At 38.7% G+C, this 576114-nt stretch overlaps 2 protein-coding genes and 1 pseudogene across 5 annotated transcripts; 1 reads left to right on the top strand and 2 right to left on the bottom strand.

The window, feature by feature from the left end:
* Positions 1 to 178483: 178483 nt before the first annotated feature.
* Positions 178484 to 525862, bottom strand: LOC149200374 (catalytics). 4 transcript variants are annotated; one of them, XM_089402701.1, is made up of 16 exons: positions 525711 to 525862; positions 525336 to 525621; positions 467625 to 467697; positions 467419 to 467440; positions 429180 to 429258; positions 428803 to 428835; positions 330155 to 330303; positions 329885 to 330041; positions 328889 to 329129; positions 305500 to 305741; positions 234800 to 235066; positions 234593 to 234703; positions 230873 to 231097; positions 230543 to 230746; positions 179306 to 179482; positions 178706 to 179011 (listed from the first exon to the last, which is right to left on the bottom strand). In XM_089402701.1, the coding sequence occupies exons 1-16, from the start codon at positions 525806 to 525808 to the stop codon at positions 178784 to 178786; spliced, it is 2592 nt and encodes an 863-aa protein (XP_089258827.1). In that variant the 5' UTR covers positions 525809 to 525862; the 3' UTR covers positions 178706 to 178783. The 4 variants fall into 4 exon arrangements, with proteins under 4 accessions (XP_089258829.1, XP_089258828.1, XP_089258830.1 ...); XM_089402703.1 differs by lacking the exon at positions 179306 to 179482 and having other exon boundaries at positions 178484 to 179011; XM_089402702.1 differs by lacking the exon at positions 234593 to 234703 and having other exon boundaries at positions 178484 to 179011.
* On the top strand, positions 401680 to 402944 carry LOC149200376 (ubiquitin C-terminal hydrolase 12-like; annotated as a pseudogene).
* LOC149200375 (uncharacterized) lies at positions 453829 to 456862 on the bottom strand. Its single transcript, XM_089399565.1, has 2 exons — positions 454566 to 456862; positions 453829 to 454441 (listed from the first exon to the last, which is right to left on the bottom strand). The coding sequence occupies exons 1-2, from the start codon at positions 456768 to 456770 to the stop codon at positions 454247 to 454249; spliced, it is 2400 nt and encodes a 799-aa protein (XP_089255691.1). The 5' UTR covers positions 456771 to 456862; the 3' UTR covers positions 453829 to 454246.
* Positions 525863 to 576114: the final 50252 nt, after the last annotated feature.

Below are 576114 nucleotides of genomic sequence, written 5' to 3'. Positions count from 1 at the left end.
TTAATTTGGATTATATATGAAATTAAAATAGCACCACTTATCATTCATATGTAAATTAAAATACACTGTAAATAAATTTTAATTAATTTTTAGAAGAAAAAAAAGTATTTATTAATAATATAGTTTAGACAGTAGATTTTGTAGATTTTATAATCCAATCATTTTAATTGAATTTAAATGGTGGTTTCCAATAGCAATTATTCCCTATTTTTAATATTTTGTTAGGAGTATATCAAATTAGTGTTTTTAGGTTGAGCTATATATATAAAGATCCATAAAACTAAAATATCATCTTTTACAATATCTATATAAAATTTAAATTTGCCAATACATATGTCATATGGCATACATATCTACAAATGCGTTCTTCATACCATTTTTCCATTTTAAAAAACCCATCGCCCTCTCTTTGCACCTTTTGGGGCAATTGCTAGTTTATTAGCCTATGATGTTGCACCTTCGCGAATGGACTAGATTGAATTTAAGTGGGTAGTGTGTTATAGTTTTCCTTACCATATAAAGAAGAATTTTATGAATTATTTATTTATTTATTTTCATTTTTAAAATTTTTATTTAATTTTGGATGAGAAAAACCAAAAAACATGGAAAACACAAAAAACTCAGCAAAGCAACATATATACGTCCATTTTAACCATGGATTTATCAAAAACCAAGAAAGAATCAAATCTTTGAAAGTGAAAATTGTTTTTTAAATTTTACACTAAAAAGAAATCATTCTCTAAAAATTTGATCTTTCAATATTTGCTAAATCCTTAATTAAGATAAATCTATACTTATTTTAACCCAAAATAAATCATAAAAATTATTAAAATTACAATATTGAAATGTTGATTTAAACTCTCCCATCGAATAAAACTTACACAAAGATCTATCCTTGTATGTATCACTGACACAAAAACCACAAATGATTTATTACTCACTATTGTTAATTTGTGATCAATAGGTAAAGGCTCTTATTTCAAGTTTGAAAGCATTGCGAGAGTGATAATAAATTTTGAAAATAGCGTTAACCAATTTTATTATTAGCTTAAGCATGTCAAGTTAGAGTGAGATTAGGGGGAAATAATAATTAACAAACATATATTAATCTTAATTTCAGCTTTTTAAGCAAGAAGTTTATATCTTTATTTATTTTGTATATTTTTCAATATTTAATAAATTCAAGATTAATATAGATTTCTTTTGGTCTTTGTGTTAATGGAAGGTCGTAAGGGAGTTGTAGTCCCTTACTAACATAATGGTTGATTCATTGTGAGTTAGGCATTCTTATTTACTCGTGACTCCCCATCCTCCTTCATGACACATGTTGTATGTATGCTTGTATAGAACAATGATAGGATACACCATATTTGATGCCTTGAAATCATTTTCACAACTATAAAATCTCCTCTCTCAATAATCTCAAGTTTAATAAGGTTACACTTTAAAATTGTGGCTTTATATATTTCTAAAAAAAAGAGCATACAATTTGTACACAAGTGCAATGAAAGTTAACATGTCTTATACATATTTAGGTTTGTTATTGGTCAAATTGGCATTTAGTATGGCTCTCGCTTCTTAATGTTGAATACAGGGATTATGTTATTTAATCCTTTTTACATAGAGGGAGAGAGAACTCAAGTCTTCTGTTTCAAAATCTTTAGTCTAAAACCAACACTTTCCACAAGGTTGTATGTCAACTTTAGTATATAAATGTCAAATTTGGTGTAGTAGACTTTTACAAACAAAATAGATACAAAAACTAAGACATCAACAAGTGGAGGATAATAAATAGTATGGTGTAGATAGCGAATAATAATATTATAATGTAATTAAATAAAAGAGGAAGACATAGTCAAAGTGAGCCATTACCCCACCTTTGTCCACCAAGCCTATAAAAAGTGACTATGTAAAACATATGCTTGAATATCAAAATACAAGGTTTGTTTTATTAATTTTCTACCTCAGTTTGTATCAAATAACGTCAAAGTAGTTCACTCAAGCCTTTCACACCCACCACAAGGGATTCATTCCCTTCTTTTGTGGGCTTCCATAGCCATTATAGGGATTTTCACCCTCCCTCATTTTATAGTAACTAGCGATCCACTCCCTCCATCCGTAACATTTTTTTTTCTTCCTTTTGTTCCTGGTTTCCACAAGCAAGGCAAGTAGAGGACCCAACCTCCTTTCTATCTAACATCTGTAGCCAGGATGATATGGACAAGCTCCTTATAGTCTTTATAGTGGTGGTGCACCCTTTCCTAGCACTATGGCCACTCTAATATCCAAAGGCATTTTGACATATGTCAAAAGCTCATGGAATCAACCCTTAATATAATCTGGGTTGTACGAGGAATGAATTAAATGGTAGGAAAGGAAATGGAAAACAAATAGAGAGAAATATAGCATAGCACAATAATATAGTAAAAGTTCAACTTCTATTAATAAATAAAATAATAGAATATTATAGAACACAAACTAGTGAGAATGGTGGTAGCTTATCTACGAAAAGAGAAAGATGGTGGTTATGCTCATTCACTACAGCTATTATAGGAGACTGAAAGAATGGCCTTTTAACATAAAGAAAAGAACTTAAAGGGTACAAAACCGTAAACCTAGAAGATGAAGCACCAAAGGTTTGTAGGCCCTAAGGTGATTAGTTGGTACATCAACTTCTCAAGGGAACAACTTTTGTGTACAACCTCCATTTAGGGCGCACAATAGCTTGTTGGAGAAAATTATCGAAAGAATACAATTTTTTGTTAGGGCTAGGGTATGCCATGGCCACACGTGGCCCTCCAAGTTTTCAGGAACATTGCTTGGGACCTCAAAATGGCCCTAGAAGTTTGGGGCCTGAGAAAATCATTGAAAAATTGCCAAGAAGATAGAAGACAATTATGTTAGTGGAAGAGGTGGGTGGTCATTGATATCTGCCTAGATTAGTTCTCACCTTTTAGGAAGCAATGGTCTCCATTGTTAGAAAATTATATATTACAGAGCAATGGAACACATAAAATATATTGCAGAAATACAAACACAGAAAACACATAAAACAAGAGAGATACAGATATATGTGGTTCACCCAGTTTGGGCTACGTCCACAGAGAAACATCCAGTCCTTCCTTTTATATTATACAACAAACTGAAGAGATACAACCTACAGCAGATCCGTTGTAATTCCCTCTTCACTCTCACACAATCTCCTCTCTCTTTCTCACTCAGAATACAGATCTACATAGACACAATACAATTCCCTCATATATAGCGAGGGATTGACTTCTAAGGCAAAAAACCCTAAATTAAACATGACTTCTACCATCAGATCTCCGCCTAATGAACAACTCAGACTGACTACGAAATTACATCATTTTACAAGGCAATTTTACATCTATTTTTAGCTTCGGGGGTGTTGCCCCCGATCCCCTGCCAGGAGGGTGCTCCCAAAGATCGCAGTCGCCCCCCTTGCAACGTAACTTCGGGGGCGCTGCCCCCAATCCCCGCCAGGGGGGCGCTCCCAAAGATTGCAGTCGCCCCCCCTTGCAGCGTAAATATTATGGGCGGCATTGCCACCACATTATGAATTGGGGTCCAATGCGGTGATACCTTTGAATAAAGAAGATAATTAGGCTCCACACCTAACAATCTCCCACTTGGAGACTGATTATAACAACTTCACCGCTGCTTCATTTGCTGGACAATGACTCCACTTTGGACCTGGTTGTTTCTCATCTTCTTCATCATACTTGAAGACTAATTGAAACTGAGCAAAATCTCAGTTTCTCCCTGGTTACAACTTTTGTTAACATATCTGCAGGATTCTGTCTAGTGTGTATCTTTTCCATCTTCAACTGTCCATCTTCCAATGTTGACCGTATGAAATGATACTTGAGCTGTTTATGTTTTGTCTTGGAATGAAATGCAGAGTTCTTTGCAAGATGTATGGCACTCTGGTTGTCACTATATAACCTACCCAACTCCTGCTTCTTACCCAATTCATCCAAAAACCTTTGTAACCAAATCATTTCTTTACTAGCCTCTATAGCAGCAACATACTCTGCTTCCATTGTTGAGAGTGCAACAACACTTTGCAGTTTTGAAACCCAACTGATAGTTGTTCCACCTATAGTAAACACATACCCTATTGTGCTCCTCCTATTATCTCTATCACCCGCCATATCTGCATCAACATATCCCTGTAGATCAATGTTTGAACCACCAAAGCATAATGCTTGATTTGTGGTATCTCTCAAATACCTGAGAATCCACTTCACCGCCATCCAATGTTCTTTCCCTGGATTGTTCATATACCTGCTTACAAATCCCATTGCATGTGCAATATCAGGCCTTGTGCAGACCATTGCATACATTAAGCTTCCAACTGCTTATGCATATGGAACTTAGACATATCAGCCATTTATTCCTGAGTCTTGGGACACACCTCCTTACTTAGTTTGAAATGGCTAGCCAAAGGTATACTAACTGGTTTTGCATTCTGCATATTAAATCTTTTCAACACCTTTCCTATGTACTCACTCTGAAACAATGTTAATTTTCGATTCTTCTTGTCTTTAGTTATTCTCATACCAAGGATTTGTTTTGCAGCACCCAAATCCTTCATTGCAAATGAGTTCGCCAATTTTATTTTTAGCACATTTATTTCCTGCATGTTAGAACCTGCAACAAGCATGTCATCTACATATAATAACAATATAATATAGCTGCCATCATTTTGCCTTTTGAGATAAACACAATGATCAGAGTGACATCTAGTATAACCTTGTTCAGAGATAAACCTGTCAAATTTTAGATACCACTGCCTTGGAGCCTGTTTTAAGCCATACAAGCTCTTCTTCAACATGCACACTAGTTTCTCCTTCCCTTTTACCTCATATCCTTGTGGCTGCTGCATATATATCTCTTCCTCCAAATCCCCGTGGAGAAAGGTTGTCTTTACATCTAATTGTTCAAGATGTAAATCTTCAGCTGCTACTAGACTTAAAATAGTTTTGATTGAAGTCATTTTAACAATAGGAGAAAATATCTCATCAAAGTCTATACCCTTTTTATGTGCAAACCCCTTCACCACAAGTCTAGCTTTACACCTTTTTCTACCTCCATCTTCTTCCTTCAACCTGTAAACCCATTTATTCTGCAATGTTGTTTTACCTACAGGCAACCTGACTAAGTCCCAAGTCTGGTTATGTGCTAAGGAGTCCATCTCTTCTTTCATGGCTTGCTCCCACTTCTTCCTGGTTTCTACCTGTATTGCTTCTTCATAACATTCTGGTTCACCAGAATCAATCAACAATACGTAATATAATGAATGAGAGTATCGTTCAGGGGTTCTACTTATCCTGGTAGATCTTCTAACACCACTTCTAGGTGTTTGAGGTGCTTTTTGCTATTGTGGTTGTTGTTCTAGATGTTGATCATTATGATTTTCAGGCACCATCACTTTTTTTGTGATCTCGTCAAGCACTGTGTATTCTCTGTTTTCTTTTTCTTGTTTCTTTTCCTGCAACTAATCCTTATACAAAACATTTTCATTGAATATGAAATCTCTGCTCCTAATTATTTTGTGTTTTTCATAATCATAAAAGCGATAACCAAAATCATTAACACCATATCCAACAAAGGTACATTTCTTTGATTTTGCCTCAACTTTGTTCTATTTTTTTTATTAATGTGGACAAAGGCTTCACAACCAAAAGTATTTAAAAACTAGTAGTTTACCTGTCCATGCCTCCTCTGGAATACCACCATCCAAGGAACTTGAAGGCCTTCTGTTTATTAGATAAACAACAATATCTACAACATCTGACCAAAATTGTAAAGGCAATCTTGCATGCAATGTCATGCACCTTGCACGCTCCATGATTGTCCTGTTCATCCTTTCTGACACACCATTTTCTTGTGCTGTTCCTGGAACTGTATTCTCTCTGTGAATTCCATTATCTAAACAATACCTATCAAACTCTTTGTTGCAATATTCACCTCCATTGTCTGATCTAAGACACTTCAACCTTTTTCCTATCTCATTTTCAACCAAAGCTTTCCATTTCTTATAAGTATCAAATACATCATATTTATTTCGAATACAATAAATCCAGGTTTTTTGGGTTGCATCATCAATAAAAGTAACATAATAGCAAGAACCACCGAGAGATGATACCCGAGTAGGTCCCCATACATATGTATGCACAAGCTCTAACTTTTCGCTCTTCTTTTCTTTGCCAACTTTGAGAAATTTGACTCTCTTCTATTTTCCATAAACACAATTCTCATAGAATTTTAAATCAACATGCTTCAAACCTAGTAACAAATTTCTTGAGTGAAGGATTTGCATCCCCTTCTCACTCATGTGCCCAAGCCTATGATGCCACAATGCCGTATCTGCTCCTATAGAGGTTAAAGCATTAACAGAATTAGAAATACTATTGCATAAATACAATGTACCAACCTTTTCTCCTTTTGCTATTACCAAGGCTCCTTTAGTGACCTTCCAGGTTTTATCTGTGAAAGTAGTTACGCAACCTTCACCTCCCAACTGCCCTATTGAAATCAATTTTTGTTTTTTTCTCAGATTTGGAACATGCCTTACCTCCTTCAATATCCATTGATTTCCATTCTGTTGTTTTATGAAAACCGTACCCATTCTAATGATTTTACAGGGTTTATCATCACCCAAATGAACCTATCCAAAATTTCCTTGAACATAATCATGAAAATGTTTCCTATTAGGTGTGGCATGGAATGAGGACCCTGAATCTACCACTCAGGCATCAATAATATTTTCTAATGAAAGAATCAAAACATCTTGCAACACATCACCTGTTACATTCGCTTCATGATTATTTTCTTGCTGTGCATCTCTTTCTTTTCCCTTCCGAGAGTTGCAATCTTTTTTCAGGTGTCCTTTCTTCCCACATTTCCAGCACGCTATCCCCGATATGGACTTGGATCTGCCTTTTCTTGACTTGCTGCAATATCTAGGGCTCTTTCCTCTTTCCATTTTTCTTCCCCTAGGTCTTTGCAGTCAAAGCATTACCTGATGTTTCACCGGAGCTTTTTCATTGCATTTCCTCGCTAAGGATTGCATCGACAACATCATTAAATGTTGAATTAAGGCTGCTGTGATCCATATCAAGTTTATGAGAAAGAATTTTTCAGTGTAAATCACATGATAATATATTTGTCGACGCGTTTCGAACCAATGAGTGTTGTTCATTGTCAAGACAAGTTGAAGAATCAGATCATGGCTCATGTTAAATAGGGATAGCAGATCTTCCAACAGCTAGGTTTGACTGGAAAATGGCTATATTAGACTAGATTGGACAAACGACTATAATGGACCCAGAAAACGGCTAGTTTTGACTAGTTAAATTATTCAATAATAATAATATAATTAGATAAATATTTATCTTAGGGTGGATATCATTATATTTTATAATGTTCTGGATTTTAATCAAGTTTAGAATAATACAAACAAATATTATTTTAATATGTTCTCGTTGGAATTGTGTGTTATTTTAAATAACATGTTAATCAAATTTGAGTTAAAAATAAATCTAGGGATGTAAAGAATCATAATGAGTAAAATGTTATTAATAGTTCTCTCTTTTCCGCTGCTTTCGTCGAATATCCCTCCCTCCTGTCTGAGGCTTTCAAGGCCATCCGTCCGTTGAACCGCCTCACCTCCAACTATGTAATCCATAAATTTCATCAATCACTCATCATTGGTGCACCCATATAGAAAGAACTATATGATGTTCCTTCTCGGGTTACCAGTCAGGCATACTAGGCTAAACAGTATATGAATTTTGCCTACCTGTACCAGGGTAGAATACCTTAGATAACATTTTACTCATTATGATTCTTTACATCCCTAGATTTATTTTTAACTCAAATTTGATTAACATGTTACTTAAAATAACACACAATTCCAACCAGAAAATATTAAAATAACATTCGTTTGTAGCATTCTAAACTTTATTAAAATCCAGAACATTATAAAATATAACGATATCCACCCTAATATAACTATTTATCTAATTATATTATTATTATTATTAAATAATTTAACTAGTCAAAACTAGCCGTTTTCTCGGTCCATTATAGCTGTTTGTCCAATCTAGTCTAATATAGCCATTTTCCAGTCAAACCTAGCCGTTGGAATATCTGCTATCCCTATTTAACATGAGCCATGATCTGATTCTTCAACTTGTCCTGACGATGAACCACACTCATTGGTTCAAAACGCGTAGACAAATATATTATTATGTGATTTACGCTGAAAAAATCTTTCTCATAAACATCATCAAACTTTAAAGTACTAGATCTAGAGATAGAGTTACTAATGGCCATAACTAAACCTTTCGAACTTTCTGGCAATGAGCACAAAAATAATAGAGCCCTAACTTCATCATCAAAAGTTACCCCTACAGAACTTAACTGACTGGTAATTGTATTAAATTCATTTAAATGATCAACAACATATCCACCTTCTGACATTTTCATATTAAATAAACGCTTCAGAAGAAATACCTTATTTGAGGCTGAGGGTTTTTCATATAGTTTGGCCAATGTCGACATTAAACCCTCTGTTGTCGTTTCCTTTGAAATATTAAACTCTACCAACGCCACTAGGCACAACCATATTATTCCAAGTGCCTTTCTGTCGAGAATATCCCATTTTGTGTCTGTCATACTCGTCGGCTTCTTTGTCTTTCCGCTCAATGGTTGGTACAAATCTCTCTGATACAGATAATCTTCCATCTGCATCTTCCACAGTTGGTAGTTTTGGCCGTTAAATTTTTCGACCCTAAACCTACCATCTCCCGCCATTGCTCCCACTCGAACCGGGAACCCTTCTCTCCTGCAAGTTTATCAACCAAATAGACCTTTGGCTCTGATACCAGTTGTTAGAAAATTATATATTAGAAAGCAACAGAACACATCAAATATATTGCAGAAATACAAACACAGAAAACACATAAAACAAGAGAGACATAGATATACATGGTTCACCCATTTTGGGCTACGTCCATGGAGAAACAGCCAGTCCTTCCTTTTATATTATCCAGCAAACTGAAGAGATACAACCTATAGCAGATCCGTTGTAATTCCCTCTTTTCTCTCACACAATCTCCTCTCTCTTTCTCACTCAAAATACAAATTTACATAGACGCAATAGAATTCCCTCATATATAGCGAGGGGCTGCCTTCTAAGGCAAAAAACCCTAAATTAAACATGACTTCTACCATCGGATCTCTGCCTAATGAACAGCTCAACTTAACTACGAAATTACAACATTTTACAAGGCAATTTTACATCTATTTTTAGCTTCGGGGGCGCTGCCCACGATCCTCCACCAGGGGGGCACTCCCAAAGATCGCATTCCCCCCCTGGACCCCCCTGCAGCGTAAATATTACGATCGGCGTTGTCGCCACATTATGAATTGGGGTCCAATGTGGTGATACCTTTGAATAAAGAAGATAATCAGGCTCCACACCCAACATCCATTGCGTCAAGTTCCATCATTAGATGGGGAAAATTCTGCTAAATTTGGCTCCTGGAGAGCCACTTGCCTTGGTGAAGAAGATGTCATGCTTTGACAATCTAATAGAGTTATATGTGTTGTTGGTGAATATCTTTTGTCTTGGTTTCCATGATCTAAACCATTTTAGTCTATTCATTGCAGTCAAAATTGAGTTCTATGGGGGCCAACTGCTTAAAGTCCTCCAAAGTGTTCAATAAAGGTGGAAAATATGGTCAGAGTAACTCCACATTAAATACTAGGTGCAAGCCAAGGAAAGGGGGAATACTCGATTCAAAAGAATTTTCACCTACATTATTTGCGACAGTGTAAGGCCCATATTGGAGTGGTTTGAGCTTCTCATGGGGGTTGCTAAGGAATTTTTTTTTGTAAATGCAACCACACCTAATCACCAACTTGAAACTTGTGTGGAACTCGATGTTAGCCATGTCATTTTGTATACTTGGTATTGACTTCATATTAGATATCATGAACCTATTGTTGGAGGTGTTGGATCCATTCAAAAAATTTGGATGCTCTATCTGCCTCAGTTTGAGCATGGGAGGATTATGTCACTGAAGATGTAATGAGTAGAGCTACAATCGACTCAATGGTTGGAACCTTAAAAACACCTAGAAAGGATTGAGGATAATAGAGTCGTGGAGGGCTCTGATTTAGCTATGATGAACCTATGGAAGAATTTCATACCATGTAATTAGATGCTTGGAGTTGTACATATGCAAGATATACACAATCATCGTATTGACCACTTCGATTTGTCCCTCTATTTGGGAGTGAAAGGCAGTCGACTTGGTCAACTTGGTATCCATTAGAGACTATGGGATGGCCTACAAGGTATTGAGGACTCGTTGTCCCTATCTGAAATAATGGTCCAAGTAGCCAAAAATGAATCCAAACATGTTCAAATAAGACTTTTGGCAGTGGCTTTTGTTGTGATACTCTCCTTGCATGGTGCCAAAATGGCCATCTTGGAGAAGCAATCAACAACCAGAAACACAATTATTACAATGCTTAGTGGAGGCAAAATCTCACATGTAATTGATCGACACCGATTCTCATTGCTTGTCTAGGGTAGGTAGAGGAGTGTACAACCCTTGGTTCTTGATAGGTAATTTAGCAATGACACAGGCAATGCATGATTTGATAGACCAATTAACGTCTTGTTGAAGCTTCAACCAATAGAAATACTTTTGAAGTACTACTATTGTCTTCTCAACACTAAAGTGTAATTCAACTCAACTATAGTGTGCCTCCAAACTCAACTCGGCACACTCACATATAGGAATACAAAAGTGGCCTAGGTAGCACAAGAGTGCATCCTAGATGTGGAAGTCTAGAACTTGTTTTCATGTGATCAATGTCTAGTATGTTGTAATGAAGTCATAGTTGTTGTATAATTATGGCCACATAGAGGTCTCGTTCGCATGGGAGTTAAGAATTTTGGTTAGCATAATCATTAGGGGTTGATTGACGCAATCTACAACATGGTTGTGGTTTCCCTTATTGTACTTGATGTTAAAGTGAAATTATTGTAGATATGTGGATCGTTTTTTATGGTGGTTGATTCACATTAAATCAATATATTATTTTTAATCCATCTTGATGCGTTTAGAGTGGAAAATTTAGAGGAATAAACTTACAAAGCCATTTTTATTGGTGGTCCTAATTTGGAAAATTTCATATGCAAAACTTTAGGGTCTCACTCCTTTGTGTTTGCATCCATTTCCATTCTGAGAAAGAGAAAGCATATCAACCTCACCTTCTAGTTGGGCTTTCTTCCAAAAGGGTTTTTCAGAGCATATCTTATGTTATTGTGGTTTTGTGAGTGATTGCTCTATTTGTTCTCTATTTGCCACATATTTATATTTTGTATGTGCAATAAACAATAACCTAATAATTCCAAAAATATAAGGAAAAATTAACCCCCAATAGTGTAAATTTTAGATTTTAGAAAATTTCCTTTATTAGTTTGTCGTGACAAACTCTCGAGTGGAATATCCACAATAGTTTATAGATCATATTGGTATCATAGCAAGTTTATTTGGGTGTATTGTGGAGAGTTGTAGGGGATTCATATCAATTAAATTGAAAGTAATAGAACCCCACCCATGATTAGTGAATCTATTAATAACCCTCAAGATTTGACAAAGGAGAGATTTGAAAGGCTGGAAGAGTAGGTCACAAATATCAACCATAATATGAATCTTCTCATGATAGCTCTAGCAAATAAGTTTGGAATCATAGAAGATAAAGGTTCCAACTCAGAGGTCAAATCGGAGGGAAAGTTGGGGGATCGAGAAGAAGTTGAGAAGGAGATTAAAAGAGAACCTAAAAAAGAACAACCTAGTTCGAGTTCCATGGACCGTTCACAATCCCTGTTCAATATGGAAGCAAATGTTGACATCACGTCATATCAAGGTGAGATTGATACTGTGAAATTAAATCATCAATTGTTGTAGTTAAATGTTTATTTTAGTGTTCATCGCATAGAGGAAGAACATAAAATTTCTTTCATTTGCTCGAAACTAGAGGTTCATGCCTTGACCTGGTGGGGAAGCCATATGGAAACCTTGAGGATGGAGGGGGATCCTTTAGTGACTAAGTGGGGGGATTTCAATGTTAAATTTAAGTTGAACCTAACACTTTATTAACCTAGAAGGTTACATATCTACTGAATAAATGCACTATAAAATTATTAACACAATTAGTAAAAGGAAAAATTACACCAATCTTGAACACAAGTGATATAGACATATTCTGCCCAATAAAAAATTATTCATTAATAACTCACAACCTACTCGAGCTCCCATCATGGGATATTGGCCCAACTGAAAAAAATACAATTACAACATACCCTAGCTCTAATCTAACAAATCGGGCTCTAAATATGTCCTTGATCTCCTTGGTTGATCTGGATCTCCAATGTTGCACCTTTGTACTTTCATTGGACCTGAAACACTAGAATGGATGTCCTTCTCCACTCACCACTAAGATGTATCTCTCAATGTATTATGTTGATGTATGGTTTCATCTCTTCTTAGCCTTGCTTTTATAACTTTACCTTGAGTTAAATCCCCAACCCTAATCTCCAAAGTGATTAATGGTTGAGATTAGATCTCGCCTCATTTGAGATAAATGGATAAGATTAAAGCATAGTCACTAAAGTAATTTTCTTTACTTTTCCTAAGTTTTTGTTATCCTAAAATCTAACATAATTAATCACGTGTTTTTCCTAAGTTAGACTTAGGCTAAGTTACAATAGCAACTTGCTCACACTTGAGTAAGTGTCCTAAGGAGACTTTGGGTTACTTTTGCATGCTTAAACACTTAGGCCTATGGAAAAGTACCCTCCCAAGCTACAGACACCGACAACCACTTAGTGAGGGATGTGTTTTTTCCTCCTAGAACTAGATCCAATCCTGGAACTGCATCCATCGCCATAGTTTCTCCCTCTAAACTAAAATCCTTTCCTACCACCTAGTTCATAAGTATCCTCAAATACTTGCTCTCCTTGCACTTGTTCCTAGAAGCCTCCTGACTCTGAACATCCCATAAGGTCATCTCATACCAAGTGACCTTCTTGATAGACCTGGAAGGATCCATTAGTTGCTCGTCCCCGCATAAACCTAAAGGTTGACTCCCTATGAACTTCTCAACCTTTGAAGCTTCCTGCTCGTTGTTTTCTGTCATCGCTCTTCTTCTTTCCATTGCTCAAAGAGATTTTCCCTTTAGACTATATAGGTTGCTCCCTCTAACTCCAATGACATGGCCCTTGTCAAAGCTGGATCCCATGGGTCAAATTAGTGTTTGTCTATCTTCGAACGCTACATAAAACCCATTCTTCTCTATCATAGATACTAAAAGAAAACTCCACTTGAGTTCTAGCACCCATAGCACATCCTTCACTTCCAACCTACCTAATGACTTGAGCTAGAATATCGTTGTTCCAATCCCCTTCATTGAATGTTTGGTATCAACACCAAACTCCACATGTAGTTTTGAAACCCACTCAATAAGGATATCAAACAACTCTTGTGCCCATATCATATGTCAAGTGCTCTAGTATCTAGTAGCCATGCACCAACTGGTAAGGTGTTTGACGAAAGGTAGGAAACAAGTGTGAACTCGGTTTCCAACTTCTTGGAAAAATCTTTTGAGCTTTTTTCGATGCAACTACTCTTGAAGAAAGTGTAACTAGGTTTGGTCTTCATAAATGTACTTTTGATATTTGTATTTATTCAAGAAAATAAATATTATTTTTGTTATGTTTATTAATAAGTTTCTTGCTCATTGAAGTAGGTCTAGCACAAGTTAAAGTGCTATAGGAGAGTCAAAGAATCAAAAGAAAATGTTGAAGACCCTTAAGGGCATGTTACACCATGTGTATACTTGTATAAAGAGTCAAAGGAAATCCCTCCAAGCAAAGCCAAGTTCTCTACATGCAACAACATCCATCAAGGAGCAAAAATGATGAAGAAACTTCAAGTCGGCCTACAGTATAAAAGTCGGCCTCAAGTCAGCCTAAAGGAGGGACAATCCTCTATATATAGAGGTTGTCCACTCCCTCATAATGTCATGAACCCATCTCTGAAATCCACGAAGTCAAGGAGCCAAGAAAAGAGCGAAATAGGAAGAAGACAAGGAGCCTCTAGTGCAAAGAAGTAAGATGAAGTATAAGTGAAGGTTGGAGGTTGTTTCTAGGGGAAAACACAGTCACATGTGCGAGAAAAGGAAGGGAAGTTTGCGGTTATATCAGAAGCAAGATCACAGTCACATATTCATCTTTGGTTGGGCTAGAAAGTTAGGCCTATAAGGCCTCCTACTCAAGTGAAGGAAAGGCTCTCTCAAGCGAAGGTGAAAGGACCCTAATTTGCAAGGTTACCACACATGCGAGAATCTAAGGTTGTTGTACAGTCACATCAGTCTACATATACATCTCAAGAAGAATTTCATTTGATCAAGAAAAAGGTGTCTACACAAGTAAAGGGCATAACTAAGTATAGAAGAGAAGCTTCTCATCTAGAGCTCGAATAAGCAAGGTCTATCTCTAGTCAAAGAATGAAGAAGGAGGACGAAGTGCCGAGAAGCAAAGTGTTCAAAGAAGGAAGACTAAGTGTCGGGGAACAAAGTGCAGAAAGGAGAAAGGACTTGACTTGTGCTTGGAGGACATTCTAGTCAAGGTTCCAGGGTTTGGCATTGATCAATAAGAAGCTTCAATAAGAGAAAACTACCGAAGGGTTTTCCTCTCTAAGAGAGAGAGGTTTTGGCCCTGAAAGAAAGCCAACATCTTGTGTTCTTGTTCGTATGTTTTTGGTAGCAGTTTGATGAAGTAAACACATACACTAATAATTAGAAGAAGAATATCAAGCTAACAAAGATAAATTGTAAAAGTGCTTCACAAATTGTTATCAAGTCTAGAAGAATCCCATTACACATCATTTCCCTTGATTCTTCAACATGGTATCAGAGCTAAGGTGACACATCAAGGAAAGGGCATCTCAAGAACACTCATCAAGAAAGGACATCTAAAAAATTGAAGCATCAAACCAAGAAGTCTCAATCACATCAAGGACAAGAAGGTTTACTATCTACTATCCATCAAAGAAAACTACTAAGCAAAAAGAAAAGCCTTATACAAAGGCACCTACAAGAAGAGCAAATCAAGGAGGGACCTACATAAAGACACACCATCTTCAAAAGGAAAAGCACTACAAGCCAAGTCATCAAGGAATCAATCAAGTCCATTTGAAGAAAGAAACTTGAAGAACATCAAGATCCAAGGAAGGCAAGCCATCAAGTCTTCTAGAAGAAAGCAAGTCCACTACATCTCAAACTCTATAAAGTAAGTATATGTCCCCTTCTGATTATACTTCAATGTCTTTTTGCAAGGAAAGCAACAAATTGGTAGGTACCAATAACTTTTTTGCATGGAAGAAGACTGATTTACTTCTCAAGGAGAATGAATTTCTAGAACACATCAAAGGGAATATCACTATCCCTACTCAAAAACAAAATCAAGCCTTAGATAAGTACAATAAGGATGAGACAAGAGGATAGAGGATTCTAATAGAATCCATCAAAGACTCCCTCATTCCTTGTGTCTCGAAACTTGAAACGTCAAAAGAAATCTATGACAAACTAAAAGAGTTATTCTCAGTAAGCACAACTGGAGAAGTGATATCTCTTCGAAATGATTTTTATAAGATGAAGATATCAAAGGAAGGAATAACTCCATACTTCATGAAGATCTCTTAGATGAGGAATCAACTTCAAGAGCTAGGAGAAGTCATGTTTAGCAGATAAATGACAACTGTAGTACTCAATGCTCTACGTGAGGATTGAGGCAAATTCACATCAAGCATATATGCAAAGAAGGAAGCTACCCCACTAAGTGAATTGTGGTCTCTATGTAATATAGAGGAAACTAGACTTAAAGCAAAATAGGATTTGGGATCAAAGGAGCAAAAATTTGCAACCATGGCCAAGAAAAATGGAAAATTTTGCAAATTTGGTCCACGAAAAACAAACAATAAAGATATGTCCAAAATCTAATACTTTGGATGCCAAGAATAAGGACACTACAAAATGAATTGTCCAAAACTTAAGAAGGACAAAAACAACAAAAGAAAAAGGGAAGAAGCTCACATGACTCAAGAGGTGAAAGAAGAAGAAAAGAAGCAAAAGAAGGAAGATCCTTTGGATCTCTTCTATGGCTAGGTCTACTTCTTTACTTAAAGTCTTCTTTTAAAGTTTTGAGTAGTATAGAAGCATGTAGGAATAGAATAAAATTGCATAGCTAGAAACATCTTCTAGAATCTAGAAGCATGATGTACATAGAGTTCAAAAGACTCATGTAGAACGAACATTTATAAATAGAACAAAATGCATGGTTAGAAATATCTTCTAGAATATAGGAGCATGGTAGATATAGCTTAAGATATTCATGTAGAAGGAGCATACCTAGTATAGGACCTCATCCACAATGAAAGAAAATTGATAATGATTAAGAATCTTAGAAGACCTCCATCATCAAAAAGAAAGAAACATTTGCAAGGTAAGGGTCTTCAAGATCCTCTGATGGAATCTCCAAAAAGAAGATTCATAAACAAAAGCAGATGTCTCATTGGGAGTCCCAATCATGGGATTCAAGAAAAGGATGATATGCAGGCAAGCTAAGATGAAGCAAGAAGGGCCACACTAAGGACAACCAAATGAAGCTATGATGATCACAGGAGAATCAAGATGAAGTATGTATGCATGAAAGTTAAGTCATGTATATTATTGAATCGCAGGAATAATTCTATGACATGATCAAGTATGAAAGAATCTCTTTCACCAATGACATGATCAAAGGCATGTACTACAATACAATGAAGGTCAACAAAAAGAAATACTCACATAAGGAGTATAAGATTGGTGACTAAGAAGCAAAAAGAAACGCTGACGAGTCCAAGAAGCAAATAATGAAGAAGTGCTCCCAAAAGGAGTAGAAGGTGGTTGACCAATCTATCTAAGAAGAAGCAAATGAAGAAAGAGATCAAGCATGTGAATAAAACCATGGTCACAAAGAATCACTATTTGATAAAGATCCACTGAAGACATCTCTCGAAATAAGGTAGGACATCTCTGACAAAGGAAGGAAAAGATCAAAGGACCCTCGACACTTGTGAAGGCCTTGGAGATATGAAAGGTGCAGATAACTGATTCTACTCTACAAAGATGTCACGATGAAGAAGCCATCCAACAAAAGCACAATTTAATGTTGAAGCAATATCAGGGTAAAGTCATGAAGGGCTACTATATCAAAGCATGGGAACATGTAAGTACAACAAAGCATCCATGTGAAGAATAGTCTAAAGCATAAAAAATATGACAAGGAGTAACCAGACGACAAGAGAACCTAATATATGTCAAGAAGGCCACTTTCCATGAAGGAAGCAATAACATGACAAACCAAGAAGGAAAGTGATCGGTGGATGGTGCCCTACCAGGAATAAGTTCGAACAAAAACTTCATGACATCAAAGGAAAGAAGGAGATCAAGCAATTGGAGGACCCAGGAAGAAGAAGTTGTTGATGAATGAACAAGTCCCTAACTAAGAGGGAGTTATAACAAGTTCCCAATTACAAAGGAACTTGGACAAGTACCTTGTCAGAAGATACTTGGGCATGTCTTCCTCAATTGGGAAGAAGAGATAGACACAACATTGTTGTCTTCACATGGGAAGAAAGAATGGGAGGATTGGGTAATCATCTGACATCTAATACTCTTTGAAGATGTGTAGGGAATCCAAGACAAGAGTAGGCAAGAGGACATATATTCTTTGAGGGTTGGGAACCCAAGATAAGAATAATCCTAAAAGGTCATACTCTGTGAACGTCGGGGTGGGTATGTACCTTGAGAGACAATGACTAATGTGTCTATAAGTCATTGGTCTTGCCAACATTGTGCTCTGATCTATTGAGAAATAGAGCTGTCAGTCAAGGCCTTGCTGTGGAAACAATGTTGGTTGCTATGATGCTATAACAGATGGATTGCCAAGCTGGTTTCTCTTATGTGAATTCTTCAAAATTGAAAAATAACCAAACACCTTGTAATGTTGTATGAATACCTCCCTACTTAAAAAGGAGTGTTGAAGAAAGTGTAACTAGGTTCGGTTTCGGAAGCCTCATATCCTTGAAATTCTTAAGAGGAGGAATTGAATCACCATCAACAAGAATATGCCACTGTTTTCGTACCGCCTCGCATTCTTTTTCGGTCATATGGTGTATGGCAGTGGGAGGCTTCCAACCAGTTACAATTGGATCATGATACTCAATTCCCTTCGCCAATTCCCACACAGACATCAAAGTCTTCCTATCGAAGAGCCGCTCAATCATATATGTTTCCTGTTGTACGATCTGCTCCATGGGACTGATTTCTGGTAAATCTTTCTTCAGCTGAGAAGCCTTTATGAGTAGGCTAGGTTTTGACTCTGTTAAAGCCGTAGCTTGATCGGTGTCTTGTAACAGAGAACCATTGCCCTTTCTCTGTAGAATCTTTTGGGCTTCCATCATTCTTCGCTTCTTAATGGGGATGTACTCTGCGTAATCGTCTTCTTCTTCGGCGTTTTCTGGAAGGGTTTTGCGAACTTCATTTCCAGCGCTGTCGAGTTTCACAGGAAAAGGAAACATCAGAGTGCGTTAAGTATTAGGGCTTGACAAAAAACACAAAGCACAAAACCTTTATTTAAAGACCCGCGCACTTCAATTTCAAATAAAATTCTATGAAAGACCATCTCAAATAAAGATCAGTGAATTCTGTCTCAAACAAATATCGGTAAATTTCGGTATTTTTGAAGCAAATATAAATATACATACCTGGTAACAGCCGCCATGGAAATCACTCTCATCAATGGCCGCCTGGTGTGCCGACGGGGAGGTTAGAGCATCTTGCCCACTCATTTTAACACACACCAAGCCGATGAGGCTGAACTCGAACTTAAATTCGAAATCTCCCGTAGAGCAGCGAATCAGACTGCAGTTCAAACTTTTTTGGCAAATGTCTTAGGGCGTTTACGTATTTATTTATCAAGGATAAAAAAATTTGGTATGGAATTTTTTAATCCAAATTATAAGAATTTGGGTGTCTTATGGGTTTTTTTAATGTGTTGAATTTATTTTCACCATCAAAAACATGAGTGTGATATTTTTTTATTTTTATTTTTTACCGAATGGCCATATGCTACTTTTGACCACCCATATATCATGCCCATTTTAAATAACATTATAGATAAGTTGGTTATAAATTTTATTAATATCCGACAATACAATTTCAATATTTTTTGTTATTTAAAATACATTTTTGAATGCATAAATGGATTCAACACCCTAAAATAACCTTTGGGGCACTCAAATTGTGCAGATTAAACAATTTAATCTCAAGTTTTTAAAAATCTCTATCGATTTTGATTAAAATTAATCAAAAAAATAGTCGTGAAAAAAGTAATTTCGTCTGTAAATTAGACTACGCCTTACTCAACATATATGATGAAAATGGCACAAGTAAAATATAACATACATATAAGTAATAAAACTATTTTAGTCTTATGGACTATTTTAGTCTAATGGTTGTCTATGGTAGTTTGGTCTCTATAAGTCTTGCGGTCCATTTCAGGACTGACTATATATGTCTTATGGTTGTGATTTAATTGTTGTGGGGTGGTTTATTCTCTATAAGTATTGGGGTCCATTTCAGGCTGACTATGTTTGCCTGGAAAAATATTAACTGGTGCCATTTCTTCAAGCCAATCAAAATATTTTCCAACATTAAAAAAATAATAAAATTATTTTATAATAGCTAATTTTGATAAATGAAAATTTCATTAAAAGATATAAAAATATAGTTATTTTCCAACATTAAATTTATAAAAATATATAATATAAAAGAATAATATGTGAAATTTTATATTATATTTTATTTATAAATATTTATAAGTTGTTTTGAATTTTCTATACAAATATATGCTACAAAACACATATTTTAATGTTATTGTTATAACACACATTGAAATCATTAATTCATTATTGTCAAATTACACAAAGAGCAAATCATTCCACCCTCGTTAAAAGAGAATTCTTTATTCCTAATACTTACAAGTGAACTGTTTCATGAAAACAAGATACATTAAGGAACATTAACGCTATGTCACATCGTTCATCGAACTTTAACCTTGAGGTTCAAATTTTACAAAATTTTTGAGGTTCGACGAACCTCATAGACATTGACCAAGTCTATTGATCAAAACTCATAACTTCATGTCACAACTCAAGCTTGTAATTTATTAGTTTCCATGTCGATGATAGAATTTTTTTTATGTTTACTAATGTTGATTTCTTACTATTTGATCCGCAGTGCACAAATTCGAGGCCTAGATGGGGCCATCACTTGCACTGTCCTACCCTTGGCAGGGTAGAATTTGACCATCACCTGCATTGTTGTGAGTATCCATGCAGATCTAATGCAGATCGATGTTACATTAACGACAGAGTTTCGTGTCTAGCAAGGGCCCTCTGTCTCGCAAGTGCCAAATGAAGTATCGAAAACCTCCAAAAAGAATGGATTCAAATCCACCTTGACATGCATGTTTTGTATTTAGTGTAGGGCTTTCCTAGGGTTTTTAGGGTTTCATTCAACAAGCAGTGAACAGTGTAAGAGCAGGGAGCTTTTTTGCAGTAGAAGTATCGAGCAGCGAGATAGGAGCAGTGATAACCTAAACAACAGGGAGCAGTGTGAAGTAATCTTGGCATTTTATAGACCTACATCTTTCTCGAAACAGGTTGGATGGCAAATGCATTCAAACATGACAACGAGACAAGACATTTCAGAACATGTGGAGACAAATGATTTAGGACAAGTGAAAATTGCCTCACTCGCTAAAGCTGGGAAGTGGGTTTGGGTCAATGCCAAACAATATCAGGGCATTTTAAAATGAAGCCTAACCTGTCTAAAATGGGAGAAAACATGGAAAAACAGTCTAAAAAGGAAAGTACTCGAGCCCTTCGCAAGAAGCACTCAAACAAGTCCCCTCTACAACCACGTGGCAACAAGAAGTCCAGAGGAAAAGTCATTGATGATTGTGCCTTATATGTCCCACATCCACACCTCTCACCTAGTCATTTGATCTTTATGTGAAAGAATTGCTAAATTCAAAACAAAGGTTGAAGGTCTTAGAAGCTAAAGAGCAGGAAAGAGATCATAAAATTCATATATAACAGTTGAGAACAAGGCTTTAGCAGAAAGTAATAAAGTTTTAAAAGAACAAGTGGCATTACTACAGGAAGCTCTCTTGATAGGGAAGATAGAATGGCAACGCATGAAGGTGGATGTGCAAAACAAAAAGCAATCTGTAGTGGAAAGTATAGAGGTGGTGAATGCTAAATCATCCCAGGATAATGGGAAAATGATTGCCCAAATAGATAACCATGAAGAGAAAGCAAGAGAAGAAAGGAAAAGGGATTCCACTAAAGTTTCCAAAACTTGGGCTCAAGTTATTAGCAATTCTGCTAATAAGGAAGGAGAAACAAATATTCAGGTTGACAACATGCATGATAGAGAAGGCAAGGAAAGAAAAAATAGGGCAGCAAACATAATTATTAAAGGGATGAAAGACTATGGGAAAAATGAATGTACTCTTGACCTTGCAAGAGACTTATTGAAAGACAAGTTGCTATGGCAAGGACAAATATGCCAAGCATGGAGGGTGGGTAAGTTTAATGATGAGAGAGTCAGGCCCATAAAAGTCATCATGCCTAGCTTGTGTGATAAATATATCATTCTAAGCAAGAAACATCTCTTGAGGGTTTCTCGATTTTTCCTAGAAGAATATTTAACTATAAAACAACAGGAGGAAAGGAGGGAGGAAATGTTAAAGGTTAGGGTAGCAAGAGATGAAGGAAAGAGAGCATGGAGTTATGAAGGCAAAGTTGTGATAGCGTGATTTGGACCTCCTTCCAAAATATAGTAGCAAGATGGTAATAAAGAAGAGGCAACAAACTCTACAACAGGAAATCAGGAAGCAATGTCAATATGGGAAAGCAGGGACAAAGACTCAAATGTGAGTCTTTCATGTCAAAATAAATAGCAATCAAGTCATACTCAGGTTTCCTTAAGATTAGTTTGTTGGAACTTCAGAGGTTACCCATGGAGACGAGGACCTAGGTTAGGGCCTATTGCGGAAGATAGAGACATAATTTGCCTCATAGAAACACGTGAGCATGAAGGGTGAAAGACACCTTTATTTTAAGGATACTAGAAGATGGCAGTGTGGAACAAGTCAGCAGGGAATGGCAAAGGGCACGGAGGTATCATGGTTTTAGTAAGGGAGGAAGAAGGTCATCTCATTCAGTTAGAAAAAGAAGACTCAAACAAGCAATTCATTTGGTTTCAAATATCAGAAAATGGAAACCACATAAGAATTGCATCATGTGATTTTGCGCCACAAGTTTCAAAAATCTACAAAGGTAGAGGGCTTGACCATAAAGATCCATTTGCAGCCTTAAAAGCAGATATTGCAACATATTCGCAACTAGGTGAAGCCATTATAGTGGGTGATTTCAATGTTGGAACTGTAAGTGAGCAAGCTAACATTCTTTGTTGTAAAGATGATTGCGACCCTATTTTGCTTACAGAAGAGAGTAACCATCAGTGGGAAAGAATTTCAGAGGACAAGGGCTGCAGTCTCTTTAGTGAACAATTGCTTACTCTATGTAGGGCCTTTGATTTAGTAATTTGTAATGGCTTGACTAGATTTGCAAAGTTCGGTAATTTCACTTGCAATACTTACAATGGAGCAAGTGTAGTAGATTATGTAATTTGCTCGCATGGTTTGTGTGAGAAAATGCAAGAAGTTTTGGTTGGAGATCAATTGTGGGACTTAAAATCATATCACAAGCCAATTTATTTATGTTTCTCTTGGATTGGAAAGAAACAATTAGAGTCAAAATTTCAGTATGTCCAGCAAAATCTCCCACAGGGAAGAATTCTTTTGACTCCAAAAAATTGTAATACCTTCAAAATAATGCTAGAGAGACTCTTTGAGAAGGAGAAAATCACAATTCACAACCTTCATAGTCATGAATTAACACATTTAATTCAATGCGCACTTGCAAAGTGCAAAAGAGCAAAAATTAAGAAGTCTGAAACAAATCATTTTCCGGTTAATGCTTGGTTTGGCGAGGAGTGCAAAAAGGCAAGGATAATGTGGAAAGAGTCAAACAAGTAAACCATAAAGCTCAAAGCTTACAAGCAATTATTAAACAAGAAAAAGGTCTATTTCATGGTTTCAAGGAGGGAAGAACTAATCTTCCATGGGAAAAATAATCCCAAATTATTTTGGAATGAACTCCAACAAAAAAAGATACAAACAGGAAATAGTATTACAACTTCTAAATGGTTTGACTATGCAAGACAACTCTATGAGCAGGATCCCAAGGTTGACCCTCCCCCCTTGGTCAACACTGATACAAAACTCTTCACGATGCAAGAGGTAGAGATGGGTATCAAGAAGTTGGGTGTTGGAAAAGCAAAAGACTTAGTTGAACTCCAAGCAAAATATCTAAAGTGGGGCCCAAAGATCCTTGCACCTCACATTACAAAAAATTTCAACAAAATCATACAACAGGGGCTCCCCACAGATTGGACAACTAGTCTTGCAATACCTCTTTTCAAGAGCGATGATGTTAATAATCCCTCCAGTTATAGGACCATCATGATAAACCTTTTGTTTGCAAAGCTATTTGGAAGCATTCTACAAAATAAAATTAGCAAGTGGGCAGAAGAAAGAGATAAGCGTGCTAAAGGGAAAGCAGGTTTTAGACCTAAACATACCATAGTTGATCATTGTATAACTTTAAGGCACATCATTGAAAAAGTTTGAGAGAAAAAGGAAGAAGTCTTTTGTTGCTTTGTTGATTTTAGAAAAGCATTTGAATCAGTTCCTAGGGATAAGATTTGGCACATAATGGAGGAACTTGGGGTTCCTAAACATTTGAGATCAGGTGTGCATAAGTTGTATGAAGAGGTGAAAGTCAAAATTAGAACTTCAGCAGGCATTTCTGAAAGTTTTAGAAGCGATATGGGGGTCAAGCAAGGTTGCCCATTGTCTCCTACCCTTTTTGGTTTATATATCGACAAGCTTGAGGAGTGGTTAGATTCGCAAGGGGGTGATGGTATTTATTTGGGAAAGTTTGTTATAAGGCTTCTTTTGTATGCAGATGACCTTATTCTGATTGCTAAATCGGCTCTTGGTTTGCAAGAGCACTTACTATCCCTTGAGCATTTTTGTAGAAGTGTGGGGATGCAAGTCAGTATCATCAAAACAAAAATAGTGGTTTCTCTAAGAAAAGAAAACATAACTAGCATAAGTTCTACTTTGAAGGAAACATTCTGGAAGAAGTTACAGATTACAAATACCTTAGAATTAACTTCAACAAAAATCTAAGTTGGAATGGTTGTAGACAGAAAAGAACTTTCGGGGGTTGGAAAGCATTTTATGCTTTCCAAAATAGGTGTAGAGAGGCAAAGTTATCGGACTGGAAAACCACTCAAACTCTTTTTCGATTTCTAGTGATTTCGATGATTCCCTATGGTTGTGAACTATGGGCCAGCAGTACATCCGACATGCAGTGGAGACAAATTGAGAAAATTCAGAAGTGTTTGATTACAAACAAATTCAAGATTAAAAGTGTAGTTCCTTATGCTATCTTGTTAAGTGAAACAGGGGTTGCTCCTATTGAAGCAATTGCTATGGTGCGAGTCATAAGGTATTTAAAAAAAATGAGCAAATGGAAGAGGGTAGATGGCCTAAGGTTGTCTTTAATGACAGATTGTGCAAAAAAAAAACTTGGATGCAGCAAAATAAAAAATGGTTTAGTAAATGGGGTATTTGCTTGAACGCGTGTCCCACAGACAATAAAGACATAAAAGCTTTTGTTCTGGAAAAGTTCCACTAGTGTACTTGGGATAAGGAGCTAGGAAGAAAGAAAAAGTACCATATTGAAGTGTTTGATCCCACTCATAATCATCAACCAAAAGCATACATAGAGGCCAATATCTTTTGGAAAGCCAAAATTCTTATTGCTCAGTTAAGGACTAATTCTCATCAACTCCGTTGTGAAACAGGGCACTGAAAAAGGCCAAAAGAAGTGTGGGAGGAAAGAGTGTGCATTTTTTGTTCTTCCGGAAAAGTGGAAACAGAAAAACATTTCATTTTAGAATGTGAGGCCTTCAAATACAACAGGGAAAATTATGAAGATATGTTGGCAGCTAGCTCTTGGGGTAATCTATTTAGTGAGGGGTTTGTCGAGAAGCTAGGAGCATTTATTGTGAAGCTTCACAGACAAGGGCCGAATACATCAAGCAGATGAAGAAGCAATCTGTCCCATAGTCTATCTTTAGCCTTGTGGATGTTAAAATCATTTATTTCTTCTTTATTCTATATATATGGACTTAATAGTGAACCTCATTCGAACCTTATAAAAAATTTCAAACTCAAACTGAACCTAATGATTGTCGAACCCGAACCATGTGACATTGCATTAACATAATCTAGTTGATGTCATTTGCTTCCCTGACACTTGGAATTAGGAGGAGACTCGAACGTTTCCAAATAATAGCAACCATTCTTAACTAAAAATTGTCATACTTAGTCCCCATATCAAATGATCATCAAGGTGATAGTTCTTGAACCCACTCCCGTATGAAATACAAATTTTTTTAGTTTATTAAATTTTTAATAACTTAATGCTGAAAATTGCCAGCGATATGCCAATTTGTAGTACGAAGTTATAAATGAATTGATATGTAGAATAGTATGTGTGATTATATAAATAATCTATTTGGATTATAATCGAATGGTAGTTAATTAGGTCGATAGTGTTTTCTTTTGAATCAATCGACCTCTGGTTTTAGTCTATAATTCTCGTGCATGTCTGACATGTGTGCACAGATTTTTACGCCACCTTTCTGTTGTCCACTTGACATATGTGCGCACCATTTTTACACGGTAGTCTTTTACTCCAAAAGACTCTGTTTGAATGCTTCGTGGAGTTTATGGCACTGAACATGAGTTCTATGGTGCACGACTACATGACTGGCAATTTTGGTCTCCTCCGATTTTACTACATATACAAGACAACTTGGGTGCATCTTAAAGAAACTCGTGCGCACAACTCAGGTGCATCTTAAAGAAACTCGTGCGTAGGTTTTGCTGTGGAATTATGGTTGCTTTTCTTTGAGAAATGATTTCGTGACCTTTTCATTCATCCCTGGCGTGCCCCAGTAAAGCTCGAGCACCCACAGTATTTTGTCCCAGAAGTTGAACAGAAGTCAGGAGAATATCTACTACATAGTTTGGTTCATCTCTGTTATTTAAGCATGACCTTGTGGCCTTCCCATATCCATTTCTTGCAATTGTTGCGGGGCTTCTCTATGAATCCATTAAGAACAAAATGGCTCAAGGGAAAGTTAAAGAATATGCTTTTGCTTACAAGAGCCAGCATGAAAAGTAACTATTTAAGTTGTGGAAGTAGGCATGGGCACGAGCAACGCGAGGAAGATGAAATGGAGGTACACCACACCGAGGTAGTTGGGGAAGATAAGACTTTTGTTGGAGATTGTGGGGAGGAGGATGAAGAAGCGGAGAAAGAAGTCGAGAATGATGGAGGCACTGACATTGATAAGGAGCCGAAGGTCCCCAGTACCGAGTAGGCCCTCATTTTGAATCCAATAGTTGTCAAGCACCCAATTTCGTCAACGCCAATATCGAATAACAACCTGGAAGACAAGCTCAACTATGAACCAATAACGAAGGAAATCATGGATATGTTGGTTGATGTCACCAGAGAAGTGAAGAAAATTGCTGAAATGTTTGAGGCCTAATTGAAGGCTTTGTTGATCAGTCACTTGAATTTTTCAAATGACAATTCCATATCCTAATATTAACATCTTCTACGTCTTAAATTATGGCAGCGGTAATAATTTTTTTATAATGATATGCTATATAGATTTTTGGTTGAATTGATGGGATCTTAACTATGTTCGTCAAAACATTTTGATCTGGTTTGGTCTGGTCTTGAGCTTTTAATTTTTTGAATGGTTTTGAAAAGGACTTTGTGAAAGGCTTGTGTTGTACTACAAATTTTGGATTAAAAATTTCGAGTAGAAATAGTGTATGTCTAAACGATTCTGACCATGTCTAGTGTTCTTTCAAACCATGTGCAATGTTTGTGTAAGACTATTGTATTGCAATTCTTAGGTTTTTAATTTTGGATTTGAAATTGAGTTTCTGAAATGACATCTTCCTAGATACTAATTTGGGATTTCTCAGAGTATTGTATCTATATGGTATTTCTATATGGAATTTTTAGATTTCTCATAGTTTGTATTTCTATATGGTATTTCTTGATTTCTCATATTTCTGTATCTATATGGTATTTCTTGTGTGGTTTGGTTGATTTCTCACAGTCTTGGATCTATATGGTATGGTATTTTAATGGAAAAAGTGTCCTTAGACAACAACTTTATTAATCGGGAAAAGAAATTACATAATAATTTTGCAAGAGTTTACACACACTCCAACACACTTGCAATTAGGAGAATGAGCTATATATAAGCTCAATCTCCTAACTTATTCTAGTTATGGACATCTTATTAAATTAACAAGTGTCAATTTACAATAAATGCAATTCTAACCAATATACTAACTCTACTCCTAAATTGGAGCCTGAGATACGACACTTTTCTAGATGTCATATCTTTTACAACAATATTCTATTTCTATGTGTCTCCAATATTTAATTAAATATTCTAAATAAATAAATATTCTACCCTAACTTTGTGAACTATGAATTATGTATTTTGGATCATCTAACATTACCCCTATGATCCAAAGATACATTGCAACAGATACCAAGTTCATCTCTGAACTTAGTAAATTTGATCCTGCCAAGTGGTTTTGTGAAAATATCGGAGACCTAATCTTTTGAAGGACAATAAACTGGCTTGATGACGTCCTTGGAAATGAGCGGTCTGATGTGATGATACTTGGTGTCCACATGCTTTGTTTTGGAATGAAAAGCTGGGTTCTTAGCAAGCTTTATGGCTGACTAGCTGTCGATGAATAACAATGTAGCTTCTTCTTGAGGAATTCCCAAGTCCTGTAAAAATTTTTAGCAACCAAACAATTTCACATGCTGCTTCCCATGCTGATATGTATTCTGTTTCGACTGAAGAAGTGGCCACTATAGTTTGTTTCTTGCAACTCCAAGATACTGCAATTGACCCCATGTTCATTAAGTAACCCGAGGTTGATGCTCGATCATCAATACTTCCAGCAAAGTCGACATACGACAATTTTCTAGATGTCATATCTCTTACAACAATATTATATTTCTAAGTGTCCCCAATATTTAATTAAATATTCTAAATAAATAAATATTCTATCCTAACTTTGTGAACTATAAATTATATTGAATTTAAGCTTCTGTGATCCATATCAAGTTTTTGAGAAGATTACTTCTGCGGAAATCACATTATAATACTTTTGTCGACGTGTTTCGAACCAACGAGTGTGGCTCATCGTCAGGACAAGCTGAAGAATTAGATCATGGTTGCATGTTAAATAGGGAGAGCAGATCTTCCAACTGCGATATTTGACTAGGAAACAACTACATTGGACTAGGCAATTTGATTGGGCAATTATGTATTTTGGATCATCTAACATATTTCTTGTGAGGCGTGGTTGATTTTTCACAATTCTGCATCTATATGGTATTTCTGGTGTGGTGTGGTTGAAATTGGTTGAAATGAGACATCATTTGTTTGTATCTTTGAGAGAGATCGTTGGTTTGGTTTATGACGAGTCAATAGTGGTTTTTTAAGTTGTTGGAGCTACTAGTGGTTTTTATATCTGTTCAAAGGAAGAAACATGCAATGTAATGTATTTTTATTTAAATTTGAAAATGGATTTGATTTGTTTTCACACAGGTATATTAATCCATGTCACCTCCTCTTCCTCTAGGTTCTCAAAGGTTGTTGCCATTTATTGAGGCATTATTTATCTTGTGTGAAAAAATACATTTAGCAAGTAGCACTATGCGGATGGATAGTTGTGATGTGACTGCAAGGGGGATTAAAGAGGCTACAACATGCACATCATTTTCATGTGTAAAATCAGTTGCTTCCCCATAGAAAAAGGAAGAGGGAAGTGCAATATTTGTTAGTTTTGTTGAGAAGCATCGAAGGTTTCTTAATGCTTTAATACAACAAAATCCAGGATTATTAGAGAAGTCTCATTCTCTTATGTTAAGGGCATTAAGGTTAATCAATTTTGACAACAAAAAAGACTATTTTCGTTCAAGGATCAGAGAGAAACATATGCATGTTCCCTCTGCACCACTATGTATTTGTGTTCGTCGAACTCTTTTGCTGGAAGGTTCGTATAATTAGTTACGGATGCGTTCAAATCAAGATCTTAATGGGAACCTATCAATGAATTTTCAAGGAGAATATGGCATTGATGTTGGTGGGTTAACAAGAGAATGGTACCAAGGTAATTTTTGACAAAGGTGCTCTATTGTTCACCACTGTTGGGAATGAATCTACATTTCAGTCCAATCCAAATTCGGTTATTCAAACAGGACATATATTTTACTTTACATTTGTAGGATGTGTGGTAATGCTTCTCTTAAACTTTAGTGGATCATTAATCTGAAAGGGGTTTTAAGTTTCATCTTTTTGTATGATATGTTTTTGAAGTCTTTTGCTCATTATGTTCTTTACAGGTTGCAAAAGCATTATTAGATGGCCTACTCCTAAATGTATATTTTACTCGATCAATTTACAAGAACATACTTGGTGTGAAAGTTACATATCATGACATTGAGGCTATTGATCCTGGTTATTATAAGAATCTGAAATGGATGTTGGAGGTATGTAGCAGTTTTCAGTGTTGTTATTTCTTTCTAATAGGCTTCTCCTTGCTTCTCTTTTAACTGGAGTTACCATGTGTCTTCTTATCTATGAACAATCCTCAGATTAACATAACATTTTAACTCTCTTTTTCTTTATGTAATACAAATCAGTGATGAATTAGTTAATGTGTTCCTCATTTTAACGTCGAAGTTCTGTTTCTACTGATAAAATGATATTAGTGACATCCTTGATTTGACATTCAATATAGATGCAAATGAAGAGAAACACATTCTATATGAGAAAACAAAGGTATTATTTGTTCTCTACTTGGTACACTAATCTACAAATGCCACTTTTTGAAACTTTTTATTCTGATAATTTATTCCACACAAAACTTTTCCTTTTTGTATCCTTGAAATTTTCACAGGTAATAGGCTGTGAACTTATACATGGTGGAAGAAATGTAAGAGTTATAGAAGAAAAGAAACATGAATATGTGGATATTGTAGCTGAACATCGATTAAAAACTGCCATTTGCCCTCAAATCAATGCATTTATGGAAAGTTTCAATGGATTAGTACCAAGGGAACTTATTTCGATCTTCAATGACAAAGAGCTTGAACTTTTGATTAGTGGACTTCTTGAAATTGACTGTAAGTAGTTCTCCGTTGAATATATTTTTCCTCCTTTTTGGTTAATCTTGTAAGATAGCCTCTGATTCTTGCAACATATTTGATCTTGCAGTTGAGGATCTCAAAACCAATATAGAGTACAATGGGTACACTTTTGCATCTCTAGTTGTCCAATGGTTTTGGGAAGTTGTTCAGAGTTTTAGTAAGGAGGACATGGCACATTTACTGTAGTTTATCACTGGGACATCTAAAGTATTCCTTTTTCCTTTGAGGAACATCAACCATAATTTTAAATCTTATTAAAAATAAAACTTATAAACTGTCTTGTATCCTCCCATTTGGGAATTTGTATTTATGCTTAGTTTGCCATCTCTACAATGATAATGCAGCCTAAAAATTGTTATTTAATCAACAATTTAAAACTTGAAGGTCACATTGGAAAGATTTAAGGCTCTTTAAGGCATATCTGGAACTCAGAGGTTTCAGGTTCACAAATCATATGGATCCCGAGAAAGACTACCTTCAGCACATACTTGGTGAGTGATTTGCTAGTACTAAAATCAGTTGGCTCTTTAAGATCATGTCTAATCGCCTTCCAAATATCTTATGCTTTGTGATATCATGCTTTTGGTGTGCAATTTCAACCAGTTTGATCTGCCTAATTAATCCTTTAAAGAACAACTTCAGGAGCGATTACTTTTGGCAATTCATGAAGCTAATGAAGGCCTTGGCTTTGGTTGAGCTTGTTATCACTCAGGTTGTTCCCTGCCTCCATAAAGGAATACGACCGAGGTAACCACTAACCAGTCTTTTAGTTGCAGATTCTAGCCAATCTGCAACTAGAGAGGGCTCTCTTTGTATAATTTAGATTTGTTTTGTTATATGTTAGGCTAGTTATGAAGCATAAGTTTTGTTTGATGTTTGGAAGATGACATTCAGTAGAGCAGGGCTGTAATGCGAGAGAAGTTCAGACCATTGGGTTGATGGAGTCTAATGGAAATAAACCTCTGGGTATGGTGTCTTTGGCAATAGGAAAACTACAGAGCAAGATAATTAAACACAGAAACAATTTTCAAGCTGGAATAAGATGAAATGAAGTCAGGGAATGAAAGGCAATCAAGAATCTTTCATTATGCTAATAGAGGGAAATTGTATAAACATTATCAGGGAGCAATTAAGAATTCCTTGATGATATTTAGAGTGAAAGAACCAGGGAGACAAGAGCAGTCAAGAATTCTTGCCTATGCTAGTCCTGTAGAAAACATAAGAAATTACAGGAATTGAACACATAGTACAACAATGTAAATTTGGTGTTATCCTTCTTTCCTGTAACTTAGAGCATGATATTTAGATGGCAAATAAAACACAAGTACAGTAACACAAGAGTAAAGAAGACTTATTGATCCATGTATTAACACGAGAATTCTACAATATATCCTTCTGCCATTGATTCCATAACCAGCAAATTCACCAACAAAACATTCCAGCAATCTTTAGTTCAGAAGAGTTCTCAAAAAATACGGCACAGGTCCAGAATGATATTCATCAGCCAACAATAATACATATCTTGGGGAAGTATTTATAGAAGAGTTTACAAAATATCCCGTAGGAAAATATCAAGTAATAAATTCATCCATCTACTTTGGCAAAGGCAATAACTGACTGTGGAAAAACCACGCAGAAATGAATGAAGGAGTAACTATGCTGTACTGGCCGCCTTAGGTGTTCCGCTTTTGTTGACTTTTCGGTTCAACTAGTCGGTTGACGGCTGCTTCTCTGATTTGCGTTCCTGATGTGCTGCCACTTGCCACCTGTGCCTGAGTTTGTCTTAACACCTTTTAGCGCGAATTCCATCCTTTGTCAATTTGATTTTCTGGTACGTGGCCCGTATATTTGAATTTGCTAATGTGTAGCTGACAAAAAAAAGAAATAAAATTACCTTGGCAAAACCTCAAGCATGCCCTCCCACCATTGATCTGTAGGCAGCTGGTGTCTCTGTAGCTTAATCAATGTTTCATCAGCTTTAGTGTATGTGTAGTAATTTGGTTGGACCTCAAAAAGATGATTTATTTCATGTTCAATATAAAACAAATTTTCCAATTTGTCATATAAAACCTGTCCAAAGGGAGGTACTGTCTCTTCTGTGCTGCTTGATGATGTTGTGATTTGATTGGTGATATAGGTATTTACCCTTCGAGCATACTATTCATGTGTTAACAGTCTTCCACTGCTGGTCAGTAAGCTGGGCAACCCCTTGCTCTGCAACACTGCAAACTTTTGTCTGAAGGTATTTATTTCTGCTTGCATCTCTTGGCACTTTCTTTCCAAAGTCTGCACAAAATTCCTCATGGTCAGTATCTTCTTCATTAACAAAATTGTGTTTGTTCTGTTCCGGATATCCAGAGCTGCTAATTGTTCTCTAGTATGAGTATTCAAAAATTGGATCATCTTGTTGGCCTCTTCGGGCTTGTTTGCCAATAATGTTCTGGCCTTTTGAGTCTCAAATTGAGCTATCCCTATCAACTCAATTTGGTCATGAATAGTCTGGATTGATGTCCATTGATCAGTGATGGACTGGCCAATTTTACTCCACAAAATTGTTTTGATTTCTGTTAGAGTCTTGTGAAGAGTAAGGTCCTTTTCCAAGGCTTTTATCTTATTTTCCAGGGCCTTTACTTCCCTTGTCTTCTCAGCCACAACCATTTTTGATTTGTCATAATTCACCTCAATCTTGGCCAGCTTTTCTTTGGCTTCTTTTAATTCTGCCATTTGGAGTTCCAAAGCTTTTATTTCTTTCATCATTTCCTCCATACTCAGGCTGGCCTCTTGTCCTGTTGCTGCTGTAGTTGTTGCTGAAGTTGAGGCCGGAGCTGAGGTACCTGTTGTTGATGCCGGGTCAGTAGGAGGGACTACTATGGTGACTGTAGGAGGAGCAGTTTCAATAGTTAGAGCTGTTTGAGCCGGTTGAGAGCCCAACTCTCCCTGTTTTCCTTGCAGTGTTGCCCCCAAGGCTTTCTCTGTTTCTAGCAGTCTTTCATTCATCCTCATTAGCAAAATTACTACATCCTCCTCTTCTTTCTGCTGTGCTACTTCTGTGGTTTGACAATGTATTGTAGCTGGCAGCCTGAGTTGTTTTCTGAGGGCTGCTATGTCTTCCTCTTTCTTCTTAATTAAAGCCTGTATGCCCTTGGGATCGTTGGGATCACGTCCCAGCTCCATAATGATCTCCTCCAATGATTTAATTCTATTGTCCTTGGCTAATGAGGAAGCTTTCTCCAATTCCAATTGGGCAGAAGTATTATGAAGTGAATTTTGCAATCTGTGGGCCAATATTGCTTTATCTGCCAAGGTGGAGTACACCATTTCTCCAGTTTGTTTGTGTAACTCAATCTGGTCCATTGGGTGGATGTCTTTAGCAAGGACTTCTAGATTGGTTATGATATAATCAACAGCTGACTGGGGCTGCTGTACTGTAGGCCTGAAGTGACTGAGGGTCATTTTCCCTTCTTGGATATCATAGGCTGCCATTAGCCTCTGTTGATTGGTGGGAGCCATTCTTAGTAATTGGTTATAGAGCTGGAACCTTACCGGCTCATTTCTGGCCTTGATTTCAGTGAATGCCTTCTTGATGTCAGAGCCTTGCTTGCTCTGTTGCTTGGTGGATGTAACCTCCACACCTTGTTGCCTCTCTTGCTCCTGCTGAAAGGAGCTAGCTGATGTTTCCATACTTGGAGGAATCCGTTGTTCGGTTGTTTCCTCACCCCTTTGGTTGCCTGTTGTCTCCTCTGTAAATTCTTCCTCAGAGTAGGGGTTTAACCTTTGCCTTTTCTCCCCTTGCTGTTCTGTGGATGCCCCTGTGGGTGTCTCTTCCTGCCTGTCCCTTTTCTTGGCTCTTTCCTCATTGAGAGGAGTTTGTAAGACAGGGATTTCAGGTGCTTTTGCTTGTGTTGAAGGGGCTTGCCCTTGACTTTGTTCTTTTGCTGTATCTGGCCGGTCTGCCATTGTCTCCTGCTGCTCTGAATGCTGCACTTCCTTGCCCTTAGATGTCCCTGCAGGAGGAGTAGTCCCTTGGGTAGTCTGTTGTGAAGTTGTAGCAGATGATGTGCCCGCTCCAAGGTGTCGAGGCAATGTGAAAAACACCTGTCCAATAGAGTCCAGGTCAAGTGTCTTTTCAAACTCTTTCATTTCTTTTTCTAATCTCTCTTCTTCAGTAAGTTCCTCAACTAGTGTGCCTTCTATCCATTCCTGTTGATTAGCATATTGTTCAATATGAGGGATACTATGGTGCACATATCCTGTAAGCTTGTTTTTGACTCTTCTAAAGCTTATGAAATGTTCAGGGTCATATGGTGACCAAAGAAAACTTTGTTTCAGCTTAAGTTTTTCTCTCAGAATAGTGTCAGCTTCCTTCCATGCTTCTTCCCTTTTATTAAAGATAAAAGGGCCCAGTTGGTGCCTTATCTTGAGCTGTGCTTTTTTCCTAGCACCATAGAAATGAGTCAAATCTGAACTACTGAATTGCCGGTAGTATTCCAGGGCAAAGAGTCTCATAGGGACATACTTTGGCAGCTTGTAGGGAGCTAATTGACAGCCATAGATCCTGATCACTGTATGGTTTTGGTAAAAATACCAGTCACCAATACTGTATTCCTTTGAGAGGTGTAAGATTTTCTGCATTTCAGCAGAGAGCCTAGCAGGAGGAGTTGTTGACAACAAACAGGTGGCTGGATATATGAAAAGGTCAATAAACTCACAATATGTATATGGGGAGCTACGAACATGATGGAATACTGAGGACCAAAATATTACAGACCTTTGCTCCCCCTTAGCATCCAATTTTTTAAGGGGAACTGGGAAACTATCAGGTTGATAGTACAACAACAAATGGTATATATATGAAGTGTACTTGAACACTCTCTCTCTGTCTAAATTCATGAATTGCTCGTGAATTTTGTTAGCTATGAAGGTGGCATAATCATACTTGACAGCAGGGGGCTGTCCTGGAGCAAACATGGACATCAAAGAAAAGATAGTCTCATCCACTATTTCACTTGTTCTGAATCCCAGGATGTAAGAAATCATGTCTATGAGCAATTTTCCAGGCTCATCAAACCAGGCATGGTGATAGGGAATTTTGTATCTGGAGTAGCAATCTGGTGGCATGAACATCTTGGCAATTCGGTCAACTTCTACAGAGGACAGCATGGAGGCTTGATCCAACAAATGTTTCATGGAGAGAGGGACCAAAGGCTGAGTTGGCTTGAAGTGTAGCATCTCATTTATAGACTGAGGGGTGATATGAAAGAGGACATTGCCAGAAGGGTCCATCACTGCCCTTTGAGAAGGCTCATAATTAGCACAACATTGATGGATGAGGTCAGGGAAGACATTCACTGAAGGCAGGTAGTATATAGGAATATTAGACTCCCAAATTCTGAATATGTCAGTTTTATTCCTGTATCTATTCCTTATTTCACAAAAATCCTAAAGGTGAGGTTTATCACCCTCCATGTCATCAATCTGGAAATCTCTATCAGCAAGAGGTAGCCACTCCAACTCCCTATGTGGTGCATTCAAGGGTGCAATATTTAGGGCCAATGGAGCCTCCATGATTCACTATGTTTACAATTGGATTTTGAGTCTGAATCTCAACAAGAAACAGAGTACTGACAGTGGGTCTTTCACAGGAATTCTGCAATTTGAGTTTTATATGGAAATGGCTTCACTGAATAAAACTCAAAGGAGAGATAGAGTCTGCAAACTTTAGTTAGGAAGTTAAAAGAACAGTGGAAAGGGCGCTTCTTCAGCAGGTGTTTTTTAATGGTTTTGCACGCGGAAATGAGCTTGACTTTAAGTTCAATGGGTAATTTATAGAGGGCCAAAGAATTAGCAGGTTTCCCTTGGAAAGACGGTCAATCGATGACTTAGAGTGCAGAGGTTCGCAGGCAACAGTGTATTTGACTCGAATTTAGCTCTCCCAGTGATTTTAACTGAGAAATCACGAAAAAACAGGGTTTATGGGCGACTGTCGAGTAAATACCTGTTTTACAAGAGTTTGGTGCGAAATGCAGTTGCAAACGGAGCCGAGGAGGTCGGGTTTGCAGCATGAACACGCCTGGGTGGCGGACTAGAACGTTAGTGGCGGATTCAACGTAATTCACATGCACAGTCTCCACTATACGACGCATAAAAAATAAACAAAAACATCACTTTCGTGACTTTTGAACAAATTTGGGCTTTTTCGGATTTTTTGGTGCTTTTTGTGCTGACGTCATCATGACGTAACCTTGTCCTGTAGCAAGGTACGGAAGGTGACGTGGCGGATGACGTGGCGGACATGGCAGACGGAACAGCAACGCGGGCGTTGGCGTGGGTGCAGACGTGGTGGATGACGTGAGTAGCGGGAACAGGAGGCGGTTTGCGGTTTCCATTGGACCACTTTTGGTACGGGGGCGGTTTGCGTCACAGCGGGCCTGATGCAATAGAAAAGGGACACGCGTCCTGGGGTACGGCGGGAAAACCGCTTTCCATCGGGCGCTAACTCTCGTACACCGGGGCGGCTCCGATATCAATGAGAGCCATTGGATCTGGAGGGTGCGATCCAACGGTTGACGGGATGGCGAGTTGACGGTAAGGTATGGCGCGAGGGCCCGCGTTAATTTTTTAATATTTTTTCGAATATACGCGGGTCAAAACTTTGGTTAAAAAGGGTTTGTATGGTTTATGTGGGCGGGTTAGGGGTGGTTATTTATTTAACGGGGGGTTAAATAAATTCCAATGACGCGGAGGGCTATTATAATGTTTCTGGTAAACGTTATAATTCCCGAAACTTTTGCTATATGGCTATAGTTGCCAAGGGTAGGGATATTATACATTTTTTGGGTTTTTGATGTATTTTTATATATAATAGGGGAGGGGAAATATAAGTGGGAGTTATATAATAGGGTTAGCATGTTAATATGAATGTAAGGGGAAATGCTAGGTGCATGAAGTTGAATCACCTAGACTTGGGGGTGTGGGGAGAAATAAAACTTTACACAAGAAATGTGGCTTTGAGCTTTTAAGTAAACCTGAAGTTTTACTTAAGCTTTTATAGAAATGGAATGAGGTTAAGAGTTTGAGCAGATCCCAATCTCTTTAAGGGATGTTAGTGAATGATTATTGTGAGGGGAGAGAGGGGGAATTAGACATGCAACATCTGATCTGTCATCACACCTTTTCCATGGTATTTGAGATATCCATAAAATAGATCATATTCAAAAAAGATGACACTGCTGATAGACTTGTTTCTGCAACTTCAATCTACTTACCCATTCTACAATTCCTAATATTTTTTCTTCATTTCTGATTGGGTGCACTTGAACTAGCAAACCCTAACTTTCCTCTTTTCTTTTGGCTACCCTCCTGTCTGAATCTATCCTTATCTCCTCCAAGGGCTCCGATTAATCAGTTCGGCCCTTTATTTCTCTATCTTATCTGGTGATCTGCCAAGCTTGAACTGTTTGGACAGACCTTCATTCTCTATTCTACAACAGGAAATTTAAATATGGACTAGCCCAGATTGAGCTGTTGGGCCATCCATCAAGTGTGCTAAGAAACAATGTTTGCACATTGTGAACTTGCTTTGCACAAATAGGACAGTAGTGGCATTTTAACTGGCCACTTTCCTGGTCTTTCTTTGGGGTTCATTTTCTTTATCTTTTGTTGACCAATTCATTTTTCTTGCCCTTTGATTTTTCTTTTAGGGCATACCCTCTTTACATTTTTTAATTTTCTTTATCTGTATACAAAATATGGAACCTTTGCAGCATGGAAAGGATGATCATATTTGGCACTTCCATAGCCAATCATGAAATATGACACCTATTGGTATAGGAACCTAACAGTGGCTCCACTTGGGGATGGATTTTCCTGGTGAAAAGTAAAGAACAGCAGGTCAGAGGGCCTTATTTTCAACTCTTGCTGTGATCTGAAACTTCCTTCTACTGTAGACACACAACTGAATCTTTGTAACATGTATATACTTCTCATGAGCTAATGTGAACAGAATAACAACTCTGTTCTGGTAGATGGTCTAGATGTTCAGTCATCTTCATGGCTCCCAAGCTTTCTTTTTTATTTCCTCTGATGAATTCAAATATGTACAAAAGGGTGGTACAATTCCTTGCTTTTTCCCTCAAAATCTGTTGCATCTTGTCCCTTATCTAATTGCTGTAATGAACTACTAAAATAGACACTACTTATGTACAATATATAGTTCTGTTATGTTAATCAAAGAGGATCAAAATAATGCTTGAGCATTCGCCCATTGACTGGCCCTTCCTCAGCTTCTGTGCCATCCAAAATTTTCAAAAAATAGGTGTTGTTTCCTTGTACAGCCTGAATGACATAAGGTTCTTTCCAAAGGAAATCAAATTTGCCGTGCTTTCCTTTGTCTTCCCTTATAGAATCCCACTTCAACACTTTGTCTCCTATGAAGAAATCTTCAGCTTTTGTTCTCTTGTCAAAAATCTTCTTGAGTCTATCTTGCAGAACCTGAGTTCTCTGATATACTTCCTCTCTAGTTTGTTGCAAGTGAATAGTTTGATTGATTCTCCTTTGAATGTCATTGGGTTCTGCTTGTAACTCTTGCAACAATTTGACTACAGGGATTCCCAAGGATGAGGGGAACACAACCTCCATGCCATAAACCAATTCATGTGGGCTGGTTCCAATAGATCTTTTGGTGGTCAATCTGTCTGCCCATAGTGCATTTACCAGCTTTTTATGCCAATTTTTTTTATTCTCCTCCAAGACTTTTTTGATGATGTTGATTAAGCTTTTGTTGGATGACTCAGCTAGACCATCACCTTGGGGGTAATAGGCTGTGGAGTGGCCCAAGGTAATGTGGTACTTATGACAAAAATTGATCATTCTTTTGGATTTAAAGGCAGCAGCATTGTCTGTAATAATCTTCTCCGGACAGCCAAATCTAGACAAGATGTTGGTTTCTAAGAATTGCATGATGATTGAGTCATTGGCTTGCCTACAAGGGATAGCCTCTATCCACTTGGTAAAATAGTCTGTGGCTGTCAAAATCCACTTATGCTGGCCAGAAGAGGAAGGATGAATTTCTCCAATGAAATCTAAACCCCATTGTTGAAATGGTCTTTCAGTTGAAATGGGTCTGAGAGGTAAAGGTAACAACTTTCTCTTGCCTTCAAAGATCTGACATTTATGGCAAGAAACTACAAATTTTTTCACATCAGCAAATAGGGAGGGCCAATAAAAACCAGCTCTTAGAATCTTATCAGCTGTTGACTTCCAATACAAGTGTCCTCCGCAGTCTCCTGCATGAAATTCCTTGAGTATTTTGTTAGTTTCATCCTGTATTAGGCAATTTAGCAAAATACCTTCATGATTTTTCCAAAATAAAACATTGTCTATAATACAAAACTTTGAAGCCTTCATTTTCAAGAATCTCTTTTTAGTTCTGGATAACCCTGGAGGAGCTTGCAGGTTTAACAATACAAAACATATGTCAGCATACCAAGGTGATTGTAAAAAGGCTTGATTGATCTGTGGAGTCGCCATCTCCTGTTCGTTATCCAGTTCATTTATGTCAAGGGCTTGAAAATTGGTTTCAGTCATTAATTTAGCCAACCCTTGTCCTTTTATGAGTTTTGTAGGCTTGATTTCAATGTCATACTCTAAAATGTTGGCTATCCATTTGCCTCTTTTACCCTCAATTCCTTCTTGAGTCAGAATGTCCTTGACCACAACATTTGGGACATAGGCTATGACATGTGAGTACAAGATATAAACTCTGAAATCCTTGATGGCCTTTACAAGGGCATACACTTGTTTCTCCATAATTTGGTATTTAAGTGGAGCATCTCTAAGTGCTTTGTTGAAGAAAGCAATAGGCTTCTCACATCCTTGGTCATCCTTTTGTAGTAGGACAACAACAATAGTATGCTCAGATGCAAAGGAAAAGATCATGAAGTCTCTATCAAACTTGGGGCTTGTGAGGATTGGTGTTTTTGTTAAAGCTATTTTGATGTCCTCAAAGGCTTGTTTAGCTTCCATTGTCCATTTGACTTTAGAATCTTTCTTTAGCATGTTATTCAACAGTCTTACTAGTTCGGCTAAATTGGGAATGAATCTTCTTAGGAAATTGATCTTTCCTAAAAAGGCTTGTAGTTCCTTGATGTTTCTTGGGTGAGGGACTTGGAGGATAGCCTGAATTCTGTCCGGGTCAATTCTGATGCCATCTTTTGAGATTATATGACCTAGGAATTTGCCTTCTTCTAGGCCAAACAATGATTTCTTTGGGTTCAATGATATGCCATATTTTCTGCAAATTAGGAAGACTTGCCTCAAATGTTCTAAATGTTCTTGGTCTGATTTTGAAAAAGCAGTGAGGTCATCAAGGTATATGATTAAGAAATCATGGATCTCCTTTGCAAAGGCTATGTCCATTGCTCTTTGAAATGTGGCCCTTGCATTTTTTAGTCCAAAAGGCATTTTGACATATTTAAAGGTTCCCCAAGGTGTTGTAAAGGCAGTTTTGTCTTAATCATCCGGGTGGACTAAAATCTGATTGAATCCTGAGAATCCATCTAACAGTGAGATCCTAGAAGCTCCCACTACCCTTTGTAAAATATGATCCATCTTAGGTAAGGGGTAGTGGTCTTTGAGAGAGACTTTATTCAAATTTCTTAGGTCAACACACAGTCTTATCTCTCTCGTTTTCTTCCTAGTAGGCACTAGATTTGAAATCCACTCTGAGAACCTGATTGATGCAATTATTCCAGCTTCGTACATTCTTTTAACCTCCTTTTCAATAAGGGGAAGGAGGACTGGATTCACCCTTCTAAGCTTTTGTTTAAAAGGTTTTTGATTTTCTTTCAAAGGTATTGTGTGTTGGATGACCGAAGTATCATAGGACTTGAGGTCCTCATAGCTCCATGCAAAGACATCTTGGAACTCTTTAAACAACCCAATGCAATGTTTTGGACAGTTTTACCATTTTGGGATTTTCTATGGTTCCAATATTGCAGTCCTCAATTTCTGCATTTAGAGGTTGCATTTTTGGCTTTCTAGGAATATCATTTGAATCAAATATATCCTCGAAAGGAGTTAAGCCTGTGGGCAGAAAATTATCCTTTAGTTCAATTACTTTAGATTCTCCTTCAGCCATTTCATCAAGGTCTATTTGCTTCAGCTCTTGTAAATTTTTGTCATCAAAAGTTGTTGGATGCAAAATTAAATTTGCTGTTTCAACTGATATACTTTGCTCACTTTTGTCTGTTTGCTGTTGATCATCAATGGTGCTTGTGTCAATGTTTATACTTGGGAATTCCTCTTTCAAAGTCAGGAAATTATTTATTTGTGTATCATTTTCAAATACCTACCAATTTTTGACATTATCTGGGACAACAGGTCTGTGTTTGATTTCAGCAGTAAAGTGGTGGTTGGGCTCAAATGGTAGTTTGCAAGTGCTGGCAAAAGTTGCCAAGCTATGTGCATGTAAATTGTGCTTTCTTGGAATTTTGGTGAGCTGAGATTCTGAGAAGGTGTTAAGTATTTCAATGGCTGCACCTCTGTAAGCTCTTAGCCTAAGATCATTTGTAACAAAGCTTCCCTTTATCTGTTGGATAATCAAGTCTGAGTCCCCTAGAATTGAAATCTTAGTTGCCCCTATACTTTTGATAAATTTGAGTCCCAGCAAAAGGGCCTCATACTCGGCCATATTGTTTGTACATCTGAAATTTAGCCTATATGCATGACCTTGAGCATGGTCATTTTGCATATTGTGTATCCAAATCCCTGCCCCTGCTCCCAATTTGTTCACTGACCCATCAAACTCTAAGTACCATAAGATTTCTTGATTGTGACTAGTCTTAGGAGTTTTGGAAACTTGCTCAGTGGGCAGATTTGGATTTTGTAGCTCATGTGCTATGTCTCGTTCATTTGTTGCATCAATCACATCAACAATTTTTTGATCTTGAGCACTAGATTGTTCATTCATGTTTTTTGTTTGTGCTATTTTCAGGATTTTGACATCAGTTTTGAGACACATCTCAGCATTATATAAAATGAATGAATCCATATCGGAATGCATAGAATAGATGGGGAAGTTTTGGGGTTTCTCTTGACTGATAACCACATATTTCATCAATGTTTCTTGGTACAATCTCTTTGGCTGTCCAAAGACTGAAATGGTGGCATAGGACATGTCTAGCTGCAAAGATCCTTGGAGTTTTGCACCCCAAGATCTGGACAAAAGCATTCCATATTTAGGTGGGATATCAGCGACCACCACATCCATCAAGATTGTTTTAGTTGGATATTGGACTAAAGATACACAAAGGTCTTTAATTAGGCCTAGACACCTGACCTGGCTGGAATCAAATGAGAACAAGTCTTTGTATGGCCTTGTGATATCTAGGTCTAGCTTTTCCATCACAGACTTAGGCATTAGGTTATGGGAAGCTCTTGAATCAAACATTGCGTTGTGCAGCACTTTGTCATGAATGTTCAAGCTCACATAGAACGGAGGAACTCCTCCGTCTATGGTTTTACCATTGACTTCAGGACCAAAAATCAGTTCTGGTTGGTCATCTAAAACATTGACTGCATCCCTATTCTCTGATATTTGAAGTGACCTATTGATTTGTTCCCTATAAACTTCATGTTTAGCCAATTCAGACAGAGGAATGGCTATTTTCAGTTTGCCTATTTCTGTTTCTAAGTTAAAAGGTTTTTCCACTTGAATTCTTGTATTGTGGACAACAAGCTTTTCCTTTTCTGCTGTATTTTCAGTAACCTTCTCTTCATCATGAGTGCTATTTTGAGCTAAATCTGTTTTAAAATTATTTTCAGGAGGGGAGTTTAGATTTTCTTTTGAGGGAAAGGATGTGGATGGTTGATTCTTTGAGGGCTGTACATCTGATATGTCTTCCACAGTGGCTTCCTTTGGGTTGGGACCTGTTCTAGCAGGGAGTTCTGTCAGGGCAGCTTTATATTTTGTTTTCTTTGGCTGCTTGGTTTCTTTTAGCTTGGCAGGTTCAGGTGGTTCTGCTTCTTAATTTGTATTGTTTATGCACCTCATAGACCGCTGCATCATATCCTTCTCTAAAATCAAATGACTCCGGACTTGGTTTGAAATTGATTGAAATTATGGGCCTCTTGGTCATCTTGTGTTAGAAAGATTTGTTGCTCACTATTTAACCCCATTAGGTTGATTTGGGTGTCCTCTATAAGCTCACTAGAGGTTGAGGCTTCGGCATAGTTCTCTTGAAATGGAGGTCTGATATTCTGATGAGGGCCAACCTTCCCGGTGTTAGGATTTGAATTTTTTCTAAATTTCAGATTCCTAGTGGTGTTACTTGGTTGACCCTCCCAAGAAGATTTTCTTTCAATGGTTTCCACCCTATCACCCAGCCTATCCATGCCTTTGATGATTGCATCAAGTTTTTGTTCAAATACTGAAGGTTGTTCTTTGAAAGTAGTCCTTCTTTTAGCTCTAGCTCGGGCTCTTTTAGAGATCAGATTTGCCTCTACACTAACAGCTATGCTCTGCATGTCTTCCAAGCTGGCAGGAGCTCTTTCTCTTAGCTGATATGCCATGTCAGAGTCAAATCCATCAGGGAATTTGATTAGGGCTAAGTCAGGTGGGGGTCTAAGGTTTTGAGGGATAGCATTGTACACATTGTTAAATCTAGCACAATAGTCTTGGACAGTTTCTTGCGGGCCTCTTTTTAAACTGTCATACTCTGATAAGATGTGCAATGGATCTTTCTTCTTTTCCCATCTGTTGAGAAAGGTTTGGTAAAGGGCATCTAAATCAGCAATTGTGTTTGCCCCAAGTGCCCTAAACCAGGTCCTTACTTCACCAGTTAAACTTTGAACAAAAATTTTCATTCTGACATCATTGTCATCAATTTCATAGTTCTCAAAGTAGTCCATCATTTTCTTAGTGTGTTGTTGGGCTGTATAGGAGCCAGTACCATCAAAATATGTGATTTTTCTCTGATAATCCTGAGGCATAGCCCCTGGATTTCCAGGTAACTGCAGAGGAGCATAACGGTTTGCCATATTTACAGGGATAAATGGGACAACAGGAAGAAATAAGACAGCTGGAACAGCAGGGACAACAGTGGAAATATGTGCAGTGGATGGGGGAGTGGAAAGGATACTTTGAGGAGTGGATGAAGAACTCGGAGAGGCTGTAGAAAGGACTGCTTCTCTCCCAGGAGTAAGCTCAGATTTTGAAGGGTTTTGCTGAAGTATATCAAGGTCTAACTCAGCAGGATTTTCTAGATTTTCTTGTCTTCTAAGGCTCTTGGAGATCAAGTTGGGATTTTCAAAAATAGCAGGAGGATCTGGATCAGGATTTGACATAGTGTACAGGACTTTCTTCTTTGGAGCCAACTTCTAAATTTGTTTTTGGTATTTTCTGGGAATGTTTAAAGGTCACAGCTTTTGATGATATTCTGCAGGAAGCTGTTTTTGAAATATAGGAGGCTTTGGGCTTTCCTTTGAATATGTTGAAACAGGGAAACTGATCAAATCTTTGGGACAATTGTTCTAAAGCCTAAAGCTATACTGGAGATTGACTGAAGCAACTTTTATTTACTCCTGTAAATGCACAGCAAGAACAGTTTCAAAGGCTACCTGGCTAACTTCAGGCTCCATCTGTAGCTTTAGAAAATAGACAGCAGTAACAAATAGTCATTCAGGTCCCCAACGGAGTCGCCAATGATGTTATCACTCAGGTTGTTCCCTACCTCCAGAAGGGAATACGGCCGAGGTAACCACTAACCAGTCTTTTAGTTGCAGATTCTAGCCAATCTGCAACCAGAGAGGGCTCTCTCTTTATAATTTAGATTTGTTTTGTTATATGTTAGGCTAGTTATGAAGCATAAGTTTTGTTTGATGTTTGGAAGATGACATTCAGTAGAGCAGGGCTGTAATGCGAGAGAAGTTCAGACCATTGGGTTGATGGAGTCTAATGGAAATAAACCTCTGGGTATGGTGTCTTTGGCAATAGGAAAACTACAAAGCAAGATAATTAAACACAGAAACAATTTTCAAGCTGGAATAAGATGAAATGAAGTCAGGGAATGAAAGGCAATCAAGAATCTTTCATTATGCTAACAGAGGGAAATTGTATAAACATTATCAGGGAGCAGTTAAGAATTCCTTGATGATATTTAGAGTGAAAGAACCAGGGAGACAAGAGCAGTCAAGAATTCTTGCCTATGCTAGTCCTGTAGAAAACATAAGAAATTACAGGAATTGAACACAGAGTACAACAAAGTAAATTCGGTGTTATCCTTCTTTCCTGTAACTTAGAGCATGATATTTAGATGGTAAATAAAACACAAGTACAGTAACACAAGAGTAAAGAAGACTTATTGATCCATGTATTAACACGAGAATTCTGCAATATATCCTTCTGCCATTGATTCCATAACCAGCAAATTCACCAGCAAAACATTCCAACAATCTTTATTTCAGAAGAGTTCTCAAAAAATACAACACAGGTCCAGAATGATATTCATCAGCCAACAATAATACATATCTTGGGGAAGTATTTATAGAAGAGTTTACAAAATATCCCGTAGGAAAATATCAAGTAATAAATTCATCCATCTACTTTGGCAAAGGCAATAACTGATTGTGGAAAAACCACGCAGAAATGAATGAAGGAGTAACTATGCTGTACTGGCCGCCTTAGGTGTTCCGCTTTTGTTGACTTTTCAGTTCAACTAGTCAGCTGACGTCTTCTCATCTGATTTGCGTTCCTGATGTGCTGCCACTTGCCACCTGTGCCTGAGTTTGTCTTAACGCCTTTTAGCGCGAATTCCATCCTTTGTCAATTTGATTTTCTGGTACGTGGCCCGTATATTTGAATTTGCTAATGTGTAGCTGAAAAAAAAAAGCAATAAAATTACCTTGGCAAAACCTCAAGCATGCCCTCCCACCATTGATCTGTAGGCAGCTGGTGTCTCTGTAGCTTAATCAATGTTTCATCAGCTTCAGTGTATGTGTAGTAATTTGGCTGGACCTCAAAAAGATGATTTATTTCATGTTCAATATAAAACAAATTTTCCAATTTGTCATATAAAACCTGTCCAGAGGGAGGTACTGTCTCTTCTGTGTTGCTTGATGATGCTGTGATTTGATTGGTGATATAGGTATTTACCCTTCGAGCATACTGTTCATGTGTTAACAGTCTTCCACTGCTGGTCAGTAAGCTGGGCAACCCCTTGCTCTGCAACACTGCAAACTTTTGTCTGAAGGTATTTATTTCTGCTTGCATCTCTTGGCACTTTCTTTCCAAAGTCTGCACAAAATTCCTCATGGTCAGTACCTTCTTCACTAACAAAATTGTGTCTGTTCTGTTCCTGATATCCAGAGCTGCTAACTGTTCTCTAGTATGAGTATTCAAAAAATGGATCATTTTGTTGGCCTCTTCGGGCTTGTTTGCCAATAATGTTCTGGCCTTTTGAGTCTCAAATTGAGCTATCCCTATCAACTCAATCTGGTCATGAATAGTCTGGATTGATGTCCATTGATCAGTGATGGACTGGCCAATTTTACTCCACAAAATTGTTTTGATTTCTGTTAGAGTCTTGTGAAGAGTAAGGTCCTTTTCCAAGGCTTTTATCTTATTTTCCAGGGCCTTTACTTCCCTTGTCTTCTCAGCCACAGCCATTTTTGATTTGTCATAATTCACCTCAATCTTGGCCAGCTTTTCTTTGGCTTCTTTTAATTCTACCATTTGGAGTTCCAGAGCTTTTATTTCTTTCATCATTTCCTCCATACTCAGGCTGGCCTCTTGTCCTGCTGCTGCTGTAGTTGTTGTTGTAACTGTTGCTGAAGTTGAGGCTGGAGCTGAGGTACCTGTTGTTGATGCCAGATCAGTAGGAGGGACTGCTGTGGTGACTGTAGGAGGAGCAGTTTCAAGAGTTAGAGCTGTTTGAGCCGGCTGAGAGGCCAACTCTCCCTGTTTTCCTTGCAGTGCTGCCCCCAAGGCTTTCTCTGTTTCTAGCAGTCTTTCATTCATCCTCATTAGCAAACTTACTACATCCTCCTCTTCTTTCTGCTGTGCTACTTCTGTGGTTTGAGGATGTATTGTAGCTGGCAGCCTGAGTTGTTTTCTGAGGGCTGCTATGTCTTCTTCTTTCTTCTTAATTAAAGCCTGTATGCCCTTGGGATCGTTGGGATCATGTCCCAGCTCCATAATGATCTCCTCCAATGATTTAATTCTATTGTCCTTGGCTAATGAGGAAGCTTTCTCCAATTCCAATTGGGTAGAAGTATTATGAAGTGAATTTTGCAATCTGTGGGCCAATATTGCTTTATCTTCCAAGGTGGAGTACACCATTTCTCTAGTTTGTTTGTGTAACTCAATCTGGTCCATTGGGTGGATGTCTTTAGCAAGGACTTCCAGATTGGTTCTGATATAATCAGCAGCTGACTGGGGCTGCTATACTATAGGCCTGAAGTGACTGAGGGTCATTTTCCATTCTTGGATATCATAGGCTTCCATTAGCCTCTGTTGATTGGTGGGAGCCATTCGTAGTAATTGGTTATAGAGCTGGAACCTTACCAGCTCATTTCTGGCCTTGATTTCAGTGAATGCCTTCTTGATGTCAGAGCCTTGCTTGCTCTGTTTCTTGGTGGATGTAACCTCCACACCTTGTTGCCTCTCTTGCTCCTGCTGAAAGGAGCTAGCTGATGTTTCCATACTTGGAGGAATCCACTGTTTGGTTGTTTCCTCACCCCTTTGGTTTCCTGCTGTCTCCTCTGTAAATTCTTCCTCAGAGTAGGGGTTCAACCTTTGCCTTTTCTCCCCTTGCTGGTCTGTGGATGCCCCTGCAGGTGTCTCTTCCTGCTTGTCCCTTTTCTTGGCTCTTTCCTCATTGAGAGGAGTTTGTAAGACAGGGATTTCAGGTGCTTTTGCTTGTGTTGAAGGGGCTTGCCCTTGACTTTGTTCTTTTGCTGTATCTGGCCAGTCTGTCATTGTCTCCTACTGCTCTGAATGCTGCACTTCCTTGCCCTTAGATGTCCCTGCAGGAGGAGTAGTCCCTTGGGCAGGCTGTTGTGAAGTTGTGGCAGATGATGTGCCCGCTCCAAGGTGTCGAGGCAATGTGAAAAACACCTGTCCAACAGAGTCCAGGTCAAGTGTCTTTTCAAACTCTTTCATTTCTTTTTCTAATCTCTCTTCTTCAGTAAGTTCCTCAACTAGTGTGCCTTCTATCCATTCCTGTTGATTAGCATATTGTTCAATCTGAGGGATACTATGGTGCACATATCCTGTAAGCTTGTTTTTGACTCTTCTAAAGCTTATGAAATGTTCAGGGTCATATGGTGACCAAAGAAAACTTTGTTTCAGCTTAAGTTTTTCTCTCAGAATAGTGTCAGCTTCCTTCCATGCTTCTTCCCTTTTATTAAAGATAAAAGGGCCCAGTTGGTGCCTTATCTTGAGCTGTGCTTTTTTCCTAGCACCATAGAAATGAGTCAAATCTGAACTACTGAATTGCCGGTAGTATTCCAGGGCAAAGAGTCTCACAGGGACATACTTTGGCAGCTTATAGGGAGCTAATTGACAACCATAGATCTTGATCACTGTATGGTTTTGGTAAAAATACCAGTCACCAATACTGTATTCCTTTGAGAGGTGTAAGATTTTCTACATTTCAGCAGAGAGCCTGGTAGGAGGAGTTGTTGACAACAAACAGGTGGCTGGATATATGAAAAGGTCAATAAACTCACAATATGTATATGGGGAGCTACGAACATGATGGAATACTGAGGACCAAAATATTACAGACCTTTGCTCCCCCTTAGCATCCAATTTTTTAAGGGGAACTGGGAAACTATCAGGTTGATAGTACAACAGAAAATGGTATATATATGAAGTGTACTTGAACACTCTCTCTCTGTCTAAATTCATGAATTGGTCGTGAATTTTGTTAGCTATGAAGGTGGCATACTCATACTTGACAGCAGGGGGCTGTCCTGGAGCAAACATGGACGTTAAAGCAAAGATAGTCTCATCCACTATTTCACTTGTTCTGAATCCCAGGATGTAAGAGATAATGTCTATGAGCAATTTTCCAGGCTCATCAAACCAGGCATGGTGATAGGGAATTTTGTATCTGGAGTAGCAATCTGGTGGCATGAACATCTTGGCAATTTAGTCAACTTCTACAGAGGACAGCTTGGAGGCTTGATCCAACAAATGTTTCATGGAGAGAGGGACCAAAGGCTGAGTTGGTTTGAAGTGCAACATCTCATTTATAGACTGAGGGGTGATATGAAAGAGGACATTGCCAGAAGGGTCCATCACTGCCCTTTGAGAAGGCTCATAATTAGCACAACATTGATGGATGAGGTCAAGGAAGACATTCACTGAAGGCAGGTAGTATATAGGCATATTAGACTCCCAGATTCTAAATATGTCAGTTTTATTCCTGTATCTATTCCTTATTTCACAAAAAGCCTGAAGGTGAGGTTTATCACCCTCCATGTCCTCAATCTGGAAATCTCTATCAGCAAGAGGTAGCCACTCCAACTCCCTATGTGGTGCATTCAAGGGTGCAATATTCAGGGCCACTGGAGCCTCCATGATTCACTGTGTTTATAATTGGATTTTGAGTCTGTGTCTCAACAGGAAACAGAGTACTGACAGTGGGTCTTTCACAGGAATTCTGCAATTTGAGTTTTATATGGAAATGGCTTCACTGAGTAAAACTCAAAGGAGAGACAGAGTCTGCAGACTTTAGTTAGGAAGTTAAAAGAACAGTGGAAAGGGCGCTTCTTCAGCAGGCGTTTTTTAATGGTTTTGCAGGCAGAAATGAGCTTGACTTTAAGTTCAATGGGCAATTTACAGAGGGCCACAGAATTAGCAGGTTTCCCTTGGAAAGACGGTCAATCAGTGACTTAGAGTGCAGAGGTTCGCAGGCAACAGTGTATTTGACTCGAATTTAGCTCTCCCGGTGATTTTAACTGAGAAATCACGAAAAAACAGGGTTTATGGGCGACTGTCGAGTAAATACCTATTTTACAAGAGTTTGGTGCGAAATGCAGTTGCAGACGGAGCCGAGGAGGTTGGGTTTGCAGCATGAACACGCCTGGGTGGCGGACTGGAACGTTAGTGGCGGATTCAATGTAATTCACATGCACAGTCTCCATTATACGACGCATAAAAAATAAACAAAAACATCACTTTCGTGACTTTTGAACAAATTTGGGCTTTTTCGTATTTTTTGGCACTTTTTGTGCTGACGTCATCATGACGTAACCTTGTCCTATAGCAGGGTACAGAAGGTGACGTGTGGATGACGTGGCAGACACGGCGGACGGAACAGCAACGCTGGCGCTGGCGTGGGTGCAGACGTGGTGGATGACGTGAGCAGCGGGAACAGGAGGCGGTTTGCAGTTTTCATCGGATCGCTTTTGGTACGGGGGCGGTTTGCGTCAGAGCGGGGTCGATGCAATAGAAAAGGGACACGCGTTCCGGGGTACGGCGGGAAAACCACTTTCCATCGGGCGCTAACTCTCGTACACCGCGGCGTCTCCGATATCAATGAGAGCCGTTGGATCTGGAGGGTGCGATCCAACGATTGACGGGATGGCGAGTTGACGGTAAGGTATGGCGCAGGGGCCCGCGTTAATTTTTTAATATTTTTCCGAATATACGCGGGTCAAAACTTTGGTTAAAAAGGGTTTGTATGGTTTATGTGGGCGGGTTAGGGGTGGTTATTTATTTAACGGGGGTTAAATAAATTCCAATGACGCGGAGGGCTATTATAATGTTTCTGGTAAACGTTATAATTCCCTAAACTTTTGCTATATGGCTATAGTTGCCAAGGGTAGGGATATTATACATTTTTTGGGTTTTTTATGTATTTTTATATATAATAGGGGAGGGGAAATATAAGTGGGAGTTATATAATAGGGTTAGCATGTTAATATGAATGTAAGGGGAAATTCTAGGTGCATGAAGTTGAATCACCTAGACTTGGGTGTGTGGGGAGAAATAAAACTTTACACAAGAAATGTGGCTTTGAGCTTTTGAGTAAACCTGAAGTTTTACTTAAGCTTTTATAGAAATGGAAGGAGATTAAGAGTTTGAGCAGATCCCAATCTCTTTAAGGGATGTTAGTGAATGATTATTGTGAGGGGATAAAGGGGGAATTAGACATGCAACATCTTATATGTCATCACACCTTTGCCATGGTATTTGAGATATCCAAAAAATAGATCATATTCAAAAAAGATGACACTGCTGATAGACTTGTTTCTGCAACTTCAATCTACTTACCCATTCTACAATTCCTAACATTTTTTCTTCATTTTTGATTGGGTGCACTTGAACTAGCAAACCCTGACTTTCCTCTTTTGTTTTGGCTGCTGTCCTATATGAATCTATCCTTATCTCCTCTAATGGCTCAGATTAAGCAGTTGGGCCCTTTATTTCTCTATCTTATCTGGTGATCTGCCAAGCTTGAACGGTTTGGCCAGACCTTCATTCTCTATTCTACAACAGGAAATTTAAATATGGACTGGCCCAGATTGAGCTGTTGGGCCATCCATCAAGTGTGTTAAGAAACAGTGTTTGCACATTGTGAACTTGCTTTGCACAAATAGGACAGTAGTGGCATTTTAACTGGCCACTTTCTTGGTCATTCTTTGCGGTTCATTTTCTTTATCTTTTGTTGACCAATTCGTTTTTCTTGCCCTTTGATTTTTCTTTTAGGGCATACCCTCTTTACATTTTTTAATTTTCTTTATCTGTATACAAAATATGGAACCTTTGTAGCATGGAAAGGATGATCATATTTTGCACTTCCATAGCCAATCATGAAATATGACACCTATTGGTATAGGAACCTAACAGAGCCTGTCTTATATTAACGAATTGAATGGCTCCAGAACTAGCTGACTAGTATGTGAGTCTATTGTAGTTTATAAATGACCATCGATGTGCTCATTTCGCCATAATTTTGAATTGTTAATTAAAACACATTGGTTATTTGGTTGGAAGGAAACCTTGAAATCTTTTGTTAATTCTCAAGATGAGACTTGTATTATTAAGCATGTAATTTGGACTAATCATGCAAACCTTATAAGCCCATCCTAGATTGAACTAATGTGAATTTATCGACCAATCTGAAGATGGGCATTGAACATTGCTTAGAAGACAACTCTTTCAATGAATTAGTTGATTGATCTATATGGATGTCTAGGGTGGTGCCTTCATCACCTATTGAAATTTAAGATACAAGAACTAATGATGTTGACATATATAGTTATTAGGGATGGTGAAGTTGCGAGCAGTAATTTGGGGCACGATGATTGTTTATTTCATATAGAATAATGCCTACATATTAGTTTAGCTCCTTTTAGTTTCTTCATTTTCCTAAACATTGAGATGCTTGTTTCTTTGTGATGATTTAATGTTGCTAATAAATATTTTTTTTTAGTTAAATATAGTTTAACTCTACAATAAATTCTATTCTTCTGGTAGCAGTAGCTATCTATAGATCCTTTGATGTAGTACTAATTTATTAGTTAAATATAAAAGAGCTTAATGGCTTGCATAAATACTTAGAAGTTAGCGAAGAAATAGTGTCAAAATGCTTGGATTACATAAACTATTCTCAAGTCCTCACATTATGTTATGTTGTAATTTCGTTGTAGGCTTTGAATACTTGGAAACACCAACTTGAATGTGGAATTCTTAATCATCAAAATGTTGCTTTTAATCTTTATCACAATGAAATGAAACATCTTCAACGCCGAAAATTTCCCCGGACGACAGATTTCTGGTAAAAAAATAAATTGAAAATGAGAATGTTGGAGTGTTTGAATGGTGGAAATGTATTCAACACCATCAGGAACCCTTGGGGCACCCAAAACCCTGAATTTTGACAGCTATAACCTAGATTTTCAAAAATTTCTACCGGATTTTGTCATAATCTTGCTAGAATTTCCATTGTTTTTTGGGCTAATTCGTGCGCTTTTTAGACTAAGCACTGGTGGAAAAATTTTGTTACGATTTTACCAGTTTTGTTTAGTTTTGTGGATTGGTTGGATATCCCTTTTGCAGATTATTCAAGGGCTTAGTTTTCAACTTTTCCAGGTAATTATCAGTTTTTGACAAACTCTATTATTGCCATTTGCATTTTCGTTTTCTTATATGCCACAATTTAAGGTAATCTTTGTATTTTCGTTGGAGGAAATGTACACAGAATTGCCTTTTGAAAATCCTTTTTATGGCCTTTTTCATCAAGGCTTAATCTTCATTACAAAATTTCAATATTCTATATGTTAATTTGGATTATATATGAAATTAAAATAGCACTACTTATCATTCATATGTAAATTAAAATACATTGTAAATAAATTTTAATTAATTTTTAGAAAAATAAAGTATTAATTAATAATATAATTTATATTGTAGATTTTATAATCCAATCATTTTAATTGAATTTAAATGGTGGTTTCCAACAACGGTTATTCCCTATTTTTAGTATTTTGTTAGAAGTATATCAAATTAGTGTTTTTAGGTTGAGCTCTAGATATATATATATATATATATATATATATATATATATATAATAATAATAATAATAATAATAAAGATCCATAAAACTAAAATACCATCTTTTACAATATCTATATAAAATTATATGGCATACATATCTACAAATGTGTTCCTCATACCATTTTTCCAATTTAAAAAACCTATCAACCTCTCTTTGCACCTTTTGGGGCAATTGCTAGTTTATTAGCCTATGATGTTGCACCTTCGAGGATGAACTAGATTGAATTTAAGTGGATAATGGGTTATAGTTTTCCTTACCATATAAAGAAGAATTTTATGAATTTTTTAGTTTTAAATATTTTATTTTATTTTAGATGAGAAAAACAAAAACAAAAATGGAAAATACAAAAAACTTAGCAAAGCAACATATATAAGTCCATTTTAACTATGGATATATCAAAAGCCAAAAAGAATCAAATATTTGAAAGTGGAAATTGTTTTTTAAATTTTGCACTCTCAAAAAAAGTTTTCATTTTCTAAAAATTTGATCTCTCAATACTTGCTAAATCCTTAATTAAGATAGACTTATACTTATTTTAACCCAAAATAAATCATAAAATTTATTAATATTACAATTTTGAAAAGTTGATTTAAACTCTCCCATCGAATAAAACTCACACAAAGATCTATCCTTGTATGTATCTATGACACAAAAACCACAAATGATTTATTACTCACTATTATTAATTTGTGACCAATGGGTAAAGACTCTTATTTCAAGTTTGAAAATATTGCGAGAGTGATAATAAATTTTGAAAATAGCATTAACCAATTTTATTCTTAACTTACACAATGATCTATCCTTGTATGTATCTATGACACAAAAACCACAAATGATTTATTACTCACTATTATTAATTTGTGATCAATAGGTAAAGACTCTTATTTCAAGTTTGAAAAGATTGCGAGAGTGATAATAAATTTTGAAAATAGCATTAACCAATTTTATTCTTAGCTTAAGCATGTGAAGTTACAGTGATATTAGGGGGAAAGAATAATTAACAAACATATATTAATTTTAATTTCAGTTTTTTAAGCAAGAAGTTTATATCTTTATTTATTTTGTATATTTTTCAATATTTAATAAATTCAAGATTAATATAGATTTTTTTTGGTCTTTGTGTTAATGGGAAGGTCATAAGGGAGTCATACAACATAATGGTTGATTCATTGTGAGCTAGGTATTCCTGTTTACTTGGCATTCCCCATCCTCCTTCATGACACATGTTGTATGGATGTCTCTATAAAACAATGATAGGATACACCATATTTGATGCCTTGAAATCATTTTCACAACTATAAAATTCCTCTCTCTCCTCTCTCTCAAGAATCTCAAGTTTAATAAGGTTACACTTTAAAATTGTGGATTTATATATTTCTAAAAAAAAGAGCATACAATTTGTACACAAGTTTAATGAAAGTACATGTCTTATACATATTTAGGTTTGCTGTTGGTCAAATTGGCATTTAGTATGGCTCTCGCTTCTTAGTGTTGAATGCGGGAATTATGTTATTTAATCCTTTTTACATAGAGGGAGAGAGAGCTCAAGTCTTCTGTTTCAAATCTTTAGTCTAAAATCAACACTTTCCACAAGGTTGTATGTCAATTTTAGTATATACATGTCAAATTTGGTGTAGTATACTTTTACAAACAAAATAGATACAAAAACTAAGACATCAAAGTGGAGGATAATAAATAGTATGGTGTAGTTAGTGAATAATAATAATATTAAATGTAATTAAATAAAAGAGGAAGACATAATCAAAGTGAGCCATTACCCCACCTTTGTCCACCAAGCCTATAAAAAGGGACTATGTAAAACATATGCTTGAATATCAAAATACAAGATTTGTTCTATTATTTTTCTACCTCAATTTGTATCAAATAATGTCAAAGTAGTTCACTCAAGCCTTTCACACCCACCACAAGGGATTCATTCCCTTCTTTTGTGGGCTTCTATAGCCATTACAAGGATTTGCACCCTCACCTCATTTTATAGTAACTATCCACTCCCTCCATCTGCAACATTCTTTTTCCTTTTGTTCTTGGTTTCCACAAGCAAGGCAAGTAGAGGACCCAACCTCCTTTCTATCTAACATTTGTAGCCAAGATGATAGGGACAAGCTCCCTTATAGTATTTATAGTGGTGGTGCACCCTTTCCTAGCACTATGGCCATCTAACATCCAAAGGTATTTTGACATATATCAAAAGCTCAGTGGAATCAACCCATAATATAATATGGGTTGTACAAGGAATGAAATGAATGATAGGAAAGGATGGAAAACAAACAGAGATAAATATAACATAGCATAATAATATAGTAAAGGTTCAACTTCTATTAATAAATAGAATAATATAATATTGTAGAACACAAATTAGTGAGAATGGTGGTAGCTTATCTACGAAAAGAGAAGGATGGCGGCTATGCTCATTCACAAAATCTATTATAGGAGTCTGAAAGAATGGCCTTTTAACGTAAAGAAAATAACCTAAGGGTACAAAACCCTAACCCTAGAAGATGAACCACCAAAGGTTTGCAGGCCCTAAGGTGATTAGTTGGTACATCAACTTCTCGAGGGCACAACTTTTGTGTACATCCTCCATTTGGGGCGCATAATATCTTGTTGGAGAAATTATCCAAAGAATACAATTTTTTGTTAGGGCTAGGGTATGCCATGGGCGCACGTGGCCCTCCAAATTTTAAAGAACGTTGCTTAGGACCTCAAAATGGCCCTAGAAGTTTGGGGCCTGAGAAAATCATTGAAAATTTGCCAAGAAGATAGAAGACAATTGTGTTAGTGGAAGAGGTGGGTGGTCATTGATATCTGCCTAGATTAGTTCTCACCCCTTAGGAAACAATGGTCTCCATTGCATCAAGTTCCCTCATCAGATGGGGAAAATTCTGCTAAATTTGGCTCCTGGAGAGCCACTTGCCTTGGTGAAGAAGATGCTATGCTTTGACAATCTAATAGAGTTATATGTCTTGTTGGTGAATATATTTTGTCTTGGTGTCCATGATCTAAACCATTTTATTCTATTCATTGTACTCAAAATTGAGTTCTATGGGGGCCAACTACTTAAAATCCTCCAAAGTGTTCAACAGAGGTGGAAAATATGGTTAGAGTAACTCCACATTAAATACTAGGTGCAAGCCAAGGAAAGGGGGAATACTCAATTCAAAAAAATTTGTACCCATATTCTTTGTGATAGTGTAAGGCCCATATTGGAGTGGTTTGAGCTTCTCGTGGGGGTTGTTAAGGAACTTTTTTTGTAAATGCAACCACACCTAATCACCAACCTGAAACTTGTGTGGAACTCGATGCTAGTCATGTCATTTTTTGCACTTGGTATTAGCTTCATATAGGATATCATGAACCTATTGTTGGAGGTGTTGGATCCATTCAAAAAAAATGGATGCTCTATCTGCCACAGTTTGAGCATGGGAGGATTATGTAACTGAAGATGTAACGAGTAGAGCTACAACAAGCTCAATGGTTGGCTAATAGAGTCATGGAGGGCTCTGATTTAGCTATGTTGAACGTATGGAAGATTTTCATACCATGTAAGTAGATGATTGGAGTTGTACATATGCAAGATATACACAATCATCATATTGACCACTTCTATTTGTCCCTCTATTTGGGGGTGAAAGGTAGTCAACTTGGTATCCATCAGAGACCATGGGATGGATTACAAGGTGTAGAGGAATCATTGTCCCTATCTAAAATAATGGTCTGAGTAGCCCAAAATGAATCCAAACATGTTCAAATAAGACTTTTGGTAGGGGCTTTGGTTGTGATAATCTCTTTGCATGGTGCCAAAATGGTCATCTTGGAGAAGCGATCAACAACCAGAAACACATAGTCATTACAATGCTTAGTGGAGGGAAAACTTGACATGTAATCCATTAACACTGATTCTCATGGCTTGTCTAGGGTAGGTAGAGGAGTGTACAACCCTTGCTTCTTGATGGGTAATTTAGCAATGACACAAGAAATGCATGATTTGACAGACCAATTAACGTCCTGTTGAAGCTTTGACCAATAAAAATACTTTTGAAGTACTACGATTGTCTTCTCCACACTAAAGTGTCATTCAACTCAACTATAGTGTGCCTCCCAAATCAACTCGGTACACTCACATATAGGAACACAAAGGTGACCTAGGTAGCACAAGAGTGTATCCTAGAGGTGGAAGTCTAGAACTTGTTTTCCTGTGATCAATGTCTAGTATGTAGTAATGAAGTCATAGTTGTTGTAAAATTATGGCCACATAGAGGTCTTGTTCCCCTAGGAGTTAAGAATTGTGGTTAACACCACCATTAGGGGTTGATTGATGTAGTCTACAACATGGTTGTGATTTCCATTATTGTACTTGATGTTAAAGTGAAATTATCGCAGATCTGTGGACCATTTCTGATGGTGGTTGATTCACATTAGATCAATATATTATTTTTAATCCATATTGATGCTTTTAGAGTGGAAAATTTAGAGGAATCAACTTACAAAGTCATTTTTATTGGTGGTCCTAATTTGGAAAATTCCAGGTGCAAAAATTTAGGGTCTTACTCCTTTGTGTTTGCATCCATTTCCATTCAGAGAAAGAGAAAGCATATCAACCTAATGTATGGTTGCATCCAAGCATACGTCTTTGTAATATATACCAAATAAGAATATTCTTCTGTTAAGCTCCTCCCCGTTGAAAATGTAACTAGTGTCGGTCTTCATAATGTAATAAAATGAATTTTTTGTCATTGACATATTTATTATATTTATTTTTATTTTTGGTCAAAGCATGTTATTCTTGCTTATAGAGTCAAAAGAGTAAAAAATAATTTATTATGAGTAAAAAAGAAATGTATTTGAGTCAAGTCCCATTTGGACTTTCCAAAGAAAATAAAATAGAAAATTATTATTATTTTTAGTCAAAGAGTCTACACAAGACCAAGTCGCCCCTCCTTGGACAAGTCAGCTTATGTGGAAACTATTCGACCCTCTTGGACAACTATATATACAATTCAACTTGACCACTTGGAAGATCAACAAATCTCATAACATCACATCAATTTATGTGCCAAAACAAGAAGATAAGACAACTAAAGTAGAAGGAGAGAGAAGGAGGTCAACGTAGAGAGAAGACTAATTTTATGCCCTAATTTGTCTCACACGTGAAAAGTTCTTTGTGATTTTTTGAGGCTATTAAAGGGCCGAAATTCGACCCCCATTACAGGTTTAAAAATTTCTATGATTTTACCAAATTTAAGAGGGTTTGGCCAACATTGACTTTCGTTGACTTTGACTTGATTGGAGGAGACTTGGAGGAGGGTTTACTCGGATCTTTGTGGCAGTTTTTGGTCTTGGTATTGGGTCTTGGATATCTCATTTTGATCTAATTCTATAAGAGAAGGATTGTTGGGTTTTCCCCCTTGTGGAGTTTTGCATTTGCTTGGAGCATAATTTTTGGTGTTCTTTGTCTTTTTGTGATTTTTATGCTTTGAATTTTTGTATAATTGTTTGATGAAGAGAACATGAAATTATTAAGAAGACAACTAACGTTCACAAGTAATTATCAAGAAAGAGGAATCAAGCAATACACTATCTAGCACTTTGTTTCTCAACATGGTTTCAAAGCTAAGGTGAAGGAAGGAAGCTTGAAGATCACAATTTTTTAGCACTCTTGATTGAAGATATATTTGTAGCAACTATCTCTTCTCTCTCTTTTCAATGGAAAGGTACATGAAGGAAGGTTTCAAAGCTCTAAGGAGTCTCTTTGAACCCATCAAAGGACACATCACCAAATTCATCGATGATCTATCTTGTAACAACCTTGGTAAAAAATCCATGCAATAAAGTTAATAAAGGAAAAATAATAACCAAGGTCATGGGACACATATTCCAAGCTTAATGTTGGGAAAAAACATAGCGACGTGGATGACTTGGGATTAGTTAATGGCTATGGAAATTGGCAAAGGCTTTCGAAAGGCATGAGACATTAATTAGCATTTTATTTATGAAAATAATGGAAAATAGAAGAAAAGGAAGGTGAAAGGTCACAGGTTCCATGTGAGGAGGAAAATGAAGGAAAAATAATGGAAAATGAAGAAAATAGAGGCCTCATTAATAAAAAGGATTTTGAGGATCAATTTGTAGCTTTTTTTCAGTTCGTTTTTGGAGCTCTCATTTTCTACTCTCTCTCTCTTTCTCATACTCTTGGACACTTAGAGTTTTCTTGGAGCACTCTTGGAGGAGTGTGGCATACTTGGGATTTGGAGCAAGAAGGCAAAGGAAGAGCAGGAAAGCGCAAGAGGACATCAGGATCAACAAATGCAACGAGTTTTGCTTACAGGTACCGAGTTGCATGTATGATTTCCTTGCTAGTTTTGGAATGCATGACACATGCATGTGGTTTCTTGGTTACGATCTGTCATTGGCATGGAGGACTGCCTGGGTTGACAATGGTTTTGCTTAGCCTTTCCATTTCTTGGATAACCATGGTGATGTGGGTTGCTTTCCTTTTGTTTTTTGTTTGATTCTCATGTTCCTTATGGTTGTGGGTTGAGTTACTAGTACTTGGAGCTTTGGTTGGATAAATGCTCTGGAGCCCTTGGTGGGTTGAGTTACTAGTCTTGGAAGCCCTGGTTTGATAAACACCTTGGATCCTGACAATAGTTGTGGGTTGATTATGTTGATTTGGGGTAGCATCGAATGTGATATAGCCATGAAAATTGGTGGAGAGGCTAAAGAACATGAGATCTCCAAGACCCAGAAATGGTTTGGACAGATTGTACCCGGTGTGGGAGATATTAAAATAATTAATATTTTTAATGGAGTTCCTAAGTCTAAACTTAGGAAAAATAAAATATTAATGGGTATCAATATAAAACTAAGTTAGAAGGTTCCAAAAGTCATGGATCAAGCCAAATCTAATCTTAGCCATTTATTAGAGATTTAATCTCGGCTGTTGATGGACCAACGAGAAAAGTATAAGAGGAGGCTTGAGGGTCAGTTGGAGAACACACGAGAGTGATCAGTCATTCATTTTGCTGGAGCGGGGTTGCTAAGCAAAGTTGAATCAATGATCAGCGATGAGGGGCAGTGAGTACGAGGCAGAGAGGCAGAGACAGTACTGAGAGATCAGAGCAGAAGCAGAGAGAGCGAGAGCAACAACTAGTCCAGGCTACGTAGAGCCCAGCAGAGTCAGCACAAAGACCAGAGGGATTGCGTCATCCACGCAGAGGCTACTGGAGTGACGTAGAGGGCCCCAGAGGCTGTGCAGTACCTCAGAGGGTTGACATAGAGGATCTTGGGGCTGATGAAGAGGACAAAAGGGCCAGCGCTGAGCTTCATTTGTGCCAGAGAGGGTTTCGTGGGACAGGTTTTCTGAATACCTATTTTCGAATATAGAGGTATTGTTGCCATGTATTTTTCTCTATTGGGTGAGATGATTAGGCACCCTGTTGTACTCAGATAGACTGCATAATAATATAACCCTCAGAATAGCTGCAATGGTTTTCCCGCATTGGGCTTTTTCGGGGACATTTGTCCAAAAATAACGGTGTCACTTGTGTGCTTGTTTTCGTTCAGTTAATGATCTATAGATGTTGTGACTGTATTGTGTTTATTTCGGTATTTAGATGTATTAAATAACTTGTTCAAATTTAAACAAATAGAAGAAATAAACCAGCAAAATACAATTTAATTTTCTAATGGATAGACTTAGAGAATTCAACATGGTATCAGAGAATGGTTGTAGACCACAAGAAAACTGAAGGCATCAACTTTGCAGAGCATTTGTAGGAGATTCAACTGTCCCAAGTGACAGAGCTGATCCTCGCAGAAAGTGATAGAGGAAGGAGTGACGCAGAGGGATTGCGTCATCAGTCTGGGCCAGAGAGAGGCAGCGCAAAGGTTGAGGAGGGCAGAAACAGGCTCACATAGAGCCATGCAAAGGCCAGGTGGGCTGACATAGTTGGCTGAGGGAGCTGTTTTGATAGTGTCAGGATTGCGAAGAGCTAAGAGGCTTGATACTTCAATTGTTGGGGAATAGGAGGTTGTGGATAGTTTGCGAAGAGAAGCTGGTGGGGTACTATGGTTAGAACAATAACTAACAGCGAAAGACTAAGGTAGAGGGAGTTCTTGTTGAGGCATATTTCTAGCCAAGGAATCCAGATCAGTGTTGCAGCTGCACAGTCGATTGGAGAGGAGAAACTTGACAGTTGGTAGAAGGATTTCCAAGAGGGAAATCGAGACTCAGAGGGAGTCCAGAAGAGAACTTCTAGACGGGAAGTAGAGAGACGCAATAGGGGTCGAACCAAGAACTTCCAGGCCAAAAGTAGAGAGACTCAGCAAGAGTCGAACTGAGAACTTCTAGGCGGGAAGTAGAGAGACTCGGAGGAGTTAATAGAAGAGCAGCGAGATGGTCGTGAATGGGCTGAGAGATCAGGAAAGGCTGGACAAAGTGTCCAATTTTGTGGTCTGGAAGGCCAGGATCTTGTCCATTCTAGACAGAAATCGTATCAAGGGCTTCACTTTGAGAGTGACAGCTATCCCAGTTGACCCGGTATCTAATGAAAGGTACGATAAGGCAATGGCTAAGGCAAAGTGCATCATCCTTGATGGGGTCAAGGATCATGTGGTACCACATATTGCCGAGAAGGAAACAACAAAGGAGATGTGGGACACTTTGAAGACATTGTACCAGCATACTTCTATGCAGAGGAAGATGCTCCTGGAGAATCAACTAAGGTCATACCAGATGTAGAAGGAAGAGCAGATTGATGTCTTCCTAGGTCGGTTGAAGGAGATCCGTGACCAGTTAACTTCCATAGGGGCCACGCTAGATCAGGAGTTGATGGTAAGGACTGCACTGATCGCTGTCTCCGAGGAATGGGAGACATTTGTCCAGAGCATACTAGGCAGGATGAGTCTTATGGATTTGGAAGAACTATGGGCGACTCTTTGTCAAGAAGAGATCAGATGATTGACCAAGGCGGGGAGTAGCGACAAAGGGGTCAGGATCAAGAAGGAAGAGGAAGAGGATGCGACTCTAGCATTTGCGGGAAAGCAGGAGAAGAGGAAGAAGAAGGACCTCTCCAAGGTCAAGTGCTTCCATTGTGGGGAACTAGGTCACTACGCAAACCAGTGTCCGAGGAAGAAGAGTAAGGGAGAGGCTTTTGACTCGAAGGCAACGCCAACGAGGGCAGAGAAAGAAGTCGAGGAGGATGATGATTGTGCCATGAGTGCTCATGTGCCACTTGATAAGAAGTGGGGAGACATCGAGCTATAGTCAGGAGGACTATAGGCGATGAGGGGCAGGATCCTTGAGGTACCCAACCTCTTGGATTATACCTTGCTACGAGAGCCTCGAAGAGGAGTAGCAGGACTGGCGGATGTAGGTCGAGACAGATGTTGATGAAGCGGAAAAAGAATGTTATAGTGCAGGAGTCCTCGGGTAGCGCGAGGCTAGTAGGCTGCAACAGTGCAAGAGGCACGAGAGTGTTGCACCAGTGCAGGATGGCATAGAGAGGTGTGCAACGATGGGAGATGCAGGGAGTTGTTGTAGCAACACAGAGGTCAGTAGAGGGAGCACTTGTTAGCGGCAGAGGGAGCTTCAGCATCAGTAGTGTTTCTAGCCTGACATGGATGTCAGTAATTGGGTGGATCAGTTCCTTACTTCTCAGTAACTGAGTTGCAGTGCAGTAGCAGTATGCAGCATGATGAGAGGGGGATGTAGTGCAGATGCAGTGTTGGGAGGATGGACCAATAGCAGCATGGATGCAGAGGGAGCTGCAGTACAGATGTAGTAGTGGTAGTGGCAGAGCCATGGGAAGCAGTACAGGATGCAACAGTGTAGAGGACGTTGGGCGGGGAGGCCTAACATCAGCACAGGAACCTGTGCCAGATAATTAGAGTGATGCTCAACGAGGAGTATTACTAGAGCATAGTCCTCGCTAAGAGGGAGTGTTGATTTGGGGTAGCATCGGATGTTCTCTAGCCATGAAAATTGGTGGAGAGGCTAAAGCACATGAGATATCCAAGACACATAAATGGTTTGGACAGATTGTACCCGGTTTGGGAGATATTAAAATAATTAATATTTTTAATGGAGTTCCTAAGTCTAAACTTAGGAAAAATAAAATATTAATGGGTATTAATATAAAACTGGGTTAGAAGGTTCCAAACGTCATGGATCAAGTCAAATATAGTCTTAGCTATTGATTAGAGATTTAATCTCGGCCGTTGATGGACCAACGAGAAAAGTATAAGAGGAGGCTTGAGGGTTAGTTGGAGAACACACCAGAGTGATTAGTCATTCATTTTGCTAGAGCAGGGTTGCTAAGCAAAGTTGAATCAGTGATCAACAGTGAGGGGCAGTGAGTACGAGGTAGAGAGGCAGAGATAGTACTGAGAGACCAGCACAGAAGCAGAGAGAGCGAGAGTAGCAGCCATTCCAGGCTACGCAGAGCCCAGCAGAGTCAGTGCAGAGGCCAGAGGGATTGCATCATCCACGCAGAGGTTGTTGGAGGACAGAGAGGGTCCCAGAGGCTGCGCAGTGCCTCAGAGGGCTAACACAGAGGGTCCTAGGGCTTACGCAAGTCAGCTGGAGGTTGACGTAGAGGCTGAAAGGGCCAGCGCTGAGCTTAAATTGTGCCAGAGAGGGTTTCGTGGGACAAGTTTTCTGAATACCTGTTTTTGAATATAGAGGTATTGCTGCTGTGTATTTTCTTTGTCGGGTGAGCGGTTAGGCACCCTATTGTAATCAGATAGATTGCATAATAATATAACCCTCAGAATAGCTGCACAAATTTTCCTGCATTAGGTTTTTCTGGGGACATTCATCCAAAAATAACGGTGTCACTTGTGTGCTTGTTTTCTTTCAGTTTATGATATGTAGATGTTGTGATTGTATTGTGTTTATTTTGGTATTTAAATGTATTAAATAACTTGTTCGAATTTAAACAAGTAGAAGAAATAAACCAACAAAATACAAATTAATTTTCTAACGGATAGACTTAGAGAATTCAACAAAGTAACTATTCCTGGAAGCCTTGGTTGGAACAAACTCTCTAGAGCCCTACACAACTTGGGTAGAGACTGATTTGGTGATGGTTAGTGATGTCCGACCATGAGGTGGAATCATTGGTTGAGGGTTGAGATGGTTTGGCCTCTGAAAGCCCTACTTTGGTTTTGTTTGATTTGTTTGATGAGATCCCATATTCATGCTTGGAATATGGCATGAAGGTGATTGGCTGAAAGACAGATTTGGTTCAGCCCAATCTATGGTTGGGTGGTACGTGGAACTTCCTGACTTGGTTGGATTTTCATGTGCCAATAAGAGCTCATTTTCCTTTGGTATTTTATGAGTAAATGTGCTTGCCATTATGTGGCTTTAATGGTTGTTTCCTCATTGATAAATCTATGGATATTTGTTGGTTATAAGCATGTTTTATGACAATTATGATGTATGGATCTCATCATGTTTTGGTTATTATATGAAATGTTAATGTATGAATGAATGTTAATTTTAATAGATGATAATGCAACTATTGTGAGGAGATGTCAGTTCTCTTTGATGATTCTCAGATAAGTATGAGATCCCTATGCTCATATATACTGTTGTGAACTGTAGATTACTTGTTTATGATATGTTTGGTGAAATGTTCGTCATGGCTAGTAGGAGTAAGATCAAGTACTTGTTCAAGTGTTTGCATTAGTAACCTTGTTTCAATGTTATTTATCATTTTTGGAAGTTTCATGAAGTTCTGGGTAGTGGCCTAAGTCTTGGCCCTGAAAAAGTGGCAAAAAATATGTGGTCGTTGGCACTAAACTACCTGAAAAAGGCCATAGTTGCATGGATGCCTTGTTGTGGGAGCGACTGGAGGGTCCTAGTCGCATGCATACCTTGTCATGGGAGCAACTGAGGCTCTAGGTCTATAAAAAAACAAGTTCTCTCAGAGACTGGACACCTGAACGGGTTGGTTGGCTCTTGAAGGTTCTGTAGCCTCTGAGGAAGGTCAAGTTGGTCTTGTCATGTCAATTCCACTTCCTTAACTGTACATGGGGACTTTAATCTTATCATAGAAACTCTTCGTCACATGTTTACCCTAGTGGGCCGGTTAGCTTGGTTAAATGTAGGAGGAGGGTGTTACATATCTAAAGAAATCGAGGATGTAAGTCTCTATTTTGCACTTATAGGTTAATTTGAAGATGAAATCACATGGGTAATTGATATTGGTCCTTCAAGGCATATGAAAGGTGAACGTGGACAACTCAATACCCTATCTAAAGGAAGCTCTTCTCTCAAAGTCACACTTGGAGACAAAAATAGCTATTCAGACAAAGGAATTGGATCTACCTCTATAGAGCTGGAATTTGGTGGGAACATTCATCTCAACAACATCCTTTATGTTCTAGGTTTGTAAAATAATTTACTTTCTATTTCTTGTTTATAAGATAAAGGAGACAAGGTAACATTTATTGATGGCAAAGTAATTTTTTGGGCAAAGGGATCTAGTATAGAAAATGCAAGGATTATTGGTATTTGTCAGGGGAGGTTGTATAGACTTCTAACTCCTCCTCAAGCTTTAGTACATTTGGAAATCAATCCTTGTGAGTCATGGCATAGAAGGTATGGCCATATCCATTACAAAATATTTCCATCCTTGAGTCAAATGGTTATAGGTATACACAAATTAAAGGAAGAGCACGAACGAGTTTGTAAAGGGTGTGCCCTTGGCAAAAATGTGAAGAAACCATTCCCTAGTAATGAATAGGATTCAATGAAATATTGGACTTAATACACCCTGATGTTTGTGGGCTCATGTCAGAAAAATCACTTGATGGTCATCATACTATGTAACATTTATTGATGATCGTTCCAGAAAGACTTGGATATATTTCTTGAAGTCTAAAGAAGTATTCAAAAAGTTCTAAAAGTTCAAGGCAAAGATTGAGACTATGATAGAAAGAAGATTAAGATCTTGAAATCAAATAATGGAGGAGAATACACATCTAAAGAACTTGTGGATTTTTGCAAAGAAGTTGGGATTAAGAGGGAGTTGATAGTCCCTTATAATCATCGATATAATGGCGTAGCCAAAATGAAGAATCAATTTATTGAAGAATGTGTAAGAACCGTGCTACATGACCAAGAACTTCCTAAGTTCTTATGGGGAGAAGCCTCTATGACAACATTCTACATTCAAAATAGAAGTACTCATAACATTCTTGACAATATGACCCCGAAAGAAGCATTTACTAGAAAGAAGCTTAATATTGATCACCTCAAAAATTTTGGATCTCCTATCTACATTCATATTCCCAAGGACAAGAGGAACAAATTGGACCCACTAGGTTTGAAAGGAATCTTAATTGGTTATAACACCTCATCCAAAGCATATAAAATCTACATCAAGGAAGAACGTCGTATTGAAGTAAGCAGAGATGTCACATTCGATGAAAGTGTTGCATAAAAGAAGTCCAAGTATATCCCCATTGACTTCGATGAAGAAGAACAACTTATCTTTCCAATGAAGAGATTCCAAATCAAGACAATCCTCTAGAACCTACAATTAATCATCATAAAGAACCATAAGGACCAAACGAACCTATACAACCTATCATCATTCCATAAACTTGAAAAAAGACTAGCTTGGTTAAGATAAACTCTACAAGAAGCTAAAGGACATTCAACAACAAAAGGAACATGCAGAGAAAGCAAGAAACACAAGAGATATTAAGGTTATGTAACATATATGACCAAACTCATTGAAGCAAAACCTACCTCTTACGAAAAGGAAACTGAACATCAAGTATGGAAGAATGTAATGTTAGAAGAATACCAATCAATAATGAAGAATGATGTTTGGGAAATCATTCCTAGACGAGAGGACAAATCAATTGTGATTTCCAAGTGGGTGAACAAAATTAAGCATGATGCTGATGGGAGTGTTGATAAATCCAAGGAAATATTTGTGGCTAGAGGATTCTCTTAACAAAAGGAATTGATTATGATGAACCTTTTGCTCCTATAGCCAGGTACACAACAATTAGATTTCTCATCTATATTTTAACTTCTATGGGATGGAATATACATCAAATGGATGTAAAAACAACTTTTCTAAATGGAACAATTGATGAAGAAGTCTACATTGAGAAACCTCAAGGATTTTAAGTGCATGGAAAAGAAAGTTATGTTTGTAGGTTAAAGAATGCTCTATATGGCTTAAAACAAACCCCTAGAGCATGGTATGCCAGAATGGATGCTTATCTAATAAGACTTGGTTTCATCAAAAGTACTGCAGATCCAAACCTCTACATCAAGGTAGTAAAGAATGAGCCTATGATCATATTACTATATGTGGATGACTTACTGATAATAGGTGTGGAGCATTGTATTCATCAATGCAAGAAGGAACTAGCAGTTGAATTTGACATGAAAGATCTTGGACTAATGCACTATTACTTGGGACTCAAAGTGTGGCAGAAACCTGGCGAAATTTATCTTGGTCAAGGAAAATATGTGATCAAGATTCTATAGAAATTTGGGATGATGGATAGTAAACCCATGACAACACCTATGATCACCAATTTGAAGAAGCTAAGGAGTTCATACTCAAGTTTTGTTGATCTTGTTGAGAAATCTAGGGCAGCTAGATTAGGATGATTTATCTTACTTTGATAACTGCTTGTTATGCTATTTTACTTATCTTGATCTACTTGTATTTAATTTCTTCCTTCTCTTGATTATTATTATGTTCTTATCATCAAACAACTACCAAACTATGACGATCAATGAGACAAGAGGACGCAAAATGTAGGCTACTAGTTAGGGCCAAAACCTCTCCTCTTGAGAGGAAAACCCACAAGAATTATTCTCTTCTTATAGAATCTTCAAATAACGAATTCCTATATCTAAGACTCTTATTAAAGACCCCTCCAAGACCAAGTCAAACCTCTTCTTGATGAACCTTCTTCTCACAATGTCAACCCTAAGTCAACATGCTTCAGAACTTCAAATTTTGACCTCTTCTTCAGAAATTTAGTTGTTGCTTCAGGACTACAACTTTTGGCCTCTGGTGCAGAAACCCAAATTTAGCACGTGTGAGAAAAGATGTTGAATTTTATCTCCTTCATCCTTCGCTTGATGGGCTTCTATTTCCTTGATGATTGATCCTTCAGTCTTGATGCTTCTTGACACTATATTCGACTCCTTGATGTGACTACAATTCGGTCTTCCTGCAATTCAGAGATGCCCTAATTCCTTTTCGCATGTGTGAGAAATTTATCCCTAAAATAGTCCTCCAAAAACTTCGCTTTAGCTTTCCACTTGTCTTCCTCTTCTTCGCTGGCTATACTTGTATTTCTTGTGCGATATCAAACTTGCTTGGATTCTTCTTGATAAGGTCGAGTTCTTCTCTACATATAGGCTTCTTATGGAGGTTGAACAACCCTTAATGAGGTCGACTTGTCTTTTCTTAGGCTGACTTATCTTATGCAGGCTGACTTTGTCTTGGAGGAGGAAATTTGACTCTTTTGACTCTAAATAAATTTCTTTTACATGATACAACATGCCCAATGGGGTCTTTCATATATGATAATGACTCAATTGACTTCTTGACTCTATGACAAACCCTAGAAGCACTCAATGGGTGCTTGACCTACAAATAAATTGACCTTGAGCATGAAACCCATGCTACAAAAATAATAATAATAATTTTTCTTTCTTTTTACAATATACAAGAATCAAGAGTACATTTCATATTTATGAAGACCAAACCTAGTTACCTATTTCAACACTCCCTCTTAACTAGGGAGGTATTCATAATACATACAAGGTACTTGGACATTCTCATACTGAAGAATTAACATAAGAAGAGTCGGATTGGTAATCCATCTCATAAGCTATCTTATTAGCTTATATCATTGCATCTCATCATATCAATCATCATTCTCACATAGCAAGACTTTGACTAACAACTCTATCTTTCCACAAGACTAGAGCATATCTTTCCACAAGACTAGAGCACAATTTTGGGGAGACAAATGATTTATATACACCTTCATCATTGTCTCTCAAGGCACATACACCATCAGATGTTCACAAGGTATGTCCTTTTAGGACCATTCCCATATTGGATTTACACATCTTAATGGAAGTTACTCTTTGACTTCTCTTACCTATTAGATGCCTTACCTCATCCTCAAAGAGTATCATAATACAAATGCTTACCTAATCATTCATTATTTCTTCATGACATGAATACAAGAATGATGTGTCTATATCTCCCTCTCAACTAGCGAGGCTCTACTCATTCATATAAAAGGAATATTCCTAAGCTCCCTTTTACCTAGGGACTTGCCCAAGCTCCCTCTTAAATAGGGTCTTGTTTTCAACAACAACTATCTACTCTTCGACAAAGATCATGGTACTATGAACTGCTTGTAGGGCTCCTTCTTTTTGCATCATCATGTCATGGATGAAATTCAAATTATTTATCATGGAGCCTTCTTCTTCTAAATTTTTTATAGGGCTTCGACCATCTCTACATCACTTCTCTTCAACAAAAGATAATGTTGAACCAATTGTCATGTCATCATTCTCTTCATTAGGAAGTGACCGTCTAGTCCACATCTGTCTGTCCTTCATACAACTAACTTTTCCAAGTCATGTTTCTTTCAAGATCTTCCATCCAATTTCATGAGTACTACTATAGGTGACTTTCTACAACCTTCTTCCAATAGCTCTATTTCAACCCAACCAGATGCTTTCTCAAAAAAAATCAAAATGAATATTAAATCAAAGTTACCTGTTTATGATGGCCTTTCATCATGACATCAATTTCTTGCAACATTAACATCCTTTCACATATTGTATGCATCCATCTCCAAGACATACATTGCCAAGTTTTTCCTTCTCCAACATATCAGGGTCTTCATACCTTATCCATAGAGATGTCGTAGCTAATTCTTCTTGTTATCAGACGTTGATCACTTATCTTATCTTACATGACTATAGATACATATTTCACAAACTATTCTTTCACTTTTCTTCACACATTGCTTTCACAATTCCTTCATCATAGGAACCATAGTTTCCAACCACCTCATATTATTCATGAGGTCATTTCATGTTGATTTAATCTTGACAATATGTAGAAGAGTTCAAGGCACATTGTCTACATATCTTCATGCATAATTTTAATGGAATAATTTCTTCTTCTTTCATCATGCTCATGAGATAGAGCATTCTAACCATTCTATCTGCAATCATATAATGACATGAATTTATTTATCTATTGCCAAATATATACATATCTCTTCCTTCATGTGGTCATCTAGACTTTCTCCCAACAACTTCCTTTCCTTGCTTGAAGATGAAAAATGCTTCAACCAACTTGACATGTTGCAAATCTTTGTCATCATACCATCATAATTTTAAATTGTGGATCCCAAACAAGGTGGAATGTAGACTATCTGTGATACACTTGCTTCTTCTAAGTAAAGGTGAATATTATAACAAATATTCCAATGGAGGATCTTGATGATCCTTATTTAGCAAATTCTCCTTTCTAATGATGAGGTGAGACAAACTGTTATCTTCCTCTTTTGCTAGATGACTTTCTCCAACTATATAAACTGCTTACTTCGGTTATCCTTCTATGCTTCCAATGAAGATGCCATGCATTATTTACTTTCTATCATGTACTATGAGTGCTTCAACCACCTAGACTTCTAATTTGGATATCTTTCCATGCCACTATGAAGATGTCATCTCAATCTCTATTATAATGCATCTTTTTTTTTGGTTCTTTTTTTTCTTAAGTGACATGGGATTCATTTCTCTTCTTGTTGTCCTTCTTGAGTTTGGGGCAAGTCCTTTTGAAATTCCCATACTCATTAAATTCATAGCAATAAATCTTAGACATGTCTATTTTCTTTTGAAACTTCTTTCGAGGCTCAAACTTTCTAAATTTCCCTTTCTTCCTTGCCATAGTTGCATATGCTTGTGTTTTTTCATTTGATCCAACTTCAATTTTCTCCTTAAATATAATTTCTTAAATCTTGCATAATGACCATAGATCATTGAATGGAGTGGTTTCCTTCTTCTCGTAGATGCTTGATACACAATTCCCCCACTCATTTGATAATGCATTGAGTACTAGGGTGGTCATCTTTGGATCAGACATTGTTTCTCCAAGTTCTTGTAGTTGGTCTTTAATTTGAGATACCTTCATGAAATATGAAGCTACCCCTACTTCCCTTGAGAATTTCATCTTGTATAGTTCGGTTCTTAGAGATATGATTTCTCCCACAGTACTTACAAAGAACAATTCTACTAACTTGTCATAGATCTCTTTAGACGTCTTCATCTTTGCTACATAATGGATGAGAGAATCCTTGATTGAATCTATGAGAATTCTTTGAGCACTTATTTCTCCTTTCATATACTTTGTTAGTGCTTGATATTTCTCTCGAGAAGGTTTGGTGATTGAGCTCGTGGCATATTCACTAACTTCATTTTCTAAGAGGATCAAATCTATTCTCTTCTTCCAGACAAGGTAATCCGATGTCCAAAAAATTTTGTCGTTCGCCTTGCAGAAAGAAGTCATTTGGTTTGTAGGTTGAGATATAAAGTATAAAGTACTTAATTTTCAAATGAATATGCTCCTTTGATGATGATGTATTCTTGATGATAAAATACAATTCTTCTTCTTTAATATGGGGAGAGATGATCTTCTTCAAGGATGTTTGAGATGTGATACTTTCTTCAATGTGAGGGAGATCACTTTGATTTCTTTGATGATGATGAAGTGTTATTTCTTTCTTCCTTTGATTGATGATTGTACAATGTGTAAGCTTCCAAGAATGTTTCAAGTGTAGAATCCTTCTTTGAATGGAGGTGGGGTATTTGAGGTCTTCTTCTTCTTCCAAGAGTTGTGATGATGTGATGGATAGTCCTCCTTGATGCCTTTTGTTTTCCTTTATTATCTCCTTATGCTCGACCGTTATGTATCCTCCTTCAATGGAGTGATATTCAAGTTGCCTTTCCTTATTGTTGTCACCTTAACTCTGATACCATGTTGAGAAATCTAGGACAACTATATTAGGGTGATTTATCTTACTTTTATAACTACTTGTGATGTTCGTTTACCTATCTTGATGCACTTATATTTAATTTCTTCTCTGTCTTGATTATTACTGTGTTCTTATCATCAAACAACTACCAAACTATGAAGATCAATGAGACAAGAGTACAAAAATGTAGGCTGCTATCCAGAGCCAAAACCTCTCCTCTTGAGAGGAAAACCCACAAGAATTCTTCTCTTCTTATAGAATCTTCAAATGATGAATTCCTAGACCTAAGACTCTTGTTAAAGACCCCTCCAAGACCAAGTCAAACCTCTTCTTGACGAATTTTCTTCTCACAATGTCAACCCCAAGTCAACCTGATTTAGAACTTCAGATTTCAGCCTCTTCTTTATAAATTCGACTGCTGCTTCAGGATTGCAACTTTTTGCCTCTACTGCAGAAATCCTAATTTGGTACGTGTGAGAAAAGATGGTGAATTTGATATCCTTATTCCTTCTCTTGATGAGATTCTCCTTCCTTGATGATTCAGCCTTAAATATGGATGCTTATTGACACTATATTCGACTTAGTAAGTTACTTGCTGATTTGTTTGAAGGACCTTTGGACTAAACCATCATATGTTGTGACAACCAAAGATGCATAAAGTTGATAGAGAACCCAAATTTTCATGCAAGGATGAAGCACATAATATAAAGTACCACTACATTTGAAGCATGGTTCAGGATGGAGCCATGAAGTTGTAATATGTTTCCATTAACAAATAAGTAGCAGTTGCATTGAAAAGGTCACTTCCTAATAAGAAGCATGAGTATTTGCGAGATAATATTGGACTTGTTGATATCTCCTCCCTGGTTGAGAGGGAGTGACGATGGACACTATGTTCTCCATGTGTCACGTACTATGGCCAAGACTAACAGTCGTAAGCCTAGTGCATGAACACCGGTAGGGAGAGAAATGGATTAGATAAGCATCAGGGACGTACATTCTTGAGTCATGTATTGAGGTTGACTGGGATTAACATCTTAACTTGGATACGTGGACTTGGAAAAGAGTGGTCTGGAGGACATACTTTTCCTTGGATTAAGAAATGGTCTTGTGAGGTTATACCTTAGGAACACCCAAGTGGGGTATGTGCCTTGAGAGGCTATGGTGTCCAAATTTATGCCTACCAGCATTGTGCTCTAATCTAGTGGAGAGATAGAGCGTACTTGTCAAGACCTTGATATTTTGATAATGCTGGCTATGATGATGGAAATCATTATTGTTTCTTATTAATCCATATCCTTTCTTATATGAATATTTGAACTTGAGTATATCTACTTGTGTCATTATGAATACCTCCCTAGTTATGAGGGAGTTTTGAAAATGTAACTAGTGTCAGTCTTTATAATGTAATAAAATATAGTTTTTATCATTGACATATTTATTATATTCATTATTATTATTTTTATTTTGGTCAAAGCATGTTCTTCGTGCTTATAGAGTCAAAAGAGTAAAAAAGAAATGTATTTGAGTCAAATCCCATTTGGAATTTTGTAAGAAAAAGAAAAATAAATTTTATTTCGAGTCAAAGAGTCCACAAAAAGCCAAGTCGTCCCTCCTTGGACAAGTAAGCCTATATGGAAAATATTCGACCCACTTGGACAACTATATATACAACCCAACTCGACCACTTAGAAGATCAATAAATCTCATCACATCACATCAATCTATGTGCCAAAACAAGAAAATAATACATCCAAAGTCAAAGTTAGAGAAGGAGGTCAAAGGAGAGAGAGAACTACAATTTTTTGAGGCTATTACAGGGCCGAAATTTGGCCCCCACTGCAGGTCTAGAATTTCCTGTGATTTGACTAGATTTTAGAGGGTTTGACCAGTGTTAACTTTTGTTGACTTTGACTTGATTGGAGGAGACTTGGAGGAGGTTTGACTTGGATATTTGTGGAAGTTTTTGGTCTTGGTCTTGGGTCTTGGGTCTTGGATATCTCATTTTGATATGATTCTATAAGAGAAGGATTGTTGGGTTTTCCTCCTTGTGGGGTTTTTCCTTGGCTTGGAGCCTAATTTCTCATGTTCTTTGTCTTTTTGTGATCTTTATGCTTTGAAGTTTTGCATAATTGCTTGATGAAGAAAACACAAAATTAATAATAAGACAACTAACACTCATAATTAATTATCAAGAAAGAGGAATCAAACATTAAATTATCTAACACTTGGTTTCTCAACACTCCCAATGTTGCAACCAAGCATTTATGTTATTCTTGAAGTTCAATTATTATGCAATTGGCTGAATGTATATGAGTTGATTCCATATTGTTTGTGAAGAAAATATAGACTAAAAGAAAGCAAAAAAACATTTGGTGTTAACCAAACATGCAAACACTTGTATGGGCAAGGTTGCCCTCTCTTTAAGGCATGCAAAGGCATAATAAGGAGCTTTAATTGTTCAATGCCCTCTTCCAAGCGAACATTATTGATACTTTTGGGAAGATTGTTTTAGATATCCTAAAATTAGTGAAAATGTAGAGTTATTTTTTAGCCCCCAGCTTCAACAACAAAAAATCAAAATCAAAATCACTTTTATTTGTGAGGATCACTAGAGTTCATGATGATGGATGAAACTGGAGGTATGAATTAAGTAAGACTTATTACAATTATATGTGTTATTTGATTAATTCTAAAGTGATATTGTCCTGATTGGTTAATGGGAGAGAAATGTCAATCAATTGTCACGAGATGAAAATATTGTTTGGCATTAATTCCAAGCAAAATACTATTGATATTGTGCATTCAGTTACCCCATAAAAACCATGGGTTTTCATTAATCATTATAGGAAACCTTCCATAAACCCATGAGGTGTAGACCTATTGGTTTGTGTCGGGTTTAGTTCCTTCTAGGTCTCAGGTTCAAACCTCATGTGGACAGATTGAGGATGGAATCCAACTATGGGGTAATTAAACTATCCTAAGGGGAGTCCAATCTCAACCTAGATTCACACAATCCCAGTGATGGTATCCCATGTTAATTGAAGTTAGAGATGGAAGGGTTTTTCTAAATTTACAAGTGCACTAAATTTGGCAAAGGGACCCACAAGTGAAGCTAAGGTGCAATTATACTTTCTCTTACTTTTGACTTGAAATTTCCTACAGTAAAAATTAAGTCGATCTCATCCATTCGTGGAGTTGATGGGCCAGTTCGACTTGAGTTGATGTTCCAATTTGACTTGAATTGAGGGTCAATTTAATTTTATAAAAAGGGAAGGGCGCATAATTGGTTAATCAGATTACACACTAGAGATTTGTGTGTGTTAGCTCAACAAATGTGTCTTTTCCATATTAACGCATTAGGGCAGAGAAGAGAGGTCGAATTGCCTTAGATTTTCTTCAACCAACATCCTCACTTTCCAAGGCCAACTCAACCTACATAGGAAGGAAAAATAGTCTATATGAGTTTGTACAACTACGTATGTCGAGGCTAAGTTGGTTAGAAAGACGTAAAACAATGTGTTGAGGGACAATGAATTGAAGGGAAGTTTATGAGATTTTTGCTAAGCAAAATAATAATAGAACACATGCGTTGACAGGTTTTCCCTAGTTGGGTTTTCCTGGGTAAATTTTGGGGTATTTTTTATTGTGTTCTTATGTCTTTATGAATTTATTTTCCATTGCTATTATTTGTTAGACTACTCGACATATTTAGTAGAGGTTTTTGGAGTTCAATTTTTAGTTTCTTCATCACAATTTTTTTATTAATTTAGCATTTGGGTATTAGAAAGCTAACATGGTACTAGAGCGAGTCTCTAATTGAAGACCAAAAATCTTGTTATTTTCCTCAGGAGCAAGTGAAAGACACAGAAAAGGGGGACACACTTCACTTTAGGGTTGCACTAGAGTTTCTAGCTTCTTGACCAAAGCATAATATGCACATGGGGTTTTTATGCAGGTTTTGCACAAGGGTTTTTGAGCATTTAAAACTTGTAGAATGGCGTATTTGGGGCTGAGATTTGAGGGTTGCCTTGAAGGGGGCTCAAATTTCTAATCTCGGAAGGAGATGATTGGTGTGGTGTTGGAGGAGAAATGAGTGTGGGAATTTTTGGATAGTCCACCAACCCAACCACAAGACCTTTAGTAGTTGGCCCAACATGATAAGAAGGATGCAAAGGCCAACAAAATAATTCTCGAAGGAGTCAAGGATCACATCACACCTCAACTTTCTAGAAAGAAGATAACTTAGGCCACGTGGACAACTATCTAAGGGATATACCAAGGTTTGAGTGAGGCCAAGAAGTTGGTAGTCATAGATCAACTCAAAAATATCACGAAGCCCAAGTCTAAGTTCATGATCTCATACCTTACTAGATTCACTCAAATAAGGGATTAGTTAGCTGGAGTTGGGGAGATAGTTTTCGACAAAGACCTTGTCAGTTTTGCACTACTAAGATTTCCAAAGTCATGGGAAAACTTCACTAATGCAGTGAGTGGAAAAGAAAAGCTTTCAGATTGGGAGCGTCTATGGAGTGATTGCGTGTAAGAGGAGATTTCAAAGCAAGGTAAATATGGGTCCCATGCAAAGATTGAGGAAGAGAAAAACTTTGCCCTAACTGACAATGGGGGAAAGGCCAAGGGACAGAAAAATCCAGGAGGGACTGAGTCCATTTCATGAGGTAAGAAGAAGAAAGATCTCAACAAAGTGAATTGCTTCTCTTGTCATGGGAACTACTCCACCAAGTGTCCTAACTAGAAGAAGGGATCCAAGAAGGATCATGTGGAAGCATCAACAAAGGTGGATGAATTTACTTCTCAATTTGAGAAGGAGTTTTAACTTGCATGGCAAGCTCAAGCTCAGTGACCAACAACCCGTGTTATATTGACTATGGAGCATCCTTTCATATGATCGACAACAAGGGATATTTTAGCTAGTTGACAGAGAAGGATATGAAGTTACATATAGAGATGGGAGATGATGGCAGGTATCGAGCACAAGGAGTGGGTACTGTCAAGTTTTAGAGGGAGTATGGGAATCCTCTTTACCTTAGAGATGTCATATATTTCCCAAGGTTGAAGAAAAGCCTTTTTCAGTCTCAACCTTGGAAAACAAAGGTTATGAGGTTATCTTAACCAAAGGAAATGATTTCCTCAAGCCATTAAATTTGGAGCCATGAACAATATTGGAGTTAGGGTGAAAAAACTCTATAGGTTACAATTTGATACAAAAGAAGCCTTGAGCATCAGAGAGATCAGTGCACATAGATGTGATCTTGGGGAGTGTTACCCACCACTTATGGGTAGTATGCATAGGAGAAACATTTTCTCCTAGATGGTCCTCAGTAGGCAGCCAAAAATCCCTTGCAACCCCTAGATAGCTCGATGTGCCATTTTATCCGCCACTTGAGCCAACCATGTGGTCCCTTGCCCATATGTTATGAATGTATGTTTAAAGGTGGGACTCTTGACCCCAAAGGTATGACTTTTCACTAGTTTGGTTGAGTAATTTTGTTTACTTTTCATGGGCATTTTTGGGCATGGATTGGAGGGGGGATTCAACAGAAAGAGTGGGTTAGGTTTGTATTATTGTCTCCACTACCTGATTTCGGGGTTACCCTTGTATCCTAGTCCCGTGGGATCTCCTTTACTGACAATTAGCTTTAGGGATGAGATTACATGGAAAATCTTGATTTTGGTTGCGTGGTCTCGCTTCCCAATACCACCTACATTACTCCCATTCCACTCATTTTAGCCCCATTCATATCTTTTCCCATTTGGGTCCACATGTGTCGACTGGGTCTACATAGGGTTAGGCTCCCCCTCCCCTTGTCCACATCTTGGGTCAGGCATGGAACCATGCCTCGAAGGTTGATGCAGCTAGAAAGAAAATAAAAAGCATAATTTGGCCACTCTCAATAGGTAATGTTCCACAAAATGCAAAAGATGGTCAGAACATACAAATTATCCATGGCCATTGCCCTGGTTCCTATGGGCCCTAAATGAGCCCCCTCCATCATTAAGGAATCCATGATTATCCCAATCCTTGGTGGGCGATGAACCACCCCACCTTAAGGGGGTATCCACTGTTATATATTACACATCATGTTCTCATCCCCTAAAGCCTCGAGCAGTTATGAAGAAAAATCAATATAAGGCAAAAGGCATATGAACGAGTGTGGAAAAAAAAAGGTTTGGGGTAACTCATGTACAACGATTTTCTCCCTCCTACACTCACATACCTAGGTGTGGGCTTCCCTTATTGTAGCTACCCATGAACCATGACATGTGGTCTGTATGATTTCCCCTAATCACCACTCCATTCCATTATTATATCATTGCCACCCACCATTTGAGGGATGTACCATGGACATGTCACCCCCTTTAGATGTTGAAACACTTAATAGGGTCCTTGGTTAACCCCCTATTGAGCTTGGAGACACTTGTACATGCCGAAATTCCATGACTTGTAAGCTCTTTTACTTGATTATTCTAATTATTTGTTGTAGTGGAAGGCAAGGGGATGCATTGGATCTTATGCAGGATTGCAGGTGGATCTCAGTCTCCCTATATGGGGCCCTATCCATCTAGAGGGCCACATTGGACCTTTTAGGGTGAGCATTGAGAGCCTCTGGCCTCCAACATAACATATATTACTTCATGGATCCCCAACAATACTCATGGATTTCTCGTGTTCCACCTTTTGGATAAAGATGATACACCTAGTTCATCATGCCCAGTCGGCTCCACACTTGCACCATACACTTAGCAGATGTTCAAGGGTCTAGAGGATCTCTCCTGCTGTAGAGGGAGGGTGTATGTAATCATTCTAGCCCTTGTAGATGGTTTACAGGCATTTTCGATCCATTTGGAGACCCATGAGGATGTTCTTTATGCCCCCACACCCACTTCGGAGAACTACAGGTTCTTGCTTGGAAAACAAGGGGCCAACCCCTTGTCCACTATGTCTAGAGTCCATTTCTACATCATGGCACCCCTTGGACTTCATTAGGCCTCCTCAAAGGCCTAACGACTCACTTTGTTCATCCTTCGACCCTCTTGAGAGGCTTCTTATTATGTTATTGAGGTATTTGGTGGACTGGTCACCAAAAGTATCGTTATTATGCACATTATTTTATTTTAGGGGCTTAATTAGGCCAAATTAGCTAAATCAAATTCATTAGAGAGTGTATAAATAGATGAGAGGTGAGTCATTCTCCCTTCATCACTTGGATTGGGTTCTTTTCTCTTGTGAAATTTTCGCTATCCCTTTTGGAGGATGAGTTTGTATGTTATGGATGGATTTTGATGTTTGGATATATCTCTCTTATCTTGGAGCTTCATTATTGGCATAATTGGATGATTGGATATACTCTTTTATACATGTAAGTACTCTTTTAATTCTTATTCTTGTCTTTTACTTTTTTCACATGAATGTTGTTGGGATTTTCTCTATACAAGTCTGAAATTTACTGCTGCTCTATATGAAAATTGTGGGAATTTTTATTCTTTATAGCGTTGCATCATGTCATGGGACATGTATGAATGGGTGAATGTTCCTAGAGATAATTTATGTTAAACACATCTTGACAAGTCATCATTTATAGCAAACAGAAGTGTAAATTCCTTGCAACAATTATTCTCATGCTCTAAATTCCATGCGAAGTTGTTGAAGGCCTCCTTGATTGGGTGAATTCTTCCCAAATCATAAATTCTCCTTAGCTCCATCTCTCCCAAAGGAAAATGATCTAATACTCCATTGGTGATCATTTTCAACGCTTATTGTTTTCATCTCCCTCTTTTTCTAGGCCTGGCCTACATAAGTCACCTAGGGAATCAATTATCTCATAATATATCCACCCAAAAGCTTTGATCTTTGGTTCACAACTGCGTTGAGGTTTTCTCTAGAGGCCCTCCAAATTTCAAGCAAATCCAACAATGGGATCTTGAGATATAGCAATCCCTATCTCAATGACCATTTCTTGCCCTAGTTTTCCCTTGGCTAGTGCCCTCATTAGGAGCATTGAATTCAAACCTCAAAGAAAATTTTTCCTTTGATCCTCTTCTCCTCCCTAATTAGGTCAAGCCCCTCATTGGGTGATCAAATCCATACCCTTGACCTAATTTTGGGCCTGCTTGGTCCCGTGTCGTCCCACAATCTATTGATGCCAATTCTACAAATATCACACAATGTTAAATTCTCCATAAGGATTTCCAGGCCTAGGAATCATCTTTGCTAGATATATTCCCAAAACCCTAGCCTCAATAATCCTCTTAGCCCTTCCTAGAGAGCATATCACCTTGCTTCCCAAGTAAGAAAGCCATATAGTTGAGTCTCTCTTGTGAATAGTCCTTATGAATCACTCCTTTCCCTCTCATTGTTCCATTCATCTAGTGATGCCCCTTTATACTGGGTCTCTTCCCATCGGTGAAAGTCTGTAAAGAGTAGGGAGGTTTAATTGAGGTGACATTGGGCTACTGCTCCATTGTTTCCCTTGACCTGATAGTTGCTCTATAGGATCCCCTCCTAGGACCCCTGCTAGTTTGAGATGTAACATTTTTGGCGCCATTGTTGGAGACACGTGTCTTGTTCCTCATACGACATTATTGACATATCATTTTGGCAACTCCATTAGAAGAACGAAGCCCTAGTTCTTCATTGAATATCAAAGTCAATTATTGTAGGGTGAAGAAAGCATTTGTTAAGGAGCTTTTAGGTCACCGTGGTGACTCCCATGATATCAATTCATAAATATCAATGGATATTAAAAGGATTCATGAGTGGTTCCCTACATTGGATATCATATGGTTCCCAGGGTACCTGAATGGCCTGTATTGGAAGTTCATGTGAAATATGCCACAATTTTGGGGTGATTCATCTACAACAATTGACCACATAGAAAAACTCATGAAGCATGCTTCTAAGGTAAATGTGGTTCATCTAGACAACCTCATGGAATTATTTATCTCCTCCATTGAATACAAGCATTGAGGCTGACTTGACTCATGTGAGCCTGAAAGCATTTCATGTTTTACTGAGTTGATCAACAAATTCATGAAGTATATGGGGCCAAAATTCCAATCTAATGAAGTTTCTTGTGAAATCTTAGAGGAAACCCTCCAAAGGGAATGTATCACTAGTCAAGATGAGGAAGTTGGAGAGAACCTTGAGAATCTAAGTGATGAGCGGCAAGATGAGTTCTCCTTGGGTCCACATGATGAAGATGATGAATTTGATAACACATGTGTTGGGGAGGATGAGTCTATGGATAGTGAATTTGAGGCTAACCTTACCTTTCTCAAGGATATTACTCCTCATGACTCTCTTTTTGAGAACCTTGGGGAAGGTGACCCCATTAGCCCTTTGGAAGTTGATATTGGAGATTCCTTTCATATTGAAAAGGAGAAATGGGAAATCGGTGGTCCTCAATTTGATTATGCTCCCATTTATGATATTGATAGGGAGAATGAGGTTGGGAATAGTCTTCTCTTTATTTATGATGTCATATCCATCGATACCCTTGGGAAGGATGATCATTATTTTCCCTTGCATGAAAGAGAGTAATTGGAAATAATTGATTCTCCTTTTGGGAAAACCCTATCTTTGATACTAATGATGAGGTAATTGATAGGGCCCTTGCTCCTACCTTTCTTCCTTGAGATTCTAGGAGTATATCCAAATCACTTGATCCTTCAAAGTACGATTTTTAAGAAATGAACCCCATTGAATACAATAGCTCACCTTCCCCATCACCTTTCCTTCTTGTTCATCATTTTGAGTCATCCATAAGTAATTCCCTCACCCATTGTCATATGATCTCAAGTGACCATGTGCCCGATACCACCTACATTACTCCCCTTCCACTCATTTTATCTCCATTCATCTCTTTTCCCATTTGGGTCCACATGTGTCCACTAGGTCCACATAGGGTTAGCCTCCCCCTCCCCTTGTCCACACCTTGGTTCAGGGTTGGAACGATGCCCCAGAGGTTGATGCAGCTAGAAATAAAATAAAAATCATAATTTGTCCGCTCTCAATAAGGAATGTACCACAAAATGAAAACGATGGCCAAGACATACAAATTTAGCATGTGGGAAAAGTTAGACATTAGCTCTACCACTTATCCATGGCAATCACCCTAGTTCCTATGGGCCCTAGATGAGCCCCCTCCATCATTAAGGAACCCATGATTGTCCCAACTCCTAGTGGGAGATGAACCACCCCACCTTAAGGGGGTATCCACTACTATATATTACACATCATGCTCTCATCCCCTGGAGCCCCGAGTAGTTACGAAGAAAAACAAATAAAAGGAAAAAGGAATATAAAGGAGGGTGGAAAAAGCAAAGTTCAGGTTAACTCATGTATCATGATTTTTTCCCTCCTACACTCACATACCCAGGTGCGGGCTTCCCTTCATGAACCATGACATGTGGTCTGGATGATTTCCCTTGATGCCCACTTCGCTCCATCATTATATCACTTCCACCCACCATTTTAGGGATGTACCATGGCATGTCACCCCCTTTAGAGGTTGAAACCACCTAACATGGCCCTTGGTTAACCCCCTATTGAGCTTGGAGACAATTGTCCATGCCAAAGCCCACTATGGAAGGGCATGCGGCCATGAAGTGCCCCATTGATTCCATGACTTGTAATCTCTTTTAATTCATTATTATAAGGATTTGTTGTGTTGGAGGGTAAGTGGACACATTGGATCATATGCAAGATTGCAGGTGGATCTTCATTTGGGGCTCGGTCTCCCTATATAGGGTCTTAGCTCTCCAGAGAACCACATTGCTGCTTGTAGGGTGAGCGTTGAAAGCCACGGGCCTCCAACATAACAGAGATTACTTCATTGATCCCCAACAACGCTCATGGATTGCTTGTGTTGCACCTTTTGGATGAGGATGATGTACCTAGTTCACCATGCCCAACTAACTCCACACTTGCACCATACACTTGGAAGATGTTTTTGGGTCTAGAGGATCTCTCCTGCTGCAAAGGGAGGGCTTATGTCATCATTCTAGCCCTTGTAGATGGTTTACAAGCATTTTCGATCCATTTGGAGACCCATGAGGATTTCCTTTATGCCCCCACAACCACTTGGGAGCACTACATGTTATTGCTTGGAAAACAAGGGGCCAAACCCTTGTCCACTATGTTTGGAGTCCATTTCTACATCATGACACCCCTTGGACTTCATTAGGCCTCCTCAAAGGCCCAATGACTTACTTTGTTAATCTTTCAACCCTCTTGAGAGGCTTCTTATTATGTTATTGAGCTATTTGGTGGAATGGTCACCAAAAGTATTGTTATTATGCACATTATTTTATTTTAGGGGATCAATTAGGTGAGTTTAGCTAAATCGAATTCATTAGAGAGTGTATAAATAGATGAGAGGTGATTCAGTCTCTCATCATTACTTGGATTGGGTTATTTGCTCTTGTGAAATTTTCGCTATCCCTTTTGGAGGACAAGGTTGGATGTTATGGATGAATTTTGATATTTGGATATCTCTCTCTTGTCTTGGAGCTTCATTATTGGCATAATTTAATGATTGGATATACTCTTTTATACATGTAATTACACTTTTAATGCTTATTCTTGTCATTTACTTTTGTCACATGAATGTTGCTAGGATTTTCGCTATACAAGTCTAAAATTTACTGCTGCTTTATATGGAAATTGTGGGGATTTTTGTTCTTTATAGTGTTGCATCATGTCATGGGCCATGTATGAATGGTTTAATGTTCCTAGAAATAATTTATGTTAAATACATCTCGATAAGTCATAATTTATTGCAAACCGAAGTATAAAGTCCTTGCAGTAGTTGTTCTCATGCTCTAAATGTCATGCCAAGTTGTTGAAGGCCTCCTTGATTGGGTGAATTCTTTAGAAACCATAAATTATCCTCGAATCCATCTCTCCAAAGGAAAAGACACTAATCCTCCATTGGTGATCATTTTCAACGCTTATTCTTTTCACCTCCCTCTTTCTCTAGGCCTAACCTACATAGGTCATATAGGGCATCAATTATCTCACAATCTAGCCTTCCAAATACTTTGATTTTTAGTCCACAATTGCGCTGTGTTTTTCTCTAGAGGCCCACCAAATTTGAAGAAATTTTGACGGTGGGATCTCGAGATATAGGAAGCCCTAGCTCAAGGACCATTTCTTGCCCTAGTTTTCCCTTAACTAGTGTCCTTGTTAGGATCATTGAATTAAAACCTCAAAGAAAATTTGTCCTTTGATCCTCTTCTCCTCCTTGATTAGGTCAAACCTCTCATTGGGTGCTAAACTCCATTCCCTTGACCTAATTTTGGGTCCGCTTAGTCCCGTGTGGTCCCACAACCTATTGATGCCAATTCTACAAAGATCACACATAGACCAATTCTCCATAAGGATTTCTAGGCCTAGGAATCGTCTTTTCTAGGTATATTACCAAAAACCTAGCCTCGAGAATCCTCTTAGCCCTTCCTATATATCACCTTGCTTCCCGAGCAAGAAAGCCATATAATTGAGTCTCTCTTGTGAATAGGCCTTAGGAATCACTCCTTGCCTTCTCATAGTTCCATTCATTTAGTGATTCCCCTTTATACTGGGTCTCTTCCCATCGGTGAAAGTCCGTAAAGAGCAGGTAGATTTAGTTAATGTGATAGTGGGCTATTTCTCCATTGTTTCCCTTGACCTAGTAGTTGCTTTATAGGATCCCCTCCTAGGACCCCTACTAGTTTGAGCGCTAACATGGATTCTTTGAATAGGTGTATGGGTCACTTACACCATGGAACACTAAAGATTTTTGTAATAGATCTAGGTTGATTTTCCATGTAAATGGAAGGACATTATAAAGGCAAAAATAATACCAAGGTCATGGGACATGTATTCCAAGCTGAATGGAAGGGGAAAACCATCACATTGGGGTGGAAAAAGGCAAAGGGAAATAAATGTCATTTAATTCGAGAAATAAAGGAAAATAGGAGAAGACGAAGGTGAAGATAAAATAATATGCATGCAAGGGAAATTAAAGAAAAATTAAAGGAAAATGAAAGAAAAGAGGAAAAGGAAAGGAAATGACACTAGACATCAATGATAGAAAGGTATACGATAATTAGTCGATGAATTTTGGATCAGTTTCATCATTAGTTTTGTAAAGGAAGAAATCAAACTCCAAGAGAGGAGAGAGAGCACTTGGACACAAGCAAGCAAGTAAGCAAAGGACAAGCAAAGGAAAGCAAGGGAGCGCAAGGAGAAGATTGGAAGAGAAACTACAACAGGAATATTTTGCAAGTAACAGGTTGCATGTGTGATTTCCTTGCTGGGATTTGAATGCATGATGCATGAATTTGGTTTACATGATTACTTTGTTTCCATTGGCATGGGATTTGCCTGGATTCATAGTAGTTACAACTTTGCCTTGCCATTTCGTGGATATCCATGGTGTGATGGGATTCATTCTTGGTTGAGCTTTGTATTATTTTGGATCTAGGTGAGTTTGTCTCAGGAAAATCCCAAGGGTTGGTGGTGGAGAAAGAAAAATTCCTCTGAGTATGGTGAAGAAATTCCTAGGCATCCAAGCTTGTGTTAGTTTAGTTATTTCTGGACCAGTTTAGGTGAAATCACTATGGTTGAGGGTTGAGGTGGTTTAGCCTCTAGATGCCCTCGTTGGTTTTGTTTTGGTTTATCTCATGAGGTCCCACATTCATGCTTGGAATATGGCATGAGAGTGATTAGATGAAGGAGATATTTGGTTCAACTCAATCTATGGTAAGGTGGTATGTGGAAGTCCTTGACTTGGTTGGCTTCATGCATACATTATTATGTGTTCTTTCTTATTGATATCAATGAGAAAATTCATTGGTTATTGTGTTGATTTTATGACTGTTTTTTCATGGTTCCATTCTAGTTAAATGTCAGTTATAGGCATGGTTAAATGATGTGCTCTCGTTATGGATCTTATTCATGATTTGATAATTTAGTGAATGATTATATGAATGTATAAGCTAACAAGTGTTTGATGCATCTGGCTTGAGAAGGCAGTGACCCTTCTTGATGATTCTCTGGTGAAACTATGAGACAATGAACAAATATGCATTCATGACCTGTAGCTACTATGTTTATCGTATGTTTGTCTAAATGTTTATCATGTGTTAGACATGTTTGGGCAAGATATGAGCCTAAGTATAGGTAATTCATACTTGTGATTATCTTAGATGTAACAGTCCAAAATAAATATGTAGTTAATTTCCTAATCAATATCACTTACCTATATTGCCTGTGATTGACATCTGCCAAATGGAAACAAGGTTTTGGGGACGACTCTCCACCCAACCGTAGGCTCAATTGCGCAAGGATTTGCTACAACTGGCCACCCTCAAGCCCTCAATCAACGTACTACTGCCAATGACTCCTATGTCTCAGAACACCATTCTCCCAAGAGAATGAAAGATAGAATCTCAGAATGATGGAATGCCTCTCATCCTCCTCACCATCTAATAAATAGAACAAACATTGGATGGGAAACCACATGTACACACTCCATGTGTCTACATGCAACTTTCTTTTGATTTTTAGCTTTCTTGTTTTATTTTCTTCTTTTTGATAGTTTTCTTGTTTTATTTTCTTCTTTTTGATAGTTTTCTTGTTTTATTTCTATTTATTCTCATTTAGAGCTTTAATATGGTTATTACTATTTTTATTTTTATTTATTTTTTGTATATATTTTTAATATCATTTATTATTTAACATTTATGATTTATTATTAGTGATTTATTTATTATTATTTATTATTTATTATTAAGGGGAGGGATATTACATACTCTCCCACTTTAAGGAACTTCATCTCGAAGTTAAGTTGAATTATTTATTATTTATTACTTATTTACTTCATGTTGCCAACACCCTCTACTAAACTAGTATAACCAGCAGGCATCGAAAGTCCCCAACACCCTGGGAAATCTCAAGGAATCTCTGTCCTTTTTCCCACTTTCGGCACCAGGCATAAGCCTGACCTGGTCTGTATCCTAGTCCAAGGTTTTCCCCAAGGCTCGCGCCTGACTCAGACCTCATCTGCCCCAAGGCAAGAATCCAATACATTACTCAATGACTCCGGGCATCTCGCAAGGCTGGTCCACTCCCTCCACAACTACTAAGGCGCACAACCCCAGGCATCGAAGTCCTTTACATCCCTTCCAAACTTCAGCATCCCAATCCAATAACAGGCACCTAGCCTAGAACATCAGGCACTTGGCCTCCTTAAGATGGTCCCATAGCCCTTCAAGAGCTATCCATCGAGAGCTATACACAAGACAAAGGAACCACTGGCATATGTAGTGTTGATTGAGTTTTGTCCCCAACCCATATGGTGTTACTTATTCTCCCTCGTGCATATGGGCTCGCATGAGATCATCAAATAAACCGGTCCTCTCGGCCCATTTGTGGAGTCCTATGAATCATCACACCTCAATATGCATCCAATGCATTAACCATACCATCTTAGTATCATAGAAAATAATCCACATGCCAAGTCGTGCATGTCATCAAGAAAACATTCATTATTGTTAATCGCAACATTAGGAGTAATAACGCATTGCATGCTTATGCATGTCATAAATTTGTATGCAACTATCGCATGCTTCAGTTATACCATCAACATAATTATATCAAAGATATATCATGACTTCACATAAATGAACCACATGTCAGTAAACCTCATATTACAACATCATAACTCTTATGCCACGTTATGCATATCATATCTATCATGAGTATTCAACATTAAATATTTATCATCATGTAGTAAATGAATATGTCAATATACCTTGACATAACGTCATTATACCTATGCATATCACTATCATCATATGGATACATTATCACTATAAGAACCACATGTACATCATTATCCTCCTACCATCATATCATGAAACATCGTCAATATGTTTTCATCAAGTTGTCAATTACTTTTCAATAATCATTTCCACTTCTTTCTACTAGGTAGTTGATTATTTACACCAACGGTATAATCATCATTAAATTTCACATGAGCCTCATCATCTTGGATCTTAATCTCTCGTTATATATTCTTTCTTTCCCAAGGAAATTCTGGTGAAATTCATTGTTTAAGATATTACTAGTTTATCTATCTCAAAATTAAAATTCCTTGATTTACATCCATTTACCCTTTGGCTTACTGATTCCAATACCGCTATATGCAATTGCATATAAACATTATTTCATCATGATTTAATTTTATATCATGCTTAATTTACTTGCACGAGGATTTGTTGATCCATGTTGACTTATTTAACAATTAGCACTTCATCCACAGAAATATTTTCTTATCTCGTCGAGTTTTTCAAGTTCGTATCTCGATACCACTTGATTGCTTTATCATAAATTCACCCCTTCCTCAAGTTGGACAAAGACTCTTTCTTATTAAATAGTATCATTATGTGAGATTTTGAAATAGTTGGAAACACTACTACTGTCATTTGTCCATGAAAAATTTAAATGTGAGGTGTTATGTGAAAAAAAACCTCTTTTAACGTTATGGGAAGTCCTACTCATGAAACAATGAGTGAAAGTTAGTCAATACAACCTCTATTAATTGAGTTTTACTTCCTTGTCACTATGTACACAATCCTTCTCACGGTATCCTTATAAAATTTCTAGCAACATTCCTTCGTTTATCATTACTTGGTCATCATGCGACTTCATACCTTCACATTAATCTTTCCCTACTTGGGTAATACCTGAAAAAATAAATTCATTAAGATAGCTACCAAATGTAATCCGCTTATCAACATAATAAAATTACCTGATCATACGTCTTATTATCCATTTTCATCCATATAGTTAGTCATCTATGGAAAACTTTACAATGTGACTCTCCCCTTAGAGGGAAAATTGTTATAGATGTTGTCACGCACACAAATTATCTTCTCCAATCATTCTATGTTATCATACCGTTCAAGTTCCATAAAAATGTCCTTCATTATTACCATGATTATTCAACTTCATTGGTTGATTGCCAATATTTTCTTCTTTATGTGCATCATCCTGTTGTGGTCACCAACAACCCCCCTTCTTTGTTTGATATTAGTAATAACATCAAGCAAAGGGGGACCCTTAACCAAAAAATCCAAAAAATATTTTTGTTTGAAAAAAAAAAAAAAAAAAAAATCTTTTGTATCAACTCCCTAAGAGCTATATCGCGTCGCAAAGGAAAAAGGAGCGCTTTCCCAAAGCACACAAGCACACCAAGGAAGAGCGACGCGAGAACTCATCACATCGCGCGCATTAAAGGCGCTCAAAAGAGGAGAACCTAAAGAGCAGCCGACGGCCGATATGCGACGTCGCACGTCGCAATGTCGCATGAGCAGCACAAAGTGACAAAGCGAAAATCCTTGCGACCTTGCGATATTGCGATATGTGATCTGCGACCATGCAAAGCTGCGACCTGCGATCTATGGTGTGCGACAAATGAGACTATCAATCGCTGCGATGCCACCTATTTACCTCGCAATCTTCGATGCTGCGATGCAAATCGCAGAAGCCAACCGTCGCAGGCATTCCTCGGCATGATCTAGGAGCCTAAAGTTAGGCGCGCACCTTACGGGAAATTAATGATTGTACGCCTGTGTATCCAAGGATGATTATGTTGCGTTTTTCGAAGAGTCAAGTCATAATGGGTGACATGATTATGCATTCATTAGAACTTAATTGCTTTCATGTCAATCTTTTCTTCTGTCTCTTTTCATTTACGTGAACTGTAAGTCAGCAACTGATATAAATCTATATGCAGGAAACATCCAAGGAAAAGCGCCAGAACTAGAAGAAAAGAGAGGAGATGACGTCGCAGATGAATACCGCATACAACAGGACCGCGGATCCCGGAGTATCACTCAACAAATGCTGATGGAAATAGGCTATCTAGGACTCAGAGTCAAAGGCGCACAAAAGCAAAGCGTTTATGAAAGATCCTGAGTCCCAAATTGGGTAAAGCAAAAAAGAAAAACGCTTAAGGGGAAAGACGTCTCAGAAAAGCCTGGAACAAAGAATGGAAACAAGTTTCAATTGAGAAAATCGTTCAGGCAACAAAATCCCCAGCTCATTGAGTCATTCGCACGGCCGGAAACTGAAATAGCAACAACACAATCAGTTTGAAAGAAATCTGAGTTGTACTAAGAGTACACGCCGTGAAGACACTCCTCCAGAAGAACACTTTCAAAAATATCTTCTAGTTTGTCAGAAAGAGGTGCCAGCTCTTGTTATTTCTAATTTTCAAGCTTGAACAAAAGGAAAGGACAAGCAGCCGACTCTTTCACGGCGAACAGCGCATCGCTTACAGCACTAAGGAGCAGATACATAAATGGTTAGAAATTAGATTCAGTTTTTAGAAATAAATTTGTTTTAGTAAAAGGGCGGTCATTTGAAGCCGTTCCCTAAATTTGTGTAATTAAAATTAGCCGGTTAGTAGTATTTAACCCTTCTCGTTGCATTGGAGAAGGGTCCGGAAATTTGTCAAAAAACTTGTCCTCAGAACATGCACTTTTGCACCCTCGGAGGGGGTTTTTGATGAATGGACGGATCAAGATTTATTTATGTTTGCATTTTAATACCTGCTACTGATGTTGCACTTCTGTACTCTTAGTAGGCATTAGAAGTAAGTAGAAATAGATCATTATTGCTTCAGGTCTGTGAGTATAAAGTCAGTCATAAATGGTACTTTTATCTCTTGACGAGTTTCTGCTTGCATTCTTAGAGTAATATACAGCTGATGTTGTTTATATGTTAACGTATGAATAAGTGGACTACCATTTGGCACTTTTGTACGGTGGAGTCATTGATTTATGCTTAATACATGAATAACTGATTATGCGATATGCTGTTCACAACCGTTTTGCTTAACTTTTTATGCAGAATTGTTCATCTTAATTGATTTATATTCTCATAATAGCTGAATAATCTTCATTACCAGTTATTGTGTGAAATCTTTCTAGATCGCATAATGGAAAAAGTTCTATCCCGGGTTAGCGTAGAATAGATGTGTTGTTCTTGATAGATTAAAGTAGTATAAAGTTTAGTCTCAGAGTTTAGAACTAGATTAGCTTAGAAATAATTCCATATTTTCATTATCTAATCTTACACACACACACATCACCGAACTCTATACACACACACACCCCATAGAACGGGAAGCTGGTCCCGTTATCCCCAGTCGGACCCGCTATACCAAACGGACACGGAGCCGCCAACCAGGTTCCCGACCGGGTGGGTATCCCCCTTGTTGTTGACCCGATTTCAGGGCCCTCAACATATTTGGCGCTAGAAGGAGGGCATGAACTATGAATGGCACATAAAGAAATATCAAAATACCATTCTGAGAGTAATACACCCTCATCAACTCCCTCGACTTCTCCAACACGGTTAAACCCGGAATTTGAAGTCGCTCGAGTACCTACCACTGCTACATATCCGAACATATCAGACCAATCCATCATTGATCCCCCTGAAATTCGAACTTTGATTCGTAAACTCCAGGGATTCTCTATTTTTAACCAGAAGTCTGATAAATCTAAAAGCAGCGTGACTTCGCAGTACAACCCTGCTCATCCCCTTACTAGATCGAAGAGTGAAAAATTTGGCATACAACCAAGTGAACTCCCTCTCCCCACCAGGAAAAGAGCAAGGAAAACACCACCAGAGCCTGACAGTCAGACTCCTTCATCCACTTCGTCCATATCAACTCCCTCACCGCGAAGTCAACCACCCACTCTTTCGTTCCAACTCACTCACCCATCTTCTACAAACCTTCCTTTTCAAACATCAAAGATCTTAATATCTTCATCTTCTCAACATCAGAGATCATCTTCTGCACTTCCATTAACTAGTAGCTCAACGATGGCTCAGTCTCCATGGAACAATCCTGGGGCGGTTTTAATGCCTCCACCCCTGAGCCCTATACCGGCCCATCCTGAGAAATGGTTGCCTAAATTCAATCCGGAAGCAGGAATGCTAGCCGAGGAACATATCAATAATTTCATGCTTTCTGTTAATCTTAACGGAGTCACTAACGAAGACGCTGTTGTCCGGCTTTTCCCTTATACAATGCAAGGAACAGCCGGGTCATGGTACTTTTCGTTACCTTCCGGATCCATCACAAGCTGGGACATTTTTCAAAGCCAGTTCCTCACCAAGTTTGGTGATGACAGATCCACGACGACATTGATCAATGACCTATCTAATCTTAAGGCTGAGGCTAGAGAACCCATTAAAGATTTTAACTTAAGGTTCAATAAGATCCTCAACAAAATCCCCGCTGCCTCACAACCCAGCGAGGAAGTAAGATGTGAATGGTACATCACGGCTTTACCTCCAAACTTGGCTATCTTCGTAGATAGGGCAAACAAGACCACCTTAGTCGACAACTTGACAGAAGCGTTAGCAGTGGAAAAACGCGTGGTAGCCCTAGAAAAGAGATCCACTATAGAAGAACGCAAATCTAAGAAGATCTCTTTCAAAGAAGACACCAAGAAGAAGCAAACGAAAGATCCTTTCGATTTGGAAGGATTACAAAAAGTGTTGAAAGCCATGTCAAATGAGATGATTGATATTAAGAAACAAGTAGCAGAGACTTCTTCGAAAAAGCCTTTTAGGACTTTTAAAAGAAATCCTCCCATGGAGGTAAGACCACCTAGTGTTGTCTCGAACGTTGAATCTGAGGAAGACGAAGAAGAAGAGAATACCACTGAAGGGCAGACCGACGAGGAAGAGGTCGTAGAACTACAAGGAATGTGGGACTTCATCCTCCCACAAGAAGAGGATCAAGAAGCATTTCCTGTTAGCACGAGAAGCAGAAATCAACTTGATCCTCCCCTAACTACCCCAAAACAAAAGGGCGCAAGCCCTGCAACAAAAGAAAAGGTCGCGACAAAAAAGACAACTGCTAAAGCGACCCAGATTAGCCCGGTCCAATCTGATCAAACGCCTCCATCAAGAACACTAATAGTGTCAGATGAAATGGAGTATAACATCATTGATGACATGAAGAAGACTAGGGCTAATATCACTCTGTATGAATTGAGTAAATTGAAACACCAGCAGAAAATAATGATGAAAGAATTACATGCTGTGCCTACTACATCTTTACCTACAGCTGTAGCTTCCCACAATCTGGGAAGGCCTCCAACCAACGCGATCAATAAAATTGATCCAAATGACATCACCTTGATTGGAGGAAGATCAAGATCTCATACTCCTCCTTTTCTTCTCACATATGAAATCTTCAACAAAAACGTGCACAATTGCTTGGTCGATTCTGGTGCTTCAACGAACATTTTACCCAGGTCAATATGTGCCAAATTGAATGTGCAACCTCAAAAATCCGCAGTACGTATAGTTCAACTTGATCGATCCCAAGTCGAAGTGATTGGTGAACTCAATCAGGTGACCATAAGATTGTCGTCTAACCCAAAAGTTTGTCAGGTGATCGACATTCTAGTAGCTGATATCCCTGAGTTCTATGGTTTGATTCTTAGCAGGGATTGGTCGGAGAAACTCCACGGATATTTTTCAACCGATTGGTCGCACATGTGGTTACCATACAATGGTAAACCAAATCAGATAAAGGTTGAACGAGAATTGCACCAAAAATACATAGTGACAGAACTGGAAGGAGAAAATGAGGCCATAACGTACAATAGCAACATTGTAGGCAATTACGCAACAGATTCTTTCCTAGGTAATTTCAATGCTCATATTTCACCATACTTAGAGAATTCAGTTTTATCCCAAGTTGAAAATTTCTCCCAAACTGATGACTCAAAATGTTTTAGTTTTTTAGATAATTCTGTAAATACATCTTTATTTTGGAAATTATATTTTGACGGATCAAAATCCAATGAGGGGGCGGGAGCAGGATGCGTTCTGATTAACACAGACGGGAATAAGACTATGCTCACATGCAGACTTGAGTTCGATTGCACGAACAACACAGCGGAGTACCAAGCCTTGTTTCAAGGCCTATACAAAGCAATCGGATTGAACGTTAAGTATCTTCAAGTCTTTGGAGATTCGGAGATCGTTGTAAAACAGGTACGTAACACCATACATTGCCTGTCAAGTCATTTAAAGCATTATCAATCATTAGTTCAAGATCTCACTGCACATTTCGTAGCATTCAACATCTCGTCAATTCCAAGAATTCAAAACGCGAGCGCAGACCTGTTAGCTAACGTAGCCTCTAGACTCATCCCTTCTGAAGATTTTAGTCCTGATAGGTTTTCAATAGAATTAATCTTTAGACCGTCCATCCCTGACAATATCACCAATTGGAGAGTGTTCAACGACGATCCTGACATCGTAAATTTCCTTACTTCTGAAGGATCCTACTCAAATCAGATAATCAACGAAGACCATCATGATCATCAAATACAACAAAATGGCTCCGACAATGCTATACCGAAATCGGTGGTCAAGTTAGAAGATTTATATGATTTGAAAAGTCGGTTCAAAAGGTCCGCCAATGCTAAACTTTGCAGTTCTACCCTGAACTATGAATTGGTAAACCTAGGGACCGATCAGAAGCCACAAAACGTTAACCTAGGTCATGGCCTAGCCCCTGAGGAGAAATCAGCATATATCCGTCTTCTGAGACAATACAAAAACGTTTTTGCCTGGAATTACGATGAGCTAAAAACATACAACACTTCTATCATTCAACATGTTATCCCTATGATTGACAATGAAAAACCTGTCCAGCAGAAGCTCAGAAAAATACACCCTAACCTAGAAAATCAGATAAAAACTGAGCTTAATAAGTTGTTGAGAGCCAGAATAATTTTCCCCGTAAGGCATTCTAAATGGGTATCCAATATGGTGCCCGTTAGGAAGAAAAACAGAGACATTAGAATCTGAATCGATTTCCGAAATCTCAACAAAGCCTGTCAGAAAGATAACTTTCCCCTCCCACCTATGGAGCAAATATTACAGGCGGTAGCAGGCTCAGAATTAATGTCATTCCTGGATGGATTTTCAGGATACAATCAAGTACTGGTGCATCCCGATGATCAGTTAAAGACTACGTTCCGAACCAAATGGGGCACCTATGCATATCAGAAAATGCCATTTGGTCTGATCAATGCCGGAGCTACCTTTCAGAGAGCCATGGACATCGCGTTTAAAGGGTTAGTCAATAAATCAGTAGTGATTTACTTGGATGATATAACAGTGTACTCCAAAAAACGAAACAACCACCTCAAATATTTGAAGCAAATCTTTCAAAGATGCTTGAGGTATGGGATTTCGCTCAACCCAAAGAAATCTTTCTTTGCATTAAGCGAAGGGAAATTGCTCGGATTCGTAGTGTCGAAATCTGGTATTCATATAGAACCTGACAGAATCAAGGAAATTTCCGAAATATCCATACCTCATAACAAGAAAGCCATGCAATCCTTCCTTGGACAGATCAATTTTGTCAAAAGATTTGTCCCGGATTTTTCACGTATTATTTCTCCCTTACAAAATATGATAAAAAAGAATTCAAATTTCAAATGGGGCCTAGATGAGCACGAAGCGTTCAACTTAATCAAACAAGCTATCATCAATGCTCCATCTTTGGCCACCCCAAATTTTTCAGAATCTTTTACCTTATACACTTTTGCCTCAGAGAAATCCTATGCCGCGATTTTGACCCAAACAAATCAAGAGAAAGCGGAAGCTCCAATCGCATTCTTTAGCTCGAACTTACAAGGTGCTGAACTTAATTACTCAGACGTAGAGAAACAAGCATACGCTGTTTTCAAAGCGATCAAATATTTCAGACCTTTCTTGCTTAAAGCCCACACTAAAGTCGTAGTACCGTTTTCGGCAGTAAGAAACCTTTTAGTGCAGAAAGACGTGGGCGAAAAGAGAGCTAATTGGATTACCGCTTTACAAGAATATGATCTTGAGATCAAACCAGCAAACATCGTAAGAGGTCAAGGCTTCTGCAAGATGTTAGCCGGAGCATCGCAAATCCCGGAGAACTCATCTGAAGAGGTACAAACGTACGAGGTAAGCCTAAACGATGCAGAATCATCATATGCTGACACCATTTATTTTCTTAAGAACGGGTATGCTCCATCACGTCTGGATCATACCAAGAAAAGAGCTCTGAGGTTAAAAGCTAAAAAATACCAGCTTATAAATGATGTCTTGTTTAAAAGGAATTACGATTCTGTGCTTCTTAGGTGTCTTGAGAAAACTGAAGCCGAAAAGGTTTTGCAGGAACTCCATGATGGACCAGCAGGCGGACACTATGCCGGAGATGCGACTGCACATAAAATCTTGCGTGCAGGATATTATTGGCCCACGCTGTTCAAAGACTCATACAATCACGTGAGGAGATGCCAAGTCTGCCAGACTGCTGCAGGAAAACAAAGGAAACCTGCCATGCCGCTACAACCAGTCATCATCGACCAACCATTCAGTCAATGGGGCTTGGACATAATAGGTGAGATCGTTCCTCACTCTTCTAAGCAGCATAAGTATATCCTTACGGCAACTGATTATTTTACCAAATGGGTAGAAGCAGTTCCTCTCAAGACAGTTCATTTTGAAAATATTATTGAATTCATAGATCAATTTATCATCACCAGGTTTGGATTGCCAACAGCATTAATATTTGATAACGCTTCATATTTTTCTGGAAATACTATGACTGAGTTTGCGCTTAAAAGAGGTTTCAAACTGAAATATTCTGCCAACTACTATCCGCAAGGTAATGGATTAGCTGAATCAACGAACAAGAACCTAATCAGAATTATCAAAAGAACAGTCGACCAAAACCAAAGGAATTGGCACAAAGCGCTGGTAAATGCTTTATGGGCTGATAGAATCACAAAGAAAGCTTCAATCGACACTTCTCCCTTTAATTTAGTTTATGGGAGAGAAGTGGTTCTTCTGACTCACCTAGTCATTCCCTCTTTGTCTTTAGTGCAATATATCGATGAAGTATCTACTTCCTCTTTACAATTAAGACAAATGGAAATAATCAAACTAGAAGAACAAAGAGAACAAGCTAGGAAAACCCATGCTCATCACCAAGCGCTAATAAAATCTTCTTTTGACTCAGCCATCATAACCAGAAAAAACTTTCAGATGGGTGATTTAGTTTTGAAATGGGATAAGGCTCATGAAGAAAAGGGCAAACACACGAAATTTCAGAAGCTGTGGCTTGGCCCTTTTCAGATTGTGGAAGTCGTAGGCCCATCTACATTCGTGTTGCAGGATCTGGCAGGAAGGAGAGATTCTTTACCTGTCAATGGACTGATTCTTAAATTATATTTTCCATAGAAGAGAAATCTTCTAATTTTTGTAGGATAGATTTAGTTTTCAGTTTTTATTTTGTTTTGCTTTTCTCTTTTGAATAAAACCTGTTGTAGATGATCATTTAAAAAGGATTCATGAAAGAGCACGCCAATTCTCTATCAGATTTTGATTTCGCTTGTACAAATAGCAATTTTTTTTGAAAATCTGAATTTTATTATTGACAAATAGAGTTAACTTCACTTTGATTACGATACTCATTTCAACCTCTAAAAAACTTTGACAAAAGCAACCTCTAGTAAAAGAATTGTTTTGTATCAGCACCATGAAGGGTATCATCAATAATAAAATAAGCATTCTCTGCAAAGCTGTTGTTTTCAAAAACTCTATTATTGTCGTCCAGAGCTTTCTTAAGGAAAAACAATGACTTCCTCCCTGCAAAAAGAAAACTACAGCATCCAGAGAAACAATCCAAGCAAAACACTATATCTCAAAGAATAAGAGGTCTCATCACGAGCCGAATTATCATGATCACAGATATTATAACTTGCTGACTTTGCCAATACTGTCTATCAAAACAGGGCAACGACTTAAGATTGTTGCAATCCAAAGAAAAGAGGTCTCATCACGAGCCGGCTTGTTCAGCACAAGTGTAAATCAGGTGAATGACTGTGTCATAATTTGGCCACCAAACCAAGACATTGTTCTTTAGAGAATTAAAAAAGGAAAAGTGTGTTAAAAAGGATTTTTCTCTGGAATGTTGCGAGTAACCTCAAGCAGGAAAAAGGATCATTGCTGGATAATATGGTAACCCTGTCGAGGCTATGGATGCTTGCGGGCAGCAGAGGCTCTACCTACGGCAAATGAGCATACTTTTAAGCCAGTACGCAGAGAAGACCTTATTTTATCTTTTATCAAGACCAAGTAATGTCTGATGCAAATGCAAGAAGAAACCTGAGGAAGCAAGAAATTGAGATATAAAACGGGTTGAAACAAAATATCGTCGACAAGGTGAGGGGCAATCTACTCTATCTGTCCATAACAAAATTTAGACATATAAATTTTTTTGCTGTTTCGGGAGTGAACGGTCAATAGAAATGCAGAGATAACTGGTTCTTCACAGTGAATCGCCATTGTTGTGGTCACCAACAACCCCACTTCTTTGTTTGATATTAGTAATAACATCAAGCAAAGGGGGACCCTTAACAAAAAAATCCAAAAAATATTTTTGTTTGAAAAAAAAAATAAAAAAATAAATCTTTTGTATCAACTCCCTAAGAGCTATATCGCGTCGCAAAGGAAAAAGGAGCGCTTTCCCAAAGCACACAAGCACACCAAGGAAGAGCGACGCGAGAACTCATCGCATTGCGTGCATTAAAGGCGCTCAAAAGAGGAGAACCTAAAGAGCAGCCGACGGCCGATATGTGACGTCGCACGTCGCAATGTCGCATGAGCAGCACAAAGTGACAAAGCGAAAAACCTTGCGACCTTGCGATATGCGATCTGCGACCATGCAAAGCTGCGACCTGCGATCTATGGTGTGCGACAAATGAGACTATCAATCGCTGCGATGCCACCTATTTACCTCGCAATCTTCGATGCTGCGATGCAAATCGCAGAAGCCAACCGTCGCAGGCATTCCTCGGCATGATCTAGGAGCCTAAAGTTAGGCGCGCACCTTACGGGAAATTAATGATTGTACGCCTGTGTATCCAAGGATGATTATGTTGCGTTTTTCGAAGAGTCAAGTCATAATGGGTGACATGATTATGCATTCATTAGAACTTAATTGCTTTCATGTCAATCTTTTCTTCTGTCTCTTTTCATTTACGTGAACTGTAAGTCAGCAACTGATATAAATCTATATGCAGGAAACATCCAAGGAAAAGCGCCAGAACTAGAAGAAAAGAGAGGAGATGACGTCACAGATGAATACCGCATACAGCAGGACCGCGGATCCCGGAGTATCACTCAACAAATGCTGATGGAAATAGGCTATCTAGGACTCAGAGTCAAAGGCGCACAAAAGCAAAGCGTTTATGAAAGATCCCGAGTCCCAAATTGGGTAAAGCAAAAAAGAAAAACGCTTAAGGGGAAAGACGTCTCAGAAAAGCCAGGAACAAAGAATGGAAACACGTTTCAATTGAGAAAATCGTTCAGGCAACAAAATCCCCAGCTCATTGAGTCATTCGCACGGCCGGAAACCGAAATAGCAACAACACAATCAGTTTGAAAGAAATCTGAGTTGTACTAAGAGTACACGCCGTGAAGACACTCCTCCAGAAGAACACTTTCAAAAATATCTTCTAGTTTGTCAGAAAGAGGTGCCAGCTCTTGTTATTTCTAATTTTCAAGCTTGAACAAAAGGAAAGGACAAGCAGCCGACTCTTTCACGGCGAACAGCGCATCGCTTACAACACTAAGGAGCAGATACAGAAATGGTTAGAAATTAGATTCAGTTTTTAGAAATAAATTTGTTTTAGTAAAAGGGCGGTCATTTGAAGCCGTTCCCTAAATTTGTGTAATTAAAATTAGCCGGTTAGTAGTATTTAACCCTTCTCGTTGCATTGGAGAAGGGTCTGGAAATTTGTCAAAAAACTTGTCCTCAGAACATGCACTTTTGCACCCTCGGAGGGGGTTTTTGATGAATGGACGGATCAAGATTTATTTATGTTTGCATTTTAATACCTGCTACTGATGTTGCACTTCTGTACTCTTAGTAGGCATTAGAAGTAAGTAGAAATAGATCATTATTGCTTCAGGTCTGTGAGTATAAACTCAGTCATAAATGGTACTTTTATCTCTTGACGAGTTTCTGCTTGCATTCTTAGAGTAATATACAGCTGATGTTGTTTATATGTTAACGTATGAATAAGTGGACTACCATTTGGCACTTTTGTACGGTGGAGTCATTGATTTATGCTTAATACATGAATAACTGATTATGCGATATGCTGTTCACAACCATTTTGCTTAACTTTTTATGCAGAATTGTTCATCTTAATTGATTTATATTCTCATAATAGTTGAATAATCTTCATTACCAGTTATTGTGTGAAATCTTTCTAGATCGCATAATGGAAAAAGTTCTATCCCGGGTTAGCGTAGAATAGATGTGTTGTTCTTGATAGATTAAAGTAGTATAAAGTTTAGTCTCAGAGTTTAGAACTAGATTAGCTTAGAAATAATTCCATATTTTCATTATCTAATCTTACACACACACACATCACCGAACTCTATACACACACACACCCCATAGAACGGGAAGCTGGTCCCGTTATCCCCAGTCGGACCCGCTATACCAAACGGACACGGAGCCGCCAACCAGGTTCCCGACCGGGTGGGTATCCCCCTTGTTGTTGACCCGATTTCAGGGCCCTCAACACATCCTTAGATAGACCTTATAGTGATACCTTTAGAGTACCAAGTTATGTTTCTTCCATTATGTTCCAAAATAGGTTGCCTCTTCTTACTGGTTTCTTACCCTTGTTGTGATACTTCTTCTCTACCACCTTAAGCATCTGATCCACATTGGCCATAATCACATGAGCTATCATTAGTTATCATCCTTAAAACAAATTGCAAGTTTCTCCTTTCCATTTCTCCTTAGACAACTTTTATCCACTATATGCAATTAACCTTGAATCACGAAACCTCATGTAACTTATATTCAAAACTAAACTGAAATCATAGGGTACGATTTAGATGTATCATAACGTTCAAACCATAAAACATGACTTAGTCTGTCTTAGCTAAGTAAGCACTCCAAATGGGTTCACAACATCTTAATCGTCAAGATCATATTGAGAGAGTTGTGTTCTTGTAATAATAGACCAGAGAAATACCAAGCCACTGCTATTGCTAAAGGACAACGAGAATAGTAATCCAACCCAGATAATTAGTGAATAATATGATTAGCATTCAAGGACTGTTAGATCAGATTGAACAATGAACAGATGCAAGTGAACAACGATCATCTAAAGGTAATAAGATATCATAGTCTATCCATTGTGAATTGGGATAGATTTCATTATTTAAGAGCACTTTAATTGGTGACAAATTATGCAAATACTTCAAGTGCTATGTAAACTAAAATGAACTGGTGGTGAGTAGTTACACCAGCATTAAAGATTTGTTCCTCCACAAAAGCATGCCAGTATACCATATCAATCGTGCAATCTTTCAGAGAATTATACATCGTCAATTATGGGTAGATTATCACCATCCAAGATTACAAGATTATATACTTTTTCAATGAATTAATGAGTCATAACAAAACTATATACCATTAATTATGTGACTCATTTAGAATTTCACTTTATTATATGGTTGTAATGGAGAGAGCTATGTCACACCTTTAACCATTGTAGTTGATTATAGCACTTTTCATTTTATGAAATAGCGTTTAGGAAATGATACAAACAACTCAAGAAAATGAGATAGTGGTTTTACCATGTAATGAGATTCTAATGAGAGCAGAGAATCATAGAGGAAAGAGCTGGTATTCAAACCAAAGAATCTGCTGTCTATGATGATGCATGAGAAAAACCAATGAGGAACTAATGAGTGCATCAAACTTTAACTTATACCGGCCAAACACTTACAGTTGATCTTCCAAAATAAATGGTAATACCCCTGGAATTTTAGGTCTCACTTCTAATATCATACTTTTATAATGATTCTAGAGAAATAAGCTGGCTGTAGTTAGTATATCAGTCTACCAAAGCCAGATCAGTTATCAAAATGTAATGAAAAGAAAGTTGATGAATTGTAAAAAGAAAAGAAGGTTGATATAGAGACCTTGTACGAGAAATAAAACACTATTGTAACTCAATATCAAGATTCATCACTTGAAGAAGCATAAAATAAGAACCAATATACTCAATAATAATTATTATCAGAGTCTAATAATAATAAGGTTAATAAGTTATCCTTATTATCAGAGTTTATGAGTTTTAATAAGATATATTTTATCATAAATTATCAACAATCACAATACTTAAACCATAAATTACCATAAATTATCAACAATCACAAATTTTGTAGTATAAAACCATTGAAAACATGAGTTAGAAGGTAATAATGATGTCAGAATAAAACTTAGAGAATTGTCTCAATGTAAAATCCAAATTCGAATGACTAAAGCTTAAGAATATTTGTGGCATTATTGTGTTAAAAAGGTACTTGAATTTCGAAAGAAAATTTATTCATCATTATATGTCACACCAATATTAATTCTATAGATTCATGATTTTCAAGGATAAAGATAAATTGAAATTTTGTGCCGTGGAGTGAAATATTTAAGTATTTGTTTAAGCAATCATAACTTATGTTAGAAGAATTAAATGGATTGCTTTTAACAAAATAAACCATTAAAAATTTTTATTGAATGTATCTTGAGATTCTTATGGCTATTAAACGATTACTCTAAGGAAATTTAAGAAATCAAACAACCAAAGAAATATTCCACACCATAAAGAAGAGACACCGCCACCCGACCCAGAACGGGATCGGATGACTGGGAAGGTTATCCCTCCCCAAAACACAAAATAAAATCATTTTATTAATAAGATGGCCTCCCTGCAAGCGCACTCGCGAAGGCAATACCATATAAAAACCCTTAAATTACATCATAAGGATCGAAACAAAACCAGGAAACCCTTGAACAAACATATTGGCTACAATACATTTTAGGCATCATAATTTCCTGGATAAGTCATAAAATTGTAGTTCTACATGGCTGGGCATTAAACTGTATCCAGTGCCATGATGGTATGCCAACAGAATTCCAGAAATCTTTGCTTCTGCTTTTTCCACACAATTTACAAAAATTCCAAATTGGACTATGTCTATGATCCAATACCTAAATTGAAACAAGAAACCCATGTTTCTTTGAGAAACATGCCCTAGCTGCACCACAAAGAAAGGATTTCCTTAGGAGCGAAACCATACCATGGGAAATGACATATAAATTAGTATATATATGAAATAAATGCACTCATTATAAAATATATGATATGATTAGCTGAGATTGGAGATATTATCCTGTTTCTTTGGCATTTTCTGTGCAATTCATACTCATCATTATACTTCAGAGCCATGTTCTTTACTTATATTTGGAATTTTCAGTATTTCACTGGATACTTTGGATAATATGAGAGGCAGATTTTCCACCAATGTACCCCGCTCGTCCTTTTTGTTAGAGACTTCATGGGTACGCCTTTGTTCTTCTAGCCAAGGTTACACTAGCCTTCCATTTCAGCACCATTAATACAAAAACCAGGTAAATTACCACCAACGTGGTTGAGAAAACGCCTTGGATTCCTATTCTCCTGTGATCATGCATTTAATAAGTTCCACTCTAAATGCATCTAATAATCGGCAAAGTAAAGCTCTGATCATTGAATATGACACAAAAAATATATTCTTCTGTGTCCAATCGACTCCTCTTAGCTCCAAAATATTTGAGGTTTCTGAGTTTTATACAGATTGCGACATGAAAAGATCAAAGCGGAAAACAAATAAACCTCTAATGGGTTTCTAATTGAAGTTCTTTCAGCTCAAATACACATACCCACTTCAAAAATTTTCATCTGTCTGGGCTCCAAATTCTTTCGTTGGTTTACAACATTAAAGATCTCAAACCGCGAGAATCCTTGCATGAAGCTCTTGCTCTCTGCCAAAACATTCATAAAATTCAAGTGGGTGTCCAGTTAAAGTGGAAATTTAGGCATCCATGACAGAAAATTTCCAGATTCATGAAGCAAATGAATAATGGTTGCTCTGAACACTCAACAGGAAGCCCTGATCATTGAATGTAGATCCCATACTACAGAGAACAGAATGTGAGTCTAATCTAAATGATGGAGAATTGAATTGAATGAAAAGTTATAGAATCATGATGGCAGTTTAATTTCAGTCCTCTATTTGCTTTGGTGCTCGACTCTGTTTGCATGGAATCATAGAATCATCCTGACACCCAAGATCCCGGCAATAATGAAAAATCAATTTAGATAAACAAAAAAAAACCGCTGAAATAACGCAAAAGCTTTTCTAAATACACGCTTAAAAAGTTCGGATAAGGAAATCAGAGATATCAAAACTTCATAGGACCAAAATAGCAAATTTCCGATGAAAACCTGCGTAGCAATTTCCGATAAAAACCCGCTGCCTGCTTCTCGCCTCGATTCGAAACCACGACTTGCAGATCAGTGAAACCGCGTTCCTATCTAGTTAATCAGGGAACGAGCAATCCTAATAACAAATATGCCTCAAGCATACAATGATTAGATTTCAGACCCCATAGCCGATTTTGGAGCTACAGGGAAAAACTAAAACATCCTACGTACCTTTAAATGCATCAAAGCGCACAAAAATAAAAAATTAAAATACTAAAAGCACATATCTCTCAACGCAGAGGTACAGAGATCAAATTCATATTACTAAAAAGTAGGTTAATGTGTTAATACGAAAGTTGAGTTTCATGCTCCCACATATCAAACAAAAGCTTTTACCTATTAAAAAAAATAGCGTTCCGATACCAGAGGATTCCCTTACAAGTACCAGAAAAAAGCTTTTCCTTAAAAAAACAACATTCCGAAATCACATGATTGCCTTATAAGTATCATATTATCTTCTTTCTGCCTTATAAGTATCAGTCTAATTGATCTCCACATGAAGAATATAATACGGAAATGAAATTTGATCCATAACCAAAATATGGCCTTCTTGCATTAAAAGATCTATCAATTTCAATGAAAATATCCTTATTCTTCCAATTGCATAGAGATTTAATAAGAGGCAGGGGAGTGGGGCTCAAAAGGTTTTAAGAAGAATCTTCCAATCCAGCAGCACTAAAAGAAGTAAGATTCCATACGTGAGTTACAACTCAAGTTAAAGCTGGACCAATTCCAGAGATTTGTGTCTAATTTCACTAATTGAGCCATATTTAAAAGAAAACATGTACTGTATGGCGAAGCGAAAATTCCCTTACAATTAACAGAAAAATACATTTAACTTTATAAAACAACATTCCCATATCAACAAATCGGTAAAGATATGTGGAGGAGCTATAGAAAGAGAGGAAAAAGTGCTATAAAGAGATCAGAATAATCACAATGAACAACGAGAAGCCTTCAACCAAGAATGATTTTCGTATCATCCAGTGCACATTGGGTTAAAATGTAAATAAGATGCGGCCTTCCGAATGTAAGCATCCTGTATTACCTTCAAAACAAGTCAAGTTAAAATCCCAACAAAATAATTTTTTTTTAGATGCCCATAGGCCCTGAGGGTTGAGCCTTGCTTTGATACCATATGTAATAGTCCAAAATAAATATGTAGTTAATTTCTAATCAATATCACTTACCTATATTACCTGTGATTGATGTCTGCCAAATGGTAACAAGGTTTTGGAGATGACTCTCCATACTAAAGCTCTAAATAAGAATAATAGAAATAAAACAAGAAAACTATCAAAAAGAAGAAAATAAAACAAGAAAGCTAAAAATCAAAAGAAAAGTAAAGAAATAAAACAAGAAATCTAAAAAATCAAAAGATAGTTGCATGTAGACACATGGAGTGTGTACATGTGGTTTCCCATCCAATGTTTGTTCTATTTATTAGATGGTGAGGAGGATGAGAGGCATTCCATAATTCCGAGATTCTATCTTTCATTCTCTTGGGAGAATGATGTTCTGAGATATAGGAGTCACTGGCAGTAGTACGTTGATTGAGGGCTCGGGGGTGGCCAGTTGTAGCAAATCCTTGCGCAATTGATCCTATGGTTGGGTGGAGAGTCGTCCCCAAAAGCTTGTTGCCATTTGGCAGATGTCAATCACAGGTAATATAGGTAAGTGATATTGATTAGGAAATTAACTACATATTTATTTTGGATTGTTACATTAGAGTTGATTCTAGAAAGTTTTGGGCAGTTCTGGGTAGTGTCATGTGGGCTAGCCTTGAAATTCAAGCACTGAATCCGCAGTTGTAGGCACAAAACTGATTATTTTTTGGCTATAGTCGAATGAAGGATGAATTTTGTGTGCGACTGGAGCCTTCTGGATGCATGGAGGGTTTGGAGTGCATGCGAATGGGCTATAAGGTTAGGAAAAAAGAAAGTTTTAGCTCATTGAAGGATTGCCAGTGGGTGTTGTCTGACATCTGAGTGATTAGGTGTCCCTAAGAGGTTGCAGTAAATTTGAAAGATAATAAGTCCAAATTCCATAATTGGAAATTTGTTGCCATGTCATGCATAGTAACTCTCAACTCATGTTTACCCTGCAGAGCTTGTAAAAGCGGGTAAATGTGGGGTGGGGGTGTTACAGGGTGGTATCGGAGCAGTGCCATTACCTGTAAAACTTTCTCTGGTACTAATGTTATAGAGTGGTATCAAAGTGAGGTTTACAGTATTGGACCTCAGGTTAAATGTAGTAGGTTATGGTTATCATGCATGCAGTTACTGTTTTATTTTGTATTGTCATCTTGATTCATTCATGATGTTGATATGTTGTTCCTTTTATTATATATTGTGCTAATCTAGACTAACTTGTGAAAATGTAATAGCCTCCCTTGAGATACATTGAGGTATGATTTTGATTATGTCTTCTATTTGGTTTATCTAACATGATATGTTGCAGGAAATAAAAGGCCAAAAGATGAAGAGAAAAATGGTGGATTATAGTTCACATGACTCCATGTACAGGCCCAAAGTGAAATTAGTGGAATGGGAGAAGTCAATTGAGCAATAGGGAGAGGAATATTCTCTTGATCTAGCAGATACATTGATGAGTCTGAGGGAAAATATTAGAAGTTGTAAAGCATATAATAACAGGTTGATTGAGGCACAGGAAAGGCTTGCAAAGAATCAAGAACAGAAAGTTGAATTCAATGCAGTGATTCTTCAAATCCTTTTAGGCTTGTAGAAGCAAGGAAAATTGGGGATCAACCATGGAGATAGGCAGGAGGATAAGACTAATGGGGTTGATGGAAGCAAGTCTCAGAGAAGGTACAAGATGGACAATTATGATACAATGAAGATTGACAAACTCTTGTATACACCTAACAAAAGGATTAGTACACGTGGATTGTATTCTATCTCTTCTTCCATGAGACATCATTGCCATCACTGCCAACATCATAGGAGGAGTGAGTATTTTCTAGAGGAATTCAAAAAATTCAAGCCTCCTAATTTTGATTGGGAAATGAAGAAATCAGAAGATGCAAAAGCATGGTTGATTGGGATGAGGAAATTTTTTAGATTGCATGATTACTCAGAGAACATGAAAGCTAAGATAGCCACCTTCAGTCTTAAAAGAAAAAAGGATATATAGTGGGAAGATATTAAGAATGTCAGAGGCATCATAGAAGAGAAGTTGACTTGGGGTGAGTTTGAAAGAATCTTCAGGAAGAAGTACCTGTCTAAGAGATATTATGATGGAAAGGCCAAGGAGTTTTATGAGCTCGGGATGGGTTCCATGACAGATGAAGAATACACAACCAAATTTCTAGAGTTGTTGAGGTATGTGCCCTATCTCAAGGATGAGGAAACAAATATCTAAAGGTTCATCAATGGATTTCCATTGTCATTCAAAGACCAAATTGAGTTTAATAGCCTCTATCATTGGAGGAAGCTATTATAAAGTTAAAGCATTGTTATGAGCATTCAAAGCGCAAGCTTAAGTTCAAGTGTGACTGGAAAGATAATGAGAAGACTAAAGGAAAATAGCCCAAAAAGGAGGACGATATCTAGATGTAGGTGAGAAGGAAAATGTAGCCCCTCATAAGAAGTTTAATACAACTGATAAAGGGCACAGGTCTCAACTTAGAGAGCAAGAAAATAAATGCAACGATAGTGAACCATTGAAGTGTTGGATTTGTGGTAAAGACCATCGTAAGAAGGATATTCCATTGTACCAAGGTGGCATGCCAAAAATATACGATGCTTAGGAGGAATAAACAATTGAGGATGTTGGTCAGAGAATTTTTTGGATCTATGCAACACTTAATAATAAGCAGACATACCATCAGGCATCTATTATTGAGACAAAAGTTAAGCTTCATGATTAATTTGTTTCCATTTTGATTGATCCTGGATCTAATTATAGCTATGTTAGTCCTTAATTGGTGGATCAATGTTCTTTGAATAAAGAAGTGAATGCAAAATCTTGGCTGGTGTAGTTGGCTATAGGGACCAAGAGAAGAGTTCATCACTAGGTGATATCTTGTGCATTTGAGCTTAATGGCATGCCTACAACAACACACCTAAATGTGCTTCCTTTGGGTGAATATAGCATGCTTTTGGACATGGATTGGATTTTTACTCACATGACCAAGGTAGATTGTTATGATAAGGCCATTGAGTGCCTAGATGATGGTGGAGAAAGAGAGTCTTGCAACTAAAGAAGAAGCCCACCTCATTGCAAATAGTTACAACTATGCAAGCTAAGAACGATTGCAGGGAAGGGTGTGTATTGTTTGTAGTTCATGTTTTCAGTGAAAAAGGGAAGGATGTTGAGGATGATGAAGTCCTAAGGAAGTATCTTGTATTGCAGCAGTTTCAGGATGTGTTTCCTGTAGAGATTCTAGAGTTTACTCCTCATAGAGAGGTGGATTTATCTATTGAGTTGGTACCAGGAGCAACACCAACATCTAAGGCACCATACAAGATGAACACTCCGGAGTTGGTTGAATTGAAGTTGCATCTTAAAGATATGCTTTATAAGGGATACATAAGACCAAGTGTGTCGCCTTGGGGTGCACCAATGTTGTTTGTAAAGAAGAAGGATGGTACTCTCAGATTGTGCCTTGATTACAGGCGGCTAAAGATGGTGACTATCAAGAAAAGGTACCCATTGCCTTAGATTGATGATTTATTTGATCAGTTGAAGGGAGCAACAATATTTTCAAAGATTGATCTGAGATCATGATATCATCAGGTGCACATCAAAGAAGAAGACATTTACAAGATTTCATTTCATACAAGGTATGGGCACTATGAGTTCGTGGTGGTTCCTTTTGGTCTTACCAATTCTCCAACCACCTTCATGTGTTTGATGAACAATGTGTTGCACCCTTGCCTGTATAAGTTTGTGATAGTATTTGTTGATGATGTATTGGAATATTCAAAGAATGAGGAGGATCATGCAGAGCACCTGACAACGTGTTGTGGTCACCAACAACCCCCCTTCTTCACTTGACATTAGCAATAACGTCAAGCAAAGAGGGGACCCTGAACAAAAATCCCAAAAAATATTTTTCTAAAGTTTTTGTATTTCTCTCCCTAAGGCTTAAATCGCATCGCAAAGAAAGGCCGAAGCATTGCTCGAGCGCGAAAAGCAAGACTGCGAAGGAGCGATGCGAAGTTCATTGCGTCGCATACATCACACGCGCCCCTTTAAAAGAAGACCTTCGAGAAATGCCGATCGCCGATATGCGATATCGCAAATCGCAAGCATCGCGCTATACGGCATAACCATTAAACAAAATTTGCGATATCTGCGATTTGCGATCTGCGATGGCAGCGATTTGCGATCTGTGATCTGAAAAGACTTATCACACGATAAACCCAGGATTAAGTGCGCGCCTTGAAGGAATTTAATGACCGCATACTTGAGTATCTAGGAATGATTGCATTACATTTATCGAAGAGTCAAGTCATGATGAATGTCAGGGTTATGCATTCATTAGAGATTAATACTTTCACGTCAAATCTTTTCATTTCCCTTCTTCTTTGCGTAGACTGCAAGACACGCAACTAATATAAGTTTATATGCAGGAAACATTTGAGGGAAAGAGGAAAGCACCAATCAGATAGTAGAGAGAGAATGCCTCCGCAAACGGATGCCGCATGCAGCAGAACCGCGGATTCCAGACTATCAGCCAACCGGCACTGATGAAATTAGACTATTCAGGACTCAGAGTCAAAGACGCACAAAAGCAGCGTGTTCAGAAAAGATCCTGAAGCTCAGACTTGGTAAAGCAGAGAAAGAAGCGCATGAGAAGGAAGACGCTTCAGGAAAACCTGGAACAAAGAATGGAAACAATTCTTAAAACAGGGGGATGTCCATACAGCACGACTCCTAACCCACTCAGTCATTCGCACGACCGGAAACCGAAAACAGCAACAGCAAAATCAGTTCGAGAAGAACCTGGGTTATGCTAAGTATACACGTGGCGAATACACCCAGCTAGAGAAAGGGTTTTCGAAAATATCTTCTGGTCTGCCGGAAGGAAGTGCCAGCTCCTGTTATTTCCACTTTTATCTCCAGAGCGAAAGAAGAAAGCGGCCAGCCGACTCTTCCCAGGAAAACGTTGCACTGTTGACAGCACTAAAGAGAATATACAGAAACGGTCAGAAATTAGATTTTAAGTTTAGAAATAAAGTTGCTTTTAGTAAAAGGGCGGTCATTTGAAGCCGATTCCCTAATTTCATGTAATTAAGATTGATTAGTTAGTAGTATTTAACCCTTCTCATGGTTTTTGGAGAAGGGTCCGGAAATCTGTCAAAAAACTTATCCTCAGAACATGCACTTCTGCACCCTCAGAGGAGGTTTTTGATGAATAGATGGATCAAGATTTATTTATGTTTGCATTTTAATATCTGTTACTGATGTTGCACTTCTGTACTCTTAGCAGATGTTAGAACAAGTAGAAATAAATCATTATTACTTGAAGTTTATTGGTGAAGTTAGTCATAAATGGTACTTTTATCTCTTGACTAGATTCTGCTAGTATCCCTAAAGTGATATGTAGCTGAGTTCTTTATATGTTATTGTATGAATGTCTGCATTACCATTTGGCACTTCTGTACGGTGGGATCATTTAATCATGCTTAACATATAGAAGACTGATTATGCGATATGCTGTTCACAACTATTCTGCCTAACTTCTTATGCAGAATGGTTTATCTTTATTGGTTTATATTCTGATATCAGTTGAATGATCTTTATTACCAGCTGCTGTTAGAAATCTTTCTAGATCGCATAAACAAAAGAAAAACACCCCGGGTTAGCATAGATCAGATGTATTTCTCTTCATTAGATTACATTAGCATAGAGTTAGTTTAGCAGTTAGAATCGAGACTAGTTTAGAAAAACCTCTAGATTAATATCATCAGACTCTACGCACACACACACACCCATCACATTAGGAAACTGGTCCCATTACCCCCAGTCGGACCCGCTACTCCAAACGGGCAAGGAGCCGCCAACCAGGTTCCGGACCGGGTGGGTATCCCCCTTGTTGTTGACCCGACTTCGGGCCCCTCAACATTTCTGGCGCTAGAAGGAGGGCCGAGCTATGAATGGCGCATAATTCAAAATTCAAATACCATTCTAAGAGCAAATCACCCTCACCAACTTCCCCGACTTCCCCGGTACGACTAAACTCGGAACTGGAAGTCGCTCGGACATCCACCGCTGCTATACATCCCGATACATCAGAACAACTTATTGTCGATCCCCCTGAAGTTCAAACCTTGATCCGTAAACTCCAGGGATTCTCTATTTTTAACCAGAAATCTGATAAATCTAAAGGCAGCTTGACTTCGCAATACAACCTTGCTCATCCCCTGACCCGATTGAAGAATGAAAAGTTCGGCATTCAGCCAACTGAAATCCCTCTCCCCACTAGGAAAAGAGCAAGGAAAGCACTTCAAGAGTCTGACAGAGAGACTCTTTCATCCACCTCGTCCATTTCAACTCCCTCTCCGCGAAGTCAACCACCCACATCTCCACCTCAAATCACTCATCCATCTTCCGCAACCCTTCCTCCACAATCGTCAAAGATCGTAACATCTCTATCTTCTCAACCTCGAAGATCATCTTCTGCACTTTTATTAACCAGCAACTCAGCGATGGCACAATCTCCATGGAACAACCCTGGGGCGGTTTTAATGCCTCCACCCCTGAGTCCAATACCTGCCCATCCTGAGAAGTGGTTACCAAAGTTCAATCCAGAAACTGGAATGCTAGCTGAAGAACATATCAATAATTTCATGCTTTCTGTTAATCTCAACGGGGTCACCAACGAAGATGCCGTGGTCCGACTCTTCCCCTATACGATGCAAGGGACAGCCGGGTCATGGTACTTTTCGCTACCCTCCGGATCTATCACCAGCTGGGATATTTTTCAAAATCAATTTCTCACCAAATTCGGCGATGATAGATCGACAGCGACACTGATCAACGATCTGTCCAATCTTAAAGCTGAGGCTAGGGAACCCATTAAAGATTTTAACTTACGGTTCAACAAGATCCTCAATAAAATCCCCGCTGCTTCCCAGCCCAGCGAGGAAGTAAGATGCGAATGGTACATCACGGCCTTACCTTCAAACTTGGCCATCTTCGTAGATAGGGCAAGCAAGACAACCTTAGTCGAAAACTTGGCTGAGGCATTGGCAGTCGAAAGACGTGTAGTAGCCCTAGAAAAGAGATCTACAATCGAAGAGCGTAAATCTAAGAAAATCTCTTTCAAAGAAGAAACCAAGAAGAAGCAAACGAAGGATCCTTTCGACATGGAAGGATTACAAAAAGTCTTGAAAGCCATGTCTAATGAGATGATTGACATAAGAAAGCAAGTAGCAAAATCGTCCCCAAGAAAGCCTTTTAGGAATTTCAAAAGAAATCCCCCTATGGAGACGAAGCCACCCAACGTGGTCTCAAATGTGGAATCTGAAGAAGAAGAAGAAGAGAGCACCATCGAAACGCAGACCGACGACGAAGAAGTGGTGGAACTGCAAGGAATGTGGGATTTCATCCTCCCACAAGAGGAAGATCAAGAAGCACTTCCGGTTAGCACACGAAGCAGAAATCAACTTGATCCTCCCCAGACTACCCCAAAACAGAAGGGCGCAAGCCCTCCAGCGAAAGAAAAGGTCGCAACAAAGAAGACAACCCCTAAAGCGACCTCATTTAGTCCAGTCCAATCAGAGCAATCGCCTCCATCAAAGACACTAATAGTGTCGGATGAAATGGAGTATAACATCATCGACGACATGAAGAAGACTAGGGCTAATATCACCCTGTACGAGTTGAGCAAATTGAAACACCAACAGAAGATCATGATGAAAGAGTTACACGCCGTACCTACTGCACCTCTACCTACAGCTATAGCTTCCCATAATATAGGAAGACCCCCAATCAACGCGATCAATAAAATCGATCCAAATGACATCGCTTTGATTGGAGGGAGGTCTAGATCTCACACTCCTCCTTTCCTCCTCACTTATGAGATCTTTAACAGAAACGTGCATAACTGCTTGGTTGATTCTGGTGCTTCAACCAATATTCTACCCAAGTCAATATGTGCCAAACTTAATGTTCAACCGCAAAAATCCGCAGTGCGCATAGTTCAACTTGATCGATCACAAGTCGAAGTGATAGGCGAACTTAATCAAGTGAACATAAGACTGTCGTCCAACCCCAAGGTATGCCAGGTCATCGATATTCTAGTTGCTGACATCCCTGAATTTTATGGTCTAATTCTTAGCAGGGATTGGTCCGAGAAGCTCCACGGATACTTTTCGACTGACTGGTCACACATGTGGTTACCCTTCAACGGGAAGCCAAATCAAATAAAGGTTGAACGAGAACTGCACCAAAAGTACATAGTGACGGATTTGGAGGGAGAGAACGAAGCCATAGCATACAACAGCAGCATCATAGGCAACTACTCGGTAGACTCTTTCCTTGGAAATTTCAATGCTCACATATCACCATATTTAGAAAATTCAGTCGTGTCCCAAGTAGAAAACTTTTCCCAGACTGATGATTCAAAATGTGTTAGTTTCTTAGATAACCCTGTAAATACTTCTTTATTTTGGAAATTATATTTTGATGGCTCTAAGTCCAATGAGGGAGCGGGAGCAGGATGCGTCTTGATTAGCCCGGACGGAAATAAGACCATGCTCACATGCAGGCTGGAGTTCGATTGCACGAACAACACAGCGGAATACGAAGCCTTGGTGCAAGGCCTATACAAAGCAATCGGCTGCAACGTCAAATATCTTCAAGTCTTTGGAGATTCCGAGATCGTCGTCAAACAGGTACGTAACACCATACACTGCCTGTCTAGTCATTTAAAGCACTATCAATCTTTAGTGCAAGATCTCACTGCGCATTTTACAGCATTCAACATTTCATCAATCCCAAGACTTCACAATGCAAGCGCAGACCTGCTAGCAAACGTAGCCTCCAGACTCATCCCCTCCGAAGACTCTCCAGACTCATCCAGACTCATCCCCTCCGAAGACTTTAGTCCAGATAGGTTTTCCATAGAATTAATTTTTAAACCGTCTATCCCTGACAACATCACCAACTGGAGAGTATTCAACGACGACCCAGACATCGTAAGTTTCCTTACCTCTGAAGGATCCTACTCAAACCAGATAATCGACGAGGACTGTCATGACCACCAAATACAACAAAATGGCACTGATAATGCTATACCCAAATCAGTGGTCAAATTAGAAGATTTGTATGACTTAAAAAGTCGGTTCAAAAGGTCAGCTAACGCCAAACTTTACAGTTCAACTCTGAACTACGAATCAGTGAACTTAGGAACCGAAGAGAAACCCCAAAACGTCAATCTAGGCCAAGGCCTGGCTCCTGAAGAAAAGTCAGCCTACATCCGTCTTCTACGACAGTACAAAAACGTCTTTGCCTGGAACTACGATGAGTTGAAAACTTCTAACACTTCTATCATTCAGCACACTATCCCTATGATTGACAACGAGAAACCCGTCCAACAGAAGCTCAGGAAAATCCACCCCAACCTGGAAAATCAGATAAAAACTGAGCTGAATAAGTTGTTGAGAGCCAGAATAATTTTCCTGGTCAGACATTCCAAATGGGTATCCAATATGGTACCTGTTAGGAAGAAAAACGGAGATATTAGAATCTGCATCGACTTCCGGAATCTCAACAAAGCCTGTCAGAAAGACAATTTTCCCCTCCCACCTATGGAGCAAATATTACAGGCTGTAGCAGGCTCAGAATTGATGTCTTTCCTAGATGGATTTTCAGGATATAATCAAGTGCTGGTACACCCAGACGATCAGCTAAAAACCACCTTCCGAACTAAATGGGGTACCTACGCGTATCGGAAGATGCCGTTCGGTCTGATCAACGCCGGCGCTACTTTTCAAAGAGCTATGGACATTGCGTTCAAAGGGTTAGTCAATAAATCAGTAGTGATTTACCTGGATGATATAACTGTGTACTCCAAGAACCGAAGCGACCATCTCAAAGATTTGAAGCAAATCTTTCAAAGATGTTTAAGGTATGGAATCTCGCTTAACCCGAAGAAATCTTTTTTCGCGTTGAGTGAAGGAAAATTGCTAGGGTTCATAGTGTCCAAATCGGGCATTCACATTGAACCTGACAGAATCAAAGAAATTTCTGAGATATCCATGCCCCATAACAAAAAGACCATGCAATCTTTCCTAGGACAGATCAATTTTGTGAAAAGATTTGTCCCAGATTTTTCACGTATTATTTCTCCTTTAAAAAAAATGATAAAAAAAAATTCAAACTTTAAATGGGGTCTAGACGAGCACGAAGCGTTTAACTTAATCAAACAAGCCATCATCAACGCTCCATCCCTAGCAACCCCAAATTTTTCAGAACCATTCATCTTATACACGTTTGCCTCAGAAAATTCTTATGCTGCGATCTTGACCCAGGCAAACCAAGAGAAGGCAGAAGAAGGCAGAAGCCCCAATCGCATTCTTTAGCTCAAACTTACAAGGTGCTGAGCTGAAATATTCAGACGTAGAGAAACAGGCGTATGCCGTTTTCAAAGCGGTCAAATATTTCAGACCCTTCTTGCTAAAGGCCCATACCAAGGTCATAGTACCATTCCCAGCGGTAAGAAACCTCCTAATTCAGAAAGACGTGGGTGAAAAGAGAGCGAATTGGATCACCGCCTTGCAAGAATACGACCTGGAAATCAAGCCAGCACACATCGTAAGAGGCCAAGGCTTCTGCAAGATGTTAGCTAGAGCATCGTAAATCCCCGAAGAATCGCCTGAAGAGGTACACACGTATGAGGTAAGCCTAAACGACGCAGAATCATTTTATGCTGACATCATTTATTTCCTGAAAAACGGATATGCCCCATTTCACCTGGATCACATCAAAAAGAGAGCCCTGAGGTTGAAAGCTAAACAATATCAGCTCGTAGATGATGTCTTGTTTAAAAGAAACTATGATTCTGTGCTTCTTAGATGTCTTGAGAAAACTAAAGCCGAAAAGGTTTTGCAGGAACTCCACGATGGACCAGCAGGTGGACACTATGCTGGAGAAGCCACCGCACACAAAATCTTACGTGCAGGATACTACTGGCCCACGCTGTTCAAAGACTCGTACAATCACGTAAGAAAATGCCAAGTCTGCCAAACGGCTGCAGGGAAACAAAAGAAGTCATCCATGCCACTGCAGCCGGTTAACATCGAACAGCCGTTCAGCCAATGGGGCCTGGACATAATAGGTGAGATCGTTCCTCACTCCTCTAAACAACATAGGTATATCCTCACTGCAACTGACTATTTTACTAAATGGGTAGAGGCAGTTCCTCTCAAGACAGCTAATTCTGAAAACATTGTTGAATTCATAGATCAGTTCATCATTACTAGGTTTGGATTGCCAACGGCCTTAATATTTGATAACGCTTCATAATTTTCTGGAAATACCATGACTGAGTTCGCACTCAAAAGAGGGTTCAAGCTAAAGTATTCCGCCAACTACTATCCGCAAGGTAATGGGTTGGCTGAATCAACGAACAAGAACCTAATCAGGATCATCAAAAAGACAGTCGACCAAAACCAAAAGAATTGGCACAAAGCGCTGGTAAACGCCTTATGGGCAGACAGAATTACCAAGAAAGCCTCTATCGGGACTTCTCCCTTTAATTTGGTTTACGGGAGAGAAGCAGTTCTTCCTACTCACTTACTCATTCCCTCCTTGTCCTTAGTGCAATACATTGATGAAGTACCTACTTCTCCCTTACAACTAAGGCAAATGGAAATAATCAAGTTAGAAGAACGACGAGAGCAGGCCAAGAAAACCCATGCTCACCACCAAGCGCTGATAAAATCCTCTTTTGGTTCGAACATAATGACCAGAAAAAACTTTCAGATGGGTGATTTAGTTTTGAAGTGGGATAAGGCTCACGAAGAAAAGGGCAAACATACGAAATTCCAGAAGCTATGGCTTGGTCCTTTTCAAATCGTAGAAGTCATAGGCCCATCGACTTTTGTGTTGCAGGACTTGACAGGCAGGAGAGATTCTCTGCCTGTAAACGGACAAATCCTCAAAATGTATTTCCCATAGAAGGTCATCCTTCTGTTTTTGTAGGATAATTTTAATTTTTTTCTTTTTCACGATAGTTTTCCATTTTTTCATAAATAGGGTTGGTTGTGAACGATCATAAATAGTATTCATGAAGAAACATACCATTTCTCTATCAGATTTTGATTTCACTTGTATAAATAGCAAAACTTTCGAAAAATCTGACTTTTATTATTGACAGGTAGAGTTAACTTTAGCCTGAATGTGATGTTAGTTTCAACTTTACAAAGAAATCTGGGATGAAAGTAACTTTTGGCAAAAAATTGTTTTATGCCAATGCAATGAAAAGAATCATCGATAGCAAAATAAGTATTCTCTGCAAAACTGCTGTTCTTAAACTCTATTATTGTCGTCCAGAGCTTTCTTAAGGATAAACAATGACTTCCTCCCTGCTAAGGAGAATCGCAGTATCCAGAGAAACAATCCAAGAAAACACTATATCTCAAAGAATAAGAGGTCTCATCGCGAGCCGGCTTATCATGATCACAGATATTATAACTTGCTGACTTTGCCACTACTGTCTATCAAAACAGGGCAACGACTCAAGATTGTTGCAATCGAAAGACAAGGGGTCTCATCACGAGCCAGCTTGTTCAACAAAAGTGTAAATCAAGTGGATGACTGTGTCATAATTTGGCCACCAAACCAAGACATTGTTCTTTAGAGAATAAAAAATTAAAAAAGAAAGAAAAAGTGTCAAAAGGGTTTTTCTCTGGAATATTGTAAATAACCTCAAGCAGGAAAAAGGATCATTGCTGGATAACATGGTAACCCTGTCGAGGCTATGGACGCTTGCGGGCAGCAGAGGCTCTACCTACGACAAAGGAGCATACTTTACAAAGCCAGTACGCAGAGAAGACCTTATTTTGTCTTTGAAAAGACTGAGTAATGACTAGGTATGAATACAAGAAATAACCCAGAGGAAACAAACAATCAGAATGAAATAAGAAGTTGTGACGAAGCATCATTGACAGGATAAAAGGTAATACTCTATCTGTCCATAACAAAATTTAGGCATAAGAAAACTTTTCTGTTTTGGAAGTGAAAATGCAATAGAACAAGCAGAGATAACTGGTTCTTCACAGTGAATCGCCATTGTTGTGGTCACCAACAACCCCCCTTCTTCACTTGACATTAGCAATAACGTCAAGCAAAGAGGGGACCCTGAACAAAAATCCCAAAAAATATTTTTCTAAAGTTTTTGTATTTCTCTCCCTAAGGCTTAAATCGCATCGCAAAGAAAGGCCGAAGCATTGCTCGAGCGCGAAAAGCAAGACTGCGAAGGAGCGATGCGAAGTTCATCGCGTCGCATACATCACACGCACCCCTTTAAAAGAAGACCTTCGAGAAATGCCGATCGCCGATATGCGATATCACAAATCGCAAGCATCGCGCTATACGGCATAACCATTAAACAAAATTTGCGATATCTGCGATTTGCGATCTGCGATGGCAGCGATTTGCGATAGTAGAGAGAGAATGCCTCCGCAAACGGATGTCGCATGCAGCAGAACCGCGGATTCCAGACTATTAGCCAATCGGCACTGATGAAATTAGACTATTCAGGACTCAGAGTCAAAGACGCACAAAAGCAGCGTGTTCAGAAAAGATCCTGAAGCTCAGACTTGGTAAAGCAGAGAAAGAAGCGCATGAGAAGGAAGACGCTTCAGGAAAACCTGGAACAAAGAACAGAAACAATTCTTAAAACAGGGGGATGTCCATACAGCACGACTCCTAACCCACTCAGTCATTCGCACGACCGGAAACCGAAAACAGCAACAGCAAAATCAGTTCGAGAAGAACCTGGGTTATGCTAAGTATACACGTGGCGAATACACCCAGCTAGAGAAAGGGTTTTCGAAAATATCTTCTAGTTTGCCGGAAGGAAGTGCCAGCTCCTGTTATTTCCACTTTTATCTCCAGAGCGAAAGAAGAAAGCGGCCAGCCGACTCTTCCCAGGAAAACGTTGCACTGTTGACAACACTAAAGAGAATATACAGAAACGGTCAGAAATTAGATTTTAAGTTTAGAAATAAAGTTGCTTTTAGTAAAAGGGCGGTCATTTGAAGCCGATTCCCTAATTTCATGTAATTAAGATTGATTAGTTAGTAGTATTTAACCCTTCTCATGGTTTTTGGAGAAGGGTCCGGAAATCTGTCAAAAAACTTATCCTCAGAACATGCACTTCTGCACCCTCAGAGGAGGTTTTTGATGAATAGATGGATCAAGATTTATTTATGTTTGCATTTTAATATCTGTTACTGATGTTGCACTTCTGTACTCTTAGCAAATGTTAGAACAAGTAGAAATAAATCATTATTACTTGAAGTTTATTGGTGAAGTTAGTCATAAATGGTACTTTTATCTCTTGACTAGATTCTGCTAGTATCCCTAAAGTGATATGTAGCTGAGTTCTTTATATGTTATTGTATGAATGTCTGCATTACCATTTGGCACTTCTGTACGGTGGGATCATTTAATCATGCTTAACATATAGAAGACTGATTATGCGATATGCTGTTCACAACTATTCTGCCTAACTTCTTATGCAGAATGGTTTATCTTTATTGGTTTATATTCTGATATCAGTTGAATGATCTTTATTACCAGCTGTTGTTAGAAATCTTTCTAGATCGCATAAACAAAAGAAAAACACCCCGGGTTAGCATAGATCAGATGTATTTCTCTTCATTAGATTACATTAGCATAGAGTTAGTTTAGCAGTTAGAATCGAGACTAGTTTAGAAAAACCTCTAGATTAATATCATCAGACTCTACACACACACACACACCCATCACATTGGGAAACTGGTCCCATTACCCCCAGTCGGACCCGCTACTCCAAACGGGCAAGGAGCCACCAACCAGGTTCCGGACCGGGTGGGTATCCCCCTTGTTGTTGACCCGACTTCGGGCCCCTCAACACAACGATGTTGAGATTGTCGAGAGAGCATAAGTTGTATGCCAAGCTCAACAAGTGTAGCTTATTTCAACCTCAGATTCATTACTTGGGACATGTTGTTTCCAAGGAAGGGATAACAACAAATCCATGGAGTGACTAACTCTGAAGAAAGTGGATGAGGTCAGATTATTCATGGGACTAAGAGGTTATTACAGGAGGTTCACCAAGAACTTCTCCAATATTGGCTATCCTATCACATATTTGCGGAGGAAAGGAAATAAGTTTGAATGGACTGCTAAGTGTGCAGTTAGCTTTGATCAGTTGAAGCATTTGCTTACCAATGCTCCAGTTTTAAAGATTACAAATCCTGATAATGAATTTGTGGTTTGTATAGATGAATGTAAGGAAGGACTTGGTGTCCTGATGCAAGAAGGACAAGTGGTTTGCTATGAATCAAGGAATTTGAATGATCATGAGCATAATTATGTGACTGATGATCTTGAGTTAGTAACTATCATTCATGCATTGAATATGTGGAGACATTATCTCCTTGGTAGGAGGTTCATCTTGGTGAGTGATCACAGTGGACTACAATATTTGTTTGGCCAACCCAATCTGAATGCAAGGAAAGCTAGATGGTTGGATACTCTCAGTTAGTTTGATTTTGAGATCATGTACATCAAAGGCAAAGAGAACAGGGTTGTAGATGCTCTCAGTAGGAGAGTGCAGGTGAATCATACTTCAACTATGAGCTCTTATGGGATAGATTTACAAGAGCGGATCTTACAAGCAGGGCAACATGATGAGAAGTATCAACAATTGAAGAAAAGATTGCAACATTAGGGTGAGGGTGATCAGGATGAGGAATATCATCTCACAACAAATGACTTGGTCAGATTCAGGAGTAGGATCTATGTGCCAGATAACAACAAATTGAAGAAGTTTATCTTGAGAGAGTTTCATGTCAAGCCATATTCAGGCCACCCAAGATATCATAAGACTTTGACAATTGCTAAGAAATTCTATTATTGGCCTAATTTGAAGAAAGAGGTGGTTGAGTTCGTTGCCAAGTGTTTGGACTATCAATAGGTGAAAGCTGAATGCAAGCATCCAACTGGTTTGTTGTAGCCTATTTCGATTCTAGAATGGAAATGGGAGCTCATTTCCATGGACTTTATTACAAGGTTGCCTAGGACATCGAGGCAACATTACTCCATCATGGTTGTGATTGACAGGTTGGGCAAGGAAGCTCATTTCATTGAGGTGAAGTCTACAAATTTAGCTAGAAGTGGCTCAAGTCTCATCAGGGAGATAATGAGGTTGCATGGAGTTCCCAAGAAGATTTTATTAGATAGAGATTCCAAATCACTTCCAGGTTTTGGAAGGAGTTATTCGTAGGATTAGGGACAAAGTTAGCCTTTAGTACAACTTACCATTTGTAGACAGACGAAAATAGAGAAAGGATTTACGTCATGCATCAATAGAGGAAGTGGGAGGAGTATCTTCACTTGGTGGAGTTTTCTTATAATAATGGGTATCGAGGATCCTTGAAGATGAACCCATTTGAGGCTCTCTACGGAGTTGTAATTCTCCTATCTTTTAGAGTGATCTAATGAACATGGTGTTGATTGGACCAGATATGTTGGCAGAGATGGAGTAGGATATGTTGGTTATGAAAAGAAATTTAGAGGCAACATAGGACAAGTAGTAGAGTTATGTGGATATGCATAGAGAATTCAAGGAGTTTCAGATTGGGGAGCATGTGTACTTGCGCACCAAGCCCAAGAAGAGCTCCTTGTGGATTGGGTCATGTGCCAAGTTGGTACCTTGGTATTGTGGGCCTTTTGAGATCCTTGAGAGAATTGGACCAGTGGCCTACAGAATTGCTTTGTCGCCATCAGTGAAAGTCCATGATGTTTTGCATGTTTCATTTTTTAAGAGATATGTACATGATGTTGATCATGTGATTGATTGATTTGTATTGCAAGTGGAACTAGAGGGAGAGATTCCAGCTAGAACCATAATGCATATTGCAACAGAAACAACTCATGCTCCAGAATTGAGCAATAGAGAAAGTTAAAGTGCAGTGGAAGCACTTTGAGCCTGATGAAGCTACATGGGAGATGATTGATCAAATGCAGGCATTATTTCCTTATTTATTTGTTGGTTGAAGCAAATGAGTTTTTGGTATATATATATATATGTTTGTCGTTGTAAATATTGCATCGAGTTTTGTTTATAAAAATCCAATAAGCATTATGTTTTTCATGTTTTCAGTTGTTTGTCATTGTAATATTGCAACGAGTTGTGTTATAAATCTCCAATAAGAATATGTTTGTTTTCAGTGGTTTGTTGGTCATAAGTGTCATAGAACACTGATGACATTGTTCCCCCAAGGGGGAGGGGTTTCTAACAACCTCAGGTTGATTTTCCATATAAATGAAAGGACATTATAAAGACAAAAATAAGACCAAGGTCGTGGAACATGTATTCCAAGTTGAATGGAGGGGGAAAAACATCACATTGGGGGTCACTTATGGTTAATTATTGACTGTGGAAATTGACATTGGAATTGACAAAAGGTAAATGGAAATAAATGATAATAATTCGAGAAATAAAGGAAAATAGGAGAAAAGGAAGATGAAGAGACAAAAATACGCATGCAAGGGAAATTAAAGAGAAATTAAAGGAAAATGAAAGAAAAGAGGAAAAGGAAAGGAAGCGACACTAGACATCAATGATAAAAAGGCATCTTAGAAACAATTGTGTAATGCCCCATAATAATAATAATGATAAAATAAATAAATAAATAAATAAAGTAATATTAATATATAAGTAAATGAATAATAAATAAGAAAAAAATATAATAATATATAAATAATAAATAAATAATAAATAATGAAAAAAATATAATAATATTAAACAAATAAAATAGTAAATAATAAACTGGAGTTCTAAATAAAAATATAAATAAAAGTAAACTATAAAAATAGTAAAAATAAGTAAAGTTGTTTTTTTTTTTTTTTTTTTTTTTTTTTTTTTTTTTTTTTTTTTTTTTTTTTTTTTTTCCGTGTGGTTCACGGGGCACCAGAGGTGGGCCGCTACATCCACGTAGAGAAGCGGGGCAACTCCCCGAAGGGAACTGCCGTTCGGCCGTTTCAGACCTGACCCGAGGAGGTTTGATCCCGTGACCTCTCAAACCGGGAGAGTACTATCAACAGGAACTCAACCATTTGAGCTAACCCTCGGGGCTGTAAAAATAAGTAAAGTTAACAAAAGTAAAAAGGAATAAAATAAGAAAGAGTTAAATTAAGAGAAATATTTTCATGTTTTCAGTTATTTGTCATTGTAAACACTGCAACGAGTTGTGTTATAAAGCAACAATAAGCAATATGTTTGTTTTCAATGGTTTGTTGGTCATAAGTGTCATAGAACACTGATGACAATGTTCCCCCAAGGGGGAGGGGTTTGTAACAACCTCAGGTTGATTTTTCATGTAAATAGAAGGACATTATAAAGACAAAAATAAGACCAAGGTCATGGAACACTTATTCCAAGTTGAATAGAGGGAAAAAACGTCACATTGGGGGTCACTTATGGTTAATTATTGACTATGGAAATTGGGATTAACAAAAGGAAAATGGCAATAAATGATAATAATTCGAGAAACAAAGGAAATTAGGAGAAAAGGAAGATGAAGAGACAAAAATACGCATGCAAGGGAAATTAAAGAGAAATTAAAGGAAAATGAAAGAAAAGAGGAAAAAGAAAGGAATAGACACTGGACATCAATGATAAAAATGCATCTTAGAAACAATTGTGTAATGCCCCATAATAATAATAATAATAATGATAAAATAAATAAATATGTTCAGGCCCTGATATCCATCTTCACGTCAACAAGTTGTACAACAAGATGATATTGTCCTTCAAGGACCTGCTACGTTGTAAGGTCATGACTATGTTACAATACACCTTTTAGGTCATTACAATGAGACATCTAGAAAGAAATGCCTAGGTTATTATAGTCATAAGTTTATGTCAAGCGAGGTCATTAAAGTCAAAGTTTCAACTTCACTATGTCATGTTCTAGGTGTTAAGTCAAGGTGTCATGACTCATAATATACAATTAAGTAATTCGGTTCATTGTTGAGGAATCCCTCACTCATTAACTAAAGTCACTATCAAGTTAGAGTGATATAGTTCTTATAAGAGTCATTTATCACTATCATATAGTGTCACATGTCAAAGGTCATATGTTTTTCAATTTAAGGTCAAGATGTCAACTCAATTAGCATGTCTAGGTGTCAATATATCAAGTCATCACTACTTCTGTCATAGGTATTACTGACATCAAGCATATCAAATGAATAAACACTATCATATGTTAAATCACCACAATCAAGTCACAAAAGATCACATTTTCACACTTGGACATTCACAAAGTTGTCAATTCAAGGGTTATTATTTAACTGCTGCACATGCTCAGAATGATCTAGAATGACTGTCAAACATTACTATTCTGCTGTTGCACTAAGACAACTTCAGAGATAGGGTTAGGTCACAGTCAAGTCCTTTTAATGTGTATCTTAAATGTCCAATCAAGTTTCATAATTTTGAGTTAAGTTTGGCATATGTCAAAACACCTTACTATGCTTGTAATTGTTAGGTAAATTTTACTTTCATTATTTCATGTTACATCACAACTGTTAAAGATTCATTTATGTCATCTATATATGGCTGTCATAGATTTTCACATCAAGCCTTTACATCAATTAAATGTTAGGGTATTCTAATGCTGTTAATATCATTGTAGTATTTAAGACTATTGTATTATTACAAGGTCACATAGAGTAAGTATCGTGTCACTGCGTTTTGGTTTAGAATTGCAATGAGAGGATTTTCAACAAGATTGGGTTACTACCTTTGGTTCTTGAAGTTATTCAATTTATACACAATGAGATTACTATCACTGTCTTATGGTGAAATTCAATGTCATATATTGACAAGAGGACCTTTGAAAACAATGTCTTTACATATGTCACTTTCAAGTCTATATTTATATGTGTCAAGCTACTATTTTATCGTCTACATCAATTAGGTATCTAAATACAGTTCACTGTAGGTCACTATAATATAAACCATTTTCAAGTCACATCAACTCAAGTTAAGTTATTTTTAATTCTAAAGGTCGCATGGTATAATAGGGTTGGAAGACATGTATCTTTGTTGCAAGTTTTAGGCCTGTATAAATGCCCTTAACACACTTTTAGATCCGAAATTTAGTGCCCTAATAGGGCTTACCCTAGGCCACAAAATTCCATCAAAAAGGATTGTATAATGACATTTTTGAAGCCCTAAGAAACAACCAAATCCCTTGCCTAAGACAAGAAAACCATGACCCTAAATCAATTTCGTTGACCAAGGATTGATGTCAAGATTAATAGGCTGCAAAAATGTGTGTTCTAGTGACCAGGTAAATGCTCTAGAAACGATCAAAATTCTGTTTTCAATGTGGCAGATAATTCTTTAAAAACGAGCCGTAATGTGATGGTTTTTAACAAGCGCTAAGTGCTCTTCAAAGAAGGTCGAATGACCTTATTTTTTGCACACTGAAATAAGCACAACTTTAGGTTGAAAATTTGTAGAGGGAATATGCAATATTTGACCTCTAAATTATTTATTAAAAGGAAACATTTATCAAGAGCTATAACATTCAAAATAAGGATTTACCAACGAATCCCCAAGATCCAAGGAAAAATAAATAACTTGTTACCATACTGTTGCATATGGCCGAGGGTCTAGAAAAATATTCACAAGAATCATTCCAGAACTCATACCAAAAGGATATGCCAATCAGATAGTAGAGAGAGAATGCCTCTGCAAACGGATGCCGCATGCAGCAGAACCGCGGATTCCAGACTATCAGCCAATCGGCACTGATGAAATTAGACTATTCAGGACTCAGAGTCAAAGACGCACAAAAGCAGCGTGTTCAGAAAAGATCCTGAAGCTCAGACTTGGTAAAGCAGAGAAAGAAGCGCATGAGAAGGAAGACGCTTCAGGAAAACCTGGAACAAAGAACGGAAACAATTCTTAAAACAGGGGGATGTCCATACAGCACGAATCCTAACCCACTCAGTCATTCGCACGACCGGAAACCGAAAACAGCAACAACAAAATCAGTTCGAGAAGAACCTGGGTTATGCTAAGTATACACGTGGCGAATACACCCAGCTAGAGAAAGGGTTTTCGAAAATATCTTCTGGTCTGCCGGAAGGAAGTGCCAGCTCCTGTTATTTCCACTTTTATCTCCAGAGCGAAAGAAGAAAGCGGCCAGCCGACTCTTCCCAGGAAAACGTTGCACTGTTGACAGCACTAAAGAGAATATACAGAAACGGTCAGAAATTAGATTTTAAGTTTAGAAATAAAGTTGCTTTTAGTAAAAGGGCGGTCATTTGAAGCCGATTCCCTAATTTCATGTAATTAAGATTGATTAGTTAGTAGTATTTAACCCTTCTCATGGTTTTTGGAGAAGGGTCCGGAAATCTGTCAAAAAACTTATCCTCAGAACATGCACTTCTGCACCCTCAGAGGAGGTTTTTGATGAATAGATGGATCAAGATTTATTTATGTTTGGATTTTAATATCTGTTACTGATGTTGCACTTCTGTACTCTTAGCAGATGTTAGAACATGTAGAAATAAGTCATTATTACATGAAGTTTATTGGTGAAGTTAGTCATAAATGGTACTTTTATCTCTTGACTAGATTCTGCTAGTATCCCTAAAGTGATATGTAGCTGAGTTCTTTATATGTTATTGTATGAATGTCTGCATTACCATTTGGCACTTCTGTACAGTGGGATCATTTAATCATGCTTAACATATAGAAGACTGATTATGCGATATGCTATTCACAACTATTCTGCCTAACTTCTTATGCAGAATGGTTTATCTTTATTGGTTTATATTCTGATATCAGTTGAATGATCTTTATTACCAACTGTTGTTAGAAATCTTTCTAGATCGCATAAACAAAAGAAAAACACCCCGGGTTAGCATAGATCAGATGTATTTCTCTTCATTAGATTACATTAGCATAGAGTTAGTTTAGCAGTTAGAATCGAGACTAGTTTAGAAAAACCTCTAGATTAATATCATCAGACTCAACGCACACACACACACCCATCACATTGGGAAACTGGTCCCATTACCCCCAGTCGGACCCGCTACTCCAAACGGGCAAGGAGCCACCAACCAGGTTCCGGACCGGGTGGGTATCCCCCTTGTTGTTGACCCGACTTCGGGCCCCTCAACACAACAATGTTGAGATTGTCGAGAGAGCATAAGTTGTATGCCAAGCTCAACAATTGTAGCTTATTTCAACCTCAGATTCATTACTTGGGACATGTTGTTTCCAAGGAAGGGATAACAACAAATCCATGGAGTGACTAACTCTGAAGAAAGTGGATGAGGTCAGATTATTCATGGGACTAAGAGGTTATTACAGGAGGTTCATCAAGAACTTCTCCAATATTGGCTATCCTATCACATATTTGCAGAGGAAAGGAAATAAGTTTGAATGGACTGCTAAGTGTGCAGCTAGCTTTGATCAGTTGAAGCATTTGCTTACCAATGCTCCAGTTTTAAAGATTACAAATCCTGATAAGGAGTTTGTGGTTTGTATAGATGCATGTAAGGAAGGACTTGGTGGAGTCCTGATGCAAGAAGGACAAGTGGTTTGCTATGAATCAAGGAATTTGAATGAACATGAGCATAATTATGTGACTCATGATCTTGAGTTGGCAACTATCATTCATGCATTGAATATGTGGAGACATTATCTCCTTGGTAGGAGGTTCATCTTGATGAGTGATCACAGTGGACTAAGGTATTTGTTTGACCAACCCAATCTGAATGCAAGGAAAGCTAGATGGTTGGATACTCTCAGTGAGTTTGATTTTGAGATCAGGTACATCAAAGGCAAAGAGAACAGGGTTGTAGATGCTCTCAGTAGGAGAGTGCAGGTGAATCATATTTCAACTATGAGCTCTTATGGGATAGATTTACAAGAGCGGATCTTACATGCAGGGCAACATGATGAGAAGTATCAACAATTGAAGAAAAGATTGCAACAATAGGGTGAGGGTGATCAGGATGAGGAGTATCACCTCACAACAAATGGCTTGGTCAGATTCAGGAGTAGGATCTATGTGCCAGATAACAACAAATTGAAGAAGCTTATCTTGAGAGAGTTTCATGTCAAGCCATATTCAGGCCACCCAAGATATCATAAGACTTTGACAATTGTTAAGAAATTCTATTATTGGCCAAATTTGAAGAAAGAGGTGGTTGAGTTTGTTGCCAAGTGTTTGGACTATCAATAGGTGAAAGCTGAATGCAAGCATCCAACTAGTTTGTTGTAGCCTATTTCGATTCTAGAATGGAAATGGGAGCTCATTTCCATGGACTTTATTACAAGGTTGCCTAGGACATCGAGGCAACATTACTCCATCATGGTTGTGATTGACAGGTTGGGCAAGGAAGCTCATTTCATTGAGGTGAAGTCTACAAATTTAGCTAGAAGTGGCTCAAGTCTCATCAGGGAGATAATGAGGTTGCATGGAGTTCCCAAGAAGATTTTATTAGATAGAGATTCCAAATCACTTCCAGGTTTTGGAAGGAGTTATTCGTAGGATTAGGGACAAAGTTAGCCTTTAGTACAACTTACCATTTGTAGACAGACGAAAATAGAGAAAGGATTTATGTCATGCATCAATAGAGGAAGTGGGAGGAGTATCTTCACTTGGTGGAGTTTTCTTATAATAATGGGTATCGAGAATCCTTGAAGATGAACCCATTTGAGGCTCTCTACGGAGTTGTAATTCTCCTATCTTTTAGAGTGATCTAATGAACATGGTGTTGATTGGACCAGATATGTTGGCAGAGATGGAGTAGGATATGTTGGTTATGAAAAGAAATTTAGAGGCAACATAGGACAAGTAGTAGAGTTATGTGGATATGCATAGAGAATTCAAGGAGTTTCAGATTGGGGAGCATGTGTACTTGCGCACCAAGCCCAAGAAGAGCTCCTTGTGGATTGGGTCATGTGCCAAGTTGGTACCTTGGTATTGTGGGCCTTTTGAGATCCTTGAGAGAATTGGACCAGTGGCCTACAGAATTGCTTTGTCGCCATCAATGAAAGTCCATGATGTTTTGCATGTTTCATTTTTTAAGAGATATGTACATGATGTTGATCATGTGATTGATTGATTTGTATTGCAAGTGGAACTAGAGGGAGAGATTCCAGCTAGAACCATAATGCATATTGCAACAGAAACAACTCATGCTCCAGAATTGAGCAATAGAGAAAGTTAAAGTGCAGTGGAAGCACTTTGAGCCTGATGAAGCTACATGGGAGATGATTGATCAAATGCAGGCATTATTTCCTTATTTATTTGTTGGTTGAAGCAAATGAGTTTTTGGTATATATATATATATGTTTGTCGTTGTAAATATTGCATCGAGTTTTGTTTATAAAAATCCAATAAGCATTATGTTTTTCATGTTTTCAGTTGTTTGTCATTGTAATATTGCAACGAGTTGTGTTATAAATCTCCAATAAGAATATGTTTGTTTTCAGTGGTTTGTTGGTCATAAGTGTCATAGAACACTGATGACATTGTTCCCCCAAGGGGGAGGGGTTTCTAACAACCTCAGGTTGATTTTCCATATAAATGAAAGGACATTATAAAGACAAAAATAAGACCAAGGTCATGGAACATGTATTCCAAGTTGAATGGAGGGGGAAAAACATCACATTGGGGGTCACTTATGGTTAATTATTGATTGTGGAAATTGACATTGGAATTGACAAAAGGTAAATGGAAATAAATGATAATAATTCGAGAAATAAAGGAAAATAGGAGAAAAGGAAGATTAAGAGACAAAAATACGCATGCAAGGGAAATTAAAGAGAAATTAAAGGAAAATGAAAGAAAAGAGGAAAAGGAAAGGAAGCGACACTGGACATCAATGATAAAAAGGCATCTTAGAAACAATTGTGTAATGCCCCATAATAATAATAATGATAAAATAAATAAATAAATAAATAAAGTAATATTAATATATAAGTAAATGAATAATAAATAAGAAAAAAATATAATAATATATAAATAATAAATAAATAATAAATAATGAAAAAAATATAATAATATTAAACAAATAAAATAGTAAATAATAAACTGGAGTTCTAAATAAAAATATAAATAAAAGTAAACTATAAAAATAGTAAAAATAAGTAAAGTTAACAAAAGTAAAAAGGAATAAAATAAGAAAGAGTTAAATTAAGAGAAATATTTTCATGTTTTCATTTATTTGTCATTGTAAACACTGCAACGAGTTGTGTTATAAAGCAACAATAAGAAATATGTTTGTTTTCAATGGTTTGTTGGTCATAAGTGTCATAGAACACTGATGACAATGTTCCCCCAAGGGGGAGGGGTTTGTAACAACCTCAGGTTGATTTTTCATGTAAATAGAAGGACATTATAAAGACAAAAATAAGACCAAGGTCATGGAACACTTATTCCAAGTTGAATAGAGGGAAAAAACGTCACATTGGGGGTCACTTATGGTTAATTATTGACTATGGAAATTGGTATTAACAAAAGGAAAATGGCAATAAATGATAATAATTCGAGAAACAAAGGAAATTAGGAGAAAAGGAAGATGAAGAGACAAAAATACGCATGCAAGGGAAATTAAAGAGAAATTAAAGGAAAATGAAAGAAAAGAGGAAAAAGAAAGGAATAGACACTGGACATCAATGATAAAAATGCATCTTAGAAACAATTGCGTAATGCCCCATAATAATAATAATAATAATAATGATAAAATAAATAAATATGTTCAGGCCCTGATATCCATCTTCACGTCAACAAGTTGTACAACAAGATGATATTGTCCTTCAAGGACCTGCTACGTTGTAAGGTCATGACTATGTTACAATACACCTTTTAGGTCATTACAATGAGACATCTAGAAAGAAATGCCTAGGTTATTATAGTCATAAGTTTATGTCAAGCGAGGTCATTAAAGTCAAAGTTTCAACTTCACTATGTCATGTTCTAGATGTTAAGTCAAGGTGTCATGACTCATAATATACAATTAAGTAATTCGGTTCATTGTTGAGGAATCCCTCACTCATTAACTAAAGTCACTATCAAGTTAGAGTGATATAGTTCTTATAAGAGTCATTTATCACTATCATATAGTGTCACATGTCAAAGGTCATATGTTTTTCAATTTAAGGTCAAGATGTCAACTCAATTAGCATGTCTAGGTGTCAATATATCAAGTCATCACTACTTCTGTCATAGGTATTACTGACATCAAGCATATCAAATGAATAAACACTATCATATGTTAAATCACCACAATCAAGTCACAAAAGATCACATTTTCACACTTGGACATTCACAAAGTTGTCAATTCAAGGGTTATTATTTAACTGCTGCACATGCTCAGAATGATCTAGAATGACTGTCAAACATTACTATTCTGCTGTTGCACTAAGACAACTTCAGAGATAGGGTTAGGTCACAGTCAAGTCCTTTTAATGTGTATCTTAAATGTCCAATCAAGTTTCATAATTTTGAGTTAAGTTTGGCATATGTCAAAACACCTTACTATGCTTGTAATTGTTAGGTAAATTTTACTTTCATTATTTCATGTTACATCACAACTGTTAAAGATTCATTTATGTCATCTATATATGGCTGTCATAGATTTTCACATCAAGCCTTTACATCAATTAAATGTTAGGGTATTCTAATGCTGTTAATATCATTGTAGTATTTAAGACTATTGTATTATTACAAGGTCACATAGAGTAAGTATCGTGTCACTGCGTTTTGGTTTAGAATTGCAATGAGAGGATTTTCAACAAGATTGGGTTACTACCTTTGGTTCTTGAAGTTATTCAATTTATACACAATGAGATTACTATCACTGTCTTATGGTGAAATTCAATGTCATATATTGACAAGAGGACCTTTGAAAACAATGTCTTTACATATGTCACTTTCAAGTCTATATTTATATGTGTCAAGCTACTATTTTATCGTCTACATCAATTAGGTATCTAAATACAGTTCACTGTAGGTCACTATAATATAAACCATTTTCAAGTCACATCAACTCAAGTTAAGTTATTTTTAATTCTAAAGGTCGCATGGTATAATAGGGTTGGAAGACATGTATCTTTGTTGCAAGTTTTAGGCCTGTATAAATGCCCTTAACACACTTTTAGATCCGAAATTTAGTGCCCTAATAGGGCTTACCCTAGGCCACAAAATTCCATCAAAAAGGATTGTATAATGACATTTTTGAAGCCCTAAGAAACAACCAAATCCCTTGCCTAAGACAAGAAAACCATGACCCTAAATCAATTTCGTTGACCAAGGATTGATGTCAAGATTAATAGGCTGCAAAAATGTGTGTTCTAGTGACCAGGTAAATGCTCTAGAAACGATCAAAATTCTGTTTTCAATGTGGCAGATAATTCTTTAAAAACGAGCCGTAATGTGATGGTTTTTAACAAGCGCTAAGTGCTCTTCAAAGAAGGTCGAATGACCTTATTTTTTGCACACTGAAATAAGCACAACTTTAGGTTGAAAATTTGTAGAGGGAATATGCAATATTTGACCTCTAAATTATTTATTAAAAGGAAACATTTATCAAGAGCTATAACATTCAAAATAAGGATTTACCAACGAATCCCCAAGATCCAAGGAAAAATAAATAACTTGTTACCATACTGTTGCATATGGCCGAGGGTCTAGAAAAATATTCACAAGAATCATTCCAGAACTCATACCAAAAGGATATGCCAATCAGATAGTAGAGAGAGAATGCCTCTGCAAACGGATGCCGCATGCAGCAGAACCGCGGATTCCAGACTATCAGCCAATCGGCACTGATGAAATTAGACTATTCAGGACTCAGAGTCAAAGACGCACAAAAGCAGCGTGTTCAGAAAAGATCCTGAAGCTCAGACTTGGTAAAGCAGAGAAAGAAGCGCATGAGAAGGAAGACGCTTCAGGAAAACCTGGAACAAAGAACGGAAACAATTCTTAAAATAGGGGGATGTCCATACAGCACGAATCCTAACCCACTCAGTCATTCGCACGACCGGAAACCGAAAACAGCAACAACAAAATCAGTTCGAGAAGAACCTGGGTTATGCTAAGTATACACGTGGCGAATACACCCAGCTAGAGAAAGGGTTTTCGAAAATATCTTCTGGTCTGCCGGAAGGAAGTGCCAGCTCCTGTTATTTCCACTTTTATCTCCAGAGCGAAAGAAGAAAGCGGCCAGCCGACTCTTCCCAGGAAAACGTTGCACTGTTGACAGCACTAAAGAAAATATACAGAAACGGTCAGAAATTAGATTTTAAGTTTAGAAATAAAGTTGCTTTTAGTAAAAGGGCGGTCATTTGAAGCCGATTCCCTAATTTCATGTAATTAAGATTGATTAGTTAGTAGTATTTAACCCTTCTCATGGTTTTTGGAGAAGGGTCCGGAAATCTGTCAAAAAACTTATCCTCAGAACATGCACTTCTGCACCCTCAGAGGAGGTTTTTGATGAATAGATGGATCAAGATTTATTTATGTTTGGATTTTAATATCTGTTACTGATGTTGCACTTCTGTACTCTTAGCAGATGTTAGAACATGTAGAAATAAGTCATTATTACATGAAGTTTATTGGTGAAGTTAGTCATAAATGGTACTTTTATCTCTTGACTAGATTCTGCTAGTATCCCTAAAGTGATATGTAGCTGAGTTCTTTATATGTTATTGTATGAATGTCTGCATTACCATTTGGCACTTCTGTACAGTGGGATCATTTAATCATGCTTAACATATAGAAGACTGATTATGCGATATGCTATTCACAACTATTCTGCCTAACTTCTTATGCAGAATGGTTTATCTTTATTGGTTTATATTCTGATATCAGTTGAATGATCTTTATTACCAACTGTTGTTAGAAATCTTTCTAGATCGCATAAACAAAAGAAAAACACCCGGGTTAGCATAGATCAGATGTATTTCTCTTCATTAGATTACATTAGCATAGAGTTAGTTTAGCAGTTAGAATCGAGACTAGTTTAGAAAAACCTCTAGATTAATATCATCAGACTCAACGCACACACACACACCCATCACATTGGGAAACTGGTCCCATTACCCCCAGTCGGACCCGCTACTCCAAACGGGCAAGGAGCCACCAACCAGGTTCCGGACCGGGTGGGTATCCCCCTTGTTGTTGACCCGACTTCGGGCCCCTCAACACAACAATGTTGAGATTGTCGAGAGAGCATAAGTTGTATGCCAAGCTCAACAATTGTAGCTTATTTCAACCTCAGATTCATTACTTGGGACATGTTGTTTCCAAGGAAGGGATAACAACAAATCCATGGAGTGACTAACTCTGAAGAAAGTGGATGAGGTCAGATTATTCATGGGACTAAGAGGTTATTACAGGAGGTTCACCAAGAACTTCTACAATATTGGCTATCCTATCACATATTTGCGGAGGAAAGGAAATAAGTTTGAATGGACTGCTAAGTGTGCAGTTAGCTTTGATCAGTTGAAGCATTTGCTTACCAATGCTCCAGTTTTAAAGATTACAAATCCTGATAATGAATTTGTGGTTTGTATAGATGAATGTAAGGAAGGACTTGGTGTCCTGATGCAAGAAGGACAAGTGGTTTGCTATGAATCAAGGAATTTGAATGATCATGAGCATAATTATGTGACTGATGATCTTGAGTTAGTAACTATCATTCATGCATTGAATATGTGGAGACATTATCTCCTTTGTAGGAGGTTCATCTTGGTGAGTGATCACAGTGGACTACGGTATTTGTTTGGCCAACCCAATCTGAATGCAAGGAAAGCTAGATGGTTGGATACTCTCAGTTAGTTTGATTTTGAGATCATGTACATCAAAGGCAAAGAGAACAGGGTTGTAGATGCTCTCAGTAGGAGAGTGCAGGTGAATCATACTTCAACTATGAGCTCTTATGGGATAGATTTACAAGAGCGGATCTTACAAGCAGGGCAACATGATGAGAAGTATCAACAATTGAAGAAAAGATTGCAACATTAGGGTGAGGGTGATCAGGATGAGGAATATCATCTCACAACAAATGACTTGGTCAGATTCAGGAGTAGGATCTATGTGCCAGATAACAACAAATTGAAGAAGTTTATCTTGAGAGAGTTTCATGTCAAGCCATATTCAGGCCACCCAAGATATCATAAGACTTTGACAATTGCTAAGAAATTCTATTATTGGCCTAATTTGAAGAAAGAGGTGGTTGAGTTCGTTGCCAAGTGTTTGGACTATCAATAGGTGAAAGCTGAATGCAAGCATCCAACTTGTTTGTTGTAGCCTATTTCGATTCTAGAATGGAAATGGGAGCTCATTTCCATGGACTTTATTACAAGGTTGCCTAGGACATCGAGGCAACATTACTCCATCATGGTTGTGATTGACAGGTTGGGCAAGGAAGCTCATTTCATTGAGGTGAAGTCTACAAATTTAGCTAGAAGTGGCTCAAGTCTCATCAGGGAGATAATGAGGTTGCATGGAGTTCCCAAGAAGATTTTATTAGATAGAGATTCCAAATCACTTCCAGGTTTTGGAAGGAGTTATTCGTAGGATTAGGGACAAAGTTAGCCTTTAGTACAACTTACCATTTGTAGACAGACGAAAATAGAGAAAGGATTTATGTCATGCATCAATAGAGGAAGTGGGAGGAGTATCTTCACTTGGTGGAGTTTTCTTATAATAATGGGTATCGAGAATCCTTGAAGATGAACCCATTTGAGGCTCTCTACGGAGTTGTAATTCTCCTATCTTTTAGAGTGATCTAATGAACATGGTGTTGATTGGACCAGATATGTTGGCAGAGATGGAGTAGGATATGTTGGTTATGAAAAGAAATTTAGAGGCAACATAGGACAAGTAGTAGAGTTATGTGGATATGCATAGAGAATTCAAGGAGTTTCAGATTGGGGAGCATGTGTACTTGCGCACCAAGCCCAAGAAGAGCTCCTTGTGGATTGGGTCATGTGCCAAGTTGGTACCTTGGTATTGTGGGCCTTTTGAGATCCTTGAGAGAATTGGACCAGTGGCCTACAGAATTGCTTTGTCGCCATCAATGAAAGTCCATGATGTTTTGCATGTTTCATTTTTTAAGAGATATGTACATGATGTTGATCATGTGATTGATTGATTTGTATTGCAAGTGGAACTAGAGGGAGAGATTCCAGCTAGAACCATAATGCATATTGCAACAGAAACAACTCATGCTCCAGAATTGAGCAATAGAGAAAGTTAAAGTGCAGTGGAAGCACTTTGAGCCTGATGAAGCTACATGGGAGATGATTGATCAAATGCAGGCATTATTTCCTTATTTATTTGTTGGTTGAAGCAAATGAGTTTTTGGTATATATATATATATGTTTGTCGTTGTAAATATTGCATCGAGTTTTGTTTATAAAAATCCAATAAGCATTATGTTTTTCATGTTTTCAGTTGTTTGTCATTGTAATATTGCAACGAGTTGTGTTATAAATCTCCAATAAGAATATGTTTGTTTTCAGTGGTTTGTTGGTCATAAGTGTCATAGAACACTGATGACATTGTTCCCCCAAGGGGGAGGGGTTTCTAACAACCTCAGGTTGATTTTCCATATAAATGAAAGGACATTATAAAGACAAAAATAAGACCAAGGTCATGGAACATGTATTCCAAGTTGAATGGAGGGGGAAAAACATCACATTGGGGGTCACTTATGGTTAATTATTGACTGTGGAAATTGACATTGGAATTGACAAAAGGTAAATGGAAATAAATGATAATAATTCGAGAAATAAAGGAAAATAGGAGAAAAGGAAGATTAAGAGACAAAAATACGCATGCAAGGGAAATTAAAGAGAAATTAAAGGAAAATGAAAGAAAAGAGGAAAAGGAAAGGAAGCGACACTGGACATCAATGATAAAAAGGCATCTTAGAAACAATTGTGTAATGCCCCATAATAATAATAATGATAAAATAAATAAATAAATAAATAAAGTAATATTAATACATAAGTAAATGAATAATAAATAAGAAAAAAATATAATAATATATAAATAATAAATAAATAATAAATAATGAAAAAAATATAATAATATTAAACAAATAAAATAGTAAATAATAAACTGGAGTTCTAAATAAAAATATAAATAAAAGTAAACTATAAAAATAGTAAAAATAAGTAAAGTTAACAAAAGTAAAAAGGAATAAAATAAGAAAGAGTTAAATTAAGAGAAATATTTTCATGTTTTCATTTATTTGTCATTGTAAACACTGCAACGAGTTGTGTTATAAAGCAACAATAAGAAATATGTTTGTTTTCAATGGTTTGTTGGTCATAAGTGTCATAGAACACTGATGACAATGTTCCCCCAAGGGGGAGGGGTTTGTAACAACCTCAGGTTGATTTTTCATGTAAATAGAAGGACATTATAAAGACAAAAATAAGACCAAGGTCATGGAACACTTATTCCAAGTTGAATAGAGGGAAAAAACGTCACATTGGGGGTCACTTATGGTTAATTATTGACTATGGAAATTGGTATTAACAAAAGGAAAATGGCAATAAATGATAATAATTCGAGAAACAAAGGAAATTAGGAGAAAAGGAAGATGAAGAGACAAAAATACGCATGCAAGGGAAATTAAAGAGAAATTAAAGGAAAATGAAAGAAAAGAGGAAAAAGAAAGGAATAGACACTGGACATCAATGATAAAAATGCATCTTAGAAACAATTGCGTAATGCCCCATAATAATAATAATAATAATAATGATAAAATAAATAAATATGTTCAGGCCCTGATATCCATCTTCACGTCAACAAGTTGTACAACAAGATGATATTGTCCTTCAAGGACCTGCTACGTTGTAAGGTCATGACTATGTTACAATACACCTTTTAGGTCATTACAATGAGACATCTAGAAAGAAATGCCTAGGTTATTATAGTCATAAGTTTATGTCAAGCGAGGTCATTAAAGTCAAAGTTTCAACTTCACTATGTCATGTTCTAGATGTTAAGTCAAGGTGTCATGACTCATAATATACAATTAAGTAATTCGGTTCATTGTTGAGGAATCCCTCACTCATTAACTAAAGTCACTATCAAGTTAGAGTGATATAGTTCTTATAAGAGTCATTTATCACTATCATATAGTGTCACATGTCAAAGGTCATATGTTTTTCAATTTAAGGTCAAGATGTCAACTCAATTAGCATGTCTAGGTGTCAATATATCAAGTCATCACTACTTCTGTCATAGGTATTACTGACATCAAGCATATCAAATGAATAAACACTATCATATGTTAAATCACCACAATCAAGTCACAAAAGATCACATTTTCACACTTGGACATTCACAAAGTTGTCAATTCAAGGGTTATTATTTAACTGCTGCACATGCTCAGAATGATCTAGAATGACTGTCAAACATTACTATTCTGCTGTTGCACTAAGACAACTTCAGAGATAGGGTTAGGTCACAGTCAAGTCCTTTTAATGTGTATCTTAAATGTCCAATCAAGTCTCATAATTTTGAGTTAAGTTTGGCATATGTCAAAACACCTTACTATGCTTGTAATTGTTAGGTAAATTTTACTTTCATTATTTCATGTTACATCACAACTGTTAAAGATTCATTTATGTCATCTATATATGGCTGTCATAGATTGTCATATCAAGCCTTTACATCAATTAAATGTTAGGGTATTCTAATGCTGTTAATATCATTGTAGTATTTAAGACTATTGTATTATTACAAGGTCACATAGAGTAAGTATCGTGTCACTGCGTTTTGGTTTAGAATTGCAATGAGAGGATTTTCAACAAGATTGGGTTACTACCTTTGGTTCTTGAAGTTATTCAATTTATACACAATGAGATTACTATCACTGTCTTATGGTGAAATTCAATGTCATATATTGACAAGAGGACCTTTGAAAACAATGTCTTTACATATGTCACTTTCAAGTCTATATTTATATGTGTCAAGCTACTATTTTATCGTCTACATCAATTAGGTATCTAAATACAGTTCACTGTAGGTCACTATAATATAAACCATTTTCAAGTCACATCAACTCAAGTTAAGTTATTTTTAATTCTAAAGGTCGCATGGTATAATAGGGTTGGAAGACATGTATCTTTGTTGCAAGTTTTAGGCCTGTATAAATGCCCTTAACACACTTTTAGATCCGAAATTTAGTGCCCTAATAGGGCTTACCCTAGGCCACAAAATTCCATCAAAAAGGATTGTATAATGACATTTTTGAAGCCCTAAGAAACAACCAAATCCCTTGCCTAAGACAAGAAAACCATGACCCTAAATCAATTTCGTTGACCAAGGATTGATGTCAAGATTAATAGGCTGCAAAAATGTGTGTTCTAGTGACCAGGTAAATGCTCTAGAAACGATCAAAATTCTGTTTTCAATGTGGCAGATAATTCTTTAAAAAAGAGCCGTAATGTGATGGTTTTTAACAAGCGCTAAGTGCTCTTCAAAGAAGGTCGAATGACCTTATTTTTTGCACACTGAAATAAGCACAACTTTAGGTTGAAAATTTGTAGAGGGAATATGCAATTTGACCTCTAAATTATTTATTAAAAGGAAACATTTATCAAGAGCTATAACATTCAAAATAAGGATTTACCAACGAATCCCCAAGATCCAAGGAAAAATAAATAACTTGTTACCATACTGTTGCATATGGCCGAGGGTCTAGAAAAATATTCACAAGAATCATTCCAGAACTCATACCAAAAGGATATGCAAAGACATCAAGGAAGAACACAAAATATGCACCCTTAATAGATACCACACAACTCACAAAGGAATGTAGACTTACCTCTACAATTTCACATATCTAGCTTCAGGAGTCCTTAAACATGCCGAAGTTGTTTGCTGCCTCAGGGGTAAAAAATGACAGAGGTATTTCAGAGCTAAGGATGAAATACTTAAGGTGAAAAGGTATGTGATTTGAGCTAAGTTTATGTTTCTTTTTATAGTTTTTTAGTAAGAAAAATACTTTATTAATTAAGTGACTTAAAATCTAAGGAAATAATTGTTGCTTTATGGCTAGGAAATTTGACCTTTTAGGTAAGGGGTGATACTTTATGTGGATTGTTAACTTCTTCTAACATGGTTTATCCATAAAACAAGGCAAGAAATCATCTTACTAAATTTGGATTCCCACAACCAATGAAAATATGCTAGGTCACACTCTTATGGGGTTTTAGCCCACCAACTCGGGTCCCTAACTTCAAATGGAAATATTTCTCAAATCAGGAGGAACCATGTGACATACCACATGCCACGATAAACATCTTTCTAAGGAGAATCCAATGATGTGGATCTCCAAGTCAAACTCAATGATTTGATGCTTTAAAAACCCTCGAAAAAGTTAAGGTACAACCTCAGGGACCCAAACCCTAGGACTTGAGTTTTCAACCATCCAACAGTGGAGCTGTCAACTTGATGTAATATGAAAATTATTAAAAAGCATTCATTAACCATTTGACATCAATGATTGGTGATTTTTAGTCAAAGTTGAACCCAATCAACTCCAGGGGTTGACATAAATGACAACACCATCCAATTTTTTTATTATTAAATTAACAACTAAGTATTAGAAAAATAACATCCCATTGGTAGGCAGATCCTTCTTCCATCCAACAATAGAGCTGGCCCCGACTTAGGCTTAACCTACTTGTGAAAAGGTTAAAGAAAGAAAAATATAAAAGGGCAAAGGAACCTTCCATAATCAGGAAAAAAACACCTAATGAAGGGCTTTGAGACATGATTTAATCATGTCCACTCCAGCTATGACAGTGGACCACTCAACATTCCAACATTTGCAGGTTGTATATCAAGTATCTTCTTTGCTTCTCATTATTCTGTTGCCTATTATTTTCCAAATATATTTAGCAAATATCTGATCCTCGTGTAAAGCTCAATTGTCATGTAGGTAACTGAAGCCCTCCAAGAGTTCAAGAATTAGGCTTTTAACTTCATCGAGATGAGACATTAATTCGTCGTTTCCATAGAACACTTTAGTTCATGCTGCATATACTCAATCACCATCAGAACACACAATAGTTACTTGTACTCCATTATACAAAAATCGTCAGTCTCACTGAGTTTCAATGTCAACCCAACACGTTGCCACAATATGGAAAAACATATATTGCGTTAGGGGATTTAGGGGTTTCAAGAATCTTCCCTGGCTCACGTTCATACACTGACATTGGACAAACATCTTTGATTTAAGAGAAGATGAAAACTTCCACTTTCTTAAATAATTTCCATTCGACACCTTGATACAACCATTTGTATGAGAATTGAATATGTTACCATCATCTTCAGATCCACTTTCACCATAAATCCCCCCCCCCCCACACACTCCTTATCGACATCAATAGGGCCATAGTAACTCCAACTGGGTAAATAACATCGGTCATATTTGGCTACTTGCCTGCCATCCTTGAACATTGCCATTCCATTTTCTGAAGCCCTTATTCGGTTATTATTTCCATAACCTATAAACCTAATTGGGGCGTTTTCCTTGTTAAGGGTTTTGTGTTCACCATGCTTAGAATCCATTGAATTAGAATTGCATTCCATATCCATTAAACAGACTAAAGAATGACGCAAGAGGAAGCATGGACCCTGACAACTAACATCGACGCTACTATGATGGGTAATGAAGGTAATAATGTAAACCTATACCAGGTAAGAAGCAACCACCAATAAGAACACGAAGCTTCCAACAACTCAACAAAAATATCAACCCTGGCAAGAACTCTTTTACCAATGCCATAAAGGACAACACTATTAAAGACTTGCCCATATATTGCCCCAATAACACCTCCTGGAAAACTTCCTGTTAAAGCAAACATGCCACTTAGATATCCAAAGAGAGCGCATGAAGACCCAAAATGCAGAAATGAGAGCCACAATCACACGTATCTCACAAATTTATGGAGGACCAACCAGACAACCTGCTACAACATCAAATCATTTTGGACAGGGCTAGGGGGTTAGCAAAGAGGAGATTGGTCAGGTTTGTTCATGAAATCTATTCCATTCATGCATGTCCATACAAGTTGTGCACTCAATCCAATGATGTGTTTTACCTTAGCATTGACATCCATGCATTGCAGGCTAGTGATCAACCGTAACATTTGTAATTTTATTTGCTGTAGGATGAAGAAAGTCAATTTGAGAAAGCTACAAACAATTTTGGTTGTATAGGAAGTGTTTATGCACCCTCTGAGTACTTAGTGTGCCACTAAATGGAATATTTGTAAACCTCTATTACTCCATCAATAAAGAAAAGCATATTCTTAATGTTAGGGCTTTAAATTCCAAGGTATTTTGTCTTAGATAAAATTTAGTGGGTTTTTTTTGGTGTGAGTGCCACTAATTTTTTCCTCTACCATCAAATTCTTGCCATCCATAATAGAGTATTTGCATTGAAATATGATTGGATTCACTCTCTCGACAACAATCTAATAATCAAACAACCTAGTACATTGTGAACTTAACAACATAGCAACAATCTTATAAGTAAACAACCTAGTACACTGTGAACTTAATAGCATAATAGTTGTGTATTAGAAAGCGAGAGACTTTAGTATACCGCTCTCTTGCAACTGAGCTATCCCACAAATTATGAGTCGTTCTTTGAATCAAACTCACAACCTTGAGGTCTTTAGTCCTCGACTCTCTCACAACTGATATGCTGTTAAGTTTGTTATCTACTGTACTATTTTCTAATTAGATTATTGTTGATCAAGAGAATTAGGCTAATTGCATTAATGCAAATTACCCTCGCCCCAACACACACACACACACACACACATATAATGACAGGGAAAATAGATCTATACCCAACCATACAAATATGACAAATTTTGATGCATTCACACCACCCAAAAATAAGAAAAAACACAACCTACCATGATAGAACCTCTTAGATACAAAAGCTCCAATATTAGGAACATGTAGAGGATACAAACCTACCATTCGATGACACAGTGAAAATTTAGAGTATGCAAAAACACTTAGCTATAGATATATAACCAATATCATTGGTAATTTTAGACATTGATTTTAAAGATGGAAATTTCTTTTGCAATTTAAAATTTAGAAAATTTGGAAATATTATTATGTAAATTGTAAAATGTTTGACTATATCTTTGTAAAAATATTTAAAATTACAATGGTTTTATATGTATAATATTTTGGCTGCTTTTAAGGTAAAATAACTGTATAATAGCCTTGAGGGTTAGTCTAGTTAGTTGAGTTATGGTGGCTAGGGTTATTTTAATTGGTCAACTTTTGGTGGCTAAAACATCTCCTTAATTGGAGGTCACTAGTTCAATTCTCCTCCAGGCCCTCAGGTAGCGTCTTTTTCTTGGAAAAAAACATGGAAAATTAGCCTGTAACCCTGACCCTAAATTTTTTATGATTAATTCTTTGTTCTTTGACAAATAACAAAAACTTTTGGTGGAATAATGGCTTGGCCCATAATGCATGGAAGTCAGTAGTAAGGTAAAACACACCAACTGATTGCTTGTATGTACATGCATGAAAATAATAACTTTCATGAACAAAACTTGCCCAATCTCCTCTCAGCCCTCTCCAAAAATCATTAGATGATGTAGGAGGCCATTTGGTTGATCCTCCATAAATCCATGAGAAATAAGAGGTGATTGGTCATTTGATGGTGGTGGAGGCAAAATAGCATGAGAGCTACCATTCTACATCCCAAATATTCTCTTGCATGCTTTCTCTATATCTCTAACTGGCATGGCTTTTCAGTAGGAGCTTCTACAAGAGCAAGTTGAGCCTCTGACAATGTTTCCCTTTGTCGCATTAATTTTGGAGTTGTTGCAGAGGTTGTTCTTTCTATTGAGGGGGTTGGAAGCTTCTCATGCTTACTGTTGGTTGGTTTTCACACTCAAACATTTTTATTGTAAACCTTCATTACCCACTCCAATAGCATTGATGGCAGTTGCTGTGATGCACAATTCCTCTTTTGCTAACCTTTTTGAGTCTATTTATGCACTAGGAATACAATTATAATTCAAAAGATTAAACCCTTAATAATGAAAATACCACAGATAAAGTGAGAAATATAATTAATAATCCAAATATAATCAATAATCCAATAAGGGCTATAGAAAATAGAATGAAGAATCAAATCAAGGTTTAAGGAAATGGAGGGTTTGACGATGATAGTATATGAAACAACCAAAATTTCATCAAATAAAGATATTAAATTTCATTTTGAATAAAATATGACACTCATTAAATTAATAATTAAGATATAAGTTTTAGATTATAATTAAAATGAGCATAACTGTATAAATCAAATGAATGATAAAAGTTGATAGTTTTTTTTTTCACAACTGGTTCACGGATACCCATGGTCAGTGGGTCCGCTATGTCCAGGATCAAACAACGCTAGGGTGGACCCCACCGGAAGGGGGTCACACACCTCGACCTATTTACTGACCTGACCCCAAGAGCTTTCGGGTTTCGACCCTGTGACCTCCCATTGGCGAGGCACTTGATTGACCGATTGAGCTAACTCTTGGGGCTATAAAAGTTGATAGTTATTGCGTCATTTGTAGCTTTGAGAATCTGTAACGTTATGATAGGAGGAGTGGACATCCAAAAGAAAAATGATTTGAAAACCTTTAATTTTATCAGTTGGATTATGTATATGAACGAGAATATTCCCAAATTATTAAATCAAAGGCATGCTCTAATATACCGTTCGTAAAGTTCGGTTATGCTCAAAGGAATGCTCTGATACCAATGTAATGAACAAGGTTCGTATATGCAGTGGAAATCTTTAAAATACTTCAAAGTCGTAAATATCCATTGTAATACATGTAACTGTATATTGAATATTGTATATTGAATTGATGTAAGATATAATATGATTACAAATGAGAATGAGGGCCTGCTTATATACCTAATCTGTATTTGTATGATTAGTTTTGCTGTGCTAGTAACAATTACAAATTTATAAACATGTGCTTGCTTCTTGCTTTTTGAGTTGAGGTTTCCTTAGTTGTTGGTGCTTACAAAGAGATAAATTTCCTTAAGTTAAACAAGACATTCATGAGAAAAATAGCTTCAAAAATGAACAATGAACATAAAACATGTACAATACAACAAACCATCAAAGAGACACATTAACACAGTGTTTTGATGAAGGAGTTCACCCCTCGTGGGCTACATCTCCTTTGTTCAACTTCCATGGCTTGGGCCTCTATATTTTCTCAATGTGGAAACAATTCTATTTACAAAGCTCTATGTCTCTTTATACCTGCACCAATATGTTTAGAAGGTCCAAATTAGCTAAGAACACTTATTTCTAATCTCAATTTGGTAAAAAATTGAGTAAGTTATGCGTCTTTCAATTTTTCCTAGAAAACCTCTGCTAAATCTAGAGAGACTCCAGTTAAGTCTGCCAAGTTTAGTGGCGGTTCCGGATTTGGTGGTTTCGCCATAATTTCTGCTAACTTAATCAATGGGTTAATTAAGGCTTAAACATGGATTAATTAACTTAAATGAGATTAGCGTGCTAAGCATTATCCATTTGTTGGCCCTTGGTTCTATGCTGTGCGGTCACATGGGATGGGGGTTGGCCTGCAGGGCTGGCTCCCACCACCCTGCCGTCAGCATCAATCTACAACACTTAATTATGGTGAACACCCTCCTTTCAACAACGTTGTTCTATGGCTCGTTGGTAAGGCATAAGAGATATGAGGGGGAGGTCACGAGTTCAAACCCGCCCTCCCCCATCACATTATTTTTAACACATATATTCGCACCCCCAAAACTTTGGTTAATTGCGACAGTCACGCTTAATATGCCATTCGAATTTTATATAACATATATACATGCAGACTTTGGTTTAATGCGATTGTGGGTTTAATATTTAATATTTAAATTAATATATAATATATATATTAATTATATTATAATATATAATTTAAAAAATCATATAATATAACATAATATATATATATATATATATATATATATATATATATATAATGATATTTAAATAAATAAATAAAAATCAAACTCCACCTTAGAGGCCAATTAGGCAATTTCCCTTGCAAACAACCACACTGGCGAATCCGGAGGTGACACTTGTCACAACCCCATTGGGTGAAAACTGAAGAAGAATCCCCTTGCTGACTAGACTGCCATGTCATCATTCTCTCCCATTTTGCAATTTCTTTAGTTGTTTAGGAAAATGGACAACATGCTTTTTCTCCTTCATCCGAACTCTGTTTTCGACGAAACGAATTACGTTGCAATCGTCTTGACGAGAAGGATGCAGCCATAGAGTTTTTGAGCTAATCTGAGAACTTTGAATTTTGAGCTAAACACTAAGCACCTGATCATTCCTCCCCACTAGAATCCTTTTGGACCCCAAAAGATACTATCATTTGACAAGTAGATGAGGGTACAACCTCCTCACCTTTTCAAGCTCGATCCAATTGGCTTTTGACGAATTTGTTTCCTTGAGCTCTTATCTAAGGAAATCAACATTCACTTGCCTTGAGGACCCTGTGCTATACCTGTACGTGTCTTTGCCCTTTTCAAGCTGATCTTGCACTGTTTGTTGCACCATTTTTAGTTGTTAATAGAAACTCATGGTTTTGTCCATGTCGCTATCAAAAGCAACATCCTTCTTACCATGTCGACATAACAAAATATAATGCAAATGGATGACAAATTTCACTAGGTTTTCATGACTCAAGCCCAATTGTACATCTTGAAAGTATGAAATTTTCTGAACATAACTTTCATGTAAAACATAATGATGCCTGAATACAACAATTACATAATCAGTAGGCCTAAAAGGAATAACAATGAACTTGTTGCTCATACTTCTTTTGTACCTTCGAACCAAGTGAAAATTTTGACAAGTATCCAATGAAAGTGCATGGATCACTGCAACTTAATCTTTGCACCATAGAAATATTCTGAATGAAATAAGATGGTGAAGTTGCTTGCATAAAACTGAAACTCAAATGAACCTTTCAAGTTTGAAAGAGCGTAAATAAAAATTGTACTGATCTTTTGGTTTGAAGCAACACATGCCTCTTACTGTTTGCCTCCTCACTGGAAGAATTTGCACACACATGACAATGCATGCTAAGGAGCTTCGAAAGAAGAAATGTCAACAACAACTCTCCTCCAACATTGGGCTACTCCCAACAAACCTCTTATCAAGATAACGATCTTGGGCGTTGACCAATCAACAATGGTATCCAACTTGGAGAGGCTTGCTTTCAACTTACCTCCTCCAATATCATGGCCCAAATGCATCAAATAAGTGAAAGCCAACTTGTACTTTATATCTTCAAAACATCAAACAATTTTTCTTCATAGATGACATGTGCATAAGAAAACTTTCTAAACATGTTTATGTCACCCAAGTGGACAATTTCTTTAGGAAATGAATCTTTTTAGCCATAATTCAAATGCATATATGTAGTAGAAGTGCTACAAAGAACATACAACATTAAAATCCATACAAACCATTCTTGTTTGGTGTTATGTATATTCTTGCACTGACCTCTTTTTACAACTTTGCTTTGGTGAAAACGACTCCTTTTGTCCTCTTTCTCTTTGGCACCATAACCATCGGTGAAAAACATGGAATAAGGGATGATTGAATGAGCCCATTGTTCAACAAACTTTTGCATTGCATTGGTGTCTCTATACTTTGTAATTTTGTCAACCCTTGCATGCTAACATCACAAAGAGAAACTTATTGCTGCAAAGATATTTCATGTGAAATTTCTTTCTCCTTGAAGGACGATTCTTTCACAACTTGAAATACTTCATCACTCTGATGAACTAAACCAACCAAATCAGAATTGAAATTTGTATTACATGCAACAACATTTTCATAAACAATATCATCATTTGTCTTGAACATGAAAATTACTAAACTTTTACTTGAATTTACTAGTCTTTTTGCCTCCCCTGCATTAACCAAAGAAATGTTCAGTTTTTTGCGATGGGCTCTCACTATGTACTCCACACCATCCTTGAACAAATGATACTTATTTTCATGGCGGTAAAAGACTGCTTTCTAGTCATACAAATATGGAATATCCAACACCACACCTGAAATATCAAGCGGTACCACATCTAACTCTACTTCGTCAACAAAATTTGCAGTGATTGTAAACTTAAACAAACATTTTCTTGTAACTTGTAAACTTGTGTCTCTTGTTATCCATCCCAAAGGGTATGGTTTATGGTGAGGTAAAGTTTCTGTTAACTAAGTCTTCAGAGATTAGATTCGCTTGTGACCCACTATTGAAGAGTGTGTCAATCTTGGTGTGTTTAGATATGACCCTAACATGAAATAACTCAATTCGTCTCTTTTCATCTGGAGTAGTAGTAGTGTTACAATTTTTTGAACTAGTGCTTGCAATATCTTGTTTTCCTTTGATTCCCATGATAGTGATTTTGTTTTCATCCCCTGATTCAGAACCTAAATCTTCTTGAGTGATATCAATGGTTTTTCTGTTTCCCTTTATTGTTGAACTTATTTGGTCTCATTTCTGGATGCAATTTCCAGTAGTGGGCTTCATCGTGCCCCTCTTTGGAACATTGTTTGCATGTGATTTTACCCCCTTATTCAAGATGCGTGGCTTGCACACATACTTCATCTAAATTAATTGGATTGAACATAAGAATTGTGTGTTTAAGATAGGAATGTAAACCCCCAATATATTTCAACAGTGTATCTTGCTAATTCAAATTCCCTCCTAATAACAAAGCTCTTTTCCTAAACTCCTGTGTATACTCTTGGACTGTTTGGCCTTTAAGCTGCCTAAAATCCTGTCAACTCATAATGGCTTTTTGCATATAGGTTAAAGGATAAAACTGTCTTTTAATTGCAGAAACAATTTCAACCCAAGTGATGGATATCTTACCATGGATTCTCATTTCCTCTTGAGTATTTGCTTCCAACCAAACTAGTGCAGCTCCTTCTAGACCCAGTGAAGCAATCTGAATCTTTATGTCGTCTTCTTGAAGGTTCTAAATTCTGAAGTATACTTCCAACTGTCGAATCCAATTGTCTAACTTTTTTGCATTCACTTCTCCATTATCATGGGAAATTCGAATTTTATGTCCAATTTCAGTAATGGAGTTTTTCCTTTTGGGGTTTTGGAATGAGTATGGGCAGTTGCAGTGGTGGTAGTGGAAGATGATGCTGTGTGAGATGGTGAAGATGATGAGGATGGTGGTGTTGAAAAGTGTGCAACAAGAAATGCTTGTTGAGAATGCAACACAATGATGGAGCTTAGTGAAAAGAGTCGCCTTCACTAAGTGGGCCCGCAGGCAAATTATGACGCAAGTTCTATTTTTGATCCCAGCAGGGATGATCACAGTGTGGGTGATCACAGTGTGGGTGATTACAGTGTGGGTGACCACAGTGTGAGTGATCACAGTGTGAGTGATCAAAGTCTATTTTTAGATTGGCTGTCAAAAATAGAAAAGTCAAATATTATTGTCTCATAATAATATTTGGACTATAAACTTGATCTTATTCTCTTGGAGCACTTCAGGATGAGCTACGGATGTGGTACATGCAGATCCCAGAAGGAAATATGTGGTTACCTATGGGATGACTAATATTTGCATGCAGGACTTCAGTTAGAACTCAAGTGAGTTGAGTTTAGTGGACTGGAGGTGCAGTTGATGGAGTTGTGTTCAGTTTAACTTTGTTAAACTAGTTATATTTAGTCTAACTGATCAATAGACTAGAGATGAGTTGGGTGAATTAGTTATTAATTAATTCACAAGTTATTAACTCATAATGCAACTATAGAATACATCAGTTAACTTGGTTGCATGTCAGTGCATGTTCAGTTCAGCAGGGACAGGTGTTAGAGGATCAGATTACTATCAGTTGTGACTATAGCTATGCATGATGATTTGTACAATCAGAGGGGTTGAGTATGCCAATGAACTGGCCAATACCAAGAATTGTAGCCTGTGCTCACGTCCAACATAGTGTGAGTGATTATTTGCAGGTCAAATACGAGTTTGGTAAACCATTCTCATCAGTTCTTGAGCAGGTATTGAGCTGTGGAGGCAGGCAAGCAGCGGGGGAGATTTGGAGATCAGATCTGAGCTGTATTGTGTGTAACAGGTGGAGCTGGTACTGGATTGCTTGTGATAAGCATTGTACTTTGTAATGTTACATGATTCAATCAATATAATATACAGATAGTTGGGGTTTTTAGCGAGATGCTTTCCCCGGGATACATACTGTGTTAATGAGTTTGATTGATGCTTCTATGTGCGCCTGTGAATGTTTTTGCTTCTGTAAATTGATGATCAACGTAGAGGAGGTTATGTATTATGCATGTTCCGCTTATAAGTGTATAATCATGATAATCTCTGTGAATATGTGTCATATTATTCAAAATTTCTACAGGTGGAGATGGAGGTGGCTTTCCACCATTCCCTTTCGAATCATTCTTCTCATCTTTTTTGTCCTCTGAGCTTCCTTCTCCATGTGGAGGTTCATAACTCTCTCCAAACATTTTGGTGTTCCTCTCTTCATAGAGGAATCTAACCATCTCAGTCAAAGTATAGAAATCTTTCTTCAAATCTTCCTCTTCTGAAGAGGGACCTTCAGGCTCTCTTTCTCCAGACATAATGGCTATGGATTCAGGCTCAGAAATTTGTACTAATTGTACCTCTTCAATCTCAATTGAAGGTAAAAATTGAGGAGTTTCAAGTGCAACTGGAATTGGAACTTTGAGTGATGGAGATTGTGGCCTTGTGTCTCTCCTTCTTCTAGGAATTATCTCAGGAGTTGCAACCAATAGCTTCGCCTCTCCTCTCTGCAACTTTAACCTTGTAAGCATCACAATTTTGCAACCTTTAAAACCCTAATTGCACAAACTCAAGCAAGCAAGCAATTCAACCCTGATGCTCCGATACCAACTTGATCTGTATTTGTATGATTAGTTTTGTTGTGATAATAACAATTACATATTTATAAACATGTGCTTTCTTCTTGCTTTTTGAGCCGAGGTTTCCTTAGTTGTTGGTGCTTACAAACATGTAAATTTCCTTAAGTTAAATAAGACATTAATGAGCAAAATAGATTAAATAATGAACAATTCACAACAAACATGTACAATACAACAAGCCATCAAAGAGACACATTAACATAGTGTTTTGATGAAGGAGTTCATCCTTCCTAGGCTACATCTTATTGGTCAAGCTTCCATGGATTAGGCCTTTATATTATCTCAATGTGGCAAAAATGTTGTTTACAAAGCTCTATGGCTCTTGATACTTGCACCAATATGTTGAGAAGGTCCAAATTAGCTAAGAACACTTCTTTCTGATCTCAATTTGGTCGAAAATTGAGTAAGTTATGCCTCTTTCAATTTTTCCTAGAAAACCTCTGCTAAATTTGTAGAGACTCCAGTTAAGTCTGCCAAGTTTGGTGGTGGTTCTAAATTTGGTGGCTCCGCCATAATTTCCGCTAACTTAATCAATGGGTTAATTACAGCTTAAACACGTTTAACGCGCTAAGCATTATCCATTCGTTGGCCCTTGGTTCTATGCTGCGCGGTCACATGGGGTGGGGGCTGGCCCGCAGGTCTGGCTCCCACCACCCTGCTGTCGGCAGCAATCTACAACATTTATTTATGGTGCACGCCCTCCTTTCAAAAACAATGTTTTGTGGCTTGTTGGTAAGGCATAAGAGTTATGACAGGGAGGTCACGGGTTCAAACTCGTCCTCCCTCATCACATTATTTTTTAACACATATATTCACACCACCAAAACCCGTCCTCCCTCATCACATTATTTTTTAACACATATATTCGCACCACCAAAACTTTGGTTAATCGCGTCATGCTTAATATGCTATTCCAATTTTATATAACATATATACATGCGGACTTTGGTTTAATATTTAAATTAATATATAATATATAATATATATATTAAAAATATTATAATATATAATTTAAAAAATCATATAATATAACATAATATCTATCTATATATATATATATATATATATATATATCAAACAAGTTCCACCTTAGAGGCCAATTAGGAAATTTCCCTTGCACACAACCACACTGGCGAATCCGGAGGTGACACTTGTCACAACTCCATTGGGCGAAACTGAAGAAGATTCCTCTTGCTGACTGGACTGCCATGTCATCATTATGTCCCATTCTGCAATTTTTTTAGCTGTTTAGGAAAACGAACATCAGAGCTTTTTTCCTTCATCCAGACTCTGTTTTCAAAGAAACAAATTGAGTTGCGATTGTCTTGACGAGATGGACACAGCCATATAGTTTTCATGCCAATATGAGAATTTTGAATTTTGAGCTAAATATTGAGCACCTGATCAATACCCTAGGCAAGTTCCCTTTCATGAATGGTCATGTATCTAAGACATGCCACTTCATGACTAACTAACTAACTATTAGTTAATTAATTATTATTATATTTATATTTATATTTATGATTTTTATATGAACTATATTCATAACAAACTCCATAGTTTAAGAGGAATGCTCTGATACCAATGTAACGAACAAGATTCGTATATGCAACGGAAATCTTTAAAATACTTCAAAAACGTAAATGTCCATTCTAAGACATGTAACTGTACATTAAATATTGTATATTGAATTGATGTAAGATATGAGATGATTACAAATGAGAATGAAAACTTGCTTATATACCCTAAGCAGGTGCCCTTTCATGAATAGTCATGTATCTAAGACATGCCTCTTCATTACTAACTAACTAACTATTAATTAATTATTAATTATTTATTGTTTTTATATAAATTATATTCATAATAAACTCCATAGTCTAAAATTAAAAAACCCTAAACTCTCAAAATGTCCCTCACAACCTCAACATTCTCATAATCTCCTTAACCTAAAGCCCAAGCTCCGAAAGAAAAATCCTCACAATGCAAGATGTTCTTATAATCTCAACATCCATTAAATAATTAATTTTCAATTATATCCATCCAAAATGTCGATACATAAACTCCATTATTATTTTAATATTATTTTAACAACGAACATTTAGTTAACACTATTTAATTTATTTTTAGTTATTCTTTAAGTTTCTTTATATTATATATTACTTTATATTTATTATTCTTATTCTTATTGTTATTCATTTTCTTATTATTAAAGTGTAAAACAAATTCCTACATATAATATAGAGCATTATATTTATTTAGTGACTAAAGTATGTGTTGCCTATATTATTTGAGATCTCTATACTGTGTTATTAATTAATCCACAAAAAATGATCAAGGGACAATATATTCATTTATGAGGTCATAAAATCATCGATGTCACATGAATTGATGAAATACTAAATAAAAATATGTAATTATTACCTTTTGTAAACTTGACACTTATTGTAAGACAAGGAATTGCACCATCTATAATCTCTATGTCATGGGGTCATTACCATACATCTTCCTCATATTGATCTTGAGAATGTAGTAGTTCTTGGTCATGAATTCTAACCATGATGGTGTGGATCTTAGAGAGTGGTGATTTTCATGTGTTCAATCCTATTGTTCTCCAAATATATTAAAATGTTTTCCATATATGTGACTAACATCCTATTGTTCTCTTTATCCTCTTCTCACAAAAGAGCATTTAGGATAAGGAGATTTCTTTATCTCCTTAATAAAGTTCCCCTTCATGTCTTTGGGATCATCTTTACTAGCCATATCTTATACCATCTCTATGAGATCATCCTTGAAATTTTGGAACTCTATTTCAGTCATTGTATTTATGCTGTCAACATTTCTTGCCATTGTAAATTCCATGTTCCCTATTTTCTCTTCCAACTTGGATGCTAGTAAATTCCACATTAGTATTCTCTTCTTAAGTCATAGATGAGCCTTTATAGTAGTTCTATTTGGCTTATTATGTCTGGACATGATGGACTTGGGTTTTTGCATGGTTATATGGGTAAGGGAGTGTCAAGGTTGATAGCTCTTTGATATATGGTTGGGTTTCCATTAGTAGTACTTGGTTAATATTTCAAAACTCTAACCAAGGAGGATGGACTATACATTTTCTGTACTAATGGGTTCCCAAGTATGCAAGAATTATATGTGCGAGAGCTATGCTTAATGTACTATTGATATATATGGTCAAAATCTATTTTAGTATGATCTTATGGATGCTAATAAGATTTCCAATGTATTCTAGGGTACATGGAAAAACAAAACCATAAATAGATTGTGTCTAATATGGTACTACTCTCTGGGTACCAACCACTACTATAAGTAAACACTATATAGTCATTAATTTATGTCAATATAGACTTCAAGCCCTTGTTCACTTTTTTTTTTCTAGTGTGCGTTAGGGATTTGCATCATATTAGTGTTGTATTTCCATTCAAATTGACAAGGCAAGTATGACATAGGGTTGACATAAAGACAACACATGCTCCATCTTTGTATTAAAGTCATGGATGCATGATCGATGCAATCTGGAAATGAAGATCTAGAAAACAAAAAATAAATGATGTAAAATGAAGTTTTGCATCATCCTACCTATGCATTCCTAATATAAACTGAAAAAACAGGGTTCCCCTCATTTGAGGGTGTGGGACAATAAATTCTTGGACTGAGAGGGATTTGCGGGGGCACTTAATAGGAGCAAGCAAGAAATATTTGTGGGGCATCATCATATACATTATTTTTTTTTATTTGTCCCCTATTTGCTTTTAAATTTGTGATTTTAACATAAAATGGATTTCGTGTTTTGAATATGCGAGATAGGATTTGGATTTGGATTTTGGAGATGGGATTTAGGTTTTGGATGGGAGATGGAATTTGGATTTGGAGATGAGATTGAAAAATAATAAGAAGACAAACTAGGTTTAGGGATCCTCTTCATCTTACTCTCTTCCTCTTTCCTCCATCCCTTTCTCTTTCTCTCTTCGCTCTTCCTCTTTCTCTCCCTCTCACTCTTCCCCTCTTTTTCTTCCCCCCTTATTTTGCTTCCCCCACCCCCTACAAACCTTCTATTTTATTTCTTCTCCCTATTAATTTCCCTCTTTCTCTATCCCTCACCGAACCCCCCCCCCGTTTTTTCTACCTCTCCCAGTACGATCCCCTAAGTTCCATAAGTTCTATTGGAGAATTTCCTATCATTGTAGTTAAATAAATTTTAAATAACCCTTTTCTATTAATTCTCTTGTTGAGTAAAAGGAACATGCTAGGGATAAAATAATTACATATATATAGTGTCATGTTTAAATATATTTTCTTTTATCTTCATCTCATAACATCTTACACATTTGTTCATGTTAGAAAAGTACAATTGGGAGGAGCATCACATCGTCACATTTTTGTTTTGCCTCATGTTTTAGGTTAAAGTTGAAGACAATTGAGGATAGAAATTTCATTTTTTTTACCTCCTCCCCGTTAATTTAAATTTCACTATGAGTGAAAATATGTAATGAATGAATTTCAATGTTTGTATTTGAACCTTTTACTTTATACTTTTATACATCTCAATTTTTTTCACTCTTAAAGTTTTATGTGAATAATGCATTTTTTTTGGGCTATAAATTCAATGATATATATATATATATATATAGAGAGAGAGAGAGAGAGAGAAAGAGAGAGAGAGAGAGAATTGTTTAAGAAGTGAACTCTTTCCAACCTCATGATCACACTAAATAAAACTTTTGACAAGTTGAATCTATCCAATCTTTGCCTAGGGCACTTGCTTCAACTTGGAAATCCATGTCTTCCCAAAAGTTATATATCTATATCTATATCTATATATATATATATATATATTCAAAATTGTATTGGAACCAAAGGAGTGTGAAGACATGTTAGAGGCTATTGGAGGGCTTGTGAGGTGCCATTAATCATGGATGAATTATTCAAGAAGTAAGGTAACCATGCCTTTGGGTATCTCTTTTTTAGTCAACAAAATCCTCCAAGTCTCTACCAAGGCCACATATTACGTTGGTGATGCCATGTAGTGAATCAAAGGCATTGCAAAATGGGGTAATCCATGTTATCATTCTTTCATAATGATTGCTTATTGACTAGAATGGTTATACCAAGAGATAAGACATAATAACATATGTTGCTAAATCTTATGAGTCATTCCTAGTTAGTTTAATCATCATTGTCAACCTTTTTCGTAATTGATATGCCAATATGGACCATCAATAAGCAATTAGGCCATCTTTTTTCTTATGGTATTGGATCCATTTTTACAACATCTTGAATGTCAGGTACTATTCTTAATAAGAAATGATGGCACCATGATTAGGTGCATATCTTAACAATTTACCCCTGAAGATGGCACAACATTAAATTGTAGGCTGTGCACCCTAATATGAAGAGAAATAACATCTAGCTCTTTTTCATTTCCCATTCCATTATGTTGCTACTAATAATAAGGGTTTTTTGGGTATAGAGACACGGATTGTTGGCATTACAATTGTAGTGATTTTCCATCCACCTCCCCTTATGGATCTTGTAATATTAAAGGGGAGGTTATTGTAGAGGAAAAAATACCTACTATTGGAAGAGTATTGGTGTTATCACTAGGTATCCTAAGATATTTTTAATTAATTATTTAGTCTAATTATCAATGGAATTCCTATGCCTACAAATTAATAAACACAAGAATCACTCTGTTCATACGTTGTACCAACCTTACTAGAATAGGAACTTGAACACATGACAAAACCTCCACTAATACGAAGGATAATAGGCAACCCTTTGTTGCATCCTTGCATTATAGGCTAAAATCACATCATGGAGCTATGGCCTAAAGACCTCAACAAAGGAGATATTGGGGCGAAACATTCAACTATTGCCTTGTAAATAATAAATACAATGAGAAATGTTTATGAGTAGACTCAATTTGACTTTTTATCCCAACCATATTAAACTCTTTCTAGCTTCATTTTGAGCTAAATTTGTACTACTCTTCATGGATAATTTTGCTAAGAGGAATTCCATAGACTATGATAACTAGATGCACCACTTTGAATTCCTTATACTAGAATAAAATTTACCAAGATAAACTAACAAAAAGAGTGGTGACAAAAGTCAATTCAATGACTATTTCAACACTCAAATTATTATTGATATCATTTGACTGGAATAAGGAAAATATAGCCTTGATCTAGTGCCTTCGAACTTTATTCTTTAGTTCCATTCATGCTCTGGAAATCTCCATGAGCAACTTTGTAGATACTATGAAGATTTGAATGATTTTCAATGTGGAAAAATACTACTTCTTTTGCATAAAATTATTTGGTGTATGCCTTTTGAGGTTATAAATCATTGGTCAACTTTGAATCCTTTATAGGCATGCCAATGAATTCCACTTAAAGTGCCAAATTTGATAATTGTTAAAATTAGAGTTCTCTTTAGCTTGTTTTTAATAAATATATCATTGATGAGAGTAATGGGCCAAAGAAATTTGCAAAGGATAACATGGCATCACAAATTTTGTGGTCAATTTACAAATATTGAATGTAGGAGATTTCTAATAGTGCAGTGGTATATTTTTGAGGATACTTATTGTGGCTTGTTCTCAATGCTATCGACCTATCTTTTGCTACATTTAGTAGTTATCACTATATTAATCTTCCCGATGATTATGCTAGAAGATGTTCCAAAAAATATGGTAACTAGATGCTAGATTGTGAATCCCTCATACCAAATTGCAATTCACATAAACTAAATTAACAAAAAGAGAGGTATGATGTTTATTTATTAGTGGGTTAGTAAGTTAAGTGATATTATTTGCAAATACCAAGGGAAAATGTATGGGCTAAAATTTTCCCATAGGCTATTTTTCTATGTCTTTTCCCCAAAATATATTCATCAATTTCCATTTTTTAAAATTGATTCATCCAAATTATATATGATAAAATAATTACCTAAAAATTTGCCAAAATTGTATAGAACTAAATAAATCGTTATAATTTAAATGTGTTTACAAAAATAATTCTAAACATTGTATAATTTGCATATCAAGGATTAGTAAATTTCCAAAGATTTTGCACTTTAAGATAAATTTCCATTTCTTAAGATTTTCCTTGCATATATCTTTGAGTTAAATGGTTTTCTCTTTACATCTTTACATATGTTGATGTTATGAGTATGTATTTTCAATACTCATATCAAATTACATATATATTTTATTTCATTGATATTATACACTTAACTCAGAAAGATATCATTGCAATAAATCTACAAGTATATAGTTTCTACTGAACTCATCAAATATGATGTTAACCCTAAGGAAAAAGAGGAGGAACATCATAGAAGAAAATGTAAAGGAATTGTGACTAATCACATATTTAATGTTACTACATAAATTGAAACATTTATATTTATATTTTCCAGTAAAAAAATTGTATTTATTTTACAAAAAGTAATTATTATAATTTTGATTTGTCAATTAATATTTTCTATTTTAAAAAAGCTTGATAAAAAAAACTTCTAACATTTATAAAAAATAGAACTAAAAAAGGAAGATTGTACATTACACTTCATTATATATTGTCATTGAATTTTATAAGTGACTTTTCCCTAATTTGGGTGCCCATGAAGGAAGAGTGAGTGAGGGGACAAGTCATCACATTCAACACCATGGTTCCCATAGCTTTTAGCAGTAACATTCCAACTCGATGTCTACAACACTCTCAAAGTTTTTGCAACGAGGCTGCAATTTTGTAAATGTTATCTTTCATGTTTTTCTATGTTTTTACCACATGCTATGTAGAGGTAAGTTATGAACTCAATTTTTATGTTATCCATGTATTATTTTGGACTAAAAGCCTACTCTTCCACCATTGGTTTGGTTTCCCAGTGGCAAACCATGGTAGGGAAAAAACTAATATTTGTTGATGTATTTTTTTTGTTGATCAATAAAATATCGTTGTTTACAATTTGTTTTTTAACAGGCAATTTTTTTTTTGGAATAAATTTAATGAAAACCCCACAAAGCTTGACGAGTAAGGTAAAGACATAAAACAAAGACAATTTGATGTTGAAAAAATTATATTAAAAAAGATCCTGAAGAATTTCAATGTTAATGAGAAAAAGTTATGAGTAAAGTCTGAGATATCACAACAAAAATCCCAACAAGTAATATAGTATATGATTGTAGTTATTTATTTTGCTATGTTTGTAATCGTTTATTTTGATATACTATTTAATTTGTTATTTTTCTTTGATGTAACTTTTTGGTACCATTGATTTATTTTTGTAGTTATTTGTCATATATATATTATACAATAGGAGGTCTTTGATTGGAAGGTGCTTTATAAATTTATCAAATATAATCTTATTGGTGCAATTTAATTGTTTTATGTTTTGGTCATTTTTCGTTGGAATGGGTGATACAATTCTTCTTGAGGTTGTAATTTCTCATTGTCTAAATTGCATTTTTGAAAGCATAAATACATTCAATGCTTTGAAAATTCCATGGAGCACTTAGATTGTGCAAACTAAATAATTCAAACCTGCAATTCCAACAAATCCCTACTAAATTTCAGGGAAATTTGACCAAAAAATATGCCCTAAAAAATGACAAAATGTAGAACATTTAAACTACGCCATACTTATTTCTTATGCTAATATACTATATTAATATATGTGGTTATTAAATATGATCTTCTCATATTACATATAACTAAATGACTATATTCGTGACCCACCATTGAAAAAGAACTAGAGTATGCACCAAGGAATGGTTATGAAAGAATGATGGACTATTTAATGATTGAGGTAATTAATTGTTGTGTTTATGTTTAAATTCATATATAGTTTGAATTATTAGTTAATTGATTGAAATATATTATATTTTTTTAGGTTAATGATTGTGACACTGCATTAGAGGAATCAAAAGGTATTCACAATTTAGAGGGATCAAAACGTATTCACAATTGTTTAAACTATACAAATTTTATTAGATATTTAAATATTATTAATATTTTAATTTATTGAATTCATGTTTTTTTTATTATAATTTTGCATAGCGGGGATTAGGATGGTTTAGAAGATGAAGAGTGCAATGATAATAGTTTACTCAACTTATAATATGAAATTCATTTCATTTTCTTATTGTGTACATATATTTTCATGCAATGTTACATACAAATTCAACATTTCCCTAAGGTAGTAGTGCACCATTTTTTTTATAGGTAGAGAAAACTATATAGTCATTTTATGATTTAATTTTAAATTTATCATTGCTTTCATATATACATGATTTTATTATTTCACATCATTGATTGAATATTTTTTTTTAAACAAAACGATTATGTTTTATATTGTAATAATCCAGTTCTCATGGCTAGAATCATTTACAAGATTTTGTGACTTATGCTACTTCATCATTCTAGTACAACCACAATAAACTTTGCTTGCTTCTACGAGTTTTTTGCACTATTATTTTGCATTGAAACCTCCCATAAATTTTACAAAATTGTCCCAAAAACAATTCAAATTTGCAATACATGCAAACATATTATTTAGGATGCCCCAAAGGGGCCAACTTTGAATTTGTTTCCACTGCAACCCCTTTGCCATGAGACCGTCCATCGCCAGCCACCATACCAGTCGCGTCAGCTTCCTGAGAGCCTGGTCCCAAATCGAAACCAATCTTGGAGTCCAAAGTCTTTGCATTCTTAGCATTTTCGTTTGACTACCCCTTCATCAAAATGAGTTCCATCTCTAGGCTAGCAAGTTTCCTTTCTGTTCGAGTTTGCAACCAATCAAACCTTTTCTCCATGAGATTAAACCTTTCCTCCTTCTTGTGCTCTATAAGTTCAAACCTTCTGACTATAATTTCTGACATTCCCATAAGCACCTTGAACAACCGCTCTACTGATTGTTTCCAACGATCAAAATCACCATCTAAAACCTGGTTGTCCATGGCAGCGATAAGAACAAGACAACGATAAAGCCAACGAATTGAACACAAAGGATAAGATATCCCAATTTCCTAAGAAACCTGTCTATTTAACAATTCTTCAATGCTCCATCCAAATAGATCCCCGAGGAAATGCATTAATTCTAACATTATGTAAATTCTCAAATCAATTGACTCTATCATTTTGAATGAATTCAAGAAGAGGGGATGTTGCAAAGCACTTAAAGCAATGGTTTCAGAGGAATTCGACTAGATCCCTAGCCTTAGGCAAGATATCAATCCCTAATTATAATAAGTCCTCCCTCCTTTCCATTTGTACTGACTGCATTCATGACCAAACAATGGATGATACGTGGTGAGCTCACTTCTTCCAAGTGGATGTACATGTGAGGTGAGAGTGATAGAGGAGTAGAGATACATCTGGAAATCATCATTTAATTCCTTTATTCCCATTATCACGAGCTTTAATCGAGGTGTTGACTGACTGATTTGTGCTAGGACCATTCGATCTTCATAGAATTGGGGAGCAGTGCCTTACATCTCTAATTGTTTATATAGTTCCTTGCTCCATCTCGGATCCTTGTTTAAAAATATTTTCTGCCTCCTCATTTAGGGATATAAGAATATGATGGAGGGAGATATTATCATTTTTTTTCATTTCATTGCTATCTTGAGGACTATTGAAGAGAAACGAGAGTTTCTTCCAGCAGTCGAATTGGAGATCTGCATAATAACAATCATAAAATCCCCCAAAATCTTTATTTTCTTTATTCCTTTGCTTATGACTATCTCCAAACCTTTCCACAAAGCCCAAAATTCAGCTTGATCGTTTGTTGCTATTCTTAGGCCCCTAACAAAGCTATAAACCATTTGTTCCTTGGGGAAATAGATGACCCCTCCTACTCCAACTGCCCCTATATCATTGATTGAATATTAGAAAGGTGAAAATTCATATTTATGTTTATGGATACATGTTTTTTTTTTTAAAATTACGCATCAAGCTCATTGATATTTATATATTATAGAAACAATAATATAAAAAAAATAATAATTAAACATTAAATATTAAAATTATTAGTTCAATCATAATAATAATTAGATTACAAATTTGATGTTAATTTCACACTAATATGATTGTTGGCATGTGGGATTTTAATAGACACAAGATTTGTTGCGTAGTTGGGAAACAAAACCTACTCAACATCGACCCTTTCAACAACACTTACAGAGTGGGTGAAGTCTCACCCGAGATACTAATATGTGACTTTCATAACTAGGTCTTCGCAATCGAATGGGATTTAAAGATCTGAAGGAACTAAACTTCAACTTATAATGTAAGGCTCAGACACCCATTGAATGAACACTTAACTGTGTTCCTGGGACTACGCACCCATAGGGCCTCTAGACTCTTTTGTTCACTGGTTAGTGTGCAAGGCACAAATGAAATTACGTTGAAGGTTGACTTGACTTATGCCTCTCGTCATTCGTATTAACATTAACAACACAAGGTACCATTCATTAAAGGAACACTATAACATATTAATTCATTACTAGTTGCCGATTTACTTGGCCATTCGAGACATTCAAACATATTTAGTGCAATAAAAGAACATTATACATGCATTAAACCAACAAACCATAACCAGAGAAACACACACACGCGTTCAAAAATATATCATAGGTAACCCAACCATTCATTATATTACTTCACCATAAATAAGAAAAGGCATGAAGCACTACAACACAGATACTATGTATCTCGGATCACCAACCATCCTTCCCTGCTCAAAGTACAAAAAAGAACATAAGCCACAAGTTGTATTAGGGATTATAAAGTTATGAGTTTATATCTATGAATTATCATACTAATCCACATTTAGAGCCTTGGATCTTAGAAAGATAAGACACCAAGCCAAGGACTATAGGAAGGAAGCAAAAAATAGTGTGCCTAGTAGACAAGAAAGTCAACTTTACCTCCCAAACAAGGATCACTAGAAAGAAGCAAACAATCTTGTACATAGTACATTGGAAAATCAACTTTACCTTCAATGGACTCTTGGATCTTTAAATACACATATAGAAAAAAATTCCCATCTAAATAAGAAATTAGAACCAATTTCTTACCAAATAGGGAAGAAAACAATATTGTACACAATTTTGCCCATTTAAATAAAAAACATGAACCAATTTGTTTAGAGAAAATGATAATACCTTAACATGTTTATGTATGTGTGTATAATACAATATACCCATTTTTCTAATACAATATATTCAATAACTACCTTAACCTATTTATGTATACATGTATAATGTAATACATCTCAAGTGAAGATAATCTAAATAATAAATCAGAACCAATTTCATACCAAATAGGGAAGCAAACAATATTGTGCATTGGATAGGAAAATCAACAATATCACGACTTTCTCAATACACATATGAGAAAAAATTCCCATCTAATAAAAAACCAGACCCAATTTTTTACCAAACAAGGATGAAACAATAAATATGTTAACCTATTAATATATGTGTGTATAATATAATATATCCATTTTTTGAATATAGGATATTTGATAAGTACCTTAATTTCTTTATGCATGCATATGTATCCATTTTTCCAATAGAGTATATCCTAAGTGAAGATCATCTTGATAATCCTACTCTCATCTACTAATACACTTGAGAATATATTATAATGCAAAAACGATACACTATACCATCTCGTCTCTTCACTAAGGAGATTAGAGAAGGATAAATTCTTGATGTAACCTATTCTATTTAACATTTAAATAGTGTGATATTCCATCTACATTAGTGTAATATTAAGATAAGTTGAGATATATTATATTAAATAAATGAATACAACATATTATATTGCCTCATCTCTTTACTTAAGAGATCGAAAGAGAGTATGCGACAAATTTGTGGTGTAATTTATTTATCTAAAATGCATAACATGGTAATATCAACCACCTCAAACTGTATAAGCCACAAACCATATTAAGGATTATAGAGTTATAAGTTTATATCTACAAATTACCATAACAATCTACATTTAGTGCCTCATATATTAGAAAGATAAGACACCGAGTCAAGGACCACTAGAAAGAAGCAAACAATATCGTACGTAATAAGCTGGAAAATCAAGCTTATCTTTAGAGGACTCATGACTCTTTCAATACACATGAAAAAAGAGTTACCCATCTAAACAAGAAATCAAAACCAATTTCTTATAGAATAAGGAAGCAAACAATACTATACACTAAAACAAAAAATTCAACTTTTCTATCAATGGTCTTGTGGCTTTCTCAATACACATAAGATGTTCCCCATCTAAATAAAATCCCAAAACCAAATCTTTATCAAATAATGAAAAATAAATAAATAACTTTCCCTATTTATGTATGTGTATATACTGTAATATATCCAATTTTTTCAATATAGTATATTCAATAAGTACTTTAACTTATTTATGTATGCATAATGTAATTAACTTATAGTTATTTATGTATATATAACATAATGTATCCATTTTTCTTATACAATATATTATAAAGATATTCTAATATAATATATAATCACTTTAATAATCTTAGTTTTATCTACATTATTAATATACTTAAATATATTAATTTCAAAATGAATTCATTATATCTTCTAATCTCTTTATTTTATCTTTTCAATTAGGAGATTAAAAAGTATCTAATGAATACTTGACATAATTTATATGCATGTATATATAATGTAATATATCCAATTTTTTCAATGCGAGTACTTTAACTTAAGTTTATTTTAATGGATAGTAAGCCTCATTACCCTTTCTACTTCTTTTCTCCAAAAAATAAGGAAATTGAGTAGGACAAAGTTGTTGTGTAGATAAGTCACAGATACATGCCAAAAATAGAGATACAAGCACAATGTAAATTAGTCATCAGTTATGCTATATTCTACTACTGTGCTTTACCAAATTAGCAAAATGAGTAGGACATACCTCTAATATTGTTCTCCACCAAATTAGCAAAATGAGTTGGACATACCTCTAATATTGTGCTCTAACAAATTAGAAAAATGAGTAGGACATACCTCTAATACTATGCTCCACCAAATTAGCAAAATGCGCAGGACATACCTTTAATATTGTGCTCCACCAAATTAACAAAATGAGTAGGACATATCCTCTACTACTGTGTTGTGTAAAATAGTTAGTGCAAGTACATGTCAAAATCAAGATATAACCAATGTAAATTGAATAAAAATGGTACATACAAATGGGAAGAAAAATGCAAAGTTTTACAAAAGCATCATACATCATTTTCAAGTAGGAGATGGCACTTGGATAAACAAAAATTCAAATACTAGCATCCTAATTGAGACCCATTAGATATATTTCTTGCACCATGTTATAAGTCATATAATCTCAAATTCATTCCATTTTGACTTCCAATTAGTTGTAAAATTCTTGATGTGGGTAATGTCGACCACTTCAAATTCTATAATTTCAATAAACATGTTATAGGTCATATAATCTCAAATTCTTTCCATTTTAATATTCAATTAATTTTAAAATTCATGTTGTGGGTAATGTCAACCACCTCAAATTGTATAAGCCACAAGTTGTATTAGAGATTATAAAGTTATGAGTTTATATCTATGAGTTATCATACTAATCCACATTTAGAGCCTTGGATCTTAGAAAGATAAGACACCATGCCAAGGACTATAAAAAGGAAGCATAAAATAGCGTGCCTAGTAGATAAGAAAGTCAACTTTACCTCCCAAACAAGGATCACTAGAAGGAATCAAACAATCTTGTACATAGTACATTGGAAAATCAACTTTACCTTCAATGGACTCTTGGCTCTTTAAATACACATAGAAAAAGTTCCCATCTAAATAAGAAATCAGAACCAATTTCTTATCGAATAGGGAAGAAAACAATATTGTACATAGTTTTTCTCGTTTAAATAAAAAACAATAACCAATTTGTTGTTGAGAACTTCTGGAATCCTATGTGCATTTTTCTCAAGTTTTCAAAAACAATATGTTACTGCATGTGGAAACATACATGCTTTAAGAACCAATTTGTTTGGAGAAAATGGTAATACCTTAACATGTTTATGTATGTGTGTATAATATAATATACCCATTTTTCTAATATAATATATTCAATAAATACCTTAACCTATTTATATATAAACGTATAATGTAATATATCTCAAGTGAAGATAATCTAAATAAGAAATCAAAACCAATTTCGTACCAAATAGGGAAGCAAACAATATTGTGCACTGGATAGGAAAATCAACAATATCATGACTTTACCAATACACATGTAAGAAAGAGTTCCCATCTAATAAAAAAACAAACCCAATTTTTTACCAAACAAGGAGGAAACAATAAATACCTTAACCTATTAATATATGTGTATACTATAATATATCCATTTTTTGAATATAGGATATTTGATAAGTACCTTAATTTCTTTACGCATGCATATATAATGTAATGTATCCATTTTTCCAATATAATATATCCTAAGTGAAGATCATATTAATAACCATGCTCTCATCTACTAATACACTTGAGAATATATTATATTGCAAAAACAATACACTATACCATCTCGTCTCTTCACTAAGGAGATTAGAGAATGATAAATTCTTGATGTAACCCATTCTATTTAACATTAGTGTGATCCATCTACATTAGTGTAATATTAAGATAGGTTGAGATATATTATATTGAATAAACGAATACAACATATTATATTGCCTCGTTTCTTTACTTAAGAGATCGAAAGAGAGTATGCACCAAATTTGTGATGTAATTTATTTATCTAAAATTCATAACATGGTAATATCAACCACATCAAACTGTATAAGCCACAAATTATATTAAGGATTATAGAGCTACAAGTTTATTTCTACAAATTACCATACCAATCTACATTTAGTGCCTCACATCCTAGAAAGATAAGACACCAAGCCAAGAACCACTAGAAGGAAGCAAACAATATCATACATGATAAACTGGAAAATCAAACTTACCTTTAGAGGACTCATGACTCTTTCAATACACATGCAAAAAGATTTACCCATCTAAACAAGAAATCAGAACCAATCTCTTATAGAATAAGGAAGCAAACAATACTATACACTAAAACAAAAAATTCAACATTTTTGTCAATGATCTTGTGGCTTTCTCAATTTACATAAGATGTTCCCCATCTAAATAAAATCCCAAAACCAATTTTTCTTTTTTATCAAATAAGAGGAAAACAATAAATAACTTTCCCTATTTATGTATGTGTATATAATGTAAAATATCCAATTTTTTCAATATAGTATATTCAATAAGTACTTTAACTTATTTATTTATGTATAATGTAATTATCTTATACTTATTTATGTATATATAATGTAATGTATCCATTTTTCTTATACAATATATTATAAATATTTTCTAATATAATATATAATCACTTTAATAATCCTATTTTTATCTACAATATTAATATACTTGAATATATTAATTTCAAAATGAATTTACTATATCATCTAATCTCTTTATTTTATCTTTTCAATTAGGAAATTAAACGGTATCTAATGAATACTTGATATAATTTATATGTATGTATATATAATGTAATATATCCAATTTTTTCAATGTGAGTACTTTAACTTAAGTGTTTTCAATCAATAGTACAAGCGTCATTACCCTCTCTACTTCTTTGCTCCAATAAATAAGGAAATTGAGTAGGACAAAGCTCTTGTGAGATAAGTCACAAATACATGCCAAAAATTGAGATACAAGCACAATTTAAATTTGACATTAGTTATGCTATCTTCTACTACCGTGCTTTACCAAATTAGCAAAATGAGTAGGACATACCTCTAATATTGTTCTCTATCAAATTAGAAAAATGAGTAGGACATACCTCTAATACTATGCTCCACCAAGTTAACAAAATGAGTAGGACATACCTTTAATATTGTGCTCCACCAAATTAGAAAAACGATTAGGACATATCCCCTACTATTGTGTTGTGTAAAGTAGTTAGCACAAGCACATGCCAAAATCAAGATATAAGCAATGTAAATTGAATAAAAATGGTACATATAGATGGGAAGAAAAATGCAAAGTTTTACAAAAGCATCATACATCATTTTCAAGTAGGAGATGGCACTTGGATAAACAAAAATTCAAATACTAGCATCTTAATTAAGACCCATTAGATATATTTCTTGCACCATGTTATAGTGTTAATTTTAGGTATGTTCTATGTTTAGGGCAATTTATTTCAATTTTCACAGTTAGCTCCATATCTTTTCCAGATTAGCAATCACATCAGCATTAAAGTAAACTGCAGATAGAACATAAACATAAATCGTAGAAGACAAGCCAAGACAAGAGGATACAAGATGTGGTGCTAGCCAGGGATAGTCCCCAATGTGGGGAAACCATTGATCAATTCTTCTTATATGTTCTTCAATAGTTCAGCAGAGAGAGAGAGAGATAGTACGTTTACAACAAAAGTCAACACTTTGACTTATCTAGATAAGAGCATAGATCATCTCTAAGAAGATGATACATGAGATCAGTTGAAGACATGCTGCTTCAACTAATTCTCCAAGGTGACTCCTTCACCTATCGTTGTGCTGCATTTTGTCATCATGCTGCACTTCACTGCGCTACACCATGCTGCACCCATCATCACTATGCTGCATCTCATCACGCTTCATTAATCATGACTGTACCCATCACTGTACTGCATTATGTGCCATTGCTGCACCATGTTGCCATCTTGGCCTATGTGTTGGATACACCTTGCTTGCTTGTTGTCCCTTGCTTGCTTGTTGTCCCTAGCATGCTTGTTGTTCTTAGCATGCTTGTTGTTGCATGCTTGTTGTTCTTAGCATGCTTGTTGTTGCATGCTAGTTGTCCCTTGCATGCTCGCTGTAGCATTGCATGCTTGGTGTATTTGTTGCTAAGTACCATACAACTGTCCCAATGTTAATTAGCTGTCCCTTGCATGCTGCTCTCCTGCGGAGACAGATGCTCCAGCTGTTTCGGCAGTTCTCGACAGTTTTGACAGTTTTGGTTGTTCTCGGAAATTCCGACAGTTCCGGTTGTTTTCGGCAATTCCGACAGTTCCGGCTTTTCCGGCAGTTTCGGATTTTCCGGCAGTTCCGAAATTTCTGGCAGTTCCAGCTTTTCCGGCAGTTCCGACTTTTCCAGTAGTTCCGACTTTCTGCCCTCTAGATCAGGGCAGCGTTATCCCTTAGGATCTCTCCTCCTACTAAAACCCAAAGACAAGTAGAGAGAGGAAGAGATCCCAAGTGTGCGTTGAAATGACTTGAAGGCCACCTCTATTTATACTAAAACATTGAGCACATGTGGGGTTTATTTGGTTGCTAGCCGACCTTGACGAATTGTCTTTTAACACAAATAAATTCATAACTCCATGAATACTTATCGGAATCGGATGATCTTTAGATCAATCCTACACCTCTCGATGAGAGGGATCCAAGAAAAATATCAGATGCCATAAATAAGATGACCCACATGGAGTTTGGCCCTAGTTGCTAATTTTAACATATATGTCATATAATCTCAAATGCCTTCCATTTTGACTTCCAATTAATTATAAAATTCCTGATGTGGGTAATGTCGACCACTTCAAATTCTATAATTTCATGCAACATGTTATAGGTCATATAATCTCAAATTATTTCCATTTTAATATCCAATTAATTTTAAAATTCATGTTGTGGGTAATGTCAACTGCCTCAAATTGTATAAGCCACAAGTTGTATTAGGGATTATAAAGTTATGAGTTTATATATATGAATTATCATACTAATCCAAATTTAGAGCCTTGGATCTTAGAAATATAAGACACCAAGCCAAGGACTATAAGAAGGAAACAAAAACTAGTGTGTATAATAGACAAGAAAGTCAACTTTACCTCCCAAACAAAGATCACTAGAAGGACGCAAACAATCTTGTACATAGTACATTGGAAAATAAACTTTACCTTCAATGGTCTCTTGGCTCTTTAAATACACACATAGAAAAAGTTCCCATCTAAATAAGAAACTGCAACCGATTTCTTACCAAATAGGGAAGAAAACAATATTGTACAAAATTTTGCCAGTTTAAATAAAAAACAAGAACCAATTTGTTTAGAGAAAATGGAAATAACTTAACATGTTTATGTATGTGTGTATAATTTAATATATCCATTTTTCTAATGTAATATATTCAATAAATACCTTAACCTATTTATGTATACGTGTATAATGTAACATATCTCAAGTGAAGATAGTCTAAATACGAAATCAGAACAAATTTCGTACCAAATAGGGAAGCAAACAATATTGTGCACTGGATAGGAAAATCAACAATATCATGACTTTTTTCAATACACATATAAGAAAGAGTTCCCATCTAATAAAAAAACCAAACCCAATTTTTTACCAAACAAAGAGGAAACAATAAATACCTTAACCTATTAATTTATGTGTATAATATAATATATCAATTTTTTGAATATAGGATATTTGATAAGTACCTTAATTTCTTTATGCATGCATATATAATGTAATGTATCCATTTTTCCAATATAATATATCCTAAATGAAGATCATCTTGATAATCCTACTCTCATCTACTAATACATTTGAGAATATATTATATTGAAAAAACGATACACTATACCATCTCCTTTCTTCACTAGGGAGATTAGAGAATGATAAATTCTTGATGTATCCTATTTTATTTAGCATTAGTGTGATATTCCATCTACATTAGTGTAATATTAAGATAGGTAGAGATATATTATATTGAATAAATGAATACAACATATTATATTGCCTCGTCTTTTTACTTAAGAGATTGAAAGAGAGTATGCAACAAATTTGTGGTGTAATTTATTTATGTAAAGTTCATAACATGGTAATATCAACCACATAGAGTTATAATTTTATGTCTATAAATTACCATACCAATCTACATTTAGTGCCTCACATTTTAGAAAGATAAGACACCAAGCTAAGGACCACTGGAAGGAAGCAAACAATATTGTACATAATTAATTGGAAAATCAAACTTATCTTTAGAGGACTCATGACTCTTTCAATACACATGCAAAAAGAGTTACCCATCTAAACAAGAAATCAAAACCAATTTCTTATAGAATAAGGAAACAAACAATACTATACATTAAAACAAAAATTCACCTTTTCTGTCAATAGTCTTGTGACTTTCTCAATACACATAAAATGTCCCCCATCTAAATAAAACCCCAGAACCAATTTTTTATCACATAAGAAAAAAACAATAAATAACTTTCCTTATTTATGTATGTGAATATAATGTAATATATCCAATTTTTTCAATATAGTATATTCAATAAGTACTTTAACTTATTTATTTATATATAATATAATTAACTTATACTTATATAATGTAATGTATCCATTTTACTTATACAATATATTATAAAGATATTCTAATATAATATATAATTACTTTAATAATCTTATTTTTTTTTACATTATTAATATATTTGAATATAGTAATTGCAAAATGAACTCATTATATCATCTAATCTTTTTATTTTATCTTTTCAATTAGGAAATTAAAATGTATCTACTGAATATTTGATATAATTTATATGTATGTATATAATATGTAATATATCTAATTTTTCCAATGTGAATACTTTAACTTATGTATGTATCAAGATTGGAATTGGCTGATTGCAAAAATTGAAGCCAAAATTTCTCATTGGAGTTTCAAATGGCTTTCTAGAGCAGGGAGATTGACTTTAATCAAATCTGTGTTACTAGCCATACCAGTTTACTGGGCAGCATTAACATGGGTTCCAAAAGGGATACTGGACAAGATAAGAAGGATTTGCAACAGATTTCTCTGGGCGGGTTCAAAGGAGGACTCTGTACTTCCGTGGGTTGCTTGGGAAAATGTGGCAAGGCCTAAAGAATGGGGAGGATGGGGGATAAAAAATCTCCCTGACTTCAGTCTCTCTTTGGCAGCCAAATCAGGATGGAGAATCATTAAGATGGAAAATCTATGGACGAGAGTGGTGAAGAGGAAATACATAGATCCTGTACCTTTAGAAGAATGGATCAGGAACCCAAACAAGAAAGGAAAAAATGTTTCGGTGGTTTGGAAAGCTACTGTGGAGGCTTTCAAGGTGATTGAACAAGGTTTGGCCTGGCAGGTTGGTAATGGGGAAAATCTGAGGATAGGAAAAGACCCCTGGGTTGGATGTAATGAAAAATTTGCCCTCTCCCCTGGCTTAATCAGACATCTCGAATCCAAAGGCATTCTCTTCTTAAGTCAGGTTGAGAAAATTGGCTTTTCTACAATATGGGGTCAAGCATGGAAAACCGGGGAAGAACTAGATCTTTGACCTTACCGGTGGAATGAGTGGAAGGCTTATACCCAAGAACTAGCCAGATCAAATGTAAGGTTGAAAGATAGACAGGATCAACTGGTTTGGGCTCATGCGGAATCTGGATCTTATTCCCCAAAATTCGGGTATAAATTCTTAATGACAAAAAAAGGCTGGGGAGATCCGGAATGGTGGGCCAAGCTGTTATGGAAACTCAAATGCCCGGCAAAAGCCAGACTTTTCTTTTGGTGTATACTTAAAAGGAAAATCCCTACCTGGGACATTCTTCAATCCAGGTATAAGCAAGGACCGGGGAGATGCCCATTATGCAAATCTGAATCTGAAACCATTAGACATCTGTTTTTAGTTTGTCCATATGTTAAAAAAGTATGGGCAGAGGTTGGGAATCTCATCAAAAAACAGGTAGATTGGGAAGGGGAAAACTTACATGATGTCTGGGACAAATGGTGGCGACAATATCCTGAGGAGAACATGCAAAATCTACCTCCCATCATTTGTTGGGGGGTCTGGATAGCAAGGAACATGTATATATTTTTAGACAAGGAAACCTCAGCTGAATCAATAGCAGTACAATGCACCTCTATTTTCTCAAATATTCCGAAAACCAACGAGGGAAGAAACCCCAGACATATGAGGGAAGAGCAAATTAAAGAAGGCATCCCATGGGCCTACTTTGATGGGGCTTCTCAGAACAACAAAGCTGGCGCAGGGATGATTATCCACCTAAATAAGAACCAGTCTTTAAAAGCTTCAGTGGGTTTAGGCACCGGAACAAATAACTTTGCAGAAATATCAGTGCTAAAACTACTTCTTTGCTGGCTAATTCATAGGAACATCCACACGGTTCAGATTTTCGGAGACTCTTTAAATGTCATAAAATGGGTTAATGGTCAAAGTAGTTGTCAAAATTATATGCTGAGACCTTTATTAGAAGAAATATAGGTTCTAAAGCTTTCTTTTAATGTGTTCTCACTATGCCATATCTACATGGAGCATAATGTCTCAATAGACAAGCTTTCTAAGGCTAGTTTGCAGCAGGATTTGGGCAGCTGGAAAGTAGCAGAGGAGATTCATGGACAGATCCGTGTGTCGGATCAGCCTCCACACTTCTAGTTTTTTCATGTTGCTCTTTGTATCAGTTTTGCTTTCATAATGCGGTGTATCCCTTAGGGACTGCTGTTGTATATTGAAAACTTGTTTTCAAAGTTATGCTTAGCATCTATTTTCTGTTGGGTTGTTTTCCTCCTAAGAGGAGACCCGGGAAATAGACATGGAACCGAGACCTCTTGATGGAAAATGTCTTTTTGGACTGTTTTTAGTGTTTTACTGCTGGAAAAGTAAACTGTTCATGATGTTTACGACTTCTGAGGATACATTATTCAGCTGTTTATACAGGAAAAAATGTCACTTTTCTGTAGTAGCTTTATGATATCATCATACAACAAAAGGAATGCTCAAGCATATGCAATGTAACGTTTTATCTTGTTTATAAAAAGTTTGCTTTTTTCTTTGGGAAAATAAAAACTTATGTATCTCTATTTTTAATACAAAATATTGTAAAATTATCCTAATATAATATATAATAACTTTAATAATCTCTCATCTACATTATTAATATACTAAAAATATGAATTCATCATACTATCTCATCTCTTCATTTTATCTTTTCAATTAAAAAAATTGAAAATATATGATGATTTCTTGATATAATCAATTTCATCTATAACATTAATGTAATATTTTATTTATATATAGAGAAATTAAAATATATCATATTGAATAAATGAATATCATTTCATCTTGAATAGTTAAAAATATAAAAAATTACATTATTTTAAAAGGAATATATTACTGGCCTAAATTCATATAACTCTGGATCTATCATCCGCCAAGAGGGAACAAATCCCTCGAGGTGAAAACCTTTCCTCAAATTCTAGACTTCAAAAAGAAGGTTTGCACCTCAAGGGATTTGATCCCTCTCACACATGATAGATCCCGAGTTAGATGGATCTAGGCTAGTTCTAATTGAGGGCAACAATGACATGTTTTTAGATTATCATTATTATGCATATGTTTGAAATAAACTTTGAAATTTACATTATGTTTTCTTTGTTTGACATGACTATATCATTCTCTTCTTTAATTTTGTTTTTGTTGCTTTCCTTGAATGGTTGTACATCTATGCTTGGATGCTTTGAGTGGTTAGTGCATTTATGTGTTTGTGTGTATGTAATTGTTTGTTAATAATTAGTTGGTGACAAAGAAGGGATACAATCTTGTCAATAGTTTGCAAGAGGATTGATATTGCACATTTATTTCATTTAATTTTAGGTATCAAATTTTGACAATTAATTAATTCTTAAAAGTGACCCTCCAGCTATTATTAAATATATCTTGAAGAGTAGCTTTAATAATTCACTGCATCAAAATTACTCTTGAAATAATTTGTTTCATTGCTAATGTTTAAAATAATTTTTTTCCTTCAAAATATATATATATATATATATATGCAAATACATTATTTTGATTTTTTTTAATGAGTGGTCAGATTTACACAATCTTTACATTATTTGTTAGTCTTTCCATCTTTTCATATCTATTACATGAGAATGATAGTTGAGATCGTAAACCATTCAATTCTTTAACTTAACTATTGTAGTAAACATTATACCTTCTCTCTCTTGCTCTCCAATATTAATAGGTTGAATTACTATAACAAAAAAATCAATGTACATTGTTAATCATTTTTTTTGTGCTGACACTGAAATCAACGTTGTTGATCAAATCACTTTAAGTGAATGTAACATCATACATTGAGTTACATCAAATAGGAAATCATCATCTATTCTGGAATCAATCCATCTAATGCACACAATCAAATAAGATTAGAAAACATCTACACTGAAATTAATGAATCTAATTCAAGCAATCAAATAAGATTAGAAATCAACATCTATACTAAAATCAATGCATCTAGTGTAAGCAATCAAATAAGATTAGAAATCAACATCTACATTGAAATCAATGAATTTAGTGCAAACAATCAAATACGAATAGAAATCAACATCTACACTAAAATCAATGCATCTAGTGCAAACAATCAAATAGGATTAGAAATCAACATCTACGCTGAAACCAATACATATCGTACAAGCAATCAAATAGAATTAGAAAACATCTAAATCGAAATCAATGCATCTAATGCAAGCAATCAAATAGAATTAGAAATTAACATCTACAATGAAATCGATGTATTGAGTGCAAGCAATCAAATAGAATTAGAAAACATCTACACTGAAATCAACACATCTTGTGCAAACAATCAAATAGGATTAAAAACCAATATTTATACTGAAATCAATGCATCTAGTGCAAGCAATCAAATATAATTAGAAATCAACATTTACATTGAAATCAATGCTCCTAGTGCAAGCAATCAAATAAGATTAGAAATCACCATCTACCATAAATTCAATGCATTTAGTGCAAAAATCTTCTGAGAAATGAAGCGTCTTTAACTTCAACTTTATAAATACATATTATAAAAAAACCAAAAAAACCGCATATCCATATGGATATTTGTTAAATTGCATATTCATATATTTATTACTTGGATTCTTTGTAAGTAAAAGTCTTCTTGGAGATGAAAATCAGCTCAGAATAATTCAGTATTTAAAAACTGGAGATAATTTTCTTATCCGTTCAAATCGTTCAAACTCTGCAAAATTGCATAAGAAACTGGAGATAATTTTCTTATCCGTTCAAATCGTTCAAACTCTGCAAAATTGCAATAATTTCTTATGCAATAAAATTGTTTAGCACAAAGTCAAACCCATGCCATCCCTTCACGTTTATTTACAAGCTCTGCTAGTTGATCATGTTCAGATTTTGCCGACAGCAAAAATTTCTCAAGCTACTTCCGAACTGGAGAATTATAGGGTGAAGAAAAGGAAAAAAAAAACACGTACGGTTAACTGAGTATGTAACAACAGCACTTCTGTATCATTCGAAGTGCTTTGATCATTATAGATAACTTAACATATTTAGGTACAACACAATTTAGTTACTGATACAAAACTCTCATGATGTTCACTAAAATGAACAACAGAGTATTCAGCTTCAAGCATAAGCATTTTTATAAAATACACAAACTGTATGTCCTATACAAATATTCCTGATATACAGCTGAAGTATCAGTAACAATGCATACATTTGCCTTCACCATACACTGTTCTCATTAAGACTGAAAAGAAATTCAGAACACAAGTAAAAAGGAATAGATCATTGTTTACTGGTTCCACCCACTTTATATGTTGGGGCTTTTGGGGGTTGACGAAGCAACTGTTCAAGAGTAACGGGATCACTGATAGGAGGATTGCACATAAAATTATGGCAAACATGAGCTATAGCTTTGCCTTCAGAACTCTTTTGAGCCATAGAGAAAATTGTTGGGTTGTGCATTTGCCAGAATTCAGTGTCTTCTTTACTGCTAAGATCAATCTGAATTATCTGCAAAAGTAAAACCAAAAATAAACCTTAATATTACTGCAATAGAACAATGTAAGGAAGGTACAAAGAAGCTTAGAAGCAATCTTTGTGGATTTTAACTCTTCAGAAGCTTGGAAATCAGAGAATTCATAATCACAAGCGATGGATTGAGATAAAGGAAGGAGACTCTTCAAAAGCTATCATGATAATGCAGAGTACATACTAGTATATATATCCAGGTATTTAAGAAGCACACAGAAACTGTGAATTGAAACAATTCATTTGCAACGACCAACTCTAGTGCTGAGTTCTTACAGTTTTGTCTGGGTCATAAGGTGCATGGCTTGCAACCACGAGGGATTCAAAGTTTGGTGTTGATTTTGGACCAACAATCACCACTTGCTTCCTGGATGGAACGGCTAACAAATCTGCCGCACAACACATCAAAGGAACTGCCATGGCTTGATCTTTTATTCTCGCTTCAAACACAGCCTGCCAAATTCAACTGTAAATAATCAAGTCCATGACATAAAAGGCAGAAGAGCTACATTTGGCATTTTAAGGTAAAAGTATCTTAGTTCCCCTGTACTTTCATCTAGTAGCCTGTCTAAAAAGCATTGTAAATCACTGTAATGATAACAGAAGTCCAATACAATCCCTGGTGAATAGAATCGTTTAGGGTTTATAAACGACGATAGAGCTTCCTTGGCCTACCTAAGATTCCCCAATGGACCTGTTCGGATGGCTAGTTATAGGGAGGCTATGAATGAGAATGAACACCTAATTCATATTGTTTCCCGGCATTCCCTATTCCCTCCGGACACTGAGGCACCACCCAAAATAGATTGGCCTATGCTCTTCGAATGGTGAATCGACGTAAGCAAGCATACCGTAGGTGCTACTTAGTGTGGTAGGCTAGGGGATGCTTCTATCTGGCTCTTGGTTAGCTCCCCCTGTGGTAGGTGAGGCTTGGTGGGAAATTGGCTTGGTGAGGGTTAGCGCTATAGGTGAGGCCATTATTATCTGGCTCCTTCCTGTTTATCCTCGTCCCATTGTTAGGTGATGTGAGGCTTGTTGAGGTGGGTTATACTGGTTGGCAAAGGCTTTTCTAATGGAGGAAATAATATAGTTTTGTAAATGAATATAAACCTTTAAATATTAATTCGATTTAAATCCAATTAATATGAAAGAAAAATTGCAGTGCTGGTAAATTAGTATAAACATTAAATATGGATGAATATTAAACCAATATTATAATAACATTTAAAAATAAATATAAATATGTAATAACATTTAAAAATAAATATAAATATATAAATGTCAACTCAATAGGACAGATCCACTTTAATTATGGAAATCCAATCCATCTTAATATTATGTAGAAGTACAATTACAATTCGCTGCATTAAGTACAATTACATTTCGCTGCATTAAGTACAATTATAATTCTGCATTTGGAAAATATGTAAAAAATACAGATAGGTAATATGAAGAAAGAAAGGTGGTAAAAGATATGAAAAAAGATTTTTAATACCATTGAAATCATTTCATACATTATCAGAAATACAACTGGAATTGTTTCATACATTATTTTTCAATAATAATAATAATCTATAATTATAAATCATAATTTTGTTTTTATTAATAAATTTATAAATAAATTTTTAAAAATATAAAATACAAATAACATAGTGATAAGTGATAATTATATAATTAATAGTAATAATTATAGAAAACATGTATTTATTTTTAAAAATATATAAATAATAGTGATAATTATATAAATAAAATTATTAATAAATTTATAAATAAATTTTTAAAAATATAAAATACAAATAACATAGTGATAAGTGATAATTATATAATTAATAGTAATAATTATAGAAAACATGTATTTATTTTTAAAAATATATAAATAATAGTGATAATTATATAAATAGATTGTACTCGATTACGGACCATGCAAGAAGGACCAGATGTTGGAGGAGGCCACTGGTGAGAAATCGTGGTGGCTAGGGTTCTTCAGCAAAGAAGAGGTCGATACGTATGGAGAGTGGCAGGTGAGGGAGCTCGGCTCCCTCCTACAAAGATGCAGTAGCCAGCGGCAGCAAGAGACCCACAGAAAACAGTGAAAGCGATATGAACTACAGATCCAGAGATCATGAAAAGGAAACAGATGGGACCCGAACAAAAGCAAACAGCAGCACAAAGGACAAAGAGGAAGAAGACAAAAATCTAGGTTCAAGAGACAAAAACTAAAAGGACCCTACAAACCAAAAGTAGCAATCACTCCCAGAGTAATATTAAATGACCCTGCTCTGCAGGAGTACAGGGACATATGGGAACCTACGCCATAATTTGTAAATTCATGGGACTATGGCCCACTGAAAAGGCTTTACAGACTTGGATCAAGTATCATTGGAAGCCTAAAGGAAGCATTGGCCTACATCTGGGGTCAAAAGGATTCTTCACAGTAGTATTCTCCAACATCGAAGACAATGATAGAATATTCAAAGGAGGACCCTATTTTTTTGCTGCAGTAGGCCTATATATGAGACCATGGAAAATGAATTCCGTCCCAGAGAGGGAGATTTTCTCCTCGGTTCCTGTGTGGGTAAGGCTCTACTCTCTACCTCTGGATTACTGGCAAACTGAATCGTTGACTGCCATCGGTAATAAACTAGGGCGCTATATCAAAGCTTTTGAAGCCACAAGAAGGAGAAAATATACCTCCTTTGCCAGAATCTGTGTGGAAATGGATCTATTAGGAGCTCTTCCGGACGAAGTTATCCTGGAGGTGATGGATGAGGAATGGGTGCAGCCGGTTGACTATGAGCATATACCCTTCAGATGCCGAAAATGCCACGAACATGGGCATTTGTTAAGAGACTGCCCCCTCAGCAAAGAAGAAAACAAAGAAAAACTCAATACAATGAAGAATACCGAAAAAATTTCAGAAAGTGGCCAATAAAGGAAGGGGAGGAAAAAAAAGAACTAAACAACAACACATTGAGGGGCAAAGAGGCAACCAAAATAAGTTTAAAGTGCTAGAAGAAACTGAAGATACCACAAGAGAAAGTCAAGATCCAGAGGAAGATGCTACAAAAAAAGAAAAGAAAGAGGACTTAAATCTCTCTCTGGGCATGGACTCTCTTACAGAAACAATGAGAAATGAATCGTAAATGGAAATGGACCAAGAAATGACGCAAAGTGAAACAGATCTGGAAGAGCACGAACTACAAGAAATCCTCGACAAGGAAAACTTGGATCTGGAAGGTTTCCTGTTACAGGGAAACAAAGGAGGAATAGATTCTCTACCCCAAGATGAATGCAACAGAATACAACCACTGTTTTTATGGAAAACACAGGATCAAGGACAGGAGACAGGTAAGAATAGCCACAAACAGGAGCTCAGAGGGGTGAAAACAATGAAACTAAATCAAGGACTAGCCACCAGAAATCCAGGGAGGAAGAGAGGCAGAAAAAAGCAAAATGAGCTCCTGAAGGAGTGCGGAAAGCTAATGATAGACTCAGGTAAGATGAAAGATCTAACCAGCTACTCCTTTACAAATCTTTAATTATGAAGTTCATCTCTTGGAATATCAGAGGTCTAGGAAGTAAAAGAAAACAGACAATGCTAAGTAATAGAATGAAACTAGCAATGCCGAACATTATCTTCATTCAAGAAACAAAATGCTCCATTCAGAAAATAGAACAAATCCATAGCAAATGGCTCAGTGAATTTGAGTTTATAGAGGTTAAATCAGAAAACACAGCAGGGGGTATACTTACTCTCTGGAACCCCCAATCAGTCAGTATTATAGATGCGGAGACAACGAGAAATTACCTATCAGCTATCATTCAACTAATGGGAATGTCTGATACCTTCCTGGTTACGAATGTCTACGGTCCCCAGAGAATAGATGAGAAGCTTAGATTACTAAACTCACTGGTAGAACTCAGAAGCAGACATAAAGAAATCCCTTGGATCATTGGAGGAGACTTTAATATGATAAAATATCTTACGGAAAAAAAAGAGGAGGCACCAAAATCCTCAGTAGGGATTCATTAGGGTTCAAATCTTTCATTGATGATATGAAGATGGTTGACTCCGAAACTCAAAATGGGCTTTTCACATGGAATAACAAAAGAGGAGGTGATGCTCAAGTTGCCTCTAAGTTAGACAAATTTTTGATCTCTGAAAAGTTAATGCTCACAGATTCTGAAATATCTGCAAGTGTTCTTGCTTTTGGAGGCTCTGATCACTGGTCGATCCAATTGGAAATCAAAGGAATTGATGCTCCCAAGAACAGATCCTTCAGATTCGAAAATATCTGGCTCTCCCACCCTGATTTCATCAGCAATATTGAAGATTGGTGGTTTGAAGATCTTCAGATTCAGGGCTCCAAAATGTTCCTCCTGCACAAAAGACTAAAGTACATAAAAAACAAACTAAAAGATTGGAACAAGAAGGATTTTGGTAAACATTTATGCAAACAAGAAATCAGTAGAGATCAAAATGCAGGTTCTAAACCAAGCAATGATAGCAGAAGGTTTTGAGAAATCCAAGAATGAGCAAGCTGAAAAACTCAACCAGGAGTGGGAGAATTTATGCAAACAGGAGGAAATTTTCTGGAGACAAAAGTCCAGAGTTCAATGGCTCAAAGAAGGGGAATGAAATACTAAGTTTTTCCATCGTTCCACCATAGCCAATAGAACGCACAATAGAATCTCCTCAATATTGAATGAAAATAGGGAGCTTCAAACCACTCACAAGAATATCGACGCTGTGATAGTTCAACATTTCAGAGGTATCACTAAGGAAAACAATCCAGACAGAGCCCATAACATCCAGGAAATTATAAAGAATATTCCCAGAATGGTGTCTAGAGAAGATAACTTCAACCTGAACAAACCAGTTTCTGAAGCAGAGGTTAGCACAGTGATCAAAGAGATGCAGAATGGCAAAGCTCCAGGGCCAGATGGTTTCAATGTGGACTTTTTCAAAGCCTGCTGGAATGTTGTCAAGCAAGATGTTTTGGAGGTGGTTGAGGAATCCAGAAGGAGCAGATCTATTCTGAAAGCCCTCAATACCTCTTTCATCTCCCTGATACCTAAACAGGACTCAGCCCTGACTCCTGATAAGTTCAGACCCATTGCTTTATGCAATGTTGTTTACAAAATCATTTCTAAGATTCTGGCCAACAGACTCAAACCTCTTCTGCCTTCTTTGATTTCTGGGGAACAGTCCGGTTATGTGGAAGGAAGGCAAATCCTGGACAATATTATTCAGGCCCACGAGGTCGTTCACTCTCTCACCAGCAAAAAGCAGGCCGGTATGATCATGCAACTAGACATTGCAAAAGCTTTTGACAAGGTAAACTGGATTTACATCAAAAAGGTCCTTGCCGCATTTGGGTTTGATCATGACTGGATCAGATGGGTAATGGCTATGGTTACCTCTCCCAGTTTTTCAATTCTGGTGAACGGCGCGCCCTCGGAAATCTTCTCTCCTTCCAGAGGCCTTAGACAGGGAGACCCACTCTCTCCCTTTCTTTTCATCCTCATGATGGAAGGCTTGGGACGAGCTATTAAAATGGCTAAAGCTCTAGGAAAGATCAAGGGCCTTCAATTAACAGAGAATGGAAAAGCCTTAACTCATCAACAATTTGTGGATGACACCATTATGCAGGGTATCCCCACAGTCAAGGAAGCTACAGAGTACAAAAAAATCTTAAAAGATTTCGCCATGGCTTCAGGTATGGAAGTCAATCTTTCTAAATCAATTTTTTTTTTCTTTAACACTAACATTGCTATTCAAAGGAACATCTCCAGAATTCTAGGCTTCCAAAGGGAGGTCCTTCCTTCCAAGTATCTGGGCATCCCCCTAACGGACAAACCATTGAGCAAGAGGGTTTGGGAACTGGTGCTCAACAAGATCAAAAGATGGACTTTCAGAGTGTTGAACCTAGCTGGCAGACTGATTTTGACGAAGGCAGTTCTTCAATCCATCCCTATTTTCTTTCTTTCAACCCTGCCAGCTCCCAAAGGCGTTTTACAACAACTCAGGAACATCCAAAGAGACTTTCTCTGGGGTAAGGAGGAGACAAAAAGGAAATGGGCCCTAGTTTCCTAGGAGAAAATCTGCAAACCCAAAAGTCATGGAGGCCTAGGCTTAGATGATCAAGAGATTCTAAGTAAAGTTCTAGGAGCTAAACTCTGGTGGAGATGGGTTAAAGAGCCAGATGCACAATGGGCCAAAACCTGGAAAGAAAAATATGCCAGCTCTTGGCTAACAAGTGATCTCATTAGAATGGCAGGGAACATAAAAGGCTCTCACATCTGGAACAAAGCCTGGGATAACAGAAGCCTAGTTCAGAACAATAGCTTTTGGGAAATCAGAGATGGTGAACAGGCCCTCTTATGGGAAGACAAATGGCAACAAGAACCCATGATGTTAAGGGAGGATTTTATGAGCATCAAGCAGGAAACTGATTCCCAAGGACTAATAAAAGTCAAAGATTTTTGGTATCCTCCTCATGACACAGAGAAATGGAGAAACTGGAGGAAAAATGAATGCAGAGGAGAAAGCCCCAGACCAGCAAAAACAGAAGAAATTATGAAAATTTTATAATAGAGAAAGATCTTAGTCACAGAGGGGCAAAATCAGTTAAGATGGGGACAAAACAAAGAAGGCATCTTTAGCATCCATGAAGCCAAGAGAATCACCCTTAACCTAGATCCCTACGTTTCGGCAAAGTCCTGGCAAAAACTTTGGAACCAACTAGGTTGGATGAAGATCAAACTGTTTATATGGTTAGTTCTTCACAAAAAAATCTTAACCTGGGATAACATTCAGAAAAGGGGGGTTATGGGGCCCTCCAGATGCCCACTATGTGAGGGTCAAGAGGAAACTATAGAGCATATTCTTAACAACTGTTCCTATATCAACTGGTTGTGGGAGTCTTTCAACTTCATTTTTCAACAAACTGACAGAGATAAATGAAGCATCATTAATACCCTGAACAAGTGGAGAAAGAACTTTTCATAGAATGATATCCATAATTCAGCCTGGACCTTAACACCAAGCTTCACTATCTGGAATGTTTGGAAGGAAAGGAATAAAAGAATTTTCAAGGATGAAAAATCTACTGCCAGTAGCCTGTTGGATCTAATTTTAAAGCAAATTAAGGAAACTGTCTCCACCACTGTGCGCAGTTGCCCCTCGAATCCTCCCACTGCGCGCGATTTGAAAACTCTCAAATAGCTGGGAATTAATGAGATTACTCTCCAGGGTCTTATAAAAAAAGTAAGAATGTTAGAAAGGGAAAAGGATTTCTAACATCCTCCTCCAAGAAGGTATCTAGAATGCAAAATTGATGGGGCTTCAAAAAGAAACCTAAGAATAGCAGGTTATGGAGGTGTGTTAAGAGATGACGAGGGAAAAATAATTTTCACTTTCCACTACCATTTAGGCAAAGCCACCAACAACATGGCTGAACTAATGGCGTTGGAACAATGTTTGGCGCTGCTCATTCTCAATCACAGCTACAATGTTCTCATAGAAGCCGACTTCGAAATTTCTATAAATGCAGTTAAGAAAATCAGTTATGGAACAATGCCTGAAAGGGTATCTAAGCAGTGGAGACTCATACAAGTTTACTAAAGAATCCATAAACATCTCCAATGCCTTCGTATGGTTAGCTTCAATCATGTTAGGAGAAAGGCCAATAAACTTGCAGATCTACTGGCCAACCAAGGAGTCATTGATTTAGGATGTAGAATAAACAGGAACTGGCAGGATATGCCTCCTAGCCGGCTAAAAGCCATCTGCGAGGCTCAAGCCGCTGAGGACAAGGAAATTTATGATCATTGGGCTCGCGGGGTAGGAAAAGATTAAGCGAAGTTTGCGCGCTGGTCTTCTTTGCTCAGCTGGGGGAGTGCAGTGGTTTCCTCTTTTTCCTTTTCATGGGACTGCTCCTTTTCCTTTGCAGGTTCCAAGTTCTGAATTGGAGAATCAGTCTGCGTGGAAGAAATCTGTTAAGATTAGGTATGTTCTATGCTAGAGCAATTTATTTAAATTTTCACAGTTAGCAATCACATCAGCATTAAGATAAACTGCAGATAGAACACAAATATAAATCGTAGAAGACAAACCAAGACAAGAGGACACAAGATGTGGCGCAAGCCAGGGACAAACCCCACAATGTGTGGGGAAACCCTTTGATCAAATCTTCTTTTATCTTCAAAGTTCAGCAGAGAGAGAGAGAGATAATACATTTACAACAGAAGTCAACACTTTGACTTATCTGGATCTGAGCATAGATCATTTCCTATAATGATGAGATCAGTTGAAGACATTCTGCTTCAGCTGAATCTCCTAGGTCACGACTTCACCTATCCGTTTCGTTCATCTGTTGCACCTTACCGTGTAGCACCATCATGCTGCATCATGCATCTTTATGTTGCTCATGATCACTGTGTTGCCCATACATCAAGTTGTCCATCACTTCATACTTCATGCTGCTCATGCATCATCATGCTTCATGCTGCCCATGCTGCCCATGATCTCATCATGCTTCATGCTGCTGTTCTAACAGATGGCATTCTATCACTGCTGTTCATTGTGATAGGGCTGCTACAGGTATGCCCTTCTACCACTGTTGTTTATCATGTTGCATCTTTACTTCATCATTCCTTCCGCTCAGATCATCATGTTGCACATTCATATTAGAGCCATCGAGATCATAAGAACATACGAAGATCATATCCCTACGAATGTAGAGATATATATAGTGATCTTCTATGCTATAATAGTTATGCAGAGAACGTAGTCCTTCTGCTTCAAACCCTAACCACTATTGGCTTGCGGGTTCCATACATGACTATGTTCTTCATATATGACCTGCGTTCCATATATAAATCAACTGCGGATAACCATGACTGCCCAGCGTATATATATATAACCTATATACTGCAGCGTATATACTCCAACATTTTCTGCCAAGCATATATACTGTCCAACGGTTCTACAGCGTATATATATTCCAGCGTTTATATTACAGCAAGGTATATTCATTCCCATGTGTGTAACTGCGTGGTATATTGTATCACTGCTCAGCGTGTATATTTCCATGAGTGGTGCCAGATCTAGTCGATGGTGTCGAAAAGTATTGTTACATCACGATCTACATGAACTACCCATATAACTCATCCCATTGCTTCTGCAATGCTTTATCGAACCACATATCAACACCAACAAGAAGGTGAGATCCTTCTTCGCGGATCAAAGATCCCTGCTCTTTACATGAGGGAGACCCTTCGCCTTAGATTTCACACTCGTCGGCCTTCCCTGCGCAAACCAGAAACCTTCAAGCCTATTTCTTTCTTTCTGATGCTCCCGTCAGACAAAAACACCAAGAGCAGATAGATAGCAGCACTTCTTCAGCCGTTACCTCTGTGAGATCTCAAGAGGCTATCCAGGCTCAACCAACGATGCCCTTAAGAGGGTGTCACCTTAGATCGCAAGGCAATTCATGCAGCTCTAGCAGGCAGGGGACTTCCTTCAGATCTCAACATATGGTGCCTCTTCATGTTGCTACTGATTCTGTTTGGCTTCTTATGCCTTGCAAGACGAACCGAAAAATCCGTGCAACATATTCGAACTCAAGCCCTCGCCGTGCCAGCGCAGGCCTTTTATATAGGTCAATTTGGTACGCAGCTGCTACTCCTTAGAAGTCGCGCTCTACCTATCGCACAAAAGCCAAAGTTTCCAAAGCCTCTGCCCATATCACGGCTTCCCAACCCTGGTTCAAACACTTGTGGTTTGACTCAATCCTTGGTTTGATGAATGGCATCCTCGGCTTCGTATGCACTGGGCACCCTTGATAGTGTATAACAGCGTTTTACCATGACCAGCGTTTTACCATGACTGCATTGAACTGCGGCTAGGGCATTTTCATAAGGCCAACATATCACTCTTGGTGTATCACTCCTCCAAAAACCCAAGACGTGGAGAGGAGGAGATCACTCAAGAATGTGTGTTTAAATGACATAAAATCCTCATCTATTTATACTAAAAATGTAGAGGTTGAATAGACACGTCGGTTGGGCTTCTAGAGCCTACATATGTGCTGGTCGGCTTGATAATAATTACATAAACAAAATAAATTCATATCTCCATAAATACTTATCGGAATCGGATGATCTTTGGATCAATCCTACACCTCTCGACGAGAGGGATCCAATAAAAATATCAGCTGCCAGAAATAAGCTAACCCACATGGAGTTTGGCCCTAGTTGCCAATTTAACACTCCCTCTCAACTAGTGGGAACTCCATCTGTTGATCCATATGTCCGACTGTACTATCTCGGCCAACAGTGCCCTGCACTGTTCTGCCCAACTCTGCTCAGCTCTGCTGGCTCTCCTAGCTCTGCTTTGCTCAGCGCTGCTGGCTCTGCTAGCTCTGCTCTGCTCAGCTCTGCTCAGCGCTGCTGGCTCTGCTAGTTCTGCTCTGCTCAGCTCTGCTCAGCGTTGTTGGCTCTGCTAGCTCTGCTTTGCTCAACGTTGCTGGCTCTGCTAGCTTTGCTCTGCTCAACTCTGCTGAACTATGAAGAAGAAGAATTGATCGAGAATGAGTCATATCATTCTCCACTAACTCGAAGTTAGTCTCAGAGTGCGTACCACTGGTCCCAGACCAGTCTCAACCGACCCGAAGTCAGCGTCATAGTATGTACGACTCTCACTGGTCCCAGACCAGTACTGCACTGACACGAAGTCAGTCTCGGAGTATGTACTACTGGTCCCAAACCAGTCTCAGCCGACCCGAAGTCAGCATCATAGTATGTACAACTCCTACCACTGGTCCCACACTAGTATCATTGATCCCAGATCAATGGAGGTCATCCTAGCGTAGGGAGTACGGTAGATACAACGATGCGTCCATCGGTACTACTATGGTCCCTAACTTCATTTTCCTGCTCATTAATCAGATGAGAGGTACTTCCCATGAGTCCCAGACTGCATGGGTAGGATGCCTCGACAGGAGAACTTAATCAATCCTGTCCTCACAGGAGAACACATCAATCCTGCTATAATCGCCATGGAGAACACATCAATCCAGGCTGCCATGGAGAACACATCAATCCAGGTCTCACAGGAGAACTAATCATCCTGCTACACAAGAGAGCGAATCATCTTGTCCCACAAGAGAGCGAATCATCTTGTTTCAGTGCGCACCACCAAGGGAGGGTGAGTCACCCTGTGGTCGAATGTTGCTCCAATAGAACTGCAAGCCCCCCAAAGCTCCTAGAGCTCAATGTATGCAGCATGCAGGACCCTTTTACAAAGGTCTCTCGACGACTCCAATTCGTTCGGGAAAATCACAAATTTGATCTTTCCTCAGGGCTCTGTCCTGTACATCATCTTAGTGTGATGGAGCCTCCTTGATCATCGACTTACCATATCCCAGATAAGGCAGTAATTGATGTCTATCTGCTGGAACAATTGTTGAATATGAGATTCCTCAATAATCGAATCCCACCTCTAGTTGTCACAGAGAATCACAGTGGTATTCATCATGTGTACAAACAGCTCACTGAAGAGTTTCAACAACCAGACTGCCTCATAGAAGGCCATGCTATCAGCAATGTATTCTGCCTTGGTGGTGCTCAGAGTCACCGACTTCTGCTTCCTGCTCATCCAGGATATCAAGGCAGATTCCAAACAGCACTGAGAAGTGCTCTAGTGATCCTCCATACTTCCTGCCCACTCATCATTCGAATAATCATGTGGTTTCATGTTTCTGGCAGTGTATCTCAATTCATGAGAGATTGTGCCCTGAAGATATCTTAAAAGATTCTTGGCACCAATCTAGTGAGGCTCAACCAAATATGAGCTCACCATGCTAACTGCAACATAGATGTCCGGACGGAGGTTCTCCAAGAACATCAACGCGAATGAGTTTATGAAACTCAGAGGCATTTCCCAAATCTGGTCCGACATCATTACCATATAACTTCTGAAAGTTAAGATCCTCGAGGCAGTCACAAGCTTGCATCTTATCTTCCCAATTTCAGAATCCAACTCCCTCTGTCTCTTATAAATGAGAGGGTCTGCACCTGTCAGACATAGGTGCCGGTACGAGAGGTTTATCATCTACAACCTTCGAGTAATGGTTTGGATCGGTTTCACTCCTAGTGAATCTCAGTTGCATTAGACAGCTATCAATCCTCTCATATTATGCCTGAGGTGTTTTTCTTCAAGCCATAGAGGGCTTTCTTCCACCTGTATACATGAGATTCCTTGATCATGATTCTCAAACTCCTTGGGTTGTTCCAAACTTGTGAACCTGTTGCGTGAGGGGAATGGTACCCTTATAATATTTTCCTTTGGTACATTTCAGACATGTACCTTCATGCTTCCTTTTGAATTCAGGCATCCTAGTCACCATTTGACTCACAGACCTCTAGAGCTGAGTCAATGGACATGGTCCCCAGTGGACTTCCTGCAACTTGATACAACCCTGAACTCAAAAACATCTTTAAAAGATCTATTTTCAAACACGTACCTTTCATCGATAAGTGCCAACCTGTAACCTTTGACTCATTTCCGAGATGGACATCAGGTTCGATCAGGTATATAAAAGAGATTTTGGGGTTCCTTGCTTTCCTGGAAGAGTCGACCATTTCCTTGATGACCTGCATTACCAGTCATTCTTTTGATCATTGAAGATGTCCCAAGAATGATTGTTATCTTCATCAAGAGATGTGTCTCTGCCATTCGAACACTCCTTCGCATAACGGCCGAACTTATTTCAACAAGGCATCCACCTTTCCTTCCACCCTTAGATCCGAACTTCCCAATGAAGTGATCTTAAGATGGACCATCATATCTTCCATTGCGCCATTCTGATAACATTCTCTGCTTTGACTTCACCTTAGGCGAATTATGAGGAATCCATTGATCCTTCTGTCTAGTCCCAACTGTCTTCGGTGATTGCTCTTTCACTCTTGCTTGGGCATTGTCTTCACCTCAGCTCTGATACCATGTTAAGATTAGGTATGTTCTATGCTAGAGCAATTTATTTAAATTTTCACAGTTAGCAATCACATCAACATTAAGATAAACTGCAGATAGAACACAAATATAAATCGCAGAAGACAAGCCAAGACAAGAGGACACAAGATGTGGCGCAAGCCAGGGACAAACCCCACAATGTGTGGGGAAACCCTTTGATCAAATCTTCTTTTATCTTCAAAGTTCAGCACAGAGAGAGAGAGATAATACATTTACAACAGAAGTCAACACTTTGACTTATCTGGATCTGAGCATAGATCATTTCCTATAATGATGAGATCAGTTGAAGACATTCTGCTTCAGCTGAATCTCCTAGGTCACGACTTCACCTATCCGTTTCGTTCATCTGTTGCACCTTACCGTGTAGCATCATCATGCTGCATCATGCATCTTTATGTTGCTCATGATCACTGTGTTGCCCATACATCAAGTTGTCCATCACTTCATACTTCATGCTGCTCATGCATCATCATGCTTCATGCTGCCCATGCTGCCCATGATCTCATCATGCTTCATGCTGCTGTTCTAACAGATGGCATTCTATTACTGCTGTTCATTGTGATAGGGCTGCTACGGGTATGCCCTTCTACCACTGTTGTTTATCATGTTGCATCTTTACTTCATCATTCCTTCCGCTCAGATCATCATGTTGCACATTCATATTAGAGCCATCGAGATCATAAGAACATACGAAGATCATATCCCTATGAATGTCGAGATATATATAGTGATCTTCTATGCTATAATAGTTATGCAGAGAACATAGTCCTTCTGCTTCAAACCCTAACCACTGTTGGCTTGCGGGTTCCATACATGACTGTGTTCTTCATATATGACCTGCGTTCCATATATAAATCAACTGCGGATAACCATGACTGCCCAGCGTATATATATCTCCAGCGTATATATATATATATATATATATATATATATATTGCAGCATATATACTCCAGCATTTTTTGCCAAGCATATATACTATCCAACGTTTCTACAATGTATATATATTCCAGCGTTTATATTACAGCAAGGTATATTCATTCCCATGTGTGTAACTGCGTGGTATGACTGCGTGGTATATTGTATCACTGCCCAGCGTGTATATTTCCATGAGTGGTGCAAGATCTAGTCGATGGTGTCGACAAGTATTGTTACATCACGATCTACATGAACTACCCATATAACTCATCCCATTGCTTCTGCAATGCTTTATCGAACTACATATCAACACCAACAAGAAGGTGAGATCCTTCTTCGCGGATTAAAGATCCCTGCTCTTTACATGAGGGAGACCCTTCGCCTTAGATTTCACACTCGTCGGCCTTCCCTGCGCAGACCAGAAACCTTCAAGCCTATTTCTTTCTTTCTGATGCTCCCGCCAGACAAAAACACCAAGAGCAGATAGATAGCAGCACTTCTTCAGCCGTTACCTCTGTGAGATCTCAAGAGGCTATCCAGGCTCAACCAACGATGCCCTTAAGAGGGTGTCACCTTAGATCGCAAGGCAATTCATGCAGCTCCAGCAGGCAGGGGACTTCCTCCAGATCTCAACATATGGTGCCTCTTCATGTTGCTAGTGATTCTGTTTGGCTTCTTATGCCTTGCAAGACGAACCGAAAAATCCGTGCAACATATTCGAACTCAAGCCCTCGCCGTGCCAGCGCAGGCCTTTTATATAGGTCAATTTGGTACGAAGCTGCTACTCCTTAGAAGTCGCGCTCTACCTATCGCACAAAAGCCAAAGTTTCCAAAGCCTCTGCCCATATCACGGCTTCCCAACCCTGGTTCAAACACTTGTGGTTTGACTCAATCCTTGGTTTGATGAATGGCATCCTCGGCTTCGTATGCACTGGGCACCCTTGATAGTGTATAACAACGTTTTACCATGACCAGCGTTTTACCATGACTGCGTTGAACTGCGGCTAGGGCATTTTCATAAGGCCAACATATCACTCTTGGTGTATCACTCCTTCTCCAAAAACCCAAGACGTGGAGAGGAGGAGATCACTCAAGAATGTGTGTTTAAATGACATAAAATCCTCATCTATTTATACTAAAAATGTAGAGGTTGAATAGACACGTCGGTTGGGCTTCTAGAGCCTAAATATGTGCTGGTCGGCTTGATAATAATTACATAAACAAAATAAATTCATATCTCCATAAATACTTATCGGAATCAGATGATCTTTGGATCAATCCTACACCTCTCGACGAGAGGGATCCAATAAAAATATCAGCTGCCAGAAATAAGCTAACCCACATGGAGTTTGGCCCTAGTTGCCAATTTAACAAAATCCCAATTCCCCTGGCGGTAGGATTTTCTCGTTTTTCGGGGTTGGAAGGATAAACCGCTACAATGGTGGTTTTCACCTCATCGGACCGCTTTCACTTGGGAAGCGGTTTGGGCCTCGTCGGAGCGATCATTCTCAGGCTCCTCCACGTGGCAGGAAGGCGGTTTGGAAAACCGCCCCTCCCCGCTCACTAATGAGTGGCCTTCTTCGGTGCGATATTAATCACCACCATCGGTTGCATCAGGTGTTTTTCATCGGTCTTGATTTTACGGGCAGTTTGGAGGTTGGGTCCCGCCAAATTATGAATGTCTTGTCGATGCGTGCTCAACCTCGTCAGTTGTTTGGTTGGCGGATTGTTTCGCCAGATTCTTAGGTTCTTTAGCCATGTTTTATGGTTTTCTCTGCTCGGCCTTTTGGCTGGCCATGTGGGCTTCTCCTCAGTTTTCTCATCTCCTCGGCGACGAGGGGATTTTGTTCATAATGTAACCTATTTGTTCAATTAATGTAAAAGAAGGACCAACTTTTGCCTCAGCAAAAAAAAGATAATTATATAAATATAATTAATAAACATATAAAAAGTTAAATAAAAACATATATTAATAGTAATAATTATAGAAAACATTTATACTTTTTTTTTAAAATCATAAATAATGAATTCAATTGTAATTTGGTTCTTATTAATTAATTTTTTAAAATTATAAAATACATATAACATATAAACATTAACATTAGTGATAATCATATAATTAATAGTAATAATTATTAAAAACATATATTAATTATAGAAAACATATATTTATTAATTATAGAAAACATATATTTATTTGGTTTTTATTAATTAAATTTTTAAAATTATAACATATAAACAATATATATATCCTCGCTCGCTCTTCGGTGATCTTGGGTCTGCGGCATTCAAACAATATATATATCCTCGCTCACTCTTCGGTGATCTTGGGTCTATCGACGAACTCGACATTCTAATACGGATCTAACAATATATATATCCTCGCTCACTCTTCGGTGATCTTGGGTCTGTCGACGAACTTGACATTCTAATACGGATCTAACGGGTCTCTTCGGTGATCTTGGGTCTGTCGACGAACTCGGCATTCTAAACTATATCCTCGCTCCGGTTCTGAGGCTCGCATTCAAATAATAAGGGTCTCTTCGGTGATCTTGGGTCTGTCGATGGCGTATATATCTTCTGAACTCGATCCAATCAGGTCTGCGGGCTGCGGTGGGCACGTGCGATCTGCAGACAGGGTTGATATCAGGTGCACACTTTCCTTATCTTTTTCTAATACATATTTGCTCATATATTTTCAAGTATGAATATTTCACCACAGCTACCAAAGATTACCAAAGGCAGACCTAGCACAGTTACTCTACAAGGCCTCTATGAGTATATAGAATCTTTAGAGAAATGTAGAGAAGAAAGAGAAGTCAAGCTACAAACAGAGTTAGAAGCCATGCTGGAAAATAAATTTGCATCTCTTGAAGACACAATCCAAAAACAAATAGAAAATAAAATAGAACTATTGGAGAATAAAATGGTGGCAATAGAGACTAGGTTGCAGGTTATAGAAAAACAAAACCAAGATACTAACCAAACATCCCAGCAAGGAGATGCTTTAGAGAGCCTTAAAATGAAGGACATGATTAAAGAACTAGAAGAAAAAGTTAATAGCCGCCTCACCCTAAATAATGTGGTAGATAAATTAGATATCAAACCAATTAAAGATGAAATGAACAAATTAATAGAATTAGACCATGAGCGTAACAAAAGGGCCTTGAACCTTATAATCTTCAGTTTAAAAGAGGAGGTAGATGAGGATACTTTAGCCATAGCCTAGACATAATTACATAATAGATTACAAATTGAAACGTGTCTCACAGAAGCAACAAGGTTGGGGAAATTAACTGAAAATAAAGGAAGACTGATCCAAATAAAGGTGAGTTCTATTGATCATAAGTATGACATACTTAGTAAAACCTCAAAGTCTAAAAGGAACAAGAATATTTATAAATGAAGATCTCATCCCAGAAGATCAAGTAGAATTAAGAAAGGAGGTTCACAAGGTAAAAGACGCTAGAAAGGAAGGAAAATGGGCAATAATCAGAAATAGAAAGCCCTTTATTCGTGATAGAAACCAAAAAGATAGTACTAAATAGCAATTCAACATGCTCCGGATTTTTTCTTGGAACTGTCCGGGTTTTCCATGGAACAAAGGCCCCAAGCTAAGCTGGATCTCAAATGATGTTGATATTATTTTGCTTGTTGAAACTTGGGAGCACGAAGAATCTAAGGTCCCTAACATAAATGGCTTTACGCTATGGTCTACCTGGAACAAGAGATCCTCCCGTAGAGGCATTAGGGGAATAACTTGTTACATTAAGAAGAACATCTCCCCCCATGCTAGGATTTATAAAAACGACCCTTACAACCAATATAGTTGGATAGAGATCATTGACATTAATAATAAAAAGACCTACATAGCAATATGTTATTTTCCCCCCATCAATTCTAACTTCTATAAGAAGAAGAATCTAGATAAAAATAGTCCTTACAATGGTTTGGAGAATGATATTTCTAGCCTAAGGAATGAAGGTAATATCCTTTTAATAGGTGACTTTAATGCTTGAACTTCAAGCAAGCAAGCTATTATTCTAAGCAATCATTCCAACCCTAATCCTCTTTGGTTGGACGAAGACCCTACTCTGGCTAGTAGGTAGAAAAGGAGCTCTGAAGACCTTGGGGAGAATTTGTTTGGGTTGGAGCTAGTCAAGCTCTGTAGTGGTCAGGATCTCATAATTTGCAACGGTCTAGCCAAATGACCTACATCCATGGGCTTGGTAGCAGCGTGGTAGACTATGCTATTTCCGATCTCCCTTTATACAACAAAAGTGAGTCACTTTCCTTGGCTACTTAGCTTTTCTTTTCTTTAATGAAGAATGAGGGAGGTGGTGTGGATGCAGGTAAGTTGAGTGCATCAAGCTGGCTATGCAGGTAAGAGAGAGCTAACTGAGAGGGTTGATTAGGTTTTGTAGCTTTAGGTTTGAAACGAGTTAGGCCACCACGTCTAGCAGGCAGGGCAGCGGGTAATAGAGACCTCATCAGGTTGGATCGTTCTATCTCGAAGACCCATCCCTCCTGCCATTCCCCATAAAGCAAGCCAACAATCGCAGCAATGCCACCCAGCCCATCCATCTATCCAAAGCCGGCTCACCCAGCTATCTATCCCATCCAGCCCAGCTATAAAGCCCACCCAATGCACTTCTTCTCTCCCTGGAAGATCCATTTCATGCAGTGTTTCCCCCGAAGACCCATTGAATACGGGTTCTCCCTCACTAAAAGACCCAATGCGATTTCTCCCTGACCCCCCCGCTGGAACCACTGTCTATCCATAAATAATCCTCATTGCTGAAGACACTCGCTTTCATTGCTTAGTTAGCGCCCGGTAGATGAGAATGGGATAACTTACAAGATATCTATCAGAATTTTCCGGCCCACTATTGTTATAACCTTATCACGATTATGGTCTAACTCTGATGCACACCTTTTAAGGTAAGATCACTTCACGGGGTTCGAATCCCCAGCGCCAAGTTCCCTTTCACCAAAACAACCATAAGCACCTTTCTTTAGCATCAGTGTATCACAAATATCCACCTACTTATCCCTTCCATGTCTCGATCCCGAAGCATTATAAAGCAGTATAAGCCAATCTCTAGCAAGCTAATCTATAGCCAGGAGCAGAGGTACAAAAGTACTCATCGGCTTGACCAATTTTAGTATCAGTTTCTCTATTAGTTTCCCGAGTGGATCCAGTTGCTTAGCTACCAGCAGCATAACCATTTCTTTAAGCATCTAAGCCAGCATGTAAACAAGATGTACCTCCATAGTATAATATCCCATCTCAATATTGAATTGTCTGCCCCGTAGCTAGCAGCACCTATAGCGCCTATAGCACCTAGAGCAAATCATCTATAAGCAGCTAGAGAAGATCCAGTTCCTGGTCCATACGATCCAGTACTTAGCAGTATACTGAGCACCTGGGTGTGTTATTTCCTTTCTTTCATAAGCACCTGCACCGTGACCAGGCTTTACTGCAGCACTCGGCTGTGGTACTTACGGTAAAGGGTAAATATAGCATAGGCGATATCTCTACCTCATTTGTTCGGTCCATAACTATGTCCATATATGGTTTCATCCCCAATTCCAGCGGCATACCTTCAAATTCAATTACCAAATCGATACCCAGAAGCAGTTCCTGGTCCATAACTTTCTCTATCCAGCACAACTAGCTAACTAGGTTCAGCACCACTAGCTCAAAAATCAAGCCCTATAAGTCAAAATACCTCGAAGCAAGGGCAACGAAGGTAGAGGTAGCGGCATATGATCGATCCATCAGTAGCAGATCCAAATGCATCTAAGTGAGCAGCAGCGAAGTAAGCATCTCGCTTAGCAATCCATCAATCATCAATCCATATAGATTCTCTCGATATAAATAAGCAAGCAGCACCTATGGCAAAGGCACTGCACCTCCTTCTTCAATTAGTTTCCTACCCACCTAGTCTGAAGCAAGACAAAGCAATAAAGCCGCCATCTACTAAGCAAAGCCAATAAAGCCATCTAACCCAAGCGAGCTTGCCAGCAGCATTCCTTCCTACCAGCAGCAGAGAAAGCATCCCTACTAGCAGCAGTTCATTCTGTTGATTCTGTTGATCCACCAGCGAAAGGAGCCGGTAGGTGGAGGCAATTCAGTGCCCGCAGCGTCCCTTCTGGTCGTCCCTTATGGTCTGGTTAGATAAGATCTATACCCTAAGTTGATTATGTTGATTCTGCAGTTTACCCAGTAGCTTCTTCAGCAGTTGATTAAGTAGATTCTAATCCAGCAGCAAAAGCAAAGGTAATCAGGGCATAGGCAAATCCAATTGATGATGAATTGTTCCCACCCATCAGTCTAAGTCTAGGCAAAGGACACATCTACATAAGCCATAGCAGCGGAGTAAGCCTCCTAACAAGATATCGTGCCATATACTGTAGTAATAGATTCAGAGGCAGCTAGAGCAGCAAAAAGTAAAGTAACCTAAGTGTTCCTTGTTTTAGCATATCCAACAGTAGTCTATCTAGTAGCAAAGAAAGAAGCTAGGGTGTATGGAGCATATATGGATCCTCCAGCACAAGCATAAGCTTATCCAGTAGTGTCAGCAGTACTAGCGGCTTATCCAGCAGAGGTAGCAAGGGCAGAGCCAGTTCCAGCTTCTCAACTAACACAATCTTATCGGTGTTATAACGTATGTAATATTCGTTATGGTCAATATTCACGCTCCACTTTCTGTACGCCTTAACTTGGCTGTAACCACTACGCTCTGCTCTTCCGCTTGCTTTCTGGACACTGAAACTTTCTTGCTTTCTGTACGCCTTTAGGGTGTGTAAGCATGCTCGACTGTTAAGGAGAGGGTGCCCCCGGCAGGGCTCTCAATATAAGGAGAGGTGGATTTGAGCAAAGAGAACAGTTTTGGGTGTGTGTTTGTCTTGTGATTCAACCCCCGATAGATTCGTAAATACTAGTATCTCTATCTCTAAATCTAATCCCCCTCCCTTCTTTCTTTTCAAATCGTTCACAGGCCTCCTATCAAGAAGGTAAAAGCAATGAAATAGAAATACTTCCAGTAGGGTGTGTAAGCATGCTCGATTGTTAAGGAAAGGGTGCCCCCGGCAGGGCTCTCAATATAAGGAGAGGGTGTTTCTTTATTTTTCAAATCATTTCAACTTAGGGACGGAGTCACTCACTATTCATATGGTGAGGTAATCCTTTCAATAATCTCCTATATATATCTTAAGTTTCTTTGTCTGTTCATTCAACCGAGATCAATCAAATTTTCATAATCAAATCATTGATAGGCCGATTCTCAAGAATCTGCACCAAGGGTGTGTGTTTCTTTAGCTCCACCAACTCAATTCAATATTCAGACTTCAGACTTCAAGTTCTTCATCCTTCCAGTAAGGGGTGTTAAAGATATGCATAATGACATATGCCCATAGCAACATTATCTACTAAGGCATAATGACATATATAATTCATGACTGGAAGAAATGCATAATGACATATGCCCATAGCAGCATTGTCTGCTAAAGCGTAATTACTGCTATTATATATGTAATAACGCTTTAGCATCTACTGGTATCTCCGCTCTCATAATCGATCGTACCAAAATCTCGTATATAGATATAATTTGAAAACATGACTCTTCAAATTTGAGGGAAGAAAATAGGCTATAACGAAGACTTCACTTTACTTATTTCCTTGCCCTCAGAAGCGCAAGCCCTCCGGACCTTGGCTTGGCCTGGAAAGTCTTTTCATGGCTCTTCCTTGACGTACGAAGTCGCTCTCCCGACGTAGGAGGGCCGCCATCAATGCCGGCCAAGGAAAGAAATAAGTAAGTGTAGCCCAATGTCCCTCACCCATATGATGGATGAGTGAGAAATCGATGGCGGCGATGTCGGCCCGATGGTCGAGCTTCCAAATCGATGGCAGCCTTGATAGTCGAGTGTACTAACGCACCCTCACCCATCGGAATGAGTGAGTGACTCCGTCGATGGCGGCCTTGACAATCGAGTGTGCTAACGCACCCTCACCATATGAATATTGAGTGACCCCTATGAAGAAGTAAGGGCCCTCACCCATATGATGAGTGAGCGTGAAAACGATGGCGGCCTTGACAATCGAGCGTGCTTACGCATCCTCACCATATGAATAGTGAGTGACCCCTATGAAGAAGTAAGGGCCCTCACCCATATGATGAGTGAGCGTAAAAACGATGGCGGCCTTGACAGTCGAGCGTGCTTACGCACCCTCACCATATGAATAGTGAGTGACCCCTAAGTAATAAATATAGGGCCCTCTATTTTGGAAAAAATAGAGCTTCCAATCGATGGCATTGGTCGAGTGTGCTAACGCACCCTCACCATATGAATAGTGAGTGACTCCGTCCCTCGACCTCCTCTGTCGGTCGAGCGAGAAATCGATGGCGTTGGTCGAGCCATGCTTAGGCACCCTCTCCTTAGCAGTCGAGTCACTAACGTACCTCTCCTTATCAGTCGAGTCACTAACGTACCTCTCCTTATCAGTCGAGTCACTAACGTACCTCTCCTTATCAGTCAAGTCACTAACGTACCTTGATGCTTATTGGGTGGGGGGCATATGAATGAGTGAGTGACTCCGTCCCTTGCTTTCCGAATGAGGGCCTAATAGCTACAGTGAAAGGGGGACTTATGTTTAGAAGTGTACGCCGGGAAAGTCATTCCAAAGTCTCTTGCTTGACGAAGTTTGCCATATTGACTCGTATCACTTCGGTAACTAGAGATAGAAGAAAGAGAAAACACAGGTACGGTAAGTGAGAACCTTACTTTATTTCATAGGCTTCTACTTGAAGAAAGAGCCAGATATGGATCAAAGGTAGATAGATTATGGATTCCGTGTTTGTTGAACCGAAAAACTTCACTGTATAATGCCCACGTAGTTCGTCGGTGAAACCAACGATTATTTTCGCCTCATATGTCACACTCTTATCAATGAAAGAACCATCCATCCCTTCCTATTCGTAAGGGAGAAAGGAGGGGGAAAGGTACTTACCGGGTGAAAATGAGACGGGAAGATATGAAAGGTAAACCCGGGTTCAATTTAGGTTCGGGAAGATCTCAAGTGATCCCTTACCTTATAACGAAGGTAAGTAATAACCTTCTCTACCACTTTGTTTGGGGGGTGCGAGTTCAGGGGGGGGGTTTACATACAATTGCAACCAAGGAGCAAAGTTGTTTATGGTTTCATCTCAGAGGCATTCTTATCACTTGGTAGATCCAAGTCCATGGCCTATTTCGGGTTCACTCGGAGCTTTGGCAACCACCGTTGGAGGTGTTATGTACATGCACCCATTTACAGGGGGTTCAACACTCCTCAGTTTGGGCTCGATATTCATCCCATATACCATGTTCGTACGGTGGCGCGATGTTATACGTGAATCCACGTTGGAGGGACATCATACCAAAGTCGTACAATTAGGACCTCGATATGGTTTTATTCCGTCCATCGTATCGGAGGTCATGTTCTTCTTCGCTTTTTTTCGGGCTTCTTTTCATTCTCCTTTGGCACCTGCGGTAGAGATCGGAGGTATCTGGCCCCCCAAAGGGATTGGGGTTTCAAATCCTTGGGAAATCCCTTTTCTTAATACCCCTATTCCCCCTCCATCCGGAGCTGCCGTAACTTGGGCTCATCATGCTATACTCGCGGGGAAAGAGCAACAAGCAGTTTACGCTTCAGTAGCCACCGTTTCACTGGCTCTAGTATCCACTGGGTTCCAAGGAATGGAGTATTATCAAGCACCTCCCACTGTCCCGGATGGTATTCATGGTTCTACCTTTCCCTCAGCAACCGGGTTTCATGGTTTTCATGTGATTATAGGTACTATTTCCCCAATCATACGTGGTATTCGCCAATATCTGGGTCATTTGACCAAGAAGCATCACGTTGGCTTTGAAGCAGCTGCATGGTACCGGCATTCCGTAGACGTGGTTCGGTCATTCCCATTTGTCCCTATCTATTGGTGGGGAGGTCTATGAAGAGACGAACAAGTGGATTGAGAAATGAAAGCTCGGGGACAGAGAGAACCGGGCTTTTCCGAAGAATTACTGCTGCTTCCCCACCCCCTTTGATTATCATATCGAAAGTTTTTTCCACTTTTCTACCAGATATCTATTTATTCCGGCATATTCATGTGGGGATCGAAGAGATTATGGCAGATTATGTTCACCAAGGAATGACCCGAAATTGGATTTTCATCTATCTGGGATCGTTCTTTTTCATAGTAATAAAAGATGTTTTCCTTTTTTTCGTTTCTTTTCTTAACAAATGGAATAACCCAATGGATCGACCGCTACGAGAAGAAGGTTATCGCCTTTCTTTATTCCCCTCAATCTAGCTAGGTCAGGTTATCACTAGATTCTTCCCTCAATCGCTCGCTAGAAGGATATGATAAGGAGAGGATGCGAAAAGCACGCTCGACTGATAAGGAGAGGACATTTATGCGCTCGACCGACTAATGGAGGGAGAGGACACAACACTACGCGCTCTTTGAGGGGAAGAAATCAAGGGTGAGGTAACGTGGCCCCTCTCAAATAAGTAACTAAGATGTGCGGGTTATCGGAGGCATTGACTTTCGCCTACGTGAAGGACAGCCGGTTTGTACTATTAACATGTCTGCTCCTCGGATTTGGTATTGGGTGGCTCCTTGTCCCAGAGCAGTTATTGGTTCAACCAGTTGCTTGCTGTTCACCTGAATTCGCGAGTGCACTTAAGGAAGCTGTTGAGTGCCCGATGAGGTTGATTGGTTTTCCATGTGTCTATTCTGGAATACACGACCAAGTAATAAATAGGCACGTTTACCGAACCTGAGGACAAAGGTCGAAAGCTTACCTGCTATAATGGCTAACGCACGCACTTACCTCGTACCCTTGCTTCTTTGCTCCGTTGCGCCTTAGTAACGCTATATAGTTGCTGATTCGGAATTGTAACCAAGCATCCCCCATTGGTTCTATACCCGATTCAACACTAGATAGCTTCTCTGGTCCTTCACTAATCGGGGCTCAAACTCCGGAAATGAGAAATGCCAAACAAAATAGAATAGGAATAACACTTGATATTATTAGAAGAAAATGGGCTGTTTGACAGAAGGCATAGCGCTACTCCTCTTACGGATAGATGGGACTAGGACTGATATCATGCTATTCTAGAGATAGATAGGCGAAGAACGACAAGGTCCGGAGGGTCTTGCGCTTCCTAGTGCAAGGAAATCCCAAGCTATGAATGTTCTAATTAATGCTTCTTTGAAGCTTGTTCCTTGTCTGATTACAGACAAGCAATATATATTCCTTTCCCACCCTCCATCCCTACTTCTTTGAGTGTGAAGCACAGGTGGAATGCCAACATGTGAAGCTTTATCACGATCGATTTAGTGCTCAGCCAACAGTACCATACCATATATGGAATAGATTTTAGAAAGGTCCGGAGGGTCTTGCGCTTCCGAGTGCAAGGAAAACGATCTCCCTATCTGACACCTGTTAAACTCATTCCGCTTTAGCTCTTCCTCGTGCAGTGTGCTTTGTCGAAGGGCTTGGGATTAGTATTTGGACTAGTAGTTATCTCAGTCAATCCCAACTGCTGTCTGTCCAACTGCTTGGTCAGGAAGTACGTTTTGAATGACTGTTGTAAGTATGAGTTAAGAGAGACTGATCGCGATAGACAAAGACCGAACGAAGAGCTAGAGCGAGAATGAATGTCGTTAGTCAAGTCCTTTCTTTCTTGTTCCACCAAGAAATTGTAAACAAGATTCTCGCATCAATGACTCACAATGCTATCTGAAAGCGGAGAAGGAAGACACACAGCGCAGCGAATCCCTCAGAGCGGTAGCGTGATCGGATCACAAAAGGTCTGGAGGGTCTTGCGCTTCCGAGTGCAAGGACCGGAGGGGCTCGACTGTTAAGGAGAGGAATTCTATAAAATGTTGATGCTTCTTTTCCCTCATTGATGACCGGTGAGGTTTGAGAGAATCCATATTGATTGGTCTCAAAAGAGGAAAGATAGGGGAATGGAGACAAGAACACCTCTTCCCGGGAGATCTATAAACCAACCTTAGTGCTCGCTTCGCATACTCCACTCGCTCCCACCGCCCTTGATCCAACCACTGAGCGAGGTGAATCATGAATTAGAGTTGCTAAAGAAGTGAAGTCGAGATGATAGATAAGAATGCAAAGCATAAAAGGAAGATGGCACCAGTTCGCACAGATTGTGTCACCAAAGAATTTGATAATAAAGATCGTGTCATCATCGAAGTCAAGACTAGAAGGAAGTTGCTTTGCATGATGGGTCGGACGAAGCGGACGATCCCTCCACATCAGATATAGGCATCCAAGTCTACGTTAACCGACAAGGGAATGTATTTTGTTCATCCAAGAAAGAATAAATAGAGGCGGGCGAGCTTGCCGTTGTGATACACCTACCCATCACGTTGAGTTCTCGTTCGAAAGATCGAAGAGAGACCTACTTGGAAAAGAAAGATCCCATTATGTTGATCTTTGGCTTGTCTTAGCCTCATCGAAAGTAGGATTTAAGAAATGAGTTGTGAAAATGCCTCATCGCATGATCATTAGTAGGATCAACCAGAAAGGTCTCACTTGACCTTTAAAGGAGATCTGCCTATGGGCTATTTATAGCAAGCATCTCAGAAATGAGAATAATTGGACTTGTCAAGCCCACCAACAACTTTAGAAGGGGCTTTGCCCTTTTTAGATGCCTTAGTTTACTATTGTATCCAAAATAAATTACCCTCACATCATTCGAATGAGAACATCTTAGAAAGTATTTGCTTGGACAAGTCGTTTTTTACCCCTACGTGGGAGACCACTAAAGACCTTTTCGCTTGATTCTCCGCTTAGAAATCAGTCATAGGAAGTTCAATTCTACCTCTCCGCCGACTGCCCTAGCCTTTGCTTCCTCGGACATCTATGTGCTTGTTGATGCCTATTCAGACTCAGTGCCTCGCAGCCATTACTGATTGAACTTGTCTGGTACGACTTCTTCCTTTACCAATGAGTATCAAACAACACATGCTTACAATTATTTGATTACATATATTGACCGACGAAAAAGACTTGAATATTGCCAATCGGGAAAACCTCACGAACGGGATAGGGCGAGAAGGAAGAGAATTCCCAAAAGGAAGAAAAGCATTCTATCACTTACTAAAGGTGACACGACAGCTAGACCAACATACGCAGGAATTGGGTCGATTGATGAGGTGACTCTTGACCCCTTTTGGCACTCATCCGGATTGCTCTTCTTGGATTGGTTCCCCGGTTGCTTTGCCTAAGCCAAGCTGAACTTTAAGCACAATAATTTGACCACTTTGTGGGGCGAGTTTGCTATTGCCTTGGTCCGGAAGGTGCCTCTACGAGTAGGTATACTACTACGATTATCCATTTCTGGTCATGTCGGGGAGGAAGTTCGGGCTGGCCTAATTTGCTTTATCAACAGAATGGGTAATTCTATTGCAATCCTTTGAAAGTATACTCTTTTGCTTCGACGCTTTCAATCCATACGTAAATGGTTCATTGGGATTACTAAAAACTTCCATCTTGTGGCCATCTTTCTGGGATCCTCTTGCCCATTCTTCTTTTTCATGGTTAGCCATCAGTCGTAGAAACAATATCTTTCGACAAGAGACTCTACCTCTGATTCATTTCTGTCTCTTGCAACACACCTCTCAAGAAGATGCGTTTACGCAGAACGAACATCTTTATGATTCAAGTTTCGCATCTCTTGTCTCACAGCTTCTTCCTCTGAAGCAATTGCTAAATCGACTGTCTCAGGTGCCATTGTTGGGTCAATTACCTCTATTTCAGTAGTTGTAGGAGCATCTTGCGAGAAGAGAATGTTATTATAGAACAAAGAAAGAGTACTCGATATTGTAACCTCAAGGAGCACCTTCCACTTTCAAGCTATGCGTTAGGGAAAGACCAAGATCGTAGGCATTGCTTTCACGCGGGTTGGATCGGAAAAAGAATTCCCCATAGGGAGGAATCGATGTTTTGTATGCGAGAGCTACTATGTCGAGTCTTCCCCGATAACTGATGTCAGAATGCTCTCCATATTACATTTCAGGATATCGGCAGTTGGACTTTCCTCTCGAATTCGGCTCACTAACAATCACACGAAAGAATCGACCAAGCACGTGACACGCTGGGGACAGATTTCAGAAAGATGGACTTGTTTTGCACCTGACATCGGATCGAAAGCCGGATGCCGATTCTCTTTCACTAGCCGAGTCATTGAGGAAAGCAGATTCGAAGCTATAGTGCCGCTACGCTAGCGCGGATACAGATGCTTGCCTTCGCTCTGTTCTCTTTCTTTCTACGCTGACTGGGAGGTCTATCGACGTACTTCTTTCTTGCTTTGACACTAGCACCTTCCTTCCTTGCACTAGGAAGCGCAAGCCCCTTTGGGACCTTCTCTCCGACAGCGAGCTTCTTCTGCCCAACATCCTTAACTTGCTGATTGAACCTTCCTTCCCTATCCAATAGTGTATATTAAACTATCCTGCAGTATTGTATTCTTTCCTCCCCTCCCTACACTATAGCTTCCCAGCCACCGCAATAGGATAATGGCACCTTATCATAGTAGGGGCCCAACGTTAGGCTATCCGGGGTATAGTTTCAAAGGGCGAGGGGTTTCATTCCACTGGTTCTCAGCTGGACTTTAAGGAGGAATGTGCTGTGTTGAAGTCTAAAAAATTTAAGCCATGGATGGAAGGCTTGTTAAGGGAGTGTTAGAGTCAGGAGATCAAATTTTAATGTCCGTAGGATGTCGAAGTAAAATATTTGAGTCAGAGTGGTACTGTAAGAGTTGGATGTGCTGAATCCATCATCTTATAGAAAGATAAAGGTTGGAGTTGATTGTCTGGTCTGGAGTTGTTTTTCTGGTCTGGAATATTTGTTCAATTTTGCTGGGGTTTATCACTTTCGGGCTGTTGGCGGTTAAGGGGTTGTTGGCGGGGTTAAAGGTTTAGGGATGTTGGCGGGAACAAGGGGATGTTGGCGGGTAAAGGATTGGAGTTGTCTTAAGTCAAGATCTCTCATCCTCTATAAAAGATAAGGTTCTTGGAGGGCTCTTTGGGATGTTTGGTTTGAAGGTGGGGTGATGGGGCTCCATCAAGGCTGGCCGAAGGTTCAAGGCTCAAGGCTGGCCAAATGTGGTTTAAGGCCTATTTAAAGGTCAAATTCAACCTGATTTGACCTTTAAATAGGCCTTAAACCACATTTGGCCAGCCTTGAGCCTTGAACCTTCGGCCAGCCTTGATGGAGCCCCATCACCCCACCTTCAAACCAAACATCCCAAAGAGCCCTCCAAGAACCTTATCTTTTATAGAGGATGAGAGATCTTGACTTAAGACAACTCCAATCCTTTACCCGCCAACATCCCCTTGTTCCCGCCAACATCCCTAAACCTTTAACCCCGCCAACAACCCCTTAACCGCCAACAGCCCGAAAGTGATAAACCCCAGCAAAATTGAACAAATATTCCAGACCAGAAAAACAACTCCAGACCAGACAATCAACTCCAGACCAGACAATCAACTCCAACCTTTATCTTTCTATAAGATGATGGATTCAGCACATCCAACTCTTACAGTACCACTCTGACTCAAATATTTTCCTTCGACATCCTACGGACATTAAAATTTGATCTCCTGACTCTAACACTCCCTGAACAAGCCTTCCATCCTTGGCTTAAATTTTTTAGACTTCAACACAGCACATTCCTGCTTAAAGCCAGGGAGTTCCACCTGAAACCCACCCGACCATCCTAGCTCAGACCATCATCCCTTTGCCATACCCTGACGGGAACCTCACCGGAGAGACAGCGCACCGCCCCTCCTCACCTCCCATCACCCCTCGAACAACATGCAACGTAGACTCTTTGCTACACATGAGACTAGGGACCGGCTTGTGGAAATTTCCAGGATGATGACTGACGGACATAGCGGGACTCGAACCCTGCGACCCTATAAAGGCTCTAACCGCTGAGCTATATGTCCCTAATCCTCTTCATCCTACTACTCTTCATCCTCGCTTCAATTCCTAAAGTCTGCACCAAATTGTATATGACTTTTTTATCTTAAACGACCACGAGCCTGACTCTGATCATAGGCCTTTACTTATAACTCTCAATTTTGTCATGCATAGAGATCCCATAGAAAATAATCCTTATAGCCAAAAGAACTTAATATTTGATAGAAATAAAAATGATCTCTTTCTAAATGAGTTAAAAACTAATTTGCTTCCTTTATCTAGTATAGACAACATAGAAGACCTTTATCATAATTTTACTACAACCCTCTCATATTCTATTAACAAATTCCCAATTGAAGTTTCAAATAAGAAATAGCAAAACCAACCCATGGTATGACAAAGATTGTAAAAGTGCGAGGAGAGCAATTAAGGAAGCTGTTGATGAATCGCTTAAAATGAGCAAGATAAAAATACACAAAGCTCTAACTAAAAGGAAAAAGAGGCAGTACATTTTTAAAAGACAAGATAATCTCTTACACCTCTCTAAGGTAGCTCCTAAGAAATTTTGGAGGTAGATTCTGACTAGGAAAACTAAAGATAATAATAAAATTGCTTTACACGATTGGAATTCCTATCTTAAAAAGCTCTATGAATCTCCAAATGTCATGGATAACTTTGAAACCCTGCCCACAACGAAAGAAGTTTTCTCTCTAGAAGACATTGATTTTTGGGTTAAATGCCCGGCTAATGGGAAAGCTAAGGACATTGAAGGTTACTAGGTGGAAATCTTAAAAATTGGAGGCCCTGTCCTCATCCCCCACATCCACAAGCTTTTCAATCAAGCAGTCAAGCAAGGGTTCCCTAAGCTATGGACTGAGAGCCTCATTATCCCTATTTTTAAAAGTGGGGATATAAATAACCCCTCTAATTATCGGACGATTATGATTAGCTCTCTCTTAGCTAAGTCTAAGTTATATGGTAGTATTTTGGAAAAGAAGTTGAGCATATGGCTTGAAAGTGAAGGTAAGCGGGCTAAAGGCCAAGCGGGTTTTAGAAGGCATCACTCAACAACAGACCACCTCGTTACGCTTAGGATCACTGTGGAGGAATGCCGTAATGATAAATCCAATCTATTTTGTTGCTTTGTGGGCTTTAGAAAGGCTTTCGATACGGTTCCTAGAAAGAACCTTTGGAATAGATTAGAAGAGCTAAAGGTTCCTTTCGAGTTGAGAGCTGCCGCTATAAGGTTATACGAGAATGTAATTGCCAAGCTAAAGAGCAATGAGGGGTGGTTGAAAGATATTAAGTGTAATCTCGGAGTTAAACAAGGTTGCCCCCTCTCCCCTACCCTATTTGGCATTTACATTGACAAGCTCGAAGGTTATTTAGAGGAAGCAGGATGTGCTGGCATGATCTTAGCTGGGATAGTCGTCATCCTTCTTCTCTATGCTGACGATATTGTTCTCCTCGCAAGGTGTCCATCTGATCTTGATAAGAAACTTAGGCTTCTTAAGGACTTCTGCTCTACCATGGGTATGACTGTTAACACTGACAAAACAAAAGTTATGATTATCAAATCCAAGAAGGACACCTACGCTAATTTTATGTATGACAATAATAACTTGGAGGAAGAGTATTCTTACAAGCTCAACTGGAACTATAGCATTGAGAAAAGGATTAATGGGGGGTGGAAAGTTTACTTTGGTCTTGAAAATAACTGTAAAATGGCAAACCTCATAATGTGGGATAAAAAGAAGTTCCTCTTTGAAACTTTAGTCGCTCCTGTTATCTTATATGGATGTGAGGTTTTGGAGTTGTAGCATCTCTAGAGAATCTGGAGAAAGATTGAGCAAATCCAGAAGCGCTTTATAACGTATAACCTGAAAATTAAAAGCAATACACCCTACCCTATTCTCCTTATAGAAGTAGGTCTTTCCCCTATCGAGAGCCTAGCTATGACTAGGCTTCTGTTGTACAAGCACAAGCTCAATAACATAGGAGATCATAGACTTCCTAAGCTAGCTTTAAATTCCAGCCAAAACCACCTAAGGCTCAAACGGGGGTGGTATAAAGACACGAGGGCCTGGTTAAACCATTGGGAGATCAACGAAAATGATGCATTGCAAAACATTAATAAAATTAAAAATATTGTTACTTCTAAGTTCAAAGAAAAAATGTGGTGTGAAAAAGATTTAGTAGCTAAAAGAAAATTAAGTTATTATAAGAAGGTCATCAACCCCACCCTAGAAGATCAAAAGTATATCTCTGTTTTAGCTAGCTCAAAGAAGAAAATTAATATAGCGAAGATTAGAACGAACTTTCATGGGCTCCATAGTGAAACAGGTCGTTGGGCAGTTCCTAAAACACCATGGATGGAAAAGATCTGCCATCTCTGTGAGAATAGGAACATTGAGGATGAAAACCACTTCCTCTTAGAGTGCCCCACGTACAACCACATTAGATCTCAGTTTCATAATCTTTGTCGCAATACTGACCTTCCTAGCCTTTTACAATGTCAAAATTATAGTGAGCTTGGGAGGCTTCTCTCCAAGCTTTTTGAGCATAGGAATAAAATCTTAAATCAAACTAAATAATTTGTTTCTTTAGGTCCGATAGACCAAAGTTTGGTCTCAGTGGACGTTAACCATCATCATCATCATCAACAACATTAACATTAGCAATAATTATATAATTAATGGTAATAACTATAAAAACATACATATAAACATTAACATTAGTAATAATTATATAATTAATAATAATAATTATAAAAAACATATATTTATTAATTATATAATTAATAGTAATAATTATAAAAACATATATTAATTATAGAAAACATATATTTATTAATTATAGAAAACATATATTTATATATTTATTTGATTTTTATAATTAATTTTTTAAATTTATAACATAAATATAACATATAAACATTAACATTAGTGATAATTATATAATTAATAGTAATAATTATAAAAATTATATATTAATTATAGAAAACATATATTAATAAATATAGAAAACATATATTTATATATTTATTTGGTTTTTATTAATTAATTTTTTAAAAATTATAACATATACACATTAACATTAGCGATAATTATATAATTAATAGTAATAATTATAAAAAACCTACATATAACATATAAACATTAACACTAGTGATAATTATATAATTAATTTTATCACTAATATAATTAATAGTAATAATTATAAAAAATATATATTAATTATAGGAAACATATATTTATTAATTAGAGAAAACATATATTTATTAATTATAGAAAACATATATTTATATATTTATTTGGTTTTTATTAATTAATTTTTTAAATTTATAAAATACATATAAACATTAACATTAGCGATAATTATATAATTAATAGTAATAATTATAACCAACATATATTAATTATGGAAAACATGTATTTATTATAGAAAACATATATTAAAAGCCTACATATAACATATAAACATTAACATTAGTGATAACTATATAATTAATTTTATCACTAATATAATTAATAGTAATAATTATAAAAAAAATATATTAATTATAGAAAACATATATTTATTAATTATAGGAAAACATATATTTATTAATTATAGAAAACATATATTTATATATTTATTTGGTTTTTATTAATTAATTTTTTAAATTTATAAAATAAATATAACATATAAACATTAACATTAGTGATAATTATATAATTAATTAATAGTAATAATTATAAAAAATATATATTAATTATAGAAAACATATATTTATATATTTATTTGGTTTTTATTAATTAATTTTTTAAATTTATAAAATAAATATAACATATAAACATTAACATTAGTGATAATTATATAATTAATAGTAATAATTATAACAAACATATATTAATTATAGAAAACATATATTTATTATAAAAAACATATATTTATAAATTATAGAAAAATATATAAAAAATGATAATTTTTAATAGAGAATATACTTAATAAATATATAAAAACTTAATAAATATAAAAAATTATTAAGTAATAATAATTCTTATAAAAAATGATGATGATGATGATGGTTAACATCCGCTGAGACCAAATAATGATCTATCGGACCTAAAAAGACAAATTATTTATTTTGATTTAAGATTTTATTCTTATGCTCAAAAAGCTTGGAGAGAAGCCTCCCGAGTTCACTATAATTTTGGCATTGTAAAAGGCTAGGAAGGTCAGTATTGTAACAAAGGTTGTGAAATTGAGATCTAATGTGGTTGTATGCAGGGCACTCTAAGAGGAAGTGGTTTTCATCCTCGATGCTCCTATTCTCACAAATATGGCAGATCCTTTCCATCCATGGCGTTTTAGGAACTGCCCAGCGGCCAGTTTCACTATGGAGCTCATGAGAATTCGTTCTAATCTTTGCTATATTAATTTTCTTCTTTGAGCTAGTTAGAATAGAGAGATACTTTTGATCTTCAAGGGTGGGGTTGATGACCTTCTTATAATAACTTAATTTTCTTTTAGACGCTAAATCTTTCTCACACCACAATTTTTCTTTGAACTTAGAAGTAACAATATCTTTAATGTTATTTATGTTTTGCAAAGCATCATTCTCATTGATCTCCCAATAGTTTAGCCAGGCCCTTGTGTCCTTATGCCATCCTCGGTTAAGCCTTAGGTGGTTTTGGCTGGAATTTAAAGCTAGCTTAGGAAGTCTATGATTGTCTACGTTATTGAGCTTGTGCTTGTACAACAGAAACCTGAGCATAGCTAGGCTCTCAATAGGAGAAAGACCTGCTTCTATAAGGAGAATAGGATAGGGTGTATTACTTTTAATTTTCAGGTTATAAGTTATAAAACGCTTCTAGATTTGCTCAATCTTCCTCCATGATTCTCTGGAGATGCTGCAGCCCCAAACTTCACAGCCATATAAGATAACAGGAGTGACTAAAGTTTCAAAGAGGAACTTCTTTTTGTCCCACATTACGAGGTTTGCTGTTTTACAATTATTTTCAAGACCAAAATAAGCTTTCCATCCCCATTGATCTTTTTTTAAATAAATATATATAAAATTTAAGTGATTATATATTATATATATATATATATATATATATAAAAGATCAATTTGATTACATAAATTAAAATAAGGACTCATATTTATAATTATTATATTTTAAAATTTTATATTTAAATTTAATTATAAAAAATATAAAATTCAATATTTACAGGATTTTTTTTTATAGAAAAGAAAATATAATTAAAAAATAATAAATATATAGAAACTTAATAAATATAAAAAATTATTTAAGTGATAATAATTTTTATAAAAATATAATTTATATATATATATATATAGATAAATTAAAATAATGACTCATATTTATAATTATTATATTTTAAAATTTCATATTTAAATTTAATTATAAAACATATAAAATTTAATATTTACAGAATTTTTTCACATAAAGTGCGTTAACCAAACACTTATTCACCATATTTAAAAAATTTATATTTAAATTTTATTATAAAACAAACACTTATTCACCATATTTTAAAATTTTATATGTAAAATTTAATTGATGATGATGATGATGGTTAACGTCCTCTGAGACCAAATAAAAATAATGGTCTATCGGACCTAAAGAAACAAATTATCTATTTTTATTTAAGATTTTATTCCTATGCTCAAAAAGCTTGGAGAGAAGCCTTCCGAGCTCACTATAATTTTGACATTGTAAAAGGCTAGGAAGGTCAGTATTGTAACAAAGATTGTGAAACTGAGATCTAATGTGGTTATAGGCGGGGCACTCTGAGATCTAATATAGAAACAAATTATCTATTTTTATTTAAGATTTTATTCCTATGCTCAAAAAGCTTGGAGAGAAGCCTTCCGAGCTCACTATAATTTTGACATTGTAAAAGGCTAGGAAGGTCAGTATTGTAACAAAGATTGTGAAACTGAGATCTAATGTGGTTATACGCGGGGCACTCTGAGATCTAATATTTACATTATTTTTTCACTTAAAATACTTTAACCAAAAACACACATATATATATATTATTAAGTATATATATAAAAAAATCAATTTGATTATATAAATTAAAATAATGACTCATATTTATAATTATATTATTTTAAAATTTTATATTTAAATTTAAATATAAAACATATAAAATTTAATATTTACAATTATATTATTTTAAAATTTAATTTAAAATTTTATATTTAAATTTAATTATAAAACATATAGAATTTAATATTCACAGGATTTTATATTTAAAATTTAATTACAAGATTTTATATTTAAAATTTAATTATAAAATATATAAAATTTAATATTTACAATTTAATATTTAGAATTTTATTATAAAACATATCAAGATTTTTTCACATTAAGTGCTTTAACGAAACACCTATTCACCATATTTATAAAGTGCTTTAACCAAACACCTATTCCTTAACCAAACACCTATTCACCATATTTATAAAGTGCTTTAACCAAACACCTATTCTAACCCTATTTTAAAACATATAAAATGTAAATATTCCTTAACCAAACACCTATTCACCATATTTATAAAGTGCTTTAACCAAACACCTATTCTAACCCTATTTTAAAACATATAAAATTTAATATTTACAGGATTTTTCACATTAAGTGCTTTAACCAAACACCTATTCACCATATTTATAAAGTGATTTAACCAAACACCTATTCACCATATCATATTTATGATGATAATTTCAAATATGGTGATAATTTCTATAGAAAATATAATTAATAAACATATAAAAACTTAATAAATATAAAAAATTAACACCTATTCACCATATTTACTTATAAATAATCACCATATCTACTTATATAATCACCATATCTACTTATATATTTATAAGTAGTAATAAATAATCACCATATTTATGATGATAATTTCTATAGAAAATATAATTAATAAACATATAAAAATCTAATAAATATAAAAAAATTAACACCTATTTACCATATTTACTTATATATTTACAAATAGTAATAAATAATCACCACATTTACTTATAAATATTACTTATATATTTACCATATTTACTTACCATATTTACTTATATATTTACAAATAGTAATAAATAATCACCACATTTACTTATAAATATTACTTATATATTTACCATATTTACTTATATATTTACAAATAGTAATAAATAATCACCACATTTACTTATAAGTAAATATTACTTATATATTTACCATATTTACTTATATATTTACAAATAGTAATAAATAATCACCACATTTACTTATAAATATTACTTATATATTTATGAGTAGTAATAATTTTTATAAAAAATATAATTAATAAACATATAAAAATTTAATAAATATAAAAAAATAATTCTTATAAAAACATATAATTAACAAACCTAAAAAGAACTTAAGAATCTTTTGATGGATAATTATTTAAGTAATGATAATTAAAACCTATAAAAAAAAACTTTAAGAATTTTTTGAATAAAAATCATAGGGAGAAAATTATTTAAGTAATTTAAGAATTTTTCGAATAAAAATCATAGGGAGAAAATTATTTAAGTAATGATAATTAAAACTTATAAAAAAAACTTTAAGAGTTTTTTGAATAAAATTCATAGGGAGAAAATTTTGCGGAACTAACTAATTTCGAACCAGCTAATATGGCTCATAATCAAATATATATAATAAATATAAAAAAATAATTCTTATAAAAAGATATAATTAACAAACCTAAAAAGAACTTAAGAATCTTTTGATGGATAATTATTTAAGTAATGATAATTAAAACCTATAAAACAACTCTTAAAGTTTTTTGAATAAAAATCATAGGGAGAGAATTTTGCGGAACTAACTAATTTCGAACCAGCTAATATGGCTCATAATCAAATATATATATATATATATATATATATATATATATATATATAATGAGTCATATTTATAATTATTATATTTCAAAATTTTATATTTAAATTTAATTGAAAAACATAATAAAATTTAATATCTATATAAACTACTTTTTCACATGAAGTACTTTCAGATAACGTGAATTAACAACAAAACAAAACGCCCATTGACCATTAATTTTATAAATATGCCTTAACAAAACACCCATTGACCATTAATCCAAAACTATAAATAATTTTAAATAAACTATAAAATTATTTATAGATATGTAAACTATAAATAAACTATAAAATTATTTATAGATATGTCTTCACAAAACACCCCTGCACCATTAATCAAAAACTATAAATAATTTTATAGATATTATTAATGCTACACATATTACATTAAAAATCAAATTAAAAAATATATAAAAACATTGACCATTAATCCAAAACTATAAATAAACTATAAATAATTTTATAGATATGCCTTCACAAAACACCCCTACACCATTAATCCAAAACTATAAATAATTTTATAGATATTATTAATGCTACACATATTACATTAAAAATCAAATTAAAAAATATATAAAAATATATAACTATATGTATTAACACCCATTCACTCGTATAACTATATATTATACGATTTAGTAAAAAAAATCTGAAGTATATATATAACTATATGTATTAACACCCATTCACTCGTATAACTATATATTACTAAATTTAGTAAAATAAATCTAAAGTATATATGTAACTATATGTATTAACACACTGGTATAACTATATATAACTAGATTTAGTCAAAAAAAAATCTAAAATATATATGTATCTAAAATATATAAAATATATATTTAACGATATGTATTAATACCCATTCAGTCGTATAACTAAAATATATATGTATCTAAAATATATATATGTAAAATATATATGTAACTATACACATATTACATTAAAAATCAAATCAAAAAATATATATGTATCTAAAATATATATTTAACTATATGTATTAATACCCATTCAGTCGTATAACTATATATAACTAGATTTAGTCTTAAAAAAATCTTTTAAGATTTTTTTAAAATATATACGTAACTATATGTATTAACATCCATATTAACATGTAAACCTCCAAAACCACCATCAATCCAAAACCCATAAACATAAACTTATTAATTCTTATTTATAAAACATAAACTTATTAATTCTTATTTATAAATTAAGAAGTGAACCTCCAAAACCACCGGCCATCCAAAACCCATAAACTTATTTATAAATATTATTAAGGCTACACATATTACATTAAAAATCAAAACCACCATCAATCCAAAACCCATAAACATAAACTTATTAATTCTTATTTATAAATTAATAAGTGAACCTCCAAAACCACCAGCCATCCAAAACCCATAAACTTATTTATAAATATTATTAAGGCTACACATATTACATTAAAAATCAAATTAAAAAATATAAATAATATAACCATATGTATTCACACCCCTTCACCATTACTCCAAAAAAAACTAAATGTATTAACATCCCAATTTAACTATACGTATTAACACCCCATTAATTATCAACCTCCAAAGCCCTAATGGGCTTATTTTGATGGGCTTATTTAGGTATATTGTTGATCCTACCCATATTAAGTTAAAAAAATCAAATTAAATAAAAATATAAAATAGACAAAATATCCTCGACGCCTTCGGGGTTAGGCCTGATATGGCCGACCGGCAAATCCCTTCGGGTGGAGCTGCCCCGCTTCTCTATGTGGACGTAGCGGCCACTCCGGTGCCCGTGAACCACACTTAAAAAAATAGGCAAAATATAAAATCAAATTAAATAAAAATATAGAATAGGCAAAATATATATCTGAAATGAAAAAATCAAATTAAATAAAAATATAAAACCTGATGGGCTTATTTATATGTATTAAGCCCCATTAATTATCAACATCCAAAATCTGATGGGCTTATTTATGTATATTGTTGATACTACCCATAGGTTAAAAAATCAAATTAAATAAAAATATAAAATATGCAAAATATATATATTAAATGGAAAAATCAAATTAAATAAAAAATAAAAAATATGCAAAATATATATCTGAAATGAAAAAATCAAATTAAATAAAAATATAAAACCTGATGGGCTTATTTATATGTATTAACAACCATTAATTATCAACATCCAAAATCTGATGGGCTTATTGATGTATATTGTTGATCTACCCATAGGTTCAAAAATCAAATTAAATAAAAATATAAAATATGCAAAATATATATATTAAATGAAAAAATCAAATTAAATAAAAATATAAAATATGCAAAATATATATATTAAATGAAAAAATCAAATTAAATAAAAAATAAAAAATATGCAAAATATATATCTGAAATGAAAAAATCAAATTAAATAAAAATATAAAACCTGATGGGCTTATTTATGTGTATTAACACCCATTAATTATCAACATCCAAAATCTGATAGGCTTATTTATGTATATTGTTGATCCTACCGATAGGTTAAAAAATCAAATTAAATAAAAATATAAAATATGCATGTATATAGATCTTAGTTTCACAATCTTTGTTACAATACTGACCTTCCTAGCCTTTTACAATGTCAAAATTATAATGAGCTCGGGGGCTTCTCTCCAAGCTTTTTGAGCATAGGAATAAAATCTTAAATCAAAATAGATAATTTGTTTCTTTAGGTCTGATAGACCATTATTTGGTCTCAGCAGACGTTAACCATCATCATCATTAAATTAAATAAAAATAAAATGAAAAGATAAAATTGAAAAAATCAAATTAAATAAAAATAGAAAATATGCAAATATATATTAAATGAGAGATGTGAAATTTATATAAATAAAAATAAAAATATAAAATATATATATTAAATGAGATAGGTGAAATTTATATAAATATAAATAAAAATATAAAATATATATATTAAATGAGAAATGTGAATTTTTTTTTTGACAAAATCGGTTACTGGTATATTATAAAAAACTTCAGGGACTGAGTCCTAGTACATAGATATGACAGACCAAGGCATTAAGGATCCAAAACGGGTTCACAGACCCTTGATCCTCATTGCTACATAAACGATAACTGAAATGAAAGAGGTAACGGCTATATTGCCGGATAAAAGAGCCTGCAAGCCAACAAAATTTACACTTCATAATTCCTAGGGGAGTTTCTGGTTAACTGAATCATCAGGGAGGGATTCCTTCCTTGCGCTGGCTCTAGTTGAAGCTTCCGCTTGCATACTTTGGGTGAGAGTCCTGATATGCGCTATAGCTTCCTCAAGATGGGTGCACCTGTCCTTCAAGGCCTCGATCTCTGCTTTTTGTTTCTCAAGCTTCTTCCGTTTTGATCTGCTGTCCGCCTGGTAATCATCTTTGAGGTCGTTGAAATGCTTGATGAATCTGCCAATCATGAAAGTGTGCGCTTTGCAGAGAGAGCATTCACTGTTCGTGATGACATTTTCTAGAGGATTGTTAGCAGGCTCCTGAGCTCCTTGCTGATCCTGCTGGTCCGCCATTTCACCAAGCTGGGGAAGAAGACCGGAGAGCTGGAGATGCGGAGAGGGACGAATTCCGGGGATGAGGGCGATATAAGGGAATAAAACAAACAGTGAGGAGGGGTGCGAAGCTTTGCACAGGGAGGGGACCAGAAGGGGGAGGAAGGGACAGGATGACAAGGGAGCGGAAGGATGAGAGGGGGAGCGCTGCGACGGCCAAAAAACCCACCAGTTAGAAGGAAAATTAAATCTGAAATTAAAAGAGCCTGAGATTACCGCTGTCGATGTGCTTGATCCGAGCTTCAGATGACTGTGCCCAGCTTCAAGAGAGTGCCTGTGCTGAGAGGGGGCGCGATCCAGAACCTTTGCAGCAGTGAAGGATGAGATGACATAGAGGTCCATGCTGCTATAAATAGAGGGAGGGGGGCATCTCGGGTGCGTGAACCAGAGCTGGCTGGATCGATTCTTGAGGTGACTGTGAGCCCAAGGAGAGATCTTGCTGCATGCGATGAGGATAAGGGAATGATGACCATCTGCGCAGAGCTTAGAAATGACGGCGGAGGACGAATGAAACACAAAATCGAGGCTGGAAGAGGTGACATATTCAATCGCAGGGGGGAGGATCTGATATGAGAGGGACGAAGTTGCGCAGTCGAGGAGATTTGGCAGAGAGTGAGGGGATTCGGGGATGAACAGATTTCGAGAAGATTGATGTCTGAGGTGACTCAGATTCTGAGAAGAGGGAGTGGGATAGGATTCTTTAGGGGATTGCTTTGTCATAGAGAGAGTCATTTTCTCTGACTTGGCCTACCGGTCTACTGGTTGCTTTGTTGGCTTGTTCATCAGCCTCTTTGTTGCTGCTCCTTAGGACGTGTTTGAGGGTGGCCCCGTTTATTTCTCTAATGTTGTCCATAATCCTGGCTTTGATATTGTTCAGTGCAGTTTGTTTGAATTCCCTCCCCGAGACCATAGCAGCTATAATGATAGCTGAGTCACCCATTATAAGCGGATTTTGAAGGCCAAGTTTTTTCACTATGGAGGTTCCCAGGAGAAGGCTATATGCCTCAGCCCTGTTGTTGGACATTGTACCCAATCCCCACTCGTAAGTCACTATAATTTCCCCTTGATGATCTTTGATGACTCCTCCTGCGCCTGCCTGACCCGGGTTATTTTTTGAGGCCCCGTCGAACTGAAGGGAGGGCCTCTTTTGATTTTGGATCCATTCTCTGATTTCCTCATTAGAGCCTCTTAGCTTCCAGTCAGTTTTTTTCTTACCTGTACTTGCTGTTTTGTGGTTCCTTGGTTCATGGCTGAATTTGCCCATCCATTCAATTTCGCTTGGGTCCCCAGAATCTTGTTCTGATTGGACTATTCCATTCGCTCCAATGGTCTCGGAGATGAGGGCAATTGTTTTTGCAAGGGTGCTGGAGATGTTGGGCTTCTTGTTATTAAAAATGCTTTTGTTTCGGGTGTTCCAGATTTGCCAACAAAGGGTTGGAGGGATGCTGTTCCACAGTCTTTTGGCGAGGGTCTTGTTATTTTTGGGGTGGGGATAGCTGTTCCCCCAATTTTTTTGAAGGAGGGTGATCTGATTGGGTAGTTCACCAATCCTTAGCGGACTGGTAATGAGCTTCCAACAATTTCGAGCAAAGGAGCACTCTAGGAAGAGATGATTGCTGCTTTCTTCCGCTGCTCTACACAGGCAGCAGATTGAAGGGCCGAGGATACCTTTCTTCCTTAGATTTTCCGCTGTGAGAATTTTGTTTTTGAGGAGGGTCCAATTGAAAAATTTGATCTTTGGGAGGCATTCCGGATTCCAAGCCGCTTTGTGGAGAGGCCAGTTGTTTGTGGCTGAGGCATTTTGGAGGATTTTGTATCCTTCTTTGACTGTGTAGTTACCACCATTGGGGTCCCAAACATACTTATCCTCGGACAGACTGTTGAGGGGAGCTGAACCTGAGAGAGATAGCTTGAGGTCGACCCACAGATCCCTTAGATTGTTTGGGAGGGGGAGGTGCTTCCAGCCCAGCCATCTGTTTTGGTCCCAAGAGGAGATGTCATAAAGGGTCTTAAGATTTTTCCCTTCCATCCACAATTGCAGGGGACTGAGATTTGGGAGAGCTTCCCTTGCTTCTGAGCCCATTATACGATCAGTCCAGATGTTAATGTCTCTGCCGCTGCCCGGAGCTCTTGAGATACATACTTTGAAATGAGGGAGAGTTTTTTTTATAAGTTTCCAGACCGGGGTGCACTGCCTGTCAACAATGGGTTCCGATAGGATGTTGGAGTTGGCCCCATTCAGATATTTCCTTTTGATTACCTCTGTCCACCAGGCTCCTTTTCCGTTGAGAATTCTCCAGATCAACTTGAAGCCCATGGCCATGTTGGCTAATCTTGGAATTCTTATTCCAAGCCCTCCTTTTTCGAAAGGTAGAATGACCTGATCCCACTTTACTAGACTGAACTTTTTGGAGTCCTGCCTTCCTCCCTACCACAAGAAGCTCCTAATGATTAATTCCATGTGCTTATGAATACTGGCCGGGGCAAGAGTGGTTGCGAACTGGTAAATTGGGAGGGCTGAGAGGATGGCTTTAATGAGAGTTGTTCTTCCAGCCAGGTTGAGCCAGGACACACCCCAACTTTGAAGCTTCCCTCTCAGTTTCTCTATTAGTTTAACCCAGATTTCAGTTTTGACCGACTCCTTTGCTAATGGTAATCCCAGATACATGAAATGACTCCAATTCCTTTGAGCAGGGATGTCCAAGATTGTGGAGATTCTCTGAATAATCTGCCTGGGGACGTTCCAGGTGTATATCATGCACTTATTATTATTGAGTTTGCCTCCAGACACTTGAAGAAAGAGCTCTAACGTTTTCTTGAACCTTCTTGCCATGAGACTGGAAGCTCCTCCGATTAGGAGGGTGTCATCGGCAAAGAGGGAGTGGTTTATCCCCTTGGTTCCACGCACTATGCTGATACCTGTGATTTCTTTTTGCCTGCGAAGATTTTCCAGGTGTATGCTTAGCGTTTCGGCCATAATAATGTAGAGGAATGGGGAGAGCGGGCAGCCTTGTCTCAATCCCCTTGAGCTTCTGAAGAAGTTACTTGGCCTGCCATTAATCAGAGGGGCTGTCCAAGGGAATGATATACACTCCATGATCCTGCTGATGAAGGTGTTGGATATCCCAAATTTCCCGAGGACTGCCTTTAGGAATTGATGATTGACTCTATCAAAGGCGTTCGCCATGTCTAGTTTGATAATCATGCCCTTTTCCTTTCTATTTATGCTGCTGTGTATTGCCTCCTGAATAAGAATAACGTTGTCCGTTATTTGTCTTCTGGGGACGAAGCCTCCTTGATTCTCGGAGATGAGGGAGGGGAGGAGCTTTTTTAACCTGTTGGCTAGGATTTTGGTGATAATTTTATAGGAGACATTGCATAAGGAGATTGGGCGGAATCGATCAAAGGATTGGGGGTTGGGATCCTTGGGGATGAGGGCTAAGTGAGAAGATTTGATGCTGTTTCCCATTTTGCATTTTGAAAAGAAATTCTTTACCATTCTAATGAAGTCTTTTTTGATGATTTCCCAATGGTTTCTATAAAATGCCACTGTGAACCCATCTGGGCCCGGTGCCTTATCCTGTGCCATGCTGAAGATTGACCACTCAATTTCCTCTGTCGTGACCTCTTGGTCCAGCTCGTTGTTTTGGTCTGCTGATATTTTATTTTCAATTAGGCTAAGGAAATCCGCATTATCGTTGGGCTGAGAATCTGCAGATAGGAGGGCGCAGAAGTGTCTGGACGCTGCCTCCTTTATTTCCTCTTGATCTCTAAGCTCCCTTCCTTCCATCATGATTCTCTCTATATGATTCCCTGCCCGCCTGAGCTTTAGGCTGTTATGAAAAAAGGAAGTGTTTTTGTCTCCGGCTTTGAGCCAAAGGCAGCGGGACTTTTGTCTCTGCTCTTCTTCCTCCCTCCTGTTCTGCTTATACAGTTCTTTGTACATTTCATTCTCTTTGGCCTGGTCTTCCTCTGTATACTGTGTTCTCTCTTTTTCCTGACTCCATTGTTCCAGCTGAGCTTGGAGGTCAGTTCTTTTTTTGCTTTCCTCTGCTGCGTGGTTTCTTGCCCATCGCTTTATGACAGTCCTGAGAGATTTGAGCTTGGCTTCCCAAATGTAGTGAGGCGAGCCAATTATTTCTTTTGCCCACTGCTCCTTGATCAGATTTCTGAATTCTTCTTTGTTGTCCCAAGCCTTGTTATATTTAAAGGGAAGAGGCCCCATGTTCTTCCCTTTATCTAAGGTCAGAGACACTGGTTTATGATCTGAGATGTATCCTTGTATGATTTTGCTTTGGATATTTGAAAATCTTGCCACTGTTCTTTCTTGAGCGAGGATTCGGTCTAATCTCTCTTTTATATTGTTGTTGCCAGTTCTTTTATTGCTCCAGGTGAATCTCCCGTTTTGCGGAGGTATGTCCACTAGATTATGGGTTTGGATTATTTCTTCTAATGAGTCTCTTGAAGGGTCAGCGTAGTAGTTTCCTCCCAGTTTCTCATCAGCATTCCTTATAAGGTTTAGATCCCCTCCAAGGAAAATGTTCCTTCCCTGTACTGTCATGAGGTCTGATGTTATTGATTCCCAACATGAAGCTTTGTCTCTATAATGATTAGGAGCGTAAATGTTGTATATAGAGTATTCCTCTTTCGAGGCTTTGTTCTGCATGTCTGTTCTTACCCACCAGCTGTAAGACTTTTGATATTTAAGTTCCCATTTGCTTTTATCCCATAGTGTTCCTATGCCTCCTGAGGCGCCAGCTGCACTTATTGCTATGCCTGCATAGTTTTTGCTTTTTTTTATGTGGTTTTGGAATTCTTGTTCCGTGATTTTGGTCTCCTGGAGAAGGAGAAGGTCTGGATGTTCAGATTTGAGGAGGTCTCGGACTGCATTTGCTTTTAGGGAGGAGCCCATCCCCCTACAATTCCAGGAGACCAAAATCATCATTTACCTTGTTTGGTGTTTGCCCCGCTTTTCTCTTTCATTTTTTCTCCGCTTCCTTTGGATTTATCTAGAAATGTGTCCATTGGTTGCTGCGTTCCGGTAGCCATTTCTTTTGCAGCGTTTTCATCCCTGATCTCTTTGTTAGACTTCCTTCCAACTTTTCTGGGGGGATCGGTGGAGAGGTTGTTTTCCTTTGATTTATTCCTGGTTAAGATTCTCTCCACTGTTGGGGGAGGAGAGGGCTGGGGGAGGGAGATAGGGGAGGATATAACAATGGCACCTCGAGGGGAAGGGGGAGGGGATGGGGGGTCCTCTGCGGACAGGGTTTCAAAGGGGTTGGAGGAGGAGGGGAAGGAAGGGGCAGAGCCAGAGGGGTGAGAGGGGAGGGGGGGGGGTTTTCATGGGGAGCCTTTGAGATTGAGCCTGGAGGGGGGTTTGATTTTTTCTTTTTGACGTGCTCCCAAGCTTCCTCGGGGGTTTCAACATTGCCTTCAGGTACATTTGTTTTAGATTTGCTACATCTATTGGCGAAATGCCCATATTCGTGACATACCTTGCACTTGAAGGGTAGCTGCTCGTAGTCCACTTGCTGAATGTGCATCCATTGATCGACTTTGAGTTTAATTGCTTCCGGTCGTGCTTTCCCCAGATCTACTTCAACACAGATCCGCGCACATGCGTGCATGTTCTCCTTCGGTTCAGATCTGTCGATGTATTTGCCAGTGTTGAAAATATTGGTATCGGCAAAATATCGGCGAGGGTCCAGAAAATATCTTATCGGCGAAAATATCGGCAAATATCGGCAAGCATAAAAAATAATTTTTTCAAATTTTTAAATATAGCCGATATTTTGCCGATATTTTCCGATATTTGCCGATATTTTGAAAATATCGCGATATTTTCTCGGCGATATATCGTTTTGCCGAAAATATCGCGATATTTCCGAATATCGCCGATATTATCAACAGTGGTATTTGCCCACTGCGTTCCCTATGGCTTTGACTGACTCATCCCCCCAGCAATGAAGCGGCAAGTGGGGCAGGCGAACCCAGACGGGGACAGCGTTGGGAACGTCCATTTCTGGGTCAAAATCTAGGGTCCATCTGTTTAGGTAGAGTCCCCGAGAGTCCATGAAATAAGGGCCGTTTCTGAAGATGAGGTTCCTGTCCTCCATTGATTCAAATAGAAAGGTGTAAAATCCTCTGCCACAGAACCTGATTGCTATTTTCCCTTGCACCATCGAGTTCCAGTTTCTCTCGACCCATCTCTGAACTGATCGGGGGGAGGGCCACAGTCCCGTGAACTGGCCGACCAGGCCTCTTTCTGCTAAGGAGACTGCTGCTCTCCTCGGGAGGGAAGGAGGTAGAGATACTTCTGGTATTTCATCTAGTTTCTTGATGAACTTGGAGGCTGTAGGTCGGATTTTTCCCGCTGCGCTCTCAGGAATGAGAGAGGCAAACACTTTTTCAAGGTCTTCAGGATCCTGAGATGGGGGGTCCATTTCAGGCATTGGAGGATCAGATCTGAAACCGCAAGAGGACAACCGGGGGAGGCCCCGGTGCTGGGGGAGGGCAGGAGGCCCAGGAGCGAAGGAGGGGAAGTCAGCAGGGGGAGGGCGCTAGCCTAGCAGCGGCGCTGCCAGGCGCAGGGGCGCAGGAGGGTTCAGGGTTCTAGGTCGCGCGCAGGTGATCGCCAGTCGTTCATCGCTCCGTCCGTTGCATCATCTTCCTCACAACTTTGCTATGTTCAAACAAATGTGAAATTTATATAGATATAAATAATATTATTAAAAACAGGTATGAAACCATGGATTAAATCCATGGATTAAAATCAAATTAAATAAAAATATAAAATATGCATATACAATGTCAAAATTATAGTGAGCTCGGGAGGCTTCTCTCCAAGCTTTTTGAGCATAGGAATAAAATCTTAAATCAAAATAGATAATTTGTTTCTTTAGGTCCGATAGACCATTATTTGGTCTCAGCGGACGTTAACCATCATCATCATATTAAATTAAATAAAAATAAAATAAAAATATAAAAAATGTAAAAGTGAAAAAATCAAATTAAATAAAAATAGAAAATATGCAAATATATATTAAATGAGATATGTGAAATTTATATAAATAAAAATAAAAATAAAAATATATATATTAAATGAGATATGTGAAATATATATAGTAATTCTAATAGTAATCCAATCAAATTCTGAAAAGTGGAAACCTTTTATGAAACTTCTTAATTTGTGAGACTCTAGAAGCTAGACCATAAGTTAATACCAAATTGATGCCAAATAACATAAAACTTCTTAATTTGCAAGATCAGCGGAACATCAGATTGATTTGATACATCTTCTTAATATGAGACTTCTTAATATGAAACTTCTTAATTTGCAAGATCAGCCGAACACCGGATTGATTTGATACATCAAAATAATATGAGACTTCTTAATTTGTGGGATTCTTGCATATATTGGGGTGGTGATTGGTCTGCCAAAGTTTACAACTATTTCATGTTATTATTCTCACGAATAAGATCTGAATGTTGTGTACACAAGAGATTACCCACTGACAATCAATTTCCTTCCCAGCACAACCACCAAGGAAAAAATGAAGATATTGATGAAGATTACCCAGGGAAAATGAAGATGTTAATGGAGATTTTGCCCAGTAGACCCCTTTACATCGCTCCAGACCCTTTACATCGCTCCAGTTATATGGAACGGCTAGGACTCAAATACTAGCCCCTTACATAGGGGGACTCTGACCCCTTTACATCGTTCCAGTTATATGGAGCGACCCACTAGGACACTAGGACTTAACTGGAGCGATCCACTAGGACACTAGGACTCAAATACTAGCCCCTTGCATAGCTGGACTTTGGGGAGTAGACACGAAAGGTAGATCACTGCTTAATAAATATATTTTAGCCAAGCCCTCTCAATCTCTTCTCTACTCCTTTTTCAGTGTCTTCTCTACTCTTTGTTTTAAACTGTACTCAGCATTTTATATTTTCCTTGGAAGATGCATCACAGACTTATCAGACTCCCCCTCATCGGATGTCCCTTAAATGCTGATATCAATTTCAGTGACGAAATTCTGGTCAGCTGCGACATCATAAACATGCGATTTCAATTTCATAATTTTTTTAGATGCCCATTCAAGGGGTTGTATAGGACATTATTGGGATATATTAATTAACTATGCCATTATTTTTGAGATCCTATGCACTGAAACTCTTGTAGTAGTTTCCCATATTCAATCAACGATCTTTGCAGCTGTCACTTGTCAGTGTGTCACTATGTTGTTGGAAAAAGCTGTACACGTTTATCTTGTGATTGGAACTATTCTGTGTGTCTATATATAGATAGACAAACACATAATTACGTGTTATTCATTTTCTAAATAGTGTCTTTTGCAATTCATACATTTAATCTTTTGAAGGTTTGTATGAGTTATCCATCTTCCAATTACAGTAGCTTAGGCTGGTTTTATTTTCTAGAAGTTCAATTCATACATTTAATCTTTTGAAGGTTTGTATAAGTTATCCATCTTCCAATTACAGTAGCTTATTTAGGCTGGTTTTATTTTCTAGAAGTTCATTTTACTCTTACAGCTGATTTACTTAAGAAGAGAGATGATGGGGAGTTACTTACAGCTGATTTACTTAACAAGAGAGACGATGATGAGTTACTTTTGGATTGGTCCGTTATTTGTAATAGCTCATTTTTTTTCTCAGTAAGGTACTTCAACGCTTTTTGACTTTTGTAAGAGAGATTCCCCATTTGGTTAAATTTGTCCATTCTTATCTGTCCATTAAATTAAATTTGTTCATTCAACGCTATTTGACTTTTGTAGAAAGCTAGAGATTCCCCATTTGGTTAAATTTGTCCATTCTTATCTGTGCCTACTATCTTAAAGGCTACTGGCTGATTCCCCATTTGGTTAAATTTTTGTCCATTCTTATCTGTGCCTACTATCTTAAAGGCTACTGGCTGATTCTCCATTTGGTTAAATTTGTCCATTCTTATCTGTGCCTACTATCTTAAAGGCTACTGGCTGATTCCCCATTTGGTTAAATTTGTCCATTCTTATCTGTCCATTAAATTAAATTTGTTCATTCAGCCTCGGATGCTAGGAGAGATGGGTTTGATCCTCAGACCTATTAGCTCCTGGATCTTCTCTCCGCTAAGGCCAGATGTTGATTTACTTCATGCATTATATCTTTTATGGGAGACCGTTTAGTTCTCCCACTTTGTATATCAGTGTACTCAACAGTCCCTTTGACCTACTTTATGGTCATTAGTCCCTTTGACCTCCTTTATGGTCATTAGTTGGACATAAATAAATATAATTATGTGTGCCTAATATAATTATCTGTGCCTACTATGTTGAAGCCTACATAAATATAAAATTATGTGTGCCTACTATGTTAAAGGCTACTGGCCGACACAATTATCAGTATTCTTTCGATTTTAACGTTCCAACTGCTGATGAACTCATAAAAGGTTGGATCATATTAAAACGGAAAGCAGTTGCTAAACACATGCACCATTTATTGCCTACTGCTCCATGACAAGTTAGATATTTAAAAACAGAATCTTAGTCATAAGGACTAGCTAGAAGCAAGTCTCATCCTTGTAGGCTAGCCCAACCCATTGATATGGTGAGATTTCAACTGCCCCTTATGTGCCCCCTGAAATTTCCTAAAATTTAGGAGTGCTCCCACACGCCCCCTGTTCCCTCGTTCCCCATCCACGAAACTTGGTGGAGCATTGCCCGAAAGGAAGCAGATATAATAAATACGGATAATTGATTTAACGGAACGTTATTTTCACCCTTCTAGTTGAACGGAGACAATCGGGCTTGATATGGTGCTGTCATAAACCAGAAACTGGAATGTTTGTTCATCCTAGTACAAAATGGACGAATCAAATTCAAATATATGGTGCTGTCATAAACCAGAAACTGGAATGTTTGTTCATCCTAGTACAAAATGGACGAATCAAATTCAAATAAGGAGCTACAGTTAAATAGGTTCCAGAAATGTCAGATGTCTTTCAAATAGATACCCAAATGAAATAGGAAAAGTTATGGAACAGAACAATACCAGAAGATGCTCTGCCGTTTGACGGTAAGAATCAGACAAATTGCCAGACACAATTGATGACAATCGCAGCAGATTGATTGCAGAAACAGAGTTTCCTGAAGGCTCGGCCCCATCATAATCTTCCTTCAACCTTAATAGGATTGAAGGATCCTCCCCTGGAGTATTAAAGTAGCCCCCACCAACCTTGTCAAGAAACAAACTATCCTGCAATTCTTGCACATTTAGATCTATCAATTTCACAAAGAGATAAGATATTTTTATTAATGCCCGACTGATGATCGGTCAATGGGACTGAATGGTACAACCAGTACGAGTACAATGGGGACTCACCTGAGTTGATTGCAATTCTATTGCCCACGACAACCATTTTGTTCTGCCTCCAGCCTCATACAAATCAAGAAGGCCAGAAATTAGAAAAGCATAATCATCTAGGAAACCGGGAGCCTGAGACGGTCCTTGCCTGTAACTGTGTGTGAGCCTATGTGTACCCTCATCATATAGCTTGCTCTTAATGAAGTCTGCAGCTTTTTCTGCAACAAATAGGTAATCTGTTGCCTGCACAATACCATGGCTCAGAAGATGTCAATAGAAACGTTTAATAGCAGGATATGAAACTGGACAAAAATAGAAAATTAATTAGCAAAACGTCTTAAACCAAATAATGCGTACAGAACGTTAAAAAAATTACAACCATGGGAACCTCCGACTGGATAGTATTCGGATAAATGATGAACTAGTCTTGGAGATAATGAAGGATAGTTCGTTATAAACAGGAAAGGATTCCACTCGAATGACAATTAAGAAGCTTCTGAAAGTTATTAAAGAAAAGGCTTTCTAGAAGGATGTCCAAGACTAGAGGAGATTTATGGGACAAAGAGAAATGTGCTCAGTTATACTGGAAAAATGTTAACAGCTCTCAATGCCTTGCTGCTGTGGACAAAAACACTTGTGAAATATTCCAGAGTACAGTCCGTTAAGATGCAACCTGAGGTGATAGGACCTATCTGGGAGGACTGGACATCCAGCTATGTGAGCTTCTTTATAATGAAGCCAAAGGAACATATCAAAGTTAGAAATTTAGTCCCCAATAACAGGGAGTTAACAAAAGATGGGAGATTCAAGATATAGAAGACAATGGGAGTCGAAGTAATCTGAAAGCAAGAATAGACTTTAATTTTTAACTGATTTCTTCCAGTCTAATTGGAAAAATCAAAACTTTCTAACTAGAATAGACTTCATAAATCGGGTTGCCTAACGTGATGTACATGATATGTCAGAAAGAGAAAACAGGCAGGCATATATTTTGGAACTGTCAAGTTGCTGAAGTGTTGTGAGGGTGGATATCTTGAAAAGCAATCAAAACTCCTGCTGTATCATTAAGATGGAAGGGATAAAATTGGTGAGACTCGTGGACGACCAAGCAGTATCGGAGAGAATTATAGGGTATTACTGGATTCACCGAAAACATCTTTCTCGAGAGGAAATGTAGGGAAATCGTTAACGATATTTCTGACAATTTTTGCCTTGGAGAATTAATTGCATTTAAAGCCGATCTAGCAGCTCAATTGAGTGCTAGAATTAAAGCTGTCTAGCAGCTCAATTAACAGCCAAAATGAATGTAGAATGAACGTTTAATGATGATTAGGGAAAATTTAGGGACTAATATTTGTAGATGGACTAATTTTCCATGTTTTTTATAAAATAAAGATTTGCTATTAGGGACTAATATTTGTAGATGGACTAATTTTCCATGTTTTTTCTAAAATAAAGATTTGCTAATTTCCATTTTCTCAAAAATTGATTCACCCAAATTTTATAGGGTAAAATTATTTTACCTTAATCACCATTTTATAGAGGCTATATATAAAATATTTAGAATTTTTTTTAATATGTTTAAAATACTATGACCAAACATTTTACAGTTTGCATATTAAGAACTAGTAATATTCACCCAGGTTTATAAAGGCTAAGACAAATTTCCATATATTGGCAATGCTCATATATGCAAGGAGAGAAAATCACCGCAACTAGTAATATTCACCCAGGTTTATAAAGGCTAAGACAAATCACCTGCGGTAATTTTAGCAAATTAATGCTCTTACTGATGTAATCATAATGCTCTATTATGTAAATAAGTTATTCTAACATCAGATTTGCGTGCATAAATCTGCTTGCTATTTTCCAGTATGTATATTCACCCAGGTTTATAAAGGCTAAGACAAATTTCCATCTATTGGCAATGCTCATATATGAGAGGAGGGAAAATCACCTGCGGTAATTTTAGCAAATTAATGATCTTACCGATGTAATCATAATCCTCTATTATGTAAATAAGTTATTCTAACATCAGATTTGCCTGCATAAATCTGCTTGCTATTTTCCAGTATGTGTTTCTGGATATCTTTTGGGGTGAGCTCAAAATTTCAGAGTACACCGTTCAGCATTGGTGGTTCATGAGTACACATTAGTCATACGTGTACATGGTTTCAGAGCATTGCTCCAGTCTCACCTTGTCCCATAGTTTGTGTATGTCGCCCCACTTAACATTGAATGCCATCCTTGAAAAAGGGAAACATTTGAAACTTTCGCGACGTTATTTCCAAGGGGAGACTTAAAAAACACTAGTGGAGAGTTTGATTTATTTTACAACCACCAGGTTGAATCTTACTTTTGCAGTCAGTGACATATCGAGAATTTTGACAAACCCTAAAGTAGAACATTGAATAGCGGCAAAAAGAATTGAGATATGTTAAATGTGCAAAGATTTGGGATTATTACATGGTGAAAGTCATGATCTTCAGTTGACTGGTTATAGAAATTCCAACTGGGCAGGATCGGTAGATGATCAAAAATTAACAGCAGTCATGTGTTTAGTCTGGAACAGGTGCAGTTTCATGGGTTAGCAAGACACAATACGCTGTTTCACTTTCTTTGACTGAGGCAGAGTACAAGGCCATTGCAAAAAGAGCATCTAAGGCAGTCTAGCTTAGAAGAATACTCGGCGATTTGATGCTTCAACAAACCATGGCAACAGTTATTTTCTGTGACAATCAAGATCTAAAATTTGAAAAGGATAAAGTATTTCATGAAGGCACCAAACAAATTGATGTACATTGTCATTTCATTAGACAGCTAATAGGAGATGAGGTTGAACTTCAACATTGTACCACACAAGAGCAGACTGCAGACAGCTTCACTAAGTCATTTAGTCCAGATAAGTTTGTTCAATTTGGAGATAGACATGGTTTGTTTTCCAGAATGACCATTGAGGCAAGGATGTTAATACAATTATGAATAATGGTCATTTGTCAATTAGCATTTATTTTACATAAATACATGGTTCATTCAGTACTTCAGAGTTTATAACTGCTTCACCAAGTCATTCAGTCAAGATAAATTTGTTGAATTTGGAGATAGTAGACATGGTTTATTTAAAAATTTCCAGAATGACCATTGAGGAAGGATGTTATTACAACTATCAAAAATGGTCGTTTGTCAATTAGCATTTACTTTACATAAATACATGGTTCATTCAGTACTTTAGAGTTGATAATGAATAAACAAAAAGAGGTTACATAACGTCTTTCTCATCTTCATTTGTACGCATGTAAGATGATATCAGGTTTTGATGAATGATAACTTTATGGTTCCCTTTACAACAGCTCGGTGTCTTCTCTGTTCAATTTGTGTATAATCTGATAGCATGACTAGAATGTGCATACATATGTTTTATTGCAACCTTAATCAAATTAAGGAAATTCGAGTCACAATCAATCGGCTAAACTTATTTGAAATAATAGTATAATACAACAGGCTTTACTCGTTTAGAGCTAATTTAAATTGCCAACAAGGGTCATAAACATTCGATTAGCTTCAAATTACCGTTTTATTATGCTCATGCTTCACTTCTTAACATTTTAAGGGACATATTCATTGCACATGTAGTTGATATTTTTAACATTTTATATCATAACTGTCAAAAATACTTAATTTCCTATCGATAATCAAAATCTAAAAATAGAAGTTTCGAGGAACAAAATGAAACATTACATCGCAGCCAGTGACAGGAAAATGGTACTTTATTTCTTTTGGCTCTGCTTTCAAAACCTTGGAAGCCCGCGCAAATGCTGAGATAGCTAGTCCATTCCACGCAACAATGACCTACCCACCAAAACGAATGTATCAGCTTATATATATATATATAAAGCATCAAGCTTTATCACATTACAATACACTCTCTAAGAGAAAATACGATACCTTGTCATCTAGATGTGGACGAGGACGACAAGTTCTCCTCAAGAAGAGCTTTTCCCGACATGCCCCGAGAATCTCAGCATACTCATCCACCTTCAAACCCAACTTTGATGCCATTTCTGGAATCCCTTCGCGTTCTATCAGCACACTTTTTCCTTCAAATTCATTATGAGGATCACTCATTCTAGAAAGATCACAATTCCCACCAGGTTTTACATAGTAATGGTTCATAAAAAGCTTTGCATTCTCCTTGCCAAGAACTTCTTCAACCTTTAAGCATGAAAAAAATAACATAAGTCTTTTAGTTTTACACTTTATCCATCCATCTGTTACCTGATATTAGAGCTACGCGACATGGATTAGCAATAAAGAATACTGCTTTGACAGCTAAGCACAATTATTTTAAGAAATTTGACAAATAACGAGAGCACGGAGAGAGATGTCCCAGAAATAAAGGTAAGGCTACACCAAAATTTCAGACCAACAGCCAAATGATTTATCCGTCAATGAATGCCGTAAAGGCTTTGTAATTAAAAAAGGCGTTATGAAGGCTAAATACCAAGTCAACGAGATTAAGAGAAGATCACAATCATCCCAAAACATCAATTATGAAAACCAAGAAATAGAAAACGATTTCTAAAACAGGTAACATCTCAGGGACCATTTTCTAAGATATTCAAAAACATGAGGACAGCAAATGTTGGGGTATTAAGACTCCAATATATTTAGGAGACATAAATATTTGTGTAAGTTTCACTTGACTAGTTAGTGACATGTAACCAAGGTGACAATTAAATGGTATGGTTAAGGGTCAAGTGGTTAAACCACCAAAACCACTTAAGAGTGGTAAAATATGTAATAATGTTAGAACTGACATGCTGTACGAGAGATGTACCGTTCCTGTATTAATAAGAAAGACATCAATTTTTCCTCTCTCCACCATTGTCATTATGAATGTGTGCACCCTAAATTCTTACATGGTGTCAGCGTGATACTGGTCTTGAGCTTGCTATTGGAGTTCATGCCTGAAGAGTTCATCTTCAATTAGTCAGATTATGTCCAAACCTAGATGATATAATTAAATTAAATTAAAATTTAAAATAGAATAAATTAAAAGCTTCTGGGGGCTGTAAATAATTTTTGAGTAAAAAACGTGAAGAACAAGTACGGGGATGATAAAAATGAAGAATTAAGATTTGTAATTAGTTGAAAGATATTAAGAACTTAAGTTAGGGTGTCATGAGCAGAGTGAGCGTAAAAATCAAATATTGAGATTATCGTGCAGCAGGCAGATCTCATCAAAGGCAGCTAGGAGAACAGCACGAACAAGAAGTTTTTGAAAGCCTATGACCTGAAAGAAAAATGCCATACACGTTCCAAGCTAGAAAACATGAGATGCTTGAAAAGAAGCAGACACTGAGAAAGAAGACACTAATAGTACGCTGACTTCTAATGAGCAGGGAAGAAAACTATTAACAGAAAGACTGAACAAAATTTGCAGACTGGAATGTGGCACCTACAAGCAGTGATTTTGAGGTAGCATAATAAAACAGATAAGTTAAATGAGCAGGGCAAAACACCATGAACAGAATGATTGATAAACACCATTAACCGAATTAATGAGATTTGCTAGGAGGAATGTGGCACCTACATACCGTGATGTGTAGGCAGCATAAGACAACAGATGATTTTAATGCCAACACAACAATACAATCTCCTAGGTAGACCCTACAAATATGCTGCTGCATACTGAGATCAGGGTAGAAGACTGTACAACAATGGTGCTTGTTACCCGTCATTTCAACAAAAGGTGCATAGAGACATTGTTTCACCTTGCATAACAACATTGTAAGCCCAAGGATAGAAATTAAGGCCTTGTAGGCCACGTGAGTCTTTGTATTGATATGTCCTAGGCATGTTATGGTCGGCCATGGCCAGTCCCTTTAGTTCCTTCTCTGGTTATGTAGGGGAGATTGCGGCTGTAAGGGCTAGTCCAGTTCACATTGTGCACACCTATGTCTTACCACATTGTCCTGTGTCAGCGTCTATGCATCCTTGACCTTGGTGCAGTATTTATCAGCCAATTTCAATATGCTAGTCTCACAGTTTCAGCTGTTCATGTTTCTCGAGGCAGTATACATTTCCTGATGCACTAGGTCATTGAAGGCAAAAAATCAACTTGGTCTCAGATTGGTCAAAATAAAATGTAGATGGTATGCAATATAGAAATTTTTCTAAAATGTGAAGATAGCAACAAGAAAATGGCAATCAAAGGTGGTGCAATAGCACATGGAGGTTAAGGAGCAAAATAGGGTAAAATCTTGATCAAAATGAGACATGCATCACATTAAAAATTGTCTACAAAATTGGCCATACAAAACCTAGGAAGCAAAATTCTCATTTTCCCTAAGGTGTTGGAGATCCACATTTAGTACATTATGACGTCATTAACTAGATTCCGTGTGGGGTCTATGGACTTAGCATGAAGGGGCAAACATGATGTCAAAAGTTATGTAAAATATTATTTGGACAAAACCCATGTGGCAGAATATTCAAATTCTCAAGGACATTGTAGATCTAGCATCCATGCAAGGTGACATTCTTCCTTTTGCCATGTAGGGGTCAAGCTAGTCATTGTGAAGGGCCAAAATAGTCATTTGGACTCTTGGAGTCAAAGGGTGGAACCTGGACCACGTGTGGACAAAAAGTAGCTGTTGCAAAACAAAGTCATCTTCGTTTGAGACAAACTGAACTTCCCTGGACCAATTCAATTTTCTATGGACCAAATTGTGCCAAACAGCGTGGAGTGAGCCACCTCAACTAGCCATTGGAGTCTTCTTCATGATCCTTTGAGAATCATAAATAATTCATCTAGGTACTTGAGATTTGCATTGATAAAAAAAAGGACCATCCTTTCTCGGAGCAATAGGACCATCCACACAACCCCAATGGAGCAGCCGTTGGAAGGTGGAAAGATCTAATGGGAACTCTATGAACTCTTATTATATACGTAATTACGTATTTCACTAAGGCCAACAACTTTCTTCTTTCTCCCAGCGAATTTGCTATGTAAAAGGTCCCAAGCCCTAATCTTTGAGGAAAGTAGACCAATTCTTGGAGGGTTTTAATGAGTAAGACGACGTTGAAAATACTGTTGTTAAAGGTCCCAAGGCCTAATCTTTGAGGAAAGTAGACCAATTCTTGGAGGGTTTTAATGAGTAAGATGATGTTGAAAATATTTCTGTTATTGATGTCAACGACAAGGGGAGACCATAGATGTCCAAGCTAAAGATAGCAAGCAAGAGACTGTTGGGAACACTGTTTTTGGACTTTTGATACTTAGTTTGGATACCCTATTTTTGAAGGCCTTTTTACTCCAAAGACCTAGCTCAAATAAGATAGAATATATGGTTGGATAGGTTATTCCTAGACCTTCCCAACCGTATATGATGTGAAAATTCCTTAAATACAATGAACTAGAAATTATTCTCCTAATTGAAAGCAATTTATTTGTCTTCTGTTAATTATTAATGACAAATAGCGAATAATTCACAATTATTGAAAAGTGTTACTAGATTCGGTCTTCATAATGACATGTAATTGTGATTTTATGTAGTTGATGTAAAGAAGAAAAATAAAATTATTTTTGTAATGCTTGTCTCATGGGTTTCATGAGCAAGGAATTTTATTTTTAGTGATGGCTCCCATTGTGAGCCTTTAGGATTTGTCATCTAGTCATAAAAGTCAATTTGAGTCTATGTCATGTATGAAGGACCCTTCTTGGGCATGTTACGCATTTGTATGAGTCATTAAATAAGTATGAAAGCCCTCCAAGACAAGCACAAGACCTCTCCTTCAAGTCGGCTACAAGATGGAGTAAATAATCTACACAAAGAGACATGTCGGTTCACCCTCTTCAAGTCGGCTTATTACAGGCTCCAACGACTATAAATAGGGCAGTTCAGATTTCATTTGAAGGCAAATTTCAGAGAAGTAATTCGGTAATGGTCTGCAGTTAGAAGGAGTGCGAAGAGTCAAGGAGAGCAACACTATAATCAACGAGAAGGAAGAAAGGAAGACCGAATTGTTTGGGTTTGTCTTTGGGCTAATATCTTCACATATATGGCAGAAAACTAGGGTTTTTGCAGTATGTAATCAATCCAAGAAAGGGTCTCCAAAAAGGGTCTTCTTATCAGCTCCACTTCTAGCTGAGTTTACTTAGAAGAGTCCTCAAGAATAGCGAAGGAAGGAAGGCATCTCCAAGTTTGTTTTCTCTCCTCACATGTGTGAAACTACAGAAGTACAAACTGCAGTTTTGCGGAAAGAGACCGAAATTTTAGAAGTGCAGACAGTTCGACTTGCGTTGACCAAAGGAGGAGGAAAGAGCCATCAATTTGATTCGAGGAAGGATCTCATCAAGAAAGGCATGTGACTTGGTCTTGGAGAGGCAAATAGGTCAAGGGTCTTGGTCTTGGTATTTGTTAATGGAAGTCTCTATAAGAAGAAGAATTTGTTCGAGTTTTCCTCTTAAGTGGGAGAGGTTTTGGCCCTGACTGATAGCCTATATTCTGTGTCTCTTGTCTCTTTATGGTTTATGCACTAGTAGCGGTTTGATGAAGAAGAACACTAATAATCTAAGAAAGAGAAGATCCTAATCTAAGAAAGTAAAAAGCATTCACAAGCAATTATCATAAGAAGAGAAATCACCTAATACTTTATGCCCTAGATTTCTCAACAACAATTGCATTCTTCACCATAAAAATGTTGTAGAAATATAAAATACGGAACTGAGAAATAGATGCACACACACAAAAAATGGACACTGTTATTTTTGGAAAAATGTCCCTGGAAAACCCTTGAAGGGAAAACCAGTGTAGTAGATGACGGTTTTATTATTATTCTTCAGCAAATTCAGGATTACAATAATTTGCCTGCCAAATTGGCAAGGCTTCGACAATCTATAACTAGAAAAATATACTGGAAGACACCCTTGCCCTCTTCTGCAATCAACTCGGCCTTTCCTAGCTTGCTCGCGCTCTCCTTGGACACTCACACCGCAACCCAAAATACACACTTCGTGGCCGAATAAATTTGTACAACCTCGGTTTTGCCTCCAGGTGAGACATCTAGCCTCCCTCTGCTTCTAGATTCTACTTGCTCTGCCTCCGGAACACTGATTCGACTACTCGAAACTGAAAAAAGTCTCTTCCGGCAACTCGCAGTGGGGTTTTTGGCTATTCGCACTGCTCTGTATGATCTCCTCTACAGATAATTCACCCTCCCTCTTTCTTGTCTCCTGGACATTAGAAATACTGAGGAAATATTCCTCTAGATTCTCTGCTCTAAATCTCTGCTAATCCCTCGCTCTGATGCTTTCCCTAGCTTCAGCTACACCCTTGTTGAATACTTGCTGGGTAGTCAAACTGCGCAAATGATATTCAATGCCCCCTTCTCCATGCCCTCGACTTACTCTTATAATCTTCTGTTGGGAAACCAATGACCAAGATCTAATCTCGATCAATGGCTTAGATCACTTTGACTCCACCAATAGAAGTCTCTAGAGAAAAATTGAATTACCTTAATAAAGATTTAATTAACCAAATTCCCTAAGTTAGACTTAGGGAATGATTAAATTATTGGCAAATTAATTTAATTAAGGTGTTTTTGAGTCTTATCTCACGAAACCTTTTATGGGTTTTGGAGTGTTGAAGAATCTAGGGCAGTTAGCATTAGTAAGATTCTTCTAGACTTGATAACAATTTGTGAAGTGCTTTTACAATTTATCTTAGCTTGATCTTCTTCTTATTATTAGTGTGTGTGTTTACTTCATCAAACTGCTACCAAAAACAAAGAGACAAGAACTCAAGAAGTTGGCATTCTGCCAAGGCCAAAACCTCTCCCTCTTGGAGAGGAAAACCTGCACATAATTCTTCTTATAGAGATTCCAATTGACAAACACCAAGACCCTTGACATACTAGACCACTCCAAGACCAAGACACCAATCCTCTTCTTTGTCATTGTTGAGATCATCATCATTGTTGTGCCATTGAGGCCATCACTACTGCAACATCAAGATTATCACTGTTGTACCACCGAGATCCTTACTGTTGTATACTCATCGAGATCTTCATTTCAACAAACAGATCTGAAAATATATATATATATATATATATAGAGGAGAGTTGCACTTAGTTTTACCGAGATACTAATATTCTCCATTGACGTCATGACTGTAGTTATACTAAGATCATACTTGCATCTATTATCACTGCTTCTAGACTATATACTGAGAAAGAGTGTGTCTTCATGAGATCATTGCCTTATCGCAATAATGCTGAGATTGTAAGGTTGCTTCAAAGGTCACTATATTGATAGGCCTAGACAGTGAACATCGAGGAGATGAGGGCTGTAGTTTTCTCACTATAATTATTGTAGAGATATCCATGATGCACCCTACTGTACCCATCGAAGTTCTTGAGCTTTAGGATAGGCCTCTGAGAATGTCATCTGAAATTCATCCCGCAGTTGTCCTGTACTTCCTGCACCTATACGAAATTCAGAGAGAATTCGAGTTCTGTTCTATCTATGGTAACCCTAGCCACATATAAATAGTGGTTAGTCTCCCATATTTAGCCGACGTATCAGTGTGAAGTGTTGTGTCTATTATTTGAGCCAACTTGTCATTAATATATATTTTGAAGCCCACTTGAATGTCTTTCACATCGTTCTCCTAGTAGTCTTCTTCTTTGGAGAATGGTGCTTGTCTTGGAGGGCTACTTGACACAAGGTTGACCCAGGTACATTACATAACTGCTTAAGAGCTTTTTAACAAAATTTTGACTCTTTGACTTTCCTAGACCTATGGAATGAGCAAGAAACTCATTCATATAATTTATAAAAATAATATTTCTTTTTCGTGACAAGTACAAAGATCAAAATTACATTGACGAATACTGAACCTAGTTACACTTTTCTTCAACACTCCCTCTTAACTAGGGAGGTATTTACAATGGTACTTGGTTATTCTCAATCTAAAGAATTTCTCATGAGAAGAATCAGATTGGTAACCCATCTGTATAGCATCATAATAACCAACATTGTTTCCACAACAATGCCTTGACTGACAACTCTATCTCTCATCAGATCAAACCACAATGTTGGCGAGACCAATGACTATAGACACCTTCATCATTGTCTCTCAAGGTACATACCCACACCGGGTGTTCACTGAGTATGACCATCTAGGACTATTCTTATCTTGGGTTCCCAACCCTCAAAGAATATCGATCCTCTTGCCTACTCTTGTCTTGGATGCCCTATACATCCTCAAAGAGCATCAGATGCTAGATGATTACCCAATCCTTCCATTCTTTCTTCCCAGGTGAAGACAAGAATGTTGTGTCTATCTCTCCATCCCAATTAGGGAGTATACATCCATCATGTGTCTACATTTCTCTTCATGGCCTTCACTAAGACTTACGACTATTAGTCCTGGTCTAGTGCATGACACATAATATAGAAAAACACAACTGTCACTCCTTTTTAATCAGGGGTGACCCAATTCAAGCTCCCTCTTAATCAGGGACTTGTCTTTTCATCAACAACTTCTTCTTCGTGGGGCCTTCAGTTGCTTGATGAACTTCTTTCCTCGATGTCATAAAATTTAGTTGAGCTTCTTCCTTGTAGGGCATCAATCATCGATCACTTTCCTTCTTGGTTCATCATGTCATTCCTTTCTTCATGGAAAGTGGCCTTCTTGATACATATCTAGAACCTTTGTCATATAGCTACTTCTTTCCCATCATGCTTCTTTCAAGAATTTCCATTCACCACATGAATGCCAGTTGTACTTGTACTTACAACTCTTGTTTTAGTGGCCCTGCATGCACTCATCCAGATATTATTCAAGAAATCAAAACATAACATTAAATCAAATTGTACCTTACTAGATGGCTCTTCATCATGACATCTTCTTGTAGGTATCAACATCCTGCATTCATGTTGACACATCTCCCAAAGATGTCCATTGTCACAGGTCTTCATCTTTTCCATCAAAGTCTTCATATCTTTCTAGGAGATTTCCTAGTCAAGTCTTCTTGGTCTTTGGATGTTGATTTCCTTCATTAGGGTTGCATATCTCACGATTTCTTCCTTCCTCACACATTTCCTTCACAGTAGCTTTCAATCAAAGTTTCTTCATTGTAGTCAATCACCTCATACTTCATATGAGGACATATTATGTTGATTTCATCTAGTGTGACTTATGCCTTCCTACATCCTTTCAGAGGAGGAGATCCTTTTTCACTTGATCATGCTTCTTAAGATGGAAGCAATGATCCATGTTACCTGTTACCTACAACCATATGACATGACATCATAATATTAAACACAATCATACATACCTTATTTTACCTTCAAGTCATCAAGTTTTCTTCTAGCAACTTCCTTGATTGAAACGATCTTCAATCCCTGGATCTGCTTCATGTCATCATCTCATGGATTCCATAAGTTGGAGTTCTTGTTGAAACACTTCTTTCCTCTCTAGATTAGTGAACCCTACGATGAGGATTCCATCAGAGAATGTTGAGGATCTTATATATCCCCAACCGACAGATGTTTATGTTTTGACTTGATGTATGATGAGCCTTAGATGACTCCTTTCTTTCCTTCAATGTCCACTGAGGTTCCCAAGAGCTATATATCCTACATGTTGTCTGCCATGGATTTTGTCCTTCATGATCCATATGGTGATGTTACGAGCTCTTGTTTCTAATGCTTCCATGATGCCATGATGCATTTTATTATCATTGTCATATCTTATAACACAAGATTTAGGAGCTTATGATAGGGACCCTTTTGTGAGGGATACTATCTTACTCATAGGAGAGATTTGTTACTACCTCTTCCTTGGCCCTTTTCTTCAACTTCCTCCATCTTTCAGTGATATGAGCTTCCAAAATCTTTCTATAGCATTGAATCTTAACTATACTTATTTTGTCTTGGTCGAGGACCAACCTTGCCTTTCCTTTCTACACATGGTTGAATTCTTTTAACCTTCAATATTTTTGCCATCAACTTGCCTTTCTCTATCTAGCATAGAGACCACAAATTGTTGAATGAGGTAAGCTTCTTGTTCATGGACAATTGTTACCTTGCTTATTAGTTAAAACGATGATGATTATCTTCCTTCCTAGATCTTGTAGATGGGATCTTACGAAGATATCCTACATCCTTTGATACCTTTACTTTCATGAAGATAAAATTTCATGTGACCTTCTTTATTGCACCTAAAAAGAATGAGTTTATCATCTACATCACTTTGATGTCTCCAATAATGGTATGTGAGGGGATCTTTCATAAGCATCCCTTTCCATAAATTCAGAGGAGACCTATTAATATGTTTAATGACTTCAGCTTCTTAGAGGAGTATGACTATCCTCCTTCATGCAAGGAATCTTGATGACCCATCCAACCTATAGATGTCCTTGCAATCATGAACTCATTTAACCAAACTTAATTATAGAATGAAAATATACTTACCTGTCATGTGAAGGTGAAATCTTCACCTTGATCATGTTGGAAGTGGTTGATGAGATTCTTGTTGTACTGATAGGAAGATGGCCTTCTTTGCCTTCGAGTTACTTCGACTTATACATCTAACAAACTGTTGATGTACTTGGAATGGCACTGCATTGCTATCACATAAGTAGACCATGGAACCTTGTAGTATGCAACATTGTGTAGAATCATAGAGTATTCAAGGCACTTGCCATGAGGTATAGAGACCCATTACTTCAAATTGTTGTATCATAGGACTTCTTCATTTTATATTGAGTATTGTTTATACAAACTTCTATATATATGCCCTTGGATATATATCATCAAGCTCTGAATCCGAGATGTCAAGATTGATCCTTTTATAGAAAGGATTCAATTCGAGGTTGACATCTTCATATAGTGGCATTGAGACTGTGGGTAGAATGGGACTTGTAAAATAAATGTCATCTGGCTGAGTATATCTAAACTGAACTACTGTATGAGCTCTCTTAATTGAGTCTTCTACCTGTGATCATTTGCATCTTTTGTCCGAGTTTTCTGAGGTTGAGAATGTGGGAAGAATCCGAGTATAGGTCATCAAGTTGAGAGAGACTGTAATTCAAAACTGTGACATTGTATACTGCTGTTGTAGACTGATCCTTGAATGTCTCTTTTAGCTTCCCTTCCTTTGACTTTAGCACCTTAGCTCTGATACCATGTTGAAGAATCTAGGGCAGTTAGCATTAGTAAGATTCTTCTAGACTTGATAACAATTTGTGAAGTGCTTTTACAATTTATCTTAGCTTGATCTTCTTCTTATTATTAGTGTGTGTGTTTACTTCATCAAACTGCTACCAAAAACAAAGAGACAAGAACTCAAGAAGTTGGCATTCTGCCAGGGCCAAAACCTCTCCCTCTTGGAGAGGAAAACCCACACGTAATTCTTCTTATAGAGATTCCAATTGATGAACACCAAGACCATGACCCTTGACCTACTAGGCCACTCCAAGACTAAGACACCAATCCTCTTATTTGTCACTGCTGAGATCATCATCATTATTGTACCATTGAGGCCATCACTATTGCATCATCGGGATCTCCATCACTGTTGCAACATCAAGATTATCATTGTTGTACCATCGAGATCCTTATTGTTGTATACTCATTGAGATCTTCATTTCAACAAAGAGATATGAAGCATATATATATATATAGGAGAGCTGCACTTGGTTTTACCAAGATACTGATCTTCTCCATTGAGGTCATGACTTTAGTTATACTAAGATCATACTTGCATCTATTATCACTGCTTCTGGACTATATACCGAGACAGAGTGTGTCTTCATGAGATCACTACCTTATCACAATAATGCCGAGATTGTAAGGTTGCTTCAAAGGTCACTGTATAGATAGGCCTAGACAGTGAACACTGAGGAGATGAGGACTGTAGTTTTCTCATTGTAATTATTGCAGAGATATCCGTGATGCACCCTACTGTACCCATCGAAGTTCCTGAGCTTGAGGATAGGCCTCTGAGAATGTCATCCGAAATTCTTCCTGCAACTGTCCTGTACTTCCTGCACCTATACGAAATTCAGAGAGAATCTGAGTTCTGTTCTGTCTGTGGTAACCCTAACCGCATATAAATAGTGGTTAGTCTCCCATATTTAGCTGACATGTCAGTGTGAAGTGTTGTGTCTATTATTTGAGTCGACTTGTCATTAATATATATTTTGAAGTTGACTTGAATGCCTTTCACATCTTTTTGTTGACAATCTTCTTCTTTGGAGAATGGTGCTTGTCTTGGAGGGCTACTTGACACTAGGTTGACCCATGTACATTACATAAATGCTTAAGAAGATCTTTTTAACAGGATTTTGACTCTTTGACTTTCCTAGACCTATGGAATGAGCAAGAAACTCATTCATATAATTTATAAAAATAATATTTCTTTTGCTTGACAAGTACAAAGATCAAAATTACATTGACGAATACCGAACCTAGTTACACTTTTCTTCAACATGGAGATCTCGTGTTTCCCTAGCCTCTTAGACATCATAGAGACTAGAAACTTGTCCGTTGCTACCATAAACTAACACTTCCTCTTAGCGAGGAAGGTGTTCTCCACTATACCCATGTGTTCTCTGAAAAGACGAACTTAGCTCTCCTAGATCCTTCATGAGTATATCAGCCACCAGCTGGTATATATAGCCAAATTGATCCATGTTGTTGGTGTCTGACATCTATGAAACCTCCTTCCTTCATATCTTTAATCTAATCTGACTCCTTGTCACTGGATATCACTGTGAAGAAACTACAAGGCAGTCACTTTGAAATTTTGATGTAATTACTTTTCTTTTGAAGAGGAGAAGACAATTACTAAGAGGCGTTCGGTGGTTTTTGACCCGGAGAGGGTTTTCCACCTAAAATTATTTGTCTATTGCCTTTATCTTTCTGCATTGTTGTATGGTGTTGTCTACTATTGATTATTGTTTATGATTATCTAAAGAATAATAATAATAACTGAAGATTAACTAACGCTTTGAAAAAGATTAATAAAATGTTAATTGCTAAGAAATATTGATTCACCACCCCTCTCAGTATTTCCAACAATTGGTATCAAAGTGTAGGTCATGAGTTCGATACACACCCGACTCGTTGGGAGGGAAATTGTTGTACATTGGATAAACCAATGCTCCCCATGTGTTTCGCGACATGGATTAATCGTCTCTCATGGATCCTTATCTTTGGCGATGTAATCGTTGACTAACACCTGCGAGTTTTGGTCTAATGACAATCATGATTCCCAATAGTATTTTATGTCTATTTTGAGACTATTTCAAGAGTTATATGTGGAAGATTGTGGGATTCTCACATCCTCCCGGATGGAGCGCATGTCCCACAATATGAGCTAATTGTTACCCCTCATTTCAACAGGGGTATATAATACATATAAACATTTTCTCACTTTGCATAAAACCCTTATAAGCTCAAGGATGCAAGTTAAATCCATGCAGGCAATGTGAGTATTTGTATCAAGATGTTCTAGGCTAGTTATGGTCGACCATGGCTAGCCCCTTTGGTTCCTGATCTTAGGTCCTTTTCTCTGTATAGGATCAGAAGAATTGGAGTGGATCACGTTGGGACTCATGGTTTATGGGAGCATTTGGTTATGTAGGGGTGATTGCAGGGTCCTTTCGTCTGTATAAGATCGGAAGAATTGGAGTCGATCATGTTGGTGTTGAAATTTCTAAGTCCGACACATTAGAAATCCCTACTGCATTATCTGGTTTATTATCTCCTACTTGTTCTTTCCGTTAAGAAGCTATTTATAAATATAAATACCGAAATAAACACAAATGCAACCTTAACACATATACAGATCAACTACTGAAATAACTGAGACAATCACACAAGGGACACTGTTATTTTTGGACAAATGTCCCTGGAAAAACCCAATGCGGGAAAATCGGTGCAACAGATATGAGGGTTTATTATTATGTAGTTTCTGAATACAACTATAGTGTCAGAGATGGCTCACCCTTCAGAGAAGTTCCTTGGTAGAAGTACCTCTCCTCAGAGACAGATATTCCGGCTGATTAGCAACCGGATGATTGATCCCACGACAACTTCGACAGTTTCTTAGTTGGACATCGAAAGCTGCTCCAAGCTTCTCTCTGGAATTGCGTCACCCTCCAGGGACTGCATCACCCTCTTCAGCTCTGCGTTTGCCTCTCAACTTCCAATCTGCCCCATGAAAGTTCCTCAGCGCTGCCTCTTTAGCCCAGCGTCGGCTCTGCTAGCCTCTGCTACTTCTGCGTCAACCTCTTGGCCCTCTGTGTCACCTGCGCTGGCCTCCTCAGCCTTTGCATCAGTCCTGGCTACCTTTGCGTCAGCCTGCCAAGGCTCTGCATTGTCTCTCTGACACCTCTGCCTCTCTGATATGTATTCTCGGCCTTCTCCCGAATTGCCCCTCGCTGCAACAGATCACTAACTCGATTTCTCAGCAAACCTTGCCCCAAAAAATCGAATTCTTGATCAACTTGGTGTATCTCCAACTGACCCTCAAGCCTCAACTTATACTTTTCCTGTTGACGATTCAACGACCGAGATTAAGTCCCTAATCAACGACTAAGATTAAATTTGGCTTGATCCTCGTCATTTAGAACTTTCTGACCCATTTTATATTAATACACATTAATATTTTAATTTTCCTAAGTTTAGACTTAGGAACCCCATTAAAAATATTAATTATTTTAATATCTCTCCATCCAAATGGAATTTCCCCAAACGATTTTTGGGTCTTGGAGACCTTATGTGCCTTAGCCTCTCCAACAATTTTCATGGCTGGAGCACATCCGATGCTACCACAAATCAACATTCCCTCTTAGCGAGGGACGTGCTCTAGTAATGTTCCACCACTGAAACATCACACTGATCCTCTGCACCAGTACTTGTACTAATGCTTGGCCTGCTGCCTCACATCCTCTGCACTGCTGCTCTCTGTACTGCTGCCCATGACATTGCCATTGCTACATCTATATTGCAACTCCCTCTCAACATGTTGCCCATGCTGCCCCTAGCACTGCCACTGCTAACTGCTGCACTACAGCTCAGTTAATAAGAAGTAAGTAACTGTCTTCTCCCAAATACTGACATCTGTTGGAATTTCTAAGTTTTACCTGTTAGAAACTCTTCCTGTACTATTTGATTTATTTCTTCCTACTTGTTCAATTACTTAACAAGTTATTTACCATGTAAATACTGAAAATAAATATAAGTACAGTATCAACACATACAGATCATCAATTGAAAGTAAACAAGCACACAAGTGACACTGTTGTTTTTGGACTAATGTCCCCGGAAAAACCTAATGCAGGAAAACTGGTGCAGGTATTCAGAGGGTTTTATTATTATGCAGTTTCATAATACAACTTGGGTGCCATAAATGGCTCACCCAATAGAGAATGCCCTCGGTAGTAGTACCTCCCAGTCGAAGACAGATATTTTGGCTAAATCACCGGATGAACGATCCCACAACAACAATGCAACTTTTGATGCTTTGTGTCACTCTGATAGGGATTGCGTCACCCTATCCGGCTTCTCCAACTCCAGTCTGTCCCACGAAATTCTCCCAGCGCTGCCTCTAGGGCCCAGCGTCAGCATCTCTGGCCCAACGTTAGCCTCTTGGGGCTCTGCGTCAAGCTCTGAGCCTTTGTGTCTCACACACTGGCCCTCTGTGGCTCTGCGTGGCCTCTAGCTGGCTCTGCGTCAATCTCTCCCGGCTTCTGCATTGATCCTCCTGGTACTAACTCTGCCTCTCTGCTATGTATTCACTGCACCTTAGCTGCAACTCAGATCACTTCACTCAATTTCCTCAGCAAACCTTGCCCTAGAAAATTGAGTTCTTGATCTCTCTCGGTGTGTTCTCCAACTGACCCTCAAGCCTCCTCTTATACTTTTCTTGTTCGTCCATCAACGACCGAGATTAAATCTCTAATCAATGACTAAGATTAGATTTGGCTTGATCAATGACTTTTGGACCCTTCTAACCCAGTTTTATATTAATACCCATTAATATTTTATTTTCTTAAGTTTAGACTTAGGAACTCCATTAAAAATATTAATTATTTTAATATCCCCAAACTAGTTAGGTTCTGCCCAAACCATTTATGGGTCTTGGAGATCTCGTGTGCCTTAGCCTCTCCAATTTTCGTGGCTAGAGCACATCTGATGCTACCCCAAATCAACACTCCCTCTTAGCGAGGACTGTGATCTAGTAATACTCCTCACTGAGTGTCACCCTAATCATCCAGCATCGGTCCCTGTGCTAATGCTAAGCCTCCTCGCCCAACATCCTCTGCACTGTTGCATCATGTACTGTTGCCCATGACCCTACCGCTGCCACTACTGCATCTGTACGTCATCTCCCTCTGCATCCGTGCTACTGCCCATGGCCTTGCCACTGCCACCGCTGCATCTGCACTACATCCCTTTCTCCTCACGCTACATTGTGCTGCCCATAGCACTGCCACTGCTAACTGCTGCACTGCAACCCAGTTACTAAGAAGTAAATAAGATACCACCCAACTCCGACATCCCTGTCAGGCTAGAGACACTCCTAATGTTTAAGCTCCCTCTGTCGCTGACAAGTGCTCCCTCTACTGACCTTTGCACTGCCACATCAACTCCATGCATCTCAAACTATTGCCTCACACTGTCCCATGACTCCTTCCCTATAGCACCCTCTGTCATTCCATCCGCATCCATCTCTATCGACCTCCACTAGTCCTGCTACTTCTCTTTGGGGGTCCCGTAGCAAGGTATAATCCAAGAGGTTGGGTACCTCAAGGATCCTGCCCCTCATCTATGAAAATTCTATCACTGCAGCAATTGGTTTACTTTTCCTACTTATTCCTCAATAAGTTATTTATGAAATTACCTCAATAAACATTAAAATAAATATTGTTGTAGATATCACACCATAATACAGAAACAAACATATGCACAAGAATCAACACATTGACACAGATATTTTGGACAACAGTTCCCGGAAAAACCCAATATGGGAAAACCGGTGCAGCAAGGGAGGATTTTATTATTCAACAATTTTCCAGTACACCAGGGTGCCAAACTGGCTTACCCACAAAGACAAAAATTCTCCGGCACTTCTCCCAGTCCTAGCGTCAACTCGAATAACCTCTGTGTGGCTCTCAAACACTCTGTGTCATCCCCTGCTTGACTGCATCAGCCCTGGGCCTCTCTGCGTCATCCCCTGCTTGACTGCGTCAGCCTTGGGCCTCTTTGCATCACCCAAGCAGGCCCAGCGAGTGACTGCGCAGTCTCTTGCTGCCTCTGCGTCTGCCTCTCCTGCCTTAGCGATGATCTCCAGTGGCTGATCTCGTCTCTCTGTTCCGTACTTGCTGCCTCCTGACTACTCACCAGACCACTAGCTCAATTTCTTAGCTAACCCTGCTCTAGAAATTGAACTGACTGGTCTCCCTCAGTGTGTTCTCCAAGTGACCCTCAAGCCTCCTCTTATACTTTTCTCATTGACAGAGCAATAGCCGAGATTAAGTACCTAATCAACGACTAAGATTAGATCTGGCTTGATCCATGACTTTTGGACCCTTCTAACACAGTTTTATATTAATTCATATTAATATTTTATTTTCCCTAAGTCTAAACTTAGGGTCTTCATTAAAAATATTAGTTATTTTAATATCTCCCAAACTGTTTAGAATCTGCCCAAACCATTTCTGGGTATTGGAGATCTCATGTGCTTTAGCCTCTCCACCAATTTTTGTGGCTAGAGCACATCCGATGCTACCTCAAATCAACACTCCCTCTTAGCGAGGACTGTGCTCTAGTAGTACTCCTCACTGAGTATCACCCTGATCATCTGGCATTGGTCCCTGTGTTGATGCTAAGCCTCCCTGCCCAACATCCTCTACACTGTTGTATCCTGTACTGCTACCCATGGCTTTGCTACTGCCACTGCTGCATTTGTATGACAACTCCCTCTGCATCCGTGCTGTTGTTGGTCCTTTCTCCCAACACTGCATCCGCATTGCAACTCCCTCTGCATCCATGCTGCTATCACTCCCATTTCTGCTTCTGAAACGGGTTCTCTACCATCCCCATCTTTTCCCTGAAGTAGTCAAACTTTGTCCTTCCAAGGGCCTTGGTGAGGATGTCCGCCTCCTGTTCTCCGGTAGGAGTGTAGCTCAACTGTACAGCTCCTCGTTGGACACAGTCTCTGACAAAGTGACTGGATATCAATATGCTTCGACCTATCATGAAACACTGGATTCTTAGAGAGCTTGATGCAACTCTGATTGTCGCACATGATCCTAGTCGCCTCCATATTCCTTCTGAATAGGTTCACAAGCAGTTTTCTAAGCCATATGGCCTCACATGAAGCTATGCTTGCCACTATATATTCTACATCAAATGAGTTCAGAGCCACGGACTTCTGTTTCCTACTGCACCAGGAGGTCATTCCTGATCCAATGTTGAAACAGTACCTAGAGGTACTTTTCCAATCCACTAAACTTCCTGCCCAATCTGCATCAGTAAATCCACTCAAACTGATATCCTTACCTTTGGTGTACAAGAGCCCATAATCGACTGTTCCTTGTAAATACCTGAGAATGTGTTTGGCTGCTGCCAAGTGTGCCCTCTTTGGTTCCACCATGAACTGACTGAGGGTGTTGGCAGTGTAGCAAATGTCTGGCCTGGTATTGAACAGATACATTAGGGACCCTATGAGCTGTCTTGTATAGGGTGGGATCGAAATCCTCGTCTTTTGATGCATCAATCTTCTTCCAGTTGGTGATCATTGGCGTAGCCATGGGTCTATAGTCCTCCATCCCAAATCTTTTCAGGATTTCTGTAGCAAACCTCCCTTGCCCAAGGAAGATTTCTCCCTTCTGCTACCAGACTTCCAACCCTAGGAAGTAATGCATTTGCCCCGAATCCTTCATATCGAATTCTCTGACTAGATTCTTCTTGCAGTCCTCAATGAGTCTAGATGATCCTATCAGAAAGAGATCATCCACATACAATACTAAGATTAGGGGCTCATTCTCTACAACCAGATAGTAGAGTTTTAGATCTGCGTCACTCTTGACAAATCCCATCTTCTGCAAGTAGCCATCTATTCAACCATACCATGCTCTCGGTGCCTGTTTCAGCGCATACCAGGCTTTCTTCAATCTGCATACATGAGATTTCTTCTCATGAGTCTCAAAGCCCTCTGGTTGTTCAATGTATACCTCTTCTTCTATTACCTCGTTCAAAAATGTCGTCTTGACATCCATCTGATGAATCTCCCATCCCAGAGATATCATGGTCCTAATAGATGTATACCTGGTTACCAAGGCAAAGGTCTCCTCATAATCAATTCCTTCCTTTTGAGCATACCCCTTAGCCACAAACCTGGCCTTGTATTTCTCAACACTGCCGCCTGCAGCGTATTTGATCTTGTAGATCCATCTTGAACCTACCATTGATCTGTCTTGAGGCCTTGGTACCACCTCCTAGACATCGTTCACCATTATGGAGTTGTACTCCTCTACCATCGCATCTAGCCAAACCTGACGTTGAGCTTCCTCCTTGAATCTGGCAGGCTCTCCATCCTGAGCTACTAATGCCTGATATTGATCTGGCTATTTTCACTCCCTCTTATTGTTTCTTGGCACACCGATGAAGTCCTTTGCATCTCGCAGAATCTGACGAAGTTCCCTCCTTGTTCTTCCTCTGACAGCAGGTGCTTCTTCCTCCTCATCCTGAGAATCTTCCTGACCCAAGGAAGAATTCTTTACTTCTGTTGGTTGAAGAGGCTTAACCAGCGACTCCTCTTTCGACTGCTCCTCGGAAGGCATCTCACGAGATCTTCTGAAAGCCCTGTCCTCCATGAACTTTACATCTCGTCGAACTACTACCTTCTTGCTCCTTGGAAGATAGATTCTGTATGCCTTAGCGTTCTCACTATATCCCACCAGATATCCTTTTTCCGCAGTTTGATCCATCTTCTTCCTCTTTTCTTCGGGTATGTGGCAATATGCTAAACTCCCAAATATCCTGAAATGACTGACTTCAGGTGTCTTCCTTGTGAAAACATTCTCTAGAGTAATCTTGCCCAATGCCCGATGAGGAGTCCTGTTCTGAACATAGACTGTTGCAGTGCATGCTTCCGCCCACAAGAATTTTGGCATATCCTGATCATACATCATGGCCCTAGCTACTTTTACAATAGTCTCGTTCTTTCTTTTTGCTACTCCATTATGCTCCGGATTGTAGGGAGTTGTCCACTCTCTTCTGATCCCCTCCTTAGCCAAAAATCAGTGAAATCCTTATCGACATACTCTCCACATTATCTGAGCTCAAAAATTTTATTTTCTTCCCAGTCAGATTCTCCACCAGAGCCTTGAACTGCTTGAATCGACAGAAAACCTCATCCTTGGTTTTCAGAAAATAAATCCAAGTTTTCCTTGAGTGGTCATCAATGAAGGTAAGGAAATACTCAATACCACTGAGAGCTTTTGTAGTACCCATGTTTCGAATTACAGCAAACATATAAATACTCATAAAATTGGAAAACAATAATGCATAAAACTGTAATCTGCACATACCTGAACTGCTAGCTGATTTCCGATTCTGCTACTGAACTGACGATCCCGCTGCTGGTGATGCCGTGGCTGTTTTGACCCAATTTCGAGATGGCCAATACCACCCAACCAGACAGAGCAACCTGGTTGCTCAATCCAGAAAGCTCTCCACAGAGGCTCTCTGTCCCTCCGTGCCCAGAACTCAGATCACTTAAAGCTCTTCCACTGATAAGTCCCTTCTCCTGGTTTCCTGCTGATGAATCTATGCTTCTCTGGTTTTTTCCCGCCCTTCTCCCGGTTCAGGCCTCTGCTATTTATTCCCTAGCCTGGCGGTGGCCGCCCTCCCACTTGCAGCCACCGCCTTCCACGCATTGAAGGCTCTCAGATATTTCTCACTGTCCTCTACGCTCAGTAATAAGTATTCAGCTGGTTCGACCGACTTTATTAATGGACTGGTATATATATAGATTCTTTTTAGGGCAGCTGATATTTACGATTATAAACATTTCCTGCATACGTTATAAAGTTTTATAACTGATATCTTTTATAACTTACATTATAATGTTATAAAGTTTAAATGACACACTTTATAACGTTTACATTATAAATGCTATAAAGTTTTAAGTGATATATATTATAACATTTAAATTATATATGATATAAAGTTAAGTAATATATTTTATAACATTTCTTTATATATGTTATATAAGTTTAATGAAATGTTTTATAAATTCATATTATAAAGTCTAACCATATACTTTATAAAATTTAATACATATATATATATTTATAAAGTTTAAAGTCTAAAATTTTATTTAATGGGTTGTTACATACATTCCCCCTTCTGAAAACTTCGTCCCGAAGTTAGAACTTTTAGGTTCAAGGTTTTAATGGACATGACCTTTTCTATCTAGGTCCCCAAGCTATCCTCAAATCATCCTATCCTTCCTAATCTCTTCCGCTCCCATCCTATCCGTCCTCTACTGGAGTATGCCATGGCGCCAGTTTTACTGATCCGACCATTCATAAACTCTAAGGTGACAGCGTCGGTTATACCGACCTGATCCCTAGGCATCCGGCAGTTATCATCACACGTCTAGGGGAGCGTGACTCGCACAGTCCTCCCATGACTCCAGGGTTCGAAGTATAAACGGTGGGTAACACCTCCACCCTTCCCAGTAAAATTTGGGCTAATCACCTTATCATAGAATCACTTTGAGCTTTAACTGATCTGAGGTTCTGTCATCACGTGGTCATCTCGAAAATTGGATCAATTATCTGCAATCATAGTTTATCTGCAATCTTACACTTACCCAGCATTTGTAAAATGTGCATCAGCGTATTCGAAATAACTTATGTATTATCTACATATGATACTACAGCCTAACAGAATTCTGTCATTTTCTATGCATGTATTCTGACTTTTCTTTAGGATGTATTCACTTCCTGTCTTCTATTTCAGTTGCTCATCTTTGACATGCATAAAAATAAACAGATTTATATTGTTTCAATTTCTACCAGAAGTAAAATCATTTAACGGCCTTAACTTTACTTCAACATTTATAATTTAGTAAAATAATCACATATATTGTTTTGGTATCCATGTACCAGCAGGAATTAAACACATATTATTTTGGTATCCATGTACCAGCAGGGATTAAACACATATTATTTTGGTATCCATGTACCAGCAGGAATTTAAACATATATTATGCCACAAAGTTTCATGTTTATCACTAATCATTCAAATGTTTTTGGGTCTCTGACAGGTGAAGTAAATATATACTAAACATAGTGTAAAGTTCTTCAAAATGGACATAAACTAGGGTATCTCTGACATATGTCTTTGTATTCTCCCAAGTTGCTGATCCAGGACTATACTTGTCCCACTGGACCTTAACTTGGTCCACCAGGCGGTTCCTCAGCTGTCGAACTCTACGTTCCAGTATACGTAACGGTTCGACCGTTATGACTCCCTCGTCCGATACCTGCAATTCTTTCCACTAGATGTTATGAGATAGATCAGCCACATAATGTCTTAACACAGAAACATGAAATACATTATGAATTCTATGCAGGTGAGGTGGCAGGGCAAGACGATAGGCAACAGGTCCAACTCTTTCCACGACTTTAAACGGTCCTATAAATCGGGGTGACAACTTTGTCCCTTTTCCAAATCGAATAGTACTTTTATTTGGTTTGATGCGGACGAAGACCTGGTCCCCTACTTCATACCTCCTATCAGTTCGGTGAGCATCAGCATAACTCTTTTGTCTATCCTGTGCTTCCTTTAATCGCTGTCTAATCTGTCTGACCTGCGCTTCCATTTCATGGATTAATTCTGGTCCTATTATCACTCGATCTTCTAACCTGTCCCAACTTAACGGTGTTCTGCACGGTCTGCCATATAAAGCTTCAAATGGAGGCATCCCAATCGAACTGTGGTAACTGTTGTTGTATGCGAATTCAACCAAGGGTAAATACTTTTCCCAGTGTGATTGCTGATCCATTACATACATTCGCAACATGTCTTCAAGTACTTGATTTACTCTTTCAGTTTGCCCATCAGTCTCAGGATGGTAAGCAGTGCTTAAATTTAGCTGAGTACCTAAGGTTGTCTGCATGCACGTCCAGAATCTGGAAGTGAATCACGAATCTCTATCGGAGATAATCTTCTTAGGTACTCCATGAAATCTGATAATTTCATTTATGAATACTCGAGCCACGTCAGCAACATCATACGTATCTCTTACGGGAATAAAATGGGCGCTTTTTGTTAATTTATCCACCACTACCAGAATGGCATTGTGTCTTTGAGAAGTAAGAGGTAGTCCAGTGATGAAATCCATAGAAATGGTCTCCCATTTAGACATAGGAATGTCGTGGGGCTGTAAGAGACCCGCTGGGTGACAATGATCTGCCTTTACTTGCTGACATTCCAAACATTTTGCAACAAATTGAGTGATATCACGCTTCATGCCTGCCCAAAAGAAGAGTTTCTTGGTATCCGCATACATTTTCCCTACCCCAGGATGAGCACAATATACTGCTTTGTGAGCTTCCCTAAGGATGGTATCTCTCGGAGATCTTTATCATCAGGGATGTACATCCTTCCATGGAATCGCAGGATCCCATCGTTTTCTAATTCATAACCCGCAAATTTTGGGTCTTTTGCCTTAATTCCTTCAAGACTCGCCTTCACTTTTAAATACCAGCTGTCTTTTATAAGACGATCCAGTACTCGCTATCTTAAGTCCACTTTAATGGGTATGAGAGAAAATATCCGGGGTCTCCTGCTTAAGGCATCGGCTACCACATTTTCCTTCCCCTTAATATATGATATTCCGAAGTCATATTCACTTAGGAATTCACTCCATCGCCTTTGCCTGGCATTTAAGTCTCTTTGGGTGAACAAATATTGTAGACTTTGATGGTCGCTTTTAAGTGTAAAATTTCGTCCTACCAGATAGTGTCTCCAGATCTTTAAAGCTAGCATTACAGCGGCCAACTCTAAATCACGAGTAGCATAGAGTTCTTCATGAGGCTTTAGTTTTCTGGAAGCATAAGCTATCACTCATCTTGCATCAACACTGCACCCAGCCCTTGCTTGGATGCATCAGTACATACCGTAAAGTCTTTGCCCATATCAGGGACTCTTAGGATTGGTGCACTGGTGAGTCGTCTTTTGAGTTCAGAGAATGCATTATTACATTCCTCGGTCCACTCATACTTAACACCTTTACGCTGGAGGGTTGTGAGTGGCTTTGCGATTTTGGAAAATCCCTCCACAAATCTCCGGTAATAACCAGCTAAGCCCATAAAGCTTCGTATCTCATGTGCATTTTTCGGTATTGGCCATTCCATGATCGCCTTTACCTTCTCAGGATCTACCGAAATCCCTTCACCTGATATGATGTGACCCAAATAATGAATCTTTTCCTGAAAGAAAGAACACTTGGACAGTTTTCCATATAACTGACGTTCTCTAAGGCAGGACAATACTAGCCGTAAATGCTCTTTATGCTCTTCTTCATTCTTGGAATAGATGAGAATATCATCTAAAAAGACTTGTACAAATTTATCAAGATACTGACGGAAAACACTGTTCATAAGATTCATAAATACGGCTGGCGCATTTGTTAACCCAAATGGTACCACAGTAAATTCATAATGCCCAAAACGTGTCCGGAATGCAGTCTTAGAGATATCATTTTCAGAAATCCTTAGCTGATGATACCCTGATCGAAGGTCAATTTTTGAAAAGACGGCAGCTCCTTTCATTTGATCGAAAAGATCATCGATTCGCGGCATAGGGTATTGATTCTTTACTGTAGCTCGATTTAAGTCTCGATAGTCTATGCATAATCTGAAGGATCCATCTTTCTTCTTTACAAAAATTACCGGAGCGCCCCAAGGTGAGGTACTGGGCCGGATAAGCCCTATATCGAGTAGTTCCTTCAACTGGATTTGCAATTCCTGAAGTTCTAGAGCTGTCATTCTATAAGGTGTTTTTGAGATCGGTTGGGTACCTGGCTTTAATTCAATAGTGAGATCCAACTCTCTTACCGGGGGTAATCCAAGCAGTTCCTTTGGAAATACATCCGGGAACTCGGCTAACACCGGATATTGTTCTAAGGATGGCCCCTTTTCCTGGCTTACTTCGTGAATTGCATAAGCCTGACAACCCTTTCTTAAACAACGCTTCACTTGCATTGTCGAAATGTAGCGTAAGGAAACTTCCCTCTTGATTCCTTGAATTTGGATTACTTCTCCTTCATCATTTACGCCTAAAATCCTTTTTCCATAACAGTCCACCCAAGCTTGGTGAGCTTCCAGCCAATCCATACCGATGATAAGGTCATACGTCCCTAAGGCTGTGACATAGACTCTTAGTTTAGTCGAACAGACCCCTAGGTCAATTTTGCATTGATCCACACTCAAGCCCACGGTTTGGAGTTCTCCTGAGGCCATTTCCACTTGGTGGAAATCATTTTGTCTACGAGCTGCCAACCCACATTTGTTTAATGCATATGACGAAATGAAACTATCTGTGGCACCAGTATCAAATAAGATTTTGAGTTTTACACCATTGATAATACCTGAAGATTCCATTACAGTGGATTGATGGGTTGCTTGGTCGTGGTTAACTACTGCATGAATTCTATGATTACTTCGATTGGCTGATATCGGCTCCTTCCCAGTCCTTTGCAATATATCCGACGACGCTTCTGGGCAGTTACGCTGGAAATGCGGCCCCCCGCACCCCCAACAATTGAGCTGCGCTGATCCTCTTGAGTCAAGGTGTGAATTTCTAGAGAACGAGCCGCGTCCTCCCATGTTGATTCCTCTCGCGCTCCTTCCTCTGCCGGTAGTCCGTCGCGATGCCCAAGGTCTGGTGTTGGACGATTCTGCGGCTATAGTGTTTACTGCCATGGGAACTCTTGTCCCCATACTTGGGGTAGACCTGTTACCGTAAGGTGGTCTTGAGCTACCTCCTCTGAAAACGTTCCGGGGAGCCTTCCCTGGAAACCCTGATTGAAAAGGCCCTGCTGGCCCCATATCCTTTTTGATCCCAAGGTTCTCTTCTGCGTAACGGCTACATTCGACTGCCTCGGCTACGGACGATGGTTTCCACATACTTACCAAGGCTCTGATGCGAGGGTTTAACCCAAATATGAAGCGTTCAGCTTGACGTTCATCAGAGTCTAAGTAGGGAATGTATTTTACCAGCTCCATAAACCTTATTTCGTACTCTTCCACCGTTTTACTTCCCTGGATTAGTGTATGAAAGGCCCTGGCTTGCTGTTGTTGAAAGTATGGAGGTAAATACTTCGCGCGGAACCTCTCCTCAAACAGATCCCAAGGAACGTTATCTGATGTAAGGTGTAGCTGCTTTTCCAGGTTTCCCCACCAAATCAAGGCACTTTCCTTTAGTTGAAACACGGCAATTTTTGTTTTTGCTGCAGGTGAATATTCTCTTAACCTGAAGCACCGGTTCATCCCTTCCAACCATGCCTCAGCGCGTTCACCAGCTCGACCCCGGATATTTTCAACATAAATGCGCCAGTACATACACTAAAAGGCGATTAATCCAGCTGGTAGCTGGGTTGTTACTTTGTAATATATATATACATATATTAAATTACAAAATATATAATTGAATTTTATATAATGTAAAAGTTATAAAGTATATATATATACATATGGAACTTTATATAAATAAAGTATATATATACAGAACCTTATATAATGTAAAAGTTATAAAGTATATATATACATATGGAACTTTATATAAATAAAGTATATATATATATATGGAACCTTATATAATGTGAATATTATAAAGTGTAAATGAAACTTTATAAATAAGAGATATTATAAAGCATATAATTGAAACCTTACAGATTATCTATAAAGTCCATATGCTGTAAGCTAAATAAATAGATTCATGAGGATGTATGCGGTAACCTTCCAGAACCATCTCTGAAACCATTAATGCGGCCAGGACAGGATATGAGAGAATTGAATTGCATGCGGGAGGTGTCATGAGGGAGCAGGGCGGTGGCCGGAAGCAGGAGGGTGGCCACCGCCAAGCCTGCCTATATATATCGCTATCCTGGACCGATGCAGGGGAAAAAAAAAACAGGGGAGAGCAGCAGCAGAGGATGAGAAGCATAAATCCACCAGAGGAAACTGGGAGAAGGGGATTATCTATTGAAGAGCTTTGAGTGATCTGAGGCTTTGGGCACGGAGGGACAGAAAGCTTCTGTGGAGAAGCTTTCTGGATTGAGCAGCTAGGTTTGCTCCGTCCGGTTGGGAGGTATTGGCCTCTCGAAAATTTGATCAAATTAACCACAGCATCACCAGCAGCAGATTCACCAGACAGAAGCAGGATCAGCAGCAGTTCAGGTATGTACCGATTTAATGTTCAGGCTTCTCTATTTCAGATTTTAGTTACTGTGTGTATTTCAGATTTTAGTCACTGTATATTAAGGCTATTACACATGGTATCAGAGCGCATTTTCAAACCCTGGGATCTTACAGGCCCTAGATCCTCCGCGCATTCCACCTCATCCTTCTGTCCGCTTACAGCATCTGTTACTAAATAACAATCGCAGCCCTTATAAGGACAGGCGCTCAGATAATAATAACAATTACAATAATAATAATCCAATCTCTGTCCTTTTAGATCACGGTTCAAATTGCAGCACTCTGAATGACCACGACATGCCAAACCGGAACAACGCTTTCTTTCAAACAACGAGAGCGCAAAACCCCTCCGGGGATTCGACAACGAATTCGTGGCCCAGGTTTCGAAGCGAACGACGGCACAAAAAAAAAAAAAAAAAAAAAATTGATGCATTTAAAGATAGGGTAACAAATCAAATAACGGAAACCACCACTGGTTCTCTGATTGACTGGAGTCGCAAGGATATCGTCGCAAAGCTTGCGATCTCAAAACCCCCCTCACTGTGTCGAAATAATACAGTATTGGTATACCCGCGGAATATATATCACCATTCTGGTATTAATCTTCGGCGGTCTCGATTTACGGTGACCTGCCCTCCTGTGGTTACGACAAACCACCTGACGTTTAGGTTCGTGGCATTATAATAGTGGGGAGGTGGCAAACAAATAGCCATATGGTTTTCATGCGGTTCAACACATCCCTCCTCGCTCAACCCTATGCATGAAATATCGATGTGGCTTCACGCCTGTGGATATCTAGATGTAGGCTTATTTTATTTTCAATTGGATTGTCAATTTATAAATTGCAATGATCTGTTCAGTTGTGGTTTTCGATTATTAGCCATTTTAATTGGCTTTTGGTTTGGTATCGGAAATATGGTTACAAAAGTCCTGTTGCTATGTATCCTTGAATAGTTGAGTTGATCATATGATGCTATTGTTCTAGCTGTCGCTAAATTTTGCATTTATATTGAAACAAGAGGGTCAGATAGAACTTAAATGAAGATGTCTGTTGTTTACAACATACGTCTTGATTGAAGATATATTAAGCATTCCTAATTACTGCGGTGACTAGTCATCTGTTGATTTTTCTGGAATCTGTCCCAGTCATTGTTACAGGACTTGGTGAGTACTTGAAATGTTCACTTACTCTACCGGCTTTCTCTGAAATGAACTGAATACACGTACTTGGTTACTATCTTTTAAGCTGTGCGCTATTTCGAAATTCTTTTTTGTCTTGGTGTTGGTTTATGTGGACACCTAATATATCTAATGGACAAAGGATTCTCCCACAGTTGTCTTAGCCATCTTATCTACAGATTACGTCTGACAACATGGAAATGTTGAAAATTGAATCCATTCGAGGCGAGGGTTTTGGATAAGTTTTTAGACAACCTGCCTTGATATCAGCTGTAGATAGAGATTCGAAGCCCTATACTTATTGTCCTCTTATTTTTAATTTTTTATTATAGCATGATGCTTTGTTGTTATTATTTGGGGACCTTTGAAACATTTGTTGATTCCCTTATTTTAACTTCTAATCTAGAATTAGCGGCAGAAACAGTTGCCAACTTTCAATTCAAGCTAGATCGGTTATTCATGGTCAACTTGTCACAAGCTGTTTTCTGGAATCTTTATTTCAGGCTTAACACCCTCTTTTAATGCTAAATACGCTTAAATATCAGGGTATTTACTTTTTATTTTTTTATTATTTGGATTGCAGACTTTAAAAATATCTCAATATCTTAAAAAGCAATAAAGCTCCAGTAGTTGTTTAACTCCACTACTATCTATATATTTTAAAATATACCTCTTACATAGGAAACGTACTAATTAAACAATGCTATAAACCAAAATGTTAAAAGTATATGACCAAAACTTATTGATAATAATCCATTCTTAAAATGGTTGATAATATGCTAGTATTAATCAGTGGTAAATGGCCGTCCTCAAGCAGGAGGGAGGCAACGATAAGAATAAAGACAATAACAACGGTAAAATAAATACTAATGGTATTCAGCATTTCATTTGATAGCTGGTTCTAAAGCACCAACAGCAGATTTCTCCAGTGGTATTTGTAAAAAATATACAGTACATTAAGATTCAAGACTGAGATTTTTCAAAATGTGTGGATGCCAACTCAGGCCAATTTTGGCCAAAATAGTCTTTGAAAAACTAAATTTCATCTCTAAGCCTGCTTTTAGCCAATTTAAATTTAGAGGAATCTTAAAATAGACGGTTATTATTCTGGATGAATGCCATATACTTAATTAATTTAAGTTTTGCAATTAATTTGAGTATGCATAATGGTAGCCATTAATGTAAGCATGCATCAGTAATATTTTATTCTCAGAAAAGATAAAAAACTATATGTGGTTCATGCTTTTAATCCATGGCCAGCTCATATCACACATTAGGTGTTCAATATTTAATATATCAACTGTTGTGAAATAATATATATTTTAATGTGCTATAATAGTGCCTCAAATTCCTCTGTCCCAGAGCAACTGTAGTGTTGATCTGTGCAAACATTAAAATCAGTGCTCATCTGTATAAAGGGTTTGACATTCTGCCCATATGTTTTTGTCATGGCAGGAAACCAATAAGTTAGCACACTTCCATCACCTGAAGGAAGAACTACTTTTGAGTTGATTACTTCTGACTTTTGGAATTTCAAATTAGCTAATACATGCTCCAATCAGTGGAGGCACCAATATGTTTGAACCAATGGCAAACTGCTTGCAATTTATTGCCAAAGTTGTCAATGCTGGTAAACATACAAGTCAAAGGTTTAATCCATATCCTAGTAATATATTCGGGGTATGGATACATATGACCCCCTTAAATGTAATAGTCAGGTTGAGGTATGACAGTTATGTTACCGATGTACATTGTAAACGAAAAAGCTAACATTTTCGTTTTGGGGATGTTATTAGGTAAATAAACTTTAGATGTCTTACCTTAGGGGCTAATAACCATACACTTCTGCATTATTCATTTTTAGAATACCCTGCATTAGGACAAGGAGGTCGCGAGACCACCCTCCTTGACCTCGGTACCAGTAAGATCCACCTAGCGGGTAAAAATAGCAAAACTATACCCGTTTATAAATGTGAAGTTGCAAAGAAAATGGTGTGTTAAAATTCGGTTATCCACCTCAAATATTTTTATATATATAAATTTTATTATGTGTTCAGGGACCATTACTATGGTAAGGACGTATGAGCGACGACGACGTGACCAGGCAGCATCATCACCATTAATGCCGCCACCGTCGCCATCGTCATCCCCATCACCTTCGTCACCACCAAGGCAACCGTCAACATCAAACGCTCCAACGCCAGAGTTGACTGTGATAATGAACTCTTTGGAAGCCTTATTGGAGACACTAAAGGAATCAGCTAAGGCTAAAAACAAAGAGGAATTTCAGCATGTAGCCACCAGTTCAGCGGAACCAGATAATTTGGAGCCCAGAAGATCGAGAGAAGACATCTCTAGGGAGCTTCAGAAAATTAGACTCCCAGAATTTTCGGGAGGTCGAGCTGGTGAACGTGCTGAGGCATGGTTGGAAGGGATGAACCGGTGCTTTAGGTTAAGAGAATATTCGCCTTCAGCAAAAACAAAAATTGTCGTGGTTCAACTAAAGGAAAGTGCCTTGATTTGGTGGGGAAACCTGGAAAAGCAGCTACACCTTACATCAGATAACGTTCCTTGGGATCTGTTTGAGGAGAGGTTCCGCGCGAAGTATTTACCTCCATACTTTCAACAACAGCAAGCCAGAGCCTTTCATACACTAATCCAGGGAAGTAAAACAGTGGAAGAGTACGAAATAAGGTTTATGGAGCTGGTAAAATACATTCCCTACTTAGACTCTGATGAACGTCAAGCTGAACGCTTCATATTTGGGTTAAACCCTCGCATCAGAGCCTTGGTAAGTATGTGGAAACCATCATCCGTAGCCGAGGCAGTCGAATGTAGCCGTTATGCAGAAGAGCACCTTGGAATCAAAAAGGATATGGGGCCAGCAGGGCCTTTTCAATCAGGGTTTCCAGGGAAGGCTCCCCGGAACGTTTTCAGAGGAGGTAGCTCGAGACCACCTTACGGTAGCAGGTTTACCCCAAGTGTGGGGACAAGAGTTCCCATGGCAGTAAACACTATAGCCGCAGAATCGTCCAACACCAGACCTTGGGCATCGCGAGGGACTACCGGCAGAGGAAGGAGCGCGAGAGGAATCAACATGGGAGGACGCGGCTCGTTCTCTAGAAATTCACACCTTGACTCAAGAGGATCAGCGCAGCTCAATTGTTGGGGGTGCGGGGGGCCGCATTTCCAGCGTAACTGCCCAGAAGCGTCATCAGATATATTGCAAAGGACTGGGAAGGAGCCGGTATCAGCCAACCGAAGTAATCATAGAATTCATGCAGTAGTCAACCACGACCAAGCAGCCATCAATCCACTGTAGTGGAATCTTCAGGTATTATCAATGGTGTAAAACTCAAAATCTTATTTGATACTGGTGCCACAGATAGTTTCATTTCGTCATATGCATTAAACAAATGTGGGTTGGCAGCTCGTAGACAAAATGATTTCCACCAAGTGGAAATGGCCTCAGGAGAACTCCAAACCGTGGGCTTGAGTGTGGATCAATGCAAAATTGACCTAGGGGTCTGTTCGACTAAACTAAGAGTCTATGTCACAGCCTTAGGGACGTATGACCTTATCATCGGTATGGATTGGCTGGAAGCTCACCAAGCTTGGGTGGACTGTTATGGAAAAAGGATTTTAGGCGTAAATGATGAAGGAGAAGTAATCCAAATTCAAGGAATCAAGAGGGAAGTTTCCTTACGCTACATTTCGGCAATGCAAGTGAAGCGTTGTTTAAGAAAGGGTTGTCAGGCTTATGCAATTCACGAAGTAAGCCAGGAAAAGGGGCCATCCTTAGAACAATATCCGGTGTTAGCCGAGTTCCCGGATGTATTTCCAAAGGAACTACCTGGATTACCCCCGGTAAGAGAATTGGATCTCACTATTGAATTAAAGCCAGGTACCCAACCGATCTCAAAAACACCTTATAGAATGACAGCTCCAGAACTTCAGGAATTGCAAATCCAGTTGAAGGAACTACTCGATATAGGGCTTATCCGGCCCAGTACCTCACCTTGGGGCGCTCCTGTAATTTTTGTGAAAAAGAAGGATGGGTCCTTAAGATTATGCATAGACTATCGAGACTTAAATCGAGCTACAGTAAAGAATCAATACCCTATGCCGCGAATCGATGATCTTTTCGATCAAATGAAAGGAGCTGCCGTCTTTTCAAAAATTGACCTTCGATCAGGGTATCATCAGCTAAGGATTTCTGAAAATGATATCTCTAAGACTGCATTCCGGACACGTTTTGGGCATTATGAATTTACTGTGGTACCATTTGGGTTAACAAATGCGCCAGCCGTATTTATGAATCTTATGAACAGTGTTTTCCGTCAGTATCTTGATAAATTTGTACAAGTCTTTTTAGATGATATTCTCATCTATTCCAAGAATGAAGAAGAGCATAAAGAGCATTTACGACTAGTATTGTCCTGCCTTAGAGAACGTCAGTTATATGGAAAATTGTCCAAGTGTTCTTTCTTTCAGGAAAAGATTCATTATTTGGGTCACATCATATCAGGTGAAGGGATTTCAGTAGATCCTGAGAAGGTAAAGGCGATCATGGAATGGCCAATACCGAAAAATGCACATGAGATACGAAGCTTTATGGGCTTAGCTGGTTATTACCGGAGATTTGTGGAGGGATTCTCCAAAATCGCAAAGCCAATCACAACCCTCCAGCGTAAAGGTGTTAAGTATGAGTGGACCGAGGAATGTAATAATGCATTCTCTGAACTCAAAAGACGACTCACCAGTGCACCAATCCTAAGAGTCCCTGATATGGGCAAAGACTTTACGGTATGTACTGATGCATCCAAGCAAGGACTGGGTGCAGTATTGATGCAGGATAAGGGAGTGATAGCTTATGCTTCCAGAAAACTAAAACCTCATGAAGAACTCTATGCTACTCACGATTTAGAATTGGCCGCTGTAATGCTAGCTTTAAAGATCTGGAGACACTATTTGGTGGGACGAAATTTTACACTTAAAAGCGACCATCAAAGTCTACAATATTTGTTCACCCAAAGAGACTTAAATGCCAGGCAAAGGCGATGGAGTGAATTCCTAAGTGAATATGACTTCGGAATATCATATATTAAGGGAAAGGAAAATGTGGTAGCCGATGCCTTAAGCAGGAGACCCCGGATATTTTCTCTCATACCCATTAAAGTGGACTTAAGACAGCGAGTACTGGATCGTCTTATAAAAGACAGCTGGTATTTAAAAGTGAAGGCGAGTCTTGAAGGAATTAAGGCAAAAGACTCAAAATTTGCGGGCTATGAATTAGAAAACGATGGGATCCTGCGATTCCATGGAAGGATGTACATCCCTGATGATAAAGATCTTCGAGATACCATCCTTAAGGAAGCTCACAAAGCAGTATATTGTGCTCATCCTGGAGTAGGGAAAATGTATGCAGATACCAAGAAACTCTTCTTTTGGGCAGGCATGAAGCGTGATATCACTCAATTTGTTGCAAAATGTATGGAATGTCAGCAAGTAAAGGCAGATCATTGTCACCCAGCGGGCCTCTTACAACCCCACGACATACCTATGTCTAAATGGGAGACCATCTCTATGGATTTCATCACTGGACTACCTCTTACTTCTCAAAGACACAATGCCATTCTGGTAGTGGTGGATAAATTAACAAAAAGCGCCCATTTTATTCCGGTAAGAGATACTTATGATGTTGCTGACGTGGCTCGAGTATTCATAAATGAAATTATCAGATTTCATGGAGTACCTAAGAAGATTATATCCGATAGAGATTCGCGATTCACTTCCAGATTCTGGACGTGCATGCAGACAACCTTAGGTACTCAGCTAAATTTAAGCACTGCTTACCATCCTGAGACTGATGGGCAAACTGAAAGAGTAAATCAAGTACTTGAAGACATGTTGCGAATGTATGTAATGGATCAGCAATCACACTGGGAAAAGTATTTACCCTTGGTTGAATTCGCATACAACAACAGTTACCACAGTTCGATTGGGATGCCTCCATTTGAAGCTTTATATGGCAGACCGTGCAGAACACCGTTAAGTTGGGACAGGTTAGAAGATCGAGTGATAATAGGACCAGAATTAATCCATGAAATGGAAGCGCAGGTCAGACAGATTAGACAGCGATTAAAGGAAGCACAGGATAGACAAAAGAGTTATGCTGATGCTCACCGAACTGATAGGAGGTATGAAGTAGGGGACCAGGTCTTCGTCCGCATCAAACCAAATAAAAGTACTATTCGATTCGGAAAAGGGACAAAGTTGTCACCCCGATTTATAGGACCGTTTAAAGTCGTGGAAAGAGTTGGACCTGTTGCCTATCGTCTTGCCCTGCCACCTCACCTGCATAGAATTCATAATGTATTTCATGTTTCTGTGTTAAGACATTATGTAGCTGATCTATCTCATAACATCCAGTGGAAAGAATTGCAGGTATCGGACGAGGGAGTCATCACGGTCGAACCGTTACGTATACTGGAACGTAGAGTTCGACAGCTGAGGAACCGCCTGGTGGACCAAGTTAAGGTCCAATGGGACAAGTATAGTCCTGGATCAGCAACTTGGGAGAATACAGAGGACATATGTCAGAGATACCCTAGTTTATGTCCATTTTGAAGAACTTTACACTATGTTTAGTATATATCTACTTCACTACTGTCAGAGACCCAAAAACATTTGAATGATTAGTGATAAACATGAAACTTTGTGGCATAATATATGTTTAAATTCCTGCTGGTACATGGATACCAAAATAATATGTGTTTAATTCCTGCTGGTACATGGATACCAAAACAATATATGTGATTATTTTACTAAATTATAAATGTTGAAGTAAAGTTAAGGCCGTTAAATGATTTTACTTCTGGTAGAAATTGAAACAATATAAATCTGTTTTATTTTTATGCATGTCAAAGATGAGCAACTGAAATAGAAGACAGGAAGTGAATACATCCTAAAGAAAAGTCAGAATACATGCATAGAAAATGACAAAATTCTGTTATGCTGTAGTATCATATGTAGATAATACATAAGTTATTTCGAATATGCTGATGCACATTTTACAAATGCTGGGTAAGTGTAAGATTGCAGATAAACTTGCAGATAAACTATGATTGCAGATAATTGATCCAATTTTCGAGATGACCACGTGATGACAGAACCTCAGATCAGTTAAAGCTCAAAGTGATTCTATGATAAGGTGATTAGCCCAAATTTTACTGGGAAGGGTGGAGGTGTTACCCACCGTTTATACTTCGAACCCTGGAGTCATGGGAGGACTGTGCGAGTCACGCTCCCCTAGACGTGTGATGATGACTGTCAGATGCCTACTGAGAATCAGGTCGGTATAACCGACGCTGTCACCTTAGAGTTATGAATGGTTAGGTCAGTGAAACTGACGCCACGGCATACTCCAGTAGAGGACGGATAGGATGGGAGCGGAAGAGATTAGGAAGGATAGGATGATTTTGATTAGCTTGGGGACCTGGATAGAAAAGGTCATGTCCATTAAAACCTTGACCCTAAAACGCTAACTTCGGGACGAAGTTTTCAGAAGGGGGGATGTATGTAACGACCCATTAATAAAATCTTAAACTTTAAAACTTTATAATATATATATATATATATTAAATTTTATAAAGTATTTAATTAGACCTTATAAAATGAATTTATAAAAATATCACTTAAACTTTATAGCTTATATAATATAAATGTTACAAAATATGTTATTTAAACTTTATAACTTTTATAATGAAAATTTATAAAAGATATCACTTAAATTTTATAACGTATATACAACAAATATTATAAAACCATAAAGGGAAATGGTAAGCGTAAATCCCAGCTGTCCTAAAAGATCTATATATCTACCACAGTCCATTAATAAAGGGGATCCTACCTACTGAATACTTATTACAGAGCGCCGGGGACAGTAAGAAATATCGGAGAGCCATCAATGCGTGGGAGGCGGTGGCTGCAAGTGGGAGGGCGGCCACCGCCAGGCCAGTGAATAAATAGCAGAGGCCTGAACCGGGAGAAGCGGGGGAAAAAAACCAGAGAAGCATAGATTCATCAGCAGGAAACCAGGAGAAGGGACTTATCAGTGGAAGAGCTTTAAGTGATCTGAGTTCTGGGCACGGAGGGACAGAGAGCTTTCTGGATTGAGCAACCAGGTTGCTCTGTCTGGTTGGGTGGTATTGGCCATCTCGAAATTGGGTCAAAACAGCCACAACATCACCAGCAGCGGGATCGCCAGTTCAGTAGCAGAAGCAATCAGCTAGCAGTTCAGGTATGTGCAGATTACAGTTTTATGCATTATCGTTTTTTTAGTTATGAGTATTTATATGTTTGCTGTATTTCGAAAAATGACCACTACACATGGTGTGTAGTACCCATGTTTCGAATTACAGCAAACATATAAATACTCATAAAATTGGAAAACAATAATGCATAAAACTGTAATCTGCACATACCTGAACTGCTAGCTGATTTCCGATTCTGCTACTGAACTGGCGATCCCGCTGCTGGTGATGCCGTGGCTGTTTTGACCCAATTTCGAGATGGCCAATACCACCCAACCAGACAGAGCAACCTGGTTGCTCAATCCAGAAAGCTCTCCACAGAGGCTCTCTGTCCCTCCGTGCCCAGAACTCAGATCACTTAAAGCTCTTCCACTGATAAGTCCCTTCTCCTGGTTTCCTGCTGATGAATCTATGCTTCTCTGGTTTTTTCCCCCCCTTCTCCCGGTTCAGGCCTCTGCTATTTATTCCCTGGCCTGGCGGTGGCCGCCCTCCCACTTGCAGCCACCGCCTTCCACGCATTGAAGGCTCTCAGATATTTCTCACTGTCCTCTGCGCTCTGTAATAAGTATTCAGCTGGTTCGACCGACTTTATTAATGGACTGGTATATATATAGATTCTTTTTAGGGCAGCTGATATTTACGATTATAAACATTTCCTGCATACGTTATAAAGTTTTATAACTGATATCTTTTATAACTTACATTATAATGTTATAAAGTTTAAATGACACACTTTATAACGTTTACATTATAAATGCTATAAAGTTTTAAGTGATATATATTATAACATTTAAATTATATATGATATAAAGTTAAGTAATATATTTTATAACATTTCTTTATATATGTTATATAAGTTTAATGAAATGTTTTATAAATTCATATTATAAAGTCTAACCATATACTTTATAAAATTTAATACATATATATATATTTATAAAGTTTAAAGTCTAAAATTTTATTAATGGGTTGTTACATACATTCCCCCTTCTGAAAACTTCGTCCCGAAGTTAGAGCTTTTAGGTTCAAGGTTTTAATGGACATGACCTTTTCTATCTAGGTCCCCAAGCTATCCTCAAATCATCCTATCCTTCCTAATCTCTTCCGCTCCCATCCTATCCGTCCTCTACTGGAGTATGCCATGGCGCCAGTTTTACTGATCCGACCATTCATAAACTCTAAGGTGACAGCGTCGGTTATACCGACCTGATCCCTAGTAGGCATCCGGCAGTCATCATCACACGTCTAGGGGAGCGTGACTCGCACAGTCCTCCCATGACTCCAGGGTTCGAAGTATAAACGGTGGGTAACACCTCCACCCTTCCCAGTAAAATTTGGGCTAATCACCTTATCATAGAATCACTTTGAGCTTTAACTGATCTGAGGTTCTGTCATCACGTGGTCATCTCGAAAATTGGATCAATTATCTGCAATCATAGTTTATCTGCAAGTTTATCTGCAATCTTACACTTACCCAGCATTTGTAAAATGTGCATCAGCATATTCGAAATAACTTATGTATTATCTACATATGATACTACAGCCTAACAGAATTCTGTCATTTTCTATGCATGTATTCTGACTTTTCTTTAGGATGTATTCACTTCCTGTCTTCTATTTCAGTTGCTCATCTTTGACATGCATAAAAATAAACAGATTTATATTGTTTCAATTTCTACCAGAAGTAAAATCATTTAACGGCCTTAACTTTACTTCAACATTTATAATTTAGTAAAATAATCACATATATTGTTTTGGTATCCATGTACCAGCAGGGATTAAACACATATTATTTTGGTATCCATGTACCAGCAGGAATTTAAACATATATTATGCCACAAAGTTTCATGTTTATCACTAATCATTCAAATGTTTTTGGGTCTCTGACAGGTGAAGTAAATATATACTAAACATAGTGTAAAGTCCTTCAAAATGGACATAAACTAGGGTATCTCTGACATATGTCTTCTGTATTCTCCCAAGTTGCTGATCCAGGACTATACTTGTCCCACTGGACCTTAACTTGGTCCACCAGGCGGTTCCTCAGCTGTCGAACTCTACGTTCCAGTATACGTAACGGTTCGACCGTTATGACTCCCTCGTCCGATACCTGCAATTCTTTCCACTGGATGTTATGAGATAGATCAGCCACATAATGTCTTAACACAGAAACATGAAATACATTATGAATTCTATGCAGGTGAGGTGGCAGGGCAAGACGATAGGCAACAGGTCCAACTCTTTCCACGACTTTAAACGGTCCTATAAATCGGGGTGACAACTTTGTCCCTTTTCCGAATCGAATAGTACTTTTATTTGGTTTGATGCGGACGAAGACCTGGTCCCCTACTTCATACCTCCTATCAGTTCGGTGAGCATCAGCATAACTCTTTTGTCTATCCTGTGCTTCCTTTAATCGCTGTCTAATCTGTCTGACCTGCGCTTCCATTTCATGGATTAATTCTGGTCCTATTATCACTCGATCTTCTAACCTGTCCCAACTTAACGGTGTTCTGCACGGTCTGCCATATAAAGCTTCAAATGGAGGCATCCCAATCGAACTGTGGTAACTGTTGTTGTATGCGAATTCAACCAAGGGTAAATACTTTTCCCAGTGTGATTGCTGATCCATTACATACATTCGCAACATGTCTTCAAGTACTTGATTTACTCTTTCAGTTTGCCCATCAGTCTCAGGATGGTAAGCAGTGCTTAAATTTAGCTGAGTACCTAAGGCTGTCTGCATGCACGTCCAGAATCTGGAAGTGAATCGCGAATCTCTATCGGAGATAATCTTCTTAGGTACTCCATGAAATCTGATAATTTCATTTATGAATACTCGAGCCACGTCAGCAACATCATACGTATCTCTTACCGGAATAAAATGGGCGCTTTTTGTTAATTTATCCACCACTACCAGAATGGCATTGTGTCTTTGAGAAGTAAGAGGTAGTCCAGTGATGAAATCCATAGAAATGGTCTCCCATTTAGACATAGGAATGTCGTGGGGCTGTAAGAGACCCGCTGGGTGACAATGATCTGCCTTTACTTGCTGACATTCCAAACATTTTGCAACAAATTGAGTGATATCACGCTTCATGCCTGCCCAAAAGAAGAGTTTCTTGGTATCCGCATACATTTTCCCTACCCCAGGATGAGCACAATATACTGCTTTGTGAGCTTCCCTAAGGATGGTATCTCGGAGATCTTTATCATCAGGGATGTACATCCTTCCATGGAATCGCAGGATCCCATCGTTTTCTAATTCATAACCCGCAAATTTTGGGTCTTTTGCCTTAATTCCTTCAAGACTCGCCTTCACTTTTAAATACCAGCTGTCTTTTATAAGACGATCCAGTACTCGCTGTCTTAAGTCCACTTTAATGGGTATGAGAGAAAATATCCGGGGTCTCCTGCTTAAGGCATCGGCTACCACATTTTCCTTCCCCTTAATATATGATATTTCGAAGTCATATTCACTTAGGAATTCACTCCATCGCCTTTGCCTGGCATTTAAGTCTCTTTGGGTGAACAAATATTGTAGACTTTGATGGTCGCTTTTAAGTGTAAAATTTCGTCCTACCAGATAGTGTCTCCAGATCTTTAAAGCTAGCATTACAGCGGCCAACTCTAAATCGTGAGTAGCATAGAGTTCTTCATGAGGCTTTAGTTTTCTGGAAGCATAAGCTATCACTCCCTTATCTTGCATCAACACTGCACCCAGCCCTTGCTTGGATGCATCAGTACATACCGTAAAGTCTTTGCCCATATCAGGGACTCTTAGGATTGGTGCACTGGTGAGTCGTCTTTTGAGTTCAGAGAATGCATTATTACATTCCTCGGTCCACTCATACTTAACACCTTTACGCTGGAGGGTTGTGATTGGCTTTGCGATTTTGGAGAATCCCTCCACAAATCTCCGGTAATAACCAGCTAAGCCCATAAAGCTTCGTATCTCATGTGCATTTTTCGGTATTGGCCATTCCATGATCGCCTTTACCTTCTCAGGATCTACCGAAATCCCTTCACCTGATATGATGTGACCCAAATAATGAATCTTTTCCTGAAAGAAAGAACACTTGGACAGTTTTCCATATAACTGACGTTCTCTAAGGCAGGACAATACTAGCCGTAAATGCTCTTTATGCTCTTCTTCATTCTTGGAATAGATGAGAATATCATCTAAAAAGACTTGTACAAATTTATCAAGATACTGACGGAAAACACTGTTCATAAGATTCATAAATACGGCTGGCGCATTTGTTAACCCAAATGGTACCACAGTAAATTCATAATGCCCAAAACGTGTCCGGAATGCAGTCTTAGAGATATCATTTTCAGAAATCCTTAGCTGATGATACCCTGATCGAAGGTCAATTTTTGAAAAGACGGCAGCTCTTTCATTTGATCGAAAAGATCATCGATTCGCGGCATAGGGTATTGATTCTTTACTGTAGCTCGATTTAAGTCTCGATAGTCTATGCATAATCTTAAGGATCCATCTTTCTTCTTTACAAAAATTACCGGAGCGCCCCAAGGTGAGGTACTGGGCCGGATAAGCCCTATATCGAGTAGTTCCTTCAACTGGATTTGCAATTCCTGAAGTTCTGGAGCTGTCATTCTATAAGGTGTTTTTGAGATCGGTTGGGTACCTGGCTTTAATTCAATAGTGAGATCCAATTCTCTTACCGGGGGTAATCCAGGCAGTTCCTTTGGAAATACATCCGGGAACTCGGCTAACACCGGATATTGTTCTAAGGATGGCCCCTTTTCCTGGCTTACTTCGTGAATTGCATAAGCCTGACAACCCTTTCTTAAACAACGCTTCACTTGCATTGCCGAAATGTAGCGTAAGGAAACTTCCCTCTTGATTCCTTGAATTTGGATTACTTCTCCTTCATCATTTACGCCTAAAATCCTTTTTCCATAACAGTCCACCCAAGCTTGGTGAGCTTCCAGCCAATCCATACCGATGATAAGGTCATACGTCCCTAAGGCTGTGACATAGACTCTTAGTTTAGTCGAACAGACCCCTAGGTCAATTTTGCATTGATCCACACTCAAGCCCACGGTTTGGAGTTCTCCTGAGGCCATTTCCACTTGGTGGAAATCATTTTGTCTACGAGCTGCCAACCCACATTTGTTTAATGCATATGACGAAATGAAACTATCTGTGGCACCAGTATCAAATAAGATTTTGAGTTTTACACCATTGATAATACCTGAAGATTCCACTACAGTGGATTGATGGGCTGCTTGGTCGTGGTTAACTACTGCATGAATTCTATGATTACTTCGATTGGCTGATATCGGCTCCTTCCCAGTCCTTTGCAATATATCTGACGACGCTTCTGGGCAGTTACGCTGGACATGCGGCCCCCTGCACCCCCAACAATTGAGCTGCGCTGATCCTCTTGAGTCAAGGTGTGAATTTCTAGAGAACGAGCCACGTCCTCCCATGTTGATTCCTCTCGCGCTCCTTCCTCTGCCGGTAGTCCCTCGCGATGCCCAAGGTCTGGTGTTGGACGATTCTGCGGCTATAGTGTTTACTGCCATGGGAACTCTTGTCCTCATACTTGGGGTAGACCTGTTACCGTAAGGTGGTCTCGAGCTACCTCCTCTGAAAACGTTCCGGGGAGCCTTCCCTGGAAACCCTGATTGAAAAGGCCCTGCTGGCCCCATATCCTTTTTGATCCCAAGGTGCTCTTCTGCGTAACGGCTACATTCGACTGCCTCGGCTACGGACGATGGTTTCCACATACTTACCAAGGCTCTGATGCGAGGATTTAACCCAAATATGAAGCGTTCAGCTTGACGTTCATCAGAGTCTAAGTAGGGAATGTATTTTACCAGCTCCATAAACCTTATTTCGTACTCTTCCACCGTTTTACTTCCCTGGATTAGTGTATGAAAGGCCCTGGCTTGGTGTTGTTGAAAGTATGGAGGTAAATACTTCGCGCGGAACCTCTCCTCAAACAGATCCCAAGGAACGTTATCTGATGTAAGGTGTAGCTGCTTTTCCAGGTTTCCCCACCAAATCAAGGCACTTTCCTTTAGTTGAAACACGGCAATTTTTGTTTTTGCTGCAGGTGAATATTCTCTTAACTTGAAGCACCGGTTCATCCCTTCCAACCATGCCTCAGCGCGTTCACCAGCTCGACCCCGGATATTTTCAACATAAATGCGCCAGTACATACACTAAAAGACGATTAATCCAGCTGGTAGCTGGGTTGTTACTTTATAATATATATATACATATATTAAATTACAAAATATATAATTGAATTTTATATAATGTAAAAGTTATAAAGTATATATATATACATATGGATCTTTATATAAATAAAGTATATATATACAGAACCTTATATAATGTAAAAGTTATAAAGTATATATATACATATGGAACTTTATATAAATAAAGTATATATATATATGGAACCTTATATAATGTGAATATTATAAAGTGTAAATGAAACTTTATAAATAAGAGATATTATAAGGCATATAATTGAAACCTTACAGATTATCTATAAAGTCCATATGCTGTAAGCTAAATAAATAGATTCATGAGGATGTATGCGGTAACCTTCCAGAACCATCTATGAAACCATTAATGCGGCCAGGACAGGATATGAGAGAATTGAATTGCATGCGGGAGGTGTCATGAGGGAGCAGGGCGGTGGCCAGGAGCAGGAGGGTGGCCACCGCCAAGCCTGCCTATATATATCGCTACCCTGGACCGATGCAGGGGAAAAAAAAAACAGGGGAGAGCAGCAGCAGAGGATGAGAAGCATAAATCCACTAGAGGAAACTGGGAGAAGGGGATTATCTATTGAAGAGCTTTGAGTGATCTGAGGCTTTGGGCACGGAGGGACAGAAAGCTTCTGTGGAGAAGCTTTCTGGATTGAGCAGCTAGGTTTGCTCCGTCCGGTTGGGAGGTATTGGCCTCTCGAAAATTTGATCAAATTAACCACAGCATCACCAGCAGCAGATTCACCAGACAGAAGCAGGATCAGCAGCAGTTAAGGTATGTACCGATTTAATGTTCAGGCTTCTGTATTTCAGATTTTAGTTACTGTGTGTATTTCAGATTTTAGTCACTGTATATTAAGGCTATTACACATGGTATCAGAGCGCATTTTCAAACCCTGGGATCTTACAAGCCCTAGATCCTCCGCGCATTCCACCTCATCCTTCTGTACGCTTACATCATCTGTTACTAAATAACAATCGCAGCCCTTATAAGGACAGGCGCTCAGATAATAATAACAATTACAATAATAATAATCCAATCTCTGTCCTTTTAGATCACGGTTCGAATTGCAGCACTCTGAATGACCACGACATGCCAAACCGGAACAACGCTTTCTTTCAAACAACGAGAGCGCAAAACCCCTCCGGGGATTCGACAACGAATTCGTGGCCCAGGTTTCGAAGCGAACGACGGCACAAAAAAAAAATAAAAATAAAAATTGATGCATTTAAAGATAGGGTAACAAATCAAATAACGGAAACCACCACTGGTTCTCTGATTGACTGGAGTCGCAAGGATATCGTCGCAAAGCTTGCGATCTCAAAACCCCCCTCACTGTGTCGAAATAATACAGTATTGGTATACCCGCGGAATATATATCACCATTCTGGTATTAATCTTCGGCGGTCTCGATTTACGGTGACCTGCCCTCCTGTGGTTACGACAAACCACCTGACGTTTAGGTTCGTGGCATTATAATAGTGGGGAGGTGGCAAACAAATAGCCATATGGTTTTCATGCGGTTCAACACATCCCTCCTCGCTCAACCCTATGCATGAAATATCGATGTGGCTTCACGCCTGTGGATATCTAGATGTAGGCTTATTTTATTTTCAATTGGATTGTCAATTTATAAATTGCAATGATCTGTTCAGTTGTGGTTTTCGATTATTAGCCATTTTAATTGGCTTTCGGTTTGGTATCGGAAATATGGTTACAAAAGTCCTGTTGCTATGTATCCTTGAATAGTTGAGTTGATCATATGATGCTATTGTTCTAGCTGTCGCTAAATTTTGCATTTATATTGAAACAAGAGGGTCAGATAGAACTTAAATGAAGATGTCTGTTGTTTACAACATACGTCTTGATTGAAGATATATTAAGCATTCCTAATTACTGCGGTGACTAGTCATCTGTTGATTTTTCTGGAATCTGTCCCAGTCATTGTTACAGGACTTGGTGAGTACTTGAAATGTTCACTTACTCTACCCGGCTTTCTCTGAAATGAACTGAATACACGTACTTGGTTACTATCTTTTAAGCTGTGCGCTATTTCGAAATTCTTTTTGTCTTGGTGTTGGTTTATGTGGACACCTAATATATCTAATGGACAAAGGATTCTCCCACAGTTGTCTTAGCCATCTTATCTACAGATTACGTCTGACAACATGGAAATGTTGAAAATTGAATCCATTCGAGGCGAGGGTTTTGGATAAGTTTTTAGACAACCTGCCTTGATATCAGTTGTAGATAGAGATTCGAAGCCCTATACTTATTGTCCTCTTATTTGTAAATTATTTTATTTATTTATTATAGCATGATGCTTTGTTGTTATTATTTGGGGACCTTTGGAACATTTGTTGATTCCCTTATTTTAAATCTAGAATTAGCGGCAGAAACAGTTGCCAACTTTCAATTCAAGCTAGATCGGTTATTCATGGTCAACTTGTCTCAAGCTGTTTTCTGGAATCTTTATTTCAGGCTTAATGCCCTCTTTTAATGCTAAAAACGCTTAAATATCAGGGTATTTACTTTTTATTTTTTTATTATTTGGATTGCAGACTTTAAAAATATCTCAATATCTTAAAAAGCAATAAAGCTCCAGTAGTTGTTTAACTCCACTACTATCTATATATTTTAAAATATACCTCTTACATAGGAAACGTACTAATTAAACAATGCTATAAACCAAAATGTTAAAAGTATATGACCAAAACTTATTGATAATAATCCATTCTTAAAATGGTTGATAATATGCTAGTATTAATCAGTGGTAAATGGCCGTCCTCACGCAGGAGGGAGGCAACGATAAGAATAAAGACAATAACAACGGTAAAATAAATACTAATGGTATTTAGCATTTCATTTGATAGCTGGTTCTAAAGCACCAACAGCAGATTTCTCCAGTGGTTTTTGTAAAAAATATATAGTACATTAAGATTCAAGACTGAGATTTTTCAAAATGTGTGGATGCCAACTCAGGCCAATTTTGGCCAAAATAGTCTTTGAAAAACTAAATTTCATCTCTAAGCCTGCTTTTAGCCAATTTAAATTTAGAGGAATCTTAAAATAGACGGTTATTATTCTGGATAAATGCCATATACTTAATTAATTTAAGTTTTGCAATTAATTTGAGTATGCATAATGGTAGCCATTAATGTAAGCATGCATCAGTAATATTTTATTCTCAGAAAAGATAAAAACAAAACTATATGTGGTTCATGCTTTTAATCCATGGCCAGCTCATATCACACATTAGGTGTTCAATATTCAATATATCAACTGTTGTGAAATAATATATATTTTAATGTGCTATAATAGTGCCTCAAATTCCTCTGTCCCAGAGCAACTGTAGTGTTGATCTGTGCAAACATTAAAATCAGTGCTCATCTGTATAAAGGGTTTGACATTCTGCCCATATGTTTTGTCATGGCAGGAAACCAATAAGTTAGCACACTTCCATCCCCTGAAGGAAGAACTACTTTTGAGTTGATTACTTCTGACTTTTGGAATTTCAAATTAGCTAATACATGCTCCAATCAGTGGAGGCACCAATATGTTTGAACCAATGGCAAACTGCTTGTAATTTATTGCCAAAGTTGTCAATGCTGGTAAACATACAAGTCAAAGGTTTAATCCATATCCTAGTAATATATTCGGGGTATGGATACATATGACCCCCTTAAATGTAATAGTCAGGTTGAGGTATGACAGTTATGTTACCGATGTACATTGTAAACGAAAAAGCTAACATTACCGTTTTGGGGATGTTATTAGGTAAATAAACTTTAGATGTCTTACCTTAGGGGCTAATAACCATACACTTCTGCATTATTCATTTTTAGAATACCCTGCATTAGGACAAGGAGGTCGCGAGACCACCCTCCTTGACCTCAATACCAGTAAGATCCGCCTAGCGGGTAAAAATAGCAAAACTATACCCGTTTATAAATGTGAAGTTGCAAAGAAAATGGTGTGTTAAAATTCGGTTATCCACCTCAAATATTTTTATATATATAAATTTTATTATGTGTTCAAGGACCATTACCATGGTAAGGACATATGAGCGACGACGACGTGACCAGGCAGCATCATCACCATTAATGCCGCCACCGTCGCCATCGTCATCCCCATCACCTTTGTCACCACCAAGGCAATCGTCAACATCAAACGCTCCAACGCCAGAGTTGACTGTGATAATGAACTCTTTGGAAGCCTTATTGGAGACACTAAAGGAATCAGCTAAGGCTAAAAACAAAGAGGAATTTCAGCATGTAGCCACCAGTTCAGCGGAACCAGATAATTTGGAGCCCAGAAGATCGAGAGAAGACATCTCTAGGGAGCTTCAGAAAATTAGACTCACAGAATTTTCGGGAGGTCGAGCTGGTGAACGCGCTGAGGCATGGTTGGAAGGGATGAACCGGTGCTTTAGGTTAAGAGAATATTCGCCTTCAGCAAAAACAAAAATTGTCGTGGTTCAACTAAAGGAAAGTGCCTTGATTTGGTGGGGAAACCTGGAAAAGCAGCTACACCTTACATCAGATAACGTTCCTTGGGATCTGTTTGAGGAGAGGTTCCGCGCGAAGTATTTACCTCCATACTTTCAACAACAGCAAGCCAGAGCCTTTCATACACTAATCCAGGGAAGTAAAATAGTGGAAGAGTACGAAATAAGGTTTATGGAGCTGGTAAAATACATTCCCTACTTAGACTCTGATGAACGTCAAGCTGAACGCTTCATATTTGGGTTAAACCCTCGCATCAGAGCCTTGGTAAGTATGTGGAAACCATCATCCGTAGCCGAGGCAGTCGAATGTAGCCGTTATGCAGAAGAGCACCTTGGAATAAAAAAGGATATGGGGCCAGCAGGGCCTTTTCAATCAGGGTTTCCAGGGAAGGCTCCCAGGAACGTTTTCAGAGGAGGTAGCTCGAGACCACCTTACGGTAGCAGGTTTACCCCAAGTGTGGGGACAAGAGTTCCCATGGTAGTAAACACTATAGCCGCAGAATCGTCCAACACCAGACCTTGGGCATCGCGAGGGACTACCGGCAGAGGAAGGAGCGCGAGAGGAATCAACATGGGAGGACGCGGCTCGTTCTTTAGAAATTCACACCTTGACTCAAGAGGATCATCGCAGCTCAATTGTTGGGGGTGCGGGGGGCCGCATTTCAAGCGTAACTGCCCAGAAGCGTCATCAGATATATTGCAAAGGACTGGGAAGGAGCCGGTATCAGCCAACCAAAGTAATCATAGAAATCATGCAGTAGTCAACCACGACCAAGCAGCCATCAATCCACTGTAGTGAAATCTTCAGGTATTATCAATGGTGTAAAACTCAAAATCTTATTTGATACTGGTGCCACAGATAGTTTCATTTCGTCATATGCATTAAACAAATGTGGGTTGGCAGCTCGTAGACAAAATGATTTCCACCAAGTGGAAATGGCCTCAGGAGAACTCCAAACCGTGGGCTTGAGTGTGGATCAATGCAAAATTGACCTAGGGGTCTGTTCGACTAAACTAAGAGTCTATGTCACAGCCTTAGGGACGTATGACCTTATCATCGGTATGGATTGGCTGGAAGCTCACCAAGCTTGGGTGGACTGTTATGGAAAAAGGATTTTAGGCGTAAATGATGAAGGAGAAGTAATCCAAATTCAAGGAATCAAGAGGGAGTTTCCTTACGCTACATTTCGGCAATGCAAGTGAAGCGTTGTTTAAGAAAGGGTTGTCAGGCTTATGCAATTCACGAAGTAAGCCAGGAAAAGGGGCCATCCTTAGAACAATATCCGGTGTTAGTCGAGTTCCCGGATGTATTTCCAAAGGAACTGCCTGGATTACCCCCGGTAAGAGAATTGGATCTCACTATTGAATTAAAGCCAGGTACCCAACCGATCTCAAAAACACCTTATAGAATGACAGCTCCAGAACTTCAGGAATTGCAAATCCAGTTGAAGGAACTACTCGATATAGGGCTTATCCGGCCCAGTACCTCACCTTGGGGCGCTCCTGTAATTTTTGTGAAAAAGAAGGATGGGTCCTTAAGATTATGCATAGACTATCGAGACTTAAATCGAGCTACAGTAAAGAATCAATACCCTATGCCGCGAATCGATGATCTTTTCGATCAAATGAAAGGAGCTGCCGTCTTTTCAAAAATTGACCTTCGATCAGGGTATCATCAACTAAGGATTTCTGAAAATGATATCTCTAAGACTGCATTCCGGACACGTTTTGGGCATTATGAATTTACTGTGGTACCATTTGGGTTAACAAATGCGCCAGCCGTATTTATGAATCTTATGAACAGTGTTTTCCGTCAGTATCTTGATAAATTTGTACAAGTCTTTTTAGATGATATTCTCATCTATTCCAAGAATGAAGAAGAGCATAAAGAGCATTTACGACTAGTATTGTCCTGCCTTAGAGAACGTCAGTTATATGGAAAACTGTCCAAGTGTTCTTTCTTTCAGGAAAAGATTCATTATTTGGGTCACATCATATCAGGTGAAGGGATTTCAGTAGATCCTGAGAAGGTAAAGGCGATCATGGAATGGCCAATACCGAAAAATGCACATGAGATACGAAGCTTTATGGGCTTAGCTGGTTATTACCGGAGATTTGTGGAGGGATTCTCCAAAATCGCAAAGCCAATCACAACCCTCCAGCGTAAAGGTGTTAAGTATGAGTGGACCGAGGAATGTAATAATGCATTCTCTGAACTCAAAAGACGACTCACCAGTGCACCAATCCTAAGAGTCCCTGATATGGGCAAAGACTTTACGGTATGTACTGATGCATCCAAGCAAGGACTGGGTGCAGTATTGATGCAGGATAAGGGAGTGATAGCTTATGCTTCCAGAAAACTAAAACCTCATGAAGAACTCTATGCTACTCACGATTTAGAATTGGCCGCTGTAATGCTAGCTTTAAAGATCTGGAGACACACTTTATAACATCTCGTCCCACCAAATAGTGTCTCCAGATCTTTAAAGCTAGCATTACAGCGGCCAATTCTAAATCGTGAGTAGCATAGAGTTCTTCATGAGGTTTTAGTTTTCTGGAAGCATAAGCTATCACTCCCTTATCCTGCATCAATACTGCACCCAGTCCTTGCTTGGATGCATCAGTACATACCGTAAAGTCTTTGCCCATATCAGGGACTCTTAGGATTGGTGCACTGGTGAGTCGTCTTTTGAGTTCAGAGAATGCATTATTACATTCCTCGGTCCACTCATACTTAACACCTTTACGCTGGAGGGTTGTGATTGGCTTTGCGATTTTGGAGAATCCCTCCACAAATCTCCGGTAATAACCAGCTAAGCCCATAAAGCTTCGTATCTCATGTGCATTTTTCGGTATTGGCCATTCCATGATCGCCTTTACCTTCTCAGGATCTACCGAAATCCCTTCACCTGATATGATGTGACCCAAATAATGAATCTTTTCCTGAAAGAAAGAACACTTGGACAGTTTTCCATATAACTGACGTTCTCTAAGGCAGGACAATACTAGTCGTAAATGCTCTTTATGCTCTTCTTCATTCTTGGAATAGATGAGAATATCATCTAAAAAGACTTGTACAAATTTATCAAGATACTGACGGAAAACACTGTTCATAAGATTCATAAATACGGCTGGCGCATTTGTTAACCCAAATGGTACCATAGTAAATTCATAATGCCCAAAACGTGTCTGGAATGCAGTCTTAGAGATATCATTTTCAGAAATCCTTAGCTGATGATAACCTGATCGAAAGTCAATTTTTGAAAAGACGGCAGCTCCTTTCATTTGATCGAAAAGATCATCGATTCGCGGCATAGGGTATTGATTCTTTACTGTAGCTCGATTTAAGTCTCGATAGTCTATGCATAATCTTAAGGACCCATCCTTCTTTTTCACAAAAATTACAGGAGCGCCCCAAGGTGAGGTACTGGGCCGGATAAGCCCTATATCGAGTAGTTCCTTCAACTGGATTTGCAATTCCTGAAGTTCTGGAGCTGTCATTCTATAAGGTGTTTTTGAGATCGGTTGGGTACCTGGCTTTAATTCAATAGTGAAATCCAATTCTCTTACCGGGGGTAATCCAGGCAGTTCCTTTGGAAATACATCCGGGAACTCGGCTAACACCGGATATTGTTCTAAGGATGGCCCCTTTTCCTGGCGTACTTCGTGAATTGCATAAGCCTGACAACCCTTTCTTAAACAATGCTTCACTTGCATTGCCGAAATGTAGCGTAAGGAAACTTCCCTCTTGATTCCTTGAATTTGGATTACTTCTCCTTCATCATTTACGCCTAAAATCCTTTTTCCATAACAGTCCACCCAAGCTTGGTGAGCTTCCAGCCAATCCATACCGATGATAAGGTCATACGTCCCTAAGGCTGTGACATAGACTCTTAGTTTAGTCGAACAGACCACTAGGTCAATTTTGCATTGATCCACACTCAAGCCCACGGTTTGGAGTTCTCCTGAGGCCATTTCCACTTGGTGGAAATCATTTTGTCTACGAGCTGCCAACCCACATTTGTTTAATGCATATGACGAAATGAAACTATCTGTGGCACCACTATGTTTAGTATATATCTACTTCACTACTGTCAGAGACCCAAAAACGTTTGAATGATTAGTGATAAACATGAAACTTTGTGGCATAATATATGTTTAAATTCTGCTGGTACATGGATACCAAAATAATATGTGTTTAATTTCTGCTGGTACATGGATACCAAAACAATATATGTGATTATTTTACTAAATTATAAATGTTGAAGTAAAGTTAAGGCCGTTAAATGATTTTACTTCTGGTAGAAATTGAAACAATATAAATCTGTTTTATTTTTATGCATGTCAAAGATGAGCAACTGAAATAGAAGACAGGAAGTGAATACATCCTAAAGAAAAGTCAGAATACATGCATAGAAAATGACAAAATTCTGTTATGCTGTAGTATCATATGTAGATAATACATAAGTTATTTCGAATATGCTGATGCACATTTTACAAATGCTGGGTAAGTGTAAGATTGCAGATAAACTATGATTGCAGATAAATGATCCAATTTTCGAGATGACCACGTGATGACAGAACCTCAGATCAGTTAAAGCTCAAAGTGATTCTATGATAAGGTGATTAGCCCAAATTTTACTGGGAATGGTGGAGGTGTTACCCACCGTTTATACTTCGAACCCTGGAGTCATGGGAGGACTGTGCGAGTCACGCTCCCCTAGACGTGTGATGATGACTGTCGGATGCCTACTGAGAATCAGGTCGGTATAACCGACGCTGTCACCTTAGAGTTGTGAATGGTTAGGTCAGTGAAACTGACGCCACGGCATACTCCAGTAGAGGACGGATAGGATGGGAGCGGAAGAGATTAGGAAAGATAGGATGATTTTGAATAGCTTGGGGACCTGGATAGAAAAGGTCATGTCCATTAAGACCTTGACCCTAAAACTCTAAACTTCGGGACGAAGTTCTCAGAAGGGGGGAAATATGTAACAACCCAACTAAATTAATCCATGTTATAAAGTTTTAAACTTTATAATAAAACCAATTATGAGGAAATTTAAACTATAAGCATGTTAAGTTTATATATACAATTTAAATTTAAAACATATATAAGTTTAAATTTTATAAAATATATAATTTAACCTTATAACATATATATATATATATATATATATATTAAAATTACAAAATATGTATTTGAATTTTATAAAGTATATAAATATATATAACTTTGTATAAAGTAAAATGTTATAAAGTATATATATATATAACTTTGTATAAAGTAAAATGTTATAAGTAGAAATGAAACTTTATATATAATGTTATAAAGTATAAATAAAACTTTATATATAAGAATGTATAAAGTATATAAATTAAAACTTTGCAAATATATAAAAAGTTTATATGCTATAAGGTTAATAAATAGATCCATGAAATTGCTATGCGATAACCTACCTATGAACCATCACAGTCCATTAATAAAGACGCTCCCGAAGCAGCTGAATACTTATTGCAGAGCGCAGAGGACAGTGAGAAAGATCTGAGAGCCTTCAATGCGTGGAAGGCGGTGGCTGCAAGTGGGAGGGCGGCCACCGCCAGGCCAGTGAATAAATAGCAGAGGCCTGAATCGGGAGAAGGGGGGAAAAACCAGAGAAACATAGATTCATCAGCAGGAAACCCGAGAAGGGACTTATCAGAGGAAGAGCTTTAAGTGATCTGAGTTCTGGGCACGGAGGGACAGAGAGCCTCTGTGGAGAGCTTTCTGGATTGAGCAACCAGGTTGCTCTGTCTGGTTGGGTGGTATTGGCCATCTCGAAATTGGGTCAAAACAGCCACGGCATCACCAGCAGCGGGATCGCCAGTTCAGCAGCAGAATCGGAAATCAGCTAGCAGTTCAGGTATGTGCAGATTACAATTTTATGCATTATTGTTTTCCAATTTTATGAGTAATTTATATGTTTGTTGTTATTCGAAACATGGGTAGCGGTCATGTGGCCTAGTACCCATGTTTCGAATTACAGCAAACATATAAATACTCATAAAATTGGAAAACAATAATGCATAAAACTGTAATCTGCACATACCTGAACTGCTAGCTGATTTCTGATTCTGCTACTGAACTGGCAATCCCGCTGCTGGTGATGCCGTGGCTGTTTTGACCCAATTTGGAGATGGCCAATACCACCCAACCAGACAGAGCAACCTGGTTGCTCAATCCAGAAAGCTCTCCACAGAGGCTCTCTGTCCCTCCGTGCCCAAAACTCAGATCACTTAAAGCTCTTCCACTGATAAGTCCCTTCTCCTGGTTTCCTGCTGATGAATCTATGCTTCTCTGGTTTTTTCCCCCCTTCTCCCGGTTCAGGCCTCTGCTATTTATTCACTGGCCTGGCGGTGGCCGCCCTCCCACTTGCAGCCACCGCCTCCCACGCATTGATGGCTCTCCGATATTTCTTACTGTCCCCGGCGCTCTGTAATAAGTATTCAGCTGGTTCGACCGACTTTATTAATGGACTGGTATATATATAGATTCTTTTTAGGGCAGCTGATATTTACGATTATAAACATTTCCTGCATACGTTATAAAGTTTTATAACTGATATCTTTTATAACTTACATTATAATGTTATAAAGTTTAAATGACACACTTTATAACGTTTACATTATAAATGCTATAAAGTTTTAGGTGATATATATTATAACATTTAAATTATATATGATATAAAGTTAAGTAATATATTTTATAACATTTCTTTATATATGTTATATAAGTTTAATGAAATGTTTTATAAATTCATATTATAAAGTCTAACCATATACTTTATAAAATTTAATACATATATATATATATTTATAAAGTCTAAAATTTTATTTAATGGGTTGTTACATACATTCCCCCTTCTGAAAACTTCGTCCCGAAGTTAGAGCTTTAGGGTCAAGGTTTTAATGGACATGACCTTTTCTATCTAGGTCCCCAAGCTATCCTCAAATCATCCTATCCTTCCTAATCTCTTCCGCTCCCATCCTATCTGTCCCATGGCGCCAGTTTTACTGATCCGACCATTCATAAACTTTAAGGTGACAGCGTCGGTTATACCGACCTGATCCCTAGTAGGCATCCGGCAGTCATCATCACACCTCTAGGGGAGCGTGACTCGCACAGTCCTCCCATGACTCCAGGGTTCGAAGTATAAACGGTGGGTAACACCTCCACCCTTCCCAGTAAAATTTGGGCTAATCACCTTATCATAGAATCACTTTGAGCTTTAACTGATCTGAGGTTCTGTCATCACGTGGTCATCTTGAAAATTGGATCAATTATCTGCAATCATAGTTTATCTGCAATCTTACACTTACCCAGCATTTGTAAAATGTGCATCAGCATATTCGAAATAACTTATGTATTATCTACATATGATACTACAGCATAACAGAATTTTGTCATTTTCTATGCATGTATTCTGACTTTTCTTTAGGATGTATTCACTTCCTGTCTTCTATTTCAGTTGCTCATCTTTGACATGCATAAAAATAAAACAGATTTATATTGTTTCAATTTCTACCAGAAGTAAAATCATTTAACGGCCTTAACTTTACTTCAACATTTATAATTTAGTAAAATAATCACATATATTGTTTTGGTATCCATGTACCAGCAGGAATTAAAAACATATTATTTTGGTATCCATGTATCAGCAGGAATTTAAACATATATTATGCCACAAAGTTTCATGTTTATCACTAATCATTCAAATGTTTTTGGGTCTCTGACAATAGTGAAGTAGATATATACTAAACATAGTGTAAAGTTCTTCAAAATGGACATAAACTAGGGTATCTCTGACATATGTCTTCTGTATTCTCCCAAGTCGCTGATCCAAGACTATACTTGTCCCACTGGACCTTAACTTCGTCCACCAGGCAGTTCCTCAGCTGTCGAACTCTACGTTCCAGTATACGTAACGGTTCGACCGTTATGACTCCCTCGTCCGATACCTGCAATTCTTTCCACTGGATGTTATGAGATAGATCAGCCACATAATGTCTTAACACAGAAACATGAAATACATTATGAATTCTATGCAGGTGAGGTGGCAGGGCAAGACGATAGGCAACAAGTCCAACTCTTTCCATGACTTTAAACGGTCCTATAAATCGGGGTGACAGCTTTGTCACTTTTCCGAATCGAATAGTACTTTTATTTGGTTTGATGCGGACGAAGACCTGGTCCCCTACTTCATACCTCCTATCAGTTCGGTGAGCATCAGCATAACTCTTTTGTCTATCCTGTGCTTCCTTTAATCGCTGTCTAATACCATGTGTAGTGGTCATTTTTCGAAATACAGCAAACATATAAATACTCATAACTAAAAAAAACGATAATGCATAAAACTGTAATCTGCACATACCTGAACTGCTAGCTGATTGCTTCTGCTATTGAACTGGCGATCCCGCTGCTGGTGATGTTGTGGCTGTTTTGACCCAATTTCGAGATGGCCAATACCACCCAACCAGACAGAGCAACCTGGTTGCTCAATCCAGAAAGCTCTCCACAGAGGCTCTCTGTCCCTCCGTGCCCAGAACTCAGATCACTTAAAGCTCTTCCACTGATAAGTCCCTTCTCCTGGTTTCCTGCTGATGAATCTATGCTTCTCTGGTTTTTTCCCCCCCTTCTCCCGGTTCAGGCCTCTGCTATTTATTCACTGGCCTGGCGGTGGCCGCCCTCCCACTTGCAGCCACCGCCTTCCACGCATTGAAGGCTCTCAGATATTTCTCACTGTCCTCTGCGCTCTGTAATAAGTATTCAGCTGGTTCGACCGACTTTATTAATGGACTGGTATATATATAGATTCTTTTTAGGGCAGCTGATATTTACGATTATAAACATTTCCTGCATACGTTATAAAGTTTTATAACTGATATCTTTTATAACTTACATTATAATGTTATAAAGTTTAAATGACACACTTTATAACGTTTCTTTCGTGAAAAGACGACTCACCAGTGCACCAATCCTAAGAGTCCCTGATATGGGCAAAGACTTTACAGTATGTACTGATGAATCCAAGCATGGACTGGGTGCAGTGTTGATGCAGGATAAGGGAGTGATAGCTTATGCTTCCAGAAAACTAAAACCCCATGAAGAACTCTATGCTACTCACGATTTAGAATTGGCCGCTGTAATGCTAGCTTTAAAGATCTGGAGACACTATCTGGTGGGACGAAATTTTACACTTAAAAGCGACCATCAAAGTCTACAATATTTGTTCACCCAAAGAGACTTAAATGTCAGGCAAAGGTGATGGAGTGAATTCCTAAGTGAATATGATTTCGAAATATCATATATTAAGGGAAAGGAAAATGTGGTAGCCGATGCCTTAAGCAGGAGACCCCAGATATTTTCTCTCATACCCATTGAAGTGGACTTAAGGCAGCGAGTACTGGATCGTCTTATAAAAGACAGCTGGTATTTAAAAGTGAAGGCGAGTCTTGAAGGAATTATGACAAAAGACTCAAAATTTGCGGGTTATGAATTAGAAAATGATGGGATCCTGCGATTCCGTGGAAGGATGTACATCCCTGATGATAAAGACCTCCGAGATACCATCCTTAGGGAAGCTCACAAAGCAGTGTATTGTGCTCATCCTGGAGTAGGGAAAATGTATGCGGATACCAAGAAACTCTTCTTTTGGGCAGGCATGAAGCGTGATATCACTCAATTTGTTGCAAAATGTTTGGAATGTCAGCAAGTAAAGGGAGATCATTGTCACCCAGCGGGTCTCTTACAACCCCACGACATTCCTATGTCTAAATGGGAGACCATTTCTATGGATTTTATCGCTGGACTACCTATTACTTCTCAAAGACACAATGCCATTCTGGTAGTGGTGGATAAATTAACAAAAAGCGCCCATTTCATTCCGGTAAGAGATACTTATGATGTTGCTGACGTGGCTCGAGTATTCATAAATGAAATTATCAGATTTCATGGAGTACCTAAGAAGATTATATCCGATAGAGATTCGCGATTCACTTCCAGATTCTGGACTTGCATGCAGACAGCCTTAGGTACTCAGCTAAATTTAAGCACTGCTTACCATCCTGAGACTGATGGGCAAACTGAAAGAGTAAATCAAGTACTTGAAGACATGTTGCGAATGTATGTAATGGATCAGCAATCACACTGGGAAAAGTATTTACCCTTAGTCGAATTCGCATACAACAACAGTTACCACAGTTCGATTGGGATGCCTCCATTTGAAGCCTTATATGGCAGACCTTGCAGAACACCGTTGAGTTGGGACAGGTTAGAAGATCGAGTGATAATAGGGCCAGAATTGATCCATGAAATGGAAGCACAGGTCAGACAGATTAGACAGCGATTAAAGGAAGCACAGGATAGACAAAAGAGTTATGTTGATGCTCACCGAACTGATAGGAGGTATGAAGTAGGAGACCAGGTCTTCGTCCGCATCAAACCAAATAAAAGTACTATTCGAATCGGAAAAGGGACAAAGCTGTCACCCTGATTTATAGGACCATTTAAAGTCATGGAAAGAGTTGGACCTGTTGCCTATCGTCTTGCCCTGCCACCTCACCTGCATAGAATTCATAATGTATTTCATGTTTCTGTGTTAAGACATTATGTAGTTGATCTATCTCATAACATCCAGTGGAAAGAATTGCAGGTATCGGACGAGGGAGTCATCACGGTCGAACCGTTACGTACACTGGAACGTAGAGTTCGACAGCTGAGGAACCGCCTGGTGGACCAAGTTAAGGTCCAATGGGACAAGTATAGTCCTGGATCAACCACTTGGGAGAATACAGAGGACATATGTCAGAGATACCCTAGTTTATGTCCATTTTGAAGAACTATACACTATGTTTAGTATATATCTACTTCACTACTGTCAAAGACCCAAAAACATTTGAATGATTAGTGATAAACATGAAACTTTGTGGCATAATATATGTTTAAATTCCGCTGGTACATGGATACCAAAATAATATGTGTTTAATTCCTGCTGGTACATGGATACCAAAACAATATATGTGATTATTTTACTAAATTATAAATGTTGAAGTAAAGTTAAGGCCGTTAAATGATTTTACTTCTGGTAGAAATTGAAACAATATAAATCTGTTTTATTTTTATGCATGTCAAAGATGAGCAACTGAAATAGAAGACAGGAAGTGAATACATCCTAAAGAAAAGTCAGAATACATGCATAGAAAATGACAAAATTCTGTTATGCTGTAGTATCATATGTAGATAATACATAAGTTATTTCGAATATGCTGATGCACATTTTACAAATGCTGGGTAAGTGTAAGATTGCAGATAAACTTGCAGATAAACTATGATTGCAGATAATTGATCCAATTTTCGAGATGACCACGTGATGACAGAACCTCAGATCAGTTAAAGCTCAAAGTGATTCTATGATAAGGTGATTAGCCCAAATTTTACTGGGAAGGGTGGAGGTGTTACCCACCGTTTATACTTCGAACCCTGGAGTCATGGGAGGACTGTGCGAGTCACGCTCCCCTAGACGTGTGATGATGACTGTCGGATGCCTACTGAGAATCAGGTCGGTATAACCGACGCTGTCACCTTAGAGTTGTGAATGGTTAGGTCAGTGAAACTAACGCCACGGCATACTCCAGTAGAGGATGGATAGGATGGGAGCGGAAGAGATTAAGAAGGATAGGATGATTTTGAATAGCTTGGGGACCTGGATAGAAAAGGTCATGTCCATTAAGACCTTGACCCTAAAACTCTAAACTTCGGGATGAAGTTCTCAGAAGCGGAGAAATATGTAACAACCCAGCTAAATTAATCCATGTTATAAAGTTTTAAACTTTATAATAAAACCAATTATGAGGAAATTTAAACAACAAGTATGTTAAGTTTATATATACAATTTAAATTTAAAACATATATAAGTTTAAATTTTATAAAATATATAATTTAACCTTATAATATATATATATATATATATATATATATATTAAAATTACAAAATATGTATTTGAATTTTATAACGTATATAAATATATATAACTTTGTATAAAGTAAAATGTTATAAAGTATATATATATATAACTTTGTATAAAGTATAACTGGCGGAGGGCGGCCACCGCCAGGCCAGTGAATAAATAGCATAGGCCTGAACCGGGAGAAGGGGGGAAAAAACCAGAGAAACATAGATTCATCAGCAGGAAACCCGAGAAGCTACTTATCAGAGGAAGAGCTTTAAGTGATCTGAGTTCTGGGCACGGATCGCCAGTTCAGTAGCAGAATCGGAAATCAGCTAGCAGTTCAGGTATGTGCAGATTACAGTTTTATGCATTATTGTTTTCCAATTTTATGAGTATTTATATGTTTGTTGTAATTCGAAACATGGGTCCTAAAAGATCTATATATCTTCTTCCTCTTTTCTTCGGGTATGTGACACTATGCTAAACTCCCAAATATCCTGAAATGACTAACTTCAGGTGTCTTCCTTGTGAAAACATTCTCTAGAGTAATCTTGCCCAATGCCCGATGAGGAGTCATGTTCTGAACATAGACTGTTGCATTGCATGCTTCCGCCCGCAAGAATTTTGGCATATCCTGATCATACATCATGGCCCTAGCTACTTTTACAATAGTCTCGTTCTTTCTTTTTGCTACTCCATTATGCTCCGGATTGTAGGGAATTGTCCACTCTCTTCTGATGCCCTCCTTAGCCAAAAGTCAGTGAAATCCTTATCGACATACTCTCCACATTATCTGAGCTCAAAAATTTTATTTTCTTCCCAGTCAGATTCTCCACCAGAGCCTTGAACTCCTTGAATCGACAGAAAACCTCATCCTTGGTTTTCAGAAAATAAATCCAAGTTTTCCTTGAGTGGTCATCAATGAAGGTAAGGAAATACTCAATACCACTGAGAGCTTTGACGGACATAGGTTCGTAGATATCTGAGTGTATCAATCCTAGTACACTCTTGGCCCTGTGTTTGCTCCTAGGAAATGCTGCCTTGGCATACTTTCCTAGAATGCATCCCCTGCATATATCATCTCGTTCCGTACTCAGATCCGGAACTCCTGTTACAGTGCTCTTGAGAATTCTCAGAGCTCCATGGTGCACGTGACCCATTCTTCTGTGCCATAGTTCGTTTAATTCCTTGTCTCCATGACTGCCAATTAGTGTCATTGGTGATTCTAGTTGTAATCTATACAACCTATTACTTTTGATCTCAATCTGTACTTTCTTTTTCCAGCTCGGGTGTTTGACGTATACCTTCTCCTTGATGAAATAGACGTCATAGCCCTTGCCTTGAAGTTGCGACACGGAAAGTAAGTTCATCCCCTATCTTGGTACATGCAACACATCTGTAGCACGGAATTGTTCTCCCAATTCTGTTTAAAAAACTACGGTACCCTTCCCTACTGGAGTACACTTTGCCTTGTTACGCATGGTGATCTGAAAGTTAATCTTCTCTTCTTGATATTCTGAGAAATATTCCCCGATTCCCGTCAGATGCCACGAGGCTCCACTGTTTATATACCATACTTCTAATGATGCAGAACTAGTCATACAAGCCACTTCTTCTTCCAACCTGGAAGCCAACATAGAGAAATCAAAGTCTCTTTCTCTTGTGCAATCTTCTGAAAACCTGTGTGAGTCCCCTGACGTGGATGCCTATGCATCGTGGTCTCGACCCATAACTGATTTTCCCTTCCTGTCTCTAATTACTTGCTCTGATACCATGTGAAAATTCGATCACTGCAACAACTTCCTACTTATTCCTCAATAAGTTATTTATGAAATTACCTCAATAAATATTAAAATAAATACTGCTGCAGATATCACACCGTAATACAGAAACAAACATATGCACAAGAATCAACACATTGACACAGATATTTTGGACAACAGTCCCTGGAAAAACCCAATGTGGGAAAATTGGTGCAGCAAGGGAGGATTTTATTATTCAACAACTTTCCAGTACAACAGGGTGCCAAACTGGCTTACCCATAGAGAGAAAAATTCTGCAGCACTTCTCCCAATCCCAGCGTCAGCCCGGCTAACCTCTACGTGGCTCTCAGACACTCTGCGTCAGCCCCTGCTTGACTACATCAGCCTTGGGCTTCTCTGCGTCACCCACGCAGGCCTAGCTAGTGACTGCGCAATCTCCTGCTGCCTCTGCGTCTGCCTCTCCTGCCGTAGCGTTGATCTCCAGTGGCTGATCCCGTCTCTCTGTTCCATACTTGCTGCCTCCTGACTACTCACTAGACCACTAGTTCAATTTCTCAGCTAACCCCGCTCCAGAAATTGAACTAACTGGTATCTCTCAGTGTGTTCTCCAAGGGACCCTCAAGCCTCCTCTTATACTTTTCTTGTTGACAGATCAACGACTGAGATTAAGTCCCTAATCAACAACTAAGATTAGATCTGGCTTGATCTATGACTTTTGGACCCTTTTAACACAATTTTATATTAATTCGCATTAATATTTTATTTTCCCTAAGTTTAGACTTAGGGTCTTCATTAAAAATATTAATTATTTTAATATCTCCCAAACTGTTTAAAATCTGCCCAAACCATTTTTGGGTATTGGAGATCTCATCTGCTTTAGCCTCTCCACCAATTTTCGTGGCTAGAGCACATCCGATGCTACCTCAAATCAACATCATCGTCTGTAGTCCGTCTGACTACAGCTCGATGTCTCCCCACTTCCTCTCAAGTGGCGCAGGAGCACTCATGGCACAATCGTCATTTGTTTCCACTTCTTTCTCCACCCTCGCTGGCGCTGTCTTGGTCTCAGAAGCCTCTCCCTTGCTCTTCTTCCTTGGACACTGGTTCGCATAGTGACCCAGTTCCCCACAGTGGAAGCATTTGACCTTGGAGAGGTCCTTCTTCTTCCGTTTCTCCTGCTTTCCCGCAGATGCTAGAGCAGCATCCTCCTCTTCCTCTTTCATGATTTTGACCCCCTTACCGCTACTCCCTACCTTGGTTAGCCCTCTGATCTCTTCTTGATAAAGATTTGTCCACAGTTCCTCCCAATCCAGAAGGTTCGACCTGCCTAGTAAGCTCTCGACAAATACCTCCCAATCCTCTCAGACTACGTTCAGTACGGCCGTCACCAACATCTCCTCATCTGGCATGGCCCCTATGGAAGTCAACTGATCTCAGATCTTCGTCAATCACCCAAGGAAGATATCTATCTGCTCGCCCCTCTGCATCTGGTATGACCGCAGCTGATTTTCAAGTAACATCTTCCTCTGCACGGAAGCATGCTGATACAACTTCTTCAGGGCATCCCACATCTCATTTGTCGTATTATTCTCGACAATATGTGGTACCACATGATCCTTAACCCCGTCAAGGATGATGCACTTAGCCCTGGCCATTGCCTCCTCGTACTTCTCATTTTCAGCCAGGTAAACTAGGATTGCTATCGTTTTCAAGGCGAAGTGCTTGATGCGATACCTGTCTAGAATGGACAAGATCTTGGCCTTCCAGACTACGAAGTTGGAAGCTCCGTCCAGTCTATCCTGATCTCTCAACCCATTCACTGCCATTTCGCTGCCCCTCTTTCGACTCTTGTGAGTCTCTTTACTTCCCTCCTGGAAGTCCTCTGATCGACTCCTACTGAGTCTCTCAAACTTCCCGTTTGGAAGTTCTCGGTTTGACTCCCTCTGAGTCTCGATTTCCCTTCTGGAAACTCCTCTACCAATGTCGAAATGCCCCACTCCGATCGTTTGTGCAATTGCACCACTGATCCGGATTCCTCAGCTAGAAATCCTCGGCAACAACTCCCTCCTCCTTGGTCTTGCCCTATTAGGTACTGTTTTAACCACATTACCCCACCAGCGTCGCTTCACAAATTACCCACAACATCTTATGCCCCAACAATCTGAAGGTCTGAGCCTCTAGTCTCTGCACAATCTCGACACCGGCACAATCTGTACCTCTTGGCCACAACGTCGATCCTTCCCGACTAAGAAAGATGACTGGGCACTGCGTAGGTCAGGTCTACTCCTTTCTGCTTCTACGTTGATCCTCCTCCTGGCTCGAACTGATGAAGTAGGCCCTTTGCGTCACCCCTTCCTTGTTGCTTTCTGCTAGGAACAACGTCTGTCACTCGGGACAGTTGTTTCTGCTGCTACTTCTCTGCTCGGCTGATGCCTTCAGTTATCCTGTGATTTGCAACCACACTCTGATACCATGTTGGAATTTCTAAGTTTTACCCGTTAGAAATTCTTCTTGTACTATCTAATTTATTTCTTCCTACTTGTTCAATTACTTAACAAGTTATTTACCTCGTAAATACTGAAAATAAATACACGTAAAATATCAACACATACAGATCATCAACTGAAAGTAAACAAGCACACAAGTGACATCATTGTTTTTGGACTAATGTCCCTAAAAAATGCGGGAAAACCGGTGCAGCTGTTCAGAGGATTTTATTATTATGTTGTTTCAGAATACAACCTGGGTGCCATAATGGCTCACCCAACAGAGAATGCCCTCGACAGTAGTACCTCCCAGTCGGAGACAGATATTCCGGTTAAATCACCAGATGAACAATCCCATAACAACAATGCAGCTTCTGCTGCTCTGTGTCACTTTGACAGGGACTGTGCCACCCTATCCGGCTTCTCCAGCTCCAATCTGTCCAACGAAATTCTCCCAGCACTGCCTCTAGGGCCTGCGTCAGCCTCTCTGGCTCTGTGTAGCTCCTGGCTGCCTCTGCATGGCCTCTAGCTGGCTCTGCGTCAACCTCTCCCAGCTTTTGCGCTGATCGTCACAGTACTAACTCTCCCTCTCTGCTGTGTATTCACTGCCCCTTAGCTACAACTTAGATCACTTCACTCAATTTCCTCAGCAAACCCTGCCCCAAAAAATCGACTTCTTGATCTCTCTTGGTGTGTTCTCCAATTGACCCTCAAGCCTCCTCTTATACCTTTCTCGTTGGTCCATCAACGGCCGAGATTAAATCTCTAATCAACAGCTAAGATTAGATTTGGCTTGATTCATGACTTTTGGACCCTTCTAACCCAATTTTATATTAATACCCATTAATATTTTATTTTTCCTAAGTTTAGACTTAGGAACTCCATTAAAAATATTAATGATTTTAATATCCCCAAACTGGTCAGATTCTGCCCAAACAATTTCTGGGTCTTGGAGATCTCATGTGCTTTAGCCTCTCCACCAATTTTCGTGGCTAGAGCACATCCAATGCTGCCACTGCTACATCTATATTGCAACTCCCTCTCAACATGCTGCCCATGTTGCCCCTAGCACTGCCACTGCTAACTGCTGAACTGCAACTCAGTTACCGAGAAGTAAGTTACTGTCTTCTCCCAAACACTGACATCTCGGTCAACCTAGAAGCTTCGTGATGTTGAAGCTGCCTCTACTGCTATTTTGTGCTCCCTATGTTGCCATTGCGCTACTGCATACACCTCTATGCATCTTGCATTGCTACAACTTCTACTACGCTGCCTCATAATTCTGCACCCAAGCACTGCCTTGCTGCTCCACTACACTTTGCTCCATCCGCGACCCTTGTCATCCTACTATTGTCCTTAAGGGCTCCCGTAGCCGGATATGATCCAAAAGTTTGGGCACCTCTGATCAAAATGGATCCTAGAAAACCCTCCAAGTCTTCAAACATTCAAAACTATCGCAAAAGAAGAACTTGTTAAAAATTCGGATTACACTATCGGGAGGCAAAAACATGGAGAAAACAAGCTTATCGAAGGTTTAAAACAACTTTGTATCAGAGTCGTCGGATCTGGCCGATCAACAGTCTAGATCCGATCGGAAAATCACAATCGGCGGTGGCAGGCAGAGGAAATCGGAGCACACCATATGGAACTTGCGATAGCGATCAGCGGAGTCAACGAGGACCGTCGATCAAGCTCGCAGATCGATGGCCCAAGTTGCATCGCAATATTGCAATCGGCAAATACAAAGGAGTGCTTACAACGGCCTGGGGTATGTGTGATATGCAATTGTGATCAAACGCATTGCAATATCGCATCGGCACATTACAATGGAGGGGGACCGAGATACATATGGCTTGTGACAGCCGGACCCGATGGAGTTATAGACGATATTCTGTATATTTTGAAATCCGGAAAACGACCATTTCCTTTGTATTTTGCATTTCCGCCAAATGAATGGATTACAAAGGAAATGCGCCCAATGCGATGAAACCGGACCCGAAAGGGTTCGTTAATGCAAATATATATTGTTTCAAGTCCGATATGAGCGGGATTTCATATTTTAATGTATTTTGAATATAAAAGGGAAATCACGATACAAGTGGGATTTCGGGCAGGCCAAAGGCGGTAAGTGGTTTGGGCCGGGCTTCGCCCGATCCCATACACTGGTTGCCACATGTCCAAGCTAAGGAGAGAGAAAACCACCCTTATCGAGCGATTAACCACCATACGAAAAAGCTGCCCGAAATGAACCACAGTCGTTGGATCCAGATCTCCCAGATCAACGATGGAGATGCGATAAGCGATATAAAGGCAGACCCAATAGGAATATAGAGCGGATTTATGAGTATTTGAAGTTCGATAAATAGTGTTTTGGCAGATTTTCACAGTTTTGTGTTATTTCTGTGTAAACAGAAAACGACCAATTCTGGGATTTCAAAGGCCCGATGACCCATTCCATTACAGAACAGGTGGCCACCATCCTTGAAAGCGTTTAGCAATGATTTCTAATGCTCAGAGGGGGATCTGAGCGGACAGAGGCTAGGAAGCTAGAGAGCCCGAGAAGGAGAAATGAACAGACTGCACAAATTGGCTTTAAAGCCACAGACTAACAGAAACAAAGACAGGCAGTATTGGAAGCAGTGCTAAGACAGAGAGCAAATAGAGACAGAGGGTCAATGAGGAGAGTCTGTGTACTCATAAAGACTTGGGGGATCTAAGTAAAGCCTTGTTGTTTTGTACCTGTTGTGTGAGACTCAAATTGAGCTCACTTTTATAAAAACTCTGCTTCTGAAGACATAATAGAGAGGTCACCACTGAAGGTTGGACCAAGGGACGTAGCCCAGGAGTGTTGGGTGAACTCCTTATTAAACTTGTTGTGTTTATGTGTGTTTTTCTATTATGTTCTTTTACTGCTTCATTGTCTATGTATTTCGCAACCTTATCGATCCATTGCATAAAGTAACATAGGCAAATCCATGCACATGAGTCTATAATACCTTAATAATTGTCTAAAATCTCATTATCAGATCAACCTCAAGGATCCTGCCCCTAGTATGTAGTCATCTTGACTACAACTCGATGTCTCCCCACCTCTTCTCTAGAGGTGCATGAGCACTCATGCCACAATTGTCATCAGTCTCGACCTCTTTCTCCGCCTTAGCTAGAGTTGCCTTTGAATCAGAAGCCTCTCCCTTGTTTTTCTTCCTTGGACACTGGGATGCATAATGTCCCAGCTCCCCACAATGGAACCACTTCACCTTGGAGATGTCCTTCTTCCTCTTCCCTTGTTGTCTCGCAGATGCTAGAGCCGCATCCTCCTCCTCCTCTTTCTTGATTCGACCTCCCTTGCCACTACTCCTCGCCTTGGTCATCCCCCTGATCTCTTCCTGGCGTAGGGCTGCCCACATCTTCTCCCAACCGGGAAGAGTAGCCCTGCCCAAAATACTTTGGACAAATGTCTCCCACTCCTTGGAGACTGCCTTCAGGGCAGTCGTGACCATAAATCCTAAATCCGGTGTAGACCCCACAGAAGTAAGCTGGTTGCGAATCTCTTACAAACTGAAAAGGAATGGATTTATCTGCTCTCTCTTTTGCATCTGATATGATCGCAGTTGATTCTCCAATAGCATCTTCCTTTGCACGAAAAAGCCCTAGTATAAGGTGGTCAGGGTGTCCCACATCTCCTTTGTTGTGTTCTTCTCAGCAATATGTGGTATGACATGATCTTTGACCTCATCTAGGATCATGCACTTCGCCCTTGCCATTGCATCCTCGTACTTCTCGTTCTCAGTTGGGTCAACAGGGATAGCCACGGTTCTCAAGGCAAAGTCCTTGATGCGATGTAGATCTAAGACTACCAGGATCCTAGCCTTCCAGAGGACAAAGTTGGAAGCAATGCCCAACCCGTTTCCTTTAGTCCGTTCACTACCATTTCAACTCCTTTTCTAGCCTCCCTCTAAGCCCTGATTTCCCTTCTGGAAATCCTCTGGCCAACTGTCGAACTACTCCTCTCCAATCTTCCTTTGCCGCTGCAAGACGGATCTGGATTCCTTGTCTAGAAATCTGTCGAGGTATTGATTCCCTCTACCTTGGTCTCGCCTCCTTAGACACTGTTCTGCTTCGACATAAACAACGTCCCACCAACTCCTCAAATCACAATTTGCCCACAGCTCCCCAAGCTCTGACAACTAAAGAAACTGAGCCTTTCAGGCTCTGCGCAATCCCGACAACGGCTAAATCTGCACTTCCTGGCCACAACGTCGATCCTTACTGGCTAAGAAAGATGACCGAGCACTGGGTAGGTTTGATCTGCCCCTTTCTGCCTCTGCACTGGCCTTCCTCTTGGCTCGAAATGATGATGCAAGCTCTGCGTCACTTTCTCTCTTGCTGCTTCTACTCTAGAACAACGATGTCTCTCGGGATAGCTGCTACTGTTGCAAATTTTAGATTTCTACTGGTGCCTTCAATCCTCCTGTGATCTGCAATGCTCTGATACCATGTTCAAATTTCTAAGTCTGACACATTAGAAATCCCTACTGCATTATTTGGTTTATTATCTCCTACTTGTTCTTTCTGTTAACAAGTTATTTATAAATATAAATACTGAAATAAGCAAAAATGCAACCTTAACACATATACAGATCGGCTACTAAAATAACTGAAACAATCACACAATGGACACTGTTATTTTAGAACAAACGTCCCCGAAAAAACCCAATGCGAGAAAACCAGTGCAACAAATATGAGGGTTTTGTTATTATGCAGTTTTTGAATACAATTAGGGTGCCAGAGATGGCTCACCCTTCAGAGAATTTCCTTGGTAGAAACACCTCTCCTCGGAGATAGATATTCTGGTTGATCAACAACCGGATGATTGATCCCACAACAACTTCGATAATTCCTTAGCTGGGCAATGAAAGCTGCTCCAAGCTTCTCTCTGGAACTGCGTCACCCTCTAGGGACTGTATCACCCTCTTTAACTCTGTGTCTGCCTCTTAGCTCCCAGTCTGCCCCACGAAAGTTCCTCAGCGTTGCCTTTTTAGCCCAACATTAGCTCTGCTAGCCTCTGCTGCTTCTGCGTCAGCCTCTTGGCCCTCTGTGTCACCTGCGCTGGCCTACTCAGCCTCTACGTCAGTCCTGGTTTCCTCTGCATTAGCCTTCCAAGGCTCTGCGCTGTCTCTCCGGCACTTTCTCTGCCTCTCTGATATGTATTCTCGGCCTTTTGCCCCTCGCTACAATAGATCACTAACTCGATTTCTCAGCAAATCCTGCCTCAAAAAATCGAATTCTTGATCAACTTGGTGTATCTCCAACTGACCCTCAAGCCTCCTCTTATACTTTTCTTGTTGACGATTCAACGACCGATATTAAGTCCCTAATCAATGACTAATATTAGATTTGGCTTGATCCTCGTCATTTAGAACTTTCTCACCCATTTTATATTAATACACATTAATATTTAATTTTCCTAAGTTTAGACTTAGGAACCCTATTAAAAATATTAATTATTTTAATATCTCCCCATCTGGGTGGAATTTCCCCAAACTATTTTTGGATCTTTGAGATCGTATGACCCTTTGCCTCTCCACCAATTTTCATGGCTAGATCACATCCGATGCTACCACAAATCAACAGTTGGGACTCGTGGTTTATGGGAGCATTTAGTTATGTAGGGGTGACTGTGGCTGTAGGGACCAATCTAGCCCACGATGTACGCACCTATATCCTACCACATGTTCATGTGTCATAGAGTATATATGCATCCTTGGCCTTGAGGCAGTATTTATGAGCCAATTCTCAAGATAGCAAACACATGATTTTAGAGGTTCACATTCCAAGCCAATATGCATTTCCTAACACACTTGGTCCTAGAAGGAAAAAAGTCAACTTGGTCTCGAATTGATTGCTCATAATGAAATGTAGATGACATGCCATGTAGAATTTTTCCAAAATGTGAAGGCATCATCAAAATTGGTGCAGTAGCACATGGGGATTCGTAAAATCTTGATCGAACGAGACATACATCACATCAAAAGTTGTCTACAAAATAGGTCGAACAAAACCCAAGTGGTAGAATCCTCATTTTCCCTCGGGGGGACGGATATCCACATTTATTGCACAATAATGTCCTCACCATATATGCATATTGGATAAAGGGACTTGGCATGAAGGGGCAAACTTGATGTCAAAAGTTAATAAAATTATCTAGACAAAACCCACGTGTCAAAATCCTTGAATTCTCAAGGACGATGGAGATCTAAATCCATGGAAGGTGATGTCCTTCCTTTGTGCCACAAAGGGGTCAAGCTAGTCATCACAAAGGATCAACTCTCCAAATCCATGGAAGGTGATGTCCTTCCTTTGTGCCACAAAGGGGTCAAGCTAGTCATCACAAAGGATCAAACTAGTTGTTTGAAGTTGAAGGATATTTCATTGGACAATGTGTGGACAAAAAGGAGCAGTTGTAAAGGAAAGTCATCTTTCAAAGAAACGAACTTCCTTGGACCAAGTTGAGCTTATGCAGACCAAATGGAGCCAATGAAAGTGGAAGCTGCTACCTCAACTAGCAGCTAGAGTCTTCTTGAGCAAGATGATGAGCATCTTTGACTACTAATCTTTACTTCTTGCCTCTTCGAGGTCAAATCAAAGGGAACATTGCACTTATAAGGGTCAAACAAGCCCAATCAAATTTGCCTTTGTGGACAAGCATTGTAATAAATTTATTTTGTTTACTTCGTCTCCAAGTCGTGGATGAAAAGTGAAAAATATTATTTTGAATTGTGAAGTCCAACTAGCTGTTACTAAAGAAAATTATCAAAGGCCATCCCTCCTCTCATTTCAAAAGTTGTTGAATTGTGAAATCACTCCATGCCATAATAGAACTCTTTTTAAGAAAGAATTTGTATACATTTTGTGGGTTGGTTCTTTCAATTTTATCTTTTCTTGGTTAATATTGTAAAAGGGCTTTAATAAGATAATAATGCCACTAATAAGGAGTACACAAAGGTTGGAGGAATGATCCGTCGCTGAACTCGAATTCGAACCCGAACAGTGTGACACAGCTTACACCTATCTTGTGGGCATCCTGGAATGACATGCACAACTGTAAAATCTGGTTTTCTGTTAAAATACCAAAGAAGCATATCTGTAAATCAATACCAGAAGTGTGTGCCCTGGAAACATTTCTAAGGTTTTTGCATTTTGGAATGATCTGTCAATTCTGGTACACAGTACAATATTTCCCAAAGTTGTGACACTCGAGAACATTTTAAGATGGTTAATCTACGGAACATATTTCCAAACAACACCACTAAAATATTAGTTCTAACATGTACTCAAACACCTTCAAAGTTATTTAAAGTTAGCATATTTGATGGCATAGCTATTTTATCAAACAAATATGACAAAGTAGATTTAAAATATACTTCTACTAGGTAAACCATATAACTTAATATTTTTTGGCTTGGTTAATTAAATACCCATGCCCTGTATAGAAACATGCATTCAGAACATTGCAATTAACATTCTATGAGAGACACATGCAGACATGCATACTGTATAGAAATCTCTGATCTACCATAAATAGTCAAAAGGAAAGAACCACAACAGAACTAAAGTTAGTAAACAAACCTCTTGAGATGTCCAAACATAAAAGGCACCTTCTTTTTTCCTTGGCGCACCTTCAAATTCTGCACTATCCGCATCTTCTGCAGAATATATTCCACCATCCTGGTCTATCATATCCCTCTTCAAGTAATCCAGTATATCCCGAGAAACATATGAGTACATGGTATCTTTCCAGATGACAAATGCATCCAAATATACATTAACGAGCTGCCCTTGGTCATACAGCATTTTCTCAAAATGCGGAACTGCAGTAGAATAAAAAAATTGTTACAGAAAACGCAGCAGTGCAGTCATGTATTGGTCAAGAAAGCACAATAATGTGATCACACCAAAAACAAGGAAATCTATTATCAACATGCCTAATGACCTACACTTTATAGAAGTAATCTGCTTCATCTAATGTCTATTAATTAATTAAGTCTATTGTTTAATCCTAGATTCTGTTCAGATAAATGTTCAATTTAATCTAGTTTAGCTAGAAGTTGTTGAGAATGTCTTAATTATAAGTGTCTACAAATACACTAAATGATAAGTGAGTCTACCTACATGTCATGTCAGTTGGGCTTAGCTTGGGCGTTTAAGAGTAAAGGAGAGGTTATCCTCCTCCCACAAATTCAAATGCCACCTATGACATGTTCACCTGTCGTGAGCCAAGTGGCTCTGGAAAGGTACCAGCAATCTCACTCAAGTGATTGAGGGTAGGACAATTTGTTTCCAAAAATTTTAGTCAATGAGATTTAGATGGAGTGGTTAAGATAAAAGTTCTTATTCTCCCCACCCAGGTTCAAATCCTGTCTGTGACATGTTTGCCCCTCATGGGCAGATAGGGGCTGGCAAGGTACTAGTCGTCTCACTCTTACTGAATACATGAGGGTGGGACAAGATGTCTCCGAACATTTTCAGCCCAAAGGTTTGGCTCATTTCATCTAGTGTCGTTAGGCATTCGGCTAGTTTTGTGCCTGAGTTAGGTACATTAACCTATCCTAATGGCTTTAGTAGGGATTGCATCCAAAAATGTGGGGAAGCATCCTTGGGTTCTCCCACAAGGTTTTTCCAAAGGTTTGGCTCATTTCATCTAGTGTCGTTAGGCATTCGGCTAGTTTTGTGCCTGAGTTAGGTACATTAACCTATCCTAATGGCTTTAGTAGGGATTGCATCCAAAAATGTGGGGAAGCATCCTTGGGTTCTCCCACAAGGTTTTTCCAAGGTAGGGGAAAAAATGAAGCATGTCTATGTGTCACATCTACTCGATATTACTTGGCGGTCACACTTGCATCCGTTGTAATATGCCAAGAGGTACCTTGCAAGTTATCATGAGTTGAGAAAGGAATCTTACCCGCCAAGGATTCCTCCAACTCGTATACCAATTTGTTTTTTGGCAGCTCAATGAAAAATTCAAACCATGGGACGAGATTCCACTCTTCGAGATGACCCATTTTGACTATTGAAGCACTCAATTTGGACAAGGGAAAGTGTATTTTTGAATTAAAGCCCACATGTGCATATTTGATCAGGTTGGCTCTAAAGCAAATTGGACACTCTTGGAAGTCTATAAATACAAGTGATCTCAACCTCATTTGAACATGATCATGAAGCGTTCTTCTATTCTCTTCTTTGAATTGGGCTCGCACAGGCCTGAGGCAGTTTGCGGAGATTGGTTCACACAGGTCCGAAATTGCAGGGTCCGAAGCTCACACATGTGGTTAAGGATTTCGGGTCACAATCACAAGCTTGTCACAGGCAAATTTCGGCTATAACCGCAAGCATGCAGGCCTATGCGTGTTGTTTAAGGGTTTCAGCCCATGCACAACACTCTCTCATTGAGACCTAGGGTCTGAATTTTTAGTTGACCTAAGATTTTGCCACTTGATCATAGAGTTCGATAGTTGACCTTAGACAGTGACAGTTAATCACAGGCTTCAGGATCAAGGTTTTGACTATTGGCTTTGTTGGGTTCATCTCATGGATGTTGTTTTGTTGATTTTTGTTGGATAGTTGTATTTATGAAGATATGGATCATTGTACTCTCTTTCGCTAAATCATTCAATGGCAATCTAATAAGAGGAAGAATTTGAAAAGGTTTTCCCCGTAGTGGGTTTTGAATTGGTCTTCGACCAATCCTGGAGTCTTTATGTGTGAATGATTTTCTTCTATTGTTCTTTTATGTTCCGTTGCATTAATGATGATGTTGTTCTTTCTAAATAATTGCATATGTTGCTGAATAATGTTGTAAAACTGAATAATGATTGTTGTAAAACTGAATAATGATATGATGTTATGGGGTTAATTTAATATGCAAATGAAGAAATGTAATTCTCTAAAGCAAAGAACAATATAGCCCTAAGAAAAATTAGCATGGTATTAGATCTGGGTTGAAGAAAAGTCATTGAAGATCACTCATATGAAGGCACCTTTGTTGGAAGCAAGAGAAGATGGTGTAGACCTAAAAGAATACTAGGGTTTGAAGGAAACCTTAGGAAAATTTGTTAATAGGGTTTGATGGATATTATGAGGTTAGAGTTTAGAAGAAACCCTGGATTATGACAGATACTTGAAATATGCAATAGAGAAACCCTAGCATGATCAATGTAAACATGTTCTAAGCACTTGTGACAGATTTGATGTAGCCCTAGATGGGATAGTCTCAATTAGGCTTGGTTGTTAATGAAGTTGGTTGAAATATTAAAGACGCCAATGTTATATGGTCAATGGACAATCACGACTCTTGAAGGATGGTTCAAGAGGTAGATGATCACCTCTCATTGAGGATAAGTACTTTTTCAATTTATGTTACTCCTTTATGTCTTTACTTTTGTTTAGATTTATTGATCTTATCATTAATTATACTTCCTATTTGAGTATTTGGATACTTCTAGCCTCCTAATGAGATGTGATAAGTGGATCCTTCTTGAGGATCATCTAAGGAGTAGGAAAAGATGGCTAGCGCAAGAAGAAATGAGCTAGTGCTAGAAAAGGGAAAGAGGCACCTAATGAAAAGTTGATGAAAAGTTAACAAAGTGTTGCAGCTGCCAATGTCAAAGTGCAAAGGTATTTGAATGTTATAAAGTATGTATAGTATATTGTTTCAGGTGCAATATTGGTTGGATGGCAAGGTAAGCCCTAAGGTATGATGAGAGTATCACTTTCATCAAATGGCTCATGCATGCATATGAAAGCAAGTTTGATTCATGGTGCTTATGATAAGATGGTGCACTTGGTATTGAACAAGTATCTTACTTTTTAGACATGATGAATTTCTTGATTCTATGAAGCTACTTAGAAACATTGATTTTTGATATATTGGTATACTTGATACTTGGCAAAGCATCTCACATGTTAGATATGATGCATTTCATAAAGAAGGTTAGCACATTGATCCTATTGATGATGCATTTCATAAAGAAGGTTAGCACATTGATCCTATTGATGATTATTGATGATGCTTGTAACAGGCATGGTAACCTTCATGATAGAAGTGTAACAATAAGATTGATATTCAGATTGAGCTTTGTTAGCTTAGTAATTATGAAATGTGGTAAAATGGGATGCCCTGACTTGATGGTTGATGATAAAGAAATTATGTGGTGATTATAATCTTTGAAGTATGATGATACACTTGTCGGCTTCCCTAATCATATGACTCTAAACTCTCGATGAAAATTTGATGTCATGTTCATATGTGATGATGTAACTGATGCTAATGATGAATTTCTTGATTCTATGAAGCTACTTAGAAACATTGATTTTTGATATATTGGTATACTTGATACTTGGCAAAGCATCTCACATGTTAAATATGATGCACTTCATAAAGAAGGTTAGCACATTGATACTATTGATGATGCTTATAACAAGCATGGTAACCTTGATGATAGAAGTGTAACAATAATATTGATATTCATATTGAGCTTTGTTAGCTTAGTAAGTATGAAATGTGGTAAAATTGGATGCCCTAACTTGATGGTTGATGATAAGGAAATTATGTAGTGATTATAATCTTTGAAGTATGATGATACACTTGTCGGCTTCCCTAATCATATGACCCTAACTCTTTGATGAAAATTTGATGTCATGTTCATATGTGATGTAGTTGATGCTAACATGTTATGACCATGACAGATATATGTTTTGAAACCTGATATAGTTTGATTTTATGATCTAACAATTTTGTTAGCTGCCCTAATCATATGACTCTAACTCTCGATGAAAATTTGATGTCATGTTCATATGTGATGATGTAACTGTTGCTAACATGTTATGACCATATATATGTTGAAGGTGCGAAGCCGCTTGTCCCTACGGGGGCAAGGATGACTTACTTTATTTAAGGAAAGGGACGTCACGGCCCAGATTCATGCAGATCAATTGACTACCCAATTAAGGCCACCTTTTCTTACTTGGTGGGCAACGCCACCTGGACTATGAATTTGAGCTGCCGAGGGATTGAACAATCAAAAAGGGAAAGGAAGAAAGCCTTATCTCAGGTATCTCTTTCACTAGGAATTGAGAAAGCATATATGTTTTGAAACCTGATATAATTTGATTTTATGATCTAACAATTTTGTTGATGCATGATAGCATTATGATTGACAGGTTGATGACTTGAATGATGATGACTGAATTGGCTTCCCATTCAGAGGGATAAACACTAAGAATGGGATCCCTACACCTATTATCATTTGTATTAAATGTATAAAAGACTCTTTATTGTTGAAGTAAGGTTTCTAACATAAATAAACAAATATATGATGCTGTTGGTCTACAACAAGTTCTAGTCTAAATGGAGAGGGTTTCTCTTAGTCTAAGCCCCCAACCCCATGAAAGAAGGTTTAAGAATGCAATTATAGGCCTCTCAAATGCACGGAAGAAGGCCTATGGTTGCGCTTGTGCCTGTAGGTCAAAAAAACTAAAGCCTTATGCATGAGATCAAAGGTGCACCAGGAGTATGACAGTCCGATAGATATGGAGCAGACAATATAAAGTTCTATGAGCAAGGAAGTTTGAATGTTTGACTTACTATAGAGGATGTGAATGTCTTGACTAAACTTGTGTTTGCAACGAAACATAATATTCATATCATGTATGTTATTTTGATTTGATCATTGAAGCTAGTATTTGATCACAATTGCAAGGGTTTGACAAGATTTGGTTTATTAACTTAGTATAGATGAGAAATATTAGCTTGGATAATTGATGATGCCTTAGAACTTTGACATGATGCTTGATAGTTCATCAATACGTTTTGGGTTATGCACTGATTGAACTCACTGTGATAAAAAATTAGGGTTTTGATTTGATAATTGATCATTTTCCTTGATGACGGTGCTATGTGGGCATAATGACTTTCAGTGACTAATATTGGTATAGTGATTTTTCATTGGCATCTTTGGCTTTGGCACATTGGTTGAAGTATAAACAATTGTGACTTATCCTTGGTACATGCATTTGCATCTAGTAATAGAAATAGTTTGAATTATGATCATGTGGATGGCCTGATGGAATTTGATATTACTTAATCACAATTTGTTGACATGACAATAGGTGAAGTCATGACTTGGTATTTGGATGTGAGCTCTACCTGACACTTGGTCCAAAGAGTTTGTCACAAGGATATTGGCAGAAACCTTTATGAATTTGATATTAGCTTTGATTTGGCATCTAAGGATTGATAAGCTAACTTAGTTGATTTGATTGCACAATATTTCTTTGTGTGAGGCTGAGCATATAAGTTTGATCAGTATAATGTTTGTAGATAGCATTATATGGTTTGAAGCAAGTCTTTGGAGCTTCATATGTCCGCAATGATGGTTACCTGGTGAAAACAGGAAGATGTGTTGATCCGAACGTCTACTTCAAAGTGGTCCAAGGTATGACTTTGATTTGGCTTTTATACTCTGATGGTCTATTTTTGGCAAGTAATGATCCTATGATGATCAAAATAAGAGGGAGTTGGCCTCTAAAGTTCGAAATGAAGAATCATGGCATGATGAATTACTTTCTTTAGTTTGGAAAAGAAAATCTATATCATGAAACTATTGAAGAGTTTTTGGAAAGTGGAAATGCAAATCCTTGGACACTCCGATTGAATTTCAAGAAGTTATTGTTGAACCTGACTTGGCAACCGGTAGTTGATTGAAGTATTGATGTTTCGCGTGAACACATTTTTGGTCTGAGATATTATTCCTATGATATGTGACTGCATGGATGTACTGATGTTGTTTGGGATCATTATTGATGAGATGAGCACATTTAGGTGTTGCTATAGTATGAGATATTCCATGATATCTTGATGAAAAGTCCATAGCATTAAGCATAGTTGAGGTTGAGTACAATGTTGTTGGCATGGCTAGCTGTGAGGCAGGTTGAAGAACCTCTTTGGAGAGTTGTTTGAGCAGGTTCTGGATATGACAGGGATACATTGCGATAATAATGAGTGGGATCCGATTGGTAGAGAATCCTGTATATAGTTGGGACTGAGATATCTTCATGTATTGAGTCAGTGTTGTTGTATGAAACAAGCTTGGGCTTGTGGTCACTGCCTTCGTGAGAGGGAGGATGAATAAGGTATCCTTTTTGTGATATATATTTGTTCTAATATAATATTTGAGTTGATGTCCAATATCAATAGGAGATTGTTACTATTGAGACATGATTGAACTCTTCAGTGAGTTGTTTAAACCAGTACCAGATATTAGCACGATGATATGTTTCTGATCTATAGAGACCAAGACTAATTGAGGACACCGAGCAGAATCTTCCCCCCTATCTGAGCTCCAAAGGTGAGGAATTGAGATGAAGGGCTCCTGGGGTTAAGGGATCTCTGGATAATAGGGTCGTAGATGTTGCTCCCCTATCCGTCACCCATAAGGTCGGAAATGTTATGTAATATTCCTAATTATCCATGGCTAATTGGAATATCTGATTTTTGCTCATTTTTGCCTTCTATAGTTATTTATAAATAAAAAAAAAGTGAGGAAAGGGGGGAATAACTTACTTTTAGAATAAAGTCACTCCCTAGTAGCACAACGTTGTAAGGGAGCCAAAAGACCACGTAGAGGAGGGGCCCACGTAGACACTTGGAGGGACTGCGCAGATGGGGAGGAACACGTGGCAAGAGAAAGGCTACGTTGGAGAAGGTGGGCCTTGGGATTGAGAGACACCAACGCTATAAAGGAGAAAGGAGCCTCCTCATTTTGGCATTCGATTATGTGCATTTGAGCTAGTCCCTTCGACTTAGAGCACGCTGGCTGTTTAGCCTGTCTACAACACTGTTTAGTGCATCGAGTGTCTCCGTTCAGAGATCTCACCCTTAGCCTCGGGGGACTTCGAGTGCTTGCTCGGGCAAGGTAGTTTTCAGCAGTCTTTTGCAAGAGGATTGATCCTTGGAGTTGAGGAGGAGCTGTGCATTTGAGGACTGTGCAGTCTTGAGAGAGAGGGACGCAGTTCCTTTTGGTGGGAGTTCCGGATTGGGGTTTTGAGGAGGATTTGAGCTGGGAGATTGAGCAAGGGATCAACCCTTGCATATTGGAGGATTTTGGCAGAGTTTCGGGCTGAGTTTTGGAGGGTTCTATTCAGTGGTAGCGCAGAGCCTTGAGGGATTGCGTGGATCTCCAAGGGGGTGATCTTCGAGGGTCGGCTATTTCAGAAAAGCTTTCTGGGTTTTTCTGGGCTTGTTGAGCAAAGGCTGATTCCAGAGTTTCGGCATTTTCTGAGGAGGGGAACAGCCCCAAATCCTCACTTAATTCCATGTAGTAGCAGGAGCACAACAGTTCTCCGACAGCTTGGATGCAGTTCAAAGAGAGGCCATTTCTTTACTATTTTGTGTGTATTTCTTCACTTGCCTTGTGCAAGTCGAGGTGCCATCTTTCTGATCACCTCCTGTACTCTTTCCATTACTCAGTATAATAAAATGGCTTAGCATTTCTATCTGCATTTCTTGAGTATCTGCTTGTATTCCATGTTTTTATTACTGTATGTTGCATTATTGTTATTTATATCACTTTGAGCTTCCCGGTTACTATATCACTTGTACGTATTTGGTTGGAGTTTATTGGGGTTTTGGGGAATATCCTTGAAACGGGATATTACAAGTGGTATCAGAGCATAGATCTGGCTCAGCCTGTGGAGCTAGTAGTCTATGACACCGAGGGAGAAACCCTACATCTGTTACAGAGGTAGGAAATACAGAGATACTGAGTGTAGGTTGGAAAACACCTACGGAGAGGGAGACTGTGTTCGGGAGGTGGACACAGAACAGGAGGAGCCTGTGGTGGACGTAGAACAGGGGGAGCCTGTGGCGGACGCAAAGCAGGAGGAACCGATGGCAGATGAGGACGGGAAGAGATTTGCAAACATGCTCCTCAAATCAGTGCAGGATCTGTTGAGGCAGATCAAGGTGATGGGGCAAAGATTCATGGCAGTAGAGGCTAGATAGCGTGAGAACCCACGGGTTTTCCAAGTTGGTGAGGGGTCGGGTACATCCCACCATTTTCCAGAACAGGGTGCCACTCAGCGTGATACTACTCAGCAGATGGCCTCACATGCCCCTACATGTTCTACCATGCCCACTTTCCTAGGAGCAGACACGGGGGCCGGAGCCCAGCAGGAGGCAGACCCCGGTCATATGGGTGATTATTTTGCAAAATACCAGGCCTATGGGCAGGAGTTCAAGGATGCCCTCTCATTCAGAGACTTTGTTCAGCTCCAGCGGGATAGTAGACCCCGCGACCATCACAGAGGACACCGGCATTATCATGATGGAGACACCCACTGCATAGCTAGTAGATTCCACTTGCCTACGTTTGATGGCTCATCAAGCAGTTCGGCAAGGTCTTGGGTGGAAAAGCTGGACATCTATTTCCAGCTTAACCAGATGTTGGAGACAGAGGCCATCAAGGTGGCAACATTACATTTGGATGGTGAGGCCCAGGACTGGTGGTTCCATGGGTTGGTTACACTCGGACACTCCACAGTGACGACATATGCCGAGTTTACCAAGAGATTGATGGAGAGGTTTGACTGGAGGGATCCGGAACAACACTTTGTTGAGCTGACGAGGCTCAAACAGACCGGGAGCCCAGAGACCTACATTGCAGACTTCTTGAGGGTTTCAGTGATGGTGCCAAATTTATCCGCGACACGGAGGGTCTACATGTTTGTTGAGGGGTTAGTAGAGCCACTTCGGGGTCTAGTCAGATCTGCTAGACCAGCCACACTTCAGGATGCCATTAGTAGGACCCGGGACTTACAGGATGTCTTACCCAGGACCCGGACACCTTACCCCCAGCGACAGGCTTTCCAGCCTGAGGGGAAGGATGTGAGGATTCCACCTCACAAGGGGAATCCAGGACGAGCATAGATTGATGATGATGCCAGGAGGGAGCTGAAGAAGAAGCGGTTGTGTTTTACCTGTCAAGAGGTTGTGTTTTACTTGTCAGGAGCCGTGGGCAGTAGGACATAGATGTGTTGTTGGCAAAGCACATTTTATTGAGGTCTTCTCCGAGAGCAGCGGGGAAGAGGATGAGGAGGATGATGTGGAGGCAGGAGATAGTCATCTTGCACGGGATCCTTTGCCACCTCCACCAGTGGCAGCAGGTGGTGCAACTTTTGCACCTATCGAAAGGGCACTTGCAGCATTGCGAGGAGTTCCCAAGTATTTGACGTTGTGCATACGGGGGACAGTACGTGGCCAGCGAGTATCAGTTTTGGTTGACAGTGGGGCAACCCTCAAATTCATCGATGCACAGATGGTTGAGCGGAGAGGTATACAGACAGAGAGCTTCAATGGATTTTCAGTATTGGTCCCAGGAGATCAAACCATGGTGTGTGCTCGTTATGTTCCAGAGTTATCAGTGACGATGGGCACCTACACACTGACTGACCACTTTTTCGTGGTCAATATTCCGAACACCAACATGGTACTGGGTGTTCAGTGGCTTATCACTCTAGGGAAGGTCACGACAGACTGGAAGGCCCTAGAGATGGAGTGGGATGATGAGAAGACAGGGAGGTATGAGAAGATACGGGGACAACACACATTTCCGCCTCAGACTGTTTCGGCTCATCAGATGGAGGCAGTCTTCCAGAAGGGAGAAGTAGAGTGGGCAGTGGAGCTGCGTGCATAAGAGGCAGGGACTACAGGGTAGACGGTGCACCCGGAGATACAGTCCATCCTTGACCGGTATGCCACAATGTTTGGGTAGATTCCGCCGAGACAGCGACCGGACCGGGGGTTTGAGCACACCATTGAGCTTGAGCAGGGCATACAGGCAATGATTACTACCCCCTATAGGCATCCCAAGGCCTATTTGGATGAGATTGAGCGGGCGATTCAGGAGTTGTTGGCTCTTGGGCACATTCGGCCGAGCACGGGTCCTTTTGCTTCTTCCGTGGTGTTGGTGAAGAAGAAGGACGACACATTGAGGATGTGCATTGACTATAGGGCCCTGAACAAGAAGACCCTGAAGAACAGGTACCCCATACCCAGGATCGATGAGTTGATGGATGAGTTGAGAGGAGCACGGTTCTTCTCAAAGATTGATTTGAGATCTGGGTACCATCAGATTCGCGTGAGGAAGCAGGACATTCCCAAGACCGCCTTCAGGTGTCACTATGGGCACTTTGAGTTTTTGGTGATGCCCTTCGGGCTAACCAATGCCCCAGCTACATTTTAGTCCTACATGAATCACATCTTCCGCAGTCACTTAAGGAAGTTTGTGTTGGTGTTCTTTGATGATATCCTCATTTACAGCAGGACCTGGGAGGAGCATCTCCAGCACATTGAGACAGTATTGCGCATATTGGAGGAGCAGCAGTTCTATGCCAAGCTCTCCAAGTGTGATTTGGGGTTGACGGAGATGTTGTACTTGGGACACATCATAAGGGTGGACGGAGTGAGGGTCCACGAGGAGAAGATCAGGACCATCAGAGATTGGCCGGAGCTGAGGAATGTGACAGAACTCCGAGGATTCATTGGCATCTGTACTTACTACTGGAAGTTCGTCAAGAGTTTCTCACAGCTCGCTGTGCCCCTGACAAATCTGACGAGGAAGGGGGCATTCAATTGGTCGGATACAGCGCAGCAAGCCTTTGACAGGCTCAAGGAGGTTATGAGCAGCTGCCGAGTGCTTGCTTTGCCGAATTTTACGCAGCCATTTGTTTTTGAGTGTGATGCGTCGGGAGAGGGGATCAACGCAGTGTTGATGTAGGGAGGTCACCCTATAGCCTTGGAGAGCCGGAAGCTCCTTCCGCACGAGAGGTTGTATTCTATATACGACAAGGAGATGCTGGCCATCATGCATGCATTGGCCAAGTACTGGCAGTATTTAGTGGGTAACAGGTTCAGGGTGAGGACTGATCACAATAGCCTCAGGTCCTTTTGGAGCAGAAGCAGCTACAGGGGAGGCACCAGAAGTGGATCAGTAAGATCCAAGCGTATGACTTTGGCGTTCAATATGTCAAGGGTAAGAACAACGTGGTAGCAGATGCCCTTTCACGTAGACCAGCCACATTGTCTCTTATGAGCTTGGACGCAGACTGGAGGGCTCGACTCTTAGTAGAGTACTCCAAGGACAGATTTGCATGTGAGGTTCTGGATGGGCAAGTGGCGGATGACAGGTAGAAGGTGGTCGATGAGATCATCTGCTATAGGGACCGGATCTTCTTGACTGAGGGATCTTAGCTCAAGAAGAAGATACTTCAAGCATCATATGATTCACCATTGGCCGGCCATCAGGGGTTTACCAAAACCTACAAGGCCATTAGAGAGAGGTTCTCAGGGAAGGGCCTCAAGGAGGACGTACTCCAGCATGTCCGAGAGTGCAATATTTGCCAGAGGAACAAGGGGGAGATGAGCCAACCCACAGGATTATTGCAGCCTCTTCCCATTCCAGAGGGGAAATGGGAGTGTATTTCGATGGACTTCATCACGAGGTTGCCCATGGTACAAGGCAAGGATTGCATCTTTCTCGTCGTTGATCGACTGACAAAGTACGCATATTTTTTCGCCATACCCGCACATTACACAACAGCGTAGGTGGTCGAGTTGTTCTTCAGAGAGGTCTTCAGATTAGATGGTCTTCTTAAGACCATCACCAGTGATAGGGACAGTCGTTTCATGGGCAGATTTTGGCAGGAGCTTTCCGGTTGGTGGGGACGGTGCTGACACCGAGTACCAGTTATCACCCACTGACGGAAGCGCAAACAGAGATAGTTAACAAGTGGCTGGAGGGCTACTTGCGTAACTATGTCAGTGGGCAGCAGCGAGCATGGCTGAAGTGGCTGTGTTGTCGCACAGATTGTCACGACAACGCTCAAACCGGGGGCTGTCACCCTGTTAAGTTATGGTATGTTCTATGCTTATAACAGTTTACTTCTTTTTCTTATAATATTCCACTGATTAGCAATCACATGTACATAAAGTAAAGTGCAGATAGAACATTAAACGATCGACAGAAAACAAGCCAAGACAAGAGACACAAGATGTGGCGGCTAGCCAGGGACAAACCCCACAATGTGTGGGGAAACCCTTTGATCAAATCTTCTTTTATCTTCAATAATTCAGCAGAGAGAAATAGTACAATAAATCTTATTCATATCAGCAGTAGCAAACCCTAGATCAGTAGCATCAGCATTAGCGGCTTCATTATCAAACTAGGGCAGACCATATCTCACAAACCGACAGTCGGATTGACTTCATTCCACCACCAAAAGTTTCGGCTTCCAGAGGAGGTTTAGATGAACCTACAGCGCAGCTCAGATGAGAAGATCTTCTAGGCCACGCAAGTCAATCTTTACTTCTGCAGTTGCAGCTTCAGTTTCAGCAGTTTCCGGCTTCAAACTAGGGCAGTGGATATCTTGCAAACCGTTCGTCGGATTGACTTCATTCCACCACCAAAAGTTGCGGCTTTCAAAGGAGGTTCAGATGAACCTACAACGCAGTTCCAAAGAGGAGATCTTCTAGGCCACGCAAGTCAATCTTTACTTCTGCAGTTGCAGCTTCAAATTCAACAGCTTCCGGCTTCACATGTGTGAGAGAGAGAGACCCATTTCAGCGCAGTAGAGAGAGAGATGTGATGAGATGAGTGAGTCCAAATGAGGAAAAGTCCTCTTATATTTATACACAACGTTAGTGGGTGAATAGATGCGACTGTTGGGCTTCTGAGCCTACATGAGTTGTAGGTCCGCTTGATAATAATTCCATAATCAAAATAAATTCATATCTCCATGAATACTTATCGGAATTGGATGATCTTTATATCAATCCTACACCTCTCGACAAGAGGAATCTAATAAAAATATTATTAGCCATGAATAAGATGACCCACATGAAGTTTTGCCCTGGTTGCCAATTTTAACACTCCCTCTCAACCATGGAGAACTTCATCTGCAATCTGTCTATCGGTCGTTACTATTCATCCATCAAATGCACTGCCTTGTACAGCCTGACCCTTGCCCTGCTCTGCTCTATTTTGCCTGTTCTGCTTTGTCTTGTTCTGCCCTGCACTGATTTGTACTGTTTTGTTCTGTTCTGCTCTGCTCTTGCATTGTTCTGTTCTACTCTGCTTTTGTCTGAATTATGAAGAAGAAGAAATGATCGAGGATGTATCATACTGACTCAAAGTCAGTCTCAGAGTATGTACCACTGGTCCCAGACCAGTCTCAACCAACCCAAAGTCAACGTCATAGTGAGTACAACTCCAATGGTCCCAGACCAATATCATCCTCCACTGACTCAAAGTCAGTCTCAGAGTATGTACCACTGATCCCAGACCAGTCTTAACTGACCCGAAGTCAGCGTCATAGTATGGTACAACTCCTACCACTGGTCCCAGACCAGTATCATTGATCCCAGATCAATGGAGGTCATCCTAGCGTAGGGAGTACGGTAGTTACAACGATGCGTCCATCGGTACTACTATGGTCCCTAACTTCATTTCCCTGCTCATTGATCAGATGAGAGGTGCTTCCCATGAGTCCCAGACTGCATGGGTAGGATGCCTCGACAGGAGAACTAATCAATCCTGTCCTCACAGGAGAACACATCAATCCTGCTACAATTGCCATGGAGAACACATCAATCCAGGCCTCACAGGAGAACACATCAATCCTGCTACAATTGCCATGGAGAACACATCAATCCAGGCTGCCATGGAGAACACATCAATCCAGGCCTCACAGAAAAACACATCAATCCTGCTACAATGTCGCCACGGGGTGTACATGTATACCACCAGGGAATAGTGAATAATCCTGTGGTCATATGCTGCTCCAAGAAGCACCCCGCACCCCCCTGGAGCTCTCAGAGCTCAATGCATCATACATGACCCTCATTGGAGGGTCTTTGAACAACTCCAAGTTGTTCACGAAAAGTCAGAAATTTTACTTTCCCAAGGGGTTTTGTCAGAATGTTGGCGACCTGTTCATCTGTACCGATATGATGGAGCCTTATAGCTCCCTGTTGCACCATGTCTCGAATATAATGGTATCTGATATCAATATGCTTGGAGCGATCATGGAATACGGGATTCTCTGACAAACGAATCCCACTTTGGTTGTCACAAAGGATCACAATGGTATCCAATGTGAATCCAAACAACTCACTGAAGAGCTTTCGCAACCAAACTGCCTCACAAGAAGCCATGCTAGTAGCAATATACTCTGCTTCGGCGGTGCTCAAAGCCACCGACTTTTGTTTCCTGCTCATCCAGGATATCGAAGCAGATCCCAAGGAGAAACAACACCCGGAAGTGCTCTTACGGTCCTCCACATTGCCTACCCAGTCAGCATCTGTGTATCCAAATAGTCTCACATCTCTGGCAATGTATCTTAACCCATAAGTGATAGTGCCACGAAGATACCTCAGCAGATTCTTGGCACCAATCCAGTGTATGTGGTGGGGTTCAACCATATGCTGGCTCAACGTGTTGACTGCAAAGCATATATCTGGACAGGAGTTCACTAAGAACATTAATGCTCCGATACTCGGTAGCATTTCGTAAAATAGGTCCAACAGCACTACCGCTTAACTTCTTGAAGTCAAGCTCCATCAGAGTAGTTACAGGCTTGCAGTCCACCATTCCGAATCTTTCCAATATCTTCACCACATATTTTCCTTGAGATAGGAAAATTTCTCCTGGCTTTTGCCACACTTCAAGTCCTAGGAAGTAGTGCATCAGTCCTAGGTCTTTCATTTCAAATTCAGAGGCCAGCTCCCTCTTACATTTGTGAATGAGAGGGTCTGCACCTATTAGAAAGAGGTCATCCACATACAACACCAATATGAGAGGCTTGTCATCTTCATCCTTAAAGTAAAGGTTAGGATCGGCTTCACTCCTAATGAATCCCAGCTTCATCAAGTAGCTATCGATCCTCTCATACCATGCTCGGGGTGCTTGCTTCAGCCCATAGAGAGCTTTCTTCAACCTGCATACATGAGATTTTCGATCATAAATCTCAAATCCTTCGGGTTGCTCCACGTAGACCTCTTCTTTGATCGAGCCATGCAAGAACGCAGTCTTGACATCCATCTGATGTAGGTTCCATCCTTGTGAAGCGGCAAGGGCTATGATCGAGCGGATGGTCGTTTATCTGGCAACAGGTGCAAATATCTCATCATAGTCTATACCTTCCTTTTGGGAGAAACCTCAAGCAACAAAACGAGCCTTATACTTTTCCGTGCTTCCATCTGCTGCATGCTTTATCTTGTAAAGCCATTTGGAAGTAACAACAGTCTTGTCCTGGGGTCTGGGAACTACTTCCCAAACATCATTCTTTATGATAGACTCATATTCTTCGGTCATAGCATCCTTCCATACTTGATGCTTGACGACATCTGAGAATGACGAAGGCTCATTTTGTATGATTGTGCTCATGATGGTCAGGTATCCTTGATACCTATTAAGTTTCTTACTTTGACGGAAGGTTCCTCAGGGTGCAGCATGTCCTTTAGCATCATCAAGTATCCCCCTAAGCCATGAAGGCCTCTTTCTAAAAGAGGAAGGCTCATGTGGATGAGAATCTATCAGATCCATGGGTTCTTCTACATCAGGCATTGATTCATCATCCTTTTCTTTCGGTTCCTTGGTGTTGGCTTCTTGAGAGCTCCTCAAAGTCGAAAGATTGTTCACCTTGCGGTGAACTTTTCATTAGGAGTCTTGGAACCCAATGCTTGATGAGGGCATCAATTTTGTACATATACGACGGTGATTGTAGTTTCAGCCCATAGAAACATCAGAAGTCTTTGATCATGTAGCATGGCCCAGACAGCTTCCATCATCGTGCGGTTCTTCCTTCCCACCACACCATTCTGCTCAGGAGTATGTGGTGTAGTAGTCTCCCTCTTAATGCCAACCTCAGGTATGCCTGAGTGAACCAATTGTAATATATCAGAGGTCTTGCTTTGGCTTGAGGGGAATGGTCCCCTTTTGAGCTTTCCTTCAGCACATCCTGGACATACACCTTCATTCTCTATTCAGAATTCGGGCATCCCTATCACCATTTGTCTTACACCGAATATAGCTTTATAATGAAGGGGGAAAAACCTCTAATGCCAAAGTTCGGACTGAAGAGATGTGTCATAAGACATGACACCTAGCAGACTTCCATCGACCTGATATAATGAATCAACACTAAACCCAAGAGTAAAGGCATCTTTAACATTATTTTTCCATATACATACCTTGCCATCGCTGAAGGTTACCTTGTAGCCTTTGTCTTCCGTTCCCGAGATGGACACTAGGTTCTTTTTGAGGTCAGGTGCATTTAATACATCCTGGAATTTCTGGCCTTCTTGAATGCTTGTCCTCTTCCTTTATTCCCAGCTCTCCTCTTTAATGATTGCTCTTGCTCTTGCTCGGGCTTTGTCTTCACCTCAGCTCTGATACCATGTTAAGTTATGGTATGTTCTATGCTTATAACAGTTTACTTCTTTTTCTTATAATATTCCACTGATTAGCAATCCCATGTACATAAAGTAAAGTGCAGATAGAACATTAAACGATCGACAGAAAACAAGCCAAGACAAGAGACACAAGATGTGGCGGCTAGCCAAGGACAAACCCCACAATGTGTGGGGAAACCCTTTGATCAAATCTTCTTTTATCTTCAATAATTCAGCAGAGAGAAATAGTACAATAAATCTGATTCATATCAGCAGTAGCAAACCCTAGATCAGTAGCATCAGCATTAGCGGCTTCATTATCAAACTAGGGCAGACCATATCTCACAAACCGACAGTCGGATTGACTTCATTCCACCACCAAAAGTTTTGGCTTCCAGAGGAGGTTCAGATGAACCTACAGCGCAGTTCAGATGAGGAGATCTTCTAGGTCACGCAAGTCAATCTTTACTTCTGCAGTTGCAGCTTCAGTTTCAGCAGTTTCCGGCTTCAAACTAGGGCAGTCGATATCTTGCAAACCGTTCGTCGGATTGACTTCATTCCACCACCAAAATTTGCGGCTTTCAAAGGAGGTTCAGATGAACCTACAGCGCGGTTCCAAAGAGGAGATCTTCTAGGCCACGCAAGTCAATCTTTACTTCTGCAGTTGCAGCTTCAAATTCAACAGCTTCCAGCTTCACATGTGTGAGAGAGAGAGACCCATTTCAGCGCAGTAGAGAAGAGACTCATATCTGCGCAGTAGAGAGAGAGAGATGTGATGAGATGAGTGAGTCCAAATGAGGAAAAGTCTTCTTATATTTATACACAACGTTGGTGGGTGAATAGATGCGACTGTTGGGCTTCTGAGCCTACATGAGTTGTAGGTCGGCTTGATAGTAATTCCATAATCAAAATAAATTCATATCCATGAATACTTATCGGAATTGGATGATCTTTATATCAATCCTACACCTCTCGACGAGAGGAATCTAATAAAAATATTATTAGCCATGAATAAGATGACCCACATGAAGTTTTGCCCTAGTAGCAACAGCACAACAGTTCTCCAGCAGCTTGGACGCAGTTCAGAGAGAGGCCATTTCTTTACTATTCTGGGTGTATTTCTTCACTTGCCTTGTGCAAGTCGAGGTGCCATCTTTCTGATCACCTCCTGTACTCTTTCCATTACTCAGTATAATAAAATGGCTTAGCATTTCTCTCTGCATTTTTTGAGTATCTGCTTGTATTCCGTGTTTTTATTACTGTATGTTGCATTATTGTTATTGATATCACTTTGAGCTTCCCGGTTACTATATCAATTGTACGTATTTGGTTGGAGTTTACTGGGGTTTTGGGGAATATCCCTGAAACGGGATATTACATGTTAGCTCCCTTATCTTGGTCTATGCAAAGTATATCCCAATTGGCATCATACCCACAAGCTAGGCTTGTTGGGAATACTGTTCCCTATCTATGCAATGGGTTGAGAGAGTGCTTGGAGGTGTACAACCCAAGCCGATTATGATGCAGGTGTTCTACCACATGCTTCTTGAGAGTCATTGTTGAGAAGATCAGTGGGTAATATGATGGGTTGAGATGTGCTCCTCTAGGCAATGGTTCTTATTGCTCGACATAGGGTGAAAGATGTTTGTGCCCCTTATGAGATGACTTGGGGTTAGAGTGTCCAATAGGACCTTCCCCACAGTCATAGACATGAGGTGAGATCGTCCCGTGGGAACTTCTTCATTGTCATTTCGAGTTGAGACTGAGCTCCCCAATGTGGTTCCAGGTTGAGCAGGGCTCCCTGATGTGAAGCTCTCTGAGTGGTAGCATTGGGATCCCCACTGGCAGTGACTCCGGGTAGTAGCAGTGGCTCCCCGTTGGATAGAGGATGGTATCTTAGGCTCCCCTTTGAGGCTAAATTCTTCTTCTTTTAGATTCGAGAATGTTCAGCATATGAGCAAAAACAATCAAGAGATAAGCAGAGATGAGTAGAGATGAGCAGTGATGACATTTGATGACGAGATACTTGGGATTGGATATGATTTGATGACATGATACTTGCGATGATTACATGATGTAGTTGGAATTTCTCGCTAGCTGAGAGGGAGTGTTAATTTGGCAGCTTAGTGAAAATTTCCAAACATGGGACAAGATTCCTCTCTTCAAGAGGACCAATTTTGACAATTAAAAGCCCACATGTGCATAATTTGATCAGGTCGGCCCTAAAGAAAATTGGACACTCTTGGAAGCCTATAAATACAAGTGATCTCAACCTCATTTGAAGATGATCATGAAGCATTCTTCTATTCTCTTCTTTGGTTTTGGCTCGCACAGGTCTGAGGCAATTTGCAGAGATTGGCTTGCACAAGTCTGAAATGACAGGGTCCGAAGCTCGCACACGTGTCTAGGGTTTTAGGTCACAACCACATGCTTGTGACATGCAGATTTCAGCTATAACCACAGGCATGCAGGCGTATACGTGCGGTTGAAGGGCTTCAGATGCACGCACGACACTCTCTCATAGAGACCTAGCCTCTAAATTTTTAGTTGACCAAAGATTTCGCCAGTTGACCCCAGAGTTCGGCAGTGGACCTCATACAATGACAATTAACTGCAGGCTTCTGGATCAAGGTTTTGACTATTAGCTTTGTTGGGTTCATCTCATGGATGTTGTTTTGTTGATTTTTTTTTTATAGTTCTATGTATGAAGATATGGATCAGTGTACTCTCTTTTGTTGAATCATTCAATGACAATCTAATAAGAAGAAGAATTTGAAAGGGTTTTCCCCGTAGTGGGTTTTGCCCTGTTCTCCGACCAATCCTAGTGTCTCTATGTGTGAATGTTTTTCTTCTATTGTTCCTTTATGTTCCGCTGCATTGATGATGATGATGTTCTTTCTATATAATTGCATATGCTGTTGAATAATGTTGTAAAACTGAATAATGATATGATGCTATGGGGTGAATTTAATATGAAAATGAAGAAATGCAATTATCTAAAGCTAAAAACAATATATCCCTAAAAGAAATTAACACAAATAGATAAGATTCATTCTGTGTAATATTCTCACATTTGTAATATGACTTTGTAGTGAGCTTCTGTGCATTTCTGATATAAATAAACAAATATATGATGTTGTTGGTCTACAACAAAAGTTCTAGTCTGAATGGAGAGGGTTTCTCTTAGTCTAAGCCCCAACTGCACAAAAGAGGGCTTAAGAATGCTATTATAGGCCTCTCAAACACAAGGAATAAGGCCTATGGTTGTGGTTGTGCCTATAGATCAAAACAACTAAAGCCTTATGCATGAGATCAAGGGTGCACCAGGAGTATGATAGCCCTACAAATATGGAGCAAACAATAGAAAGTTCTATGAGCAAGGAAGTTTGAAAGTTTGACTTACTACAGAGAATGTGAATGTCTTGACTAAACTTGTGTTTGTAGGGAACCATAATATTCATACCAGTATGTTATTTTGATTCGATTATTGAAGCTACTCTTTGATAACAATTGCAAGGGTTTGACAAGATTTGGCTTATTAACTTAGTATAGATGAGAAATATTGACTTGGATAATTGATGATGCCTTAGAACTTCGACATGATGCTTGATAGTTCATCGATATGTTTTGGGTTATGGACTGATTGAACTCACTATGATAACAAATTAGGGTTTTGATTTGATAATTGATCGTTTTCCTTGATGACAGTGCTATGTGGGCATAATGTCTTTCAGTGACAATATTGGTATAGTGATTTTGTATTGGCATCATTCGCTTTGGCACATTGGTTGAAGTATAAACAGTTGTGACTTATCCTTGGTACATGCATTTGCATCTAGTGACAAAAATAATTCATATTATGATTATGTGGATAGCCTGATGGAATTGGATATTGCTTAATCAAAATTTGTTGACATGACAATAGATGAAGTCATGACTTGGTATTTGGATGTGAACTCTACCTGACACTTGGTTTGAAGAGTTTGTCACGAGGATATTGGCAGAAACCTTTATGAATTTGATATTAGCTTTGTTTTGGCATCTAAGGATTGATAAACTAACTTAGTTAATTTGATTGCATAGTATTGACATGTGTGAGGCTGAGCATATTAGTTTGATCAGTATAATGTTTGGAGATAGTATTATATGGTTTGAAGCAAGCTTTCGGAGCCTTGTATGTCTACATTGACAATTACCTAGTGAAGTCAGGAAGATGTGTTGATCCGAACATCTACTTCAAAGTGGTCCAAGGTATGACTTTGATTTCATTTTTATACTATGAGGGTATATTCTTGGCAAGTAATGAGCCTATAATGATCAAAATAAGAGGGAGTTGGCCTCTGAAGTTCGAAATGAAGAATCATGGCATGATGAATTACTTTTTGAAGTTTGGAAAAGAAAATCTATATCATGAAACTACTGAAGAGTTTTTGGAAAGTGGAAATGCAAATCCTTGGACACTCCAATTGAATTTCAAGAATTTATTGTTGAACATGACTTGGCAACCAGCAGTTGACAGAAGCATTAATGTTTCGTGTGAACACCTGTGTTATATCCATGCGTGCGAGGGGTTTGATGATTCCCCTCCGGCAAGAGGGATTCGACTATTCCCCTCCGACAAGAGGGATTCATTTTATGGAGTCCACTGTTTGATATCAAACTGTATGGAAATTCTAGTTGTTATTCCAATTACTAAGCTTGGGTTGCACAACTCCAAGCACTCTCTCAACCCGTTGGCCAGACAGGGAGCGATATTCCCAACAAGCCCAGCTTGTGGGTATGATGCCAACTACGGTATACTTTGCATAGACCAAGATAAGAGAGCTAACATATCCAACCCTATGGGTGACAATTAGGGGAGCAACATCTACGACCCTATTGTCCAGAGATCCCTCAACCCCAGGAGCACTCCATCTCAATTCCTCACCTTGGGAGCTCAGACAGGGGGGAAGAGTCAGCTCAGTGTCCTCGATCTGTCCTAGTCTCAGTGGATCACTCATCGTGCTAATATCTGGTACTGGTTTAAACAACTCACTGAAGAGTTCAATCATCATGTTTCAATAGCAACAATCTCCTATTCATACTGGACATCAAATCAAATATTATATTAGAACAAATATATATCACAAAAAGGATACCTTATTCATCCTCCCTCTCACGGAGGTAGCAACCACAAGCCTAAACTTGTTTCATACAACAACACTGACTCAATATATGAAGATATCTCAGTCCCAACCATATACAGGATTCTCTGCCAATCAGATCCCATTCATTATTATCACAATGTGTCTCTGTCATATCCAAAACCTGCTCAAACAACTCTCCAAAGAGCTTCTTCAACCTGCTCAAACAACTCTCCAAAGAGCTTCTTCAACCTGCCGCACAACTAGCCATGCCAACGACATTGTACTCAACCTCAGACATGCTTAATGCTATGGACTTTCCATCAAGATATCATGGCCTATCTCACACTAAAACAACACCCAGATGTGCTCATCTCATCAATAATGATCCCAAACAACATCAGCACATCCATGTAGTCACATATCATAGGAATAATATCTCAGACCACAAATTGATCATCCCATGAAAATATCTCGAAGTGTGCTTGGTGGCAACTCAATGTATTTGAAGAGGCTCAATCATGAATTGACTCGGATTCTATGCAAAACATATGAATAAACAAACAACTAGCCAACACCAGTAGCAGGGGTCATCAGGGAGAGGGAGCAAAATTCGCATTTATAGGAAGTTGTGGTACTCCACTCGGCCCTGTAGTTAACCTTGTAAATATCCTATAATTAACCCATAAATAACGTGCAAAAATTTGTGATGAAAATGGTGTATATATATATATATATATATATAAAGTCTCATTCGCAAAATGTGACAATGCCCTTGGACAGTTTCCCCGAGGAAGTTTTCCATGGAGAAAAGGAAAAATGAGAAAAAAAAAGGAAAAATATATATATATACAAACATCAATGTTTCATTCATGAAATGTGATAATGCCCTTGAACAGTTTTCCTGAGCTTTCCATGGAGAGGGGAAAAAATGGAAAAAGATGTGTTTATGTGTTTTTCCATAGGACCTGGAGTATACCCTAAAACTGCTTCTGCTTGACTAAGAGTTCGTCTTGTCCTCCTCTGACATAAGGAAACAGGTTAACAGCCCAAGACCCAGAGGCATTTGGCAGGAGTGAAAGCGTGCCCCTTTATGGACCACCAGCGGGTAATTCCAGGTGGCATGGTTTTCCTTGAATAATGGTGATGAGTCAGCCTGTATTACTGGATAGCAGACAGTGATGGACTGCTGATTTGACAACTGAGTTATGATGGGTTTTCCCACTGTGTAAAAAAAAATCGTTTCCAAAACAAAGAACAGATCAACATGAATTTAAACCCAGACATTTATTTGCTTACATAAATTGAATAGGACACAGATGATTCACAAAAGCAAATGTTTAGTGACATAATAAGTCTGTAAATCATGTCGACTATACATATTTCATACCATGCCAGTATTCATCTACACTGTATCTATGAAACCCCCCTCCTATGTGATCATGCATCCCTCCTCGAGCCATGCATCGCAAAGTGAACAAGGCCATCTCCAGGGCCTTGCTGGCTGGGGTCTCTTTTCCAGCTTGGTCTAATCGTTTATATCGGCGTAGCATCAACTGGATTTCTACTGGTCTAGGAAATTTTGGAGCTGATCCAAACCCTCCATGTTTTGAATCAAAACCTTTTGCGAGCTGCAAATAACAAAAAACATTAGAAAACCTGTGTAGATTAGAAATATATTAACAGGAGTAACCTTCTTAATATAAACCGCCTAACTTGATTTTAGTTTGCTGATTCAGACAAAATATACTATACAAGAAATTGTAAATGTCAAAACCACAAAAATCATAAATATAACAGAGTACAGGCACAAGATTTTAAATTAGGTTGACACAAATATTTCTAGATTTAGCCATTTCAGAGGGCTGCCATGCTTAAGAAAATATAACTGAGCATCCAATCGTTTCCAAAACGTATCACATAAAATGTCCATAGAATGCTCTAGAGTCGACTTATCTCTATCTCAGAACCCCGTTAAATGAATATTGAGATGGCTACGAGGTAAAAGAAGGCATACATTCTGAACTGGAAAACTAATCATGAGAAAAGGAACTTATGCTACTTCATTAATAATCAAATTACCGCACTCCAAGCCTTCCAATATTTAAAGGATAGCTCAGACATGGACTCCAACAAGATTGACATTATACAAATTTTCAATGACAATTGGAAGGAAAATTTATCGCTAATCCCCATAAATCATAAAACGAACAGCAACTACAGACTGGCCCAAAGCTAATTAGTAAAACAAAAGATCAGGTGAACCTGTACTAGTATTCATGGTCATCTGATCAAGGTGCACAAAATGAGGACTTCCAGATTGAACTCAGGACACTGAACATGCTGAAGTACAAATCCTTTTAAGCAAGAAGATCCTTGAATTTACCTGGCTAGCGCAAAGCTGCACAGCCTGTTGAGCTAAACCCTCGGTCAATTCTTGAGAAGTTTCTGATGTAGACAACGCATCAGAAAGCTGCTGAATAACATTATTCCCACTATCACGAAGCAGGCCCTTTTTAGAATCCCAAGCTTCTTTAACTCGTCTGCACAAGAAAGAACAAAAGGCAATATAATGATTCGTTGCAAATGCTTAAAGATACAATTTCAGTTTTAGCAATGAGAAAGAAAATATTTTTTTTTTAGAATGTGAACTAACCTCAACACAGTCTTGAAACCTGGCCTGCCATATTTGTCATCAGGAGGGAAATATGTACCGCCCATTATGGGCTTCAAATCAGGTGTAAGAAATACACTTAATGGCCAGCCCCCACCTCCATAAATAGCTTGCACAAATGTCATGTATACCTGCAGAAAAAGCATCAAAGAATAGATCATTCTTGCAAAACGCCTAGGCAATACACATTAACAAACCATGTCAACTAACAGACCAAAAATATATTAGTCTTTGAGAGAGAATATGAGACAAATAAATATAATAAGCGCACACATAGAAACAAGACATTCAAACCATGTAAACCATGATTTACCCTGGAAAAGACATTCAAACCATGTACACCATGATTTACCCTGAAAAACCCCAACTGGGAAAAAACCAGCCACTAATAGATCTATTTTTTTCCTTAGATAAAACACAACCAAGCCGGCTAACAACCTATGCTTTCACCGCTCAACTTTGGCTCAATACAATGGATAATCCTCAACCCTTTTAAACGGTTTTAATTACATGTAATACCATGAACTTAATATCATGAGTTACCAATACCAGGTGCCCAAAACAATTGTTAACCATAACCATTGACACAACCTCAACTCCACCACCGAGTCAAGTTTATCTAACAATCCCCCTTTAAACTTGACTTTGGATTTTCCTTGGCCAAATCTAGCCAAATCAGCTAAGTGAGCCAACACCGCTAACACCACTCACCTCCAGGCCCTACCCGTCAACGTTAGGGTATATGAGAATTTCACATGTTGTCCTAGCTTAGCATGCTTCCACATGCTCCCCTATATCACTTAGGTCTACATCCATCTTTCAATACTTCCATTGACATTTCTTTTCAATTTGAAGACCTATTTACATTCAATATTTCCTATGACATTTCTTTTCAATTTGAAGACTCATTTACATCTGACAACACTTCTCCCTTTAGGAAGTTCTACAAGATCCCAGATTTTGTTTTTGGCCAAGGAATTCATTTCCTTGTCCATAGCCTTCTTCCATTTTTCACTAATTGCATCATCCATTGCTTCCTAATAACAAGGTTCCCCATCCTCAGTATTTAAAGCAACAAATGAAGCAGAATCTTCATACCTCTTGGGTGTTCTTCTTTTCCTTGTAGACCTCCCAAGAGTGATGTTGTTCAACTTTCCTTTATATCTTCTCCACCTTTTTTTCCAGTTGTTCAACTTTCCTTTATATCTTCTCCACCTTTTTTTCCAGAAGTTTCTTCTTCTTCAAATTTAACCATCATATTAGTGAACTGGAAAATAAGGGTATTAAATACATTTAGATGATCTACAATTTTAGTGCCTTCTTTTATCTGGAGGCTATACAACTGCCTCTTCAAGTAAATTTTGTTAGTTAGAAACTTGGTCACGTATAAAGTTTCCAATATATCCCACAAACCTGTTGTTGAGGTTTCTTCAACAATGTTGAAGAGAACATTATCTACCAAGCACAAACCTAATAGTACTAAGAGCTCATGCATCCAAGTCCTCCCATTCCAAATTTGTCATCCTAACCGGTCTTTTTATTAACCCATCTAATGCTTTGTGCAACCCTTGTTGTTCCACCAAATCTTGTACCTTTAGTTTCCACAATGCAAAATTGTTTTTACCAATGAATTTCTCCACCTCAAACTTGGTATTAGTCATTTTTTCCATTTTCCTTCCTACACAGGCTCTTTAAATAATTTTATTTTTAATATAAAGGAAAGTGTAGAAGTTCAGCAACTAGTCACTCTTAGGAGGTCTACAAGGGAAAGAAGAGCACACAAGAGGTATGAAGATTTTACTTCATTTGTTGCTTTGATTAATGAGGATGGGAACCTTCTTGTTATTAGAAAGCAATGGATGATACGGATAGTGAAAAATGGAAGAAGGCTATGGATGAGGAAATGAGGAAATGGATTTTCATTGGCCAAAAACAAAACCTGAAATCTTGTAGAACTTCTACATAGGGGAAGTGTTGTTGGATGTAAATGGGTTTTCAAATTGAAAAGAAATGTTGATGGGAGTAAATCTTGTAGAACTTCTACATATGGGAAGTGTTTTCAGATGTAAATGGGTTTTCAAATTGAAAAGAAATGTTGATGAGTTTTCAAATTGAAAAGAAATGTTGATAAGTATTGAAAGATATAAAGCGAGGTGCGTAGCAAAAGGGTACTCTCAAATACAAGGTATTAACTTTCATGAGATTTTTTCACTAGCCGTAAAACTTCTACATATGGGAAGTGTTTTCAGATGTAAATGGGTTTTCAAATTGAAAAGAAATGTTGATGAGTTTTCAAATTGAAAAGAAATGTTGATAAGTATTGAAAGATATAAAGCGAGGTGCGTAGCAAAAGGGTACTCTCAAATACAAGGTATTAACTTTCATGAGATTTTTTCACTAGCCGTAAAACTTGTTTCTATTGGTACTATGTTAGCACTAACTGCATTAGTTGACCCTTGTTTTTATTCGTACTATGTTCGCAAAACTTGTTTCTATTGGTACTATGTTAGCACTAACTGCATTAGTTGACCCTTTGTTTTTATTCGTACTATGTTCGCATTAACTGCATTAGTTGACCCTTGTTTCTATTCATACTATGTTTGCATTAACTACATTAGTTGACCTTGAGTTAGAAGAGTTATATGTTAAAATATTTTTTCGTCATAGAGATTTGGATGAGAAGATCTATATGGAATAGCCAGAAGGTTTTGTGTAAGGTCGCAAGAGGACATTAGTTTGCAAGTTCAAGAAATCATTGTATGGCCTGAGACAATCACCCAGGCAATGGTACAAGTAGTTTGACTCCTTCATGGTGAGCCAAAACTTCACTAGAAGTGAAACTGATCATTGTGTGTATTTTAAAGATGGTACAAGTAGTTTGACTCCTTCATGGTGAACCAAAACTTCATTAGAAGTGAAAATGATCATGGTGTGTATTTTAAAGATTTCAATGGTATATTCATTATCTTGGTTTTGTATGTTGGTGATATGCTTATTGCAAGCAAAAGCATAGAAGAGATCAACAGGTTAAAGGCTCAAATTTCTAGGACGTTTGATATGAAGAATCTTGGAGATGCAAAACAAATCATGGGCATGGAGATACACAGAGATAGGAAAAATGGAAAGCTCTGGTTATCTGAGTCTGAGCATAAGTAACTGCAAAACAAATATTGGGCATGGAGATACTTAAAGACAAGAAAAACAGAAAGCTCTGGTTCACAGCATAAGGATGAGGAGAAAATACTTGTAAAGTTCCATATGAACAATGTGAAACCTATTAATGTTTCTTTAGCTTCCCATTTTAAGCTTTCTTCGGGTTTAAGTCCTATAATTGATGAAGAAAAGGAATATATGTCTCATGTACCATATGCAAATATGCAAATGCAGTAGGTACATTAATGTATGCGATTGTACAAGACTTGACATTTCACATGCTGATGGAGTTGTCAATAGTTTCATGGAAAATCCAAGAAAAGAACATTGAGGAACAATGAAATGGGTGCTTCGGTATTTGAGAGGCACAAGTGACGATTGTGTCATCATTAATGGTTGCGGTGATTTAGTCTGTAGATATGTTGATTTAGATTATGTTGGTGACTTGGACAAGAGAAGATCTACTACAAAATATGTCTTTACTCTTGCAGATGGAACAATTATTTGGATGTCAAAGCTTTAGGAAACAGTTGTTTTATCCACTACTAAGGTAGAATATATAGCTGCTTCACATGCCTGTAAAGAGGCAATCTAGTTGAAAGGTCCATTGGGTGAGCTTGGAAGGATGCAGAAGAAAGTGAATGTATTATGTGACAATCATAGTGCTATCTATTTGGCTAATAATCCGACTTATCACAACAAGACTAAACATATTAATGTAAAATACCATTTTGTAAGATAGGTAATTGATGGCGGCGAAGTAGCTCTCAAAAAGGTCCACACATAGGAGAATTGTGTAGACATGTTCACAAAACCAGTTTTGATAGAGAAGTTGTGGTGGTGTTTGCCTTCTCTTGGCTTGCAGAAAAGATGATGAATGGGCATGGGCAAGGGATTAGGAAAATTGTTGTCAAGGTGGAGATTATTAAAATGACAACAGTTAAAAGATAGTTGCATGAGAGGCTTGTTGTATTGTTGAAGAGTCATTGTTGACCTTGAATAATAAGCATCCCAATCTCTTGCCTCGTGGAGGTTTACTTGACACACTTTCAAGGTTTTACCATGTTAGTTTTTGTAGCATCGAATGGTGTTCTAGTGTTCTAGTCTCGTGACTTTGTGGAGAGGGTTCTCTAAAACCCAAAAATCGTTTCTGGAAATACCATTGATAGAAGGCTCAATCAAATTAATTGACCATAATTAAAAAATTCCTAGGTCTAACTTACGAAAAATGATTAATTAATAGTAATTAGTTGAGAAAAGTGAGAATTCTCTAAAAACTCTCACAGATCGACTTGGGGATCATCTCAGCCATCGATTAACTTTTAATCTTGGTCGTTGGAGTCCCAACTGGAGATTATAAGAAGAGGTCGATGGGTAGATGGAGAACACACTAGAGCGGATACTCAGTTGGCCTAAGCAATTCAAATTCCCAACAGCAGAATTAGTTTACCAGTGGAGATCAAGCTAGTGGGTGAATAGCAGGTGGCAGAGGAGCAGAACAACACTATTCTAGAGAGTCAGAAAGGGAAGGCCGAAATTATTCTTCGAGAAGTAGCGGAGGGACTGCGCAGTTGCTTCAGCAGAGTAGTTCGATTTGGCTAAGGGGAAGCACGTTTTTAGTTCCAAGAGGCTCGAAGGATTTTCGAGAGTGCCATAGAGATAGTTTTCCAATCAGCAGCGAGCAGGACAGGTTGATTAGCATCAATTCCAGGTTGAGCATGAGAGGGTCTGCGCAGAAGTGACATAGGGCTTGCGCAGAGGGTTTGGACAACTTGCTTTTCAGAGGTCAAACTAAGCTTAGATTGCTTGGAGAGACGGTAAAATCCCTCAGTATATTTTTGCTAGTACTTCAATTAGATAGAATCGCCAATTTGGCGACATTTTATTGTACTAAGAAATTGTGTTGTTGCATAATAATGAAAACCCTCACTATTGCACCAATTTTCCCACATTGGGTTTTTCCAAGGACATTTGTCCAAAAACAAATGTGTCATAATTTTTGTGCACTAACATTTCTTAGTTTCCAGTATTTTTATTTCTGCAACGTTTATTTTATTAAAAATTAGTAAATTGAATAATCGGTTAGGAGAATTAATTCCAGATGCTGCATTTCAAGGAATTTTCACATGGTATCAGAGCATATTTGATGGACAGGGGGCTCCGAGTTGGAAGAAGAAAATTTCGCTATTGAGAGGGAGCAGCAGGCCAAAATTTTATGGGGTTGTGCAATGCCTAGCTAAGGAATGCAAATTGTTGGACAAGGGTTTGATTTTCCAGTTGCAGGTGGCAGGAAAGTTTGATTTGTCCGAGGAAGCAATTCCAGCAAGCAAAGGGAGCAGCAGCGCAGTATTTCGTAGAGTAGATTTCTTGTCTGGGCACAGAGGGCTTTGCAACAGTTTGCAGGAGCAGAATCAATGTCGGGTGGAAGAGAAAATGCACACACAAAGGGAGATTTCTCTCAGAGGGTTTCTAGTTCAAAAATCCAATATTTCCGGCTGCAACAAGCATATTTTTCTCACTCCAGAACGGAGTGTGAATAGCAGAGCTAGCAGGAGAAATTGGGAGATTTCCAGCACAAGTCGAGTTTTTTATAGAAATGGCCACTGTCAAGCTTAGAGATCATGACAGATTGGACGGTTCCTCCAACTATATCATCTGGAAGGCCAAAATGTCATTTCTCCTCGATGAGGAGGGTCTGAAAACTTATGCAGACAATGTTGTGGCAAAACCTACAGACCAACAACAGTTAGCAACATTCAGGAAAGAGATGGCCAAAGCGAAGGAGAAGATCCTGAATGGAGTCTAGGAACATATAGTCTCACACATATCTGGCAAAAATACAGCGAAGGAGAAGTGGGATGCTCTCGCAGAGTTATACCAGAATCCTTTTGAGCAACAGAAGATGTTTCTAAAAGAGACATTGTGGAATACTAGGATGTAGAAGGGTAAAGGCATAGATCCCTTTCTCACCAGAATTTAGGATATCCGGGATCAACTTGCAGCCATAGGAGAAGCACCTCAAGCTATAGAGCTTGTGCGTTTGGCCTTAAACAGTGTCTCACAGGAATGGGAAAGATTCGTCCAAGGCATTTTGGGACGAGATACATTAGTTGGGTGGGACAAAATGTGGTCAAGCCTGCAGTAGGAGGAGATGAGGCGATATCTAGTGAAAAACTCCATCAGTGGCAGTAGCAACAAGGGATCGTAGGGTGTGAATGGGGAAGACAATGTGGCCCTTGAATCAAAGGGGAAGGCAAGAGTCCCAGTTAGGGACTAGGCTCGTAGGGAGAGAAGAAGAAGAAAAATGATCTATCTAAGATCAAATGCTTCAAGTGTGAAGAGATTAGCCACTACAGTACCCAATGTCCTTAGAGGAAGAAGGACAAGGAGGAGAAGCAAGATCAGGCAGCAACATCTGCAAAGATAAACAACGTGTCCTCCTAGTTGGAGGAACAATTTGCCATGTATGCAGTTATACCTCTAGGAGTGAGATGGGGCAATATGGAACATTAGTCCCAGAGTTACGCAGAGATTTGGGCAAGGTCCAATGAGGCGAGCATCGGATGGTGTTTCCTCATGGATCATTACCTTGCTACGGGGGTCCACAGTTTAAGTAGCAGGAGGATCCGTGTCAATTGAAGCAATCAGATTCCAAAGTGAAAGTTGCAGACTAATTGCAATCAGAAGCTAATGAGCGTAGAGCAGTGTTGATAACAGAGCAAGAAGCTCAGTGGCAGAGTCAATACAGGGTAGATTTCCCAGTAGGCAGTGCGGAGGCTAGCAGCACTCTGAGACTTAGGAGGCAGTAGCAGCACAAAGACGGTTCAGTATTTTCGATGCTTCTCAGTTGCAGTAGTTGCAACAGCAACATCAACAGTTGAGAGGGAGTATTCGTTGGGTTGCAGTGCAGATGCAAAGTTGGCAGCAGTATAGTGCAATGTCAGCAACAGTGCAGATGCAGCATGGTTCAGCTATAGTCTGTGGCAGATGAATCAGATTTAGCGCAGTGGTTGGTGAGCAGTGGCAGATAGATATAGTTGTCAGACATCAGCGGCGTAGTTGGAAGATCTTACAAAGACAGAGTTTGGTGAGAACACCTTCCTCGCTAAGAGGGAGTGTTATTTTTTGTAGCATCAGATGGTGTTCTAGTCTCAAGACTTTGTGGAGAGGCTAAAACACGAGTTCTCCAAAACCCATAAATCATTTTTGGAAATCCCACCTAGAGATGGCTCAATTAAATTAATTGACAATAATTAAAAATTTCCTAAGTCTAACTTAGGAAAAATGGTTAATTAATAGTAGATTATTGAGAAAAGTGAGAATTCTCTAGAAACTCACACAAATCAACTTGGAGATGATCTCAGCTATCGATTAAGTTTTAATCTTGGACGTTGGAGTCCCAACTGCATATTATAAGAAGAGGTCGATGGGTAGATGGAGAACACACCAGAGCAGATACTCAGTTGCCTAGGCAGTTCAAATTCCCAATGGCAAGAGTGATTCAGTAGTGGAGATCGAGCCAGTGGGTGAGTAGCAAGTGGCAAAGGGGCAGCACAAGAATATTCCATAGGAGTTTCCAGTTCCGGAGAGTAAAAAAGAGGAGGCAGTGGGTGAGTAGCAAGTGGCAAAGGGGCAGCACAAGAATATTCCATAGGAGTTTCCAGTTCCGGAGAGTAAAAAAGAGGAGGCCAAAATTATTCTTCAGGAAGCAATGCAATTGCTTCAGAAGAGCAATTCAATTTGGTTGAGGGGAAGGATGTTTTCAATTCGAGAGACCAAGAGGATTTACAAATGTCGAATAGACAGTTTCCCAGTCACCAGCAGGTATGACGACTTGATTAGCCTTAGTTTCAGGCTAAGCGTGAGAGGGTCTGTGCAAGTGTGACACAGGGCCTGCGCAGAGGATTTGGACAACTTGTTTTTCAGAGGTCAAACTGAGTTGGGATTGCCTGGAGAGAGGGTAAAATCCCTCATTATATTTTTTCCATTATTTCTATTGGATAGAATCGCTAGTTTGGCAAAATTTTATTGTACTCATAAATTTTGTTGTTGGATAATAGTAAAAACCCTCACTGCTGCACTGGTTTTCCCACATTGGGTTTTTCTGGGGACATTTGTCTAAAAACAACAATGTCATAATTTTTGTGCACTAGCATTTCTCAGTTTCCAGTATTATTATTCCTGCGCCGTTTATTTTATTTTGTGCAAATATTGCAATGTGATTAGTTTGATAATAATCAAAAAAATAATAAACTGAATAATCAGATAGGAAAATGAATTTTAGTCACTACATTTCAAGGAATTTTCACATACCACATCAAATCTGTGTCTAATCTGTGTGAATTTAGTTTCTATTTTGTGTGCATTTTCTTTCTTATAAAATTGTTTACGGGCTCTAAATACCAACAAAATACACGCATGTTTGTGCATATGCATATTTTGTAGGATACCCAAACTTCTCGTTGATTGATCTATGCATATTTCTAGATCAAGTAGTGCAACATGATAACTATGATCCTAGATTCGGATGTTAGGAGCTTCTCCTCGTCGAGAGTAGGCTATGGCACCTTGAGACTCGCACCTATGGTTTATTGGCTCACACCTGTGATGGCTCGCATACATTAATTTTGTGAGGAATAATACATTACAATGATCTTTGTAAATTGAGACATGATTAGAAGATGGTTCACAATACAATGATGTGGCACATCTTCATAATATCACTTTAAATGTGATAGAAGTTTGGAACTTGTGACACGATTCATTTTTGGCGGTCATTTTCACATTCTCTGCGACATATCAATGTCTTTATGCATCGATATATCTCTATTGTAAATTGTCTCGATTTATGAAATATGCATTATATGATTCGAACGAGGCACATATTACAGTCTTGACGTTTGCCAAGTCTCTCGCTTGTCGACTGTGGTTCAGGACTATCATTTGAATTCTGCCATTGCTCATGGTCGTAAGAATTTGTTGATACAGTGGCTTGGGATTAGGTAATCATCGTATTGTAGCAACACCATGGCATCAGAATTATCTAGTTATGGCTCAATGCATTATACGTGTAGTTTGATTTGCTCGATGGATTATTCTTCAGAGTTCTTCTCATGGATTATTTTAATGGCTCGCACATTATATATGTATTTCTGAAGAACTCGTCTGCAATTTGTCGGTTTGAAAAACTTTGAGGCTCGAATTATACTTATGTGACATCACTTATGTCTCGTCATTTTTTTGTCACCAATGGCTTGTGACTCTATGAAGAACAACGACTTTGTGGATTCGCTCTATATACCTGGGGTTAGCACCATGACAACGTTGATGAATAATAGTGTGGATCATGACCTGAAGCTTGTAGGAATTTGCAAGGTAAGTTCCTTAAATAGAACATCAAAGGACACAGCTCACAAACAGATCACATATCGGTACACCAATATTCTTGACGTGGTTAAAACCCTCAAAGAGGGAAACAATCCACGGCTTGAGCCAACACGGCCACTTCAGGCAATTTATTAATGTAAAAAAAGAAAATTTACATAAGCTTCTCTCATGAACGGTCACCTAGCAAATGACCCTCCATGCTCTTTAAATAGAGATCATGGACCAATCGGGTGTTAAGCCACAGAATAAGTGTCGGTAATACCGAGGAGAGAATGAATTGTTGGATCACTTCATGTCTAGAACATATCGTCACCATCAGGTTGTAAGTTACAAAAAGTACATACTAAAGAAACACACTTTACCTAACTATACACCAGACCAAGTTGTACTTAATTATTTCCTATGTGTCGGAATATCCTAACATCCCCCCTTAAGAACAACTTGGGATAGGATTGAAGGATATACAAAGATGACACAATAGGAGAAGGAAGGAGACATTAGAGCCTATCACCCCTTAGTGACAACTTCCTGAACTCCAACCATAAATCGAAGTTTAGTAAACTTCGCCTCTGTGAGAGCCTTTGTAAAGATGTCTCCCTTTATGGTCTCAAGCAAGCCTAGTATGCCAAAATGGATAACTTTCTTTTAGATACTGGCTTTTCTAGGTGTCATTCTGACAATATTGTCTACACCAAGAAAGTGGGTAAGTCTCTTATCATTCTTGTTCTTTATGTTGATGATCTTATCCTTACTGGTAGTGATCCCAACCTTATAAACCATGTGAAGTCCAGCCTTAAAATGTAGTTTCAAATGACAGACTTAGGACACTTGCATTATTTTCTTGGTCTTCAAGTCTTGCAATCCAAAGAAAGTATTTCCCTTTCCCAGTCCAAGTATGCCTGTGATCTTCTACGCCACTTTCACATGGAAGTGTGTAAGCTCTCACAGAGGCGAAGTTTACTAAACTTTGATTTATGGTTGGAGTTTAGGAAGTTGTCACTAGGGGGGTAGGCTCTAACGCCTCCTTCCTTCTCCTATTGTGTCATCTTTGTACATCCTTCAATCCCATCCCAACCTGTCTTAATTATTTCCTATGTGTTGGAATATCCTAACAAAGTTATCTCTTTTGAGTAAAGGTGATCAAAAGCGATTTGAAAGAAGTAGAGTCATCTTGTTGTGATCATGATCTTGTGAACCATGGAGTATCTTTGTTGAAGAATGATCGGCCCTTGTCGATTGAACAAGGACCAAATTCATGCGAAGAAGAAGGCATGGCAAGAGGTATCTACAATTTGTTTTAACTTTTAAGTTGTGAGTCAAGATTATGGTAAAGATAAAGGGTCTGAAAAGTCCTTCAGATTTTGCAATTAACCTATTGCATATTTTGAAAATCTAGGGTTTATAGGTATGTAAGGTCTTAAAGACTCTTTGGAATGAACTAACCCTAGGAGTAAAAACCATAATCCTAATTGGTTCTTCCCTCTAAGAAAACCCTAGCTCTTAACATGTAGAGTTTGTAGATCCAATTTTGAAAGGTTAATCTAGGGCATGTGGTAAAACCCTAGCAAGGGTTGAATTGAGTAAACCAAGGGCTTGAAATTCAAAACCCTAGAGTTGGTGTTTTCGCTAAAACCCTAATAAGGCTTAGATCAAGAAATATAGGGTTTGTAACTAGAACCCTTCTGATAAACCACAAAAACCCTAGATGCACAAAATTGACATCATGCTCTTGTCTTTGTATATTTTGCTTGGTTGTACTTTGTCAGTAAAAAATGCAAGTACATAATAAAGGAAGCAAGATGAAAAGGATGGAAAAGCAAATCAGCACTCATGCTTGTGGATGACTACTTGAAAATGATGAGCATGATGGAAAGAGGGAACTGTAAGGACCTTGATGAAAATGATGTTGAAGCATCAAGTTGATGAGTTCATTTCAAGAATACATTGATGATTGAAAGATGAAGCAGAATATTGTTGCAATATGGAGATAAAGCATGTTGACTTCAGAAGGAGACAAATTGTAGAATTTGAGACCATGTCCAAAAGGCCATTATAATTTGACAACTATGATATTGATGATCTACTTGGGTTGTGACTTGGATCCCTAATAGGACATATTGCAAGAGCATGTGAAGAGGCTAGAAGGAGAATTCGTTTGATGATATTGGTCAACATCACATATGATCTCCTGAAGAAACAGAGTCGACAATGACAACTCCAAAGAAAAAGATATTGCAACCACAATTCGATCCATGACCACTTTGATTGAAAAATGAGAAGTATGGAGAAGGATATTTGTACAATATGCAGAAGGATGTTTATTAAGTAAGCAAAATCTAATATCTTGACAAAAGGCCATCGTGTTGAGGTGATTATGATATTGATGTTTTGGTACTGGTTATCTGGTTGGTATATGGTTTTGCTACATGGAAGAATGTTGCAGAAATGGATAATGACAGTTGAGACAAACATTTGTTTTTGAACTCAATTCATTGTATACATGGATTGAGTGGATGGCTTTGATAATCCTTTGAGGATTATGTGGTCAAGATGTCTACATCATCTTGGGATTGAGAGGTCGCAGTACAAGAAGATAACCTGATATGTACATTTCGATGAAAATGAAGATCATTTTCATGATTAGAGGAAGCTATGATTAGCTTTACTTCGATTGGCTCAATATAAGGCCTCTACTAATAATGTCTGGAGGAAAGTGATATGAAAGATTGATGGCCTAAACCCTGTCATAGATTGGCTCCAAAAAGATAAAAGCTCAATATGATGAGATGCGAAGAAGAGGAGACATGCAGCTACTACCTGAAGTGTTAAAGAAAGTGTAACTAGGTTTGGTCTTCATAATGACATTGTAATTATGATTTTTGTAAACAAGAAAATAAATTTATTATTATGCTTACTTCATGGGTTTCATGAGCAAGAATTTTTATGTATAGATGGCTCCCATTGAGGGCCTTAGGATTTATCTTTAAAGGTCAGAGAGCCAATGTCATGAAGAACCCTTCTTGGGCATGTATCAAATGTATTTGAGTCATAAACAATGTCAAGAAGCCCTCCAAACGATAAGCACAATCCTCTTCGTCATGTCGGCCTGCAAAATCGAATTAAAAGCAGTCATAAGGAGACACAACGGTTCACTATGTCATGTTGGCTCAAATGTGGTGGACAAACTACTATATGTACCCAGCTAGGGTCTGCACAAAAGAAGAGCAGAACTCGAATTCTCTGTGATTTCCAAATGGGTATAGGTCTGAGATCTTCGCATATACACCTCTGAAATTTCAGATGGCAAAAACAATGAGACACTTTCGGATGGGTACCACAGAGGGACAATCTCGGCATAGTTGTGACAAGGAAGATCTCGGTGCAAGGAGAACACAGTCACAGTCTCGGTGAAGATCTCAGTGTAGGAAGAAAACACAGTCATAGTCTCGGTGATGAAGATGATCTCAGAGATCCCACAGTAGCACACACAGTCTCGACATAATTATGATGAAAAGATCTCATAGTGACACACTCTGTCTCAACATACTTCAAGTTACAGTCATGATCCTAGCATAGTTATGGTCTCGATCTTGATGGAGACATAGTCACAAGGTTATGATCTTGATGAAGGTACAACTATGGTGAGACAGTCATGGTCTCAGTGGATCTAGGTGTAGCTCTCATGCATATATATACATATCTCAATATGGAGATCTCGTTAATGAAGACCTCGATGAAGGTGCAGTAATGGTGTTGCAGCAGTAATGAAGATGTCGGTGGCGCAGTAGTGATGACCTCAGTGGTGCAGCAAAGATGATGATCTCAGCAGCGACAAAGAAGAGGATTGGTGTCTTGGTCTTGGGGTGGCTGTTAGGTCAAGGGTCTTCGTCTTGGTATTCGTCAATTGGAATCTCTATAAGAAGAATTTGTGCGGGTTTTCCTCTCAAAGAGAGAGAGGTTTTGGCCTTGGAAAAAAGCCTAACATCTTGTGTTCTTGTCTCTTTTGTTTTGGTAACTATTTGATGAATTGAGAAGATAGACTCTAATAATAACAAGCGAAGATTGTGCTAATAATAAAAGTTAAAAACACCTCACAAATAGGTATCATGACTAGAAGAATATTATTAACCTACATTGCCCTAGATTCTTCAACATGGTATTAGAGCTAATTTGCTGAAGTCAAAGGAAGCGCAACAAAAAGAGATATTCAAGGATCAGTCTTCAAGAAGGGCATCAAAGTGATGCAGGAGCATCAACCCACCCCACGTCAAATTCAATTTTCTAAAACTTCGAGAAGTCGACGTGGTCTAAAAGACAATATTTTCGTTAAATTGATAATGTTCGTTGTAATTTGGTTGAGTGATCTTAGCGATTTTATGAGGAAAGACCGGATCTGGAATGATCCGATCCTCTATTTCTCGATTGTTATAAAATAGAGTCTTCGTGTATTTATAGAGGAGGCCCAGTATCGATGTAAGACCTGGTAGAGGGCCGCCACTCCATGGGGCATATCTAATAATTTTTTTTGTAATACAATTATCTGTGTGTTAAATTCGTGGTTTTTTTTCTCTGGATTAATGAAGATCGTGCTGCCGGAGTAGTGAAGACTCTATGCTAAATGACTCTGTGTTTTGTGCTTATTTGTGAGGTTTGGTTGTGTGGCAGTATTCGATAAGCGGGAAGTGGTATCTCGCACACCCTAAAGGTGGTAAACGGTATTTCTAAAACTCAAGCAATTAGCCCAAGTGGGTGACACGTAGCATGAGAAAACTACTTTTCTCATGCGCTCTCGATCTGATATCGGTAGTGCAAGAATTCACGCGACATTGCGCGACAACCATTGGATCACGCGGAATTGATCGACGGTGGAGATCGGCCAAGCTAGTTGGCGAGCGGGTGATGCGATAGCCATTGGATCAGATGGAACAGATCGACAGTGGATATTTGGGGCGCACAAAGTCAAACGTTGAAATAAATACGTCAGCTATGCGACACATGGTTGACGGTGATTGGTCAGGTTTGTTGTGAAGTCCGCTGATTGAAATGCTTCCGATGTATACGTGGGCCCATAACCCACAGGTCCACGCGCAAATTGTGTAAAGATGTAATTTTGCCGCATCAAAGTGGTATCAGAGCAGAATAAGATTTTGCGTGCAATTGAAAGAGGTGCAAATACGTTGAGGATTGGTAAGCATATGGTCTTTATATTGTCGTACAGGTAGTGGCAGAAGAAAGTGAGAAGATTGCAGCAACCTAGAGCTAGGAGTGCTCAAATGGTTCCAAAGAAGAAAGAACCAGAGAAATGTCGAAAGACTAAGCTCAGAGGCGAGAAGCTTGGTGAGGTATCGTGTAGCAGGGAGGACTTGTTACAGCAGAGGTTTTGTTGCGGCTCATGAAAATATCATAAAGGCAATTCCACAGAGGATGTGGGTAGAATTGCTAAGGGATGAAGAAGGCATATGACCAGGAGGTCATAAAATTTTTGTACCTCGGGAGTCTGATGCAGGAGCATCAACCCACCCCACATCAAATTCAAATTTTCAAACCTTCGAGAAGTCGACGTGGCCTAAAAGACAATATTTTCGTTAAATCGATAAAGTTTATTGTAATTTGGTTTGAGTGATCCTAGCGATTTTATGAGGAAAGATCGGATCTGGAATGATCCAATCCTCTGTTTCTCCACTGTTATAAAATAGAGTCTTCGTGTATTTGTAGAGGAGGCCTAGTATCGATGTAAGACCTGGTAGAGGGCCGCCACTCCATGGGGCATATGTAATAATTTTTTCTGTAATACAATTATCTGTGTGTTAAATTCGTGGTTTTTTGTTTCTCTGGATTAATGAAGATTACACTGTCGGAGTAGTGAAGACTGCGCTAAATGACTGTGTTTTGTGTTTATTCATGAGGTTTGGTTGTGTGGTAGTATTCGATAAGTGGGAAGTGGTATCTCACGTGCCCTAAAGGTGGTAAACAATATTTCTAAAATTCACGCGATTAGCCCAAGTGGGTGACACGTAGCAGGAGAAAACTACTTTTCTCGCGCGCTCTCGATCTGATATTGGTCGTGCAAGAATTCACGCGAGATTGCACGATAGCTGTTGGATCACAGGGATTGATCGATGGTGGAGATCGGCGAAGCTAGCTGGCGAGCGAGTGACGCGATAGCCGTTGGATCGGACAGAACAGATCGATGGTGGAGATTTGGGGCGCACAAAAGTCAAACATTGAAATAAATACATCGGCTATGCGACACACGGTTGATGGTGATTGGTCAGGTTTGTTGTGAAGGCCGGTGATTGAAATGCTTCCGATGTATACGTGGGCCCATAACCCACAGGTCCACACGCGAATTGTGTAAAGATGCAGTTTTGTTGCATCACAAAGCAAGTTGAAGAGCTTTGTGTTTCAAAACCTACATCAAATATTGAAGGATCAGTTTATAACAACAAGACAATTTAGTCCTACTGCAAGACTAATTTGGATCCTTATCTGAAGTTCTCGGATAATTTCAAAATCTCATAGTACCCAGTCTCGGAGCTATGCTATTAACATCTCGGTGCCACAATACGATTAAGTAATCTCAGTCAAAAGAAGAGAAGGCTCGGTACCTCTCACAGTCTCAGTGCCAATTCAGTCCCTCTATTTAGCCTTGAAATAACCACGGTGCTAGCCACAAATTTGGTGTCATTACAATCTCTGTCATACCACAGTGATCTCAACAACTTATACTATGGTGCAGTTTCGATGCATGGTGCTGGAAAGTAAAAGGTCTTCAAAGATCTTTAAAAAGGGATTTAAGTTGTTCATGCTAAGCAACTCAAGCAAGGTCTGCAATAAAATCACATCAACTCGAAGATCACCCGAAGGAAGCATTAGTGCATCTTCAACGTGATCAAGCTGAAGAATTTATCTTCACGTGTCAAGTATTTTTCATTAATCAATTTGGTAAAATGACTTCATGATTACAAGGAGATCTATAGGTTGGATGGACGTGATCAAGCTGAAGATTTTATCTTCACATGTCAAGTAAGTATTTTTCATTAATCAATTTGGGAAAATGACTTCATGATTACAAGGAGATCTATAGGTTGGATGGGTCATCAAAGGTCCTCGCATGGAATAAGGAGGATGTCATAATCCTCATAGATAAGACAAGTCAGTGAACATATCAAGGAAAAAGGTCTCCTTTGAATTCATGGGAGGGAACTCTTAAGGTCCTCCCATCCCTATGTAGCAAGAAAGGAGACATAAAAGAGATATATGAAATACTAGAAGATATATTCTTTGAATAATACAATAAAGAAAGTCATATCTCTTAAGAGTTGATCTACACAAAATTGAAGGTATCAAAGAATGAGGTAATATCTTCATGAGATCTCAATTGGGAGATCTGAGAGAGACGATAAGAAGATAATAATCATTGTTCTAACTGATAAGCAAGGTAACAAATGTCCATGAACAAGAAGGTTACCTCATTCGACAACTTGTGATCTCTATGCTAGATAGAAAAAGACAAGTTGAGGGCAAAAGTGTCGAAGGTTAAAGGACTCAAACATTTACAGAAAGGAAAGAGAAGTTTAGTCCTCAAACAAGACAAACCAGTGCTATGGGAAGATTATGAAAAGAAAGCTCATATCACCAGAAAGATGGAGGAAGTTGAAGAAAAGGGCCTAGGAAAGAGGGAGTAACAAATCTACTATGATTGAGATGGTATCCCTCACAAAAGGGTCTTATCATAAGCTCTTGAATCTTTTGTTATAGATATGACCATGATAATAAGATGCATTGTGGCATCATGGAAGCATTAGAAACAAGAGCTCGTGACATCATCATGGGAATCATGAAGAACAAAATACATCGCAGACAAACATGAAGGATATAGCTCTTGGGAAAGGATGAAGTCATCTAGGACAAGGCTCATCATACAAAAAGGAAACATCTGCCAAATGAGGATATACAAGATCCTCAAAATTCTCTGATAGAATCCTCATCGCAGGGTTCACTAATCTAGAGAGGAAGCAAGTGTTTCATCAAAAAACTCCAACTTGTGTAGTTCATGGGATGATGGTAGGATGACATGAGAGATGAAGCAGATCAAGCGATTGAAGATCTTTTCAATCAAGAAAGTTGTTGGAAGAAGCCCAGATGACCTAAAGGTACGAATGAGGTATGTATGCTTGTGTTTAATATTATAATGTCATGTCATATGGTTGTAGGTAACATGGATCATCACTTCTATCTTGAGAAGCATGATCAAAGGAAAATGATCTCCTCCTCTAAAAGGATGCAGGAAGGCATAAGTCACACTAGACGAAATCAACATAATATATCCTCGTATGAAGTATGAGATGGTTGACTATAATTAAGAAACTCTGATTGAAAGCTCCTAAGAATGGAATGTGTGAGAAAGGAAGAGATCGTGAGATATGCAACCATGATAAAAGCAATCAACATCCAAAAGACCAAGAAGATTTGATTAGGAAAAAATATGAAGACTCTAATGAAAGTCTGAAAAAGATAGAGACCCTTGACAATGAATATCTTTGCGAGATGTGTCAACATGTATGTAGGATGCTGATACCTACAAGAAGATGTCATGATGAAGAACCATCTCGTAAGGTACTATTTGATTTAATGTTATGTTTTGATTTCTTGAATAATATCTAGATGAGTTCATGCATGGCTACTGGAACAAGAGTTGTAAGTACAAGTACAACTAGCATTCATGTGATAAATGGAAATTCCTGAAAGAAACATGATGAGGAAGAGGTAGCGATATGACGAAGGTTCCAAATATATATCAAGAAGGCCACTTTCCATGAAGAAAGGAACAAAATGAAGAGCCAAGAAGGAAAGTGATGGATGACTAATGCCCTACAAGGAAGAAGCTCAATTGAATTTCATGACATCAAGGAAAGAAATTGATCAGGCAGCTAAAGGAACCATGCAGAAGAAGTTACTGATGAAAAGGAGAGTCCCTAGTTAAGAGGGAGCTCTAACAAGTCCCTAATTGAGAGGGAGCTTGGGCAAGTTCCTAGTCAGAGGGAACTTGGGTACATTCCTTTACAGGAATGGGCATATCTTCCCTAGTTGAGAGGGAGAGACAGACACAACATTCTTGTCTTCATTTGGGAAGATGGAGGATTGGGTAATCATTTGGCATCTAATGCCCTTTGAAGAGGTGTAGGGCATCGAAGATGAGAGTAGGCGAGAGGATCGATATTCTTTGAGGGTTGGGAACCCAAGATAAGAATTGTCCTAGAAGGTCATCCTCAGTGAACACCCGGGTGGGTATGTACCTTGAGAGACAATGATGAAGGTGTCTATAGTCATTGGTCTCGCCAACATTGTGCTATGATCTAATGAGAGATAAAGTTGTCAGTCAAGGCCTTGTTGTGGAAACAATGTTGGTTGCTATGATGCTATACAGATGGGTTACCAATCCGATTCATCTTATGAAAAATCCTTCAAATTGAGAATGACCAAGTACCATTATGAATAACTCCCTAGTTAAGAGGGAGTGTTGAAGAAACTGTAACTAGGTTCGGTCTTCATAATGACATTGTAATTATGATTTTTGTAAACAAGAAAATGAATTTATTATTATGCTTGCTTCATGGGTTTCATGAGAAATAATTTTTATGTATAGATGGCTCCCATTGAGAACCTTAGGATTTATCTTTAAAGGTCAAAGAGTCAATCTCATGAAGAACCCTTCTTGGGCATGTATCAAATGTATTTGAGTCAAACAATGTCAAGAAGCCCTCCAAATGATAAGCATAATGCTCTTTGTCATGTCGGCCTGCAAAATCGAGTTAAAAGAAGTGATAAGGACACACATCGGTTCACTTTGTCATGTCAGCTCAAATATGGAGGACAAACAACTATATATACCCAGCTAGGGTCTGCGCAAAAGAACTGGAGCAGAACTCGGATTTTCTGTGATTTTTAGATGGGTACAAGTCTGAGATCTTCGCATATACACCTCTGAAATTTCGGATAGCAAAAACAGTGAGACACTTTCAGATGGGTACCACAGAGGGACAGTCTCGCATAGTTGTGACAAGGAAGATCTCAGTGCAAGGAAAACAAAGTCACAGTCTCGGTGAAGATCTTAGTGCAAGAAGAAAACACAAACATAGTCTCGGTGATGAAGATGATCTCAGAGATCCCAAAGTAGTGTTAGTTTTTGGTAGCATCCGTAAGTGCTCTAGCCTTGAAAATTAGTGGAGAGGCTAAGGCACATGAGTTCTAAAGAACCCAGAAACCGTTAGGTGAAATTCCACCCAGATTGTATTTTATTAAAATAATTAATATTTTTAATGGGGTTCCTAAGTCTAAACATAGGAAAATTAAAATATTAATGGGTATTAATCAAAATATGGGTGAGAATGATCTAGAAGGTGGATCAAGTCATGTTTTGATTTTAGTCGTTGATTAGAGACTTAATCTCGGCCGTTGAAGACACAACGGAAAAAGTATAAAATGGAAGCTTCGGGTTCATTTGGAAAAACACATGGAGAGAACAAATTGATCAAGAATCTGATTCCTAGGGCAAGGTTAGCTAAGGATTTTGAATTAAGTGATCATTCTGCAGCAAAGGGGCAGTGAGAATCCGGGAGAAGGACTTTCTAGAGAATACAGACAGAGAGGTAGAGAGAGCTAGCAGAGCAGAAGAGTTGCCTGTCACAGAGAAGTCGGAACTGCTAGGAACAACCGGAATTTTCGGAACAGTCAAGAACGCTGACGTAGAGGGCAGAAGCCGAAACTGCTAGGAACTGCCAGGGTTGTCGAGAACTTCCGAAACAACCAGGAAAGTTGACGTAGAGGGCAGAAGCCGGAACTGCCAGGAACAGCCAGAACTAAGAAGAACTATTGGAACAGCAGGGAAAGCTGACGCAGAGGGCAGAAGCCGAACTACTGGGAACAGTCGGAACTACTAGGAACAACTGGAACTGTCGGGAAATGCCGGAACAACCAGGAAAGCTAACGCAGAGGGTAGACGACGTAATGCAGAAATAGCTGGGGTTAGCCAATCTTGTGCTGGATCAGACGGAATTCTGTCGAGTGAAGTGAGGTAAAACTCGCTTAGATTTTCCGCCAGTATTTTCTTTGTAAAGAATTGCTAGATGAGCATCCTAGAGTTGTATTTAGATATTTCTCTTGCATAATAATAAACCCTTAGAACTGCTGCACCGGTTTTCCCACATTGGGTTTTTCCGGGGGACTATTGTGTCCAAAAATAAGTGTGTCCTATGTATCTTGTTCTTTTCTCTGTTTTCTATTTCATGAGATCAAATATTTAAATAGTGTAGGCTGCAGAAGTAATTTGTTTCAGTATTCAGAGGAATAACTTTATGAATTTAATTTAAAAATCAAGTAGGTGAAGTAGATTCAGATTTGCTACAGTAGGGGTTTCCTTTAGAGTGTAGGAAATTTCACATGGTATCAAAACATTGATTTTGAAACAAGAAGAGCAGATCCAGTGCTGAGCAGTGAGGCCAAAAGCTGCACTTGGCAGCAATTCGAATCCCCTTGAAGGGATTGTGCAGTCCTTGCCAGGAAGCAAATTCGAGGAAATCTCTAGCTAAGTGAGACGACAGAGAGCTACAATTTCCAATTCATGAGTTTGCAGAGGCAGAGGGAGTGACGCAAAGCCTCAACGCAGTGCTTGAATGGCGTAGTTTCTGCCGGGGCAGAGGGAGTGACGCAGAGCCTCAGCACAGTGCTTGAAGGGCGAAGACACATAGAAGGGGAATTTTCTCCTTAAAGGACTTCCAACAAAGGAGTTGAATCTTCACTTGTTGAACAACATCGAAGAGGGGCAAATCTACAAGCTCCAACAGGGAGTGCGTAGGTTCGTCTAGTGTTGTGCAGAGGAGAAAGGAGGTCATTCGACATTTGGCAGAGATGGTAGCCGCATCTCCAAGAGGGAGTTTGGGAGATTTTGAGTTGTAGTCGGGAGAACTACATGTGGGCAGGATCCTTGAGGAGTCCACCTCTTGGATCAATTCCTTGCTACAGGAAACCAAGATTCAACAGTAACGAGATGGACTTAGTGTCAGATGATGCAGTGGAGTGTTTGGAGAACAATTGCAGTAGTTGGGGACCAGAGACTAATCAGCGCAAAGCAAGGTTGGCAGCAGTGTAGTTGGCACAGTGTAGGAGTCAGCAGCAGCGTAGAAGACTCAGAGGGTCAGAATTAGCAGCAGTCAGATTCAACCATTCATTGTATTATGTTGAGCACAGTTAAGTTCAACTAATTTTGGATGTTTTTCAGTTGCTTCCCTCAGCAAATGAGTTGCAATATAGATGCAGTGTTAGCAGTGGCAGCACTAGCAACATAGCAGATGCAGCGTTTGAGAGGGACATGTAGTATAGATGCAGTAGTGGTGGCAGTGACAGTGTCATGGGCAACAGTACAGTAGCAGCAGCAGCACAGCGCTGATGGCAGCAGTAGTGCAGAAGGGAGGTGCTTCATAAACAAAGCAACATGCAGGTAGACATTGTTGCTAGAGGAATTTCCTTGCTAAGAGGGAGGGTTAGTTTTTTGTAGCATCGGAAGTGCTCTAGCCTTGACAATTGGTGGAGAGGCTAAGGCACATGAGTTCTAAAGAACCCAGAAACCATTAGGTGAAATTCCACCCAGATTGTATTTTATTAAAATAATTAATATTTTTAATGGGGTTCCTAAGTCTAAACTTAGGAAAATTAAAATATTAATGGGTATTAATCAAATACGGGTGAGAATGATCTAAGAAGGGGATTAAGTCATGTTTTAATCTTAGTCGTTGATTAGAAACTTAATCTTGATCGTTGAAGACTCTGTTAGCGCTTGAAATTTCACCTCAGGCTGAAAAAGGTAATCTCCAAGGCAACATCAAACCACTTAGCCTCGTAGCTAGCCCTATGGGGCAGGAGAGGGCTCTCCCCGGTCTATCTCGGCAAAGATCTTCAACGAGCAGAGATAACCAATAAAGAACACTGATTTTAGGCTAGTAAACTGATAAAAAGGTTTGATTTGGGATTTTTAGGGTTTTGGTGGAAAATTGGGGAAAGGCAATTTTGGGTGCGGGGATTGGACACAGTTTTCGCAGGGGGTTCTTTGGGGCAAGGTAGGAGACTGTATTGATGCCTTTGAAATATTTGGATGGATGAGAATGACTGGTGAGGAGCTAAGGAGAGCAAGCAATCACCTTGAATTCTCTTTAAACAGCTGAAAACATTGATATTAAGCAAACTTAAAGGCAGAGCATAGCAACCATGAATTCTACCTTAACACTTCATTTGCCTAATTTGCAAAAGAAAAAGTAAGAAGATGATTCACATAACAAACTCACAAGTACAAAGAGAAACACACCATCAATACATGTAACCACAGGAATCCTAAAAAGGACTGCAAAACCCTAGTCTTTCTTCCTTTGCCAAAATTGCAGAGATACAATGAGTAATACAATAAAAAGCTTTCTCCCTCAAGAGTCCAACCATGAAAATGACCAAGAAAGTACATAATATAGGCAATCTAACATCTTTCCTTGCCTCTAGGGGTCGAGCTCACTATCCTAGGAGCTGTTTCAACCAATTCCAAACTGAGCACTAAAATCTAGGCAGTCAAAACAACTTGCCTCTATAAGCTAGGAAACCAATTCATTCATTAAATTTTTGCCTATTTCATGAATGAATCTTCTAGAAGAGATAAATAAGTGTCAAAATATCATAAAATTACATCATTTACAACAAGGAGGATCAAAATCCACTCCAAAAAGTCAAATCCAGTCAAAACTGCGTTTTGCTGAGCTGTAGGTGCATTTCTGTGAAAATTGCCCAACGCGTAGCGCCCTGATTCTGAACGCGTAGCGCGCCTTTGGAGCAACTTTTGAGGCACTTCCAGGTGTCCAAATGAGGCAAAAGTGGGCTTGTTGGAAAGGTCTGGATGTCTACTTTCCAACCCAAGTGGAATTTCTGAATTTGGTGTCCATTTGCCCCTCCAAAATTTCAATCTCCCAAGACTGCTTCCTGTGTGTCAAAAAAAAAGTGATAGAAAGTCATTTTTTGCTTGTTTTTTGACCTTCTGGAGGCTCAAAACTTGGTGAAATTTCTTGGCAATTGCTGAGCAAGTGTATTTTTGCATGACAAATCCAAAAATGCTGAGTTTTCCTGAAATGGAGTTGCCCATCTTAAGGGTCGCGCGCTACGCGTTGGTGAAGAAAACCTGTTTTTAGCCCAAAAAATTCACAAGTGACCAAAAATGCTCAAAATTTTCTGAAATTTGTGCTGGAGTTGAGTCATTTAGCATCATGCTCCTTCAAGGAAGCCTCAGCCAAGATGTGGAGGGGATCGAGCCTTTTTCTTCGTTTTAGTGCCTTGGTCAATCTCCTTGGATCTGGCGATTGTATTTTTAACATTTCTTTAAAACCATGACACCTGTGCAAAAAGTGAAGGAGGTTTTTCTTCCTTGGCCTGTTGTGGACAAAAACCTCTCTCAGTTTTCCCAAATTCATCTTTGATTGCTCTGAAACATCTTTTGAGTGAAACTGATCCCGATGTGTGAAACAAGGAATTTCGTGGAAATGAAGCGAAATGAAGGGGATAGGGGGCTTCTAAATTCTTGGGGAAATTTTTGGGAGTGGGGAGGGATGTTAGGGAGCAGGGGAAAGTGGAATCGCGGAGATCGAGTGAGGGGAAGGGGTCCAAAAGGGCAAAACACAGGTCCAACCTAGAAAATTGCCAAGTTGTAGCAAGAAACTAGGGTTTGCGCGAAAATGAGGAATTAGGCAGATCTAAGGGATGGGAAGTGTTTAATAAGGTACATGAAGGATAGGGGAAGGTGTATGAACATCTGGATACAAGTTTTGCTAATGATTTGACCATCCAAGAGAAATTAGCTTTCAAAACCCTAGGAGAGGGAAATGACCTTGCCTGAGCGCAACTGAAGCATGAACAAGGTGTAAAATGACTCATTAGACACTGACATGATAATGACAACCCTAAGAATGATGATAGACTCGGCAGAATGATGACATGGACCGACATTTTGGCAATTTTGAAAGGAGTGAAAGCAAACCCTAAACCTAATGCCTAGTGACCAAATTTTGCTTGAAGACTCATTGAAATGAGAAAATTTGACCTTGACACTTTAAAATCACTTTGTAAGAGCATATTTGATCACTGGAGGAAGGCTGGAAAGACTGACACTAACATTGGCTCCAATGGGGATGGTAGCTCCTTAGAGGTGCCAAGAACGACAGATCTCTGGAAGAGCTAGAGAGTGCCTTCATTCATTGGGCAATGGAGTCAAAAACTCAAGCTGAAATGCATGACTAAAAAACGATGACTTGACAACACAAATTGACTCTCACTCAACTAAAAACTGACTCAATACTTAAACACAACTGACAACTGGAAATAATGCTCAAAGTGGAGCTTATTCATCAAAACCTACTCTAACAGTTTCATTCATCACCTGATCAAGTGAAATGAAACAACCAATGCAACCAAGTAAGTATCCCGTCTGCTGGTTGAATTCTCCACAAGTTCTCGCTTATGAATAACAAGAGAGAACTACTGAAAGGCAACTCCCATGACAACTTAGAAACAGATCCGTTGAATGATATGGATTCACTATCCTCCTCCAAAAACGTTGCATAAGAATCTTGAAATTCAAGCACACTGGAACTTAGCTCATCCAATGGATTACTTCTCGTTTTCTCATACCATGAATACAAACTTTGATCTGAGCCTTGTGACGAGACCTCTGCTGAAAATGACAAAGAAACCGGCTGCTGGATCAAATTCATATCAGCACATGTTTCAAGCTCACCTGTAATCAATGGAAAAAGACTTTGACTGCAAACCTCATCCAAAACATCAGCTATTGGTTCATGAAAAACTTGAAAAGACTGCTGTAATGTATCCATTGAAAATGTATGACATCCTTTTAGCTGTTCATCTTTTTCTTGAGAGATTTTACGAAGATTCTGCCTTATAAACTGAAATGCTTCGAAACAAAAGGGTATAGAATCTTCCTGCTTCATCAAATCATGTATTTCGTCTTCCATAGCTTCATCTGTAATCTGCCCTTCAATTTCATTTGGTGGCTGCAAATCTGATGCTACAAGCTGCTCAAGAATTTTGTTATCTGACTCATCCTCAACATTAACACTGAGAGATTCCTGATTTGTTATAGGCTGTTCATTTGAAGATTTACTATGCAATCTACCCTTCAAAAATTGAAATGATTCAAAACAGAATGGTACGGAGTCACCTTGAATCATTAAATCATGTGTGTCCACTTCCAAGTCTTCAGCTGCAACTTGACAATCAATGGCTTTCGGGGGTTGCAAATCTGAATATGAGAAGTCTTGAACAAAATTTTCATTGCTCTCAAGATGATTCAAATCAAGACTTGTTGACATTTGATTTCTGATTGCATGGTAGTTATCTCTGATGAACTGAAACGAATCAAAACAAAAAGGCAAAGATCCTTCACTTACTTCAAACTTTGCTGCACTTTCCTCGTCAATGTCATAGCTGATATGCGATGGCCGAACATTGTATTCGAGCTGCTGAAAATGAACTTCCTCCTCCCACAAACTAGCTGTTGATTTGTCTGCAAGATTAGCTTCTGTTTGGAGAACATAATCATCATCATACTGATCAAACTGAGGCAAATCATCAGTATAAAAGACATCATCAAGCATACATGTCATATCAACAAATCTATTTTCTTCACAATGATCTATAAAACAATCACTATGACAACTGGGATCAGAAACAAAATGTTTTGGGTCAGCAACTTGTTCTTCTTCAATCAGCGAGCCATGAGCTTGAACATCATAATCATTCCTTGCGGTGACCTTCTCCATCATCTTTTCCACTGCACTTACCAAAATGTCAAGCTTCACCTCTAGAGATGTTGATTCGGCCGGATCTATGTTTTTCATCTCTTCTTCCTTCATCCTTGCCCTTCGGATCAGCAGATGAGCCTCTACATTTACTGCACTGTTTTGCATCTCGTGAAGTGTTGCAATATCCCTTTCTCTCAGCTGAAACTCCATTTCCGGATCAAAGGCACCCAGATAGTGCAAGAGAGCAGATCTAGGAGAAGGTCTTATATCAACTGGCATCGAATAATAAACTTGATTAAATCTGGCTGAAAACTGTTGTACTGTCTCCCCTGGCAATCTTTTCAGCTGGTTATACTCTTCTACAATCAAGAAAAGGTTCTGCCCGATCATCCACCTGTCGAGAAAAACTTTGACGAACTGCTGGAAATCTGAAATGCTTGCATCAGGCAGGGTTTTGAACCAACTCTTGACTTTGGCTTGCAAAGAAAGAGCAAAAAGCCTTATACTGACATCTTCTTCATCAACTTCAAAAAGATCTAGAAAAGATTCAAAATTCTGCACATGTTGCTCAGCGTTGACATTCTTACATTCACCATCAAACCTCGGCAAGTATAGATCATAATTTTTGGGGAAAGCATGAAGAACAGGAGGTAAAACAAGAGGTTTATACCGATCTGGGATTTTACAAGGTGTAGGGGTATGTACAGCAGATATAGAATCGGTCTTGGTCTCTTGAGATTCATCAATTTGAAGATGGTCATCACAAAATTCGGAAAAAGGATCTTGATCAAGCTCAAAGACATGCAAATCTTTGGTTTTCACGATCTTCAAAGGGAAAGAATCAACTACGGGCCGAGGATCTCTTCTCAAATACAATATACTTTGCAAAGCCTTCTTGACATTCTTGGGAAAAGAGAAGAAATAATTTATGACAAAGAACAAAATGTCTTGGATGAAATTCCAACTTGAATACCTAATCTGTCCATGTTGTCCTTTCATGTTTTTGCTGGTCGGGATCATCCTCCAGTGGAGTCTTTGGATCTGATCTCGAAAATGATTTAGAGTCGCCAAGTGAATGATTTCAGCCATTCAAGTGTCTGATCGTTGTCCACCATCAACAATCAGATCTGAACTTGATACATGTACTGGGGAAATTAACAAGTTAGATGTCACGATTACAAGCTAGACCGGAGATTGACTGAAGCAGCGTTTATCTACTTTCGCTAATGCAAAGCAAAAGCGTTTCGAAGGCTACCTGGCATAACTTCAGGCTCCGTCTGTAGCTTATAAAACAAATGACATCAACCCACAAACAAGTTTGTTCTCCCCAGTATGGTCGCCAGTATGTTAGCGCTTGAAATTTCATCTCAGGCTGAAAAAGGTAAACTCCAAGGCAACATCAAACCACTTAGCCTCGTAGCTAGCCCTACGGGGCAGGAGAGGGCTCTCTCCGGTCTATCTCGGCAAAGATCTTCAACGGACAGAAATAACCAATAAAGAACACTGATTTTAGGCTAGTAAACTGATAAAAAGGTTTGATTTGGGATTTTTAGGGTTTTGGTGGAAAATTGGGGAAAGGCAATTTTGGGTGCGGAGATTGGACACAGTTTTCGCAGGGGGTTCTTTGGGGCAAGGTAGGAGACTGTATTGATGCCTTTGAAAGATTTGGATGGATGAGAATGACTGGTGAGGAGCTAAGGAGAGCAAGCAATCACCTTGAATTCTCCTTAAACAGCTGAAAACATTGATATTAAGCAAACTTAAAGGCAGAGCATAGCAACCATGAATTCTACCTTAACACTTCATTTGCCTAATTTGCAGAAGAAAAAGTAAGAAGATGATTCACATAACAAACTTACAAGTACAAAGAGAAACACACCATCAATACATGTAACCACAGGAATCCTAAAAAGGACTGCAAAACCCTAGTCTTTCTTCCTTTGCCAAAATTGCAGAGATACAATGAGTAATACAAAAGAAAGCTTTCTCCCTCAAGAGTCCAACCATGAAAATGACCAAGAAAGTACATAATATAGGCAATCTAACATCTTTCCTTGCCTCTAGGGGTCGAGCTCACTATCCTAGGAGCTGTTTCAACCAATTCCAAACTGAGCACTAAAATCTAGGTAGTCAAAACAACTTGCCTTTATAAGCTAAGAAACCAATTCATTCATTAAATTTTTGCCTATTTCATGAATGAATCTTCTAGAAGAGATAAATAAGTGTCAAAATATCATAAAATTACATCATTTACAACAAGGAGGATCAAAATCCACTCCAAAAAGTCAAATCCAGTCAAAACTGCGTTTTGCTGAGCTGCAAGTGCATTTCTGTGAAAATTGCCCAACGCGTAGCGCCCTGATTCTAAACGCGTAGCGCGCCTTTGGAGCAACTTTTGAGGCACTTCCTGGTGTCCAAATGAGGCAAAAGTGGGCTTGTTGGAAAGGTCTGGATGTCTACTTTCCAACCCAAGTGGAATCTCTGAATTTGGTGTCCATTTGCCCCTCCAAAATTTCAATCTCCCAAGACTGCTTCTTGTGTGTCAAAAAAAAAGTGGCAGAAAGTCATTTTTTGCTTGTTTTTTTGACCTTCTGGAGGCTCAAAACTTGGTGAAATTTCTTGACAATTGCTGAGCAAGTGTATTTTTGCATGACAAATCCAAAAATGCTGAGTTTTCGTGAAATGGAGTTGCCCATCTTAAGGGTCGCGCACAGCGCGCTACGCGTTGGTGAAGAAAACCTGTTTTTAGCCCAAAAAATTCACAAGTGACCAAAAATGCTCAAAATTTTCTGAAATTTGTGCTGGAGTTGAGTCATTTAGCATCATGCTCCTTCAAGGAAGCCTCAGCCAAGATGTGGAGGGGATCGGGCCTTTTTCTTCGTTTCAATGCCTTGGCCAATCTCCTTGGATCTGGCGATTGTATTTTTAACATTTCTTTAAAACCATGACACCTGTGCAAAAAGTGAAGGAGGTTTTTCTTCCTTGGCCTGTTGTGGACAAAAACCTCTCTCAGTTTTCCCAAATTCATCTTTGATTGCTCTGAAACATCTTTTGAGTGAAACTGATCCCGATGTGTGAAACAAGGAATTTCGTGGAAATGAAGCGAAATGAAGGGGATAGGGGGCTTCTAAATTCTTGGGGAAATTTTTGGGAGTGGGGAGGGATGTTAGGGAGCAAGGGAAAATGGAATCGCGGAGATCGAGTGAGGGGAAGGGGTCCAAAAGGGCAAAACACAGGCCCAACCTAGAAAATTGCCAAGTTGTAGCAAGAAACTAGGGTTTGTGCGAAAATGAGGAATTAGGCGGATCTAAGGGATGGGAAGTGTTTAATAAGGTACATGAAGGATAGGGGAAGGTGTATGAACATCTGGATACAAGTTTTGCTAATGATTTGACCATCCAAGAGAAATTAGCTTTCAAAACCCTAGGAGAGGGAAATGACCTTGCCTGGGCGCAACTGAAGCATGAACAAGGTGTAAAATGACTCATTAGACACTGACATGATAATGACAACCCTATGAATGATGATAGACTCGGCAGAATGATGACATGGACCGACATTTTGGCAATTTTGAAAGGAGTGAAAGCAAACCCTAAACCTAATGCCTAGTGACCAAATTTTGCTTGAAGACTCATTGAAATAAAAAAATTTGACCTTGACACTTTAAAATCACTTTGTAAGAGCATATTTGATCACTAGAGGAAGGTTGGAAAGACTGACACTAACAGACTCAACAGGAAAAAGTATAAAATGGAGGTGTTGTGGCACAGATTGTCACGACAACGCTCAGACCGGGCACTGTCACCCTGATCCTCGGTCTCTCCATTTAAGCCGTCGCCTGAGGCTAAGGGGGGTAGACCCTATAGGATAAAGGAAGACCCACTGTGGAACAGTTGGGTTGGGAGACACAGCAAGGGAAAACAAGCACTTGATTGATTTTAGAAGTTAATGTACCAGTGCCTTATGGAGTTAATGATTAAATAATTGTTTATTAAATGTTGTAGAAATGTAAACCATGTAAAACAATCATTTATCATCAAATATCCCAAGCAAAGATTAATTTTACCAAATGCGAGATAATCAATAAATGCACAACGCTTTAACAATGATCCAACAATCAAATTTCTGAAGATTAAATGTTTTAAATGACCACGAAATTTAAATGCTAACCAGATTCAAGTAGTTAATCTCCAGATATAAACATTTAAGCACATTTAAACTCTACCACAACAGAAAAAGATTTTCGTTTTTTATTTTAAGGAATTTCCAATTTTTAATTAGTCTTTTCAAATTTTTTTTTTTAAGGTTAAAATCAAAATAAAACAAACCTCGAAATCCTAACAAAGTTAAAATCTATTCTAAACTAAGACTCTAAAAAAAATTAAAAGGAAATTTTTTATTTTTATTTTTTTTATTGATTTTTTTAAAATTTTAAATTCAAAATGAACCAAAACTAAAAAAATAAAATCTAATCTAAAACTAAACTAACACCTAATCTAGAAACTAAAAAGAGACATTTTTACGCTTTTTGTATTTTTATATATATATTTTTTATTTTTAGAAAGTTCCAAATTTAAAAATAAATCTAAAACTAAAACGGATCTTTAACAAAATTTATAAAGTTCTAAACTATGACAAAAATAAAATGAATTCTAATAAGAAAAATTTATCTCTATAGCTAAAAGCATTAACCCTACGCTAGACTAATCCTAAAAACTAAAAGAAATGAAAAGCAAGCACTAACACCTGATCACATATATATATAAGTGAAAATTTAAAAAAAATAAAATCTAAAATCTAAATAGATAAAACTCAGATTTAAAAAGAAAATTTAACCTAGCCTAACTAAACCAGCATACGCACATATCACAAAAAAATAAAACTAAACTACAAACCTACGTTGTTCATAAAATACAAGTGAAATAAAAAAAAATTCGAATGCATTGTTAGCTGTTGTGTCGTGTATGTATAGATGACCGTGGAGAGGAAATGCGCAGGGAGCTGAGCAGGACAGCGTTTCGATTCATTGCAGGTTTGGAGGGACGTGGACAGTGATGGAGGAAGGGCATTTTGACAGTGGAATGGATATACAGCTCGATGGGCAAGGCAAAAAGGTGCAGCGATTCAACGCAAACCGGACAGGCAGCAATGGGACAGCGTGGGTTTGTTTTGCAGGATGCTTGCTTGCTGCGGCTCTGATGATGAAGGAAAATCGAGCTTGGAAGGGGCTGGCCAGCACGCAGGAAGCTGAGCAGGACAGCGTTTGGAGATTTTGAATGCTGCGTGCAGGGCTGGCTGCGGAGGAGAACGGATGCATGATGGAAAAGGGGGTGCAATGCAAAAAGGAAAATGATTTGCGTAAGTAGAAAGGGACACAGGCAGACAGAGATGGCAGCACGCTAAGAAGACAAGATGCAGATGAAGGCTGCGTGGAGGCAAAATACGATTTTTTGCAAGTTGAAGACAGCAAGGAAAGGAGAGCGATGAGTGATAGCTGCTGACAGAGATGGTTGAGTGAACAGCGAGAGGATTACAACTGTATATACGGCTGCGTGAGATTTCACAACAATCCAGGAGCTGTGATGAAAAAAATTTGAAATTTTTTCAGTAAAATGAAACCCTGAGCAGTAGACAGCTCTAATAAACCCTCAAATCTCCTCAAAAAAAAAATTGAGAATCCGTTGAAGATTATCCCTGCAAAAATGATGTTGAGGCCAGATCTTACCCTCCAGGGCCTAGATCTGGCTTCAGGACAAGATTATATCTTCAGCTCCAAAACCTGTGACAACAAAAGAAAAACACCCAGAAATAATATATGCAAGAATTAAAACTGAAACCCTACAAACCAGTTACAATATTTACAGATTTATGACTCTACAACAGCCAGATTTGTTAATAATCCACAAAAATATTTCAGAATTTTTTTTAGATTTACTATGAGATACTTAGAAAACCTCTCATGCATTCATAAAAAAATTTCAAATGATAAGCCGGGATTAAAACTGGCTGGGCTCTTTCAGAAAACGCAATTCGGGAGTTGGTTGGTTCAGCCGAGAACTTCCCCTAATGCCCGGTAAACTCAAAACTAAGATTTCCTGCACAGCTTAAAATGGACCATTAACATAGAGGGAGAAAACAATAGTGAAATCCAGATCAAATGGAGATACCTGCCATTATATTTCAGAATCTAAACTATCATTCAAACCCCAGAGATCAGACAAGATACCTGTGCCTGAATCAATCTTCATCAAGCTATTATCAATGCTGAAAATAAAATTATGCAGAAAAATAAATCATCTTACTGCACTTCCAGAAGAGTAACACCAGCAAGATTTTCAGCCCCAAAGTCTTTCTTTATTGCTCAAAAAATGACCACAAGAGAACTTTCTTTAGCACCAGACTCTCAGATCCAATATGATCTCAAATGACCCCTAACACCCTATTTAAAGGAAAAATTCCCAACGGTTAGTTCGAGTGATCCATGTCAAACTAATCTCAGCCGTTGATGAGGATCAAAATCCCTTTTAATCTCATCCGTCAAATTTTTTAATGCATTAAAAAATTAAAATTCTGCATTTATTTACTTAAAAATTTGACTTATTATTATTTTATTTTATTTTTTAAATATTTTTTATTTATTTTTTTTAATTTCATTTTATTTTATTTTTTATTTTTTAGTTATTTTTTTAAATTTTTAAATTTAATTTATTATTATTTATATATATTTTTTACTATTTTTTAATTTTTTTTCAATTTTATATTTTTTTACTATTTTTTAATTTTTTTCAATTTTCAATTTTTATTTTTAAATGGATCCTCGAACTTAGCATTTGGCAATTTGGAAAAATCACCTAGGACCTAGGACTTGGGACCTATGAGGGGATTAAAACATTTCCTAACCCTCAAGACACTTTACATCATGACTTTTACAATTTTACATCTCAAGGGGGAAAACCCATTTGACATAGACCCTCATAGACCACCCAGTCTTGCGACACAAATATAATCTAGCAGATCAACACACTAGGATTCCTCTAAGATTCTAATGACAAAATTCATTCTAGCTTTGGGGTTAGGTTGAAGGAAAACTCTGCCGATCATGGATCAATGAGACAAAAAACCTTCCGGAACATAGATTATCACTAGAAAATTAGGTCCACCTAGGCAATTTACATTCATGACTCAGATCTGCTAAGATTATTTACAATTTACACATGCAGACTGGGTTTACAACATAACATGATCATGTCGACGATGATTGTCGAATGGCACGGACATATCGATCAAGCACTATCCCTTTTGCGAAGAAAAGGGGGTGTACTGCTATGGGTAGTTGACACGTAGTGGTCAACAGGAGGCTTGGGGTTCATTTGGAAAAACACACGTAGAGAACAAATTGATCAAGAATTCAATTCCTAGGGTGGGGTTTGCTAAGGATTTCGAATTAAGTAATCATTCTGTAGTAGAGGGGCAGTGAGAATCCGAGAGAAGGACTTTCTGGAGAATACAGATAGAGAGGCGGAGAGAGCCAGCAGAGTAGAAAAGCTGCCTGTCACAGAGAAGTTGGGACTGTCCGGAACAGCCGGAACTATCAAGAACAGCCAGGAAAGCTGACGCAGAGGGCAGAAGCCGGAACTGCCGAGAACAACCGGAACTGCTAGGAACTTCCGAAACAGCCAGGAAAGCTGACAGAGAAGACAAATATTATGAACATAAATTATGTGAAAATAGATAATAAATAATAATCATAAAAATAAAAATATAATAATAAATAATAAGTAAATTAACTAATGATTAGTTAGTTAATAATGAAAAGGCATGTCTTAGAGACATGCTTGTTCGTGAAAGGGTACTTACCTGGTTACATATATAGGACCCTCATTCTCATTTGTAATCATCATATATCAATTCTTTTATACAATATACAATTACAATCCTATGATGGATGTCTTTGTCTACGAAGTATTTTAATATTTTCGCTATGTATACGACTTTTGGTCGTTACATTGGTATCAGAGCCAGGTTTGGTTGATCACCGGGCCTTTGGCCATCAACCTATCGTCAACCTTGTTGGTGTCGTGATTTAGGCGTTTCACCAGTCTTAGAGATTCTCCATTCCACCAGATTCGCCATCAAACCTTTGGACAGTATATATATATATATATATATATATAAACAAAGAAAAAAGAAAATAGTCAACATTAAAAAAATAAAAATAGTTAAAGAAAAAATCACATAAAAATATACTATTAAAAAAAGATATATATAGTCCGCTGGAAATTTTGAAGAACATTCATATATATAAAAAGTTATAAAAAGTTCTACATTATTGATAAAAAGTGCATGATAAAGTTAAATGGGAATCTTTCCAAATATCTTTAAAACTATAGGTAAGAGAAGGAAGAGTAGATAATATTATCTTGATTCTTCATTAAGTGGTTTACGAGCTCGTGGTTTTAACAACCCATGGTAATTGCCCATGGTATTCTCAAGGTAAAAGAAAAACAAAAGGAATACAAAATCTCTTTATGTGAATGGTAAGTTTTACTTTTTACGTGGAGAAATTAACAGAGTCAAGAGTCAAAAGCACATAAGTGGACATATATTTTTTATTATACTCCAAAGAGATGAATAGCCATGTTTCACTAGGACTATAACTTTTCAAAAAGAAAAAAATAAAAAATAAAAAATAAAATTATAAAAAAAAGATATATAAAGAGAAGTATTATATTATAAAAGGTTACTTGAAAGATCCATATATTTATAAAGGTTACTTGAAAGATCCATATATTAAAGTTTATAAAGGGTTAAATCTAAAACTATAAAGAGACATAAGGATAACAAATTATAATAAAGGAAGAGTACATTTTAAAAGCATTATAATAAATATAAAGTCCAGTTTATTTAAATAGTGGAGCTATATTAACTTTTTTCAAAGTGTGAAAGAAATATATAATTGAGGAAAATAAAAGTAAAAGGGGTTATCATTAAACCCTAAGCTCTTCGACAAAGACAAAAGAAGTCCATTTTTGAAAAACATATTAGTGTCGCCAACGAAAAATTATCGATAAACAAATGGAGCCTAATTCAAAAATGATGAAGGAAGAACAGTTTTCCTATAAAGGTTTTTCAGTTACAGATCACAGAGTAATTACATTAAAAGGAAGTATCCAAGGAAGAGAAATTAATATATCTATTAGCACAAGCAACAATAAAAATTACATCAATGTTAACTTAGCAAATCAACTATTAATTCTAGAGCCAAGCATTGGTGTAAAGAAAAATATTTTTGACCAAAAAGAGTATAACATTGTGATTTCCAAGTGAAAGTAGGTCATTACGAGTACATATCTCAATTTCATGTTGTAAAGATGCATATTGACATCATAATCAGTCAACCTTGGTTTAAGAATTTGGGTACATTCATGTTAAAAATAGAGAAACAAGTTTTGACATTTCCTTATAAAGGGAAGATTGTCACATTTCAAGACATAACAAGTAAATCAAAATCAATAACATCTTCAGTCAAAGACTTCAAGGATGTCTTAGACTTGATGTTTCAAGATAAAAAAAACAAAAAGAACTTGAAGAAGCCATCTACAATAAAGACAGAGAAATTTTGCGCCTCAGAGATCACAATGAAAAACTACTCGACCAAGTAAAGAAAGCCAAAGCCACAAAGAAGGAACTCAAGAAGTGTTTATTAAAACAAGAAGAAGAAAATTTACGTTTTAAGAGCCTTAATCAAACATTATTATAACAAATCAAAAGTTTAAAAGATGATGAAGCTACTAAGAATAAAGTCAACAATTTAGAAAAGGATGAACTTGTACATTTAAGGAATCATAACCAAAATCTGCTCAAATAGATTAAAGACGATAAGGAATCATTGATGAATAGGTTCGAAGAAATCGTCGCAAAAGAAGAATCAAAATCGCTAGATGTAGTAGTCCAAGTTGGGGAAGAAGAAGCAAACATCGATCCCACTAATCTCACAGTTCAAGCAAATCCAAATCCTACTGAAGTAAAGACGTACTCAGAGGTTGTTGTTCAAACAACGAACACTCCAAATGAGGATTCAGTAATCAATTCAACAACAACAATGCCTGAAGGAAATCAGGAAGTTGTCATAAAAACGTTAAAGGAAGTTCAAACAAGAAAAATTTACATCTGAATCACAAGAGTAGACACCTTAATCAATCTACAAATATGTATCACCCAGAATGTTATGAAGAATACAAACAAAGAAAAATTTACATCTGAATCACAAGAGTAGACACCTTAATCAATCTACAAATATGTATCACCCAGAACATAAACAACAAACTTATGTTATGAAGAATACAAAAGTGAGCTCAATTCAGTCTACTGATAACAATTCGTTACAAAGTTCTAATGATCAGAAGATTCCACAAAAGGTTAATCTAAGATGGTACGATCCAATCTCAGTACAACAATTTTATATATCACTCTAAGGATCATATCAACTTGTATCGACAAAGATGACTGCTCCCAGACGAGAAGGAATTCGTAGCAGAAAAAGAGATCAAGCAGAAGACATTCGTAGCAAAAAAAGAGAACAAGCCCTTTCATCAACAAGCTTTGAGGACAAAACTTTTTGAAGGGGAAGGCAATGTTATAAACATAAATTATGTAAACATAGATAATAAATAGATAATAAATAATAATCATAATAATATAAATATAATAATAAATAATAAGTAAATTAACTAATGATTAGTTAGTTAATTAAAAAAATGCATGTCTTAGAGACATGTCTATTCGTGAAAGGGTACTTACATGGCTATATATATATAGGACCCTCATTCTCATTTGTAATGATCATATATCAATTCTTTTATACAATATACAATTTACAATTATAATCCTATGATGGATGTCTTTGTCTATGAAGTATTTTAATATTTCTGCTGCGTATACGAATTTTGCTCGTTACAGCAAAAGTTGAAACTGCCAGGAACAGCCAGAATTGTCTGGAACAACTAGAACTACCCGGAACTGTAAGAACAACCAGGAAAGCTGACGCAGAGGGCAGAAGCCGAACCAATGGGAACAATCAGAACTGTTGGGAACAGTCAGCACTGTTGGGAACTGCCAGAACAGCAAGAAAGCGGACACAGAGGGCAGAAGAGGTGACATAGAAATAGTTGGGGTTAACCAGTGTTGTGTCGGATCAGCCGGAATTCTGTCAGGTGAAGTGAGGTAAAACTCACTTAGGTTTTCTGCTAGTATTTTCTCTATAAATGATTGCTAGATGAGCATCCTAGAGTTGTATTCAGATATTTCTCCTGCATAATAATAAACCCTCAGAACTGCTGCACCAGTTTTCCCACATTGGGTTTTTCCGGGGACTATTGTGTCCAAAAATAAGTGTGTCCTATGTATCTTGTTCTTTGCGCTATTTTCTGTTTCATGAGATCAAATATTTAATTAATGTAAGCTGCAAATGTAATTTGCTTCAATATTCAAAGGAATAACTTGATGAATGTAATTTAAAAATCAAGTAGGTGAAGTAGATTCAGATTTGCTGCAGTAGGGGCTCCTTCAAAGTGTAGGAATTTTCACAAGTAGCACACACAGTCTTCGCATAATTATGATGAAAAGATCTCATAGTGACACACTCTGTCTCAACATACTTCAAGTTATGGTCATGATCCTAGCACAGTTATGGTCTCGATATTGATGGAGACATAATCAAAAGGTTATGATCTCAGTGAAGGTACAACTATGGTGAGACAGTCATGGTCTCAGTGGATCTAGGTGCAGCTCTCATGCATATATATACATATCCCAATATGGAGATCTCGTTGATGAAGACCTCGGAAAAGGTGCAATAATGGTGTCGTAGCAATAATGAAGATCTCGATGGTGCGGTAGTGATGGCCTCGATGGTGCAGCAAAGATGATGATCTTGTTGATTTGGGGTAGCATCGAATGTGCTCTAGGCCTCAAATTTTGCAGGGAGGCCTAGGCACATGTATTCCAAAGAACCCAAAAACCGTTTTGGGAAATTCCACCTAGAGACGATTTTATTAAAATAATTAATATTTTTAATGGGGTTCCTAAGTCTAAACTTAGGAAAATTAAAATATTAATAGGTATTAAACTAATTGTGGGTATAAATTCTAGAAAAAGACGGAGATCAAGTCAAAACGATCTAAGCCTTTGATTAATAGTTAATCTAGGTCGTTAGTTGTCCAATAGGAAAATATAAGAAAGGGCTTGAGGGTCATTTTAAAAACACACCGAGAGATCAAGAGATCGAATTTCTGAAGTGAGAAGTTCTCAAGAGGAAATTCTAATCGAGGAGATTTCTTACAAAGGGGCAGTGAGTGTCCGGAAGAAGGAATTTTTCCTGGGTTGGAGAGTACGAGGTAGAGAGAGGGCAAAACGACGTCCCAAGAGAGGCAAACGCTGGCCCACGCAGAGCTGACGCAGTGGCAGCGCAGGCCTCAGAGGGAGATCAATATTCCTGCAGAGGAAATCAAGGAAATCAAGTTTCCATCAGAGGGAGATCAATATTCCTGCAGAGGAAATCAAGGAAATCAAGTTTCAGTAGACAGAAGCCGAGGTGTGAGACCAAGAGGCAGAGAATCAAATTTTCTAGCCAACAAAGGGTCTAGAGAAGAAGCAGCGTGATACCCATCAAGGGTGATGGAGGAACTGCGTAGGAGTGACGCAGTTCTATGCAGAGGGTAGGCAGAGGCTCTAGTTCAGCATGATCAGACTCAGATTCTCCCACTGACAGGGCGAGAACATTTCACCATTCATTTTGTCCAGTTTCTCTCTGTATCAGATTGCTAATTGAGCATCCAAGGATTGTACTCAGATTTTCTCCTACATAATAATAAAACCCTCGGATCTGCTGCACCAATTTTCCCACATTGGGGTTTTCCAAGGACATTTGTCCAAAAATAATGGTGTCAATTTTGTTGTATTTTCTTTCTTTCTCAGTCTCTTATTTCTGCATAATATTTAATTAAGTGAAGGTTGCAGTGTATGTATTACAATATTTGTCGTAGGAAACTGCAAGTAATTTGTTTAAAGGAATTTAACAAATTGGAGTAATATCATCAATTGTTGCAGTAAGGATTCCGGTTGTGGAATTTTCACATGGTATCAGAGCATTTGATGTGAAACAAGAAGAGCATATCTAGCACTGAAGCAAGGGCCAACTTGCTGCAGCAAGCAATAGTTCGAATTCCCTGAGGGATTGCGCAGTTCTAGCCAGGAGGGCTATATTTTTGAGGTTGTCTCTCTCTGAGTGGGTCGAAAGAGAGGTAAGACTGCCGAATTGAGAATTTTCCAAGGCAGAGGGAGTCACGGAGCGCCTCAGCACAGAGCTAGAGGGACGCAGTTTCTGCGAGCTGAGTGCTGGGCAGCAAAGGAGCAGCAGGCTTACCAACACCATCAGGGAGTATGTAAGCCAACATAGAAGCTACGCAGTAGGGAGAAAGAGGGAGTTGTTCGACATTTTTCAGAGGAGATGGCAACCAGTGGCTTGAGGGATCAGGGCAAGTTGGATGGAGCCTCCAACTACGTCATCTGGAAGGCTAGAATGTTTTTCCTTCTAGATGAGCATGCCCTCAAGATGTACGTCAACAATGTGGTGGCTGACCCTTCGGATGCAGATCCGCTGAAAACGTACAAGGCTGAGATGGCAAAGGCCAAGAGGATGATCTTGGATGTTGTCAAGGATCACGTGGTGTGCCACGTCGCTAGCAGAGCGATTGCTAAGGAGATGTGGGATGCCTTGGCCACATTATATCAGGGATCTTCTGAGCAGCGGAAGATGTACTTAGAGTTGAAGCTGAGATCTACTCAGATGTAGAAGGGAGAGCGTGTGGATCCATTTCTCACGAATCTGAAGGAAACCCGTGATGAGTTGTCTGTTGCGGGGCATACACCTTAGAATTCAGAGTTAGTTAGACTGGCCCTGAATTCTGTCTCAGAGGAGTGGCAAGTCTTTGTCCAGAGTATCTTGGGCAGAGCAGCATTGCCTAATTGGGATAAGATGTGGACATATCTAAAACAAGAGGAGCTGAGGAGAGCCCTGGTCAAGGTCAAACTTGATGGAAGCAACAGCAGCAGTGGGTCGAAGACCAAGGAGGAGGAGGATAATGCAGCCCTTGCATTGAAGAGGCATCGGGGGCAACAAAGACGAATGAAGGACATCTCCAAGGTGAAGCGTTTCAGATGTGGCGAGATGGACCACTATGCATCCCAGTGTCCTTTGAAGAAAAAGGACAAAGATGAGAAGCACGATCCTAAGGTTGCTGCCGCAAAGATCGGACACGAAGAGTTCGCCATGACAACCAAGATACCTCCAAGAGGGAGGTGGGCTGATTTGGAGCTGCAATTCGAAAGAGCTATAGATGGGAAGGATCCTTGAGGAGTCCACCTCTTGGATCAATACCTTGCTACGGGAGCCCAATTGTTCAGTAGCAGGATGTACTAGTGTCGGATGGTGCCAAGGAGTGTCAGGGAGACAGTGGCAGTGGCTAGGAGCGCCAGAGTCTGAGCGCAGAGCAAAGTTGGCAACAGTGCATAGGTCAGCAGCAGCGCAGTAGATTCAGAGGGTCAACATAGAGACTAGTAACAGTCAATTCCAGCGTTCATGTGGTATCATATTGAACCCAGTTAGTTCAGTAATTTTTGGATGTTTTTCAATTGCTTCTCTCAGCAATTGAGTTGCAGTACAAATGCAGTGTTAGCAGTGGCAGTGCTAGCAGCATAGCAGATGCAACATTTGAGAGGTAGTTGTAGTACATATGTAGCATTGGCAGTGGCAGTGTCAAAGGCAGTAGTACAATTGCAGCAACAGCACATTCGTTGTTGGACAGCATGTCAGACATCAGCAGCGCAGAAGACGATGCTTCAGAGTCAAAGCAGTGAGTAGCAACAATATATTGCTAGAGCACATTCCTCGCTAAGAGGGAGTGTTGATTTGGAGTAGCAACGGATGTGCTCTAGGCCTCAAATTTTGAGGGGAGGCTTAGACACATGCATTCCAAAGAACTCAGAAAACCGTTTTGAGAAATTCCACCTAGAGACGATTTTATTAAAATAATTAATATTTTTAATGGGATTCCTAAGTCTAAACTTAGGAAAATTAAAATACTAATGGGTATTAACCTATGAAATTGGATTCGTTGAAATAGGCCGCCGTGTCCCTAATCTAGTAAATCGGACACGATTCGTGCCAATTCGTGTCCGGAAATCAGGTCACGATGTGTCCGATTGGGACACGATCAAATCTGGATCATGTCCCGATTTCCAAACACAAATCCAGAAAAAGCGACTTGCGCGGCATAAAAAAGGCGAGTTGTTGTTCTTTTTATTCAGTTTCTCTTCTCTCTTTTGATGTGGGTTTGTTGTGGGTTTGCTGTGAGGGTTTTGGAGCAAAGAGAAAACGTTGTGGGGGCGTTTTCGAGGAGATTCAAGCAACAGGTAAGTGCATTTCCTCTCTATTTTTTTTCATTTGTATTATAGCAGTTTGCATATGCATTTCTTTTACAAATTTGTGCATTTTTTTTTTACAGTATTCATGTCTCAATCAAGGGCAGCAGGGAAGGAGCAGAGGAAGGGGAAGCATGTCCCCATTGGATATGCCCCTCCTCCCCCAATTTCATTAGAGTCTGTTGCAAGTATTCCCTCTATTGCAAGTAATGTTGAGGGAAGACTTCCTCCTCAATGTAACATTGAGAAATATCCCTTGCAGAAATATGTCACAAGAGAGCAAGGGCCAAGCAGCAAGGTGAAGGGAGGAGGCAATGAATTGGAGATGCAACTTTTGCAACAGTACTTTCACAAGCACATATTTCCATCTGAAAGGCCATTTGTTGGCTTTACCAGGTTGTGGAATTGGAGCTTGTACAAAAGTTCCTTTACAAAAGAACAAGGAAATGGAAAGAGAGTTCAATGTTGGTATGGCAAATGTGGCTACAAAATCAAAAGAAACCAAGAATGATGACCCCCTTCCATTTTTTAGGAAAGGCAGCAACAAATTCCCATTTCAGAGTTCTAATGGGGGACAAGCAGAAACAAGAAAGGCAATTTCACTTGGTCCAATGGACAAGATTTCTCAAAAGGGGAAACGAGAAGAGCTTGATCTCACAATTGCCTTTTTTTCTATCAAAACTTCATATCCTTTAATGTTGCATGCTCACCTCTATTTATTAAGATGTGCCAAGCTCTAACTCAAGGGGCTCCATCAGAGCATGTGCCTCCGGGTTCAAAGAAACTTAGAACCACATTGTTGACAAAGGCAAAAAAAGAGGTGCAAAAAAAGCTTGAGCCTATTAAAGCATCATGGCCAATATCTGGGGTTAGCATTGTTTCTGATGGATGGAAAGATCCAGCACAACACCCACTCATCAACTTCATGGTGTCTTCCTTGAATGGTCTAGTTTTTTTTGAAAGTAGTGGATACACTTGGAGAATACAAGGATGCACAATATATGAGTGAGTTGTTTATTAAAGTTATTGAATATGTAGGTGTTGATTCTTATGTGCAAATCATTATAGATAATGCACTTGTTTGCAAGGCTGTTGGCATGATTGTGGAAGCTAAATACGTACAAGTGTTTTGAACACCTTGCATTGTCCATTCATTGAACTTAGCACTGAAATCCATTTCTTTTGATGTGCTTTGGATTGGTAACATTATTGAGGATGCATGGCATACCCGTAACTTTGTACAAAAGCATACAAATGCCCTCACTATCTACAAGGAGTATAGCAATCTATCATTGTTGAAGATGTTGAGAGAGGTCAAGACCGCTCTTGGGGCCATGGTTATTTCAGAGTTTTGGTCTTTTTGGAGAAAGACAAATCAAGTAGCCTCTAAAAGAGTGAAGGATAGTGCTAGATGATACTTGGGGGGAGAGGGTAGATCTACTTATTCAGATCATGGACCCTATCATTTCTTTGCTTCGATTTTGCAGATACAGACCACCCATCCCAGGAGAAGTTTATGAGGGATGGGATTCCATGATTGAGTTTGTGAGGAGCATTATTTTACAGAGTGGGTGCCTCGAGTATGAGACGTCACTAGACGCCTTCTTCACCACTATACAGGTTATTCTTGTCAGCAGATGGGACAAGAATTGCACACCTTTACATTGTTTGGATACTCATTGAACCCAAAATACTACAGCCATGAGTGGTTGAATGGTGGACCTTCCACAGATTCCTTCCTCACATGGTTGGTGAAATCTCACAGGGGAGGAAAGATGCATTAAGGCGGGTTTTTCAGGATAGAGCATTGCTTGATGGGGTGGAGGATGCCTTTGCAGAGTTTTCCACTGGCACTGGTTGATTTGCAGGATATGATCTGATTAGAGACAGGGGGGCTAAGAAGCCCTATTCTTGGTGGGCAAATCATGGGGCAACAAGCCCTCCTCTACAAGAGTTAGCCATGAGGCTCCTCTCTTAGGTGACTTCATCCTCTTGTTGCGAGAAGAATTGGAGCACATATGGGAATTTGTATAGTGTTAAGAAGAGCAATCTAGGGCAGAGACAATGGTGTATGTGCACACCAACCTTCGTCTTATTTACAGGCAGAGGGAAGAGTGGTTGAAGGGAAAGACAAAGATGTAGGATGTCTTTCCTAATGATATGGGTATGGACAACAGCATTGAGTTGGCATTAGCCAACATGGATCTCAATGAGCCAGTGCTAGAGCCTGTTAAATTTGATGATGGTGATACTATAGAGGGGTCATCCTCCACACCAGCAGATGCAGAGACGACTTTGGATACAGGGGAGGAGGATGCAGCAGAGGAGGGTAGTGGTGACCATGATGATGAGGACAATGATACTAATTTTGATGATGACTATGAAGATTGATGAATCATGAATCATGAGCTACCTACTGCCTTGAGGCTTGTATACTTGTAGTTGTTTTGTATTTTCTATTTCTATTTTCCATTGGCATTGCACTACCTATGTAACACATTTTGATTTTGATGACTTAATGAGAAAACTACAACAATCAGTGTGTTTGTCTTATTATATTGTCTTTCTCCTATTGGATCATTGATGAATTGAATATGTATTATGAATTCAGATTTTATGATTTATCATTTATGCAACATGTCACAAATTACAATTGTATTTGAATTTTGTATGTACTATGCATGCCATAATGTTACTAACTTACTTTGTAAATAGTAAAACTTACATATAGATGAAGATGTATGTCTGAAATCAATGAATTTGTATCACGAATAAGAATTTGTGTAAGAAATATCTAATTTTTAATATATATATATATATATATATAACATATCCAAACGTGTCCTATTTTGGGGGATCAACATGTTCGAATCCAACACTCGAATCCCCGTATCCGTCAAATCTTGAATCTACGTGTCAAAGTGACTTAGGTATTAATATAATTGGGGTTGTAACTTCTAGAAAAAGACGGAGATCAAGTCAAAACGATCTAAGCCTTTGATTAGGAGTTAATCTAGGTCGTTGGTTGTCCAACAAGAAGATATAAGAAGGAGCTTGAAGGTCATTGGAAAACACACTGAGAAATCAAGAGATCAAATTTCTGAAGTGAGAAGTTCTCAGCGGAAAATTTTGATCAAAGAGATTTCTTGCAGAGAGGGGCAGTGAGTATCCAGAAGAAGGAAGTTTCCATGGGTTAGAGAGTACGAAACAGAGAGGCAGACGCTGGCCCATGCAGAGCTCACACAGTGGCAACGCAGGCCTTAGAGGGAGATCGACTTCCTTCTAAGGAAATCGAGTTTCAGTAGTCGGGAGCCGAGATGTGAGACCGGGAGGCAGAGATTCGGACTTTCCAACCAATAGGGGGTCCAGAGGAGCAGCGTGATACCCAACAAGGGTGACACAAGAACTATGTAGGAGTGACGTAGTTCTACGCAGAGGCTATGTAGAGGGTACGCAGAGGCTCCAGTTCAGCGTGATCAGAATCAGATTATCCCAGTGATAGGGTGAGATCATTTCACATTCATTTTGTCCATTTTCTCTCTGTATCGAATTGCTAGTTGAGCATCCAAGGATTGTACTCAGATTTTCTCTTGCATAATAATAAAACCCTCAGATCTGTTGCACCAGTTTTCCCGCAATGGGTTTTTCCGAGGACATTTGTCCAAAAATAACGGTGTCAATTGTGTTGTATTTTCTTTCTTGCTCACTGTCTTGTTTCCGCATAATAATTAATTAAGTGAAGGCTGCAGTGTATGCATTACGATATTTGCCATAGGAAACTGCAAGTAATTTGTTTAAAGGAATTTAACAAATAGGAGTAATATCATCAGTTGCTGCAGTAGGGATTCCGGTTGTGGAATTTTCACAGATCTCAACAGTGACAAAGAAGAGGATTGGTGTCTTGGTCTTGGAGTGGTTGTTATGTCAAGGGTCTTGGTCTTGGTATTCATTAACTGGAATCTCTATAGAAGAATTTGTGCGGGTTTTCCTCTCAAAGAGTGAGAGGTTTTGGCCCTGGCAGAAAGCCAACATCTTGTGTTCTTGTCTCTTTTGTTTTGGTAACTATTTGATGAATTGAGAAGACACACTCTAATAATAACAAGCGAAGATTGTGCTAATAAGAAAAGTTAAAAACACCTCACAAATAGTTATCATGACTAGAATAATCTTATTAACCTATATTGCCCTAGATTCTTCAACATGAGTTCTCTATGAAAAACTTGTAACTGATGTATTGATGAAGACACACTATAGAAGCTAATGGTTATGACTTCTCAGTCAAAAGGAAGTAAGGAATCTCCTCTATGTTTGAGAGGAAGTAAGAAATCTCCTTAAATAGGAGCAAGGATCTATTCCCTAATCAAGAGGGAATAAGGATTTTCTCTTTTGTTGAGAGAATGATGATGGACATTATATTTTCTTCTTCGTGTGTCATGCATGTTACTGCTCAAACTAGCAGGGGTCTTAGGAGGGGATCCTATGGAGCAACTACTAGGCAAGAGCAACAATGGAGCGATAGTCCACTGTCACCTTAGTTAAGGCTCCCTGCTCTTTACAGACTTTCACCGATGGGAGGAGACCTAGTATGAGAGGAATCACGATAATGGATATGTCAATGAAAATACGAAAGGTGATTCCCAAGGCCTATTCACAAGAGAGGCTCACTTGTATGGCTTGCTTGCTTTGGAAGCAAGGTGATGAGCTCTCTAGTAAGGGCCAAGAAGATCCTTAGGGCTAAGCTTTGAGAGTATGCTTTGTCAAGATGCTTCTTGGACCTAGAGATCTTTATGTAGACTTGGATTTTATGTGATCTTTGTGAAATTAGCATTAATAGGTTGTGGGACCACACGAGACCAAGTGAGCCCAAAACTAGGTCAAGTGTATGGAGTTGATCAACCAAGGAGGGGATTGACCTAATTGTGAAATAGAAAAGGATCAATGAAGAAATCTCCTTGAAATAAAGTGTAATTATCCAAATGAGGTCACTAGCCAAGGGAAATCTAGGGCAAGAGACGATCCCTGGGCTAGGGCCTGCAATATCTAGAGATCCCACCGTCAGAATTTCGTGAAATTTGGAGGACCTCTAGAGGACACACCAGCACAGTTGTGGGCAAGAGAGCAAATTCTTTTGATGGCTAAATCATGAGAAAGTGATGCCCTAGGTGACCTATGGAGGCTAGGCTGAGAAAAAGAGGGGAATGTGAGAAAAATAAGCTTTGAAAGTGATCACCTATGGAAGATGAGTGGCTTGTCCTTTGGGAGAGATGGAGTCAGGGAGAATTTATGGTTTGGAAAGAGTTAACCCAATCAAGGAGGCCTTAAAACAACTTCGCATGGCATTAGGGCATGAGAGTAGTTGCTTCAAGGAATTTATACTTCAATTCATTTTGCAATAATTGATGACTTATCGAGATGTATTTATTAAATTATCTCTAGGAACATTCACCCATCCATACATGTCCCATGACATGATGCAACACTGACATGATGCAACACTATAAAAGAACACAATTTCCACTAATTCATATAGAAAAGCAATAAAATTCAAACTTGTAGAGCGAAAATCCTAGCAACATTCACATGACAAAGTAAATAAGAATAATAACCATGAAAAGAGAACTTTTACAAAAAAGTATATCCAATCATCAAATTATGCCAATAATGAAGCTCCAAGACAAGAGACAGATATCCAAACATCAAAATTCATCCATAACATCCAAACTCGTCCTCCAAAAGGGATAGCGAAAATCTCACAAGAGCAAATGACTCAATCCAAGTGATGATGAATGAGAGAGACTACCTCTCTTTTATTTATAGAATCCTCTAAGGGATTTGAATAGCCTAATTTGGACTAATAATGGCCCTAGAATAAAATAATGTGCATAATAACAATATTTTTTGGTGACAAGCCCACCAAAATAGTTCAATAACATAAGAATAAGCCTCTCAAGAGGACGAATGATCAATATAGTGAGTCGTTGGGCCTTTGAGGAGGCCTAATGAAATCCAAGGGGTGCCATGATGTAGAACTAGACTCCAAACATAGTGGACAAGGGGTTGGCCCCTTGTTTTCCAAGCAAGAACCTATGGTGCTCCCAAGTGGGTGTGTGGGCACAAGGACATCCTCATGGGTCTCCAAGTGGATCAAAAATGTTTGTAGACTATCTGTAACGGTTGGAATGATGACTTAAGCCCTTCCTTTGTAGCGGGAGATCTCCTTTGTACCTTGGAACATCTGCCAATTGTGTGGTGCAAGCGTGGAGTCAGCTAGGCATGGTGGACCAGGTACATCATCCCCATCCAAAGGTGGAACACGAGAAATCAACGAGCAGTGCTAAGGATCCATGAAGTGCTCTTTGCTATGGTGGAGGCCCATAGCTCTCAACACTCAGCCTTCAAGTGCCAATGTGGCCCTCTAGAGGGCTAGGACCCTGTATAGGGAGACCAAGCCCCAAATGGAGACCCACCTGCAATCCTATATAAGATCGAATGCATCCCCTTGCCCTTCGATACAACAAATCATTAGAATAATCAAGTAAAAGAGCTTACAAGTCATGGGATCAATGGGGCACTTCATGGTGGCATGCCCTTCCATAGTGGGTTTTGGCATGTACAAATGTCTCCAAGCTCAATAGGGGGGTTAATCAAGGACCCCATTTAGGTGGTTTTAACCTTTAAAGGGGGTGACCTATCCATGGTACATCCCTAAAGTGGTAGGTGGCAAATGATATAATAATGGAATGGAGTGGGGATCAGGGGAATCATCCAGACCACATGTCATGGTACAAGGGTAGCTATAATAGGGGAAGCCCACACCTAGGTATGTGTAGGAGGGAGCAAATTATAGTACATGAGTTACCTCGGCCTTTGTTTTTCCACCTTTCTTCATATGCCTTTTTCCTTTGATTGATTTTTCTTCATAACTTCTCGGGGCTCTGGGGGATGAGAGCATAATGTGTAGTATATTGTAGTGGATACCCCCTTAAGGTTGGGAGGTTCATCGCCCACCAAGGATTGGGATAGTCATGGGTTCCTTAATGATGGAAGGGGCTCATCTAGGGCCCATAGGAACCAAGGTGATGGCCATGGATAAGGGGTAGAGCTCATGTTTGGCTTTTGCCACGTGCTAAATTTGTATGTTCCGGCCATCTTTTGCATCTTGTGATACATTTCCTATTGAGAGTGGCCAAATTATGCTTTTTATTTTCTTTTTAGCTGCATCAACTTTCGGGGCTTCGTTCAAGCCCGACCCAAGGTGTGGACAAGGGGAGAGGGAGGATAACCCTATGTGGATCCAGTGGACACATGTGGACCCGAATGGGAAAAGAGATGAATGGGGCTAAAAAGAGTGGAAGGGGAGTGATGTAGGTGGTATCGGGAAGTGGGACCACACAACCAAAATCGAGATTTCCCATGTAGTGCCAACCCTAAAGCTAATGGCCAGTAAAAGAGATCCCACGAGACAAGGATACAAGGGTAACCATGAAACCGGGCAATGGAGACAAGAATACAGACCTAACCCACTCTTTCCGCCGAATCCCCCCACCAATCCATGTCCACAAGTGCCCATGACAAGCAAGGAAAATTACTCAACTATACCAATGAAAAAGCCATACCTTTGGGGTTGAGAGGTCCACCTTCAATTATACAATCATGACAAGTGGTCAAGGGACCACATGGCTAGCTTAGGTGGCGAGGACAATGGCACATTGAGCTATCTAGTGGCTGCAAGGGTTTTTGCTTGCTGGCTGAGGAGCATCTAGGAGAAAAAAATTATCCTATATACACTACCCACAGGTGGTGGGTAACAATGCACTAAGCCAATACTAACAGTCGTACATCTAGTGAAGGCCATGGAGGGAGAATGGGGTCCGAAGGATTGAATAAGAATATGAGACTGGTACTCCTTGAGGATTGGAAATCCTAGATAGGAAGTAACCTTGTGGATCGACACTCTTTAAGGATTAGACAGGTATCCAAGACAAGAGTGGTTGAAGAGGACTGATATTCTTTGAGGGTTGGGAATCCAAAGATAAAAATAGTCCTAAAATGACATACCTAGTGAACATTTGGATGGGGTATGTGCCTTAAGAGGTAGTGTGGTGTCTCACTTAAAGCCTCCCAACATTATGCTCTGATATAAATAGAGCTTGTCGATTAAAGGCCTTACTATGTTGACAATGTTGGTCGTGATGTTGATGCTTAAAGACGGCTTATCAATCTGACCCTTCTTATGAGAATACTTTAGTTTGAGAGTATCCTTTGTACTAGGTGTACAATTATGAATACCTCCCTAGGGAGTGTTGGAGAATGTAACTAAGTTTGGTTTTCATAATTTGTACCATTATCAAATTTATGTAAAAAGCAAAAGAAAAGAAAAAGAAAAATTATTATTAGTTTTCTAGACAAGTATTTTCTTCGTGCTTCTAGGTTTTTGAGTCAGAGTCAAAGTCCTTTTTGGAACTATTGTAAAAGAAAAAGAAAAAGAATTTTTAACATGTAATTTTGGGACAAAAAACCATCTAGGTGCCAATTCAGTCTACATGTCAAGTCGGCCTTGCCCCAATGGACGTGTCTATTCGCACCCCCTCTGAACTATATAAATAGAGGGAAGATGGAGCTCATTCAGACACACACTCGATGGATTGGGGTCTAAAATATCGCAGAAAGGGCATAGAAGAAGTAGAGCACAAAGTTTGAAAGAGAGCGTGCCTTCTTAAGCTAGAGTTTGTGTAAGATCTGTCTTGGCACATCTCTTGTTGTTGATATTTTGCTAATGAATCTGCTGGAAAGAAGGAAGGTTTGACTTGGCATCTACATGTGGAAATTTATGATGTTATGGGTCTTGGATTTGATATGATTCTATAAGAAGAGAATTTCCTAGGTTTTCCCCTTGGAGGGGTTTTCCTTTGGCTTGGAGCCTATATCTTGTGATCTTCATGTTTGAGTTATGGTAGTTGTTTTTTGAAAGAATCAAAATAAACATTAATAAGAAGCAAATTAAATTCACAAGCAATTACTATGGAAAAGGAAAATCTAATCTAATAATGAAGCCTCTCAATTTTCCAACACTCATAAAGTATATATGTATTTTCTCTCCATTTTGAAGGTATGTCCAGTTTATCCCTCCCGTCCCACATCTTTTAGCAAGGCATTGTTTCAAAAGTTGTCCAAAAATGCAAAAAACTCTATTGTCGTTTCCTTGAACACTTTTGAATATAGCTCTCAAGCTTTTTGGATGATCTATTGTTGAAAAATTGGGCAGAAAACTAGCTTTTGATACTGCTCTAAAACAATTTTTTGTTTTGTCCACATATCTTCTCTCCAACATGAGGCTAAAATGTTTAGCTAGAACACTACTTACTGTAATGGTGGTGTGTACAAAGTGAGAAAATTATGAGAGATTCAGTCATCGGATATGCAAGGATCTTGAGAGGAGATCAACACAAGAGAATGAGAAGTTCATTATGATCCAGGTTTGAAAGTTGTGAAGAGATTTGAGGTTAGAGACGCTATGTAAGGGCCAGATCTGTTCCTGTGATAGGAGAGGGGTTGAGAAGGCAAGATTTGTGAAAATTCCTAAACCAGAATCCCTACTACAGCAACTGATGATATTTCTCCTATTTGTCAAATTCCTTTAAACAAAGTACTTGCAGTTTCCTACGACAAATATCGAAATACATACACTGCAACCTTCACTTAATTAATTTATATATGGAAACAAGAGACTAAGAAAGAATGAAAATACAACACAAATGACACCATTATTTTTGGACAAATGTCCCCAGAAAAACCCAATGCAGGAAAACCAGTGCAGCAAATCTAAGGGTTTTATTATTATGCAGTAGTAAATCTGAGTACAATTCTTAGATGCTCAACTAGCAATCTGATACAGAGAGAAACTGGACAAAACAAGTGCTCTCACCCCGTCACTGGGAGAATCTAAGTCTGATCACGCTGAACTGGAGCCTCTACGTAGCCTCTATGTAGAATTTCATCACTCCCATGCAATTCCTACGTCACCCCTGTTGGTCATCACACTATTCCTTCTGTGTGTTGAAGAAAGTGTAACTAGGTTTGGTCTTCATAAATGTAATTTTGACATTTTGTATTTATTCAAGAAAAGAGAAATTATTTTTATTATTTGTCAATGAGTTTCTTGCTCATTGAAGTAGGTCAAGCACATGGTTAAGTGCTTATAGGAAGTCAAAAGGTCAATGTATTTATGTAAGACCCTTAGAGGGCATGTTACACTATGTATAAGGTCAAAGGAATACCTCCAAGACAAGTGCAAGTCCTCTTCATGCAGCAACATCCTCCAAAAGAAGCAAAATGATGAAAATAATGAAGATATGGTCAAGGGGCAGTCCTCTATATAGAGGTTGTCCATTCCCTCATAAAGTCACAAAGCAAGCTCTGAAATCAGCGAAGAATAAGCCGAGAAAAGGAAGGAGAACCAAGTCTAAAGGGTCCCAAAAAGTGCAGCAAAGGAAGGAGGAAGCTCAGTGATGGTAGAGAACTATTTCTAGGGCTAGGAACAGTCACACGTGCGAAGAGGAGGACAGATTGTGGGTACAACAACAGTAGTATCACAGTTCAAGTTTCATTGGTGTTTGGGCTAGTTACTAGGCCTACAAGGCCTCTCAAGTCAAGCGAAGAAGTCCCTCTCTCTATCAAAGATAAAAAGATCCTTATTCTCCAAGAGAACCATCCACATGGGAAAATTAGGGTTGTTGTACAGTGACTTTAGTGTGAAGAAGTATCTCGTTGAATCAAGAGAAGGGTGTCTCCTTAAGTAGAGAACATCTCTAAGAGAAGAAGAAACATATCTCATCAAGAAGCTCACATAAGCAAGGTCTATCTCTAGACAAGCAACAAAGAAGGAGGATGAAGTGTTGGGGAGCAAAGTGCCAGAAGGAAGTCTATGTGCCGGGGATTAAAGTGCAAAATAGAGGAAGGACTTGACTTAAACTTGGAGGACATCTTAATCAAGGGTCTAGGGTTTGGCATTGATCAATAAGAAAAACTTACCAAAAGGTTTTCCTCTCTAACAGAGAGAGGTTTTGGCCCTGGCATAGAGCCAACATTTGTGTTCTTGTCTTTATGGTTTTGGCAGCAGTTTGATGAAACACACACACTAATAATAAGAAGAAGATCAAGCTAAGATAATTGCAAAAGTGTTTCACAAATTGTTATCAAATAGAGAAGAAACCTAATATACATCATTGCCCTTGATTCTTCAACACTCTAGACCCTCTGCAGGCTAGAAAATCTAAATCTATGCCTCCCGATTTCACACCCCGGCTTCCAACTACTGAAACTCGATTTCCTCAGCAGGGATTTGATTTCCCTCTAAGGCCTACGCTGCCACTACGTGGGCCCGCATCTACCTCTCTCTAGACATCGTTCTGACCTCTCTCTCCCTCATACTCTTCAGCCCAGGAAAACTCCTCCTTCCGGATACTCACTACCCCTCTGCAAGAAATCTACTCGATTAGAATTTCCTCTTAAGAACTTCTCACTTCAAAAATTCGATCTCTTGATCTCTCGGTGTTTTTTCCTTATGACCCTCAAGCCTCCTTAAATAATCTTCTCATTGGCATTCAGCCCAAACTAAAAGCTAATCAATGGCTAAGATCATTTTAGCTTGATCCTTGTCTTCTTCTAGAAGTTACACCCACAATTAGATTAATACCATTAATATTTTTAATTTTCTAAGTTTAGACTTAGGGTCCCATTAAAAAATATTAGTTATTTTAATAAAATTGTTTCTGGGTGGAATTTCCAAAACACTTTCTAGGTTCTTTGGAATACATGTGCCCAAGCCTCCTTGCAAAATTTGAAGCCTAGAGCACAACCGATGCTACCCCAAATCAACAGGATCGAGATGGTCAAAGGGTTGAGATAGCCATTGGAGATCCAAATGAGAAACTTGAAGTGAAGTGTTAGGATAGAACATGGAGGGTCATTTGTATGGTGACTGTTCATGAGAGAAGCTTATGTAAATTTTCTTTCTTTTATTAATAAATTGCCTGAAGTGGCCGCGTTGGCTCAGGGCATGCACTGTTTACCTCTTTGAGGGTTTTAACCACGTTAGATCTAAGATTTTTGTGATCCATAATTTAGAAAACAGTCTTCCAAATTAATCACATTGTAAGGATTGGGTCGACGTTTCGAACCAACTAATGTGGTTCATCCTCATGACAAGGTGAGAAATCAATCGATCTGAGAGAATAAATAGCATGGATGCATCATTGTTCAGTGTTCGCTGTTTAAAAATAGTCGTTGGTGAAATGAAATTTAGTTATAAACTAGCTGTTTAATAAATAATTAATAATTATCGAAAATTGTCACAATTTATTAATTTAAATAATAATAAAATCTAATAAAAGTATATTATAAGCTTGGGTTGACCTAGTCAATGTGAATTAGGAAAAAACTAATCGTTATCATGATATAATAAATAATAATAATATTAGTTTATTGGTAAGGGTTGACCTATCAGGTAGAAAACTAGCCGTTATAATAATTAATTTATATAATTAGGTTAAAAATTAGTTATATGGTAATAAATTGGTTGTTATGTAATGAATTAGAAGGTGATAATATTAAAAATAAATAACTTATTCATCAATTCAAATAATAGTATTATCCAAGAATGATTTATAATATTATTAGTTGGTTATGATATAATAAATTGGTTACTAGTATTATTAAATTAATTAATATAAGGTTGAAAAATGTATAATACTATGACCTAAACTAAAATTTTATTAAGAATATATGGTTTAAACTACATTTGATTTTGATATATTTTATCACATATTAATTACCCAAAACCTCAATAAGGATATTAAGCTAGAGGAAAGCTCACCTCATTGAGAGGAGGAAAGCAAAGAAGGTATAACCAAAAGCAGGAGGAGGGCAAATAAATCTAAGAGGGAAAACATATGAAGCCACAAAAGGATGGAGGAGTTAAGAAGCGAGCGCTGGAATCCAGCTTTTACTTAATTTTCAGCCATCGGCCCTATTAAGGTTTTTGGCATGCCTCTCAATCTCAATTGCTTCCCTGAGTTTCTGGTGGTGGAAATGACCAATTTTAGCAATGACCTTTCATTCTTGAATGCAGACATGGTGTTTTGATTTCTCAGCATGTTCTGCAAGGGCAGATGTGCGAGAGCGATTGTGTCGGATGTCAACAGCATGCTCACTAATCCTTTGCTTAATAGACCTACCAGTTTCACCAATGTAGGGGATACCACAGGAGCAGGGAACGAGGTAGACCCCTTTCGAGTCCTTTGGGTCAATAGGGTCCTTAATTGATCTAAGAGAATTCTTAATGGTCTTGAGAGGTTTGAAGGAAGAAGAGACATTAATCTTCTTAAGAATATGGGCAATCCTGTTAGTGGTTCCTTGGATATACGGGAGAAAAACCTTAGAGAAAGGATCAGCAAGGGCAAGTTTAACCCTCAACTCTTTGCTAGCTCTGTGGAAGGCCTTGAGGCTATGGGATCTGTTGCACCCATTATTTTCAAAAACCTCAAGAAGATGAGATTTATCCTGATCAAGGTGGTCATCATCGGAGATTCTTAGAGCACGGGTAGCGAGAGTGCTGAGAACCCCGAATTTATAAGCAAGGAAATGATGAGAATTGGCATGGAGGTACTATTCTGTGTGGGTCTTCTTTCGAAAAACTTGGTGACAGATGGAACCATCCTCCCTCCTAGAAAGGAGTATGTCAAGAAAGGGAAGGCGACCATTCTCCTCAACTTCCATGGTGAACTTGATGGAATCTGATTGAGAATTTAGGTGCTTGAGAAACAGATTCAGTTTCTCTCGTCCATGAGGCCAAATGACACAAGTGCCATCGACGAACCTCTTCCATTTTTTAGGACGAAATTTGGCAGAAACAAGGGCCTTGGTCTCAAAATCTTCCATGAACAAGTTTGCGACAATGGGGGAGAGAGGGGAGCCCATCGCAACACCACAAGTTTGTTCATAGAACTCTCCTTGGAAACTAAAGAATGTAGAGGTGAGGCAAAGGCCAACCAACTTGGCAATGTCTTTATCAGTGATACAATTAATGATATCAATGGCTTCTTGGATGGGGATTCTGGTGTATAAGGAGATGACATCAAAGCTCACTAGTAAATCTCCAGGATCTAACTTGATATCTTTCCACTCTTGAATAAAGGAGGCAGAGTCTTTCACAAAAGAATCAGTGCAACCAACAAGAGGTTTGAGCTTTTGGGCTAGGAATTTAGCAAGAGGATAGGTCGGTCCGCTTATGGTATTAACGATCGGTCTCAAGGGGGCACCAGATTTATGAATCTTCGGAAGGCCATAGATTCTAGGGGTAAGGGGGTTGCTCTCAATGAGTTTTCGGGACAGGGGATTAAGGGATGGATCTGCTTTGATCGTCGAAGCAACCTCTCTGGAAATGGATTTAAGGGGATTTTTCTTGAGCTTGATGTAACTCCCGCTGTTAGATAGATGATCCACCATTTTGTGGACATAATCAGATTTATCAAGAAACCACCTTTGTCTGCCCTAAGGATGACAATGTCGAGGTCATCCCTTAGGGATTTAAGGGCAAGAAACTTGACCTTCCTAAGGTTTTTCTTAGGAGGTTTAGCCTTCCTAAGGACAACAACGCAATCTTGTCTGATAGTCTCCTTGATATTGTCAGGAAGGTCCTTGATCTCGTATTCAATGCTACGAATGATGTCATCATTAGGAATCTTATTCGGGCCAAGGGCAAAATTGAGACCTTTGTTAAGGAGACTAAAGACGGGGGGCTCAAAATTCTTGCTCGAAAGATTAATAACATTCTTAAAGCTTGTATTATTATTATTATTATTGTATTTTCATTATTATTATCATTGTTATCATAGTTGTTGTTGTTATTATTATTATTATTATTGTTATCATAGTTGTTGTTATTATTAATATTATTATAAAAGTAGTTGTTGTTATTATTGTTATTATTATTATTATTATTATTATGAGTTATTGTAGTTATTATTATTATTATTAAACTTAAAAAAGGAATTGTTATTATAAATGAAATGTTTCTTAATAGCATTCTTGTTTATGTATTTAATAGGATTATTAGAATACGCATTATATTTATTCATATTATTGTTTTTGAATTTAATAGAATTTTTAAAATACGTATTATATTTATTCATGTTATTATTAATATAATCCTTATATCTGTTGTAACAAAAGGGTTGGGAAGAGGACGAGATTAAGGTAGAGACGGCGATGGAGGAGCCAGTTTTGAAAAGGTTGGACTTAGCGGCAGTAGGATTATTGATAACCTGTGTGGGGGACGAGCGAAGAACAACGTCTGAGGGAGGGGGGCATGAGGATTCAACGGAAGACGGAGCCACGGAATGGTAGGCAACCAAGCGGAGAGGGGGAGGGTTGACGTCAGGCGGGGAGGAGGGGAGTATAGCGAGAGATGACTGGGACATTACGGAGCAGGCAACAGCCCAGACAGGGGTTGAAGAGGGCGTGGTCAGGGACGAAGCTACGAAAGATGTTGATGAGGGGGGAGCTGGAAGCAGCTCAACGAATTTAGAATCAAACAATTCAACAGAAGAAACCAAACATGAAGAAAAAGAGGGCAGTGCACTCACCAAATTTATCAACATGCCAGCGAGATCTCTGGAGGATGGGAGAGCGGTCGGAGACGAAGGAGACACCACGACTGCCGGCATTGAGGACCAAGCAGGTGCAGCAGCTGTAGAAACTGAAGAAGGTGTTGAGGAAGGATAAGATTCAGCAAAGGTTAGAGACCATGGCAGTGAGGAGGGTGGAGGGGCGAAAGCCGATCCTAACGACCTCAAATCAAAGTTTTGCAAGCAAATCCAATCCTTCAAAGCAGAGATCTGCTCATTATTTACTGCATTTGTTGATTGATGCAAATCTGAGCCAAAAATGAAACCGAAGGAGCGCGTTCCAGCATTTAATAGCTTTTCAAATTTAATCACATGCTTTTTCCTAGAGGATTCTTCCATCCGGAGGGCTTTCGCTGCCGAACCACCTTCAATCACATTGCACAAAGAAATCGAAAACTAGTTTGCTAGATCCAGATGAGCGAGAGAAGTCTGCGAGAAACATGATCAAGATCCCTCCTAATTAAACAAATCGTAGACCTAACAAGAGTAGAGCTAGATTTCAGAAAAATATCTTTATTTTTAGAGTTATTGAGGGGGTGAGAAATACGGGCAAACACTGGAATCAATGATGCATCCCTACACCTTTTGAGAAACACCAAATCAGATTTCTTCTTAGCAATCTGCAGTCGTGCCCGCTCAAATTGACGAGCCTTGTCAGCCATTCCCTTTCCGTGAAGGGTAATAATGTTAGATCTAAGACTTTTGTGATCCATAATTTAGAAAATAGTCTTCCAGATTAATCACATTGTATGGATTGGATCGACGTTTCGAACCAACTAATGCCTTAGGACAAGGTGAGAAATCAATCGATCTGAGAGAATAAATAGCATGGATGCATCATTGTTTAATGTTAGCCGTTTAAAAATAGCCATTGGTGAAATGAAATTTAGTTAGAAACTAGTTGTTATTTAATAAATAATTAATAATTAAACTAGGTTTTAACCACGTCAAGAATGCTAGAGTATTGATCTGTGATCTGTTTGTGAGCGATTTCCTTTGGCGTTCTATCGGAGGAACTTACCCTGTAAATTCCTACATGGTATCAGATCTATTGAAGTGGCCGCGTTGGCTCAGGTCGTGGACTGTTTCCCTCTTTGATGGTTTTAACCACACCAAGAATATTGGTGTATTGATCTGTGATATGTTTGTGAGCGGTGTCCTTTGGTGTTCTATCTGAGGAACTTACCCTGTAAATTCCTACATCGTATCAGAGCTATTTAAGTATGCCTGTGATCTTCTACGCCACTTTCACATGGAAGACTGTAAGCCAGCCCCTTCTCCCTTTCAATTTGGAGCCAAACTTTTAGTCACTTGTACTTCCCCTGAAGTTGATGCTACCTTATACCATCAACTTGTAGGAAAACTTTTGTATCTGACCCATACTCGTCTTGACCTTTCCTTTGTTGTTGGCCTTATTGCTCGGTTTATGCAAAACCCACATGAAAGTCATTGGAAAGCAGCTAAAAGAATACTTCGTTATGTTCGAGGTACAGTTCAGTTTGGGATTCATTACAGTGCAAAAGCATCTCCTCTATTGGTTGGTTTCACTGATTCCAATTGGGCTGGTGACCCTGATGATCGGAAGTCTACTGCAGGTTATGTCTTCACTCTTGGTTCTAGACCTATTACATGGGCTTGCAAGAAACAAAGTGCCATTTCTCTTTCTTCAGCAGAAGCAGAGTATCATGGCGCCGTAGAACCTAGTAAGGAAGTCCTGTGGCTTTGTTAGATCCTGTCAAAGTTTGGCTTTCAGCAGCAGCATCTGACTACACTTTAGTGTGATAATCAAAGTGCCATTCAACTATGCAAAGATCCAGTCCAACATCAGCACAACAAACACATTGAACTACACATGCGCTTCATTAGAAAACTCATTCATGACCATGTTCTTGAACTGCAATATTGTTCAACAGATGATCAAGTTGCTGACATCTTTACAAAGGCTCTCATAGAAGCGAAGTTTACTAAACTTCGATTTATGGTTGGGGTTCAGGAAGTTGTCACTAAGGGGGATAGGCTCTAATGTCTCCTTCCTTCTCGTATTGTGTCATATTGCTACATCCTTCAATCCTATCCCAAGTTGTTCTTAAGGGGGGATGTTAGGATATTCCGACACATAGGAAATTGTTAAGTATAACTTGGTCTAGTGTAGAGTTAGGTAAAGTGTGTTTCTTTACTATGTACTTTTGTAACTTATAATCTGTTGGTCACGATATGTTCTAGACATTAAGTGATCTGACGGTGCATTCTCTCCTCAGTATTACCGACACTTGATCCATGGCTTAACACCCGATTGATCTATGATCTCTATTTAAAGAGCATGGAGGGTCATTTGTATGATGACCGTTCATGAGATAAGCTTATGTAAATTTTCTTTCTTTTATTAATAAATTGCCTAAAGTGGCCGCGTTGGCTCAAGCCGTGGACTGTTTCCCTCTTTGAGGGTTTTAACCACGTCAAGTATACTGGTGTATTGATCTGTGATCTGTTTGTGAACGGTGTCCTTTGGTGTTCTATCTAACGAACTTACCCTGTAAATTCCTACATGAAGGTCAAGCAGAGACCTTGAACATCAAAAAGACCTATGATCTGGAGGCAAAGGGAGTCTATCTTCAAAGAGAGTCAATAGGCTCGGAGGGAGTGAACAACTCAGAGGAACACAACCTTCGGGTTCAGGAATTCATGGTACATGGTATGAGATGGTACAGGATACTCAGGAGAAGGAGGCTTATAAAAGTAGGATGTCCTCAAAGAGGGGTCCCTATCATACAACATGAATTGTTTCTGTGTCATACAGAGCAGTTGTGGTAGCAAATCAAGGGTGGAAATGTGTTCTAGGCTCTAGGTTTGAAGGTTAAGCCATTTTGAGGCGATATCTGAGATTATATCCCTCAATAAGGGGATTGTTGGTGTTTTGGGTAGCATCGGGAGTATTCTTACATGTGGGGCAAGTGGGTTAAGTGATGGGGCTTTGAACCCATAGACCCATGGTATTGCATCCCTGGGAAAGATATAAGTACAAGGGTGAGTGATTCATTCTTGAGGTTGGAAAAAGAGCATCATGTGGAGGAGAAGTGCATCGGTTGACCAAGGCAGGGAGTAGTGGCAAGGGAGGTCGAATCAAGAAAGAGGAGGAGGATGATGCGGCTCTAGCATCTACGGGACAGCAGGGGAAGAGGAAGAAGAAGGATATCTCCAAGGTGAAGTGCTTCCATCATGTCGAGCTGGGACATATGCATCCCAGGGTCCCAGGAAGAAAAACAAGGGAGAGGCTTCCGAATCCAAGGAAGCTCCAGCTAAGGCAGAGAAAGAAGTCGAGACTGATGATGATTGTGCCATGAGTGCTCATGCACCTCTAGAGAAGAGGTGGGGAGACATCGAGTTGTAATCGAGAGGACTACAAACTAGGGGCAAGATACTTGATGTGCCCAAACTCTTAGATCACATACGGCTACGAGAGCCCTTAACGACAGTAGCATGATGACAGGTGTCGGATGGAGCAAGGTGTGATGGAGCGGCAGGCAATGCTAGAGTGCAAAACTCTGTAACAACGCAGTGGAGGTTGCAGCAGTGTGAGAGGCACATAGGTGTTTGCAGCAGCGCAGTGGCAGCAGAGGGAGCACAGGACAGCAACAAAGGTAGCTTCAGCATCATGAGGCTTCCAAACTGACCAGGATGTCAGTGTTTGGGAGAGGTCAGTTACTTACTTCTCAGTAACTGAGTTGCAATGCAGCAGTTAGGAGTGGCAGTGCTATGGGCACCATGAGGCAGCATGTTGAGAGGGAGTTGTAGTACAGATGTAGTGGCAGTGGCAATGGCAGCGTCATGGGCAGTAGTACAGGAAGTAGCAGTGTAGTGGATGTGGGGCAACAGGCCAAGCATCAGCACAGGTACCGATGTGGAAGATTAGTGTGATGCTTCTATGGTGAAGCATTGCTAGAGCACATTCCTTGCTAAGAGGGAGTGTTGATTTTTGGTAGCATCAGATGTGCTCTATCGATGAAATTTGTTGGAGAAGCTAAGGCACATGAGATCTCCAAGACCCTGAAATCGTTTGGAGAAATTCCACCCGGATGAAGAGATATTAAAATAATTAATATTTTTAATGGGTTCCTAAGTCTAAACTTAGGAAAATAAAAATATTAATGTATATTAATATAAAATGGGTGAGAAAGTTCTAAGTGATGAGGATCAAGCCAGTTCTAATCTTATCCGTTGATTAGGGACTTAATCTCGGTCATTGAAGACTCAACAGGAAAAGTATAAGAGGAGGATTGAGGGTTAGTTGGAGATACACCAAGATTGATCAGTCAGTTCGATTTTCTGGAGCGGGGCTTGCTGAGAAAATTCAAGCTAGTGGTCTGTTGTAACAAGGGTCAATGAGTAAATAGCAGAGAGGCAAAGATAGTGCTAGAGGGTCAGCTCAGAGACCGAAGAGGCTGACGCAGAGACAGTAGGAGCTACGCAGAGGCAACTGGGGACTGTGCAAAGGCAGAGAGGCCTGCATGGGTGCAAAGGGGACGGGAGTTGACGCAGAGAGCCAGGAGGCTGACGCAGAGGCTTCAGGAGCTACGTTGAGGCTAGCAGGGCTGACGTAGAGCCAAGAGGAAGCGTCGGAAGGATTTTCATAGGGAAGACTAGAGCTGAGAAGCTAAATATCCGTCTCCGAAAAGAGGTATTACTGTCGTGTAACAATCTCTGTTGGGTGAGCCATTTCTGGCACCCTACTTGTACTCCCGACTACAGTTCAATATCGCCCCATTTCCCTCCTGGAGAAGCGTGGGCACTCATGGCAAACTCATCTTCGTCAATTTTTGTTGGAGCAGCCTTAGGATCATATTTCTCATCCTCATCCTTTTGCTTCAAAGGACACTGGGATGTAAAGTGGCCCATCTCGCCACATCTTAAACATTTCACCTTTGAAATGTTCTTCCCCTTCGGCTTCTATTGTCCCTTTAATGCTAGAGCTGCGTTCTCCTCCTCCTCCTTGGTCTTCGTGCCACTCCCACTACCGCCATTGAAGTTAACCTTAACCAAATCCCTCCTTAATTCTTCCTGTTGAAGGGTTGCCCACATCTCCTCCCATGAAGGTAGTCTTTCCCTGCCCAATATACTTTAGACGAAGACTTTCCATTCATCTGAGACTCCATTCGGGGTCGTCCTTACCATCGGGGTAGACTAAGGAGTAGACCCCACTACAGCAAGTTGGTCTCTGGTGTCCTCAAGACATTGAAGATTGGAGTTAACCCCTTCTCCCTTCTCCATCAATGTCCGCTGCAACTTTTGTTCTAGGTACATCTTCCACTGTTCGGAAGAACCTTCATACAGTGAAGACAAAGCTTCCCACATTTCTCGAGTTGTATCTTTGCCCTGCAAGTGTGAGACCATATGATCTCGAACTCCATCGAGTATGAACCTCTTCGCCTTTCCCTGCTCGGTCTTGTACTTCTTCTTATCAACATTGTCCACGGGAACAGCCACAACACTCTTGACGTAAGCTTCGAGATCGTACTCCTCGAGAACAGCTAAGGTTTTGGTCTTCCATATGACAGTTGGAAGCTCCTTCCAACCTGGTCTAATCTTTGAGCCCATGCAATGCCATCTCACCCAAATTGTCAAATTGACTCCTCTAGTCACTGCTCAGCACTGATATGTTGTCCAACAAGTGAAGAATTCGAACTTTTGGCAAGAAAAGTTCTCTGAGGAGAAAATTCCCCTTCTATGTCTTCCCTCTTTTCCGACGGATTTCTACCCCGGCAGAAACTGTGCCCTTCAAGCATTGCGTTGAAGCTCTGCGTCACTCCCTCTGTCTCTGCAAACTCACAAACCATAAATCGTACGTCTCTGCCAACTCTCTCAGAGAGAGATTTCCTCGGAATCTCTACTTCCCGGCAAGGACTACACAATCCCTTCAAGGGGATTCGAATTGCTGCCAAATGTAGCTATTGGCCTCTCTACTTAGCACTGGATATACTCTTCCTGTTTCAAAATCAATGCTCTGATACCATGTGAAAATTCCTACACTCAAGCAACCCCTACTGCAGCAAACCTGAATTTACTTCTCCTACTTGATTTTAATATACATTATCAAGTTATTTTCTGAATAATACTGAAGTAAATTACTTCTGCAGCCTACACCAATTTAATTTGATTACATGAAACAAGAAACTGAGCAAAGAACAAGATACATAGGACAGTTATTTTTGGACAAAATAGTCCCCAGAAAAACCCAACGCGGGAAAACCAGTGCAGCAGCTCTAAGAATATTATACTATTAAGTAGTAGTTTTGAATACAATGTTGGATGCCCTCCCGGCAATCCAGTTACAGAGAAAAATATAATGGCAAAAAACTGAGTGTGATTACCTCACTTCACCCGGCAGATTTCGACTGATCCGGCAATAGAACTGGCTAACCCAGCCTATCTCTGCACTAGCCCTACGCAAGCCCTACATCAACCTTACAAGCTCTGCGTCAGCCCTGTGCTGCCTCTTCTGCGTCAACTTCTCCCGACTGTTCCAGCGACTCCCCGGCAATTTTCGGCTTTCTGCGTGAGCGCAGCGTCTACTCTACGCTGGCCCTTCTGGCTCTGCGTCAAGCCTGCGTGGGCCCAGACTGGCCCAGCATCGATCCCTCTAGATGTTGCACTGCCTCCACTAGTGGCTCATCGCCTCTCTGCCTAGCATTCCCAAACTATCCCTGCCCCTCTGCTGTAAAATGATCACTCAATTCGAATTTCTCAGCTTCCTAGCCCCAAAAATCGAACTCCAGATCAATTCGTTCTCTCCGTGTGTGTTTCTAAATAAAACCCAAGCCTCCTTCTTATACTTTTCTCTTTGAAACTTCAACGGCCAAGCTTAAGTCTCTAATCAACGGCTAAGATTAAAACTTGACTTGGTCCGCTTTCTAGAACATTCTCACCCATATTTTGATTAACACCCATTAATACTTTAATTTTCCTAATTCTAGACTTAGAAACCCCATTAAAAATATTAATTATTTTAATAAAATACAATCCGGGTGGCGTTTCACCAAACGATTTATGGGTTCTTTAGAACTCATGTGCCTTAGCTTCTCCACCAATTTTCATGGCTAGAGCACATCTGATGCTACAAAAACTAATAGCAGCAAGAGGCCAAGTTATTCCTAGTGAGGCAGCACAGAGGACTGTGCAGTCAGCATTAGAGGGCAATTTGACATTGCTGGGAAAAAATCAATTAAGCTTTCAGAGGCCTGGAATGTCTTCCAGAAGGCCAGAGAATCATTTTCCTCTGCAGAGGCAAGAAGAATGACTTGATCAAAGGCAATTTTGGGCTAAACGTCAAAGGGTTTGCGCAAGCACTACACAAAAACCTGCACAAAGGATCCAGAAGGACGAGTTTTCTGAGGCAAAGTTGTGCCGGGGTTGCTTGTGGAGGAAGGAAATTTCCCTTAGACAATTTCAGCCAACTTTTCTTCTTGTGGATTGCCACTTTCAGGCATCCAAATTGTACTCAGAATTTCACTATTGTATAATAATAAAAACCCTCAGCTACTACACCAATTTTCCCAAGTTGGGTTTTTTTGGGGACATGTGTCCAAAAATAACTGTGTTAATTTTGGTGTGTGTGTGCTAATATATTTCTCAGTTTCCAGTTTAGCTTCTGCAAAATTTAATTTGGTGAAAATTGCAGTAGAGAATTATTCATTGTTTGTGTGGGTAAATGAACTGTTAAATTAATTAACAATTAGAAGAATAATTTCCCGTTGTTGCAATAGAAGTTGAAAATTTCACATGGTATCGAGCAAGGATCGGATCAGTAACTCAGAGACGAAGAGGGAGAAATTCACTTTTCAGAGGGAGCAGCAGCACAATTTTTCCAAGGATTGCACAGACCCTAGTCAAGCAGTGCGAGTGGCAGCGCAGAAATTCGACTTCTAGTTGCGGCAGGCAAGAAGAGTTCGATTTTCTTAGGGCAGGACTCTAGCAAGCAGAGGTAGAGCCGAGAAGTATTTCCGGAAAGCAAAGAAGCAGAATAGTCGAGCAAATTCAAGCGGAAAAGGAAGAGAAATTGCACACACTGAGGGAGATTTCTCTTAGAGGGTTTCTAGCCAAGAAATTTGATTTTCCTCTTTGCAAGTTGCAGTGGCAACAAGCAAGACTGCACATTCCAGAAGGAAGTGCGAGTAGCAGATAAGCAGTGGAGCAGAGGAAGAGGGAGTTTCCAAACCAGATTCGAGATGGCCACAGCTCGGCTTAGAGATCAGGATAGTTTGGAGGGAGCCTCCAACTATGTCATCTGGAAGGTTAGGATGTCCTTCCCTCTAAATGAATATGGTCTAAAATCGTATATAGATAATGTGGTGGTAGTACCCCAGGATGCCAATCAGCTGAAGGAGTACAGAAAAGAAATGGCGAAAGAAAAGCAAATGATCTTTGATTGAGTTTGAGATCATATAGTCTCACATATATCTGGCAAGAACACGGCCAAGGAGATGTGGGATGGTCTTTCCCAACTGTATTAGAGTTCTTCCGAGCAACGAAAGATGTTTCTCCAAGAGAAGTTGAAAAGCGTCAGGATGCAGAAGGGTGAAGGCATAGATCCTTTCCTCACCAAGACTCAGGAGGTTAGAGATCAGCTAGAAATCATTGGGGAGGCACCCCAACCAACAGAGCTTGTACGGTTGGCACTGAACAGTGTCTACGAAGATTGGCAAGTGTTTGTCCAAAGCATATTGGATAAAGACACTTTGCCTGCATGGGACATGATGTGGTCGAATCTGCAATAGGAGGAGTTGAGTCGGGCTCCAATAAAGAGCACAATAAGCAATAGCAGCAGCATGACCATCAAGAGTGAGAAGGAAGAGGGGAATGTGGCCCTAACATCTAAGGGTCCCAGTCAAGGGCAAGGGAGAAAGAAGAAGAAGTACCTGTCAAAGGTCAACTGCATCAGATGTATTGAGCTTGGTCACTATAGTACGCAGTGTCCTCTAAGGAAGAAGGACAAGCAGGAGAAGCAGGACCAAGCAACAACGTCAACTGAGATAGAGAAATTGTCCTCTAGGTTGGAGGAAGACTTCGTTATGACAGTAGCTAGACATCCAGGAGTGAAGTGGGGCGATCTAGAGCTATAGCCTCAGAGCAGCGCAGACATGGGCAGGGTCCATTGAGGTGTCCTCCTCATGGATCATTACCTTGCTTCAGGGTCCCACAACATTTAGTAGCAAGATGGATCAATGTCAGTTGATGCAATCGGATTTCGGAGTGAGTTGCATTCTAGTAGTAGTCAGCGGTTGAGGAGTGCAGTGCAATGTTGGCAGCAGTGCATAGTGGTACAGTCCAGAGTCAGCAGCAACGCAAATTCTTCGGTGGACAGTGCAGTAGCTAGTAACAGTCAGGGACTCGAGAGATAGATGCATCATACTGAACACAATTGATTCAGTATTTAGGATGCTTCTAAGTTGCAACAGCAATAGTTGAGAGGGAGTTGAAGTGCAGATGTAGGGTTGGCAACAGTATGGCAGTGTCAGCAGCAACACAGATGCAGCATCAAAGTTGCGCAGTGGTTGGTGGGCAGTAGCCATCTACATCAGCAGCATGACAGAGGGTGGTACAGAGACAAAGTGTTGTGGCAGAGTGTGCAGCACTAGAGAGAACACCTTCCTCACTAAGAGGTAGTGTTAGTTTCTATAGCATCAGAGGTGTTCTAGTCTTGAAACTTTGTGGAGAGGCTAAAACACAAGAATTTTCCATAACCCATAAATCGTTTCTGGAAATTCCACCAAGAAATGTCTCAATTAGATTATTAGCCTATTTTTAAATATTTCCTAAATCTAAACATAGGAAAAGGGGTTAATAGATCATAATTAATTGAGATAAGGTGAGAATCATCTAGAAACACACACGGATCAACTGGGAAATAATCTTGGCCCTTGATTAAGTTTCAATCTTGGCCATTGGAGGTCCAACAAAAGATTATAAGAAGAATTCGATGGGTAGATGGAGAAGACAATTGAGACACTTGTGAGAACCACAAAGAGTTCGATTTCTTTGGATAGTTCGATTTTCCAGAAAGCCAGCAATGCTGGAAGTGTTCGAGCTTCAGTAGAAAAGCAGAGACAGAGAGGGGAAGGGACAGTGATCCAAAGGAAGTTTTCCAGATCTGGAGAGGCAGCAACAAGAGGCCGAGTTATTCCTAGTGAGGCCGCGCTACTAGGGGAATAATCGATTCAGCTTCCAAAGGCCTGGAAAGTCTTCCCGGCATTTTCCTCAGCAAAGACAGGCAGAACGACTTGATCAAAGGCAATTCCAAGCTAGACGTCAAAGGGTCTACACAAGCACTGTGCAGAGGGTCCAGGAGGACGAGTTTTCTGAGGCAAAGTTGTGTCAAGGTTGCTTGTGGAGGAAGGGAAATTCCCTTAGATAATTTCGGCCATATTTTCTTGTTGTGGATTGCCAGTTTTCAAGCATCTAGATTGTACTCAGAAATTCACTACTGCATAATAATAAAAACCCTCAACTGCTACACCAGTTTCCCAAGTTGGGTTTTTCAGGGGACATTTGTCCAAAAATAACTGTGTTAATTTTGGATGTGTGCACTAGTATATTTATCAGTTTCCTGTTTATCTTCTGCGGAATTTAATTTGGTGAAAATTGCAGTAGAGAATTTCATTGTTTGTGTGGGCAAATAAATTGTTAGATTGTAATGCCCCACTTAAATCTTATCCTACAAATTTTGTTAATATTTACATTATCTGAAAATATTGAGAATTATTGGTCTAATATAAATTTATGATTTCCATTATTCAAATTCCCCACTTACCTTCTCAAATTGAATATTATGTAGGATATGGTCTCCTTTCATTATTTCAAAATATATGTATTCATTTCACATTCCCCAATGTACCCTCACATTTACTTGGGAGAAGACATAGTCCTCTCCATCTTATCATCAATATATATTTATTCATTTCACATTCCCCAATGTACCCTCACATTTACTAAGGAGAAGACATGGTCCTCTCCATGTAAGTACATTTCACATTCCCCAATGTACCCTCACATTTACTTGGGAGAAGACATAGTCCTCTCCATCTTATCATCAATATATATTTATTCATTTCACATTCCCCAATGTACCCTCACATTTACTAAGGAGAAGACATGGTCCTCTCTATGTAATTACACTTCACATTCCCAAATGTACTTTTCAGATTTACTTGGGAGAAGACATGATCCTTTCCCATTAAATTCTCAATTTTATATTCATGTCACAATTCCAAATGTACTCCTAGCTTACTTGGGAGAAGAGAAGTCAACTAAGGATGGATGAGAAGTTAATGACATTAATGAGAGGTGGTTGAGGAAAGAGGGTATAAAAAAGGAAGGGGGAAGGAAGAAAGGGGGGGGTTGGAGTCTTGCTTAGGATTGTGGGGGTTGGTTGTGATTGTTTGGCCTTGTTATGATTTTGGGAGACCTTGGAAACCTGTGGAGGTTTCTTGGGTTTGAGAGGAGGAAAGTATCATTATCTAGTTTTGCACATTCTTCTTGAGGACACACTATATCTGGTTGGACTTGGGCACGGAGGGCTAGGGAACCTATGGAGGTTTCCTGGGCTAGGAATTTATTTCCTAGTTGGCTGGGAGGTAAATCCGGTTGGGTCGGCCAGAGGGAGCGTTCAGCTGGAGCTATAAGACAAAGGTATCATCATCAACCGCCGGAACAGGTATTTTTCCATGGACTACTCTTGTTAAGTTGATATCAATGGAATGCTCACCTTAATTTATGTTGCTTATGATAAAATGATAAGATGTTAAATGTTTAAAGCTATGTAAAAAGGTCAGCAAGATCCTTTTATTATTTATAAATTAACAGGAAAATAGATCTGTTAGTGTATAACAAAATAGAGGCTCTAATAATAGGATTCAGGTCCTTACACATGGTATCAGAGCTTTGGTTCAAAATCTGGACCCAAAGCCCACTAAATAGCTATTCCATAATCAAATTTCTTATCAAATAGTTGAAAATCCAGAAAATTAAAATGTCAAAATGTTTCAACAGCAGTCCAATGGCTTAGTGCCTAGGGATATGACAGAGCTAGTGTTTTGCTTCAACTTAAATGCTCCTGTAAAATTCCTGACAGAATAAATAATATTATAGAAATAAAAAAAAAAAAAAAAAATCTGGACCGAGCTCCTAGATGAAGAAGCTTGATGTCCCAATAACCAGAATTTTCCCACTAAAAGAGTTCGCTTCTCTGGGCACAACTGAGGACAAAACACAAAATTAGCTGCGGGCTCTCAGCAAACACGGTATCCATCCACTCAAAGGGCTGCTCAGTCTATAGTATCAGTGCCTGATATCTCGTTGGAGAAATTGCCTGTTTAGCTGAGATTTAGGCTTATTTGTACGCCTATTTTATTGAAAGAAAGAACAACAATGGCGTCCGGAATACTGCGCCTCCGGTTGGCAGGTCTGGCGATGAGAATTTCTCTTCCACTTTCGGGTAATTCCACATATTAAATTCCCTTTCTTCGTTTGGTTCTGAATGCAAAATGGATGACATTCTACTTGCAATTTAACAGCATTAGGGCATGCTATATTCATCTTTTAAGGGAAACCACCTAGCGATGTTATATTGAGGATTTGAGACCTGAAGAACACAGGCATATTCGTAACTTGGGCCAGGTAAACTTCATAACGGAAATACAAGCCAATGTGAAGAGTTCTTAAGAAACTTTTCCAACTGAGACCACCCATTTAAATACAGAGCGAATCGATGTGTTGATTTGCTCTTATCTGAAGGCCCATCTGGCGGTATGTAGAGTGACTATGCTGATAAGAATTGAGTTAAATTCTAAAGCGTCGAAAATTTATAGGGTGAACAAGCGCATAAGGACTCTGGCCTGCTCGCCCAGAAGCCAAGCTTCGCTTATTTTCTTTTAGTGACGACGACGGAGTGAGTAGAGGCGCCAGAGAGAAAAATGGAGGTCCAGCTTCTGACTTTCTCTTCTGCAAACAGATTTTGGCATGCAGGAAGACGAGATAAGTATGAGAGTAGTTATAGCATGGTCATCCCCAAATTTTCCAGACACCATATTCGCCGGTACAGTCAAAATTTTTTCAATACCAGAAGAGAAAATGCAATTAAGTTGTCAAAGAAAAACAGTAGGGCCGTTTACTGTAATGCACAACTACCTGGAATAGGTGGACCAATAAGGCAATTCATGGAGAACGCCGATTTCAAACTAGAAAACACTTTCGTAGATAGTTTGGTTCATGGGGGGGAATCAGCGGAAAATTTACTAGTATCATTAGGAAATTCGGCTTCAATTTTGTTGCAGAAAGTGTCGATTGACATGAACCATTTTAGCGGCGGTCAAAATGTATTAGAGCTTAGCCATGCTGTACTAAACGTTTTGGATCGGCTCCACGTTTTACTCACATACTTGAGTTCACAATTAAGCATCATATAAGTGGATAATCGATATTACGGTTTCACATAGCAAATATAGAGTAGCTCTTCTGTTAAAGTCAAATTACAGTCACTCAAGAGCGGTCATCAAATTACAGTCACCTTATTTAAGGTATATTTTGCAGTCTTGTATAATGCCATAAAAGACGAGAACTTGTGGCAAAGTATCACAGTTCTGAGGCTATATATATATACATATATATACCTGCAAGTTTGATCAAAGAAATAGAGACTGTACGTGTTTAAGTGTAAAACTGAACGCATTAGAGCTTTCGACTTCGATCCCAATTTTGTACTTATGTCAGTCCTGTTTTGCTTTGACCCATGTTCACTGTAAAGTTTGGAAGCAAATCAGTTACCAGTATCTTTAGTTAACACTCTAATATGAAGCAAATCAGTTACCAGTATCCAGAAAGGATTTGAAGGTAAGTGGTTTTGATATTGGAGGTGGTTGACATCCGCAGAGGGCGATTTGCATCAACAGATATACCCTCAAACGCAATGACAATGATGGCCCCTCCTCCTTTAGATCAAGAAGAGGACGAAATGCTGGTCCCGCATCCCGAGTTCAATGACGGGGCTCAGCCCATGGAAGGGCAAGGAGAGACGGTTAGTACCGCAGAGAATCAACCTCGGGACGATCCTCCTTCCTCTCGATTTACCTGGGTTGTCGATAATTTTTCGAGGTTAAATGTGAAGAAGCATTACTCAGAAGTTTTCACCGTGGGAGGTTACAAATGGCGGGTGCTAATATTTCCGAAGGGGAACAATGTGGATCACTTATCGGTGTACTTGGATGTGGCGGATTCTGCTACATTGCCTTATGGTTGGAGCAGATATGCGCAGTTTAGCTTGGCGGTTGTTAATCAGATTAGCCCTAAGTATTCCATCTGGAAAGATACACAACATCAGTTCAATGCCCGAGAGAGTGACTGGGGTTTCACATCGTTTATGCCGCTTGGAGATGTGTATGATCATTCAAAAGGTTATCTGGTGAATGATACCCTCATAATAGAAGCGGACGTTGTTGTTCGCAGAGTAATTGATTATTGGTCCTATGACTCAACGAAAGAAACAGGTTATGTTGGGCTCAAGAATCAAGGAGCAACATGCTACATGAACTCACTTCTTCAGACATTATATCACATTCCTTACTTCAGAAAGGTCGTGTATCATATGCCCACAACTGAAAATGACATGCCATCTAGCAGCATTCCATTGGCTTTACAGAGTTTGTTTTATAAGCTCCAGTATAGTGACACCAGTGTTGCGACAAAGGAGTTAACGAAATATTTTGGGTGGGACACATATGATTCTTTTATGCAACATGATGTTCAGGAGTTGAACAGAGTGTTATCTGAGAAGTTAGAAGACAAAATGAAGGGGACAGTTGTTGAGGGAACAGAGTGTTATCTGAGAAGTTAGAAGACAAAATGAAGGGGACAGTTGTTGAGGGCACAATACAGCAACTGTTTGAGGGCCATCATATGAATTATATTGAATGCATAAATGTAGATTACAAGTCAACAAGGAAAGAGTCATTTTATGATCTGCAGCTTGATGTCAAAGGTTGACGAGATGTCTATGCTTCATTTGATAAATATGTTGAAGTGGAACGCCTTGAAGGGGATAATAAATATCATGCTGAGCAATATGCTCTACAGGATGCAAAGAAGGGTGTTCTTTTCATTGATTTTCCTCCTGTACTACAACTTCAACTGAAGCGCTTTGAATATGACTTCATGCGAGACACAATGGTTAAGTGAACATGTAACTAAACTGTGAGGAAGTATTGTGTGTGGGCGTGGCTACCAGGTATGTTGCAAGCTTTGATGGAGTATTTTCTAAGCATATATGAATATAAATCACAGTGCTTCTTAGCATCCTCGTTGACTCCAGTCATTGCAGCATTTTGAAACATGCCACTCTGAATAAATTGACTTTTCAAAAAAAAAACGAGAACACTAGCTTAATTGTCGGTATGTCTATATAGTATAGTTGTATATCCAATATTTACATCTGGCAAGAAACATAAGTTGTTTCAAACTGTTTCCTATCTTGCTATGGTTATCATATCACCAGGGACACGCTAATATCTTTACCTGTGTCTTGCTATATTTCTTTTGTGGGTAGTGACGGTCATAACATTGTCAAATAAAAAGATGGAAATTCCAATTTGACTTCCATTCTTGACCAGCAATATTAGATGAATCAGCAACTGGACCGGTCTCATACTTGTGTGATATGGGGTTTATTCCTACCCTACTACTACCACTATAACAGCGACCATTATAACTGCTGGGTGAACAGGGCCACCCCCAGCAGGTGTTCACAGGTAAATAATAGGGGATTTGAACATAAGACCTTTGTATTCACATTTACTTTACATTTTACAAGCTTGGTAAGTGAACAACTAACAGTGTTTACGAATGAAGAATTCCAAGAGTGAACCTTTTCTTTTGTCTAAGCCATCCTTGACCTTGTTGGTTCAATTAATATTTCATGGTTTGCTTTTCTATACCAATTTCTAGTTGTATTGGTATCAACTTAATTTCATCCATAATAGTGCCTTAGGTACGCATGTAGTTGAGATTGTGAGTGATCGAACAATAATCATGCCCTTAAAGTATAACATGAAGAACTACAACCAACAGTTAATATATCTCCCCTACAGATATAATGTGGTTGGAGGGATCTTCTTTAGGTTTACCATTAGTTTTAGGAATGACTAAGGGTAGATTAGTTGGCATATTGGCCAATTTGGATAATTATGGATAGGAACATTAATATTATTTGAGGAGATTCAAACCTGCCATATATGTAGAAGGCACTGGTTGGCATTATAGTATTCAAAGGATGGGGTTGAGGAGATTAGTTCACTATATCATGTTATCAAAGTAGGATCAGACTTTCTAGGTTCAATTCAGTGGACCACTCGAATGCTTGCACACTGGTTGGTTTAATACTCAATTGTAAACTGTCAATTACAGAACCATCACAGTTAAGGTCCTTTCAGGAATATCAAAATTTTGGGTTTATTTCATTGCAATTTGAATCATGTGTGTTTTTAAGTTCCTCAAGTATGATTCTACCCAATAACAAATTTTCATTGAAGGATTTCACAATCTCAATGGATACTTATAGTTAACAATGACAACATCTACACAATGTTCCCTACGTTATGCTGATTTTGAACTAAGAGATTACTGGAACGCTTACATACGTATCATGCATATCACCACTTTTAACTTTCTCATCCTTTCTCCCCAAACCACAATGAAACAATAACAACAACCTCCATGACAAATGCAACGATCGTTCATTGAAGGAGGATATGGATATTTTGTATGACAAGAGCTATCGAGGTTTACTAATTGACCCTGATGCTGCTCTATTGCAAGCCTATGCTGATATCCGTGCGCCCTGAGAGAGCTAAAAACATCATACCCAAATAGTTATAAGTGGCCTTTAACAAATCCATTTTGAGATAACAACATCGTAAGCATGTATGCCAAGTATGGCAGTCCAGGAGATGACCGACTATTTTATGATAAAATTCTAGGAAAAATATTAACCCATGGAATGTAATTATGAGAGTTTGCCACAAACCGGCTGAGCGGGCAAACACCTACACTGTAGTACCAAATGTAAAATGAAGGCATATTTCCAATTGACTTTACGTTCCCATTGGTACTAGGATTGTAGTGACATATCAACTTTGCAATAGGGCAAGAAGTTCATTATCATATAGGCATAAATGGGTTCAATTCCAACGTTTTGTGGTGGATGAAATCACTTCTATCCTAAATTTGGATCTGTCGAGGTTCATGCCAAATGTTGAGAAAACATCTAAATTGAGTGTGGTTTAATGCTCTACAATGCTTCTCGGTTATGCACTGAGAAATCATAGATCATATAAGGAGGTATTCGCATTCTTTCATCAGCTGTAGCTGGTGGGTGTGATTCTGGACTCAGTTACAGTGGTAGGTGTGCTCTAAGCTTGTGATCATTTAGAAACTCTAGAAGAAGGTAAATTGATTCATAGTTATGTAACTAGGAATGGATTTCAGTCAGATGCTTTTGTAAAGGTTGCTCTTATGAATATGTAGTGTGGTGTTTTGGAATGCCATGATCTTTGTGTATGTTGTTGAGGTAATTCTGGATCTTGAAAAATAGAGCGGACTGCGCAGAAGTGCTGGGAGGTTTCCAGGAAGAGTTGCAGCCTCAACAGGAAGAAAAATATTTCTTATATTTTCTGTGAAATAGAAATATTGTAGCAATGGAAGCTGAAATATGGCAAAGGATCCCAAAAGAGTTGTTGCATATGATTTTAGCGAGGCTGCCCATTAGGGTTCTTGGCAAAATGAGGACTGTGTGCAAACAGTGGAAATATCTACTGTCTTCCCGTGATGCCTTCGAAGGACTTGTTCCAATTTGGTCGCTGTACTCCACCCCTGGGTTTTTTATTCAGATCCATTGGAATCCAAAAGATGACGTGGATTCTTGGGTTATAGAAGAACGCAGTTCAGACATGTACAAAGTTCCTTTGCTCAATCACGTCGTTGTGAATACTTGCAAGGGCATCTTCTGTTGTCATAGAAAAGGGGATATGTTGGATCTTTCCATAGGCATTCCCAGTACCAGGAATTGGGTACAGCTGCCTCGTCCTCCAATACCTGCTTTCGTTTTCAATGGATTGGCTTTCGATTGTTCCACAAGGCGTTGCACTCTCCTGCTGGGCAGATATTCTAGTAGCAGGAGAAGAATTGTGATGTGTATTTATGATTCAGAATCCAACGCCTGGACTCAAGTTTCCATGATGGTCCCGGACCATATTCGGCCTACTGGAAAGGGTATCTTCTGTAATGGCAAGTTTTACTGGGTGTCTCTGCCTCCCAATTCCCCGAATCCCATCCCTAATCTCATGGTAGCCTTCAATATTGCCGACGGGCTGTGGACAGAAATCCCGTTGCCACAGAGATGCAAAAGGATTAGTCCTGAAAATTTAGGGGATTACAATGGGCAAGTGGTGCTAGTGGAGCACAAGGGCCATGACTCTATTCGCATATGGAAGTTGAATGAAGCAGAAGTATGGTGTGATGTAAAAAAGAACCGTTTGGCAAAATGCAGCATTCCATTATTGGATTAAGTAGCAGTTAATAGCAGTGGGTTGGTAATGGTAATGGATCGGAAAATGAATATATCGATATATAACTGGAATGGGAAATTGATAGTCTGGCGATTGAGATTCCCTGGGCCTCGCATGTCTCAACGACCAATTCGAGTATCGATATCAGCCTTCGAATCTAACAACTTATGGTGGCCTCAACCATGATTTATATACTGATCCATTATTTAGGAAATTTTAGATGGTTGTGTTTTATTTTTCCTAGTTCTTTTTCTAAATTTCGATGATAATTGAAGTGCTGGGTTTATGAATATATTCTTTCTTTTTATCATATATTACCAGCGTAACATTTTTCATTTACTCAAACTATGGATCCTGAAACTTTATTGACAATTAAATTAGAATTGTGGAAGTTAGTTTCTAAACTTGCAGAGCTGTTTTATCTATATATGTAAAAGAGAAGTAAAAGGTATGAATAGAGAAGAAGATTATTCATCGTTATATGCAAAAGAGAAGTAAAAGGTATGAATGGAGAAGAAGATTTGGAGGCTTTTTGGTGTTTATTTTGCAGTTTTTGAGATGGCTAGTAGTGTACCATAACTTGATGGGAAAATGGTAACTGGTGCATCAAGATGAAGACTCTTTTCTACTTGTAAGAAATATATGAGATATCCAAGTGTGAAGATGATGATAATGACTTTGTGAGTTTTGCTATATTTTTTTAATCTGATTCTATTTATTTTGAGAATGTAGTAAAAGAAAGAAAATGGTGTGATGACATGGATGAAGAAATCCAAACAATTGAGAAAAATGAGACGTGAGAGATAGTAAATCTTCTAGCAGAAAAAGGAGTTATTAGTGTGAGGTGAGTTTATAAACCCAGGAATGATGTATAATGCATAATTGAAAGGCACAAAGCACAACTTGTAGTCAAGGGTACAAACGACAATATGGAAGAGAATATAATCAAACCTTTGCTCTTGTACAAAGAATGGAAACCGTTATAGTTGTCATGGCAATAGTAGCTCAATACAAATGATAAGTCCATCAGATGGATGTAAAATCAACTTTTCCCAATGACGTATAAGTTAAGAAAAGCATTGTGTGGGTTCAAGCAGTTGCCAAATGCTTGGTATAGCTGCATTGACTCGTAACTATTGAGCAATGGTTTTAGTAAAAGTAGCAGGAAGCCAAACAGTTTACATCAAAGTTAGCAATGAAGGTGAAATTATCAAAGTTAGCAATGAAGGTGAAATTATAATTATTTGCTTGTATGTAGATGATTTTATTTTTACAGGAAATAATCTATCCATAGAAGAATCTAGATTAGCAGTCGAGAAAGAATTTGTAATAACAAAAATGGGCTTATTGAGATATTTTTTGGTATTAAAGTCGAACAAACAAATGAAAGTATCTTTATATCTCGAACCAAGTATGCAGGGGTTATCTTGAAAAGATTTAGGAAGTTGAATAGCAAGCTAACGCCAACAACAGCGACAAGAGATCTGAAGCTAAGCAAAGATAATTGCAGTAGCAATATAGATCCAACATTTTATAGAAGTTTGGTTTGAAGTCTTATGTATGTGACAACAACAAGAATTGATAACATGTATGCAGTCAGTCTAATCTCTACGGCTATGGAGACTCCAATGTAAGCACACTTGCAAGCAAGAAAGATATTTTTAAGGTAGGTGAATGGCACCAAAAACCATGGAAGAATCTTGTATATTGCAGTACATAACTTTGAGTTAATTGGGTACATTTATTGTGATTGGAGAGAAAACATAGGTGATGGAAAGAGCATATTTATTGTGTTCCAAATTTGGGTCAGGAAGCATCTCACGGGTTTCAAAGAAACAAGCCATTGCGTCATTTTCCACAAAAGAAGTGGAGCATGTGGCAGCAAACATAACAGCTTGTCAAGCTATATAATTAAGAAAGATAATATAAGATTTCATGAACAACAAAAGGGAAGAATAATATTTTGTAATAATCAAGTGTTTCATAGATGCAGCAAACACAGCCATCAGATACCATTTCACAAGAGAATTCATTGGAAAAGGAGAAATAGATTTGGAATTTTGCAAGTTAGAGGAGCAAGTTGCAAAGAAGTCCACAAAAGCAAATTCGAAGGAGAATTTTGAACAGCGAAGAAATGATCTGAGACTGATCGATTTCAACAAACACTTGAATGACAGCACAACTATCACTTCAGTCTTGCAATCCTAGAGCTTCTTCACAGCAGCATCTCAGAGGATTATTATTATAAATGACTTGTACATGCCTACACAACAACTGGGTTGCAGCTTCTCTTGCCTTTCACTCATCTACCATGAATATGCTATTTTGATATATAGTTTATAAGCTTACAATGCTGCTTCATCTTTATATGCAGAAGAGAAGTAGGGGAATCAGTTGATAGATTTGATATTAATGATAGAAATGGTTGATGTATGGACTACATGTATGACTCACTTAGTGATGGACTATCTAGTGCGTAACTTATCAGAATTACTTTGGTTCATATATAGCTCAAGTGGATATGATTTATTTAAATGAATGACTTAGCGAGAATTCTTGGATTGACACATGGATACTAGACTTAGTAATGTGATGATTATATGTCTTGTTGTTATATAAATGCACGAATGAGAGGCTAACCCGCAGGGGAAAAGAACTATGTGATAGCCAAGAGGGAAGGATGAGACCTCTCATGAGGAAGGTATAATGTACATTATTTTACTTCATTGGTATCTACTTGATATGCACTCTTATGACACGAGAAAAAAAAAATGCAAATGACAGGTGGCAAGACGACCTAACTGGATTATTCGATGACAAGTCCAACCAACTCTGTAGTGTGGTCCGTGCTCTGAAGGAGGGGTGGAGGTGTTTCCCACCGTGTATCCTCCGAAACCTGGAATCGTGGGGAGGACAGCTGAACACTCCCCCTAGACGTGTGATGACGATTGCCAGATTCCTGCTGGGGAAAGTTTGGTCGAGGCATTCGACGCTTCCACCATGTCGGTTTTATCAGTGGTCAGTATGGCCTTTGCCACTGATAAGGCAGCAGAGGACGGATAGGGCGGGAGCAGAAGTAGGCCAGGGTGGATAGGAAGATATAGATCAGTTGGAGACTCTTGATGGGAAGTAATGTCATTGTCTGACTTATCGAATTTTAATGCTAATGTCATTGTCTGACTTATCGAATTTTAATGCTATAACTCTCTCTGGTTTGCTATGCTTTCAAACTCCTTGTATCTTTTCATTCTAACTTCCGGACGAAGTTTTCTGAAGGAGGGGTGTATGTAATGCCCCACTTAAATCTTATCCTACAAATTTTGTTAATATTTACATTATCTGAAAATATTGAGAATTATTGGTCTAATATAAATTTATGATTTCCATTATTCAAATTCCCCACTTACCTTCTCAAATTGAATATTATGTAGGATATGGTCTCCTTTCATTATTTCAAAATATATGTATTCATTTCACATTCCCCAATGTACCCTCACATTTACTTGGGAGAAGACATAGTCCTCTCCATCTTATCATCAATATATATTTATTCATTTCACATTCCCCAATGTACCCTCACATTTACTAAGGAGAAGACATAGTCCTCTCCATGTAAGTACATTTCACATTCCCCAATGTACCCTCACATTTACTTGGGAGAAGACATAGTCCTCTCCGTCTTATCATCAATATATATTTATTCATTTCACATTCCCCAATGTACCCTCACATTTACTAAGGAGAAGACATGGTCCTCTCTATGTAATTACACTTCACATTCCCAAATGTACTTTTCATATTTACTTGGGAGAAGACATGATCCTTTCCCATTAAATTCTCAATTTTATATTCATGTCACAATTCCAAATGTACTCCTAGCTTACTTGGGAGAAGAGAAGTCAACTAAGGATGGATGAGAAGTTAATGACATTAATGAGAGGTGGTTGAGGAAAGAGGGTATAAAAAAGGAAGGGGGAAGGAAGAAAGGGGGGGGGTTGGAGTCTTGCTTAGGATTGTGGGGGTTGGTTGTGATTGTTTGGCCTTGTTATGATTTTGGGAGACCTTGGAAACCTGTGGAGGTTTCTTGGGTTTGATAGGAGGAAAGTATCATTATCTAGTTTTGCAGATTATTCTTGAGGACACACTATATCTGGTTGGACTTGGGCACGGAGGGCTAGGGAACCTATGGAGGTTTCCTGGGCTAGGAATTTATTTCCTAGTTGGCTGGGAGGTAAATCCGGTTGGGTCGGCCAGAGGGAGCGTTCAGCTGGAGCTATAAGACAAAGGTATCATCATCAACCGCCGGAACAGGTATTTTTCCATGGACTACTCTTGTTAAGTTGATATCAATGGAATGCTCACCTTAATTTATGTTGCTTATGATAAAATGATAAGATGTTAAATGTTTAAAGCTATGTAAAAAGGTCAGCAAGATCCTTTTATTATTTATAAATTAACAGGAAAATAGATCTGTTAGTGTATAACAAAATAGAGGCTCTAATAATAGGATTCAGGTCCTTACATAGATTAATTAACAATTAAAAGAATAATTTCTAGTTGCTACAATAGCAGTTGAAAATTTCACAAGGTGCACTTTTGTTAAAAGCATTTTATCTTTTCTGTTACTACATCAGATGGATGTGTTGTCGCGCGGATTGGCACGACAACGCTCAGACCGGGGGCTGTCACTCCGATCCCCGATCCCTCCGTTTAAGCCTGTCTCCCGCGGCTAAGGGGGGTAGTCCCTGTGAGATGATGAAAACCAACTGTCTACCAGTTGGTTGGGAGACACGAGATACAATATAAAAGCACTTGATGGATTTAATGAAGCAGACCAGTGCCTTAAGAAACGATTACTTGTTAAATGATATAGAACATGAACCATGAAAAGCAATCATATATCAACTTCGCATCTCGACTTGAAAATTCAGATCTCAGCGTGAATAATAATTCCCGAAAAATAACTGGATCTGACACAATTTTTTTTATTTTTTATTTTTTTTTAATTTTATCAAGCAAAACCTAAAAATAAAAAAAAAAATTACCAAACTATAAAAATAAAACTAAAATTTTTTATTTCCCTTTCTTTTCTTTTTTTCTTTTTTTTTTTTAAACAAAATAAAAAAAAAAACTAATTTAAAATCTAATTAGGATCTAAATATAAAATCTATTTAAAAAAAAAAAAAAAAAATCAAAACTATAAAGAAAATTTAGATCTAAATCTAATCTATTGAAGACTTATTAACATATCATCTAACGTCTAAACGAAATAACACTATAATGAAAATTTAATAAAAGTCTAAACTCAATAAAACTGAATAAAATAAAATCGAATTTTAAATCTAACTGAGGCTACGTCTAAACAAATCCTTCATATTTTTTGTATTCTTTTTTTTTTTTTTTATAATTTAAAAAATCCTAAGGCAAAAGATAACGAAACTAAAAAAAAAATGAAAACCAAACCCTAATCTAAAGCTACCATAGTTAAGTCTAAACAAAAAAAAAAAAAAAGAAACGAAACTTGAAAATTATACCACCTAACCTATGCAGCTATGCGTATACCGTGAAACCCAAAAACGCTGAACGTGACCCAAATGAAGATTCTACTGCACGTAAACTATAAACCCACGACCAGGACGTCAGCAAAAGTTTTGAAATCGATTACATATTACCTGGCAAACAAAGATACGCAGAAGCTTGAAGATATACCTTGCTGGTTTGACGGCCTGAGGTCTTCGACGGTGGACAAAGGGAAATTTCGCAGATTTTACCTGCTCCGTGCAAGCGTGGATGTGGCAGATAGCAACAGGAGAGCGCAGTGAGAGGAAATGAAGTTGCAGTGGGCACGTCTTGACCAAAAATCGATTTTTTTATTTTTATTAAGTCCTCACTGTGCGTATAACAAACCCATGCTCTGAAAACGTATTGCCTTCACTGAGTAGGTTGCGAGTTTTGATGCTCGACGGCGAGCAAAGTATATGAGACGGTTTAAATCGTGCAGATCTCAGGTAATAACCACGCGTCCAGGCAAAAAAATTCGTGAGACCCCGCGTGAGCAGCTCGGAATGCAGATGGAGGCTGGGATGTATCCCTCTGCCACTGTAACTCTGAGGATTTCCGCTGTAATTTTTTGAGGTTTTATGCTCAAAACACCACTGATCTTGATAATACGCTTATGCTTCAACGCTGAATCGATGCACAAATCTGTCATGCGGATACCCTGAAAACTGAGCAGAAAACCCTTTAACGCACAATCCACATAAATTTACTCACGTGCAGCATCTGATCGTGCCTTCTGGAGATTTCAACGATTTTCTGCTTGTTTGTTTGAACGGATGCAGGGTCACGGCAGATTTGCACCTTCTGTTGATCACTGGTTCATGTCATGGTTTCTGGTAACCTGAAAAGGACAAAATTACTGAAAACCCTAATCAAAATCACATAAAGCAAAGAAATCTAAAACCCTAGATCCAGAAAAGAATTACAGATATGGCCCCTTGACAGCCTGATTCAGCAAATAATAACAGGAAATATTTAGAATTATAGATAATACTTCAGAAATCTCTCATGTAAACCAGAAAAGAAATTTTAAATGATTAAACCCAGGGCCAAAATCAGCTAGGCTCTGCACAGAAAAGCCTGTGGGAGTCGGCTGGTTCAGCCTAGAACTTCCCCAAACGCCCACCAATATTCTCCATTAACAGGTTTTCCTGCACATCTCAAGCAACCATCAGCACAGAGAGAAGGAAAACTGCTAGATCTCAGTAAATAATGGAGATACCTGCCATTATTTCAGAAACCCTAGCAGCCCTCAAACCCTAGCAGGTGAACAAGATACCTGTGCTCACACTACTCATAAAACAAGCTATGATTAATGGCTGAAAACTGAAGTAATGCAGAAAATTTAAGATCTCACAGCAATTCCAGAAAGTAACACCAGCACAATTTGGACCCCAAAGTCTTCTTTTATTAACCAGAAAATCAGATTACACGAGAGCTTTTTCAGTACTGACTCACAGATCGAATGATCTCAAAATGACTCCTAGCACCCTATTTAAAAGGCAATGCTCCAACGGCTAGTTCGATTGATCCATGTAAAAATGATCTCGACCGTTGATGAGGATCAAGACATCTCTTGATCTCATCCGTCGATTTATTCAATTAATTTTTTATTATTATTTTTTAAATTTTTAAATTATTTTTTATTATTATTTTTTGAATTTTTGAATTTTTATTATTTTTTTATTTATTTCATTTTTTTAAATTTTTAAATTTTTAATCTTTTATTATTATTTTTTTTTTTTTTTATTAAAATTTTTAAATGTTTATTATTTTATTTCATTTTTTAAATGGATCATCGAACTAAGCCATTGGAAACATCACCTAGGACCTAGGACTTAGGACTCACGAGGGGATTTAAAACATTTCTCAACCCTCATGACACATTACATCATGATTTTTTACAATTTACATCTCAAAGGGATGAACCCACTTAACACAGACCCTCATAGAACACCCAGTTCTGCGACACAACTATAATCTAGCAGACTAACATATAAGACTCTCCCAAAGTTCTGATGACGAAATCCATCCCGGCTTTGGGGTCAGGTTTGAAGGAAAACTCTGCCGATCCGTGGATCGGTGAGACAAAAAACCTTCCGGGACGTAGATCATCAACAGAAAGTTAGGTTCACCTAGGCAAATTACATACATTGACTCATGTCTGCTTAGATTATTTACAATTCATATATGCAGACTGGGTTTACAATTGAAATCCTCAAGCTGCTGATGACTGTAGGCTGGCACGGACACGTCGTTCAGGTGCTACCCCTTTCTGCCAAGAAAAGAGGGTGTACTGCATGGGGAGTTGACCCGTAGTGGTCAACATCTGGCTCTACTTGGGGACACGTTGCTGCTCTGTAGGAATGTGAGAATCCAGAATCTGCATCCATACAGCAAAATATAAGTAGCGTCCGTCCAAAATCATCATATACATTAAGCACAGGAAAAATAAAAGCTCTTCATTTATTAATAACATGAAAAGTAAATCTAAATCTAAAAACAGAAATGAAATGCTGAAAAGACAAGGAGTAGGGATAGAAATACAATACAGAAGATGCCCCATGGCATCAGATATCATCTCTGAAGAACAGCTTGATCATTTGGCCGTTCACTGGTAGATCAAGTGGTTCGCCATCCAATCTGCTCAAGTAGAATGAGTTTGGCCCGGCTATATCTCTAATGATGTATGGTCCCAGCCACAAACTATCAAACTTCTTATGTTTTCCCGGCTTTTCATTTTTGCGATCCCAGAGTAAAACCATATCTCCAACCTGCAAAGATCTAGATCGAGAGCATTTATCAAAGCTTTTCTTAATATTAGATTGATTTTTACATATAGCCTCAAAAGCTGTCCGACGAGCCTCATCTAATTCCACAATCTGATCTATCCTATTCTGAACAACATCTTTATGGGTGGAAAAATTTTGGAGAAGCTGATATGCTGGCAATTTTAGGTGCACGGGTAAGGTCACATCCAAGCCATAAACTAATTCAAAGGGAGATTTACCAGTAGACTTCTTCTTAGTAATTCTGTCTGCCCACAAAGCATACTTGATTTTGCTGTCCCAAGACTTCTTGTTATCTCCTACTATCTTCTTGATAATGGTTATGAGATTTTTATTACTTGATTCAGCTAAACCATTACCCTGAGGATAGTAATTCGACGAATGAGATAAGACAATGCCATATTTGAAGCAAAAAGATGTAAACTCTGAAGAACTAAAAGCCTTGGCATTGTCTGTAGTGATCTTAGCGGGGACACCAAATCTAGTAATGATGTTATTCTCAATGAAATCCATAATCACCTTTTCAGTGGCATTCTTAGCAGGAATGGCTTCGACCCATTTAGTGAAATAATCGGTAGCGGTCAAAATCCAAGAGTAGCCATTGCTAGAATTTTCATGGAACTTCCCTATGAAGTCCAGACCCCAATGCTGAAAAGGTGCCTCCACAATAACAGGTTGTAGAGGAAGGGCAGCAAGCTTCTGCTTCCCAGTGAACAGTTGACAGGCTTGACACGTTCTAACATACTTGTGCACATCAGAAAAAATCGAAGGCCAGTAATAGCCAGCTCTCAGGATTTTGTGGGCGGTAGTTCTAGCGGCATAATGACCACCACAAAATCCTGAATGAAAATCGGAGATTAATCTTTTGGACTCAACATCGTCAACACACCTAAGCACTATGCCCTCAGGATTTCTCCATCCAAGGCCATCCTTCATAAGGCAGTACTTAGTGGCTTTCAGTCTAAGAGCCCTTCTTTTATGAGCGACTAAATGGTTAGGACATGCAAGATTTGTCAAATAGTAAACTATGTCCTTATACCATTCATGCTCAGCTAATCTTTTCAACTCTGGCGAAGATAGATCGTCAAGGCAGAACAAACCAAGAGTCTTTTCATTACTTTCAGTTAACATTTGAGCTAAACCTTGGCCTTTGATCAGCTTGGTGGGTCTAATTTCTAAGTCATACTCTTGTATCTTAGTAACCCACCTAGCACGAGTCCCTAGGCAATCAGTTTGAGTCAATATGTCTTTAACAGCAGAATGTGGGACGAAAGCAATGATCTTAGAATAACCCACATAAGTTTTAAAATGCTTAAGAGACTTGACCAAGGCATAAGCCTACTTTTCCATGGTATTGTACTTCAATTCGGAGTTTTGAAGTGCTCTACTCATGAAAGCAATAGGCTGCTCGTGACCATCTTTATTCTTTTGAAGCAAGACACCGGCAATGGTATCCTCAGAAGCGAAAGAAAAAATCATGAAATCTTTGGAATAATCAGGACTAACAAGGACAGGAGCTTTCGCGATAGCAGACTTGATTTCTTGGAAAGCCCTTTTGCCTTCTTCCTGCCAGACAAATTTCACATCTTTCTTCAGAAGACTTTGAATGGGCTTAGCTATTTCCGCATAATTCGGGATAAATCTTCTAATAAAATTTATTTTTCCAAGGAAAGACTAAAGGGACTTGAGGTTATGCGGGAGAGGAATCTTTTGAATTGCTTCAACTCGTTCAGGATCGACCTTGACTCCTTCCTTAGAAATGATATGACCCAGAAGTTTCCCTTCAGTTACCCCAAAGACAGATTTAGCCGGATTCAAAGAAATTCCATATTCTCTGCATCTATCAAAAACCTTCCTAAGATGATCTATATGGCTGATACCATCTTTAGAGAAAACAGTAAGATCGTCTTGGTAAATTTCGATGATTTTCCCGATTAACCCTTTGAAGGCATAATCCATGGCCCTCTGGAAAGTAGCCCCAGCATTTGTTAACCCAAATGGCATTCTGATATATTCAAAAGTGCCCCATGGTGTTGTGAATGTGGTCTTGTGTCGATCTTCTTTTTTAACCCAAACTTGATTATACCCAGAAAAACCGTCTAGCAATGACATCATTCCAGACCCAGTTACTCTTTGCAACAAAGTTTCCATGTTTGGCAAAGGGTAATTATCCTTTTTGCATGCTAGATTAAGGTTTCTAAAATCGACACAAAGTCTTATTGAACCGTTCTTTTTCCTAACAATCACCAAATTCGAACACCATGTCGAATGCCTAGTTTGAGCGATGATCCCTGCTGAAAGCATCTTAGCAAGTTCTTTCTGGACCAAGGGGGCTAATTTCGGATTAATTTGCCTAAGTTTCTGCCGAAAGGGTTTAGCATTCTCGTCCTTTAAAGGAATAGTATGCTCCATAACATCTTCCCTATAGCCCTTTAATTCATCATAGGAAAAAGCTAAAACATCTCTATATTCATGAAGTAAATCAGTTAACTTTTTCCTTTCCTCCAAACTAGTACCCTTACCAATTTTAACAATTTTCGGATTTTCAGAAGTACCAATGTTGATTTCGAGGTACTCGCCTGGGTCCATCTTGTTTTCTTCTCTAAGCTTTGTGGCATCATGCCGATCAAAATGTTGCTCCAAGGCAACCACATTTCTAGGAGTAGGATTTATGATATGTTCATGATTCAAAAATCCGTCCTCCTGAGAAATTATGCGAAAATCCTCAAACTCATCTAAACTATTGAGAAAACGAACGACTTGTTTTTCATCATTAAAAACTTGCCAATGCTCTGAGTTCTCTGGAACAGATGGTCTGAATATTACTTCCATTTTAATTTTATCGTCAATTAACTCGTCAGACAACTGGAAAGTGGTAGCAGCTACGGCAAGCTCATCCGCCAAACTATTTTGTTCTCGAGGGATTGCTTCAAGGTTAAGGGCATCGAAGTGCTCCATAGTATCCCACACAGCATTTCGATAGTTTCTTAATCTCTGATTTCTACATGTGAATTTGTTTTTAAGTTGCATGATAACCAGATCGGAATCCCCCTTGATGCTAAGCAATTTAATCCTCAAAGCTTTGGCCAATTCAAGACCCAACAATATAGCTTCATACTCAGCGACATTGTTGGTTGCTTCAAATTCTAAACGATAGGCAAACTTTAATATGTGACCAAGGGGAGATTTAAGCACTACTCCCGCACCCTTACCATGACTAGAGAACGCACCATCGAAGTACATATACCAGACTTCATCTTTAAGATTTTTTACCTTATCATCGGGAGGAATTATGAAATTAGACATGATAGAATAGTTCCCGATGTCAGATTGCTCCCTAATTATTTCATTATGAGGCTTCTTAGGATTTTCAACATGAAATTTCCTCTCGGGCTCTCTATTTAGCCTAACAAAACCATCACCGCTAGGAGAAGGAATCATAGCATATGACCAATTCATCTGAATGCTTCCTCCTAGATCAGAGGCCCACTTTCTAGATAACAGCATACCCCAAGCATCAGGTACATCAACGACAACGATATCCATAACAACCATGATGTCTGGGTAAACTGAAAGGTGAACTTGTAAATCCTTGATTAAACCATGAACTTCGATTTTCTTGGAATCCATAGCACATATATTATAGTAGGGTCTAGAAACTCTTAAGTTAAGTTGTTCCATGACCCTTTTAGTCATAACACAAGCAGATGCGCCTGAATCCAACATGCAGTTATTCAATTTATACCCGTTGACTAATAAGGTGATAAAGAAGGGTTGATGATCTTTGTTATCAGCATCTACGCTTTGCAAATAAATAGGAGCATCATGATAGTCATCCTCGCGAATCTTCTGCTGAGAAGTGTTGACTTGAGGACCCTGAATTGCCTTTAGTAACTTGTCCTTTTGGGAAGGGATCTTAGCGATTTCAGATACAGGAACCCAGATTTTCGCATTGTTAAACCAACTTCCCAAATCAACATCTATTCCAGAGTTTATGCCAGGGTTTAAAGTTCGAGGGGGAATTTGATTCCCGCTCTGATCTTTATCCCTTCTGTGGTATGTCAAACCCCTATCTCTAGCAATTTCTAAGATTTTCTCAGGAGAGGGTTTCTCACCATATAACCTAGCCAAAATGTCATCTTCATTTTCAAGGTTATTAATACTAAAAGCAGATGAAGAATCCATAACATCATAGCTCCTTTCCTTAATCTCTATCCAATCATTCATAGGCACAGGAAACTTGCTCCCTACGACGTTTATTTGCTCACCTGTCCCAAGCATTCCATTATCCAAGAGTCTTCTGATAGTGGGACAAGAGGACTCTTCGTGCAAAGCATCGCAAGCACGACAGTAAGGAGGAGCATCATCTACCAGATTAGTAAGCGGGTTAGGGGGTCTCTGCTCACTAGATTGACCCCTTCTTTGCCAATTATTATTTCTGTTATTATTATTTCGCGGCTGAAAATTTTGCGATTGCGTCCTTACCATCTGAATCAATCTATTCTGCAAAGTGTTTATCTCCTTATTATGATTAATTTCCATAGTTTCAATTTTTTGAAGCAATTTAAGAACAAGCTCACTTTCTGGCTCCTGGACTGCTTTTCCCTTAGGTTCCTTTAGTTTCGTAGCAGCCCTATGAAAACCTGGGATTTCAGACTTCCCAGAAGCTGCCTTGTCCTTCTCAAGCTCTACAGCTAAGGCTTGGCAATCTCGATAATCAGTAAGTTTAGCACGCCTTAACTCATAAGATGGTTCAGGACTGAAGGCATCAATGTAAAAATCTAGGAGAGTTTTATCTGTAGGTTTATAGTCTTGAGGTAATTCTTTAATAATACCATTAAACCTTCTATTAAATTCTTCAACAGTTTCATCCTCTCTCTTTTTTATCAGAGTAAGAGCTCTTACAAGATGTCTTCCCTCTCTCTTATCTCCATATTTTTCTCTAAATGAACTTATGATTGATTGTAAAGAGTTAAATGTATTTGGAGGTTTTTCTGTAAACCAGTCATAAGCATCACCTGCTAGAGTCAAGACAAAAAGAGACATCCTGACATCTTCATGATCAAAATCAGGAGATCTAGCATACTTAGCCATCCATATATTGAAATCTCGCAAGTGGGAATTAACAGTAATGGCATTATCTCCATGAAAATTAGGCAATTTGTCTAACCCAACAGATGGAATAGCATTGGGAGATCCAGGAATGTTAGAAAAATCACAAGGGGCGTACAGACTCGTGATGCTGCACCTAACTTGACCTTTAAAGAGCAAATGGATATCGGAAAGGGCTTCTTGTCCAAGATTTGCAAGGAGTGTACGAGAAGCAAGTTTGTGTGATCGCACCCTGTAAACCTTTTCAGGATCAGGAGTGGGGTTGCACAGACTGCTTGGATGTCTTCTAGTGTACACTCTTGCAGATAATATAGGAAGTGGAGTCGCCACTTGAACAAGAAGTTAGACACAGAAAAGCTTGAAATGTAAGAACCAAGGACAGAAGAACTCCTTCCCCGGCAACGGCGCCAAAAAATGTTGTCGCGCGGATTGGCACGACAACGCTCAGACCGGGGGCTGTCACTCCGATCCCCGATCCCTCCGTTTAAGCCTGTCTCCCGCGGCTAAGGGGGGTAGTCCCTGTGAGATGATGAAAACCAACTGTCGACCAGTTGGTTGGGAGACACGAGATACGATATAAAAGCACTTGATGGATTTAATGAAGCAGACCAGTGCCTTAAGAAACGATTACTTGTTAAATGATATAGAACATGAACCATGAAAAGCAATCATATATCAACTTCGCATCTCGACTTGAAAATTCAGATCTCAGCGTGAATAATAATTCCCGAAAAATAACTGGATCTGACACAATTTTTTTATTTTTTTTTATTTTTATTTTTTATCAAGCAAAACCTAAAAATAAAAAATAAAAATTACCAAACTATAAAAATAAAACTAAAATTTTTTATTTCCCTTTCTTTTTTTTCTTTTTTCTTTTTTTTTAAACCAAATAAAAAAAAAACTAATTTAAAATCTAATTAGGATCTAAATCTAAAATCTATTTAAAAAAAAAAAAAAAAATCAAAACTATAAAGAAAATTTAGATCTAAATCTAATCTATTGAAGACTTATTAACATATCATCTAACGTCTAAACGAAATAACACTAAATAAAATAAAATCGAATTTTAAATCTAACTGAAGCTACGTCTAAACAAATCCTTCATATTTTTTGTATTCTTTTTTTTTTTTTTATAATTTAAAAAATCCTAAGGCAAAAGATAACGAAACTAAAAAAAAAATGAAAACCAAACCCTAATCTAAAGCTACCATAGTTAAGTCTAAACAAAAAAAAAAAAAAAAGAAACGAAACTTGAAAATTATACCACCTAACCTATGCAGCTATGCGTATACCGTGAAACCCAAAAACGCTGAACGTGACCCAAATGAAGATTCGACTGCACGTAAACTATAAACCCACGACCAGGACGGCAGCAAAAGTTTTGAAATCGATTACATATTACCTGGCAGACAAAGATACGCAGAAGCTTGAAGATATACCTTGCTGGTTTGACGGCCTGAGGTCTTCGACGGTGGACAAAGGGAAATTTCGCAGATTTTACCTGCTCCGTGCAAGCGTGGATGTGGCAGATAGCAACAGGAGAGCGCAGTGAGAGGAAATGAAGTTGCAGTGGGCACGTCTTGACCAAAAATCGATTTTTTTATTTTTATTAAGTCCTCACTGTGCGTATAACAAACCCATGCTCTGAAAACGTATTGCCTTCACTGAGTAGGTTGCGAGTTTTGATGCTCGACGGCCAGCAAAGTATATGAGACGGTTTAAATCGTGCAGATCTCAGGTAATAACCACGCGTCCAGGCAAAAAAATTCGTGAGACCCCGCATGAGCAGCTCGGAATGCAGATGGAGGCTGGGATGTATCCCTCTGCCACTGTAACTCTGAGGATTTCCGCTGTAATTTTTTGAGGTTTTATGCTCAAAACGCCACTGATCTTGATAATACGCTTATGCTTCAACGCTGAATCGATGCACAAATCTGTCATGCGAATACCCTGAAAACTGAGCAGAAAACCCTTTAACGCACAATCCACATAAATTTACTCACGTGCAGCATCTGATCGTGCCTTCTGGAGATTTCAACGATTTTCTGCTTGTTTGTTTGAACGGATGCAGGGTCACGGCAGATTTGCACCTTCTGTTGATCACTGGTTCATGTCATGGTTTCTGGTAACCTGAAAAGGACAAAATTACTGAAAACCCTAATCAAAATCACATAAAGCAAAGAAATCTAAAACCCTAGATCCAGAAAAGAATTACAGATATGGCCCCTTGATAGCCTGATTCAGCAAATAATAACAGGAAATATTTAGAATTATAGATAATACTTCAGAAATCTCTCATGTAAACCAGAAAAGAAATTTTAAATGATTAAACCCAGGGCCAAAATCAGCTAGGCTCTGCACAGAAAAGCCTGTGGGAGTCGGCTGGTTCAGCCTAGAACTTCCCCAAACGCCCACCAATATTCTCCATTAACAGGTTTTCCTGCACATCTCAAGCAACCATCAGCACAGAGAGAAGGAAAACTGCTAGATCTCAGTAAATAATGGAGATACCTGCCATTATTTCAGAAACCCTAGCAGCCCTCAAACCCTAGCAGGTGAACAAGATACCTGTGCTCACACTACTCATAAAACAAGCTATGATTAATGGCTGAAAACTTAAGTAATGCAGAAAATTTAAGATCTCACAGCAATTCCAGAAAGTAACACCAGCACAATTTGGACCCCAAAGTCTTCTTTTATTAACCAGAAAATCAGATTACACGAGAGCTTTTTCAGTACTGACTCACAGATCGAATGATCTCAAAATGACTCCTAGCACCCTATTTAAAAGGCAATGCTCCAACGGCTAGTTCGATTGATCCATGTAAAAATGATCTCGACCGTTGATGAGGATCAGACATCTCTTGATCTCATCCGTCGATTTATTCAATTAAATTTTTATTATTATTTTTTAAATTTTTAAATTATTTTTTATTATTATTTTTTGAATTTTTGAATTTTTATTATTTTTTTATTTATTTCATTTTTTTAAATTTTTAATCTTTTATTATTATTTTTTTTTTTTTTATTAAAATTTTTAAATGTTTATTATTTTATTTCATTTTTTAAATGGATCATCGAACTAAGCCATTGGAAACATCACCTAGGACCTAGGACTTAGGACTCACGAGGGGATTTAAAACATTTCTCAACCCTCAGGACACATTACATCATGATTTTTTACAATTTACATCTCAAAGGGATGAACCCACTTAACACAGACCCTCATAGAACACCCAGTTCTGCGACACAACTATAATCTAGCAGACTAACATATAAGACTCTCCCAAAGTTCTGATGACGAAATCCATCCCGGCTTTGGGGTCAGGTTTGAAGGAAAACTCTGCCGATCCGTGGATCGGTGAGACAAAAAACCTTCCGGGACGTAGATCATCAACAGAAAGTTAGGTTCACCTAGGCAAATTACATACATTGACTCATGTCTGCTTAGATTATTTACAATTCATATATGCAGACTGGGTTTACAATTGAAATCCTCAAGCTGCTGATGACTGTAGGCTGGCACGGACACGTCGTTCAAGTGCTACCCCTTTCTGCCAAGAAAAGAGGGTGTACTGCATGGGGAGTTGACCCGTAGTGGTCAACAGGATGCAAAGATGGGCTTCCTTGATGAAAGAAGTGTACGTAAGGGCTACCTCAAGCTTGTGAGGTACATGAAAAAAATCTTATGGTTGTAAGTAGAAGGAAAGCTTTGTTTAGACTCCTCTTGGATTTATAGATCAAGGTTGATCCTATATGATTTGTTTTATGGCGAAAGCAGAAGAGCTCATGTGTCAGAGGGAGTTGCAATCACTGAAAGATTTGCTCTAGAAGGAAACGTCAAGGCTCTCCAACCCTTGTTTTAGCTTCCGAGGAAGTTGACCTCAAAATTCAAGATGAAGGCTTTTGATTAGGTCGCTGATAGCATCAGTGGCAGAGAGAAAATTAGGATTTCCATGGAAGGATCTGTATAAGAAAGAATACCCAATTAGGGTAACTGATGTAATCAAGATGATGGATCAAGTGAAGGAAGCAGATTAGTTTATGGTTGAGCCAAGGAATGTAGCTCAACATGTATTGAAGTACCAGCATGGTACAATTGGTTTTTAAAGATGCCTCAAACAAATAAGTGCAACTATAGGAATTCCAATTAGGCAAAGAGTGTTGACGACAAAGAGAGTGGTTGCATATTGCTTCAATTTGGGCTCCATTATGAGCTTTTGAATGAGCATGAATGAGCAAGAAGCAGAGATTTGTTGCACTCAGTGGCCGAGTATATTGCAGTCTGAATGGTGAGTAGTGAAGCAATGTGGCTTTGAAACTACTCATTTGCCGAGTATATTGCAGTTTGAATAGTGAGTAGTGAAGCAGTGTGGCTTCGAAACTACTCGAGGGACTGTTTGATCATGTGTTGGAGTCGACCTCAAGATATTATGACAATTGTGAATCTTTCTGATAACCTTGTGTTTTCATAACAAGTCAAAGCACATCGAGATCGAGTGCCACTACATTTGTCACATAGTGCAAACAGAAGCAGTGAAGCTTGGGTATATTCCTACTGATGAGCAAATAACTGATATTTTGCATGGTTTCTAAGTCGCTAGTGAAGTGTGTTTACTGACCCACATTAACTGTCCCAACCAGTCAAAGCCTTTGTCCGGAATGAATTTTGTGTACTTTAGAGACAAGCTAGGACTTATTGATACCTCTCTCAATGAGAGGGACTGATGGTTATATATTAAAGGACAGTCATTCTTCCTAGGTCAAGTGTGTTGCGCCGGATTAGGAAGAATGGTCCTGAAGGACCGGTCATTCCAAAGAGGGTTTCCTTTCAGTGAGAACCCCACCATCAATGAAAGGGAATATTGATGGGATATCAACAAGGGCATGGCTCAAACTATTGGTGACAACAAGAGCATGGCCCAGACTGTTGATGGGTGGATAATAGGGGCATGGCTCGAACTATTGGTAAGATAGCATAAGGGACGGTCAGTCTAGAGTGAATGGTCCCTAAGGCCCGCACACTCAATGGAGTGGGTGTCTTTTTAGCATCTTGGCCTAGAGTGAAGCCTTTGGAGTTAGGACATGTGTCACTAGGGTTTGACCATGGGTGATGGCAACCCTGAATTAGTCGGAGTATCATGAGGTGAGGCACCCACCGGATCATGGTAATTATTTGAGTAAGTACTATTGGTTAGGAGTGCTAACATGGGTTGTTGTACCTAATGATGATGATGTTGATGTAGTTCAAGTGTGTTGACCTAGATGATGATGCCATTGATGAGTTGTACCTTTCCTTAATCATTATACAAAGAACATCTAGATAGTAGATAGTCATTATGAATACCTCCCTAGCTAAGGTGAGCGTTGAATTTTGTAGCTATGGTCGGTCTTCATAATATTTTATTGTGTAATGATGAAATGTAAAAGAAAATTTTATTGGAAGCATGTTCTTTATGCTTGCAAGAAAAAGGAACATTTATTTGTTTTATTCAAAAGAAATTTCACAAGGCATGACCTTATCAAAGCATGAAAAATGAAAATTGGAAATTTGTATTTTTCCTCCACAAGTGCCAAGTCGGCCCTCCTAGTCATCATGTCGGCCTGCCCATGAGAGACACCCATTTGCATTATGTAAAGGCTATAAATAGCCCATTCGACCTCCTCCCAAGAAACACTTTGGATCACCATTACATATCTCTGTTTTGCGCGAACAAGATGAGTACAAGGCTGAGAACAAAAGGAAGAGATACAACTCATCTGCCCTCACTCTAGCATTCAAAAGAGGCTGAGATCTGGACGTTTATCTGTGGCATATTCTCTCTGTGGTACAATGCAAAGTTTATGTGGCATAGTTGCAGATCTGAGGCACTAACTCTGTGCCATAATATGAATTCTGAGGCTAAGACAGAGAACGAACTTCGACCCTCTTGGAGACCTTGTTTTTGTGGTATATTTTTGCAGAGTTGCAGGATGAATTTCGGCTCTCTTAGAGACGTTATTGCAAAGATTCTGTGAAAAGAATTGTGGACATTTGTCTTGGATTTTGTGGAGGGTTGACTTGGCTCTTGGTGGATGGTCATCCTGCTGGTTAGTTGACTTTGATGTATCTCTTGTTGCATTGATTCTCTAAGGAAAATGTTGGTTGGGATTTTCCCCCATTTTAGGTTTTCCCAGGGTAAAATATTCTTGTCTTTTAGTGCATTGTGATCTCTATTGCTCTAGTGTTTTTATGGTTGAATTTCTAAATGTATAATTGCTTAATGATATCTTGGAAGTGCATATTATCAAGTTTCAAAAATAAGTACTTGTATCTATTGTAGTAAAAAATCAACAGATACACCTCTATTTTTGTGTGCTTACTGCATGAACCAAGTCTTTTCTTCTTCACTATAGGGCAGATTCATAGGAAAAAATATGTCAATCTTGTTGAATCATGTGACAGACCCACTTTTTTATTAGTCATTATATTTAGGTACTTCATGTTGATTTGGGGTAGCATTGGATGTGCTCGAGCCACGAAATTTGGTGGAGAGGTTGGGGCACATGAGATCTCCAATACCCAGAAAGGTTTTGGGCAGATTCTAAACAGTTCATGAGATATTAAAATATTTAATATTTTTAATGGAGTCCCTAAGTCTAAACTTAGGGAAAATAAAATATTAATGTGTATTAATATGAAACTGTGTTAGAATGGTCCAAAAGACATGGGTCAAGCCAGATCTAATCTTAGCCGTTGATTAGGAACTTAATCTCTGTCGTTGATATGTCAACGAGAAAAGTATAAGAGGAGGCTTGAGGGTCACTTGGAGAGTACACCAGAGTGATTAGTCATTTTATTCTCTAGAGCAGGGTTTGCTAAGAGAGATAGAATCAGTGATCGGAGTTGCAACTGAGGGGCATTGAGTACAAAGAGACAGAGAGGCAAAGATAGTGTCGAGAGAGCAGCACAGTAGCCGGGGAGAGTGACACAGTAGCAGCCAGAGCTCACGCAGGGCCACGCAGAGGTAGCCAGGAGCTGCGCAGAGCTTCAGAGAGGCCAGCGTTGCTGTAGCAAAGGGCCAGAAGGCTGACGCAAGGCCTCCTAAGGCTAACGCAGACCCATCCGGGGTGACGTGGGGCCAGCGCTGAGCAGAGAGGGGCTGACGCAGTCCAAGAAGGTTGACACTGGGGTTTCTGGGGCAGATTGTAGCTGAGGAGCTGCCAGAAGGATTATCCGGGGTTTCAGCCAGGAAACCCCAAGAAATTTGTCTCAAACTGAGAGGTATTACTGCCAAGCAAATTCTCTGTTGGGTAGGCCAATTTCGGCACCCAGATTGTACTATGATATTGCTTAATAAGAAAACCCTCAGACAGTTACATCAGTTTTCCCACATTGGGTTTTTCCTAGGACATTGGTCCAAAAATAACGGTGTCATTTGGTGTGATTGTTTTTGTTTCCTTCAGTTGTTGATCTGTAATATGTTGAGCGTGCACTAGTGTTTATTTTCAGTATTTACATTGTAAATAACTTGTTAGGCAACATAACAAGCAGGTAGGAATAAATAAGATAAAGTGCATGGAGGGTTTCTAACTGGTAGACTTAAAAACTTCAACACTTCAACCTTACCCTTGTTTAGAGGTCTTGCTCCAAAGCAACTACGGTTTCTTACTTGCATGGGAAGTGGACAAGAAGCTTTTGGTTCTGGCTTTGTTTGGTGTTGAGCTATGGCATATGTTTTGAATATGTATTTCCAAGAAGTTCCTTGTTTCCTATTTTCAAAGATGCTTTAGGCACTCCCTCCTCCTTGTTGTTACTTGTACTTTTAACTCCTACTAACCAGCTTTACAAACATTAATATAATTTCATTTCATTTCTTGCAAATATCTCTATTAAAGTTTAAACATTGGGTCCTTAAGTTCATTAGATGTTAGCAAAATAAAAATAAACTATTTTACCAATAACAACTCTCTTCCCATCGAAGTTCTTGCGACGGGATGATAAAGTCCAAAGACCCGATTGTACTTTGATTGATCTCACTGCAAGCTATGGATAAAGTCCAAAGCAAGCTCAAGCCAACGGGAAATTTCAAATTCCTACAGAATTTCACCATGCTAGTGTCTACCATAAGCTAAAAATTAAATAAATAAGCTCAATGTTGTTAGTAACTTGAGTATCCTCTCTAACAAGTGACATTAAATATTAAAAAACGCTAACTCATTTGATTATGGATTAAAATATAAACAATCATATCATTATATGTTACTACAATGCTAGGTCATTGGGGTAGATCAAGTGGTTCAAAGCTGCGAATAGCATGCAAGAGGTCTCAGGGTTAAGTCCTCTGGCTGGCTGCCCTGCCTAAGTGGGTCTCACTCAATGTCCCTGCCAAGTTAGGCATCAAAAATGCATTGAGCTGATTACCCTGGGTACCCTACTTGGAATGAAGCAAAGTGCCTCAGTTTTCCCCAATATTTATATTCAAAAGAAAAGAAAAAAAAAGATTAAATTAAATAATTCTCTTCTAAAGCATCCTGCTAATATATATATATATATATATATATATATATATTAGCAAGATGCTTTAGAAGAGAAAATTAAGGAGAATGATCAATATGTTCATGAGTGATAACATGAACCCTCAAGTACAAGGAGCCAAATAATTATAGTTTACAATGGATACATGAGGCTCACAACTAAACTAAGAAGATACTCCCCATGCATTGGAAATCTATCATAGGCTTATACGTGAATACCAATCTAAAATTTATCAAAATAAACAATGTATATGATAATTATAAATACTAAGGAGCTTACTTCTCTCTATCTGATTGAGTTTACATATGGACCATCTTATGGTGAACAAAGTGCCATTTGCTTCACAAACTTTGCCAAAAAATGTTTCAACAAGCTGAACTGTGCAGAGCTCTCAATCTAGATAAAATGGAATTCTCAAATATAATTCTAATTGTTGCTTCTATCTTCCTGGACAAGAAAACAATCTTATCAAGCACCAAATATGAATTCCAAACCTTGTCCACATCTGGCCGCTCCTCTCTATCCACCTGCAAACACAGAATAAGTAAAACATCACTGATAAGCTTTTATTACAGGTTCCAGCACTACCTTCTACTGAATCATGCATTCCCTACTTTCGCTGCTATCCATTGAAGACAAACATTACAAATTTACAACAATTAATTAATGGAAATCAAACTAGTTAGTGAACTCAATGGCTTATGTATGATGCTTAATTTTGAGAAACGAGCTTAAAAAATCTAACTGCCATCAATATGGGTTATGGCTTACATTGAGTTACATAATAAGTCTAAAAATCATCTTCTGAACTGTGCTGATCAGTACAACTGATTTCACACTAATAAGGTTAGATGGTAGAATATAATATCACCTTAATGCTCACAAACCACTCATTCAATAGTTTTGCCACCTCTTCATTCTCAAATGACTCCACCTCCATGACATGACACCTACGGAAAAAACAATTAGAGATAACAAACACCATATCATGAAATGGTCAATATCTCTCCATTATGTATAACTTCATATGACGAATTCCCTCCTATCATACTACTGTTAAAGCAATTTCAAACACTTCAAAATACACGTTATAAATTCACAATTACCTGTTTACGGCTATTAGAAATATAAAAATACAATTACCTGCTTACTGACATTAGAAATATAAAAATGCATGCTCATTGTTTTCGGAATTTAGACAAATTCACACGCAATCCTAAAAAAAAATGAATTTTAAAGAGTTGTAAACAATATATTGATTTAATGCACCACGAGCCGAAAATGTTCAAAGCACAGACGCTAAACAACAGCAATCTAATAATGCAATAAATAAAGATGGAAGTTTACACTTATAGTCTATGGGGCCCTGGTAGGTAAAATTAAGTTATTTCCACATCGAGTTTCACAACCTGTAGAGGCATGTTCACCCCTTATGGGCTGGCATGCCTGTGTAAGTGGGTTGTTTGTGTTTGGGGCGAGGTGCAGGTCCTGGGCGAATTTGGTGGAATAGATTCCGCAATCACAGCAACTTAGCTGTGAAGGATTGCTTTCACGAAGCTACTTGCTCACACTGAATGAAAGCATCTATCAGAATAAACAGCATGATAGACTTCCAAATGCGATGATATGTCATGGTCTACAAATATATTATCTCATGCCACTAAAGCATATGCTTAAAAACAGGAACAAGCAAGAAATAAAATTGGAAGGATTCAACTATTGGAAGAGACATACTGTTCAAAAACATATCAATATATAATAAGAAAGAGAAATGTTAACTAAAACAGAGTTATTGATATTTGCACACAAACAGCAATGAGAATACTTGCACAAATAAGACAGAATGCAAGAGAGAAATGCCGAACCGTATGTACATATCTTAGACACTCTACACTCATTAGGTATTTATAAAAGTACAGAGAGTGAAAAAATGGTCTAAAATCAATCAATCGACTAATCTAGGGAAAAATCAAGGGAGTAATTTATGGAGTGGTGAGTGGAGCGAGTGAAGGTTGTTCGCCTCATTAACTTGAGAGTTACAACTTACAATTCGAAGTTTACAATATGATACATTGCCACACTTGTCACTTGCTAATTCTTACCAATTCCTCCCTACATAGAAGAAACTGGGTACACCTTTTCACTGGATAAACACATGTAGCTGCAAGAAATCAATGTTAACAGAACCAGACCAAACCGGTCAGAACCGGCCGGTCTGACCATTTGGAAGGCAAAACTAGTTCAGACTGGTGAACCAGACCCTTTTTGGCCAGTTCATGATTTTTCAAGACCTTCTAATCTGATAATTACTTCCAATGATTCGTTCATTAGATTTTCAAGACCTTCTAATCAGATAATTACTTCCAATGATTCCTTCATTAGATTTTTCAAGACCTTCTAATCTGATAATTACTTCCAATGATTCCTTCATTAGTTTAGCTTGTGTCACATTCATCATTAAGCAATTATCATAGAAAATTTTCAACAGTAAAACTATCAAACCAGTGGGATCATAAAGAGACAGCCAAACAAAATACACAATTTATGCTGGGAAAAACCCAGCAACCTTTTTTTAGAGCAATTGTCCTGTTGACCACATTTTGTCAACAGTCCAAGGAAGCAAAATGCAAACACATGAAGAAATTTTTTCAAGGTTCAAAGTCATCAGCTAGCACCATTTGTATCATTGTAAACCCAATTTCTACAAGCTGTATTGTAAATGATGCTAGTATGACTCTTTAATTATGTAACAATACCTAGGTAAGTCTCTGATCTTGGCATGATGCTAGTATGACTCTTTAATTATGTAACAATACCTAGGTAAGTCTCTGATCTTGGCAACGGATTTCATCCTAGGAAGTTTTTTAACCTCACCGAATTATGTGTGTTTGTTTTTAAATACGGATAATTGGCTGAGTTTTTCTTTCAGCTTAAACAGCTTAAACCCCAAAGCTAGGGTGGAATCTCTTAACAAGGTCCTAGGTGAGTCCTCTCTTTAATTATGTAACAATACCTAGGTAAGTCTCTGATCTTGGCAACGGATTTCATCCTAGGAAGTTTTTTAACCTCACCGAATTATGTGTGTTTTTAAATACGGATAATTGGCTGAGTTTTTCTTTCAGCTTAAACAGCTTAAACCCCAAAGCTAGGGTGGAATCTCTTAACAAGGTCCTAGGTGAGTCCTAGTGTTATATCGAGTCTTTGTAAAACTCTGTTTGGGAATAATTTAAGCACATTTGACTAAATTATTTTATTACAAATCACTTGGTCTATACTAGATCATATTGTGTTGCAGAATTGAAGAAATTATTGAGGGTCCGAATCTAAAAGTGTTTTCCCCTTTCAAGGGTCGCTATAATAATAATTTGATGTAAAAAATATTTTAGTGCACGGTCTCTCATATTTAGAGACCATGGCTAAAATTGAGGGTGGAAAAACTATTAATCCCCTCTAGTATCAATTAATTAATTTTTCTGGCTCCATTAAATAAAAATCTCAAGCCAAAAAATTAATTAATTTTAAGTCAAAGATAATTATAGAGAAATTAATTTCTCCCCTATGGAAAATAATCAAAAATTTGTAGGTCAAAGAAAAGTCAATTTTTGGAGGTCCCCCACTAGGGAAAAAAAAAATATTTTAAGAAAAATTGAACCCCTGGACCTTGGTGGTTAAATCAAAGTCCATTTGTTTTAGGAAATTAATCCAAAATATTAATTTTTTGATTAATTAAAAATGGGTTTTAAGAAAATTTCGATTTTTTCCTCAAAATTAAAAATTCAAGGGTGGAGATTAAAAGATAATCAAATTATTTTCAACGGTCAAGATTAAAAGATGATCAAATAATCTTCAACGGTGGAGATTAAAAGGTGATCAAATTATTTTCAACGGTGGAGATTATTTTGACGGGGATCAAGCCAACCAGCCGTTATTTTCCACTTGGAAGGGTTTCTCTATATAAGGAAGTCATTTTGCTTCTATTGAATATCTTTGGATGATGTAATTCTTGACGTTGGTATTGAGTTGTTGCTCTGCTAGGAACATTGAACATTGGTATTGAGTTGTTGCTCTACTGGGAACATTTTGTATCATAATAGAAAGACTTTAGGGTTCAGTTCATGGTGTTTTTCTTTCGTTGATCTGTGGTGTGTGTTAGCTATGTGTGATCCTATATTGTGCTAAACATTGCTAATAATTGTTATTTCATTTGTCAGTGATAAGAACATTCTATTGGTACATGCTATCTTGGGTGATCTGATTCTCCATATGATCTAACAATTTTCTTGAGAATTTATAGAGATTTACAGGTACGCTAGCCCTTCGGCTCCAAGTTCACAGAGTGTAGGGAAGAGCTAACTATGTTTGGGCTTTGAAATTTCTTTATGATATTTGATTTTGCAAGAGGGTTTCAGCCAATATTTACTTTCAAAATTTGTTCAGCCATTGTTATTTATCCAGAAATATTTTCTCCAATAAAAAAATTTTAAATTTTGTAAATATTGTATATTTGTAAATTATTTGTTAATAATTTGTAAATTATTTCTAGCCCATTTGTTTTGCAGCACTTGGTGTTTTATTATTTTTTTGGGTTTTATATTTTGTATATATATTTAGGGTTTTGGCATTCTTTGATTTATTTGTGTAGGTGAACTTCAAGTTGATCAAGAGAATTTTGTTAGGGTTTTGAGGTAGATCTAGGCCTAGGAAGGCAAGATCTAGCCTCCAAGCTCAACGTCTAGCCTGAAGAGGAAGTCATCTAGCATTTTTTGCAGTGATTTGTGGCAATTTTTGGCATTTGCGGGGTTTGGAAAAAATTTAAAGCCTTGGGCCTAGCTGTCCTCCTTTTCCAGCCTAGTCTTGGGGCCTAGAAACCTCCTAGGGCCCTCTACCCTCTTGTTTCCCCTTGGTTGCAACCTTTTACCATTAGTCGTGGGCTTAAAAAGGCCTTGGCCCCCTTGTAGAGGAGTCATCCAGCCCTCAAGGGGCCTCGGCCCCCCTATAGAGGAGTCATCCAGCCCTCAAGGGGACTCGGCCCCCCTGTAGAGGAGTCGTCCAGCCCTTAAGGGGCCTCGGCCCTCCTCCTTAACGCCTATTGTGGCCTCTAAGAGGCTCTCCTCCCTCGCGCCCTCCCCTTTTGCCCTATCTGCAGCCTTGTAAGGGTTGTTCCCTTGGCCACTAGCCCTTCTAGTGCTCTTTCACCCCAGCATCAACCTTTTCAGGCCTAACATTAGCACTTGTGGGTTTGTCTCCTCTTGTCGTGACCTTTTCCGGGCCTTGTTGGGCCTTCCTTTCCCTTGTTTTTCCTTCTAACCTCTCATTTTTCATTTCTAGCCCTAGTCTTGGGGTTTTCTAGCCTTATAACCCTTGCCCTAGCCTTGTATTCAGTCATCTCTGATTTTGATATTATTTGAGTGGGCTAACATTGTGGTTTTGCAGCAATATTAGAGCTAATTTGGTGGTTGTAGGTAGCCAAGCTCATTGGAGGTCAAACTAGCCCTCAACTAGGCCTCTAGGCCTCTTGGTTTGCCTCTTTTCCCCTCCTCATTCACTCTGTTTTGTTACTGCCATCTTATGCAGTCATATAAACTAAATTAAAAAACTTTAAAATTGACTAAAGATCATCTAATAATCACTCAACTTGAATAGCTAATCATTAGAGCTATTATGGCATTAATAATTTGGCACCTTGTTGGTTTATTGAAACACTGGATCACTAATTTTCTCAGTTATTTCAAGTCTGATATATGTTTTTCTGAGGTCTGATCTGAACATTAAAAATCTGATCTATAGTGTCTAAGAAGTCTTATAATCAAGTGAATATCATTGGAAATTGAATACATTGATTTTCTAGCTTATCTTTGGCATCTTGCATCATTTCTTGACTACTGATATAAAATTGCATTCCTCTGAAAACAAGGTTGCGGCAGTAATAAATCACATATAAGTCTCTAAAATTGGCTAAGGAATATTTACAATTCATAATCATTCATGGTTGAAGTGATTTGGGCTTAGTCTTAGTCATTGGCATCTAGTTGCACTCTTGCATTGACACACATAAGTGCTCTAATTGGATTGGTAATTGTTGATGAAATTTGTTTTAAGTGACATTGTGGACTGATTCTCTTAACTTCTCATTGCCATTATTGTCATTGGATAAGTAGATTCATTGCTCATTGTTGAATTGGATTTCATAATCAAGTTTAATTCTAATTGTGATAAGAGATCTAATTGTGTATCTAATTGGCATATTGATAGTTCACTATTGTAATTGCTAATTGTATCAAGTAGCATTAATCTTGTCTTTTGAGAAATTCTATATTGGTGATTTCGGCCACATTTTCTAGCATCATTAAGTTTGAGCAATTTTCTCTTGTGGTTGAGATTGTCATTCATCCATCATGTAAGTATTTCATTGTTGGTAATTGAATATCATTGCAATTGAGTACTTAAGTAATCAAATAATCTCACCTTAAGAGCACTCACATTTTGCACTTGCATTTTAGGATTAGTGTCTCGCATTAATTAATTTACCTCCAAGCATAAGCTTGGTCGATAGAGAGATAGACCCACCTTTCTCATCTAGCTTGAGGAGTCTAAAAACTCATTAGTAGTTAACACGGTGACCTTGCAGTCGTCAGAGCCACAGTCTTAGCAGCGCCAGAGGCATCGAGTGGTTAGAAGCCCAGGGGAGGTATCGTTAAGTTTGAGCACTTTTCTCGTGGTTGAGATTGTCATTCATCCATCGTGTAAGTATTTCATTGTTGGTAATTGAATATCATTGCAATTGAGTACTTAAGTAATCAAATAATCTCACCTAAGAGCACTCACATTTTGCACTTGCATTTTAGGATTAGCGTCTCGCATTAATTAATTTACCTCCAAGCATAAGCTTGGTCGATAGAGATATAGGCCCACCTTTCTCATCTAGCTCGACGAGTCTAAGAACTCTTTAGTAGTTAACATGGTGACCGTGCAGTCGTTAGAGCCACAGTCTCTGCAGCGCCGGAGGCATCGAGTGGTTAGAAGCCCATGGGAGGTATCGCTAACCAAGCCTCAGCTTGCTTCCCGGCGGCTTCAATCTCACAACTTACTCTAGAGACTAGCTTCAAAGCAATGAAGAGGAAGGACACATTTAGAATAGGCATATAACTAAAATAAACCAAGATTTTGCATCTCACCTAAATTGTAGGATTTGTATTTCATATAGGATAGTGGAGCATCCTCAAGCAACAACTGTTCATCCGGTAACTTGGTAAATAATCTAAGCAAGTAATCGACTCCATTTAAGGCATTGGTCTTCCACAATAATCTAATCAGATCATTTAACTTGCTCAATCAACCGAGTTACTAGGCCATTCAGTTGCCTCCCGGATTTGTTGGTTGCCAATGAATCTTCCATCTTCACATTTCATAGGGACTACCACCCATACAATGGAGATAGCTAGAACGGAGAGAGTGGGGATTAGAGTGACAGCCCCTTCGTTGAGGGTTGTTGCATCTCATCTTATACAATTTGGGCGACAACATCTCCAATTCAACAAGAGATACAATCTAATTTCCCAGTCAAAAAAGAAAAAAAGAAAAAAAGTCAAACTGACCAGTAACCAAACCCAGATCAACCTTGGTCAAATAGAGACAAATTTGGCTTCTTGAAATTGTTGTCTGGTGCCTTAGAAATCGTCCTTCATGCCTCAAATTCCCCCTCTTATTCTCCCTCAGATTCATCTATCTGGTCTGCCTTAGATTTGTTCTTATTTTGCCTCAGACAGTGATTTGAATTGGTGTATCGAAGTGGAGAACAAGTAGCCTGTAAATAGTGAATTCATAAGCCTGAAAAGGTGTGTCTGTATTGTTACCGCTCAAACTAGCAAAGCCCACTGTCACCTCGACTAAGCTGCCTAATATTTATGGACTTTCACCGATGGGAGGAGACTCTTTATAATAAGAATCACGAAACTGAATGGATCAATGATAGGATGAGAGGTGATCCTAAAAGCCTATTCACAAGAGAGTCTCAAATATATGGCTTGCTTGTTTTGAAAACAAGATGAAAGGCTCTCTAAGAATGGCTTAGGGGAATTCTAAGAGCTAGGGTTTGAGAATATGACTTGTCAAGAAGATTCTTAGCTCCTAAAATCCTTGTGGTCTTTGTGAAATTGGCTTCAATAGTTGTGGGATCACGCGGGACCAAGTGGACACAAGGCTAGGTAAAGGGAATGGGGTTGAGCAACCAATGATGTGCTTGACCTAATCTGGGAGGAGAAGGGGATCAAGAAAGGAATTTTCAATGAAAGGTAACGCAATGATCACAGTGAGGTTTCTAGCCAAGGGAAACTTAGGGCAAGGAACGATCCCTGAGCTAGGGCTCGCAATATCTTGAGATCCCACCGTCGGATTTGCTTGAAATTTGGAGGGCCTCTATAAGAAACTCCATCGTAGTTGTGGACAAAAAATTGAAGTATTTGGATGGCTAGATTATGAGATAAGTCATGCCCTAGGGGACCTAATGGCCTCAGCCTAGGAAAGAAGAGGTGGGGGGAGAAAATTAGGTTTAAGCTCATCACCTTATGGTGGACCAGTGCCTAATCCTTTGGGGAGATTGGAGTCAAGTGTAATTATGACTATGGTAATTGGATTTTCTATGTCAAGGAGGCTTCAAAGACAACTTCGCATAGCGGCAAAAGCAGCGTCAAAGACTTTATACTTCGTTTTGCAAAATAGATGGCTTATCAAGATGAATTTCGACGACCAAGCATCTCTAGGAATATTCATTCAGTATACATGCCCATACATGAAGCATCACTATCTAGAAACAAAATTTCCACAACTTCGCATAAATGGATGCAGTAAATTAGCCCTAATATAGCAAAATCCCAACGACAATGTATGACAAAATAGAAAGAAACAATAGCATTAAATTGCACTTACATGTATAAGAGTATATCCAGCCATCAAAATTTTGCCAGTCAAGAAGCTCCAAGACAAGAGAAAATGATCCAAACATCGAAATTCATTCCATGCTCTAAAAATTCATCCTCCAAGGAAGATAGCAAAATTCTCTAAAGAGATACACGTCCAAACCAAATGATGATGCTAAAATGAAATCACATCACTTGTATTTATACACTTCTAATGAGTTCGCTTTAGCTAATTAGGCCTAATTTAGCCCCTAGAATAAAATAATGTACAAGATAACTAACTTTTGATGACAAGCCCACTAAACTAACTCATAAACAAAACAAAAAAAGCCTCTCAAGAGGTCGAATGATCAATAATATGTTGATTTGGGGTAGCATCGGATGTGCTCTAGCCATGAAAATTGGTGGAGAGGCTAAAGCACATTAGATCTTCAAGTCCCAGCAATGGTTTGGGGAAATTCCACCCAATTAGAGAGATATTAAAGTAATTAATATTTTTAATGGGTTCCTAAGTCTAAACTTAGGAAAATAAAAATATTAATGGGTATTAATATAAAATTGGGTGAGAAGGTTCTAAATGACATGGATCAAGCCAAATCTAATCTTAGTCGTTGATTAGAGATTTAATCTCGATCGATGAAGACTCAATAGAAAAAGTATAAGGGGAGGCTTGAGGATCAGTTGGAGATACACCAAGTTGATCAGTCAGTTCAATTTTCTAGAGCGGGATTTACTGAGAGAAATTGAACCAGTGATCAGAGTTGCAGTGAGGGGCAATGAGTGCATAGCAGAGAGGCAGAGATAGTGTCGGAAGACGAGTGCAGAGGCAGATAAGGCTACGCAGAGCGAGCAGGAGCCACGCAAACGGTCAGAGTGACTGCACAGAGGGCCAGAGGGCCTGCGTGAGTGACCAGAGACCCAGAGAGCTAGCGCAGAGCATCTATAGGCTGACGCTAAGGGTTCTAGGTTGACGCAGAGGCCAAGACGGCTGACACAGAGCCTCAGAGAGGCGTTGGAGAGTTTCGTGGAGCAGAATTGCTGAATATCTGCTTCCGAAGAGAGGTATTACTGCCAGATTGATTTCTCTATCGGGTGAGCCAATTTGGCACCCAGTTGTACTCAAGAAAAGCTGCTTAATAATAAAACCCTTAAAACTGCTGCACCGATTTTCCCAAATTGGGTTTTTCCGGGGACAATTGTCAAGAAATAACGGTGTCCCTCGTGTGTTTGTCTATTTCTTTTAGTTGATGATCTCTAGATGGTTGAGACTGCATTTGTGTTTATTTCAGTATTTATATGGTTAAATAACTTGTTCAGTAATTAAACAACTAAGTGAAATAAGGAAGATAGTACAGGAAAATTTCTAACGGGTTAGACTTAGAAATTTCAACATAATACATGTCGTTGGGCCATAGACGAGTGTTGATGAAGTCCATAGGTGCCATGATGCGAAACACGACTCCCAAAAGTAGTGGACGAGGGGTTGGCCTCTTGTTTTCTAAATAGTAAACCTGTGGTGCTCTCAATGGGTGTGGGAGCAAACAAGTGTCTTCATGGGTCTCCAAACAGATCAAAGATGCCTATAGACCATCTACAAGGGCTCAGATGATGGTATAAGTGATGCCACATCATCATACAAGTCCTTGGTCATCTGCCAAGTGCATGGTATAACTGTGGGGTCAGCTGGACATGGTGAACTAGGTGCATCTTCCTCGTCCAATAGGTGAATCACGAGCAATCTCTGAACGTCTTTGGGGATCCATGAAATGTTGTCTACTGTTGTGGAGGCCCATGGTTCTATACACACCCTACATGTGTCAATGTAACCCTCTAGAGGGTTAGAACCCAGTATAAGGAGACCAAACCAAAAATGGAGACCATCTGCAATCCTGCATAAGATCCAATGTGTCCCCTTGCCCTCTAGTACAACAGGTCATTAAAGAAATCAAGTTAAAGAGCTTACAAACCATGGACAACAGGCGGGCACTTCATAATGCCATCCCCTTCCATATTAGGCTTTGGTATGTGCTAATGTCTCCAAGCTCCAAGGGGGGTTAACCAAGTACCCTATTAGGTGGTTTCTACTTTTAAAGGGAACAGTATGTCCAAGGTACATCCTTCAAATGGTGGTGTCATGTGATAAAGTGATGGAACAGAATAGGGGATGAAAGGGGCAATCATGGGTCACATGTTGGGATACAAGGGTAGCTAATAAAAGGAAGCCTGCACTTGGGTATACAATGTATAGGAGGAAGCAACCGTAGTACATGAGTTACCCCTGCCTTGATTTTTCCACCCTTCTTCATATGCCTTGCCTTTCACGATTTTTCATTGATTAATTGCTTAGGGCTCAAGGGATAAGAGCATGATCTGTAAGGTAGCAGTGGATACCCATTTAAGTTAGGGCAGCTCATTGCCCACCAGGGGTTGGGACAATCATGGGTTCCTGAATGATAAAGGAGGCTCATCTAGGGCATATAGGAACCACGATGATGGCCATGGGAATGGGGTAGAGCTCATGCATTAGCTTTTCCCCACGTGCTAAATGTGTTTGTCCCGGCCATCTTTTGCATTTTGTAGTACATTTTCTTGTTGAATGTGGCCAATTATGCTTTTACCTTTCTTTTTAGCTGCATCAGCCTTCGAGTCATCGCTTCAAGCCCGACCCAAGGTGTGGGCAAGGGGAAGGGGAGGCTAACCTTATGTGGACCTAATGGAGGAATGTGGACCCCGGTGGCGAAAATGATGAATGGGGTTATAGTGAACGGAAGGGGAGTAATATATGTGGATGAGGGAGCGGGACCATGCAACCAAAATTAGGGCTTCCCATGTAATACCATCCCTAAAACCCAAAGGTCAGTAAAAGAGATCCCACGGGACTAGGATCCAAGGGTAACGTCCAAAAGAGGTTTAGGGGACAAGAGCACAAACCTAGCCCACTCTTTCCACCGAATCCCCCCATTAATCCATGCCCAAAATTGTCCATGATAAGTAAACTACAGTACTCAATTACTAAATGACAAGGCATACCTTTAGTTTTGGGAGGCCCACCTTCAAACATATGATCATGACAGATGGGCAAGGGACCACATGGCTGGCTCAGGTGGCGAAGTAATGGCACAATGAGCTAATTGGTGGTTGCAAGGGATTATTGGCTATCGATTGAGAACCATCTTGGAGAAAAAATTTCTTCCAGGGATATCACCCACAAAATGGTGGGTAACATCTAGCTCCAACTGGGACGTGATCTCTTAAAAAAGTGAGAGAAGCTACTAGAACGGGAGGTCACAAGAACACCAGCAATCTCTTGGTTACCGTAGACCTGTTACCTGCAGATATCAAAACTAAACCCACGGGGAAGCATGTTTGTACGGCTTCTTATGATCACCCATGCTTGATGTTAGATCGTAAAATCAACAGAAAATAAAATATGCAAGTTTTAATCTAAATGCAGCTTAATCTACCATGATAAATATCATATGACATTAGTTCTAATGAGAAAATCATCATGCAAAGCATACTACTCTAACATGCAAATCGTACATAACTAATACTAAGTGTAATCATAAAGCCAATGCAACCAACATATCATCAAATCAATATAAATATGCCGACCTATATGATTAGTCATGTAGTAAATGTTGAAGCGAATGTGGACAAAATCACATGGATGATAAGGTCAGTGGGAGGTATGAAAATAGAATGTCCACACATGGATGATCACGTGAGAACTTAGAAGAGATAAGAAAAGAATGTAATCTAGTCCATGAGATCCTCTCTTCTAACCAAAATATAGAGATGTCAATGATTAAGCTCATAAACTTTTGATGGATGGCAACCTCGGGCATATTATTTCCATTATGGCCCTTATCATTTATGTCATATTTTATGGCCTCTACAGGGTTGTGATTAGTCGGAAGGGGAGACTGATGAAATGGAAAAACACAAGTAGGTTGCCCATGATGATCACACTAGAAAGGGGAGGTTATAGGTTGATCATGATCTAGAGAGGGTGCCCAAGGAGATAAAGAATACTCAATGAGGGGTTCTTCCTCGACACTATACTCAGAAAGGGGAAAGGAATCAAGGTCACTTGAGATCATATGAGAACAGGTGAGGGAATCACTCTCAAAATGATGAACAAGAGAAGAAGCCAAAGGGGAGGGTGGAGTGTTATATCCAATAGGTTTCTCTTCCCTAAAATTATAATCTAAAGGCTTAGATGATTTGAATATAGATTCATAAGGAAGACAGGTAGGAGCCTTATCGATTTCCTTACTATTGGCATCAAAATTTTGGTTTTCCATAAAATAAGAATCAATTACTTCCAACTGCCCCTTTTCATGCCAGGGAAAATAATAATTCTCATTCCCAAGGGTATCAATGGATATGTCATCATAAGTAATGCCCGAGAGAAAGGGAAAACCAATCTCAACCTTATCCTCTTTGTCAGTATCATAAATGGGAGCACAATCAAATTGAGGCCCAACAATTTTCCATTTCTCCTTTTCGATGCGGAAATAATCTTCAATGTCATCTTCCAAGGAGCTCATGGGATCACCTTCCTCGAGGTTCTCAAAAGGAGAGTTATCAAGTATGATATCCTCGAGAAAGGTAAGGTCTACCTCAACTTTACTTTCCATAGCCTCGTCATCCTCAATACATGTGTTCTCAAAATCATCTCGTTCATCGTGTGGACCCAACAAGGGCTCATCTTCCTATTGGTATCTTCATCTTGGTTAGTTGACGAGCAAGACGACTCTTCTTTCCTCTTCTCTTGAAGAAGAATAGCTATGGTATTGGTTACATGATTTTGGTAATATGCTTCTAGGAGAGCATTAGTGGGGTTCCCTTTATACTCACATTTCATCATATGAAGGTTCACCTCTTCTTTGTGCAAATGAAAGAATATTTCAGTAGAATTACATTCCCTTACTAACCCCCGGCATGACCTACTATATTCATCCATTCTTTCTTGCGTGATTTGGAGGCTCACAGGATCCAACTCTTCGTCATCATCAGAGGAGATGTTCCCCTTCTCATTACCATTGTCTTCCAATTTTGTTTGCTCATCATCCTTGCTTACATTTTGAGATTTCTTTGATGTCACCTTGACCATCCAATTAATTACCCTTTGTGGGACTTTGTACTTGGTTATAGAATTTGTCTTTGATCAAGTTATCAAGAATATTCAAAGCACGGGTTATGCGAGCAATGTCAAGGAGGCGACTAGGATCCTCCTCATAGGAATACCTCACTATGTCGAGTTGCGTCTGTTGCAATCAATTAAACCTGAGCATGAATTCCATATCCATAGCTTCCAATATATTTTGATAAGACTCTGCATATTTATCCACATTCTTTTGTAGTTCTTGAATGTCTTGGTCATTGAGTTTTGCAAATGTAGGACCAAGATAAATCTCCATTTTTCGATAGTCCATTTTTTTATGATTTTGCATATTATGATTAAAATGGAGTTGCCAAGGTGAAATGAAGTCCCTGGATAGATTTTTGCTTCACCCTACAAGAATTAACCTTTCGAGTGCAATGAAGAACTAGGGCTTCGTTCTTCCAATGGAGTCGCCAATAATAATATGTCAATTTGTCATATGGGGAACAAACACGTTTCGTGTCCCCGACAACAGTGCCAAAATGTTACCACTCAAACTAGCAGGGGTCCTAAAAGGGATCCTTGAAGGGCTACCACTACGTCAAGGGCAACAATGGATCAATAGCCCACTGTCACCTCAGCTAAGGCTCCCTACTCTTTATGGACTTTCACTGATGGGAGGAGACCCGTTATAATAAGGATCACGAAATTGAATGGATCAATGATAGGATGAGAGGTGATCCTAAAAGCCTATTCACAAGAGAGGCTCGAATATATGGCTTACTTGCTTTGAAAACAAGATGAAAGGCTCTCTAGGAAAGGCTTAGGGGAATTCTAAGGGCTAGGGTTTGAGTATATGACTTGTCAAGAAGATTCTTAGCTCCTAAAATCCTTGTGGAAACTTGGCTTCCAAGTGGTCTTTGTGAAATTGGCTTCAATAAGTTGTGGGACCCCGCGGGACCAATTGGACCCGAGGCTAGGTCAAGGGAATGGGGTTGAGCAACCAATGATGTGCTTGACCTAATCAAGGAGGAGAAGGGGATCAAAGAAGGAATTTTCAATGAAAGGTAATGCAATGATCCTAGTGAGGTTTCTAGCCAAGAGAAACCTAGGAAGAGGAACGATCCTCGAGCTAGGGCTGGCAAAATATTGAGATCTGATTGTCATATTTGCTTGAAATTTGGAGGGCCTCTAGAGGAAACTCCAGCAAAGTTGTGGACCAAAAATTGAAGTATTTGGATGGCTAGATTGTGAGATAAGTGATTCCCTAGGAGACCTAATGGGCTAGGCCTAGAAAAGAAGAGGTGGGGGAAGAAAATTAGGTTTAAGGTGATCACCTTATGGTGGACTAGTGTCTAATCCTTTGAGGAGATTGCAGTCAAGAGTAATTATGACTATGGATATTGGATTTTCTATGTCAAGCAGGCTTCAAAGACAACTTCGCATAGCAGCAAAAGTAGCTTCAAAGACTTTATACTTCGTTTTGCAAAATAGATGGCTCATAAAGATGAATTTCGATGATGACGCATCTCTAGGAATATTCATTCCAGGATTGCGAGGGAGCATCTAACCCCCCCCCCCCCCCCTCAAACCCGCTCCCGGAGCACGCTCCCACCCCGGGAGCAGAAATTTTCTCTCCCTAGCCTTTTTTGCAAAAACATTCCAAATGTAATTTTTTTCAAAGAAACAATCATTTTTGAGTGAGGTAGGCTAATGATCAAGCCTATGGCCCTAATATTGATATGCAATTCATGGTAATGTTAAATTCTTAAAGTAAAAGAAGCATTCTCCTTAATCTTCATTTTCATCCTTTTACTTAAATTTTTAACATTCCATGAAATGACTCGGGATGTTTGAGAGTGGTTCCCACCTCATTGGATTTCATATGGAGAAAGTAGAATTTTAGATCTCATTCAAAATCTAGCAGACTTATCAATTTTTCAGGATTGGGGGATTGCAATGTTTCCATTGGATTTTGTCATGTATTAGGGTATGGAACTCGTATTTAATCAAGAGCACCAATCCCTCTATGTACCTTGATGTTAGTGACATTGGTTGTCGAACTCCTCTATCATAACCCTACTAAAAATGTACCCATCACTCAAACAAGATCTTGACTTGACATGCTATGTTTTTTCTATCTTATGTTAATGCTTAGGGTGATATTAATGACAAAGATCCCTATATGGATCCAAAGGTAATGACAAAGACACCTCTAGGTATTAATGCTTCGAGGGTGATATTAATGACAAAGATCCTCATATTCCAACAAGACTCAAAATTAGACATTTCTCGTGGCGGCAAGAGGCCCAAGCATTAGCAATAGATAATAAATTTACTTGTCTTTTCTAGTTTCTAGTCGTTCTAGTAGTTCTTATAACAGTTGACTCTTTCATATTTATTATGATATTTTTTGTGAACAATATATAACAATTTAAGTTTGAAGTTGGAAATTATAACTCGTTGGTAATGAATTATGAATATGATGCTTTGTGAAAGTTGAAAGTTGTTTCATTTCATTTCATTTTATAACATTTCATTTGATGTTAGAATTTTTATATAATTTTGGTGATCAATGATGATAAATGTTATGTATTGAATTTTGAAACTTTGAAACTTTAAGATTGATGAATCGTGAGACTCGATATCTTGTATGTAGGTAACTTGTCGACGTGGTTGATGAAGATTATGACTTCTAGATGATTGATGTTATATGGTTCAATCTATGTTTTTATGCGTTTTATATCTTATTCATTGTTCTGCATGCTTTTGTTGACATATATGCATCAAAATATATAAAAATATATATTATATAAAAATTCGCTCTTGAACCGGGAGCTTTAGAAAATGTCGCTTCGCGCTGCCAATTAACCTTGATTCATTCGTTATACATGGCCCATACATGAAGTATCACTATCTAGAAACAAAATTTCCACCACTTCGTATAAATGGATGCAGTAAATTAGCCCTAGTATAATGAAATCCCAGCAACAATGTATGTGACAAAATAAAAAGAAAGAATAGCATTAAATTGCACTTACATGTTTAAGAGTATATCCAACAATCAAAAATTTTCCAATCAAGAAGCTCCAAGACAAGACAAAATAATCCAAACATCAAAATTCATTCCATGCTCCAAAAATTCGTCCTTCAAGGAGGATAGCAAAATTCTCTAAGGAGATACAAGTCCAAACCAAGTGATGATGCTAAAATGAAATCACATCACTTGTATTTATACCAGTGTTTTCAAAATCGGCCGGTCGAAACCAGTAACCGGTCAAACCGGCCGGTCAGCAAGGCCACCAGTCCAAACCAGCTAAAAAACCCGACCAGCCACCTCATTTCGCCTATTTTGAGCCCTAACTGGCCAGTTTAGGATGGAACCGGCCGGTTTGTGGTCAAACCGGTCGGTTTCGTCCTAAACCAGTCGGTTAACTGCCACGGCCACGGAGGACCCACACAGCGACTTATCCAAGGTGGTTAGGGTCTTTTGGAGGGAAAGTAAGGGTCCTTTCCCTCCAAAAACACCCTCTCCAAGCCTTTAATAGGCCCTTCTCCCTCTCATTTGTCTCACACATCTCATTTGGAGTGTTTGTGAGATTGCTTGGGAGCTTGGAGAGTGTTGAGTTTTTGCTGGAGTAGTGGAACAACAAAGAGTTTAAGCTAAGTAGTAGTCATCGTGCCTCCAAAAGCCAGAGATACTGCATGGGTTCATTGTGATGTGATTGCTGGCAAAATGATCTATAAATATTGCCAAAAATCCATTGAAGGAGGGGGTATTAACAGGTTCAAGCAACACTTGGCTGAGATAGGAGGCCATGTAAAGCCATATGGAGCACCAAACGAAGTAATAGGGCATATTAGGGCAGAAAACCTTCAGAAGTTTGAGACTCAAGTCACTGAACCAATAGAGAAGTTTGTGACTGCAAAGTTTGGGAGTCGAGACTCAACCAACTGAGTTTGATCATGATGACTCATGAAAAGTTTCAAGTGATAATGTTGATCACTATTATCATATATGTAGACTTGAGTCTTGTAGTAGGCCACTGGCCCCCATAGTCTGTAGGCAACTCGTCCTATTTCAAGTCAACCACTTGAAACTCGTCCTATTTCAAGTCAACCACTTGAAACTCAATCACTTGTGTTTTTCCTCAATCAACTCACACTAGAAAATCAAGAACTCGGGTTTCAATTTCAACACATCAGTTAGTTGCATCCTAACTCGTCCTAGTTTTTAGGGACCGATTACTAATTTATAGGGAATCTCCTAATTTTTAGGGACTCGAGTCATGTACAAGAAGGAACTCATTCTGGCCCCTATGACTGAGGCACAAATCAAGGAACCCTTTTCTCGCTTATATTTTCAACACTCCCTCTTAGTGAGAAAGGTGTTCCTAGAAGAACTTCGTCCACCTAGATCTATCTCCAACATTACCATTGATCCAGGTGGATATTGGTGGCCACCTGCCAAGTCCACCTGGACCCCCACCATTGTCTTTCTCAGCATTTTCAGTTTCCTTAATTGTAGCACAACTTACTATTTTTAGCAGTTTTTCGGGTCCTGAACTTCCGGAGCCGTTTTGAGGCCCTAAACGACGTTTTTTGGGGAATCCGGGGGCAACATGAGTCCAGCCCGTTCCAACAATGATAGTGCTCGGATAGATCTTTCTAATGAGCTATTGTACGCGTCAAACGGAGATCATATGCCAAAGTTACGACCCCGGGAAGTTGATGTACCAATTTACCCCAAACGGGGCCCACAGTTTGGCGTTTCATCTCCTAGGGTTAGGTTTTGGAATGTTAAGGGTTTTTCCATTGTTTCTCAACAATAAATAGGCCTTCGAACCTCATTGTAACACAGTTCAGAGGCATGTAGCCATCACATCTCTTCTCAGAGATAAGCTACCATCGCCCTAGCTGGTTTATTTCCATTTCTGGTTGTAAGCATATTTCAGTATTTTCCATTAATGAAATGAAGTATTATTTCCGCTGCATCTTTGTGTATATGGTTATCTCTGTAATTTGTTGCGTTCCTGTTTAAATCCGGATCAGTGGTATCAGAGCGGTCTGCTTTTTCTCTGTTTTTCTTTGCATGTCCCCAACAAGGTCGGGATATAAGGAGTTAGGGCTTGAACTGGTTGAACCTTTGCAAGACCAGCCTCGCAAATCCCGACGGCCTCCCATGGCGGACGAGAAGAAAGACGAGGGGGCAGGAGATCCCATCAAAATCTTGCTCGAAGAAGCCCTCGAGCGACAACGGAACGCGATGATGGACAGCTTTGCCCAGATCCTTCAGCGGCTACCCAGAAGCGGCGCATCGGCTTCCAGCAGCTCCTCTGGAAACGCCACACCCTTTAAGGTACAAGTTAATTTTGAAATCCCCATATTCGAGGGTCAGATAGACGTCGATGCCGTAGATAAATGGTTAAATCTGCTAGAGGGTTATTTTTCTGTTCATGAATTTTCGAGTCGGGAAAAGATTGTTTTTGCTCTTCTCAAAGCAGCCCCCCACGTCAAGGACTGGTGGGAAACCTACTGCGAGCAGAAGGATGAAAGTACTGGCTCACTATTTTCAGCCGCACCCACCTGGGATTCGTTCCGGGATGCCATCAAGGAGCAGTACTACCCTGTCGGAAGCTATGAGGATGAATACATAAAGTGGACCACGCTGCGGCAGGGAAGGGACCAAGACGTGCCGGAGTTCACCAATCTTTTCCATACCCTTCGCACAAAGTTGGGTATCAAGGATTCGGAGCAACATTTGATACTCAAATACCGTGGCTGCCTGCACAAGTACATCCAGGAAGAAATACAATTCCTAAACATCCCCTCGCTCGGCGCAGCATACCGATATGCCGTCAAGGTCGAGCAGAAGTTTAAACAAAAGAAGCGAGACTTTGGATCTGCGAATCCAAAGCAGGGGAAAGGTGCCCCTAAACCACAGAACAAAGGACAAAGCCAAGGCGGGACAGCCCAAGACAACCAGCCGAAGCTGCAAGCAAAGAACAACGCCGCGAAGCCGAGAAAGGACACTGGAAAATGGTGCGAGTTCCATAAGAGCTCCACTCACAACACAAGTGAGTGTCGGGCCAAGCAGTCACTGGTGGCTGAGCTAAAGGTTTCAGAATCAGATGCATGTTCCGACTCTGAGTCAGAACCCGATAAGGGGTATGAAAAAGGGAAGCAGATCATTGATGCGGATCCCAGCGCCACTGTTGCTACCGCAAAGATCCAGAAAAATGAACCCGAAGATCCAGAGGAGGAGGAGCGTCTCTTCCACTCCCAGATGTGGGTAAAGGGCTCCCCGATACAGTTCATTGTTGATAGCGGGAGTCAAAAGAACCTCATTTCGGCAGAGGTCGTGAAGCGGTTGGGCTTACCGACCACAGCACATCCACAACCATACACCATTGGGTGGCTTCCAAAGGCGAGATCTTCGCGTGAGCCAGCAGTGTCGCCTTCCATACAACATCAAGCCCTTCACGGATGAGGTATTGTGTGACATTGCTCCCCTTGAAGTTTGTGATGTATTACTAGGACAACCATACTTGTGGAAGCGACATGCTGTGTATGAATCAAGGCCCCGTGCTGTTATTATTACATTGGGAAATAAGTTGTTCAGGATACCAGAGGTAGCACCACCTGCCGCCATCTCTTTGATTACTGCAAAACAATGCAGTAAGATCATTTCCAAAACCAGGAAATTTGTTTTCCTGATGATACGCCCTCAAGGGAAGAAGAAGACAGTGGCCGCGGCCTCCAAACGGGGTCCCTCTGCACAACAGCTACAGATGGACAAGATTGTGGAGGAGTACGAAGACATCTTCACCTCCCGGCAGGGGTTCCTCTGCACTGTCAAGTCAAGCACTCCATCGATCTGACCCCAGGTGCGCCGCTACCCAATGGACCAATTTATCGGCGCTCCGTTCTGGAGAACAATGAAATCAAGAGGCAGATTCAGGAGCTCCTGCAGAAAGGTCACATCCGTCCGAGTTCATCGCCCTGTGGGAGCCCGATCGTGTTGGTACAGAAGAAGGATGGGACGTGGAGACTCTGTATTGACTATCGGGCGCTGAACAAGATCACTGTCCGTAATAGGTACCCGATCCCGCGGATTGATGACCTCCTAGACCAACTAAAGGGGGCGAAATATTTCAGCAAGATCGATCTGAAGTCAGGATATCACCAGGTACCAATCGAACCCTCAGATGTGTGGAAGACTGCCTTCAAATCCAAGGAGGGCCTCTTCGAATGGTTGGTCATGCCTTTCGGATTGACGAATGCTCCTGCAACCTTTATGAGGCTAATGGATGACATCTTGCGGCCATTCACCAACTCCTTTGTAGTAGTATACTTGGATGACATTCTGATCTTCAGCCAGAGTTGGGAAGAGCACCTCCACCACATCCGACAGGTTCTCCAAACACTGCGGCAACACAAGCTATGTGCCAATTTGGAGAAATGCACTTTTGGCATGACCCAGGTTCAGTATCTGGGATACATCATTGATGAACAGGGGGTGCATGTCGATCCAGCCAAGGTCCAAGTCATTCGGGATTGGCCCTCTCCAACCACTCTAACAGAGCTCCGCAGCTTTCTAGGTCTTGCCAACTTCTACCGCAGGTTTGTGTTGGGGTTTTCTCATATTTCTTGGCCCTTGAGTCAAGTCACCAAGGGAGGGGCGAAAGCAAAATTCTTTTGGTCTGAATCTCAACAGAAGGCATTCAGGGAGTTGAAGGATCGCCTCTGCACGGCACCAGTGCTCGCGTTACCAGATTTACAACAACCATTTGAGGTCGAGACAGATGCCTCTGACTATGCTATTGGGGCAGTCCTTACTCAACATGGACATCCAGTGGCATATCACAGTGAAACACTTTCAGACACAGTCCGGAAGTACCCCACTTATGATAAAGAGATGTATTCCATTGTACAGGCCTGCCGACAATGGAAGCATTACATTTTGGGGAAGGAAACGGTCATCCACACAGACCACCGACCCCTGCAGTTCATACAGACCCAAGGGAAATTGCAGAATGATCGCCATCAGAAGTGGTCTACATACCTGCAACAGTTTCACTTGAATATCAAGTATAAAAAGGGCAGCACCAATAATGTTGCAGATTGCCTCAGTCGACCACCGATCATGGCGCTAACCACCGTGCTCAACTCTTGTGGGCACGAGACTTCTGATTGGCCACTTCTCTACAAAAGCGACCCAGAATTCGGCCACACATACCAGACACTCTTGGAGGGTCGGCATGTTGCAGATTTTCACCTCCAGGATGCCCTATTATGCCACCTCGGTCACCTTTGTGTTCCTTCAAGCGAGCGTGCCAAGATGATTTGGGAAGCACACTACAGTCGGGCTGCTGGGCATTTCGGGGTCGAGAAAACAGTGGCAGTACTGCAAAATTATTTCTATTGGCCGAATCTTCGACAGGATGTTGGGAAGTACATCCGATCATGTACTGCCTGTGCCATTGCCAAACCGACCATTAAGAAGCACGGCCTCTATACCCCGTTGCCTACCCCTAGTCGACCTTGGGAATCCATCTCCATGGATTACATGTCAGGCCTTCCTTCCACTAAGCATGGAAATGACTGTGTTTTTGTGGTCGTCGACAGGTTCTCGAAGATGGCCATTATGGTGGCCTGCAAGAAGAATATCACAGCAGAAGCCACTGCTAAACTCTTCTTTGAACGAGTGTGGGTGCACTTTGGGATCCCACAGTCTATCATCTCAGATCGGGACAGTCGGTTTCTCAGCACATTTTGGTCCAGTCTCTGGTCAATGCTGGACACCAAACTCACGAAGTCCACAGCCTTCCATCCTCAAACTGATGGCCAGACAGAGGTTGTCAATAGGATGATTGTGCACATTCTGCGCATGTATAACTCAAAGCATCCACGCACATGGGACGAGAGCCTCCCCTATGTTCAGCACAGCTACAACCGAGCTCTTCACAGCTCCACTGGCCATAGCCCTTTTCAGGTGGGTTTGGGATTCCAGCCACTATGCCCCATTGATGTGGCCATGCCACTTGCAGCTACTCACATGAATTCAGCTCATGTCCAGTCCGAAACAGATAAGGCCACCAGCTTCATTGAGCGCATCCAACATATTCGCCAGCAGGTCCATGACATTCTTGAGAAATCAAATGCCAAGTACAAGCAGCGACATGATCAACATCGGGTGCCACACAAGTTTCAGGTGGGCGACAAAGTCTGGTTGCATTTGCAAAAGGAACGCCTTACTGGAGCCTATCGGAAATTGAGACCACTCCGATATGGTCCTTACACCATTACTAAGGCTATGGGAGACAATGCATTTGAGCTCAGCATTCCCCCATTCCTTGGCCTGCACCCAGTGTTCAATGTGGACCGCCTTCGGCCATACTTTCCACCATTGCTAGACACATCCGACATTGCAGAACAGCTCAAACCCACAGAATTAAATCCAGATTGCATGGAACAAGCTGCAACTGATCGAATCATGGACACACAGATCAAGAACACTCGCCAACAGAATATCCAACTGTATCGAGTTGTCAAAGCAGGCCAACTCCTTCAGCAGGGCAAGTGGCTCACCAGGGAACAAGTTCAGCAGAAGTTTCCTCATCTCATGGAGGAGCTCAACGCAATGGGGACCATTGCTTCCTAAGGGGGGAGGAATGATCCAGGTGGATATTGGTGGCCACCTGCCAAGTCCACCTGGACCCCCACCATTGTCTTTCTCAGCATTTTCAGTTTCCTTAATTGTAGCACAACTTACTATTTTTAGCAGTTTTTCGGGTCCTGAACTTCCGGAGCCGTTTTGAGGCCCTAAACGACGTTTTTTGGGGAATCCGAGGGCAACATGGTTCTAGCCTGTTCCAACAATGATAGTGCTCGGATAGATCTTTCTAATGAGCTATTGTACGCGTCAAACGGAGATCATATGCCAAAGTTACGACCCCGGGAAGTTGATGTACCAATTTACCCCAAACGGGGCCCACAGTTTGGCGTTTCATCTCCTAGGGTTAGGTTTTGGAATGTTAAGGGTTTTTCCATTGTTTCTCAACAATAAATAGGCCTTCGAGCCTCATTGTAACACAGTTCAGAGGCATGTAGCCATCACATCTCTTCTCAGAGATAAGCTACCATCGCCCTAGCTGGTTTATTTCCATTTCTGGTTGTAAGCATATTTCAGTATTTTCCATTAATGAAATGAAGTATTATTTCCGCTGCATCTTTGTGTATATGGTTATCTCTGTAATTTGTTGCGTTCCTGTTTAAATCCGGATCAACCATGTTCTCCGCTACTGTAGTTTCTCCCTCTCAACTAGAAGGCTTCCCTGCTTTCTTCTACAAAACCTGCTTTGAAGACCTGTTCTTTCCCACCATGCTCTGTGAGTCCACTTCTTTAGTCATAAGTGCCATGCACCCTGTGTACCTGTGTGTCTGTTTCTTGATGCTGAGAGACTCAACTCTCTTCTAATCTCCCTTAACCAAATCCTCTTCCCACTTGGCTCGAACTCTCCCTAAACTAGAAGTCTTTGACAGAGTCGTTGCCTCCACTTGCCCTGAGCTATGGTCCTCATCATCCTCATCCTATTGGTCAGCCCAACTACCAACTAGCTTAACCTAAAACTAAGATACTAGTTAAGGCTCCATCTTGAGAGCTCTATCCTGCTCTCGCTCAACCACCACATCTCTACTCTGAGAACTTCGTGCCTTGTTGCTCAAGGTTGCATCTGTCTCTACCTACAACTTGTAGAGATTGTTCACCCTCACACCTATCTGGTTCTTACATCCAAAAGCTAAGTGTTGGAGGTAAGCCTTACCTCTGCTAAAGATGACATCATAACCCTTGTCCTCAAGGGTAGCTAGCTACCGAAAGAAGATTCTACCTCAATCCTGAAACATAGAGAACATCTCTGAGATGAAGAGGATTACCTGACTCCATCTGAAAGCTGACAATACCAACTCCTCTCGCTGCATACAGGTCATCAACTCCTGGCTCAATCTAAAACTACATGTCCTTCTCCTTCATGTGGCTAAACTCTTTTTGTTCCCAGTCATGTGGAAGGAAGCCCCTAAATCAATATACCATACACTGATATCCATTGAGCTTGCCATGTAAGCAATTAATGAGAAACATTTCTCGAACTGGGCAAAAAAAAGTCATCTACCTCTGCTGATGCAGCGACATGATCCTTCTCAGCCCCCTTCTTCTTACCAAGACACTTAGAAGCATAGTGTCCAAACTCATGGCAATGAAAACACTTGATCTTGTTTCGATCGTTCTTCTTGCCCTTCTAACTGGACTCGACCGCTCCTTGGCCCTTCTCACCCTTGGTCTTGGTCAATGTTGCACGAAGCGGGAGCGAAGCGGAAGCGCGAAGCGGAAGCGCGAAGCGCGGAAGCGTCATTTTCCAAAAATCTAGGGAGCGAAGCGTCCGCGGAAGCGTCTGCTATATATATATATATATTTTTATATATTTTTTTGCATTTATACTCAAAACAAACATCCCAAATACCAAATTAATTGTAGAAGACATGAAAACATGCATATTTTTGCATAAATCAAGATAGATATGGCATCCATGATTCCATTGTAGTTACTAGTATGTACAACAATCATCTATATTCTAGCTATTACAAACATACATCAAATTTTTAAGCATATTATAAAACATAAAACATTTAAGCATATTATAAAACATAAAACATAGAGCATATTATGATTTATCTAGCAAGTGAGCAACTGTCAACATTTGTCATGTCCAAAATTCAAATAATAATGTTTACAAAATATGTCACTTGGTCACCGCCAAGCCAAAAAGGTTCAAAATTCAAATTCACAAGTCTACAAGTCTAATGAGTAATCTATAGACTATGACAAAAAGAAGTAGATTGTGAATATATCTACTAATCTCTCCTCCTTCCACCACGAATAGAACGTGATGGCGTGCCTCCACGTGGTGGCAATGAAGAAAATGGTCCCTGTGTAAGTCGTGGCACTGGAACTGATGAAGAAGAACCCCCTGCTGTTGGTGTTGAACCATGGAACCTAGGACCAGATGGGGGTGGGGGTGGTGGCATATCAACACGGTCATCATCATCCTAGAATCGCTCAAAAAATTCATGCAAAAAAAAAAAAACACTAGTTAACAAAAAAATTAAAAACATGAATTAGAGAAATGCTTTATAAGGGAAAATTGGAAAATTCTTACCATAATGGACATACCTGGATAAGAGCATCCTCTAATTGCTCTAGTTGCAACACTCCATCCTCCAAATTGGGCTCCTCTGGATGCTTGTCCCAAGTCAACAAGTCTTTATTAGACTTTGCATCTTCACAGTAATGGGACAACAATCGCAAGTTGTAATGAACATAAACCAAGCTCTCTGCCCGGTCTAAACTCAACCTGTTCCTTTTAACACTGTGGATGAAAGAATAAGAGCTCCAACACCTCTCTGCAGAAGAAGTGTTTACCACCTGTGATAGCACCCGCAATGCCAAACTCTGTAGAAGTGGAGTAGGCCCTCCATGCATGTTCCACCACTCAAGAGCAGAAAAATGCTCTCGATCTTCAATTGAATGCATGCTCCCAAATGGACCAGTGTTGAGCGTATAGTTGCTCACCTGTCTCCGTACCAATGCAGCCTCCTCATTATCAGGGATTAATCTACTCAATGCAGCCATATATTTTTCGTGAACCTCTTTATCTTGGTGTGGTTTTTTCCTGCTTCCCCCCCCAGGTGCTGGTTTTGAAAGCCATGATGGATGATAGTACCTAGGTGTCAAAACATATGCTAATGCATGCAATGGAACATTTAGCATATCCCATCGCTTTTCCACCTCTTCACGAATATAATTGTACAAGGTGGTATCTCTAGGCTCAACAATGTCTTTAATCTGCCCCAACATGCTATCCATTTGCTCATACACCTCCCCAATTACTGGTCGATCTGAATCTGCAAACTTGATCATGTAATAAATTGGTTTGGTGAATTGCAAAACATATTTAACCTGTGACCAAAAGTAAGTGTCAAGAACAGTGTCCTTGACTACATTAGCAGTAGCACCATCTGTACACTGGTTAATTTCATCCCATGTTTCAGCACACACCAGATTAGTTAAAGCTTGTCTCACCTTCACTAGCCGCCTAAAGGTGAGGTAATAACTAGCAAATCTTGTCTTTGCAATTTTAAGCAATTGCAACTTGGAGTAAGTGCCATAGAAGTAGTTTACCCTTGTATGCCCTGTGATGAATTTAATGAGCTGCTTCCCTTTCCTGTAAACCTCAGCAATCCACCCACATTCTTTGTGTTTCACAATATCATGCATCAAAAGGTTCAATGTGTGAACCAGGCACCCAGACCAAAAGATGTGTGGATGAGTACGCTCAATAATTTTTCCTGCTGCCTTACAATTTGCTGCATTATCTGTGATCACTTGAACCACATTATTCGGACCAACATCTTTGATTGATTTCAATAGGAGATCTGCAATGTTTTGTGCAGTTGCACTGATGGAGGAGGAGTCATGACATGCAATAAATACTGCACCCTTAGAAGAAACACCAAGAACATTTATCAAATGTTGGTTTCTAATATTTGTCCACCCATCTGATACAATGGATACCCCATAATCCACCCACTCATGTGTAAAACGTGTCAAAGCTCTTTGAACCTTAGCTTTTTCTCTTTCTAATAACACTGTTCTAGCTTTCTCATAGTTGGGGGCCTTGTATCCTTTTGGGGCTTCATTGATGGCCTTTACCATGTCATGCCAATAGGGAGAGCGAAGCACATTGAATGGTACACCGCAAGCACAAAGAAAACGGACTACCTTTCCATCCACATCATCCCTCCCAGAAACATTAAGGAAATCCCCTATTGTTTTTCTACCTCCAGAGGTTGCAGAAGTACCATGAGGAGATGGGCAACTACCAAATTTAGAGTTTGCACTTGATTCTGAATGAGTTTTTTGTTTCTTGTTTTTTTGTTGTGCAGCCATCTCTATTTTGATGTATTTTTGTCTTTGTTCACTTGAAATTTTTGGGCAAATGGCTACCCCCACAGAACCCTTTTTTTCATCACTCTCTAGCACCCCACAAAGATGCCTCCTCAGACGGGTATATGAACCCGTATATGGTTTTCCTCCATGACAATCATGAGGGCACATCCATTTGTAAGATCCACCACCCTTTCCCCCTTCAAGTTTGGTCACATAGTTCCACAAGGGATTTGATGTACCTTTCCCATCTTGTGCTTCAGTGTCCTCTTCAAGTTCATCCCCTTCCTCTTCAAACCCTTCCTCCTCATCATACATTGGGTCACTACTATTAGGACCAAGTTCATCCCCTTCCTCTTCCCCTCTATTCCTCACCCTTGCCATCATTAAAACCAAGAGTGGAATGATACATAGAAGCCAAAAGAACACCATCTTGGAATATGGATATAGGTGGTGGACAACCTGTAAATAAAGGAGCAAGTAGAAACAATGGGAAAGAGTAGGAGAGGGAGGAGAAAAATACAATTTTTTTTTCAGAAAAACAAGGGAGTTTGGGGTTTGAACTTACCTCTTTAGCTCTTGTAGATGAAGTCCTCCAAGCTCTTGCTCCAAGCTCCTCCTCCTTCTCCTAGCTCCTCCTTCTTCACTCCTCCAAGCTCTCCTCTCTTCTCCTCTCCTTTCCTCTCTTCTCTTCTCCTCTCCTCTCTTCTCTTCTCCAACTCTCATAAACTCAAAGTGAGAAAATGAGAAGAGAATGGGGGCTTTATTCTTTTCTAAAGTCACCCTAGACTCACCCTAAACTAACCTAACCCACCCCCTCATGCTAGTTAAGTCACATGTTAAAACAAATTTAAAAAAAATAAATTAAAAATCCGCTGGCCGCGGGGTTGCTTCCGGAAGCGCCTGGGTGGCGTGCGGGTGGCGTGCGGTTCCGGGCCGGAAGCGTGGCGCCACCCCGTGCCCGAACCGCCCTCCGATCCGCGGTTCCGGGCGGCCGCAACCCAAAAAGGCAGGAATCGTTTTTTTTTAACGGATCCGCGCAACCGCCAAATCCGATCCGCGCTTCCAGGGTGGATTCCGGGACGGTTCGCTCCGATCCGCGGTTCCGGGTTTGGATCCGGGGGGGGGGGGGGCGATTTTGGTACTCGTGCCTGCGATGGCACAGTTCTCCTCGTCCTCTGTCATAACTGATCTCCCTTCTATGGTTCATCTTTGGATCTCTTCCTGTATGCAATCTGTTCAAAACCCTTCCCAACTTGGGAAGTTCGCTCTCCTAGTAACAGCATCTTGGAACCATGTCCACAACTTGTGAAGTCCAAGTAAGGCAAAACTCACAAGACCATGATCAGATACAACCACACCCACCCCACCTAGTACATCTCGTACCTGAGTGAACCTAGTCAAATATAGGGCGATGGGCTCATCCTTGCTCATCTAGATACTCCTCAACTTCTCCTTAAGCGCAAGCTTCCTGGTATCACTGGTACTCTGATACAACTTCAAAATTTCACCGTACATCTCACACGTTGTCTTCTTCTCGTGGATATGAGGCACTATATGATCTTTGACCCCTTCTAGAATGATCATCCTTGCCTTGATATCATTCTTATTATAATGGGCCAATTGTTAGGGGCCTTGAGGTGGCACTATCACTTGCTTGATGTACTCTCCCACCCCATTATCTTCCAGCGCTATCGTGATTCTTCCTTTCCATGGAACAAAATTCGATGCTCCCTCTAAACAATGATCTTCTCTCAACCCTTGGAAAGCCATCATGCTTCCCCTGAGAGATCTCTAAAAACTTTCCCACTAACAATCATGTAATCCTTCACAAGAACTGTACTTAGGGCTTTGGAAACTGCCCACCCCATTGTTCCTTTAGTCCGTCAAAGACTGCAATTTTTTGGACTTGAATATTTCTGCCACTGCTAGCACTCTTGTTGTCCTTCACAAGATTTGCTCTCTGGCCACAATTAGGCACCTACTAACAACCCTCCACCTATACTTAAGATGCCACACACACACTGTCCAACCTGAACAATATCCACTTAGCAAAACATCAACATGAAACACCAATCAACATACCTCTAGTTGTTTTGCTCCTTGGCTTGTGCTTTCCTTTTGTGATTCTCGGCCCTGGTTAGGACTACCTATAGCTACTTCTACAACCCTATTCTTAGCCCAAATTTCCTCACAAACATTGCGGCTTCCTCTTCTAGATAGGCTCCTTTACTCGTTGATATTTTTGCCCTCTTACAACCACTTATAATGTCTTTCCAGCCCTCAAAATTGTCCCTACTACAGGACTCGGCCTAAACTAAGGCGCACACAAAACAAATAAGACCTGTTTACTTGAGAAAACTAGCCTCCAACTTGGCAGAGAACTGCTCTTTCTAGCCTTAGCCCTGCTCTTCTTCTTGAATCTGCCCAAAGAGTCACAAGAAACCAACCTAAACCAAGTCACCTTCTCTTCTCCATTGAGCTCCAAGAGTCTGCGGCCTATTTTAGATGTCTCCTTATGATGCGTTGCACTTGGATGTGCCATCACCTTGTGATGGTATTTATTCTGATCCACGCTCTAATACCATGTAGAAAATCCACAAAATTATGATCTGCTAATATGAGCAATCTGAAATAAAATTTATTCTCATATAAACACAAAACTTCTCTACTAAATGCAGTGGAAGAGGAACAGAAATAAAGGCACAATTACACAATTCACAAACACAAAATTGTTTAGGGAACCCAACTGGGAAAGTCGTTTGCTTGTTATTGAGAATTCTATTAAAGAAGGTTGAACAACGGATCTTTTACAATACAATTAAGTTTCATTAGGGAGCAGCCATGTTCTCTCTATTTACACTAAATTGAAACACCCTTGCTTGCACCTTGATCCCTGCTTCCTAACCCAAGGAACTCGTCCTTCTTCAAACTCCCACAAGCCTCACCTAGGCTCGTTCTCCCTCTCTCAAGCTCTACGCACACACTCGTGCTTCCTATTGTTTGGTCTCACCAACTCATGCTCACCAAAACAATGATTAAACTTGTGCCTTCGTTCCTCCTTTTAAAGGCAATTTGAATGGTTAAAATTAGTGAGTTTTCTAATTAAGAAATGATTTTATGATTGATTGAGTTAGCATGAGTTAACTGCTCATGCAACTCGTCCTATTTCAAGTCAACCACTTGAAACTCAATCACTTGTGTTTTTCCTCAATCAACTCACACTAGAAAGTCAAGAACTCGACTTTCAATTCCAACACATCAGTTAATTGCATCCTAACATCCTAACTCGTTCTAATTTTTAAGGATTGATTCCTAAATTATAGGAACTTGTCCTAATATGGAATTTCCTAATTTTTAGGAACTCAAGTCATGCACAAGAAAGAACTCGTTTTGTCTCCTACGTTTAAGGCACAAATCAAGGAACCCTTTTCTTGCTAATATTTTCAACATACATCTTGTGTTCTTTGTATTCTTGTGATCTTCATGTTTTGTATATTTGGTAATTGTTTGATGAAGAAAACATAATAAACATTAATAAGAAGCCCACAACATTCACAAGAAAGTATCAAAGAAGAGACATCTATCCTAATGAATAGTAAACATGATTTCTCAACATGGAATCAGAGCTCAGGTTGCTAGTTTGCAGATTACATATTTGTTGGCATCCTTGAAAGGGACTCTGTGGACACTCTAATCAAAAGCTCTGATCCTATGATCCGAACTAAATATTCGCAAGTATTTAAGAAGTTTGCATTGATGTTGAAGATCGAAACTATGGATATCTAAATTTGGTGGTTCTCTGAGGAAGAAAAATGTGGGTCTGTGGCTCACATTTTTTGTTTTGTGGTTCATTTTGTCCTCACAGTGGCTTGCTCTTATATTTCATTGTGGCTCGTATAGCTTTGTGGCCCTCACATCTCTCTGAGGCTCATATAATTACAATGGCTCACTTCACATATTTTTATGGCTCACATAAAAATTACAATGGCACAATTCTATTCCCCTAAGACTCGTATAAATTACGAGTGGCTTGTCCAATCTATGGTTTGGATTTATTTGTGTTTCTATCCAATCTACGGTTTGGATTTATTTGTGTTTCTACCATATAGCATCTTCGTGGCTCTTTCTATTGAACTATGGCTCAGTACATAACTCTGAAGCTCGTTACATAGCTCAGTGGCTCGTTACTCAACTTTGTGGTTCGTATACATAATTTATATGGCCTGCTTTCATCACAGTGATTGTATATGGTTCACTATCACTCTATGGCTTGTTCAATTTGTGAATCGCATCTTTGTAGCACAAATATACCCCGTGGCTCGTGAATTATATCTAAACTCTATGACACGTTATATTGGGCACGTATTAATGGCTCACATTTAAAAGAGGTTTACAATAGTCACAATGGAAATGGCATCGCATATGTCTGTGGTTAGAGGAATCACATATGTCTGTGGTACGTACTATTACAATGTCTCGCTTTACCGATACAATGGCTCACATACATTATTCATGAGGCTCGCATTGTATGATGGTTCGTAGTCATAATTTAGTGGCTTGTATGTATACCTCTAAGACTTGAATTCTACAACAGTGAGACTCACATGGCTTACTATAATACAATGGACTCGCATTGTATCTCTCAGCTCATATACATTCCAACTGTGGCATCATTATCTTTTCAACACGACATCGCATCTACAGTGGCGTTGACTCTATGGCACAACAACAGTGGCATCATCTTTGTGGCATCGCTCTACAACACTCTTACATTATAGAGATATTGCACTACAATGTGACACTAAGGCTCGGTGACATTACATAACTCACATTGTCTGAAGCTCGCATTGTTTGAAGCTCGCATTTGTCTTTGTAGCACACATTTGAAGTATGGACAGTAACCCTACAAATAGATAGTGATTAATATAACAATGCTGACATAATTGAATTACAAGATAGAGACATATGAAAACTCTGGCAAGTCATGTACATCAGAAACTCTTATGACAACCAAGTTGTATGGCCATGATGGCTGTGATCCAATCGAGTTTGGCAGTAACCCTAGTAAGACAATCACTTCAATAGTGACAAAAGGTTCTCACAATAATAGTAATATAGATGAATGACAGAACAATGACGAATTGTGGAATGTGACAAGCAAACATGAGACTTTTTATCTATACATATAAGGAGGCCGAATTTTATCATAAAGTCGTCTTGTTTCGAAGGAACTTAAATTATCATTGATGGACCAAAAGAATAATGAAGTTCATCCCTACTTTACAAATATAATAAGCAGTCTTGGGTGAAGTCAATACATATCAAATGATGACGAAGCTAGCAGCTCAACAAAGGTTATATAATTGGAGAAGTTGAGGCATCTTTTGTTAAAGGGAGTTAACAATTGAAGATAAGACTAATGACCAAATCTCTGCAAAGAAGAGGTAAGGTAAGGTACGCATTGTTTTTGTGTACATTTGTTTCACTAGGTCATGGTGATGATCATGAAAAGGGTTTGCATAAATATTAGAGACAATGACATGAAAGAGTTTGATGATATGTTGCATATGAAGAATAGGTCTTGTAATCTAATGAAATGGATAAAAGGCATGTCAAACAATATCAATAGTACCATTAGGGTTTTGCATCATTTTGCAATGCTTGGATGACAAGTCTCGATGACTATGAAGAATCTAGGGTTTTGCGACTAACTCTCTTGTGTGTGGTTGTAGAACTTTACAATTTATAAGTGGCAGATCTTGGCATATGGGGTTTGTAATAAAAGGAAAAACCCTAGAAATAGAAAACATAACTAATTGTTTCCACTGTGAAAGGAAAAGGAACCTAGAATGACAGGTATTATATCATGTTGATGTGAAGAAAACATTTGATGAAAAATGATCCAAGATTAAGAGGGAATCAACTTTCCTCTAGAGATAATTATTTAACATCTTTCTTGATTATTACTAATGTTATTGTCTTTATATTTTGTCTCCTTGTTCTTTCATAAGTCTTCTAACCAAGGTTAGAAGGTCAAGGCAAGTTGTATCTAAAGTTTGACTAAGGACATAAAAGACTGTGAAGGAAGGAGCAACATGATGTACACATCAAAGAAGACTATTAGATGGCAAGAAGTTTACTAACCTCAGATGGAAAGAAGGAGCTATAAAGACCCTGATAGATACAATATTGAAGCTCGTTGATTGATTCGTTCACATCAATTGATGATTGAAAGTTGAAGTGCATAAACCAAAACTTTGTTACAATATGAAGAGAGCCCATGCAAAGGAATGTTGATCTCAGAGGGAGTAAGTAGCAGAAGAATTACGCACCTTGACAAGAGGCTATTGTGATCTGGCAACTCTAATAATGATGGAATATGATTTGGCTCCCTGGAAAGACATATTGAAAAAGTATGTGTAGAGGCTGGAAAGATAGCAGTTGAGATAATTTGTCGGATGATATTGATGTACCTACAGCTACGTGGTTTAATCATGGAAAACATGGATTGTGTGGATGGCACTATTGATGGTTTGGATAAGTATGAGGGCAGAATTGATATTGGAAAGTTGATATGACTATTTGAAGAATATGAGGCAGAACTTTGCTGTGAAGAATAAAAGGCATGCGCTAGCAATTGTGAGGAAGTTTGGCTCCTTGAAGATGACAGATGAACCATTTGATGATAAAGTTGTTTGATAAGATCCAGAAACATCAAAGTTTGATATGATGTAACACTGTTAGGAGTCGAGAAACCCTGTCATGAAGATAAGTTGTGAAAGAATTTAGCTTCGTAAAATGTTTGACATCCAGGAAGGTCAAAGCTCAAGTATGATGTAATGTGAGAAAGGAGCCCTGCAGCTACAACTATATCTCCACGGAAGAATAAGTCGTTGATCAAGGTTGCACGAAACTCCGAAACGGGTACGAGTTTCCGAAAGGGAAGCGATACGAAACGCGACCTCCCCAAATTTTGGAAACGGGGAAACGCAAATATATATATATATATATATATATATTAGGACATTTAAGAAATATGTGCAATCATAAAGCATATATGATACATTCTAATTTATTACATTATGATAAAATTGTCAATTGTCAATTGTCAATGCATAAACTATAAGTATCTAAATTTACATCACATTTACTCATGAATAATCACATAATGAAAATAGAAATATCCAAAATCAGCCACGAGAAATTTCTAATTTTTTGTCTCGTGCTTGATTGGGAGTCTCCTCCTACATAGTCGAATGACCTTAGTGCTCTTGATTAAATACAAGTTTCATACCCTAGTACCCTACATTCTCTTGATTATTGGGAGTCTCCCCTGCATAGAGGGCTTTGTTCTCTCGATTAAATACAAGTTCCATACCATAGTACATGATAAAATCCAATGGAAACATTGCAATCCCCCCAATCCTGAAATCCTGAAAAACAGATAAGTCTGCTGGATTTTGAGTGAGATCTAAAATTCTACTTTCTCCATATGAAATCCAATGAGGGCGAAACCACTCTCAAACATCCTGAGTCATTTCATGGTAATGTTAAAAATTTAAGTAAAAGGATGAAAATGAAAAATAAAGGAGAATATCACTTTTACTTTAAGAATTTAACATTACCATGAATTGCATATCAACACTAGGGCAAAAGTTCACTTTTATAACTTTAAACAGGCATCTGGAAGCAACTAGAAGTCACTAGGCTAACATAAGAATAGATTAGAAAACAAATAAAATAAAAAATAAAAAAAACACAAGTAAATGCTGAAACGTGGGTCTTATGGCCCTAAACGCGTTTCAGGCCGTACTGCCACGTTTCACGAAACTGAAACGTGGCCAGTTTCAGGGCCGTACCAAACGCGTTTCAGCGTTTCGTACTCGTTTCCATACGGAAACGCCCTCCTACCCCACGTTTCCTGCAACATAGTCGCTGATAAAGTATGAAACTAGCTAAATATTGCGGTTATGTCTCCCTGGGTTTGAGAGGGAGTGATAAAGGATAATGTATTCTCCATGTGTCATGCACTAGCCCAGGACTACTAGCCATACGTCTAGTGAAGGGACTGGTGGGGAGAATGGAGGATTGGATAAGCATATAGGACCGATACTTGAGCATTGGGAATCCAAGATAGAAGTAATCTCGTGGACTGACACTCTTTGAGGATTGGACAGGGCATCCAAGACAAGAGCGGTCGAAGAGGAACGATATTCTTTGAGAATTGGGAATCCAAGATAAGAATATTCTTGTAAGGACATTCCTGGTGAACATCCAGATGGGGTATGTGCCTTGAGAGGTGGTTGTGGTGGTGTCCATATGTATGCCTCCCAGCATTGTGCTCTAATCTAGTGGACAGTTAGAGCTTGTTAATCAAGACCTCGTTATATGCAATTTGACAATGTTGGTCATGATGTTGATGCCTGATGATGGCTTATAAATCTGACACTTCTTATGAGAATATTTCAATTTGAGAGAATCCTTGTACCGGTAGTGTAATTATGAATACCTCTCTAATTAATAGGAAGTGTTGGAAAACGTAACTAGGTTCAGTCTTCATAATTATTATTGTATTTATGTCATTGTATATTTAATGTAAAATCAAAAAAAAAAATCAAGCTTGGGTTTCATGCTCAAGTTAAATTATTATTTTATTGAAGAATGTTCTTCATGCTCATTATTATTTGTATTGGTCAAAGTCAAAGGCTTATTTATAGCATGGAAAAAGATTTTTCAAATATGTAATTTGGGTCAAAATTGCCTCTAGATGCCAAGTCGGCCCTGCCCCAGAAGACATGTCTATTCAAACCCCTCTGGACAATATAAATAGAGGGAGAATTGAGCTCATTTGGACACACACAATTCGCATGATCTGTTCTGAAATATCGCAGAAGAAAGGAGGGCCGAAGTTTGAAATTGACAAGTAAAGAAGGGTTTATCTTAATGCTCAAATTTGTGGAAGTTTTGCCTTGACACATCTCTTGTTGAAGGTATGTTTCTGATGATGTACATATTGTTGGTCTCTTGCTATTGATGGATTTTCCATGTGGAAGGAGGGCTTGACTTGGCATCTTGAGGTCATGGATCTTGGATATCTCACTTTGATCTGATTTTATATGAGAATTTTTCTGGTTTTCCCCTTAGAGGGGTTTTGCCCTAGCTTGGAGACTATATCTTGTGTTCTTTGTATTCTTGTGATCTTCATGTTTTGTATGTTCGGTAATTGTTTGACGAAGAAAACATAATAAACATTAATAAGAAGCCAACAACGTTCACAAGCAATTATCAAAGAAGAGAAATCTACCCTTATGAACAGTAAACATGATTTCTCAACATGCTCAACTATAGAACAATAATAATACAAAAAAAAAATTGGAAACCCTTCTCTCCCTAGCAGCCTACTATTTAACATAGCTTGATATTCATCTAGGCTTAGGGTTTTTGCATTCCTCAAAGCTCAATTAGTGTTAGGGTTTTGAAACTTCTAAAATCTTCTTGAAAGTCCACAAGTGACTAGCCCCACATGTGCGGATAATGGAGGTCAACACACTATCCACTTGATAGCGTGGAGATCAACAAGGTAGGTCAACTTGCGGGAGACACAACTTCCACATATAATCTCTGATTTAGATTAATTTCGCACCGTTGAAAAGATTTTGATGAGTAGAATGGCATCGAGGTGTTGGGAGCTATGCCCACAAAGTTTTGACCCCAAAAAGTGCCATTTGATGTCTCAAACTGGCTCTAAAAAGTTCTAAAGCCCAAATCACAAAACTAAGCCTACTTCTAAAATGAACACACAAATGAAGCCTACAAGCCAATTTCCCCAATTTTTCTACACAAAAAGTACCAAGATAGATGCCAAATTATAAATGATCCATTCAGAATCATTATTGCTTTAAAATATTGAGATAATAATGTCATTTAACAGCCCATACCTATTGCCTATGGGATCTCGCATATGGCTGTTCTGTCTATTTTTAGGTTTAAAACTTGTAACTAAGCAGTAAGACCCTTATTATTCCATCCCTTCTCATATTTATCAAGCATCTTATTATACCAACTACCAACCACTCCATAGAAATTTTACAAAGATGTTTGTATGTCTCAACAGCATTTGACTTGGATTTTTAATTTTGAGCTGGTGAGACTCAGGTTGAGGTGTAAAACTTACCACTTATTAGGTGCCCCGTTCTCACCATGGCATTAGAAGCATGTATTAAACTATAATAATCTTAATAACATCACCATCTTCTTCCTCTAATTTTCATCCATTCTCTATATCAAACTGCATTAAGTACACTTTAATCTTTCAGATTTCTTATATGGTTCTGAAAATTAGAAAGGTGGATAGACCTTTGTTACATATCAAAAAAATTGCAAACAAAGTGTAACTAATCACATTACATGCGTGAAAAATCGAGATATTTTCAATCCAAGATTAATCAAAATCAGTTTGTAATGAAGACCTCGATGAACTACATCTGACCTCGCAACAGACAAAAAAAAATGGAGCATATCTGTAATTTAAGACAGCTTGGACAGATACCTGCGATTATTTTGATAACAATAGCAGATTCAAAACCAATTTAGCAGGTTGACCAAGGCAATAATTCGTTACCTTCTTCCAGACACATATATTGAGAAATGCCATCAATTACAAGAAAGGAAACAGCACGTGTTTGAACTGGGCTGAAAGAATTTATATATTGCTGGGTTCAAAAGATATATGAAAATCGAGAGAATATTTATTCATAAAACGTGTTACATCATTTTCCAAGACCAAGGCTTCCTGTTGTTTCCCTTTAGGTTTCATTTATGTCAACATGAAGACACTCGACATTGCAGATAATACGAATGTCAAAACAAGATTCTGGTCAGCTTATATTGCCTGAAACAGTCCACACGCATTTTCTTTCAATTATTTTGGAGATAATATAGTCTTTGACATGGGGGAAAGACATCAGTTTCCCATCAGAAATACTAGGACCACTAAAGACATCTGTACCAGAACCATGGTTTCAGAACAAAAGTAATGCTCGCTACAGTTAACAAATTCCAAGTTGCATTTACTTACCAGTGACAGGTGCTGTATCCAACTTCAACAGTACCACACAAGTAGCCCGCCAATCCCCAACCCCAACCCCAACCAGCAACCACATCAAACGCATAGTCAGTTCATCAAGACATGATCTAGATAATCATTAAATTTCTATGAAGAAAAATTTTACGCAAGAAATAATAATGTTATGAAATTATATAAGAAATGGATATGGAACATACTTGACAAAAATATAGGCTTTTCTTCACTTCGAGCTTTTGCAAAGGCCTCTTCTCCCCAAGGATACCAATCAACCTTTAAAGAAGTAGAAGATAAGGTTAGTAAGGTAAGGACCTAAGTCTTTTGACATCACTACAAACTACATATAAGAAAGTATAAGTAGCAAATGTGATACACAATATTCCATCGTTTTATGAGCATCTCAGATGAAACTTAATTCCATTCTATAACCATAGATATGAAAATTTTGTTAACAAAGCTTCTGCAAAGAGCACAAGTCATAAATAGTTTCACAAGGGTGTAGATGCAAATCTGTCAAAAATGCAATGAACCTTTGCAGTTTGGAATAGACTAGATGAACTTTTTGGTTTTCTTGAAACAACCCAACCAAAACGAAGATAAAGCAAAGCAAGGTCAGAACAGCATCCATATAAATAGAATTAGCATGGTAATTGACGCAATAAGCAATGTATTTTCTTAGGTAACTGCAACATTTATCTATTATTGTCCTTTCAGGATGTATGAAATACCATCCATACTGTCATGAAGTGCATGAAGATACTTGGCTGCCTTGCCGAGCATACCTCATAGGAGGAAAGAGTTGTTCATTGACCAGAAGGCACAAAATCAGCATAGAATTCTTTGGCATAGCGTTGTGATGAGATAATAGAATGCTTTGACATGGTACTGTCATGAGATAAACGAAAATGAATACATGGCCTCCCATCCGATATGTGCATGCATCTTGCACCCTATTTTATATATGGCTGGCCAGGGACTTCAATTGTAAAGGTAATCACCTTGAAACATATGCATCCCTTCAGAAATCAATTACAAATAAGATAAGATAATTTTATTAATGTCTAACAAATGACCACAAAAGTAGGTCAATGAGACTAAAGGATACATCCAGTAGAGTACAATCTGAGAGTGCAAACACAACTCCTAGAAATGTCAAATCTAAGTCTAGGATAAAATGAAGTAAAGAAGGATACAACAATAGGACGGCCTCATACACATGTATAACTGGATCAAAGATCCCAGTGTTGTAGAAGACTAGGTGAATAAGTCTAGGGCTGTAGATCAATAATGTCAAGAATGCCCGAGTCTAATAGCCGACAGTAAGGGGGGGCAACAATGGCATTGGCTCGCTATCAGAGTCCTTTGGAACCAACAAGGTGTCTAGCTGCACAATTCTAGGGGAGATGTAGGAGTGAGGGATATTACTAGCATCCGAGGATGAAGTAAAGAAGTTCTGGATAAGTCTTTGGTTGCTCTATTGGGGTTGGAGAGTTTGTTTGGGGGAGGGGGGCACCCTCCTTGAGAATCTTGTAGAACTAATCTCTCTAACGCTCTGGGTTTAAATGTGAGTGAACTGATGTGCTCTTCAGCACCCCTACAATGGTCTCAAGGATACCAGCTTGCCTCCCAAAGGTGGGGGCTAGGGGAGATCTGAGGTCTCACTATTCTACTACATGAAATATCTGGAACTCAACTCGTCACTTGTTTCTTCAATCAGCTAGATCAACCTGAAAGTATGGTGTGTAGACCAAATCATCTCTGAGTGTGGCGGAGTATGTAGGATCTGAGATCTATGTCTAAATATATCCCTAATGAAGAGGGGTAGGCATCTCTAGTCAGGATACCAAAAGAAGGTAGAGATGGATCCTCTTGAACCTCTACTAAGGCAGTGGTAGCACCCCCTCTGATCCCGTAGTACTTGGGGCACCTAAAAACGAGGTGTTGCTCTGTCTCTGGCTCTTGAAAGTGACACACCTAGCAGATCCCATCAGAAGTAAAAAGCACAACGATGAAGTCAATCAATTATAATCCAAAAGCACTACAGTGAAGTCAACCATATTGTACGAGTATTGGATCCTTATTTTTAAATTGGCATGGCTATGGTGATAACCAGAGTATTAAGTTTAGATAAAGCTATTAGATGTTCAGTTGAACTAGTCCTCGAAAAAAAAAAAAAATTGTTTGTAAATTAATGATTCACGATCATTCTGTGAAAGAAACCCAAGGAGTTTGTTTTATTAAAGGCATCATTGATAAAAAAAAATTAAAATGAAGTAAAATGACTTTCACGCCTAATTGTCCTAACTATCACAAAATTAACATTATTAACCTTTCCTTGGTCGTTGTTGAGAAATGTATCTCAAGAAGGAACATTGTCTGAAAATTCCTTGATTGCTATTAACTAGAAATTTATCTTCTAGTTGTTCTATCCTAACTATCAAAAAATTAACATTATTAACCTTTCATTGGTCGCTGTTGAGAAATTTATCTCAAGCAGGAACATTGTGTGAAAATTCCTTGATTGCTATTAACTGGAAATTTATCTCCTAGTTGTTCTGTAGTTTATTTGTTATTATGGAAAATATTGATAAACTCACAATTGCAATCTTCACCAAAAATAAATTACGCTACGGAAAATAAATTGGAAGAGGAGAAAATAATGCGCACACAATAAAATCGACACAATAACTTTTGGACTGGCGTCCCTGGAAAAACCCAACAGGAGAATCGATGCAGCAAATGAGGGTTTATTTTATTATTATGTAGTAGTAAAAATCTAAGTACAATAATATGGATGCCCAATTGGCAATCCTCCAGAAAATATACTAGCAAAATAATTTGGAGAAATTTTCTCCCTTCTGCAACAGTTCGGCCTCACTTTGGCCTGCTTGAACTCTCTCACTGGCAACTCGCTCTGCGATAATTTGCACAGCCTGGCTTGGGAAAATCGTACAACCTCCTATTTGGCTCCAGATGAGTTGTCCTGCCTCCCTCTGCCTCGAATGAAGTCGCTCTGCCTTCCAAACAATCTTTCGGCCTCTAGCAACTCAATCAACCCCCTTTTTGACATTTCGCATTGGATTCTAGCTCACTCGCACTAGCTATGCAGCCCTCTCTGCAAAAATATTTGGCCTCCTCTCTCCTACCAAACTGGTAGTGGAGTGACACTGGAAAATTCTCCAGATCTTTCTGTTGTTGCTCCCTAAATCATTGATGCTCCTCCACTGGCTCGAATTCTTCCCTCATTGAATCACTTTGTACTGGGAAATTTGCACTACCTGGATAATTCACTCTCCCCCTTGTGTCTATCTCCATCCCATCGACTTGCTCTTATAATCTCTCGTTGGAGCTTCAATAGCCATGATTAAATCCTCATCAACAGCTAAAGATCATCTTAAACTCGATCCATGTGAGTTTCTACAGCATTCTCGATCTTCCTTAATTAATTCCCATTAACTAACTAGTTTTCCTATAAGTTAGAATTAAGAAAAATTTAACTGATGGCTAATTAATTTAATTAAAATGTTTCGCAAGCTTATCTCGCAAATCATTTTCTAAGTTTTGGAGATTTCATGTTCCTTAGCCTCTTAGACACAAATCGAGACTAGAAAACCTCTTTGATGCTACAAAAACTAACACTCCCTCTTAGCGAGGAAGGTGTTCTCTCATAACATCTCCCCTCTTTACCTGTTAAGTTATGGTATGTTCTATGCTTATAACAGTTTACTTCTTTTTCTTATTATATTCCACCGATTAGCAATCACATGTACATAAAGTAAAGTGCAGATAGAACATTAAACGATCGACAGAAAACAAGCCAAGACAAGAGACACAAGATGTGGCGGCTAGCCAGGGACAAACCCCACAATGTGTGGGGAAACCCTTTGATCAAATCTTCTTTTATCTTCAATAATTCAGTAGAGAGAAATAGTACAATAAATCTGATTCATATCAGCAGTAGCAAACCCTAGATCAGCAGCATCAGCATTAGCGGCTTCATTATCAAACTAGGGCAGACCATATCTCACAAACCGACCGTCGGATTGACTTCATTCCACCACCAAAAGTTTCGGCTTCCAGAGGAGGTTCAGATGAACCTACAGCGCAGTTCAGATGAGGAGATCTTCTAGGCCACGCAAGTCAATCTTTACTTCTGCAGTTTCAGCTTCAGTTTCAGCGGTTTCCGGCTTCAAACTAGGGCAGTGGATATCTTGCAAATCGTTCGTCGGATTGACTTCATTCCACCACCAAAAGTTGCGGCTTTTAGAGGCGGTTCAGATGAACCTACAGCGCAATTCAGATGAGGAGATCTTCTAGGCCACGCAAGTCAATCTTTACTTCTACAGTTACAGCTTCAAATTCAACAGCTTCCGGCTTCACATGTGTGAGAGAGAGACCCATTTCAGCGCAGTAGAGAAGAGACTCATTTCTGCGCAGTAGAGAGAGAGAGATGTGATGAGATGAGTGAATCTAAATGAGGAAAAGTCCTCTTATATTTATACACAACGTTGGTGGGTGAATAGATGCGACTGTTGGGTTTCTGAGCCTACATGAGTTGTAGGCCGGCTTGATAATAATTCCATAATCAAAATAAATTCATATCTCCATGAATACTTATCGGAATCGGACGATCTTTATATCAATCCTACACCTCTCGACGAGAGGAATCTAATAAAAATATTATCAGCCATGAATAAGATGACCCACATGAAGTTTTTCCCTGGTTGCCAATTTTAACACTCCCTCTCAACCATGGAGAACTTCATCTACAATCTGTCTATCGGTCGTTACTATTCATCCATCAAATGCACTGCCCTGTGCAGCCTGACCCTTGCCCTGCTCTGCTCTTGCATTGCTCTGTTCTGCTTTGCTTTTGTCCGAATTATGAAGAAGAAATGATCGAGGATGTATCATACTGACTCAAAGTCAGTCTCAGAGTATGTACCACTGGTCCCAGACCAATCTCAACCAACCCGAAGTCAGCGTCATAGTGAGTACAACTCCACTGGTCCTAGACCAGTATCATCCTCCACTGACTCAAAGTCAGTCTCAGAGTGCGTACCATTGGTCCCAGACCAGTCTCAGCCGACCCGAAGTCAGCTTCATAGTAAGTCAGCGTCATAGTGAGTACAACTCCACTGGTCCTAGACCAGTATCATCCTCCACTGACTCAAAGTCAGTCTCAGAGTGCGTACCACTGGTCCCAGACCAGTCTCAGCCGACCCGAAGTCAGCTTCATAGTAAGTACCACTCCTACCACTGGTCCCAGACCAGTATCGGAGTCTCAGAGAGTGTACCACTGGTCCCAGACCAGTGTCAACCGACCCGAAGTCAGCGTCATAGTATGTACCACTCTCACTGGTCCCAGACCAGTCTCAACCGACCCGAAGTCAGCGTCATAGTATGTACCACTCTCACTGGTCCCAGACCAGTACTGCACTGACACGAAGTCAGTCTCGGAGTATGTACCAATGGTCCCAGGCCAGTCTCAACCAACCCGAAGCCAGCGTCATAGTATGGTACAACTCCTACCACTGGTCCCAGACCAGTATCATTGATCCCAGATCAATGGAGGTCATCCTAGCGTAGGGAGTACGGTAGATACAACGATGCGTCCATCGGTACTACTATGGTCCCTAACTTCATTTCCCTGCTCATTGATCAGATGAGAGGTACTTCCCATGAGTCCCAGACTGCATGGGTAGGATGCCTCGACAGGAGAACTAATCAATCATGTCCTCACATGAGAACACATCAATCCTGCTACAATCGTCGTGGAGAACACATCAATCCAGGCTACCATGGAGAACACATCAATCCAGGCCTCACAGGAGAACTAATCATCCTGCTACACAGGAGAGCGAATCATCCTGTTCCACAAGAGAGCGAATCATCTTGTCCCACAAGAGAGCGAATCATCTTGTTCCAGTGTGCACCACCAGGGGAGAGTGAGTCACCCTGTGGTCATATGTTGCTCCAGTAGGAACCGCAAGCCCTCAGAGCTCCCAGAGCTCAATGTATGCAACATGCAGGACCCTTGTACAAGGGTTTCTTGCCGACTCCAAGTCGTTTGGGAAAATCACAGATTAGATCTTTCCTCGGGGCTTTGACAAGGTGTATCAACCTGTACATCATCTTAATGTGATGGAGCTTCCTTGCTCATCGACTTACCATATCCCAGATGATGTCTATCTGCTGGAGCAATTGACAAATACGGGATTCCTCAATAATCGAATCCCACCTCCGGTTGTTACAAAGAATCACAGTGGTATCCAATGTAAATCCAAACAGCTCACTGAAGAGCTTTCGCAACCAGACTGCCTCACACGAGGTTATGCTAGCAACAATATATCCTGCTTCGGTGGTGCTCAAAGCCACCGACTTCTGCTTCCTGCTCATCCAGGATATCGAAGCAGATCCCAAGGTGAAACAATACCCGGAAGTGCTCTTACGGTCCACCACACTGCCTGCCCAATCAACATCAGTATATCCAAGTAGTCTCACATCTCCGGCAGTGTATCTTAATCCATGAGAGATTGTGTCCTGAAGACATCTCAGAAGATTCCTGGCATCAATCCAGTGAGGCTCAACCAAATATGAGCTCACAATGCTAACTGCAAAACATATGTTCGGACGGAGGTTCACCAAGAACATCAATGCGAATGAGTTTTGAAACTCAGAGGCATTTCCCAAGTCTGGTCCGACATCACTACCATATAACTTCTAAAAGTTAAGATCCTCGAGGTAGTCACAGGCTTGCAGTCCATCATACCGAATCTTTCAAATATATTTACCACATATTTTCCTTGAGATAGGAAAATTTCCCTTGGCTTTTGCCACACTTCAAGTCCTTGGTCCTTTATTTCAAATTCAGAAGCCATCTCCCTCTTACATTTGTGAATGAGAGGGTTTGCACCTGTTAGAAAGAGGTCATCCACATACAATACCAGTATGAGAGGCTTGTCATCTTCAACCTTAAAGTAAAGGTTAGGATCAGCTTCACTCCTAGTGAATCCCAGCTTCATCAAGTAGCTATCGATCCTCTCATACCATGCTCGGGGTGCTTGCTTCAGCCCATAGAGAGCCTTCTTCAACCTGCATACATGAGATTTTCAATCATAAATCTCAAATCCTTCAGGTTGCTCCACATAGACCTCTTCTTTGATAGAACCATGCAAGAATGCGGTCTTAACATCCATCTGATGTAGGTTCCATCCTTGTGAAGCCACAAGGGCTATGATCAAGCGGATGGTCGTATATCTGGCAACAGGTGCAAATATCATAGTCTATACCTCCCTTCTGGGATAAACCACGAGCAACAAATGAACCTTATACTTTTCCATACTTCCATTTGCTGCATGCTTTATCTTGTAAAGCCATTTTGAAGTAACAATTGTCTTGTCCAGGGTCTGGGAACTACTTCCCAGACATCATTTTCCATAATAGACTCATATTCTATGGTCATATCATCCTTCCATAGTTAATGCTTGATGACATCTGAGAATGATGAAGGTTCATTTTGTATGATCGTGCTCATGATGGTCAGGTATCCCTGATACCTGTTAAGTTTATTACTTTGATGGAAGGTTCCTCAGGGTGCAGCATGTCCTTCAGCATCATCAAGTATCCCCCTAAGCCATGAAGGCCTCTTCCTAGAAGAGGAAGGCTCATGTGGATGAGGATCAATCGGATCCATGGGTTCTTCTACATCAGGCATTGATTCATCATCCTTTTCTTTAGGTTCCCTGGTGTCGGCTTCTTGAGAGCTCCTCAAAGTCGGAAGATTGTTCACCTTGCGGTGAACTTTTCTTCAGGAGTCTTGGAAACCAATGCTTGATGAGGGCATCGATTTTATACATATACGGTGGTGTTTGTAGTTTCAGCCCATAGAAACTTCGGAAGTCTTTGATCATGTAGCATGGCCCGGACAGCTTCCACAATCGTGCGGTTCTTCCTTCCTGCCACACCATTCTGCTTAGGAGTATGTGGTGTAGTAGTCTCCCTCTTAATGCCAACCCCAGGTATGCCTGAGTGAACCAACTGTAATATATCAAAGGTCTTGCTTTGGCTTGAGGGGAATGGTCCCCTTTTGAGCTTTCCTTTGGCACATCCCGGACATACACCTTCTTTCTCTACTTGGAATTCGGGCATCCCTGTTACCATCTGTCTTACATCGGGTAGAGCTTTGTAATGAAGGTGGGCAAACCTCCGATGCCAAAGTTCGGACTAAAGAGTTTTGTCATAAGACATGACACCTAGCGGACTTCCATCAACCTGATATAATGAATCAACACTAAACCCAAGAGTAAAGGCATCTTTAACATTATTTTTCCATATACATACCTTGCCATTGCTGAAGGTTACCTTGTAGCCTCTGTCTTCCATTGCCAAGATGGACACTAGGTTCCTTTTGAGGTCAGGTGCATTTAATACATCCTAGAATTTCTAGCCTTCTTGAATGCTCGTCCTCTTCCTTGATTCCCAGCTCTCCTCTTACCTTTGTTGTTGAATTTGTCATTCCTTTGATTGCCATCAGAGGGATTTTGAGTTGCACCACTGCATATTGTACCACGCTTCTCTAATCATGATTATCATCATGCTGCCCATGTCCATGATTTTATCCATCATAATGCTGCTCAAACTAGTGTGCATCATCATCATGCTATCCTATATGTCCATGATCTCATGTTGCCCTTTATGTCCATGATCTCATTCATCATGATCCTCATGATCTCATACATAGTGACTTGCTTTATCGCAAATGTAACATCGTCATTTTCTTCTAGCCTTAGGTCCAGCCTTTCCTTTTGATTTAGTCCCAGAATTATTTCTTTTCTTTGCATGAGAAGAAAAGGCAGCAGGAGGACCTTTAAGCATGGGCATTTCTTGCACTTCTTCCCTTGTTTCTTCTTGAATGCATCTAGCCATTAATTCCTCGAAACCAGGAATTACATTATAGTTCAAAAGAGTAGTCCTGAACACATACCATTCAAATGGCAATCCTCCAAGAGTTGTGAGTGCCATTTCTCTGTCAGTAATAGTTTCCCCAATAGATAGGAGATCGTTCTTGATCTCGGTGATTCTTAAGAAGTATGCTTGCATACTTTCATCTTTACCCTTCTTGATTTCCCTCAGCTTATTTCTAAGAAACAAAACTTGATTTGCATCATTAACTTTAAATAAACTCACCAGTCTATCGTAGATTTCCTTGGAGGTGTCCAGTTGAGAGATGTAGGCCACCAAGTGCTTGTCGATAGAGTCCCGGATGATCTTCTATTGTTTTGACTTCTCCATTTTTTTTATTTGTTCCAGGCAGCAGCGGATGCATTTGATGGAGGCTCAACAATATTGCCTCTCACATGATCCAACACTCCTTGATTCTCAAGGGTTAGATCGATAGACATCTTCCATCCGTGATAGTCAGCTTTCTCACGGAGCTTGTCTTCAGCAGGAAAGAGTGTTGAGGACCCCATAGTTCTTTTAGGATAGCCTTGCCAATATTCTCTTCGATGATTGCTCTTGCTCTTGCTCGGGCTTTGTCTTCACCTCAGCTCTGATACCATGTTAAGTTATGGTATGTTCTATGCTTATAACAGTTTACTTCTTTTTCTTATTATATTCCACCGATTAGCAATCACATGTACATAAAGTAAAGTGCAGATAGAACATTAAACGATCGACAGAAAACAAGCCAAGACAAGAGACACAAGATGTGGTGGCTAGCCAGGGACAAACCCCACAATGTGTGGGGAAACCCTTTGATGAAATCTTCTTTTATCTTCAATAATTTAGCAGAGAGAAATAGTACAATAAATCTGATTCATATCAGCAGTAGCAAACCCTAGATCAGCAGCATCAGCATTAGCAGCTTCATTATCAAACTAGGGCAGACCATATCTCACAAATCGACCGTCGGATTGACTTCATTCCACCACCAAAAGTTTCGGCTTCCAGAGGAGGTTCAAATGAACCTACAGCGCAGTTCAGATGAGGAGATCTTCTAGGCCACGCAAGTCAATCTTTACTTCTGCAGTTGCAGCTTCAGTTTCAGCAGTTTCCGGCTTCAAACTAGGGCAGTCGATATCTTGCAAACCGTTCGTCGGATTGACTTCATTCCACCACCAAAAGTTGCGGCTTTTAGAGGAGGTTCAGATGAACCTACAACGCAGTTCAGATGAGGAGATCTTCTAGGCCACGCAAGTCAATCTTTACTTCTGCAGTTACAGCTTCAAATTCAACAGCTTCTGGCTTCACATGTGTGAGAGAGAGACCCATTTCAGCGCAATAGAGAAGAGACTCATTTCTGTGCAGTAGAGAGAGAGAGAGATGTGATGAGATGAGTGAGTCCAAATGAGGAAAAGTCCTCTTATATTTATACACAACGTTGGTGGGTGAATAGATGCGACTGTTGGGCTTCTGAGCCTACATGAGTTGTAGGTCGGCTTGATAATAATTCCATAATCAAAATAAATTCATATCTCCATGAATACTTATCGGAATCGGACGATCTTTATATCAATCCTACACCTCTCGACGAGAGGAATCTAATAAAAATATTATCAGCCATGAATAAGATGACCCACATGAAGTTTTGCCCTGGTTGCCAATTTTAACATTACCACATTGGTGGTGTTTGATAGTTGTAACAACCTATCATTGTCCACCAAGCCACTGCGCATACTCTGATTCATCTACTAACCCTGTAGCTAAACTACTCTGCATCTGCGTTGCTGCTAACACAGCATTGTGTCTCCCCTGCACTACTGCCAGCCTTTCCTGCATTGTATCCAAGCTCATGTTGTTGTTGTTGTTGCAACTACTACAACTGAGTATTGATCTATTGTTCCTACAACTGGCTTCTGCAACTATCTATTGAGTCTCTAACTGCACTAGCTTTGCTTTGTCTACTGAGTAACAGTCTGCGCCCCACTGTCTTTGCGCCCCTCTAGCACCTGATTGTAACTAGTTCTGCAATTGCTCCTCAAGATTTGACTATGCCTGCTAACATTTAGATCCTCTTGCTACTGAGTATTGTGGGCCCCCGTAGTTAAGGTAATGATCCATGAGGAAACACCTATCCTATGTTGTCCTTCTTGGACCCTACCCAATCCTGCAAATTTAACTCACGCTCCTCCTTCTAGAGGTATAAATGCTACCAAGGAAAACTCCTCCAACCTGGAGGTCAACTCATCTATCTCTACCAAAGTGGTGGTCTACTGCTCCCCCTTCTTGTCCTTCTTTTTCTTGGAACACTAGGTGTTGTAGTGACCAAACTCACCACATCTGAAGCCTTTAATCTTTGACAAATCCTTTTTCGTCTTCTCTACTCCCTTTGAGCTTTGTCATTGACTGGGACCCTTCTTCGCTTTTCTCTTACTGACAAGGGCTACATTCTCTCTTCCTTCTCAACCTTTGACCTTTTGCTATTGCTGCTGGCAGTGCCCTAGAGAAGCCTGAGCCTAAGCTCCTCCTATGTGAAGTCACTCCAAAGACATTCCCAATCTGGCATTTTGTCTTGTCTAGTAATCCCCTGGACAAACGTTGCCCACTCTCTGGTAAACCCATTCAGAGCAATTCGCACAAGTTCATTGTCATTTGGTTTCTCCCCCACAACTGCTAGCTCATCACAGACATTCTGAATTCTGGTGAGAAAACGAGTCAAGCCTTCACCCTTCTACATCTTAATGGTCCTCAACTTCTCCTTGAGAATCATCTTACGATTATCTGATGGATCCTGGTATAGCTTCACAACAACATCCCACATTTCCTTTGTTGTCGTCTCCTCTGCAATATGTGGAACTATATGATCTCAGACTCCATCCAAAACCATCCTCTTCACATTGGCCATATCCTTCTTATACTTGTGGAAATGGATAGGGTTTGTTGATACAACTATGGTTGTTGTCACGAACTCCTTCAAGCCATGCTCATCCAAAAGGAAATGCATCCTAGCCTTCCATACACCAAAGTTTGAGGCTTCGTCAAGTCTATCCTAACCTCTCAGACTTGTTGCAACCATCTCTGCAAAAACTCAAAATTTGAGAAACCAAACTGAAATTTCCTCTCTTTCTTGCGGCGCTGAAATTCACACTGCTTAGATAATTCGCTCTCCCCCTTGTGTCTATCTCCATCCCATCGACTTGCTCTTACAATCTCTAGTTAGAGCTTCAACGGCCATGATTAAATCCTCATTAACGGCATGTGAGTTTCTAGAGCATCCTCAATCTTCCTTAATTAATTCCCATTAATTAACTAGTTTTCCTAAGTTAGACTTAAGAAAAAGTGAAATGATGGCAAATTAATTTAATTAAGACATTTTGCAAGCTTATCTGGCGAAACCCTTTATGGGTTTTGGAGATCTCATGTTCCTTAGCCTCTTAGACACAAATCGAGACTAGAACACATGTTTGATGCTACGGAATATAACACATTGCATAGGTTTTAGTGTAAACATGCAAGCTTATCTGGCGAAACCCTTTATGGGTTTTGGAGATCTCATGTTCCTTAGCCTCTTAGACACAAATCGAGACTAGAACACATGTTTGATGCTACGGAATATAACACATTGCATAGGTTTTAGTGTAAACATGCAAGAAGTGGTTTGAGACATTACAGTCATAACCTATGTCACAGGGTTCGGCGAACCTGAAGCTTCAGGTTCGAAATTTGGCGAACCTGAAAAAAAATTTGAAGTTCGTTCAGGTTCGCCAAACCTGAAATTCGAACCTCAAGTCGAACCCGAACCTCATCAAACTTTATCGAACCTAATCGAACCTCAACGCGAACTTAAACGAATTTTTTGAGGTTCGACGGTTTTCTGGCTCCTGCCTTAAGCTCCGCAGGTCCTTTAATACAGCGAATTTTTTTCTACCTGTAATAGGCATTCCTATCCTACATACTTCCATTATGCAGAGTTGATGGTTGCAATTATCTTTGATGTTGTTAGCTTATTGGTAGTGAGCTTTGGAAAATAAATGGTTGAATTGCCTTTGGACTATTTAGGATTTGGACTTAACATGATAATATATTATTTCATAAAAGCCAAGGTGAACTCTTAGCTCAAAAGCAATTCCACATGTTGGGAAGTTAGATTGTATTGGGTAGAGAGGAGTCCACGACTCCATTAGCACTCTGGCCTCAAATCATTTACGAAGATATCCTGTTGTATGTTTCATTTTTATTGCATGATATATAACGGTTTAATGTGAATGACTATTCTTTTACTTTTTGGTGAGGGCTTCATATTGTTAATGAATGGAATGTTTTCACATTATTGTTATTCATATATGCAATTTATGCATGCATATTGTTACATCTAGGGAGCATAACACTCTTGTTATTGTTTGGCGTAGTGTGGCGCTGCTTTTTTTTGTTTAATCGTAGGATTCATATCTGAGGTGCATGTTGATTGTTCATTTTTTTGTTTAATCGTAGGATTCATATCTGAGGTGCATGTTGATTGTTGTGGACAAGGCAATCTATCGATAGGGCTGTTATAGGATTGTATAAAATGAGGGTTGTAATAGGATGTATAAAAACACATCAAAGTTTTGGTTGATTGAGAGTGGAGAGGTTTTGGATAAACATCGGTGGATATACTTGGCAAGTAAAGATCTAGTGGCACTTAACAGCCGCTGCAATTATGCAAATAATAATAATGGTGATTTTAGGTTAGGCTAGTTTTCTAAATAGCTCGGCTTCAATAGTTCAATCTATGTTCCTCACATAGTGAACTTGGAGGAGCTTTGAAAGTCGTTGAAACATCCAATAAAAGCTCAACTTCTGCTTTCATTGCTGCTCTTTTGTATGACTTAAGGTGACAAAGCCTAGCATCTGTGGACAGTGGACAATAATTTTGTGTGTAGTTTTGATTTTTTGAGTTATTATTGTGCTTTTTCTGAGCCCTTTTTAGTCATTCTCACAGCTTTAGTCATAGCTTTATTGCATTTTCCCTTGACATGTAGCAGTCTGTACAGTTGTTCTCACTTCTTGAGTAATAAAAATATTGTGTATTACTTGTTTTGATGTGCACCATTTTTGTGGGCTGTAGCTGAATATTTTTGTACTGCAATAGATATATTATTGAGCTTTTATCTGTTTTCTGCTTCTCTTTGTCAGCTTTGGAATTGGTTTTTTTTTTTTTAATTGTTGAATTTTTTAACAGTCACTCTCAACTTATTGAATCACCGATGCACTATGTATTTGCTATACACTGACAAATCCTTACACAACAAATCATGCTTGCACTGTTACTATCATATTACTAGTATTTGACATTCATTTAAATTTTGAACACTGAAAATTATGTCATTTCTTTTTGCAAACTACTATTGTGTATGTTTACATTTAACTATTCATGTATGTTTACTAATAAGAATTTGTATTCATGTGTTTATGGATCGATTTTGAATTTTCTATTATTTTGTCATATATAGATATATATATATATATATTGAAAAATATGCATAGTCGAACCTAATGCCGAACCTCATTCGAACCTGATTGGAAAATTCGAATTTGAATCGAACTTAATCGTTGTCGAACTCGAATTCGAACTCAAATTCGAACTCGAACCATGTGACATAGGTCGTAACCACCATGAAAAGGTGATCACTAATTCTCTCTTGTAATTTCACTTGAAAAATATAGCTCCCTCTTGTAATTACAATTAAAAAAATATAAAAGTGAAAATCATTTTGAAGTTAACTTAGTCTTAGAGATCTAAATGAAATATTTTAGGAGTTCTAGAACATTAGTGACTATATATGGGTTTACACTTATCCAAATTGTGATATTCTAGGGTAATTTTTGCCATAGGGTTTCCTGTAGCAATTAATTATCTTCTTCTAACACATTCGCTAAATTTAATCACATTGATGGTCCATTCAATAATGCAATCAATACTATGTCATTCAATTGCTCAATTCTTAAAAAGTAGTGCAATAATATAGATTAAACAAAATATCAATCATTACATAATTCAATTTCCCACAATTATAGTTCCACAACAATATGACGACGGACCATATAAATTAACTATCTATTGTGTTCAATTGGTTTTACATGCCTAACAAAAGATATTGTTCTTATTTAAATTTTTGTAAACTAACACACTCGGCTTTCTTTCTATCATTAATTTTTAACCACTATACTAATTCCTTTTCTCGTAGTAGGACCCACTGCACTGAATAACTCGAGCTTACAAGAGCAAGCCCTCTTGCTAGCCGCGAGCTGGCATCTTTCCCTTGTAATGCATCAAGACAATCTCGGGGTCTCTCTTCAAACCAATTCAAAACTTCCAACCAGGGTCTAAGTCGTCAAGCCACAAGATCTGATTGTTTTAAACTACCCATTCATACAAAGCTTGCTCCCCTTTTCGCCCAGGATCTTTTGATTGCTCAAAGAACCATTGTGACTGAATTTCTTCCTTTGCAGAGCACCCAGAATAGATTCCACTATAGATACTAGGGTTCGTATGTATCGGAATTCCATTATTTTCCACAGACCCGCATCGTTTAGGAGGACTCGCTTTTGATTCTGCCTTTGGGACGGGTTTGTTATACCATGGACTAGTATTCCCTTCGCACCCTAGTTTAGAATAAGCTAGATGAACCCGAGGAAAACCCACGTTATTTTTCAAGTGATGTCCTGAGCTAATTCCAGAATAACAAAAAAAACAGACCCACAAATAATGCGCTTTCCTTCTGTTGAATTCCCTATGCCAAATAAGCTCAAAAGAGACCAATAAAATTCGTTGCCCTCTATAGATGTACTCCTATGCCAAACAGAAAGAAGATGAGTAAAGATTGGTCAACTAGGGTGATATCTTTCACCACCAAAATTGACAAGAAGAAAAAGAGGTCTTAAGACCTTCAGAGCTAAATGCTCAAGAACAAATGAATTGATCACACTTGATGCTCCAAAAAAAATTCATCCCTCTCCTATTTGGAGGGGTCTCTTTTTCTAAAATAATTGAGTGAACTTTACTCCAAGCCCCAATTTTGGGTTTTCTCACCCATTCGCCCTAAAATTTGGCCAACATTGGGAATTTTTGGGTTTTTTCCCCTTTTTGGAGGACTATAGCCTACAAGGATTGATAGAGGCTACTTCGTCCCATTCGTCCTCAACTCATAGAGGATGTTACAAACCCCCCTACCCTAAATTGCTTGCCCCCAAGCAATTGCAAATTTGGGTGTTGCAAAATACATTCCCCTTCCCATGTTGCGTCCTCCTCTATCAAATTATTCCACCTAACAAGGTATTCTAGAATTACTCTTCCTCTTAACTTATTTTCCCGTACGGCCATGATTGTCTCTAGAATTAACTCTAGTTGCTCTTCTTCATCTAAGGGCAGTAGTTCGACAGATGTGGTAACTTGCTGCCCCACGACCTTCTTGAGGCACGACACATGAAATACATTATGGATTCTACTATCTCTTGAAAGTTCTAATCCATACACCACTTCTCCAACCTTTTGGAGGACTTTGTATGGCCCGTAGAACCTAGGCTTCAGCTTTTTAGCACCACTCTTCTTAAGGATAGACTATGGATAGGGTTGTAATCGCAAGAAGATGAGGTCTCCTACCTCAAAGCAGCGTTCCGTTTGATGTTGATCTATGTACAACTTCTATCGAGTCTGAGCAACCTACATGTTTTCCTTAAGTGCTATGAGGATGTCCTGGCTTCCTGTATCCAATCCTTAGTAATAGATGCCTTGTTGTCTCCAAAAACCCTGTCGATAAAGGATGGTGCATCATACCCATATAGAGCTCTGAATGGTGAAATGCCAATGGATAGATGTTAGGTGGTGTTGTAGCAATGCTCCCCAAGGTACAACCATTTGATCCATGTTTTCTGTTGATCTACCCCGTAGTTGCGTAGATACCCTTCAATCAACTTATTCATGATTTTTTCCTGACCATCTGTCTACAGATGATAGCTAGTGCTAGGGGTTAATTCAGTCCCCACCAGCCTGAAGAGTTCCTACCAAAAAGCACCCATAAACCTGTTGTCGCGATCACTAACTATATTCTTTGGTAATCCATTTAGTCTGAAGACTTCTTGGAAAAACAATTTCGCTACTTGTTTGGCCGAATAATTAGATGAGATTGCAAAGAAATGTGTTAATTTGGTCGTGTAAATGCAATCTTTACCTTGCGCTTTGAGCAACCCTGTAACGAAGTCCATCGAGATGCTCTCCCATTTCTGTTTGAGAATAGTTAGAGGTTGGATAAGACCTACAAGATGTGTTTGCTCAACCTTATTTTGTTGTCATGTCATGCATTCGTTGACATATTTCATCACATCTTTCTTTAGACCCTTCCAAGAAAATCGTTCCTGAATTTGTCAATACGTCTTGAAAAATCCCCAATGTCCAACTGATGGAATGTCAAGTGTGATCTTAAAAATCTTCTCCTTGAGCTCGTACTTGGAAACCAAATATATTATGTTCTTATAATAAATAACCTCATCAGCTAGTTTGTACCTGTTGTCTTGGATGTTTGAGCCCAGGAGTTGTGCGCATAGGCATATGAGTGATATGAGAAATGGAAAGGGAATGCTCCTTGGTGACTGGTTGATTTCACTTGTCAATATGCCTCTATGATAATGACGAGTCCTTCTGCAATTCTCCCAAGCTCATTCTTAAAGTGCCACAAAATTGTCCATGACTCTACTTTTTAAGACTGCTACTCAACTGACTAAACGACCACTTCACTGTTCTAGCAACTTCTTCAAATCTGCTGCAATACATATTCCCGCTCGAATACATACTTGTATAATCATTTAACCATTGAATTGTACCTAAATAAGTCAGCCTATCTGACACGAGACATTCCACAAACCTGTCATCAAATCACTATCAATTTTCTCATCAAATCACTATCAATTTGCCTTCCCAAATCTAACTACTCAGAGGATAGCACTTCAACTCTATAATCGTTGCTACTAAGACTCCCCCTCTTCAACATTCGTAGTACAGGGAATCTCCAAGCTAGATCGCTTAGAATGATATATGAACCTGCTCTGCTATAGGATCATCATTCTCAACCCTCGCATCTTCCTTGAAATATGTATTATGGTCTTGCGATTTTACAAATCCTGTGAGCGTGACCTCTGGGATTTTTTCATTCATTTGTTCTTCTTGCTTTTGTTTTCTTCTCCAAAACTTCTTATACTTTATATTAATGCTTTCCCTTATGGAAGACTTCATCATGCTTCTGCAATCACGAGCTATATATCCATAGTTATGGAATTTGAAGCATTTTATATGATACCTACATGACAGAGCAATTAACATATACTTTCTGTTGATGACGCCATTTGAATATTTATCTTGTATTCCGGCAAACTTGATTCTAGGGTTTTGATAATGACCTTGATAATCATCCTTGTAATAATGTTTGCAATCCCTAGCCTTATGCCCAAAATTTGTACAGGAAAATCAATACCCGTAAAATATACAAGTGTACCTGGATGAGACAGGTTGCCTTTATGATCTTCTAAAGACATTCTTTCTTGGAGGAGGTCCAGTCCTTTGTTGATCCTTGTCCTTGATTACCTCAGCATAACTTCTTGGAGTTGCAACACTCTCAATCTTCTTTTGTCTTTCACTTTGATTTGGCCTTTGAAGGATTTTGCTTTTAGGCTTCTCTTCAACCTTGCTCTATGGGGCCTTGGAACTTGTGCCTTCATTGCATGGAGTTTCACCTGCTTCTTTTGCCTTCATCTTTAAGCGAGCAATTTCTTGTTCCTTTTCATTAATGATATCAATCTTCTTTTCAACATCTTGCAATATCTTTCTGCCATTCCTTGAGCCTGTTTATTTCAACTAGAGTTGTGTCAAGATCTTTTTGCTTTTGTGTAACTTCTGCCTCATAGTCCTGAACCTGGATTTTCAAGATTTTTTTCTCTTTTATGCCCTCCTCTACTTGAGGTCTTAGGAGGCAACTTCTTCTTCGAGTATATGATTTTTCTTCTCTACTTTTCTAAGATCACTTAAGGCACCGATTAATTCTTTCTATGTCCACTTCTGCTTCTTATTCTTCAACATTGTTAGATTCTTTGATCTGAGTATTTGCCCCACTAAGTACAAATTTTGAAGCTTTTTGGCTGATGAGCATTGATCCACTTTGGTTCTCACAAAATCTGGAAAAGCATTTAGAATGGCATTCATTGCTTTGGTATTATACCTTCTTGATTCATTTGTAGATGTGTTTCCAGAAATAACACAATCCCATACATCATATCCAAGAGCTTTCAAATAGACTTCAATTTTGTATTCCCATATTTCAAATTCTGCTCCATCGAACAAAGGAGCTAGACCAACCTATTTCACTTCATCAGTTGTAAGAGATTCTAAAACTAGTGCAATATTGGACACTTCCTTTGATCGTTTGGATGCATGCTTTCATGAATTTCCCATCTTTGTTCTTCTAAGATCTACCTTCCAGTTGTTAAACTGCAACTGAAGGAACCTCGCTCTGATGCCAATTGTTGGAATATTCACCAATACTGAGAGAGGGGGGGTGAGTTAGTATTGGGCACTTTTAAACCATATTAATCAAGTCATGTAAACATTAAATAGTTAACAACATTCAATGATGCGTAACAACAAATACAGTACACAAGAAAAAATTTCGTGGAAACCCAAACAGGAGAAAACCACATAACAGTTTTAATATTTGTCTTAAGGATTACATCAACAAGAAGCACCAACTTCCAAGATTCTCTAGCAACGACTAGAATTAGGCACCAACCCCCTGGTTTTATCAGCTCCAACTGAAAGTATGTGCCAACACCTTGCAAACACCAACTTACTAGCTAGCACCACCCTACCACCCTGAAGTATTCTCAGGCTCCAACCTGAAGGAGACTTCACTCTCTGCCTTGAACCACCCTACCACCCTTGAGAATAAAAGATAAATGAATATTACATCACACTGGTTGACTTGCTCAATCACTGCACTTCATAACCACTGTTTTGATCACTACCCAACCAATTCAAATCCGCTCTATAAAAAATAGATCACTCCATCCTGAAGCACAATGTGAGCATTGAGGGCCATTTACCCCTAGCCAAATCAGCATGGCACCATGTGTAAATGTATCATTCTCCTCTAGTCAAATCAACATGACCCCATGGGAGATGTCTGCCCTTGGCCCCCTATCCAAATAACATGGCCCAATGGGTAAATGTATCATTCCCCTGCTAATCAATCAGCATGACCCCATGGCAGAATGTTTGTCTGATGCTACAAAAACATCAATACTCCCTCTCATCGAGGGAGAAATTCTACATCATGGCAAGCTTGTCTCGGAAGTATACAAACTCCCCCCTGGACAGAGGCTCGGTGAGAATGTTCGTAATCTACTCGTATGTGGAATCTAGATATGTTTTGGAGCTTCACTGCTCCCTTCTACACCATGTCTCGAATGAAGTGATACTTGGTCTCAATGTGTTTCGACTTGTCATGAAATACTGGATTCTCCGAAAGTATAACACAGCTTTGATTATCACAATATATCAAGGTCATCTCTAGCAACTAATCAAATAGCCCTGCAAGCAGCTTCTGAAGCCACACTGCTTCCTAACTTGTGGCACTAGCTGCGATATACTCGGCTTCTATTGTACTGAGTGTGACAAATGTCTGCTTCCTGCTAAACTAGGATATCATAACTGAAGCAGCGCCCTAAAGTGTTCTTTCTATCTACTGCGCTCCCAACCCAATCAGAATCAGCATAACCATGTAGCCCCACTTCACCCCCTAAGACATATCTCAAACCATATCCAACTGTAACACGCAGGTACCTCGACACATGCTTCGCTGCAACCCAATGTACATGCTTCGGCTCAACCATATACTAGCTTAGGGTCTTCATTGCAAGCAAATATCTGGCCCGATGTTAACCAAGTAACTGAAGCAGCGCCCTAAAGTGTTCTTTCTATCTACTGCGCTCCCAACCCAATCAGAATCAGCATAACCCTGTAGCCCCACTTCACCCCCTAAGACATATCTCAAACCATATCCAACTATAACACGCAGGTAACTCAACACATGCTTCGCTGCAACCCAATGTACATGCTTCGGCTCAACCATATACTGGCTCAGGGTCTTCATTGCGAAGCAAATATCTGGCCCGATGTTAACCAAGTACATCAAGGATCCAATCAACTACCTATACATAGTGGGATCCACCAAATCTAAATTTGAAGCAAAATATCTAAGCTTCTTTAGATTGGTCACCATAGGTGTACCCATGGACTTGCAATCCATGGTACAGAATCTCCTCAAGATCTGAAATGTGTACTTCCCTTATCCAAGGAAGATCTCACCCAGTCCCTACCACACCTCCAAACCCAAGAAATAATGCATCAAGGCAAGATCTTGTGAAATTTTTATTACTATTACAATTTCTTATTATTATTCTCCTATGTTTTCATATTATTTCTCAACTACGAAATACTTGTGGAAAATATTGAATAAAACACAACTGTAACTTCACAAATTTAAATACAGGAACTGAGAAAATAATGCATACACACAAAAGATAAATGAGACCAATATTTTTGGATAAATAATCCTTGTAAAAACCCCAATGTGCGGAAAACCAGTGCAACAGATGAGGGTTTATATTATTAATTCTTCAGCAATTTGAGAAATTACAATTGCTTGCCTGATACTGGCAAAGCTCCACCAAATAATAATCTCTACTAGCAAATAATCTGGAGATAAAATTCTCCTTTGCAAATCGACCTGGACTCCTCCAACAAACTTGCACTCCTCTCTGGCACTCGCACTGGTGCCCAAAAATGCGCACTACTACTTTGGAAAATTCGCTCAGCCTTTGGGAATGATTCCTTGCAAGTAAAACTACCCCCCTCTGCCTCCTAAAGCTACTACCTCCAGCAATTCTTCCAACAACTGGAAGTGGAAATACTACTCTTGCTACATGCACTGAGTAAATTGGCTAACTCGCACTACTAATTTCGACCTCCTTCTCCTGTCACTAATGTGGAAATCCTCTCCAGAAATCTTCTCCCAAATATTTTGTTGAAACCCTTGTTGTCGGTGTCTCCCTCTGCTTCAACTGTGCCCTTGCTCTCTCTACAAATGGGTGCGTCGAACTGATCAAGTGTCTCTCTCCAAGCCCATTGATTCGCTCTTATAGTCTCTCGTTGAGCAATCAACAACAAAGATCTAATCTCAATCGATGACTAAGATCATGTTGACTCCATTAAATGAGTTTTCCATAAGTCTCTAAAGCAAAATCGATTTTCCCCAATTAATATTGATTGATTAATCTATTTCCCTAAGTTAGACTTAGGAAAATTTAATTACTGGTTAATTAATTAAATCTAATCAGGGTCTTTTCTCACAAAACCAATTTTAGGTATTGGAGAAAATTTTAATTTGACAGCTCAGGGACAAATTCCCTCCTTTGGAAAGTCTTCCTCATTAAAAAAGACCCCTCCTAACCCTTGGAAGAATTTAATTTGGTTAAGAAAAAAACGTATTTTTAAGGAGGAAATCCACATGTGCACAAAAGTACAAGTCGGCTCTAAAGAGAAATTGGACACCCTTGGAAGCATATAAATACACCATTTGGACATCTTCAACTATCATATTCTTCTCTCTCTTCTTTGGTTTTGGTTCGCACAGGTCTAAGGTTGGTTCACGAAATTGGTTCGTACAACTCCAAAATTGCAGGGTTCGAGCTCACACGTGTGAAAAAGGAAATTTGATCTATAGCTGCAGGGTTGGAACAAGGAATTCTCGGGTGTAGCTGCTCGCATGATAGGGTGTTCCCTGCAGATGGAGAGCTAGAGCCGCTTGCATGGTCAATAACTCCGTGCGGCTGTGATTTAAAGATACTTTTGACAATTGACCACAGATTTTGACTGTTGACCACAGGCTTGGAAACTTTGATTTGAATCAGATCTGTCTATTGGGCTCATCTCTTGGATATTGTTTGGTTGGTTTTGTTGGATAGTCTTGTGATTGGTGAATTAGAACATTGTACTCTCTCTTTGTTGAACATTTTATGACAATCTAATAAGAAGAATTTGAAAGGGTTTTCCCCCTTGTGGGGTTTTTCCCTGGTCTTTAACCAAATCCTAGTCTCTTATTGCTCTTGATTGTCTTCTATTGTCTATTGCATTTACTTTTCTATCTACAATTGCCCTTGATAATTAGAAGAATAAATTGTGTTGGAAAATTGCTAATTAAAGAAAAGAATTCGGCTAAAGAGATTGTAACAACATAGAATAGTGGAAAATTAACATGGTATTAGAGCTAAGGTAAATTCAAGCCCAAGGAGACAAGAGATGAGAGCAATCATTCTTCAAAGAAGCTAAAGAAGTCTATTTGATTTGGTCAAGATGTCTATCTCTTACTTCAAGGATAATGAGCGGTTGGGTGACTCATCTAATTTCGTTGCTTGGAAAATCAGGTTGGAAGTTCTACTAGATGACAACGATGTTTTGGAATATGTGCAAGGAAAGGTAACTAAGCCTCCGGCGAATGCTTCTACTACTATCAAGTCCAAGTACAAGAAAGGTGACCTCAAACCTAAGAAAATTTTCATTAATGGTTTGCAAGATCATGTACTTGTTTATGTCGGTATTGAAGAACTCTAAAGACATTTATGATAAGTTGGTTGGGATGTATGAAGTCAACAAACTGAATCATATCCTCTCCTTGAAGAATAAGTTCAAGGTCTTAAAGATGAATAAGGGAGAATCTGTGCAATCCTATATCATGAGGGTATCTCAACTAAGAGATCAATTGTGTTGAATTTCCACGATTTTGGGTCTAGGTAGAATCTCAAAATATCTGACTCTACCAAACCAAGAATCTCAACAAGAACTACTTTGCACAGCGGAAAATATAAAGCAGTAAATCACATGTACACAAGTATATACAATTTCTAACAAATATTGCACAATGATGTACAACCCAATCTTCGTTATATTAAACCAAATCTGAATAATACAACAGTCTATGGTATACAAGATACAATGACAATCTTTGTGGCAGCTTCTTTGTTGTATCTTGTTCTGTCGGTCCTTTGCTCCCGTACGGCTCACTAACTGCCCCTTAGTCCTTCAAAGGACAACACATCGAGACTCCAGGAGGGCTGCCACCTAACACTGCTACAATTCACTTTTGTAGCATGTACATAAATGATCCAATCTACTCTCTGGGTAGGCCTAATGCTAGAGCTCCAACTATCAAGCTAGCAGTCACCTTTATCCATCAAGGTGTTGCACTTTGGCACCAATCTTCACCCAACCTTCATCTCCTCTTCATCACTTCAAGATAGCTCGTCTAGGGCTACTTTGGGCTATCAACGCGTTACCCATCACCAAACCAATGATGCCCAATCATTCACTGTAGATTATGCTCCTAGGATGGACTCTTCACCACCACCGAAGGTCCTCCAAATGGCACCCACAAGCTACAAGATAAACTAATCCAAATGTGACCCAAAAACAAGGATCCAACACACATCACACTATTGTTTCAAGTCTGCAATATTGTTGTTGTGACTATGACTGGTTAGGGCATCTTTGACTGCTGCAATAGCCCCTAAACAGTCACCCAAACAACCCTCCTTGACTACGGCCCACCCTTGGAGAGGTCTTCACTTGGTTTGTTGTTGTTCTAGATGAACAACCCTCAATATACCCTATGTTGTCCTCAAACAGTGAGGTACGGCCTGCGGCCTACTCACGGAAACCTTCGCTGCCTCTCCCAAGGCTTCTCCACCCAAGAACCACCTCAAACAACCCTTAAAACAGCCTTCCTCTACCTCGGCCCTTTGATAAGGTACCTCGGCCTCCCTTATAGCAAACTCGGCCCTCCAAAAGACCCCTTAAACAGAACTTGAAACTTCGCTTGTCTATCCTTCACTTCTGCAGCCCAAAACAGAGTCATGTCTCTCCTCCAACGAGCTCTTGTTGGCTGTGTGTGTTGCACCAATGGATGAGGAATATTCCTCCCAATCCACCTCTATATATACACATAAAGAGGGCTCCACAAATTTGATGAACAGTCATGCCTCTTGGACAAATTCCTCAAGCCTTGTCTTGTCCAAATATTATTGACAGCTTCAAAAATTCATAACTTCATTTCGAGAGCTCTGATTTGAGTGATATTTGGAGAGTTGGAATCGGCATGACAAGCTCTATCACCTCAAATTTTCTCATGCTCAAATTCATCATGGTTTTGACCCAAATCCTGATGGGTGCAAAACCCCAACCTTGGGTTCTAAGCCCACAAGTGACTCTTATGGCGCTTTGCACTCCAAACCCCGAACCCTAAGGCGGAGTACCTCCCAACCTACACAAATCAACACTTCCTCTTAGCGAGGGAGGTACTTCCAAGGCTAGGAAGTAACTCATCATCATCATCACTACTCGCAACACTTGTGCAACTATTGGCGCTCACAATCGCAACAATCCTTATTTTGTGAACTACGCCTCTCAGAAGTGTCACTGTCACTACTGGAAGCACCCTACTTCTTCTTCTTTTCTTGAAAAGTTTTCCACTCTCTCCATGATTCCTTCTTGGCAACTATAGGAGCACCCTTGCTCCCCACTGCCACGCGATCTTCTTGGACTGCAGAGCCTCCCTCTAAACCTACAAGCTCCCTCTCGAACTCGACTCCCTCTGAGACTCTAGACCCTGGACCTTCTCGGGAAGGTGAACCTTCTTCTTGAGAACCTGTACCTACTATTATGAAGCCTGCACCTACACCTGCTCCTGCTTCTTTGGGACCTGCACCTACTCCACTTAATTCTCATGATCCATAGGCTTGCCCATCAGCCTATATAGACTATGCTCTCTAACTTTGAGTACAATCCCATCGAACTTAGAGCCTCTAGGCCTAAGTCTTGCCTTCCCATCCTGGAACAAGACCTCAAACCCCTTCGTTTCGATCATCAAGACAGAAATCACACCATATCTGAGTCCTGGTACAAACAGTACATCTTGGACCCGCATCACACGTCATGTCTCCATCCTGAATGGCACAACTCTTGATCCTCGGATCTCCAACTGACTCTTGTCGCCCAACAACATGTGCAACTTCGACTCCCATTCAGCTAGAGTCTCAAAAACCTCTTGTGACCTTGTCATATGCTTCGTCCCACCACTGTCCATGTAACATCCATTCTCTTCGATAGTACCCTGCGAGAAATGAGAGATCATAGCAAAGTCCTCCTCCTCAATCTCCTGGTCAGATCATCTATCTCAACAGAAGTGGCAACACCAGCAACCTGCTTTCCTTTCTTCTTCTCATCATCTCCCTTCTTCTTCATCGGACATCTCAACGAAAAATGACCCATCTCACCACAGTGAAAACACTTGACCTTACTCAACTCCTTTTGCATACCCTTCATTCGCGCTGCAAGTGCCACGTCATCATCAAAAGTCTTCTTCTTTGGATGAAGATCCTCATCTCGCAACTCTTCCTGAATGAAGTCGTCCCACAAAATATTCCAATCTGGCAACTTCTCTCTGTCAACAATCCCTTTGATGAAGGGCTTCAATTCCTCGATGAACCCTTTCAAAGAAATCCTCACCATATCTCCATCTGAAATAATCACACAGACGGCAGCAAGCTCATCTTTGACCTAAGACAATCTCGTCAAATACGAAGTCATGCCTTCACACTTTATCATCTTGGTGGACTTCAAGTTATCTATACCCGATTCTTGTTGTTATTCTAGAACAAATTTTGAAGAGCCATCCACATCTCATGTGCGGTGTTCTTCCCGGGCAAATGAGGTATTAGGGCATCCTTCACACCATTTAGGATGATCAATCTCGCCCTCGTATTCAAATCCTCGTACATTTCCAACTCCTTTGGGTCAGTTGGCTTCTTGATGAATTTCTCGGCGAAATCCCAAATCCTGTTCACCTGCAAGACCAACTTGATCCTTTCCTTCCATGGACTATAGTTGGACAACCCCTCCAACCTATCCTCATACCAAATACCACCTTGCAACTTCGACATTGTCACCTACAATGTGACCAACTCACTCTTAAGTTGTACTTCACTGTGCACAACTCTGATTCACTAACTTCCAAAGTAGCTCAAACACGCTCTGATGCCATGTTGAATTTCCACGATCTTGGGTCTAGGTTAGAATCTTAAAATCTCTGGCACTACCAAAACAAGAATCTCAACAAGAACTAATTTGCACAGCGGAAAATATAAGGCAGTAAATCACATGTACACAAGTATACACAATTTTTAACAAATATTGTCCAATAATGTACAACCCAATCTTCGTTATATTAAACCAAATCTGAATAATACAACAGTCTATGGTATACAAGATACAATGACAATCTTCGTTGCAACTTTTGTCGTATCTTTGTCCTGCTGGTCCTTTGCTCCCATACTGCTCACTAGCTACCCCTTAGTCTTTCAAAGGACAACACATCGAGACTCCAAGACAGCGGCCACCTAACACTACTACAAGTCACTTCTGTAGCATGTACACAACTGATCCAATCTGCTCTCTGGGTAGGCCTAATTTCCGAGCTCCAAACTGTCATGCTAGTAGTCACCTTTGTCCATGAAGGTGTTGCACTTCGACACCAATCTTCACCCAACCTTCAGCTCCTCTTCATCACTTCAAGATAGCTCGTCTAGGGCTACTTTGGGCTATCAACACGTTGCCCAACACCAAACCAATGATGCCCAATCCTTCACTTTAGATTATGCTCCTAGGATGGACTCTTCACCACCACTGAAGGTCCTCCAAATGGTACCCACAGGCTGCAAGATGAACTGATCCAAATCTGACCCAAAAACAAGGATCCAACGCACATCACACTGTTGTTTCAAGTCTACAATATTGCTGCTGTGACTGTGACTAGTTAGGGCATCTTGGCCTGCTGCAACAACCCCTAAACAGTCACCCAAGCAGCCCTCCTTGATTGTGGCCCACCCTTGGAGAAGTCTTCACTTGGTTTGTTGTTGTTCTAGGCATGAACAACCCTCAATATACCCTATGCTGCCTTCAAACAGTATGGTACGGCCTGCAGCCTACCCACAACAACCTTCGTAGGGAGGTACCTCGGCCTCCCTTATAGCAAACTCGGCCCTCCAAAAGACCCCTAAAACAGACCTTGAAACTTCGCTAGTCTATCCTTCACTTCTGCAGCCCAAAACAAAGTCATGTCACTCCTCCAATGAGCTCTTGTTCGCTATGTGTGTTACACTAATGGAAGAGGAATAGTCCTCCCAATCCACCTCTATATATACACATAAAGAGGGATCCACGAATTTGAAGAAGAGTCATGTCTCTTGGACGAACTCCTCAAGCCTACATGACTTGTCTTGTCCAAATATTAATAACAACTTCAAAAATTCATAACTTCATTTCTAGAGCTCTGGTTTGAGTCATATTTGGAGAGTTGGAATCGACACGCTAAGCTCTATCACCTCAATTTTCTCATGCTCAAATTCATCATGGTTTTGACCCAAATCCCGATGGCTGCAAAACCCCAACATTAGTTTCTAAGCCCACAAGTGACTCTTGTGATGCTTTGCCCTCCAAACCCTGAACCCTAGGGCGAAGTACCTCCCAACCTACACAAATCAACACTCCCTCTTAGCGAGGGAGGTACTTCCAAGACTAGGAAGTAAATCATCACATCATCACTACTTGCAACAGTTGCGCAACTATTGGCACTCACAATCGCAGCAATCCCTGTTCTATGAACTACGCCTCTCTCGGAAGTGTCACTGTCACTGCTGGAAGCACCCTACTTCTTCTTTTCTTGTAACGTTTTCCACTCTCGCCATGATTCCTTCCTAGCAGAGATAGGAGCACCCTTGCTCCCCACTGACCACGTGATCTTCTTAGACTGTAGAGTCTCCATCTGAACCTACAAGCTCCCTCTCGAACTCGACTCCCTCTGAGTCTCTAGAACCTGGTCCTTCTCAGGAAGGTGAACCTTCTTCTTCGGAACCTTTACCTACTACTATGAAGCCTGCACCTGCTCCTGCTTCTTTCGAACCTGCACCTGGTCCACTTGCTTCTCATGATCCATAGGCTTGCCCATCAGCCTATATAGACTATGCTCTCTACCTCTGAGTACAATCCCATCGGACTTACAACCTATGGGCCTGAGTCTTGGCTTCCCATCCTAGAACAAGACCTCAAACCCCTTCCTCTCGATCATTAAGACGAAAATCATGCTATATTTGAGTCCTGGTACAAATAGTACATCTTGGACCCACATCACAGATCTTGTCTCCATCCTGAATGGCACAACTCTTGATCCTCAGATCTCTAACTAACTCTTGTTGCCCAACAACATGTGCAACTTCGACTCCTATTCAACTAGAGTCTCAAAAACCACTTTTGACCCTGTCATATGCTTCGTCGCACCACTGTCCACGTAACATCCATTCTCATCGATAGTACCCTCCGAGAAATGAGAGATCATAGCAAAGTCCTCCTCCTTAATCTCCTAGTGAGATCATCTATCTCAACAAAAGTGGCAACACCAGCAACCTGCTTTACTTTCTTCTTCTCATCATCTCCCTTCTTCTTCATCGGACATCTCGACGAAAAATGACCCATCTCACCACAGTTAAAACACTTGACCTTACTCAACTGCTTCTGCTTACCCTTCATTCGTGCTGCAAGTGCCACGTCATCATCAAAAGTCTTCTTCTTTGGATGAAGATCCTAATCTCGCAACTCTTCTTGAATGAAGTCATCCCACAGCCTATTCCAGTCTAGCAACTTCTCTCTGTCAACAATCGATTTGATGAAGGGCTTCCATTCCTCGGTGAACCCTTTCAAAGAAATCCTCACCATATCTCCATCTGAAATAATCACACCGACAGCAGTAAGCTCATCTCTGACCTAAGACAATCTTGTCAGATACAAAGTCATGCCTTCACCCTTTATCATCTTGATGGACTTCAACTTATCCTCTAATACCAATACCCGGTTCTCGTTCTTATTCTGGAACAAATATTGAATAGCCATCCACATCTCATGTGCGGTGTTCTTCCCGGGCAAATGAGGTATTAGGGCATCCTTCACACCATTTAGGATGATCAATCTCGCCCTCGTATTCAAATCCTCGTACACTTCCAGCTCCTTTGGGTCAGTTGGCTTCTTGATGACTTTCTCAGCGAACTCCCAAATCCTGTTGACCTGCAAGACCAACTTGATCCTTTCCTTCCATGGACTATAGTTGGACAACCCCTCCAACCTGACCTCATACCGGATACCATCCTGCAACTTCGACATTGTCACCTACAACGTGACCAACTCCCTCTTAAGTTGTACTTCACTGTGCACAACTTTGATTCACTGACTTCCAAAGTAGCTCAAACACGCTCTGATACCATGTTGATTTTCCAAGATCTTGGGTCTAGAATCTTAAAATCTCTGACACTACCAAACCAAGAATCTCAACAAGAACTACTTAGCACAACGAAAAATATAAAGCAGTAAATCACATGTACACAAGTATACACAATTTTTAATAATGTACAACCTAATCTTCGTTATATTAAACCAAAGCAGAATAATACAACAGTCTATGGTATACAAGATACAATGACAATCTTCGTTGCAGCTTCTTTGTCGTATCTTTATTGCCGGTCCTTCGCTCCTATACTGCTCACTAGCTACCCCTTAGTCCTTCAAAAGACAACACATCGAGACTCCAAGAGGTCTGCCACCTAACACTATTGCAAGTCACTTTTGTAGCATGTACACGGCTGATCCAATCTGCTCTCTAGGCAGGCCTTCTTCCCGAGCTCCAAACTGTCAAGCTAGCAGTCACCTTTGTCCATCAAGGTGTTGCACTTCGGCACCAATATTCACCCAACCTTCATCTCCTCTTCATCACTTCAAGATGGCTCGTCTAGGGCTACTTTGGGCTATCAACGTATTGCCCTCCACCAGACCAATGATGCCCAATCCTTCACTGTGGATTATGCTCCTAGGATGGGCTCTTCACCACCACTGAGGGTCCTCCAAATAGCACCCACAGGCTACAAGATAAACTAATCCAAATCTGACCAAAAAACAAGGATCCAACACACATCACACTGTTGTTTCAAGTCTACAATATTGTTGTTGTGACTGTGACTGGTTAGGGCATCTTGGACTGCTGCAACATCCCCTAAACAATAACCCAAACAACCCTCCTTGACTGTGACCCACCCTTGGAGAGGTCTTCACTTGGTTTGTTGTTGTTCTTGGCATGAACAGCCCTCAATATATCCTATGCTGCCCTCAAACAGTGAGGTACGGCCTGCAGCCTACCCACAGCAACCTTCGCTACCTCTCCCAAGGCTTCTCCACCTAAGAACCACCTCAAACAGCTCTTAAAACAGTCTACCTCTGCCTTGACCCTCTAGGAAGGTGCCTCGACCTCCCTTATAGCAAACTCGGCCCTCCAAAAGACCCTTGAAACAGACCTTGAAACTTCGTTGGTCTATTCTTCACCTCTACAGCCCAAAACAGAGATTTCTCTCCTCCAACGAGCTCTTGTTGGCTATGTGTGTTGCACTAATGGATGAGGAATAGTCCTCCCAATCTACCTCGATATATACACATAAAGAGGGCTCCACAAATTTGATGAAGAGTCATGTCTCTTGGACGAACTCCTCAAGCCTACATGACTTGTCTTGTCCAAATATTGATGACAACTTCAAAAATTCATAACTTCATTTCTAAAGCTCTGGTTTGAATGATATTTGGAAAGTTGGAATCGGCATGCCAAGCTCTATCACCTCAAATTTTCTCATGCTCAAATTCATCATGGTTTTGACCCAATTCCCAATGGGTGTAAAACCCCAACCTTGGGTTCGAAGCCGACAAGTGGTTCCAAACCCTGAACCCTAGGGCGAAGTACCTCCCAAGCTACACAAATAAACAGTCCCTCTTAGCGAGGGATGTACTTCCAAGGCTAGGAAGTAACTCATTATCATCATCACTACTCGCAACACTTGCGCAACTCTTGGCGCTCACAATCACAACAATCCCTGTTCTATGAACTACGCCTCTCTCGGAAGTGTCATTGTCACTGGTGGAAGCACCCTATTTCTTCTTCTTTTCTTGTAACGTTTTCCACTCTCTCCAAGATTCCTTCTTCGCAGCTATAGGAGCATCCTTGCTCCCCACTGACCACGCTATCTTCTTGGACTATAGAGTCTCCCTCTGAACCTACAAGCTCCCTCTCGAACTCAACTCCCTCTGAGTCTCTAGAACCTGGACCTTTACGGGAAGGTGAACCTTCTTCGGCGGAACTTGTACCTGCTACTATGAAGCCTGCACCTGCACCTACTCCTGCTTCTTTGGAACCTGCACCTGCTCCATTTGCTTCTCATGATTCATAGGCTTGCCCGTCAGCCTATATAGACTATCCTCTCTAACTCTGAGTACAATCCCATCGGACTTAGAGCCTTTGGGCCTAAGTCTTGCCTTCCCATCCTGGAACAAGACCCCAAACCCCTTCCTCTTGATCATTGAGACGGAAATCACGCTATATCTGAGTCCTAGTACAAACAGTAAATCTTCGACCCGCATCACACGTCCTGACTCCATCCTGAATGGCACAACTCATGATCCTCGGATCTCCAACTGACTCTTGTTGCCCAAGAGCATGTGCAACTTCAACTCCCATTCAGCTAGAGTCTCAAAAACCTCTTGTGACCTTGTCATATGCTTTGTCGCACCACTGTCCACGTAACATCCATTCTCATCGATAGTACCCTGCGAGAATTGAGAGATCATAGCAAAGTCCTCCTCCTCAATCTCCTGGTGAGATCATCTATCTCAACAGAAGTGGCAACACTAGCAACCTACTTTCCTTTCTTCTTCTCAACATCTCCCTTCTTCATCGAACATATCGACGAAAAATGACCCATCTCACCACAGTTAAAACACTTGACCTTACTCAACTCCTTCTGCTTACCCTTCATTCGCGTTGCAAGTGCCATGTCATCATCAAAAGTCTTCTTCTTTGGATGAAGATCCTCATCTCGCAACTCTTCCTGAATGAAGTCGTCCCACAAACTATTCTAGTCTGGCAACTTCTCTCTGTCAACAATCCCTTTGATGAAGGGCTTCCATTCCTCGGTGAACCCTTTGAAAGAAATCCTCACCATATCTCCATCTGAAATAGTCACACTCACGGCAGCAATCTCATCCCTGACCTGAGACAATCTCGTCAGGTACAAAGTCATGCCTTCACCCTTTATCATCTTGGTGGACTTCAACTTATCCTCTAATACCAATACCCGGTTCTCGTTCTTATTCTGGAAGAAATTTTGAAGAGCCATCCACATCTCATGTGCGGTGTTCTTCCCGGGCCAATGAAGTATTAGGGCATTCTTCACACCATTGAGGATGATCAATCTCACCCTCGTATTTAAATCCTCGTACACTTCCAGCTCCTTTGGGTCAGTTGGCTTCTTGATTACTTTCTTGGCGAACTCCCAAATCCTATTGACCTGCAAGACCAACTTGATCCTTTTCTTCCATGGACTATAGTTGGACAACCCCTCCAACCTATCCTCATACCAGATACCAGCCTACAACTTCGACATTGTCACCTACAATGTGACCAACTCCCTCTTAAGTTGTACTTCATTGTGCACAACTCTGATTCACTAACTTCCAAAGTAGCTCAAACACGCTCTGATACCATGTTGAATTTCCACGATCTTGGGTCTAGGTTAGAATCTTAAAATCTCTGACACTACCAAACCAAGAATCTCAACAAGAACTACTTTGCACAGCGGAAAAATATAAAGCAGTAAATCACATGTACACAAGTATACACAATTTTTAACAAATATTGTACAATAATGTACAACCCAATATTCATTATATTAAACCAAATCTGAATAATACAACAGTCTATGGTATACAAGATATAAAGACAATCTTCGTTGCAACTTGTTTGACGTATCTTGTCCTGTCGATCCTTCGCTCCCGTACTGCTCACTAGCTGCCCCTTAGTCCTTCAAAGGACAACACATCGAGACTCTAGGAGGGTTGCCACCTAACATTGCTGCAAGTCACTTCTATAGCATGTACAGAGCTGATCCAATCTGCTCTCTAGGTAGGCCTAATTCCCGAGCCCAAACTGTCATGCTAGCAATCACCTTTGTCCATCAAGGTGTTTCACTTCGGCACCAATCTTCACCCAACCTTCAGCTCCTCTTCATCACTTCAAGATAGCTCATCTAGGGCTACTTTGGGCTATCAACGCGTTGCCCTCCACCAGACGAATGATGCCCAATCCTTCATTGTAGATTATGCTCCTAGGATGGACTCTTCACCACCACCGAAGGTCCTCCAAATGGCACCCACATGCTGCAAGATACACTGATCCAAATCTGACCCAAAAACAAGGATCCAACACACATCACAGTGTTGTTTCAAATCTGTAATATTGTTGTTGTGACTGTGACTGGTTAGAGCATCTTCGACTGCTGCAACAGCCCCTAAACAGTCACCCAAACAACCCTCCTTGACTGCGGCTCACCCTTGGAGAGGTCTTCACTACGTTTGTTGTTGTTCTAGGCATGAACAACCCTCAATATACCCTATGTTGCCCTCAAACAATGAGGTATGGCCTGCGGCTTACCCACAGAAACCTTCGCTGCATCTCCCAAGGCTTCTCCACCCAAGAACCACCTCAAACATCCCTTAAAACAGTCTTCCACTACCTCGACCCTCTAGGAAGGTACCTCGGCCTCCCTTACAGCAAACTCGGCCCTCCAGAAGACCCCGGAAACAGACCTTGAAACTTCGTTGGTCTATCCTTCACTTCTACAACCCAAAACAGAGTCATGTCTCTCCTCCAAAGAGCTCTTGTTGTCTATGTGTGTTGCACCAATGGATGAGGAATAGTCCTCCCAATCCACCTCTATATATACACATAAAGAGGGCTCCACGAATTTGATGAAGGCTCATGTCTCTTGGACGAACTCCTCAAGCCTACATGACTTGTCTTATCCAAATATTGATGACAACTTCAAAAATTCATAACTTCTTTTCTAGAGCTCTAATTTGAGTGATATTTGGAGAGTTGGAATCCGCACGCCAAGCTCTATCAACTCAAATTTTCTCCTGCTCAAATTCATCATGGTTTTGACCCAAATCCCGATGGCTGCAAAACCCCAACCTTGTGTTCTAAGGGCACAAGTGACTCTAGTGGCGCTTTGCCCTCCAAACCCTGAACCCTAGGGCGGAGTACCTCCCAAGCTACACAAATCAACAATCCCTCTTAGCGAGGGAGGTACTTCCAAGACTAGGAAGTAACTCATCATCATCATCGGTACTCGCAACACTTGCGAAACTCTTGGCACTCACAATTGCAGCAATCCCTATTCTGTGAACTACACCTCTTTCGGAAGTGTCATTGTCACTGCTAGAAGCACCCTACTTCTTCTTTTCTTGTAACATTTTCCACTCTCTCCATGATTCCTTCTTGGTAGCTATAGGAGCACCCTTTCTCCCCACTGACCACGCGATCTTCTTGGACTGCAGAGTCTCCCTCTGAACCTACAAGCTCCCTCTCGAACTCGACTCCCTCTGAGTCTCTAGAACCTGGACCTTCTCAGGAAGGTGAACCTCCTTGGGAACGTGTAACTGCTCCTATGAAGCTTGCTCCTACTTCTTTGAAACCTGCACCTGCTCCACTTGCTTCTCATGATCTAGGCTTGCCCGTCAACCTATATAGACTATGCTCTCTAACTTTGAGTACAATCCCATCGGACTTAGAGCCTTTGGGCCTAAGTCTTGCCTTCCCATCCTGGAATAAGACCTCAAACCCCTTCCTCTCGATCATCGAGACGGAAATCACGTTATATCTGAGTCCTAGTAAAAACAGTACATCTTGGACCCGCATCACACATCCTTTCTCAATCCTGAATGGCACAACTCCTGATCCTTGGATCTCCAACTGACTCTTGTCGCCCAACAACATGTTCAACTTCGACTCCCATTCAGCTAGAGTCTCAAAAACCTCTTGTGACCCTGTCATATGCTTCATCGCACCAATGTCCACGTACCATCCATTCTCATCGATAGTATCCTGCGAGAAATGAGAGATCATAGCAAAGCCCTCCTCCTCAATCTCATGGTGAGATCATCTATCTCAATAGAAGTGGCAACACCAGCAACCTACTTTCCTTTCTTCTTCTCATCATCTCCCTTCTTCTTCATCGGACATCTCAACGAAAAATGACCCATCTCACCACAATTAAAACACTTAGACCTTACTCAACTCCTTCTGCTTACCCTTCATTCGCGCTGCAAGTGCCATGTCATCATCAAAAGTCTTCTTCTTTGGATGAAGATCCTCATCTCGCAACTCTTCCTGAATGAAGTCGTCCCACGGCCTATTCCAATCTGGCAACTTCTCTCTGTCAACAATCCCTTTGATGAAGGGCTTCCATTCCTCGATGAACCCTTTCAAAGGAATCCTCACCATATCTCCATCTGAAATAGTCACACCGACGGCAGCAAGCTCATCTTTGATCTGAGACAACCTTGTCAGATACGAAGTCATGCCTTCACCCTTTATCATCTTGGTGGACTTTAACTTATCCTCTAATACCAATACCCGGTTCTCGTTCTTATCTGGAACGAATTTTAAAGAGCCATCCACATCTCATGTGCGGTGTTCTTCCCGAGCAAATGAGGAATTAGGGCATCCTTCACACCATTTAGGATGATCAATTTCGCCCTCGTATTCAAATCCTCATACACTTCTAGCTCCTTTGGGTCAGTTGGCTTCTTGATGGCTTTCTCGGTGAACTCCCAAATCCTGTTGACCTACAAGACCAACTTGATCCTTTCCTTCCATGGACTATAGTTGGACAACCCCTCCAACCTATCCTCATACTGGATACCATCCTGCAACTTCGACATTGTCACCTACAATGTGACCAACTCCCTCTTAAGTTGTACTTCATTGTGCACAACTCTGATTCACTGACTTCCAAAGTAGCTCAAACATGCTCTGATACCATGTTGAATTTCCACGATCTTGGGTCTAGGTTAGAATCTTAAAATCTTTGACAATACCAAACCAAGAATCTCAACAAGAACTACTTTGCACGGCGGAAAAATATAAGGCTAATCACATGTACACAAGTATACACAATTTTTAACAAATATTGTACAATAATTTACAACCCAATCTTCGTTATATCAAACCAAATTTGAATAATACAACAATCTATGGTATACAAAGATAAAATGACAATCTTCTTTGCAGCTTCTTTATTGTATCTTATCATGTCGGTCCTTCACTCCCGTACTGCTCACCAGTTGCCCCTTAGTCATTCAAAGGACAACACATCGAGACTCCAGGAGGGCTACCACCTAACATTATTGCAAGTCACTTCTGTAGCATGTACACGGGTTGATCCAATCGGCTCTCTGGGTAGGCATAATTCTCGAGCTCCAAACTGTTAGGCTAGTAGTCTCATTTGTCCATCAAGGTGTTGCACTTCGGCACCAATCTTCACCCAACCTTCAGCTCCTCTTCGTCACTTCAAGATAGCTCGTGTAGGGCTACTTTGGCCTATCAACACGCTGCACTCCACCAGACCAATGATGCCCAATCCTTCACTGTATATTTTTCTCCTAGGATGGACTCTTCACCACCACAGAAGGTCCTCCAAATGGCACCCACAGGCTGCAAGATAAACTGATCCAAATCTCACCCAAAAACTAGGATCCAACACAGATCACATTGTTGTTTCAAGTCTGCAGTATTGTTGTTGTGACTGTGACTGGTTAGGGCATCTTGGACTGCTGCAACAACCCCTAAACAATCACCCAAGTAGCCTTCCTTGATTGTTGCCCACCCTTGGAGAGGTCTTCACTTGGTTTGTTGTTGTTCTAGGCATGAACAGCCCTCAATATACCCTACACTGCCCTCAAACAGTGAGGTAGGGCCCGCGGCCTACCCACAGCATGTACTCGGGTTGACCCAATCAGCTCTTTGGGTAGGCATAATTCCCGAACTCCAAACTGTTAGGCTAGCAGTCACCTTTGTCCATCAAGGTGTTTCACTTGAGCACCAATCTTCACCAAACCTTCAGCTCCTCTTCGTCACTTCAAGATAGCTCGTCTAGGGCTACTTTGGGCTATCAACACGCTGCACTCCACCAGACCAATGATGCCCAATCCTTCACCGTATATTTTTCTCCTAGGATGGACTCTTCACCACCACGGAAGGTCCTCCAAATGGCACCCACAGGCTGCAAGATAAACTAATCCAAATCTCACCCAAAAACTAGGATCCAACACACATCACATTGTTGTTTCAAGTTTGCAATATTGTTGTTGTGACTGTGACTGGTTAGGGCATCTTAGACTGCTACAATAGCCCCTAAACAATCACCCAAGTAGCCCTCCTTGATTGCAGCCCACCCTTGGAGAGGTCTTCACTTGGTTTGTTGTAGTTCTAGGCATGAACAGCCCTCAATATACCCTACATTGCCCTAAAACAGTGAGGTAGGCCCGCAGCCTACCCACAGCAACCTTCGCTCCCTCTCCCAAGGTTTCTCCACCCCAGAACCACCTCAAACAGCCCTTAAAACAGTCTTCCTCTGCCTCGGCCCTCTAGGGAGGTACCTCGGCCTCCCTTACAACAAACTCAGCCCTCCAAAAAACTCCTAAAACAGACCTTGAAACTTCATTGGTCTGTCCTTCACTTTTGCGTCCCAAAACAGAGTTATGTCTCTCCTCTAACAAGCTCTTGTTGGCTATGCGTGTTGCACCAATGGATGAGGAATAGTCCTCCCAATCCACCTCTATATATACACATAAAGAGGGCTCCACGAATTTGATGAAGAGTCCTGTCTCCTGGACGAATTCCTAAGCCTACATGACTTGTCTTGTCCAAATATTAATGACAACTTAAAAAATTCATAACTTCACTTCTAGAGCTTCAATTTGAGTGATCTTTGGAGCGTTGGAATCGGCATGCCAAGCTCTATGTGTGTTGCACCAATGGATGAGAAATAGTCCTCCCAATCAACCTCTATATATACACATAAAGAGGGCTCCACGAATTTGATGAAGAGTCATGTCTCTTGGACGAATTCCTCAAGCCTACATGACTTGACTTGTCCAAATACTAATGACAACTTCAAAAATTCATAACTTCATTTCTAGAGCTCCAATTCGAGTGATCTTTCAAATCTTTGGAGAGTTGGAATCGGCACGCCAAGCTTCATCAGCTCAAATTTTCTCGTGCTCAAATTCATCATGGTTTTGATCCAAATCCCAATGGGTGCAAAACCCCAATTGGGTTCCAAGCCCACAAGTGACTCTTGTGGCACTTTGCCCTCCAAACCCTGAACCCTAGGGCTTGGAGTATCTCCCAAGCTACACAAATCAACAAACTGCAGACTGCTGCTGAGACTATATCTGATAGAGAGTTGGTGATATCACTCTTCAAGGTCTTCCTCCTATTTGGGAAACCTTCAATAAAACTATAAGCAACAATAAGAGACTTCTGACATTTGATGAGCTCGTTGGACAATGCACTCAAGAGGAAACCAAGATGATTGGCGAAGGAAGGATTCAAAAGCATGAAACAGGAGAACCCTTTGCATTTGTTCCTCAAGACAAGGGGAAGAAGGGTAAAGGGATACCATCCAATTCAAGAAAGTCTTTTCCAGAATCGAAGGACTCCAAGAGAAGGTTTAGAAAAGATAGGCCTGAAGTTGAATGCTTCAACGACCACAAGTATGGTCACTGTGCTCAAGACTATCTGAGAAAGAGAGATGCTCCAAGATCCAACCGAGGCTACAACAACAGGTACAATGATAGGAGAAGAAATGATGATCGAAGAAGAGGAGATGATAAAAAGAAGGGATTATATAAGGAGAAGAGATACTCCAAATCAATGTTATCAAAATTGGTCGGTCCAGCCGTTTTTGGCCCAAAGTTGCTCTGAACCAATCCTCCAAACCAGATTAAGCCAGATTGGTACCGAACCGACCAATTCGGGATCTGTGGGGTTTGTACCTTCCCAAGTCAGTGTAAAAATTTGCCTTTTTTTTCATTTGGTTGGCCCACTTCTAATTTTTACTTAAATTTTTAGCATTACCATGAAATGTCTCAAGATGTTTAAGAGTGGTTCCAACCTCATTGGATTTCATATGGAGAAAGTAGAATTTTAGATTTCACTCAAAATCCAGCAAACTTAACAATTTTTCAGGATTTTAGGATTGCTTGTATTGAAACCTTTCCATTGGATTTTTTCATGTACGAGGGTAAGGAATTAGTATTTAATAAAGAGCACCAATCCCTCTATGTACTTTGATGTTAGTGGCATTGGTTGTTGAACTCCTTTATCATGACTCTACTAAAGAGTTTTGGTTTATGTCAAATTTCACTTGGACACTAGTGAATCCATTCTTCATGATGTGATGTACATTTCGAGTTTAAAGAAGAACTTGGTATCTATTTCTGCTTTGGAAGACAAGGGCATGAGAGTAGCATTCATAAAAGGAAAAGTCCTCACTTGGCCTATGGAATCTCGCATGAGAGATGCTTTTACCTTGGGATCTAGAGTTGAAGGACTCTATAGAGTCAATGGAAGACCTCTTCTAGCAATGGTCCATGACATTAATCATCAAAGTGAGCTATGGCACCAAAGGTTAGCACATCTACATTATGAAGCCCTACCGAAATTGAAGAAGTTAGTCTCTAGGATGCCTGATGTTCAAGCCAATCATGATGGAGTTTGTCGAGGTGTGCCAGTGGTAAGAAGACAAGGGGACCATTCCCCTCTAGCAGGAACAAGACTGATGATATTCTTCAACTTATTCATTCTAACCTATGCAGACCCATGCCTGTGCACTCTATTGGTGGACATCTCTACTACATAATCTTCATTGATGACTTCTCCAGGAAGACATGGATATACTACTTAAAGCACAAGGATGAGGCTTTTGATATGTTCAAGGACTTCAAGGCACTGATAGAAAATCAAACAGGGAAGAAGATCAAAGACATTCGATCCAACAATGGTGGAGAGTATATTTCAAATGAGTTTGTTGACTTTTGCAAGCAAGCTGGAATCAAGAAGGAAACCATTGTACCGTACAACCCCAAGCAAAATGGAGTGGCTGAAAGAAATAACATGTTCATCGTAGCAGCTACCCAAGCTATGCGGCATGATCAAAAGTTGTCAAAATTCCTCTAGGGAGAAGCTACAAATATAGCAGTATATGTTCAAAATCAGGTTCCTCATTAAGCATTGGACAACAAGACTCCCAAAGAAGTATTCACAAGTGTGAAGCCCGACATTGGACATCTCAAGATATTTGGTTGTCTCGTGTATTTCCATGTGTCGAAGGACAAGAGGAATAAGCTGGAAGCCACTAGAAAGAAAGGTACGTTTGTTGGTTATTTTGAAAATTCTAAAGCATTTAGAATATATATCTCTAGTCAAAGGAAGATCGAATTTAGTAGGGATGTAACTTTCGATGAAGATGTCGCTCTTGGAAAAGCAAGGGATCTTCATCCTGTTGAGAAGAAAGTTGATGATGGCATATTAGAAGGTCCTTTTGTGCCGGAATCTGAGAAGGACATAGTTGATGATCCCATGGAGCCTATGGACCCCTTGGATCCTCCTCCAAGTGATCCCCTTGCTAGGAAGAGACCATTATGGCTTCATGATACTTTACAAGATGCTGAGAGATATGTTCCTGCCAAAAGGACCTTTAGAGAAAGTAAGAAGCCATGCCGATATCAAGGATACGTTGTAGCTATGAGCACTATGATCTAGGTTGAGCCTTCTACTTTTGAAGAAGTTGTGAAAGAACAGGTTTGGAAGGATGCCATGGTCGAAGAATATGAATCGATTATGAAGAATGATGTATGGGATGTTGTGCCGAGACCTAAGGGAAAGTCTGTCGTAACTTCAAAATGGCTATATAAGATCAAACATGGAGTTGATGGAAGCATTGAGAAGTATAAAGCAAGGGTCATGGCACGAGGTTTCTCCCCGATAAACAAAAAAAAAAGGAGAAGACTATGACAATATATTTTTCTCCCGTTGCTCGATAAACTACTACTAGATCGATTATTGCCCTTGTTGCTAGCCAAGGACACTTCACCAAATGGATGTAAAGACAACATTTCTTCATGGCATACTACAGGAAGAAGTATATGTTTAGCAGCCTCGAGGATTTGAAGTGAAGGACAGAAAGAATTATGTTTGCAGGTTATTTGAAGCAAGCTCCCTGAGCCTGGTATGCTCGTATTAACAGTTACCTAGTGAAGCTTGGATTCATGAGAAGTAGTGTCAATCAGAACCTCTACTTCAAAGTGGTCGAAGGTATGCCTTTGATTTTGGTTTTATATGTTGATGATCTATTCTTGACAAGTAGTGAGCCTCTGATGCTCGAGTGTAAGAGGGAGCTGGCATCTAAATTCAAAATGAAGGATCTTGGTATGATGCATTACTTTCTGGGACTAGAGGTTTGGCAGAGACCTGGAGAGATTTTCCTTTCTCAAGGAAAGTATGTTGTGAAGTTATTAGAAAGATTTGGAATGACTAAATGCAAGTCCCTAGCCACACCGATGGAGATGAACTTCAAGAAGTTATGTTGAGATGCTGCTAGACCCGACTTGGCTAACCCTTCTAAGTATCATCAATTGATTGGAGCATTGATGTTTCTTGTGAACACCTGTCTGGACATATGTTTTGCAGTGAACACCTTGAGTCAATTCATGACCGAGCCACTTCATGCACATTGGGTTGTTGCCAAACACATTCTGAGATATTTGCATGGGACGATCAATCTTGGTTTAAGATATACTTCCAGAGATGTGAGATTGCATGGACACACTGATGTTGATTGGGCTGGAAATGTTATTGGCAGGAAGAGCACATTCAGGTGTTGCTTTAGCTTGGGATCTACTATGATATCTTGGATGATATCTTGGATGAGCAGGAAACAAAAGTCTATGTACGGCAAAGACAAAGTATATTGTTGTTAGCATGGCTAGCTGTGAGGTAGTGTGGTTGAGGAAGCTCTTTGGAGAGTTGTTTGAGCAAGTCCTAGATACGACAATGATATATTGCGACAACAAGAGTGGGATCCAATGGGCAAAGAACCCCTATTTCATGACAAGTCCAAGCACATTGAGATCAAATGTCATTACATAAGTGACATGGTGCAGAGAGGCGCTGTGAGACTCCGTCATATTTCAACTGATGAGCAGATTGCAAACATACTCACCAAGGCTTTGTTGAAAGGGAAGTTCTTAGTCTTCAGAGAGCATCTTGGATTGATGGATGTGACCCTCCCAGGTAAGGGTCCCGACTAATCGAGAACATTGAGCAATGCTCTTCCCCCTTATCTCAGCTCCCAATGTGAGGAATTGAGTCGAAGAGCTCCTGGGGTTGAGGGAACTCGTGGACAATAGTGTGTTTGATCCTTACCTCACGATAAGTGTGTATCTCCCCTATTGTCATCTCAAGGCGTGTCTAATCCTTACCTTAGGTAAGTGTGTATCTCCCCCTACAGAGTATACCCCAGTATGCGTCTTACCCACAAGTTTTCCTTGTTGGGATTGTTCCTCCCCATCTGGCCGATGGGTTGAGAAGATGACTTGGGCATGTCTGATCCTTACCTTGCAGGGTAAGTGTGTATCTCCCCAAGTGCCTTGGGTTGTGCCTAATCCTTACTTTATAGGGTAAGTGTGTATCTCCTCCCAATGTAGTGGATGTAGGTGTTCTAACACTTGACTCTTTCAGGTCCTGGTGGGAGGATCAGCAGACAATAAGATAGTTGCGATCCTTACCTCATGGTAAGTTGTATCTTGCCTATTATCCTTGGATAGAGGGTTGAGCTAGGCTACCCTATGATGTGGGTTGAGTTGAAACTCCCCTATGACAATTCGTTAGATAGAGGGTGGTAGCTTAAGCTTCCCTATGATGTCAAATTCTTCTTCTGTTAGATTCAAGAGCGTTCAACAGATGAGCAAAGATGAGCAGTGACGACATTTGATGACGACGAGATATTTTGAGATGGGACATATGTTGCTATCGGTTATTTCTCCCTAGTTGAGAGGGAGTGTTATTTGGCAGCTCAGGGACAAATTCCTTCCTTTGACAATCTTCCTCATCAAAAAGACCCCTTCTAGCCCTTGGAATAATTTAATTTGGTGAAGGAAAAAATGTATTTTTAAGGAGGAAAACCACATGTGCACAAAAGTACAAGTCGGATTTAAAGAGAAATTGGACACCCTTGGTAGCATATAAATACAAGTCAATTGAAACTCATTTGGACATCATCAACTATCATCTTCTTCTCGCTCTTCTTTGGTTTTGGCTTGCACAAGTCAGAGGTTTGTTCGCAAAATTGGTTTGTACAGGTTCGAAATTACAAGGTCCAAGTTTACACGAGTGAAGAAGGAAATTTGATCTGTAGCCACAGGGTTGGAACAGGAAATTCTCAGTTGTAGCCACTCGCATGACAGGGTGCTCCCTGCAACTGGAGAGCTACAACTGCTCGCATCGTCACTAACTCTATGCGGTTGTGACCGAAGATACTTTAGATAGTTGACCACAGACTTTGACCATTGACCGTAAGCTTGGAAACTCTTATTTGAATCAGATATGTCTATTGGGCTCATCCCTTGAATATTGTTTGGTTGGTTTTGCTGCATAGTCTTGTGATTGGTGAATTGGAAAATTGTACTCTCTCTTTGTTGAACATTTTATGACAAGTCAATAAGAAGAAGAATTTGAAAGGGCTTTCCCCTTGTGGGGTTTTTCCTTAGTCTTTGACCAAATCCTTGTTCTCTTATTGCTCTTGATTGTCTTCTATTGTTGATTGCATTTATTATTCAATCTACAATTGCTCTTGATAATTGGAAGAATAAATTGTGTTGAGAGATTGCTAATTAAAGAAAAGAATTGTGCTGAAGTAATTTTAACATCATAACATAAAACAACGGAAAATTAACAGAAATGTGTTCCTTAGTCTCATAAACACCATCCGAGACTAGAACACATGTATGAGCTACACAAACTAAGAGATCCTTCATCTCGAACTCCGAAGCCAACTCCCTCTTGCACCCAACTATTGAAGAATGTAACTAGTGTCGGTCTTCATAATTGTATTTGAGTCATGATGTAATTTATTTATCAAATGAAAGAAAATGAAATTTTATTATTAAAGAAATTGACTTATTAAAGCATGGGTTTCATGCTTGGGTCATTTGTTTATAGGTCAAAACCTCCATTGCAAGCTTCCAGGGTTTATATCAAGTGTCCTTGTCCATGTCATAATGTAAAGAACCCTTCTTGGGATTTATTTGTCAAGAAAGAAAATTATTTTAATGTAAATTAGGTCTTCTAGGCCTCCCCCACCAAATCAGCCTAAACTTAGGGGCGGAAACACCCATATAAAGGCAGCAACTCGACCTCATTTGAAGCACTCACTCACCAAGTTCGATTTGTATCCTTTGGGCCAGAAAAAGTGTGAATTTCAAGGAAGACAAAGAAGGTAGCAAAAAGGAAGGTGGTCTCTCTCAAGCAGTAGAAGTCCAAATTCTCTCTCTCACACACGTGAATTTGTTGAGCTGCTGGAGGGGCCAAAACTGCAGTTCTGCCGCTGGATCGAAGTTTTGTTGCTAGGGGTCGAAATTCTATAGCTGGGAAGTCGAATTTTTTGGATTGTTATTGAGCTGAAGTTGTTGAATAAGAAGAGACTACTAAATCAAATTGGAAGGCTGACTTGGTGGAGGAGGAAGGTTTGTTGGTCTAAGGTCTTGGTCTATCTCATTTTGAATCTACTAAAGGAAGAGTTCTTTGACTAGGTTTTCCCCTATATAGGGGTTTTAGCCCTAGTTGAGTGCCTACATCTGGTGTCCATGATCTTCATGTTTTTGTTTTGATAATTGCTTGATGAAAAGAAGATAAAGGAAGAACACAAAGAAGTTAATAAGAACATAATAACATCACAAGTAATTATCAATATAAGAAAATTTGTCCTTTTGCTTTCCTAACATGGTATCAGAGCTAAGGTGAAGAAGAGAAGTAAAAAGCAGGTTGAAGATCTATTGAAGAAAAGGAGATCAAGGAAAGGTCATTCAAGAAAAGGGGATCATATAAAAGAGATAAGTCTACTATCTACAAGAACTATGTCAAACTCAATGAAGGGAGAAAATAAACTAGAAGGTGCCTCCAACTGCAGGGCTTGGAAAAAGAGGATAGATCTCATCCTAAAAATAAAACAAAGTTTTGGATCTCGTGCAAGGAAAAATCAAGAAGCCCACAGATGAATCAAGTGAAGCAGAAAAGCAAAGTTCAGAGAAACAGAATATTGGCTATGAACCTAATAGTAGATGGAGTTAAGGACAACCTTATTCCATATATATCCAACATAAATTCCGCTCAAGAAATGTATGAGGCTCTCTCCACATTATTCACCATCAAGAACATTGGTCAAGCATCAAGCCTCAATAATGAATTAAGGACTATTAAGATGACAAAAGATGATATAGTATCATCATACTTTATAAGGATATCTAGAATCAGAGATGAACTCCAGGCAATAGATGAAGTTGTCCCAGAAAGAGAGCTCGTAATTATTGTTCTTCTAGGACCACCAAAATCTTGGAGTGTCTTTTGCATCGGGACTTAACAGTTGGAAGGATACACAAACATTTGAGCAAATGTGGAATGCATACAATCAAAAAGAAGCTTGAGTATCATTAGTAAACAATGAGGATGAAGAAGAAGACATCTTTAATGCCTATTCTGCTCATCATAAGAAGAAAGAAACCTTCAAGAAGTTCAAAGGACCAAAGAAGAAGGTTGACCAATCCAAAATCAAATGTTACAATTGTCACAAGATGGGTCATTACAAAATTCATTGTCCTGAAGATCAAAAGAACAAGAAGAAAGAAAGAGAACATGCGAATGTTACCAATGAAGCTAAACCCAAGAAGAATAAGACTGCCGAATTGGAAGTCAAGGACTTATACTACTAAGTCCTCTCTCTCATATTTCTCTCTTAAGTCTTCTATTTTTTTATTTGTTTTCCTTTATGATTTGATTTCTAGAATTTGTAGGTCCATCATGTCTTGTTAGAACATCTTTCTTTTGAATTTTGATAAGTTGTAGATATCCCTCAAAGACTCAATTGAAAGGGAGCCTTCACCATTTTACCAAAAGATAAGTATCTTATTGCTTGTCTCCTCTTTTTATGTTTGGTTTCTCTCTCATATAAAAATGTGTTTGTATTGTAAGCTAATAATCTTTTCTTTATATTTTCCCTAGTTACGAAAGCTTAGTGAATGATCAAAGGCTATGAAAGAGACTTCAAAGGATAGACTTGAAGCCTGGAAGAAGTTCTAGTGCAAAGGAAGCCCTTCAAGCATTAATGTCCTGCAAGGTTTGTTAAAGAATAACTCAAGGTATGTCTTCAACTATAAGTTCTATAAAATTCTCTTCATATAAAAGGTACGATAATTCTTCTTTAAAATTCTTGCTTTACATTACTAACATCACTATGTCTAGGGTTTTGAATTACAAAGATTCTTGTTAGGGTGATTAATCATAAGATTGAATCTACCCTCATTATATTATCATTCTGGTGGAACCCTAAAAAGTTTCACTGTAAAACCCTAACCTAAGGGTATGTCAGTATTGATTAAGAAACCCAAGTCTACTAAGGGTTGTTAATGAAGTCTAGAAATCCTATTCTTTTGATGTTTAAGATTTTTGTTGTGATGGAAACTCTAGTCCTTTAGGGTTTTCTATCAATCTATATTGAAACCCTAGAACTTTAGGGTTTGGTAAATTAGGGCTTATAAGCAAGAACCCTTGTAATAGCTAAAATGAGGTCTTAAGATCGAAACCCTAGTCTAAATGAAATTGCTATATATCTAATTTTAATGTATTGATGTTTGTGTCTACCTAGTACGTATGAATATGAGATGCTAGTGCATAGATAAGTATATACGAGTATACTTAATTGTTGATACTCATGTTTTGATTTGTAAAATCTAGGGTTTGCAACAAACCCTAGTAGAGTCTGTCATACAATTCTGAAAGTAATATTGAAACCCTAGATGTATAGTACTATGGTTGGATTGTAATTTGATTAAATTGCCGATATCCAAGGCTTTGAGTCTCGGTAATAAAGTCCAGGGGTTTGTGACAAAACCCTAGCTAGAAATTGAAATTTAGTATGTCCCTTATCGATTCTAAACCTAACTAGGCTTAGGTATTTGGTGTCTAAAGCTTGAATGTTTGAATGCTTCCATTGTAGTAATATGATTTAGGTATGAATGCTTCCATTGTAGTAATATGATTTAGGTAACTTCATGCTTCCGTATATTTGTACTTTGTTGTACTTGTTATTAAATTTTTGTAGGTACATGATCTTCAAGATGTTGAAGATGTTTATAATAATGAGTATGATGAAAGGAAGCTATAAGAATGATGATGATCAAGATGACCTTGATGCCATAAGAAAGATGAAGCCTTGAAAAGAATGAAGTTTTTCCAATGTTTTGAAGTTGTTGATCTCTCCAAGTTGAGAGGGAGCTTGGATAGAAGAAAGGGTATATCTCCGGAGGGAGGACATGTTATGACAGTAGATACCTTGAAGTAAGCAAAAGTACTATAGACAAAAGATTTGAGAAGATCTGAAGATATATTTGGTGTTGTTGAATAAATAAAAGAAGAAGAAAGCTTCCGGCAAATTATATATGGATAACTTGATGACGAAAGCAGCATCAGAATGATTGAAGACCCATAAGGTTCATATTTACTTATATTTGAAAGTTTATTAATGATTGGGATTTATGTTTGTACAGGTAAATCTCTCCACAAGAAGGTTGAACACTTTGGAAGCATGCTTGGACAAATGGATATATTTGGTTCATAGTTTATTAGGGAGAGATGAAGCATTTAATGGCAAATGCTTGGGAGGACATTTTCCCAACATACGTGTTGATGTCTAGATCCCGAAGAGGGAGGGTGGCGTTGGTCATGGAGCTCCGACCTTGGATAGGCACCTAGATCTTTGGGATAGGCACCTAGATCTTTGGGTTGATGGTTGACAGTACCTAGAGTGGTTGAAAGCTTGAGTCCATCTTAGTCCCACCCGGATAGATTACCCTGGTCAAGGATCTAGTCTGCAACACTAAGTGTGCTAGAACTCTTCGTAGTTCATTTCGAAAATCTTTCATGTACCTCTATATATTTGTAATTATGAATACCTCCCTAGTTAAGAGGGAGTGTTGAAGAATGTAACTAGTGTCGGTATTCAAAAGAAAGAAAAAGGAATGTTATTATTAAAGAAATTGACTTATTAAAGCATGGATTTCATGCTCGGATCATTTGTTTATAGGTCAAAACCTCCATTACAAGCTTCTAGGGTTTATATCGTGTCCTTGTCCATGTCATAATGTAAAGAACCCTTCTTGGGATTTATTTGTCAAGAAAGAAAATTATTTTAATGTAAATTAGGTCTTATAGGCCTCCTCCACCAAGTCAGCATCAAACTGGACAAATCAGCCTAAACTGAGGGCCAGAAACACCTATATAAAGGCAGCAACTCGACCTCATTTGGAGCATTCACTCACCAAGTTCGATTTGTATCTTTTGGGCCAGAAAAAGTGTGAATTTCAAGGAAGAAGGTCTCTCTCAAGCACTAGAAGTCAAAATTCTCTCTCTCTCTCTCTCACATGTGAATTTGCTAAGCTGCTGGAGGGGCCGAAACTGCAGTTCTGCTACTCGATCGAAGTTCCGTTGTTGGGGGTCAAAATTCTGTAGCTGGGAAGTCCAATTTTTTGGATTGTTGCTGGGATGAAGCTGCTGAAAAAGAAGAGATTACTAAATCAACTTGGAGGTTGACTTGGTGGAGGAGGAAGGTCTATTAGTCTAAGGTCTTGGTCTATCTCATTTTGAATATACCAAAGGAAGAGTTCTTTGACTGGGTTTTCCCCTATATGGGTTTTAGCCCTACCTGAGTGCCTACATTTGGTGTCCATGATCTTCATGTTTTTGTTTTGATAATTGCTTGATGAGAAGAAGATAAAAGAAGAACACAAAGAAGTTAATAAGAACATAATAACATCACATGTAATTATCAATATATGACAATCTTTCTGTCTTTCTGATTTTCTAACACCAACAATGGGTCTCTCTAACCCAATAAGAAACAAATCATCAGCATACAGCACCAAGATCAAAAGGATCACCATCAACAACCATGAAGTAAAGGTTAGGATCCGCATCACTCTTGGTGAAGCACAAACTCATCAAGTATCCATTAACCCTAGAATACCATGCCCTGGATGCCTGATTGAGTCCATACAAACCCTTCTTCAATCTACAAACATGGGACTCATTCCCATGTATCACAAAGCCCTAAGGTTGCGCTATGTACACTTTCTCCTCAATCACACCAATGAGGAACATGGTCTTTACATCCATCTAATGTAACCTCCAACCCATAACTGAAGCAAAAAAACAATAGTCCTAATAGAAGTGTACCTAGCGACTAGAGCAAAGGTCTCGTCATAGTCCTCTCCTTCTTTCTAGGAGAACCCTCTCGCCACAAACCTTGTTTTGTACTTCTTGATGCTGCCATATGTTGTATGCTTGATCTTATAAGGTTCTGAGGCTCCTAATGTCTGTAATACACAAAGGACCTAAGGCTCTTTGTCTATGCGAAATTTGAGGCTATATTTCTCTATGATGCAAATTTTTTGAGGATATGTTTCTTTGTGATGATGTGAGTTCTTGTGGCACCTTTCTTTGTGATGATGCAAGTTCTTGTGGCACCTTTCCTTGTGACAATGCATTTATAAGCAAATTGGTTGACTATCTTGTGGACAAAACATGACAGAATTTGGAGGGCCAACTTACCACTTGGATCACTGGTTAGTTTGACTTGGATTTCTCTTGCTGACAAAGATACTATAAGAAAAGGATTGATGGGTTTTGCCCTAGCCTCTGGCCTAATTTCTGGTGTCTCTTATCTCTTGTGCACTATGATCTCTATTTGAATGGGTAAATTGTTAACGTGTAATTGCTTGATGACATAACTAAATGAAGTAAATGCTAAGAGAAAATATATATATCAGTCACAAGTAATTATCAACATTAAGAGTCACTCTAACAAGCTTTGCATCATCAATGGTATCTCCAATGGCTCTAAGTTGATCTCTCAACTAAGAGACTCTCATGAGATAAGTAGCAATTGAATCTAAAATGGACATCATGAAACTACGGAGCTAATGCCTCAAGGCCAATTTCCTGCTGGTGTTCTTGTTCTCAAACAATCACACAAGGCATCATACATCTATTTAGCAGTCTTCAACTCTATCAAGTTGTCCTTGATGGAATCTATCATGATCTTCTTAGCCTTTGCTTCATTCTTCTTATATTGGACTTTCTCCTCACAACTCGCTCTAGTTCCAAGACAATTTCCTTCACATAATTCTGAATATCATTTTCTTCCAAGACCAGGAGTATCCTAGTTTTTCAAGATCTGAAATAAGTAGCACCATCCAACCTGTCTTCAACTCTGAGACTGGGCACCATCTTATCAAGAGATATGAAGTCTGATCAAGCTGCTTTCTAACATTGTTCAATTGCTGATATTTCAGAAAATCTCTGATACCATGTTGAAATTCTATCTAATAATTATTTCCTAATGATCTTCAAATAATATTTTTTATGTCACTGGTATCATTGAATAATTATACTTAGAAAATATTAACAGTAAATGCACCAGAAACAATAAAGATCATAGAAAAAACCATGCACAATAGACACAATTTTTACCCTAGGAAACCCAACCTTGGAAGAAACCCCAACAATCTTTTCTTAAGGAGAAATTGTCTTTCAATAAGGTTTACAAATTAGAAAATTTATCTAGAAATCAGTGCCAATATTTCAAGTCAAACCACCAAAAAAAACTATTCAAATAGATGGATGTCGACACTAGTCAAAATCAACTTTGCGGTCACTCTTTGACCTAGTCAGACTCAGCCCTGTAATCAACAGTTAAATAGTCAACTCATCTTGTGGTCAAATTTGCACGTGAAACTGCGGTCAAGGTCTACGGTGAAACCCACATGTGCAGCCTTTAAATCTCAGTCATACAACTCGATCAACTCAGTCAACTTGGTCAAACATGTCCTGGTCAAACTCGGCCTCCAAAATGATCCCCAGCAAAATAATAAATATGATAAAGATGATCTCCAGCAAAATATTTCTCCTTGGTCAAATTTGTTCTCCACTAGGAAAGATTCAATGAGCTTGCTATGTTGATGATTTGTCTCTCACATGCTAGTCTATTTATGTAGAGCTCTAATATTGAATGGAGTCCCATCAAGGTGGTGTCTCATCACAACTCAACATTAGACTAGAATTGTTTACCCAAAACCCCAATCAATAAACAATTCAAACTCGCTCTGTGAGCATTGTGGGCCATTCACCCCTAGCCAAATCAACATGGCCCCATGGGTGAATGTATCATTCTCCCCTAGTCAAATTAGCATGACCCCATAAGAGATGTTTGCCCCTGGACCATTTACCCCTAGCAAAATCAACATGGCCCAATGGGTGAATGTATCATTCCCCCACTAATCAAATCAACATGACCCCATGGGAGAATGTCTATCCAATGTTGTACAAGCATCAACAGACGCCACTGGTAGCATTTGATAGTCATTCTCATTAGACTCGTGGGTTATGTCTTCCTTTCATGTCCAGTTTTGAGGAAACAATGATTATGTTGAAGTAGAAATCGTCGACACCAAACTCAACTACATTCTTTTAATAGGGTGTAATTGGATCTACACTATGCGAGTTATGGTTTCCACATTTTTTCGAGTCAAGTGCTTCTCTCATGAAGGGAAATTGTTATAATTAATTAGTTATCTTATTGTCAGGCTAACCCAACTATTCCTTCGGAATCTGCAGTCCCTTTAGTAGATCAGTCTCAGCAAGCCACTAAAACTTTGGGAGTCGGCATGTATCCTTCCTTGATGGGAACATTTTAACTTCTCACCCCTTATTGCATTTAGCTCTACTATTGTCCTTGTTTAAACCCACCAATTGTCTACCACTGCCCTACCCATGTAATGAAATCTACTTCTTGTGCCATCCAATATCACTTTTATTGACTCCCTCATTTCCTTGGAACTATTGAGAAACCAAGTGTAAAGTAGTCTACCACTTGATTTCTCTTTCTTGATAATTGCTTGTGAATGTTAGCCTTCTTCTTATTACTCATTAAGTCTTCTTCATCAAGCAAATATACAAATGTTCAATCTTCCAAGGAAATATAAAGATCACAAAGAGACAAGAGACATCAATACTAGGTTTCTAGCCAAGGGAAAACCGAACAATCCTTCTCTTATAGAATCAAATAAAATGAGATATCTGAGGCCAAGACCACGACCAATCTGCCCAAGAGACCAATTCCAAACCCTCCTCCAAGTCACCTCCAAAGTCAAAGTCAACACTGGTCAAATCACAAAAGTTTTGAACCTGTAACTAGGGTTGAATTTTCACCTGCAAACACCTCAGGAAAATTGGCCTCTTCCACAGAAATCACAGTCCACACATGAGTTGTCACTAGGTCAAAAATTCAGTCAACTTGGAATATTCTCCTTGTCTTTGACTTTGTCTTCTCTCTCTCCTTTGACTCGAATTTCTGCTCCTCTTCGCTAGGTTCAGATCTGTTCTTGTGTGAGAATGAATGATCTCCCAAGTAGGTCGAACTGCCCTCTTATATATAGTTGTTCGGGGGGTCAAATAGGTGTCTCTTGGAGGCCTAGGACAACTTGTCCAAAGAGGGTCGACTTGGTCGACCCATGGACTTACAATTCAACATAAAAATTCAAGTTACATTTTCTTACAAATGTCCAAATGGGACATGACTCAACTACATTTTTCTTTGACTCAAAATAAATTATTTTTGACTCTTTTTTGACTCTATAAGCATGAAGAACATGCTTTGACAAAAATATAGTAAATATAAATGTAAATATAATAAATATATCAACGATAAATTTTCATTATGAACACTGACACTAGTTACAACTTCAACAGGAACTAATGTAAGATTTTATTGATAAGTTGTTGCTTAAATCAGGCATTTTTTAATAGTTGTCCAAGAGATCGAATAGGTGTCTCTTGGAGGCACAGGTCGACTTGTCCAAGGAGGGCCAACTTGGTCAACCTGTGGACTTACAATTCAAATTACATTTTCTTACCAATGTCCAGTGTTCCAGGGGATGCGTCCCTTAGGGTGTGGTGCATGCACCCCATGCTTCCCACGCACCCGAGACGAGGGGACAGCTGGGGAAACGTTTCCCACGTCCCCCTTTTGGGGCGGTGTAGGGGGAAACGTTTCCTAGTGTGGAGGACGCATCTCCCCAAAAGGGGTGCTTTTGGGCGCACCCCCTCAAAAGGGGGATGATGCCCAGAAGCACCCCTTTTGAGCTTTAAGAACTTTTGTGTGGGGAAGCCTGATATTCAAGCCTATTGCTCTATTGTTGCTATGCAATTCATGGTAATGTTAAATTCTGAAAGTAAAAGTGACATTCTCTTTTATCTTTCATTTTCATCCTTTTACTTAAATTTTTAACATTACCATGCAATGACTCAAGATGTTTGAGAGTGGTTGCGACCTCATTGGATTTCATATGGAGAAAGTAAAATTTTAGATCTCACTCAAAATCCAGCAAACTTAATAGTTTTTCAGGGTTTCAGGATCAAGGGGAATGCAACGTTTCTATTGGATTTTGTCATGTATGAGGGTATGGAACTAATATTTAATCAAGAGAACCAACCCGTCTATGTACCATGATGTTAGTGGCATTGGTTGTCAAACTCCACTATCATGACCCTATCAAAAATGTACCCATCACTCAAACAAAATCTTGACTTGCAACGCTACTTTTTTTCTATCTTATTTTAATGCTTAGAGGGTGATATTGATGACGAAGATCCCAATGTAGGTAAAGATTTTGATGATATATAGGTATTTGTTGTAGCAAGATTCTGTTTGGATGCTAGAGGCCATCCAGAGCCTATTTATTGATGTATTTTCGGTTCAAAGATGGATTGCACTTGGTGCTATTTTGGTTATGTGCACCCTTACATGCTATATAAATGAAAACTTATGCTTGTTTGTGTATAAATGGTTTGGATTCATATGGATGCACATAAATATATATGATTTTCTTTAAAATTTGAATATTTTATGTATTTTTGGTTGACCAGTTTTTTTATTCAGTTTTTTTATTGATTCTCAATTAAGAGGGTTGTTCGGTTCAGTTCCGATAACATTGGAATCTACTATAGTCTATTTTGCTTAGTACTAATTAGATTCTAGAATGATGAATGATGAATTTAAATTTTAAATCAATTTGCATTCTAGAATAACGAATGGTGAATATGGATCAATGTATTTCATTATTGAAATTCATTACTGAATCTCGTGGTGTATGGATGAATGATGTACTCATGGTGTATGGATGAATGATGAATATGGATCAGGGTATTTCATTATTTAATTCAATTATGTATGGTCAATATATTTATGCTTTCATCATTGAATATGAATTTTTTACCCCAATGTTTCCCCGTCCCCCCAAATTTTGAGGGTACTCCCACACGTCCCCCTTGTGTGTCTCCTCACACCCGCATCTCCCCATCCCGGAGTCTTGGTGGAGCATTGTCAATGTCCAAATGGGGCATGACTCAAATACATTTTTCTTTGACTCAAAATAAATTCTTTTTGACTCTATAAGCATGAAGAACATGCTTTGACAAAAATATATAATAAATATATCAATGATAAACTTTCATTATAACGACCGACACTAGTTACAACAACTTCAACAGGAACTGATGTAAGTTTTTCTTGATTTGCTGTTGCTTGAATCAAGCATGGTTAATTTGAGCTTGTGATTGCCACTTGCTCTTTGCCAATCATGCTTGTCACTCACAGGTTTTGGATCCTCCAATTATTTTGGCACCATACCATCAACAGCAAACAAAGGAATCGCCTAAATCAATGAATCTATTTATATTTAGAAATTTCATAATTATGGAATTTGCAATAAGGCCATGACTTCTTCCTTGCTAAAAGTGGCTTTGTGGGACATGGCTTCTTCCTTGCTAATGCTGGCCTTTTCTCATCCTGATGAATAGGATATCAATGCAATTGTCAACATTCTCTTTAACTCATTAATCTCCTACCTTTCTCATATTCCCTTGGCCCCCATCAAACCACTCCAGTCTGACACCGTGGAATTATATGCTCGTCCAGCATCATGGTAGGAAAATAACCCGTCAACTACCTTCCAAGAGAAGACTCGTCAAAGTAATTATCAGAATCTTAACAAGTAGATATAAGAAAGCACAATTTCCAAGATCTAGTGAAGGTTCGATTAACATTGATATATTCATGATTTGAAACTGCAAAATTTGTGTCGTGGCGACGAAAACACGTATCATTTCATTTCCCTTTAGGAGACTGAGCATGAATTTGTATCTTAGATCCACTTGAGCAATGCAGAAATAAAATGCCTTAAAATAGATAACGACAAACTTTATGTATCAGCATGAAGCAATCGGGGTTGAAAGGCTAACTTCTGATCTGCAAAGAAATAAATGTATTTCTTACATATGTGGCTTGGGTGCCTTGGATAACTACACCCGGCCTGCACAGTTCTTAAAGGCATGTGAATTGACCAACTATATGAGTATCAAGCGAGTCCAAAAAAAAATGGTAATTCAGTCAACATACTACCAATTATGAACATCCAATTCAAATACAACTCCATTGTGCCAAGTGGAATAGTCTCAATCCTTTCTTGCCTCACTTAATATTTCAAGTATGCAAGTTGTATTCATGTGACCTAAAACTTCGACGAATAGGCAGACTACCTCGCGAAGAGTACCATACGTCAGAGTGAGAAATATATGGTTATTCGTCACTTTAAATAACGACGAGTCCTTGCTTCTATGAGTCTTTCTGCATATTCTTGATTTGTTTTAGCCTTCTTCCGATGTTTCAGAAGGTGCTCAAAATCCTGACTAAAGGTTTGATCTAATCAAAATACTCCCAATGAGGTCTTTAGTCTACGTATTGTGGCCAGAAAGTAGCGAAGTCGTGAGCAAGTGAGCCGCTAAGATGGAAGTTTCACTGGTGCGGACCTCCAAAACATTGTGAGAACGAGGGTACCTCAAAAATCATGGAAAAGGAGTTAAGTTTAGGTTTAAGCCCTAAGCTTCGCTAGTGCAAAATCAAAGCACTCTGTCAGTCTTTAATTTGTTTTCTTCTAATTGTTTTCTTATACCATGTTCCCGAGCCGTCGTAAGAAGTTGGGCCTAAAAAGCGCGGAATTACGTTTAGGTTGAGACTTGAGGTTCGCCAGGGCAAGATCAAAATTAGCGCCCTGGCCACCCAAATTTGTTTTCTTATGTCATGTAAATTTGCTCCGAACTGCAAACCTCCCAAGCAATTGTGAAAACGCGAGTGCCAATAAAGCACGGAATTAAGCTTGGGTTTAGTCCCCAAGCTTCACCAGCTCAAAATCATAGTTAGCACTCTAGCCGCGCCCGATGTCATGTAAATTGTTCCATGGGCAAGTAGAAAGCCTTGAGAGCCCAAAAAAAGGCAAGGTAGCAAAGCCTCGTATAAACTCTGATTTTATACTATGTCGGTTTACATATATAACTGCGGCCTGTATAATTTAAAATACTATCCATTAAAATAATTATTATCAAATGGACTTAGTTATCCATTGATTTGCTGAAATAAGTGAAAACAGAGAAAAATAAAAAGACGATGATAAATGTTTGAATGCCAACCGGATTATGGGCGTGCTGAAGGAGATAGGGGCTGTGTTCTCTGGCAAGTCTGTTGGCGTATTCTTTCTGTGCTCCACTATGCTCTGGAATCTTTTCCGCCATAGCCAGAACTGTCCGAGTGCAGATTCCGCGGAAATTGCCTCTAACTTTCGGTAAAAATTGGCCCGGGTACTGCAAATTTAGTGCGCAGGGGGCAGATGGGGATCGCAGCCTGTAGTTTTCCTGAGGAAAATGCCTTGCGCTCGTGCAGAGGAGTTTTCTCAGCATAGAGTATGACGAAGAGGCCCTGAAACCTCCATTCCAACAGAGTTCTTAGACGGTGCAAAGCTAAAGAGCTGTGACGAAATAAAGCAGAAGCATGCAGTTAAATTTCACCTTGCAAGTTGAATATTGCTAGTAATTAAAGCCATGTGTGCTCCCATGGGAACTCCACATAAAAATGGCAAAAATGTGGATCCCTGTTTCCTAGCCATCTGTGTTTTCAATAGATAAGTTCACAAGCATAGAACTTGAAATTTTATATCACATGGATAATGTAGCTTAATTTTATAGTTTGATTTAGTGTAATACAAGTGTCAATATTAGCTTTATCATGATTCCTCTATGTTTTCAATAGATAAGTTCACAAGCATAGAACTTGAAATTTTATATCACATGGATAATGTAGCTTAATTTTATAATTTGATTTAATGTAATATAAGTGTCAATATTAGCTTTATCATGATTCCTCCAGTGCAAGAAAGTGGAAAGTTAATTATGGATTTTTGGTTAAGCTTTACATTTTGGTTAAATAGATATTCCTTCTTTACAAAACATGAAAATATAATATATTTTTTTTGGATATTTATTTAGTTGAGGTGGTGAAATGAAATGGTTGGAAGGTAGGTCTTGCAATTTTGTTATTTGGGTTTAAATTTTTAATGAGACTTTAAATCGATGTAAGGTTATAATAGTACATGTTATTTGGGATAGAGATACACTTATGTGTGTTTCAAAATGTTTTAACCCTTACAAAGTCATAAGTTATTGGTAAGAAAGAAAGAAAAATATTTTAGCGTCCACGAAGTATATCTTGCTTGTGGGCTATTGGATATACTCTTGAGTTACTAAGTCTAACTCAAGTCACTCTAATGAGCTATTGATTCTCGTGACTATTAAAAAAGAGTTGGGATAGCCAATTATATTTTCAATAACAAAAAAGTCATTAGAAATGAACTTATAATTTGAAATGTATATATAAAACATATGGTTTTGGTCAAAAAAATGTATATTTTCATAATTTATTTTATATTAATATTTTTTCTATTGATGGCGTCTTTTGAGGTCAATGAAAGTGAATAGCCAATATAACCCCACCAAGGTCTAAGTCCTATCAAAAATATGCATGTGTTTGTGCTTTAGCTTGAAGATAAACAAATTGAATGGTTTTAAAGGTTCTTCATAATGTTAAATTTAGGCGAAATAACCTTATATGATGGGACTTAGGGAATAAGTAATGTAGAAATAAAAAGGAACACATAAAACTTATTGAAACAAATACATCAGGACATGTTCTTGAAAAAAATGTGTACCATGTTATTTTATTAATTGATAGCATCCTCTCATTTCTTCAACTTTCTTGGCTTGTTCTCATCAATGATAGTAAAATGGTAACTAGTTGATACATTGAATTGATGAAGTTGTGAGGAAATGTTAACAGTGTCATCATAGTTGGCCTTGTAGCCCTTCAAACTAGCTTTTGAATGATAGGATTAGATCAACATTGTCCCTAGTAATCTCATAATTGAAGAAGTTGTCGTAGCATGAGAATAATGGATGGGAGGTCAATGCCCCAAAGATCAATCGAGAGATGTGGAGGCTAATGCAATAATGACAAGCATGATTCTCTACCAAATACTGAAATTTGATGTTCACCCTTGTTTGTCAAACACAAAATTGGTTATGGATCATAAACTAAAATATCATAAATACACACAATGTACACCAATTTCCATGAAGCAATTAGGGACCTTGGTGTACACTTTGGATTTTTTCCCTTTAAACTCTTGATCTTAGCACCCAAAGTCTATATGTACTATTGATTAAACATATACTCAGAGTTTCTTTGACCCTTGCTCCACTTTGGCATATTATATGCATGCTCTTATCAACATAGATACATGTATATCTTGAACCATGATCTAGTATAAACTTGAAACAGTTGGTGTGATGAAGACCTAGCATCAAATCTTTATAAAATGCTCCCACGATGCATGGTGGTTCCTAAGAATGGCTTGTGCTTATGATCCTCTCCATAAAAAAAATTGTATGTATTGGATTGTGTTCTTGTGTGTGTGCGTGTGTGAGCGTGTGTATGTGTGTGCCTACACCTACAAGTAACATGGATTGCAAGTAATGCAAGAGTGTATCAACTTAACTATGATGATTTCTTTCTATAATATTATTCTAGAGAACAACATGAAGTTTATTCCTAAATTCTTGTTTAATAAATCTTTATTTATTTTTATTAGTTGGACCAATGTGGTTTTGAATTGGCAACCTCCTTTAAAAATATACTCCATCATTGGTTATTTTACACCCATGAACTTTTGTTCAATAAATCATTATATATATATATATATATATATATATATATATATAGTGTGTGTGTGTGTGAGTGAGAGAGAGAGAGAGAGAGACTATCATTTCACATTATACGATTATAACATGTCATATCGTCACCACTTGTAAAGAGGAAACTATAACTCATGTATATAAAATATATAAAGGAAGAAAACAAAAATGTTCAAATCTAATGTAAAATTTTAAAAATTATCGTATCCTTTGACTTAGTTATAAAAGCTATATATTACGTTTTTATGTTGATTTGGTAGACTTGATCTCGTTTGCACTTCTTTTCTTTCTTTCTGTATTTCTTTGTTTTTTTTTCTTTTCTTTTCCATTTAGATTGGGCCTAGGCCAAGGCTAGTCCCAATATTGGATAAGGGAACAATCTATCCACATGCAAGATGCCATCACTAGAATTGTGTGAGGCTCAATCGAGCTTGAACTTCTCGTGAGATAGTTTTTATCCCCTATAGGTGGCTACCACCTTCATCTCTTCCTGTGAAATTTGAACTAGTGACCTCATGGGGACTAAACTCCACAGAAACAATATGATCTACACCTCATGAGTTTTATTTTATTTGCACTTTCCACTATGGTGCTTAAAATTTTTGGAATCTTGGACTTTTGTAATTGTGGCACATAGAACTTTAATAATTTTAAATAGGAATTTATAAGTAAACACATTTAAATTGATATTTATAAGTTTAATGCCTTTAAAAATAAAAATAATGATAATGGAATATGATGTTACAACTTATTTTTTGGTATAAAATGTTTATGTGCATAAGTTAACCATTTTGTAGGCAATAAGATCTTCCTAGGTAAAAATACAAGTGTACATAAAATGTTTGAATGAATAAAACATGAAAATGATTATATATTATCAATTTTTTAAGAGGAAAATATATCATGGAGTTTTTTTTTAGTATTTCCCCATGATTTATGAATGGTAAATATGTAAATTGTTGATTCTAACTATAGAGCCTAGCCTTGAGAGGATAAAGAGAATCAAACCCATGACCTCCCTAACTTTGGGGGAGAGATCTCATGTTTAGCTCATGATCGCTTCAACTAACCCTAAAGGTTGAAGTTCATCAACTTTTGTGACAACAGATATTATAATTGAACCAAAATTATAGTTGTAATTCAATACATAACCACAAAGTTTATAAACCAATAATAGAGAGTGAACTACATATTGTAATGTCATATACTTGTAGATCAAAGTGAAATTGCTTATCATAACAAAGTATCCTACTAGGTGGTAGACAAAGAACTATATATAACATATCGTATAACCAACTAGCTCAATCTCCAATGTTGTCATTATCATCCATACTCTTTATTGTGATGTCATTCAACATATGAATAAGAAAGGCCTTCACCCTCGAGAGCTACTAGCCTCCTTAGAGAGATCTTCAATGGGAGGAGTAAGAGTTAGCTCTAAGTAGGACAACAAGTCAATGACCAAGTATTCAAACTCCTTAGGAGCATCAAATCTAAAGGTCACAAAGGACCTCATGTGCCACATCATATGTAGAGTGCTTTGGAAGACAATCTGCATGCCTCCAATGCACACTATTACTCAATATACACGGTTTTATTTATTACTAGTTGATCATCAGTAATGGTGGTAGCAATGCTAGTAGCTAACTGGTTTAATCGATAATAATTGTTGTACAGACTTGGTTTGTGTTGTAAGTAAATGCACCAAGGTATCACCCTCGTAATTTGATACAACATTTGTTGGCCTTGTAGTTTGATCCCACATTATGGGTTTCTATATTTCATTTCTTTGTCTCTCTCAAGTTTTGTTACCATGTGTAATTGTTTGAGTTAGTCACGTGTTTAACTAGATACTAGAAGGTCATAGCCTTAGAACCACCCACTAGAATAGTCTAAAACATCTTGGTTCTTCTTTATTGTTTGCCTTGGTTTGTAATCCAAACTGGCTAGTATTAAATTCTTCTCCTCTTCCACTCAAACATCAAAATCCTAAAAAAATCTCATTGTTAACAATTTCCATATATTCAGCAAAAGAATTTGTGTTGCAAGTAGATTGTACTTTGAAAATTTTCCTTGGAGTTATGTTGTAGCTTTTGTTTTTCATTTAAAGTTTTCATTTTGAATCTCATTACTTCTCTTGGATTGGACTTAAATGATTTTAATTACTTGATGACATTTGTGTTGATTAGATTAAAAAATAAAAAGATTGTCCTTAGATATTTGGATTTTATAAATTCTCCAATAAGGTTGTATTTATTTTCATTTTCAATGAAGTTGTCATAGCCAATTTAGTAGGGTCGAGCCTTTTGTTATGCTTTCATGGAATGTTGTTAGATTCGGCTAACTATAGTAGAAATGCACTGTAATGTGTAAGTGTGTTTCAGATTTTGACTTGAAGGCATTTATGCTGAAACATTAAAGAATTTGGTTTAGATGTCTCGATTTCATAATTTCTTTTTTGCATTTGTTGCTATCTTGAATGAGATTTTTATAATTGATTTTGTATGTTCAAGATGCTTGCCATAGTTTGTGAGAAGTTATTAAATTAGTTTGAAAATAGTAGAAATACAGAGTAATTTGTTAATATGTGTTTTTCTAAAGTGTTAAAATTAACAATTATTTTTTAGAATATTCATTAACATTTTTATTAATAATTTATTAATCTTAATTTATATTTACATGTGTTTTTTTCATAAATTTGTTGATTGTATATGTAAATGAACCCCCTGCGATTTTTTTTTAATCGAAATAAGGAAATTTCTGTTATATTCAAAATCTACATTTTTTTACTAGAACAGGAAATTTATATTATATTTAATTTTTCAATTTGGAGCCATATCATTTACATCAATATTACAAAATTTCTAGAGGCTAATATATGGACAAAAAACAATCCCCCATCATCAAGATGAGAAAAATAACAAGATCCAACTCAAAACCTACCAAAGCTTAATATTAATGCTTCTTGAATATAGGAGTAGATTCTTACAAATTGGTTGCATAAATTAATACAAAAAAGAGTGTGATTAAAGTTTTATCAAAATCTTCCTATTGGGAAAATCAGAGGATTCTAAAGTTTGTTGGGAACTAGAGTTTTTTGTGTGTGGACTTTTCTACTTTTAAGTGGAGGGGAGGAGTGCAAATTTCCCAATAACATGTATGCAAAGGAAGGAGAGGAGAAGGCAAAGTCACCTTTTTCCTCTTTCTCATTTTTTTTGGGATGAATCTTCTTTTTCTTTTTCTAAAACTTGGGCCTTAACTCATGAAGATTTTAAAACAACCTTTATAGAATTTACATCCACTTTTGGAGGGTCAATGTTCTCAAAATGCATAAGATTTGAGGACCACCTACTACAATTGAGATCTTGAACCTATTCTATATCCTCTTGTGAATGCAAAGCTCTAAATGTATTAGTGGAGAGATGATTATAGTGAGATTCGGGCTTGGAGGAAGGTTGATGCTTGTTAGTATGCTAAGTCCCCTTGGGGCCTAATTCTTTTTTCTTTCTAGAAACTTGTTTGAAACCTTGTTCTTTAATTGTTTTGAGATCTTGAACCTATTCTATATCCTCTTATGAATGCAAAGCTCTAAATCTATTAGTGGAGAGATGATTATAATGAGATTCGGGCTTGGAGGAAGGTTGATGCTTGTTAGTAGGCTAAGGCCCCCTTGGGGCCTAATTATTTTTTCTTTCTAGAAACTTGTTTGAAACCTTGTTCTTTAATTATTTTGAGATCTTGAACCTATTCTATATCCTCTTGTGAATGCAAAGCTCTAAATCTATTAGTGGATAGATGATTATAATGAGATTCAGGCTTGGAGGAAGGTTGATGCTTGTTAGTAGGCTAAGGCCCCCTGGGGCCTAATTCTTTTTTCTTTCTAGAGACTTGTTTGAAACCTTGTTCTTTAATTGTTTTGAGGAGTTGGTGTTGGCTTAGAAGATGTTGGAGGACCTTTGATGACTATATTTTTCTTTTCAAAGTGCCTACACTCATGGAAAGTGTTACATTTGAAAGGAACCTACTCATAATCAAGATATTGAAGGTGACTTCAACCCTCCAAATTGACGTGAATTACCTTAGATAAACCCTTATCAAAACTATTTCAACACAAATTCTAGCACAAGTGAAAATACTACCTTTAGGCTCTACATGGGTTATATATCGACTTGACTTATTTCTGATTGCTTTAAAAATATCATCACCTCATAATAAAATGGGGAGGTGTGGAAGTCTAACCCAAACAAGGGCAAAAGAAAATTCCCATGTCCATATGAAAGTCAAGGATCTAGTGGGTTAGAAACATTCCCTTGGAACCTATGAAGTAAGTGCCAAATTTGAATATATGGTCCCTAACTTCATGGTTTCAAAAATAAAATAATAAAAAACATCGCCACAATAAAACGTGGCAGCAAGATCTAGATCCCCCAATTCTTAGTACATTTAGAGACAAAGTTTGGACTAGGCTAGACCCCATTAAAATTACCTATCAATCCTTTCTCCATAAAAATATTAATGCTCCAAGTTGTCATAGTGGATCCTACATTCAATTTGTGAATGACATCTACCTTTTTGGCACATCTGCAATTTTTAGAGTCATTTTCTTTTACTAGAAGTAGATTCGGAGACAACATCCACATTAGGGATGGAACACCCATTGTGAAGCCAACCTTTGAAAGGGAAGAGTTGTGCATGGGCAAAGAGGCCCCTTGTAGTAAAGAAGTCAACCTTCAAAAGGGACAAGATCCTTGGAGGAAAAGAGGCCACTCACAACAAAGGAAAACCAAAGAGACAATGAAAAACCCCTGAACCTATGAAAAAATCATGCAGAAAACAATGGAATGTGGATCCACAAACAACATACTGGTTTAGTGGACACAAAATGGGGCCTTGACTCAAGGAGCATGAGTTTTTCAACAATGCACAGTCCCTAATTTTTTTTGCATCTCATGGGATGACGCACTAAGGAACTAGGGTTCCTGACAAAACCTACCACGACGCACAGTCTGAGCACATAGTTTTACAAGCCGAAACAAAATTCAGTCATGACTAACTCTGTGACCCTGAATGCAGAGGACAATGAACAGTCCACCAGGGGAGGCATCTGTGCCTTCCCCCAAAAATTTCAATAATGAAAACCCAACTGAGAGCAAAACTGAGACTACAGAGAAGCCCGAGGCACGGTTTGCACAGCAGACAGAGAAGAAGGAACAAGAAGATCTGGAATATGAGAAGACGAACAAACAAGCAACATTTGGCACACCAAAGAAAGCTTCATCGCCCACATGCAAGCCCATTGCCACGGAAAGGCCCAAGATCAAGCTGACTAGTCACGGGATCAATGCGCAAATACAATATATGAAAGATCACGCCCTGATTGGCAAATTCATAGGTTTTTGGCCGACTAAAAAGGCCCTGCAAGGCTGGATCACCTCGAAATGGAAGCCCAAAGGCCATGTAACTCTACAGTTGGGCCCTAAGGGCTTCTTCACAGCCACATTCAACTGCCTTGAAGACCGGAACCGGGTCCTGGATGGAGGACCTTACTTCTTCAACGCAGCAGGTCTTTATCTACGAGACTGGGTCGAAAGATTCAACCCCGATAAGGAAGATTTCAGCTGGGCGCCAGTATGGATCCACATGTACTCGCTTCCACTGGAATACTGGGATGAGGACTCACTAACAGCCATTGGCAATGGTTTAGGTGAGTTCATAAAGGCAGCGGAGGAAACCAAGCTTCGAAGATACACATCCTACGCATGGATCTGCATTTACATGAAGCTGGGCCACGCGCTACCGGACACGGTAAGTCTTCTTCACGACGAATTTGAATGGATTCAACCCCTTGACTATGAACATGTACCCTTCCGTTGCAGGAGATGCCATGCCCATGGTCACCTCTTTCGTGATTGTCCCTTAAACATGACACCTAAGACCACAGAAACTGGAAACAAGTCTGATCCATAAGGATTTACCAAGGTTGCCAGCAGGAAAAGGCATAACAAAAAACCTCCCTCTGCACCTAAAATCTCTGCTCCATCTTCTGCTTTGCCATCCTCCAACAACATCTTTGATATTTTGACAAATCTATAACAACCCGAATCAGACACGCCTACGCAAGCAAAGCCAAGCTCTATTCCATCCACCCATCTGTCCCCCACTCTCATCCACGCTAACACCAGTCATCCTTCGAATGCTATCTCCTCTGAAAAATCCTACCTCAGATTCGCAACCCAACACCAACCTTGTTCAGTACAAAGCCCTATGGTCTGATAAAAGTATGGACATCGATGATACTCTGGCAGAACCCTCTCAGCCACCAATCTACCAGGAAGGAGGCAGTCAGCAAAGCTTAATGGAAGAAGAACCAGAAAGCTTTGATCTCGGGGAAATAGACATTTTCAGTCTAGAGCAAGCATGCAAAAGGAAAGAGTTCGACACAATACCGGAAAGACAACTGGAAAATTTGGAAGTAGTGCTCACAAGAGTGCATCAACATAATACTTTGGGCATACAGCAAGGAGGCAAATGGGATGGGAAACATATCATTAAAGATGGGAAGAAAAGAGGCAGAAAGACAGATCTACAACGTACCATATTAATTGGGGAAATGCTAGTGGAGTCGGGAAGATGCTCCAAGTTGACCAAATATTACCGATCCTTACCTACTAGTCAACCATGAAGCTCATCTCATGGAATGTAAGAGGACTTAATGGTCCCAGGAAGTACAAAATGTTGAAGAACATGATTCAGCAAGAACAACCATACATTGTATTCATGCAAGAAACAAAATGCAGCACCAGTACTTTAGAATCCATATTATCCAAAGCCTGGGCAGGATGTCAAACAGTAACAGTCGACGCAACCGGTGCTTCGGGAGGATTAGCCATAGCATGGAATACTCAGCATATATCCTTAACAAATTTCCACGCTTCACACTATTTCATTCAAGCAATGTTCCACCTGATCGGCACCAACATACATGGACACTTAACCAATGTTTACTTCCCTCAAGAAAGTATGCTAAAAATAAGGCAATTAGAAACATTGGAGATTCTTAACGCTCCGAGAGCTCATCCACTTTGGATAACGGGAGGAGACTTCAATATGATCACACGGCTGGAGGAAAAATTGGGAGGCAGACAAAAGTTGGACAAAGAAAGCAATGACTTCAAAGATTACATTCAACACAATAGTCTAATAGACTTACCTTCTGATAACAACATCTTTACTTGGAACAACAAAAGAGCTGACACTCAGCAAATAGCATCTAGGTTGGACAGATTTCTAATTTCAAACAATTTTGTTCATCTTGGTGGTGATATAAGTGCCTTTGTCTTACCCTTAGCTGGCTCGGATCATTGGCCCATTTCTTTACAATGGAAAAATCCCGGAAACTCTAATAGAAGACCATTCAAGTTTGAGGCTTTCTGGCTTACTCACCCTGAGTTCAATACAATGGTCAAATCAGCATGGGAAAGTTTCACCCCCAATGGAGGCTCACTTATGTACCAATTTCAGCAAAGATTGAAGCATATCAAAAAACAAATCAAAACCTGGAACTATACCACCTTTGGCAACATCTTTCAAGAGAAAAATGCCCTTGAGCAGAGCATGACAGAGCTACAGCAGAAGATCATCCTAGAAGGAAGAACAGAGGAATATGCCAAACCTGAACAAATACTTCTAACACAACTAGATGAAAAAGGCAAACAAGAGGAACTGCTCTGGAGATAGAAGTCAAGAATCAGATGGCTAAGAGAAGGGGAACGAAACACCAAGTTTTTTCATCGTACAACTATACAAAGAAGAATGAACAATATAATATCACACAACCAAAACTCACAAGGAGACAAAATGAAAAATGGAAGTAGTGCTCACAAGAGTGCATCAACATAATACTTTGGGCATACAACAATGAGGCAAATGGGATGGGAAACATATCATTAAAGATGGGAAGAAAAGAGGCAGAAAGACAGATCTACAACGTACCATATTAATTGGGGAAATGCTAGTGGAGTCGGGAAGATGCTCCAAGTTGACCAAATATTACCGATCCTTACCTACTAGTCAACCATGAAGCTCATCTCATGGAATGTAAGAGGACTTAATGGTACCAGGAAGTACAAAATGTTGAAGAACATGATTCAACAAGAACAACCATACATTGTATTCATGCAAGAAACAAAATGCAGCACCAGTACTTTAGAATCCATATTATCCAAAGCCTAGGCAGGATGTCAAACAGTAACAGTCGACGCAACCGGTGCTTCGGGAGCATTAGCCATAACATAGAATACTCAGCATATATCCTTAACAAATTTCCACGCTTCACACTATTTCATTCAAGCAATGTTCCACCTGATCGACACCAACATACATGGACACTTAACCAATGTTTACTTCCCTCAAGAAAGTATGATAAAAATAAGGCAATTAGAAACATTGGAGATTCTTAATGCTCCGAGAGCTTATCCACTTTGGATAATGGGAGGAGACTTCAATATGATCACACAGCTGGAGGAAAAATTGGGAGGCAGACAAAATTTGGACAAAGAAAGCAATGACTTCAAAGATTACATTCAACATAATAGTCTAATATACTTACCTTCTGATAACGACATCTTTACTTGGAACAACAAAAGAGCCGACACTCAGCAAATAGCATCCAGGTTGGACAGATTTCTAATTTCAAACAATTTTGTTCATCTTGGTGGTGACATAAGTGCCTCTATCTTACCCTTAGCTGGCCCGGATCATTGGCCCATTTCTTTACAATGGAAAAATCCTGGAAACTCTAACAGAAACCATTCAAGTTTGAGGCTTTCTGGCTTACTCACCCTGAGTTCAATACAGTGGTCAAATCAGCATGGGAAAGTTTCACCCCCAATGGAGGCAAACTTATGTACCAATTCCAGCAAAGATCGAAGCATATCAAAAAACAAATCAAAACCTGGAACTATACCACCTTTGTCAACATCTTTCAAGAGAAAAAAGCCCTTGAGCAGAGCATGACAAAGCTACAGCAGAAAATCATCCTAGAAGGCAGAATAGAGGAATATGCCAAACAGGAACAAATACTTCTAACACAACTAGATGAAAAAGGCAAACAAGAGTAATTGCTCTCGAGATAGAAGTCAAGAATCAGATGGCTAAGAGAAGGGGAACGAAACACCAAGTTTTTTCATCATACAACTATACAAAGAAGAATGAACAATATAATATCACACAACCAAACCTCACAGGGAGACGAAATGAAAAAATAGGAAGACATAAAGAGAGCTCATAAATCACTTCGAAATTGTTCATCAAGAGCAGCCCACAGATAGACAGAGCACCATCAATGATATACTTTAGCATATTCCTAAACTCATCACAGAGGAGCATAATCAATTATTGCTAAGACCAGTCACTATCATGGAGGTCGATGAGGCTTCAAATCAACTAAAGGTTGGGAAAGCGTTGGGACCTGACGGCTTCACGTCCAACTTTTACCATCACTTTTGGTATCTAATCAAAGCAGATGTATGGAATGTGGTAGAAGAATCAAGAGCAATGAATTGGTTACTCCCTTCGCTCAATGCAACTTTCATCGCTCTTATTCCCAAAGTCGCGCAACCAAGCACTCTGGAGAAGTTTAGGCCTATTGCCCTCTGTAATGTTATCTACAAAATTATCTCGAAAGTCATAGCCAATCGCCTCAAACCGCTCCTCCCTCTTCTCGTCTCACCAGAGAAATCTGGTTATGTAGAAGGCCATCAAATCCTAGATGGCATTGTTCTGACTCATGAAACCATTCATTCTCTCAAGAAGAACAAACAAGAAGGTATGCTGTTGAAAATCGACCTTTCCAAAGCCTTTGATAAACTCAGTTGGTCCTACATAAAATAGTTGCTAACGGCCTTTGGATTCAACCTGACCTGGGTTAGATGGATGATGACCCTAATCTCCTCCCCACTTTACTCTGTTCTTGTCAATGGGATCCCCTCTAAACCGTATCACCCTTCTAGAGGAATATGTCAAGGTGACCCTATGTCCCCTTTTCTTTTCATAATTATGGCTGAAGGTGTAGGCCGTATCATAAAGCATGTCGCTCAGTCCCATGATCTTAGAGGACTCTCTGTCCTTGGATCCCCTGCTATCACCCATCAACAATTTGTTGATGACAATATGCTCTGTTAGAGTCGGTCTTTACATCCCTTCGTCAGAGATCATTTCTCTTATTGCATTTCATTTTTAGGTGTCTCATACAGTTCATTCATCTGCATTCCATTAGGGGCATGCCATAATCTGACGGAAGGGCCTTGTCACTCATTCCCCTCATGTCTTGTACCTGCTGGCTCAGGTCTTTTCATCAAGGTCCATCAAAATCATTTTCCAATCAATGACAGTCAATGTTTGGTCTTTTGGTGGGCAAAGAGTCATTTCAGTCATTAGGTCTAGGGTTTAGTGAATTCAGTCTTCAAAGTGTCCAATAATGCCAGCAGGCTAGAGGGAGGTTCTAAACAAGTTTTTATTTCAAAAATTTCATCATCATATTGCTGGACTATGACTTTTCTTCAAAACTCTGTTTTGAAGAAAATTCGACATTTTGTCCTTTGTAATAAATTGCCATGTAAATTTCAAAATTTTCAGTTCTTGGATATTTCAGATGCAGCCCTGGTCATCCTTTGCCGAAATCCAGGCCATCATCCCTGCAAAAAATTGACAAGAGTTTCATCATTTCAGCCAAAAATCAAAGAGGAAACAAAAAGAACAGAGTTGTATTAAAATGAAAAAAGTGCCAAAACTAAAACATAAGAAAGTGGGTTTTTGAGAAACAAAAATCAAACCCATCACTGTATAAGATATTTTCATTGTTTGAAACACCCATTGGTATGCCAAGAGGTCAATTGAAGTCGACTTAAGTTTTGGAGGAGCGAAATTTGTGTTGAAAGCTGGGACTGTGCGTTGGAATGTTGCGCGGCGCATTGGGAGGTAGTCGCAGCGCACCGGGAAGTCGCGACGCATAGAGCCGTTGTTCGCTGTGTTAATTTAAACGGGCGCGGTGTATATAGCCTGCGCGGCGCACAAGGCCGACAAGTGAAATTTCATCGCTGCTTCCGAATTTGTTCCAATCAACTCAATCTTCTATGATCCAAGTAAGTGTGTGAGCCTTTGCCATTGCTATTAAACGATGTTTGTTGTGATTTGGAGGGAAGATTTGAAAGTTCAAAGTTTGAAAATATAAACCCTATATTTGTATCAAAATCTGCTCCTTTGGGTTTTGAAATTGGTGTTTTGAAATTGTGATTTTGGTGCCAAGTCTCCTTTCCCACCTGTGATCCTTTCCCTTTCATAATTCTATCATTATAGTCAATCCCTATGCCCTAACCTCCCAAACTACTCATATCCCTGCTTCTCATTTTCCCTATCCTAAATCCTACCATTCCCTATCATTTTCCCTCTCCCATATCATTTGTAGCAAATTCCCAAACCCCACATCCCTAAACACAGTCAAGTGACTGTTAGCACATTTCAAATTTCACTTGACAAACTCCACCATCCACTATACCCACTGTCCCTATTTATCACAGTCCCTCATTTCCCTGTGGCACATTTGGCATTGAAAACAAAACACCTATTTCTCATTTTCAAACCAAACCAAACACATACTTGACATACACCTTTGCAGCGCCATGACAGACATTGATTCATCATATGAACAAGACAGTGATTCTACCACAGAGCTTCATGCACCGAGGAGGCCTCGTAAGGGTGGCAGACATGTCAGAGAAGAGCCTACCTCTTTGACTGAACTGCAAGCCTGCCCACTTTCCATGGCATGTTTCCAACAACAGTCATGTTTTCAGTATTGCGAAATGATTGCTCAGATTCAGCATCATCAGGAGTTGGCTCGATTATTTGTTTTGCATTTGCATGATGGTCAGGTAACTCTTGCTGGTGTAAATTTCACCTTGACACCAGAGACCATTTCTCAAGCAACAGGAATACCGAATGTAGGTGAGGAGTGGAACAAAAGAATGCAGGTGGAAAGAGTACATTATGAACCATATATCAGGCCTAGCTATGTGAGACAGCTCAGCAGGGTGTTCCCTTTCCGGTTTTTGAAAGAATCCTATGCATCGTTGATGAGACTCATTATCAGATACTTCAGTTGTGAGGGTCGCTTCTCACGCCTCTATGCATACCATATCAGATTGTTGATGCATTTCACGAGAGTGATAATGATGAACATTCCATATTTCATGTGCCGAAACATCGAGAGGATGACTACTCTTGTGCAAAAGAAGACTCCTGAACAACAGTACATCAACATTTATCACTATGCGCTCATCAAGATCATTGTTGTGCATCGGCTTGGTTTGCAGGTTATCACATGGGAAGACTTCATTTCCCGTGAGTTCTTCATAGCATCTCATCAGGAGGTTGTCCATCATGCAGGTGAACCTTCACATCAGCATGGAGGTTGGGAGGCAGAGACTACTAGTGTGCCGACATATGTCACCTATCAGAGAGGCACGAGGGGATTGTTTGCAGCAGCCCGATGAGTACTATCTCCACCTAGGGTGGAAGGGGTCTTGTTGCCGTCATCAGTAGCACGGGTACAGGTACAGGACAGAGGCAAGAAGCCTATGCAGGAGGAGGGCCCTTCAGGAGGCCAAGACACTGATTTCATCTTCATCAATGATGATGTGAGCTATCCTAGCTCAAAGCTGAGGGAGGTTATTCAGGAGCAGAAGGCTGAGATAGATGTATTGACCGACAAGTTGCAAAGAGCTCAATGGGTCATAAACTATTTGGAGTAGCGAAACAAACAATTGGAGGATCAGCATACAACCATGGAGTTACAAAACATTCGGCAAAACCGCCAAGCTGCCCAAAGGAGGAGGATAGAGTTCACTTCATTGGAGCAGGAGATAGAGGCTGATCGAGAGACTTGGCTCGAGAGGGTCAACATTCATCTTGAGAAGCTATTGGCGAAGGCAAACAAGGACAAGGACATGCTCAGGCACATGAAAAATCATTATTGGGCACGAAATCATGTTTGCAAAGCAAGGATCAAAATCCCGAAGGCAAGACTAAGGAGAGCAATAAAATGACGCAAAAGGCATGATAGGCTTCAAATCTTAGCCGAAGATTCTTTGGCTGAGCATGATACTTGATGATGGACCTTCAGTCCAAATTTCAACAAATTTGGAGAAAATTTTGTCAATTTTGAATTTTTTGGCTTCAATACAGATTTTTCTGCCCAACACGTAGTGCCACTTGGCGCGCGCTTATAATTGGGAGATCCTCTGGAGGAAAACTTTGCATTTCTCGATTTTTTATGAAAATTTATGCATGCTTATGGATTACCTAAGGATTTCATCAAGTTCTGGGTTGCCTAAAGGGTCAAAAACATCTTAAAAATGACCTCTCTGCCACCTTTTGCACCCACAGGAAGCAGTCTTGGGAGAATGAAGTTTTGGAGGGGCAAATGACATCCAAATACAGAAATTCCACTTGGGTTGGAAAGTAGATAGGCAGGAATTTCCAACGAGCTACCATGAGCTCAATTTGGACTTCGGGAAGTGCCTCAAAATCAGCTTCAAAGTTGTGCTACGCATATAGATTTTGGGCGCGGCGCATAGAGAATTTTGGCCTATTTTTCACTCAACAGCTCAGAATTTCGCCCAGTTTTGACTAGTTTCACTTTTTCATGTAACTCTTGATCTACCTTGATGTAATTTCATGAACATGATGTAATTTTGGCACATATTTACTTGTTTTAGTAGATTCATTCACTAAAAAGTGAAAAACAACTGAATGAATTAGTTTCCTAACATATAGAGGCAAGTTGTTTCATTGCCTATTTTTCAGTTCCTTGTTTAGATATGGTTGAAACAGCTCCTAGAATGATGAGCTCAACCCCTAGAGGCATGGCAAAGAGTTAAGCTTGTCTATATCATGAAATTTCTCAGTCATTTTCAGGGTTGGACACTTGGGATTGCTTGGCACTTCATTGTACATTCATTTTCAGCATTTTTGGCAAAGGAAAGACCAGGGTTTTGCAGCACTTGTTGGGATCCTTGTGGCTCTGTGTTTTGATGGTGTTTTTCTTCATGTAATTGTAATTTCATTGATGTTTTATGTATGCCATTCCCCTTCTCTTTGCTTCTGAAATTAAACAAATTGAGTGACAAAGGTAGAATTCATGAGTTTGTTGTGCTCTGCCTTAAACTTTGTTTAGTTTTACATGTTTTCATTTGTTTGGAGAGGATTCTTGTAGCCTCTTGCCCTCTTCAACTCTTCAACGGTCTTTTCTATCCATTCATTTAATCTAAAGCATCAAAACTACTGCCTACCTTGCCCCAACCGAAACTCTGCAAAAAATTGGCCTCATCCCCGGACCCAAATTTGCCTTTCCATTTTTTCCAACAAAAACCCCCAAAAAACCAAATCAAATCCTTGCACTTATTACCTAGCCTAAAATCAGTATTCATTTCAAGTCATCTCAGATCCTTTTGATTATCTTTTGTTGAGATTGACCTGGAGAGAGCCCTCTCCTGTCCTCATAGGGCTAGCTACGAGGCTGAGCGTGGTTTGATGTGGACCTAGAATCTTGCCTTTTCAGCCTGAGGTAAATCTAAGCTCTAACATGCTCTTCGGTCATCCTTCTGTACATGAGGCCAAAACCTTTAAAGCACTTTTAGACACATTCTCAAAAGCTTCTGGCACCACCATCAACACCTCCAAATCTCAGATTTTTTTTCTTCCATACCCCTATTCCCACCCAAAGAATCATTGCTCGAATCATTGGATTCTCTCAAGCCAAGCTTCTGCCTCAGTACTTAGGTGCCCCTCTCATAGATGCAGCCTTAAAGCATGCTTCCTGGCATCAATTCATAGAGAAAATGGAAAGTCGACTCCTGTCTTGGACATATAGAACTCTCAACATGGCAAGTAGATTAGTCTTGATAAAGGCAGTTCTACAATCCATGCCCCTCTATCTGTTCTCAGTGCTTGCTGCGCCAAAATGGGTACTGAAAAGAATTCGAAATCTGCAATGCAATTTCCTATGGGGATCCACAGGACAAAACAGAAAATGGGCTTTAGTCAAATGGGATAAACTATTTAGGCCTAAAAGACAGGGAGACCTAGGCTTACGTGATCCTCAACACAACAATACTTTGATGGGAGCACAGATTTGGTGGCAATGGGTTTCTTGTCCACAAAAGTTATGGGCGCAATTATGGACTGCAAAGTATGCAAATAATCGACCACAACAAGAACTAATCAGGATAACCACCATGCTTACAGGATCCCTAATTTGGAATGTGACCAAGCAACACAGAGAGGTCATCTATCAGCATAGCTTCTGGGAGATAAGGGACGGGAGGACAACCCATTTCTAGACGGATTCTTGGCAACAAAGACCCAAAATTGCAGCATTCTTACCAGACACAAATTATCATGGTAACGACATTAACCAGGCAGACAATGTAGCACACTTCTGGACTCCTAGCACTATACAAGGATTCAGGCAATGGAAACCAGTGAGGCAAATAGCACAACAAGAAACGGAAGCTCATAACATGGAGCTACACAAAGAGCTCACCAGTAGAAGAATCAGAGTCAATACAGGAAGCGATGTTCTAAGATGGGGATATACACCGAAAGGCACATACACCACCAAAGAAGCATACCAGATAATGTGCCAAACTCAGGAACCAATAGATCCTGCCTGGAATCGTATATGGACTACAGGGATCTGGCCCAAAGTCTCCACTTTTATCTGGCTGCTGTATCACCAAAGAATACTCACATGGGACAACTTAATCAAAAGAGGATTTCATGGTCCTTCTTACTGTCCCAACTGTCAAAATAATGAAGAAACCACTCAGCACCTCATGGACTCCTGCCACATGGCCAATCAACTCTAGGAAAAGCTCACTTTCAGATGCCAGAGACCATGCAGACTTCTTGGGGATATAAGAGGCACCATTCGCAACTGGACTCCAGAGCCTTATAACAACAAAATTCTCAACAAGTTGTGGAATATCTTGCCAAGTCTCCTTCTATGGACAATCTGGAAGGAAAGAAATAAGCGAATTTTCAAAAATCACAAAACTTCCTTAGAAATCATATGGACTAACCTATGTCAGAACATCAAGGAAACTCTTGCATTGCATCAATGGACAACTGAGGACTTTCTGACCCAGCCACAGGAATTAAGCATATGGGCTAACTGGAACTTACAGCTCCCACAAGCACATTCAAATACCAATAGACCCAGCATTGCAACCAGGCAAATTTCACATTGGTCACACCACCCAACAGGAGTGATTAAGTTAAATTTCGATGGTGCCTCCAAGGGCAACCGGGGCAAAGCAGGATACAAAGGCATATTTAGAAATCATGAAGGCCAACCCCTATTATTTTATTTGGCTCCATTGGATGGTACACGAACAACTCTACACAACTGGAAGGCTTGTGGCAAGGTATGAGACTAGCTGACCAACATAATTTTTATCCCATCCTTATAGAGGGGGACACTCAAGTCCTCATTAATATGGCCACTCAAATACAACAAGGAAGCACAGCTTCACGAGTTGCCAAAAGCTAGAGATTAATGACCAGGCTTGAAACTATAGAGAAATGGATAAAAGACAGGAGAGCAATAACTTTTATTCATGTCAAAAGGGATAGTAAAAAAGTTGCTGATCTTCTAGCAAACATTGGGGCAGAACAGGACAAGATCCTACACTACGGCCTTCTCAACATCATAGATGATCAAAATCAACTGCAAATTTGCACTGACCTGGTGCACAAGGAAGCTCAACCCCCGGATGCAGGTGTTAATTAAGGCGTTTACGGTGATGAGACGGGGTGATGGCGGATGGGGTGGCCACATGGCCCTCTGCAACCATCCCAAGATCAAAGTTAATGATACTCAGGGCACCTTGCAGGCGACATTTAATGCCTGCTACAGTCGAGTTAAGGCCATTCCTTGCTTAACCATGGCACCAAAAAACATTCCAGTCATTTTGCCCCTGTTTCATTGTGCTTGCCCTCTGTAGGCAGAAGAGCCAAATGAGCGAACCAGCACGGGGTGTCGCTGCTGGATTGTGTGTTTCCTTGACCTGGGTATTGGCTTCCACCATTCCCATACAAACCTCTGCAACTCAGCTCTTGTCCTCTAGCATTCAGTAACCTCTGCGCAAAATTCCTCTGTCAATTCTCCTTCTGCTTCCCCTGACTCTTTCACTGCTCCTGTTTCCACCATGGTTCGCCACCGCATGTGTAGCAGACGCGGTGGCATGCGAGGAGGCAACTCTCGCTCCCTGGCTTTGCGTCGACGTAATTCAGTTTCCCCTACTTCCTTTGCTAAAAATCCCCAGTATCCGAATACCAAAAATGGCAGAGGCAGAGCTGGCCTCCACTGCTCAAGTCGTGAAGAGGCGACTGTTCGCACTGCTCCCTTTTCCACTGCCTTTGCACCAGGTCCCTCACACGACGCAGTTCTGGTTCCGCAACTCTCTAAATTGCCCAGTAATTATTGCCACCGTCTCCATCTCCATTACAAAAGAGACTAAGTAGCACATCCCCATGACCATCTCCATGGAGGAGACGCACAGAGCTGGTCCAAGTCAGAACAGAGGCAACAACGACGAGCAGGAAGGTAATGGAGGTCGAAACAGACGACATGGGAAAGCCATTGCTGGCAACTCGAATGATGATTTGGGCATTCAAAGCGACACGCATGCAGTGGAAAGCCGCATGGAGGACACGTCGGGCTCGCAAGTTGAAGACGACAGCAAGGAAGGAGAACATCAGGATGCGGGACGTGGCGAGGTGGATAACCCGGAAGATTGGGCTTGTCCAATTGTGGAGGAACCTGCCATGGATGAATTTGTGGCGATTGTTACGTCTGCCAGGTGGCATTTTTTTTAATTCTGTCTTGTCTTTTATGTCCTCAGGGTTTTCTGAGGGATGGTGGGTAGTCCGGACAAATTGTTGTTTTCTAGGTGGTTTTCTAATGTTGTTTTTGATAGAGTGGTCTCTTCAGGAAAACTGTGGGTTAAAACTGGTTGTCTTTTGGACTTTTTTTCTCATTCAGATTGGTTTCCCCTTTGTTGGGGCAGTCTCAGACAATGTTCATGGCTGCGTGCTGATTAAGGCCGAGTCCCTTTACAGCGCGGAAACTATGTAACCACTTTTTGTATTATATCAATAGATTAACCTTAGAAAAAAACATACTGGTTTAGTGGAGAGACAAAGTGGCAATGGCTAGGATATATGGTCTACACATTGATGTGACTTCTCCAAGTAATGACAAAGCAACAACACTTACGAAAACCCTAGTCATAAAAAGAGCAGACCTTGCATGTCCATTTGACAAGTCTTAATGTAGATAACATGTTTTCTAAAATAATTGTTATTAATAATTATAAACAACTAGACTACTTATGCCCTACCTTTCTTTATAATGTAGATATAATTACATATTCCCTTGGATGTAATAGTGGGCCCAATAACAAAATTGTGCAACGAATACATGATTGAACCAAAACTAAAAAAGATTATATTTTTGATAATGCCTCCCTTGATCAGTCCATTCCTTGGTGTTTCTTCGACAGAGCAGCTTAGGGTCATCCCTCCAAGTGTGGAGTGGGTGTGATTCGTTTTATAATTTTTTCTCATTGTGTTGAGGTCAACTATGCATTGAGTTGAGGTTCAAATAATAGAGTATAATTCATTTCTTTGAGGACTCTTCTTTCAATTGCTTCCAAAAACAATCATAAAACTTCAAGTTTTGGTGAACTCCAAAACAGACATTGATTGGAAAAGCTATAAGATAGCTATAGAATTTTTTTTTATAGCCCACTCTTCAAGACATTCGAGAGGCTTTGACAACTTTTGAATGGACTTCATTCACTCACATCCTTAGAGAACTAAAGTAAGGAAGATGTTTTATCCAAAGAAGTGCTAGAAATGCCACTAATTTCCATGGTCATTGAAGAATTCCTCAGCGCGAAGGAAATTAATCATTTGGATTTCCACTTACGATATTTTTTCTTAACGAAAATGAATCTATATGAAAGAAGACCACATATGCAAATGTACTTGAAAGTATAGGATGAAGTTCATAATTTTGTTATGTTTCTATATGTATAAAGAGATAAAAATAAAATGGTAGTTTCTATTTTGGACAGGTTAGATGATTCCCATATGTATCAGATTAGTTAGAGATGTCAAAGATATGTATATTCAAACCTTTTGAATATACAGATTTTTTCTTATGGAAAAATATGTAGGATTTTTTCATATGGAAAAAATTAGATATAATGACTATCAAAATATGAAGATTAATTTGTAGAGTTTAAGTGTGGAAAATCATTTTATTAAACTTTTCCAAATTATATGTATCGAAAACTTTGAATGGTGTGTAATCTTTAAGGCTTAAATTGCGCAAAGATGATAAGTTAGAAGTGAAGCCTTTTGCTTGGTTATTATTAGTTAATTATTTTGTAATTGGAAATTTTTAAATCAAACATTTTTATTTATTTATTTATTTATTTTTTTCAACTAGAATGAAAAATTATTTAGAATCTATAAGTTCGAAATTTGAAAGATTAGCTACCACTATTATACCAGGTACAACTATTTCATAAATTCTACAACATGTCAGTTACAAGATATTTCTAGAGACTTGAACCCACGCAACTCAGGAAACAGACTTGTGGTGTAGCCATGGGCTCCCCCCTGTCCCCTATTGTAGCTAATTTGTTTATGGAAGAATTTGAATCAAAAGCTTTGGCCTCATCTTGATTTAATCCCAAGCTTTAGAAAATATTTGTGGACGACACCTGCGTCATTTGGCCGCATGGTCAACGAAAGTTACATCTGTTTTTCCAGTATCTCAACAATCAATCCAACTCCATAAAGTTTACTATGGAGCAAGAAGTTGATGGTTTCCTACCTTTCCTTGATGTCCTTATTTCGAAAAAGGATGATGGTTCTTTCTCTCACCAGGTATTTCGGAAGAAAACTCATACTGAGTAGTATCTTCATGCGAAGTCTCATCATTTCCCTACTCAAAAGCTAGGTGTTCTCAATACGTTAATTACTCGTGCACTAAGGATTTCTGACGAAAAACACCTTTCTAAAGAGAAAAACCATCTCCGTAATGTTCTCGTTAATAATGGATATTTTAGACACCAAGGTCTTAAAGCTTTCCTTAAATCTAGACAAGGTCTTAAGGTTAAGAAAGACCCCACTCATCGAATTTCTCGGGTGCATCTTCCCTTCATCCAAGGGACCACAGACAAGATTGCGAGAATCCTGAAGAAGCATAATGTTCCCTCATCCTTTAGGCCTCTTACCACCATTCAAAGTTCCTTAAAATTTGTAAAGGACCCAGTGGACCTCAAGGATATGAAGGGTTCTTATGTTATCCCTTGTTCTTATGGAACCCCATACATTGGTGAAACAGGTTGCTCTATAAATCAAAGGATTAACGAGCACACAGTTGGCATCAAGCATGGGAGGACCCACTCTTCAGCTTTGGCGGAACATGCAGATAAGACGAAGCATCACATAAGCATTAAGAGGGCCAGGTTATTGCGAAGATTGCTCACTTTCATCACCATAAGTTTAGGGAGGCCATTGACATTGAAAGGAGGCCAAGCAATCTAAACAAGGATGATGGCTGGAAAATCAGCAGTTGTTGGATCCCTACCCTTTCCTGATAGCCTTTCTTTATCCTTGTGGTTTTGTCGATTTCTTTGTTTTTCCTTTGTATTTTTAATTGTAATCTTTGATTCTTAAAATTATTATTATTATTATTATTATTATTATTTAATTTCTCCCCCTAGGGTTTATTGACTCCTCTTTGGTCCCCTTTCCTTTTGTTAATTTATTTTGTCCCTTTAGTTGTCTTTCCTTTAATTTTTTTTTTTTTTATTTAACTTAATTTTTTTTCAACCTTTTGACTTTGGAAGAGGATTTTTTTTGGGTTTTCTTTTATTATTCTTTTAAATTAAAATAATTATGTCCCATTATCTTTAATTTATTTTTCTATTTATAGTTTATCTATAATAAATTAGCCTAGGTCTCATATTGAAGATTGGGTAAAATCCCATCATTATTCCTAATTATCTTAAATTATATATATTTTATTTAGTTATTTATTTAATATAATTGGATATTAATTTTTTCTCGGTCCTTAGTCCAAGTCAAGCGTAACTTCCAATTTACATATTAAAATAATATTGTAGATATATATTATTTGACTAATTAAATCATTATATAAATAATCTTTTACCTAATTTTTGACCTAGTTAAAAGTAGTTGTTTCATTTTAGTCGTTGGAATGATATGTCTCTCTATTTAACTCGTTGTCTTGTCTTGACGATGAACCACATTCATTGGTTCAAAATGCATCAGCAAATGAATCTTGATGTGATTTTCACCGAAAAAGATTTTCGAGGAAACAAATTGTTCACCAAACCACTCAAGCTAAGTTCCTTTAACAATCAAATAATTGTTTGAATAAAAAAATAAAAGATAAAAATTATTTTTTTAATCAATAATACATATATGTATTAATAAAAATAAAATATAATTTAAATAAATAATATTTAGATTATGAATGAAAATGAAAGAAACAGGTGCTACTTAGTAGCTAGTACCTATCGCTTGCTTTAAACATAGCAACATTGTAATTTGATAAGTATATGATGGCTTTTTGAACATAGATTTAGAATTTTTTTTTTTTTAAGATATATTGTATGCTAATATACATTTAAACTATAATTATTTTATATTTAAATTTATTAAATTTAAAAATAATAATTTAAATTATAAATTTGAAAAAAGATTTTTTTATAAATAAAAACGGTAAACGTTAAATTAAAGGTTTGTTTGCCACCCTTATGTATTATATGCTTTTTTTAGAAAAGGTTTGTTTGCCACCCTTATGTATTATATGTTTTTTTGAAATTTCATCTAAAGTTTGCTTTAGCAATTAAAATTTGTTGTGATCATATATGTGCGTTGAAGTTTTGATATGAAATATTTAATTCCATATGTTTTTATTAATTAAAAGTTTGTTGTGATCATACCACCATTAAAAAGGGCAAAAACCATTCCACAAGAAATCGCGTCGAAGATGTTTTGAATTTATAAAAATGATCCATAATTATAGTGTGTGTTATTGATTATATAAAAGCTTTCAAAGTGCATGTGTATTTAATTAGTCATTATATATTAATATTAGATGTGAAACATTAAAGTTAATGGTCATAGGGTAACTATAATTGTGAGTGTACAAGTTCAATTGTCACGCAGACGAGATGAATTATATTTTATCTTCATTAGTGATTATATATTATTGATCACATATTAAACAAGGGAAGCTGCATCGCAGCTAGTCCCTGCCTTGGGGATTTTGTTAGAAAATTTAGGAAGTCTCTCAAGTTCATAGTGATAGTGCTGGTAGTGTTGTTAAATCATGAGCAAAGCAAGTTCATAGTGCTAGTGTTTGTATCAAACTAATAACTCTGAGACTTAAGCCGAATGTCATCCCTTTCCTCCGTTCTGAAATCATTTGGGTGGCCAGCTCTGACTGTCGCTGAATTATCAGCAAGCAAGGGACTGGTTCCGTCAGTACTTGACGGGCGAGTGCCGAGAAGGACATCCTAAGCCTGAGTATTGGCTGCTGATCTCAGTGAATTCAGTCCTGAGTTTTCTAAAAAGACATGTTAAGGAAATAGAAGATATCCCCGAGCGTATGGAGATGGGAAATGAAAGTGCGGTAAGTAAAGGAACCCAGAACTACGAAATACAAGTCAAACTTGCCAGTTGTAAGTCAAACCTGAAAATACTCACAGGTTATCCACTACCTGGTGAGTCGAACTTGTGTGTAGATAGAAAAAATTGCCCATGTAAAAATATACATGCCAAACGGGCGAGTGTCGAGAAGGACATCCTAAGCCTGAGAATTGGCTGCTGAGCTCAGTGAATTCAGTCCTGAGTTTTCTAGCAAGTCAAACTTGGCAGTTGCAAGTCAGCCTGAAAATACTCACAGGTTATCCACTGCCTGGTGAGTCCAACTTGTGTGTAGATAGAAAAAATTGCGCATGTAAAAATATACATGCCAAAAGGAAAAGAACAACCCTCTATATGAATGATTTCTGTTGCCAAGTTTTTAACCGTGTTTTTGTTAACTTCAAGCCAAACTCTCACACTCTGGACATGCTGAGTTGTTCAAGAAACTGAGATTGTGAACATTGGCATGGGCAGTATGTTTTAGTACTTGCATTTTTTTTGTTGTCTATATTGGAATGCTATATACACATTCTGGCATGATCTCATAAATATAACTGCTTCAGCATCAGGGAAGGTTTCCGACTCAATTTAGACAGTACTACTGGGGCTCAACCTGTAAACCATTCCAATGACTCTGGAAACTTGTCTGGCAATGAAATTCAGGAGTCCATTGTTTCTAGAGAAACATAAACCATTCAGAATGAGGGAGTGGCAAGGAGGTCCTTCACAGGCCATTGATTGGCAAGAAAGTTCTTCACAGGAATTAGTCAGAGACTGGCAAGATCACTCAGCTGGAGTATCAAATACATGGCAAAATCTTCATACTGTGCACAAAATCAATGATTTTCAAAGTGTAGAGGATGCAACTGAATACAACATGGAAATCAGGGAGCTTCTTAGCAGGTTTGTAATGGTGCATTGTATGTTTTTAAGTCCATTGATTTGTTGAATGGGAGAATAAAAAAACACAGAAGTGGACACTACTGAATATGAAGATAATTATACATTGTTGGTTTGTGTGCAGCCGAAGTGTATCAAAAATTTTAAAGAGGGAGTTTAGGGAAAGGATGGATCAACTAATTTTGTCATACATACAAAACCGAGGGCCTCCCCTTGTAGCTTGGGATATGCAGGATCAGCGCCCAGATGAACAAGATGATGTGGTACAGATTGAAGGTCCAATTAACATTACAGACAGGCCTCAATTTATAATACCACCACCTCCCCCACCACATCAACTTTGGCAGCGGGAGATGCAAAGACCATTATGGTCACGCGCATTACAGTACCCTGAAAATGGCCTTCGATGTTGAAATTTGTAACAACTGAATCACTTTACCTTTATAATACATTTCATTTGGCAGCATAATTGATAGACGTAATTGATATATGTTTCAGATAGAAAATTTGTTGTCAACATAAAAATAATGAACATGAAAAAGATTACAAATATTTTGTCCTATGACTTTTAGACGGAAGCACACACGGCTTATTGGAAACAATATAAATACTATACAAGAGAATAAAAAAAATCCGATTAAACCTATTGTGGACCCGGGTGCTCTAGAGGAACACTAAGAAGCTGTAATCAAGCTCTATAGTCACAAGTTAATTGTTAATCTCGCTTTTAATTACAAATGCCATAATTCTAACAAAATGAAGAACATATTGACACGCAGAAGCACACCGACACATGCCCACAATGACACATGCAGAAGCACACGACATAGAGGTGGCCGGGTGAGTAAGGAGTATAGTGCCAGTAAGACTCGCATGCATAGAGGCGCAGGGAGGAAATGATTAGGAAGTGTTCTCCCTTACCTGAGCAAAGCGTAAGGGGCGCCGACCCTACCTAAATGAAGAAGAGATCAAACCCGGAGAGCATTTTCTCTCTTTTGTGTATGCGGTGAAAGGAGCTCTATCGCCAAGGGTGCTCGAATCTGTCATTCGAGGGGTTGCGCAATATATAGTATTAAATTTTTTGATGCCAAAATGCACAGCATCCACAGTTCAGTAGCTCAGTCGACTCAGCGCCTGTTATTACTCGTATCAGAGGGTTTGTCATTTGAACTGTTTCTAAACCTCTTGTTGGAACACTGTCTTCAGCCCATATCAGAAGCACGTCAGAAGCACATAATAAGAATGAAGACGAGGAATATCAGAAGAACATCAACCCATATCAGAAGCACATAATAAGAATGAAGAAGAGGAAAGGGCAGCAGTAAGGACAACCCATATGAGAAGCACATCAGACCTCACTCACTGTCAGGTAGATTGACAGTGCTTCATCCAGGTTAGTTACCAGCTCTTGGGGGTAGTCTCGACTCGAAGATATACTCTATCTATTCTTCCCCGATATCCGGTCGATGGTCGACTCCATATCTCGGACCATCGCACACCAGCTCAAGACCCGGAGTCTTTCGTGATCGTATCCCTCTTCTCGTATGGAGGAAGGTCTTCTGCCTGCGAAGATACAGATAGCAGCAGTATCCATAGCTGTTGCAGAGCTGAATCTCCATCTCGATAAGTATCTGCATCTGGATGTGCTGCTGCTTAAACAAGGTAAACTGTTGATTCAACCCAGGCTGCTAGCTTTCGAACGGGTGAGGATGCTGGATCAAGTTTCAGCCAGTTGCCAGATCCATATGCAGATCGAATTGGACCCGTTCCAGTATGTATGAACAGACCATCGAAACCCCATTGAAGAAGATCCAAGCAGGTATGGTTGAATGTGGCCTCGATTTCTAGCTTACAACTTCCGAGAACAATTTTTGTTAGCTGGCTAGTCAGCTTGTTCTTCTATAGAAATTCAAGGCGGATGTGAAGACTACCATCACGATAACCAGTCTAGCTCCTTAGAACAACCAGATGTTGAGGTAATTATATTCTTTATTTCTAAACTAGCTTCTGTACTTATTCTTTTGTACTTCGGGCAGATTGAGATTTGATTTCCCTGATTCTTTTGTACTTCTTCTATTATGGGACTGCAGATTGTAAGTCTGCACCTCACCAACTGGGAGTGCAAAACTGCAGAACAAACAAATGCGGGAGTGCAAAACTACAGAACAGAACAAACAAATGCAAAAGTGCAGAACAAACGAGGCAATAATCCATCTTATTAACAGGATGAACCAGAAGGGGAACAACCCTATGTGCTAGCCACCGAGGTGTTACAAAATAACCAGATGGCAGTGTCAAAGTACCAGATGGCAGTGTCATGTAACCAGATGGCAGTGTCAAAGTACCAGATGGCAGTGTCATGAAGACAACAAGCAATCAACCAACTTTGATATTGCATTCGGTTGCATTCGGTACCTCCCATAGCATTTAATGCTTCGAACTAATACTAACATTAGTTTAACACTTTCAAAATGCAAATAAAATGTAAATGAAACCGATGAATATTAATGAATATAGTATATAGTTTGGCCTCCCCGCCTCGGGAAGAGGCCAAATAACATGGTAAATTACCATGCACTAAAAAACTTTCAATATACTCCATCAACTGCCATTAAGAAACAGCTCACAAGCAGGTTAACTAATGCTAGCATCGAGGTTTTCGATTACTATAGTCCCTGGCCATTGCCAGATGGCAGGGACTAATAACAGTACCATTCGTCATTGCAATATCATTGTTGCAGTAGAAGTCATCATGACGAAATAAGATGTGAATGAAGGTAACCATTAAATATTATTAAATAGTAATAAAATTTAATTTATAAAGTTAAGCTATAGCATAGATTCAAAAAAAATTGGTCAAAAATAAATTAATAACCAGTCAATGTAAAACCTGATGCATTATATATTATTTATGATAGTTATAATAAAATCAAAAGGTTATAATCTTTATGAAATAGTCATGATAATAATAAATCTTTTATTCATTAAAAAAAATAACGCCAATGGTTGTGTGGTAGGGAAAACCCAACACCCCCCAATTTTGACTTATTTACTTCAAATAATGAGGACCATTTCCATTAATTTTTGGTTAAATCACATTTTATTTTGGCTAAGTGTCCTACAATTTTGCCATTTTTCAATTTCATCAGATTTCTATTTTGATTGTTTCACTGAGTTTGACTTTTCGCTAGCTTTCCATCGGTATTTGCTTCGTCTCATCTGGTTACACGATTTGCAAATGGTGCTCATCTGAAGTTCGATAATTTTTACCGCCTAGGTTAAAAAATGTATATTATTTTAATTTTTGTAATTAAATTAGTAATTCATTGTAAATATTAATTCCTAGTTAATTTTTACTATTTTTTTCATTCTGCACTAATGGTGCTACAAAATCGCTCAGCGAAATTGCAGAACAATTAAACTAGCAATTGTCCCAAAAGGTACAAAGAGAGGTCGATAGGATTATTAAATTGGAATTGTTGAATTTTTATAGAAGAGTTAATTGGTTTGTCGAAAACCTTGTTTTCTTGCACTGGATCATTGTGCAATTACTTTTCTTTAGATGTTTTGTTTATATTTATATTACAAAAAACACATTGAATGTTTTATTTCATTTTAGAGTAAGTTAATTACCCAAAATCAAGAAACCTCTATAGATGGCCAAGCATATACAAAGCTTGCTAGTGACCAAGGCAATAACCACCATGACTATCCCGTACCAATATATTTTATTGAAAACCATAATTGTATATTGCATTTAGAAAGTCAAAACATAATATTAGAGAACATGTTGATATATTGCTATTAAAAAGTTAATTCCATTAGAAACCATGATATTATTATTATATTTTATAAAGAATAATATACATATATAGAATGATACTACATTGAAAGCCATAATTGTATAGTGCTATTAAAAAGTCAAAATATAATATTCTTAAACCAATACTTATTGTATTCATATGTGATGTTTAATAAAATACAATTAAATTGATTCGCTGGCAGCTCAAGCAGCACCCATCATGCAGCGGAGCAGCCAGGTGGTGACGCGAAGGGGAAAGGTATAGTATGGGACCAGTATGTGTGCCTCGTGGTCGAGGAGCCACCTGACGAGGAAGGGGACAAGTGACGCCTCGTGGCATTCGATGCCACCCACGAGCCACATATGCCTCCTGCTGATGACGGGTTGGTCCAGTCAGTTAATGTCTTTGCAGTTAGATTATTTGATCATTGATTTTGTTGCTATGAGGTCAAGTCCAGAGATGTTGAGTCCAGAGAATTTTTGTTGTTTTGATGTCGAGTCTAGAGGAGTTGCTGACTGTTCAGGGCTTTTCGTTGGTTATGTCTGTAATGTTAAGCTGGTTTCCCCAATCTGGGGCAACTTTGATGGTTTGACGAACTCTAGAAAACACTGGTAGAGGTCGGGCCTCGCTGTAACATTATTTTTGCTTTTTTAATAGAATTAGCCTCACATAAAAAAAAATAATAATAATAAATAAAAAAATTTAAATTTGTGATGTATAATTAATTTTTTAACTATTTTTATTCAAAAATTAATAATAATAATATAATTAATAATAATATAGTTGAAATGATAAAATATAAAGATTCATAAGAATGACCAAAACAATCCAATCTGCAAATTGACAATTGGACATCTTAATAGTAAAGGCATTTTAAAAATAAGCATAACTTTGAAAGAAAGTTGAAATTGATTTGATCATGTCAAACCTTTTTTGACCTATGCAAAAGGTTGATGAACAATTTTGGACATATGTGGTGGGTGAGAAAGTAAAGGTTGAAATTGAATTAATTTTTCATAATTATAATTATGATATTATGTGATAAAGGATTAAAAAATATAAAATCCCAAAGTAAAAGTTGTTCCAATTAAATTTACTTTATTATAAAAGAATGTTGTATCTCCGTGCATATTGTTCTGTATCTACATACCTATTTGAAAATGGAAAAACATCCACTTTAAATTCAAATTATACTCCTCTATTAACTGGAAATACTTTATCAATATGAAATCATATACCATATACCTGTCTTAACTATATCCACTTTATTAATGTGGATCCATGAGCTGGATGACACTTGTGGCCATATAAAAGTTTAAAGTCAAAAAGTTTGGTGATAATTGAGCATTTAAATAATATTTTTGAATTTTAAATATTTAAAAATGTTATATTTATTCTGCATCAAAAGATACCTTTAATGACAGAAAGGGAAGCTGCCTTGCAATTATAATTTCTAACTTCAAAAAACAGGAAGCTGCCTTTATTTTTATAATTTCGAAAAACAATGTGATAGAATTGAATAAAATATCATAGAGTGAAATGAACAAAATTATAATAAAATATAATAAAATAGACTGAAATGAATAAAATTAAAATAAAATATTGAACAAAGAAAGTAGTAATCTTTCCATACAAGTAAAATTTAGTAGCTAATATTGCAGTGGGAAATCCCATCCTATTACAAGTAAAATTGAGAAATTTCATATACGACAATACAAGTAAAACTGAAACCAATCTTGTAGAGTGAAATCCCATTATATTACAGAATGAAATCTCATTCTATAGGATTTACTAGGGTCGTTACAGAGAAAATAAACATAAGTGGAGAGCTGATTCACAAGGCATGACATGGACTCTGTAGAGTGAATCCCCTAATCTTGTAGAGTGAATCCCATCATATTACAAAATGAAATAGCATTCTAAAGGATTTACCAAAGACATTACAAGGATCGCTATCATAGTGGAGAGTTGCTTCACAAGGCAGGACATGGATTCTGCTTACAGGATGTAAGCCCTTCATTCACCACAGAAACTCTTGTTGTTGAAGATGAGAAGCAACACAAAAGTTAGTCATTCTACATCTACTACAAACTTACAACAGTATTAACATCCTGCAAATATTCTCATCTATGAGGAGCTTTGGGGGCCTATAGATTACAAAAGAATAGCAGAAATTCTTCACTAAACATGTTAGTAGCGTACTAATCATCTTGGCGGTTGGAGACAGAACTGGTGTTGAAGCTCTCTTTCCTCACAAACACAACAGGGGCTTTCTTGTCATAATTTTGAGTAGAGAAAGGATGGGTAACCGAGCTGTATGGCACATATGGCCACAGTTCTGCACGCTTCCCAGTGCGTTTCACTTTCTTCGGTACCTTGTTCGGCTTCACATATCCCGTGACTGTCACTTTCTGCATCTCTCTATTTATATACACCGTTTGAACTCCTGCACAAAATTTCCCACATAAGAGAAACAAAAGTTATTACAATCATCAAAACCCCAACTTATATTAACGTAGAAAAGAAAATGATGGGCCACTTTGGCCTGTGGCTTAGAGGTAGATCCTTGTTGTAACAGGTGACAAAAGTTAGCATCTCCTTACAGAATCAGTAACAAAGCTAACGGATTGGTAATGAGCAAACATAAATCCTGAGGTGCAACTTTTCAAAATCCCAAAGCTAAAAAAATTGGTAAAACATAGCAAACATGAACTCTGAGCTGAAAAACTGAACAAACTTCAAAGAATTAATCAGCACACAAGTAGTTAATGTTGAAAGCATTTGCAAGGCAGTGTATCATTCTTCCACTTTGATCTGCATTTCCACCATATGTGTTAGTTCTCCTTGTGGTTTAAATAACCAAGCAATGCCTCTTAGTTTTCCAGTATTGAACAGCAAATTTCAATGACAGTTTCACCAGAAGCGAGGGAAAGATTTTAGTTAAGTAGTTTTCAAACACTAGGTTTGCCTAAGCTAGATACATTTGAAGAAACATCTTTGTTAAGCCATGGAGAATTAGTATGTAGCTTTGCTTTTCAACTAAAAATACTTAGGCATCCATATGCACACAGTAAAGATATCATAACCTACAGCTATGATTTGCTGTATGTGCTTTTGTGAAGATGGACATTGCAGTTCATAAGATACTTTTGTTTGGAATTAAATAATCAAATAGCCATTTGGAAGATGGAAACAAGTATAAGAGTTTGACACAAGCTTGATTCAACGTAAAAGTAGGGTATTGTTCTGTAGTAGGTTCTTGATCTAGTCTAAAAACTATGTATGCATATTCGTTCCACAGACAAGATTTCCAGAGCACATTGAGATGCATTGCCATCTGCTAAAAATTCTTGGGGATGATGAAGCAGCCAGTCATGACATGGGAAGGCAACATAAAACTGGATCATCCTTTGTGATTGCAAATTGGAATTATTTATCTGCTCTTATGAAGGTGGACACTGCAGTGCATAAGATACTTTTGTTTGGAAAAATAATCAAACAGCCATTTGGAAGATGGAACTTTGCAATGCCTGCACATCATTTGTACCAATTGAATATCTTTGTTTAGGATCTGTAATTTGTAATTTGTTATGGATCATTGGAAACAAGTATAACGGTTTGACACAAGCTACGCCAGAGGTATTATGATTAATACAAATATAAACTAAAACGGTTCAACCTAAAAGTAGGGTATAGTTCTTGAGTAAGTTTATTCTAAAAACTATGTATACATATTCTTTTCACAGACAAGAATTCAACATCACATTGTGATGCATTTCCATCTCCTAAAAAATTTTGGTGCCCAACTATAGACTATACCTAACTACTCAATACTAAATAGTGCCTGCTTTTCTTTAAGAATGGTCAATTAACTTGCAGGAGATCATTGGGAGCACGAAGAAGTATTTACAGATGATGATGAAGCAGTTGGATATGATCCTGCTGAGAGAGAAGATTTAGCTCCTAAACTTCCTGCCCCACCCGAGATCAAGCTGATTGTATTCAGATGATTTGCTTATGATATACTAGGTTTTATTTGATAGTTCTCATTCTTGCACTGGAGTTCATGGCCATAAGCTAGATACATTTGAAGAAACATCTTTGTTAAGCCATGGACAATTAGTATGTAGCTTTGCTTTTCAACTGAAAATACTTAGGCATCCATTGCACACAGTAAAGATATCATAACCTACAGCTATCATTAGAAAATCTAATTTTCAGATTGGAACCAGTTATCTTTATCAAAGATGAATAGGGTATTATCAAAAAAAAATATTCAACAAAATGCATTTTACCAGTTTACTGACCTGCAAATCATGTGACAACATCCAGATGTTTTTTCAACAATTTGTCCACATTTTCCACACTGTTGGCAATCTTTTTTTTTGGCGAGCTTTACCTTCTGCATTCAAGGCATTCTGACTCTTTAATAACAACAACAGCTGGCTCAGTTGAGCTTCCTACTTCAAGCACATCCTTCAACAAGAGTGTCGAGCAATCCTTGAACGGGCAATAGAACTTTTGAGAACTGGGAATCTCTTTTTCCACCAATATGCCAGGCATTTTTTTTTTGGAGAGTAAAAGACATGCAAATAGAGCTTGTTGCTCAATTGTATTGGTCTATTAAGTTATGAATAATGTGTTAGGTAAGACTTTTTTACGAAATTGGTAGCCATGAAGTAAGTGTGAAGTCTGAGGCATATTACTCTGTGAAATAATGAGAAGTGGAACCATGTGAAGTTTGAGGCTTTTATTCTAAAGTATAATGCTAAGCTCTGTGGCATAATCTGAGGCTGAGGCAGAAGGCAAAATTTGGCTTTTGGAGAACTGAAGCAGACCTCTTTTGTGGACAGATTTGGAAGCATTTTGTCTTGGTACGCTCGAGGGTTGACTTGGCACTTGGAGGTTGGTTATCTTAGCTACATTATTGGTTGGGTTGTATATGACTTGGTGTCTTGTTGACTTGATTCCATAAGGAACTGATCACTGGGTTTCTCCCCTTGGAGTGGGGTTTTCCCCGTGTAACTTCTTGTGTGGTTATCTCTTCATGTTTTTCTGTTGTAGTTCTCTGTATAATTGTTTTATATTTCATAATAAATAAAAGAAAATATCAACCTGACTGTAAAATCATAACAAACAATTATCGAGTTAAGAGAATTACCAAAATTCAACAGGTAAGCTGTCCTGTGGCAAATTGAATTGATTTAAGTGAAGGTTCTCTTCCCAGCAGGTGGCACAATATCTGTTGGGGAGATCTAGAAAAGAAAGGTGGGACACAATCATTTGGGTTGGTGTATTCTTTGTGAGTCCTCAAACCTTTGAAGAGCCCAGATAATAATTGATCACCAAGTTGAGATACACAAGTAGCCCTTTCATACTTCAACGGCAGACTGACTATTATTCTAATTGCAGATAGAAAAGTGACGCAAAGATTTATGGGAAATTGACATGTCAAAGTAAGCAAATACAGAAGGTGGAAGCAAACTGTATGACACTCTATGAGCTGGCTCTAGGCCTAGCTAGAAGCTCACACTTAAATGAAGACACTTCACATTCTAGGGTCATCCCTCCAAAGGCATCCATTGGCTTGGTTTGTATTGTAGTGAAAGATGAGGGAACTGTTCAACAGACTTCCCGTGACATGGAGATCAGAAATACAACTCTGGAATTCAATCTTCCGGCAGCCATCAAGCAAGAAGCCCTTGGCAGACATGATTTCATTTAAGTTCAGGGTTTTATTATTTATTGCAAAGTAGTTTTTTTACTAGTTCAGTATGCTAGACATTGTACCTGTTGGCTTTACAGCTATACCTCCAGAAAGGTAAGAATAGACGACAATTTTTAAATTTTGAGTCTTTTTGAAAGACAATTGTCATACCATTATTTTTGTTTTGTTATCTTACTGTATGGCTTGGCCACAGCCATTTTTTAATACAAATGATATCCTTTCCTGTTAAAATCAACTAAGAAACCAAACCCAATACTAATTAAGAATATACTTTGAGATGCTCTGTCTTTGTACATGTAAATACTTGTCCAGAGAAGGATTGATGAATGTCTCTTGCTCATGTTGTTTGGCCGACCTCCTACTAAGAACAACTCACCTTGGATTTTATAGCTTCCATTTTCTTTTCAAGTGTGTAAATTTATTAGCGGATATTGGAGAGAAATCAGTTAACCCTTCAGAGGGTTTTTTTATTGAAATGTAACAATCAATGGCTCACCTCTCTAGTGATGTGGGTACAAATACATCCCAAAAACAACGAAAAATGCTGGCAAAAACAATACATCAGAAAGTACCCTTCTATTGACATAATAGCATCCAAACTTCCCTATAAAGAAAAAGATACATAGAACACAAGAGCACTGCAACTACCAACCCAATAATGGCCGGATGTTTTTCTTTTCCAATGTCAGCACTTCCGCAGAATCTTAAGCCCAACATAATAGCGATCCAGACATCATAAAAACCCAGAAAACCCTAACCCTAACAGTCACTAATTCAAGGGCCTCCAATGAGGACAATGAACATCGGCCTGGCCTTTCAGAATGCAGCGCTAGCAAGGGACGCGAGGCGAGGCTTGAAAACCCAAATGCCCTTTTCTATTTGAAGCCTGCGAATCACAAGAAGCATACAGGGATTCCAAAATTCTTCAAAGCCAAAGAAGAGAGAAACAAAGAACGCAGTTAGAAAACAGAAACCTTAGAAGTGGAGCTCCCCTTCATAAGGAGTTGCTGACCAATTGTTGCCACAGGAAAATGAATGGAAAATGAGAGAGAATGGGATCAAAAAACCCATTTTTTAGAGCACTAACCTGAAATTTGAACAGAAGAACTCTGAGCACCTATGCGAACAATGTCTGAATAGGAAAACAGAGCTGCACCTACCATAAAAAAAACCCATAAGAAAACACTGGACTGAGATTAAAACGTTGGAAGCAAAATGAGAGAGAATGGGATCAGAAAACCCATTTTTGAGAGCACTAACCTGAAATTTGAACAGAAGAACTATGAGCACCTGAGCGAACAATTTCTAAACAGTAAAACGAGGTTGTAAACAGGGTATACTGAAATAACCGATGGCTAGTAAAACGAGGCTGTAAACAGAGTATACTAAAACAACCGATGGCTAGGTCGTGCACAACAGATTGCATAGCAGAAATGGGACACATCATTGCAGTAGTTAGTGGAGAGCACGGAAGCATTATTGCAGCAAAGCGTGGAGAGAACAAGAAGATCAGAAAGTGGAAACAGGAGGAACAGAAATGGTCATGGAAGAAAACAAGAAGAGCAGAGAGCTGAAGAGGAGGAACAGAAATGGAGTTGCACGACAAATGTCAACCATAGGGCAGTTGAAGGTGCACACTAGCTGTCAAGCAAAGAAACAAAATTACGAAACCCAAAATATCAAAATTGCAAAGTGGTTGTAGTTCATTTTGTAGGATTTTTATTTACCAAAGTGGTTGTAGTTTATAATAGGAGAGCCCCACTCTAAGTGGGCCCCACTTCACCTCATCCTCATTAATTTAATAGCCCCCAAGACCAAGATCCTTGGAACTTCACATATCCCAAAGGAAAACTCTGATAACACTCTTAAAATTCTTCCAATCTCTGATATTTCCTATTGTTTTGGACCCGATATAGGAATTTAAAAAGAGTGTTAATGAGGCTATCGGATCCGTCCCATATCGGAGCTTCTTGATATCGCAAGAATAATAGAGCAACCATCTAGAAAATCTCTTATATGTGTTTCCCCTGACACGTGATATTAGATTTATATGCCGACTATTGATTTTTAACCTAAGGTCTCGCCTCACCTCCTTATCACTCCCAACCTCCATCATCTATAAGTCATCCGCCTCCTTCACCTCCATACATTAAGTCTTGCTCCATACTTATTCGATTCATTGTGAAATCAAAATCCACTTGGATTTTGTAATTTGTAATTAATTTTATTATAATTTTATATTATATTAATATTATAATTATAATTTGTAATTAATTAAATTTTGCTTTTAATTAGTTTGTAATTAATTTAGTTTAATTTTGTAATTAAAATTAAAATAGTATTAATTAATAAATAATTGTAATTTAATTTAAGATTAAATTTTTAATTAAAAAAATTAAATTTTTGGCCCAAGTAGCGAATTTTCCAGAATTCTGGAAACTTTGACACTTCAACTTTGGAAGCTCATAAGTTGGGTTTTACTTGACCAAATGAGATCCAACGCGGCTCATTGGATAGATAAAATCATGGAGAATATTTTTGAATTGGTTGCATAATCATATTTGATCATTTAATGAGTCTAAAATTTAGCAGAAGATCAAGCTCCGAATTTTTTAACAAAATTAATTTTATAAGTTTAATTCTCTGCATTTTCATTTGCTCATAACCTCTATTGAATACAAATCCATTTGACCCTGTTCTCCTTGACTAATTAAATATTTACAAAAATCAATGAAAAACTTGGATTTATTTTTATTTATTTATTTAATTAAGTTTTCATTGGAGATATTTTGTGTTCTATATTTGGTATTTTGATTTTAATTTGTATTTTAATTGAATTTTAATTGGTTTTGATAGGAAAACAATTGAAGAGATGAGGAAAAGAATATTTCAATCAATGGAATTGCTCCAGCAATAGAAGAAAAAGAATTTAGACAAATGAAAATTGTTGGAGCAGAATTACTCTTCAACAATTCTCCTATTTGGAATTCATTTTTGTAAATTATAAATAGTGGTTTGTAGAATGTGCAAAGGGTTTCTCTTCTCTGCAATTTTGAAATTTTTAAAAGCACTATTGTAATAGGGATTTAGAGTTGTAGTGAGAGAGGATCAATCTCAGATCTGGGGGTTATTGGGATTTTTCTTTTGCATTCTGAACTATGTATGGAGAGCAGAGCTTGCACTATTGCAACTCTTGTTTTAATAGCGAAAGTTCAAGCATTGTAAAGGGTTGTTGGAGATCAAATTAAGAGAAATAGTTTCAATAAATTATATCTGATTGTTTTAATACTGATTTCATTTTATAATGGCATAAATATGTCATTTTTATTCATATTTGTGCACTATTGTCAATGTGAATAATTTGCCTCAATAATATGTTATTATTTATCTCTGCTCTTATGAGCTGAACTCTGACTTTTGAGTAACTATTTACTCAGAAATCAGTCTTTTAATTTTGATTTAACAAACAATAATATTTTGTGAACTATTTCCTTATATTATTGTTTAATCATTCGAGTTACTGATTTAACAATCATCATCATTTTGTGAACTACTTCCTAAATGTTGTTGATTAATTATCTCAGTTAATAGATCTTTGAACATAATGTGTTTTGGTATTCATAACATCAGTTAATTGAACTACTTCGTTAGCTTGATATTCATTATAAGCCAGACATATTTAAATCTCAATCATTTAATTACTTTGCTCTTGGTTGGGTTAGATCTACATCTTCCTAATCAAGATAGGCTTAGGATATTTTTCCTTTTGCTTGCATTCTAGGATTAATTTGCATTTAGATTTAATTCTACATTCCTAGAAGTCCTCTTATCAAAGAGAAAAAATTTAGTTGTGGCTTGGTTGAGCCCAGATCAACTTAAGGATCACTTTCTTGCCAGATCAGCTCAAGGATCACTTTCTTGCCTGATCAGCAAGAGGGTTGATCTGATGTCTCTTCTTTATTGGTAAGTGAAAGTCATACTTTAAGACAATATAGATAGAGAGAAGGTAATTGGACCTAGTTTAACCAGTCAGAACCACCATTTCAATGGAAAATGAGCTGCTCTAAGTTCCTGACTGGGTGGTCTCCCTTATAATGTTGTAGGTAGAGAATTTCGAGCCTTCAACATTTTTGGTGTTAGAAAGAGGGCCTGGAGACCTGTTGTCTTTTGGATTTTTTGTATTCTAAAGTTTTACTTTTTACAATGGCTCCTTTCAAACTTCCCATTTGGAGTTGTATCTCTGGGCATGCATCTGTCAACACTCCACTAGAAATAGTAAGACACTTGTCAAAGGTAAACTTTAATGGTAAGAATAATTTTTCTACATTTAATCATGCTTTACAGTTTATTCAAAAATTTTCAAATTCTACTTTTCATGATATTGATGAAGGCATTTTATGCAAGATTTTTACTCTTACATTCTCAAGAAAAGTCAAAAGTTAGTGTCAATCTCTTCTAGTTGCCTCTATTCACAATTAGGATCAACTCATCACAAAATTCCTTTATAAATTTGACGGTTATTATTATGAACATGTATGTGATGAATACAAAGATTTATGAAGATTTGAAAATGAATCTCTCTTAGAATTTACTGTTAGATTTCAATTTATTTGCTTGAGATTCAAAGCTGAAGATAAACCTTCAGGAATTGAATTGATAGATTGGTTTGAATATATTTGTTCTCTTCCTCCCATTTCAAATCCATATGAAACAATTGCAAGCTTTGATGACTCTCCTTCAACTTCTAGTAATATTATCAAAAAATCTGATCTAGAGGTGCATATTAATCATGATGAAGTGGCCTCAGCCGTGTATGATAAATTCTTAAATTTAGTACATGGCTTTTACAGTATTAATGATAATCATGGTAATGAATTACTCCCACAAAGCTTGCAATAATTTGATAATCAACTGCAAGAAGATAACAACAACAATCTTGGAGAAACAACTGTCTTGAAATCAGAAAATCAACCTGAAATTAATTCAGAAAATCAGTTATTTCATCAACAAGTACAAGCAGAAATTGAAGTTTCCAATAATATGCGATATGTTGTACAAATTTCTAAATTTGATCATGATGATCAAAAGACAAATTCAGGGCCACCAAACAATCTTCAAGAAAGCATTAGTAAACAAATGAATGATCATATATCTGAAATTTGCAATGAAGAAAATGTATAAGAATATGCAGATAGAGATATTTTCAAATTCGTTGCTTTTGATTCTCATTTTCATCTCTACCATGATATTTTTGCTGATAATAATTTATCCCTTCTTTGCTTTAATGTTATTCCAGGAAATAGAGAGGCTGATATAAATGCATTTCCTATTATTTTTTATCAAGATAGAGAGACAATTATTGATCATTCTTCTGACATTAATGAACATATGCTTAACATTCCTTCTTGACACTTCAGATGCGAATGAAGAGAATTATAGAGGATGTTGTGAGGTCATTTATGATAATTACTTTGTCATTGAGGATGTTGATTTGTCTTCTTCTCAAGTGAATCCTCATGATCAAGTTCAAAGCACATGTGAAAATGAAGAACATTCTAACTCAGAAAGTATTCCAACTAGTTCTCATTTTCAAATAATTAATCATACTCATGATTTCAGCATTCAAGAACCCATTCCAAGCTATGATTTTTATGATGATCAAATTTTCACTCATATTCATAGTCCCGACCCTCTCTTTAATTCACAAGATGGTGTTGGCAATCATTCTAATTCCATTATCCTAACCAATCCTTATCAAGATGAAATTACTTCAAGTCAATCCCAATTGTGTTGTAACAATAATTGTATTACTACTGCAGATAGTGATTTGATTGTATTGTTGTTCCTTCACTTATTTTGTTTAATTTCATAATTACTTTTTGTTTTTATTTTTCAAATTTTAGATATCTTATTCTGGCATATTGAGCAGTTCAGTATTGAACACTCAATTGATGCATTGCTTGAATGGGAAAATGAAGTTTCAAATCATAATCATGAACATCAAAAACTATTATTTTTCAAGTTTCAATTGATGTTCATCTCTTATTACTTGTTACTTTCCTCTCTAAAGCATTGCCAAAAATAAAGTGTATTTTCACAATATGACCAACAATCTAATTCAATTAATGATCTTCTGTTGAATCTATCAGATTTCCATCCATTTTTCATTAACCCATTTGAAAGACATTTGGAAAGTTTTCCTTCACAGAAGATTATTAATAATTTAACATATGTACATAAGACTGACAAATTTTTGTAGGGCATTGTATCTAAAAATCCATTTCCACAATCTGGCTTGTTATCTTCTCCTTTAAATATCTTCCAATCATTAATGGAAATCCATCCAGATTTCTATGATCCAATTGAAATTTAGCTGGAAGGGACATTTCAAGGGAAGGTGATTGTAAATCAATTGCTTTCTGTAGGCATATTAGCAATAAATGTACATTTTGCATTCAAATTTAGTTATGTTATGTTAATTTAATTGTAATTGTATTTTTATCACTAATATTTGTCCTATACATACATGCAGGAATTAAAATGAGAGAATGGTTACATTGGAAGTATGACTATACCTAGTCATGTTTCCTTCCATTCAATTAGCAATAGGAATAGATTAATTTAGATTAGATTCCTTTTCTGTTTGCATTTATTTTATTATTTCATATTTTTAATAAGCAAGTAATGAATCCAAGTTTTTTTTGACATCCCCTTTTATTTTCTGACAAAGTTCTTATATAGTCAGATTATATACACTTGTGATGCACTTGATTGCATTGATTTTGCATAAATTCATCACATTGTTAAAAAATGTTTTTTGTGATAAAATCATGTATGAAGAAATTTCAAGGAATTGCTATGGCTTGGCAATCTTTGATTCACAAGTATTTCTCAAAGGCTCATATTCACCACTCTTGTCCTCCGATGTAAATTTGAGGTGGATGCAATCTGAAAGTTCATTACTTAGCATTTTAGATTAAATAAGTAGATGATGTTAAACATATGTGAATTTTGAGAAATACATGAGAGAATTTGAAGATTTACGAGGTAGATTTACAATCAATATTCTTCCAGGTATGCATTTTACAGGTTGATCTTCAATTATTGTCAGTTTCGCTTTTTCATAGTTTATTTCTTATTTCTGTTTTTCTTCTTTTGCAGGTCTTCATTCACTTGATTTTAGAGACTTGAGATAAGAAAATAGCCAACCCTTTCTAATCTGCAACATGATCAAGGAAGAATTTGTTGTTTCATCAGAATCTGAGGATTCTTTAATCTTGCTTCTATTCATTAAAACCCCAATAGGCCTTTAATACATTATCAAAAGGTTCATATCGGATCATTATAATATCGTAACTCTCCTCATAAGAAAGTTATGATAAAAGCATTCTCCAATCAAATATTTCTGATAGTTAATATAATTGTTCAAGGGGTTTTTGTTAAAAGGTAAAGTTCAATTAGGAGAGCTAATATCGAGGTCACTTGACATTGCAAGGAATAATTGGATCATTACATTGTCGAGGGTATAACTTTCACATAAATACTCTATTTGTGAAAATTGAACCACCATAGGACAATTATTGATCCATAGAATACAACGGTGATCTTCAGGACAATTATCCTTGAGGCTAAGGATCCCAAAATTCCACTTCTTTAACCTCGAACTAAATAATTTTATTTATTTTTTATTAATGTTGTTTTCAAAATCTACCTCAAAATGACCATTTTAAATCTCAAGTTTATCTTCTCCACTCTAGAAGATGCAATGGCACCCAACCTCCAAGTCAAATACATTTGACTAGACCTAGGGGTCATTCATTTACCAAGGGAGTTGGTTCCCTAATTTTCAAGTATTTGTAATTTTCTGTGTTTGTAGGAATTTTATAAATATTGTAATATTGACGTAATTGGTGTGTAACCGTATCTTCTTCTAAGAAGAAGTCTCAAGAGGTTGAGTGAGTTAGAGAGATTTAGGGATAGGTTAGATTTCATGAGAGGATTTTTTGGATCTAGAGGATTTTTAGGAGCTTATTAGTTGAGTGAATTGCGGATCTGAACTAATTATAGTTCAAGATCCTTTGTATATTTTGTAAGCCCAAAAAGGCATTCGAGAGAGTAGCGATCACAAAAAATAGAGAGAGTCGAAAGGATTGGAGGCTAAGTAATCCCACAAGGCCAAGAAGGGTCGGTTCAATGTAAGTATGGGCGGAGTGGGCTTGTTGTAAATATTGTGTGTGTATATTCATTAATAGAGGAGCTCTCTATTGCGAGCGTTTGGATTTATATACTGAACCTTTGTTTATAGCATGTAAGTGTCCCCCATTTATGTGAAGCTATAAGAAAATTGTGCTGCAGAGATGCTACAATGAGGCTTAGGAGATAGAGTGCTTTAGAGAAGTAATGCAGGAGTGCATACAAGGCTGAAAACCTTTTTACAATTGGCGAAGATCAACTGTTGATTATTAATCAACAAGCTGGATCAATGATCCAATTTAACCATAATTTTACAAAGGAAAGGTGTAGTGGAAGCATGGAGCCATTAGACTACTTTTATGATAAAGAGTAGTGCAACAATGACCAAGAACATAACGAGTAAGGTCAAGACTTAGTTTATTTGTGCCTCGCAAGAGTTCATCAAATAATGAAAGTTGGGAAACATAGTTCAAGTCCGTCAAATATTTCTTGTTTCTTGGTTTTTGTCTCCTTGGGAGTTCCAAAGGTGTGCAATAACGGAAGGAGACGAGGTCATGAGGATCTGGATGACGTGGTGATGTGGGAAATGCTGAGGTAAGTGGACCCAATATGTTGGCGCAAGATTGACAAGTGGCTACATGGAAATGTAATTCTTGTAAAGTGATTATAGGAAGGAAAAGGTAGTATGTGATTGGGAAAGAGTCGAGGTTGGGGTCATGTGTCCTGGAAGGTTTTCCCTGGATGATCGAAGGAGGAGAAAACAAAGGAGTAGCTAGGATGACTAGATGCCGGGGTGATTAAGTTTCGGGTGGACGTGGCCACCAATAAATGTGGAGAGGTCAAGGTAAAGTGGCTTAACACAAAAAGTGTCGTAAAGTGAAGTGGGTCAATCAAGTGGATGTTACAACAAAAAAAGGGCCCACGGGAATGCTGACTCCTCTCGAAAGCACAAGCCCTTCATGCATCATTTGAAAGAGACCAGAATAACGTGGAAGTCAGCCTATAAGTCAATCGTTGGGATGATCTAAAACCAATATATTGGATGCACAACTGATAAAGGGCCCATGAAAGACGTTGACTCCTCTTGAAAGTTTGTTATTTTTGCGCTTTTATAAGGGTTAGGGGCAACAATTGACGGGAGTCAAGGGAATAGCAATTAACGGGAATAATTTTCGTTCCTCAGAGTTTATCTCCCAAAGGATTCTATTGCACCCACTTTTGGATAGGTCAGGGTGACATAAGGCCAAGAAACATGTATGACAGATAAAGGCACTGCGCACCAAGTAAAAGGACTGGGGACCAGGTCATAAGGTTAGTCACATTGCGTGAAGTGGGAGGAAAAATTTAAAGCGTCGGGAGCTAATACAGTGGGTTGCACTTATATATGATATATGTGCTTGGTCTCGGTGGCTATAATAAAAAGCTTGAATCTGGTGGTTTTAAAAAAAGTCTATATCATACCCTTATAACTCCTCCCATACAATTACAAATACTAAGGGAATTAATTTCCCTTAATTAGATTGTTAGAACACCCAAATTTAACATTATGGAAATATTAAACTAACATATTAACACAACCAATATTAAATCTACATCACTAAAACATTAATAAAATCATATAATAAATACATAAATCTATTTTAAATGAATTAATAAAAAATTAATTCTCTCATTTATTAATTTTCCCACCAAAAAAACCTAAAACCCCATTACATAGCAAATCAAAATAAATGCATGTACAATAATTTTCCATCTCCACATATATTAATCTTCATCTATACCAAAGATACAATGTCCTTGTATTCTTATCCTGAACGGAGAGGCGAGCTGCTAATCTATTGCCATAATCTATTGCCAAAATGAGTGTCATTAAAATTGATAAATAAGTATTGCAACAATGGAAAAATGAAAATGAAAATTACCATAGGCCCATTAATGCTTGAACCCACTTTACAGTGAATATCATCATATTTATTTACGCCTCAAGGCCCTCTGAAAATAACTAGGCCACCTGTACCTGAGTCGTTGATTAGGATGTTAGAGGATTAAAATAGTCTATACCATTGGATTGATTTTCGACAGGTATTAGTAAGTTACGATGTTATTCAACCTGCTCAGACTCCAACCGTTCAAGTTACGCGGGTTCCCTCTAAAAGAACTGCATTTATTATCTTAGATGGCTGCTTTTTACGTTACCACAATCATAGTTTTTTCACAAATTTTTAGTGAGAGAGCTTAAAATATGTTTTCAGCAACAGTCGGAAACCAATTTGCCAGAGTTCACAATTACTATTAGGGCCCTGCTCCCAAATATTCTCTATAAAGCTTTGAAGAGTCCCAGTGTTTTTGCTGGGGAGCAAGGCGTTGCCCCTTATAATTCGACAGAGCACATCTACAGCTTGGCGCAGTGTTGGAGAGCTCTGCCCACAGAAGAGTGGGGGCGTACCTACAGTTTGCATTGTCCCAAATATATTACAATTGCATTGTTGGAGCTCTTGGATCAAAATTCGGATCTGTGAACTGCTACCTACGTTCCGAGGTTTATCCATTTTTCAATCCTTCGATTATTTCACCGTCGCCCTCGCCGATAGAAAGCCCTCGAGTAACAGGTATCTTCTTTCGCATAGTTTCACATAATTTATAATTATCAGAAATATCATGGGGGTTTTGTAAAGATTTTATTTTGGTGATTCCTTAGCTTCCTTGTGCAAATTATCTGAGATTTCTTGTGTAATGAGAAATTAGCTTGTTGGCGACTGTAGCGAATCCGGAACTTATTTTCAATAACCACTTTGAGAGGAGCCACGTCTAATTTTCAGGCACAAAGAAAGCTTGGCGAAGGTGGTTTTAGATCCGTCTTTAAAGTGAGTTGAGTGTTTGGTGCTCCATCCAGTTTAATTTATTTTAATGTAGATACCATGGTTAATTGTTAAACCATAGAAATATTTTGACTGTGCATGATGCTTCTTGATGGGCATGGGGATCTACCTGATGGCAGGGAGGTTCGATTTCCATCCATTCAATTTATCACACAGGTATGTCCACCCACGCTGGTCCACCCACTCTGTCCTTCCTTTATTCTATAAGTCACTCCTTATTTTTGGCTAGGAGCAAGGAATTGCTATAAACTGTAAGAAGAGCTCCCTGTTTTAGACAGACCCCAAATAGGAACTTGTTTTGCGTGTACTGATTCTTAGTAATGCACAGCTGAAAAGATTGCCTCATGAGCTAGGAGATATGATATGGTAAAAACTTTGCAAAGAATATATCTAGAGGAATTACCGGAATCAATTTCAACGCTTGGATCTCTAAGAGTGTTGAGAATCAGTTTTTGTTCTGGTCTGAGGCAACTGCCAAAAGATTTTGGATCATTGAATTCTCTGCAAGAACTCTATTTGTTCCACTGCAAAAGTCTAGAAGCTCTTCCTAGCAGTCTTGAAAATCTTACATCATTACAAAAACTTGATTTGGGTGGGTGCAAGAGTCTAAAAGCACTTCCTAGCAGTCTTGAAAAGCTTACATCATTGCAAAAACTTGATTTGTGTGGGTGGGAAAGTCTAAAAGAGCTACCTAGCAGTCTTGGAAAACTTATATCATTGCAAGAACTGTGTTTGGACTTGTGTCAAAGTCTAGAAGCCTTGCTTACCAGTCTTGAGGAGCTAAGACCACTAATCTTAGCTTTGTTCAGTAAACAAGGCCAGTCTTTGGCATTTGTCAACCTCTTTTTTGTTCACATGCTTACTATCTAAATGCACTGTTTGCAAAAGATTACTCTCCAATTGTTGTATCACAATCGGTAGGAAAAGTTGGTGGTGACATCTTTATACCCCTTTGACACAATTGATGACCAGAAGAGAGTCACCAAAGATCTGAACGTTGTTGCATCATCAATTCAACATAATTATTTGAGCCTCCCCTAAGGCCCATTTTTAATGAGAAATTGTGTGTATTAGAAAGGTAGAGAAAAGCACCCCCTATCCCCTCGTACTTCCTACTAGCACCTTGTGACACCTTGCCAAAGAATGCCCATGGCCTCGTGGCGTAGTTGGATTCAACAATTATGGTTTCGATTGTAGGGATCTGCTCTTTTTGAGGCAAGAGAGTAAAGATGGCTAGGCATTGTGTCGCTATTTTATTAAGGGAGGATAGGAGGTCTTAGAAGATTGCTTTGTTACGTGCGAGCCATACACTCTAATAGACAATTAAGGGAAAGTGCCTTTGGTTCCCAACATCTCAATTATCCCACCAATATCCCCAGGATTCAAGGATTGGCCCACCTTTCCACTCGCCCGACAATCCCAACAGGGTTTTGCAAATTGTCCACACATATTTTGTGAAAAGGCATTGTATGAACATATGGCTCACTGTCTCATACTCTTATTTGCATAGAATGCACCAGCTCGGGTCTTCTAGATGGAATTTTTGAATGTTGTCCCAGGTTGGCGCTTTGTTTTCTAGGGAGCACCACATAAAAAGATGCAATTTTGTCAGACATTTTAACTTCCATAGTGGCTTCCATCACCAAACCTAATTTCCATTGATCTGATTCTCAATTAGATGTTGGTATCCTTTTTTTGTAGTATAATCTCCAAATGGAGACAAATACCAAAGTAGTTCATATCATCTTTCCATCACATGGATTTGGTATGTGTGTAAAGTCATGATGAATCTTTCCCAAGCTTCTAAGTGGAATTTTGGGATATCCAACTGCCTAGTTGATACCCATCCTTGTGCTCACAGGGTTGTATGTGCCAGATATGCCACTTGAGAGAGACTAAGAAATCCTATTGTTATTTAAAGAGGCCACTAGATCTTGTGGGAGGCAAAATTTTGCACCACATTTAAACCAGGGATTAATGCCCACTCTTACCTTCTATCCATACCTAATTATCCATGCCAAACCATCCTCGATGAGCTGAGAGGAGGCTAGGACTACCATCCAAATTATTGAAACATTATTTTGAACCTTGTTAGGAATTTTGATCTAACCTTCAACAATGATTGGATGGATATATTTCCTCTGCACCATTGACATCCATAGAGTTTAAGTAGATAAGAATCTTCATCCTACTCTATCTGCTAGAGCTTTGGCGAAAAGTGGGATGTTTTTAAGGCCCTGACCTCCCCAAGCTTTTAGAACTACGATCCTATCCCATTTTACCCATGGCATTACAAAATGGTTCCAGGGTCTTACCTGAAGGAATATGAGGCACGCCTTCCTTAATTTTTCTAGAATACCTTTGGGTATCCAAGGGAGGGACATCTAGTAAACTGAGATTGCTTCGAGGATTTATATTATCAGCACCTAGCCATCCTTCTCTAGAGAACCATCAAAGGCTCCACTACTTTAGCCTTTTTTCCAGCTTTGCCACTAGCTAGTTTGAATTTTCCTTCCTATAATGATTTGGCTTTATGTGAAAGACTAGGTATTTGAGCCCATCGTCCAATGGAAGAGGTGTATTTAGAAAGAGAGTTTGGAATTGGAGTATTTCCTCATCTTCGAGACATCTTGTGGAAAGAGTTGATTTTGCATTATTTATTTTCATACTTGTTACTCTCCCAAAAAGAAGCAAAGAGGATTGTAAAAATTATGCATCCCTTCAAAAGAAATATCCAAAGATCAAGATATTATCAACAAACAACATATGTGTGATTGTTAAATTTTTTGCAACTACTATTCCTCTAAATTCCCCCTCATGTTTCCCCTCCCCCAACATTTTGCTCATACCTTTTGCCACAAGGAGAAAGAGTAAGGGAGATTGTGGGCATCCATGTCTTAGCCCCCTTTTCACTTGGAAAAAGGGGGACATCAATCCATTGAAGAGGATCGCAAAGGATACCAAGGATATGCAGCTCATCACCTAAGTGATAAAAGGAACTTCAAATACTAAATGAGTTAGGAGAACCTAACTAGCAATTGCACCAGATGTTGCAAAGGAAATGCCGTAAGACATAAATTCGAGAAGAATCACGACATATAGAAGATCACTGAATATAAAAATTAGTAAACAAATGTCATTCAAAACTAGAAGATAAAGAGAAATCACTTACATTATACAAAATTTATATCAATTATATCAACATCCAAACCAATTAATATATGTGATTATTTTTATGAATCTTTAAAATGCTATTCATTGTTATCAATGTTGTCTCTTGGCATTAAATGTGATTACCTAGTCAATGCATCCTCGTTAGTGTCTTCACCTGTCACTTGCTCAAACACACTCGTCTCTATATTCACTCTTGAAATAAGAGCGTCCAAAAGATTTTTCCCTATCTTTACTGGCTCTTTGAGGGTCTTCTTAGTTGAGATATTCGTAGAGATACAAGGTTCACATCCCTAAACAACCATACGACGAAATTATATATATAGGGAAGAAGGAAAGGACATGGATTCTTAAAAAAAACAGAGCTTTGAAGAGGAACAAACCACGAGGGAAGGGACTTTACACCATCACACCAATTCATAGATATGTATCTATTGGTTTGATATTATTAACTAAATGCATATGCTTTGATTTCAATGAATCTCACAACTAGATTAAAAGGATTTTCTTACCTATTTTGGATCTCTACCCTTCCAATCAACTAGTGGAGATCAAGTAGTACAACTGTAGGAAAAATCCCATCAACATAGTGGAATTTTCCAACTCTCATCTAACCCAACATGTACTAGAACCACATAATACCTTGATATTAGTTTTTCAACAAAATAACACCTCAC

This window comes from Pinus tabuliformis, chromosome 2_1 (assembly GCF_031772625.1).
Source record: "Pinus tabuliformis cultivar Carrire ecotype Pingquan chromosome 2_1, CPIR1, whole genome shotgun sequence".
NCBI classification, from domain to species: Eukaryota; Viridiplantae; Streptophyta; class Pinopsida; order Pinales; family Pinaceae; genus Pinus; species Pinus tabuliformis.
Note: the sequence above shows the minus strand (reverse complement) of the source record. Positions and strands in the feature narration are given on the sequence as shown.

Excerpts from the sequence above, each read along its gene's own strand:
- LOC149200375 (XM_089399565.1), bottom strand. The coding sequence starts at position 456,770 with ATGGTGTTCTTTTGGCTTCTATGTATCATTCCACTCTTGGTTTTAATG. Across the intron at positions 454,442-454,565 it reads TAGAGGATGCTCTTATCCAG|GATGATGATGACCGTGTTGA; the intron begins GTATGTCCATTA and ends GAGCGATTCTAG.
- LOC149200374 (XM_089402701.1), bottom strand. The coding sequence starts at position 525,808 with ATGGCTAGGAAACAGGGATCCACATTTTTGCCATTTTTATGTGGAGTT. Across the intron at positions 525,622-525,710 it reads AGCAATATTCAACTTGCAAG|GGCCTCTTCGTCATACTCTA; the intron begins GTGAAATTTAAC and ends TGGAGGTTTCAG. Across the intron at positions 330,304-428,802 it reads AGCGGCCAGATGTGGACAAG|GTATACATGACATTTGTGCA; the intron begins GTTTGGAATTCA and ends CTTTTTCTGCAG.